Here is a 571,937-nt window from a genome sequence, read left to right on the forward strand (position 1 = left end):
CAGCTCTGACCAGATTGGGCAATTTCCTGCTATTGAAATCTTTTGTTTAGAAACCACAGAGCCAAGGCAAGTGATTTGCCACCCAGTCCACCTTGCCACACAGCTTCTCTGGGAACTGACCATTTGGTTACATCCACAGAGAGAAAAGGACTCTTGTTCTGCACTTCTGGCAAAGCTGGGAAAGGACATTAAGTCCCTTTGCTCTGAATTGTCAGGGTGTAAAAAGGCTGTGAGTCTGAAAAAGTTTAAGCAGGCAAGCCAATAGAGCTTGTGTGTAAGAATGGGGTCAGCTGAACCATACTCACCCAACATACCCTCAGGGTCCTGGTGAAGATGCAAGGACACAACCCTAATTTTCCTTTCCTCTTGGCAAGTTAGAAGGAACTGGAATTTTAAGGTTTGCTCATAAAAGCAAATAAAAGAAAAAAACCAAACAAACACACAAACAAACAAACAAACAAACAAAAAAACCTGCAAGGATTGCACAGAGAATGGTCTGTGTATCCTTCTCTTTCTCACACAGACACAGTAGTCCAATTCCAAGCTGCCTGAGCACAATGCTGTGGCACAATTCAGAAAGAGATTTTTGTGGTTGCTCACATCTTGTTACTCAAAAACCTCTATGGGCAGCAGTTCCAATGCCAGTAAATAAGTGCTTTAAGTCTGGCCTATCACTTTCTCTTGACTCTGAGTTCCTTTACATGTTCTGCTGCAGTGAAAACCAGCAACATTTTTCCATCTCTTGGTTTTAGTTTCGTACCTTTCCCATTTATGAAGCAGCACTCTGGGATTGTACTGGAAAGTCAGACTCTAGATTGCCCACAGGTACCCAACATTAATTAGATTTCTGGGCAAAACTGAGCTATTGTACCTGCTGACAGGAGCACGATGGCAGGGGCAGTGAGCTCTCCCATGAAGTTCTGCTGATTCCTCAGCTCCTGTTGTCTGTCGGGGACACAAAAGGCCTACAGTGTGCTTGACTCAAGGTGTACCCAACAGTTTGTCAAAGACAGCACTGAATGTCTGCCTGAGAACAGAGGGAGATGGGAGTCAGAATCCTGCTAGCTCTGCATTTTCAGCAGCTTCAGACATGCTAGGGGTTCTTCTCATGCCCTCTCAGAGACCCTGAAGACTGAAGCACAAGGGTTTGGTGCCCACCTTATCTACTCTGGCTACTGCTCTTCATGCACCTGTTCAGGTAGATTTTTCGGTGTTGGCCAGTCTTTTTTTAGTGCTTTCTAGATCTAATGAATTTCATATCCTCCATCTCTCCACATCAATTTTAACTTTCCTAGTTACTAAATGCCCTGTGAAATCAGGTGGACATCAAGCTACAGGAGCTTGTAGTCTGCTCTGAGCCACAACTTCCCTGCTTTCCTCATGTTGCTGCTTTTTGCCTAAGATTTGGCACGTTTGAAGATTAGTACTGCAGAAGTAAACTTTCTGATCAGAATACAAGACAGAGCAGCACTTTTTGGTACACTAATTAAAACACCCCACCTCATTATCAGGGCTGGTAAGAACAAGAAGGTGAGTCAGAAGGGCTGATGGAAATGCATGACTGTGCAGTACACCCACAGCCAGGCAGAGCTCTGTAAAGCAGCACAGGAATGGACACAGGACAGACAGGATGCAGGTCACACTGGCATTTCTTCTTGCAGAGAAAACAGCGTAGCCCAGGTCAGCACCTCATTTACTTTCCTTCCTAATGAGGTTCACTTACAATTTTTTTTAATTGTAATACAAGGGAAGTTTTAAAACCTTTGGGCAGATCCTTGGCAGATGACACTGAACAAAAATAATTGTCTGGGTCTTCCTAGGGTGGCAAAAATCTACATCAGCTGCAAAGCCAGGACACAGAAATTTGAGATTTCAGAAGATACTTTCCTGACAAAGGTCTCCTCACCTGCCCCTGTGTGTTTCTGGTCATAACTTCAGCTACTTAGATATTGTCTTAATGTTGAACAAGGGTTGGAAGCTGGAAAGAATGTGGGGACAAAGAATTACTAAAGAGGACTATGCCTGCAGGGCTTTGCAGTGCTCTTGCAAAAAGAGAGGCAGAAATCAAGACTATTCTGTGTGACCTCAGCTGTTACAGTGAGTTCATTCTGCAGAGCTTTCTGTAGAAACTACATGTAGAAAGTTCTGGGAAATCTTTATGAACTGAAGCAGTAAGTTTCGTTGGAAATAAATGATTGTACATTTTCAAGAAAACCTCACTTAAGTTCCTGTATTTAAGAAAAAAAAAATACAATAAAATTAGACAAAGACAACGGGTTGGCACTGAAGAATGACAGTTTATTAAATTTTTCAGCTTAATATTGCACTTCAGTGACCAGAAATGCACAGCCATAAAACACTGACGCCAGCAGGTTCTAACACAGAGCATCTCTCCTCTGGAGATTGGCTGGGAGAGTTTGAGCTGTTCAGGCTAGAAAAAAAGCAGGTCTAGGGAGACCTCACTGCAGCCATATCAGTATTTAAAGGGTTTTTTTTTAATGAGGGACTTTTTACCACAGCAGACAATGATACAACCACAGGGAATGTTTTTTAATTGAAAAGAAGAAATTTAGGTTAGATGTAAGGAAGAAATTCTTTACTCAGAGGCCCTGGCACATGTGGCCCAGAGATGCTGTGGATGCCCCATCCCTGAAGTGTCCAAGGCCAGGCTGGATGGGGCCCTTGGAAAATCAATCAAGTGGGTGGCATCCCTGCCCAAGGAAGGGGGGCTGGAATGAGATGATCTTGGAAGTCCATTGCAACACAAACCATTCTGTGATTCTATGAAGGCAGCAAGGGATCAGATATCTGGTAGCAGGAGAGAGAGGGATTTCTTGTTTGGGGTTTGGTTGGGCTGTCGTTTCTAATTTTTTTCCCCAGGTAAAAATGGAAAAAGAGGTGAAGTGTCAAGGAAAAAGCTTTGTACAGCCCATGCTCTACTTAGCAGAGAATAAAAGACGATTTATTGAAAAATGCCCTGAAAATAAACAATTCTGATAGCATCACAGGTAAGGTAGTTAATGGAAGAATCAAAACATACTGCAGCATGTACTGAACATTTCATTAATCTTGAAATGTGATCAGTGCTTACTAAGTCATAAAGGAGGAACTGCAGCTATTTCCTGGACTAATAATCTGTGCAAAGGCACAGATTCTATGTTTTAAACAGCTGTGAATCTAAAAAGAATTTCAAGTTTAACCAGAGATGTGTTTTTTTCTACAATACAATATGAAAAGGAGGCACTACCTGCTCAAAGTATGTGACAAGCAGGGGGTTATCCCTGCTTACTCTAATATAAGGTTCTCTGATAGCCACTACTGTATTAAAATATCTTTAAACAGTAGGGTTTTACAGAAGATGCTAAAAACAGAACTCATGTCTATCTCAAGCACAGGGCACCCCCCAGAACAGCCCTTATTTATAAGATGGAAGCAGGGCTGCTTCTCCAGAAGCAATCACAAGTATAATCCTCATATGAGAGACAGATCTGTCCACATTGGCTCAAATCCCAGGCAGTTCCAGAGGACTCCTTATAGACTTCCTTTGTATTCAGTTATAAATTCACTTGTAGATTATCCATTCATCTGGTAAGTTCTCAAATGCTTTTGAAAGTCAGACTGTTTAAGTTGCCACAGGCTCCTCAAGTGTTACCTTGGACAATTATCAGTAAGTGATTAACAGAGCTACTTCAGAAAGAACTAGTAAAGACCTAAGATTTCTTTTAATTACTTTATTCCTAGGATGTTTAATTTAGAAATTAACTTTTTCTACCCAATGATAATTCAGCTTAAATAAACATAAGCAACCTTGAAATTTCAGAGAATAGAAGAGCTCTAAAGTACAGGAAAATGTAGGTTTCTCCAACAACCTGCAGGATCTACCTTAACTGTTCAGTTCAGTCTAAGCTGAAGGAGTTAGGCTTCCTCTGTCAAACTGCAGCACAGCTGCACTCCAGTTGTGCTCCTCATCTCTGCTAAGGGAACTCCACTGCATCCTGCAATACAATTTGACTTTGGCTGCCTGTCTTTGTCATCCTTGCACTGACTGCAATATTCCTGGCTTCTGAAATCCAAAAAGCACAGCCAAGCTCTGCAACAGCACAGAAAAACACTCAGTGAAACCTCCAAATTCCTAACACCACTGTGGACTCGCCATTCTTGGAGAAAACCCATAACTTGTTTGGACAGGCCCTGAGCAACCTGTTTGAAGATTGCCCTGTTTAAAGCTTTACTCTTGGATGTCCTGAGGTCTCTTCCAGCCCAGATTTCTCTATGTGTTTAAGGGGCACCAGTTTTAAGCAGCATCAGCTGCCACATAAGTATCAAAACTGTTCTCCTCTTCTTAAACCCACTGGATATAGAACATTCTTTTTCAGTGTCAATATTTGTCTTCAAAATAGTGAGTAGGGATTTTACTGTCATGGGGGATGTTAAAACTTGTTGGCACAGTAACCATCAAGTTAAACACAACAGCTTAGAAAGAAAATCCCTAATATCTAACAGATAAGCAAAAAGCACTTGAAATAAATCCTCAAATAGTATTTAGAGGCTGCAGATCCTCAGTTTCCATGACTCAGCTGTAATTCTGGACTAACAATCTTGTTGTAGTAGAATGAACTAGTTTCTTCTTTCATCTTGCTGCACATTTCATACTTTACACAATGCACTCTAGGAACAGAATGTGTGCTGCTGAACTGCCATATGGTATCCTGGAAACACAAGATATAAACTTGAATAAAGACAAGGCCAAAAGAAAACTGTCAAATTACACTTTATTTGTATTGACAAGAGAGGCAAAAGAAAGACTTTGTGTTCAGAGATACAAATCCATTATTTGCTGACAAAATGCTGATGTACCACATTGGGTATTTCCACTTTCAAGACAATACTGAGGGGGTCTTTACCAAGCAATTCTTTTATCCTTGGATAAGGAAAATGAATGCCAGTGAAAATAGTTTCATATGAAAATTTGTTACCTGCTTGTGGCTCAAATTTTACTGTTAAGTTAATGATTGGCAGCAAATAATTTTACACTTGGCCTCAAAGAAAAACATATGTAAAATTGTAAGATCATTAAATAATAAGCATTAGCAGCATACCCAAAATACTTCTTGTACAAAGAACATTGCACTTGAACATACACAAGCATTTACCCTTATTTACACATTAGAATTTGTATAGAACAGCAAGACTGATATATACAGAAAAATAGTGGAAACCTTAACAGCCCCAGACGACAGAATATCTAGTGTTGACTCCTTAAATTTTCCATACAGTTTCCCAGGATGTCTCATGTGGTTTTTTTTTCACTATATACTATTGCATAAAAATAGACTGTACAAGAAGGTCAGTCCCCAGTTAACACTTCAGGATATTTCTATGTACTATTACACCTTCACTGCAGCAGGGAGCAAAGGAGTCCAGGCCAGCTCCTCATGAAAACAAAGAGAACTTGACAGGTGCTATCTGCTTACTCACTGTGCTTCACCTTGTAACACGCACTGAAATCACTTGGCTGTGCAGTAACTACCCAGTGAGTTCCAAAGGCAATTCCCTACCACACAGGATCTCCCACTGTCTTGCAAGCAATGAAATTAATTTCTCCCGGCTTTCTGCACTTGGGATAAAAATGTACCACTGGATCTCTGTGCTCCTGCTGCCCTCTGGTTTGGAAATTCCTTTGGGAACACTATCAGCTTCTCCAAAGTGATCCAGTGTTAAATTCTGCATCAGGTCCTGATTCTGAACATCATCAAACACAAATGTAAGGGCCTGTGGGTATGTCTGATAGCCCATGAGCACTCTGTCTAAATCCCGGATTCGTCTTCCATCTGCAAGCTGGTACTTGTCTCTCTTTGGTGGCTCCTTAGCAAATTCAGGTAGTGGGTAACTGATATAATCTTCATCAAAGAGGAACAAATCAGAGCTGGTCAATATCAGTGTTTTAGGTTGAAGTGAACTAGTGTTCTGAGCAGATCCTTCAAAGTGATTTACTTGAAATGCCAACACATACAGAAGGATGTTGAGGGATGGAAGATTGGTCAAGCCATCCATCTTCTCTGCCACTAGAAAAGCAAGGTCCCCAATTTCCTCTTCATTTGGATAAATAAATTTTACTCTGCTAGAGTGAATCAGTTCATAATTCTCCATTTTTCCTGCAAGAAACATACATTATTATATCTTTTAGTGCTATACAATACTTTCTAAATATACTAGGATAAACAACAACCCTTGACAGCTGGCTGTAGCTGGAAGAATTTAAGTTTTGTATCTACTGATACATGCTTTTGCTTAGAAACAACATTGGAATAATTTTATTTGGATTGCAGGTCTCTGCTGGAGCCCTTCTTGCATTACCAACACACTTTTCTGCAAATTTCTAACCATGTAAGTCCAGGGTGAAAGCAATAAGCCATCACTAACTTCACTTGTGCAAAACTCTTGCAAATTATTACATATATTTAACAATCCTGCTCATATAAGGCACATCTAAGATAATTAAAGTCAGGGAGTTCAGTTTAAGTATCAAATAGGAAATGACTGCTGCATAAATGTTCCTCTAAAGATTTTTTAATCAGTACAGTTTAGGTGAAGTATGATGCCTAAATAAATCATGACATGTAGAAAAGACCTCTCACCTGTGTTTTTACTCCCAAATTCAGAGTAGAAGTCCTTGTCTACTGGTTCAGGTGAAGGAGTGCGTGCAAGCAGTGACAGGACTGCCATAAGCTGCTGTATGAAGGTGTGAGTGTTGTAACTGTCCCTTGTCAGGCAGGTGACAATGTGATCTGCAGAATGTCCTGAGGAGAGCACAGAACATAATTCACTCACTGTGGCATTACCATTTCTTGAACAACATGCAACTGGCATCAGAAAAGATTTTTTTTAAGGATTATTTCTCCTGAAAATAATGTATCATTACTCAGAAATCTTTCAAATTATTGAAAACAACAACAGAATCCTTACAAATCCCTCAAAAATGCATATTTTCTCTTAATTTAAAATACAATATATACTTATGATTCAAATCTTGCTCTAGGAACTCAAGAAAAAGAAGCAACATAAAACCTCTCTTCCATCTCACTAATAAAGACACAGATCCATCTAAAAAAGATTAGAACAAAATAGAACTGGAAAAGCTCAAAGCACAAGATGTACTCACCAGTAATTCGGAAGTATTGGTCAAACAGGCCAACATTTACTGACTGCAGGTCATTGAGTTTTAGCACAAAGCAGCAAGAGAGGTGGAAAGTACTGTTTTCACAATCTGAGTTTTCTTTGTTCCAAAAATCTGTTAAAGAAGTATACATGATTAAAAGGTAGAAAGAAAAAGAGTGTTCTGTCCATAAGCATAATTTTTATATTACAATCTAACACTTATCTCACACTTGAAGATAGAAATGAAGAAAAAACTGAATACAGTGGCTAAAAATTTCTCAAGCAAAATACAAGCAATTTTTATTAGGAGCATTTTTATAAACACTTGTCACACACCAGATTTAAATCAGCACATGCACTAATAACACACTTTAACTGAACAACCCTCATGAGGTTCATTACCTTTCACTTTCCATTTTCATTATGAGAGGGACTATGAAGTAACAGAGAAAAGCATGGATCCCATGGCAGCTAAAAGGGTCTGAGAAGCAGATATGACTCAAGATCCTGTTTTTTTTAACATAAAAGCCTTATGCAAATACTGACCCCTTCAACTAGGAGCTCTAATTAAAAATATTGACCAAAATTGGTTCTTAGACTGAGGACAAACACAGAGAGAGATTAAACTGGTAACATGATTAAAGGATCCAAGTAACTATTTTACCTGACTGGTGCTCATCTGCATGAATGAAAGAATCATCCAACAGAAAGTAAATGGCTTTTGTTGAGAGAAGCACACAAGCCATCACTTCCACACTGGGAGTCTTGTAAAACAGAACTGAAGACCACATGAGGTGTCTCAGCTCCTCATTTTCCACCTAAGATATAAATTGTATTTCATAAACACATAAACTTTGATATTTCAGACAGTTTCATCCCCTTAGAGGCAACTTTAGTCCCCCAGAGAAACAACTTCAGAATCTTAAGCACCTGAACATGCTCTGGTCAAAGAGAGGTAGTTCACCTCAAAGCTGCTAAATGATGCCACACTGAAAATATCTTGTGTTTATATAAGAAAATTATTTTTGTTATAAGCAAATTACTCCTTGTTTTCTGACCAAAATTAGAAAAAAATACAGAAAAACATCTCATTTATAAGAAAGACTTTTTAGGGCAGACACTGCAGGCAAAACTTTAATCACCAGCTGAGCAGTGGCCTCCCAAACCTCAAGTCTGCTGAGCCTTTAGGTGTTCTGAGGGTTGGAATCAAAGACCCTGGAGAGAGGACAGGAGCACAGCTTGCCACTGCAGCTGCTGCTCCAACTCAGCATCTTCCCAGCTTCTAACTTGATGGGCTTACTGTGAACCTTTCAATGAGTCACCTGCTTTTTTTACCAGCTTCTGCCGATATAAAAAGAGAAGCACAGCTTGTAACTGTGCTTACTTAAAATATTTGGAAGAGAGGTAAGGGAATAAGAAAGATGTATCTATTTCTCAAGTTTTTCAATTGACATTTGTACTCAGATCACAGTGATTTATCACTCAAAAAGCTACATCACAAATTTTGGGTAATATTTTTACTTTTCAATCTGATGTTCCCCAGATACACTTAAATGCTTTTCAGAAATCAGGTTTATCTGTTCATGTTTCTGGAGCACCTGCAGCCATGCACATGGTGCTGCAGTCGTGCACAGTACCACAAAAACAAGTCATAACACTTATTTGTTGATTTAGCTAGGAACCCTCCCCAAATAATTTCATTCCTGTTACTTTATTTCCTTTTCTCACTTTAAAGAAAATAGAGGAAAATTCTTGGAGCAATCACATCTTCAAGACATACACCAGTGTACTCTCCTGTTCAGCACCACAGATCCTGAAGGCAAAATATGCCTTGCAGGATCCCAAGTGCTGTAGCAGGGATCCCAAAATGGAATAACACACAGATTCTTGATCAAAATGCTTTCAGGTTTCCCAGAGCCTAATTCTTGTGGCTAAACTCCATCAGAAAAGTTTTTATAGCTACTGTTTTTATAGCTACCTACTAGAAAGGTACTGTGTACCTTTCTAGTACACAGAAAGGTCACAAAGCATGTTTTTGTACACTTGATATAGACATAATACCTCTGCAATGTTGCTATGGAAAAATTCAACAAGGGCTCTTCCCTTCAGCCCAGCCACATACTGCAGAGACACAGAAACATGAAGGTGAACAGGAATCTGGTTGTCTTCTGTTATCTTCTGCATAAGAAGCTCAGATGGGTATAAGGATGACAATGTCAGATGAGGCTTGCAAAAACTAGAAAAGATCCAGAACACAAATAATCAAAATGTAAAGATCTACACAGCTTTTTCCCTTCAAAAATATTTGTATTTCATTCAAAAATTAAAACCAGGTAACTTCCATTTTTAATAGTTTAAATTATTTATATCTTGACCATAGCTGTCAACCTGCTATGACCTCAGCCTGCAGGCACATGAAATAGGAAGTTTTCTTCCATCAGAAATTACATTTTATGTTGCAGCAACAAAGCAGGAAAAAAAAGGTGGACTGCTAACATCCAGGATAACCACTCACACTTACACCAGACTAGCACAATGCAGAAGTATTTCATCAATGCTACAGTGCAAACCCAAGCACAATGACAGCAGCAAACACACAGGTCAGGCCACATCAAGCACTGTGCTAGAGAGCTTTCACAGGAATCCTCACCTGGCTGCCTGACCGTGTCTGTTTGCCTCCACAGCATGATTTCTTACAGCATCCAATTTGCTTGAAGCTTTGAAAATAATAATAGTCTTAACATCCTGGAGCAGTGTCCTTAGAAGGCTGTAGATTCTTAGAAAGTGGAATTTCTCATGAGGTAGAACAAACACTGCTGTAACAAATCTGTATCCAACAAGCAACTCCAGCACGTGTCCATCCAAAAATGAACCCTTCTGCTGCGTGGCACCGTGAGTGGGATGCAGCACAAGTGATGCCAATGGAATTCTAGTCAGCTTAAATACACTTCCCAGCTCCTCTGTGCCTACCCATTTACCTGGCAGTAAACTGAAATCCACCTTCACTATGTACAAATGCTGGGGTGTTAGAAATATCCAACATGGATGGACCACACAGGAACTCTGGTCAGAAGATTTATATACTGAAGAATAAAGTGCAGAACACAAAACATTCTTTGACCATTCCTTGTTATTGCCAGCTGACTCTGGTTGATGCAAGACTTTCTGCACATTGGTTTTATTCCCATAAACAAGATATGTTGGGAAACAACCTTTTATTTCAACATCTTCGGCTGAAATGCAATTCAATTCCATAAGCTGACAGAGAAATTCTTGGAGATTTGCTTTTCTACAGTACCATGTGGAGCTTGGTAACACTGATGTGTAGTGTTGAGAGCAACACGTTTGTAAACAGGAATAAAAGTCTTGAAGATTTTGGGAGTCTGAAACAATAAACAGGCAGTGGTCACTGTTTTTCAGCTTCAGAGTTAAACAGATTTCTGGCAGGAGAAAGCCAAATTCTATTAGATCAGTGTAGGGAAAACACAGCGTTAATTTCAAGGCAGAAGGGATGTGCTGGCAATTTCCTCTCAGTTCCTGATGAGGAATCTCAAACACAGCTAGCATCTCATCAGTCAAAACCAAACAGGAAGCAAACTGTCTGAGTCCTTTATGAATGTGAATTGAAAAGCTCCAGAGAATTTTGACTATGTCAACACTCTCCACTGCTATGTTGTCAGATGATTGAGCATCCAAAGTAGTGCTGAACTCAAAAGTCTGATCTCCTTCATGAAGTCCCATTTCAAAATATCCATCTGCTTTGTCTGTGGTTGTGGAATTATCCACAGGGCTTCCTTTATTCTCTGGGAGGGAGGGGGCAGATTTCTGCACAGCCTGCACTATCGAGGCAGAAAGGTGCTGGACAAAGTCTTGGTTGGTGGCAGTGTAGGACATACAGTTAAAAGGCAAGATGATGGTGTTACAGGGGTCAGGCACTGCACAGTGTTCTCTCTCCAAACTTCAAAAGAGAGAAGAAGCCACAGTAAGTACAAACTTGAGTTTAAAAACAGTTATGACTACCTACAATTATGGTGCTGTTTCTCAGAACTTTGATATTTGCTCTTGCTAATACAGTTAAATCAGTGTAATTTTGTAGAACATCTTTGTACTGCACAGCCATTGCTTTTAAAGGCTGGGAGTGTATAATGCTATAGAAAGTAAAAATTAAAATGTTTAACTCCTCTTTCCTTTCCCATCACCAGTAAGCACAACCCCACAAGCTAAAGGACTAGACAATACAGCTATTGCTGGCTTTGAAACCACCAGCTGCATTCCAGGGTTCAAAGGTTAAAAACATATTTTTGGTTCAAAAAGCCAGAGGCAGAATACAATGAAAGAGAGTGTTTTGCCTTAAAGGCTGTGTTTAAGAAAACAGTATCCACTATTATTACCCAAAAGCTAACAAGGGTTTAAATGAGAATTTATTTATGTAGCTTACCACACATGATGACCACCACCATACTCTTTGCATGAATCCAATAAAGAAGCAGGTGCCTAAGGAGAAGAAAGTAACATCAGGAAGCTGTAAACTACTTAAGAGCTCAGCACACATGAGAAGCAAAGTTAATGCTGGCTCATGATTTTTAAAGCTGGCCAAGTCCTGCTGCTTTCACAGGGAGCTTAACAGCCATCCTTTGAGGACCCAAAAATACTGTTTGCTTTAGGTTGGGCATTCAATTAAGGCAGAAGAAGAATGAATTCTGCTGCTGACCTGAGAAGAGATCCAACCTGTGACCCAGGCATTTCAGCACTCTACAAGCTTTTACTGAATTAGTGCAACTTGAAGCCAAACACTAAGAGAACCTGACAAAGACCAAGTACACAGGCAGCAAAGGAAGAGACACCAAGTCTTACTGTCTCATTCCCTGAAACCATGCATATGAAGAGTGCTTCCAATACCACAAAAGAAATCACAAACCAGAAGTTATCAGACTGGAGGAGACAGAAGAAGACAAATTAAGGCCATTGCCTATTGACAGGGAGAAGATTCTTCTGCTCTACCAGCAAGAGAATCACCTTTCAAAAACTGATACTGTAATATAAGACACAATTCTTACACTCAGCATTAAATGGCTACTAAATGATGTTTTACTAGTACTGGGTAAACATCTCAAAGCCATAGTGGCAATGCTTCTCTGGTAAACTTGAATTTTGCATTTAATTTGTAAGCTGGACCAAACACCCTTGAATCAAATTTGGGGCTGCCTCCTTTTCCACTAAAATAGCTCTGAGAACAAAAAAAACCCTTGCTATGGATTACTATGATAATCTAAGTTTAATATCAGAGGTAAGTTTGCAAAAGCTTTTGAAAATACTATAATACAAACAGAAGTGTGGCAATTACCTGAATTTTACATCTGGAGTCTGGTATTTCAAAGCATCTCTGGGGAACTGTATGGTCTGTAGGAGTCGAACCACTGGGTTGCAAAAAGCTGCTGGCTAGGACTGTTTCTTCACAAATTATTTCTAGAACAAATATAAACAGCTCTTTAAATCACTGAAGTAAAGCAAAAATAAATGTCTAATAGTATCTGCCAATCAGGTGCAATTAAAACTGTATCAACAAGATCTAATCGTAAATCATTAAAGCTAGAGGATCTTCACGCAATAGCCAGGACAAAAAAGCAAGCAGAATATTAGTTTAATTAAAAAGACTTAGAAGCTCTGATCTCTTAAATGCCTCTTAAGATATTATCTCACCTTATTTGGAACCTTTTTCAAGGGTTCAAAGCTGAATCATCAGTAAAAACTTATCATGAGTGAATACAAGGCAACATTCTCAGGGGTGCCTGACTTTTTGATATTCACAGCATCGAACTGACACAACAGAGCAAATAGATTTTTAGTATTGCCACTGAGCCAGCCAGCTCAAGTATTTAAACATGAAAATAATCAACAAAATTACAGTGTGGACTTGTTTCTGGCTTGAGCATAAAAAACCTGTATGTATCCTTCTGGATTGATGGTAAAGTTCAGCAGATTATACCAAGACATCTCATGGTCAGAGGAAACACAAGAGGTATTTATTACTTGAACAAAATACTGTGTTAGCAAGAAGGAAACTCAAATTGACAGGAAAACCAGAACATGACAGCATTATTTTTGATTTTCTGTTTCCTATATAAATATTTAATCTTTTTCCATAAGCCATTTCCCAGTGACATTAAGTATGAATAATATGTTACGGAAACAGATGGTGTCTAGAAAATGCAGAGAAAACAATTCATAGAAACAGCACATCAGGAAATTAATTCCATTATTCATGACTTAAGGTCTAACAGTGAAACAAATTGCTGAGCAGATTTCCATTTTCTTTAAAAGAGATTTCTCAAAACTGGTATTTTGAAAACAACCCTTCATAGTTAGATATGTAGCAAATAATAAATTTTTATTGCCAAAGTTGAGAAACAACCTGCACAGTCCTTATTTTCCCATTATTTATAAAAGCCTTCCCCAAAATTCTACTGAAGGAATCTTATGGAAAAGGACTACAGGAAATACCACTCTACAGAACTCCCAAATCCTTTAGAAAGATCTATATTTTTTCTTCTCCCAAGATTTGTTTCCTCCCAAACATTTATTATAGTATACAAAATCGATTGAAAAATAATTTAAACAGTCCCAGGGGTTGCTGACATACATTTTTACAGCAAGTCCAATATAAAACTGCAGGTTGTTACATAGTTACAGGACTGAGACAGTTTGTCAAGTGCTTAATATTTTAAAGCCCACATTTACTTGATGTTGGAAAAAATGACATTTTTTTCTGCAGATGAAAAATGATCTAGAAGGGCTACAAAGGCAAAGTACATAAAAAGCAACTGAATCTGTATTAAGGTGTCTGCCCCTTAATCAAATGCTGTCAAAACAGTTTCATTTTTCTAGAGTGAAGTAAGAAACCTCTGCTGATTCTGTAGAAGTCACAGCAATGGACTTTTTCCAAAGATCAAGCTCCTCAGGGGTGCTTCTCTCCCCTATGCACCAATCCAGTGATTAATGGTAAGAGGAAGCTGTGCCACCCCAAGAAATTGAGAAGACAATCCCTGCTCTTTTATATGGGTACAAAGTATTCTCTCACTATGCATATTCTACTGCGCTTTTCAATCAGACAAAAGCCAAAACCAGCAAGTATTTTTATCTCTTTTTCTCAGTCACAAGTGAATACTCACATAAGTCAGTCCTATGGGCTAAAGAGGAAAGTTAAGTCATTTTTCTAAGTTCCTAATGCAGCAGGCACATTCATTTGAAACACAGAGTAAAAAAACTTGAGGTGAGATCAGCAGGTACTACAGAGCACAACAGATGTGCTGAAATCACCAGCTCAGCCAGAACACTAATCCCACAGGTGTCTTTTACTCATCTCCTTTCTCTATCCTCCCCCTGGTGTGACAGAAGTGCAGCTCTTGCAAAAAGCACTAATGGAACATATGCTGCTTGAGCTCACATTTTGCAGACCAAGAATAGGTAATGAAGCAATTTTAGAATATTTCTCTCTATGCCACAGTTTTCCACTAAGGCATGACTCTAAACCTGGAAATCATATCTAGTCCTCTGCAGGATGATGCAGTAAAAAGTCCTGCACCCAAACTCTGACTCCAGGTATTTAACCACTACTGGGAACTACAGGCCAGTTTTGCTGAGTCACATTCCATACAACTTTCACTTTCAAAGCCAATTCTACCATGTCTTGTGCTTCTTTTGAAAGGCCTAAATCCATGCACATAATATTCATGTATATCAATGCAGCTTAGAAAAGCAGAACCAAGAGGCTCAGCCCAGCAGCACGATACATACATGATTACCTTGGCTGGAGCTGACAGGACGAGGCAGAGAGGGAGAGGAAGGACGAACAGTAAGAGAAGAACAGTTTGATTTGGAGCTGGCAGCAGTGAGCCTGGAGTCCTCACTGATCTAATAAAGAAAGTACGCAGCAATTAAAGAAAAAAAACTAAATACACAGGACACATGAGATCCTGAACTAAAGTAAGTCCACACAAGCTTTCTCAATTTTAGTAAAGTGAAAGTTAGTGCCAGCTTTTTTTTTTTTTTTTTTTTTAAGTGGTGGGGGTGGTCACATCCTCTAAGTCTCAATTTTCACACTAGGTGGAATTCCACTAAGAATTATTTTAGAGAAGTCATTCTGACCACTGACTAATCACTGTACTGACAGAATTGCCAGTGTCACAAGTCAAAAGAATGACACCAGGATTTCTACATTGTAGGGACAGAACCTCTTCTGTGCCTACGTTGATTTCCAAACCAAGACTAACCAACTACACAGCACACAGCCAGGTATGAGGGAAGGCAAGGAGAATTCAGATTTCTGATTCTCTCTCACTGCTGAATACCCACAGGAAGAAAGTTTGGGGAAATAATTTCAGTACTCTGCAATGCAAGCAGTAAAATCACAGCTCTGCAATACTTGTAGAAGATAGAAAATATGGCTGTTAAGGCCAACTGTGAATTCACTGTGTACACCATTAAGTCATTTTATCTTTTCCTCCCACTTCCTCTCTCCCAAGCCAGCCCACAAATAGAAGGTCAAATAACTACCAAAAACGCATTGAAAACTAAATAGGTAAAAGAGGCAACATTAAAAGTTCATACCACATTAAAACACAAAGCATAAAAATTTTAATGCTAAGGAAAATTTAGTGTATTCTGTGTAAATTTAACTTGTAGAAGTAATTTTGTAAGCTTTTGTAAGCTGCACATTATACTTCTCTCACAGCACCACACTCACCTTTTTCTCAGAGTTGCTGAGTTTGTATTTCACCTCCTTTGCTTTTTGAATAGCTTTTAGCACTTCTACTGTGTCTAGTTCCTTTTCTGTGGTAACAATGTTATCCAAACAAACCTAAAAAAATAAGTTAAAATATTTAAAGCATTGAAACCTAGGCATTGTCCAATTTTTATTAATGGAATAATCATAAATTACCACAGCTCAATGCAAACCATGTGCATCTTTGTAACCATTATAAAGAAACAATTACCACATTAGACCTTGAGCTAACATCACTTTAATGCAAACTCAGCAACGTTTGGTAAGTTTAACACCATTCCAGCAGAACAGTGTTTCAATATTAACAGTCTGTTACCCAGTGAGGGCAGGGTAAAATCTCATTTACATCCAGGAGCACAGCTGAGAAACATTTGTAAGGTTTCACTCTCTAAACACCTTCTCCAATGCCCAGTAAAAACTCCTCAGGTTTTCAGAGCATTTGCACCACTTCCCTCCCCAGGCAGAACAGAGGGTGAGCAGAGCAGCTCTGGGGCTCACCTCGGAGGCCCTGTCCCCAAACTGAGCGAGGACTTTGGTGCGGTAATCGGGGATGATGCTCAGTGGGTTGCTGGATAACATCACCTTCTCCAAGCATGGCAGGTTGCCGATATTTTTTACTTCATCAATCTGAAAGTATTTGAGAATAAAAGCATGAATGCAGACTGGCAAAGTGAAAATGAGCACACAGGCTGAGCATTTCTTGCATGGATTACATACAACAACCAGGAAAAACCACTACAGCCACTTTTATTTATTTGCATTTCGATCCACTAAAAGAAATGGCTTCTGATCTAACACACATTTTGACACTAACAGTCAACAGTTACCTGTTCTATTTTGTTGTTGCTCAGATCCAAGTTGACTAATGAGTACAGTTTGTTAAGACCACACAGCCTTTCCAGCTGATTTCCTGCTAAATTCAGAGTTTTGATGTTTCCCAGTTTTGTGTGAACACCTTCTAGTGATGTAAGTTTGTTGTAGGATAAGTCCAGGTGAACAAGGTTGTAGAGATGCTACAACAGCACAGAAAATTCAAGTTATACACCAATTAAAACTGAACAAAGCTGCTATCTTAAGACTGGCTCATATTATTGTGCAACAGTGTTTTCATGCTGGACACTACATAGCATGAAAGACATGACCTGAAACTGTTCATTACAAAGGTTAAAGCTTGTAGAAATGGAATTTCCTCCACTGCATTTTTACCAACCCAGGCATACAGCTAGCAGTGAAGGAATTTAGTTAAGAACTAAATGCATGTCAATATTGGCTATGAAATTAAAATATCCAGGAGCAGTTAAGAAATGCATCACTAAAAGAGTACTTGATGTTACAAAGAAGCAGCTATTTGGGCTGAAACTACTCTCCATGAAGATGAGCAACAAAATTCTGAAGCATGAAAATCTGTGTTCTAAGGTCTCAGACAGCTGGGTGAAAAATTCACCTTCAAATGCATCACTTACCTGTAAATTTTCCACCAGAGACACCCCATTGTGACTCAAATCCAGGAACTCAATCTTTGGGATTAATTTCTAGAAGGGAAAAAAAAAATACATGTTTTAAATGCACTTTAGTTTAAGTCGGGCCACACTTCCTTCAGTAACTGCTGACCAGCAAAAGCAATGGGAAGGTGTTATCCAGTGCAGTCCCTCTTCCCAGCTTCTGGCATCAAGAAAGCATTCTGTGTGACTTGGGGCATAAAATAATTGACTCCTGCTCTTAAGAAAACCAGGTTACTCTGAGGGGAACCATTCAGTTTTAATCTTACTGAAGACAATTTCTCCTAGTTTTTCCCCACTAACTATAGATCAAACTCACTAATGCTGCTTTGGTCTTATCAAACAGATAAACCAGAGGTTTTATGCTACACACAAACATCAGTAGTACCAAAACCCAGATTAAATCCTTTACTGATTACACCAGCCAAGAACTATAAGGTCACACAAACTTGTAGAAAATGCATTTTTTCTCAGAAATCCTTTTACTTTTGGAGGTCTCAAACCTTGAACTTGATGCTGAATTCTGACTTCAGTGTTTTGCATCTGCTTTATTTTGGTTGTAATCTCAGAATTGATTTGCATTGACAGGCCAGTTAAGACCTGCACACAGAACTGAAGCATCTTAAATCTACATCACAAAAAACCATGAACAAGATAATTATGCTCCAAGTCTATGATGTCTGGTTGAATAGTTACTACATGTAACTATTTCCTGCTTCACAAGAGTAGCTCAAGTAAAAAGCTATGATCATATTTTACCATGCTCTCATGATTTTCTTAATAGCTAATTTACAAAACAAAATTCGAAAGTACTGACAAAATACTTCAAATTTTGTTTTCATGCTTTTCATATTGTTTTGATGTCAAGAAAGGTGCCAGCAAGTCATACATTTTTAAACATGCAGAAAGCTTCAGTCGTGATAATTACTCAGAAATTGAGCCATGAGGTGTTTCTTCTTTTACAGACAATTTTTAAAATAAATTCTAATTGGCTCCTACAGCCAAGGCAAACAGTAAAAGCCTGTTTCAAAAAGTGAGAATTCATGGAAATCTTCCCTACAGAACACAAAATGACAAAAATATTCTCCTTTAGCAAAGGAAATGAAGATCTTAATAGAACAAATCTCCTAAGCATTAACTTGGGTAGATAACCAACTAAGTGCAACTGAAAGTTCTCCAGAAAAACCAAAGAGCAAATCCAAAATCCTTGCTGTGTATATGTGCTACAGATAAGTCATACTTTTTCCCCACAACTTAAAAATACTTCTTACCACTGAGTCATCAATTTCAGAGATGCTATTGTGACTCATATCCAAAGTTGTTAAAGTTCTCCAGGTTGGAATAATTGCTGTCACTGGACAACTTGAATCCAGTGCATCCTCTGGCTCCCACTGATCAAACTCAGAGGCCTCAGGCACCAGGATTTCCTGTTTAAGAGAAGGACACCAACGTTTGGCTTACATCCTTACATTAGGGAGAGCTAATGGTTTTGGAAACTATGCCAACAATCCCATGTAAGCAAGCATGAAGAGTGTCCCTTTGAAGGGACACATCCAAACACTTCCCTCACTCAAACTTGAGATTCTGTAAGGTTAGAAAACCCTTAGAGTTCCATGGTTTTGAAAACAGAATCTGCAATAGGCAGTACAGAAAACCCCATGGACTCTAAATGGATATTTCCCCATTGTACATGTTGGTTTTGCACATGCTTTGGACACTCACCAGAAGGAGGAACTTGCTCTTACCTTCATTGATGTTGCTGAAAATCGAACACTCAGAGTGGCCAGAGCATGTTTTGAGGAAGTCAGCCCTTTGATAAGCTTTCCCCCACAATGACTGATCTATTAAAAAAAAACCACATTACAAAGTCAGAAATGTTAGGACAGACAAATGAGACACAAAGGAGGTAGCTGAAAGCTTCAACAGCAGATTCTACAGCAACATGCAAAGTAGTTACAACAGCACTTCTTAAAATCTCCTGAGATTTTCAGGTCAGAAACACTGACATTTGGCAAAGCTAAAGCAAGAAATTTGAGACATAACTAGAGAAAAGTGAAATTCAAACATATATTTAAACAAAGCTTCTCCATTGACTTTCCACCTATCCCCATATTCAAGATGAAATTACCCGGGTCATTTAACAGGTCACAGCACTTTTACTGTTACCTAAAAGAGATCTATTTCAAGCTATGACTGTACCTGCAGACACATTCATTTGGGTATCAGATGTCCTTTTTACCATAAGAAAAAAAAATGCTTAGAATGTGAGGACACTAATCTAATGACCTGTAGTCAGCTAATTACACAGACTAAGTTTAAGATTACAAAGTCTCTTTTTCTGTAGCTTAATTTGAAACAACATTACTGAAAATCTGCTACAGCATCTGTCCAGGACCTTCTCTGAGACAGTCGCACACATTGTGCAACCATGAGAGCTGGCACATTTGCTGGTGTACCAGGAAAACCACAATGAATTGACAGAGATTGAAAAATCTTTCATTCTTGAAAAAATTCTTCCCAGGTCACCACTGTTACTTTTTGGACAATGCTTACTTTGGGATGAAAGTGTTCATCTAGCGTCAGTCAATCCAAAACCTTTCATGATCATACCATTTTAAAAGTCTTCAAGATCTAAAATCTTTTTTCCTCACATTCATGCCCACAGAAAAGGGGAAAATTGATACAATTCTGCAATATCCTCTCTGCTGTGTTACACTCTCTCACTCTATTGTATTTTCTTTTCTGTATGAGAATGACAATAAATCACTGACTTCAGAAATACACTTCAGTTCTCAACCAACAACTGTCTCGTATCAATGAGACAATAGCATTCATGTACTGGAAAAAGTACAGCAAAAGTCCACCAAAAGTGCACAGAGTACAGACTGTGTGACTAGTCTCTCTCTCTGAAGTGGTCAAGAAGGTACTTCAAAAAATACTGAAAACTGCTAGAAACCCTGGTATTTATATTGCAAGCAGAGCAGTGAAAAACATCTGCAAATTATCAAGCAAGCAGCACTACACCCAAAAGGGCACTTTCACAAACAAATTTAATGCCAGGGCATTTTCACAAATACTTGATGTATTTTTTTTTCCAAGTAAAAAGCACTTTGTAATAGGGGATCCCACCATAACCACTTGTTAGTTCTTTAAGGCAGTGGAAAGGCACTCAGGTATAGGTTTTGTGTGAAAACTGGAAACTGTTTTTTGGAAACACACACAGTGCAAGGTCTTCTAATTTAAAAGTTGTGTCCTTATTTCTTGTGAAAAATCATTGTTTCACAAATGAAACAGTTCTCCTAAACTCTGCATTCCCCAATTCCAGCAGCAAATCAAAGCAGAGAATCACAATTCTGAGATATAGGAAGCAGGCCTGGCATTTGCAGAGCACCTATGCATTTATGAGCAGTATTTCAGCCCTACCTCTATTTGATGAAGCGATTTGAAAATAGACAGATCAAAAGGCAAGAGATGCTCCTGAATGTTACTGGTTCCAAAAGGTCCCCCTGTTCCAGTGACCTGGCATTTAAGACATTAAAGAAGTGAGTTAGTGCACACAATCCAACTTGTTCCCATTCCAGTCTCACACAGGCAATGGCCCAAGGGCAGTGGCTTGGAAAGGCAGCCAAAGTTCCAAGCAATTCTTCAAATATTAAATGATTCATGACATTTGCAGGTTAACTCTTCAGGAAAACAAATACTAGTTGCTCCAGCTAAGTGCACTGAACTTGAAGTGCCACCTTGTGCTTGCATTCTGTAGCACATGGGGCATGCAAAAAGCAATATCATAAGCAAGGCTGACCAAGCATTCTTAGCTGAAAATCAGAGTTATATTCACTGAAAACAAATTCCTTGAAACCAGTGAACCCTCCAAGTCAGCACTGTCTTTAATTCCACTACAAGGGGTGAAGTTCAAGGCACTGACAAGATGGGCTTGAAGAAAACAAGCATTACACTGATACATCAATAAAAATGCATCTGGTATCCATATGGTCATAGGATTCTGGCCCCAGAGCATGTCAGCAGCATAAAAAGCAGGTGGTTTCATTTATGTTTGCTGTGAATAGAATTTTGAGAGAAAACTCAAAGGGTTTTCTCTGGTTTTATGGATCTTACAAGTTCTGAATGTGCCCACTCAAAAGCATTCAGAAGGGCTAGAAATTCTGCAGATGCCCATTTTGCTAAACAATAAGCTCTTCTCCAGCCAGAAAATCCTCCCTTTGGAGGATTCTATACAGACAGAGGATGACAAAGGCAACTGAGGAGCCCCAGGAACACCAGCACAGCTGTGGTTTTGCTTCCCTGATCCACCATTTGATTTCAGCTTTGAATACACGACACAGTTAAAAGGCAGCTCCTCATGCAATGAAGGGGCTAAAATGAGTTTTTGAGTCATAGCAAGCAGTGTTAAAAATTACTTTAGGGAAAGTCTAATTCATTTATTTGGTAGGAAAAAAAGTCAAATTGTCTCCTGACAAAAACTGTCTGTTCTGAGGCCATTTTACATTTATTCTGAAATAGCATTTTATAGCATTCTGAAATAGCTAAAAATTCAGGGCCATCTATGAAACTGAGGAGCTTTTTAGAGTTTTATTTTTATCTGTCAGATGCAGTCAGACAGTGAGAAAGGGGACAAGATTTATATAGATGCACAAATGCACATGTATTCACATACAGTGGCCTACCCACAGTGCTTGCAAAGAAAGCAAGGTTGCAGAGGTCAATATTTATTTCTTACCCATCCCTACTGGCACCCAGCAAGATTCTGTGGCTGCATCTACACAGAGGGCACTGCTAAAAAAGACCACATCACACAGCAAACACCTTGGCTAGAGGACAGCATGGACTGAAAGTTGGCAGCATAAACACCTATTTAATTGATCTCACCTTTAGATACTTGAGTCTACAAGTGAAATCCAGAATATGCCCTAGGTCTGTTTTGGCATCTCCATTAGCACAGGTAGGTTTGCCCTGCAGCAGCTGCTGGGTGACAGCATACAACTGCAAGGGCCTGATGGTGAACACTTCTCCAGCCATTAAGAGCTGCTCTCCTGAAAAAAAGAGTAGCTTAGGATCAAACACAGTGCTGCAAGGCTTACACAGGACTAAATGGTACATGGGAAATGTAGTGATACATGTTTGTCATTTATACCTAAGATGAAAATTGAGGTAGCAAAATATTTTTTAACACCAAAGTAATTCAGGTATTCAAATGGGCACTCATGATACAGGTCCAAAGTTCCTAATGCAATTAATGGTAAATTTCCCTTGGTCTTAACAAGGCTGGAGTCAAAGTTCCTTTACATAATGTAAGTGCTATGAAACTCTTTCTGATCTAAGTTTATAGCAGTTAGGTTTTTTTCTATTAAGAAAACACAGCACCTGCTTTCTAAAATACAGACCTCAGATCTTTTGCTATGCTGCCTAAATACAGAATTGTAGCAAACGTGGGTTTTTTTGAAAGTATGGGGATTTTCTGCATGCTAGCACCAAAGCAAATACCCAGAACAGAAAATGCCTTATCTAATTATAATTTTACAATCCAATTTAACAGTAGGAACAGCAGGAAGCAGCATATAAAGCCTCTCTGAAGACAACCATTAGCTCGCTGTAGGCTACAGCAGCTGGAACACACACATGGAATTAATATCTTTCTTCCTTTTAGGGACACCAGTTTGACTTCATGGACAAGAAAGCATCAGCTTTTGTGATAAGCAGAGTTCTCAGAAATGCTCTGAGGAGTAAAATTCCCTTCAGCTTCAGTGGGAGCAAGTCCAAGAGTCCAGCTGCACATACATTACTGAAGATTCCACTAATACAGAGCAGTCAGTGACACATCAATTCTTGTATCAGTGAGATACAAGGCACTAGAAAGCCAGCAAACATTTCTTCACAAGCTTCCTTAACATATTCCAAAATTCACTGTATGGACTCTCTGAGGTGGCTTCACCTAAAGGTAACTTTCTGCCAGAAAATCTGGAATGCATTCTGAAACCTGCTTCACCTATCATGCCTACCATGCCTCAGCCAACTGGAATTATAAAGTAGCATCTTGCATGTCCTTCAAAACAAAAATAGCAGGGATTAATCCTTTCACATGCCTCCTGCTGCTAATGGAGCAGCCAGAGCTGTTGTAGTTACAGTAAGAGCATTTAATTTTCATCTGCCAGCCTCAAAAAAGCACACCCTTAAATGAACTGACCAGAAGATCTCCTGTTTCCGGAATTCTGGAAGAATAATATTTAGATATGTGAAGTGATCTCTTGCATTTAATACACAGACTGTCAGGACTCACTGACACAGACCAAGCTTCCTTACAGGAACACTGAGCCACTAAAACACACTGAGACAGAGAGCTTAGCAAAAGCTCCTGATCACCACTGCCACATCCTATCTCTTAAGGACACAGACTAGGAGGCCCTTTGCAAAACATACATTCACCAGTATCTTTTTCCAACAGTATCTTTTTGGCTGCAAGACTGTTGCAGCTCCTCACAAAATGCAGTTTGAATTGAAGTGCAAGCAGCAATGAAAAGACAAAAGGAAAGCAGGGAGAGAAAAAGTATCAGTTGAATATGGAAGACCAGATCTCGCATTGTCTGGAGGTAAAATATGAAAGATATGTGGATGCATGAACAGAGAGGAAAACATTCCTGGATAAAGACTGCAAGCTCCTTACCTTTGTGAAAGAGCTCTTCAGCCAATGCAGCAGTGATCCCATTGATCTCCTGCAAACAACAAACCATTGCAATAAGTGTTATTTGCATACTTATGGTTCCAATTTTTAAATTTGGACCTTTAGTGAAGTATCCTTTTTTTGCTGTGGTAGAGGACTGTTTTGTTATTTTTTTAACTGAAATCAGGGGCAACTGTTTTATAGATTTGTTTGTAACTTGAAAATGCTTCATAAAAATTACTTGACATTGTTTTATCTCATATGATTTTCACTTCCAAGATGAACTAAAATGAACTAAATTTAATTAATCCTATTCTGCACACATTATAAAAGGGCAGCAGCAACTAAAACAAGTTATTACTAGCCATGATTAGCCCAACTTGGAAGACAGTTCTGTTCTGAAGAAAATATTACAAATGTAGTGTTCTTCAAATTTGAGCATTATTCTAATGCCTCAAACACTCAACATTTCCTCAGAATATCAGTACCACAGAGAATGCCTTAGATTAACAGGACTACAGAAAAAAAAAAAGAGAGATATAAAAAGAAAGTAGTCTTCTGGAATTCAACTCTACTATATTTTCTCCAAAGTAATGCAGACCCCTCCTCATCACCCTCTTCCCCCTCCTGCACTCACCCAGGTGCTCAACCTCCATTCCTGGCACTGATGGCTCCAGCATGAAAGGCTGGAAACTCTCAGTGCAGGGATTTGTGCCTTCTGAATCTGCAGGTGCAGAAAGATCAGTACAAGTATTTCCCACCTGGGCACACCTCTCTCCACAAAAAGCAAATGCTCTGTGCAAGTCCAGAAATAGTTCTGAGCACATCCAACAGCTCCCTTTCAAAGGCCCACAAAATGTTTGTAAAACTGTGGGTAAGGGTGAAGCTTCCCCTAGACAAACATCTCATTTTAAGGTAGCTGCAAAGTATAAACAGATATTATGGATCATTGCCACATGAATATTTCATGAGTTTGCTTTGCTGACAAATACCTCATGATTCATAACAAGGGAATACATCCACAGGACATCTGCAGCAGACAGCTCAGTTCATTTGATGAGGCAAGGATTTTAGAACATCACATTCTTAGTGCAACTGAATCCCCATTCACTGAGGAGGAACAAAGTCTCCACGCCATAGTTTTGAGAACAACAAGCTCAAAGCTGTATTCCAAACAAAATTAAACAATTCTGATTCGCGTTTGAATAAGCCAGTTACACTCATCTGGCAAGCACAGACTTAATTGAAAACTCTACTCTGTATCTCTTTTGTCATCTGGGACACAGAGCCAAAATTTTTTTTTCTACATTTATAATTGGAACAAGATTATGACTTAAGACTGTTCAGTGACTAGCAGGCAAAAAAAAGGAACTCTATTCCTCTGTCAGATCTACAAGAGACTTCTGTCTTAGCTGTAACTACTTAAATGCATCAACACCCACAGAAGTCCATTGTTTGCAGGTGTCTCTGAACAGCAGTTTTTGCTGCAAAACCTTCTATATGTAAGTTAGCAAACCCAATCTTCTAAGATGACAAAGACCATGCAACAAAATAAACATCCCCACATCACTGCAGAAATCCTTTTCAATGTCAAAGTAACAATAAAGTTCTACATTGCTGTCACATGCAACTGTTTCTCTTTGCTAGGCTGTATCCAAGAACAACTAAAGGCTTCAAAGTGACTTTAATGTATCAATGGCTGGTATTTCAACTCCATTTAGTTCTATTACCTGGGAAATGAAATTAAACAATCCTTACTGGAAATACTGCAAAAAAGAATAGACAAAAAAATTGCAGCCTTCCTACATAAATTAATGAGGCAATATCAGGGATTATAATGGCTCCAGTATATACATGGGTTGTCTGGTAATGAAGATATTTTAAAAGATCAAAGTTCTAGTGGAAAAGTAATTTTTTCCAGTAGAATTACTGAGGTAAATATTTAGCTTTTCTCCTGAATAATTAACATATTTTTGGTAAATATTTAAAACTATTCTAAAGTTCCAAGCAAAAAAACATTAGCATTTACAACTAAGTCAAATCCCCCTAAAGCAAAGAAATGCAGATTGAGCAACATCTTTGCTCTTAATATCCAAGAGCAGTTTAGAAACAGGGAAGCATTCATATCCAAATACTGCTAGCTCTTTGGAAGAGCAAAAAAAGATTAAAAGTGGGGAAAAAAATAGTCCTGAGAAATAAGGGGAAAGGAAGAACCTCTGCCTGCATAAAAACCATGTGGAAGTACAACACTGAAACTTTAATGAAACAGACGTCATTTACAAGACGGAGCACAGCACAGAAAAATTATGCAATTTGCCTGTGATCACTGGAATTTTGGTCTATTTGAACAGAATTCTCCCTACACTGTCAGACATTTTGAATAAATTTAAAACCTCAAATCCATTTCAGAGGGCTTGATAGTTACAAATCTGAGTTTCTCTCTCAAGTCTGCAAGGCAATAGCAACACCGTGGAATAAACTTTCTATTATTTTCATCTAAGAAACTCTGAAGTCTCACCAGGATAATTATATTCATGTAACATAACTAAACCAGGCTTTCCTTTGTTGCTAAAACTTAATTAACACCTAATGGATCACTTGTGACTAATTTCTGAAGCTTTTCTACGAAACCCTGAAGGGCCTTCTCAAAACAGCCCACCCCAAAGCAGCTACTGCCCCTTCCAGTCAGTTCTCCAGTGCTTCTTCCTTGTGATGAAAGTCCTTCTCCCCCTTATAACATGATGCCATATTGCAAAAAAAGCCTAACTATACACAAGAGATGAACAAATTGCAATCTGAACATGAAATCAAGTAATTGCTTCTTGCTTCAAGTATCCTTACCGTAACATTCTGTCTGCTGGAGCTATTTCTCCAAAGGCCACTCCATCATTGTGCTTCCACAGAGAAGCATCATTTCTCTTCATATGGGCTACTGCAAACTGTTTCAGTGTGAACCACAGCTCCAACCATTAGCCACTAAGTAGGGGGGTGTGGATCCATTATGCAATGTTCATTTGGGAGCCAGCACTTCTGACTTCAGCCTAACCAATTCAGCCTCACATTTATTCACAGCTTCCAACTCTCCTGCCAGCATTTGTGTTTTCTTCTTAGAGTCCCTGCCCACACTACTTCCCAGCACAGTGTCTACTGCAATAAAAAGTGGTGTCAAAAATCTTAAAAATATGCTTTGTTATATTGTGCAAAATGTTGATAAAGAACTATTTCAGCGAACTCATGAAGATTCCACAGAATTCTCTCCAAGTCAGAGAATTAGGGAAAGAGACTCAGGCCTCTATTCAGACACTAAAAACATAACTTACATATAAATGAAAGTGTAGGAAGTGTGACAAAACTTTTGGCGCAGTAACAGGGAACTTGAGCAGCAGAGTTTGCAAGTAGATCTCCAGTTCCTTTTGTCTTTTCTCCACAAGGCTTTTGGAATTTTTTCCAATGATCTTCTTTGGAGGTAACAGATTTTTATCTATTTTCTTCTCTGAAACAAGCTGAAAGACAAAGACCAGAGCTAATACCTGACATGCCATCTGAACTTGTACAAAAGATCCAATGGAACACTTTAAGCGCATGTTGCCTGATTCTGAGAAGATCCAAAAATAAAATTACTTCAGTAAATTTAGCTACTGCCTTCAAAGTATTAGGTATTTTCAGAAAGAACATTTTGTCATGGAATGATCAGAGTGCAATAACAGTGTCTGCTCCAAGAATCACTCTCACTACACCAGGGCAGAATGCAACAAATGTGATAAAACAAAATAACCAGTGCATTTCTGAGAAAGCAGAAAACTCTTGAATAAAGTAGACTTTTCCTCATTTTTGTTTTTTATCAGCATTGCTTGGTAAATATCCCATGCTACTTTAAGGACATTTTTATCATCCACTGTGATGAGACTTTGGTCACCAAATCAGCTGATCATAAACATCCTTCTTAGCAAAAAGTTCAGTGACTCCAGCCTGAACTCTCCTCTCTGACACAGCTTCCACTCAAGGCTGAAGCTGTCCCGGTCAACCTCCCCCAGTTCAAGAGGGGAGTGTAACAGGGGCAAGTAACAATGTTCTCACAAAAAGGACTTAGTCTGCAGTTCAGATGGCATCTGGCAGATATTCTCTCTCTGTATTGAAGAAAGAAATTATGTAAAACAGAACTGCACAGTTTTGTAAGATACCAAGGTCACAGTTTTAACATTCTTACCTTTTCATGCAGGTCATGGAAATCACTGTAACGATGTTTGACTGTCCACTGATGATTGCCAACACTGACCTGAATAATGTACACCTGAAAGGATGAAATTCAAGTAAGGACACTGCAAAACACTTAAGAGAACTGACTGTGAGACCTGCTGATTGATGGAGCACTGTAAGGTGGTATATATTCTGCAAGAATCAGAGCTAAGGAAATGCTAACCCCAGGTCTGAGGGGGCTTTGCTGATGGGGGATGCCTGATCTCACTCATGAGGGTGCTCCACAGCAAGAACAAGCAGATGCCTCAGTGTGAAGCAATGGCTTTAACCCAAAGGTTAATGACCAAGGGCTCTAAGCTACTTCTTTTTCCAAAAGTTTCTGCTAACTGAACTTGGTCCTCATAGCTCCCACAAGCCTGAGACAGCAGCATCCCTTCTTCCATCTACCAAGTTCCACAATGGGCAGAGGAACTTGGCAAGCATCCTCCAGTCACTTCAGTTAAGCAGAAATCTGGAGCTTAACCCTTGAGAAAACAGAACAAAACCTTTGGTTGGGTGGAAGCTATTTTATTCCTTTTGGGGTAAAGCACACAAGACATCTTCCTGAAGAGTTACTGAGCCCAAAGAATCACTACAATTATCTAATGCAACCCAGCATTGCCTAATACAAAAATAAGTATTTTTAGCCATGCATGTACCAAACAGATTTCCATCTAGGTGATTTTCTGGATTGAACAGCACTGGTTTTGCAGGAAACTCAGCCTACATTTAGATATACCAGAAACAAGCCATCCCAAAGACATTTTAAAGGTACAAACTAAAACACAAGCAGAAAACAAACAAGGCTCTGCAAAACCAGTTCCACAGCTACTTGAATACAACAAATTAAATAAACTATATCATCCAGTCCAACTATACTCTTTGGGGAAAACACCAACTTGTAATCAAATCTTGAAAGCATTTAATACAGTAAAGAACTTGCTTACTACCACAGATCACCCAGAGCTGACTCATAGCTGCTATGAGGATGATACACATCTAGTTGCTAAACCCACATGAGAAAACAAAAATCAGAAACAGTTTCAATGTGTTACATAAAGGACCAGTTTTCACTTACTGCAAGTACAGAGCAGCACAATGTCAAACATTAAATAGAATACCACCTGCATTTTAGAAGATGAACTGTAGTTCATGCCAGTTTTATTTTTGTAAGCATCTGACACTGGCTCACTGAACAAACCCCAAGCCCCACAGAGAAGCAAACCAAGATGTCTGACTGGTGCACGTGGTGAGTGACACATCAGTGCTGGGATGAGCTCTGAAAACACAGAATGCCCACACAGAATTATGGACTCAATTAAGGCCTGTGCCTGTTTTCCTGTCATGTTGTGTTGGGAAACAGCAGATCAGGATTAATCACTGTGCTGGTGACAAACCAGAACAGAAATAACACCAGCATTCAAAAGCACCTCATAACCCTGAGGAAAGCAAGGAGAAACTCCAAGAAATGAAACTTAGAAGTAAAGAAGTACTACATTTATAAGCCATAATAAAAATATCACTTCTTTTGAAAAGCTGACTGTGCTAAACTATGGCAGAGCAAGCAGCACATCCAAATGCAATGCACATTGAGTACACAAGGCATGAAACCAAAGATTAGACACTGGAAACTCAGTAACTTCACATGTCCCAACTGACAACTCATCAGGTGAGGAAGCAAACCCCTCCTCCCTGTATAAAACACAGAGTAAATTTGCAATAAGGGTTTAATATCCTTTTGCTGAAATGGCAAGCACTGACCACATCTAGAAACACAGCACTTAGTGAAACGGACAGTTTGGTTGGGAAAGTACCTGTTAAAGTGTTTGCATGCACTGATACAATTCCTTAAGTCTTTAAAAAGCTGTAGCATTTCCCATCGAGAGCAGGCAGTACACATTCACCCCCCAAACATCAGTTTCACATGATGCACCTGATTTCACATCAATCCACAAGCTGCCATTATCTTGAAGAATAAATATATAAATGCAATATGCTGATGTGCATATTAAGACTTGTCTTAATATAGAAATAAATCATTTTAAAGCAAAAAATCCCCTTAGATATTTCACTGCTTTAGGAGCTTCATCACCAACAAATTTTGAGTGCACTAATATGACAAGGCTGACAGCTGAAGTTAAGGTTCTCCAAGGGCTGCCTGTCACACCAAGTGCTAAAGGAATACACAGACAGATGATGACATCCTCACTCTGCACTTTCTTGCAGACATAAATAAATATACCATGTGAAATCCCCACCCATCCTTAGAAGTGCCACAAACTGCACTTCTATTGAGTTAAACATAAAGCCCTTTATGTTCACAGGATTTCCTTCTCCACCTGTCTCTACCAAACCTTTCTGTATAAAAAGTTTTGTCCATCTTTCTATAAATCAGTTCTTTTGGTTACATTCTACTTTGTAAAGTGTTTGACATATTTGCAATGCTATATATATTTTTTGTTTTCTAGCAATCCTCTACAAGTTCTTTGCAGTTAAACATCACCAAACAGTACCTCTTCATCTTCTTAAATACTGAGGGCTGAAAGACCTACTAAACATTTTTAAAGCAGATATTAAATGAACTACAGTGATTCCAGAGTGCTTTTTGTTCACTTCCTATACACAAAAACCTGCCTACCTTGCTTTACATGGAGAACTGGCATTTCTACATTGTGTCTCATCCCACTGCACATGCTTCAGTACTGTAAAAAAACCAAACAACAACCCAACACTTAAATGACAGAGCTCTCCACAGGAAGCCTGGGACACAGGTGTGACTACAGCCAGCAGGTCCCAAATTCCAGAGCAGTGATGCAGCCACATCTCCTCCTCCTGCCTCATCATGCAGTGTTTACACCCTTTCAAGGAAGCAACAGTATTTCCTTAAATATCAAAGTTAGTATTTATGTTAAAAACAGCTGCAAAAACCAGGAAAAGCAGGAAGGCAATGTTAGGCCAAACAAATGCATAGCAGGAAACAAATGAAGCACTGAGGCCTTCTACTTAAAACCAGTCTTCAGTCAGCATCAGCTGGACCAGCAGACCCAGGAGAACCCTGTAGAAATGCTCACACCTTACTAACTCACAGAAAACACACCAACCAGTGCACCATTTTTTCCTGCTGGATTTACCCATACCTTGCCTTTCATGCTATAAGAATCAAGTTTTTGAAAGTACCTTCAGCATTATACAGAACTGTGGGGCTCCCTGATATATTCTACAGGATCTGATTCCACAACTGTCAAACAGATATCATGACAGTCCCCTTCTGCTGAGACTCAGCTCTGAAATACAGAGTGCAACAGGAAGCTCACATGCCACAAGAAAAACAAAGACGTAAATAGGATCACTGCCACCTGACCACATGGTAATGGATGAAGATGCAGGTTGCTACAGCTGTAGTTCCTTTCCTACCTTTACCAAATTTGACTGACTTTTACACCATTTAACAATCTCTGTCCTGGTGCAGGTCTTTGTCATGTCCTTAAAGCACTACTCAACTCATTATGAACACTAAACACATGCTATTTTTTTTTGAAAACTTTTCAGCCTGTGACAAATTTTGTAAAATTTCTGCTTTCATTTAAAGATCTATTCCCATATTTCTAATGGCTTGGACCTGTCTCATAAAAGCTGAGTCCTGCTAACAGCTTCAGGAGGTTTACACACAAACAAGCTTAGTGCCAACTTGCCTTCAAAAATACAGCAAAAGAATCAAAGTAGGACCAAATGCTGGTAAATCCTGTCTTTCATACACTGTATTTTTAAAGCTCCCAAGAAAAATGGCATTAAAGTAGAATGGTAATTCCATAACCACCAAAGAAAGAAATCTGGTCTTGAAAAAATAAACTCCCTTGGGCTTAGCTGCAGCAGCTTAAAATGCTATCCTCAACCATCAGCTGCTGAGATGAACAGCACCTGCAGAGTCACACACCTGAACTCCAGCCCAATGCAGAGCATTAAGGGTGTTACCCAAGGGTGGCCCTAGCACAGCCCTTGTTTGCAGGCTGAACAGCAAAGGAGCTGCTTTCACAACCTGCACCACAACTTCCAGGGGGATAAGGGGGCAGATGACACTGGCATTTTGTCAGCTGAATGCACCTGATATTCTCATTCACTGCTATTGCATAATGCTGATGGAAATTCTCAACAGCAGCACTGCTGAGTCTTGGTTCACAGCTGGCATGGAAGTTTCCAGCCCCCAGCCACAGGTCACACCGTGCCTCTCACCTGACTGAGGGCTGAACCACATCCTAACACACCCCAGCAACACCTCAACTGCAGTGGTCCCAGTTCTGAGAGTACACATCATGCAACTAAGAGAATGAGCTCAGAGTCCTCTCAAAAATTCATTTCAAGCTTGCAGTCAACTCCTTCACCAAATGCTCCACGCATTTTTGCCTGTAAATATGGCAACTCAGCACCTGAAAGTCATTCCCACAATCGTGTTCCAGTAGTCATCACCTGGGAAGGAGTTGGGCTCTTCATGTGCCACACCTGTGTAAAGCTCTGTCCTATTAACAACTCAGACACCACTCTCCTGCTGCTCTGTTTTCCCTAGATACCTTTAAAGAGGCAGGAGCATGAGGTATGACTTGTATCCATCACACAACTTTCCAAATACTGTCTTTCTAAACCATTGCTCCCCTTTCCCTTTTCTTTCCCACAGCAGGAAGCCTGTCATTCGTGAGCATTCTACCGAAAAAAGGTCTTTCAAATCACACTAAAATAAGGCAGGAGGAGAAAACATTTTTTAGTTATATAACTGAAGGGTGGTGTGCTCGAGGCATTTTCTATCTGCAATTATACTGAGGTTTGCTTTAGGGTGAGCTTCTTCCTGAAAAACAGAGCAATTAACTCTTGGTAGAATGCGACCAGATGAAAAACAAGTTATATATCAAAAGCTTCATTCCTTCCCAAAATTAAAACACTGCTAGCAATTTTTTTTTTTGGGTGGGGTAAAAATAAAAGTGTCTATCCCAAATCATCTGACGGCCTGTGGAAATAAGATCAGAGAGGGTTTTTTACGATACTTCCACGCGAAGGAAAGATTTTCTGCTTTGTTTAGTCCAGCTTTGAAAGCTGTGTTTACTCGATAGCGATCCTCCACAAACACACGCACATCCCCAGATATATACGGGCAAGAACACGACACTCGCCCGCGGAGCCGCCGCCTCTCCCAGAGGAGCGCGGCTACGCGGAGCTCGGGGCCGCTTCTCCCGGCGGACCCCGCTCCGGCGCGGCTCCTTTCCCCGCAGCCCCCCGCAAACTTGTGCCAAACGCCTCGCTCAGCCCTCAGCGCGGGCACGGCTCCGGCCGGGCGCAGGTGCGGGAGGGAGGCAGCGCGGCCCCGAGCCCGGCCGGCCCCGCTCCCCGGCACCGCTGCGCCATCCCCGCCGCCCGCCCGTCCCGCCCGGCCTCCCCGCTGCGCACCGTGTACGTCTCCACCAGCTCAGAGCCCAGGACTCGGGCCTCCCGCGGGGGCTCCTCGCCGTCCTCGCCGCCCGCCGCCGCCTCCATGTCGCCGGGAGAAGCGCCGGGGCGCGGCCGCTCAGGCCGTCACGGCTCCGCCGCGGCCACCGCCGCCGCCCGCGCCCGCCGCCCGCCCGGCCCGCACCGCCGCCGCCGCCATCTTGGCTCGACCCCCTCAGGGCGCGGCGCGCTCCGCCCGAGCCCCTTTATGGGCATGGGGGCGGGGCCCGGCGCGAGGGGCGGGGCTTGAGCGAGGAGGGAGGTGCGCGATACAGGGGCGGGGCTTTGAGCAGTTGGGGCGGGGCTATGGTCCGCGGGGGCGGGGTCTAGCCTATCCGGACGCGCATGCGTACTAGCTGTGCCTGGGGGGCGTCGCGCAGAGCGGTGCGATCCAATGGAATAGGATCCAGTCCCATGGAATCCAGTGGAACAGGATCCAGTCCAATGGAATAGGATCCCGTCCAATGGAATCCAATGGAATAGAATCCAGTGCAATGGAATAGGATCCCGTCCAATGGAATCCAATGGAATAGAATCCAGTGCAATGGAATCCAATGGAATAGAATCCAGTGCAATGGAATAGGATCCAGTCCAATGGAATCCAATGGAATAGAATCCAGTGCAATGGAATAGGATCCCGTCCAATGGAATCCAATGGAATAGAATCCAGTGCAATGGAATAGGATCCACTCCAATGGAATCCAATGGAATAGAATCCAGTGCAATGGAATAGGATCCAGTCCAATGGAATCCAATAGAATAGAATCCAGTGCAATGGAATCCAATGGAATAGAATCCAGTGCAATGGAATAGAATCCAGTCCAATGGAATCCAATGGAATAGAATCCAGTGCAATGGAATAGGATCCAGTCCAATGGAATCCAATGGAATAGAATCCAGTGCAATGGAATCCAATGGAATAGAATCCAGTGCAATGGAATAGGATCCAGTCCAATGGAATCCAATGGAACAGAATCCAGTCCAATGGAATAGGATCCAGTCCAATGGAATCCAAAGGCATATAATCCAGTCCAGTCCAACGCAATCCAATGGAATAGAATCCAGTCCAATCGAATCCAGTCCAATCCAGTCCAATGCAATCCAGTGGAAGAGAATCCAATCCAATGCAATCCAATGCCATGCAATGGAATAGATTCCAATCCAATGCAATCCAATGGAATAGAATCTAATCCAAGGGAATCCAGTCCAATCCAATGCAATCCACTGCTGTCCAGTTCAGTACAGTGCAGTGCAATGCAATCCAGCACAATCCAACAAATGGAACCCAGCCCAATCCAGGGGATGCAATCCCTGCAGTGCGGAGCTGCCGAGGGCTGAGCCCCTCCCAGCGCTGTGGCTGTGACACTGTCCCAGCTGCTGGCAGCCCGTGGTGCACATCTGCGGCCACCAAGGGCTGCTGGAGCCTTGGACACTGTCACACCAGGCTGAGGTGCCACCTCAGTGGTTGTGTGCCTGGTGCCACCCCAAAAACAGAGCTGAGCAGCTGGGCTGAGTCACTCAGGAACGAGCCCAGAGTGAACTCGGGGTGTTGTTTGGGGTGATTCACTGACAGCTTGGGCTTTACTGTCACTGTCCCACTGAGCATGGGGAAGTGCTTCAAGCCTGCACACACTAAAGGATCTTGCCAGGAATTTGTAACAGAAGTGGAGAATCTAAACGATGGCAAGCAAACCCTCCTCAGCCTTTTCCCCTGAGCTGAACCTGAGCTGCCCTGAGGGGAAGTCATACCGTGGCAACCTTTCTGACAGGCTCAGTGTACACCCCAGGAACAGAAAATTGCAGGAGAGAGGATATAATGAGTTTCTTTAGGAGTATCTGAGTGTATTAAAATTGAGAGGTTATCTAGAAGGATTATGTTTTGGCAGAGGGATGCATCAAGCATCCATCAAGGCTTTGCAATATACTCTGTGCTACATTACACACAGAAGGATTATGTTTTGGACTGTCAAATCAAGGAGATTTTGTTAAAAAGTACCTTCCAGCAAAATGAAAGCAACATCTGTCTGCCCTTCCTTGTGCTACCTAAGAGAGGAAGCAATTAGCTCAGTGTGGTGTCAGGAATTACAACAGAAGTGCAAATGCCCTGGCTGGATGTGTGGAGCTGCAGGGGCAATGCTGCTGTCTCAGATGCCACCAGGACTGCAGTGGCAGATAAGCAAACACACCTCTGCAAACAGAAATGGGAAAACCCATTTGGGTTTTTTTTTCACTGAAAAATGTTTTTCCTTGGTCAGGATGTAGCCAAAGGGTGATGTGTACAAGGACAAAACACAGAGAGCACGGGCAGCCCAACAGGGATTTTCTGTTGCTGTCCCAGCACCAGGAACTGCACTGAGCTCAGCCTCTTCATGGATAATAAGTGGGTTTGGAGAGCAACTTTAATTAAGCTTCCTCTGAATGTCCCATCTCCTTAATTAAATAAAAATTTGCAGCCCTGGCGTGGCTGTCGGGTTTGATCAGTGCCTGTCTCCTCCTCCTAAAGCAGTTCCTGCCTGCAGGCACAGCTCATGGCTGTGGCTCATGCTGTGACAGCCCTGTCCTGGCTCACAGAGAGGAGCAATGTGCCTGGGGAAGGGGGAAAATGGGGGCTCCTTCAGCTAAAATATTCCAAGTAGGCTTTAGGAAGCAGTAAATTAAAGAATTTTGCTGTTGCTGGGTCAGGCTCTCTCTCAGGGCCAGGTGCCCAAGGAGGGAATGGGAATGCTGGAGCATTTTGCTGCAGTTTGGAGCCATGACACAGCCAAAGGAGCCCTGCAAACATCCCTAATCTCAAATAAAATCGCACCTTAGTTGGGCTTCTGCCTTTCATTTCCTTACATTTGATGTCACAGATGCCTCTGCCAGTTTTGCAGCGGGTTACAGCTGCTTGCAAGTGAGAACCTGAAACGAAGCTTTGGAGGAAAAAAGCTCAGTAAAGCTTCCCAGTTGTCCTGGTGGCTTGGAGGGGCTGAGAAGTGGGCCAGCGTGTCGGGATGCAGCTGGAGCTGCCAGGCTGTGCCTGAGCCGTGCCCAGACTGAAGGCCCTGGTGCTGGCAGCCCTGCCCGGGCTATAGATAGCCACACTCCTCTGTGCCACGGGGCTCGGGGGGAGGCACAGCAAGCAGCAGGAGAGGGTGGCTCTCCCTCAGAACACCCCACGCCTGTGCTGAGCATGGCAGAGGCTCTGGGTTTCCCCACGAGACCCCAATTCCCAGTTCTTTTGTGTCAAACAGCTCGGGAGAGGCAGGGGATGCGGGAAGCTCTGTCTCCAGGCAGCCGGCAGGGAGGCAGGGGTTGGCACAGTGCCACTCGCCTGCGCCTCCTTCCCGGGAGGAACATCACCTCCCTCCTGCTGCCAGATGGGATTTCATCCTCTCCTCTGGGCTCGGCTCTGTTTTGTAAGTCTCTGCCTGCATCAGATGTGCAGCTTTCCCATGCCAGTGCGTGGGGTGGCAGTGGCCCACATCTCCCCTCTCTAGGCACACAGAGACCCCTCCTCCACATCCCAGCCTGAGTTTCACCCCAGCTCCCTCCAGCAGACCTTTTAAAGGCAATGTTGGAGCTGCTCCTCCTGAGCTACACTGACCCTAAATACATCCTGACGCATCCCAGGGCTGTTTTCAGGGTGACTCAGAGCCATCACCTCCCAGGATGAGGGACAGGGCCAGCAGTGATTCCTCAGCCCCTGTCCCAGTGCCTGGTAGTGCCAGAGCTGGCACCTGCCACCCCACTGCCTCTGCAGAGGATCCCAAGGCCAGAGAAGCAGCCAGGGGCTGGGGTTTGCCTCGGGGCAGTACTTCTTTGGGAAGGTCTCTCTGGGGTTGCCCAGGAGGTTTTGGGTGGTGGTTTGGTCTTGGGGAACAGCAGGTCTCCCATCCCAGCCTGTGCCCTCATCTAAGAACAGCCTCCAATGCCCTTTAACAAAAGAACTACTTCCCTCTGCTGCTTTTTCTTATTTTCCTGTGATTAAAGGCAACCAAAATATTAAATACATTCAAATTAGGAAGACTAACTGCTTCAAAAATCAATTCCTTAAATGTAACAATTTTCCTTTTTATTCCATCTGCTACTCCTGTGCTGAGCAGAGGCAGGGCTGGGCTGAAGCCTGGGCAAATCAAGGCCAGCAGATGCCCCAGGACCACAGTTCCTATCAGCCTCTGCAGCGAGTTAATCCTTCAGGACTCAGAACCTGGGAGGATGTGATGTGGGGATGGCTTTGTGCTCACCTGCATCCCCACTTTGTGCTGACACCACCTGGCTCCCTGCTTAATGCTGCTTTGGCTGGGGCATTCCATAGGGACTGCAGGTTTTTCCATGCAGCATGACTCCTCTTTGTAGAAAATATGAAAACGAACAGTTGCATTGATTGCATTTTTAGTTTGGCAAACTAATTTTGACATGAGCCAGCTGGAGGTGAGACTTTGGTGCCCTGTGGTGCCAGAGCCATCTGTAGCCCCTCTGGACACAAGAGGGAGTCCTGAATCATTAAAAAGAGAGGTTTGGCTTCCCTTGCCGTGGAGTGAAACACCTCTCACCGCAGTGACAGAGCTGCTCATCACTTGGAGGCCTTTGGGGTGTTTTGCTCTCCACCGTGGCAGGGCAAACCTGTGGTAAATCCACAGTCAGTCCAGGAGTGTGGATTTTAGCTGTCTGCAGAGGGGACAGCTCAGCTTGCTGGCGGGGTGAGGCGAGTCCTGATTTCCCAGAGGACGGGCAATTACCCCTGGAATCAAACCGAGCTGACACCCCCATTTTGATAGCTGATCCCGGCATTTTGCAGTCCGAGCTGAAAACAGGAGGCTGGGGCAAAGCTCCCCGTGTCTCCACACTTCTCGCCGTGCACCGGGGCCGCACATTCCCCCAGTCTGCCCGGACACGGCATCGGCTCCCCCGAGGGCACCGTGGATCTGGGGACACACAGCAAGGGGACGAGGGGCCCTGACACCCCCTGTTCCCACTGCCCCGCGGGACATTCGCCCCTGGGCAGGGATATTTCGGGACGTGCGCCTTTCCTGCAATACCCAATCCTCTTTGGCACAGCATAACGCAGCTCCCGGGGGGAACACGGCGGAGGTGGCACGGTGGCACGGCTCCAGCCAGGATCAGCAATTTCGGCAGGTCCCGCTGAAAAGCGGCGATCCCACACCAAGTCACGAGGGAAGCTCCAGCTGCCCCGAGCGGGGCCGGGTCTGGGCCGGCCCCGGCCGTGTCCCCGTCCGTCCCAAGGCACGCAGCCGGGCATTCCTGGGGGGCCGGGCCGGCCGGGCTGCCCCAGCCCCTATATGAGCCCTGCCCGCGGGCAGCGCCGGCACAGGCAGCGCACAGCCCGGCCATGGATGACATCTACAAGGCAGCCGTGAGTGTCCCCGGGGCTGGGGATGCGGGGGGCTGGAATGGAGCTAAGGGGTTTTGTTGTAGGCTGCCCAAAGCCGCGATAGCAGCAATGCGGTGGAGGAATGGAAATGAGATGTAATTGTAGGGTGGCAGCTTTTAGTCATCCTCATCCAGGGCACTGACCCTTCCCCCTCGTGGCTCTGGAAGTTTTGCACTCCTTTTACAAGTGTGAAACACTCAACCTGCTATTAAATTATTTACAATGACCCCCTGGTTCCCCACGGTAAAGCAGGGAGATGGCTCCTTGGTGAAGCTATAAATCTCAATAAAACCTGCACGGCATAAGAGATGACTCTTGGTTTTAGTCCAGACAAAGCAGAGGAGGATTTCCTAAAAAATAAACACTATTTGTATGGATTAAACTCACCCTCTTCTTTCTGGTGCTTTACAACTCTGCCATTGCTATGTTCCCCCTGCCCCTTTGCTGAGCATTTTTCATGGGGATTTTAAAAAACCGTTTTTCTCAGTTGTTTCCAAACCTTCTGCTCTGCTGCTCCTGCTCTGTGCTGTGCAGAATCCAGAATGTGAGCTATGCCCTGGGGAACGTGGAGCATCCTTTGGCTATTTTAACTCCCACAGCTGCACACTGCGCTCACTGTGTAAACCCAAACTATTTGGTCTGTAATAAGAACTCTGCATTATTCTGTAACATAGTCAGACAGAGATGTGCTAGCAGAATAAGGATGAAAATAGATTCTGGATTGTGTAGATTGCTATTGCATCCATAACTAGATTTACAGTAAGAGCTTTTTGATGTTTTTCCCCCCTTAAATATACAACTGATCAAGTCTGATTTTAAGCAAGAGCACAAAAAAAGCATCATACCAGTCTTAATATTATGCCAAGGTTTTTAGAGGGAAGGAATATAGTCCTTGGAAAAACAACCTCAATGCTCACACATCCCCTGTCCTTTGGTCAGCCTTGAATCTTGGAAATGGAACCCCTGTGGTGATCCTGATAGTGTGAAAAGGTTCAGGAAAGGCTGAGTCCCCCAGCCAACACCTTCAACATGGAGAAAAATGGAACTTGTAAAATCAAAGGAAATCCAGGCTTTTCTAATTAAGGTTTTTAATTAAATAAGCTCTCTGTGACTCAAGGCACAGGGACCACATGGCCAATAATTAGGTAAATGTAGGGTTTGAGTCCTGGGCATTAACTTCCAATGTCTTTACAGAGGCAAAACAAGTCCAAGCCAGGCACAGCTGAGACAGACAGCTCTTTTGTGGATCTGTTTACCACAATTTAGACTGTAAAGAAAACATTTACCTGTGGAAAAAAAAAATTAAGAACTTCAGTTTCCTCTGTCTGACTTCAAACAGAAGCTGGGATGGAGAGAGGAGCTGATAAAAGCAAAATACAATTTTGCTTTTGGCATTACCACAGCTGCTGCAGTGCTGCGAGCTTAGAGCTTGCCTTCCCACACTGCAGTCAGAAAAACCTGTTCCTGCAATGGTATGGAGGGAAAAGAGGAATAAGGCAGCAAACAGCCCCCATGTCCAGAGAGAACTATGGACAGCTCAAGATAGATTTCTGTGACAAAAATGTCACTCTATAGCAACAATGCATTTAATTTGTACCACATCTATCACTTCAATACTGAAGGAGGCTTCAAAAGTGAATAGTTGTACATTTCCTGCATGCTGATAGCATGTATTAATATTACATTTATGCCAAATCCCCTACGTGCAGCCAGAGAACCCAATGAATTTTCATCTTACCCACTCATGCCTAGATAAGGGTGTGCAAACACAAAGCTATTTTGGGAATATTTTTAGGCTCTGTTAAGCGGTGCCTAGAACAGTGCCAGGGACAAGTGTCCAGATAAAGGGCTGCAAGGATAAATACCAAAGCCTGGGAACAATCGGGGAGCTCATCTTTATCTCCAGCACCTCTCTCACTCAGGCTTATAAATAGCGACTGCAGCCGGGGTGTCCTGTTACAGAGCAGGACTGGCTGTGGCCATCGTCGTGGTGGCTGCTCTTGCTCTGCCCAAAAAATGTCTACAGAGGGCCAGCAGCTGCCTGCCTGCCTGCCTTCAGCAGCACCAGAAACACCGGGCTTGGGTTTCCTCCAGCAGTGGAGAAAAACCCTGCCACCGTCCTTAGAGCTTTCTGCCAAGTCCTCACCTCCTGGAGCAGGGGGGTGGGATAAAAGATCTGCCTGCTCCCACAGGCTCTGTCCTGCTAAGGAAAAGTACTTTCTCTGCTTCTTGATGCAAGCAGGAAGAACCAGATGGCTCTTGCAAAACCACAGCCCTTTGGGGACAAAAGAATCAGCTTTCACTCAAAGACACAACCCTGGTTTGTGGGGTCCTGCCCAAAAAAACCTGGGTGCTGGGGGCCACTTGCATGGGGGTGGCAGCAAGGAGACTTTAGTGGGGTCAGACAGGGCAGGCATGGGGTCCTGCCTGGCTGGATCTAGAGAGGCTGTGGACCAGCACAGGAAGGAAAAGTTCATGTTCTCGTGGATGCTTCCAAAGGGGCAGCTGGACATGGTGGTGAGGGCAGCCAGTTCAGCTAAGCTGTACCTGGAATGAAGCCATAGAGAGAAAGGCACTTAAACAGGTATGGCACAGAGCTGTTGATTCCCCTCGCTCTCCTTATTGATGATCTTCATTAATTCATGCTGTCTTATAAGCTCCCACTGATGGTCTGTGGGGATTGAATTAGGGCAGAGATTGGGAACAGCCTGCCAGCCTATGCCAGCTGATGCCTGTTGGCTCCACAGGCCATTCCTTCAGAGAGATTCCCAAAACAGACTAAAGGGAATAATAGCAGCTCCCTTCAGAGCCAGACACCTTTGTAATAACACTGGCTGAGATGGAAGCAGACCAGTTAAGCTCTGGATAGGGCAGCAGTTTCCTGAATCTAGGCCTGAAAAACAACTACCAGGGATAGTCTTGTGTACCTCTCCCTCCCCAGGGAATCTCAGGCATGTCTCAGCTCTGATCTGGCACTGGCCCACATGAGCAGCCTTCAGCAGGGCAGCCATCCTGCAGGGAAGCCTGCCACAACAAGAAATTATCCCCAAATGGTTGCCAGAGGCATATTCTTTTCCCAGTGGGCTTTGTGGGCTTTTCCCAGTGGGCTTTTCCCTGCTTGTACGAAGGCTATTTCTGCCATGTGTTAGCATCCACTACTCTAGAGAAGTTATGTTTGCTTCAAAGGAGATGTGAATATTTTTTTAAAGGAAGAATCTCTTAGACTACAAAATCTTGCTGTTTAAAAACCCCTCTGGCTGTACATTCCCTGGTCCACCAGGTTGCCTCTTGTGAGGTTTGGTTGACCCTGGCAAAGGCTGTTGAACAAACAACATGTCCTTTTAGCAGTCTGGGATGCTGACAAAATTAAAATGACTTGGCGTCTGTGTTTTCCTTACAGGTTGAGCAGCTGACAGAAGAGCAAAAAAATGGTAGGTGCACCTTCAACCTGACATCACAGCCTGAAGGGGAGCTCCCAGGCAGCAGCCCTGCCTGCCTCAGCAAGATTGCCCTGGAAAATGCTTTGGCCAAGGCAGGGCATGACCCAGGGATTTTCTGTCCCACCAGGCCATGCCTGGGCACTGCTGGGGTGCACAGTCAGGGGAGGCTGTGCCTGGGATGAGCCCCCTGCCTGCAGGCTCCAGCTGCAGGGCAGGACCCCCTCACCTCACCTCCCCTCTCCTCTCCCCTCTCTCTCCAGAGTTCAAGGCTGCCTTTGACATCTTCGTGCTGGGGGCAGAGGATGGCTGCATCAGCACCAAGGAGCTGGGGAAGGTGATGAGGATGCTGGGGCAGAACCCCACCCCCGAGGAGCTGCAGGAGATGATAGATGAGGTGGATGAAGATGGTGAGAAGTTTGGGTTTCTTCTGCTCTCCCAAGCACCATGCCCACATCTGGGGGTGTGGGGGCCATCTGTGCAGTGCTGGGGTAGTCACAGCTGTGGGGTGCAACCTGCTGTGAATTCAAAGGACACTGAACACCCACCAGACCTCAGCATGGTTCCTTTATGGAATTTCCAGATGAAGGGAAACTATAGAAATCTTTATTCCTACAGCTATCAGACTGCTTGTAGTGATTTTGGGGTACTCCCTTTAAAAAAAACAGAATATAGGATGAATGTAGGGACTGCCATTTTAGAAATGCCATTTAGAGGATTTGATCAGGAAAGTCTCTCACTGCTCAAGTGTACACACCCCCACATAACTAACTGTCAATACTGATTAAATCAGTGTGCTGATGATCCCACATAACAAATCCACAGTGGGCATTTGGGCAGAAATACCACACAAAGTAGCTGGAAAATAAACAAGCAGTTAAAAATCAGGCAAAAAAGGAAAGCATCTGAGTAATTGGAAACAACACTGCTATAGTGCAGGTGCAAAACCACACTGCATGAATACCTGCCTTTGGAGCTTTCAATATTAATACCTAAATGAGATGGACAGGTATCTCCACAGCAGGAATTTCCATCCTTTGGTGCTTCCAGAAGGACTTTTGCCAAGGCAAAATGACTGTGAAAGGTAAAAATTCACTTGCAAGGTCAGAAAAGAGCTTCAATCAGTTTTCCCAGCATCCTGAGAGCTGACTCTTGCTGCAGGGCTGCTCTCCTGAGTTTTGGCCCTTGGTTGCTGAAGGGAAGGGTGATCCCTCATTGACATTGCCTGTCCAACCCTGTAGCTCCAGCTGATGGCTCCAGCTGGGCTCCCCTTTCCTGCATTCCTCAAGCCCAGTATGAGAAGAGACTGAGGCATCAGACCTTGTGTATTGTTCCAGTTTGACTTGTAGAGGCACTGTCTGAGGGAAGTCTTGGTTTTTAACTTTAACAATAATGGGTTTAACACCACCACTTAAGGTTTTGGGGTTCTGAATTCATGTGGCTGTGAGGGGAAGCTGGGGGTGGGCTGGTCTGGTGGAGCTGCTCATGGAGAAGCGGAGCTCAGTCAGGGTCCCTGTGCTGGCCAGCTGGCCCCAGAATGTCCATTCTTCCCTCAGGCAGTGGCACTGTGGACTTTGATGAGTTCCTGGTTATGATGGTCCGGTGTATGAAGGATGACAGCAAAGGAAAAACCGAGGAGGAGCTCTCAGACCTCTTCAGGATGTTTGATAAGTAAGAGCCACGAGCACAGCAAGGTGGGGCGGTGGGAGGGGTGCAGCCAGCCCAGCCCCCCTCCCCAGCAGCTCTGCCTGGTCCTGAGCTCTTCTGTCCTGGCACAGAAATGCTGATGGCTACATCGACCTCGAGGAGCTGAAGATCATGCTGCAGGCAACAGGAGAGACCATCACTGAGGATGACATAGAGGAACTGATGAAAGATGGGGATAAAAACAACGATGGCAGGATTGACTATGATGGTAGGACTTCCTTGCCCGTGGTTTGGTCACAAGCCCTTGGTCATGCCCCTGGGCAGCTCCCTTGGTCTTGGCTGAGCTTTCTTGGATGAGCTCATGCAGGCAGTGCTGGGCAGCACATCTGACAGGAGCATGTGTGCACAGGGATGGGGGGTTCTTACTCCTGTGAAATGGGACAAGGACCTGGGGCTGCCTTACCTCTCCCCTTGCTGCACTGAAGCACTGCCATTTTTCACCAGTCCCCTCGTGCCCCCTTAACACCAGCACCATTTCTGAGGGGCTCTGTCTTTGAATGTGGTGCTGACAAAATTATATCCAGGCCATGTGGTGGCAGCTGAGGGTGACGCTGGGCTCCGGTGACATTTCCAGCAGGAGTCACAAGGAGTCCTCGCCACACTCAGAGCAGCAGTAGCCATCCCCCCCTTGGCCTCTCGCACATTGTGGGGGTGGAAAAGGAGACAGGGCTGGGAAAAGCTGCCAAGAGCACACTTGGCAGCTGTGAGGGCACTTCAGTCTCACCTCACACCTCTTGTCTCCAATGTCTTCCCCTTGGCAGAGTTCCTGGAGTTTATGAAGGGGGTTGAATAAATCTGAGGCCAGATGGACAGCTTGAATCTCCTAAACCCTCCAGCTCTGCTTCTCATCTCCTTGACTAAGTCTCCTGGCTACCAGCATGAAGACTGAGTGCTGAGAAGGGTGGCCAGGGGGAAATAAAACCTGTTAATACCCAGTGCCTCAGCTGGTCATTCCTTGGAGCTTCAGTGACAGCTTCACACCCGTTGTGTACTCATGATTAATGAAACCACTGCTGGGGGCTACTTCTGGCAAGGTGACATCACAGCTGGAGCTTCAAGCCTCCAAGAGGTATTCTGCTGCCAGCCCAATGGCAAAGTCCATCCAACAGGGCCATGGGGGCTCAGTGGGGAGCTGCCATGTTCCATCTCCTCACCCCACCATGGTGAGCAGGCTTGGGAGCTGACACTGGTGCCTGCTGGTTTAACTGGAGCATTGGCAGCATTTTAGCAATGAAATATTGAATTAAAACCCCCTTCAGCCATCACTGAAATCCATGTGCCAGGGACAGTCCCTCCCCTCCCTACTCTCACCCTGGCTATCCTGAGGGTACACCCCCTCCTCCTCCTCCCTGCCAGCCTGGTTGGCACCCTGTAATGCCCAAAGAAGACCTCAATTTGCTTTGGAAACATGAATAAAAGCCATTCCTGAGCTGGACTGGATTCTCCTTCCTGTCCCTCTCAGCCTGGTGGGAGGCAGGTGCTGGCCCCTCATAGTCCTCCTGCAACCCTGGGTGGGTTCCTCACTACAAACAAATGAGACACCCAATTTTCCCTGGCAAATCACATCCATTTGGGCCACTGGGAAATGCACCAGCCCACCGTGGGTCTCAGCTCCCAGCACAGGGTGACAGCAGGGCCAAGGAGCCGCGCTGTCCCCAGCGCCGTCTCCTCCGTCCCAAGGAAGCGCAGCATTCCTGTGGCATTAGCAGCTCTCCCTGCACATAGCTGCCTCCTCCCATCGAATGGCAGCCCCAGCACAACTCACACATTGCAGTCGTGTTGCTAAAGTCAATCGTTTACCCAAGCAAAACAAACATTGGCAGGGCAAGCACGGGGCTGAGCTGGTGCAAGCCCCGGCCATGCTGCCCTCAGCCCTGCAGGGCCACGCTGCTGGGCCAGTGTCCCAGCTCTGCAGGTTGTCCTTCTGCCTTTCCTCCACAAAACAGATTATTTTTTCCCCCCACTTCTGTGGAAATAACACCCTAAAGCAGCTGTGACACAACCTCTTTTATAGCAATGATGAAATATTGCAGTTCAAGGAAAGCAGGATGAGAGAGGTGGTTGATAGCTTGCAAGGACATGACTGTGTCTTTCCTCTGGACAAGCAGCACTAAATATTTTGCTCAACCAAGGCTTATAACAACAGAAAAACTAAGAAAATGAACCTGTCAGCTAGAAAACTAGGGTATTTTGGAAACAGCTCTAATGCAAACATCTGTTTGACCCACTCAAAGGGGTCTCCCCAAGGGTTCCAAGCCCCAGATTCAGCAGGACTGCAGGTACACCAGAAGGCAATGGAAATATGGGTCTAAGAACCCTGTGCCAGGAAATGCTCCCAGGTGTTAACAGATTCTGTTTCCAGCTAATCTCTAGCCTACAGATGAAAAAGAAACATTTTCCACCTCTGCAGTGTAGCAGGAGCAGTTGTTTCCCACCTGTGAGGACACAGCATGTCCTCGTGCTTTATCCCAGGCCTGCGAACCTCCAGAGCTGCAAATAGCTGGGGTTCATCCAGGAGCTGAGGTGATGGCAGCTGTCCCCACACCCATGGCCACCCCACACCTGCACTCACAGCACATTAGGCATCACTGACAGCCCCCTTATCCTTATCCTCCTCTGTCTTGGCCAATCCCAGCATCCAAAAAGCACTTCTCCAAGATACTCTCTACTGCTTACTGATAGGCTTTGGCTCCCTGGAGGGTGAACAAGAGAGAAAATAAGGTTAACCCCTTCCCTTCAGTCAGCCTGGTGGCCTGGACTGTGCTGTGACCCAGGGAAAAGGATGGCTGGGAAGAGCCCCCTGGCCCTGTGTCTTGGCTCTTCCCCCTTGGCTCAATGGCACTGGCAGCAGAAAGCCACAGCCTCACCTGCTGCCCACCCTTCTCCAAGAGTAAAGCAGGGAAAGTGGTGGCTGGAGAGAGAAGACAAAGGTCTTGCAGCAGCCAAAACTTGCCACTAGAAAAGCAGATATACTGGGACTATTTAGGCTTTCCCCATCCTTAGAACAAGAGGTTGGGAAGCCAGGAAAGCTGCTGCCAGGCTGCCTGCCTTAACACACTGCCTGTCCTCCCAGACAGACAGCAAATGCTGCAGGGTGAGGAGCTGTGGGTGGATTTCACTGCTGGCTAAAACACAGGAACAACTGCACAAGGAATGTAACACGACATGACAGGCCAGTGAGTGGGTGAGCAGGCTGAAAAAACAGTTCCCCCTGGAGGGGCAGCCTGGCTGAGCCCCCACACAGGGGATGTGCTAACAGTGAATGAAAACCACCCTGAGGAATCCATGGATCTGCACAGCTCCAAATCAGTTTGCAGTTTTTAGTGCACATGTTGTGAACCTCTGGTGTCCATAAGCATTTAAGGAATGTGACACAAGTGCACATTGTCTGGGGAAGAAAACGCAATTAACTTTTTTTTTTTTTATGAGGAAAAAAAGTAATTTACCAGTGTCTAAACCAGTCCCTAGATCTGTGTGCTCTTACCTCTCCAGCAGAGACAGGAGCTGTGCAGGCAGGTGACAGCAGCCCATGCCACCAGACACTGCCACAGCTCTCAGGCCATTTATCTGCTTGCCTTTGCTGCAGATTTAAACTCCTGCCCTGGTTTGCAGCTTTATCAGCACATTTGAGACCTCTCCTCAGCCCTCAATAAAAGTTTGCTGTGTGAACCAAGTGACTGCAGGAATTTCAGATGAAATTTTGTACTCACTGCCCTAATAAAACCTCTGCCTAAATCTGCCAGAAGGGCAGGGGCAGTGTAACGTGAGCTAAGGTACATCAGATAAACACTTCACCAAGCCAAAGCCCCTGTGGTGTACAAACACCTGCAGCAGCCTCGAAACTGGGCAAAGCAGAACTCATGTTCTGTTGCAGCCTCTTTTTGACCACACTATTGAAAGGCAGTAAAGGGGGACACAGCAACACGTGTCCAGCCCTACTTTTTATCATCGCTGTGAACATCCATGTCCCTGTGAACACCTTGGCCACCAGAGCATTTTGCAGGGCTTTGATTCAACCCCCCCACCCTGTTCTGTGCTCTTGGCTTTCAGAGCAATGGCTCACCTTTGCCAAATGAGATGATTTGGTATTTGGTTACACGCCCTTTGCCTTTTTTCTTTTTTAAGTCAAAGCAGAGAAAGGAGCCAAATTGGAACTTGATATTGAGTCCTCTTAATTGCAAAGGGGAGAAATAATCTGCAGCAACTATGACGTACAGCAGCAGCAAGAATGACATGTATAAGCTGATGTACAGCAGTTGTTAAGCACTGAGATGCTTTGGAGCTCATTGTCTTCCTGCAGGATACCAAACATTTCATCATGAGAGTTTTGCAGTTTTGAAATATCAAAGATGAGAGAGCTCTGTGTAACAGGAATAGTTTCAAGTGGGCCACAGCTGCTGGTCCCCCCCTCCTGGGCTCTGTACACGTAATGCCCCCAAAAAGGATCTCCAACCTCACTTCACCAACAGAACTCACATAATTTCACAAGGCCAGAGAAAGAGGATGGAGACCCACACGGAGGCAGAGTCAGCACAAACTCCCCTCCACAGCTTCCCCTTCAGGGCTGGGACAGCTGTACAAAGAGGCAAGCTGTGAACACAGGTGCCACAGGGTTAGCAAATGCTCTAGGTGGTCACTGATGTCACTGCAGGCAGTGCCCTGCAGAACCACCATGTGTGCAGGGAGCACACAACAAACCTGACACCTGTGGAAGCTCACAGAATTCCTGTCTCTTGCTACACAATGATGCCTGGATTAAGGTTACGTTCCTCTGGGCTGCATTTTGTCACGCAGCCGCTATTTTGGTCAGAAAGTCAGCAAGCCCTTATTTGGGAAGCTGTCCCACTGAAGGGCAGCATGAAGGGCAGCGAGATGAAAAGGCTGCTTCTGAAGGCAGGCCTGGGGGAGCTGCCTGCAGCCACAGGAAGCCCAAATCTTGCCCTCTGCTTCTTGTTAACATTCCAACATCCTCTTCTCAGCCTGAGCTTTGCCTCTCTCTTCCCTCAGAATGCATCTTGTGGGTGAGCTACTCTCACAACACAAGCACTGTGGGGAAGACATCAAAGGGTTGAGGCGAAATCTCCCTTCTTACCTTTATCTTATGGAAAAGTTTTAGTGCTAGAGATTTAAAACGCAGAACTTACACTAGGTAGAAAATCTGCAGACACACAGATAAAGGTGTAGACTGACAAACACCAAGTGCTCTGCTCAGAGGTTTTTTCCTTTCACTCCTTTAACACATATCTACACCAGACTGACCACACTGACCCTCCCTGGACCAGCCACTCCCATCCCCATCAATACCAGCAACAACTCCACGCTGTGTGCCTTAATCATCTAGCAAACAGTGATCCTTCCCAATGAACTGTCATGCTGTTGCTTAGTATTAAACCTGGTTTTTACTGATACCTTTGCTGGTGATCCTTTAAGTTCCTCCAACACTTGTTTGTAACAGGCTGACAACACCAACCTCCACAAAAGCCCAGGAGATGCACACAGCAGGAATGAGACAGCTGAGGGCTACACACACCCCTGACTTTACAACCCCCTTGACTTGTGAGTTTCAAATTGGTAAATCTCTTTATATTGCTTGGTTTAGGGGTGGGTGGGTTTTCCTAATCAGTGAAAAACAATTAAAAAGTGGTAACTGGGGAGATGTTTGAATTTAAGCTGGAAAGAGTTCAAAGTAACACAGATAATTTAGGGAATTGGCTAAACTATTCAAAAAACAAACTACATGAATTGGATGTTCCATTAAAATTGTTTTTCATCCCACAAGTGTTTTTCTGCTCTACTGCAGTCAGGTCTGTGCACACGTCCAGCCCTGCTGATTTACCCCACCGGGTGGACAAGCGCCGGAACTGCAGTTCCAGAGCAGGCGGCTGCACTCCAACAGGTGCCTCCCGCCAGGAGGGGACAGCAGGGCCTGAGTCAGCTTTGGGGGGCCCTGGAGAGTGAAGCCTTCTCCTGATGTACAAAACAGGAGCAAAGCCCAGGCTCAGCTCCTCCCCTCATTTTATTCCTCTCATCTCCCCAAGCCAGCATGTTTTATCAGGCAGTACTTTTGTTACTGGAGTGAAATGCACACCCTAAAATCAGTCACTATTAAAAATGTGCATTTTGTACATTCCTAAACCCATTACATATTCCCACGGGTAGCTTCACTAATGCTTCAGTATCTACAGGCATTTCAGGACACAACACACACCAACTCCAGCACCACAGCCAGCACTGCTTCCCCTCCCATTTCCCTGGATTCCCACAGCTGCAGGGAACCACACAGCAAAGCAGCAGACATGTAACAGCCCTTGGAAACACCACCTTGCTGTACCAGCACCAGGAATTATCACTGAAGTCATGGTACCTGAGAAAGGAAATGTCACCCCAGTTTTCAAAAGCACAAGCAGGATCCAGGAGGGAACTGCAAGCCAGTCAGGCTCCCCTGGATCACTACTCACAGGCTTGATGCACAGCTGGCAGCTAAAATACAACTCAAACAAGGCCTCTGGAGGGCCCTCCTCAAATTCAGGAGCTGAAGGCTTTGTTACATACAATTTTATTTTAAAAAAATGCTGTAACACACATGCCAGTAAAAAACTGGGTCCTCTTGTTAAAGCACATCAGTCCTTTTTCTGCTGAGCAGCCTGCTGAGCTGCCTGCTTGGCATTGTTGGCCTGCATCTTCTTCAGCCCCTTCTTGTTGTGTTTCTTTGCAAACCTCATGTTCCTCAGAAACTTGGGATCAACCTATAAAAAGAAAGGAAAAATAAGCCATGTTGCAGAAGAGACATCTATAAAAACATTTGCAGCTCCATATTGTTCCAATTATTCCCAAATGCGGGCTGTGACTAGTTCAGACTTCTTTTCTGATTTTTCAACAAGACTATTTTAGTCATCTGCAACCAGGCTTTAACAGCTGTTTTCCTTAACCACCATAAACAAACAAAAAATCCCAAACTCCAGCAATAAACATAAAGAAATAACAGAATGGGCAAAGCTGCAGGAGAGGCAGGACTGAACCCTGAGCTTTGCAGAAGACAAATTTTTACATCACTTCCAAAAAGCTCTGTAGATTGCGACATCTACAAAGGAAATAAAATCACAACCTTCCCATAACACAAAATTTACTGTTTTTGCTTTCAAGTGTGGAAAAAGATCCTGTTGAACCATTTGGATAATCTCAGAAAAAGCAACATGCTGTCACTTTCACGTGTTTTGCCCAGAAATGCTAATTCCTCTTATTTTTTTTAATTTCCTGTAAGTGAAATTATCTGGATTAGTACAGACAGTAAAACATTACTGAAGGAGAGAGCAGAGGATGAGGAGAGGAGGAGACCCAGCAGGACTCAAAAGGGAAAGGAACCATTTAACTGGCAAGTGTTTGTTTTACTGGAAACAGCACCCAGTGACAGCCACCAGAACAGGACAAGGACAAAACTGGCCACTGACTAAAATGCAGTTTCACAGACATGCAAGGGCAGCTTTCATGTGGGTTAGAAACATCCCAGCATGTCAGGAAAGCAAAAGAACTGAACCCCACAGTGCTCCCGAGCCCCTGCAACACAGGCCTCTGTCTGCAAAAAAAGTGTCAGCCAAAAAGCACAAATTCTGGGTTTTTTTCACAGTTAAGCCTCAGTGGCTCATCAGCCTGGGAATACCAGCAGAAATACTCACCCCTTTGAGAGATTCATATCTATGGGTTTTGGGCTTCTTGATGCCATTTCTGTGCCACTTACGGGCTATGTGGAAAACAAGACAATTACTGAAATTCAGTTTCTGCCATTATTTAGCAGCTGCAGTAGTTTCTTTTTTTTTAAGTGCACCTGACTATCAAAATGATGTGGAACAGACAATCTTCAAACCCTTCCTATCCAAACTAGAGTTCAATTAAAACCACATCTCTGTGCTCATCCCTTCCAACCCAAAGATTTCGGGGAGCTCATTAACTAATGGCACCCTGACAGCAGCAGAGCAAGAGGCCTCACTCACCAATAAATAGAAGGGTCACAGGGCACCTCACTCACTGTGCAGGACCAAGCAGAACCTACTCGTGACCCCTGCTAATCACAGCCCTGGTGACAGACCCCAAACATGAACTATTTCACCACTGTGGCCACCTCTGGATTGCACAGGATCCCAGGGAGGAAGCTTTTCAGGAACACCACAGAATGACAGGATGGTCTGGGCTGGAAATAACTTTAAAGAGCATCCTGTTCCACCCCCTGCCAAGAGCAAGGACATCTCTCACCAGAGCAGGCTGCTCCAAGCCCTGTCCTCGGACACTTCCAGGGATGGAGCAGCCACAGCTTCTCTGGGCAACCTGTGCCATGCTCACAGGGAATCATTTCTTCCTAATATCCAACCTAAGCCTGCTCTGTCAGTGTGAAGCCATTCCCCTGTGTCTGTCACTGCCTGCTCTTGTGAAAGGTGCCTCTGCCTGCTCAGCTGGTGCTGACCACCACGGAACCACTCCAAGACCTTGGAGTCCACCCAGCCAACCGGACCAGGGCACCGAGTGCCACGTTCAGCCCTGCCCTGGACACCTCCGGGTACGGCGACACCACACCTCTTCCGACAGCCCATTCCAGTGTCCAAGCACCCTCCCTGTGAAAAAATTCTTCCTACTGCCCAACCCAAACCTCCCATGGCACAGCTTGGGTCTGCATCCTGTCCTCCCACTGCTGATAAGAGGCTGACCCCCGGTTTTCCAAGGTAAAAGCTCCTATTTTATTACTTATATACTAATTCTGCGTTGAGCCCGAACCAGCCCCGGCTCCCATCCCTCTCCTTCCAACCCGCACTGATCTCCGCCCAGCACCGCCTCATCTCGCCCCAACCCCCGGGCAGGCCGCGCTGCCGTCACCGCAGCCCCGCCGGGATCCCCGCCCCGCTCACACTGGTTGTGCGTGGTGTGGTTCTTGGACTTGGCCATGGTCGCACCTGCGGGAGAAACACACACGGCTCAGCCGGGCCGGCTGCCGAGGGGCGCCGGGCTCCCGCACAGCGCGCCCGGCCCCGAGCCCCGGCCGTGGCCCCGCTCCCCAGCCCGGCCCGGCCCGGCCCCTCCGCCCGGCCCGGCCCGCGGATGGTGCCGGATGGCCGCGGATGGTGCCGGATGGTGCCGGGGCCGCCCTCACCGGAGCCGCGCTCGCCGCCACCGCCGGACCGGAAGAGAAGGAGCACCGCGCGGGCTGCCGGGAATCAGGGCCGGGCCGGAACCCCGTGTCCTGCAGTTCCGCCCGGCAATTTCCCCGTTCCCTTCCCGCGCCGCTGCTCTTTGCCCGCACCGCCCCGGCTCCCGCGGCCGCCATTCCCGCTCCGCTCCATGAGGGACCTGAGGCCGCTCCCGCCGCGGGAAGGCCCGGCCGCGGCGGGACCGCAACACCCGGCGGCGTGGCGGACCCGGTCCCTCAGCGGCGCGGTTCCCCCAGCAACGCGGTCCCCGCACTAAGGCGCCCCCCGCCATGGCCTCCGCGGGCCGGGAGCCGAGGCCGCCCTGGGCCCGCCCTGCCCGATCCCCGCGGAGCCTGAGGCCCCTCGGAGTCCGGGCTCGGTTTGTGTGCGCGTTCACCGCGCTCGGGTGACAGTCACACATGCACAGTGCTCCCCAGGGCGGGTTCACTCAATGGCGTTCCCTTTCTTCGTGTGAAGCAGCAGCGGCCCGAGCAGCTCTGTTCGCTCTCAGACACAAAGCTGTGCCACCTCGGTGACCCCAAACCCCCCATGGCCAGCAAAGACGTGGCACAGTGCAGCTTTGTGCCGCGTTCTGGCCGTGCTGCGAGGTTAAAGTTTCACTCCTGCGGAAGACAAGGACTGAAGTTTGGTGTGCAGGACTGAAATGACGACTGTGATGGGAAATTTCCAATGTAGACATTGCAATGGTTTGCCCAGCGTGGTGGTGGAGCCACCATCCCTGGAGGTGTCCAAGGAAAGAGTCGTGCTCATGGATTGGGGCACAGGAATGAGGGGAACTGAAGGCCAGGCTTGCCCAAGCCCCTGGGGTTGTATCTCTTGGCCAATTGCAGCATTTGTGGCCAAGGCTGCTGTGATTTCACATGGAACCTCTGAAAAATGAGCAGAAAAGGCCCAGGCTCTTGTGTGGTGTGGGAACAGACTGCCACCTTTTGATGGCACTGCCTTTATTTCACAGTGAGAGGCACAAGTGAATTGCTTACAGTAACCCAGACTGGAAAAAATTGCCCAGAGACCAAACACCCCATGGCCAGTGCAGAGAGTGAACTGGACGTTGTTTCAGTGGCTGATTGCTTGCAGAGCAGTTGCTACTCTGCCTCAAGTTCAGAGAGCTATAAACAAGCTCTTCTTATTATAAAAACGGGAAAATAGGTTGTCCTTGGTAGGTGGGTAACACTGATGAGAGTGAAATGAAAGTAGGCAAGAAAAAGAAAGCTAATGCAATTTAATGTCAGTATTTCTCTTATTCTGAGCAAGACCTAAGATGCAAAATGTATTTGGCTTCATTTCCCAGCCCCACCCCCATTCTGGGCAGTTGTTTTGTAAAAATAGATGAAAATAGCAATATTCTTTTGCTGGCATTTTGCAGCTGGAATATGAAGGTCTGCTCAAAATCCTCCTTGATATGCAAACATCTGATTTTTTAAAATAGTTTTTTTTAAAAATTGTTGCTTTTTAAAATTCTTTCCACTGTAGTGAGCTCCAGTCTTAAAATATTTGTACATCACTGTGGCCAGCTAATTGCAGCCAACAGTAGAGAGGAACCTTTCCTGACTTTCCTGATAAGACAGAGAGCCAAGCTCAGTGGAAAACAGAGCTGAATCCCAGAGGTGTGTTTGCTCCATTGCATTTCAAATGGCAGAAAGGCTGCCAGCCCCCTGAGCTTGGCCAATTAGAGCATGAAAACTCTTGATCTTTTTAGCTAATTTCTGAGCCTTCCTCCACAGGAAGAAACAGGAGGGTTTACTTTACGGTTCCATCCACCTTTTCCAAGTTTTTTCAGGGTGTCACTGCAATTGTTGCTGTTGGATCTCCCTGGGAGTCTTTCCCAGCTGCTGCTGGGGCCACTCAGATGAGCAGTCAGACAAGTGAGGATTAGAGAAGCTGTGCTCAATGCCCAGGTGATGAAAGGATCCATAAGCCAAATTAATAAAATAAAACTGTGGAAGAACATTCATGGGGCTGAGTGTAACATATGCAGGGCAGTTTATAAATCACTGCAAACCAAAGCAGAGAACGAGGTGAAAAGGCTGATCCAAGGCAGGACCAGGGCCTGTGTGCTCTGCTGGCTGATCAAGCCCCCTTGAATTTTTCCCGTGCCCTGATGAGCTGCTGTGCCTCTAATTATGGTGTTACTGAGAACCACTGGCCAGTTCAAAACCTTCAGTCATGCTTCTAGTGATTACAGACTTAATTAGTGCACGTTGGCCCAAGTGTCCTCTACTACAGGAGCTGTGCTCATTAAATAGGATGGTAATTACTCCAGCTGCAAAACAATTATGAAAAAATCATAGCATGAAAATCCCACAGTGCCTTTGACAGCTGTATCTTGGTCACTGTCCTGGCATCATGCACGCTCATGCTGTTTGAGCTTTGTCAGGTCTGTCACAGTTTTCATGCTGACACCCATTCCAGCAGCCTCCCCAGCTTGCCTCCTCCCTCCTTGTGAGGTGGCTTTGCCCTGGGGTAAGGAATTGCTGGGGCAATTCAGCAGTGCCAGGGACTGTCCATTGCCCAGCACGGTGCCAGTGCCAGAGCCGAGCCAGGCTGGGTTTTACAGGGCCTTCCACAGAGGCTGGCTCTGGTCATTCCCCAAAACATGGAGAAATTCCCTCCCCATTTCCACAGAAGGAAGACAAGGAAGACAAGGAAAGGCCATGCTCGTGGAGGATGCTGGACACAGTGTGACAGCACAGCTCCCCAGTGAACACAAAACCAGTGGTAAGCACTTTCTGTGTTGATCAGGCTGACTTTTCTTGGCACAGACCCCACAAACTGCTGCCTCGTGGGGAGGTATTGAGCACTGGGGAGAGTGCAGGGATGCTTCTGGCTATCCTGATGGCTCACACGGAGGATTTCCCCCCTGGGCTGCTCCCAGGGCAGCTGGGGCACTTCACCCATCCCCACTGGCTCTGCAGACAGCACCGCAGCGCGGCTGCAGCGTGCAGGGCTGTGCCCTGTCAGTGGGAGCCCCTGTGGGGTACAGCCACCTTCCCTCACCCCAGCAAGCAGAGCCAGCACCGGGCGGTCTGGCAGCTCCCCAAGAGGTGCCGGTGGCTTCGGGGCGATGTCGGGGCTGTTCCCAGCCCGAGAGCAAGCAGGGCTTGGCTGTGCTGCAGCCGAGCGATGCCGGAGGGCAGCGGGGCCACGGCAGGAATGGCCGATACATCCAGGGAAGGCAGGAACAACGGGGCACGGAGGCACTAGAGGGAGCCTGAGCATTACAGATCCCGCTCCGGCTCTGAGGGGCAGAATTAGTCCCGCTCAGGGAGAAGGGGCATCACCAGCGGGTCACAGCAAGTCTCACACTGCAGTTTCCCCCTTGACCTGGCATCCTACCTGGCTGTGCCTTTTTTTCCCTTCTGACAGCTGTTATAATTTCCCTGAGGGCATAAAGAAATGGTTTCATTGATGGAAAGTGCCAGTCTACCAGCAGAGAGACAGCTGGCTCTGAGCATTTGGGATAGGAGGTGAGAAAAATCACTGGCAACTGGTGGCAATTGTCAGATGGGAGGGTTCAGGAGAAAAGGAATTCTTGCAAGGCAATGGAGAGCAGAAGTGCTGATCTACAGCTGCAGATATCCCTGTGGGAGGGGGAGGTGTCACAGCACAGCCTTGCCAAGTGTTCCTGGACTGATGGCAGGGACAAGGGAACAGTAGCTGAGGTTTGTGTCCCCCACTGGTGTATTCCAGTCAGCACCAGTTAGGAGAGCTGAGGCACCAGAAGAGGCTGGACACCTGCATTCTTTTATTTTATTTTTGGATGTGTCTGTTCCCAATACATCTGAAAAGTGAATCTTCTTTTACAATGTTTGCAAGGGGCCAAAATTTGCTTTTTACAGGGTACTCAGGTCCAGCTCAGTAGAAATCAGAGAAGATGAGTGAGCAGAGACCAGAAACAAATCCTCCATCACCCCTGGCTGCTGTTGGAGGCTTTCATTCTCCCCTCAGATCAGCCCAGACCCTCCATACATATTGCACAAGTGTGTTCCTGTAAGCAGCTTCCTAGCATGAGGGCAGGATTTAAAATCAGGCAGTAATACAATACAATACAGCCCTGACCTTTCTCCCAGGACTGCCACCTCCTCCCACTCTCCCTGGAGCTGGCACTACTAACAACTGGTTTCCTCTTGTTATTTTTCCACCTCCACTCCTTCCTCCAGAGGGGAGGCCGTGCTGGTGGCCCACGTACGGTGACTCACAGGCTGGGACCTGCGAGGAGCCAGCTAAGCCCGGCCAAACTTAGAAACATCTCATTTTCCATTGCCTACACCCTGGATGCTGCTTCTGGCTGGGCTCCTCTGGAGACCTTCTCCAGCTACCTGTGGGGTTTGGGAGGACCAGCAGGAGTTGGGCTGAGACGGAGCAGAAAATTTCATCTTGGTCAGTGTTTATCCAGCTTGCTTATAGCTGAAAGCCACGAGAGGTTCTGGCTTTTCATGCTTGGGAAACGTGTAAATAAGGACATATCTACAGGACTGCACAGTCGTTCCAGTTTTCTGGAAGCATTTGAATGATTTGAGGGGAGCTTAGGGGTTTAAAAGCTGATTCTCCATCTGTGTCAATCAGCCTGGTCCATCTGGCTGGATGTCCCCAAACCAAAAGATGACAACTGCAATCACATAACCGAGCCTGGGGCACCTGCAAGGTGGGGAACGATGGCCCGCAGAGGTGGAGGCGCTGCCGCGGCTGGAAGCTGGCAGTGGGAAGCAGCCGGGTGATGACCAGGCTGGCAGCAGCGAGCAGGGACACGCAGCTCCGGGGCAGCTGCAGGGCGGGGAGCGGGACCGGCGGCTCCGAGCGGGGACAGCGCAGGCGGGGAGCAGCCCACGCCTGCTGCCTTAACGGGATTTTCCAGAGCACTTTCTGCCCCAGCAACGGAAAGGGAAGCTCGCCTGCCTCTTCCGAAGGCTGGGGTGAACGTGTGCGGGCGACGTGACACCTGCAGAGCCCGCAGTTGCCCGGCTGTTGGCAGGGAGGGAGCCGCGCACCGAGCAGCTGATCGCTGCGGGGAGGAGGCGCACGGAGGCGGCTGCGAGGAACGGAGAGGGCTGACCTAAATAGATGCTCAGCTAATTTATTCATTTCTCTGCTTTATTATTTAACACAACTTCGAAGCAGCTCAGGACTTCTGGTTCCTCTCGGCTCTGCTGCTGACGTTGGGGATGGGGTTATTTTTTACCTGATTTTGCTGTCTTGCTCAGCACCCCTCTATCCCGGCAGGCAGGCCAGACACACTATGGGAAAGCTCCAAAACAACCACTTTCTAGCCCGGAGCACAGAAAGGACTTATTTTAAGTTATTTTGAGCTTTTGATTCACCTCCTGCTTAAGAAGCTGTTCGAATTTTGGCCTGCCTTATGCATTGCTAATAGGGAGATTTATCCCCAACTTAGCTGGCCGAGGAGGGGATTGGTGGGTTCACACAGCACGAGGCAGCCTTCAGCCTCCACTGACATCTTCCTCCAGGCAGGCTGCCAAAGGCAGCCCCAGGCTCTGCAGCGCAGGGGCTTTCAAGGATAAACCTGGAGCCTGTCTTGCTTCCAGCCAGCCTCCTCTCTCCTCAAATCCTAGCAATCCCCTGAAACACTGTCCAGGAGGAATTTATTGCTAGAAGGACTCGGAGCCCCAGCTGCTGCGAGAGCTGTTCAGGTTGCAGTTCACCCCACGGGCTGCACGTGTCCTCTGCGAGCCCACGTCACGTTTTAGCACTGCTGAGCTTGAGCAGCCACAAGCTGGGGGAAAAAAAATTGATGCCTGTGCAGGTTGTGTGAACCCCTGCAGCTTTTCTGCGCAGGCACGAGGGACACAGGCAGAGCTGCTCCTTATGAAGCTTCCCAGGATTCAAATCACACAGCACCCAACTTGTAGCAAGCAGGGCCCTTTAATTTTTCATTACACTTTGTCACTTGATGTATGAATTTAGGCCAGTGCTGTATACAGTTACCCAGCCCCTCTGTTATGATTTTTAAACTGGATTATTCAGCGACCTGCTTGATTCCTTACAGATTTCTAAGCAGTAAAATGAGCCCTGATGCTGTTTAGCTTGGCAGCAGGGGCATCTCAGCTCACCCGCCTTCACACTGCTGGAGAGTTTGGTGATGTTGCTGGGAGTGGGGTAGTGCAAAATAGCAGAAATGAAGCAGTTAAGGAGGCTGCAAGTTAAAGTCTTCCAAAGCAGCAGGCAGTGAAGGAGAACAGTGGGGCTGGGAAAGTAGGTGCTGCTCCCCTGGTACAGTCAGCTCCTTCTCCTGCCTTCACTGGTCAAACTGGGGCAGTGTGAATCCTGGGCAGGGTCCTGAGCTGGCAACCCACAGGGTGTGCATCCTGGCCTGTGTCAGGCTTTGATCTGAAGGGTTTGGTGGTACTTGTTTTTAACATAAAGTGAGACTTTGGTCTGAGAATGAACGTGGAAAGGACAGAGCCAGACCAAGTGATTTGAAGTTTCTCTTTCCCTCCTATACCCTGGACTGGATTTTGGTGGATGATGCCCCAGATTGCCTACTGAGGGCAGAAGGGCCCTACATCCCACACCTTCTGGGGCCTGGGGTTTCATTCCCTGGCACCTTAATTACACACGGCTGATTAGGATGGAGTTAAGTGTAGCTGAGAGTCATGCTGGGATTTAGGATCCTTCATGGGCACAGCTTCTGCCCTGCAAGAGGAGGGAAAATTCCTTAATGAACCAGAGTGGGCAGCAGGCTGAGGTGAGGTGTGGCTGCCAGCTCACCTTTATCTGCACAGGGAGGATTACTGGGAAGCCATGTTGACAAATGCTGTGGCTAAAAAGGAAAATTAACTTCCTTACAGAGAGGTTTGTTTGTGCAAAGTGGAGAGAGAGTAAAGAAGCTGCCAAAAAAGCTGACATTAAACCGACTGCTTACCTGCAGCTCATCCGATACCATGACTGAAACCTCTCATTTGCAGCAACATAATCCAAGATGTTCTTTCTGCAAAGCAAAAAAAGTAGGTTATTCCTCAAGCAGAGCTGGGGAGGGATAAAGAGACAAGCAGGGCCTGATCCTGCCAGGTTCTGGGTGTTCTGCCCTCTGAGCAGGGTTAAAACCCTGGCTAGCAGCCTGATTTGGGGGTTTTGGAAAGAACTTCCACACAGTCCCTTTCCAAACCTTTAGGGAAAGGCTTGCTGTGCTGCAGAGGCAGGGCTGGAGGCACAGCATGGGGCTCCCAGCCTTGCCTTCGGTTCCTGCCTCTCTAACCCAGGGACCTGGTGGCAAGAGAGACACAAACCAGTAATCCCCAGGACTCTTATAGCACATCTCAAAGTGCTTCGTTGGGAGGGAATTAATGACCCTCCACAAAACTAGGGCTGCCCTTTCCCAGCGCTGCCCACTTTCTTTTGGATGCATTACCTGCTCCAGCCACTGGGTCATCCCACCTTTCCCGGGATGCTGAGATGCTGCACGCGGGCTTTGCTCAGCAGCAGTAAAATTCTCCTCTCTGCAGCACTGAGAGGATCTTGTGCTATTTCTTTTCCTGCCTTTAGATGTGCAGAAATCCACTTGGCTTTATCTGCTGATTGATTTTAGCCGTGGTTCTGTACCAGGATCTTTTGTCCCCATTGGAATCACTAATGCACTAAAGCACCTGTTGGTGTGCTCCCTGCACCTTTTTGGGCCCACTGCAGCCACACTGTGTCTCTTGGAAGGCTGCTTCTCATCCTGGGTGGCAGCAACAGAAGGTTCCACAAACGCTGTCCTTGTATATTAAATACATAAATTACTGAGCTGCCCTTCCACAAAATCCATGCAGAGAAATGACTGACACCATCCTTTTTACATAATTCAAATGAAAACCTAATTGCAGCACGGCTGCAGGGGAAGAGACTGGGACTGGCAAGCAGGTTTGGTGCAGAGTTTCCCGTTCCCACCAAGGAACAGTGAGGTGCAGCCACCACAGGGGCTGTGCCTGGGACACCTGACTGCTTTAAGAGTGCTTATGTCCAACCTGTTCTGGAAATGGTGCTCGGGAGCACTGATTTCAGCTGCTGCCAGCTGCATCCCTATGACAAAATGGGCTTTATTAGGAAAATAATATGGGCTGTGGCAACACTTCCATTAGCCCTGCTGCCATCCTACCCCCTGACAGCTGAGTATCAGAGCAACTGAGCTGTCCACACAGGGGTGATGCACTGGGACACAGGAGAAGGAGAAAGCACAGCCTTCCCCTCTCATATCAGCCTCATGTCACCTGTGTTAGGGATGGCCTGATTTATGATTTGGCTTGCATTACAACACATTTCCTTCCAGAGAAGTTTTACTCAGGCTTTTCAAACACTTCATGAACCCAAATAAATCCTTAAGAAGTCTCTGGCAGGTGGACACCTTCAAATATCCTTGGCACTCAGCAAATCTGATACATCCAGAGGGAATGGGGAGGACAGAGTGCCTGACAAAGACCTGGAGGCAGGTGAACTTCAAGTATTTTTCACTAGAGCTCCAAAACTGTAGTCTCATTGAAGTGTTTTAGGATAAGACATCAAGCCATGCTGACATGTAGTCAGGAAGAGGATGCAGGACAGACCTCAGGAGTCCTTACTCTCTCCAGACAAGTAGAAGATCTCTCTTTTCCCCCCTAGTCTGCGTCATCGTGCTGCCACCCCTTCAATTGCTGCAGCATCCTGAAAAATTAACAGCTAAAGGTTTTTCTTGCCTGCTCTGGCCACCTGAAACAACCTTCTGTTCGGGTGGAAGCACTGAAGTGTTTCTTAAAACAGCTCTTCCTCCTGTCATTAAATATTTAAGAGAGCAGCACCAGGGGAAACCATGAGCTTTTATGGAGGCAGGATGGCACAGTGCTGGGAACCACACAGAGCCCGATTTAAATAGTGATGAGATGGCAGCACAGCTCGGTTTTATCCTCCCGTTGCTCGGGCTCCCCGCAGCATCCCCGGCAGCGCATCCCGTCCCGCAGCACGCGGTGCGTGGGGTGGGCTGGCTGCGAGGGCACCGCGCTCTGCCAGCCCCTTCGGGGTTGCAGATGTGCTGAACGGAATCTGAACGAGCTGGAAACCGAGCGCTCGTCAGGAGCGATGGGGACACTGCGGTGTCCGAGCCCCGGCCGGGTGGGGTGGGAGCGGCCGTGGCTGCAGAGGATCGTCCCAGCCAGGTCCTTTGCCTCCCCACCATCACTTTCCCTGCTCTGCCTTATTTTGGGGGAGTGGGGGGTGGCAGAGGGAGGGTGACTCCGCGCTCTGCAGTTGCTGTAGCAACTGCGGTGTCTCTGGCGGCAGAGCACACGTTTCTTGCAGCCAGCCCGAGTGTGAGCTGCTGAACTGAAAGCAGATTGATTTTTTTTTTCCCCTGCTAGAAAAAAAGCCGCCCTCTGCCCTCCCCACCCCCAGCAGCCAGAAACCAAGAGGCTAAAGACAGCACCTGGGCACCAGCCCAGTGCCGACCCGCAGGGATGCTGCCGCGTCTGGCTGCTCCCGGGAAATCTTCTGCACATGAATCAAAGCCTCAGCACCTTCTTGAAACCCTTCTCTGATCCCCCTCAGCTCCCTGGTAAGGACAAGCTGCCTTTCCCTAATCCAGGCTCCAAGGCAGGGTGGGTTGCTGCAGCCATCCTGGCTCATCCCTGGGGCGACTCAGACCTGAATTCATTTCCACATGAAACAGAGAATCTGCTTTGCTGGGGAGGGACCAGTCCTGATCAAAACATTCTCAGAAGAAGAGGATCAGCATAAGCTTTGCAAAGTTACTTCCCTGGGTCATGATTTTTAAATAGTAGAGCCTTTATCACAGGCTGGATTCATTTGGTGCCCATTTCCCACCACCTGATAAGACTTCACCTCCTAAATCCCGTTACTCCCACATTTCCATCACCTTTGCACATCACAAGCCCTGACCTGCTCTCCCTTCATTTTCTCTCTGAAACCAGAGCAACAGAGTTCCCTGAGCCAGCTCTGAGAACGTGCTGATGCCTCTTCTCTGAGCCTCAGCTCCTTGGCCATTGCACTGGTGTTTGATCCCGAGGCACGTTGCTCTGGTGTCCCACCATTGTGTCAGCACCATCCTGTGGCCACTGCAGGAACCCGTTCAGAGCCCATCAGCCTGGTTTGGGCTCCACTCTGTGTGTGTGCCATCTCTTTTTTCCTTCACCTCTGACTTCATCTTTGTTCCCAATAAAGAATATCTTGCTGGCCAACACATCTACCAGTTCCCATCAGCAGCTGGAGGGACAAAGCAAGCAAAGCTTGGTGCTAAGGGTTCTGTGTTGCTCATCACCCATAGCCCTGCTTGCATCTCCTTGGTTTCATTGCAGAGTTCAGCCCTGGCCTTGCACAGATGCAGAGACCTGCCCTGATATTCCAGAATGCCACGAGCTCTGATCCAGCCTTTTTACCACCTGTCTTTGGGATGGCTGCCAGGGAGGGCAGGAATTGCAAGGAGGGCTGTTCTTCGTGAGAGGGGGAGGAAAAAGGCAGTGAGTTAAGTTTCCCATGCTCAGAGTCCACCCTCTAAGCATTTCCTGGTGGGAACCAAATCTTCCTTCTGGAGGTGATCACGTGCACCACAAGACAAAGATGAGCAATGCTCAGGCAGGGGCTATAGTAATCCAAAATAGGTTTTTTCCACTGAAATCATTACTTAAGGTCCCATTTCTTAGCCAGTGTTTTTGGGGCTGCAGCTGGAGCTTTATGTTTCCTGGGAAGTTTTCTTGAAGAACAGGTTGGCCAGTTAGGGAATGTTTCACTGCTATTTTCAGCCTGGGACATTTTCCTTTTTTTTTTTTTTTCTTCTTTTTTTTTTTCAAAGTACAACAAAAAACCTGTCAACAAGTCACAAAAGAGTGATCTCAGTCTAAAATACGAGCCCTGGCACGGGAGGGCATTTGACTCAGAAGCCACTTCCCATCTTTGGAGACTTGAAGTATGTTCCACTTCGTCATCCTGAAGGTCTTTGGGCACTTATAAAAACAGGGTTTATTTATCCACAGTCAGAACAGCCTATCTATTATCTTGAAGGCTGAATTCAGAAAGTTCCTTCAGAAATTTATTGGTTTCATTCCTACCAGTCTGAACAGAAGTTTTCCACAAAGTCTGTCAAAATACAAATGTCTCAATTCCAATTTCCCTCGGTTTTTAGCAGGACATCGCATTAATTGTGTTAAAAAGCACTTTTATTAGTTACTGAGAAAGCAGGAGTCTGGCAGCTCTTCTTGACCACGAGCTATTCACTTTTGTGAAGTCTCCTTTAACAGTGCTTTGATCCAAAGCAGTGGTTTTCTCCACCAGCAAATTCAGCAGTGCCTGCAGCCAAAGGGACCAGCTCCAGGCAACGATTATTGGCTGCAGGTTTGAAGGGCTCCTACTGCTGCCTGGGCAAAGCCTTTCTGTTCCTCTGGAGGCTTCTCACATCCCCATTGTGAGAGCAAAGTGAGTGGGGGAGGCACATGGTGAGCCCGAGGCCAGGGAGACCCAGGAGCACGGGCAGAAATGCAGAGAGGATGGGCGAGTTTCATCCCCACCTGGGACACTTCTGGGAGGGCTCGGTGAACCATCAGACAGCTCACAGGAGTTTTGCTTTAGTCTGACTGTGCATAAGGCTGCTCCAGCCAAAACAGCCCAGCCTGGTGACAATGTGGCAGCTACTTCACAAGGGAAAGGTGGCAATGAAAAAAAACAGCAATTCCCATTCCTCCAAGGAGCAAGGAAATTTTATTCCCCATCTGATCTCCATGGGGTGCTCTGGGATTGCTCCTGCCATTCTGGAGCTGTGTGAGTGGCCAGAACCCCAAATTTCCCACCTGCTGCCTTGCATCAGCTCTCCTGACTTCCCTGAGCCAGCCCCAGAGCGTGAGGAGTAGGATGGGCACTCAGCACATGAGCCAGCTGCAGGATCCATGCAGTTCCTGGGATATAAGCACCACAGTGAGATACAGCTGGGCCATTAGCATGAAAGGAAAAACTCAGCTCTGCTGCATATTTGCTATTGACTTTCCCATTCTAAACAAGGTGACAGACATTAAGTGCCATCAAATGAGGCTGGGCTTTACCTCGTAGCACTTTTTTGAGCACCTAAAATGCCACTCCAAACTGACTCCCTGCTTACACTTCAGCTCTGAAAATACTTCAAGGAGTTGCAACACACAGACATTCAATCCCCGTGTGGAAGAAGTGGTGATAATTGAGACATTAATGCTGAAAGACTGAGCAGGATTCCCTTGGCTGTCACAGCTTGGCTGCTGGGAGCTTATGAAAAGAAAATAAATAAATTGTGATTTGGTTGAAATAGCCAATGGATTGAAACCTGGAGATTCCTGGAAGAAGCTGTGCTGGAAAGGAGCACGTGTAAAGGGTTGGAGGATCCCTCCCATGGTTGTGTAAATACCTCAGCACTGACATTGCAAGTTGCAAATGTTGTCAGGACTGGCAGAATTGCACCCATCTGACTGCACTAGGACCTCCACAGACACTCTCACACTGTCATCTTCCAGCCAGGCATGTGCAGATGCCCCCTGCAGAAGGATGGCCAGGACAGGCACAGGTGAGAGCCCAAGATCTGTTGGGAGCAGAGAAGTCCCTGCAGAAATACTCAGGTATCTGTGTGGAGGGATCTGTCAGTCAGCAGAAACCCAGAGAGGGGAGATTTCAGACAGGAGGAAAAGCTGTGCCACCCAAAAAGTGCAGCCCAGCTCTTGTCACAACCCTTGTGATCCACCGTTGGTTCAACACAAATACCCAGGGAAAAGAAATGCTCTTAAGTTTGAGGATAGGTATTTGATATACGAATCTTACAGCTCCTGCCCCTGTAGAGCACCTGAAGACATTTTGATCAGAAAATGCCCTCTCAGCCTCCCTTGCTGTCCCAGAGGGTCTGGTGGCCTCTTACCTACAAGAGTGCAAAGGATCCAACTTCAGGAAGGGCCTCCATTCAGCACAGACCTTTAATATTTTCCATTTATTTTAGTTCTCCACCCAAAATTTTAGACCACAGACGTGGCAATTAAGGGCTGAGCAAGGTCACAGCTTCTGCATGGGACATAGCTCCTGCACCAGAGATCATGTACCAGTGCAAACATGTGCTGGAGGGACCTCATTGGCTATAATTTAGCCCAGTTTTTCTTTCAAGCACTGGCCCAATCATGATTTCTAGAGGCCAGAAATCATGGTGCCAGAAAAAATGGTGCAATTCATGGAGTGTCTGATGTTCTGACACGTGCTGGTTTTACACCTGTATGATCCAATGGCCTCTTCAGAACCAGCCCTGACTTCTCCTGGCTCGATGGAGAGGAGAATCTGGCATTTCCATTATTTAGCCCACGGACACAGCCCCATCCTGACAAACAGCCTGTCACATGCCCTTTGCACAGCAGGGGAGGGCCTCAATTACACAGCGGTGGCCACGCACGGGCCACCAGCTCCGCTGTTTACAGGAAGCACCAGCACAGAGCATGGAATTAGAAAGACCACAAGGAAGTGAGGGATTATTTACTGGAGATTAAAGGACATGGAAAAACCACAGGACAAATCAGTGGGGCCTAAGCAATGGTAGCTGCTATTTCAGTCTTCCAGCTGCTGGCGTTCATACTGGTCATTCTGAGATGGGAGAACTGGGGAGGAATTAAGGACAGGAGGCTGCTCTGCTTTTGGACCAGCAAAACACACCAAAGAACAGGCCCCAAATCTGCTGAAGGGATGGGAGAGATTTCTTGTTCTTTCCTCAGCCATTCCTGTGTGTCTTCCTCCTCCTCAGATGTGATTCCTACTGCCCCTCCAGGCCAAACAGCTCTGGCCAGACCTGGCTGTCAGCAAAGCAGCTGGGATGTGCTCATGGGTTAAGCCCAGATGAGTAAAGATAAACTATCTCCTCAAACCTGGAAAGTCCAACTGCCCATGGGTTCATCTGATTTTTGGTGAGATCTGCTTTTCAGCTATGTCTGACCACCAATGTTGCTAATGAGCTCTGACATTTAGACTGTAACTGGACCCACTCCTGTGTCAGTGTGTGCTCACCTCTTCCTGCAGCTGTAGATACCCAGCTGCTGTCCCTGGGGTTCTCCAGGATGGCCACATAGTCAACCACATTTGCCCTGAAAATTCTGCAAGATTTTCCCAATGCTTGGCTGTACTTCCTCAAGCATTGTGCTCCTGGCAGGTAAAGCTGTTTGCAGTGCTGCTGTCCTTGTCCCACAGCCATGCTGGCAATATTGCCATCACCGGTCTCCTGTCACCAGCAGGAAGTTTTGGGATAGCATCCAAACTCGTCCACCAAGCCCCCTCTCAGGGAGTCAGGTGAATCTTTGGCTGCCTGTCTTTCCAAAGACACAGATGTCACTTTACCATCTCCCCCCCAGCTTCCCCTGTACCTCAATGCCACACAACAACAGGCCACCACTGGGTGCCAAGGGACAACATCCTCCATCCATCCCCACACTGATACAGGCTGAGCTTCCACCACCACCAAAGCAGCATCTCCAGCAGCCCTGGGGGCCCCTGTGCTCGGTGTGGGGCAGTGATTCAGCTCTGACTCAGTGGGAAGGTGCCACTACTCGCTGCACTGTCCGTGGTGGAAATCACAGAGCTACAGCAGAGGCAGCAGGGAGGGAGGGAGGGAGGCTCCCCTTGCTGAGGAGGAGCCCACAAAAGGCTCCCACTGACATTTCCCTTTCTCTGCATCCATGTGGCTGAGGGAACACAAATGGCATTGCCCTCATGTTTGACCAGAACAGTGCTTGGCTGCTGGTGCCATGCCACGGACTCCACCTCAAAAGCTAAGAGAAGCTCAGTAGATTTTTCTTACAATAAACAGAGAGAAAGGAAAGCATGAATGAGCTTATTTTACAACCTCAGAGAAATACCCAGCCATTGTTAGCTTGACACAGGCTGCAAAAAGTGATGGCTAAGAAAATAAAACCTTCTTATTTCCTGTATGTGTTGGCTGAAAAATAAAACCCTTCCATGGGCCAGCAGCAGCGCTTCCATCAGCTACGTGGCTGATCCACAGCTCAGTGACTTCCAGAGCAGGACCTGACCTGCTGCACTTAACAAAAGGAAATTGAAGAACTGGGTTTACATAATTCTTGAAGGGTATTGAGGCACATTGTGCACTGGGCCTGCCCTACCCCACACAGGTGCCCTCAGTCCCGATATCCAGTCCTGAGCTTGCAGAAGTTGGAGGGAAGGCAATGCCATTTCTCAGTGAACATTAGCATAGAAACTCTCCAGAATATTTTCTTCTCCCTGTTCTCTGCAAATTGAAAACCTTGCCACAAGGTCAAACAGTGCCCAGTCCCAGGGGAGGCTCAGGCACCTGCAATGAGTTTCTCAGAACCTTTGGACACTGAGGGCGACAACCTCTGCCTCAGAGAGCCAGCACTGCCAATAAATTGGACCAATGGCACTTCCTCCCCTCAGAAATGAGGACTAAGAGCCAGGGCATGCAGAGAAAGTAGCCATGCCACAGATGCTCAATTAATTAACTCAACTAATTTTTAGCAGGGCCTCTTGGGTCATTCATTGTAGCTGTCTGTGCTGGGAGAGCCGGGCGCCGTCTCCTGCTGCAGCCCTGTCTGAAGCAGTAACGTGGCTCTGGGGATGCATTCCTCTCCACTCACCATATAACTTGCTTCTGACACCAATCCACATCATTTTCCCTTATTATTGAAGTGGTAAAATCAACCTCAGCAGCTCAGAGTCTGGGAGTAGGGATTCACAGTTTGGAGTCTGCGGCTATCTTGTGCAGTTCAGTGACATATGAAGGGAAAGAAAAAAAAATCCCATTAATAATTCCAATTCCCTCCTCAATAATTTCACCCAAACAAACTTCCCACCCGAACCAGTACTTTTTAAGACTGGTTTAGAAGGCAGGAAGTGCTAGTAAATACACTCCTTCCCTGTCACAGCTGCAATTCCACTTTCAAACACATCTGACTCCAGAGACTGGCTTGGATTTTTGTGGCTCATATTATTTTTCCTCCTTTATTTAGTGTTCAAAATGGCTGCAAGTAGAATTAAACCATATTCCAGTGATGCTGAGGCATTGCACCCCTCCATCCCTCTGCCCTGTGTTCCAGGGTTCCTGGGAGCAGCAGGGCAGAGGTGGCTGGGAGTGTGCTGGGGATTGTTTCCTGCACATCCTTGTGTGCATGGCTGGATGTGCCAGGTCAGGGAACAAACGGTGACTTTCTTTTGAGGTCTATAAATCAGGGGAGCAGCTCCCTCCCTGGCACCAGCAGAGAGCAGAGCAGGTCCCAGGCAGTGCTCTCAGCTGTGGCTCCAGCCCATGGCCTGCTGGAGAAGCGGTGCCCATGCAGAGGGTTGGATCTCATCCTGTGCAGCCACACACCCGCCCGTGGCTGGGCTGTGCCTTCCCAGCAAAACCACCAGCAGCCTCTTCGGGCATGAATGACCCAACAAATTACAGGGAGGGACAAAAACGGGATTTCACTTTGTGAACGTATTTTTAAATTTTTTTGTTTTCTTGTGGTCCTATGAAATGGCCAAAGTTTTTCAGGTGTGTTCCACAACCCAGCAAGAGCCTCTTGCCGTGCTGGCCCATCCCTCATCAGCCGGCTGCCTGCAGAGGGGGGAGAGGAGAGGGCCTGTGCAGGGGATGCTTCCCGAGCCGGGATTTCATGGATTCCCCTGCCACGGGAGCCTCTTTATGTGGAGGCACAGGCAGGGGACTGGCGTGGTGACAGCAAGTCTGCTCAGTCACAGCTCAGATGGCTTAATGGAAACTGGATCCAACTGGTCCAGCCTTGTGGGTTTTGATTTAAACTGCAGTTATAAGGTGTGATTAGAGGCGGGGGACGCTGTGCCAAGAGCTAAGATGTGAAGCAAAAAACATATATTAAGAAAAAAAAATATATATTAAGAAAAGAAAGTCCTTCATCCTTCCCCTAAACTATATGTTTTTCAATCATTAACCATTTGTCTACCACTGCCAGATACCCAAGGAAATCCTGGGCTGTCTGAGGACACCTTTGGCTCTGCTGCTTAAATCTATAGAGGTCTGTAAGCACTGCAGAGGAATTGACCACTGAAATTCTGACATTGATGGATTTGCTATTAATAATAACCACAGCAGGGACCAGCTGAGTCTCTCTTGCCACTGTGCCTGAGAACCAAGGAAGTCTGTGCCCTCCCTGCATCAGAGACTGGGCTGGAGCAGGGCTGTGTTTGGCTGCTTTCTTTTTGGGTCAGTCCTATACTGTGTAGGAAGGGGCAGTGCTTTTCTGGACAGTCTTTCAACTGTCTGGAAACAGTTAAATCAGATATTTTTTTCCTGTCTCCAACTAATTGCCCAAAACCTCAATAGTTAATTTGGCAACTGGAGACCTCTGTGCATGTTAATACAGTTCAAGCCTTCAGCCCATATGGATAAAATTGTAATTCAATAAAATTGCTGGTTCTTTATCTTCATGTGGCATCCTCACACAGTTAATTTCAAGCTTTCCAGTAAGCTGTAATGTATCTTTTAACCTAAGAGCTCTTTTGCATGACACTGAAATAGGTCCCAGTCTATATACATCTGCTGCCAATACAAATGCATGGTTCAGCAACGGTAAAGAGGATATAAAAGACTCCCACGTTACAAATGTAGGAGGCAGAGGATATTTTAGCATGGCAGTGGTTACACTTTTGGCAGCTCTGCTATAAGAAACTTTGTTTTCAGAGCCTTAAAATATTCCCTGTGCAGTGCAGACTGACATATTTGCTTTCAGCGGAGCTGTCTCAGGGGCCAGGGCTGGTGAAGGAGCTCAAGGATGTGGGGGAATGCAAAGAAGATGGAATTAATATCAACCTATGTTTAAACAGGGTATTTCCTTACAAAATGCAAATATTTACAAATGCCATCAGATCCTGATAGGATTATTTCCATGCATACAGATGGGCACTCAGGAGGTACCTGCAGGCAGTGTGCCCAGCCCTGGGGCTGCTTCAGGAGCTGGGGGCAAGGCAAAGAAGCTGAGTGGGCAGGCCAGGAGCCAAAAATATGAGGGCAAAGAGATGTAAGACAAGAGCCTTATGTAGGAAAAGTCTCTGGAGGCTTCCACTGTCTTCCATCTGCTGGAGATCTCAAGTTCACTGCTGAGATGCCACTGCTGGGTGCAGGTCTGGACCTGAGATGTTACTGCCTCAGAGCAGAGGGAGCCCATCCACAGCTGGCAGGTGGATGTTGGCTTCCACGTGTCTCCCAAGTCATCCTGGAGTCTCATGATCCACTAAAACCCTGTGTTACCTGTGGAGAAAATCAGTCCTGCCTTGTGCACTCCAGTCTTGTGCACTCTGGAATGGTCAGAGCAGCTGTGAAACCTTGATCCAGGCAGTGTTTTGGGAAGAAAAGGGGAACTTGTCTCACATGGCTGGTGGGGAAAGGAGGCAGCAGGACAGCAGCAGAGCCACAGTCCTGCCTGCTCTCTGCCCCCCGTGAGGCAAGGCTGAGCTGTCCTCCAGAACCCCAGATGCTGAGGGCCACACACCATGTCCCTTGGCTCTGGGAACTCAGGGAAATCTCCCAATAAGGGAGAACACCAGGAAGATTGTTCTGAAACTTCAGGATGGATTTCCAGACCCTTAGAGACTACTGAACCAGAGGCAGAGCAGAGGGGCAGGAGGGAGGTGGCTTTCTACTGTGTCCTGACTCCCAAATGACATTTGCCAGGGTCCAACCTGTAATGAAAGGACAGGAATGAAATCTTTGTGTCCTTTCTGATCAGTTTGAACCATCAATTTCTCAGAAGGGATATCTGAGAACTCAGATGGACCAGGATTGAATAGCAAAGCAAGTGTGAAGCCATGCTCTGCTCAAGAAAATACTGGGAAATGAGCAAATGTTGACCTGGCCCAGGGTGTGAGCTGAGCATCAAACCCAAGAGAGCTCTGGTGAGAGGCTCCAGCAGGACTGCTCTGTGTCAGGTGCAGGCCAGACAAGCTTAAAAGTGGAGCAAATAACTGAACAATGTCCTTTTGAAATGTTCTCTGCACACATACAACTCTAAAAATTCAGCCCTGTTTGTTAGAGTTTCTAAGCCAGCAAGAAAAAGCACTTGTTATCATCAAGCCTCCTTAGAAAAGCTCATGCTGCTTGTGCTGAACCTGGATGGGGTCTTGGCACAGAAGATTTGGAGACCATGTGATGGCATTATTGTTTCATGCTAATCTGTCCTCATGGTGTACTATTAAAAACAAATAAAAACCATGGCTTCCTAATCCACAGGTTACTAACTGTGGGAAAAACGCATTTGTCACTGCCTTAGCAAGAGATTAAAAGTGTCACACTTTTGTGTTTATTTATTACAAAGTGAATGTATAAACACATTGTTACTAACCTGAGTATCTGCATTGCAAAACTCATGCAGGACCAAGCCCTCACATCTTCAGCAGAACTCCTGTGCCAAGCCCTGCTGCAGCCGTGGGGGCTGCACAAGGGGTGACCCGACCCCTTTGTGCATGGACAGCTTGGGGGATTTGGCAGTGCCTCACCAATAAATGTTCTTGCCAGTGGCAAGTTTGTTGGGATTCCTAGGAAGTAAAAGAGAAAGAAATAAGTTGTTTTGATAGTATATCAAGTATCAAAGAAATGAAAATAACCAGGTACTTTTGCAACCTGCAGGCTGAGCCCTGTGCCATGAGTCCAGGTGTTCCTGCCTGGGGTGAAACTCCCCCCAGTTCAAAGAGGCAGCACGACAGCACTGGGGCTCTGATCTGCACAGATGCATGAGGCCCAGCACAAGGTCTTGCTTGCAGACTTCAGAGAAACATTTTCATTTCATTTCACCTCTCCAACCAGCCAGGTGAGGCAGTTCCCAAGGGGGATCCTGCCCAGACCAAGGAACGGTTTCCTTCTCCTGTCTTTGCCGTACAGGATGAGGAAATAAATGACCTTGTAGATGAGCAACAAGCTAGACAGTGAGTGTCTTCCACCAGCCTGCAGATCCTCCTGCAGGGACACCCCTGCTCTGCACACCCAGAGCAATGGGGTCCCACACCCTTGGAGGGAGGATGCATTGGCCAACATTTTGTCAACCAGCAAATAAAGGTGAATTAGTCCTAGGAAAAAACCTAACCCAGAGTCTGCTCCACTGAACAAACTTTCCTTTGGATACTGAGAAGATGCCTGGGTTCAGCCTCTGCTGCTCCTTCTGTCCCAGCATACAGTGAGGCACCAGCCACCCACTCCTAATTAACTTGATGGGTAACTCAGCAGCACAAATCACCTCAAGTTACCTTGGCCACAGAACACAGCGGATCCTTCCACAATGAAGCAGCATGGCAGGAATTATCCCAATCCATAATTGCTCTGAGCAGACAATAAACCAGCTTGTGCTGGTGGAAGTAGCCACTCGGAGGTAATAACCCAGTGAGTAACAATAATGGCAGCAGATACTTGATAAAAAGAAGGGAACAAAAGAGAAAGCTTTCTCTATTATACAGAGAGCGGATGTTTTCTGTTTGCTTCCTTCATTTCAGAAATGCACTTGGCTGTTTGGAGAGCACAGCTCACCCGCACTCACAGCAAGAGGGGCTGAGGGAGGAAGGGGTCGTTCTTCACTGCTGAGATCATGAATAGGAAAATTGCTTTTCTTCTCTTAATCTTTCTTGGATTTCTACCCAGCTGGTACCCAGGCATTTTCTTTTCTTTCCTTCAAGAGAAATGTTTGCGTATCAGTGGGGTGAAAAATGCAAGCCTGTTTCTGGTTAAAAAAGGGCATTGAGGTACAGGCGTGCTTGTTCCCCCCATCCACACCATGTGAGTGCTCAAGACTGGGCAACAGGAGGGCTGAGCCATGCTTATCTGAGGAAAATTCCTTAAACCAGGAGCTTGCCTGTGCCTGGTGCATGTGCTTGCTGTTCCTTCTTCTGCTCCTGCACGTGGTTGTGCCCTCTTGTTGCCCAAGCTGCTCCCACTGGGGGTCTGGCTGCTTGCCCTGTATCTGCTGGCCCACAGCTCTGCTGCCCTGGTCTAAGCCCAGAGCTCACACAGGGGCTGTTACCCACCTGCCCCTGACAAATTGGTCTCTGAGAGCCGGACATGGGGCAAAGAAAAAAAGAAGTCACCACAAAGGCAGCAGGAAGGCGGGAGCAGGTGGGCAGTGACTCAGCCCCAGGGATGTTTGTGATTGTGGCTCTGGCCCTGCACCAAGTGCTTGGCACCAGCTCTCCAGTGATGCCCATCCCATGCTGGGCTCCCTCCTGCTTCCCCAGCCGTGCCACCTGCCCCCAGGCCACCCCCTGCCCCAGGAGGGCAGTTGTGGGCACGGGTGTCAGTGCCACAGTGGCTCCTCTGGAGAGGACAGGAGGTGGTGACATGGAAATCACACCAAGATGTGAAAGATGGGACAGCAAAACCCAGGGGGTATTGTGGGGGGTTTAGAGATCCAAGTGCCAGCTGGGCATGACACAGCCCTGCTCCAGCCACCCGAGCTGTGCCTGCAGCATCAGTAAGCTGCAGCCAGCCATCTGCAGCACAGAGCACCAGGGGAAGGCTCTGCAGGCTGCAGGGGCTAAGCACTGCTCATTAAAGTGCCGGGGAAATGTGAATGAAGCAGATGAATGGAAGAAGAAATGAATGAAGGAGGGAAGAGGAAGTGAATGAATATTGCATTGACTTGGTGCCTTTCATCCCAGGGTGGCAGAGCAGTGCAGCACAGCTGATGGGCAGGCGCCGTGTCGGTGCTCCCCAGAGAAACCCCCGGCCAAAACAAATCAGATTATTTCCTGTTGACAGAGCCCTTCAGGGAAAGGCAAACAGGGAGATGTGGCATATGGATTCGTATTACTTGAAGCATGAGGTTTTCCCCAAACAAAATCCCTCCAACTCCCCCTTAATCAATGTGACAGATCATTACTTTTTGAGTTGCTCTCCTTCTTGCTATTCCAGACACTGGGTGATTTCCATGGCAACAGCCATCCCAGCCACCCCAGGCCTTGTCCTAACCTCTGTCATCTGCTGTCGAGTCACACCAGTGCATAACCTGCAGAGAGGAGCAGCAGGGCTATGACGGTGCCTTTTGCACTGGGGGGGTTCAGGACCCCTCTTTCCATCCTCTGCAGCCCTTCCATGTAAGCCCCAGGGAACCTCTTGCAGCCAAGCACCACACCGGGCTTGCAGGCAGCTGTAGCAGAGCATGTGGAAATGAAACAATTATTTTCTGGAGGTTTTATTGCGGTGTTCTAGGACACAATCAGCTGAACCCACTGGAGAATCTGGCTGAAACTGGGATCCAGCATGGTTTGAATGATGGGAAGGAGCTGTAAGATGCTCTTGCTCCCTTAGTAATGCAAAGCAGGGTAGGGACCAAACCTGGGTGCTTTGGGGAGGAAAGAGAACCCAGCTTTACTTCTGGTTTGGTGGAGAAAGGGTGCTCTCTTCTTCTCCACCTTCTGAAGGAAAACCAGTCAGGGATGTGGTCCTGCATCAGCCTGGTGTGACACGAGCAGCACACCCTGCCCAAAGGAGCAGCCAGCCCCACTCCAACGTGGTGCCACTGATCCCCCTCAAGGGCAGTGTGACCCCATTGGCTGCACGGTGTTGTCACCCCCAACATCACCTAGGTGCTCCCTGGGTAGTTCACAGCTGCTCACAGCTGTGACATTCCCAACCTGGCCACCCAGCTGCTTTACAGGTGTTTAGTGGAGTATTTGAGGCCTGATGCGAAGCTCAGGAATAATCTGTGGGCTTTGAGCAGTTTTTGGAGTGGCCCTGAAGAGCACAAAGCCTGCTGTGCTGGGGCTGTGGGTACACACTGCTGTGCTGAACGAGCCAGGGCTGCTCACACAGGAGCTGCCACTGCTGAGGGAGCTGGAGCAGCTCGTTTGGTTTTGCCTCTTTCACTTACCCTGCTACCCCCAGCAAACAGCTTCCCCTCTGAAGGGCCAGGGAGGATTGAGGTGGCTGAGTGCCACTGCAGGGCCTGGGAAGGGGCTGTGGTAGAGCACAGGGACAGTGGGTCCTCACACCTCACCTGAAGCAGCAGATAAAGTGCCTTTGTTCAGTCACATCACCTTTGTGATTCAAGGTTTGCCCCAGCACAGGGGTGTTTTCCTGCCAAAGGTTTGCTGCCCCGCTTCTGCATCAGCCTGCATTTCATATAAGCTCTGTCAAATTTCGTGGTAGCCCTGCAGGGTTATTGCTCTATAACAAACACAACTGCTGCACTAGATCCAGCTCAACACTCAGCTCATCCAAACATTAACCAAGCACCAAATGCAGAGCTGTGGCCTGCTTCTCCCTCTTCCCACAAGCAGTCTGGCCACTGGGCTTGGCAGCTGCAGGACTGACCCAGATGAGAGAATCCATTTGCAGACTGGGCCAGCAGCTTCCTTGAGCAAGGCTGACTGCTCAAAACTCACTGCTGGAGTTTTTACAGTTGCATTCAATCAACCCTTTGTTTGCCTTCCCTTCACAGATGGCCAAAGAGATGTTCTGTCCTGCCACAGCCTGAGCTCAGTTGCTTTACCTGACTGTTAATGGCCTGGGCTCAGAGGTGAAAGGCTCTTGGTTGAATTCTGGACCAGTTCCTTGGCCTTACATGGTGAAGCACCTGGCTGGCTTTGGAACATCCATGTTCACAGCACGGTAATTTCTCCAAGTGATTCAACACAAACTGCTCCATGGAGGATCCCAGCCAGAGCTGGGACAGCTTTGGTGATTGTGGGAATGAGGAGGGACACAGCTTTAGGAAGGGAAGGGAGCACATTTCTGTAATGCCATCACCTACCCTTCAGGAACTGTTCACGCTGATGCAGGGCTTAGCACTGAACCTTAATATATTCAGATATCTTAATAAAAACCAAGGGTCTGAAATACATATCATGGCAAATCCTGGATTAAACAAGCTATCAATATCCTCTTTATAATTAAAATAGAGGAAAGACCTGTAACCCCTCAGCTTTGCAGGGATTATGGTGGTATGGCCCTTACTGGAGCAATGGCTACAAATAACCCAGGCCAGGGGTAGGTTTGCCAGCTCTGCAGAAGGATGGGTGACCCTGGTGCCACTCAGCCGGGAGAGCTTTCCAGAACAGGGCCAGCTGCAGGAAGCCCTGGGTGATGTTCTGGGGCTGCGTGGGCAGGACCAGAGCAGAGCTGCTCCTTTTCAGCTTAACCTCCCAGGAGCACTCAGGCAGAGCCAGCCCAGCCTGTGTGGAGCTGGAGCACTGCTCCCTCCACCCACACAGACACCGTTTGGGAGAGAGGAAGAGGGGAAAAAAATCAGGAGACAAATTGAGAGTTACCTCAGTATTTTCTTTTCCTGCCACCCCCATCACTCCCCTTCAGCCCAATCATTCTGTTCCTCTTCAATCGAGGCCAATTTGCAAGAGGAGCAGCTCCCAGTGCCTGAGTGCAAAAGCCTTTAATTACTGTCATCTGGGAGGCTGTGCCAGGCTCCCCTCCAGGGCCTTTTCATACTTTTTGGAAGACACTGCTCCAGGACTTGACTCCCCCAAGATGCCATTTGTCAGGCTTCATTTAAAAGGAGCACTCCCTGCCTGTTGGGAGGCTGGGGAGACAAATCCTGACAATCCATGTGTGCTGCTGCTGCATGAACATGGCAATCACATCTGGGCAGTGGCTGGTTCTGGCTGCCCCATGGGGCATCAGGCTGGCAGCAGCCCCTGCATGTGGCAGTCACCACATTCAGACCCTGAGAACTGCACTGCTCCATCCCTTTGCTGCTTCTCCTCCTGTTTCTTGTCTGAGGATATAGACAAGGCTGTAAATGGGGTCAGATAGGGACAATGAAAATTTGGGAAGACCTGACAATTGTTAAACGAAGTGACCCCAAAGCATCATCTCCCAGGAGACCCCAAACCTGCATCTCTGGGAGCACACCCCCAACTGGAATGCATGTTCCCTCCTGCACAGCGTGGCTTTTGGTGTCAGCCAGGGCTTTGTGTTTCACTCTGCACAGGGAAACAGGAATGCAGAACCCCCATAAACCAGCCTGGCAGACCCAGCAAGCAGGGAGGGGAACCTCCTTTCCCCTGCCTGCCCCACCAGCTGCAGGCAGGACTCGGGGCTGGATGGCCCTTTGGGGTGACACAGGATGAGTTGCCTTAAACACAAACACAGCCTGAGCTGAGACCTGGGACTCTGCCCACACAGTGACCTTGCAGCTTGGGCCCAGCATACACTGAGATACACAGGAAAGGATGCCAGAAGATTTCCAGATGTCCAGGACCAGCACTCATGGGACATACTCTGTGAATTACACCCACCAGAGCTATCCTTCTAATATTTCGTCTTTGGAGCATCACCTGTGGCAGAGAAAGACTGCAGAGGAGGATTTCTGGAGAGCCTCTGCCAGTGGGTGGCACTGCAAAACCAGCAGTGTGGAAGGAGCAGCAATGCAAGGGACGGGGGTGGAACAGCAGCGCAGACACCGCACTCAGAGCGCTGCACCTCTCCCGTGGATTGGATATGGGGGACACTGCAGCCTGGCTGGTGGGAGCAGGGAAGCTGCTGGGGGGAGAGGAACAGGCACAGGGCAGGCAAGGAGGCATCACCGAGGGGTTCGAGGTGCTGTGGGGTCAGCCCAGCCTGCAGGAATGTGAATCCATCCACGTCCACATGGGCCAGAGCCAACTGATGTCCGTGTGGATAACCTCCTCAAAGGCAGGGGCAGCTCCTCAGCTTCCTCTGCTCTCCTACTGTCATCTTCTGTCTGCAGCTAAAAGTATGTAACAGGTCACTCTAGAATGTAAGGTGTCACCCAAAAATGTAAGGTCTGACCTCTGGGAAGTGGCCAGGCTCCTGTCCCCAGCCTGTACCCCAGTGAAGAACATGGTGTGGTGGGTGTGAGAGCTTTTGGACCTTCTTGCCTGCAGGCACAGGACCCCTGGAAGCACCAGGACCACCAAAGTTGTGCATGACCCAGGGGACTGGGAGCCTGGAGGGAAAGTGTGCTGCATCACCCACATCACCTCCTGGCCAAGGGGGAGCTAAGGATCCAGCTAAGGATCTGGGAGTGCTAAAACAGGCTCTGCACTGGAAACTAGCCTGGTCTGAGGGTCCACATGAAAGATCTAGAGTGCTGCTCCATTTCCAAAGTGGTTGTGCTCTTCACACCCCTCCTGACACAGATCTTACCCCCAATTGCACCTCACCTACACCTGATGTCCCATCTCTGGTGACCAGTTAATTGCCAGTACACCTCCAGTTAGATTTCATATCCAGCTAAAAATGCTCTGACATGTCCAGGGCAGTAAATGCTCTGTTCTTCTTCCTTTCACTAACACACAACAAACAAAGAGGATCTTCTTCCTCTCCCCCGTGATGTCCCAGTGGTAGCTGGGCACCACAGAGCTTTAGAGGAGTGGGCTCATGCAGCCCCAGTCTGACTCCAGGACCATGAGGCCTCATGCTGGGAGTGGGACACCTCTGAGAGGAAGTCAGAAAGATGGGCAGGGAGCCATGACAGAAAACCCTGAGTTGTGCAGAGGGAATCTGGCTCTGAAGGGCTGTGCTGTCTGCCTGGCGGGGGCAGCATCTCTGCTAATGTGTATTTTCTCTGGCAGGAGCAAAGGCTTCATCCAGCAGATTGTGGACTAGCAGGAGACACGAGTGCCTCCTCAGGAGGAGGATGCTGCCATTAGCAGAGTGTTCAAAGCTGTGGCACCAGGGCTTCCTCCAGCCTCTTCCTCCTGCAGGGAACACTCTGCTGAGTGGCATGGCGGGGGTGGCTGCAGAATCCCATCTCCTGCCTGCCCACATCCGTGCTTACAGAGCTGCCTGGGAACAGCCCACTGCAGACTGGGGAAGAGCTTCAATCTGGCCCTTCTGCTGCAAACGGATCTGATTTGCTCCTGGTGCGGAGAGCTCTGTAATTACAGTACATCCCACTTAATCGGGATGTGCTTAATTGGGAAATCCACTTACCGGGATGTCACCTAGGGAACCGATTTAAGCTTGATAACACTTAAGAGCAATGCCTGCTGCTTTATAGGGAAGGTAATTCTCCTACAGGGAGATGCCTTCAGGTGGCTGAATCATACTCCTCCTTCCAGCAGCATCCAATGCTCCTGGCTGCTTGTTCCTGCAACAGATTTCAGCTTTCCCCTTAAGTAGGTTACAGGCAGGAAATACACCAACTGCGACTGCCAGCTCACTGCTGTCCTCTGCTCCAGCTGAACAGGCTGCCACTGCCACGTGGGCCAGCCCTCAGCTGTCCCCCTGCCTGGACCCACATGCCTGGCACACCCGACCCCCTTCCCCCTTTGAAGACAGCTTTCCTTCCCCACATGGAACCATTTTGAAGTTGGTAACATGATTAGGCCTGGCCAAGCTGCTCTTTGCAGCAGAAGAGGGAGCAAGATGACCTGCTCATCATCTGGATCAGGGCAGAGCAAGGCTTTTGGAGACAACCAGCATCCCTATTAACCTCAACACCTGTCCTCCACCCACTGCCCTCCAGCAATCAAACACAGCAAATGTCCTAGTGACAATAAAAAGGGGATCTGGGAGCAGTCCTTAGAGTGAAAGTTGAGTCAAGCACTTGGAAAGGCCAGTTTTCTGTCTGGTTTTCTATGGGATGAGGGTTTATGTGGTCACCCTGTCTGTGCATGCACATGCAGATCATACAGATACCACCAGTAACTGCTAAACCTCTCGATCTATGTAGGCAGAGAGAAGCAGCCTTTCCAAAAATGACAAATTCCCACAGATTTTGTAGTGGCAAGAGCAGAGGAGAGAAAACTCAGGAATATCCAACCTCTCACCATCTCTCAGAGATGGGACAGCACTTTGCAGCCCCAAACCCCCATGAGGCACCTTTCCATGTGAGAGGGATTCCAGCTGCTCCAGGATCATTAGTTCTCCAAATTTTTGGTATCACCTGCCTTGTTTCTGCCCTTTTCATCCACACTACCTTTCCTTTCCCAACTGCACCAAACCACACTGCCCCTCTTCTACAGGTGAGCCCTTGGATGGGGCTGCCTTTGTTACCAAAACATCTGTCCCATGCAGCAACCACTCCACACAACTTCCCAAAAAGCTGTGCTGATCTTTTTGTTCTCACCAGCCAGGAGCAGCTGGGGTGAGTCAAGGCAAACTCTTTGGATGCATAATTATGATTGCCTTTCAGACACTTGAAAATGCAATAGCTTGACATCAAATGAGGGATTTTTATGGCTGCACATGTTTTGTGTTTCTCTGAACAAGCGAACTTCCAGATTAGCTACATTGGCTTTTTAAAGTGCTGTAACATATGCAAAGGCACTTGTAATGTATAGTGATTTCTGTAAAAACGAGAGGTAAGTGCTGAAATGTCTCCTGATTTATCGTTTTGCTCTCGTAACCCATACTGGGAGAAGGGTAAACGCAATCCTCTACTCCCTTTTTGGCTTCTTCCAGCCCAGAGACAGATGGAAGATAAAACACCACGTCCTACAGAACTTGTGCCTTTCAGCCACTCTGGTAATTGGAGAAAAGCCTCTCAGTTCCCCAGTATCACAACAGCACACACAGCAAATGCCTTTCCAAGGTGCAGCACAACGTGAATGGTGAAGCTCCAACATCACAGCAGCAGCTGGCTGGGCACGGTGGGCTGGGCAGCACCTCCCAACAAAGATGCTGGGGGGTCCAAATGAGCAAATCACCCTGATGAACCACATTAGCAGGGTGAGGCCTCTGCTTTCCTGACAGCAGGGTCACCTCCTTGTCTCCTCCTCTTGTTCCTGCCCCTCTTTTCCTTCACACTGCTATAAACCCAGGAGGCTGTGCAATGGGATTGCTCTCCATGTCACTTGCTCATGTTAAATATACATTCTGAGCCATTACCAAGGACCACATCCTTGACACAAATGTCTCAGAGGCTGGGCTTACTTTTTTGCTAAAACTGAGCTGTGCAGAGGCTTGGCAAATGAGAACATCCCAGCAACCAAGACTCCCATTTTCTGAGCTTGGTAGAAGAAATAAAGTACCAGCTCAAGCTCCATTTTAGCTTGAGGAAAACAGCATCTTTTATCAGAGCCAAACAGGTTCTTCCCCTCCCCTGCTGCAGAGCCAAGCTGTCCCCTTGCTGTGCTGGGGCTGCTTCCCCAGTGCCAAGGCAGAGCTGCCACCAGCCAGGGCTCTGTGGCACTGCCATGGCCACTGCTGGCAGTCAGGGATGCAGTCAGAGCCAGCTGACACCAGGGTGAGTGTCCCAGCCCTACCTGGCACAGCTCACTGCAGTCAGGCTCAGACAGAGCCCCTGGAACAGGGATGAGTCCTTGTGAGCTGGAGGTTTTTCAGTGTGTGCCCTTGTGCCAGGCGTGTTCAAACCCATCCTTCCCCACTGAGCAACTGCAGCTCTCTGCTGCCAGCAGGAACATGTAAACCCACCTGGGCTGCCTCTCACGTCCATTTTTACACATAGCAACGGTTGTACAACAATCTGGAGGGTCAGCAGACCTGCAATCTTTAAATTAACCTTGTGCATTTTTATAGAAAAGCAACACTTACCCTTAGCAGAGTTTATGTGACATGGATTCCATGTGTTTGGTTACTGCAAATTAAACACGATTATTTAACAGCTGCCAATAGCACTTTTTGCATCACTGCATCTTTTGCATCACTGCATCTTTTGCATCACTGCATCCTAAAAGCTATTTAGCATGACCATGGTTAAAATGCAGATTATTTTTAAGGTTTTCAGTGCATTTGCTGTCAGATGAGAAGGGAAAAGCCCAGCACTTGCAAGTGTGAGCTGGTGGGATGGGAACCTCCCTGCCACCATCAGAATGGCACCTCAGTTACCTGGCTGTTGTTGTGCCAGTAAGAGAAATATGAAGGGAGGGGAGGAGATGTGGAAAGGAGAGAGTGTCCTCAAATGGAAAAAAAACCACACAGCAAAGACAGGATCGAGTCTCAAATGTTAAAGCATCCTTCACTTGTATTAGCAGCTCCTGCTAAGTGGTCCCTGCTCAGTCCTTGGGGTGCCAGAAACTTTTCCTCCTCTCATTTCTCTTCAGGGCCAGGACACAGCAGAGGTGCTGGATGAGCAGCACCAGCTCTCCAGCTGAAGTCCTGGGACCTGAACATCCACCCTGTTGTTTTTGAAAAGACTGGGGATACAAACCATTGTTTTCCAGCTAATTGCAGAGAGCTGGAAAAGCAAAACACAGCAATATTTGCTAACAGCAAATATTTGGAGACCTCAGTCCAAACTGTATTGATTCACTGAGTGTAAACATGGGCAGAGAGAGAGCTTCAGGCACTTCAGCATCTCATGGCTAATTAAAGCTGGGAGAAATTAGTCTCAGCAAGTTGTGAGCCTTGTACTTCTCTTGTGTGACTAAGTCCCTGTGAGATATCTAATTTACCAGGAGGGGTGGTGAGCTGCCAGCACCATGTTCCTGCAGGCACAGGGGGCTAATTGAAGACAGTTTGATGCTCCAGGGCAATCCTGCTTGCCAGCTTACCTGCACCATCCCAATCCCAATCAGCCTTGTAAACTGCAAGGCAGCTCAGTGGGATTTTTAATTGTGAAGGAGTATTCAAAAAATCCTGACAAAATCCAAGGGCCTGGCCAGAACGACGGGTTCTTGTGGTTTCTGCAGGGCTGTTTTACCAGTGAGGCAAATGGGGTTCTTCTCCTGCAACCCTGCAATGCTGAAACATGCTCCTAACATTCACAGGACCTGGAGGCTCTCAACCTCCTCTGAGTCCTGTCCTTAAGCATGGTGAGAAAGTCATGGCACCATCTTGCTTGGTATTAGTGATGCAAATCAAGATCAATTTTTCCATAAATATCTCTTTACCAAAGATTCTGTCCTTCGTCTCCAGTTCTAGCTGAAGAGAAGGAAATCAGCAACAACTCTACATCTAACAGCAAAAAGACATTTCTCAGAGGGTACAACTGAGTTATAACAGAGCTGGATTTTGGGAACTGCTCTCTCCACCTCAGAGCTCTCCATGGAGAAAGGCGGAGGTACTCAGAGGTCCCAATTTCCATTTCATTTCCCCATTGTTTCCCTGGGCTGCAAATGCTTCTTTCTTTACCTTTCCAGCCCAACCTGACTCACAGGCCAGGCCTATCCAGCTGTCAGCTGGCCCCACTTTGCAGCTATGCCAGTTTTGGCTAATTTGCCCAAGAATCAGTGGGGCACAAGGAGCTCTGCCCTGGGCAAGGGTAAGAAACCAGCCACCCTTGATGGTTTTTGGGGGTCCCCATACACTAGCAAGCCTCCAAAGATCCCCTTCCAAGCAGCTGGGAATCCCCACCTGTCCCTGTTTCCTGGGATAACCTGCCCAGGGGGAGGTGACCTTGCTGGCTGGACTGATGCTGTCACCACTCTATTTTGTGGGCTCGGTGGCTCCCTTTTCCAGCCAGCATTAAAGCCAGCCAGCCACTGACTCCACAGCAGAGGCTCCCAGAGGACAGGCAGGAGGTGTTCATCCGGAGATAGAGATAATTTTTAAAGGGAAATCCTGCTCTCTTCCCAAAATGAGGTAGGTTTTTACCAGCACACTGCCCCAGTCAAACGCACTTGTGGTACCAAATGCATCACTAAAAGAAAAAGACTTTCTCTGTGGAACAGAGCTGTGGTTTTCAAAGCTAACAGGGAGAAAGGGCACTGTAAATACCTGGAGGAAGCGTGGGCACAGCTTATTAATAGACACTTGCTGTGAGACGTTAGGCTGCATGACAAGGCTTTCAGTGTCCTCCTGGTGTCCTCAGATGCCCTGTTCTGCACTGAGCTGGGCTCTGTGAGCATGCAGCACAGCCCTCAGACCTGCTCACTTAGATGGGGCACAAAAGATGGGTTAATGAGGCTCATACCAGAGCTTTCATTGCTTCAGAATTCACCACCTGTGTTCAGCTGCTGGGGAGAGGCTGCTGTCCCCAGCTCCTGTAAAGGATACAGACAGAGAATTTGATGGGCACAGATGAGGGCCTGAGGAAGGCAGGCAAGAATGTCAAGAAGGGTCATTTCCCAAAAACCTGAATTGCAGGGGTTTAACATTTTCTGAACTGACAGAAGGAGCTAATTTTGTTATCTTTACACTGCAGCTCATTCAGTCATTCCCCAAAAGGCTGCACAAAGTATTTGCTCTCTGGTTTCTCTCCTGTGCCTCTGTTGAGACAGCTCCTGAGTTTGATTCTAGTTTTTTAGAATCAAAAGCCACTCCTGATATTTAAGGTATTATGAGCTTGGTTTATGTATTCCTGCTTAGCAAAGCCTTGTCTAACACAGGGTGCCTGTATCCTTTCCCAAGGAAAGCCATAACAGAAAATGAGCAGCCCCTGTGAGTGACAGCACAGTGACCCTGCACTGCCACACTACAGGAATCCTGGCAGGGTCACACAGGTTTTGTTTCTTGTATCCAGACACGGACTCTTCTATCAAGCAGAGCAACAGACAGATGGACTGGTTGTGGAGAGAAGTGGCCATTTGCCTAGAGAGAAAGGGAACACAGCCCTCAAACAGCCCTCCTGCCCCAGATGACACTGGGAGAGCAGGTCCATGGGCAGGTAGGGACAAAACCTTCACACTCCTGGGTTATTTCTGCATTTCTTCTCATAGCCTGTTGATTACTCAGGGCCCAAAGATGCACAGACTCATGTTATTAAATGGCTCTTTCTGTTGGCATTTTTATTTTTAGGCAATATCACTGAAACATTCACCACTGCTGCCTAGAGGTAATGGAAAAAGAGGTGGGCTCCAGATTCTGGGTGATGGGGACCTCGAGGCAGGCAGCCAGGCTGGGCTGGGATGTGGCCTGGTTTACCTGCTCTGTTTACAGTCCATGCCCTGAGCAGGGATGTGACTGAATCATGGCCCTGTCCTCAGCAGCTTCTGGCCATGCCGACCCCTCCCCAAAAGGTGAAAATCATCTGTGGGCTGAAGACAGGCTGGAATCACTGGCAGCCAACTCAAACAGAACTTCACCAAAGAGGCTGCTGAGCACCCAGGGGTGCTGCCCTGAGGGGATATCCATGGACAGCCTCTCCCCTTTGGATCGCTGGGCTGGGGACAGGAGACAATCTGGGTTTCTCCCTCAAGACTGCATTTGTGGCTTCACACTGAATCCCTCCCCTCTTTAGGGCGGGCAGGCTGAAGAGAAGTATATCCTGAGAGAGGGGTTACTCCAAACTGAACAAACACTTTCCAAAATATATTCCTCTGACACTTGCTCAGCAGTGGAGAAGTGCTGGTGGGATGTGAGCTGGATTGTCACCCTTGTCCCTTCCTGTCCTTCCCTGTGTGGGGCTGGGCTGGCTCCCTCACACCCTGACATGCCCTGGTGCTGCTGGAAGCACTGGTGGATGTGTTCCTTGCCTGATTTCAGTGATGGGGCTACAACCACCTGTCCTGGGACAGCCACAGCAGCCACCTGGCAGAAGCCATGCAGGACCTGGCAGTGAATGAGACCCTCCTGAGCAGCAGCACCAGGGGCACAGAGGCTCAGCTAAATGTCTCCCTGCCTTCTGTCTGTCCCATATTGCGAGGAGAACATCGGGATGTCACCCACCGGGTGCTGACTGCAGTGCTGTCACTGCTGGGCTGTGCCCTCACGCTGGGGTCTCCCCTGGGCTGTCTGCCCTGCCCACCACCATCCCTGCAGCCACCGTTCAGGAGGAGCCACCAGGTGGCACATGGCTGGAGAGGGAAAGCATGTCTCTAGGAGAGGATTTTGCATTTGGTAAGCTTAGGCAAGTTTTAAGTAACTCCAGTTTTGTCCTTTGAAGTAATCGGTGGAATATTTCGGAAGTCGCTGTCAGAAAACCGAGCGTGCCACCAAAACACTGCTGTGGGGGGGAAAACCCTAGAAAATGTTAGATCAAAGTGATGATATTCTCTCACTCATTTTCACGTGGGTGGCATCACAAGCCTAGACACCATCACACGCCTGCAGCTGAACACATGCAGGCACACACTAATTGATAACTAATGTGTCCTTTTCCCAGGACTTTGCCAGTATCGAAGCACTCATATCCCTCTGCAAAATGATTTTCCAAAGCACTGGCTCTGGCCTGTGAGGGGCTGCTGGGCAGCCTGTCCCCTGAGCAGAGGGTGCTGCCACAATTGCCCCGTTGTGCCAAGCAGGGAGTGCTGGGTGCAGGGGGAACACTTGACCACACAGACCTGAGCTGTGCTTAACAGAGCTCTTGTAGTGCTCGCCTGCTAAGAGCCTTAACTTCTTACTGCATCTTGCCAGGGTTTAGGCAAAGCAGGGCTCCCAGCAGGGTGCTGGATTGATTTCCTTTCCCATGAAAATAGACTTATGACTTTGTATTTGTTCCTTGTCCCCAAATCCCATTTTTTTCCAGGTAGAGGGGAGAGGAATTTGATGGATTATAATTAAGAAGGTGTTGTTCTGAACAAGGAAGGGGCAGGAAGGTTAATGCAGAATGTGGCTGAATTGCCTGAGGAAGAGATGTTTTAATGGGAAAAGCCTTGTGAGAGGAGAGCTTTAGGGCTCTTCTTCCCTGCATGGCAGGTGGGTATTTACAGGCATGCTCTGGTTGAGTTTATTTTGGCTGTAGATGGACATTGGACTTTCTAGGCACCCCTTTCACTCTGCAGTGACGCTCAGCAGCAGTAACTGTGACAGGAGTGACAGGAGAAGGGGATTTGTACTGCTTGTGTTAGGAAGCCCCATTGCAGGGCCGTCAGAAAGGAGCCCACAGAATTCACATATAAAATAAAATATAAGTAACTGCTAATATGTAATATAACCCTTCCCAGGCCTCCAGCACCATTCACCCCAGAGCACTGTACAAACAGTAATTAAAACTTCCCAGCCCCCAGCTTTGCCAGCGGGGCTGAATTCATTTTCCAGTGTGGGAAAATAAGCCTTTTATGATGAAGGGAGACAACACAATTTTAACAGCAGGAGAGGTTCCTGATGACACACAAGCTGGGGTGTGAGCCTTGGTCCTTGCCTGGCAACAGGAGGCTTTTCAAGGCAAGAACAAGTGGCTGGTCCCTTCATCATGGACATTGTGGATATCTATCACTGCAGTGGGCAGCACAAGAGTACCAGCTCCCTGCACTCAGCCCCAGAGGCTGCAATCCAGCTTGCTTTGCAGAGGTAAAGGCTGAAGGGAAGAGAAGGACACAGGGAATATGGCTGGAGATGCCTGTGACAAGCTCCTTGTCCAGTTACTCCTCCTGGAGCATCAATCTGCCTTATCAAGCACTGTCGGGTTCAGTGTGCCCCCTTCCTGACCACGTGTCTAAATTCCATGAGAAATGTGATACCTGAAACATCCTACAAGAAAGAAAGGAATGCCTGAACATGCAAGAGCTTGGCTGAGTTCAGAGCTTGCACTGCAGTGCAGAAACACTGGCCCTTTGCTTTAACACAGTAACCAGTCCAACATCAAAGAGCCTGTCCCTCTCCTGGCCCCTGCCAGCTCCATGCTCTCCAGAGCCCTTGGAGATAAATCCTGCACTGCTGGGTGTGGACACAGCTCTTGGGTGCAGTATGAGCCCATAGGAGCTACTCAACAAGGTGTGCTGCTTTCAGGGCTCCTGGAGCCCTTGGCCAAGGTTCCCTTCCATGGTTAATGTGCTGTCTCCAGTGCCCACCCAGGCAGTGCCTGCTCCCTTTCCCCTCCATCCCAGCACTGCCTCGCAGGCTGGCCAGCCAAATCCCCCTCTGCTCCTAGCAGCTTTGGAAATCCTGAAGGACCATCTGGGAGGAAAAAGCAATTTTAACTCAGGAAACAGATTATCTCCCTGCTCTGCCAACACTGCCTTCAAATCCCCAAGCCCAGAGGGGCAAACACTGGGCTGTCTGGAAACCACAGGGCATGGTGAGAGGTCCCATGGCAGAGGGGAAGGGCCCAAACAGCCAGAAATTTCAGCCTCCTGTAGTGACAGGCTGTTTCCAGACTCATGCCAGCACCAGCTGTGCCTGTGTCACTGCAGGGAGTGCTGCTGCAGCCTCCTGCAGCTGGAGAAGAGCTTATGGAGTGCTGCACTGAGGGTTATTCAGCTCTTTGTCATGGATTCTCCATACCTGCTGTTATTTCCAGCCCTGAGTCAAGGGAAGGGGAATGGGCTGGCTTGAAGGGTTTGGTGAATCCTGTGTTCTGCAGCTGAGCTCTGCAGAGCTGGGCACTCGCTGTGTTTCTCTCATCATCCCTGCAGGTTGATCCCCGTGGAGAATGGGGTTTGGGCTCGCTGTGTTTCATGTGAAAAAGGGACAGTCTTCTGTAAAGGAAAAAGAGAGGCCTGGAAATCTGCTGCTTTCATTAGGCTTTCCTTGGGGCTAGCTTAGTTCTTGGAAATCAGTGCAACCATGAAAAAAGTAACCTATGAGACTCTGCTCAGAGTGCCTAATTCCTACTAAATAAATAGGAAGAGAAGCAGCAGCACTGCAACAGGGAATGTTCCCTGTGGACAATGTGATTTCAAATTAATTTCTCCATGGAGGGGTTCTCCCACTTGCCCAGCAGGCCAGGAAGGCTCAGAGAGGGGACTGCCCTGCACCAGCTGTGCCACAGTCCCCACTCCATCACCTTTGTAGGACTCAAAATTTCTGCTTTTCTCTCTGAGCCAGAATAATGCCAAGCTACAACTATTGAAATCCTTCAGCCCGTGCTCTTTCTCTATCCCTGTGTGGCCTGAAAGGTGGTTTCTCAGCTCAAGGTGCACCATCAGAGCCATTACTGTGCTCACAGCAAGCCCCACTGCCTGGCACAGATGTGCCTGCACAGCCCCACCACCCCTGCAGCACAGCTGGGGACAAAGCCTGGGCTGAACTGGGGCTGGCAGGGCATGAGGTTTCTGCTTTGATGGCACCCTCTGTTTCTGACCTGGGTAGGCTCTAGTGTTGTAACAAAGCCACAGGTAACCAGGAATGTCATTTCAATAAAGCTGGATTAATCAGAAATGATTTCCCAGATGGCAGCAGCAGATGGAGGAGAGCCCACCCTCACCAAGGGTCACTTCTGCCAGGACAGAAGGTAGCACAGGGCTGAACAAGAGCATTTGTCTGAACTAATGGGCCACAGAGACATTTGAAGGCAAGTTTCCTTTGCAGCAAAAAGGGCAGGTCTCTGCTTTCACTCACCATCCGCCCGTGGCAGCTCTTTCCTCCTCTTGGCACACAGCTCTCATCCCCCAGCTGACATCCCACGGCAGCAAACACTAATCACATCCTCCTCCTAAGAAGAGATAACAGGGAAAGAGGCTTGGCAGGACAAGAGACCTCCCAGCAGCCCCTGCAAAGCCAATCTCGTGGCCTGGGGTCCCCCCAGTGCAAATCCCTGTGGTTCTTGTTTCCTGAGCTGGGACAAAGTGGGCACTGGGGCTTTAGCTGATGTTGGTTAGAAAATAACCGTGAGAAAGGAATAAACCAATTAATTGCTGACCCACAGACAGCCAACACCTCTCCCCCACCTCCCCCTGCACAATAAAACCTGTCTCCTCAGCTCAAGCAGATTTAGGGTTGCTGCAAAGAGCCTAGAGAAGGAAAAAAAATTCTTTCCCACTCCAGCTAATAATATTTCCAGATAATCTGTTTGAGGCAGCACCCTCTGCGAACCAGGAAAGCCTTTAAGAGCCGTTAACACCTTTATTCAGACTTCCTCATCCTCCCCCAGACAAGCTGTGATTAATTATCCAATCCAGCCCGATCCCCCTGGGAAACAGCTCTGGGTCTGGGCGTTCATCCGAGGATTTGCAGGTCCCTCTGTGAGAGCAGCTCCTGCCCTCGCCGCTGGCTCCCCGTAAGCAGGAAGGGGCTGGGGGGAACAAACTGCTTCCAGCCCTGCACTTACATCAGCAAGGGCAGTGGATGAGGGGAGGGCAGCTTAATGCAGGGTCTTGGCAGCTCTCATGGCTTTTTCTTTGGCTGGTGTCCACAGACATCAGCTGCACTGTCTCCGGGGCCACAGCCCCTTTGGTTCCCACCTGGATTTCACTGCCCTCCTTCCACCTTCATGCTCTCTGACTCGCCCTACCTTTGCTACCATTTTCCAGTCCTGCCAAAGGTGTTAGGGATGGAGAAGGCAGGGAGGAAAGGGGAATTACTGCCTCTCAGGTTGCTGTGGGGGTGCTGTGCCCGAGAGGTGCCCCTGTGCAGGCTGTTGCAGACCAATGCAGCTCCTAACACTCAACTTGCACATGCATTGTCCCACCTGTGCTACCCTTATCCACCAAATCCAGGCCCTTTTTGTGTCCCAGGGTAACTCTCCCATGCCTATGGCTGCATACAGCTTCTCCTGGCTGTCCAAAGGGAGGATCAGAGCTGTCCAAGATCATGGTAATGCAAAGCAATCTACTGAACCCAAGAGGGGCACATTCCCCTTGTACCAAATGCCAGTCTCCATCCCCTTGGGATGACACCAAGTCCATGTTTGTCCACCACAGCCCTTAATCCATGGCAGCTCTAGTCCTCAGGCTGTTTAAGGATTAACACATTAATAGCCACCCTGCCCCAATGCCCTCTGCTCTGGCAGGGTGCAGACGTGGCTCCTCTGGGGGTCTGTGGTAGTGTCATGCACATGTTTTATGACTTTCCTCACTGTAGAAAGTCCTTTTAAATCCCCCATTTTCAGGGGAGACACTCCATCACACCCCAAGACCTGCCCACATGCTTGCTGGGAAGCAGTGAGTGAGGGGGCTCTGTGGGTCTGGCATGCCCATGTTGTGCAGCCAATGAAAACCTGTAATTAAAGAGACACAGCAGTCTTCCTTACAGGATCTAAGCTGAAATTCCATGGTTTTGTGACACTTGAAGGAGCTCCTTTCCATTGGACCCTGTCCAAGATCTCACCCCTGTGCACTGCATGTTGTCTGCTGGACTATTTATATGTGCCAGGGGCAGAACCTCAGAAATGTCCTAGTCCACCACCTCAAAGCAGTATCTGCCATCACTGTTTTCTGCCATCCACCTCTAGAAACCTTCAGCCAGGAGATAAAACCAGAAAGCACAGCAGTAGCTCAGGGCTCCCAGATAGTTTTGCAAATGAAAACGATCGTCCTCTCCTTGTTTTCTTCTCCTCATTAACAGAACAATGTGTTTAGGTAATTTTCAAACAAGAGTACTTAAGGTTCAGTGTCTTCTGTGCTCTTTGACAAGGTGCCAAAGAAAGAGTGAGGAGAAAGAGAGAACATTTCTGCCAGATGGGTGCCAGCTCCCCCAGGATGCTTCACAGCCCCAGGTGCTGGTTTGCATCACACCTACACACTGCTTTCTGGGCTGGGCTCGGTTTCAACACTCCCTTTATTTTTAGCCACACTTTCAAGAAATGGGAAAAGAAAAATCTCAGAATCTCTGCAGCTTCCTGAAGCCCTTGAGAAAGAGAGAGCAGAGGAGTGAGCAGGCAGCTGGGAGGGTCATAGTCCTCCTGTGCACTGAAGGCTCCAGACAGCCCAGGAGATGTCCCTGCCTGTCTTCCAGTCCATGTCCAGGAGCAATGGTCATCCATTAGGCTTGGCCAAGAGCTGGAGAAGTGCATTCCAGCATGGAACAAGGCCATGCTCTGGTTCTGCCATGTGAGGGCACAGTTTTACTCCTGTGTGTTACTGCTCCTGCATCCATCCCAATGGCAATGTGTGTCACTGTGACATTTTAAGAAAAATCCCTTCATCCAGGATTCTTCTCCTAGGAAGATGAGAAGCCTCAGAGGAAAAGAAAAACAACATTATCTGATCATTTCTCCCCGTGCTTTGCTGCTTTGGAATGTGGCAGGTGTATCTTTGATTGGTTCTATGTGAATTGTTTTTACTTAATGACCAATCCCAGTCCAGCTGTGTCAAACTCTCTGGTTTGTCACGGGTTTTTATTATTCAGTCCTTTCTTAGCCTTCTGATGTATTCCTTTCTCTATTCTTTTTAGTATGGCTTTAGTATAGCATTCTTTAATATAAAATAATATCATAATATAATAAATCAGCTTTCTAAAAATATAGAGTCAGATTCATCTCTTCCCTTGTCCTGGGACTCTCTCAAACAATACCAACAACAAACGTGTGCTGCAGATCCAGCACTTTGCACATGGGTCTAGCCACACTGGGGACAGGAGATAGGAGTTCAAAACAGGTGCTGCAGGAAGTGGTTGGGGTGATTTGGGAGGTGGCACCTTCCCTCAAAGTTTGCAGCATGACAAAACCGCTCAGCAGGGAGTTCTGGGCTCTGTGCTGCTGCAGGAGTTGCATTTTAATGACATCCCAAGCTCGCCACTTGTGGTCACCCCAGATCCCACTTCTTGCAAGGGTGGAGATGTTAGCTCCAGTGTCCTGGGCAGGCTCCAATCTCCAACAATTCTGCTCTGCTGAGCCAAGAGCTGCAGGAATTTCCACTGGACACACTATTCCTTACTCCATTTTCCTGATGTGACTACTGAGCAGTTTTCCCAGGTGCCAGAAAACTTCATTTACCAAGGCATTTCAAATTCAAATGCTTCCCATTGTCTTGAAAGGGCTTTTCCTTTTTTATCCCATGCTTTCTCTCTAGGATCCACCAACCCCAGGCTGTGCTTCACTTGGCTGGTGTAATTCTCTGCTCAGCTGTTGGCTTTGCTCTCCTCCAACTCACCCTGGGCTGTGAAGGTCATGGACATCCCCAGCTTTGGCTGAGCTGGTGCATCACAGCAGCCTCCATCTGCCCTGCTCTCCATCACCACCCAGGAAGGTATCAACTGCACCTTGGTCCTTGACAGGAGATGCCAGCTGCTCCCAGAAAAGGAATAATCGATTATGAGACTGACATTAACGAAATATGAGATTGTGACTTGGGACAGACTAAAGCCATAGAAAGAATTTTAAATAATTCACCATCCTGAAAGTAAAGCATATTACTGGGAAAGACATTCAGGTCCTTTCTCCCAGTGGCATTAACTTCTATGTAACCAGAGCTGATACCGTGAGATGAGAGCAAAATGAGACTACTGCTGGGTAGGGAAACTTGGCATTTCAAAGCATATTTGAAAATCATGGTTTTCCCCCCACCCCTCCCACCAAAATTATTTACAAACATTAGAATATTCTGTTTTGGTAGTATTGCCTACAAGACAACTAAATCCAAAATAAAATAAAAACACAAAATGCTGAAACAAATTGCAAGTCCCTGAGATGTGTGCTGGCAAAACATTCATCCAAATCACTGCCTTCTGCAAAAATGCTTCTATTTTAGCAAAGCCACAGTTTTCCGGGGGCAGACTGATCCACCAGAGACTTCTGAACCCACAGCAAGTGGCAACGGAGGCTGAAGAGAGACATTGTGTGGGAGGCAACATTTAAAATGTCGCCGTTTTGCTTTTCACTTGAAACCAATCCAAGGGCCGTGGGGAAGAGTTTGAGAGCAGGATTTGTGCTTTGGCTGTCTGGAAAAGTTGCTGCCAGTGCTTGGGCAGAGCGTGGGCTTCCCCAGAAAAGCTCTGCTCATCCACAAACACTCCTGGAAGGGTGAATGTTACCCGGGCAATTATTTTAAATTTATCTCAGCAATTAAATGCAATTGTGCTCACACAGCAGATGTATCTGTGCTGGGTAAGCTCAGCTTAGCTCACGGGGCTGGTGGGAATGTTGTGCTGGTGGCACCCACCTGAGCTGCTGTGCTGCTGGGGGCAGCAGGAAGGGACTGCCACAGACAGGCAAGGGGCATTCCATCATCTTCATAATTCATATTTTCATGACAGACGCAGCTCTTCATAGGGGAAAAGTGTTTCCTTTGGGTTGTGGAAGGAGGGAATGAAGGATGCACAAATGGCAGGGGTTTGGCAGCTCTGACCCTGCACACACACTGTGGGTCAGGCCCAGCCGTGTCTCCTCTGGGATGGAAGAACCTTTCCAGGCTTCTTGGGACACCATGTGGGCTTCTGAGTGCCTACAGACACCTTGCAACAACAGCCCCAAGCACAATTCAGACTCAGTTCCTTTCCTTGATGTTGAAATCGCTGCAGAAATCCCAGTGGGAAATTCCTGAGGCGTGACAACACTCGAGGGACAGCGCTCCCTCCTGCTCCCGCCAGGCCAGGAGCTCCTGCTGCTCCCAGGGATGCTCTAAACAAGGACCTGTGAGAGAAACACCTTCTTGTGGTTTCACCTTAAAAGGTCAGCTCTGTTTCTTGCCATGCAACGTGCTCAGAACCCGGCACAGGTGATTAAAGGTCCGGGAGTTATTAGATCACACGCGGATAATCCTCCCTGTACCTGGCAAGGTGATTCATTATGATTCATAAATTCCTGTGGCGTTATGCTTCCCAAATGGAGCAGCATGCTGAAAACTGCTCCACAGCTAGCAACAGAAAACCACGAGGGGCTGACACAGGCAGCACAGGAGACCCCCCAAGGCTGATGCCCATGTACTCATTAAGGGAGATCCTTAATTTTAAGGACAAAACAGGGTTCCTTGCAGCTTTTCCACCAGGGTGCTGTGAGGTGCATGAGCCACCTGGGAGGTGATGTGGAGGGGTGAGGGGAGGCAGCCTAGAAGGGGGCACATAGGAAGGAAATGTTATTGGCTGGTTGGGAAGGGGGAAAGGACAGAGAGAAGTGAGGTTTGTCTCCTCTATCTCCACAGCAGCTGGCTCTGGGCTAGGGGTGAGTCACAACAGGAGAGTTTGATTAGAGAGAGCTTGATTTGTGAAGTGGATGCAATTAAAACTTTGGATCCTCAGGGTCAGTTTTAGTAGCTTCATTAAACTGAATCAACTCCTGCCTCACTGTGGGCCATGGAGGGGCTGCTTCTGCTCCTGCACTTTCTTTGAACTGCTCTTGCTGAGCTCCTCAGGTCGAGGCAAAATCCAGCGGAGCTGCTGGGGATGAGCAGGAGCAGGGTCTGTCTCCATGAGCATCAAAATGGGAGCACAGAACAGGCCTGAGAAAAGATGAGCTAATCCAGGGATGAAAAATCCTTCAAAGACTATTAAATACAAAGGCAAAAATGATGCCTCAGGAAGATCCTGAGTGGAAACTCATGTGTGGGCAGCATGTATGCAGGAGACCTGAAGGAGTTCCCGTGTCATCTTTTTCCAGAGACATCTGCTCTGGCTACTTTGCAAGAGAAGAAAAGGAGCTGGTTGGACTCTGGGTCTGATTCCAAGAGGTTCTTAGCTGAGATGAGAGGAATAACTGCCTGTGGATGTGGCTGGATCCCTGGAGAGCATTGCAGTCATGCCGTGTGCTCTGATAAGTGAGAACATCAGCTTTGCCCCAGGCAGCAGTTTTGGGTCCTCAGTGGGAAGAACTGGAAGCTCTGGGGTCAGGAGCAGCCACTGCTTCCCAAAGCTCACCTGCCACTGACTCACAGACCTTCAGGCCAGGCCCAGGACTGACCCCAAAAGAGAAGCTGGGGAGGTGGACGCCTCATTCCCACCCACCCTGATGTCATGAAAATTTTTGCTGCTGAGATGTGCTGGTGTCACCAAGTGCACAGGTATAAAACCCCATTAAATATTTCATTCCCATCAATTGCTTGCTCTAAGTGCCTTCTGAGGAATTCATGGGAACGTTTTCTATTTGACACAGAGATACTTTCAATTATGAAAGATGGCTAAAAATAAAAGGAAATTATACTGTTCAGACATCTCTGGAGGTGGAGACAGGAGAGGAAACCATCAAGGAGAGCCAGGAAAGAGATTTTTGTTAGAAGTAGAGAAAGGCTACTTATTTTTACAAACAGAAAATGTCAGGAGGCAGCCTGACTAGAGAATCTGGAATCTGTCACTCACCTTCTCTATTATTAATTTGACCTCAGCTAATTCTCAGCTGTAGACTTTTTTATTTATTTTTTTTTTAATTTTTTTTTTTAAAAATACAGGATCCCAGCCTGTGACACAGACCCTTTCTGGGCTTTCCCTTTAATGTGAGAAGCTTGGACTGATAACCTGGGGCTTCTTGTAGGCTCAGTAAGTCCATGGGATGTTCTGCTGCTGATAAAACATTTACATTTTGTAACAAAAATTACCTGAGAGCAGAGCTTGAATCATCAATCCTTTATGAATCAGCCCTTTGAGATAAGAGATTTATTCCTCTGACACCCGTAACAGGTTGTTTAGCTTTTCCTACACTGCCAGAGGGACATGGCTGAGCTGCAGTCACCATCTCTCTGTACATTTTTAAATTTAAGTTACTAACTGAACAACTATAAAACATACTGAGAACTTCTGGTCTGCTCTGGCATTGAGTAAAATGTGTCTTGCACTCCATACATGTGACCAGGGAAAGGGAGGCAGCTGGAAAATACAACACTGAAGCTGTAGACACTTTGGTGTTTGTTATCTCTTGTTTCTTCTACATAGCAAATCAAAGCCACTAGGAAAAAAAAAATTAAAATTACCACAAAAGGGCACAGTTTTGTTCTGCAGATGGGAGCTGAAAAGTCTCCAGACCTTTCTTTACTCCACAGCACCTGTTTTTAGAGATGCCTTTAGCAAAGCGCTGTGCTCTCATTGATTTGGGCTGTGCTCTCTGAACCACATGCTCTAATTTTAGGTGATCAGGGGTTTAATTACCTACACTCTTCCTTGTATTTTGAGCAGCCATTTTAAGTTAAAAATACCAGGCGTATTCTGTGGCTTAGGAGAGCATTCCTGTGCTATTCCAAATGGAAAATCATCTTCAGTTCAGTGCATTTTCTGCAAAACCACCACTAAAGAGTGAAACAGTCCAGTCAGTCCCTGGTACAACTTATTCTAATGGCAGATGTGTTGAGCCCTGGGAGTTCAAGGTGTTCTTGCACACACTTAGGCCCACAGACCTGGTGTGAAATGTAGATAATCAGTGCTTTATTTCTAAACAGCTGCACTCAAGCATTTTCTAGGTGTAAAAAACTGTTCTCTGTTAGCCAGCAGGATTGACCTGCCTGCTGCCACACTTCAGTGGATCACAGGGGAAGATTGCAGAGTGATTTTGAGGTAGAAATCTTCCCACTGCACACAAACAACTTTCCACCAGGACTCTGCCATGCCCAAGGGGTTTGCTTGTGGGGCTCCCTGTCCTGGTGAGCAGCCCAGGGCAGGACAATTGTCCTGGAGGGGAAGAGATAACAGGAGCCACAATGGAGCTGGTACCAGGGGAGAGGTGTTCTGCTGGAGCTGGTGCAGCTGTGGATAGACTCTGACCTTCAGAGGAGAGGGAAGCACTCAGACCTCCCATGAAGAGATTATTTCCCAGCCCTTTTTCTGGTTTCCCCCTCTCCCCCAAAACGTGCCACTTTTCTGCCAAATCTAAGGGATAACTTTTCAAATGAAAATGCTTCATCCATAGTCACAAAATGACAGGTACAAACTACCAAGTAATCATGGGAAAAACCTCTGCCAGAGGAAGTGACCCAGTGTGGCACACGATCTCTTGGGGAGTTCTGCGCATCCTCCTCCTCTCCTTGCTTTCCCCTCTCTCTTTCCATTAACCTTATTTCCAATGAGACAAGGCAACTGCAACACCACCAAAGGCACTTTTACTCACTCTGCAAAGCCCCATAGCACCTGAAAAGATCAGAGATGTCTCTGGATGCACTTTGGGATGGACAGCATGGTGGAGCAGGCCCCCATCAGGAGTTCTGACAGCGTCAGGACACGCAGGGGAATGGTGCAAAAATCATCTGGGGCAAGCAAATCCTTGGCAGGGTTTGTGCTTGTATGAGCAGGAGAAGTTTTGCTGAACCTGCTGGAGAGGCAGCCCAGTGGTGATGTGGCTCCTGCAGAGCTGTATTTGTACCCTGGGACAGACACAGGAGCTCAAAGATCCACTGAGAACAGGGGCTGGCGCTGACTGGTGAGCAAAGGCTGCAGGTAAAACCTTGGCCTGAGAGGGAAAGAAGCTCTTTGTGTCCTGTCCCCACAGAGCATCCCTTAGGAAAATGCAGCCAGCAAGATGAAATTGCCATTCATGCTTTTTAGAGATGTTCAATGTATTAGGAATTCAATTAAGTAAATGTTCCACTGCAGGAAGCTCAAAAATTAAGATTATCATTATTGTAGAGGAAGGAAACATTTTTAATGCATTAATTTTTTTTAAATGACATCCCTACTGACAATGAACTTTTCCTTGCAGCACCCAGGCCAGTAAAGGAGAGCAGTTTTCTTTAGCAGTGGGGAGCAGCAGCAAGAGGGTTATGAAAAAGGTTTTCTGTGGGATGCAGAACATTGGAGAATGCCAGATTGGATAATGGCCCTGAGCTGCGGTATAGAGGAGATGACTGCAGTGGATCCTTGATTTTACCTCTAACTTTACATCTTTCCACTTCAGGAGCCTGACCTACATGGAGGCAACAGAAGTGGCCACCATTGACTCAAAAAAGGCTGTGAACCCAAAGAAAAAAATGTTTCTGTGAACTTCCCTCATACCCCCAGAGCAGGGATTTACTGCCTACATGTCTTTTTGTGTTACAGTTGCATCGTGCCAATACCCCTGATGCAAGGAACGGGTGGGTGAGTCCCTGCTGCTGCCTTCATACCCAGGAAATAAAGAAACAATTCACTTCAAAGCAAAAGGTGCTCCAAGCACCTCCTCAAAGTAAGTCTGGATGGGGGAGGTGGGTTGGGATTTTTATTTGCAGGACAAGATATCACATGGAAACCCAAGAATAGAATAAGTTGCAGGGGAGGGAGAGGAGGAGGAGGAAATCACTGCTTTTGCATTTCTTGTTCCCTTTCCAAACCTTGTGCATGCCACAGTTTTAATTAATAACACTGTCACCCATTCTAGGGTTCAAACAAAGGAGTATAAGGAGGATGTATTCCAGGCACTCAGGTACCTGGGCAAAACGAAGTGATGGCTTTATATTTCGAGGCCTCATTGTGGGGCTCCAGCTTTTATTCAAATTTGTTCTCTGCCAGGAATTATCTGAACCATTACCTCAGGAGATCACTTTGAAGATGGGCTCAAAAAGTATTTAAAATTTAAAAAAAATCAAATACATTGTTTGAAGGCTAAATAAAATAAACAGCCACACAAACACAGCCACCAGTAATAACATTTCTCTGCAAGGCTCGTTGTCACTCATGTCTCCCAGCTGACACATGCCCCTGTGCAGGCACTGTGCTGTCTCCTGGTGATGGCTGCCTGCTTGGTGCACTCCCCTCTGACTTTGCCTGGGAGAAAGGAGCACCTCAGCCGTGTCCTGCCCTCTCCAGGAGTGGCAGCTCTGCTCAGTCTCTGCCCCATGTGGTTTGGGTTCCCTGCAGAGCACTTTCTCTGTGACACACTTGTGCTGCACGTCTCAACACACTTCCCTCCTCCACCAGGTAAGAACATCCTCCTTTTTACAGGCTGGGAAAGCAGGACTTCCAAAGACCACACAGAAATAAGAGGCAACCTCTGCAGGCCCCACTGACCCCTTTAATTTTTGAACAACTCTTTCCCCTTTAGGTAAGTCAAAGAGTAACTAAAACTATCTGCAAATAACTTCTGTGGAGGTAGGGAGTGCCTCATAGGAGGTTGCTGATGTGACACATCCAGGCTGTCACTGATCATCACTTTCCTGCACAGACAGTTTGATGATACTGCTTTCCTTAATTGCACCAAAAATTTAAGTCAGGAGATCTACAGTGCCATGAAGAATTCACGAGGAAAGGAGACAAAATCCACCCACCTAGGAAGGTTGCTCCAGAGACAGATCCTGCAGTCAGAGCTCACATGGTTGGCAAATGAAATGATGGAGAGAAAAAATTCTCTGAAGCTGCTGTTTCCATTTCTATGGGGTTTTAACAGCAGGAAGTATTTGATAACCCTGCATATCCAGTGGCAGAGGCTGTGGATGCTGTTGATTTCCTTCTGGCTATTCATTGAGTGCCAGCTCAGCCTCCAGAGTACTTGGTGAGGACCCAGCTTGTGATGGGAGGGCCACCCCCAGTCACAGCCCCACCAGCTCCTTCTCCTCCACAGTGTGAAAAATGCATGTGAAAATTGATTTTGTTGACCTCACAAAAAGCAGCTTTTTGAAAGCACTGAAGGAAAGAGGAGATACCACCATAGCCAAAACACCACCAGCAGCAGAGAATGGTGTCTGACCATCAGACTGAGCCTTTCCCCAGACACTCCCAGATGAGCCTGCCTTCCAGCAGGGGAAGGTAAAGGCCTCTCTGCTTCAGCAAATTTGGGACTTTTCCTCAGCATCCAGACAAGACACAAACTCACGTCCCAGTCTCCACAATCTCCTTTCCAGAAGCTGCAGAGAGGCTTGGATGAAGGCATCAGCACAGCTCGTGCTGGGGTGAGCTCCTCGTCCCAGCCCACAGTGTGCTTTTGGAGGGGGCAGTTTAAAGGATCAGAGGGATGAGTCAGGGGAAGGATCTCACGACACACCAGCACATTTGGTGGCTGAGGAGAAACCTGCTGGTGTGGGAGAGCAGGCCAGCCACTGGGAGCTGCTAACAAACAAATCTCCAAATGGATCCAAACATTACAGTGCAGATAACCAGGGTCACAATCCTCCAAAATCAGCGTATAAGGAGGTGCCAAGGACTTCATGGGAAGGGCTTGGAGAAACCCAAGCTAAAAGCCAGAGGCATGGAAAAAAACATGCACCAGAAGAAACCTCCAGGACAGGCACAGATGGGTCCAGGAGGGTCTCTGGCAGCACAGAGCACAGAAAGAGCAGGTAATGAGAGCCCCAGGGGCAGGACATGGCATGTCAGGCTGCCCCAGAGCACTGCAGAGTGGGTCACCAGCATCTCCCTGAGAACAAATGAAATGAGCTTCAAACCAGGCACAGCTGCTGTCCTGGTGGAGCTTAGAAACCCCCTGGGGGCTGTGAGAGCATGAATGCCTCTGAACCAAAACCAGAAAGACCCAGGAAATTGCAAAAGGCAAAGCTTGGCCGAGGGAGCAGAGGGTGCCTGGGAAGGTCTGTTTTGTGAATCACTGTACACTGCTTCAATTGCCTTCCCATCAAAATCACATCCTCACTGCAGTTATGTGGACAAAGCCAGTCCACAAGGACCCAGGATTTAAAATCCTGATGAAAGCCCCCGTTTGCTTCCAAGGAGCAGAGAAACCAGAAAAAGCACAGTGCAGTCAAATGCAAAAGCATTTGCTCTTTCAACACCTACGAGCACATTTTTCTTTTTATGATCCATTTGGAAAACAGTGTCTTCTGCAAAGAACAAAAATAATCCTCCCGTCAGGCACCCCGAGGCATGGCAGTGGTCCCAGAAGCAAATCACCAGCTCCAGATCTGCGTGACGTTGGGGAGCTTAATGAGGGTGGCATGTTCTGCCACGCACAGAACACACCTTGGGAGAGCACGGTGAGGCAACAGCCCTGCTCAGAGCTGGGAGCTGCAGCCCAGCTCAGGCTGATCCCACTCGCTTCAACCCTCACAACACTGCCAGCCCCCCACGCCCACCGTGCTGGGGAGCACTTGAGAAACCCTCCCAAAACACAGCTTTTCCTTTTTTTGGCACTGCCAGATGAGTCTCCAGCACACCCCGGTCCCTGCCTTGAGGCTGTTGTTCTGAGCAGCCTCCAGTATTTCCCCCAGTGCCTGCAAGCTGGTAGAAACTGAGGGTGTATTTTGGGGTGCCCTTGAAGGGTTTCAAAGTCTAGAGATCATGTAAACATGAAATAAGTGTGATTCATTTGGGGTTGGGGGGGCACTGCTGCCAAGGCAGCCAGGCAGAAGCGTGGTTTCTCATATGAATTGGGATCCCATTTACATTAGATTAAAGCAAGAAAAAATTGCCAGCAAAGTGGGATTAAGAATATTTATGGATCCTATTGGCTTGATGTATGTGTCTCCCAAGTGATGGAAACTGAGTACAAAATTGAGAAACTTCAACAATCTGTGGGGGAAAGGAGACAGACAGCAATGACTTTTTAATGCTTTATACATTTTTTTTCCATGAATTTGGTGCTCACAGAGAGCAATTATAATGAAAGGTTTGAAAAAGGAGGTGAATATAGCAATGTTTTGTCTTTCTAGAAAGACCAATCCATCTTAAGATCTCAAAGCACTTTTTAAACTCAAGGAGATCTTAACTACATTAGGGCAAGAGCCACAAGTAAAAATCTGTCAATACCAAACCCTTCACAGATGCAATGACACTGGTGACTTTTACCTGCCCTTCAGGTGCCCTGGACATTGAGAACACTCTGCTTCTCTTCTCAGTGCAAAAACCTCTGTGCACAGAGCTGGAATTTCTAACCCCCAGTGCTGCCCAAGTGGTCTCGAGCAGAGAGCGCACTGTGGCACGGAGCTGTGAGGAGTCAGCACAGAGAAGGATTTGAGCACAAGCTTTAGGGCGTAGGGGGCTAAATTACTTTTACACAAAAAGTCCACAGAAAAAAAATCCAAACCACTAAAGAACAGGTATCTAAAATTACTTGACAGGTGCAGAGGAAATAATAGAGAGAGTCTGAAATGCAAAAGGAAACCTAACAGAAAACTGGACAGGCAGAGATGCAACCTGGGTGTTCTAGATCCAGCTAATTAGCTACTTGATTAATTTGTATTGCTCCCTTTCTTTGAGAGTGGCTTACTGTGGTTTAACACCAGCCGTTTCTTGATCAACTTTAAATAAGTCAAGATGAGCCTGATTTAAAATTTACTGGATGTCTGTACACTATTCTTGTAACCAGTGTAACCTCTCCTCCTTTTCTACTGGTGGAGCTACGTGCGTTGGCAGCCCTGTAAAAACTGAGTTAAGCAGCATGAAGCAGTTTCAAAGGAGACCTGCACACCTTCCTATTTCCAGGAGTGCCCAAAGCTGTATCAGATTTGGCTTTAAAAGCCTCAGTGCTGCTGGTTGGGTTCCTGCATACCAGGGCACATGAGTATTGCTAATTGACTTAGGTAAGCTCCCTCCACAAGCCTCAAAGTGCCCGATGCAATCACACACCCTTTTCATTCACAGCCTGTTTCCCAACGCTTTTGGTTTTCCTCTGTCCTGAAATGGGGTTCCAGGGGCAGGCATTCTCCCATCACACACCCCAGGGATCAGAAGCAGCCACCTTTCCCTGCATTTCTGCAGCTCAGATGTAGCTCCACCACACTCTTGTTCCTCCAGACTTTTATCTCCCTACCATACTCCTCTGTAAGCTAAAGCTGGTTCCCAAGGGACAGGTGACCCTTACAACCCCCAACTATAACATCCTTTTATGCATATTCAGTCCAAACCCACACTTCTAGGCAGGACATCTGCTTTTTCCTGGTTCTGTTTTGTTTTCATGTTGCACAGACAGTTCCTGGGCTGCTCCAGCCTTGGGTACAGTGGCAGCTCTTTGCAAACATCTCAGCAGAAGCAGGGGCTGAAGCTGGAGCTGAATCTGCTTGGCCTGAGAGCAGCTCACAGGAAACAGCAGCCTGCCCTGCAGAGATCATTTCCACCTTTGTTAGCTTTTGGCTCCAGCATCTGTTTTGATAGATGCTGAGGTCTGAAGCTGCCAGTAAGGAAATTGAAAAGGGGAATGGCCATGCTTTAACTCTTGCTTGGCAGCAGCATTAGCCCACGGTGTAGTTTCCATGCTCTGATGTTGATACATTCAACTGAGACAAAAGAAGAAAAAAGGAAGAAAAGAAAACAACAACAACAGCAAAAAAAACCAAAATAACAACAACACCAAACAAACAACCCCCACAAAAAAAACAAACAAACAAAAAACTAGGAACCATTTGCTTAGAGAGAGCCATCACTGAGCCCTGTTCCAGGGCTGATCCATGGACATGGAGGGAGGAGACTCACCAAGGCTGGTTGCTCACCATGCAACTCATATTTTGTGGACTGGGGTAGTCCTGTACCAGCACCCCGTCCCAGGAACCTTGGCTAATGCATAAGTGCTGAATTTTCAGCCTGGAAACCCCTCAGTAAGGACAGCATGAGCTCCTCTTGCTCCTCTGCAACCCCCACCAAAGGAAAACACAGCCCAAAACACCAACAAAGACAGAGCAGGGAGAGAACGGCCACAGACCCACACACTGCACCCCATCAGCTCTGCCAGCCCCCTTCACACCACCCTGGCCCTGCAAAAACACCCTCAGAGCTCTGTGCCCACTGTCAGGAAAAGACACACACCCCCTGAATTCCCTCACATCTGCCAGACAAGCGCAAGGAAGTTCTACAGTCCACAGAACACGATCCTGAGGAACAAAGCTATGACAAGAGGACCCCAAGGGTTAAAGCTGGGCTTTACTCTTCTTCTGGCATTCCATCAAAAAGCATTCCACCCCCAGCATTTCAAATTACTACAGATAAAGCAGCAACAAAGATGCAAAACTGGTTTAGAAAGTACCTGATAATTTCCTTTTAAACTTCCACTTCAGAGAGAAAAAACCTTCTTGCTTTGAAATAAATGGCTCTGGACAGGCAGAGGTGGGGGACATACAATGTGTCCTCATAAATTCATGTTTGAACTGGAAAAAGGAAACAAACTTCTGAGGATTTGCAGCCTCAGTAGCTGGGCATATTCCTCCCTCAAGGATCTTTATCTGCTCCTCCTTCATCACAGCTATATTGCACAAAAAAACTAAAGAGAAAACAAACTTCCTGATTCAGATAATCATACTGGTGGATTGACATAGTTACAATTTATTTTGCTGTAAAATTAATCCAGAAAACACTGAAACAAAGGAATGAAAGCTAGGATCACAAAGTTAAAGAGGAAAACCAGGAAAACATGACTGGTAAGGTACATACAGCAAATTTCATCTAAATTAACTAGAGGTGGACAGCAAAGGTAAATTAGTTACCACACACTAAATTTCTTTGTTGGACGCTTCTTGAGAATTAATTCATGGGCTGGAGGGTTTGATGCACAGGATGGATGTGAGGACTTTCAGCATCAGGACTGAGCCACTGAACTGCCCCTAGCTCCTCTGCAGTCTGTGGGAACTCAGAACCCTTGGTGCTTCAACTGAAAGGTGCCACAATGTAGAGAAAAAGCACAGAAAATGTATAGAAAGCCTCAGAGAGGCTGTTCATCCTTGTACCTCACTGGCTGCTGAGCACAAACACTGAAAAAGAATGGGAAATGATGGCTTGGCAATAACAAAGGCAGGAAACCACCTGTTTAGCATCCAGCCTCTGCCCAAGCTAACATGGATGAGAGAGCTACTGCCTCCTGAAGCAGGTGACCTCACAAAGTTGGCCCTGGCAGAAAAGTTGGGGCAGGGTCCTGACCCCTGTCCCCTGGCCAGCACTTGCTCCACACGTGTGGAGCACAAGGAGGAGCCTCTTGCTGCTTGTGGCCTTTGTGGAGACCCAGCAGTGGGGATGAACACTGGCATGGGGCACTGGAAATGGAAGAACATCCCCCAGGAAATGGAGAAGAGCATCTGTGACCCCCAGGAACCTCTGCATCGCTGTCACCTCCTCAGCATTGCCCCCTGCATCTGCCTCCTAGGCTGCAGCAACACATCCACGAGATGAAATGTTGGCTGAGCCAAGGCTGGTTGCTCCTGGGGTGTCAGAGACCACCAGGGTGTGGGCAAAAAACCTCTTGTGGGCTTTGTAGTGAGCAGAACCCCAGAGAGGAGTTACGTGCTCAAAATAGCTGGTGTCACATCACCTGTCAGCTGGCGTGGGGCACGGCAGCCCCACTCAAATAACAGCAATGAAACAATGCAAACAAGAACAGGGCTTAGTCACTTGTTCGAGTCTCATTCCCTTTTGTTTTTACAGATGTGCAGTTCACGGAAATGAGATGATTAGCTCATCAAAGCATCTGTCATCTGAGAGACAAACCAGCTTTTCACAAATGCATCCAAGTGACAGGACCTGTCGGATACGGGCTGCGGGGAATCTCTCTGAGTCTTATTTTTGGATCTATTATAATCAGCCTTACCAGCTTATTAGTTATCTCCAACACATCAATGGGGAAGGAAAAGATAAATACATAAAAACTTGTCATGGCAATCTGAAAATGGTGGGAGTTTTTTCCCTGAAGGAAAAAAATCCTTGTACTTTTACAGCTCTTTCTTTTAACACAAGCTGTACAGCTTGGCCTTTACTCCTGGAAGATTTAAATGAATTGCCAAATTATTTAAATGGAATAAGTTTTATTTTTATCTTCTTAAAATTGGGACACCTTAAAATGAATGCATCTGGTGGTCACAGGCTTTGCCAATCAAAGCAGAACTACTGGTGTGTTTAACTCTGGACAAGTTGCTTTGCTGCTTTTCCAGATCAGGAGAGAAAGAGTGGTCAGATACTAGCGGGGCTCAGGGGATTTAATTGAACATCAATCTCCCCCTTGGGCTTCCTGTGCCTGATGGCACCTCAGGACATCCCTGCTGTCTGTGCACAACACTTTGTAAGCACAGGGGGGGTTAAATTCACACTGATGATAGGGCTATATTGAATCCTAGAATGGTTTGGGTTGGAAGGGACCTTAAAGATTATCTAGCTCAGCACAGAGACATTTAGTGGCCTTCAGGATGCAGCAATGGAGCACAAAGGGATTTTAATTTTTTTTTTTTTAATTATGAAAGACAAAATTGCTGGGGATAACTCATTAGTTCTTAGACCTTTGCTGTTAATCACACCACACCTACTATGGCAGCAGGGGCAAGCTGTTGGCTTTGCCTCCTGCTTGGCCAGGTGCCACCCAAGCCAGGCTGTGCCATCCCTTGCCCGGTGCCCGCCCGGCGAGGAGCGAGCTCGGAGTCACAGCACAAACACTGCAAGTCTGCACAGCTCCGGGCACAGCCCAAACCTCACGTGGGCTCTGAGGCAGGGAGGAAGAGAGCCCAGCCAAAGAGAGATGTAAGAAGTGGAAACAAACGGAAATGACACAGCCTGGGCATGAAGAGACGTGTACAGTCGGCGTGGGGGGAAAAAATGGGTTATAATGTAAAATGAAGCAGTATCTGTCAGTTCTAACTGCTCCTGACAGCATGACAGCTCCTTGCAAGCACAGAGACACCGTTTGGCCTCAAACAGCCCCAAGCACAAGACAGCGGAGTGGGAGAGGACTGGGAACTTCAAAGGAATAATCCTTAGCCTTGCTGCCTAGCCTGCTAATGACACCACAATATAACATTTTTTGGGAAGTACAGGCTGGCCTTCCCTTCACCCACTACATCATAGGGAACATGGCCACTCCAGAAACTGGAGAAATTGTGGCCATGCCACAGTTCCATTGGCTCATTCTTTGACCAGGTGCAACATTAGCTGCCTCCTGGCAATGGCCATGGCCCTCTAAAATGTCCCTGGTGTGTTCCTTGCCCAGATCCTTGCTTATTGCCACACAGCCAGCCCCTCTGCTCCCCACAGCACAGGCTGGGGCTCAGCACTGCTCTCCCAGCACTGGGCACTAGCTTCTGAAGCAGAGGATACTTGTGTTGGGCACTGCTCATCAGTGTTTAACAAAGCTTCCCAACCTCTGCTTTCTGCACTGTGCGCCTTTCTTCAGTTTTTAGCACTCTTTTGTGTGACAAGGGATGATAGGAAGAGACTTTGGTCCAGGCAGCTGTGTAGCCTGCCAGGCCCAAATGGCTTTCCTCATTCCAGCCCTATTGTCATTCTTTTCTCCTGTTTTCTAGTCACTCTTTTCCCTCCCTAAGTCAGAATGTCCTGTTTGCCCCCAGGCAGATCAGGATCAGCAGTGGGGTGGCAAGGACATGGCCTCCATTGTTTGGTGGCTCTTCCCAGCCCCTGTGCTCCTGGGACCTCCTGAGTCAGGGATTTTCTGTCAGGACCTGCCTGGGGGGTGACTCAGCCCAACCCAGGGGTATAGGGCAGATGTAAGAGCTGTGTGTAACCCTGGCAGGTCCCTCCTGATGCCTTCCCCAGGCAGGATGTGGGGCAGGGCACTGCAGGCAGAGGAGCAATGCTGCATGGTCACTTTGAGTAGAAGAAACCACTTGTTTGGGTCCCCTCATCCTCTTCCAGCCACAGCCAGTGCCAGCCCTGAGCCCAAAGGGACAGCTGAGCCTTCCCTGCAAATTGGAGATGCTTGTGCACAGCAGCACAGCCTGCCCATTCAAAACCAAAGGAAGGAAGAGGAAGATATTCATCAGCTCCTAACCAGCTCAGCCCCACCACAGGCTGAGCTGATTGTAAGAACTGATTACTTGCCTCTTTCCCTTCAAGTCCTGGCTTGGCTGTTCCCTCATGCTTCAACATCTCCTCCCAAGTACATCCTCAGCTTGCTCCAGACAAGATGTCAACAAATGCCATCTCCAGGTGGGGACAATGTCCCGAGTTAACAGCTCAACAGATACACCAGACAGCTGTGGGGGTAAGCAGAGGAAGGAGGAGAGGCCCACAGGTGGGGGTGATGCCCTGAAGATTGTGTACTAATTGCAATAAATTAATTGGCAGTCAGGAAAAATCCCATTTTCCTCTCTTTAAACACCCATAAGTGATACTGGGAGTTACTTATTAAAGTAACTGAGAGGACTGGAAAATCTACAGTGTTCCACAACTTGCTGGACTCCAAGGAGAAGAAAGTCAGTAAGAGACTTTACATTTTCAGCATTTTCTTTGTAATTTTCCTTTTTGTTCTACCATAAAAAAAGAATGGAAATGAGATGGCAATTGTTGAACATCATGATCCTTCTGTAGAAAACACTACACTGGGCCTGCAGTAACACAAATTGGGCCTGCAGTGACACAAACCCCAAGAATCAGATTATATAATTTTTCATAAAGTTGGGAGAGCTGGTCTCCAAGGGCAAATACCAAGTCACTTAGCAGCTCTCCTGCCATAATAGCTTTCAGCTTTCCAATAGAATTTTTCCTGGGTTTCTTCCAAAAACTAATAAGACTAAAGCTTCCTGGAACGAGCTCACTCTGTAGAATTTCCCCCACTCACCACTGGACAGCAGATGTGTGTCTGCAGGGCTGAAAGCAGGGGAGGATTTATTCCTTAGCTTAGGTGGTCTGGCCAGAAGTTCCTCCTGGTGCTGCCCCTCCTGGGCCTGCCTGCAGTTGTTTTTTTCCTCAGGCAGCAGTGGCACCCCCAGCCCTGCCTGACCATCCCAGTGATCATCAGTGCACCCTGGCCACCCCTCCATATCACACAGGTCACAGCCACCCCTCCTTAAGGCTGCAGCAGAAGTGCAGCCAGCGGTGCCAGAGGTAGCAGCTTGGATTCCAGAAATCCTCGGTAAATATGGCACTGCCTGCTGCCAGAGTTGGTGGGATCTGGGCACCTCATTCCCCTAAGTCTGGGCAGGAATTGCAGCCCAGGCACTCCCATCCTAACACAGCCAATCCTGTAGGTAGCTGCTCAACTCATCACTGTGATCTGGGGATTAGAAACCAACCATCCACACACAGCATTTGTGCCTGTTCCCTGGAAGACAAGCAGTACGTCAGGGGGTCAAATCCTAAAAGGAAATGCCTTTAGCTTTTCATGTTTCAGTCTCGGTGGCTGCTCAAAGACTTATTGTATCATTAATATCTGCATGGAGCTTATTCTGAGTGGTTTACTGGAAAATTATGACTTGTCAGCAATTAGCATAAAACGAGTAGGAGCTGAAGGCAGAACAGCCCATTATAAAGGACTTTGTAGACAGAGCTCTGACGCTGGTGCTCAAAAGAATATTTAAAGAGTGATTCCTAAACAGCTACAGGTCAAGTAGATATTTTATATAACAGATGCAGGAAAGTCTGATTTACAATTGGAGTCCAAAGAGTTCCTTGCTTTTGAAAACAGCTTTTCTCCTCATCTTATAATTTCTATTTGGAAAAACAAATCCCCCTGCAATGCACATCTGGCTTTTCATTTGACTTCTCCAGAAGGTTCTAGGGAAAGACCACTGAACACAGCTCAGTGTCTGAATACTTCAGGCCCCTCCTGTGTACCTCCTCCTTTAGAAGCCAACTGAAATAAGAGGGATAATTTTAATTTACGCTTCAGGCGTCTGCATAAGCCTTCAGAAAAGGTGTGAAGGTAAATATAATCCTTCAGTCACATTCTCCCTGCTCTGCTTTGGACAGCTGGTGGTTTTGTTTGTTTGTCACATTGGACAAATCAAGAGAAGATGTCAGCACTCTCTGGCAGCTCCCTTTGGGCCATCAGGTGATTCTCCTCCACGGCTGGCAGCGAGCTGGGATCCCATCCTCTCCCATGGTAGGGCTTTACATGCCCTGTGACCAGGCAAGGAGTGGTTCAGCAGCATGAGAGCTTGCTCTCTTCCATGTGAAAACTCAGGATAATTAATCTTGTTACTGTTATATGGGTAGGGATAAGAAAACAGACACAACAGCCCAGGGACAGCCAAAAGACCACGGGTGTCCTTCACCCCATTTGCCATTGCTGAAATCTACTGGCTAAACCTGCTCCTGTTCCACTTCAAAATCCTGCCAAATCTCCAGTGCCAAGAAATCACTGCCTACTTCTTCTGGGATTATGATGCATTCCTTCCTCAGACTTACAAGCCCATTTCCTTCTCAGTGGCAGAGGATTAAATTTCTTTCAGAATCAGCGGAAACACTCTGTGCTCTTACATATAACGTATTAGTATTAGAGCAAATTCATCTCTGATCTCATTCATCATTTGCTTCAGTCCTCTTGGCAGACAATATACCAGTCTTTTAACTGCACAGGCTTCTTACTGTCTCAGAGAAACAGCTTTGGCATCTGGTTCAGCCACTGAACTCCAGCATGACCTGGGTCCTGGATGGACAACAGCACAGGTCCTGAAAAATGACTCAGCTCCATATGGCTTCCTGTTAGTGACCTTTGTCACAAACCTGAGGCTTCCACACTGAAGGTTCATCTGCACCAACCTGCTTACACCAGGGCTCCACATGCTCTTCTGAATGACTTTCCTTCCCACATTTCTCATTGTCTGTGAAGTGGTGCAGAAGTGGATTAAATAAGCTATCATCTCAGTTAGTGATAATGAGAAAATTGAAACAAGCTGTTCCATAAATGTGATCATTATCTAGTAAATTAAATGAGATATTCAAAGTGTCCACCCAGCAGTGGCCAAGGAACTTCTCTTACTCTGCATTTCTTTTATCTGGGAGAAAGAGGAAATTATCACAACCTCCTGCAAACCAGAGACTTCAATGGACTGCCTGTCATTAAAATCATCTGGCTTTCCACACTTGCTGCACTGGACACTGCACAGTAACGGCTGGCTGCTCAAAGACCAAGACATCCAACTCAGGTTGTTGCTGGTGCCAATGGCCTGTTAACAGGGACCCCATTCCTGGTTTGTTTTTTTTGTCTCCTGGAGAGTGGGGCTGGGGACACCATAGGACACCAGGGTGACATAGACACCTGCTGTCATGCACATACTGCCTAGAAATCCACTGCAGATAGTCTGGGATAACTGCAGGGATAACTGGGGTTTGGGAATCTACTGAAGATGATGGGGAAGAGAAACACAAGAAATTTAAATGGCAAATTAGAAACATTATTTTTTTGACAGGTGGATGGAGGAAAGAAGCATACCAGTGCTTTGTACCTGCTTGTTTACTGGGATGTCACTGAAGATGGTGGGCCGGACACAGGAATCAGCCTATCTACTGCTGTCTGTCTTCTGCCTAAATGCCTGAAAGCCTGAACCTCAGGAAATGCAATTAAAAAAGAAAAAAGTGCAGAAATTGGGACTATGTATTTAATCTCTTGTTTTCCTATGCAAAACCTTGATGAAAAGCAAAATAGTTTCCTTTTTTTCACTCCATTTTGCTCTGTGGCTCTGTTGATCGCATCCATGCCAGGCCAGCCTGCTCTCTCAGCCCTGCTGCAGGCACACCCTGCAGTGAGGTTGCTCAAATGTAAGAGATGTGTGAGGGATCCAGCCCCAGAGTGGAGGAATCACCTCACAACGGGACCCATGAACCACAGAATCATCAAGGTTGGAAAAGACCAACCTTGATGATTCAAGCCCAACCCTTGACCCTCTAAACCAAAGGGCCATCACAAAGGGCCCCGTCTGCTCCTTTTGTGAGCACCTCCAGGGATGGTGACTCCACCAGTGCCATGGGTGGCCTGTTCCAATGATTAACCACCCTTTCAGTGAAAACATTCTATCTGATATCCAACCTGAACCTCCCCTGGCACAACTTGAGGCCACTTTCCCTTGTCTTGTGAATGCACAAGTGTCCAGAGAGCTCGTACCCAGCAGTGCTCTGGCCTGCAATCACTGTCAGGTGCTGCCACTGAGGTGCAGCAGCTCTGGGTATTTTGGAGCTTACACAAGAGCCTCAACAAACCACAAACAAGTGACCAAACCAAAAAATGCAGAGCAGGCCCATGGTGTCCCCAGGAAGTCAGAACTGCCTGCAAGGAAGCAGGTCCTGCTGGAGAAGGTGGTGCTGGGCACTTTCCATGAGAGCACTTTGCTCCAGAAAACCCTCTGCTCTCCCTTTCAGGCAGATTATCCTGGACTTGGAGTAAAGACACAGACAAGGAGTATAATGCTAATCCAGAGTCTGAATCCATCTGAGCCAAAGGAAACCTCTGTGGCAGCATCGGAGAGCAGAAGCTGCAAGCTCCAACTGGCCATGGGAGGGCAAACTGCTCCAAGCATTGCTGCACAGTTAACACCAGCACTGCTAACTTTGCTTGCAGTCAGCCTCCCTTCCTGAAAGGCAATCCGGGCCTGCCTTCCAAGGGGTTTTAATTTAATTGCTTGGAAATTTTGGAAGGGCTCTTATTTCAACCAGACAGAAGCTTTGGAAAAGGCAATGAGCAAAGCAGGACACTTTGGGAATGTCATGCCGCTCCCGGGCCAGCACAGGAATTCCTCTTTTCCCCAATGGCACTAACATTAAGGCAGGCCTTCACATAACCCAGTCAAAGCAGGCTGCTAGGAAACTGCTGGAGACAGTTAAAAATAGGGATTGTGCTGATCCAGTGTTAACTCTTAATGGAGAAGGCAGTGATTCCTCGCTGGGGGCAATCACTGCCACTGCTTTTATTCAGCAGTCTCTCCCCGTGCTGCCTTTGATTGTCCCAGCTCTCTCTTGTATTTTCCTTTATAGGCTGTTTTTCTCCTAACACAGCAGAAATCAACTCAGAAGAGCCGTTTTTGTGGCTGGCCTGTTTTCAGTGCATTTTCTGCCCTGCAGCCCTGATGGCAATAAGCATCAATCAACAAGGAGTGGGTACTGGAGCCCATCACCATGGAGAGGAGCAGGGTGTCAGCACAGGACCTGCAGATCACTCTGCCCAGCAGCATCCTCATGTGCCTGCACACACAACTCCACTCCTTATTTCATAGCCTTTTAGCATGGAAAAGCAACAAGCTGGTGTCCTTGCAAATATCTTTACCTCCTTTTATTTATTGTTGAATTTCAAGATGAAGATCAGTTGAGTTTTGTGTGCATGGGCCAATTCCCAAATGCTTTATTTCCTTTTAGTGCTCTGTATTGCCCACATCCTAGCTGGAAAGTGGTGAGGGTCATTAACATCAAGAAAAGGTAAACTTAAGAGCAGAGTGCCAGATCAGCCAGCAAGCTGCTGGCATCTGCAGGCAGTGCCTCTGGCAAGCACTTCTCATGGCTGCATAGGGCCTAGGATGGAGAAAAGCCTCTCTCTCATCCTCAAAAATGAGGAATATTCCCAATACACATCCATCTGCTAGGGAGGAGGCAGGTCATGATCAATGAACAGTGAAACAGTTGGAGTTTAGTTAAAAAATTAGGAAGGAAGTAGACTTGTATCTACTCTCTCGAACAAGCTGTCACTGTGGCACCTGAAAACCCTTGGAGGAAACAAAGGAACTTGCTGTATTTTTCTGTTCCTTGAAGTATCACAGAGCAACTGATGGGCAAAGCTCATTCAAACATCATTGCTCAAATGGATCAGCGTGGAAATGCAGAGGGTTGAAGGCAAAAGGCACAGATTGGAGCCAGGTTTGGACAAGAAGCTTTCCAAGACCAGAGATAAGCAAAGCCAACCTGTGTCTGCCTGACCTGCTACCTGAACAAAACCTGAGCCACGAAAACTTTGAGAACTGCCAAAATGAGCTCCTTATCTACCACCCCCTTATCTACAACCCACACTGTCCATGCAGTAGGAATGTCCAAACAGTCTGGGCTGCAATTTCTCAGTGACCATGCGGATGTGGAGGTGCAAACCTGGTGCCATTTCTCACAGACCTGGCAGCCTTCCCAGTGTTATAAAGAGTTTTGCTTGAGTAAGCACCCAGGAGGGTCCAGCAAGCTCCAGTAAGCACCACCTCTGCTTGGTGAGTGCAGACCTTGCCAGAGCTGGGAAGAGAGGCACTCTTGCAGAGAGGCAGCCTGGTGAGAAGTGAAACACCCTGGCATTCAGGGCAGGAGGGCCAGGAGAAACCAAGCACCGAGCACAAGGGCAGCTGCCTTGTGCTTGAGCTGCTCAGCTCAAATCCATCCTTAAATCCTGACAGCAAGGAGCTCAGGGCCCTGCTAATCCTGTGCTCTCACATCTGCACAGCTCCATTAGGCAGGAGACAGATGCTGTCTCTGCTGTGTATTCAGTGCTGACACCTCCAAGTGGCTTTTGGTCCTTTTTTGGTCTGCCCAGTGCTTGGCTGTGCCTGAAGCCACCCAGCAGCAGCACTTCTGTTTGGTGGTGGAGCCTTGGAGGCTGCACAAAGCACCATCCCCAGCACAGATATGAGGGAAAGCTTTCTGGGACTGAGCTCCCAGCTTACCCACCAAACCATCAGATCACCACCTGGCTGTGAGCACGGCAGGGCCTGGCCATGGCACACAAGCAGATCTCTGCTGTGCTCTGGTTTCCAGGCCCTGGCACTCAGCTGCTCCCAGAGCTGGGCAGGTGAGTTAGAGCATCATCCTCACAGTGACCAGCACAGGTGGGGCTGGCAGCAGGGCCCAGGGGAGCTGTTCCCCTTCACAAAAAGCTTTGCCACAGCTCCTGCAAGGTGAGGGACCAAGCCAGGCAGGATCTTCCCATTCTACTGCTGCTTGAGCAGGAACAGGAGGTTAGGCTGACAGCACCTGATCCCACACCACAGATAAAGAGAATGCTTCCAGATCATTGCACAAATAATAATAGTATTAACAGAATTACAGGAAATCCTTGCATTTCTAACTCCAATTCCAGGTTGAAAAGCAGTGTTACTAGCAGGCACACATGAGCTCAGCTGCTTTGATTAAAGAGCAACTCTCTAATCTCTGCCTGGACTCTGCCCTGGGTTTTAATGCCTGATTAACTCCCCCCTGCCAGGATTATTTTGCATCTTTGCATATTTTGGAGCTCTTCATTTTAGTTTATTGCTACAGACAAGGAGCTGTTTGAAACAACTTTCATTTGCACTGGCAATATAACTCACTGTGTGTGAGTTTGTGGCTGAGTGGTGGCTGGAGCACAGTTCAAGGGACTTTTAGGGCAATCTGCTTCTTCTCAGGGAGCAAACCCAGGACAGCACATGCTCAGCATGAAGGAGGGTATCACTGTGTGTCTTAGCCCTCTGGGAAACACCACATGTCACTGCCAGAAAATCAGCAAGTTACCACCAGTTTCAGAAGTGGCTGGAAGATTGACTCCCTCTCCTGAGAATATTGAGGCCTTTCATAAAAAAATAATGAAATAGATTTTAGGCTTTTCATTTTCCTGCACAAGTCGAAAGTGCTGCAGAAAACACAAAATTTATCATAGCAATTATTTAGGCATCAAATTTTAAAATCGCTTCTAAGAAAAAAAAAAAAAAAAAATCAAAACTGTCAAGAAAGGGTTTGAGCCAAGAAGGTTTTCTGTGAGGAGTGCCTAATGCTTTAGGTGTCTATTGCTTCCACAGCCTTCTCCAGTTCTCCTGTCTTCTATGTATTGCCAAATACCACCCTTGAGGATGTAATTTGTTGTGCAGCAAAGGCATTTCAACACAGAATATACAGATGGGCAGGGTGGGATGGGGAAGGGGGAAAGAGAGTGGGGTTCAGCCACTGCCTCAAGACCAAAGAAGCAAAAAGAATATTTTCACAACAGTGCCCTTAAAGGAGAAAAAACCTGTCCCTGTTAAATCAGGTAACTGGGTGACACCAGAGTTGATGGAACGTAAAGTCCTGAAGGATAACCATGCTTTGGGGTGGCAGGGTTGAAAACTTCCTGCAACAGCTCAGTGAGTAACAGCACAGTGAAACAAAGAGCATATCAGGTGATTCATGCACAGCTCTGCAGGTGCCCACCACGCTGCAGCCACCAGAAAAGGCTCACTCATGTGTTAAGGCAATTCTGCCCACAGGCTGTCCTAAGCCTTCAGCATTTTTTCCTTCCTTCCTTTGTTTTTCCACGCATCCAATTATTGAGGATGTTCATAGAGAAATAGGATTTCTGATCTCTGGAAGCCCATCTGCTCCCCTGTTTATTTCCTGAAGTTGTCACAGTCATCTCATAATGAATTCCAGTGTCACAACCACACTGAGGGCTCTTCCCATGGGGAACACACAGGAAAATCACCCTGCTGGAGAAAACAGGCCCACAGTACCCAAAGGACCCCAAAGACACAGGAGAGAGCAGAAGGTAGCCCCATGTTTCATGAGGCTCCCACCAATGAAGAAAAATCTGGGAGACATGGTTTGCTACAGCCACACATCCCAGCAGGCTGGAAACCTTGAGAACCTGCTCTGCAGAGTGCTGCTGGGACACTGCATGCCCCCAGTCCACCAGAGCTGCCCTCCCACTGGGTCACTGCTTGGCCCAAGGAGTTGCTCTGGTTTGGTGCTGATGTAACCAGTCCTGACTGGCCAAAGAAGGCCACAGAAACTGGCTGAAGGGATAAATCTGGCCACGGGTTTTCAGAAGCTCAAGACCTTTGAGGTGGCTCTACCCAAGCCCTCCTTTGCTGTGAGAACATCACCACAACTGCCTCCTGCTCCTGAGCAATGAACTGCTGGAACAAAGAGCTACCTCAAATAAAAGGATTAAAACAAACTCCTCTCCCACTCATGACTGGAAGATAAGTCCTTCCTTTTAGGCTTGGTTTTAGTGAGCCTTCCACACTTCTGTGAACTCAGTACAATCTTCTCCAGATGTCTTTCTTCCCATCAGCTCTGGGGCCTGGTTCTGCACCCACGTTCTGCTCCTCTGAGGAGTCTCCAACTGGTTTCTCAGGCAGCTGGGTTCCTTGTCAGGCTGTCCCTGCCTCCCTGCCCCATTAGGCTCAGTGCCCCATGGCCAACTCAGATGTTTGTCCCAAAGAGCAGGCTCAGGAGGGCAGATCTTTCTGCCTTTCAGGGCCAGTCCTAGGGCAGGAGCACATCCCACCAGGACAGAATCCCAGCTGGACACAGAGCAGACTACACACACCATCCAATTGCTGGAAGAGCCAAATTTCCCAGGGGAATTAGCTGTACCACTGGTGCACATGCTGTGTGGGGGGCAGACTCAGAAGAGCAGACAAAGCAATACTGCCCAGGTCTGTGCACAAACCCTCAAATGAGCCAGCCCACATCTGGCTTCCACCCTTTCTGCACTCCCCTTTCCTGCCTGCTGCATGCCTTGAATGTCTGTGCAGATTTTGCAAGGTTACCAGCAAGTAAGACAGGGCTTTGCTCTCAAGCTCAGCACTTGGCTACCCCAGCTCCAGGGAGGAGCAGGGGTTTGTCCTCAGCTCGAGTGGATCTGCCCACTCTGTCCCACCTGCACTTGCAGCAGGAACACCTTTGTGGCAGATGAGCTCTCCCTTTTTGAATGCTCCCAGAGGGACTGTAGCCAGCCCAGGAGCACAGGCAGACTGGAGCATTCAAACACCATGGAAAACACACAGGCTATGCCATCTTGTCCCGAGGATTCACACAGCAGGGATGACATCTCACATTTCAGTTTTGCTTTCCACAAGCATGGTGAATCAATAGGACTTACTGAATTAACCCAGGAAGAGATGCAGTTCAGGTTTCCTTACAGGATGCACGTATTGCTCAACTGAGCTGCCTTTGGAGGGACCCACATGATGGAAGAAGCACAGTAGGCTGTCCTAAGTGTAATTATCTGGGGATAATTTGCTGTCCAAAATACCAGCTGAAGACATGATGCTACACAGGAGAAAGAACATAATCAGGGCTCCTCGTGATCCCAACTGGCAGGATGAGCATGTGCAGCGTGGGAGAGCAAACAGACAGTGGGAGAGCAAAGTGGAGAAAATAAGGCAAATGTATGAGAGGCAGATGAGTATCATCAGTTTAACCAGCAGAACACCATCAGCTCTGATGGGCTTTGGGTCAGTTAAGAGGTGGTAAAACAAAACAACAAATGAGTTTGCTTTCTTTCTTTCTTTGGTCTCTTTCTAGGCAGCATTGGTAAATTCAATTCCAGCTCGTGCTGGAATACACGTGGCTTCCTTTTCATTTGTGACTTTCCTTAGTTCGAGATTATACATCTCATTTCTCCACTTTTCCAGAACAAAGACAGCACTGTTTTGTTACTGTACAGCTACTTAGTCACTGCTGAACCAAGCCAGAAAACCTGGTATGTCAGAAAAAGCATGAATAAAGGATTTGATTAGGGCAAAGGGAAGAGGGAAAGGGGAATGGATATGAGATTTTTCTTGTTGCTGCACTCAGTTATTAGAAGCAGTGGGGACAATGGTCTTGCATTTGAAAAGTTTACAATAAAGCCTTTAATAAACAAATTCTTGGCTGATATACTTTATAGAAATTTAGGGACTTTGGTGGTATGAAGGAGTTTTACACTTGCTAAGCGCAGCTCCTAAGAGGGACTGTTTCCTATTTTCTAATAAAAGACCATTCACAAATCTATAACCATGACAAAAATGGTCCTGTTCAGCTGCTGAGGACTCACTGCCTGTGATTCTCAGCAGGGCTCCGAGGCAGAAAACACAGGATTTTTGGCCTTTTATTCCTACAGGCTGCATCGCTACTCACTTCAAGTAGAGAGCTTTCCAAATAGGAGCTGACCCATTTCTGCCTGTGGCATTGAGGGCACCTCTTCCACTAATCTCGTGTGTCAGCATGGTGCAGTTGGTAATATTTGTCTCTGGGACAGCAGGTTAGGGATTTACTGAGTCCCACACATCATGTCCTTTAATTCAGTGTCAGCCAAGGATAAGCCAAGGACCTAGGGCAAGGCGTGATCCATTACAATTTCATGCTGGGTGGGTGCTGTATTGTTAGAAACACAGCTCCAGCTTCCAGATGAGAAGCCAAGCCTGAACTGCCACCTGGCTGTACGTGCTCCAGGTTTGGGGAGAACAGCATATTCACATTTTCTCCCTTCTGTTGCTCAACACAACCATGTGGCCAAAACTAATGGCGATTTTTAAATTAATGAAATAAATACGTGGCTATAAAATCAGAAACAGCACAGTTGCAAAAGGGAAAACAGACAGAAAGAAATACATTTCCCTCAGTAAAGCTGAGGTTTCCATCACAGGGCCGTGGAGGGCTGGGCAGAGGAGGATGGGCAGTGACATTTCCACTGCAGAGATCGCTCCGCGCTCTGCCCCTGGCGCTGCCTCCCTCCCTGCTCAGGGACACCTCCACCACGGACATCTTTCTGGTTGGCTCCCACTGCAAATGGCAGCGTGGGGACTGACCTTTCATGGGGTGGCAGCTGCTGAGCACACGTGTGGCACTGCCTGTCCCCTCCCTGACACCAGAGCCCAGCACTTGGGCTTTGGGCGATTGCAGCTCTTGGCCGCAGCTTTGGACCTGGACCTCTTCACATCCTGCAGGCTCTGGGTGCAGAAAGGAAAGTGGGAGCAGATCTGCCAACACTCTAAAAAACTCCAGTGCCATTTCTATGCCAGCAACATCCTCCAGCTTCTGTGAAAGTGGTCTGGAAGGGTATCTGGTGTTAATAAACCCACATCTTTTCACAGTAAAACACAGCGAGCCTCTGGGGCTCATGTTAGGACTACAAAGCTTGTTTGTATACTGGAAGGCCACAAAGAATTATCCATCTGACTTCCTGTACATCCCAGCCTATTCATTTTCATGCAGTTGCCCTGTATTAAGCTTAATTACCCCAACATTAAGATTAATGGCTTCTGTTGATTAGCCTATCTCAAAAGGGGGACTATTAGAGTGTTTGAGACAAAGCAGCCTCTGCTGTGGGTGATTTGTCCCCAAGGCTTGCTGTCCCCGTTGCCAAAAACACAAGCCCTGTTGAATTTTCTCTGCTTCTTTTCACCAGCCAGGGATGCACGCCCTGATTTGCCTCCCAAGACTAAGGAGCCCTTCCATACCTGGTGCTTTCTCTCTGTGCAGGTACTTGGGCACAGAAGTCAAATTGCTGCTCACTTGTCTCTGCCTCACTAAACAGGTCTCTCACCCTTGACGTCTCTTTTCTCTAGCTCTTCTCTCTTTTTGTGGCTCTGTGCTGTGCCTCGCCTGTTTTTTCAGACAAGCTGGTGAAAGCCCAGGGCCAGGGCTGCACCTGTGACTCTCTGAACCTTGGGATGCTGCAGCCTTTAGCATCAGCACCAATAGCAGCACGTTTGCCAAATGAATCCACCTCCCACCAAGGTGGGTTAAAATAAAATTGAGGCTGATGAAAAAAAAAAAAAACCAAACCAAAAACCCCAAAAATCAACTGGATTCTCTTTGCTCCTGTTATTCAGGAACTTGGGAAGCCTTTCTATAAAGCAACACAAGCATTTTGCTTTAGCTGCAGCCACTTTGGGCTATTAGCAAGGAAAGATCTTTACACAGTTCAGAAACTGCTTCCAGCATCACTCCTGAACCAGAATCAGTACTTTGCAGCCTAGCAGATAAGTGCAGATGCTAAATTCCTATGGGGTGTTTTGGAAATTATTTCTGAAATTATTTTAATCCACTTACATTTTTCAGTGATCATTAATGGGTACAATTTGGTACAGCTTTTAGTGTGCAGTGAGGCAGCCATGGGATGGACTATGAACAGTCACATTGTCATGCACTCAGCTGCTGCAGTGGAAATGAAATCACTCCCTCCTCTCCTTGCTTCTGGACACAGAAGAAGATCTAAGTCTCCATGGGGCTTTTTTGGCCTTCTGTCCAAAAACAACTAAATCTTCAGTGGGTGAAAAAAGCTTCACCTAGGAGATGTGATCTTCCTCACTAGAGACTGCCAGCACAGACAGTTTGTCCTGGGAGCTATCACAGAGGAGATACCCGAGCACAGGCCAGAGAGGAAAATGCATTTTGAGCCTTGCTTTGTCCCTTCTCTTCCCTGCTGCCTTGTGCCAAGACTAAAAAGTCAGTTTTAGATGGGATGAAGAGGAAAACATCACCAGTGTCTTTTCTCTGCCATAATCCTTCCCTTCCCTTCCCTTCCCTTCCCTTCCCTTCCCTTCCCTTCCCTTCCCTTCCCTTCCCTTCCCTTCCCTTCCCTTCCCTTCCCTTCCCTTCCCTTCCCTTCCCTTCCCTTCCCTTCCCTTCCCTTCCCTTCCCTTCCCTTCCCTTCCCCTGAGCTCACCCTGGTGCCAAGCAGTCACACAGGTCACACTACAGCTGGAGAGATTCCCTACACACCAGATGTGTTTGAACTGAGGATATTTAGGAAATGCAAATGACCATATGAGAACAGACATGCCCCAAAAGTAGCCCTGGGTTTTGGGCATTTGTGTAAGCAGAGATCCTATATGTCTTTCCACTTGTACCAAACCCCCTAATGTTTCTTTGCTCAGATCTCATCCCCTTTCTGTCGTTAATATTCCTGTTCAGCAGGACTTCATGCCCTGAAAGACTCAGACAGACTCAGAAAGACTCAGAAAGACTCAGAAAGACTCTTCTTACTCTAGTTTTCAGCTGCTGCCAGCTACTTCCCTCTTCAGACCAAGATGAGCACCAAGTCAGTCAAGGTCACTGCAACGGCAAAAGAAACACATTTCAACTGGTGAGCTTGCAAACACCTTGAAAGCGTGGAGAAAGTAAGGCAGGGAGTCTTCCTGCAGGCTTTCCTACAGTTGTGGTACTTGAGCCTGCCCAGCAAAGCCTCCTCAAGTTCACTCCAGCCATGAGCTAGTTGGGACCAAGTTTAATACAATCCCTAACAGAAGGACTGTGAAAGCAAACTAGCCTCAAGCCTCAATAAATTCCTTGTTTAACTATTAATTTGTTTAACTCTACCTGAAGGATGAGATTGCCTGCACCAGACAATCTCCTTCCCTTATCACTTAATACTATTGCATTTTAATGTCAAAATAATATGACAGTGGTGCTATGCTCCCTTCAGGACATGGTTCACAGCACATAAACGGGCCAATGCTTGCTGGTGGCTATCACCACCACTCCTCTGGGCTATTTATACCAAAAAGTTGCTGGGAAAAATTTCAACAAGAGGAAGTAGCCTCCCTGATTTTGTTTCTATCCAACCAAAATGGTGCTGTGCATATAAAAATCAGGGAGCAAAAGCAGCATCCCTGGATGTTTTTGCAAGTGCAGACTGCCCAGAGCTGTGGCCCAAAAAGTTCACTGGGGGCAGAGACTGTGATGTGTTTCTTGCTCTCCTGCAATGTCCTGACTCTTTTCCACTCAGTTCGTCAAGAGCATCTGCAAGGCTCCACAAATTAACATTTGTGAAACCTTTTGAGATCTTGAGATAGGAGTGGCTATAAAATCCCCCAGAACTATTGATGTGTTTTATTATTTATTAACTCGGCTGTCGTCCACTTAGTCCAGAGCTCCTGCAGTATTTTGAACAACAAAGAGAACCACCATGCCTGGGCAGGGGCTTGAGTTCTGCAGCAAAGTGAGCCCTGTGGGCTTCAGAAGGCCATTTTCATGGGCAGATTTGAGTGGGACAAAGCCAGCAGGGGAAAGCAAAGCGGAGAGAAAACGCCTCCTGAGATGCCAGCCTCCTGCAGCAATGTGGGGGCTTTTGGAAGTGTCTGGTGGATGAGGCAGGGTGTCACTCAGAGGTGACAGGCTCTGCTCTGTGGCTGTGTCACAGGGTGCAGCCTTCACGCAGCCCCACATCCAGGCTCAGAGCAGCAGGGAGAGGCTTGTCCCAGCTGGGAGAGGTCGGTGGGTCAGGAGGGCAGAGCAGCACCCACGACCCCTCTGGCCACAGGCTGGACCTTCCCCAGCAGGGGAGCCTGCATCCAAGCGGGGCTGCTTTTCTCTGCATTGTGTCTGTAATCGAAGCACAAAAGCCGTTCGTTTAAGTGGGTTTAAATGGTTAAAGGCACTTGTTCCTCTGAAAAGAGAATGAAATTGCTATTGACACCTCTATAAAAGAGAGGCTTTTCAGGCTCACTAGGAAAGCAGCATACGAGGAGTCTTCCTCACTTTGTTGGCTGCAATTAGATCTGCAGCCTCCTCCTTTGCTCTTGTATTAGGAATAGGTACCGGTATCTTCAAAGGATGGGAAACTTAATGGCCTCATTGGCAGTTTGATGAATAATTCATGATTCTGCATTAATCGAGAAGTTAACTAAGGTCTGGAGAGACATAATCTTTAATGCAGAAAAGCATCTTTGGGCAGTCACACTGGGTGCTGGGTGAGGGATACACAGGGTGACCTGCACGTAGAGTTGATCTGCGTGCCTCAGAGAGCACAGATGGACGGGCACTGCAACGCTGCCCTCGCTCAGTGCCATACACTGGGGGGCTTTTCAAATGAAGGTAGAGACCTCCAGGTACATCAGGCTTCCTTCACTCACCCAACTGCAGGCTCAGGACAGGAGCCCGTGTGTGTGTGTGACCCCACCAGGGCACCCCAGCAGGGCTCAGAGCAGTGGCTGGGCTCTGGCTCCACTGCAGGTGGTCACTGAGCAGCACCAGGTTGTCCTTTGGCTCAGAGAAGCTCTGTCCCCTCTTTGGCATGGCCAACAAGGCCATGGTGCCCTACAGGGAGTCACACCAGCTCTGTGCAGTGGCACATGCCATGGGAGGACGGCCACCTCCATCCCTGCTCCATGGTGGGGGTTGGCAGTTTTAGCCAGCACCATGGGTGTTTTGCTGGGTTCCTCTTTAAAAGCAAAGCTGTTCCCTTGCTGGGCTTTCTGCAGTGCCTCCCACAAGAGCCCGTCACTGCTGTGCTGGAATACAAATAAATAATATTGCACATGACTCACTGGTTGTACTTGTGAAACATGAGGAAAGAAGGTAACAGCCAAACCTGTTTAAACACATTGGCCTGAGTGACGTTTTTAAGAAAACAAAGGCAGCGCTGTGCCCATTGGAGCCTCCTCAGAGCAATGCTAAACGTGCCATTGAAAATATCATCTGTTCAGATTCAGTTCAGATTTAATCATCCTCCATTCACCCTTCCCAAAAATAAAATGAAAAAAAAAAAAAAGGAAAAAAGAAATCTTTCTGGCTGAAACATTTGGTTCTTGCTCAAGAATCTGGTCTGAATTTTATAAAGGTTTCCTGGAAGCAGAGATCAAGGGGCTGGTTTGAGGCTCAGAAAAAGCCCTCTGGCAGGATGAAGAAGAGAAAACTGCCAGAGACTGAGACTGATACTTTGTCATTAACTTATTGGGAACACTGCACAGGACTGTTCCTGCTAATTAAAACCAGTGGTGACCAAAGCTCATTTGCAGAGATTGGGTTTGGGCCAAGCGTTTGTGTGTGGATGAGGAAATGAGATCATAAAAGTCACGACTGGGCTCCAAGCTCAGGGTGTGTAATTGCCTCTCACACCTTGCTTCCCAGCCCCTCCAAATACCCCTTTTTCTAATAAAAGTGGTAGTGGAGCTACTCACATCTATTTTGAGCTATTGGACCACAGAAAAGGACCAAGAAAATCCCTGCGCTGGGGCTGTCCCCTGTACGAGTGGATTAAAACTGCTCTGAGGTTGGCTCCCCTCCAGCTGAATGTGGCTTCTCTACTTATGACTTTTACACGCAGGATTTCTCCTCAGGTAAAAATCTGTGCCGCTGTGAGTTTAGCCAGAAGCACAGTGAGATCCATAGGAGCTGCCAGAGCTAGGCTTGGTTCACAGTTCAGAGAAGAGCAGCCCTTCCGTGCTGGGCACGGATCCATGAGGACGGCTGAAATCCTGGTGTGTGACACCCATCTTGGAGATGGGCTCCCCATGACCACCACCAACCCCATGGGTGGACAAGGGGCAGAGGCCCTGATGGTGTTTCCCCCAAAATCTGAACTTGTCACACTCTTTCATCCATGAGGTAGGTAGGGCTGGTGGGCTGATGTGAGCAACGCCGCAGAACTGCTGCCTACTTAAATATATATATACACAGGGGAGGAAAATACGCACTGCCTTCAGCAGATACTGTGATCTAAGTCACAATACACCCACGGGCATGTCCACCTCCGTAAATGTTCCGTCACAAGTGTCCCCTCACAACCACACCACTGGGTTAGAGCAGTAAAATCACGTCGCATCTCTCCTACCCCACAATAAGCAACACATCCACACGCTGAGGCTGCCCCAAAGGCTGAGGTTTCATTACACCAGTGTAGTTTTGCTGGGAAGTTTCTGAGCCATGAGCTAACATGCCACGACTTTTCCTCCAGGAGTAATGCAGGGCCTGTTTGGCACCCGCAGCCAGACCCAAATCTCTGCTGATAAAAGGTGTCCAACAGAAAGAACAGGAATATCAAACCAGCGATTAAGACAACTCATCTCCTCTAATGGCATGTCTTCTCATTTGTTTTCTTCTGAGAGGAGAGAATCAAAGCCTGAATTAACTAATTTCCTCCAGTTGTACACCATCTAATTGTACTGGCTGTGTATCCCCAGCTCACTCCATCCATCTGACAGCCATTACTCCTAATGTGCCTGAAAAGATGGTTTGTACATGGGGAGTCCTGTCTCTTTTCCCAAGGAAACTAGCACTCTTTTGAAAGAACTATTCTTTGCCATTGCAGCCTGATTTCATGGCTCTTTCTCCCAGAAAACACAATGTTAAAGAAAATCAAGCAGCAAATATTGTCTCTGAATACTTGGGATTGCACAAGGTCACATTATTTTCAAAGATCCAGCATGCCCCCAAAATGGCATCAGCAACAAGCATCACACAGCACAGCAGTGGGGAGATGGGGGAAATGAATGAATCCCACTGTGAAAGTGGTGTGTAGAGAAATGGGGCTGAAAATGATGGTGCTGAAATCTCCCACAGTGGGAAAGGATGGGCAAGATTGAAGGGAAGGATGGAAGAGGACAGGCAAAGGTTCCAACATCAACCCACCAAAGAATGTCTCCCGGACCTGCTCTGTCTGAGGTGTCCCACCTTTGGTGTTGGATCTAACTACCCAAAGGAAGAGGGGGAAAGGTGTTCAGGACAGGCACTTCTAGGCTGGCACCTGCCTTGCCCTACTTGCACCAGAGCCAGGGAGCCATCCCTGCTCTTCCCCCTCCAAAACACAGCAATGAAGAGAAAGCACCCATGGCAAGGGACTCTGGGAGACACAATAAGGAAAAAGTGTGAAGGCACAGACAAAACAGTCCTTGTGCTTTATCTCCCAACTTCAGACTGCCCTGCCAGAAGAAACACAGTTATCTCCTCCTCCTCTTCCGCTACCTCTCACAGCTCTTGTGATGCAGGGGAAAAGTCTCCAGCACTTCTGAAGCCCTCAGTGTGAGCACTTCTCCCAAGAAGCCTTGTATAACCTCCTCTGGCTCTCCACATGGCTCTGTCACCATCCTGGGTTCCACACATCCCCTCCATGTGCTCCAGGCTTGCTGCTTTCTAGCCCATGCTTTACTGGTTTATTTTCATCTGCTCACTTCCTGGGCTGACTGGGCAGAGTTTTATTTTGTTGTTGTTCCTGGATCTGATTAAATAGAAGCAAGCCCTCTCCAAGTGTTTCTTGCAAACTCAGACAGGATTGATACTCTCAGACCCCTGGTTCCTGCTAATGAGAAGTGGAAGAAGCAGGAGTGGGCAGTGCTCCTCCAGAGTCACCCTTCTCCCTGTCCAAGGGCTCCCTCCCTGCCTTCATCAGGCACATCACAGAGGTGAGGAAGACTCCTTGCTTAGCACCCAGGGACTCCAGTGTACTCAAGTCTGCAGCTGAAACACATCAGTTTCTTCCATCCTTACGTTAAATGGCTCTCCTCACCTCGTCACAGCCTGAGCTGGAGGAGACCCTTGGGATGAAATGGGGCTGCAGGAAGCACTGCTGCTTTGCAGGGAGGTGTGAAAACTACTCAGCTTCCAGCACCTCTGAAAAGCTGAGAGTGTTTTACAGAGCTTTTGCTTTAACTAGAGATTAGATGGACTTCAGTTGTTTTGCCTGAGTGCCTCGGTGCACCAGTACCTGGGAATGAGCAGTGGCAGGACAATGGGAACAAACCACTTGTATAGATTGTTCCTATGTTTAGTGCCCACAAAGGAGTCAAGAGCACGAAATTCTGCTTCTGCTGACTTGCTAAATAACCACAGGCCATATTGTGAAAGCAGACAGTTTCATGAAATGAAGACAACTTTTCCATGTGTTTTACAGGATGACTGACCCTGAGGGCCTTCAACATCCTCTGTTTCATTTCAGGTACTTCTTCAAATGACTGCTTTTTACTGCCATGGCCACTGTGTGCGTCCTGCCCGGCAGGCACTTCACCAGATGACTGTGGCAGAAAATGAAGTTGTCTGTGGGGAAAGCCCTGGACATCCTTTTGATCACAACATTCAGCAGCTGATGAGGAAAGCCTGTAACTGAAACTCTCAAACAAGCATGGTGGAGCACCTGAGGCTTCCATAAAACCCTGTGCAAGTTTCACTACTTTTTTTTTTTTTAAGATTTGATCTTTCTTAATACTACTCAAAGGCCACTGGCAGGCAGTAGAGGTAGGACAGCCCTGATGACAGAGGATCCCTGACAAGCAGCTGCTCTTTGCAGTGTCCATCCCCTGTGCTAATCTCAGGATACCAGGCACCAGTGTAGATCCAAGCTATGACATCTGAGAGTTCTCCCCACGAACAGTGAGGTGTATAACCCAGATCATTGCAGAGTCAAGCCAAGGCTTAAGAAATTCTCATTACTGCAATTTCCAGTCACATTTTGCCGTGTGACTCATTCAGGGTCACATGGTAAGTACAGGAAAGACCTAAAATAGGTCGAGGTGCCCTGACCCTCAGGGGCAGGTGTGAACTACTCAACCATGTCTGTCAGATTGGGCGAGGAAAGTGCAGAGCTCTGGAATTATGACAAGGTTTCACAACCTTCCATCTCAGAGCTTGGAGAAAGAAAGTGACATTACAAGTGATTTAAAAGAAGAAAAGAAAAGAACCCCTCCCAGCACTAGTGACAAGATTACCTGCTGACAAAAAGAAAGGTACTGAGAAATAGTCTGCACAGGTGGCTCTAAAAATTATGAGGCAGGAAAAGGAAAGAGGAAATGTAATTGAAAGAATAGCCTCTCTCATACTAATGCCTTTCTTGACAATTGAACCAGTGATTTTAAAGATGACTAAAATAATATTTACATTCTTACAAAATCACTGGATTTTTAAGACAACTCTGTTAGGTCATCTCCAGGGAACAGAAGAATGATGGACTAATTAGCTGTGTTTGCCAAAAAAATGCTTTTCTTCTTTTTGTTATTATTTGCTACACATTTCATGCCTGGATTGGGACCTCTCTGTGCGAGATACTGCGCACACGGACCGAGCAACAGCTCTGGCCTCCAGATGTTTTCTCCTGGCGAGTGTTTGCACTGTGGTGGTTCTCTGAGGCCACATCCAAGCACAATAAAATCCCACAGCGAAGGTGAGCTCACCCTCAGCAGCTGCCAGCTCTGCTCTGCTTCAGAGCTCTCTGTTCACTGTGTTACCCAGCAAACACAGGTTGTGCTTTACCCAAAACCCTTTTGCTCAGTTGATTAGAGAAAAAACAGGCCTGACCCAAAACTGCAGATCAGGCCTGGGTTCCAAACTCAGACAGGTCATGCCATTATCCCCTCTTTTCACATATTGGCTGGTTTCCTATTTCTGCTCAGAAATGAAAATTAATACATGAAGGGCAGTTTAGTGGGATGGGGCTTGTGGTGAACACAGGTCTGAACACAGCTGGGGAAAACACATCAGGAACCTAGCGAGGGCCAACCTGCTCACTCCAAACTCCCTGCACCCAGCAGTGTCTATGACCCAAGAAACCAACAATTCTGCCTCAAAACAAGCCCTTGGATGATGTCACTGATTTCACGACCACAGCTGTCTTTATCTCAGCACCAGTTTTCTCCTTTCACCCTTCTGGTTCTGTCCCCCACCCCACCAGGGGGGACCAAGCAAACAGCTTGTGTGGGGCTTGGTTGCTGAGGTTAAACCATGGCAGAAGGGAAAGGGAAAAGTGAGGGAAGCGAGCGAGTGAGGGAAGTGTTGCACCAGGAAAGGACAAATAAAGATCTCCTGTGTGCTAGAGGAGTCTCACAGTTCTCCAGATAAATGGAGGGCGTTCCCATAATTTCCAAGTGATCATTTAACCTTCATCATCAAACCTCATTTCAGGATCAAAACTTCCCAAAGTCAGATGCCTGTAACACTGCAACACTCACCATATGATTTATTCCAGGTAATCTGCCTTTGCAACATGCTATGTGCCTCCTTTGGCACCATGGGAATCCATAAATGACATGGATAAAGGAGCAGTGAGCTTAATGCTTGCTCAAAGACAGCATAGGAGAAATGACCAAGTACAACCTTATTTTTAATACAGCCTGATTTTCAAATCCTCTGGGGAGTTGCTGCCAGATATTTTTTTGGTAGAGAAATATCACTAGCCTGAAGCCAAACATTGATATAAGCCTGTATCTGTGTGGAGAGGTTATAAAGTTAGAGAAATTATTTGGAGGGAGAAAAGAAATGGGTGATTGAGAACAAAGGACTGTGTTCAAAGCACTAATTACAAGTGAACCAATCCTTGCACTAATGCCAGTAGAAAAACTTAAAAGATACAGCATCACTACAGTGCTGGGGTAGCTCCTGTCTCCTCACAGCTTGAGATGATGATTAATAAACATTCAGGTAGTTGTGAAAATGTTTCATAAGACCTCCTTAATTTTGACCAACACTTAATTCTCCAAAGATCTTTCCTAGAAGCCTGTTACTTATTAATTTTTTTTTCTTGGACCTTCAACTCTGAGCTTTAAGGCTTTGATTCATGGAGCAGAAACAACGGCATGTGATCTCATCAGCCACCCACCCTCGCAACTGCAGAGACCAAACCTTTGGTGCAAATCCTCTCAACTGCTGAGAAAATGTTAACCAGGAACACACTTGCAAAAACCAGAACCAGTTTGTGAACAAATGAACATGTCTCACTGTAAGAGCTTTGGGAGGAAAAAAAGAGATCTTATAGCATGGAATAGAAAGCAACCTTTTTTTTTAATGGATCTGAGACCTTTTATGAGGTAAGAGCTGCAACTTATTGGGGTACACCCACTCATAGAAATCAGTGTGGCTGCTTCAAGTTCCATGGATCTAGATGGATTTAGACCAGTTGGACATTGAGCACAGGCATCTTAAATAAATCTTGGTGGACCTCACTATTCCTAAACATGCTGAATTTTACTGATGTTTTTCACAAGGGGAAGAACATTCTAGTGAGTGTTAAACTGAGCTAATGCTCTCACATAACATGTGCACACCAGAGGGTCCACAGAACTATATCATGCACATTTGCTCAGCTGCAATCACTGATAAAGGCAAAATTGGACTCCAAATACAAATGAGAAACTTGAAGTTGAGATGATGAAACATAATCTTAAAGTATGTTACCACCATGAAGGCATAATTTCTTCTCTATCACTAGGTGGATGCACTTTCTGCTGGAAGAGGACAGGATAGGGAGGAGTTGAGTGCCAAGTGCTGATCCAAATACTCGGGATAATAAGGGAGAAAAGTCTAGCCCCTAAACCAGAAAATTCTGAGTTGGATTTTCCTAAAATCTCACGAGAATAAAAATGCTCAGTTTCCAATAGGATGGTCTGGCACTTCTATCTCCAGGTTTTGTTGGCTCCCTTAAAACCCTGGTCTTTATCAGATGGTGCAGTTTTTAACCTTAATCCACAAAGTCTCCCCGAGTCCAGCCACCATCAGGAACGGGTTTGTTCAGGCCAAGAGGAAGGGTCTGTCTCTCATACACATCCCAGACACTTCCCACCTTTCCGCCATCCTCGCCACACTGCAGAAAGCTTTCCCAGGGAATTGTGTGCCCAAGGAAAGGAAAACCCAAGCAAACAAAAGACCCTTTGATCATTTTATTAGGGTACAACCTACAGTACTTCCTTATGCCAAAACTGGGGCAGGAAATACAGACGTGACTTCTGGGAGTCCTCTCCCTTCATTATCACTGGAAAGGACAGGAACTTTGTGTCGTATTTAGCCAGAGATGCACATGGCTTGGGACGCTCTCTTCTGCAAGATGTAAACAAACCGGCAGCCAAGAAGATTCTCTCTCTGGGTTGTTTATATGCTTTTCCTCTGACCTGGTCACTTCTTTCCTGCCCAACTGCTTGCTGTGGGAATGTATTCCCAAGTGCTCATGTCCCAGCCTTTTTACTCTCCTGCCTGAAAAACTGGTTTCTGCTCTGGTGCTGCTGTGAGGGAACACACTGAGGCTGTGCCTCTCCCCAGGCCCTGGTTTGGGCAAACCCCACCAAAGCCACTGGGAGTCAGTTCAGCTGTGGTGAGAGGAAGTCTAAGCCTTTATAGTTTCAGGTTTGGCCTCTAATTGTCTGTGTAGACAGGGACATGGTGCTATGGATAAACATCCTGGGCAATGCAAGGACAGCTCTGGTGACAAACAGAAAGGGGCACTTGTGTCTGTGGTGCCAGACCAAATGCAGTACGGAGAGGGTTTGTGGCTCTGCTGCCCAGGATGCTTCCCCTCCTGCCTATCTTTCTCCCATCCTCTGGACCTTCAGTGCCATGATAAAGAACAGGTCTCCATCGGGGATGTCCCTTTTGCACCTCAAGATCTGAGAAAGGGGAGCCTGTGCTGCAGCCAGCCCTGTCCTCCAACTCCAGCCTGGGCAGCCGTGTGGGCCCTTGCAATTCCAGACCCTGGGTTTCAAATCCCCTAACAGTCAGGCAAGCCAGTACCAAAGGGTTGGAAATGTCCCATTCTGAGAGGCTGTTTGATCCCACCATCGCTGTGATAGAAGGAGAAGGGCCCAACCTCCCCATTGGCCCAGGCTGCCCTGTGGACTCCCTCAAACACACACACAAGGACAAAGCCTATGGACTTCTTTATTTCACAAGTAATTAACTGGGCAGCCTCCCCTGAGCCTCTTCTGTTGCTTCCTGGGCACATCTCTGAAATTAACCTCAGAGCTAATGAAGCCAATTATCAACAGCAGACATGGTCTCCCTCTAATTATTTTCCCTGGAAAGGTCACCCAAAGTGGCACATTGTGAAACCCAGCTAATTGCATTGTCTGCTCACAGCACGGAGCTGGCTCCTGTAGGGCTCGCCGGGCTCGGGGGAGCCTCATGAGCCATGGCCCAACAATTGGAGCCTCCAGCGGGGGAAGGAGGCGGCTGTGAGGGAGGAACCCACTGCCAAGGCCTCCTTGCCACCAACGTTGCTCATGGATCCAGGCCCTGACTGCTGGCTGAGCCTCTTTCTTTCAGATGTGGCCAGCCAGCCCAGCAGTCAAGGCAGATGAGATGAATGTGCCAAGCTATCTGGGTATCAGAAGGAAGTGTCTGGATGCTTCTCTTTGGAAACTGTTTTGTTTTCATTTGTCTTTTTTTTTTTTTAATTATTATTTATTTTCTTCTTTAGAAAAGAAAGGGAGGAAGAATTTTGGTCAGAAAAATCCAAGCCCATGGCCTATCTCTGGGACATGGAGAGGGATGTGGCTAGTAATATCAGCTGTAGAAGAGATCAGTGAGGACGCTGCCCCATTTCTAAATTAACAATGTGGGGGGGAGGAAATCCTGGTATTTTTGAAAATTATCTAGATAAAATATGGTCAGACTGAACCAAAGGAATGGCACAGAGCAGGACAAGAACAGAACATCTTGCGCTATTCTCTGCAGGCAAAACATTTCTGACAGCAAACCAGCAATGTTCCTGAAGAGACCATGAAGCTAGAGATTCTCCACTTTTATACTTGCCTTGCCCTGATTTATCTCTACAACTACCAAAGCTTTCCTGAGAAGCCACCAAGCCTTGCTCTCACCAACCCACAGAACATCTCAGAGGAGGGGAAAGGACACCTTTCCTCATATTTATTTCATATTTTCATACATAAAAGTAGAATGCAATATACTGTGCTCTGTCTTCATCACCTGCATCCAGCAGCAAATACAGCTCCAGTGCAAGACCCCAGTGTGTTTGATCCTATGGATCAGAGCTCACCAGACCCCACCTTTCCCTAGGAGGTTTTAGGAAGAAAGCTAAAATTTTGAAGCACTTCTCAAATCCTGTCTTTGACATTTGGGATTAAAGAGGACAAAGTATTCATGCCTACAAATGGATGCTATTTGGGAATTTGAGTGGGAAGTAACGCTGTGACTGCTTGTTACGTAACCAAGCTGAACCTGGAGGTTTGCTACCCCAATTCCCAAAGTACAGCAGAATCTCTGCTATTTCTGATGGGCTTCCCTGAGCCCGCCAGCACCACCATAATCAGCTTGCTGTGAGGCTCCAGTTTGTTTTCAAACACAAACAAAACTCATTTGGGGAGTCATGCAAGATCCATCCCTCTGGCAGGACAATCCAGGATGGACTATCCAGCTGCTAGCCTGGACCCTGCAGCTCACTTTTATCAGAGGTTGCTTTGGAAAGAGAACATGCTAAATCAAAAGTAGTTAACAAAAGATACGTGATCCATCAAAAGCAAGCTACAGATGCTGCATTTCTGGCATCAGCAGCAACAGGATCCAAGCAGCTGGATGTAAGACCAGCTGTGTGGACTCTTTCCCTCTTCTCCTCCTCTCTCCCCTCCGTGGCTTGGGGCACAGTGTGCCTGTGCCCCAATGTGACACAGCCCTAATCGCATTCACATGTCAGGTCACACCAGGCGGGAGATGATGTGTGTGACCACATTAAAGAGGGGAATTTTTCCCTTTGAGATTTCTTTGTTGACTTTAATAAAGGCTCCCTCTGGGCTTTCATGCTTCAAAGGAAAAGGGGAGAGGGACCATCTTCACACATCCTAATTAACAACGTTTAATAATTGTTCTTGCATGCTGCTTTGGTTCTGCATCTTTGGCACTGCATCTTCCTTTCTCAAAGGAAGGGAGGCATTTCTGAAAGGGCTTAGAGAACATCAGTGTCCTCCAGCCTCAATAAACCTCAGAAAGCCATGGAGTAGACATGAATATGCCACAAGATTTGCTTGTAATTCTGTACAGCATGGCACTGGCAGAGGCACTCATGGGAACATGGAGGACCAGATACATCTTCTGCAGACTTTCTTTCTTAGGTAGGAGGATGAAAATACTTTGATGGCCTTTCCTCTGCCCTGTGAGAGGACAGAGTGGAGCTGCTGCTTTGCCATATCTGTTTAGGAGGTCTAGAAGGGAGCACAAAGTCAGCATGCCAGCAACACATCCCCATCACCTCTGAGGTACCTGGCACTGTAAAAAGTCTCAGCACCTCCCTGAAATCAGATTGTGGATCCCACAGTGAAGTCCAGGAGGGATGAGGGAATACCAGGATCTTTTGGGAAGCCAATAGAAAGTAGGTCAGTTGTACTCTTGATATCTTCAAGTGACACTGAGCTTTCAGTAAGAAACAGAATTTCTCCTAACTGCGTAGCCACTGAAAAAAGAAGTCTCATGTGTATCTGTAAAGAAAGTGAGACTTTCTGGCACTGTAGCCCTGTTTTTGGGGTTCCTGATAAAAACCTGCCATCAGTGCAGCCCTCTTGCACACACCAGCTGCACACCAGAGCTCCTGCCAGCTCACACCACTTCTCACTGCAGGGCAAGATACAGCCTTGGTGCCCTGAGGGAGCACAGCAGTGATTACAGCATCAGCACCTCTGACCCAGACAGCTCTGGAGTCTTGCACCTGAGACAGGCTTCCCCTAAATTACTTATTCAAACTCCAGATAATTCTTAGAACTCTGTTCAGAGAAGGGACTTTTGGAAACCCACCAGAGATTTTTAAAGTTATTTTCCAGACTTTAGGACTCTCCACTTCCTTGCCAGACTATGCTGTTCACATAAGATACAGATCCTCACACCAATTCCTTCTTTCTCACAGCAACACAAAACCTTCATCCTTGTAGCAAGATCCTCTCAAGAGTCTGAATGGTCAGGAACTCTCACATCCATTTTGTGAAAGGGAAAAACCAAGTACATGTGCTTCCCATACCACAGGATTGGGATTACCTGGCCAGTGTGTCACTATGTCTGTAAGTCATGTCCCAATACCTAAACCACAAAGCCATGCCTCTTATGGGGAGCTCCTGGGCTAAATACAGATATCTCACCCCTGACATGCTCAGCTGGAAGATCCAGGGCTTTGTAGTGCATCAAGAGTCACAAGTGGTTTTCCTGCCCTTCCTTGCACTTGAGTAGTTCCCACCACCCTCAGTGGTGGGAAGGTTCCCACCTGGCATTTAATTTAACAAGGCAGCCTGGGTAGGGCTGCTCAGAGCCCATCCTGAGTGGACCTCTCTGAAACCCTGCTATAAGCCCCAAGTTTTTGTCTGCCTGTAAATGCTACAATGAGTATTTGAGCTACAGCCATGAACACAAGAGGTCCCAATACCATTCACAAAATATTTAGGCAGAGGAAGATTTCAGTCCATTTAAATTTTTAAGGGCAGCTTAGGGACTATTTCTGTCTGGCCTATGAAGAAGGGAAATGAGAGAGTCCTCAAGCTGATAATATGAGTAAAAACAGGAGGACTGGCAGGGCTCCAGGCCTGAGGACTGATGGTTTGGGGAAGATACAAAGAACCTGCCAGGAATACACTGGGTTTAGGCTCAGGCCTGTTATGGCCTTGGGTAAACGAATGCTACGTTTGTTAACCAACATGAAACGCAGGAGTCTACAGAAACCACATGTTTTCCATCCATTCCATGTGCTCCATCAGCTTGATGGAGTTAGATGATGCAGACAGACAGTCTGAGATCTGGGTTAAATAAGTTGAACTGCTTTATTTTTCTCTTGGCATTGCAGTGGGCGCAAGAAATTCTCACAGGGTGGAACATCTGGAACACATTATTCACTAAGAGTGAAAGATGCTGTTGTGTTTGTGGAGGAACCAAGCACGCTTCTTGCAAGCATCTGACACAAACCAGAGTGACAATTAACGGCATGGCAGCTTTCTTTAAAGGGTATTAGTTCTGCCTCATGTTAAATAAAACCTTTGTCAGCTTAGCTGACAGTGCAGGTTTCCAAGAAGGCATTTCCCTAGCCCAGGAAGAGACATGAAAGAAGTGGCAGCCTGGCATTTACACAGGCAGCAGGGGGAATTCCTACATACAGTAGCAAGATGGAACTCCTGTCAGATTTAGAGCACAGTAGGAAGCGATGCTATGACTTCTATCGACACATAGATGATATTTTTCACCCAACAGCTTCCTCGTAAAACTAATACAGAAATACAGTGTAAGTCAGCCAGAAATCTGTGGATTTCAGTCAAAATCAGATGAGCCAAAGCAGCAAACAAAAGGATTTTCTATTCTTTAGTGGCTGGTGGCTCAGGCTCTTGCACAGAATGTGGGAGCCTTGGATGGGGTCCCGTCTTTCCTTGAAGGACCTTTAGTTCAGACCTTAGTCCAGCTTTTCAGCTGCTTTTTTCCCTAAGACACCACATCATCCAATAACCAGTGGTCTGTATCCTGTGTGTGAGGTCTTTCTTTCCTGCAAAAACTTCCCAAGGAAAGCTAGGTGAAAATGTGAACACAGAACAGGAGAGATAATCAAGATCCTCCTTCCTTGGAGGACAGATGGCAACAACCTGAGTCAGGAGAGGCTGCACCTCAAGAGGATGGAGGGTGATCCCAGGGAAGCATGAAAAGGATGAGACTGAGGATGTCATCACACACCTGAGCAAGCTGGGTCAATTGGAAGAAGAGAAGAAAGACAGGGCACCTCAACTACAAGGTCAGTGGAAAAAAAGGACTTAGGAAGACAGGGAGAAGATCCTTCTCGTGCTTTTGGCTGATGATTCCAGCATGTCTTCCACTTCCCAGATGAAAATCTGACCAACAACCTTTCTGAACTACAGGTTTTTGTAAAAGCAAATACTACATGTGTACCTCAGGATACACTTGCCACATGATGCCAATGCCAAAACCACTATGTCAGCAATACATTTTAACTCTTCAGGGAACTAACTTTGTTTTCCTTTTCTGAGTATGAGCAATTCAAGTAATTTGCTCTTACCCACTCTTCCAGAAATTAGAAAATAACTTCTAATAAGACCCAGAACAATCTTACGTAAAAATGCCTACTCATTTTACCATGCTAACAGAAGAGCTACTTCACATTCAGACAGAATGAACAAATAAATATGTTTTCAGACCATAATGGCAGAAAAGTGCTTCCACTCTATGTGTACATCAATTATTTCCTTCTATTTAAACCCATGACTAATTACCCTTGGAAGCAAATAGCTAACATCCAGTCGAGTACAGGCATCCCATTTAATTTAATCAAGAACTCATCTAGCTTGAAAATCATGGCAATTATCAATGAAGTGGAGGGTTGTATGGACCTAAGCCCTCTAGCAGAAAGTGCAGTGCATCATAGGAGGCTGACTTCCAGAAAAGATGAAGGGAAATGTCCAGATTATGGACAAAAAATGCACAATTTGTAAGATAACTTCAGAGAGGCACTTGTGATTACTCAGAAAGATGCAGAGATTAGTGTTTTCCCCAGCCTCAAAAGTCCATGGCCCAATTTTCAGTAAAAATTAAAAGTTTGCTGTGAAAATGGGGGTTTTATGGAAACCCTCAGATTTTTCTCCAGAAGGTAAACTAGGTATAAATCTCCAAGCCACCATCATTAAAAATCCTTTGGGATCACTTTTGCCTTGCCTCCCCTCCAGATGTATTCTGAACCAATTCCTCCTGCAGCTCAACACAGACTGGGTCATCACAAGACCTTTAAGCTGACCCTGGAGTTCAAACTGATTTTTTGCACACCCATACACATGAGAAAGGCACATTGAGGAGACCACACACATACACTGTACCAGCTTTCTCAAGGGTTTCTCCCATCTACAACCATTACAGCTGTCACATCACCTCACAACACATCTTTGCCTGCTCTTGAATTCAGCTGACACATTGTGTGTCCAGCAAAGCAGCCAGGGTAATGCTGTGGGCAATATTTTGAGATTTTTTGCCATGGTTTCTAATATGCAAACACAGTTACAGCTTTTGCCTTGTTATCATCACACAGTCTTATTCCAGCTCTGGCCTCCCTCGTTTCACTGGTTAGAAACAGGCTGGCTTTCAGAGAGAGGAGTTTGAGCAAAAGAGAAGGGTCAGACCCACAGCTTCTCCCCATCCAGAGACCAACCACTGAAAAAAATCACAAGATTCATAATCACAGAATCACAGAATGGTTTGAGTTGGAGGGGACCTTCAGGATCATCTTGTTCCAACCTCTGGTACGGGCAGGGAACCTTCCACTAGACCAGGTTTCTGAAAGCTATTCCCCTTGCCCTGTCACTACATGCCCTTGTGAAAAGTCATAATGATGTTCAGAAGGCAGCACTGGGGGTAATTTCTTGGTTTATAACATCCATATGTTAGAAATACACCACATGTGTTTAACAGGAAACACACGGCTAAGGCAAAGATTTCACAGATTCAAAGATATGCGAAAAAGAAGGTCCTTTACCTCATCAAGTCCCTGCAAGAGCTGAAGAGCATTAGTGGTTTCTTCCACTGACATTTTGCATTAGTCCTTTTGGAGGAGGCTCAACGTAATGTGAATTAGATATGTTGCTAAAAAAACCCTCCAAAACCAACAAGAGATGTCCATGGGTGTTTTTAATGCCTCTGCACACCACGCATCTCAACGCAAGGCTTCTGAGACAGAAAAAGACAACATTAAGCAGCATATGTATTACCGTGTTTATATATATACACACATATATATATATATATATACATACATAAAAATATATACTCTCATCTCCAAAGATCAAGTCAGATCACTGGGAGATTCTTATACTTAACAAGAAACTTCACAAAGCCAAAAACCAAGAGGCATTTGATTAAAACAACCAATTAAGGTTTGGCATGGGTACTATGAAAACCTTAGAAGCTGTTGGCTATCAAAACTTTTCTCCTGAAAGAAAAATCTTCATTGCTTGCCAGAGACAGTAGCAGCTCTGCAGGCTCACATGCTGCTCAGCTCAGTGTTTTCTGATCCTTGAGCAGCCACTGGCTAAAACTGGTACAGTATTTCCTTTTGACAGTGTAGCAAATCACGAAGTTCCAGATTCCAAAAAATTCCCATTTCTTAGATAAATATTTCAGTTTACAATCAGAAGTAATTTTTCATAAGTTTACAGAAGTCATGACTCATCCATACTTGAAGAAGAATTGTAGGGTTGCTTTTCTGACCAAATACACCACCAGATTATGTATTGCCCTGTTTAGCAGCTCTTCCTACAAACCACACATGCACAGAGAAAAAGCTTTGATACCTGAATATCTATGAAAAATCCAAGTTTAATCCCAAGTTCAGTGCTGTAACTACAGAGCTGGATCACACCTCAACTTCTAATTTTCAAAGGCCAAAAGTTATTTAGAAGAAGAGCTTCTGCTCTTTATAAATAAAATAACTAAGAGACATGAATTTCTAAAGTTAGGGTTCTGAGCTAGCACTCAAACCCTTACAAAAGTGAGGAATAATTCTAAGATATAAGAAACCTCTGGTCTTCTCAGTAAGATGGAGCATGTTTTCCTTGCCAGTTTGTACATGTTTCAACAGCCTTCTGCCACAGTTTTGCCCTTCTGGAACTTCAGGTTTAAACAAATCCAGGATGCCACAGGGAAAACTAAAGTTGATGTAGAAGCAGCAAAGCCTGTTCATCTCCAAAAATCACTCCTGAGATGGTCTGTGAGCAGATGCAAAGATATCTTTGGAAACACTAAGTAGGGAGGTGAGGATTCAGGAAAATGGCAGAGAAGATGGGTTTATGTTCATTCCTTCATGCACACACATGGGATTCTTCTGAGCAAGTCCTAACCATGCAGACACAGACCTGGGGCAGAAATGGATGCTCCCACTCCCTCCTGGGTTTGCTGGGCAGGACACTGAAGGTGGATCACAGCCCAGCAGAGTAGCTCTCAAAAAAAAAAAAAAAAGGGCAGCTCAGCAGATCATCAGCTCCAACTCTACAGACCCCAAGAAGGCAAGAGTGGATGCCAAAATTCCCCCTGAAGCCACAGCAGCCCCTGGGCTCAGCAGATTTGCTCCCTGGTGTCATTGTGCCCAGCATCCATCTCCATCCCCAAATAGGCAGCAATGCAACCAGGCCAGCTCTGTGGGAAATCCCAGGATATCCAGCACTGCTTGGGAAATTAAAACTCAAAGGAAAGATGAGCTTGAATTTTGTTTTCTGAACAGGTCTTTGAGTTTTTTTGCTGTGCTCTGATCACAGAAGTTCGTTTTTGTCTCATGGCTCGTTTCCCTCCTGCAGACACCAGGAATGCCCCTGGGAGGTTCCAAGGGAGCCAAGGGAAGGCTGCTCTTGCCACAAGCCTGGGCAAACACAGGTGGTGAACAAATGTACAGGCGAGAAAAAAAAAGTACAGAGCAAAGGAGAGACCAAAGGGGAGAGAAGAAAAGGAGCAGGAATCAGCAGCAAGGCAGATTGTGGAGCGGGGGGAAAGCCCAGGGACTGAGGAAGAAAGAAAAGGAGCAAGATAAATACAGGGTTGTGGCAGCTGTGTGATGACAGGCACTGGGATGAGCAGACAGATACAAGACCCAGCAACAGTTGTGAACGAAAAGTTTACAAAGGCTGATTTCTTTCCCGGACTCCCACTTTACAGGACTTGAACTCAGGAAGAGAGAAAACCACAGACTCTGTGTCTGCTCAGCCTGCCCGGGACATCCTTTAAAAACCAGCCAAAACCCAAAAGTGCTGTGATGTGTGACTGGAGGCCATGAGGAGCTCATGCAAGAGACCAAATCTCAGGGGAGCCACCCATTTCCCAGTGGTGGCTGGCTCAGAAAGAAGCTGCCTGGCCTCTGGGATGTTGGCTGTGGGCACTGAAGGGCTCATGCAGAATTAGCCCCTGAACAGGGCATTAAATCCATCAACTGGACAAGCTCTCTTTTATGGCTGGAGACCCAAGTGGCATGAAGTACTTTTTCTCTTCCTCTTCTTCTTTTCTTCACTTTTTTTTTTAAGAAAAAAAAAGAGCCAAAGCACACTCTGCTGTTACATGCAAAAGCCAAGGACATGAGCATTGCCTGAGGATCCAGAAGTGAATTTTAAGCCACTTCACTGCAGCAGATAAACTGATAAGAGTGGCTTACAGCCAGCAGGATTTATACCTGCACAAGCAACACCCAGTGGATTTCCAGTCCATCACCATAATTGCTGCAAGCAGTATATGCCTATTCATAGAAAATAGGGAACACAGACCTGAAATGCTGGATTTGCTTTTCTTCTTCTTCATTAGTGCTTATTTTAACTTTCTCCTGCAAGTAAATGGGCAAGTTCCACTACTGGCAGCTGAAGACACTTTTTATTGTCAAGATGAAAAACTAATGTTCCCTTGCTATAGGCTTTATATTCAAAGCAGAAGGAAGAACATGGCTCAAGACTGCTAATGCAGCTGGCTGCTATTAAAGGAAAAAAAAGTCTTCTCTAAGCTGGCTTTGATGCCAAACAAAAGAAACAGCTAAAGGTTTTCCCCCAAATAAAGTATATCTTCATGAAACAGAGTCCTCAAGGGGAAAATACATAGGTAAAAATCTTGGTGCAGGCAACTTTCTGAGAAAGTGTCTTTAGGTGTTCCTTCAGGATAAACTACAAACCTGTCTCCATGGTGCTGTCCTGGGGGGGGAGCATGGAAGCCATCAAGGTGCAGCTCCCACAGGTGGGGCTCCCTGCCCAAGTTGTGCATCGTGGCACAGAGATGGGAAATGCAAAGCAAACACATTTAGATCATAGAATATCCTGAGCTGGAAAGGACCCACAGGGATCCTTTATTCCAGCTCCTGGCCCAGCACAGGACAAGCCAAGAATCCCATCATGTTCCTGAGAGCATTCTCCAAACATTCCTTGAACTCTGCCAGGCTTGGTGCTGTGGCCATTCTGTGGGGACCCTGTTCCAGTATCCAAACACCCTCCAGGGGAAGAACCTTCTCCTGACATCCAACCTAAACCTCCTCTGACCCAGCTTCAGGCCATTCTCTCAGGTCCTATCAGTGGTCACCAGAGAGTTTGTACCAAGCCTTTCTTTGTGTCCAGGATTGCCTGCATTAAGGGAGGTTGTTGCCTTTCTGCAAAGAGCTCTGCTCCCCCCCTGTGCTACCATGCATCCCCCCTCTCAGCAATAGGGAATACTGACTTCAAAATTGGTTTTCCTGCTCCTAAGCCAGCACACAATATTGTACTTTTACATTTAATGGGTTTAAAACATTCAAGTTCCTTTCTGGTCCCAAATGCATATGCATTTCTTCATGTATTCAAGCCTAAACTAACCCAGCTCCAATTCCTGAAAATATTTAAGGATGCACTTAATTTAAAACATGTGAGCAGTCTGAGTGAGGTCAGTGGGATTATGCTTGAATATAGCTGCTTTCTAACAGACCCCAGCCATGCCTCTCCCTGCTACACCCCAAGATGAGGGCCAGGAAAACTCAGCAACAGCCAATTTTGCCACAGAAGGACTTTGCCCAGTAGGAAAAAAAAAAAAAAAAGTAAACAGGAAATGGAGAAGTGAAGCCATTTGCCTGAACATCAGAAAGCAAGTCACTAATACAGCCAAGCACCAATGATCCAGGGAACAACAGCTCCAGTGTTCACAGGGAAACACACATGGGGCTTTCTCATCACAGCATGCACAAGGGCTTCAACCACAGCGGTGTTTTAACTGCCCATCTTCCCAAAACAGTCTTAAGAGGAATTAAGGCAAGTCAAGCCTGATGAGATTATTGTACCAGTCTCCTCCAAATAAATACAAGCTAAAAATAGCAGCAGAGGACAGATATTGCATCTCACCAAGAGGCAGATAAGCTGCCCTTGCTGTAGGCACACGAAAGCAGGCCAGACAGATGTTTACACTGGGTGATTTAGTGCATCTGAATTTGTCAAGTTGTTTGATAACTTCATACTCAAGAATGTTTCTTTCCTCATTACAGAAACATCCTGGTTTCCAGCAAAAAAGTGCTGCTGGCACCAGAATTCCCCACATGCTGTTTTCTGCACAGCAGAAATCAGAGGAGTTTATCACTCAGAAAGAAAAGCTGTAGATGGGTGGCAATTTTCAGTGAGCTTCTGGTGGGTCTTCCCTTCCCTGCTTGCACCCTTTAAGAGGTGGACAAGCTGGATCCTTTCTTTCCCCAAGTTCCTGGCTGCAAAGCAAACATGCAATGCCAGCCCACTGCTATTCTTCCATAGCTGGTGCTCTGCAGGGAGACGGGATCTGATTTACCCCAGAAGTTCTGCCGCTGTGTTTCAGCTCTACAGGGACACTCCTTAATCTGCACGAGGAATCCAAAGGACCTGACACAATAAGAGAGAAGGAAATCATTGTTTTAAGACACATACTGAAAGATCATTGTGTGGATGTACTTAGCAGATGGGGAATGCAATGGCCAAGTTTAGGGTCCCCTGGGTGCATTTCTCAGAACCAGGCTGTCCCATCCTTTCTCTGGGTAGAGAAACAGGAGGGGGATGATGTGTGAAAGCTTCCTCAACCACATGGAGGAGTGATGGTAGTGATGGTAGCTGGGATCCAGGGCACTGAAGACCCTGTGCCAGGGTCTTTTGGACACCTCACTGTCTCCCAACATCCCCAGGGCCAGTATATCCCCCCTGACACACAGAGGGGAATCAATTGGGGTGCCCAGCCAGCAGAACCCACAGCCAGCTGCAGATATTTGGATTCCCTTTTGAGAGATGCTGCACAGCCAGGACTGGCAGAGAGATTTCGGGTAAGAGCTCCCATTAGTCCCACTGGGAGCTGGAGACCTAAGATTCTGCTGTAGGGAGCTCTGAAAACATCAGCCCACGTTGGTTTCAGGAGCGGGGCTGGGATTCCCTCCTCTTCCCTCTCTCCTTCCCTTCAGCAGCACAATGTCGCCCTTTCTCCGTTTCCGAAAGGGGTCTCGTAGGGCTCTGCATCAGAGATCAGGGGCCGTTTTGAAAGGAGGAACCCGCAGTTTGACCCCTGCTCTATTGAGAGACCTTTTGTGCCTCTGCAAAGCTCTGCGCTCTGCACTGGCCTCGCGGCCAGCGGAGGGAAGCGCTGCAGGAAGCAGGGATTTATTCTGCTGCTGACAATCAGGAGCAGCAGTGTCCTCTGGTGCCTTCATTGTCCAAAGGTGTTTGAGTGTAAAGCTCACACATAATAGCGACTTTCCAGCGATGCTTGTTGAAAAAGCCCTTTGGAGCTTGCCAGCTCTGCCGGGAATGCAAGACCTCAGGTGTCCGGGCTTATCTTCCAACCAAACTCATTTATTTAACAGCCAACTCCGATTACTCCTTGTAGTTAAAAGAAAGCCCCAAAACAAAGGCTCAGCAGCCGTGTGCTCCTCAGCCATTCAGCGCTGCCGGTGCGGGAAGCAGGTGTTCCCAGCTCTGCATTCCCACTCCAGCCTGGAGAGGCTGGAATAAGACACTGCCCTTTGAAATGTCCGCTCAGAAAGAAAGAAAGAGGCAGCACAGCCTCACTCTGCAGGCTGGGAGCAGGCAAAGGGCTCAGCTAATTCATAGCATGAGCTGGCCAAATGCTGCAAAAAGCATTCCCACAGAAAATTCTGCAAATATGGAAATGAATCCAGCTAAGTGGTTTTTACACCTCTTCTTTTTTTCTTTAATGGTATTTTCTAAGTGCTTGGGGAGTGCACATTTTTCACTTCTCCACATACCTCCTTTGCTGATAAACAGGCATTTGCAATGGAAACAGGTTGGATATCAGGAGGAATTTCTTTGTAGAAAGGGTTGTTAGCACTGGAATGAGCTGCCCGGGAGGTGGTGGAGTCACCATCCCTGGAGGTGTTCAAAGTGGCACTCAGTGCCATGGTCTGGTTGAAAAGGTGGCAATTGGTCAAAGGTTGGATTCCATGAATCTCAAAGGTTTTTTCCAACGTCCTTGATTCTGTGATTCTGATTCTATGAAAAAACCATCTCCATCACTATGAAATGACAATCCAAGCATGGCTGGCAGTGCTCTCATCACCCGGCTTTTAACATCTTCATCTGAATTTAGAAAAGCATTCTTCAAAGTGCAAACTTAGTTGGGGTGGGAAGGGTGGAAATCTTGCAAAAGGAAGGTTTAAGTAGGAGCAAAAGATAACCTTTGTCACGTAAGTCACAAACTGCAGCTTGAAATCATCCAACTACAGGTCAGGGTGTCGGTGTCATCTCTCTTTTGTCCTCACAAATAATATTAATTAGTATTTGTTATGCAGAGGTACTAAAAGAAAGGATAATGAGGAGGTGCTTGTGCTGACACAGGTCCAAAGGTTCTGCTTTCCCAGGGCTTTGTGTGCTCTGGGATACTACACCAGGAGGAGCAGGGACAGCTGCTCTGAAATTCTGCTTGAGGATGGAAAAATACCCCAGCCAAGCAGCAAACATGAGAGGGATTTCCTGGACCTTTGTGTTTTTCTTTTTAAAATCTATTCCACCAAAAAATTTGGTGTTTCTTCTCCCTTTTTTCACTGGTCAGCCTAGCAGCAAAAGTGGGGCTACAGCACTGGTCCAACTCAGCTGGTTTCTGTGCTGTAGCCTCCTCCAGGACTTGGACAAAGGCTCCTTGTCCTGCTCTTACTGCACACAGTAAGGCCAGGCAGTGCCCATGTCAGCACTGGATGAGCCCAGCCCCACCACCCAGATCAGAGAACAGCAGCTCAAAATGGCCCAGACAAATCTCAGCATCTCTGGATTTGGCTCTACCTCCAGCTCCCAAGCCTCGCAGTGCACTGGGGCCCTTCTGAAATGCACACTCTCTCCTAACCCAGCTATGCTAAGATAATAGCATCCCCTACACCTCCCTTTTTAATAAAGCTGCCAGATTTGAAGATGCATCACAGTAATTTCTTAAAAGCTACAGGCCATCAGTGCTGCCTAAGTGCTCTTTACTGGGAGTATGGCACTGGGGGACTGCAGAGAACTTGCAAGCTAAAAATATTCCCACCTCATTATATGCTCCAGTGGATTACTCAATAATTACACTTATTAGATCCAAAGGCAATTACCATTTTGCTAATCAGGTGTCCCTTTTGTTAATGCACAAAGTGAGCCATGCCACCATTATTCTTGGTCATGCCTCACGCCTGCAGAAGCAAGACCACTGCACTCAGAGCACCCTGCAAGGAGGGTGCTCATCCCCCAGGCATCACTCCAAACATCTCCTCCTCCTGCAGAGGTAAGGCTTCTGTACCCAAGTCATGGTGAAGCTCAGACAGAACCAACATGACTGTCAGCAGACAGAGGCTCTGCCCAAGCCTTGTGGCTCCAGAGCAGGGACATTTGCCAGAGATTCACTCTGCCTGCACTGAGCACTTCATGCCACGGGTGAGGCCTCCAATGCGACACAGACACAGCAGAGTGGCAGCTCTGTGTGGGTGTGAAACCACTGTCCATGCTGGAGTGAAAAGGAGGCTCTGCTAACCCATGCTCATCACGAGATCCCATTGCAAACACATCACCAAAACCTCTCCAGAAGTGTGAACACCTCCAGGAGCTCCATGCAGCAGCAAGCTGGTGACCTGCAGCTGGATTTAGGCTGTGCATTAGGGTTTCTTTTACAAACACTGGCCAAGCAAAGCCATTCTAACTTCCTATGTGTTTAGCACTGTTGCCATGCCAGAGCTGCCCCAGCAGAACTGGCCAGAGCAGCCCATGCAAGGGAGGAAGCAGCCAGTTTGGGGTCGTGACAACTCCTCTTCCATGAGAGCTGTAGATATTACTCCCAGTGAGTGGCAGCAATGTTTCCAGCTGGCCCAGCCAGATCAGGACCCTTAAGGGGCCTTGGACCACTTCCACCCCCAGGAACACCAGCTCAGAGTTTCAACCACCCTCCAATGCAGAGCCATCAGTTCAGTGCATGCTTTTACTCTACTTGCCTGTCCTCCTGTTGCTATTTCATGGGATGGGTTTCTAAGAGCAGAGAGAGGGAAAAAGCTGCCATGCTGCCAGTAGAAAATATGCAGGAATGAGAGGTCAGCAGTACAGTCCCCTCAAAATCCCAAAGACATGTTAAAGGCCTTATTGTTTTGCATCTGATACTGGGTCCTGCTTTGTCTCTCCTCTCTGCGTTTAAAGCTACACTCACTTTTGGGTTTTTGTCCAAGTCTGACCAGTTACCAAAAGGCATTTTTATTCTCTCCACAGTCATTTCTGGGAAGAGTAATTAATTTATGCTAATTTGGAGAGAAAAGGAATAGCAATGAACTTTTCCAGTCCAGAGATAAATGGTAATATATCAAAATCCTGCTGGTGATAAAAAGATAAGACACATAAGTTATGATCTTTCTACCATAAAGTGCTGCTTATTGAAAGAAGCAAATTATTTTGACTAGTTTCAACCCTTTCAAATAGTCTAATTTAAAACAATAGTCCATTTCATTTTTATCTGAGCTAAAATGCATTAGGCTTGTTCCTCCCAAATCAGGCCATCTTCTGTTCACTGTTAACTGGTGATCCAAAAGCAAGAAATTCCCTTAACCACTCCAGACTGTCTGTGCTAGGTATGGGAAATATTGAAGGACTGGGCTGGACACAGATGAGAAGGAAGGAAAGAAATTCAGTAGCATTTTACTTTCTACTCAGTATTTTACACTCCTGTTTTCCATGTGAGATGCTTTTTGTGTTTTTCTTTCAAAACAAAAATCTGTTTTCAGCAAATGAACCAGAACACATGAAATAGAATACAAAGTTGGTGAAACACAGGTAAAAACCCTAAACATCCAGGGACTCATAATTCTCCCATGCTGAACCTGGATCAGGAGCTGGCTGTAGCCTCACCCTTAGCTCAAAACCACCCTAGCAGATGCTAATTGGATGCTTTTGATAGTGTTGCACTACCAAATTTCAAAGAGGTACAAAGGAAGGACAGGTGCTCAAATACCAAAGCAAAATGACTTTGTGCAGTGGCTGGGTGGATATAAAGAATGGTGGAGAGCATGGTCAGAGCTACAGCTCATTTGCTGCAGGGAGAGCAAGACAAGAAAAGCATTGGGAATAAAAGTATTGCACAGCAGGAAAAACTCAGTTTTACAACCGCCCTACCTGTCCTTCCCTGGTAACACCAAGACATCCACCAGCTACACAAAATCTCACTTTCTGGAGTAAAAGCTGAATTACTGATAGCATGCAGGGAAAGACAGGACAAACTGAAGAGCTACTGAATCAGCTGCACTGGGAAAGGTTGGCTCCCAAAAACATCCCACTCCAGGGATGGAGGAAAGCCCTCATTGATCACCAGGTGCTGATGCCACCTCTGGGGCACTTAGTGCCAATTTGCAGCATTTAAGGATGATTATAGGCTTGAGCCACACAGTTAACTCAATCCATCAGAAAACACATCCCAGACTCAGGCTTCATTTTGCCTAAACCAGGTGCCTTTGGGATTGTAGAGACACACACTTCAGCCCAGAACCTGAAGCTGACAGGCTGTTTACAGAATGAGAAAAGCTCTGAAGAAATTGCTGGCAAATTATCATGAGGAACATTTTTAAGCAACAAGGAAAATTCCCCTCAAGAGGGGAAGATGTGCTGGTGTTTCCTTGGGGATATGGCTTAAACCCCACTGCAGGCTGCATGCAGAGCAAGGGCTCAGGCTTGGAATTTCAAGGCTCCCTTCACACTGTATTATTTGTCAGGAGGGAACAGCTAATAGCCTTTTATCAGTCATTTCTGTGCTCCCTCTCCAAAATCAAATTACTTCATGCGAATGGAAAATTACCTGAGAAATCAGGCAGGTGTTTAAGAAGGGATTGGGACCCTCAGAGGAGGAGTTAGGTGTACAGAGGCAACATCTCCCCAGTGGAAACCCCAGCAAAGCGTAGCCAGGTTGAGATCAGGTTCATAAATGCTCTCTGATGTCTGTGTGATCCTTCTAGACTTGTCAGCCTCAACAGCCCTGGAAGCAGGTCCTCAGGAAATCAGCAGCTTTGCTGTCAGCAGGAATTATTCATCCTTCCCATCCTGAACCTAAAGACCAAGTACAGCTCTTGCTATCCCCTCTCTCAGCTGGGTTTCTTCTGCTTCCCCAGCTACATTTCTATAAGCTTTGGAGATGCTCAACACTTTCTCCAGCTCTTCACCCTGGCAAACACCATGGACATTCCTGAAGACACTCAAAAGCTCAAAGCAATCATCCCACCAAGCAAGTCTGGCTCCTCCAACCAAAACAAAACACCACAAGAAGCCACCTGGGACTGGGCAGCCAACATTGACCCTCTGAGTCAGCTCATCCTCTCTATCTACTTATCACTCAGTTTCTACCAAATTTTAGCAGAGGTTTTTCAAAGTGTCCTGAAGGATCCTAGTGATTGTCAACGTTTTTGTCACCGTTAGTTCACTGCCTGTTCCCACTTCATTTTCCACAGGGTTACAGGATCTGTCACATTTCAGAGCTGTTTGCAAGGGAGGCAAACAGTTTATTTATAATTTATCTTCAGTTATTTCTATTTATTCAAGATATTATATTATTTACTATTATAAATATATTAATACATTAAATCTTTATCAACTTAGGTTTGTTCTGGGGCAAAAGAGGGACAAATCCACAGCTTCAAGATGTCAGACATTTTCCCAGAACCAAAGCAGTGAGACAGCAGCACCACAGGGCTTAGAAAACAGACTCCTAGGGTTTCATGTTCAATCCACCAGACCACAGGGCTTCTGCACACTCTGCTGCTGCTGGTAAAGGACAAGGGAACAGGAATTACTCCCCCAAATGACTCTGAGCTGCTGCAGCCTGGCTCTCTTGGTGAAGGAGCTGCAGAGTCATTTAGGTGAAGGACTCATCAATGATTTAAGGTTTCTTCTGCTGGGGAAAAGGAAAAGCTGCCAAAAAGCAGCAAGTTCTCCGTGTAGGGAGGCAAGTGGCAGGGCCAGCACTCAGATCACCTTGCAGCAGCAGGCAGGTGCCAGGGAGCTCTGATCAGAAGCAGAACACACAATGTGCGTGCTGGCCACAGCTGAGTTTCAGACCCCTGTGAGTGCCAGCCCCAACCTATTCCCTAATGCTTTAAGCTTTATGAGCAAGGAAAGCATCACTGCTGACGGGCACAGGACAGAAGTCCCTGCACCACCACAACAGCCAAATTGCTCAGCTGAAGAACATGCAACACAAATGTTTCTTAATGGTACAACAATGGCAGCAGAGCCCAAGCAGGCACATGTAAGGTTCCCTACAAGGCCAACCAAAGCTTCTGTTTGCTTCTGGGAGCCTTCTGAGGTTTAAAGATCTTAAATAAACAAGGCAGCAATTGAAAGCCTATCACTGGCTTCCCTGGCAGTCGGTCTGCAGGAAGCAGAAGCTTGTAAAGAAGGTACTGAGCTCCAGCTGGCAGACACCAGCCAAACTCCAGAACATTTGTAGAGAAAGTTTAGGGCAACATGGCTGGCCTCTCTGCTTGGGAAAAAAACCAGTAACTTTCCCTTCCTCTTGGATACACCAGCAGTGGGATTTAAGGTCTCCAATCCACTGCCTGAAAATGAATGGTGCTCTCCTGCCCCCAGAGACCCAGGAGCAGCGTGAAGGCAGGATGCCCATGGGGAGGGATATTTATCTGGGTTCCCTTAGGAGTATTGCAGTGGCAGTAATGATGACCCAGCAATTTAAATTAGGACATAGAAAGGCTTTTCTTAGAATAAAAGTTTTTAGAGCATGTAGGACATCCACTGCAAACAGCAAAATTTCTCCACAACCATAAAACCTCACAAAACCCCCAAAACCACAGGCAGGAAATTAAAGAGAATTCAGAGGAAAAACAACACGGAACGATTACATCTCTGTAGGGATTATACTGGGAAAAGCTAAAAAAGAACAAAGACCTTGATCTTTCAAACACAGGCCCTGTGCTCAGCTTTGCCTGCAGGAGCTGCGAAGGCACAGATGGGGCACCAGGGACCACAGCCGACCACGGGAGGGGAGACAACAGGGCCCAGGAGATCCCCTTGATTTCTGGCTTACTCTTTATTAATTCCAAAACTGGAATGGAGTCCAGACTAGCTGAGGCCACATGGCTTATTACACTTGCTTGCATTTTTCCCCCTTAACTTTCTTTTTCTCCACTGCAGCTCTGTAGTACAGTTTTTATTTTAGCTAATGAATCCCTGCCCACACATGCGAGAGACTCCAAAACACCCACAGACCAGAGGCAGGGGAAGGAAATGCCGGAATTGTTTGCTGAAATCTGGCAGAGGCTATTTTTCGCGAGAGGCCAGAGGAACACAGTGTTCTCCAGAGATCCTGAGAAGGGTGAGGTCAGAGACTGGCTTCTGCCACAAGGCCCCAGCATTGGGAGGCTTTTTTGTCTTTTGCAATTACATAATGTCTTTTCCATGCCTTAAGTTGGTTGCTTCCAGATTGCTGGAGAGAGCTCTGAAATGACACGCTCCACAGCTTAAAAAAAAAAAAAAATACCAGAAAACCACACAACACACTTCTGCTCATATAAAACTGCAAAACCTCGTTTCCTGCCACAGTCCCGTATTGTAACAGATGGAGGAAAGGCGGGGGAAAGGGCTTTTTTTTCCTCTTTCATTTTCCATATTATCCATGTGTTGGCAACACACTGCTGTCACAGAGTGGTGGAAAGTTCATTTACGGGAAACCTTCCGAAACTGGAGCAGCTCATAAAACTTTTAATGCAGACCTGGTTAAAAAATAATGACATGAGACCTGAACGTTTTTCAGTGCAGTTGGGGAATGCATTTTTGGTCTATTTCTACACCTTGAGCAAATAATGATATTAAGAACTATTTTAACCATAGAAAGAGAAAAACTCATCTGAAAGGGCAGAATAGGGATGAAGTGAGAGTTCAAGGAGTGAAATTCCTTGGGTCTTGTGATCCAGGCAGGTTGTGAGGCACCTAAACTACACTGCCTAAACCCTTTGCCCACCCTTACCTGTGGGGGAACTTCTTAGCAAGGCCTTTAGCTAACAGTGATCAAAAATAAAGCAGCTACAAGGCAGTGTGGAAGCTTTTGGGAATGAAAACGTCACTTTCTAATTTTTGACTACAGGCAGAAAATGAAGATGGTTTGGATGCTGGGGCAGAACCACAGGCATCCATGGACTGAGGAGCCCTGCACTAAATTGCAAGCTATGCCTCCAGTTGGTCACAGCCTGGGGAAAACCACTCATATCCGGATCCACAAAATTACTTTGGCACCAGAGCACTACTGCTTTGAAGGCTTCAAGCAACTTTTTTACCTCTCAGAAAAATGACTCTGTTCCTTAAATTAAAGTGGTGGCCTCGTTCCACATGAGAGGTGTGAGGACCTGTGGATCTGAAGGGTCAAGAGGAAGCATTTACCCTGGTGGATCAGAGATGTTCTCTTGAACATCTCTGATCCACCAGGGCTTTCCTTTGCCCATCCTATAGCCTTGTCCTGTTTTTTGTCCAGATACCACAGAGAACAGAGTCTGGGGTCAGTAATGAGTGTATTTGCCTAATTTGAATATCTGGATATATGAAGTAACTTGGAGGCTCTTGGACAAAGCCACAGGGGGTTCTGTAACAGCCACAATGTGGGTTACATGCTTCAGCTGCCCTAAATCCATATGCTCCACAATTTGGTTGAATCTCCCAGCTCAACTCCTAAGGTGAGGAACAAAGTCAAAAAACACCCTGGAAGGGGCAGAGGGAAAAAGAATAGGAAAAACCCCAGAGAAAGCTGGTCACAAACAGCCCATTCTGTACTCTGGTGATGGAGCAAAGGCATTTTCTACATAACTTGGCCTGTTGGAAATCTGTACTGGTGTATTCCCACACCACGCACACGAGGGGTCTGTGCGCCGCCGGAGTGCCTGCAATGAATCATTCATTGTCCTTCCTCAGCCTTTCCAGTAGGAAGAAGCTACACATTTGACCTTATAAAAAAGCAGTAATTTTGCCTGGTAAGATGAGGCCAGCAGTAATTCAGGCCCTGCTGGCAGCCCCAAACACACGGGAGGAGATACGGGTTGCTGCTGCCACGCCGCCAAGTGCTGCTTCAGCGTTTCCACATGAAGCCACTATTTTCAAGACTGCTACAAGTGAGCCAAGAAAAGAAACAAAAGGAATCTGCACCCAAAATATCTTTCCTTTAAAAATATATAAATTATCCTGCAGGTTTTCATCTCCAACAGAAAAATTTAGAAGTGGACATTCTTGTTTTACAACATCTTATTTCCCCATGAAGAGGACTGCTGTTCTTGTGGTTTTTAAGGGAAGCTTGCTCACACACTTTCTCAAAAGAAGGAGTCAAACAGGTGATTTTTTTGTAAGAAAATTGCAAGTATGATCAATCCAAAGCTCATGGAGGTCAGTAGGGCCAAATGGGGAAGATTGAATGAAGATGTCTGTCAGGATGTCTTATAACTTGTCTCTTCTAAAATCCTTGCTCCACCAGTCACTGCTGTTGTGTCTATGACTACTTAACAAAAGCAATAATTAGAAATGTTAGGAGGAATTCGTCATCCAGCATAAGTTGATTTTCACTGTCCTCCAGGGGAAGGAGTAAGAAAGATGGGTCAGTGGTTGAGACGACCTGTCTGACACCTCTGCTCCTTCCCAGATATGCTGTGCAGCCCTGAGGACCCTTGGAGGATGTTTTTGGCAAGGTGGCACAGAACCTGGTAACACAGCCAGCTCCTGTGCTCTGTGCACTGGATACTGCCAGAGCTGTGATTGGCCTCATGCTCCTACTGGTGAAATGGGGACAGGATAGGAAAATCTCCCATCCATCACCTGGGAATCCTACACCAGCAGAGGCAATGCAGGTGCATCAGACAGACAAACTGGACAGCACACCAAAAACTTGCCCCCTCTCCAATGATCCTGCGTTGGACCTGAGGCAGGAGGCGGGATGTGCCTGCAGACCTCACCCATCCTTGCTGAAAGCAGCTGGGAATTTCACACTCCAAACCTGAACATCTTGTGTTTCATGTAATCTCATTGAAAATATTTTGATTTATGATCTCAATTACCCGTTAACTGAAATCCCACATCTCAGATATCATGAAATTAAGCAATAATGAATAAGAAGCTGTGTTGTTGAGGCACTTTACAGAGTGATTCATATTAAATAAGAGACTTTGTAGCCAATATAATAGTTTGCCAGATTAACACATACCTCGCTGAATAGTAAATACTTTTATTTTTGGCTGCTTTGGAAACATTGCATTCAGTAATTAGCAAAGAGTAAAACTAATAAAATATATGAAAAAGAGTCAGAAGAAAAACTTTGGGTATAAGTGGAGCTTGTGCCTTATCCAAGCCTGAAGGAGAATTTAAAGATTTAATTACAGCTAATGAGCACATATTTAAAAAGCAAAAGCTGCAAAGCTCTTTTTGCAGCTTAATAATGCATAGAAGGAAACAGTGAAGTGTGATGCTTCCACAGGGGGGCAAAGTGTATTTCTCTGGGCACACATTTAAAACCCAAAGGGAGCTCAGAGTGACCCAAAGGCCAAAGAGGAAAAGCAAATCCTGCCATGAGATAGTCAGTTCTCTTCCAGCTTTTGCACACTAAAATTTCTCCCAAGCTCTTTTGAGAATTACTACATTAGCCAAAGCTTAGGTTAAGCAAAGAACCTGAAAAATTGTCCACCAAGGAGCCATCAGGACCTGCAGAACCATCTCTGCCAATTCTGTTTGCTTATGAAATATTAACATGGTACTGATGACAACTGTTGTCTTTGGCAAACATGGGATACACAAACACACTTCCTTCTGAGGGCGCGTGTGAAGAAACCTTGAGGTCGTGGATAAAGTTGGGAGAGAAAGCACAAGGTGAGGAAACCTCAGGATACCTTGACCTTGAGACACTACTGATGATGGCAGGCAGATCAGATGCCTTCTATGATCACAAACTTTTCACTGTAAATCTGAACCCAACCACTCACGTGCACCTCCCAGGTGGAAAGGAAAACAATCCATAATCAGTATTTGTAAGGTTCCTAGAGGTCCTTGTTAAAAAGGAACACAGACCTGTTAATCTCAAAGTGATCTAAAATTATGCTTTATATACACTACTGGGGGACTAAAATTGGTATGAAATATTTCTGTACAAAGGAGTGAGACACCACAATAACTGAAACATGAATTACTTTCTACAAGGAAACAACCAGATGAGCTATGTTCCTTCCTCTGAGCACTCAAATGTATCTCAGCAAATCTTTAAATGAATTTGTTCTTTGAAATGTTGCTGCCTTGTAAAAGCCTATTTCAAGGAATGCCTTGCAAATAGTGAATTTCAGATAGCTCATGGTCAAATTTAGAAATTTGTTCCATATTGAACAATTTTAAAAGCCCCAATACTGCTCGTGTTCCCTGTTTTGGTGGCTCTGCACTTGCAGCTTGTGAGGCATCGTAGGGAACACAAAACACAGAGCTGATGTTCAGAGAAAATTTGCACACATTTCATTTGCTGTGAGAAAATCATGTAGCAGAAATATTGCTACTGGAATGATCGCAGAAAGATTAAAAAAGCCTACAGAAAAGGTAAAAAAAAATACAAAAACCCCAAGAACCCAATCCAAAAAACATTCAAACAGAACATGCATACAAAAAGCAAAAATAGTCCCAAGCTGGTTTGCCACTTGGTTTCCAGACCCAGTCTACTGAGTGATGGGTGTTGAGTGAACTGAGAAAATTATTACATTTTTGAGGGTTTCACACAGCTTAAAGAATAATTTTCATGACATCAACAAATAGCTTAATTTGGAATCTGAACACATAATTCAACTCACTAGCAAGTCCTTGCTGGGGGAAAAAATATCCTGAAGGGGTGCAGAACTTAAAACCAAACCATTCCCACTCTTAAATATGAACAGTAAAAGTTATTTAAATCTTCTCATTTTACTCAATAAATCCAACCTTTGAGGTACATCATGGATTCCTGTATGCACAGTTGGTCATTGCACATGCCCAGGTGTCCAGTGTATGACTAAAAAGGAGGGAAAAAGATAAAATAATGCTTTAAACTCCATTCATCAAACCAACCATCTAAGGAGCCTGCTTCCCCAGCCACAATATGCTTCAGAATTGCAGATTACAGATTTCCATGGACAGATTCCTGCTGCTGACACAGATACCCACTTCAGCTGTGAGACTTTTGCCCTGCCAGTGGAGCCTACGCCACCGGTTCCCAGGTTGGTGCTGGAGTGCCAGCAGGAGCTCAGAGCAGAAGTTCATCCACCCATCCGTGTGGACACACAGGCACCAGGTGGTCCCTGGCACTGCAGGGAGAAATTCAGCCCCACTCCCAGTTACAATGATGGCCCTGCCACTGTGCCTGGGAAGCTGCACAGCTAAGTCATGCCCCAGCACACCCTGGGGTGGGGGCAGGTTGTTCTTGGCTATATATGGATCCATTGAGTGATTCTTTTGGAAAATCCCATCTCTGTGGAGCCTCAAGAGACACCTCTGGTTATGTGGGAACCCTCAGAGGGTGGAAAACTGCAGCAGTCCCTAGCAATACAATAACCTGTACTGGAGACAGTGATTCAGAGCAGCCAGGATCCCATGCCCAGCTCTTGGGCCACCCAAGAAACTGGAGTCAAGTCAATGCAAAAACCCCAGGTTCACCAAAACCCAAGAGCTTTGCTCAAGAAACTCACAGCTTGAGTTCTCTTAAAATCACAAATGGTGACTGGCTGGATTTTTGTTCACTTGCTTGGTTCTTCTTAGGACAAACATATTTAAAATCAGTTTTCTCTTGCCCACATGCTGCTATTAAGATCTGTGGGCAAAGCCTGGCAATTTATTGGTAGTCTGACACTATTTGCAAAAGCATAATAAAAAAGCCAAAATTCAATTACAAACATAATAAATTGCCTCCCCCAAGGCACCCTGTGCATCCTGCAGCCAGCACAATCCCAGTGGCACTGGCAGTCCCTGGGCAATGCTCTTCAGGCAAACCCAGCAATGGCCCATGTGCACTGGGGGTTCACAGTGGCCATCTACAGAGCACATCTGGCCATCCATGAGCCATCCTCACTGCTGGGATGTTGGCACACCCGGTGCCACCTTTCCCCACAAAGGTCACTGGGACACACTGCATATAGAGCCTCCACATTCTGGCTCAGCAGAGCTGTGTGCTGGAGAATTGGGTGTTTAAATACTGAGCAGCTTAGCAACAAATGCTCAGTACACAGAGCAGGTAAATAATTTAACAACTTCTCTGTGTTTATTAGCCAAATCAAATATTCACAGTGTGAGGTGCTAACAGCAAAAATTGTATTTTTCTGTTTGGGCCAGGTGAGGTTTCCTCTGCTTAGCTGCAGCCTTAACTTTATTTTCTTTACCAATTGTGGAGAAAACAAAAATTATACTGCACAAAACTGGTGCCCAAAATCCATCTGTACCTGAAGGCAGAAGCTATCCAAAGTGAAAAACACACTTTGATTTGCTAATGTTTTCCTGTTTCCCTCTGGTTTTCATTTCAAGTAGGTGTCAGTCTCTGGGAAGCTCAGAAATACTTTCTACCTCTTGGAGCTCAGCTTCTCTCAGTAACACACTGGAACACTTCCTGCTCAGGAGCTTCTTAGGTTGAGCAGGACTTGTCCCTGTCAGTCTGCTGCTCAAGTGTGAGAATAATTATTCCTTTGGCACTTTATGCAGTTCCGTTCTGCTCCTTATAATAACGATTGGAGCTCATTAGTACAAAATATGGTGTCTGAGAACTATTAACACAAACTAAAATATCCATGTAAAACATGGGGAGAGAGAGAGCGCTGGAAATCTGTGTGCAAAGTTCCATTTCCCAAGGTTTCAGTGGGTACTAAAACCACATAGATCTAGAAACTCTGGGACAATCCTTCTGGTTTTGGTGTCCATAGAAGTCCACCCAAGGAATACAAGGGACTCCACCAACCTTTCACTTCCTTGAGAGTGGCAAAGCTGGGCCAGGTCACAAGATAAAATACAGGACCATGCCTCATAACCATAAAATGTTTTCTATCAGCTGCAGAGCATTTTATTCTCTCCATCAACCTATGGAAAGCGCAGCAGGCGGGCTCAACACTCACTCTGCACCACCAAGCCTCCAGTGCATGGTGCAAGGTGCCAGCACAAACCCTGCAGGCTCCTTGGCATGGAGAGCTGCCCCTTCCTTGCTAGGCTGCCCTGCTGCTGCTAATCAGTCACCCAGTAAGGAGGAGAGGAGCTGGCCTACGTGCCTGGAGCCTGGTGCACACGTAATGAGCTCAGCAAGCTCGTGAAGGTTAAACACGAGAGCGGATGTGAACTTTGGACCATCATCAAAGATACACTTGGTGACAGAGGGAATGTTTAGAGAGGAGATAAACAGGACTGTGAGGAAGGTCAGAGAGAGCTGTCCTAAACTGACTGCTCACATAGAGCCCCCACCCGAAGGAGAGGGGCAACACCACAGGGGCTTCAGTGCTGCCCTTCACTGGTTTTGCCACTGGAGCAACACACTCTGTGTTCCAGAGCTGCATTCCCACTGCAGCTACCTCAGAGCAGGCAGCATTTACACTGCAAGATTTGCATGACTGTCATATTCCTGCACATTCTTTACTGCTGCTGAATGCACCTTTCTTTTGTCCCCTTGTAACAGCTTTCCTCTTGCTGCTGGGGCATGTGGTGAGTCTGGTCTCAAATTAACGAGAGCTGAGTGTTGTGCAATGTGACAATTGCTGTTAATGATGAACAAGGGCAAGCCTTGTAGGCAGGGCAACACCCTGGAGAGCTGGTCCATGTTTAGAGGTGCTGGACAAGAGTCAAAATGCCAAAAAATTAGAATGAAAAGATAGGGGTGTGTGCGTGAAATCTGTCCTTTCCTTCTGAGCTCAAATCTATTTCCTTTTTTTTTAAAGTAAAACTAATGAAACAAAATTAACAACAACAACAAAAAAAAAGAGGTTGAACTTAGACAAAAAAAAAGAGAATTAGGAAAATTAGCCCCTTTACTTATCATTGCATTGGAACAAATATTGCCTACACTAAGATACTTGCAGGCACGGTAGTGGGACTGTAGGAGGTTCTTAACTTCCAATCCTCTCTCGCTAGGCACAAACAGGAAAATGGTGTGAGCAACACGTGCTTGAACTCTCCCCAGTAATTCCCGTAATGGGACTCAAACAAAGTAAGGCTGTCCTGAATTGCTGTGGAATAGGAAAGAGGACAAGTGTTTCGATCTGATATATTTCAATGACTTTGCCAGCCTTCCTCTAACAGAGGTCTGGCACAATGTCTTTATCTGCTGCTTTATCTGTCCAGAGGAAAGCGTGCCAGGCCCATTGCTTCCTATGAGGATACATCACCCTGGTTAATCTACAACATCCCTCCGTATGTCTGCACACACAGCGAGGGGTTTACGTGATGCTCTGCGTGTCTTCTCCTCTAACATCAACTCTGGAGGCACCAGCCACACCCTGGAGCGATGCCACCGCCAGGGCTCTGTGAGAAACGGGAGCCTTGGCTTGCGGCAGCTCCCACTTCAGTCACAATCCAAATAGTGGCTAAAATAAACAGGTTATGGCTCCTATTGTCACTGCATCGTCCTGTCCTGACTCAGTTCTCGGCCTGGGAAACTCGCCCTGACTCAGAGGGTTTGCCTGGAGCAAGGGATTTGTGCTAGGAGGAAAGGTTTCACCACCAGCACCACTTGGGGGTATGCAAGAGGGGAAACTCCAAGGAAGGGATGAAAGGATTCTTTTGGTTTGTGTGGGTTTTTGAATGAGCTTGGCACTAGAGGGAAGGTACAAAATCCAGGGACCTTACAGAGAACCAATAAAAGCAGTTACAACAGAGCAAGCTGGCCAGCCTTATCCAGAACTGAAAGGGATCAGTAGGGAAATAATGGCAGCTTGTGTGGTCCTTGGTCTCCTGGTTACCTCTCCTGGGTGAGGATGTGTTGAAAGATGAGAGCCCCCAGCCAGAAAATCCTCTGGCAGCTCCCTGCCTAAGCATACAGAGTTTTATCTTCCTCTCCAGAGGCCCCATTTCAGCTTTGCAGAACAAAATCTGCTCTGGCCTGTTCAGATAAAAGCTCTCCCAGCCAGCTAACCATGCCATCTCCTAAAGCAAGGGCCTTTACTTGCCCTGGAGGAACTGAATGCACAACAGATTTTCCCTTCTGTCCTTATGGATTGAGCCATGCAACCTTGGATTTCCAACACAAGAATTACCTGTAAAATACCATGACATGAAAGCACAGGAAAAAAAGGCTGCCCCCATTTCCCTGCTAGCTCAACTGCCTGGACTGAAAAGCAGATTTCAGCCTGTGCTGGAAAAACAGAGCTCTGATGAGGAAAACCATCCCAAGCAGTGCTTTCAAACCCAAATGCAGGCACTGGGGTATTGATTTCTTATTATTGACTGTTCTTGTTCACTCTGTGAACAGAATTTCCATTGTAGGATGCTTTCCTAAGGCCCAAGGGACTGCTGAGCTGCAGTGCTTGTGTCACTGGCGGCCAGCAGTGAACAGCAACTCACAATTGTGAGTCTCAGAGGGGTTCAGCAGGATTTTAACTGAAGGATGCTACAAGCTCACATCTCAATTACACCAAGTAGAAAAGCAGATCTGAATTTCAACTCTGGTGACACTCTCTGTAGAGATCTTCCTACCTCTGCTCTCTTAAAAGTGCTACAGCTGGCTACCACCCTGACATCCTTTAGCAAAAGGATTTGGAATTGGAGAAAAAATAACTAAAATATTTACCTTTGCAGACCATGGCTGAAGTCTTTTATGGCAGGCAGACCAGCAGTTTTCAGGAGGTGATGTTAGCTATTTTATTTGCAGGGGATTTCACAATGGAGATACAATAATGAATCTGAACCAAAAGGATGCAGAGTCACCATGATGAGCAGAGCAGTTTAACTTTGTCACCTCATACCCTGCTCCATAAGGTATTTCCTTACTTTAGCTGTTTGTCAATCACTTTTTGTCCTTGACTAAATATTCCTGATTAATATTTTCAGCCTTCTGCCATCCTTCTGCCTGTTGAATTCAGGTTTTAAATCCCTTTGTCAGTAAGGGTGGTTTGGAAGCCATCTCTGTTGGCTGAGGAATCTTGTTCACTCACACCAGAAAGTTGTGCAGGAAAATTGCATCCTTGCCCTCAGCTTCCCAAATTCTCTCCTCTCCACTTGGTCTTACAGTTTGGGATCCTGCTCACTGGTGGATCATCAGCAGCTCTCAAGTTATGGAATGGCTGGCTGGCCTTTAGAGCCAAAGGAAAACTGTGGCTTTCCAAGGCTGTGCCTGCATGAGCTGCTGAGTTTTGTACAGTGCAGCTGTTCCACTGTGCAGTTTAGACAAAAAGTTCCCATGAAGCTAAAAAATATGAAAACTTTTTGCTGGGCCACCTACAACAACTTCCGTTGTGTGTCAGTAATGGGAATGGCATCAACACGTTAATCAAACAATCCTGATGAGTTTAATACATGGGTTTAACACTCTGCCTTGCAATTCTTTTATCCCTGTAACTGCTGGATGACCCAGTTATAGGTTGATGATGATGATTTGTTTCACTGCAGTAATTAATTCTGTGAATTTTGAAAGTCTACTGCATTGTTTTTAAGATGATGAAGTGTCCCACTTCTCTACTTGATCCTTTAAATATCAGGCCAGAGAAGTTAAAACCAAACAATGGTATTCCCCTTGGATGTACAGTTGGCACCTTCAGGACATCCCTTTCATAGTGTGGAAAAGGCAGGCTGTCATTTTCAGATCTTAAAAATGCTCAAATGCTCAAATTATCAGTAGAATTGCACCAGGACTGTTCTCTTGAAAAAAAATTTCCTTTTTGCTGTAATACTTTGCTCAAGCCACTCTAAACAGTGCGAAATAAAGATCAAGTACATTTTGAACTGTAATGCTGCCTCAAATTAAAAGTACTCAATGCTTTCTTTTGAAAGACCTGATACAGAGAAGAAAGAAAAAGGGATGACAGGTGAAAGTGACCTTTTCAGGGAGAAGGTGCCGGCAAACCCATCATCCCAGCTCCTGTTACCTGCTGCAGCCTGGACTGATTTCCCCTGGATCAGTGTCAGATGCTGATCTCCTTAATTACAGTGAGGGCTGTTCCCCTCTGTAGCTGCTTTGTCTGATTCTAGCAGGACTAATTATGACAAAATACAGGACTCAGGAGGAACTGGCATTATCCAGAGCCTCAACCTACAGGAGCATGGAATCATAGAATGGTTTGGGTTGGAAGGCACATTAAAAATCATCTTGTTCCAACACCCTGCCTTGGGCAGGGATGCCACCCACCAGACCAGACTGCTCAGGGCCCCGTCCAGCCTGGCCTTGAGCACTTCCAGGGATGGGACATCCACAACCTCTCTGGGTAACAGAAAGGAGAGGTTTTACCTTGAATATTTTCACCTAGGACTGTGAACAAGACCAACTACTTTATTGTCCCAGCCCTGCTTGCTGTTTTACCCAGGAGAGGTGCTTTTGCCTCTTGGAATCTTTACCTTCAACTTTTGTCCGTTCTCCAAATCCACCTCCTTTGCCTGGCTTCACTGCTAGAGACTCTCAGCTCTGCAAAGCCCGATGGATCTCCCATCATGGCAGCAGCACTGCTGAGCTCCAGTCATGGCCATTTCTGAAATGGATGCCACCATAATGTCATTAATCACCACAGTCAAACATGAACAAGCATTTCTGAATTTCTCTGCATCAGTAAATCTTGGTGCCTCCCCCAGGGATGTTCAAACAGACACTGATATGGCACAGAGACCAACTTGAGCATGGGGAATTTTGGTGAAGCAAGGGTAGACCAAAGCTGCAACTGACCTCTTTCTCCTCCTGTCCCACAAGACACAACACAGAAATTGATTCATTCCCTAGGATTTACACTCAGTAGCCTCTTCATTGTAGCATGGTCCTCTATTATGTAGAGATAATGGTGAATGGAGGCGCAGGCAGTGAGCAAACAGCCATTTGGAGATAAGTCAGGCAGCTAAATAGGCCCTTGTGAGGCCAGTGCCACTGAACCCAGCACTCAGATGCCCAATTAGCTCCATCACAGGCCAGGGAGCTGGCCCAGAGCCTGTGAAGGAGGGACACAGATATTTCCATAGTGCACAGAGGCAGCTCTGATCTTCTCAATGCATCTGACACCCTTGTACAGAGCCGTTCAGGCTGACAAAGTGGTGATTTCAGCAGCAACACTAACGACGCTTGATTTACCACTCTCATTTGCAGGCCACGTTTCTACACTGTCAACGCCACTGCTTGAGTTCCTCCCTTCCTGCCATGAGCATCTTTCACTTCCCTCTCCAAGAAGAACACACAGCTTTTCCCCTGTCCTGTCACCCAGCCCTGGGTAACCTCAGCTTTCTACACATCCCCAACCCTTTCCCTGAGCAGGTGGTGGCACATGCCAGGGCTGGTGCAGAGCCACTGCCCTGCTGCCAGGGGAGCTGCTATGGCCACAGAACACCATGCTAACTGATGTTTCTTCCAATGGGTACATGCTGAAAGCAAGGAAGAGAGGAGAAAAGAAGGGACAGAGAGCACAGGAAATACAAGGTACGACCAGCATAGCATTACCTTCAATCTGTTTAGCAACAACCTAAAGTTTTCTGCTGGCCTTAGAAATAACCCCATGGCCAAGGGACACCCGGGTTGGACACAGCAGCAGTGGCAGAGACATGTGCAATGTCTCCATCCTCACCCCAGAATTCCACCCAGCTGTCCAGGGCAGTGATGTCTCCTATCACACAAACAGCCCTTTCCACAGAGAAGTCACAGCTTGATTCATAGGCTTTTGCGAAGGCCGATTCAGCTGGGGCTCATTCATGCCTTTTCTCAGGCACAGGAGCTAACACAGCAGTCCTTCCACAGTCCCATGGCCACAGGGGGCCATGGCTGCTCCTTGGGAGCACAAAACAGAGCCCTGGCTCTGTCCTATGACTTGGGCCCAGCAGGACTGCCCAGGAGAGAGCAGAGACTCGAGTAACCTCATTGAAGCCACCAGGGCCTGGGGAGACTCTCACATGTGGGAGTGGGCACATGCAGGATGTGGCTCCCAGACCCTTCCAGTGGCCCCACAGCAGCACGAAAACCCAAACAACCGTGGACCCTAAACTTGTCACACTGCTCGCTTTTTATCTCCTCTCCTCCTGATGTCAATTCCTGGTGCAATCCCAGAAATAACATGGACAAATTCTTGGCTTGCTATTTTTGGCAGCTCCTCCCACCAAGGAAAGGGGGAAATTACACTGTGGGCTATTCAGGCAAGCTGGCATGCCGGCCACAAACACGCTTTCTAGCCCGTATGGCTCTAATGATAAATCCTGGCCACGCTCAACACTTGGTTTTGGCTTCAGAGCGCGTTTGGAAGGGCCAGCGCTGTGCTAGACAAGCCGCCTACACGTTTAGAAGGTGCTATTTATTTATTAAGTCTATTTAACGAGTAGAAATAGAGCTGTGTGGTGGGCACAGTGACCCAGGGTGACTGGTGTGGGATGAAAGGCTCCTGGCTTCCTGGCATGTCAAACACACCCCGCCTGGCACCACTCCCTGGGCTGCAAAGATAAGTAGCTGGGTGATCACCTTTTAATCTGCACCTAATTAGCAAGAAGCAGATGTCAACCGGCAGCCAGGCCAAAGCAAACGAGGCCATTTACGGACACCAAGGCACAAAGACACCTCCTGTGTGTAACCCAGCATGTCCTGAAGACACGAGGTGGGGAACAACAAGGTGCAGCATTCCAGCAGCCTGCCACAGAAACTGCACGCTGTGTAGGGTACACAACTGCCTTCACACCTGAAAGTGCAGGTTTGTGTTGTGGTAAGTGGTGGATGAAAGAACATTTTGTTACTCTGGGTTTACACGGCATTCACTACGCCATGGCACCGCTTCTAGGAATTCATCTTCAGTGATAACAATAATATCCTTGGATTCTTATTTTTTTTCTCTAAACACAGTGCCCACACACAACTCAAAGCAGTACAAAACTGAGGAACACACCAAACAAGGCTGGTTGAAAGAAAATCAGCAGATTGTTTTTAAATTTACAAATGCTTCAATGGCCAAAAGCCTGAAACCGTCTTGAGTGGAAGAAGATTTTTATGGAAAGTACACAGGATCCTTCATGCTCATGCATAATAGATGGGTTGCACCCAAACAAATCCTGCCAGACCTAAAGATGAAATGTTGAATCATCCCTTTCAGGGCCTTGAACCTACAATTTGGTCCCAGAAGGTCTACCTCTTTTCCAGCTGAAGCTTTGTTTAAACAAAAAGGTAAGTTGCAACCAGGCCCTTTTAGGTTCTACTCTAGTTCTACATTTTTACAAATTCCTGCACTGTTCAGACCTAGGAATTTAATTTGCCTGATCACAAAATTTCAAGCCAGGCATAATATTTGGAACTAGTAACAGGCAAGGATGTCCCTGAAGAGGAAACTGGCCAACTTGTGGCTTTGATTCAGAGCCACATCTCATTGTAGCTGGCATTAGAGCCAGGATTAACTGCTCAGCACCTCAAATCCTTGTGCATGAAAATGAATCCATAATTCTGGATTCACAAGCCCTAAGAGCACTAAAGAATATAATCTGAGAAGCCTGACACTTCCAGAGTCAATCAAACAAGGGACATGCAGGAACATCATATCTGTGAGGTGCTGGGTTCTGCCATAGAGCCAGGTTGTCACCCTGGCCCTGGCATTACAGATTACAGTCAAAACCCCTTCCTGTTACATAAAGAGCAAGCAGATGCTGTATGTCCTGGTCCAAAACTTGCTTCCTTTTCCTGTGTTACAGATGTCATACTTTCATCCACATAGTGAACGATGTGGTGGCTGAAAGACCAACTTTTTGCTGGAGACCAATGAAATCCACAAAAGATGTACACAGTTGGAAACCCAGGTATGTCATTATTCATAAAACAGATGCTGGGGGGCTTCAGAGGACAGGGCAGGAGGGGAGGATAATCTGCAGCAGATGGTAGTGTCTGGCTCATGGGATATTGAAGAGGAAAACTTCACTTTCTGACAAAAATCAAAGTCTAGCTGGATGCTTTGACCAGCAGCCACACCAGGTCACCAAAACCTAAGGCCATGCCATGACTAAAACAAAGACGTGAGAAAAACTGTCCTATGTCTAGACATATTTTAAGAGTAGTCCTCTTGAAACTGATTTAAATTGAGCTTATCAGTCTCTAGACCCAGCCTAAATGACCCCAGTTTTCTCCAGGGGGACAGTCAGTAAATAAACTCCATGGTGTCAGGAAGCAGTGGAAGATTCTGCCAGGCCAGACGGAGTTGTCCAAAAGGCTTCTGACTTGATGATGTTAGCACAAAGAAAGCCCAGATGTTTGTAACTGTTCATGAGCCAGAAACTCAGAGCACAGCCCTCCCAGACAGATCTTCAAACATATAAATGCTCAGCCATCACAGCACTTTTGAAGATGCTGGATCACAACAACTGGCTGGATTGCCAGCAAGTAATTCCCGTCACTTTATAAAGCACATTAGGCTGCCCAAACAGGAGTACTGCTCTGTGCTACAGCAGCTTTAATCCTATTGAATATCACACATGACTTCTCTTAAGACAGGCTGCAAGGACTTCCATTTTCCTCCTCCCCTGCAAATGCCCATAATGTTCTTGAATTTTCTGAGCTGTAACTTTTCACACTGCTTTCTCTGCCAGCGTTGGCTTTCATTATTTCTTTTAAATATAAACTTGGAGCAAAACCTCCTCAGATGTTTCAAGTTACAAATGGGTGGAAAAAATATAATTTTCTACATTAAAAAGAAAGTTTTGTGTGCAATGTGAGGGAGACACACAGGAGGAAAGAAGCAGGGAATAGCTCAAAAATGGCAATACTTTGAAACCTGAAACTTGGCATGGGGACAGTTCCTGACAAAGTGTATGCTCTGCTAAGTTTAGAAAAAGTTGTGGTTGTAAAATAAAGCGATGAGCACTTGAGTACACCCTGGTGCACAGACAGCAGAGGACACTGTTTGGATTTACCCATTAACCCTGAGGACCATTCTTTGCATCACAAGCAGCAATCACAAAAGAAGGATTCTCCAGGTCTAAAACAACATCTCCGAGCTTAAAAAAAATATATAAAAGAAAATAATATAAAATAACATGCCAATGGCCTATCCTTCCATTGCATACTAAAATATTTGAGCAATTTGGAGTGAACTAAACCAGACAGCAAAGCCTTGAATTTGGGCCACTGGGCCATTAATTGATAATTAACAGCTCCTGAACAAAGAAGCTAGTGCCTTTTTCTCTTAAAAGATGAACACTGAATCCAGTCCAGCACTGTGACCCACCATTCCTCCTGCATTAAAATGTTCCCTATTTCACTCAGTCACGAGGGGATGCGAGGGGAGAGACAGAGCCGAGGTGGGCAGAGCACAGAGGGCTGTCTGGGGAGCCCCTCCCATGGCAGGAATAACACCCCCTGCATTAATCCAGGTGTGTGTCACCAGATGTGAGTCCCAGCACACCCAGGAAGGTTAATCCCAGCAGTTAGATCACACACCTTCCCTTGCATCAGGCCAGAGCTGGGGTAATTTCAAGCTTGAGGAACAGGTACTGGGGAGAACCCCTGAGTACAGAATGAGTCATTTGCACTTGGAAATTATCAAAAAGTTCAGGCATCATCCCCAGTGCCTACTGCCCCCCCCCGCATGGGAGAAAAATGGTTCAGCTGCTCAGCCAAGGCCAGGCTGAAGCCAGGCTGGGGGCTGGGAGAGGGTCAGCAATCCTGGAAAGGATGCAGTGACAAGGACAGATGATCCTCCTCTGGCTGGGCAAGGGACGGCGGAAGAAATTTTTAAACTGGAAGAATAATTTGTCACTTTAGGCTGGGACATAGACAATCTGGACAGGTAGGGATATTCCTCTGTACACAGGCACCCACCTGCAATTTGTGGGTGTCTGCACAATACAGCAATGTGCAGATTTATTAATCCAGAGCCAAGAGAGGCTCTGGTGGCAGCAGCCAGCCTGTGCAACAAGAGCAGAGCCTGTCCTCACACACTGATGGTGAAAGCTGTGCTCACACTTGGGACTGACCTTGTGCTCAAACTTGGGACTTGGGACTGCACAGGGGGTGAGCAAGAGGCTCCCAGTTCCTGTGATGTCCAGCAGCTCCCCAGCACATCAGCCTGGTATTTACACAAAATGCTGATTCCCAGCAGTGCTCTTCATTCCCAGATCTCACTGCACTGTCCCAAGGAAAGCAGATAGGAAAAAAAAAAAAAAGTAGGTTTATGCCTGATTTTAGGTAAGATAAAGTTCATAGTAGCTCTGAGGTTCCAGCTGAGTACTGCTCATTTCTACTGGTACCTGTGATCCAGCCTGAAACTGTCCCAAACTGCAGAGGAATCTTGCATGCAAGAACATTCCCATGACAATTAGAATGACAGCAGCCCCATTTCATTTTTATATTCAAAATTTGCACACTGTGGTTGAAAGTTTGGCTGTAGCAGCCCCTCAAAGTGTTCTGACAGCCCCCCTCCAATCTAACATAGGAGACTCCATTGGAGGAGTGAGCCTGTCTGGAAAGAACCCCCCAGCCCCTGCCCTGCTTACTGACATTTCCAACAAAAGGTTCAATTTGTGTGATTTGGGAGAAGAGCTTTTTATTTGCCCACCTTTAAAAGCTGGACTAGAGCAATCAAAGCCGTTTCACTTGGGAAGCTCTGTCTGGACACACAGAGGCAAACAGAGGAGCTGGAGCCCAGCGTGCCCCTGCAAACACCACACTTCCTTCCTCACACACACATGCAAAAAGGTGGGATGGTTTTAAACACCCTCTGTTCAGAGAGACCTTTCATTTTAGCTATCCTGGGTCAAAGCAAACAACATCACATGGTACCTCAAAGTGGTTTCTTTTGGCTTTTTATACTTGGAAAACACTGAGCACATTTTTACTGATCCAAGTATTGTCCAAACAGGCACTGGCATCACTTCATATTAGTTCCATCATCCTCTGTGCTGTAACCATGGAAAATAAAAAACCTCAGGCACTGGGGAATGACCTGAACTTTGATCTGAAGCAAACCTCTGCAGAATGTTGGAAAAAAAAAAATCACATATGCAAACTATTTTAGCATTTGTCATTTTTCAGCATATTTGTCCTCTTCTTTTTTTTTCTGTTCTGAGGAAAGGCAAGAATAGAAAATCAAAAAACCCCAAGAGAATTACTATAAAGTGTTTTGAAGACAGCTTATTTGGAAGGGAAGTCAGGGACAGAACATAAAAGCCTGGTGTAATGAGATTTCCAGTCCAATTTTGCCAAATATAGGACATTTGCATATTGGGAATTTTGCAGGCATCCAAATTGTGGTTAATTGAATACAAAACTTGTGCAATGAAACATGAGATACAACTTGAATAAACTGAGCTTACACAGCATTTGACCAGTGCAAGAAGAGGAGGTTTTGGTGAAAGTTTTGGCACGTCAAAGAAGCAAAATAAAATGGCTTTGCACAGGGTGCATTGTCTAACCACAAAAACAGCTGCAGAAAAACTTCTCTGGCATCAGGATGCTGTCAGGATCAAAGAAAAGGTTTATATATTGGTGTGGATAATGAGGAGACACACTTGGGAACAAATGCCTTCAGAATCCTGGTGCTCCCAGAACCTGGGAGATGCCAGCAGGAGAATGTCTCCTTTGAAGACAGCATGGACAGCACCTCCCAGCCCATGCACTGTAAAGAAAACGGCCCTGTCAGAGGTGGGAGGTGAGAGAGGACAAGAGGAACTTCACTGTGGTGAAGGGAGTTGGAAAACAGAACTATTTTGCTGATAGTTTCAATTCTACATCAACAATTCACTGAGCGTCACTCCCACTCTGAGCTGCCCAGGCAGGACTGGGCCTTATCCTACAAGTGGTGTAGGATTATCTCAGCAGGACCACAAATACATTAAAAGGATACATTTGAAATTAATGTGTACCCAAAACAAGCTTGAGCCCAGGTGCCTTTCCAAGAGGAAACTGTCACTGGGTGATTTTGGAGGTGATTCCTTTGATTCTTCTAAATTCAAGAAAGCCAGGTGGCCACCAGCATGCCTGAAACAGCCAATGCAGCCTTGAAGAAAGGATAAGCAAGGATGAATTTTGGGACTGACCCAGAGAGCTGGGACCACACAATGTCTCTGTTCTCCCAAGGAGGAAAAAATATGCATGGCTGTGCTCCAGCTTTAAGGAGAATCATGTAACTGGGACAATAGCAGAGACAAGAGCAGCCTGGATTCACAGCGTCGCAGCCGATGTGGATTTTTGTCAGAGGACCATCATCTCAAACTCACACCCCATTTGTTAGTCTCTGCTCTCCCACAGGAGCTATTCTGTGGGTGAAGCAGAGGAATTCACAGCAGGTCTCTGGCTCTCTGTTTCCCATCAGCAGAGTCCTTTTAAAGAGAAAAACCAGGCAACAACTGGTGACGTACATGAGAGCATTTCTGCAGGAGAGCTCTGTGAGGCAGGGACGTGGAGAGGTGTGATCCTTCACTGATGGAGTTCTGCTGGAAACAATCCCATGTGTGGCTACAGCCACACCCGTACAATACCACCCCCCTTTCCCTTTTTTTAAACAAAAATGGCTTGTGTTGTGCTTTATGTCTGTGTCTGCACAAAGGTATATTTTTTTCTTTATATTCTGGCAGTACAAAGCACATCTATGTCCAGACGAGGCAGCATTTGGTGGGTGTAGCAGCCTTTGGTGTCCTATTTTGGGCAGGTGTTCATAGTATAGTCAAGACCTCACATTTTCTGGAACAGATGAACACAACTCAGGATTATCCCTTGACACATCTCAAAACAGCTTAGTGGGAAGACATGAGGAAGGGGTGTGAAAACAGTGAAGACTTTCAGAGGTCTGCTCACATGCATGAAATGAAAAGCAACTGCATTTTCAGACCGTGTTAGTCTGAAGAAAAAGCGAGTAATAGGTCTTGGTGGGGGGTTGGTGGATGGATGGAGACAGTGCAGATGAAGAGAGAAATAAACACAGCTGAAATAAATTCTGATTTCTGATCAAGGGAATATATTCATGGAATATGGCATGTGGTATCAGCCCAGCTGAACACACAGCAGCAGCAGGCACTGCGACCCACAACCGCAAAGTGAGCAAAAGCTGTTGGCAGCAGCAGTCCAAGAAAAGGACATAAATAATTAGAGTTCTTCTAAACAAGGTCAGGTTTTTAGCTGCTGTTTCTTTTCCTCTACTGAACAGTCAAGGGAGGTGGCTCAAAATTATTCCGGGTGAGTTTTGTCATGGTGAGTCTCAGAACAAGGTAGAATATTTGAAAAGATTCAGAGCCTACATTGTTGACCACAAACTTTGCTGTTCATTAAATGTGAGCTGTCCATGAACTCTGCAAGTTCTGGAAGATGAGTTTGCTGCATCCTTAAAACAGCTTTCCTACAGGAACTTAGCTCCTGACACCTTGAATTAAGATGCTGCTGCGATTTTCACCTTCTGTCCCACAACAAGACAGTTCCCCTGGACCACTGAACACAGCGTTTCTCTAACTGTGCTGCCCCTTCCAGGGAAAAATATACAGAAATAGCTGCAGATAGGGACTGAAAGGGGCTTTATTTCTTAATCATTCAATGCAAATTAAATATCCCTCCATTTGCTGCTGCTACATGAGTGGTTGATTTGAGGTGTAGAGAGGGGTGGCTGGAGTATAATCATCAGTTCTTCAATACAAGGGACACACTTGGAGATTTGACTCTGCATCATCTCCCTAGCACAGACAGCCTTGCCTTCTACAATTCAACAGAAATACAACACAGCAAAGAAGTCAGAGAATACTATGTAAAGAAAGCAGCCAAGATTATTATAGGATTTCTACTTTGTATTTTAATGCAAAAACCCTGGAAGCATCTGACTGATCATAGACTCTCCCAAGGGAAAATATTCTTGCTCTCATACTTCTGCTTCAGGTACAGAAACATTCAGGAAAAATAAATGCAGTGCTCAGTGGCTGGATCTTCATCATCCACCTTCAAGCCTCCTTGCTCCTCTAGAAGACAGACAGACAGAGTCACTGTTCCTGCTGGTGGCCATTTCATACTGAAACCCCCACAAATTCCCTCCAGCATGAAGACATCCATCAAAAGGAAAGTTTCTTCAGCTCTGACAGGCAGTCACAGGCAGAGGAGGATTGTTACATAAAGCACCAGTGGGAGTAAACAGGAATATTACTTATGGCACAGGAGTGCTTCCATCTCGGGGGACCCTCACTGAACCACACAGGCTCTGGGAATCCTCTGGGTGATTAAATACATAGATCAGCTTTCTGGCAGCTACTCAAGGCTTCATACCACACACCTGCCTTTTCTCCTATGTTTTCTCTTTGTGTGCACTTCTGCTGGTGCTGTCTCCTTCCATGGAATTTGCACTTAGCACGAGGTCTCTTCCATCAGCAGCCAAAGGATGGAGCAGCAGACACACCTTGGCTTCTAAGGAGCCCTTACAATGTCTGGATGAAGATTTCTCCACTTGAGCATGTGGTCCTATTGCATTGTCACACAACTATCACTGCTATGTACTGGTCTGGAAGCACTTTGTACCCATTTGGTATTTTTCTAACAAAACTGTGTAAGGGTAAATGAATCACTATCACCCAATTCTGACAATTTCTGAGATGAGAGAAATCCCCAGCAGTCAACACCAGCTCACACACTGATGGTTGTGGCACAGAATAGACACAGAGGAAACGTTCTGACCTTTGGCCAAATAAATTTTCAAACTTTCTCATCACTCAGAGTATGGCTCTCCTAGCAGCCCCACATGAAGGAGCCCCATCCCCACATTGCCTGGGTGTCCAATGTTCCCACATACTGTGCCCTTGCATCCATCATCCAGACAAACTCAAGCTAGAAAGGGACAGCATGGTCCCAAACATGGTCCCAAACAGCCTCTTGAATTGAATTCCCTCAATCACCCCTCCCAGATGAAAACTGGGCTCCATAGGAAATAACCCACTGGCAGTTTCCTGAACACCACAGGTTACCTTCCCTTACAAAGTGCTGTTCTCTGTCTGGGCACAGGAGCAGTGCAAAGAGAGCTGAATGCTACTGCCGTGGCCCAGACAGACTCCATCTTCTTGAGAAATAGTTTATTCCTTTTCTGTCTCCTGTTTTGTGCTGTGCATTGTGGGTGACTACCACCAAACCAAATCACTGCTGCAACTGCCCAAACTGGCTGTTTTTCCAGGACTGCACCTAATGGTGGCTTCCTACTGCCCTTTTGGGAAGCACTGTGTAGCCTCTTGATTCTTCTCCCAGTTCCTGATGGCAGCAAAAGACACGAGCCTGGCAAAGTCCTCTCCCTTCCAAACCCCAGTGCCCAGGACAGCTGGGATGGAGTTAATTTTCATCCCAGCAGCCCGAATGGTGCTGGGTTTTAGGTCTGTGACTTTATCAGTGTTGATAACACACCAGAGTTCTGGTTCCTGCAGAGCATGAAGACCTTCCCTGCTTCTCACTCCGCCGCCAGGGAGTGGAGGGGAGGTGTGAGGGGATGCAGGTGGGACCAAAGGGAGGGTCAGTCTTTCCAAGGTAGCTGCTGCTCAGAGACTGTCTGGGCATCAACCATGGATGCTGGTGGATGACCATCTCTGCAGCACTTACTCCCCTCCTGCCTTTGTGCTCCTTTAGTTATTAAAGAGTCTTTATCTTCACCCATAAAACTCAGGAGGTTTTATGACTTTCATTCTTCCAAAGCTCCCCCAACTCTCCCTAGGGGAAGGACTGAGCAAGTGGCCAGGTCAGCTGCTGTATGGGGTCAACCCAACACACCCTAAACCCCTCAAAAGTACATTTTCAGGCTAATCTTCACTGGAATTTTTAATTTTTTTTTCCCATTGCAGCCAAAACCATTCTGTATCAATCAAAACCTCCCTTTAGCTGTCTCAAAATGTCCTGCATTCTGACTTTTTTCAGATGTCGCATTCACTCCAGATCTTAGGCTATGTCAATTCAAACAAACACTAATTAAAGCCATGTAGGGGCTTGGCACACACTGTAGGCATCACAATACTTCTCAGAAGCTTTATTGACCTCAACCCTTGAGCTTTAGAAGGTAAACCCATGAATCTGGGGCAATGGCATTTGGGCAGGTTTTAAATTCCCAAATCTTTCCCTTGTAGAAGTCAAGTCTGTCTGGGAGACTGAGGAAGCAGAGAGAGGAGAAAGCAATCTTGGTTTGGCAGTTTTGTGTGCAGCTCTCAGCTGTGCCCGTCTCTGGATTTTGTTCTCAAGTGCTGAAACATTTCAGCCTTCTCAGACAGGGAGAGCTGCCCTTTTGGAGTCTGTCCAAACCATCCATTAGGCTTCTTTAGTGAATAAATTGTTCTGCTTGATTCATGGGCATCGCTCTTGTCTCTGAAGGGAGTTAACCAAATGTAACCGGGACTAGAGCACAGTGCTGCGCAAACAACTGGGACCAATTTGATCAATACTGAAACAAACAGCAAGAATTTTATCCCATCTGACATAGAAGCTAATTGAGTCCTGAAAAGAAGCTTTGTAGAGGCAGGGAGAACATTTCCACGGATATGTGACCATCCCCAAATTCCTTTTTTTCATACACAGTCTTCCCTATCATTCTTTGCACTACTTCTTATCCTAATTATCTCCATCAGCTTGTCAGAGCCACTGGGTGATTGTTGCACACACATGCTTTCCCCACCTTTGTCTGCACTCATCAGGGGCTGGAAAAATCTCAATGCTTGGACCAACTGCAGGAATTTCTGCAGCATCTTTCCATTGCAACTCCACTGCTGCTTTCCTGTGAGCCAGCTCTGGGACAGCAGCACTTCACAGAGCTACAGCCCAGCTCTGTGGCTCCGAGCTAAAAGGTGAAACCCACTTAGGCTCCCCCAGCAGCTGCTGACTGGCCAGCTTGTTGCAAAGAGATCATCACCAACAGCTCCAGTGACTGGAATTTTAACTTTCATAGTCATTCTCCCTCACTGGGGGTACTGAATTGCACCAAGCTCCTGAGCAAGGCACCCATCGGGCTCTCCTGCTTTTTCTCCTCTCTTGGCCTTGCACAAGACTCCTTCCTGACTCATGGAACACCATTCAAGACTGTTGGCACTTCAGCTTGTCTGAAGAGTCCACGATTCAGGATAACAGTGCTCCATTAGCAGTTTTCTCTAAGGTTACAGTGATGGCCAACATGACCACAGCAGCTGCAGAGCAGGCACCAGCTCTGCCTTTGTCTCCCCCCAGGCCCCAACAGCCCCAGGTGCACCCATGAGCCCTCACAGGAGGAGCCATGCATGGAGGTGGAGGAGGAGAGATTTAATCCCAGTACAAGAACCAGCCAGCCTTGCCAAAGTATTTATGAGCAGCTACTGAGCCCTCAAATGGCAGCCTCAAAAGCCAACCTCACTTCACTCAGGCAGAGGCAAATGTTGAAGGATTCTATTAAGGTTATTCAAGGTACAGCCTTTTGCCTCCAGAGTAACCAAATGCATCTCTGGCCTATCATCTGCAGTGCAAACACTGCCCAAACGCTTCCAGTGCTGACAAATATATTCTTCCATCATTGCTCAATTGCTGTTTGCCCAGTTTAGCTCCGTGTATATTATAATAGCATTTAAAGCCAGAGCCAGCCTTCAAAAGTAGATGAATCTGAAATTAACAACAGAGGCATTTTCACTCTGAGGTCTGGATGAGAGCATAAAATAACTGAACTTTGTTCCTGTGGCTTATTACATCATGCAGCCCCTCTTTGACTGAAAATATTTCTATTCCTCATTCCAGCCCATCTGTTCTTCAGAAAACTTCTTCTCTCTATTTACTTGAAAAACAACTAACTGGAGGCAAAGGCGCTCCCCCACCCCCAGAGGAAAGTATGTTTGCAATTAGGCAAAGAGCACTCCATGTTTATTCCTGCTGGTGCATGTGCATGCAGGCACATGTGTGTGTACGTGCCTATTTTTAGCCACACTGTCAAAATCAGCCTAATATTTCACAGCAAAGGAGGTCTTCTTGACCCGAAAAACACATCATTACTTCTAATTAGGAAGAAAAGAAACAGAATTGTCAAAAATATCTCTCAGCAGGGAAGACGTGCTGTGAGATGATGGGACTTTTCCCTGCTGTTGTGTTTTCTTTAGCTTTAATTTGCTTTGGTGTAAAAACTGAGCCCAGTGAAATCCATCAGCCAGCAGGGAAAGGAAGGAGAGTTTAGGACACCTTTCTGTGTGGGTTGAGAAAGACATTTTGTGTCTTCCTTTCAGATGAAAGAGTGCACTTGTCCAATGGAGATCCACCTCATTAGCACAGCCTCCCCTGCCTGTGCTGTTCAGGCTCTCCCTGCTGCTGTACCTCCCCTGCCCTGGAAGGAGGCCAAGCTGAAGTGGTACAAACTGGTGCAACCCACACCATCAGCATAAGAATTATTCCCACTAAGACAGATGAGTACATCTCTAACTAGAGAGGCATTCTCCTCCTTTTGCCATCTATAATGGGAAAATGATACATTCACCTCTGTCCTATTTCTTCTTTATTATAATCACTTCTGGGAAAAACCCACTAATTTACACTTGCTGAGACAGTGCCTGCAATGAGGTGGGTCTCCAGCAAGTTTGTGGCCTCAGGACACAACTTTATCCACAAAACAGCAGGAGCATGGAAAGACATTCATTGCACCATCCCTGGGAACAGCACCTGCATGCCTGCCAGGTCACTGGGACACAAACACTCTGAAGAAATCCTGCACGAGTCAGGGCTGGGCTCCTTTCAAACAGTGACTGCAAAACCACAGAGAAAGGGGTGAAATCCCCTCTAACAACCTTGCCAGTGAATTCTCAGTAATGGCTGGTGAGGGGAAATGCATTTGTGGTGTCTGACAGATGGAAATCCCTCAGACAAGGCAGCAATTCCCTCCCCTGGCAGAGCAGGGAGGCTGAGCAGACGTCCAGGATGTGCCTCCCAACAGGATGCATGGGCTCAGCCTCAGTCATTCCTTAGGGCCTGATTTATTCCTCCAGGACAGAGGAGAGGCTGTATAAATTTGAACAGTGACACTCAGGTTTGTCCATTCAGCCAAGCTAGATACAAAATTCCACCATACAGGACATGAACACACACACACACTGCACAACAGCCCAAACCAGCAGAATTTCTAGGTAGTGTTGGAGAACACAATTCATATTTCATGCTCACTGTGGTCTTGGTATCTCTGTTTAAACCCTTAATTTATACCTAATTTGGTTTCTGATCCACTTAGATCTGACCATAATTTGATGGATTACAAGGAACTCCACTGATGAAAGTTTACTTTGCTGTTCATGGTATATAAAAAATTGTATTTTTCTAGATACAGGGTCTATTCATGTGCTTCTGCATTGTGATTCACAGTTAGTTACTTGAAACAGAGAGGTTTCAGTGCAACTATTAAAAAAATTATGGTATACAAGACCATAAAATATAAAAGCCCAAGCAGCAAACTACTGAAGACAGTTTTCTTTTACCAAAAAAAAAAAAGGAAGAGAAAGAAAAACACCCAAAAACACCACCCACAACCAACCCCACACCAGGCAACCTGCTTTAAGTCTGCACTCCTGTTGAGAACAAAATGGGTTCACCATGTCCTGCTTTATCCACAGGGGTACAGAATGCAAGTGGTTTGCCTTTTCTCTCTTACCTCCTTCGGACATTGTCAGAAGATTCAGTTATGCCTGAGGAGTGCATCAGGCAGACAGAAACACTCAGTCCATTTAGCTCCATAAAGCAAAGCAGCCGTGCTTGCAACAAATTGTATTTCTATACAGAATGGAACAGATATTGCAAAGTATATTATTTCAGAGATCAGAGTTAAAGAAAGTATTTGCCTGCTATCTGTAAGTATCACAGGTACAGAAAACAGCTCTGTTTTTATTTCATGGCCATTTACTAGTCTAAAAGACAGAAGAAACAGATATACCTCCGTATAAATCTTCAGTTTTGAGATTATGAAAATTATTTGCTTATAGAAATTACTGTCCTTTCCTATTGCAGTCCATAGGAATACAACCCTTAACTTTACCACAGGAGCAATGTGGCAGTAAAGGAAGATGTTTTTCTACATATCCAATTTAAACATACACAGTACACTTCTGAGTCCTTATGCTGAAGTCTCTAACCCCTTCCTCACTTGTGGCATTGAGGTACCACAGTGATTTCCCAATTTGCTTTCCCAGCCCACTGCACCCTGCTGGGGACGTCCTGCTTCCCACCACAACCCCTCCATGCTCCTGCACAGCATCTCTGTGGATCAATCACATATCCCACACCAGCGTGGGAGGGGGCATTTTCTTCCTGCTTGTCTGTAGCTTCATCTTTCTACTTGCCTTTGGACAGCATTAGTAAACACTGGCTGCTTTTCCAAGCTTAGCCAGAACGGGTACAACCGATTTCCTGATGTACTGGCACCCATCCAAGACATCCATTAGCCACGAGTTCACAAACTGATACATCTTCCAAACAGCTCATGGGCAATGCTATTGTTTCTAAAAAGAAATTAACTTCAGGTAAATGAAAATAAGATTTACTGCTTGGGGCAGGTTGCATGCAGTAAATAACTCAGGATTTATGAATTGTCATCCATAAGCTCCATTCACTCTCAGCCACAAGGGGCCCTTGCATGGGCACTGCCCATTAAATCTCTGCTATTTGTGTGCATCACTCCAGCAGCTCTGGGTGTGGATCACATCTCCACAGAGTTAAGAACTACCCAGGCACCATGGCAGGCCATCCCAGCCACATTATCCTGGTAGTGCTGGTTGATCCAGCCCTGTGCAGGAGCTCCCACCAGCTCCTCCTCCTCCCTTTGCCCTGCCCTCTGCCACATCAGCAGCATTTGTGAGCTTGGTCTGGGGAAGGGCTGCTGTGACCCCCTTGTCCTTGGCATGCTGGTCACCAAGGGGCACCAAGGCCACCGTGGAGCCTCAGGAATGTTGTGCCAGGCAAGGTTTCCCTGCCACTGCTCCCTCCCATTGGCTGCTCTGGGCTCTTCCAGTCCAGGATTGTTGATAGCCAGTAGAAAACTCAGGTTTAGAAACCTGCTCTTACCTGCTCTGGCCTTGGTCCCAGACCCCACAGTCTTCTCAGCAGCCTCAATCCTGAGCAGGGAAATGTCCCTACCATCAGTACAAATATGGATCTGCAGAGGCTCCTTCCTACCTTTGTTTCCTGTCTTCCCATGATTATTGAATTCCATCCAACCACACAAAGACGTGGAGTAGATTTCTCACCCCTAGACAGCTCGTCAGCCCCTCACAATTAATTCACCAATGTTTCATGTCCCAAACACCCTTCAGCAAGGCTGGTTCAGCACACCTCAGGCTCGATGTCAAACCAGAGCCCGAGGGTTTTGCTGCTTCACATCCCTCAGTTTGTCCAACCTACAATCTTTTAGCAGTTTCACACACCACTTCCAGAAATACATTCTTAATAACACTGTTGCAAAACATCCTCAAGGGACCCGGTGTCACAGGCGACAGAGCCACCGTCACTCCCCAAGTGTGCAGCCCATGGAGATGAGCCATCTGCTTCTCAGCACTCAGAGCAGAGCTGACCCTTCACAAACTCCCCCCTAGGACCTGCTGGTAGCACAGGGTGGAGGGGAAAACTTAACTTTACGCTTGTGGGATTTAACATCACGGTAAAAAAAACCCCAAACCTGAGTCCCCATCTGTTTTTCGGTATAAACATTGATTTTCTGTGGCAAAGGGGGATTTTAATATAGAACAGGGATATCCCTATGAAACAAAAGCTGTTTATGATTATCCAATATTGTGCCATATTAAAGACTGTTACCACCAATAGCACGGATAGATCAGGGTTGGTTGTGGTTGGCTTTGTGTCACTTTTCCCTCCTCTTCCTGGGGGCTTCAAACCCAACTTAAACCTCGGGTGAACAACCACTCAAACAATATGAAAGTCACCACAAGCAAAAGTCCTTTGAGCCAGCAGTGGGGAAAAAAGCTTTTACCAAACTAGCACAAAATGGAGAATGCAGGAGAGAAGCAGTGCCAGGAAGGCTGGCAGCATCCCTGGGAAAATGGTGATCTTGGAGCCACAGGTAGGGTGAAATCTTCCCCTCAGTTACCAAAGCTACAGCACTGGGCACAGCAATGGGGGAACTTCATCAGGGCTCAATTCAGACAATACTAAACCCCATAAAAAATAAAAATAGTGATTTGAATTCACATTCTTTTCCTGAGGTTGAGAAGTTATAACTAACAGGTTGATTCTGTCACCAGCTTTGCACACAGAGCTATGGAAAATGTCAGAATTTCACTCATGCTTCTGGCTGTTATTTACAGTAATAATCTTAATAATCCCTCAGAGCCATCCACTTTCTAATTGTAAAAATAGATTCACAATTAATGTGTAATAGAAAATAGGTGATTTTGAATACGTTTTGAAGCTGAAATTTAATCTCATAGGAAAAAGTGCCCAGAGTTATCCAGAAGGAAAAGCACCTTATTGGGACAGGTTTTCCATGGAATTGCAGCCATGGGAGCACCACTGGACTCAAGGGAAGAGTACTCTTCACAAACCTTGAGGAAAAGGAAGGATGACTGTGAGCAAAGGGTTCATTTCCCTCTAAAATTTTTTATTTTTAGGATTCATTACCATATATTATACATAGCAATATGTGAGGCCATCTCTCCAGGTTAAAGTTTTTTATCCTTTTCTCCTAGGAAACCATTCCTTTTATCAACAGGGCTCAAGGCTATGTCTACATCTGGCAAGAGTTCCCACAGCTTTCAGTGGAGCTACAACAACTGCCAGGAGTAGATCTGCTAAGCCCACCCTAAAACTGCTCTTAACTTCCTTTGCTGCCTCTTACCTGAAGCCCCTTTGGGCTAGAACTTCTCTTCCTTCACAGCGGCTCATCCCTTAAAAGTAGCTCAACTTTTCAGTGTTTCAGCAAGGAAAATATAGCCTCTGTAGCTGCTCTTTCAATCCGCCCCACTCACACACTCAGTCTGGTATGGAGCCTCCTCCTACGCATTTTTGGACACTTCTGTGAAGCAAGCAGAAAGCCCAAGCCTGCTGAGGTGGGAGCAGGTCTGGCACAGGATGTAGTCAAAGAAACCAGAGGATTAACAGCCATTAGGGAGCCTCAGCCAGGTTCAAACATAAAACCCAATACTTCCTGCGTGGCTGAGGAGCACATGCCTGGGGACAGTGGCCCTTTATGTGCTCCAGACACGCTGTGTGTGCCTGGGTCTCCAGAGGCCAATGAGCTTCATTCAGCAGGGGCAAAAAATAGACAAAGATGAAATCAAATATCATGACATTTTCTCAACGTTTCTAGTCAAACAGAAAATTAAACAGGCTCAGTTTTATTGCCAGAATGTTAATTTATGCACGGCTTTGGGGAAAGCAGACTCAGGCACACACAGAAGGTCAGGTTTAATGCTGTTATTAGCTGTCCCTTCCTTCCTCCTAGAAATGCTCACAGTGCTACTTCCCAATCAAAGGGGAATATTTAACATAGGGAAGATGTGGGTGAAGGACTGGAAATTTATACAAAGGAGGAAAGCAAGGGCAGTTCAAGTCACTTGGTGGCAGACAGGCTGGGTGGGCACTATTTACCCCAAAATGATCTCTCCCTCTGCCCATGAGAGACTTGTGCTGTAACAGGGTTGTAGATGCACTGTACTGGGGGAGGTTGGGTTGGTTTGGTTATGATGCAGTGACACTAAAATCTATTATTCTGTGACCATAAAATATGGAGTGGGAGAGTTTACCCTCTTCAAATACCAAAGGCTCAATTAAGAAATAAAAAACTGATACCGAATCAAAGTCCTGATAAAACAAGTGAAAGGAGTAGATCTATTCCTATATCATGGTCATTACAGCACTGTAAGGGAGGGTAGGAAAGGTGGATTAAAAATAACAAAGCATTCCTAAGTACAAGTGTTGTCCCAGGCTTCTCAAAATCAGGATTTGTGCCATGTCTGCACATGGATGTGTACGTGGGTATCCCATACACTCTCTGGGCTGCAGATTGAAGCCCCTGTTTCCAGGCAGTGCAGAGCACAGCTGGCAATGTGGAACCAGCACTGGATGCTCTGGCACAGAAATCATATCCTCATGCACAGAGGAGAGCTGGGCCAGGCGCAGAAAGGAGGGGAATTGGAAAAAGTGCCAAATCATCCATCTCCAGAGGCTCCAAACACCAGCTGCAGCTGTGAAAATGGATCCCCAAACCCACCAGCATCATTAGAGGAAGAAGAAACCTCCTTCCTTGAAATCACACTGCACAGAGCCTGTGACCACAGTGTCACCAGCTCACTGTGGACAGCAGCTGGTGTGCAGGTTTCCACGGAGCTGTGGCATTTCTGAGCTGATTCTGGATCATCTTTCCAAGATCTCTGGCAACTGAAGGAGCTGGATGGGAAAAATGGGCTGACTGCAGATGAAATGTGAACCTCAAGCACTTGCTGGAATGAGCGCTCATTACATTCAAAGGCTCACAAGAGAATTGAATGCTGTTATGATTTTTTACAAGTTTCAGTGAACAGATGCATTGTGAACCCCTCACAAAATCCCTCTTCTGAATTCATATTTACCAGCCCTTGGAAGTGTCTTTTTCTTGGAAGATCAAACACCCTGACTCCTTCCAACTAATTAAATGGATTTCCCTGGGAATAAATTGCAGTTGCCACCTAATCAGATGGTGCATTTTAATATGATGTTGACTTTCTAGTGCTGAAGTATCTGAATTTCACAGTGTTTTGCTTAGACTATATACCCTGCTTACAACTCAAGTCTGGTTTGTTAACAAAGAAGTTAACAGCTCACTGGAAAAAAATTATGCCACCGATTCAAGCCCCCATTTCAGGTTTCTTTGCTTCTTCCTTCATATTTTTACTAGGGTGACACTGTTTTCCTTTTTTTGTTTTGAAAGCACTGAGAACTTAGCACATCACCAACATTCCTTGTGTCTTCTTGGATACTGTTTGTGGTCATGCCAAGAAGCTCAGTGTCCCTCAGCTGTGGCTCAAGCCCTATCCAAAATTAGATGTAAATTCTGGGTAAAAGTTTCATCAACATGCCTAACAACTCATGTCTACAGAGCAGCAGTGCCAGAAAAAAAAAGAAAAAAGTCCAAATTCAGCAAGCAAAGACACAACAATGATTTCTGAAGTCATTCGCTAAGAAGGACTTAAGTTGTCCTGATGTGTCCCAAAGCATCAGCAGTGTAGCCCTTTGTCACTACTGCAGGTGATGGAAAATGCAACTCAGATCAAACCAGGTGGAGAAACGGATGCACTCAGTGAAAGACTGCTCATTTGCTTCTTAAAACCAGGAGTGGGCTGATCCAAAAATTCAGAGTTTTCAATTATTTTAGTAGCAATGGGACCAAGTGCAGAAGATAACTCTGGGAGAGATGAGAGTGTGGACTAACACAACCTGAGCCTTTTGGGATGGTGAGCTTATTGGGAGCAACATTCCATATTCTTCCCTGGTGATATAACTATGAAGAAACTCCATCTGGTAACTCATATCCCTTACACCAGTGAAGTACTTATGGCCCAGTATCCTGTGTGACCAAGCCCTGAGCTGCACCTGATCACATTGCATTTGTTCCCCAGAGAAGCTCAGAGGGATGCAGTTCCTTGCCAGGAGCTTTTCAGGGTACCACAAACCATGTGCCAGCTTCTTACTCATAGTCAGTGTCACAATATGAAAACATTACCAAAGTCTTGTGGTGCAAGCCATTAACACATTGGAGTCACTAAAGGTGACACTTGCACTTCTGCTCTAGGTACCAGCTCTGCAGAGCATTAGTCCCAGGCTAAGCAGGAAAATATTTGAGTAGAAGCCAGGATTTCCTGGGCTCTGGTGGAGAACCCTCCTTGTGCACATAAAAATACAGGCCAGTTATATGAGCTTAGAAGTGAACATTGAGCAAAGGGTTTTGAGGGCACACCAAGGGACAGGAAACCCTACTAGAAGAACTCTGCTGAAGTTGCAAAGGCCATGGAACAGGCCATGAAAGACACTGAAATGTTTGCATGACCAAAAGGTCAATCACACCAAGTATATGCGTTCAGTAAACTTTTTAGAAGTGGATTTTTTGGAAGAGGAAGCAAATTGTCTCTCTCTTCTCCTTAGATGTCTTTTCCTCCAAGCCAATATGAACACACCATGACCAAATTTTCTAGCCCTCTTACAAAGAGTGATGGTGGGTCAGCAGGGACACGAGCAGAGCACTCAAGTCCCTCTGCTACAGAAAATCAGGCTAGTAAATTGCTCTCAAATTGGACAAACTTGGTGTGGTTTGTTTGGGGTTTTTTTAGGTTAAGTGGGGTTAATGTTTGGATGAGAAGCACATTCCAGTGTGATTTCACCACTGAAATTCAGCCATCTCTGGGGTGGAGTCCTGCAGCTGCTGGTGGTACACATGTATTTTGCTCAATACATCCAAAGAACAACTGAGGATACATCACTCTTGGGGTAGGATGCTGACTTCAGCATTCTTGGTCATGCTCTGTGTGCCAAGGAAAGTAAAGGACTTTTGCTTTCCCTGAGAACTGCTGTATTTTTCAGCTGTATTTATTGCAAGGGGGAAAGAGAAGATATCTCATCACAAAGGCAGAAGATGGTGGCACCACAGGGGGACATCTCTCTGCAGTAACAACCTGTCCTCCCACTGCTGGCCTTCACATCTACACCTCTTCCCCAAGGACCACGCAGCACCACCTTGCTGGCTGCCAACCTGAGAGACCCTGAGTGCAGATCAGGGAGCTCTGAGGAACACAAACATGTGCTGGCACTCACCTGGCAGTCAGGAGTGGCACCCATCCCTTCACCTGGCAGTCAGGAGTGGCACCTCATCCCTTCACCTGGCAGTCAGGAGTGGTACCCATCCCTTCACCTGGCAGTCAGGAGTGGCACCCATCCCTTCACCTGGCAGTCAGGAGTGGCACCCATCCCTTCACCTGGCAGTCAGGAGTGGTACCCATCCTTTCACCTGGCAGTCAGGAGTGGCACCTCATCCCTTCACCTGGCAGTCAGGAGTGGCACCTCATCCCTTCACATTCCCAGGCAATGACTGAGCAGCCAGGAGCTGTGCAGGGCTATTGAACACACAGAGCAAGATTCCACCCAATAATTGCTCACACTTTTCCCCCAACCTCCCCTCTCTTCATGCCTTGCCAGCTCGCTTCATCGCTCCTCAGAGCAGGCTGAAGCCACTTCATATCCTGCTGGCTTTATTCCAGCTGCCTTGACACAACACAGTTTCTCCAGTTCCTAATCACACATTTCCTGGCATGATCCCCATTGGAAAACCCAAGTTCTGATAACGTTCGATGACCTTTCCTTTATTATTTCCCACGGCACTTTTTGGTCCCCAATAGGTTCTAAAACTGGGATTTGCCTTCCTGGAAAGCCAGACACTGGGGGGGAATGACTCAAGACCTTGGCATGAGGCTTCAGCAGCCTGGGACACAAAAGCAGTACCTCCCCCCATTACACAGTGGATCCAACAGTAGGAAGTATTATTTTGCAGGGCTGTGCTCTGTGATTTCCTAGAAAAGCAACAAAAATGCCACATGTGTTTGTGTTTCCATGTGAATTCAGCACAAGGAAATCCACACAGGCCACATGTGGTTTAGAAATTGTAGGTGTTGTGAGCCTCATGTCTGCATAATGTCTTGCCCTTGGTATGCAGTAAACATTCCACATCTTTAGGGGAAACTCCCACATAGGCAGGGGAAGGAGGGGCTTTAAAACCCCAGATCCAAACTTCAGCACAAAGGCACGAGCGGACAATAAATTTTCCATCTGCAAAGGAAGCGTCCAATTTCACCCGCTGATTTTGATACGCTGCTTTAACGAGGAGATTGTGCAAGAGCAATCACAGAGGGACCAAAAACCCTGCTTGGCCACATTTAAACTCTGCAGAGAGAAAGATGCCTGAGAGTTAAGGGTCTGCCAACCACCAGGTCACACTGCAGAAGTCGATGGGGCCAGAGTTCTACCCAGCTTTGCAGCTCACAATCAGGGCCTTGTTCAGAAAGAAAAATCAGCTCTTATCTCACTACCAAAAAAGTCAATATAGTAGAGCACTCAGCTTGGAACAGGATTCTGAGCAGTTGCTAAATCATATCCTCCATGTCAGAAGAAACTTGACTCTGGATAAATGCAGAGTACTGACTCTGGGATAAATTTTTGTCTGTCACACGGGACCATAAGTGTGTCCCTCTGACAGCCCCCTCTGACATAAGGGTGCGTGTCCCAACATTGTTTTATATTTTCCCATTTTATATTTTAAGAAAATATATTATAAAAAATAATAGCAATGAAATCTGGTTCTAAATGTAGAACAATTCAATCTGAAAGACAAAGAACATGAAAATTATTTGAACTGAAGCAAGAATGTGCCTACTGAATCAAGCCAAATGTTCCCTTAGATTTTCAGCTGAAGAAAAACCACAGATTTTGATTCAAATATGAATTGAGTTTGCAAATCTAACATTCATAGAATCATGAAGGTTGGAAAAGACCCCCAAGATCATTCAGTCACACCTATGAAGGAGAATTTTCATGGGGAAAAATTGTTTGAGGAATGATTAAAAAAAAAAAAGGCAATGAGGTCATTTTTATTGATTCCAGGTTGAACTTTGTAGATTAATTATGGAGGAAAAAATAGGTACTGACAGCTCAATGTTGACTTTTAAGCTGGTTATTAGAACAAAGCAGGCCGAGCGTGATCTTTAGAGGAAATAGCTTCTGATAGGGTGCTGGTGCATGTTTCTTAGGTAACTGGACTCTGGCCAAACCATCTGGCTCTTCTGCATTTCATTCTAACAAAGAGGGCTTCACAAAGCCTGGAAGAAAATCCTGTGCACAAGAAATGTAAGAAACGTGCTCAGAAATGTGACATTCAAGGAGATATTTGATATATTTCAGAAGGATTTAGAGGAAAGAAGGTACCAAAATTAAAAACAAAACCTGAAAAAAGAGCTTGTACCTGAGGAAAAAAAAGCAGTACAGTACGTGCATTGTGGGATTTTGTATTAGTTGAGGCTCTGTAGGAAACAAATATCTTACTATTGAAAGAGAAAGCCTTTCTCCTGGGGCAGAAGAGAGCAGCAATCTCAGGGTCACAGTTCCCTACAGAGACCTTGGATCAGGAAGCCCCAGAATGTAGTTTGTCTGCCTTCTCTCCACCAAAACTCAGGGAGAGCCACCTAAACCTGAACAAAAAGATGGTTTTCTCTGATGTAGGCAACCAAGGAAAACAGCCCCAAACCAAATCACAGCCTGCTCATCTCCAGCCTGTTCAGCATCAGGGAGAAACACAGGTTCTCCCCAAAGTCCCCTGAACCCACTGCCTTTCATCTTGGTAGCTAAAGCCGATTTGGATTCACAGCTTGTCCATTGTGGAGAACAAGAATAGAACTGTGTCCTCATCTCTCAGAGCAGCATCAGCACATACAGAATCCAAATCTTACATGACAAACCTGTGTTGAGCTGACAACCACAGAAAGTTTGGCAGGGAAAGGGGGATAATTAGGACTCTCAGCAGATGCTCCTAATCTGCTCTCCAAGCCAGATGGGGGCTTTATTGACAAATTCCTTGGGTTCATTTGGGTGTCAGAGGAGTTTCTCCCAATTTCAGGCCAGCCAAGAGCTCTGTCATATCCTGCACAGCGAACTTATGCTGTGTCCCCCCTCTTCATCACAGGATCAAACAACAACAGGACACAGCAGAGACAGACTGACCTTTGCCAGCTCTAGGACATCCTGTGACGTCTCATTTCTCTGTCAAGGCTCATCTGTTTTCATTCAGGTTCCCACCTGCACTGCATTTGTGGCAGATGTCCCCATGCAGACAGCAACCTGGCTCCTTGAAGTGACCTGTGACAGTCCTTGTGCAAGGTGAGAGGGTCTGCTCCACACAGGACAGCAACAGCCAGCAGGACAAAGTCCTGCAGGTGAAGGACTAGAGCCTCTCTGGCAGTCCAGGAGGGTTAGAGATCTCCCAGCTGTGAGCTGTGTATATGTGTATGAAAATGCAAATAATTATAACAATTTAAACAATTGTTAACTATGAAATAGCACCTTTGGTGCCTGATAGTTATTCTTGGAGCTTTTGGTTTTCATTGTCCTGGAAATCTTTTATTGACCTGTGGACTTGGAGTGTTAAGCCTATGGTTCAAGTTAAGTAAACAGCTCTGACCCCAGTATCAAGCTTCCCTTTGTCTTTTCTGCTCCTCCAGGCTCCCAGCAACACCAGGTTTTACCCTCTGCTCCAGCTCCTCAGGCAGTTTGACAGATGGCCCTGCCAGCATCCAGCACCTTCTGCATGAGCAGGGATGGCAAACTGCTGAAACCAAAGGACTGTGAGATTGACAGAGCTCATCACCAGAGTTAGAGCAAGGAGCCCTGATCCACAGGGCTGTGCTCCTCCAGAGCCTCAGGCAGCTCCTACCAGCACTGCCCAGGCAGGGCCACACTGACACACCCACCTCTCCCCTTTCCCACATCCCAGCTCCTCACTTGGTTGAGTTCAATCTCAGCAAAACCAATCCTTTGCTGCTCACTTTCATCATTGACTCTGCAAGGATCTGCAAGGAACTGAATTTCTTCCACCTCACCTGGAGTGAGGGTCAAAATCCAAAGGCAAAACTTTTTGCCTTATCCAGAAGCTTTCTCTCTGCATGAGTGGTCTCAAAGGTGCTGGCAGTAAATGCATCCACTTTTCATTTTGCACTTTTTCAGTTTTCACTGCCCTAAAACGACTTTTTCCCTCAAGTGAAAAGGTGCACAAACATCAAAAATCTTTGGTCTTGGTATAAATGACAGATGTAGAGTGAACCATTCTAAAGGGTGCCAAAAGGGGCTGGTCCCCTCTCTCATGTTCCCTCCATTTATCCTCTTTGCCTCAGCTGTGGTGCCCAGCAGAGCCTGCACTGAAGCATCTCCCCACACACAGCAAACCTGCTTCTGGCAGCTTATCAAGGTGCACCTTCCCAGCACAAAGTCTGCCAAGCACAGACCTGTGCCAGGGAGGAGATGGAGACACAGCTGGGAGCAGGGAGAGGATGTAACAGTTCACTGCTGCCAGGAGGAAGAAATCTGCTGCAGCACCTAAAATTCACCCTCCTGGCTCTGGCTACCAAGGTGTGACTGAAAGAGAGAAGACAGTGAGCAGAGCTGGAACCTGTGCACCTCCTGACTGCAGCAATTCCACTCCCCCTTGATGCCTCACTTTGCTGTTCACCAGATTTTTTCTGAGAAACAGGGTGAGAAACTCCATTTCATGTTTTCCATCCTATCTCCCCTCCTGATTTGATTGCAGAAATTTCAAAAGCATCAAAGAAATGAATTTTTCTGATTTCTAATGGGAAAAAAGTATCAAAAACTCCTTTGGCTGCATCACCATAACAGCCCATATATGCAGCCTGCCATAAAGAAATAACAGCTATTTATTGAGTGATATAAAGATTAGTTTAATGCTATAAATACTTCCAAGCATTGTTGAAACATTAACTAATCCACCCTCACAGCAGCTCGTTGTAGCAAATAAAGACCATTCTTTCTGTGTGGAAGGGGGTTTAGAGCAGATTTCTCTATATGTGCACAGCATCTCGTGGAATTGGCTCTGAAACTGTCAGTGCTATCAGGGACCCTTCAGGGATGGAGCAGGTTCTGCTGTGAGGGCTGACAGAAACACAAACCTCAGCTGGAGGCTCTTTAAGGGGAGGATGGGGACCTTCTCACACAGATGTAGATTGTTACCTTCCACTGAGAGGCAACATCTACTTAATCACAGTCAATTATTCTGAAATAAGCAAAATGTTGTACTTCTTCACTGGATGGCTCTGATTAAAAGATGAGAGGGACCAACAACAGAAAACAGGCTTCTGACCTCAGCCAAAATATAGTATACAGTAGTTGATAGCAAAAAATTTCTTTCCACAGACATTTCAGACCCGCGCAATTATTTTGGTCTTTGATGGTTAAACCACCCTGAAACCACTGTGGTGAAAGGGGTAGGTATAAATACCAGTGTAATGCATCTTCATTAATGTACCCTTAGATTTCAGAAAACACATGCCACCCCTCTAATATTTCTCATTTTAGACACAAACATACTTGGGTGTCTCCTAAGGTGGCACTACCTCAATTTCCTTGTGGAAATGACAGACTGGAGGTACAACCAACACAGAGCTGAGCTTGTACTGAATGTTGCTCCCACACAGGGTAGAGGGGATTCCCACTGCTGGGAACATCTGTGATTTTGGAGCAGCTACAGGAATGTCTCTAATCCTTTCTGCACTGGTCCCATCAGAAGGCAAAGGCAGGGGTTATGCAGAGAGCAAGGCTGGACCTTGCCAGTCCAGCTGGGAGGACACTGCTGCTTTTTGCTCTTCTCCTCTGAGATGGGAATTTGGTGCTAATCCCAGCTGAGTGGCAGCTAAATCCTGGGGAGAGCCATCTGCCACCCTCCAGCAGGAGCGAGTGACATCCCCGGGATGGGCTCAGCTGCACAGGACACAGACAGGAGGAGGCAGCTCTGGATCCTCCCAGTTGTTCCAGGGAGTTTGGAGCAGTGGAGAGACAACTCTGAGTGGACACAGGACCCTGGCCTGCCTTTGTCCAGGTCAGGGGTCACACTGGGAGCCCCGACACTGAACTGTCCCCACAACCTGCTGGGGACATGCCAGCAAGAACAGAGATGCAAAGAAATCTCCTATTTTGAACAAACCCATAATTCAACAAACACACTGGAATATTTTTGTTAAACACAGAACAGTGGAGAAGAAAAAGCTTTGAAATTCCTATTTTGACATTTTTAAAGTAACAAGTCACAAGGAATACACTGGGGTATTTATAAGAATCTTTGTTTAAATACAGGTTATAAAGAGAGTTAAGGTTTTTATTTGAAGTGAGATGGGGGGTGGGATCTGCTAGTTCTTGTTTTGCTACGTGAGGTTTTGAGATGGGAACTTTTGAGTTTGTATCCAAGTTCAGGAAAAAGAAAGAGAGGGGAAAAAAGACACTAACTTAACTTTTTTCCACAGACCAAAGCCTCTATCCCTGAGCATCTCTACTCACCACCTCCCTTGCTTACATTTCCCCATCAAAACCATCATGTATCAAGCAAGGTTACATCCACAGCCAGCTAATTAAGCTTACAGAGGCCCGGGCTTAAGGAGAGAAAGAAAATAACCACAGCAAAGGTTGCAAGCAATTAAACCCCAGCGGGAACAGAGTCTGGAAAATTCAACCTGGCCCTGGCCAAGAGCTTTCCCCCTGTGAAATGTTTCTGGAGCAGCCCAGGCAGTAAACAGCACATGGAGCTGATGTGCTCCATATGACAGAAACCTGAGGAGAAAACCCTCCCAGCCCCTGCAGGGACACAGGAGCTGGGGAGAGGGGCAGGTTTTGGTCCTGCTGTAGTCAGGCCAGGTCCTGGTCCTGTCATTGCCCACTCTGCTGAGAGGTGTTGGCTTACTGCATCACACAGGGCTAGGAGAGCCAGGCTCAGCTCCATGGCACCTCATGGGGACAGTGGCCACGGGCCACCAGGGATCACAGGGTCACCACAGCACACCCAGGGAGACTCACCAACCTTCTGCCTGCCATCAGCTTTGTTTGCATGCAAAATACCCTCCCCACAGAGCCCACCACAGCTTGCCTGGTGGATTTTGGATCTTGTTGATTTAAAAAGAACATTGTAATGAAAAAAGGGGCAAGAAATCAGGTGTCTGTTTGGGGGATGGGGTAACAGGTAACACAGCACTCCAGGCAGGTACATCTGCTCCAAACACAACCAGAACCACCAGTCTCACACCAGGGTGTTCTGAAATCAAAGCCCATCTGTCTGCAGAAGGTCCGGTGGTATCTGTGAGGAGCTGAACTCCAGAGCTCAGTGATGATCCTGGGGGACAGCTGAGGGATGCAGCTTTGGCACTTATCTTGTCACTTCCACGTGGCAATTATAAATCCAGTTGGTTGGATTTACATATGCCAGCTGGCTCTCTGGGGGTCAAGGGGTGGGATCTTGTCAGGATTATCAGCTGGGAGCCTGGATTTGTGTCCAGAGGAGCAAGTGAGCATTGAGCTGTGCTGCCTCCAGCCATGGAGCAGTTTCAGCCAGGCCCCCAAAAGCAGTAGGAAGTGTCAAAGTCCAGCCCAGTGGAGAACACAAACATTTGAGTAAAGCAATCCCAGGAATTGAGGCAATAGGCTGGTATTAGAGCAGGGCAGGAAACAATGTTATCATCTAAGGAGAATGTGGTATTTTGCAATGTTTTCTTGTCCAAGATCAGTGCAAAAAGTCTTAGTAAGAGTTTTTGGCAAACCAAGTTTAAAAAAAATAAAACCCCTCAAGATATTATTTTAAGCATTCAATCTGTAAAGGCCTCGCTCCCTAGTTTGCTCTTAAAGGACAGAGGAGCCATTTTAACCCATAATTTACCAGGTTTCTCAGTGTTAAACAATACAAACCAAAAAGACAAACCAGTCCTGACTCCCACAAGCATCTCCCTGCCCAGTGTACCATCTGCATCCTTTAGTATCTGTCCCTTCCTGGCCATGGACACACTCCTGCATCCACCTAGGGGCAGAGTCCCTCCTTCCCTGCACCCTGCTCAGCCAAGGGAACAACCAATTAGAAAACAAGCAGGAACCATGGGCTTTCTGCTAAAACTAAGCCAAGCAAGCAAGATCTGTAGCACAGCTGGAAATTAGTGCATGGTTGTACATCTGCAGATTTACTGTTGCACCCTAATCCAGAGGCCCCCAGCTATTGTGATTTAAGTGCCGGGGGGACCAGCCAAGGAATGTAATAAATGCACGGACAAAAAAAGCAAAATACAGTATCTGGAACAGAAAAGCCTCATAATGAAAGCTGAAACAAGGGTGTCGAGTTTTTCCCTGTACATACAGGAGAGCCCTCACCTTCCCACCTCTGTTCCAGGAACTGAAACACGGCGCTATGCCAACACCTTCTCACACAAGGGGCAATGATGCCCTCAACACCAATTCAAACTTTTCTCAGGAGTAAACTCCAGGGTCTGATGATGCAAGACCCTCACAGTGTTGTTAATTCCATCATTTCAGGAACAGAGCACCCATTTCTATAGGCTGGAACAGGCACAACAACGAGGAGTGAACACTGGGGAAGTCATGGTTTCACCTGGAGGGGGTTTGTACCCTGGCTGGCAGGAGGGGCCAAGGAGGGGGGCACACTCCTACAGGGACAGTGCTGCCAAGCTTGGGAGACCCATCAGGGCCAAGGTGTGGACTGATCCCTGTGCAGCATGGAGTGATGACTGTGACAGGACCAAGGCAGGGCTCAGGAAAGAAGCAATTCTGAGCAGTCAGACCAGATAACTCAAAGAAAATATTTTCAAGAGAGTCACACACAAACACCCTTTTTAAGGAGAGAGACAAAAATGATCCCAGTTTAATCCTGTGCAGGAATAAAGCCTCAGTGACTTGCTAAGCCATTTGTGCAGACAGCCAGACTGACACAACAGCAGGGACTGCCTGGAATCAAGGAGGGGTCTCTGTCCAGGGAACACACTCTGCACACAGCCAGTACTCGTGCTCTCCATTCAAGCCCCAGGGCTTGGGCTCTTACCACAGTGACTTCTCCAGAAAGAAAACAAATTTCTCTGCTTCACAGCCACAGAGACAAAACTCAAACCTATTCACCCTAAAGATTAGTCACAGTGAGAAAATTAGATTAAAAGCTGTTGGCTGCTGAGGGCCCCAGCTCAGGGCTGCTGGGTCTCTGTGAGCTGTAGCAGTTGGAACAGAAACAGGAAAGCACATTGACCCCAAAAACGCATTTACTCTTTCTTGCACATGGACCTGAACCTGCAAAATGAGCACAAAGCTGCAAAATGGCTGTTCTTATCCCACTCCTGCTCCAGCAGACCTGCAAGCAGGCGGAAAGATGCCCTGAGAACAGAATGGGAAGGGGTACAGGTGCTTCAAAAGCGATGAAAACCTGCTGCAGCAAAAATCCAGCCCACACCAAAGCATGGTGCTGGAGCAGGCTGCTGACATTCCCTCCACAAGCCATGCTGTCAGGGTAGCCTTTTCCAAATGAGATTTCCACCCTATTCATTTAGATAACACAGCCTGTACCCTTGGGAAGAAGGGGGAAAATGAAAAAACGCAGGAAGATCAAAGCTCTGCAAGTCCATACTATTTTATTAGTTCCTTCCATCTGTCACGCACCAATGACTCCTGGGGAAATAAGCCCCCTCTTGAGAACTGCTACCTTTTCCTTGCCGGCTCCGGCTCGGGAGCAGCCGCTATTGTGCTCCTTTATTGGTATTTGTTCCGTCTGAACGAGCTGCGGCTCCTCATTCACAAACCAGCCTGTGCTCCTTGAATCGCAGGGCGAGGGAGGGGGAGCGCTGGAGGAGGATCGCGCTGTCTCTCATCCCTTTCACGTTCCGCCCGGTGCCTTCTGCATCAATGGAGACCTCGGGAATCCTCGGGCTTTGTTCTCTCCTGCACGCCGGGGCTCTTCCTGCTGAAATAGCAGGTAGCAGCAATAACCCTGAGCACACACAATCGTACCAATCCATCTGCCGGGGCGAGGGAAAGATGCGACATGCTGCTTTTGGAGAAAGAAAAGCTCTTTGGGGGAGCAGGGAAGAGGAGGGGAAAGAGCCAGATTTCCTGAACACCTCTGAATAAGGCGGAGCAGAGGGAGAGTTTTATAATGGAGAAATCCGCCTTGGTCTGCTATTATCAGGATGCAAATGGAGGAATTTGAAAAGCTGATTGCAGTGAATAAAGTCTATGAGATGCTGCGCTATGGAAATGGAAAGGCTCCCACCCATCCATGGCCCTTCCCACTCCAAAGGCACTGCAAGCAAGAATTGTTCTGCTTCCTCCAGAGCTGTGAGGCTCTTTCACAAATGTATGATGGGGACAGACTTCAGCAGCCCCGACTTTCACCATCAATTAATGATGCCTTAAGTGGAAGCATCTTAAAATGTTCAAGCTCCCAGATCCCACTCAATGGAATCAACTCAAGCATTTAAAATCGCCCTCAACTCCTGGTTTTAGGAGGGTTTGACCTTGTTTCACTGAAATCAAGCTCCTTGACTGAACACAGGCTCAAGCAAATCGAGAAGCTTTAGTATGGAAGCCCTCAGGACAGCAGCCCCAAGCAGGGCAGCGTGCCCTGGGCACACATCCCGCTCTTACACGGGCGGGTGGGTGCAGACACGTGCTCCCATCTGTGTTCTTCATCCGTGGCTCTTTTGGCAGAGCTGCAGCTCCTGGGTGAGTGATAACCCCGCTCTGTTCTTCATTAGGGCTTTTGCTGATGCACTGCTGGCGAGTTCATGCGGACGGTGCTCCCTGTGCTCGGCACCACGCTGGGAAACGGCTGCTCCGAGAAGGAAACTGCTCCTGCTCCTTGGCCCTGGAGAGAGCTGCCTGCACGCCTCAGCTGCTGCTTTCCCCTGACCCATGCCTCCCTCTTACTCTGCTCCATCTGTCTCTGCAATTCAGGGCTTGCACTTCATGCAGCCTGGCCCTGCCTTTGCCAGCCACTGCAGATGTTCAGATGGGGATATTTGGCTGGTGTGAGTTTCTGGATGGCAGGGCAGGTGGAGTAGCTGCCCCTGCCATTCCCAGACCTCTTCTCTAGGGCCCCAGAAGTATCTTCTCCTGGTTCCATGGTGAGCCAAGAGCACATGGAGCTTGCAAAAGACCTTAAGGTCATATCACATGCTTTAGAAAGTCTTATCACAGTGCCCTAAGCCCAGGTTGCACATGGCAGAGCAGAGCCCCTTTTTGTTCAAGGGCTATGAGCATAGCCAGAGTAGCTGGGTAACCTCTTTGTTCTGCCTGAGAGACACAATGTGAGATACAACATGCTGGAATTACTGCACACAATCTCCACCTCCAAAACAAAAGGGAAGACCTAGTAATGGACTATGGGAAAGACAAATATTTTCTTTTTTGATCCCAAGGGTATGTTTCCCCTTATTTATTAGAGCACTAAACCCAAAGAATATCCCTGGATGTGTTTTGTTTCTTGGGGATATTTCACTCAGACTAGTACCACCTGGGCATTCCTAAAGGGATATGGTTAGGATTAGGGCCCCTGCCACTCTTCTCTTCTGACACCTTAACATTTGCATAGAAAAAAGCCATTCCACTTTCTCATGCCAAAGACCACAGAAGCCTAGGATTTTTAAAAAAAGGAGGATTTTGAAACCAGCACTTCACTGAAGTCTCTCTTCCCTAAAGCTTTGCCACTCTCACTCAGTGGTCTCAGGAATCAGCATATCTGGATTTTGAGGCACATCCCTTCCTTCAGCAGAAAACAAGCAGGCAAACTCCAGCGAGCATTCTGCGTGTCCTGCAGATCTCAGAGCAACACTTTGAGCCATAAAGCTATTCATAAAAAGACTTTTAAGCCTTCTCTGGCCTACAGTGCCCCAACCACAGTCTGGTCTGGGAAGAATAGCTGGCTGGCCTGAACATCAGAGTGGGTTATTGTCCTGAGGGGCGAAGTCGGAGATGAGGCTGCTGCGCGTCATTAAACAAACAGATGGAGAGACAGCCCCAGAGGCTCCCACTGAGCCTGATGCTTTCTGGCTCTGAGTGCACTTGTTCCAGGGGCAGGAGTGGATCCAGAGCACTCTGTGAAAGGAAGAGATACGGCCATGGGCAGCAGCCTCAGACACTTGAGCTCCCTGATGATGGAAAGCAGAGGCAAGGAGGAGACAGAGGCTTTTCCTTCCTGAGAAGCAAGCAGGTCACAGGGCTCTGCTGGGAGCTTGGAGGGAGTCCAAACTGCCCAGAATGTGCTCACAGGTGCTCTGCTGAAAGGACCACAAGGGACACCCTGAGGTACTCAGACTCAGCCACCATTTCTGGTACTGGGAGCTGCAGCTCTCAGGGGATGCATTTCTTAGCATTTTGCTTTGTAGGTCTCTAACACTTTAAAGACAGAGTTTTAGAAGATAAAAATGTAAACTACAGATGTAGTTGTAGGCATGTCCTCATTCCTCATTAGAGTTCACCTCTATTTTCATAAATATACAAGCAAATAGTGCAGTTCTTCCCAAACAGGGTACTGCTTTCACTTGGCACAAACCTGCTGCAGCTCCATCACCACCAGGACATGGAATGACTTGGTACAGCATGGCTGGAGATCCAGGCCCTTCCCAAGCCAGCAGAGTCCTGAGCTGCCACAACACTGCTCTGCCTCCTGCCCCTTATCCCCATCCCTCCTCCCCCCACACACTTGCAGGGCAGCAGGGGCTCAGTCACAGCACAGTTTCCAGTTAGCAGCAGCTCTCCAGCACAGGCAGCAAGACAAAGCAGCTCTGCCTCCTCTGCATCAGGGCCTCCCCTTTCCTGAGGGAAGTGGAGGAAGGAAGATGCCAGAAAGCAACCATTTTTCTTCCATCCTGAAAAGAGCAATCATTAGAGCAGCCCTTCTCAGGAGGATGAAGTGTATTCCTTCCAAACATTTTCCTGCAGCTGCCTTGTAGTTTCTATGCTTTTATGCTACCCAAAGGTACAAATCAAACAAGAATGAGGCAGCTTCCTCTGAACACTCACATTTATAATTACTACCAACCAGGCAGTTGGCCCTGCTGTGACTAGAGGATTGGACTAAAAGGCCTCCAGAAGTCACTTCCCACCTCAGTAATTTTCTATTTCTATGGCATTCTAGAACTAAAGCCAACACAAAAATATAAAATCAGTCCCCACATAGTTCTTGTTTCACTTCTGACTACAATCACTAGCTAGGACCCTTCTATGAGTTCTCCTGGACTTCCTGTTTTGACCTTCAGTGTTCAATCCCAAAGGATTCAAAGGAAGTCTGGCATGGTCTTCCAGCCAAACCAGACTCCTGGAAGAAGATTACTAACTTGATTTCCCAAACAAATCCTGTTCCATCTGCAAAGAAGTGGAAGCCACCATCCTCTACTGAAGCATCTCACAGCCAGACCTTGTTTCTGATATACCTGGGAGCCTGTTGAGGTTAGGACTTTGGGAGGATCCTGCAGGTATAAAAGCAGCCACCTGACAGTCCAGTGAAATGGAACTGAGCAAAGATTTCTTCTAATCTTTTATTCAGCCTGAGTAAGTGCATGACCTCCAGCCCCAGAGAAATCTCATGACTGCACTCTGAAAAAGTCCTGCTTCAATAGATGCTGCAATTTTAGAAACAGAGGAACAGTACAGTGCTCTGGAGGTCTCCAGATGGGCATGATGCTGCCCATAACCTGCCAGAGAGATGTTTTTAAATGGATGCATCCTGTTTACCTGGGAGAGAATTATTTCATCCATCTACCCACTTCTTAGCAGCTTTTGTCATGGTTAAAAACCAAGAGGTATCTCTGGGATGGCAGGAAGTTCCCACAGAGTTGTTCTGGCTGAATTTGTGCTAAGCTGGTATTAATATCAGTTCCTTTATCTCCATTTCTGAAAAAGGCTCCAAGCATTAACAGCTTCAGTAATGATTCATGGGTTTAAATTCCTAAACCTTTTGAGAACAGGAAATTAAAGCCAAGATGAACAATACACACAGATTAAATATATTTAGCTGTTGTGTTTCTTGTTGAGAAACTCAGAGAACTGTTTAGTGGTGCTTTTCATGTGGCTGCTCCATGTGGAAATGATGGCAGCTTGCATCTGAAGTCAAAATGGCAAACTGAAGGGGGGCTGCAGGAAGATATTGTTTTCCTTGTGCTTTCTGCTCTCCAGCAGAGCTCCTCTGGGCAGGGGCTTTCCTCCAGGCTCCTCAGCATCAGATAAAAACAACTCAAGGAATGGCCCAGATTACATGGTAGGGCACAAGGCATGAGGGAGGGAATCCACCCTTCTGCAGGCAAGTCCTTCCAGAAGGAAGACTCTGGGAATGTTTGCAGAAGGGGTCGCCTTCTTTCCAGGTGGGCAGTGGCAGACAAAAGCAGCAGGTCCTGCCTGGGAGAACCAGCAAAAGCACAGTTCCCAGCATCTCCCTCCTCTTTTTGGGCTGAGGCATCCTTTTTTGCATTTCATCCATGACTGTGTCGAGTCAGGAATCAAAACCATCCCTCAGAGCCTCAGTTCAGTGCCCTGGCTGCTCAGTCCCTGCCCATCCACTCTCTCGGGGCTGCTTGTTGACAGCTGTTTCATAGAGCCAAGGATCATAGAGCCTTTGTTTTTCCCTACCTCATTAGCTAAACAAACAATGACACCATATAAAATACCACCCAGCTCGGCTGTCTGGGAGATGCAAATCCAGGGAAAACTATCTTGGAGACAATTTTAGAAACAGGCTGTGCCTCTGCCAAGCACTTGGATCAGCGTGGCAGTGGAGAGCTCTGCTCCAGCTCTTGGAGATGCAGGAGCACACTGAGCTGAGCTGAGCCCACTGTGGGGCCACAGAGCATGGGCAGAGAGATACCAGGGAGCTGAGCTACCACACTGCTAAAGCTTTCAATTAAAAAGGTTGTTGATGACCAAAATATCAGCACCAAGTAATTCTTTGGGAATAAATTTGGGTTACAGATTCTACCTCAGGCTGAAGCCTTAATGGAAGATGTTATGAGGACATTTAAACACCATAAAGCTGACTGACTGGATAGGAAACTCATTTCCATGTGACTTTCAGCACCAGGTGTTTAAACCCAAGCTGCTACAGAAGACGAAGGCTGCACAAAAACACAAGAAGAAGGAGCTGATGGTGCTAAGGCAGCCCTCAGTGTCCTCACACACAAAGCAGAAGGACATGTCTGACATGAGCTGGAGCAGCATGTTCAACTCATTCAGCTCAGCACTTGTCTCAGACAGCAAGCTCAAATCCTTCCAAGAACAGTCACGCAGGAGCACAAAGCTCAAGAGAAGGTGAGGTGACCCCACGGGCAGGCATGGCCTTGGTGAGCAATGAAGTGGTTTCAAGTGAGGCCAGTCTAGCAGCACCCATCCTGCTGTAGAGGAGGAGGAGGAGTGTTCTTCAAACCCTTGAGTGGGAGACATGAGGGTCGCAGGGAACAAGGGCCCTTCTCAGTGAATTTCAGGAGAAATAAGAGGTGAACTGCAGACAGGTGAGGACAGTGAGGCTGAGCTTCACCCTGCAGCTGCATTGTCCCTGCTCCCCAGCCCACCCAGCCCCACAGTCATGCTGTTCCCCTCCCCAAAACAAGGGAGCAAAGTGCTTTTGTGGAGAAATCTATTCTCTTTTTTCCCTCTTAAGTGCTTTTTCTTTCAGCTTTGGCTCTGCTGCCAAGAAGCAGCACCCACACTGACCACAGCTTGGCTCTGGGGCAGCTCTGTGGGACCAAGGAGAGGACACCTCTGTGGCAAGAGTCTGATGGTACCTGGGAGCAGCTGGACCTCCCACACTGGTAGGTGGATGGAATGGCTGTATCTTCCATCCTAGACTGAAGAGGCATCAGGTCCTATGAACTTAGTCAATAAAATCCAAACATGCTCAATTTTCAAATATTTTTGAAATGTGTTCTGATAACCTCTCCTCCTCAATAAGTCTTTACTTGCACAGTGTGACATTCAACAGTCTTAAAATAACAAACAAACAAACAAAACAACTCAGCTTAAGCCACTCCAGATCTGACTTCCTTCCATCCCTACAGAGCATCCCAGGAATTGATCCTTCCTGTGCTGTGAGCAATGGGCAGACAAACAGGATTCCTCTGCAGTCAGGATAGCAACACCCAGCCTCACCATTCTAACAAGCTCCTGCTAGCCCCAGGGATGTCACCCTGCATTCCTGGCAGTGCTGATGACCCTGCTGAGCAGATCCCAGCTGGATCCATGCACACGAGCATTTCCCACTGCCCTCCACTTACCAGAGGTTTGTGCCACAAACCCCTCAGCAGAGATAAGGAAATGCAGTGAAACCCAGCCACAGAGAACACCACAGAGAGAGCACTCTCTGCTCTTGCTGGCTTGCTGTAGGAATGGGGGGTGTAATTGGAGGGCTGGAAAGGTCTAAACAATTAAACCTATGGATGCAGGAGGCTGCATTCCTCTCTAAAGCTTCCAGCCCCTTCTACAACCCAGTGACGTTGGCTTCTTCTGCATTCAGCTATCCAAGGCACCTTCTGCTGTCCAAAAGGCAAAGTTGGTGCCATAAAGCCACAAATTTAAGAAAACCAATGGCAGAATTAAAACAATCACTCTGAAAACAAGAACCAAGAAACCAGTTTCTTCTGGCTGATAATTCCACCAACCACCAATACCACTTCTTGACTAAACCTGTTCCCAAATTTGGATTTGAGCACTTTGGTCCTTAAAAACAAACAAAATACCCCAAAAAACTAAAATCAAACCCCACAAAACTATTTACAGCACTAGGAAAAGAACACTACAGGACAGAAATATGTCCCATTTATCACTTAGCTCTGGATTCTTGGCCAGCCATGGAGACTGACCTTTCAAAGTTTAGAAAAAATTCCTTCGCTCTCCATGAGAAACCAGCACAAAGTGGATCAACCCACTAAAAAGCTGTAGTATTTTCCTTCCAGTGACATGCAAGGCCAACTGTGAGGGATGAATATTTACAGCTATAAAGGTCTTCGGTGTTTCAGAAGGATTCACTTGGGAGAAGACAGGAGTGTCCAAGTCATCTGGCTCTTCAGCTGGCAACTCAATGCTTTGTCACTGTCTCAGAAATTCCAAGTTCGTCCATACACCTAAGAGTTTCAACCTTTAAGTGTGTTTATTTAGTTTGGCTAGGGTTTTTTGTTTGGTTTTGTTGTTAGTTTTGGGTCTGGGGTGGGGGGTTTGCACTGGAGGAACTGCATTGTGTTCTCTATTCTTCCAAAGGATAGAGAGTACAAATACAGCACTAGAGACACTAAAGACAACTTAATATGCCACATTTTTTTTTTCAGATCAGCCATATGGGATTCTCTTGTGTTCACACTGGAGTTCTTTTCCTCACGCCAAATATAGAAATATCTACTTTTGTGCAGAAATATAAATTACACAATGAATTCTCAGATTCAGGTCCCGTAGCCACTTACACAGGGGTTGACTGCATGTGTGTACAGGAGGCCTCCAATTCAGCTCACCTGCACACTTCTTCATGTTTTTTGAAGTTTCAACATCCCTTTGACCTCACATGGGCAGGAAATCCAAGGACACTTTGGTAAAAATTTAATGTTTGCTCCCATCAAATACTCGACCATTCCCCCTGCCCCTTTTTCTGGGCCTCCAGAAGGTGGCCACAGGAAGCTGGTTACTGGTGGCCACTCCTGCCAGCACACAGCTCCCTGCCCTGCTCTGCAGCAGCTCCCAGCCCCAGGCAAGCTCTGCTGCTGGGGGATGCCCAGCCTGGCTAAGGTCCTTCAGGGACTCAGAGTAATGCATTAGAACAAAACACCCCAGCAGCCTTCTGCTCTACTGAGCAGCCACAGGCCACTAAAGCAATAAAACATGTCACACCGAGACACTGCTCGAGCCAAAATGCACGTCAGGGAGTTAAGGGCTTGTTCCTCACACTCAGTATCATCCCCTATCATCCCCTGCAGCTCCTGAGCTCTCCTAAGAGGAGAGTCAGTTCCAGTGCAGGGCAGCTGCACTGAAGAGCTCTCATTAGCACAGTGCTGCTCCCTCTCTCTGGGGTGCTAAGGGCCACCTTGTGCCTTCAGTGCCAAAGCTGAGACAGAGCTTCTGAAACACCCAAAGAAACAAAAACCCACTCAGGGCCGGATCCTGTGCTCTCGCCCTGAGCATGAGGTAGGAGAAACCAGGGAATCTCAGGGAGTTCTGACAGATCAAAGTGACCTGTACACCATTTTCAGTAGCTGAGTATAGTCAAGGAAGCAGCTCTGCTCCAGCCACAGCTCTGTGCCCATAGCCAAAGTTACAGCAAGGGCATCATTCCCCTGGCTGATGGACAATTTGGCCCCATGCAGTTCTGCATGTTTCCTTATGAGCCCACGAACTCGTAGGGATGAGCACAGAGCAATTCCATTGACTCCCACCTCCCCCTTCATCCCCTTCTAGAACACTGATGCCATGAGCTAATCATACACAGGTTCCACCTCCTGTCCCCAGACCACAGCAAGGACTCTGCGCACACCCATTTCCACCCAGGACAGACTCAGCCAGTATTTCCCTCTGCCAGGGGGGCCTTGGCTGTTCCCAGTCTCCCTGAAGGAACCTTGCTAAATTTCCCCTGGCCTTGCTGATTACTCAGCCTCCTGTCTCTCTCAGAGCTGACTCAAACCACACATCCCTGCCCCCCTTGGCCTTAAAAAGCAACACCCAACACCAGCCCCCCTGCCCAGGAGCAGGCTGTGGAATGAGCCCAGGGAGCTGAAGTTAGAGCAAGGCTTTCCAAGGAAAAGGTGATGGCCCAAGTGGAGCTGAGACACAGACTGCCTTTGGCAAGGTTGATTTTATCAAAGCCTTACCAAAGCCAGCAGGACAAGATCAACCACCAGAATCTCAGGTAAAGATGCTTTTTACCTTTTCAGTTGGAAAACTGGAAACCAGTTGAGTACCCTTGTACAAAATCTGCATTTTTGTACTTTAAAGGTACATTTAAATTGTTGACTTTTGACCATTTTCTAGGAAAAAGAGGCAATTGAAATGAGGGCTCTGTTTTGATGGCCTCTATTATTTTTGCAATGCTCTTCACCTGAAATTCAGCACTGGGGGTTTGTTTTGTTTTTAAAAAAATCAAAAACGCGAGCAACCAAAAACCCAGAACCCTCCAAATTCTTCAGAAAAGAGAAAATGCAGCTTTTAACCCTCTTTTAAGACATACTTTTTGGAAGGGGTTGAAATCTAGGCTAGGACTGGGCCCTTATGTGATCCCTCCTGTCCATGGGGAGGAGGGATCACAGCAGCCACCAGGAGATTCTGGGGAGACCCTGGCTGCCTCAGGACAGGATGATCCTGGCAGGGGAAGCTTCGCAGGTTGTGGCTGCAGACACTTACAGTGACCTTTGACTGCTGATGTAACATGACCCTGATGGAAAATCAAGGGTCACTCTGGCTAAAATAATGGGGGGAAAACCCCAACATTTTGTTTCTGACGGGGCAGTTGAGGGAGAGGTTTGACAGCTGCTAATCTTAAATCAAACACTTCAGTTGGTGGGGCCAGCCCTGATTTCCATTCCACTTTTAACCCCTGCAAACACTTCATAGTCTCCTCCTCCAGTAACAACTCACTCCTTGAGCGAGGACAAGGGCTCTTCTCATGGCCTGTGGTTACTCTGGGAGGAGCCTGGCATTCCCTGAGGCCCTCTGCATCCACCCCATGGATATGCTGTGTGTGCTGGACACACCTCTGCAGTACTGCCTCTTCTTGAGCAATGTTAAAGTACTTGGACTCACGTGCAGGTTTATCAGAGGGCAGACTAAGGAAGCCATGAGGTGATGCAGGAAAGAGCTGGACTCAACCCTCAAACTTCACTCTGACCCCAAATCTTGGCACCACTCCACATTTCCCTTCATGTCCTCAGAGGATTAACTCAATGCAAGGCTGATGAAATAATTGGGCCAAGTTTCCCCTGGTCCATTGTCTTCTACAGCCTGGCATCAGCCCCTGCAGAAGTAGGAAACACTCTGAGGGAAGAGATAGTTGGTGCAATTCTACCTTTTGCAAATATTATTCAGGGACTATACATAAAACACTGAAGCCAACAGAAGCATAAAAGCATGGCACACGGTGTCAGCTGGAAGGGAGGGATTTTTGTGCACTGATTTACTCCTGCCCAAGGGAACAGCCTTTTCTGGAATCAGTGCTGCCCTAAGCAGACATTTCAAAGCACAAGACAGAGCAGAGAGAGCTTTCCCCAGCCATGCTTGGTGGCAGAAGAGGTTGTCTCTCTTGCCACCAGCTCTCTGCCAGGCAGGGATGGTGTGACCTTCAAGGCCATTCAGCACTGGGAAGCAGAGCCTGGGCACACTGCAGAGGATCTCCAACACCCTCATGTGTAAGATGGGACCCCAGCACACAAAAGGATCAACCAGAGACAAACAGTGCTTAGAGAGAAAAAAAGTCTAAATTCTGCCCAAATTTAGGAACTTCAGATGTGTCCTTGGCTTTGAAGAGTGATGATAATCCAGCAGGATTTGCGTAGAGCCACCATGAGAGGTGAGAACAGGTTCTAAATACAATCCTACATGACTGAATTTTAAGCACTCCAGTTGGATCTTTTTGGCATTACAGTGACAATCTTGGCATCATCACTCCCACACTTGTCTGCAATTAGCAGTTGCCACATTCAAGCCTCCTTTTGTTCACTAATGCCCAGGTCCTGCCTGACACCCCACCAAGGTGGCAAAAAAGGCAGTAGAGCAGGCTGGGAGGTGTTCTGCTGGAGGATCCTCAGTCACTCCTGTCCCATCATCTCTGGCCATCACAATTTTCTCTCTAGACTGAATAATGCCTTTTCCCCTTGCTCTGGTTTTCTGTGGCAGCACAGTCAGTGCCATCAGAAATAACAGCAGTAGGTCAGATAGCAAAGTCATTCTGGTACCTTTTTACACCCTGATCAACACGGCGTGAGGGTAGCAGCGTTTCCCCATTCTGCAGTCAAAATATTTAGCACCTTCAGATGGAAATTAAAAGTTTAAATCTACAAAAGGAACCCAAACAGGGTGAGAGGTTGCTATTCTGATTCACTGTGTACATCAATAAAGAGCAGAACCTCATCCAATATCACATGCAACATACAGGAGTACCTTCAATGACATGAGAACAGTCCAGGGAAATTTGTGCAGAAGTGCATTCCAGACACAAGGCATTTCAAAGGTGGTTTCCATTATTGTGCATTACCTATTCCTGGTCTGCATCAGGAATAGTGTGGGCAGCAGGAGCAGAGAGGTTATTGTCCCCCTGTACCTGGCATTGGTGGGGTCACACCTCGAGTGCTGTGCCCAGCTCTGGCCCCTCAGTTTGGGAAAGATGTTGGGACACTCAAGCACATCCAGAGCAGGCAGCGAGGCTGGAGAGGGGCTGGGAACACAAACCCTGTGAGGAACCACTGAGGGAGCTGGGGGTGCTCAGCCTGGAGAAAAAGAGACTCAGGGGTGACCTTATCACTCTCTACAGCTCCCTGAAAGGTGGTTGCAGTCAGGTTTGGGTTGGTCTCTTTCTCCAGGCAGCACTGACAGAACCAGAGGACACAGTCTTAAGCTGCACCAAGGGAAATATTAGGATATCCAACCAAGGTTGGATATTAGGAACAAAATTTTTATGGAAAGAGTAATAAAGTACTGGAATTGTCTGCCTGAGGAGGTGGTGGAGTCACCATCCCTGGATATGTTTAAAAAAAGACTGGATGTGGCACTCGGTGTCATGGTTTAGTTGAGGTGTTAGGGCTGGGTTGGACTCTGCGGTCTTGAAGGTCTCTTCCAGCCCAGTGATTCTGTGGCTCTAAGGTACCACTTTATTCCCAACCAGCACAGAGGCCTTGGCAGAAATGGAAGAGGGACTGTCCAGGCTGGCAGTCTGACTCTGCTCATCTCCCCCAGCCCAGTGGAAGTTTCATGTTAAACACAGAACCACTTCAGTTCTTCACTAGATCATCTTAACTCATTGACAGCTGAATAATTCATTTGGTGGTAACAGCTAGGAACAAAATCCCAGAATGGCTGAAGTCAGAAGGGTGCTTTGTAGATCATCCAGCACAAACATCCTGCTCAGAGCAGGGTCACACAGGGCAGGTGGCTCAGGATCATGTCCCATCAGGTTGTATCTCCAAGGGTAGAAACACTACTACTGCTCTGGACAGCCTGTTCCCATGTCTGACCATCCTCTCAGTGAGTTTTTTCTTATATTTAAATACAAATTCTTGCATTTCAGTTTGTGTCTTTTGACAAAGGATCTGCCCCTGAGCCTTCCCAGGCCAAACAACCCCAGCCCTCTCAGCCTCTCCTCACACACTAAACACTCCAACCCCTTAATCTTGACCCTGCCTTGAACTCCTTCCTCTTTATCTACATCTCTTGTACACTGGGAGACCAGTGCTGGACACAGCACCTCACATTTGTCCCACCAGTGCTGAGTGGAGGGGAAGGATCACCTCCTCCCCTGCTGGCACTGCTCTGCTTAAAGCAGCCCAGGGTGTCAGGTGCCTTCTTTGCCATGAGGGCACATGGCTGGTTCGTGGGCAGCCTGGTGTCCCTCAGGGCCCCCAGGTCCCCCCTGTGCACAGCTGCTGCAGCTGGGAAGTACCCAGACATTACCAAGCCTGGGCTTGTTCCTCCTCCAGGACGGGACTTTGCCATTCCCCTTGTTGAACAGCATCAGGTTCCTGTTGTCTCATTTCTCCAGCCTGTCCAGGTCCCTCTGTTTGACATCACAACCCTCTAATGTATCAGCCACTCCTCCCTGCTCTGTATATTGCCTTCAGCAGAAGGATACTGACTAATGTTAAAGTACTTGAGAGAGAATATTAATTATTTTTTTCACAGTTTTCACCAAATATATGATCTTATACGATCCCACAAAGCTGTACCTGAAGCCTGCAGATATGCTTGAACAAACTTCACATGTGCATGACCAGCATATAGCTTAAAGATCTCAGATCCAACAGCCAATCTCCTGCATCCATGCTGGGAAAGGGAGAGGGCTATAGAGAGATAATGATACACATCCTCTCCCATCATTCCTTCCTTCTTTTATTTTATTGGTAATTTTAAATTATGTAATTAAAAACTAGCAGCTGCATCTCAGAGAGGCCAATATTGTCTATGGATGACTCACCCTCTTGTGGGGTTTTTTTGGGATGTGTTTCTGGGGTGGTGTCTTTCCCTCTGCTTCCTTACAGAACACACTCCTTGTTCTCCTGCTTGGATGCTGGTGTGTATCTCTGTGGATCCTCTCTCTGTCAGGCCACAGAGGCTGCCTGGTTTTTGGGGTCATGTGCCTATTGAGTCCAAAGGAAGGAAAGGGGAATCATATCACCCCTGCCTCTGTCACTGGTGAGGGAGAAATGAGAAGGATGAAAATATTCCTGAGACTGAAATGAGTGAGGCAGAGAAATGCAGGAAAGCACTGCCCTGGACAAGAAGAGGCCACTTGGTGCTATGGCCAAGGGATGACAGCCAAGTGACAGCTGAGTTTTGCTGGAGAACCACGGGGCACACACAACACTGTAGTAGATGGACCAAGAGAAACTGAAATAAGGAAGCCAATTATTTCCCTTCTTTCTACAGGATGCTGGGATTTCAGAGCTTTTCCCTGCTGGGAGGAGCTGTCTGCCCTGGAGGTTCTCCTGCACTCTAGCACAGCTTTCGATGTGCATCAGGCTGAGTCCTGGTGTCTCAGAGCTGACTCAGGCTTGGCCCACTGTGCTTTGGTACCTGCCACAAAAGGAGCTGATCCCCCACTGCTGGCAGATGCTGAGCTTTTCTAATGTTCCATATTTTTAAGTGCTTTTGGGACTTCTGCTCTAAAATGCTTCCCTTTAATTTCCATTTAATTTCCTTTAAATTGTCACTAGAGTTGTTGATATCTCTGACGTGTGTCAAATGCATCCTTTTCTCTGCTGTCTCCTTCTCCCTCACTATGCGGTACATATAAAGATTTAAAAAAAGATTTTCAGCTCAGCACTTTGCTACCTCCTCCACACTTTCTTGAGCATTCAGCCTCTTTTTTTTTTTTAATTTAAAAACCCTAACATAGTGCACCCAATTGAACACATAATTGTTTCAAGTAGAGTTTCCCTGGAGAATTATATAATCTAAACCTGTCTCCTTTAGGCAACGTATAATCATGCAATCTACTGGCTCTTTGTTTCTCTTCTTTCTTCTTCCTTTTTTTTTTTTTTTTTTAACCTCCCCAATACTTGTAATAAGCTTTCCACCTTGTCTAGACATTTCTGACATACGCTGCATTTACCTCATCTTCAGCTGCTGCAGCCAGGAGATGCAGCAGTTCTCCTCCTTCCAAAACTACATCCAGGATCTCAACACCCCCCACCTGAAAAGTCCTTATTTTAGCTGCTCCTCTGCCAGTGCTATTTCTACCCCTTATAGAAAGCTGTGTACTTCCAGCTGAGTATTTCATCTTGTGGAGGAATTTTTTTTAATGTTGCAACTGTTATCCGATCAGGGTGAAGGTTCCCTTTTAACAGAAAAACATTTGAAATTGTCCATGTTTGATGAAGAATACTCTTACTCTGAAATACTGCTGCAGCTGTCAGTGGGAGTTCTGGGGGAACCTCTGGTCAGCTGCAGCTCCTGTGGTGCTGCATTGCTTCACACCTTCAAACTACCATCACGAGTCCTGGGCAGCATGCTAGCACTGGAAAAGCTCCATTTTCCATAGGCAAAAGGCCCTGTCTTCCCAGCCCAGTTTGAATAAGTCCAGACCTTCAGTTCATACTAAGACAGAAATTAAGTTTTCTTTGAGTTTGGCAGGAAAATCCTTTCCAGTGCACTGCTTCCAAGGGGGCACAGAGAAAAGAGAGCAAAATTATTTGCAATTGTGTATTTGAAATGTGTAAATAAAATTACCTCAGAGTGAGTTCACATCCCTTCAGATCTTGCTTTTACCAACAATCTAGCAAATATGTTCCCTGGCAGGAATGTTTGCTGAGACAATGGATCACATGTTTCAGCCCTTTGTTCAAGGTAACATTGAAATATGTAGAGGTGAGTATTTACCTCTCCGACCTGATCATCAGAACTACCCTCATGCACTTGGAGATTAGGAACATACCACATACCTGATGTGTCCAAACATCGAAACTCTGAATCCAAGCAACAGGTCTGAAGATGGTGTTTGCACACCCTGAAAAGTCCCAAGTGCCTGCACCAGCAACCCCCTTACAGAGCAACTGCAGAGCCCTGGGGCACTCCAGGGCAGTGAAGAAAGGAGGAAACAGCTTGAAACTGATAGGGTTCCATCCAGGTTCCCTGACAGGCAACATGTCCCATGTTTACACAGGCACTGGTCATATTTTTGAACTTCCTCAGGCCAGCTGATCTAAGAGTTCCAACATTTCCCTCACAACCTGCTTCTTCCTGGCTTTCCAGGCTCTTGTTCCACCAGAAGCAAATTATTGCCTGTGACACTGAGACACATTTAAAGCATCACATCCAGATCCTTTCCAAGTTTCTCACGTTACCCCAGTCTGACTGGTGTTGGTGTTGCACTCCTCAAGCATCTCTTTACTGAGAGGGTAGTCAAACACTGAAACAGGATTCCCAGTGGACAATTAATTCCCCAAGGCTCAGTGTTTAAGAGGCATTTGGACAAAGCATGTAACAACACACTTTAACTTTTGGTCAGCCCTGAGTCAGTCAGGCTGTTGGAATGACACAGTCATTGTAGGTCCCTTCCAAATGAAATAGTATATTCTACTCTACCATGTGTTTCCTAATTTAGTCAGCTACTGACACTTGCAACCCATTCCCAAATTTGCATGGCAGCCTTTGCAATACTAGTAACAATCCCGAATATTCCAAATGCACGTGCAAAGAAATCTAAAAAGCAATGGTTAGATTATTTTTCAAACATACGTTTTTGTTTCTCTATTTTCCTTTGAATTTCAGAACCTTCAAGCACTGCATTTACCAGGACGTTTCAGGAACTGCCATGTGCTGTTAAAAGAGATATTTCCTTGATCCAGGACCTTGGTTTTCAATGAAACTCAGTGTAATGTGGCAACAGACTGCTGTAACCCTGATACATATCTCATTTGCAGCACTTGTACAGAAATGAATCATTCCTAGATAATGATTTGTGGGATTCTGAAGTAGCTGTGAGAGAACAGCAGGCTGCACTTCCATGTCTGCCACGCCACTTCCAGGTGAGACAGCAATGTGCTGTGCTCCCCAAAGTGCAGGGCTGAGTACACCAGACAGCCCCAGGAGTCAGGAGAGCTGCCCTCTTGACTTGCCCATTGATTCATTCACCAGTTCCCAGGAAATAACTGGAAATTATTCATTGTATCCCTCACAGTGAGGGTTGCTCCTTGACAGGAACAGCAGCTCTCCATGACCTGTGGCTGGGACTCATAACAAACACCATCCCATAATTCCCTGTTAGCTGTGCTGTTCTCATAGCAGGACCACAACACTGACAACAGCCAAGCAAACTTCTGTAATTCCATACATGTGTGGTAAAGGGAAACCAACCAAAGCCCTTCTCCCCTTTTAGATGGATAGGGAGGGCACAGAGCAGCAAAACAACATGAACTCTTGGTGCTGGTCCTTCTTTTGGTGACCATCAGCTGGAATTATGTTTAAGGCTGGAGGGTCTTCACTTGCTCCTTACTTTGGTGAAATATCTATGAGGGAGCTTTTACTGCATTCTTCCCCTCTCATCCCAAGTGGAAAGCCACAGGGTTGTATCCTGGTTAATAGGAAAGATGGGCTTGTACCTCAGTATTCCTCTGTTACAGGTGCAAACTTCTGTGGAGCTAAGCAGGGGCTGTTCCCTGGCCACCATTTGCTGCTATGGCCAGGGCCTGGCCACGATGTCTGGCAGCAGTGCCCTGGGCCACTACTGTGCCCTAGAAAATGGTTTCATCTCCTAACATTGCTGTGTGTGAATGTTCCTTCCCCCTGGCAGCACCAACCCATCAGAACGTTAATGAGAAACTAAAGAAGAGAGCCAGGCTAATGAGAACAGTAATGAAGATTAATCTCTCCCCAGAGCAGAGGCTGACAGAGACCTAGTGCACCACAACGGCATTCAGAGGGTCAAAAGTGGGTCAATGAAAGCTAATTAATAGCAATTCTCTCTCTTATTCTTAATTATAGAGTGGTGTGTAGGGATTTCAGATAAGCTGCTTGTTCCATTCTGGACACTGAATTCCCAAACTGGGAGCCACAGGCCATGCAGGAATTTGATGGCAGACCTGGGCATAGATCTCTCAGCTGGGAAACAAGCAGAACCAGCAGACTGGGCTTCATCCCCTGACAGCAACCAGAACTTTTTGTTTTGGAAGATGCATTGGGCGACTTCGTGTAACACAGCACAGGACCTCAGTAGGATCCTGCCTACTTACTAGGGCAGCAATTGATGCCTGAGCAGGAATTTCAGGTCAGGCTGTGGTTTCTCTTCATCAATAAGCTCCTGGTACCCTCCAGCATCCTTTGGAACCAGTAATCCTTCAGAACAATTCCCTGATGCACAGCCTATCACCAAGGAGGGTTAGTGGCTTCCAGGCATGGCTTTAACAAGTATGTCAGAGGGTCTCATCAAAGCCTGTCACCTACAGACACATTATTATTGGACTGAAACACAGAAGCAGTACAGGAAGACCCTGCAACTCTAGGGAGCCTTGCCATTTGAGAATTTGACTGAGTGCCCAAGCCTAATTCTCACTTCTTCTGCGACCTTACCTCATTCAACCCCCTCACCTTGACTCCTGGCCCACCAGAACTGTATGAAGACCCTTTGGTGGCAGACAGTGTAGCATTCCAGGTAATGCTGCTGCCTCTGGTTCTTGTGTGCCTGTGCTGCCTCGTGCAACAGCCTCTGCCAGGCCTTCAAAACACAACCATAACACCCATGTGAGCAAGATGCTTCCATTTCTCCTTTGCCTGTCCCAGGTAAACCCACACAAGAGCAGAAAAGAGCCAACAATTCCCCAGGGCCACCCTGTGCTGAGAGGCTGAACTGGAGAAGAAAGCACCAAGGTTGGCTGCTCTGGATGAGCCATAAAGCAGCACTTAGGATTCCTGTCTTGCCTGGCTGGAGCCCAAGTGGAAGCAAATCCTCTGCAGGCAGGGCTGTCCTGCCAGCTCCACGGTCTCACAGAGGGAAAACACGCTGGGGCTAAAGAAAAATCAATGACTTTGCACATGTCTTTGCAAGGCTGCATTCACAGAGGTGACTGGCACTGAAATTGCCCTACTTACCACAAAAAGCAGTGACAGTGCCACCACCACAGCAGGGGACACACAGAGCCCAGGCCCTGTTTCAGCCCTTGAGTTGTAATTGGAGCAGGCTGTGCTGCCAGCAACAGGATCCTTTACAAGATCAGAGCTGCATCTCCCACAATGCTTTCAAAGGTAAGACAACTGCATTTAACTCTTGTCTTGCTGACATCCACAGCACCAGACCATGCACACTTGCCCAAGGCAGCACAGAAGTGAAGAAGGGAAGAAATCAATAGACTGCAAAGATTCCCAGTGGTTCTGCAGTCAGGGACACTGCAGCACCTCTGCTGGAACATCAGTGTCTGGGTGAACATTTCACCTTTCAGGGACACACAGCTTTACTGCTGGATAAACAACAGTCACTTCTCAAATCAGCACAGCAAACAAAATTCATCCTGAGCCTGTCTGACCTCTCACATGGGGAGCATCTCATGTCCTTCTGCTCCAGCATGAGCAGAGACTGAAGTGGGCATAATCGGGGCTAGTTCAGGCTGTAGGTTTGTTCTAGAGGCAATCTGTGCTTCTTGCTAGGAATGTGCTGGCACTCAGGGGAAATGCTGCTCTCATTTAAATATTTAATTAAAGTTACTTAGGTATTCTGCTGAGTATTTAGAGGAAGCATGTACCCACCTCCCACTGACAGCAGAAGGACTTGGACACCTAATTCTGATGGGCTCCTTTGAAAACTCTGGTTTTCAATGCTCAAAGGTCTGCTCTGAATAGCCAGATCATTGCCCATATCATGTGTGTGCTCTTAAATGATTGGCAGTGGAGCTACCTTACACTGATTCACCTTCTTCTGACTCACAGTAATTTATTTGCACTATTTCCAGCACCAGGAATTGAAACAATGATACATGTTTTCCATACCTTCACAAGAGAATTCATAAACACCACAAATGCACAGCTTCGTGTCCAGCCATGCCAGGCTCCCCTAACTTCTCAGCCAAATGAAACCAACTGCATCTGTTCTGAGCTGCAGGCATGCTGAACCAAGTCTAAGGAAATATTATTCCAGAGAAAACCTTTCCCCCCATTTTAAGGCAAACCCCAGCAGTGTGAAGGCTGCCAGGCTCAAAGACACAGCATTTCCTCTTTACTATGAGCTAGTCCCTCCTGGCTGGTCTTGGCTTGTGCCTCCACACAGTGAAGGAGGGAATGCTGAGAGGGCTGAGAAAGCCCTCCTGGTTCCATGGTGCTTTTCTCATTTTGGGGTTACAACTGCCCAGCAGCTGGTGCCAGCTGTGACACAGCTGTGCCCCAGCACAGAACCAAACAGCTCCCAGCAAGGTCCACACGAGCCACCTCCAGCTGCCACACGAGGCTCTGAGTCCTTCCAGTGCTGCCCAAACTCCAGCCTGGTGACCAAACCCCAGAGCCCAGGAGGGGCCACGTTCCTCTAGCACTTGGGTGCTTCTGCAGGGATGTCTGGCCAAATAAAAACCAGCAGAGGATTGGTTTCACCTTCTTAATCTGTCAACTTAGGTGTGTTTCTAGACTTGTGTAAGGCAGTGGAGGGACCCCAAAGCCACTGAAATTGCAGGATAGTGTCATATAGCAGCCAAGGTAGTGGGACAGTAGAAAATTTGGCTACATTTGAGCTTAACCAGTTATCTCAGGATACATCACACCATGCCTGACCACTTCCTGAGATGAACCAATGGAGATAAAACTGCTAATTTGAGTCTCAAGCCAGGGCAATGCCCTTGGATTAGCTGAATGTAGAGTTAGGGAAACTTCTCCCAGAGCCTGACTCTGATTCACTCTTCAAACTCTGAATCACTTGGTTTTAGCTCAGCCACCAACTCCAGCTAAGAGCAAAATGACCATGTGTAGTTCCCCCAGGGAAATACTCACCAGCTGCCTTCCCACAAGAGAGGAACTGAGATTGCTCCAGCTGTGCTGGCTCTGTGGGAAGCAGTGGGTGGCAGGGGCAAAGAACAGCTAGCCCCAGGACAGGATGGCTTTTTGAGATTTAATTTGGTTTTTCACAGGCTGAAGGGAGACGCTCAGAGCCAGTGAAATTCAAGGGGATGTGAGCTCTGCACTGGGGCTCTGGGGCATGGCAGCCCTTACAGCTGCCAGGTGAACTGGGAAGGGAAGGAGGGGCTGGTGCTAAGCAGATCACTATTCCTTGAGCAATGGCAGTGGAAAGCTGGGCAGGGACAGGTCCCATAAGAGTCCAGTCCAGGATCAGACCAGGACCATAAAGGGGTTCAGCTCAAGACAAGCTCTGTCAAAGCTGTTACACAACTACTCTGTCTCCAGCTCCCAGTGTCTGGCATTTTCTGCAGTCCTTACAAGCAATTGGATGGTCACAGCTGGGAGCTGAAGAGAAGCTGCTTAAATTCTCCAAGCCCCAGCTTTGGGGGCACTGAAAACAAGCCATGCCTGGGTGGAATGATTCACTTAAGCCTTAAATGTCTTTTCAGCAGCACATGCAGGCAGTGCGGTCTGCTTTTTGTTGTCATGTTGTAGGAGTATGGGAGCATCTTACAGCCTCCTGGCTGGCTCCCAGCTAGGGCTCTATAATCTGTTCTAACATCACAGAATCACTTTGGAGATTTTCACTAGCTGAGCTTTGCTAGAGGAATGCTATGTGGCCACCAACCTGACATGAAGACCAGGTCAACCCTGTTTATTGAGGGTTTGTCTGGACCACCCTCATTAGAGATCTCATGGATCTCACCTATGGAGCTGAAGCAAATCTGCTTTGTCTTTTAAAAATGGACAGGGCTAGACAAACTACTTTTGTGATGTACTTGCATGCCAGAGACTCAGCTCCCCTAAAAATTAGGAGCATTAGAAAAGACTCTGTGAACAGCCTTTGCCACATTAAAAACTGATCACTAAGCCAGGCTCAGAGAACACAAGGCAAAATCGTGCTGTGCCTGTCCCAGCTCTGCACTCAGGTAACCAGGGAGACTGCACTGCTGAGCAGGCACGGTGATGGTGTGGCTGGGATGGAAAACAGTGCTTTAGGCAGCTCTCAGCAATGTGGTCAGCACTGCAGCTCCTTGGAGAGGCTCAGCAGAGAGATCAAGGCTTGAAGCTCTGTGGCAGAAATGGTGCTGAACTCTCCATGGACCCCTCTCAGGTGCCAGGCCCTGATCAAAACAAGGAAGGGAGGACAGAGATAGGTCCATGGTTTGTGACCAAGCTCTGACTTTATTGCCAGGACCTAAAAACCACCTGGTTGTGCTCACAGGACTGCATCATCCCTGTGCTGGGGCTGAACCCCAGCTCTGTGCTTGGCTCAGTGCTGAGTTCATCACTCTCCAGCCACCAACCCTCAGTGCTCTTCCACCAAAAAAAAAAAAAAAAAAAAAAAAAAAAAAAAAAAAAAAAAAAAATCAGTGACTGTGTGTGGGGGTGCCCTTGAGTCCCTACAGATCTCCACTTGGTGCTGCAATTACAAACACACCCCAGCCCATTGCTGACTACTCTGGTGGGTGCATAAATCAGTTCTGAGCTATGGCTCAGGCTAAGGTGAGGCATAGCTCACAGGAAGCTGTTCTCAAGGCGGTTTGAAGCTCTCTGCCTTCATTTCCTCAGCCTTCTAGGGGTCATTACAGAGGATTTGTGAGGGGCAACAAATGCTTGTAAGACACATAATTGAATGGAATAAATAACTAGCGAAATGTGAGGATAAGTATTCAAACTGACTGAAAGCTATCCAAGCTAAAGAGAATTAAAAATACATGAAACCCAGCTACAAACCTAATGATGATTTGCTTCACAACTGCTCCTAAATCATCTTTAAAATACATTTTTTAAAATGGCACTTTTAAAAATACAGATCTTTTAAAAAAATGTTAAGAAAAAGGAAATCAAATAGGGCCTTGTAAGGATTCATTTAAACTATACATGGAAAATAACTCTGGACTCCTCCTTCCCTCCAGTATGGATTGTAAGAAATCCCCAATCACTTTTTTGCCCATTTAAGCAGGTTCTCTCTCCCTGTGCCTCCTGGACACCGTGTGCTCTTCCAGCACTAAGGACAGCCAAATGCAATTTAGCCAAATTCACACCTTTCACTCCATAATCTGCAATCCCTGCGTCAGCCTTCTGTGTGGGGATGGAGGGCCACAAAAGGTCAAATACACCATTTGGTAACACACTCTCCCTTTTCTGGGCTTCCTTCAGCCTTTTGTTCTCCTCTCAGTGGCAGCTCCCAGCCCTGAGACCCTATTTACACGGCGAGCGCACGGCACCTCTTGGTCAGGACATGGCTGCAGCTCCTTATAGGCACAAAAAGCCTCCATTTAGCACAAATCCAATTTTAAATGCAAAAGCAGGTTCTTAAAAACAAAAACAACAAAAGAAAAAGAAGCAGGCCATCAAGGTAGCAGACTGTGATGGATATTAGCCATGCACTTAAGTGTCCTGCTGAATCAGGGCCATGGCCTATCGATTACGACGCTACATTAATGACGTAATTTTCTCAGAAATGATGGTGGAGTCTGGATCTTGGCCAAGGTTATCCAACGTGTGCAGCAACAACAGTCTCAACAACAGCCTGTGGATCTGCCCCCACAGCCCTGGCCTCACGGCACACCCTGTGGGTCCAGCACAGTGGGTCCCTAGGGTTGGCAGCACCTTGTCATGCCAGGGCAGATCTGAGCAGGGGAAATTTGTGCTGACTGCAGGTGGACTGTGCAGAGGGTTATAGCTGGGCCTGTGGTGGTTTAACCCAGCAGGCAGCCAAGCATCACACAGCTCACTCAGTCCCCCCACAGTGGGATGAGGGAGAGAATTAGGGAAAAAAGCCATTCTCCCTTGTTCTGTCACTACATGCTCTTGTAAAAATTGCCTCTCCATCTTTCTTATTATCAACATTATTCTCCTCCTAATTCCAAACCACAACACTGTACAAGCTACTAGGAAGAAAATGAGCTCTACCCCAGCTGAAACCTAGACACAAGACATTAAAAGTGACCTAATTAATAAAAATTAATTAGCTAGCATTAATCAAATAAAATCCATTAGCAATCACTCTAAGAGCTGTACAGAAAGGTTGCAAAGGAAAGCCTATTCAAGATTCAAACCACAGCTCCAGCACCATCCCCACTGTCTATATTTAGTACCACCAGTGCCTTAACATTCCAGGCCAGTTCCCCACATGGAGTGCATCTCCAGACTGTAGTTTGCTGCCTGCCAAGCACCAGGCATGGCTGTGCCCTCTCTGCTCCAGGCAGAGCTGTGCACAGGGGGAGCAGCCATCACGCAGAAGATACTGATTTTTACTGCAGTTCTCAACTGCAAAGGGCCCATCCAAACTATAGGCACTGCCAGCTTGCTGTGTGATCCCTATCCTTGCATCCCCTTGGTCAACACCAGGGACATGCAAATCTCATCTCCTCCATCCTGAGCACCATCACACACTGCTGCCAGGCTTTGTGGCCTCTTCAGGCTCCTGCAGCAGTGCTGTGAGGGGCGAGCCTGCAGTTACAGCCCCTCATCCTGAGCCAGTCCAGGGATGCTGCCCTCTGTGTGTTGGTGCACCTGCCCTGAAGCGCCTGGGCATACACTGCTGCATCTCCTCCACACACAGATTTCCCCTCTCCTCCTCTTGCATCTTTTAAAGCCGCACAGCTTTCTGTCTCTCCAGCCCATGGCCAGGGTGGGGTTTCATTTCCAGCACGTCAGGACAGCCACCTTGCCCACTTTCCCCAGGAGCAGCGCGGATTCCGGCAGGAATGCAGGGGATGCAGGCCCAGGGCAGCCAGAGCAGGGTGCCAGCTGTGCCCTTTTCAGCAGGGCAGCTCCCGAGTTAATGGTGCGGGAGAGCAGCCGGGCGTGACTCCGAAGGAAGGGGAGAATGTGCTTCCAGCTTTTCCATAACAGTTAATCATTAACACCTTTCACGGTCGCAGAAGGTGCTGGCCTCCTTACAGCTCCCCTTATCAGCCGTAATTATTTCCTGATCTGCTCTCGCCTGACTACCTGGCAGACTTATGCACAACACCCCTGAATCACCTGACTGCATTTATTGCCCTCTATCCCGAGCCAAATGGGTCTCTGCTGTGTCAGCTGCAATATTTACAGCATTACAGTTGTTTCTCCCTGCCCATGCCCAAACAAAAGTTGTTCTGCCCCCCACCTCTCCCTTTACACCATCCCTCTTTCTGTGACAAAGCAAAACAGAGCAGTCATCTAAATACCTCAGCACTCCTTTCTCCTCATCCTCCCCAAAGGCAACAGCTCCTCTTGCAAACAGCCCAGGGGGTACTGCTGCTATATCCCTAAGTCCACTTTAAGTTTCCAACCATTTTAATTCTATGGATATTGACTCAATATCTAACTTAATTAATACATTTCTATTTTTTTTTCCTGACAAAATAGCTGATGTCCACAGAGGAGAGAGATGTAAATCCAAGGGATAGATGTACATGTGTCACCCACATGATGTGTTATCTGCCTCAGGAGAAGAGCTTAGAGTCACCAGCTTAACTCTCTTATTGAATAAAAATGGATAGAGTACCCTGACCATCAAGGCTGGTCTGAACAAATGCAGCCCTATATGAGTGAAATAGTGGAAATCGCCAAGAGTGGGAGGATGGCTTGTATTTAGGTAAATAAAAGAAATAAAAGCAAAAATTGGAAATGCAGCTCTGATGAACAAACCTATTCTGTGAAGAAGCTGCTGTGTAGTCTGTAGGTAGCATATGTCCATGTAACACACATGCTGTCCAAGAGTCTTATATCAAAACACTTACAAAAGGGAACAGAGGTATCCAGGCACAAAGGGGAAGTGTGGAGCAATAGGAACATGATAATTCATTATTAAATTCATTTTTCAGTGAAACAATAGCATCTATAAAAAGGAATAAAAAGGCAATGAAGGGGGATTTCATCTTCATCACCAAAGTTTGGGAAAAAAACTTTTGTAGGGAAATTCAAAACCACAAAAGGAGCTGGGGATGTACACAGAACAATCCCAGCACCAGTGCCTGACACAGGGGTGACTCAACATCCAGGAGGCTACAAGGCCACTCTGAAACACTTGCAATCTACAACTCAAACCAATGCTTCCTCTTTCTTCATAGCACAGCATTCACACAACCCAGCCAGGAACTCAGGGAAGTCTCAAACATGACCAAGAATTTGGAAATGCTTTGGTCTGCTTCTCTTGATTGCTGGAGCCAGGTCACTTTCAAGGCTGACCAAGCAGATGTGCCTCATGCTCCAAGAGCATAAATAACACACTGGCAAAGTATAAAGTCAGAAATTGTTCAGAGCTTACCTGCACGAGCAGTTCTCCACTCTGTGAGCACACGGTGCTTCCTTCTGCTCTCAGTCATCCATTATTTTGCTTGAGGTTGCTGCTTGTATTGCTTTAAAAATTCCAGCTTGGGGCTCAGAAATGGTCACAAACACACGTGGGATCTCAAAAGATCACTGAAAGGCTGAAGCAAAGGCAGGTAAAGTCTTCCTTTTTAAAAGCCACCATGAGAAGATGATCCTGTGGTTCACCTAAGTCGTGACTTATGGGGGGGAATGTCTCACACCCTCTCTTAGCAAGGATTGACAAGGCATGAAGAACAGATTGACAGGTGATTTTTGCAGCTCCTTTGTCCATGTGGGAGGATGCCTCAGCTCAGACAAGAGGTGGCATAGGAAGGAGACCAAGGTCTGTGGAGATAAAAGTGCAGAAAGGTGATTAAAGCAAAAGTGTTTGGTATCTCTCAAACACCTCTCCCTACCCCCTCCCCCAGAAAAAAATCCCAAAACCACCAGACCAAACACCAAATCTAAAGCCACTGCAATCACAGGATGCACCAAAAAACATCAGGATGCCGATGCCAACAGATGTGACCACGGGCCTGAGGTTTTGCCAGAGGATGGATCATACTAAAAACAGTTTCTCTCTTACACTCCTCCTACACACGTTACTGGTTCCAGCCAGGGAGAAGATAAGAGTTAAGGTGAGCCTCTGGCCAGAGCCAGTACAGATGTTCCAGTGATTATGGCCTCACAACTGGGTCACAAGCTGAGAACTGATCTTGGGAAACAAGCTATGTTTCATCCTAAGAAACACTCAGACATGCATCTCCTGGAAGATGCTCATTTGATTTCTTGCAACCTTTTATTTCAGGCCTTCTTCCTGTTGCTTCCTTTTGGCTTACTCTGTTTCAGCATTAAAAATACACCCGATTTTAACTTACTGTGAAACACACTGCAATAAGCAAGTTGATGCCAGCTGTCTGTCCACAAATAATCCCAAAGTCCCCCTTTACTGCTGCCTGTCCATGTGCCCTGACCCATAACTAAAGAGGTCTCTTCTAGAGCGAGCCCAGAGCTCGTTCCCCACAGTGCATTCTCAGCCTCTCTGCCAAGACAGCCAACACCAGTAGCTATTATGGAAGTCACTCACTGTGACATGATGTCCCATCCATGGGGCACACAAGTCAAACCACTCCAGCAAGACCCACTGGAGCGAGGGAGTCACCAGGGAGCAGCACAGGGCTCGCTGTTCCCTGCAGAGCACATCTGGCTCTCTCATATGTGGACACCACAGCTTGACCTGAGCACTGAACTACCTAATGCAACAAGCCCTCTGTAATCAACAGCCGTGGAAATTAATAGCACCATTCTTTCCATTTTCAATTCAGTTTGAGAGACTTTAATCAAATCTGATGAGGGACAATGTAGCCAGCGATGAATTTATGCATGAAGCACATTACCTGCACTGCAGTCATGTCTTGTGCCAATGCTCCTACAAGTCTGCTACCAGAGAAGCTTAAACAACTTCTAAGGGTATCTGGGCACTACCAGACCATGCAGGGCAACTTATGGCTGTGTATTCTGAGTTGCTGTGTTCTTTTACTATAGTTCACTTCCCTGCTTAATTGGAATATATGGTGTTGGTCCTTCTCTGTAAAATGCCTAAAAAGGATGCTACTTCCTTGATTTTTAGTGGATTTCTGTGCAAAGTTCCACCTCAAGACAGAGTTAGGACCTGGACCTTTAGCAAATAATTGTATCTCCTTGTTGATGGCTTACTGAGTTGTTTGGGACACTTTCCCATGCTGCAGTTCCTGGTTCACTGCAGGCGTAGGTGGGAGTTTGCTGGCTTTTCCCAGCCTGGAGCCTGTGCCCGCCAGCCCCAGGGCATGCAGGGCCCTTCACCCCCATCAATCTTCATCTTGCCCATCCACTGCTCAGCCTTGTTTAACCACAGTGAGGGAGGCAGGGAGTTGTTTCCTGCCTTCTGAGAAACATGTCATGGAACTGGAAAAGTTTTATCACTCTATTTTTCTGAAGGAGGTTTTGGTGCTTAGGTAAGTTTTCTTTCCTAAAATCTAAGTCACATATACATCCCCCACAAGAAATCCCGCAGTAGGAATGTAGGAAAAGTTGGATTTTGGTTACCAAAACCTGTTCTCACACACAGTCCTACCACCAAAAGTCCTGAAAAGTTTTGATGGAAATAGCTGGGTTTGGAGCATATGTGCCCATCAGAAAGCCCCAGCTTCCAATGAGCACAAAACCCCCAAAAAACCAATAACAATAATAATAAAAAACCAACAAAAACAAACAAACAAGGGCTTCTGAGTTGCTTTATGTTCTGAACCAAGCCAAGAGACAGGGCTGGTGACTGAATCACAGCAGAGTGCAGCTCACAGACACTGCCCCAAAGACGCTTCCAGGCGCTCCCTCCTCCCTCCTGCCGGAGCTGCAGCTCCCGAGCTGTGCCCTGTGCTGAGCTGCCAGGGCCACTCCGTCCCCGGAGGGGATCCCCAGCACCGGCACGGACAGATGCCACCAGTCACATCCATTCCCCGTGGCACAGGCAGGCTGTCAGCCCCAGTGACAGCTCCGCCGTGACGGCTCTCGCAGCCAGTGCCCAGAGCACAGCCAGCACTGCTGAGTGTGGACAGAGGGCTGGGCCTGCCTCTGCACCTCTACACTCACAGCAGCAACTTTCTTATGGTTAAAAAGCTTTCACTCCATCTTCCTGGCCTGTTTTTGCCATTTTCCCCATGTTTGTTTTTTGATTTTCACATAAAAACGAACCCATCTTTACTGCTCACTATTCATGCAAAGCCCTGGGACTGGACTATGGTTCCCAGAGGAGAGCACTGGAAGGCAAAAACAGGGAAACAAACTGTATTAATATGGTTTCTGTTTTGCACAGGGGCTCCACCCTCTCTTTCAAGACCATGCATTCAGTTAATGAGAAACAGGGTATTCCCACCCCTTGTGCACAATCCCCTTTTTATTTCATACACAGCAAGGAATTAAGACATGAGACTTTCTCAACCACTTCCCACAAGAGCTGTCTCTGGCTTTGACTTTGATAATCCAGCTTGACTGATCTTTCCCTGGCAGTGGCACTGGCGTCAGTAGCCAAAGTGATGGATGGGCTTTACAGCTCAAACAGCCTTTGGGATAGCTGGTTGAAGAGAAGTGCCTAAAACCAGCAATTTATGCTTTCTCATGTTCCTAAGCCACAGGATGTTTATGGAGATCTTTTTTCTTTAGTGGTGGCTTTGAAACAGGAGCAAAATAAAAATGGTGAGACTCTCAAGTAGCTGTGCTGCACCCATTGCCAGAGGAGAGTGAATTATATGACTGGGAAGCAGCAGCAGCTGCCCAAAATTTGCATCATCCCAAATTCCTGATGACATTGCTTCCTAGTTTCCCTCCTTTATCTGAATTTTAACTGCAGTCTCCTGGGCCAGGTGTGACAGGAGTGAAATCTGTTTTCTGCAGGAAGAAAATGAAGGTAGGAGACAGGAGAAGACAAATAGCTCAGCTGCCACAAAAGACAGGGAGGCATCCGTGCAGTCTGTGTGCATCCTGGAAAGATGAACACGAGTAATTTTAGGCAGTTAAAGACATCACAGTTGTCAGGTCACAGTCTCAGATAAACTCATATTCTGCTCAATCTTTTCCAAGTTATCCCTGCCATCAGAGGATCTGTGATCACTTGGGTAATGTAACAATGGCTGAAACTTTAAATGCAGTCAGATTGATAGGCTCCATTAAGATGCTCATCACAAGCTACTAAAAACCCACTGATTTATGGCTAGCAGCAGGAAAGTTTCCTCACAGGCAGTTATATTTTTCTTCTTCAGCTTTCAGAGCTGCTTTTGTAGAGGTTTCACTGTTTAAGCACTTAGAGCTTAATGAATACTCAGACAATTGTCTGATGTTAAGCTCCCTGGATGCCAGCAGTGACTGAGGTTGAAGATAACTTAGAAAAGAGCCCAATAGCAAACAGTGAGCACCAAGGCTCCTACTGATAAACACAATTGCTCTGTGCCCTTCAGAGCTTAAATTCGTGACCAAGTTACCACAAAATGAATGCAAATGCACTTCAGATGACCTCAGCAACTTGCTGTGCATACACTCATAACCCTTAGCAAAGACAGAGGGATCCAAGTGACAGGGACATGCATGGACATAGCAGCAAATGTAGGGCAGAGCCAAGCTGAACACAGGCCCAAACACCCTTCCAAGTCAGAAATAAAAAAAAAATTGTTCATGTGCTTCTTCCACACTGACACCAGGGTGACCAGGGCAGGAACTGAGAGGGTAGCCCAAGATGTTTCTGTCTGACATAAACTTAACATTTAACATCTTGGAGGTGTAAACCTGTGTTGGCTCTCCCGGAGGTTAACAACCAGAAGATTCTGAGCACAAGCAGACAGCAAAACTGAGCTGTCTCAACACCTGAGAAATATTGGGACTGATACACAGCTGTGTTTCATCAAGGAATGTGACATCCAACCTACTTTCTCATTATAAAAGCAGCAGGACTACGTTTTTAGGAAGATGACAGTTTCAACATTCTTTGTACTTGAGGACTTTCCCAACTATCACACTACCATAGAGTAAACAGATGTACCAGGGTGAATTCAGGTAAAGAGTGACTCAGGATTTCTGAGGCATCCTCAAGTGCAAACAAGACCTTTGAGATCAATTACTGGCTGCTTAAAGTAAAACAGAACTGACAGATGCACTCAGTGTCACAGGGCAGTCACCCTTTTTCTCTTTAGAGGAGAGTTTTCCTGAAGATCAGACCTATGAAAATGGCATCTTCACTTATCTGCAGCCATTTCCTCGCAATACATAAGGAAGAAAACTGCTCTACGTGGTCACTCCATGTGCCCCTTTACCTCTGGGAATTGTCCTGTTTCCATTAGGAGAAAAGCCACCAACAAACTGAGTTCCTATGAATTTTGAGAAAGCTGGGAGGCAAACAGAGCAAGAAGTCTCTGCTGGTGCCCTGCTAAGGGAAGAACTGATAAACTGAGCTTTCCTTTGATCCCAAAGAACACCCAGAAGGACGTGTTAAAAAGCAGATCTGATGCTGCTTGTGACACTGCTGGCTTCTCTCTTCTTTTGTGATGTTCTTCAAGCAGCTGAGATCCTGTCTTGTGGGACACTCCCTGCTCCTGACCACTTGTGCCAGCCTTGTTTGGCTTGGCCTTTACAGATACTCTGCCTTTACCCAGAGCTTGGGGGCAGCTCTGGATTCATAGTTCAGAGTCTGTGGTTTTCTTCTCAGAAGAAGCAGCACTTCTGAAAACCTCTACTGGCTTTCAAAGGAGACTTTTCCTCTTCATTGCTTGCAGCACCTGAAACCCTCTCAAGTCAATTTGTTCCTGTAAATGTTTAGGGACTCCTCCAGCTTCCTAGAGTGTCCTGGGCTCTCATCTGCAGGATCCTTTTGGAGGATACCCAGCTACCAGTCACTTCCCTGTCACACTGGGGGGTTTGAGTCAAAGCCTGACTGGGCAGGAAGCCGAGTCCTGGTTTCTGCAGGCCTGCAGAACAGCTCATCTCTACACTATGTGTGAGAGAAATTCTTAAACCTTTGTTCACAGTGAGTGGCAGCTGACACTCCTCATATCACAAAGAAAGGAGGGGATGGAAAAATGTTTGCCTCCCAGCTCTTACTGAGGCTTTAGAATGAGAACTTTCCTCGGGGGCTGGTTCTCCAACTTTCCACATTGCTCCTTTGAAGCATCCTGCCCTTGGATCCCTTTGAAAACAAGGTACAGGTAGTTTTTGTGGGTAAGTTGTAGTCTTCCCCAGGCAACTAAGATAACTGCAGACAATCCAAGTGAGAATCCTTCCCATATCTTTTATGAAATGACCCTGAGAGGCTGGAAACACTGAACCAGCCTAACAGTAGGATAGTGTACCAGCACAGTATCAAAGCCTCTCAAACAGAAGTTCCCCAGATTTTCCAGTATTCCCTTGTTGTTCAAAGACTCCTACTCCATCAAAGCTCAAACTGTTGCAGGACCAACAGATCACGTGAGAGGCATCAGAGGATTATTAATTTGAAATAAATGAGTGGAAAGTGTGTCGAGCACGCCCAATCTTTGAACTGGGTACTTTAGAAGATCATTGCAAAATAAAACACAACTGCACATTCATTTCTCTTTAGGAAGAACATATTGCACAAAGCCACAAAAGCTACATGACCTTCATGTGAAGGAGAACAGAAAGACCAATCTTCACTCATTGCAAATTGACTTGGAAAGGCAACAAAGCAATGCCAGTTTCCACCAGCTGATGATACGACCAAATGTCTGCAGTGCTCAGAAGATGAAACTGTAAGGCCTATTCATTGCAAACCCTTCTGGGCATATGGTAATCAGGGAGAAATTTCTTTCCAGAGATCATTATGGTACAAACAGAAGTCCATGATTTTGGCCCGTTATGAAGGTTGTGCCTTCCTCTGAGGCATGCAGTGGAGGGTGGCATCTATTAACGGCATCTGGCTGCAGAAAACCCTACAGTCTGTGCTTCTGTCTGGTAGCTTCTGTTTATCTGCAGCATCACCTTTACTGTGTTGTCTCCAAATCCCTGTGCAGAAGACAGGCCAAGAGCAGAACAAATACTTTTTCCATTGGCACGGTCTGGCCCAGCAGCACTGACAAGAGGGATCCACGCCTTGTGCCCATTCTGGCACCTCCTGGGAGAAATACAACTCAGTGCCTCTGACCTGGAGGTTGCTGCTAATGCACCCTTAAAGGATAATGGCACTGGCCATCTGCCTGGAGCCCACAGCACAGGCAGGGCTCTGTTTAGGATCATTTCCTTCCAAAAGTGAAAGAGGATGCTCTGTGTTTTCTACAGTGACACAGAGACCTGAAAGGGGAACTTTATCTTTGTAGAAAAGCCCCACTGCTCCTGTTTGTAGCAGATGCCAAAGGAACAAATGGTGAGCATCCCTACCATCCCAGGCTGTACCTCTAAAACACCCCAAATCTTGGTGGCATCACCATTGGAGTCTTATCCAGCATTTTCTACTCTAAGACACTTGCAGGACTTTATATTGTAATGCTGGTCGAACATTCATGAACAGAGAAATGGAAATATCAAAAAAACCATATATATGACTGATATTCAACTACCCATCAGCCAACAAACACCAAAAACCAAACAAAAGAACCACTTCCAAAAAAACTCCAAACCACAAAACCACACCCCCCCCAAAAAAAAAACCCCAAACACGAAAAAACATCCAAAACCCCCCAAACAAAACAAAACAACAACCAAAAAAAAACCAAAAAAAACAAAAAAACCAAACAAACAAAAAAAACACCCAAAAAACCAAACAAACAAAAAAAAAACAAACAAAAAAATCCATCTAATTGAATGCCTCCTAGATCTCTTATCTGCACTGGAAAAACTCTTGGCAAGAAAATAGCACTGGCCTGATCCCATAAAATTGCACATGAGAGAATTCTGATAGCCTCCAGTTTGGATAAGGAAATCACAAGCAAAGAGATATTTTGTAACCAGAATTCCCCCGCACACAAACATTCAGCCTGGGATAGTCATAACAGCAGAAGGAAACAGATTTGTAAAGGTTTTTTTTTTCTATTAATAAAAGTAGCCAGTACATTTCCTCACACAGCAGCACTGGTCCCAGTGGTACAGAGACCCTCCTGTGCCCAGTTTTCAGGTGAGCTGAATGCTGGCTGAGGCAGGATAGTCCAATATTGGACTGAAAAGTCAACTTTGTTGTTTGTAGCTTTGAGTCTGTCCATGTCCATCAGCTCCATAAGAGTCATTCCCAATTTAGTCCTTTTTCTTCAGAGTACAAGTTAATTAGCAGCAGACTGAAAGAACAAAGGGCCGTTACTTGTGGATACAGAGGTGCCAAACTTCCTAAACTCCAGGGGAGAGAGGACAGCAAATTTGTGGTTAACCTTGACTCCAACACCTGCACAAGAGCACTGGGTATAGAACAACATTGGCACAACCTGCGCTGCCCAAGGGATCCAACAGCCACGTCCCAGCTGCTGTGCACACTCCTCAGGGGTCAGAACACCCCAGGGAGGCTCTTTTGGTGTTTCCACAGCAGGAACAGCAGGGAAGCAGACATTAACCCCCCCAGCTGCACCTCCAGAGGTACAAGCTGTAGCACACAGAGCACCCATGGTCTAGAAGGCTGTTGTGAGGCAGAAACAGTAAATTACAACTGGCAGGGTAGGAAAGGTCTGAAGCTGGGAAAGCACTGCCAAACACACTGGTGGAGGACAGGCCCCTGAAGAGCTTGTGAAGTGCAGATTTGGCTACAAGCAACAGTAGCTAGCACATACCTAGATTACACATCAAAAACCCTCATACACTCAAGGAGGAATGTCAAAACCAGGCACAGAGTTCATAGCAGCTGAACCCTTCCACCTCTGAGTCCATGGGCTCTTCCCTGGGGGGCTGAACTCAAATACCTCTGAGGTGGAAGACAGAAGAAGGCTTGGCTGGGTGGATACTCATGGACAGCCTAACCCCTGGGCAGGGGACAGCCAGAGCTGCAGCCAGCAGCACTCTACAAAAGAAGCCTTTGACAGTGACCTCCCAGCTTCCAAGGCTGTGAGCCCAGGAAACACCAGCCTGAGTCACACTCACATCTGGCCTCTCTGCTCACCAGGACTGACCTTGGGTTTTAAATCATCACACCTTGACAGTAACCTCTGCACCAAGGCCACACATCTGACTTGCAAAAGATGACACAAAAAGAAGAGGGATCAGAAAAAGGTGGCAGGCATGAAAGAAAGGGAAAAAATATGAACAAAGAGACGAAAGGGAAATATGTAACAGAGCAATCTTCTACTCTTCATTCATGTCATGTTCTGGCACACTTCATAGCTTTCCTCTGTGCAGCCCCCACATCGATGCAGACAGCACAGAAATCAGGCACTGGGCACAAGCACTGGAGTGGAGTCTGACACTGAGTGCCCTGCAGCCACCCCCCTCCTCTTCTGCACAGCCTGACCAGGGGGAAGGGGCTCTGGTGCCCACTGTAATTAAGCCCTGCTCATATTTTCTCCTTAGGAACTGTCATAATTAAGTCAATGAATTATGGATGTGTTACTTAACTGAGACTATGAACCAGCTTGTAAAGAATTCACTGGAAGTCTCGGTCTTGCATTACAAAAAGGAATGTGACATTCAAGAGCAGTATCATTAGCAGCATGGCAGGGTCATGCCTGCACTCCTGAGTGCTCCAAGCCTACACATTTCTTTGAGCATCAGAAGAAATGACAGGATCAGATCTAGGGTGTCTTCCTTCCTCGTTAGGTCATTGGAAACTCTCTGTGCTCCCAAAAGTCTCACTATTTACAACATTGCTCCAAGCAAATGCTTGGGATGGGTGGGAGCTCCACACACATGTTAAAAAACAAGGGCCTTCATGCCTGTGGGGAGGTTCCTCTGAAGGCCATGCCCAGTGCTAGGACAGCAGTGACTGGCACAGAGACAGGCCATGTCCCAGGCTGTATTTTCTCAGAGCATCTGCACAGAAGGATGATACAGTGAGGCAACATCACATCTGCCAGGTAATACTTAAAAAATGCTATTTCCCATACAGTCATTGCTGTAAAGTGCCAGGGAAATGGGGTCTTCAAATGAAACAGTTCCCAGACAGAATCTGTCCAAGGCAGTACAACACATTTACTTTTAGATTTTTTTTTTTCAAATTAATAACACTCAGTAACCAAATAGAGTCAGAGATTAATCATCACACAGATCCTGTTAAGATAAGATGATTATTAAAGGATAAAGCACAAAGCTACTTTCATTTGAACATGGCTCTTCTTCCCATCTACTTTCAGATTAATACTGAGCCACAACTTTTTTCATATCAGAGAGCACTGTATCCTTCTCTCTCTCTAAATATCACTGATCTATCTAGAATAGAGAATAGAGCACAACTGATTTTTGTGTTTGAAGCTCTAGGTTACATACTCAGTTCCTTCCCTGTTTCTGAAATCAGCTCTGCCAGTAAAACTCCTGTTGGGTTAGACTGTGTCCTCTGGAGCCCCAGAGCAGGACAACAGTCTCTCCAGGGTGAGCAAAGGTGGAGTGTTGTATCCCATACTGTTCCTCCCATTTTTTCCCCAAAATCTCCAGAAGGCATTCTGTTGCTAACAAACAGATTGTGACTCACTGAGACATTCAAAATTACATTCCTGTAATTTCTATATTTACTTCACTCATTCAAATCCAGCCTGTTGTGGCTTGCCCATCTTCTGTTTGGCAAATCCTCCCTTGCTGTCCTCATATGGCAGTAGACTATGTTTGAACATCAGCTTGAAATAAGTTCTAGCCAGGACAGAGTTACACCAGTTTCTTTAGGTGGTGAAAAGAAAAATGAAGCAAGAACATGGAATATCAGGATCTTCTCAGTATCAGTAACACAGTCTCAAAGAAATGAAAAGCAAGAGCTCAAACCTTTTCCTCAAGGAAAGTGAGGACAAAGAAGAGCCCCAAGCCACCACAACATCAGTGCATTATCAAAAGCACCCTACAGAGATGCTGTAAAGTCCCCAAAGTGTGGGATGCAGTCCCTGCTCCGCCCAGCTGGGAATGAGAAGGACCCACCTAAAAGGCTGCCAGAGCTGGGCAGTGGCTCTGGGACCAAATGTGCTACAAGTGAAACTTAACATCCCAGTTTTTATTCCACGTATTGTGATATTTAAGCTCCAAGAACACCAGCAGATCAATCAGGAGGATGCCACAGGGCCTGGGTCATCTTTTCTAAAAGGCAAACAGCCAACAGAAGGGGATGACAGGCTTTGCTATGGGTGGTTGGGAGCTCAGACATTGCTAAGATATAGCAACACTTCAGTGTCTACTCTGCTATTCATACAGTTATTGATCACAGCATTTGAATATGGGGCTTTTTAAGAAGACACCTGTTTGGTTTTAAGGACCACAGAATTCATGGAACATATTTAAGCTGCTTTACTATTTTTTTTTCCTCCCAGCTGATTACAGGGCTCTGCCCAGAGCTCTGCTCACCCTTGAGTACCATGCCTGACAAGGAAGCTTTCCCAGCTTCACACAGTTGCTTTCACTGGACAGTGCAGTCAGAGAAAAACAAGTTATTTCACTTTCCTTGTAATAACACCAATCCTTATTAGGATTTTAGAGCTGATAGGTGACTTGGGCCAGGCAGCCACTGCTGATTCTTGGCTCTGGCTCCAAGCAGTCCTGCAGAACCTCATTACCTCACTACCCAGCTTTGCTCTCTACATCAATTGCCCCAGGAGAGCCTTGCTCAGAGGATCACAGTCCTGAAACTCCTTACAGATGCTCCTCTCAATTAACCTGCTCTGGAGGATTGCTGAGTCTACAGGCAGAAGTGAGAGCAAAAACCAAAATGATGCAAAAATACCTGATCTCAAAGAAATAAGTACCCCAGAAGTTATTTGGGGAACAAAGATTTCTGTTCATGCTGAAAGTACCAAATAAACTATTTTAACCAAATAACTGCATTTTAAAGGAGTCTTTGTGAAACTGAAAAAGCCCAGATAACATGCTCAGCTTGATTTGATTTTCCTGAGACTCTGATAAGTTATATTCTTAGGTAAAGGCAGGCTGTGGATCTGCTCGGTTTTCTTTGTCCTGTAGGTTCTCAGAAGAACATTGCCTTAAATGTCTGAGGGTCTTGGCGTTTAGAATTGTAGAATCATAGATCATTCTGTGTTGTAAGGATCATTGAGTCCAACTCCTGGTCCTGCACAGGACACTCCAACAATCCCACCCTGTGCCTGAGAGCATTGTCCAAACATTCCTTGAGCTCTGACAGGCTTGGTGCTGTGACCACTGCCCCGGGGAGCCTGTTCCAGTGCCCAACCAGCCTCTGGGGGAAGAACATTTTTCCTAATATCCAACTTAAACCTCCCCTGACACAGCTTCATACCATTCCCTTGGGCAATTTCAGCATTTTCAACAGCATTGCTTATCTGCCTGGTTTCCTAATCTAAATGGCATTCATGAAGCAGGTTCTCTGACATCCGTTTGCAATTTCTCGAGAGTAAACACACCAGAAGCTGCTAAATGTTCCCTCTCTCCCCATCACACACTCTCAGCTATACTCCACATTACAGAAAATGCTATGTTTACATAACATATACTTCGGGTTACAGATTGCATTACTGTGCTCCTGGTACAGCCTGCCCAGGACCTTTCAGCATCCAGCTCTGTTCTCTTTTGCACATAACTTGGCTAAGTTTTAGCTCCGTGTGTTGCAATTTTCCGTAACAGGCAGCTACCTCAAGCTGGATTTTTAAGCTATTTCTAATCTTACATCCAAGAAAATAGATATTTTTTTTACAGCCTAAACCCCTCTCCTGTGCCTAAACCATACAACCAGTTCAGTGAGAAAGACTCCCGTCCATATGTTTGAGTTTGGGAACAAGATTTGTGATTTGGGAGCGCTCCCCGAGGCACACAGCTCTAATAGGTTGCCATTTTCCGTGCTTTCCTTATTCCTCTTGTTGCATATTTTAAGTTTTTGATTCCCTACATGAGATAGAAGAGAGGAAATATAATCCATTCCAATGATTACTGGTCAAAGTTTGGGAATTTTGCAAAGGACTGAATCAGTTCTGAAGAACCCTAAAATGCTCCATATATTGGCATGACCTCCTTCTCATGGAGCTGTACCTCTAATGGAGAGGAATCATGGAATGGTTTGGGGTGGAAGGGACCTTTACAAATCATCCCCTCCAACCTTCTGCCATAGCCAGGGTTATCTCTCAGTAGATGAGGTTGCTCCACACCTCAGATGAGCAAATAAATCTAATCAATCAATTTATAAACTGCACTTTTTATATATAGTTATACACTGCTCTGCAGATACACCTCAGGTCTGCATCCTGTTTTTTCAAGAGTGCCAATTCTGCATTGCCTTACTCAGTGGAATTTTATTAAAAAGAATAAAAGAAAGACACCCTCCTGTACACTCTAGGAGTTGGTAATACTCATTTTAAGCTGTGACCTGAAATCTGAACTTCGATATCCAGAGGATATTCACCTTTTAAGCTACAGTTTCTAGTTCCCTGCTTACAACTCATTCTTTAATGCAAATACAATTTGACGGTATCTGGTGCATAAATCAATGATGTGGCTAAAGTCTCAGTCAACTCTGCTCAGAATAAATGTTGCCATTTAAAATGTGGCAATCAAGCTTGTAAAGGGAAGGAAAGAAATGTCACTTGCAACCCAAGTGGTTCTGTTAACAAGCTGGGTTCCTGCTTCAGGTTTTTGTCTGATAAAGCCACTTATCTGATGCTATGAAAGGTCATAAGTAGCTGTTGGAACAGTGGAAAGTCCACAGAAGGTATTTTTGCCATTCTGCAACTTTTGTTTAAAGTTTTAGTTGAATCATTATTTCAGTTCCTGGAGCTGAGTAATCTCATCTGCCTGGCACAGGAACACACACAGAGCAGCTCTGCACTGTGGAGCAGGCACAGGGCGAGCAAACCACCTCCATCCTCCCGAATTTCCCTGAGTGTGGAAATACAATGAGCCTCTCCACTCATCCCAAGATGTTTTTGTGAGGACGCAGAGTTCTTTGGTGGGAGAATTACATTCCTCATCAAAGCTCACCCAGCAGATCCCAGGGCAAAACCTCAAGCCTTCTCCTCGGTCCCACTGCACAGATGGAGCCTCACAGAGGGACCTTGCACATTTTTAATGTGTTACTACAAGGAGAAGGGTTTAGATATGACCAACAACTGTCAGAGGTATGGAGACTCATAACCAGCCTTCTGTACTAAAATCATCTCCTCTGGCACATCTGTGAACATCCTTTTATGGAGGCCAAGTAATAAATTCATTAAAAGACATATCTGAATTTGTTTCTACAACTGTCTCAGTATGGCATGCACATGCCACTTGTTGAAATATCATAAGACCTTGTAAACCACAAGCATTACTAAAATATTTTTTCCCACTCCCTCCCCCTTTTTTATATCAAGTCTATGTAAAACCTTTTACTAAAGATCCAGATTCTCCCACTGAAACCAAGTGCTACTTGTCTGGAAATAGACCTTCTCTGTGCCTCAAAAAGCACCTGGAGCTCATGGCCAGAGCCAAGACACTCCAGGATCACAATCTCACACTGTCTCTCCCCTTGCACATCAGAGGAATGGTCAGAGGAAAACGTTAACTATTACAGTCTTCTTCACTGAAGAGACCAGCATCTGGCTGCAGTGGAGAACAGAACCATTCATGTCAGTATTGGGGATGTCAAATGTGATCTGAGTTCACATTCCTAAATGCTCAGCTTCAGTGCCCAGCCAGGGCAAAAGAGTGATGGCAGAAAACACTGTTCAGGAGAGCTGCCCAGAAACAGGGATCCACACTAACAGGAAAATTTGCACGTCTTCTCTAAAGAACAGGGGGGAGGAAAGTCCTTTCTAAAGTCTAGGGCTGCAGCCCTCATTTCAGTGGATACAAGACTGCTTGCATCAAGCTTTATTTTTACAGAGCGTGAATCATTTCTCACTCAGTGAGAATCACTGGGATCATTCTGCTGTCGGTATCTCTGACACCAGCAGTGCTAAAAATACAAAAACTCCAAAGTCAACCATGTGCTGTCAGTTCTGAACCTGATTGCTGCATTGCTTGCATCTATTGAAAAAGAGCAGGAGCAGGTGCTGACACCTTTCAGATCAGGCTGTTTGAGAGCGCAGGACTGGGCCCACTCTCAGAAAACCTGCCTCCTTCTTTATTTATCCCCAACAGTAAATATTTGACTTCTCCTCCTGGTCTGCTGAACAATGGCAGCCTATAATTATAGCTAATACCAGACAGGCTGCTGTGCTGCCACTCACTTCTGCTCTCAGCCATGCTTGAGAGCTGAAGGACCGTACAGGTCCCTGCATGGCACTAAGCTACCTGCACAGCTCACACCCAGCTCAAAAAGTCACACTGTCATGACTCCTTTCCCTCTGAAAAGGGTGACGTGAATCAGAGAGCAGCAGAAGAACCTTTTCTAAAACCCCTTTGCCAGTTTATAATTTAAACTACAATGATGGCTCAAAGAGGTACTTTATCCAATTTATCTACCATACCACAGCTAGAGAGCAAGCCAGTAGTGAGTCCTTCATCCTAACTGATTATTTACATAATCTTTAACATCCACCCCCTTTGGAAGAGACATTATCTTGCAATGTATGAAGATAGCTGTGCTAATTATGATTTCAGTTGCCATGAAACAGTCTGCAAATGGTCCCTCCCGTTGTGTTATAAACAAGGTCTTGGGGTGTGGCTTGCTTAACAAGGAGCAATATCTGCAGCTTAACTAACTGTACACTTTCATGTATGGTGGGATTGGGCAACCACATGCCAATAGGTCTTATAAAGGCCAGAACTGGATTTTGCACCAATTTAGACAAATTCACAGAGAAAAATCCATAGGACATAGCCTCTGGTTATTAAAATCATTAAATGGCTGTCTGATGGAAAAAGTGTGTTCAGGGTAGAATTGCTCTGAACCAGCCTCTTCCTGGATCAGATTGCACAGCTGAAATTTGGGAGGTAGGCTCTGGTCTCACCTCCTCTGGCCACTGTAACACGCCAGCTGGAAGTTGGGTTTCCTACCAAGTTTGATCTAGCAGCAGCCCATGGGATGGCCTGTTCTTTCTCATTCTCATGTCCATGATAAGTGCTTTGTTTAGGGGAAATGGAAAAAAAGGAAAAGCTCTTTGTAGTATTGGATCTGCTCTGAAATCACTGTAGTTGGGCTGAACATGGAGGTTCTGAGCCCTCATTTTGTCTGGTTGACACAAGATATTATTTCATTCAGTGCCACTGCAATCTCATTTCCCCTGGCAGAGTTGCTCTTTTGTATCTTATCACTAACTAGGTGATAAGTTGATATCACAGAATCAAAACATAGCTTGAGTTGGAAGCAACCTTGTAAAGGTCATCTGGTCCAACCCCCCTGCCGTGGGCAGGACACCTTTCACTAGACCAGGTAGTGTCCAACCTGGCCTTGGACACTCCCATGGATGGGGCAGCCACAGCTTCTTTGGGCACCCTGTGCCAGTGCCTCACCACCCTCACTGTAAAAACCTCTTGAAATACATTCTTCAAATATTTGAATATATAGGGGCATATCATCAGGAGTTTTGACACCCAGTGAATTTCACAGCTTGGTGTCATCTATTACAAGAATTTGTTTGGCATCAAGAAATGAAGGCAGAGCAAAACCTGTGTCCCTCAGAAGACAAAGTACATGACCATGACAGTATTTTCACTTGCCCAATAAAGAGAAAGGAAAGAACGGAAAGAAAGAAACAGCCTCAAATCCATTATTGCTATATCACATTTCTTCCACATGGAAAAGGGGGCTTCTCTTCACTGTGCACCAAGCCTAACTTCCAGAAAGGAATGGAACAAGGAGTTGCTGGCCCAGTAATAGCTGCTTAATTAAACTGCTTTGTTCAACTCCAATCTACACAAATTTTTTTTTCATTATTTTCACAGAACAGATTTGGGGATTTAACACTCAGGCTGACCCAAAACAGTGCCATGGTTCATTAGCAAATTAGAGTTTTAAACCCAACAATTCCTACAGCAGTAACAGCAGGGCAGGATATGTTCCTATCAGAAGTTTAAAAGAAAATACTGCCTAGACTACTGAGATTGCTGGCCAGAGCCAGAGGGCTCTTGTACCCCTGTTGTCATTTGTGCTGATGCACACAGGTTTTGTGGCAGAACTTTGTTCAGTGGAGATAAACCAGGTGTTCTTTATGCCCAGCATTCAGGCTCCTGAGTGCATTGCCCTTCTTTTTGTCCCTTGTCTTTGTAAAGATTTATATAATAAGTTTGGTTGGATGGTTTCCACACTTCAATAATTGTGAAATCCCTGTGTGGTTGGCAAGACAAAACAGAGAGACCACTGCAAAGGGCTTGCCATATATTTTGCCCAATGCCCCATATACCACAAACAGAGTTTATTCCAGGATAACCCTGCCAAGCCCAAGGGAGTTCCATTTTGGAGGAACTTTTCCAATAAGTCTCAGCTCAGTGAAGAAAAAAAGGAAAAAAAAATTATCCTTCCTTGACACCTAGAGGAAAAACAAACCAAAACATGTGGCTTAAGGCCAATACAGGGCTCTCCCAACCTTCAAGCCAAAGACTAAAATACTTCTAAAACAAACAACAATTTGGTTTCTGTATTTCTCCATCATCTTTCAGACAGATAATAAAGCAATAAAATGGAAGGACTGCAGATACAAAGGCTTCTCCTTACATCCATCCTTCACAGCTACTTGCTTCCTCCTCCCCACAGACCCTTTGAAAGATAAAACCCTACTGCCAAAGCTACCTCCTTAAACCATTACCAACAGCCTTATTGATTTTGTTTTTTTCTAGACAAATCCTCAGGTTTCAATGCACTGAGGTCTCTGATCCAAGCTGATTCTTTGCCCTTGTCCTTAAAGGACAGAAGTGCACTTGGGGTTTCCTTGAGGCTGACACTGGAAGGTGTGTAACAAAACAGATTTACATTATGTTCCTTCTTATGGAATCCCCCAGCCCTTTACAAACTGCACAAGCCTAACAAAACAAGACAATAAAGTATGCTAATTGGAATATTTACCATTAACATTTCAGTGCCTACGTACTTCCCACTAATAGTCTGCAGTATAAACCAGTGAAATCAGGCCAGTGCTACAGAAGCAAACACTACTTTTAACCTTGCAGTCAAATGAGGAGGAAATGGGAGGGGAGTGAGCCAAGCCTCCCCTGGTGTAATCAGGTGCAAAGCCATTCAGGCAGTGGCTTTACACCTGTTTACAAAGTCCAGCTCTGACCCAGCTCCTCAGCGTACATCAAATCAGCTTCAGTTTGTGGAAAACTGGAGCAATGGTCCAGTCCCTGAGGCTGTCACAGCACATCACATTTGAGACAGCCACAATATGCAGAGTATATCACACAATTTCAGAAAACTTCAACTCGCAGAGTAACACCACACCAGTTCAGAAGGCTTCAGGTATCTTCTTGTTCTTCAGCCCAGCCTTTCATACCCCTCATGCTCATGCATTGCCCCTGTGTGCCCTCTGCTCCCTTTGGAGGTTGCTCAGTGCCCCTGGGCACTCCATGGCTCATTGCTGTCAGTGCTGCTCACAGCTGTGCCCACTGGGGATGAGGCTGGGCAGCCCCATTCCAATTACCTCAAACTGTGTGCCTAACATGAGGTTTGGCAAATTTTCACCCTCCCCAGTTCTGTGGGAAACAGCCTCCCAGTCGGGACCACCAGCTCCCAGCTTCCTACACAGTCCTGGGCACTGTCAGCTGCTGCAGTGCCTTAGCTAAGGTGGATGGAGAGGGCTCAAAGATATTGCATATCACATGAATACACCAAATCTAGTTCTCTATTAAGGAATCATTTGCTCTAATGCAAACAGGTCCTTGCTCCCAACAGGGAGCAGTTACAGGGCAGTCCTTCACCCAAGCAGGAACAACAAAAGACAGAGATAATCATTATAGAAAATGCATAATCCAAAAAGTACTGGCTGCTGGAGCATGAGGCCACTGATCCCACTGGCACTCTCCTGGGCACCTTGATGAATCCTCTCTCTTGCTCAGGCAGAAAAAGCTGCGCTGAAAATAACATTCTAGAACATAGTAGATCAGTTGGCACTGAAAAATGTTTGTATTCAATTGTTCTTCAGTTCTGTTAGCCCTTTGGCCATGTTCCTAAATCTGACAGCAGCGTCAGTCATGTAAAATCAATTCTGGATTTTTTTTTTTAATGTCTTTATATGAGTATTTTGCCTTTTAAAAGGTAGAAGGCTGATGAGAGCAGGGAAACAAGGGACTAATGGGTCCCAGTGGAGTTACAGAGAAAGATGTTAGCAAATGCTTCTGCTGCTGTTGTTACAGCAGTGTTGTTGTAGCCACAGTGGCCCAAGAATAGTTAACCATTTAACACCTTCCTAAACTTCATCATCTTCTATTTCAGAGCTGAAGGAGATCTCCAGGGCCACTTCTTGTCAGATTTATCCCCAGATGTAGCAGCTGATTTATTCTCAGATATTCTTCCCAGAAACCTTGTCTTGCTGGCACTATTAGAGACAGGTCTCTGTTTCCCACTTCTCAACATCTTGCATTTTATGGAAGTGTTTTACCAGACATAAACCCCTGGACACCCCATCAGAAACAGTTACACAACTGGAACAGCAGACAGTGAGGGCAAGGAACTTCCAACTGGAGTGTACCTGCACAGGTCCCACATTTGAGCCCCCCTCCACCAGGGCAAGGACAGCACCTTCAACAGGAACAAGGTGTTTGCCAGTGCTGGCTCCTCTGCTCCTACATCCAAACATCTGAAACTTCACTACAAGATCTGGGAATGGGGATCACTTCTCTAAGTGAGGATCTCAGTTTCCATTCATGTGGCTAGAAAGGAAAAGGGAAAAAACCCTTACAACCAGGTTTCTGACTGCCAGAGGCTTTCAGTTCTGCAGATCTCAATTAACAGCTGTCCAGCAGAGACACCAGTTTGCTCTGGTCTCTGAATGAGCTGTGCATTCAAAGCTGTCAAAGCTCTGCCTCAAAGCTGATCGTGGGGAAGGGGAGGGCAGGCACAGCCAGTGGGACACATGTAAATGCCTGCCCTGTCTAGCCCAGCTCAGAAGCCATTCAGAAGGACTTTAGGAGATTAGTCCTTTAGGCAGGGGTGAATTTTAGATATCATTCTTTGCTACCACAGAGACATACACCACCATTTTCTGTCACTGTCAGTAGAAGGTAATGTCAGGCCTCTGCAGGCAGCCCTGTGACCTTCTCTTTAAAGATTTGTCAGCTTTGCACCATAACACTGATAGCAGCCAGCTTTTAAAAACAGCCTCCAAGTGCACAGGCGTGAGCCTGCTCACAGTTACCCCGATTAAGCCAAGAAGAGAATTCACTCCTTATTACTAATAGGGGAAACAGAACCAAAATGAAGCTGCCATAAACAAACCAAAGTAAAGGCCACCTTCTGCCCTCAGCTGTAGGCAAGCTGGAAGGGGTCATTCAGGGAGGACAAGTGAGTCTGGGGAACATTGCCAGGATGGGGATGCATACCTGCCTCTGCCTCCCCAGAACCACCAGCAAGGCAAATTCTTACATTTCTTATGTAAGCAGATGGACTCTGGACTAGACTGCAGTCAAACAGGGACAGCTCAGCCAGTCTAGACACATCTGTGCCAGTGGCACAGGAGCTTGGCTGGATATCTATAAGCAGGGTGGCTGCAGTGGCTCAGGACAGTAATTTTGGATGAAGTTTGGGAAAAGTAATTTTGGATGAGTTTTTCAACAAGGGGGTATGATCTGTGCCAGATGCTCTGCTGACATAGGTAGGCAGAGCTCCCCAGAGGTCAGTGGCTGTGATAATCAGTGACTGGCAGATAATGGTTTGGATCTGAATGGCTTTAACCACATCAACATGTGCTGCATTTCAGGTTGGGGCAAGACGGCTTGAGGTTCCCAAATGCACCTTTCAGACATGGTGAAGGGAAGCCAGAAGGCAAAGCCTGATGCAATTGCCTGAAGCAATTAATCAATTTACTGAAAAAGCCCCCCTTGTGACATTATTTTTCTCTTCTTAAGGTTTCAGTTCATAACTCTGCTCCTTTTTGGTTTGTCAGCTTTTTATTCCCCCCTGTATTAAAATTGAAATGTTCAAAGCCTGCATTTGATTCAGATGGGAGGACTATAAACACTGGATACACATGCTGCACCAAAACAGGTACAGCCTAGCAACATTTTCTTTCAGGAAACAACATTGCCAAAACACAGCAGTAGAAGGATTAATTTAGGCCATGTTGGGATAACCCATTCTTCCTTTTGCTCCTCCAGGCATGGGTGTATATCCCTGCCCTTCCCTCTTTGATGATTTACATCTCACACAAACCTGGCCTGGCTCTTAGGGACTCCAAAACCTGAGCCAAGACAGGAGTGGGGTTGGCTTTAATCCACCTTGGTGCCATCACTAGTCCAGAATCGTGACAGGCTGTACCTGCACAACTGAGACTGTGCTACGTTTGTCACAACCCTGGCAACAGAAAACAAAGTGAATTATACCAGCAGCAACAAAGGATTAGGAGCAAAATCTCGGCTTCCAAGGAGAGCCCCAAGGAGTTTGATCAGTGGGGATTCTGTCCTCTCTCACCATCTATCTATTCAGGCAGGATTTATTGTAAGGGAGAGTCAGCCCTTACGTCTCACTCATTTTCATAGGAGTTCAAGTTCACTGCAGCTGAAGGGAGTTGTGCAAAAGGATCCTGTTAAACTGTAACCAGCGGTCGGATGTGCCAGTTAATCATCTACTTTGAAACTTGTCCCTTTTGATAATAATTTTCCATGGCTGCAGAATTAAAGCTTAACTGGTCATTGGCTTTGAAAATGACCTTGTCTGACAGGGAATGTGGAAGAGGAAACAACAGTAACATGACCTTCTTGTGTAAATTCTAGATGTGGACAGAGGGGAGAAAAATACTGCTGGCAGTTTCCACTTGACTCAGTGATTTATCTCAACCAGACTGCAACGACCCCCCGGTCATCTCCAGGCATGAAAGGAACACCAACTCCTGCCTCCAGGGGCTGCAGGGCAGTGTCAGAGAGAGCCCTGCCAGCCGGGCTTATCACACAGGAGAGATGTCCTTGGGAAGCACAGGAACATCACAACCTGTGCGCCTGATGGTGAGCTGGGTGCTTCCTTCCTTCCTGCATACTGACCTGCCGTGAGGAAACCTGACAGAAACATTTAAGTATTTAAAATTCAGCCTACAGACAGGAGAGCTTCTGAGCAGACACCAAGTGTCACACCGGGTCCTCACCACATCCATGGTCAGTAGGCACAAGCAAAGTGTTAAAACCAGCCCAGTTCCACTGGACTCACAACTTAGAGCAGTAAAATTGTATTAAACTCTAGTCATGTCTAGAACTATTTCAGCCCTTTAAGTCCATGATAAGATGGAAATGAATCCTAAATTTTCCTAGGCAGACAACCAACACTAAAAAGCAAAGGGCAAGGACAAGACAAACACCACCAGATGTGATGATATGTTACAAAACCCATGCCAGACTTCTCTCAGCAGCCAGCGCTCACTCAGACAAGATGCTGGGGAGTCAGGGCTGGTCACACACATGGTTACTACAACAATTTTTGGTATGGAGCAAGAGGGAACATAATTCATTAGCAGATTCAAGGAAACTTAGTCACACAGTAATGAGGGTAAGAGACCAGACAGATTGTCAAAGCAGAAAAAGTTCTTAGCATGAGTCCTCTCTTCAAAATCACCTTGCTTAAGATTGACAAACCCACATTGCTGACTGGGAGTGAAATTTAAGCTTAAAATCCTTGAAAACATTACTCATTCAAATGAGATGATAAATCAATGAGGTGAAGAAATATTAATTCATTTATGTAATCACTTATTTACCCAAGATAAAATGGAATTTATGTTGTTCTAAAGCACTGGGAAAGTTAAATGTCTAAGGGAATTCTTCAGTAATAATAATTTATTTTTAAAAGGTTTTGGATCAAATAATACCGGAATCAGAAATTTCCAGAACACCTCACAAATCAAGACCTCCCTAGCCAAAAGGCCCCTTCTTTCCCTGCCTGTGCCCACCGGTGGTCATGGTTTCACTGGACAGCTGCAATGTGCAGGCCTGGAAGAAACTCCCTGACAGGGCTGCTGAACTGAAGTCTCCAAGCTTCCTTGGTGCTCTTCTCCAAGCCAGCTTTCCTGGCTAAATTGCCCAAGAACTGGAAACCTGGTCTCTGCAGATCCACTCAGCTATTTTGCCCATACAAATAAGATCCCAGGCCACCCACTCAGTAAGATCTTGATGTTTTGGAGATTGCCTAACTTGGAGCTGCAATTTGGATACTGCACATGTTCAGGGCCTGAAACACCTTCCTTTCAGAGGCCTCAGATTGATGGGAAATGCACCACCCAACTCCAATGACTTGCAGATGCAGGTTGAGATGACAAAAGGAGAAAACTCCCAGCAAAAAGGAAGATGGGAGTCTTAGAAGGGTCCTGCAGCTGTGAGGCACCAAGTGCTCATTGTTGTATTAAGGGAAAATTCTGCAGTGCCACGAAGAGCACAAAGACGCTGTTTATACCCACTGCCTGGTTTCAGCAAGCTACTTTATACTAAATTTCCCTGCTGATCCAGCTGCATTGTGCTAGCAGGTGTCTCCTAACATCTATCACATGTTATTGCGTTTTTCCCTTCCACATTCAGGTGTAAAGGACACAATGCATCACTGCACAACAGGAGAGGAAGAAGACGCTGCCTAATTTCCCATAGGATGCAATATTTATCCTGTAAGTGCAGATTAACTGAATAACTTGCTAGATTTGTGTCAAGGCTTGTAAGGAGTGGTGACTAATCCTAGCTAGTGGGGATTAACAATGTTTGCTGTGGGAAATGTGCCAGACTTTTCAATTATATCATGTCTTACAAATAGACTGCGATGGTTCTGCATGAATACAACTGTGTTCTTGCCACAGCACAGTGATAACAGGGTATGTCCTTTCTAGTTGTTTAATGCCACAGACTAGAGCAAGCCTCAGCAAGAACATCGCTGAGATGGACAGCAGTACAAGAGCCTGCTCTTCTCTTAAAGTAGGCCAAAATGAGCAGGAGGATCAGGAGTGTAGTTAGAAAGCCCTAAAGTTACATATTAAGAAGCTACAGGTGAGAGTGCACCAGCTGTGTTACCCTGTGTAACACACACACACACACATTTCCCAGATGGAGGGAGCCAGCCCTGGAAGGCCACTCTCACAGTGGTGGAAAAATCACATGACTAGAGCCCTCATCATCAGCAAGGGAAAAAGCAGAAAGAAAACCAAAATATCCACGAGCATCCTACTGTGTTCTTACCCAGAAACACCTCCCAGTACAACTGTGTTGTGAAAGGTGAAGCTCATTCAGTTTTTCCTTTTGCTGCCTCAGCATACTGGGGAGACACGAGGCTCCTCACAGTACAGGAAAAAGGTCTGAGGTGTGGCACTCAAAGCTGGTTGAAGTGATCCAGCCCATCCTGACCACTCCAGCTCATTTCCATGTGCCCATAGCCAGACCAAGGGCTTGACTCAATGGCAGTCTGCATCTTCTATTTGGTTAAAAAAAATTCTGGATATTACAGAATCAATCAAGTTGGGAAAGGCCTCTGAGATCATTGTGTTCAACCTATGACCAAACTCCCTGATGCGAGCCAGACCATGGCACTGAGTGCCACAGCCAGCCATTCCCTAAACACCCCCAGGAACAGCAACTCCACATCTCCCTGAGCAGCCTGTTCCAATGCCTGAACACCTTTGCCACGAAGAAATTCTTCCTGATGTCCAGCACAGTGCTTTTTAAGACCCCATCACGAGTTCCCAGGAAGGGGAGGCCAATTCCCACCTGGCTACAGCTTTCTGTCAGGAGCTGTGCAGAGTGGCAAAGCCATCCCTGAGCCTCCTTTTCTGCAGCCTAGACACCCCAGCTGCTCCTCACAGGGCCTGTGCTCCAGACCCCGCACCAGCTTCACTGCCCTTCTCTGGACCCACCCCAGCCCCTCAAGGTCCTTCTGAACTGAGGGCCCAGAACAAGACACAGGACTCAAGGTGTGGCCTCACCAGTGCTGAGTACAGAGGAAGAATCACTTCCCTAGTTCTTCTGGGCACATTGATACAGATATCAAGCAAACCACAATAAACACAAAAATAAAACAAACTGCAGAGGTTCAGCTTGTCAGTCTTCCTCTCCCATTCTCTGCCCTGACAGAGCTCAATTCCCAGAACCAAGCTGCTCGTCTTCTGAGTGTGTCTTCTGAGTGTAACCCTCCTGCCAGTGAGCCTTCATTCAGACTCAGCCATGGGAGTTTATGCTTTGCACAAGACAAACCCCCCTTTCTGTGCTCCTCCTGGAGCTCTCCTAAGGAGCTACGTATTAACACTTATTTCTCCCACAGGTATCAGTAGTTATTACTACTTAATAGTGTTCCAGCCTGCTTGGGAGTAACAATAGCACCTGGGTAATTAGAGGAAAAGGAACATCTTATGAGTAAGGCATGCACAGCTGAACAGAGTGTTTTGCAATGGCATGACTGCCCAGTGACAGCTGTTCCAGCACACCTGAGATGGCCTAGTCATTTTTCAGATTGGTGACAGATTGTCCCTGCTGACTGCACCCACCTCCACAGAGACTTGGCTAGAAAGGCAGAGAAACCCATCATGACACAGCCCACAGTCACCTGGCAAGGCCCTTCTGTGTCATCAGACACATTTAAATCCAGATTCAGAAGGCATTTGAAACTGGGTCTTGAGCCTCACCTAGTAATGCTTTCACCAGATAACTACAGGGAAAAGCACCACCACACGCTCATTTTTAAAATATTTCCATATGAAATATTTAATTTCTTGTTTATTAGTTTAGCTATTGTTATCTGTGAAACAAACAAAACTGCAAGGAAAGATGAGCTTAGGCCTCACACAGGTTTTTTCTGGCAACTGTACATCAATGGTGCAATGTGGACAGACATCATCACCCCATTTAGAAGTCAAGAGAGCAGAGGGGAAGGGGGTCTCACAGGCATAGCTGCTGCTCTCTCAAGCACACTCAGCCAAAAAACTGGCACAGTGAGGCTCTCCTTGCTCATCTATGGACATCTCACTATCAGCAGAGACACGTTTCTGCTCTTTGTAAGCAGTTATTTAAGCAACAAAGTTAAACATCTCCATTCCTTTCTTGTTCCCACATCCTTACAATCTTACTAGTCCTCCTTGTGATTTTTCAGCTAGCTCTGAAATTTGCTGGGAGCTACAGGAAGCCTCTTTTCAGTTGTCAGGTCCCCAGGGTCACCTAAGCCAAAACCAAAACCGAAGCATGATGTGGAGCAGGGCTTAAGCTGCTGCATTCCCCAGGCCTGCCAGCTTGGGGTCTCCATTTGCCTGATGGCACCTGGCAGCAGGGCTGGGCTAGAAAGCTCAAACCCGAGGTGGAAATAAGTCAGGAGCAGTTGTAGGGATGTGGATAGGAAGGGCAAGGAGACCAGAGGTGGGTAAGGCTTGGGGTAGGGGGGAAGGAGATGGCAGTGAGACCCTATTTCAAAAATATTGGTCTTTGCTGCTCCAGATCCTTCAGTAAAACCTACTGTCAGCCTCAAAGAAAGCTTTGGTCATCTCCAAGCTGTTTTAAACAGCTGCTCCCACAGCATTTGGATGTCCTGTCTCCACCTGCCCATTCCTGCCTTCCCTGTGCCGAGCATTTTGTAAACGAATCATGCACCAACCTCCTTCCTTGATTTATTTGCCAAAAAATATTTGTGTGGGGTGGCACACAATGCGAGGTAGAATGAAGTATTCATCAGCTTGTGTGCCTCTGAACCTGACCACATCCTGGAGCAGCAACTCCTCACAGGTGTTCAGATACTGTGGTAATAGGAGTTTGGACAAAAAATACACTACCAGAAACAAGAGTTTGGAGAAAAAAAAGAGGAGACTCCTCAGAGAAAAGGAAAGAAAGTTTAGGAGCTGAGGAGTTCCATTTCCCACTGTTTTTTGATCAACCTTCAGAGATTTCAGTCAAATGCAAGACTGTAATGAAAATGTTAGAGAAGATCATATTTTACAGATATAAATTGTATGCATCATGTACTCAGTATGCATACTACACAAAAATATTTCTAATCCTTTTCTACTAAACCCCACACTCTCCTGGAAGCAACAACAGACAAAAAAGTGCTCATATTCTTCGTTTAACTCACTTCCTTATGTAAGGTTCATGTGTTTTTCTAACACAGTGGTAGGAGAGTTGTGAAATACAAATAGCTTCTCATTTTACTCTTCATCATTATGTACAATATTGACTGCTCCCACTCACTCAGATTAGCTATATTTTGTAAACAGCAAACACACTTTAAAAGTGCAGATTTTTTCCAAGGCTTTCTCAATTCTGCTGACGTAAAGCTTTGTATTGATCTATTAAAATTGCTTTTATATCCAAGTATCTTCTAACAGGCTGTGCCTCTTTCCATGGTCTCTAACCTGTACTTTCCACCACTGTTACAAAACCCAGACCTACTACACCACATTTCTGATCAAGATTTGTTTGACTGACTGTGGTCACAATATCTGACTTGTGGTGACCCAAACACTGTAGAAAACATTCCCTAAACCTCCGCTCTTTCTTCATTTTCCCTGCCTGATGCTCTAACCATGCTGGCACTTCTTGGCCAGAAAGATGAGAGCTGTAAAATTGGTGAACATTCCTAAGGGGTTGGTTGCACACTTATCTTTCTAGTATTTAGATAAATATTTCAGCAGTATCAGATGTTGTTCAGAACTCTGGTTCTGTACACTGCAAACATTATCTAACAGCATTTTTGTAAAAACTCAACGTGAAACTTTTGTGCCTTTCAGGTCCTCCTTAAACACCAAATTTCCCAAAGTATTGATTTTGAGTATGTCTTAGTACAAGGACCTCTTTGCTACTTCTACTCAGTCACAATCATCATCATCATTAGTGGAGTGTTCAGCTTCTCAGGCAAGAATTGATTGCTTTTTTTGGCACTAGAAGGGTTAACAACTGACAGGATATTTTTAAGTCAGCTATGTCAATTATTCTGTCAATATTTCAACTTTTCCACTGTCTTGGGAGTTCAGTGCTGCTCTTGTTGCTTTTCCACTCTAATGTTCCAAACTCTCTTGAGCAACATCCCTCCCTCCCCCAGCCTCCCATTTGTTCAGCTTTTTAAGAAACCCTTTCCACTCGTATTGTGAGTGCAATCTATGCCAGAAAACTGTAGGTTTTATAGCTATATAAAATCTGGTATAAATATCACAATTCATTCTTAACTACCAAAATTTTGCAACATACCTTTAGTGTCAATGATTACACTATTTAAAATATGAACAGGCTGGTGGTGGTACAACATTTTCTCATTTGAAGAGAAATTTAATATAGTTCCTTGGACTACAGATGCTTTGGAGAAATTAGTATTTGAAACTTGGACTGTCCAACTGGACTGTTTCTTAATTACACCTAAGAACAGGCAGTTTCTGTCAGCTGAGACTAACAGGAACAGAGTTGCTCCCTTCATCATTGCTTTGATAAGCAGATGGCCTCGGTCACTTCTTCATTGTAGAGCTGGAAATTGAGCTGGTTCAATGCAAGAAATGGCAGAAAGGAGTTACAACAACAGGCTGGCCCTTGTCCTGTGCTAGGAAGTGGCACCTCCAGAGCAAGATAGGTCAGGAAAAGGATTCTTTGTTTTGGAGCTGATGCTTCTTCACTGCATTACACGGTATAAAGGTGTAAGATGATGCTGACCCTGTCACATCTTTGCCTAACAAGATTCCTTCCTTCTTTCATTCTGATTTAGTATTGGGCCCCTCACTACAAGAAAGACATTGTGCCCAGAGAAGAGCAACAAAGCTGGTGAAGGATCTAAAGAAAAAGACCTTCAATGAGTGGCTGAGGGAGTTCACAGAGAGGCTTGGCCTGGAGAAAACAAGATTGGGGGGATCTTATCACCCTCTACAACTCCCTGACCCTCTGCTCCAGGTAACAAGAAACAGGACAAGAGGAAATGGCATTACATACTACATAATTGCAGCTGTTCTCTAACAGCTAACCAACACTGTTCAGATTAAGTACCCAAAACATCTTGGACGATGTTTCCTTACGGGCACTCTCTGAGTGAAAAGATGGCAAAGAGTACAAAGAGTAAAAGGACATTTCTTCAGGTATCAGAAGCACCCAGCTGAAAAAAAAATCACTGGATTTTTTCACTGGGGCACTGGAATAATGGATAATGTTTACATGATCGATCTACTAAGGATGTTCTTCCTAAAGGCAACTTTCAAGAAAAAGTATGCCATCAAAAATGTTGAAGACTTTAGCTCTAAGGAATAAGATTTCAACACCTGCCCTGGTTATTTCAGGATATATTTTCTTAGTTTGTATCAAACCATGTGTCACTGTTCTTTTTAAGATGACACCCTCTAGAGAAGGCAAGTGGATTACTCAGAGGCAGGTCCTGACCAGTACTGCTGTGTACAGGCAGGCAAAGGGGATGGAGGGAAAGTCATCTGGCTGCTTTGTGGATGGGAGAGCATCATCCTGGTAGCCATAGAAACAAAGGCCATAAGCACAGCTTGCAACCACCTGGCCCCAGGCTATGCCTTGCCCTTCTTGGAGCACAGCAGGACTGGGTGTGGGCAGTGCTGAGATCCTGCAGGAGAACATGAGCTCCTCAGGAGGTGGTGTCTGACTCAACAAGGCAGAATGCAGACAGCACTGGGGCACCATTTTAGGGACTAAAACTTGAAAATAATTTAACACACTAAGCCCAAATCAGGGCCATCATCAAAGACTTTGTGTCTGCTCTTGGAAACAGGGCTATTAATAACAAATAGCTGCTGTTTGTGCTTCCAGATCTTGGTCACTTTGGAAATTTAAGCAAGTAGTAAGCATTTTCACTTCCTGTCCTCATAAACCATTCAAAACAACATCATCTGGTTTATCAGCACTGCCCCAGAGAACACCATTCCAATAGAGAGATAAAGCTTGTGTGCATATCATTTCTTCAGTGACCCCTTTGAATCTGAAGTGCTATTGAAGTGCAAGATCTTATCTGTGCATGGTCACAAACATATTGGCTTTGTGGCAGGCTTTGCCCAGCATCATGCCAACTCTCCCAGCCTCTGTCCCAGAGGGACAGAGCAGATCCTACTTTGCTGATCATCTATAAGCCATGCAAATAACAGAGAGCTTCACTTGTAATTTGTGTGAACATATATATATGATAACAGCATGTAAAGCAAGCTAAAAAAAGAAAAATTTTTACCTCATTAGGTGGGACTGAGTCTCCACAAAGTGGTTGTGGGATAGAAAAGGGTATCTCTTGCACACAAACTCATTTGTTCCTACTCTGACCTGAGTCCCCACTGGAACCAAGTACCCTGATGCCTCCAAACCCAAGGTAGTTTCAGGGTTGTATTGACCAGCTTCTCTTACTGAAATATTCAAACAGGCCCATAACTCCCAGTCTCAGTAGCCTGGGGATAAATCTGTATCTGATTTTAAAAGAACCACCTCCAAGCTGGGCAGAAAAGTTGCTGCTCTCTTTCACGGTTGCGGGGGCAAGGGAGGAAGGGAGAAATCCTTGAAGTCTTCTTGTAAGTGTAACCTCAACCTTTAAAAAATCCTCTTCAAGGCAGAAATACTACAGCCAGTGTGTCCAAAGAACTTTGCTTCTATAATGATCAGTCAAGTCCAACCAAAATATCTTTCCACTTCAGGCTGGATTGGGCCCTTCAACTGAGCAGATCAAGGCAATGGGAACCAACAGAGCAAACTAATGACTAAGTTGTCATTATTGTTGCTGAGTTGTAAGCACATGTCATGATTTGGAAGAGCACTACTATTAACAGCTTAGTTATGCTATAAAAAACACCAAAAAACCATTTACTTAAACTTCCTGCACACAGATAATGATCAGAACAGCCTTTAGATCATGGCCCTATTTCCTGCAAGCATGTATAAATTTATATAGAAGACCCCTGCCATGATTCACTGAGTGTTTATATCAAAGTGATTAGGTAAGTACTGACTTTTCAGAAGAATCCAATGAAAAACAAGGCCAAATGCCAAATATTTAGGAAATAAGGGTATTTAGAAATGAGATTACAACATCAATGTCAGAAATATCTAGAGTTGGAAAAGAATCAGGTAAATTGCAACATCAACTCTATCAAGTAACCCTTCCTCTCCAAGCTCACTTTGATGTTCTAGTCAAATATTTCAGACTGCAGAGCAAACCCAGGTCTGGTTTTGGTGGAAGTGTTTTTACAATGAATTTCAGGAGTCAAGGACTTGGGGTTTTGCGTCTGTAGGCCAGTAATCAGGCTGTCCAAAGAATAAGCATCACTGCGATAGAGCAGGGGACCTCTTTCCTAACAGTGCCAGAAAGACTGAATGAGCTCTTAAACTACACGTGTAAACATTCCCTAAATGCAGATTCCTGGTGCCTGTGTGTGCTTTCATGCACCCACATCAGCCAGCATAGCAAGTTCCTACACCTATGGCTCAGAAAAAATTGATTTGCACTAGAAAGAAAGTTAGACTGCGTCAGCTTTACAGCTTCTTCCAGATGGAAAAGGATTTGCTTTGCCAGGACAGTTTTTCTGCAAGTAGAGCTTTCTTCATTGGTTACTACAAAACTAAAAGTACTAAAAATGTAGAACTTGGACACAAACCTTCAAAGGATAACACTGTCTTACAGGGCAGTCACTAGCCCAAAACCCACACACAGCCAGGAACATTGTGTAGCTTTACCCTGATCTCCTCAAGGTGCACAGCTCAGGAGATGGCCTTGATTCAGCAGGAGGGTCTGGCTGTCTGAGCCTTGCTGCTTGCAAATGTTGCAGGGCATTGGAGAGCAAAACTTGCACCAATTTTGCCATTAAATGGCAATACCCCATAACTGGATAACTTAAGGGCTGAGGGGACATCAAGGAACTAGAACTTTACTTCTGTGAGGGCTGGAAATCCACCAGGAAGGTTTCATTTCCATGAGGTTTCTGTCACAGCAGAAGAGCCTAAACTGAACAAAAATTAATAAATAGATTATTCAAGGTACAGGGATGGAATGGTAGAAATGGAGCCTGGAAAAAGCAGATTTGGACTTCTTGAAAGACAGAATATGGCCTTGGGGGTTACCACAATGCACTCAGGCCTAGTATTCCCAGAGGATATCAGCACTATCCTGCAGGGATTTCCTCATCTTGAGATCCTACACTGCAGCGTGTGACAGCCCACTCATGGGCTCTCTGCAGCACATCCCAGGCTCTGGTCTGGAAAACCAAGGACTTACACAGGAGAAGAGAAATAATGACACTTTTTCAGTGCTCCTACACTGTTGCAGACAGACCATTTAGCAGAGCTTCTCTCAGTGGAGTTAACTCCCTCATGCAGCACATCTCCTGTCACTCATCCTGAAAAACAGGCAGCAGAAAGAGAAGATAATGACTGTGTGAAAGGGTACACAACACCAGGGTCAAGAAGGGGAGTGGGAGGGCTGAGGAACAAGGATCCATAGTCAAGGGCTCTGATCATGCCATGGATTCACCCTGGGGCCTTGAACTTGGCTCCTGTCCCTGGCCAAGGTCAGGTAGAACCCTTCATATAACCTGTGCTAGAATCAAAACACTTAAAGGAAAGTAAGAGATGGGTGCTTTAACACAAGCCAATACCATTTCCAAGCTACAGAGAACCTCAAATGAATGGGATTCTATCTCTGCGTACTCTTGATTATCTCAGTTGGTCCTAAGATAAACAGCATGAAGAATAAATAACTTTGTGGTAACTGATCAAACAGGACAAGACAGTCAAACTGCTTCCCTCTCCAATTCTGATAATTCTGTTCCAGGCTGCCTCTAACCACCAGTCCTTTCTTCTGAAGGGGATTTTGGGGGAGTGAAAGAATGTAGGTAGAACAGGAGTTCTGAGAGAAGTCAAGAATCACAAACCTCATGGGATGTTTCTTGGAGATGGTTCATTAGTCATGGACCACTTTTAATTCTTTATGTCTCCCAACACCTTTTTTTGGGTAAAATACATTGATGGAACAAACTGCAGATGCTGCAAACCACTTATGTCACAATAATCCACTGGAAGCAAGGCAGAAGGAAAGCTGGCCTAGCCCAAGCCAGGTGAGACTGGAGGAGGTCACACCCTGGCTGTGGAATGGGAAAGCAGACAAGGAATTCATGCAGGCCAGGACTGAGTAGGGAGATCAGTCAGAGGTCAGGAAAAGCTTCATCCATGAGCAGGGTGAGGATGATGTTCCCAAGACAGCCTCTTTTACAGTTTCCAGGCATGGATCCAGTGCAGCTCTGCACAACATAACCTCACCTCCATTTCAGACTCTTCCTGTCTCCCTCTCTGCCCCCAGCACAAGGGGCAGCACTGTGAACTGCCTGTGAACAGCAAGAGAAATAATCCAAGCATCCAAGCATCTCCCCAGGCCGCTTGGTCTGAGCAAGGAACAGTCTTCATTCAGGACCAAACAGGAGCTCCAGCTTTCCCCCAAGAATTAGGGGTCAAGTTCTGGCCATGGCAGTTTGTCAATGGCCTCACCTTTCTCCTCATGCAGGACCTCTCACTTCCTGTGCTCTCTCTAGTCAGTAGTGAGGCAGAATTGAGGAGGGGGATTCAGCCCCCAAAAGCCAAAGCTGAGGGCCAGCACAGTGGGCAAGGGGAGGACTGTGGGTCCCCAGCACAGTCACATGCTGAAGACCAGGAAACCTGCCAGGAAGAGGCTTCTGCTCCTTTCCCCCTCAGAGTGAAATTGGGCAGAGCAGTGATAGCCTGATTTGACTGCAGGAAGCTCCTGCTTAAAATAGCTGTTCTACAGCTGCCACAAAGCATTTTCTTTATGAAATATCGGGTAGATTGTAGCAAAATTTAGGGGAGAAAGAAGAAATCTCACAAAACACTTTAAGGCTCTGATAAGTCTCCAGTAAGAAGGAACACTCTATCTTACTAAATCAAGTTCAATCTGCCAAAATTTTTGGTGTTCTGGTTCTTTAAATGGATAAATTGTGAAAATGTGTAATCATAGAGCAGTGATTTAGGAGATGGAGTTACAGAGACTTTCCTGATCCAGTCAGGCATCCGTGTGGTCTAGAGCAGAGAACTTTCCTGGGAAAAGGCAGAGGTTTCTGGCCAGGCTGTGGGGCTCAGCAACACCCTCCCCAAGCTGAGGGGAGCACAGCACAGCTGTGGCTGTCAGGATGGCTTTGTTTCCTATCCATGCTCAGAACATGCCTTGAGATGTTTATTAATATCATCACATGAAACAAATTGTATGAACTTATTAAGACAAACTGGAGTCTACTCCTGACATGGTCTTTAATTCTGAAACCAATATTTATCTCTCTGTGACAGAAAATAAAAGATTGGTGGACTGCAATAAAAGGGAAATGAAGGTTCAGGACAAATTCCATTTCCCTGCTGCAGACCAGTTACAGCCAAGATACCAAGAGCTTGGCAAGTATGCAAGGAAAAGTGGAGGAAAGTGACAGACATAACACAGGAAGTTCAGAGCATCCCATCCTGTTCTTAGCTACTCCAAAGGAGATGAAACAAAGTGTTTTCCACATCCTGCTGTGTTAGGCTGTTGATAGAGCCCCTCTTATTTGCTTTAACAACAAGGCACAGCATCACCAGTCCCCCCTAATCTGTCCACGCCCTCTCTCAGGATGGGCCACCTGGGAAGATTATCAGAAGTAAAAGCAGAAATGGACAAGATACATCTGCAACCCTTTCACTTGTGAGCCCTGGTGCCTCAGGGAACAGCAAGAGCTTTGCCTTTTGGCTTCAGAAGCATGTGGGTTAATACAGGTAGCAGCTAAGCACAAGCAGCAATACATTCCCAAATTATTGAATTTTTTTTTTTCAGTTTTTTGCAATGAGCTCCAGGAGAGCTCCTGCACAGTGGCAGCAGCAGTTCTGGCAGTGGCAATGCCACTAAGCTCTGCATTATTGCAGGCTGACAGTGAGAGAGCAGTGCCAGTGGGAAGTCAGGCTGGACAGATGAGGAGCCTTTAGACTTGTGGCAGTCTCAGGCCAGGAACATCATCTCTGCCAGGATGCACCTGAAACCATTGAGTCCAGGGGTGAAGGAAGCAGACAAGGGACACAAGCAAGAGCAAGGTGAGAGTCTACTCACCCTCTGCCATAAGTCCCCAAATGTCAGTATTTTTGGCCTGTCAGTGTGTCTGCAATCAGGACACAAGCAAGGAGAAGTCCTCTCCCATTCTTTAAGTTCATCTGTCCACTAAGACTGGGTCCCAGGCCAGATCTGCCCAGGTTTGCAGACCCCACATGAATGGGACAGTCACCATGGAGCACAGGGAGGCTCGTGTCTACAAGTGACACCCATAGCCCATAACCACCTGACTCATCTTCTCCTGCTCCATCACACAACATGTCTGCTCCAAAGCATGTGGAAAATCTGGGAGAAGGCTTCACACACTGAGTGACTCACACACACATCCCCTGTGCTACTCTGAATTTTCTCAAGCCCTCATATCCAGGGAAACTGGTGAAAAGGCTTGTTCTGAACGTTAAAGAGACAAGGTTGAAACATGCTAGTGCAATCTGGCCTACACAATGGATCCACTACATCCAACAGGAGCCTTTTCTCTGGCTTCAGCAGGCTGATTACCAGGCCAAAGTTCAGGAAAAGGGAGAGAAGATCACCAGCTTCTTGAATTCATAGAGTTTAGAGCTGCTTTGCTTTAGCCATGCTCCCTGATGCTGAAGAGGGCAGGACAGCAGCCATAAACCACATTTATGTTTTCAGGAAAGCACAGCATGTCACAGAATGACAGCTGTCAGGTGCTAGAAAGGTGTGTGGTAAGTTTAAGCAGTGTGTTAAGCGTTAACTTAAGCAGTGTGGTAGGGGGTTAAGTCATGCAGCAAAACAAACCCCTCCTGGAGTTTCCTCAGCACAGTCTTGGAAGTTACCTCCAGCACCTGAGACAGGTGGGAAAGCACATCCAGGTAACCCAGCTGTTCACAGGACTCATCCCAAGGGCTGTGTGTCCTTCCAGCTCCTGCTTGGCCCCTACATGACTTCAGGCAGCCACAGACTCTTAACCTCCCCAAGGGCACAGGGACTGCAGTCACAGGGCCCTGCCTGCCCTCCCCTCCCTGCCCTGGCCAACATGCCACCAGTGGCATGGGACAGACCTCAGTGACAGCTCAGTGCCCTGCAATGCAGCACCAGAAGGGAGCTGGAAGTAGCCAGACACACAAAGGCTTGGCCTTTTCCTCTTATATGATTGACATTTTTTCCAGGAACTTGTTAAAATTTCAAATAAAAGTTTCATTCAAATGGATTTTTGTGCCAAAATGGGAGATGAGGGGGGAAAAATATAAAGCCCCTCATCATAAAAAAAAAAGAAACATATGTCCAAGACTTTAAACTTGCTTTCACAACCACTTACAGAACAGGAAATTCATTAAATCTGATCCTTTCTCACAAAGGTCTCAATTTCAACAAAATTTTCTAATGAAAATACTTTCATGGAAACATTTGTGGCCAACTTGCATTTTATTCTATTCCTTGGATATGCACCTTACAGGTCTGGAAACAATATGGTAATTGTAGAGGGAACAGGCAAATTTTTCACTTTAGTGAGCCATAGTTTTGCTTAAGGACCTTTCACCCAACAACTGGAAATGCTCTCATTTGATTTCTGCTGGCAAAGATATCCAAAACTTCATAGGGAACAAAAGCTTCACAATACCTCTGCCTCCCCAGCTTTGGAACAGAGTTCAGGCATGATTTCACCATTTCACCACTCAAGCAAACCCCAGTCCTGCCAGCATCCAGTCTCTGGAGTTATTAACAGTTCCCTGTTGCTATGGGCCTTCTTTGCAAGTGAGACTGGTTAACCAACAGCTGCAGGTCTCTGTCATCATTCTCTTCCTCTTCAACACCCTCCCAACATCTTTGTCCTCACCAGCATCTAAAGGAGGCAGCACAGAAACAGACATCATGATCAAATTCATGTCAGGCAAGAAGGACAAAGTCACAGATATGAGAAGATGGGATTATCTGCTTGGCTGCTGCTTGCTCTGTAGAAGTTGCAAAGTTCAGGACAGTAAAATTTCCACTGAACTTGCATTTTCTGTGACGTAACTCTCTTAAATGATTTAGGGAGAAAAAATTCCAAAACTGCAGACCTGCTGCTGAGAAAATGCCATGTAAACTGTGCTACTTGTGACTAGGCCTGTCACAGCCCACTAACACACAGACTGGAGGCTTTTGTTCAACAAATAGCTTAAGGAAGTGCCTGTTCCAACAGGGGCAACACCCCTTGGGGAAGTTCTGGGACCCAGCTCCTCCTTTGCATGCTCACCTGCCCAGGAACTTCACCTTCTCTGTATTCCAGGTGTCTCAGAAACAGAGCAAAGCAAATGCTTCTCTCTCAAGAGGCACCAGCAATAAATGGGGCAGGGCAAGCACGCAGCTAAGGAGCCAAGATGCATCCCAAGAGGCTCAGGGGAAACACAGGCTCTGCTGCTCCACCTCTTCCCTCCTGGCTGCATCTGCACACCTGGCACAGGGCTGTGTCCAAGCAGGAGCTGTAGACAAGGCACACTCCTGCTGTTAACAGCTCAGTAGGATGGAAAGAGTTCAAAATAATCAGTCTGGACTCAAGTGCAAGTTATTCTTGGGTAGCAGATCCCCATTGCTTCAATTCTCCATCTCCAAACTGCACCCCAGGCTCACAACTTGGTGAAGCTCAGCTCCACTCAGGATGCACAGCCTGGGTGCAGGGAATCTGGTCATTGCTGAGTTTTCCACATCAGGGATGGAGAATGAGCTTTCTGACCCACCTCTCACTGGAAATATGGCACCCCCAGGATTCCTTTTGGTATTTCCTCCCTTTGCTCTCTGCTTCAGGACAGCAGGACCCTGAAACCTTGCCCTAAAGACAAGCTTTGTGCCATCCTTGTTCTTCCTTTCTTTGTGCCTTGTTAGATGTAACTGGAAAAAAGGGGTTTGGGACCTCCTTTTCTAAGGATGAGGCAAAGCACTCAACTGAAATGGCAAGGTTTAGCTTAACAGGCTTCTTGAGGAGATCAAAGGGACAAGTACACCCATTCAGCTAAGCTGGAGTGACAACCAAGGGGAGCCCCAGTTTCCCTTTAATGGGACACAGCCTTGTGAACTCAGTGATGGTACAATAGAGCTCACAACAGCTTGTTCAAATACTGCTAAGATTGTTCTTGACTTCACTGAACGTTCCAGAAGTCCAAAAATTCTGATATAAAATAAAAATTAAAATATGGTGAAAAAACACATCCATATTCTTCCCCTTCAGTTATTTTTCTGAATATTAGAGAGGATAAAACACTAGGGAAACAATTGAAATGTATCCACACAGCTACTAGTCCATGGATTTGTCAGCTGCTCAGTCTACATCTTGCACAGCCACACTTTCTAGGAAACACATCTGAACTTGAAGCAAGATCTTAACACAAACCAAAGCACAAACTGCATGCAAGATCCATTCGTACAACTGATCTATCCTAGAATTTTTTGCCAGGGCTGTAATTATTATGAAGTTGTGTAGACACGTTTGTTCTAAATGCATCAGCAGGAAAAAGGTATAGGAACACATTCTGCAGTGAGGAAGGAATGGGATAATTTGCAGTACTTGTTTTGTTTTGTTCACTGATAAATATTCTTAAGGCAGTTTTTTTTCCTGCTGGAAAGGTAGAAGAAGCTGCTCAATTATAGTGTAACTGAATTGATCAAGAAACCAGATCTGCTCCAAGTGAGCCCAACAGAGCAGGCTCTCAGAAAAACAGGAAGCTCCCACATTTGAACTTTTGGAAACCCTGCTGTCTTTAGCAGTAGGGATACACCAGCAAACACACAGGCCATGATGTCACTGCTCAAGAGCTGGTCCCCTGGGTCCCTGCAGTATTCATCCCAACAGACAGCCCCCATCCCTGACACCTGAAGTCCTTCCATAGCTCACAAAACAGAGATCCCTCCAAGCACCTTGGTCCTGCCCAAGGTGTGGGCTGAGCGTGGCAGGGTGGTGACTGTGCCTTGGGTGTGCTTTGGGAAGAGCGTGGTAACATCAGGCTGGCACTGACCCAGCTGCCAAGTCACCAGGACAGCTCCCTGCCTGTGCCAGCCCTGAGGACTCATTTCCCCACCAACTATTTCTGCAATGCTTGGGCTCCTCATGGTTTACCTTCATCCCCAGCCATTTCTGTTAATTCAGAGAAGGCGTGGAAGACTCCTTCAAATATCTTGTTCATCAGCACTGACTTGGCAACAGCTTCTCTTCAACTCCCTGCCTGGCACAAGCCTCCTCTTATCTGTGCTGCTCTGGCAAACAGGGCACTGCTGGCTCTTCCAGGCTGGCCTTTGCCTCTACCACCTACCTCTGTTTATGTTACTTTCCCAACACACTTGCAAATATGATAAAGGTTAATCTGGTACAAAAGGTAAATAGGGTTACACAAAGCTGGATTTAGCAATTTAGTTTTATTGGCCACTAAGGCAGGCAATTCTTCGATGCAGGTAATGAGGAGATAGTCCAGCCAGATAAAGGATCTGTGCAATATAAACATCCTCCCAAAAGCCTGCTCCCCGCTTGCATAAGCACTGTAATCATGAAAGCAGTTCTTAATGGAGCCACTTGGCAGAGGCCCTGGCACAGCAAGCTGTGAGCCTCTCCCCAGCTCATGGCCCAGCTCCAGGAGCCTGTTACTACAGCCTGCAGCGGGCAGGAGGAGGGGCAGCACAGGGGGAGGCAAAGCTGGCTCCAGTCTGCAACCAGTGGCACTGGGGCAGGGCCAGGTCTCCTCTAACTTGTCACCTGTGTGGTTTGGAGCAGGCCAGTTATCCCCCTGTGCTCTGCATCTGCAAATGGAAATGGATGATTTCCCCTTTGTGCCCCATCTTTCATAGGTAAAACTTTTACAATGAAGGCTGTTCCTTACATACAGATAAGGGCTTCTGGCTGGAGCTCTTGCTGTCACTCAGAAACCTGCAGTATTATTTCTGCAAATGGGTGACTAATTTTTCCTGACCTTTCGATATCTGTCCCTTACCTTAGAGAAGGAAAACCAAAACAAACCAAGATCCATGTTTCCTGGCATCTTGCCCTCTTTCACCTCTCTGTACCAAAACCTAGGACAACCCACCAAGCTGAACAGGAAACCTTTTGCACCTCACAGCTTGTGCTTTTTGGCTTTGTTTTCTCCTTGGCTATCATATTTAGGATGACTCCCAAGGAGCACAGAAGTGCCAGACCTGCTTTTTCTCTCAGCAGAGATCACAAGTGTCTCACATTTTGCTCCTGCATGAGAGGTGATGGCTTGGGCACTGCTTGGTGGGACACCACCCTTGGCAGGCTCAGCCTGCTGCTCAGCTCTGCCTTCCTGGCAGTGCCACAGCAAACACACTCCAGGCAGGGGGAAGATGCAGGAGTCTCTCTCCCTGCATTTTCCATGGAAAGTAAAAAAGAAAGTGAAGCTTACTTCACCCCAAAAGTCCCTAACTGCAGGACAGGTCTAACAGTCACTTGCTCCCCATGATGTGGTGTTCTTACCCAGGCAAAAGGGGCCTCACTCCCACAACAAACAGGGCACATTTCCCAGCTGCAGGACTGAATCAGAGCCCAGGCATCCACTCAGATATCCATTATGCTCATTTCCAGTGCCATACATTAATAATTTCTCCTTGCCTGAACTCATTTAGCTTTTAGCACAGATCCTCATCAGATTGACATGGGAATTTTCCCTATCCTACACACTCTCAAGAATAGTTGTCCAGTTACCATATTAGGAGTAACTATTGGAAAGTATTAGTCTAGAACCAGCAATTTTTAGTCTAACAGACTAGATAGGCTCAAAGGTTTAGCCTAATAGAGTAGAGCTCATTTTCTAGTCTACAGCTTGCCACTGGCACACTTCAGCTGAGTAACTGCCCTTTGTATGCCTTTTCTGCCCTCTGTGAAACACAGATGTACCTCTGCAAAGTGCTCCAGGACCCACAAATAGAAAGTGCTGCATAACAATTTGGGGTTATTAGGCAGAGCAGGACCCACAGTGGTCTACATAACTGACCATTCACCAGCTGTATCAGAGAGGCCAGGAGTGATATATTGGCCAACTAGGAATTATCTCCAGCTGGCAGGCAGAATACATTTCTGTATACTGTATTCTGCACACTGCCTGTGCTTCTGGACTGAGAGGGTTTTTTCAATAGTCAGGTTAGCACGGACCTTTTGCAGAAGTATAAAACATATCTGTAAGGATTATGGGCCTTTCTCAAGCCTTCTGAAGGCAATACACCTGTTTGCATCAACATTAATAAACTATCCAGCAAGAACAGCTGAATCCAGCGGCCTCACTGGCAAAACAAAGACAACTGTCTGCCAATATAGGACTGGGACTATAGGAAGGCTGCAATTTTATTTTCCATTTCTGCTAGAAAACCTTGCTATCTCCATTAGCATCCACATCCAAGCTAGGACACCAGGAAGGCAGTTGTTTCAATTTACATTCTAGAAGGATTTATTAGATAAGGTGATCACACAGGTTTCCTCATGGCACAAAAGCTACTCAAATGTCCTTGTTTTTATCATTCTCTGTTTTGCAACCCACCTTCAAATGACCCCATGTCACAGGTTGGGAACAAGCAGTTCTTTCTTCACTGAAGATAAGAGAAAGGCTGCCAGGCTGCCAGCACCTTGGGCATTGGTTTGGGTCGTGTTTGCTTTTTTATTTTGGAACCACCCATTTGGCTTCAGTATCTTGATACACACTAAAGAGGCGTTACTAAAGACGGCAATTTGGGATTCAGATTTTGAGACAAATCTGTGATTCTTCTGTACTTAATCAGCATCTTAAAATATAGCTAACCTGCTTTCTCTCCTATTCCTTATACCTGGAAATTCTCTGACAAGCTATGAGCTTCCCTTACCCAACCTTCAAGTCTTATTACTCACCATCTTTGACTACAGAAAACATAACCCTGTCTGAAGTTCACTCATTTTATAACTTCAGGACTAAGTTTAAACTGACTAATCTTCACTGGCATTTAGAAAGCAGTGCTAAATTTTGGGTTTGATTTTTCTTTAAATAAAATTATCTTTTTCTCTAGGTGGTATAAAATGATATATGATATTAGAAAAACCTTATCATGTGTTACTTAACTGAGTGAGCAAAGGAGAAGCCCAGGAATTCTTCCGAGAGATCAAATAACAAGTGTTCTTCTGGTGATAATAAAGGCTAACTTAAGCCACCACAACTAATTCAGAGTGCAGGCTTGACACTTGTTTATCTGGGCAAACAATTATGAAATGTTCTTTTGTCCCTGTGAGTACTGCGTAGGCAAGTGTCATGACTTTCTGGGTTACTTTAAAGGGCCACTGCTTAGGTGCTTATTCACTGCTCAGGAAACAAGAGATGTCTTGGGCAGACTGACCAAGCTCAAGGACCACTATTTCCTCCTGGCTCCCTTCACAGGACCAGCTCCAATCCGACCCAATTGGAGGTTTGGGGTGTGATTTCCCAGAAGTGGGAGGGTGTAGCAAGTAAATAATGTTTTCCCAAGGCATTTAGATCCCTAATGGCAAATTGTGATCAGGCACACAGAAACCCTGAGCAGATTTTAAAACCTAACTTGGGAGTATAAACAATTTAAACACTTCAGTAATTTTTATGTGTATTTCTGAACTGGGACTTTACAACAATCTGTCGATTTTGCCACTTAGAAATTATTGGCAACAGGCCACCATGTTACACTCTAGACCAGCTGCAGACAGATGCAATGGTCCCCTCAGCATCTTGCTTGGCACAGATGATTGCATCCCCTTCTCTTGGAAAGGGAAACAACCTGCTTGCAGAACCCCCATCCCAGGCATCAAACTGACCTGCAGTCATGGAGGGAGGGCAAAGGCTCCCAGGCAGCAAAACCCCAACACTTTTCCCTGCTGTGTGAGGCTGAACGTGCCCTATTGCCTGACTGCATGGCCCAGGGTGGCTCAGCTCTGGTCACCATCTTTGCTGAGCTTCTCAGAAGGAGCAAGTTCCTAGGGTAATGCCTTAAGAGGGACAAGGAAAGAAAAATCCAAAGGCAGCACAAATCAGTTTTTCTGGGAAGCAAGAGCAGAGAAGCCATGGTGCTACATCCTTCATGATGTGGTTGTGGGAATGCCATTACTTACAGCCCACATCTCCTTCAGTGCCCTCCCATAGAGATCTCTCAGTCACTGATGAGATAAGGAGGCATTTGGAATTTATTTTGTAAATGAGAAATTGTATATTTAAGTCAGCAGAGCTGGTCAAATACATTGGTGACTTACAAACCCCCTGCAGTGCCTGTGCATGGAAAACCCTTATCTGACTGTTCTTGTGCTGCTAACTCATACCCTTGCTCCCAAACAAAACACTCCTGGCTGACACGGTGCACTTCACCTTTTCTAACACAAAAGGAGAAGAGAGACCTGCTAATGAGGAGATTCAAGAGCACAGGTTTTGCTAGAAAACAAGGCTGATTAAAGCTCTCAGAGTAGGACCCAGCACCAGGACAACAAACCTCTAAACTGCTAATTGCCAGCAGATGACAAGGATATCAAGGGCTTACCAAGGATTCCAAAAACAATTTGACAAATTCACAGGAAAGCCTATTGGAAGCTATTAAGCACAGGACACATCTCCACTGCAGAGCACATCCCAGAAGGAAGTATCACCAATACTCTTGGTTTATGCCCTTGGCCACTGTCAAAAGACAGTACCCAACCAATGTACCTGTGCCAGGTTAGTATGCCCACAAATAAATTTCTTGCTACTATCAACCAGGCATTAAATGCATTTTTAAGGTTTATGCCAGTTCATATCAACTGAGAAATCACCTTTATACCTTCTTACCCTTTTATTTTGTGTGTGTGTGTGTGTCTGTTTTTCATGGTGGGAAAAATTAACCATGCAAGGTCATGTTAAGCCAAGTTTAAGGGCACCTTCCATATCAAACCAAAAAATCTATGGAGATACTTCTCTCAAGGCAGGCAATTTATTGTAGCTGTGCTTATCATTAGCAATGTGGAAGGTGATGAAGAAATGCCCTTCACTTTAGATACACATCTCACCATAAATAGACTGCCTAATTAAACCACTTGTTTTTAAAGAGAAACTAGAGAGATTCAGATTGTTCATAACAGCAAACCAGCCACAATTAAAGTTCTGAGACTCAGTACTCTCAGGACAACCTGCCAGCTTTTCCCACCAAGCTCAGCCCCTTGTACAGCAGGTGGCCACAGCAGTGGCTGCTTTAGCACTGCTGGTGGTTGCAGCCACCACTGAGACCTCACCCAGGGCCAGTGGACTTAGCCAGGCAACCTCCCTCTCTTTATTGCTGAAGAGTGCAGCTGCATAATCATGGTGATCCATTAAAATAATAAACTCCACATAATAAAAATGTTAAGCACTCACTATAAGCTGGTGGAAGTACAATAGCTTCTCTCCCTGTTAAATGACATCCTGATAAAGATTTATGTCACGTACAACATTTTCAGGAGCACAACACTATTCAAGGTGACTGTCCTGCAGGTTTTTGATCACCATAATCTTATTTTTGAGCAGGCAGTGCTGGTACAGATTGAGAAATGAGCAATAAGGCCTTATCACATAAATTAGCTCTCTTCAAGGCAGCAGTGCTGTTGATAAGATGTCTCATGATAGCGTGTCATGCAGAGGGACAAGAAAAGCAAGTGACTACGTGGAGCCCTGAGTGTAAGGAGGAGCAGGGCCCAGCTCCAAGAGCTGCCCTGGACCAGTGAACTGCTGGAAAAGGCTCTACCTGAGGGAACCAGATAACTAACACGAGCCACTGGGACATAAAAACACCATCCAGCAATTTCATGTTTTCAGGTGAGGACATCTCCCAGCAGGGAGATGAAGTAGGCACCATAAGGAAGAACAGCTGACAAAAACCAACACAATTGGAGATAAAGCTTCTAATCACAACAGGAACACCCACACAACAACCCAAAATTGTACAGCTGTACTGCTCTACCAAGCTTGTTGTGCTTTCTTTTACATCTGCAGCTCAGTCCAGTTCTGCTGAGTTCTTGAAGTCAAAGCTCAGCTCCACATTTCCAGTCCCTGGCTGCTTTCTGATGGCTGAGGCTCATTAGGCAAATGAGCATGTGGCAGCTGCACTGCTGCTGCACAGCTAGCTGAGCCCCAAAATTGCAAGGTAGAGGCACTGAGAAACCAACAGGACCTCACAGGCTATTAACCAAAATTTCTTGTACTTGAGTGCACTGATGTCTTCTCTTGTAAGAGAGAGAGGAAGATTCACAGAACTTTGCTGAGGGTGCACAGAAACAGCCTTGTCATCACACCCACCCTTGTGAATCTCCTTTCATACCAAGGAGTCAGAGACCATGTTGTGGGGTTTTTTGGTAGCCCAGGCCATGATGGGCACCCACACTCAGCCCCACTGCCCACATGGCTGGTGGTCTGTGGAACAGAGGCAGGGAGGGTGCTTGTGCTTCACTCTCCCTTCTCTCCTCCTTGTAAGCTTTATCTCATCTCTCTCTGCCCCAGGTTCCTGGCAGTGCCATGCTATGAGCAGGATGAGCCATATCTTTTGCAACAGGACTGGCTCACCCTCCTCTCAGGGTCATTGGTCCCTTCACTCATCATATTATCAACATGACACACATTTTTTTCCCCCCTTCCTCCTGTTTATTGCTGGGAATTTGTTTGATCAGAACCAGTGAATCATGAACCCAACAATAAAAAAACAAGTCACAAAGCCAAGAGGCTCAAATCTCATGGCACCCGTAGCTTTCCTGTGTGAAGGGAGATGTGAATTTTAACCTTCCCTTGAAACAAAATTGCTGCTAGCAGCCCATGCTGTAGGGCAGTGGGATCAGCAAAATACACCTGGAAGTCCAAGGTACAGAGGTCTACAGCACTGCAACCTGTCCTAGCTAACAGTGTTGTAAGCAAGCTGTTAGAGGTGGAAACGAGAGGAATGGCCATTTTTTACCTACATTTCAAAACTGAATCAATATTTGATCCTTCACCTCTGTTCAAAAGACTAAGGGCAATATGCAGAAAGGATACACTCTTCACAACACCTTTGGAGGGGAAAGAAACCAAACCACAAAATAAAAAACAAGCAAGACCACCAAGAAAAGCAGCAGTAAATCTGGTAACAAACCCACCTCCCTCCTGCACCCCAGCCCAATAAAATATTTTGATGTGACATCCCCCCCATATTCTTTATAATTTCTGACTGTTTTTACAGTTTCTGTTTACCTAGGACCACACCTGGCTGCTGTACCACACTGAAAGTCATCCTTGCAAGAAGCTTTGCCTTCAGCATGATATAGCTGACATTAGATTTACTGCAGCAGCACTGAGTATAAATCTGCTTCTTGGTGGCTGCAGACTCTGCCCAGATCCCTCCGACAGCAGGAAGTCTTACACTGGCCTGACAGTTCATTTCAGCAACCATTCCTCCAGGGCATGGTATTAATATATCTTTATTGCTAGCCAAACACCACACAGGCCAGGAATGAGCCTCTCCCAAAAAATCACAAGCCCAAGTCAAAGACCAAAAAGGGTTTTGTGCCCAGAGAAACTGCACTTTTGGGATGTCTAACCCACCCAAAAGACTTTCAACACATCAAAAGCCTAAGAGCAGAAAGCTCAAAAGAAGAGATTGTGTTCTGCAACCTATGTTCTTGGTCACCTCCAAGCACAATGCTTTTAAGAAAAGCAAACAGCAGAGCAATGGATTTCATTACTGTTATTAACACTGAATGGAACTTTGCTTCCCTAATAGTTTGACAGGAAATCAATGGCAAAGTTTGGCCACTGGCCAGCCCCAGTGGGGAGCAGTGGGGAGGACTGGGAAGCAGAGCTTTCCCAAGCCCTGCTGATATCATCTCACTGCCTGAGGCATCCAATTTAATTACCCTTATCTGAACCTGCATGCTATTTGTATCCAGAAATGCTTGGATGCAGAAAACACCTTCATGACTTCCCATAATGCTGGCTTCCACTAAGCTTGAGGCTCTGAAAAGGCATTTCAGATACTTGCTCTGCCTAAACCTCAACACGTTGACTTGACACTATCCCTTTCCTGTGCAAACTTTTTTTGAATGAGATAATTTCTGATTCTCAGTCTTCCACCAGGACTATTAACTTTTTCTTGGAGCTGCAGCTAATGGAGCCATGTTGTTGTGGAAAAGTAACAGCTATCACTGCTGCACAGAGGGTCACTTAACAAACGGACTCTGAAGTCTCAAACACTGGAATGGAAATGAAAATTTCTATTCATTTATTTAAGCTATTGTTTTCACGAAGGATGCTCTCAGGGTAGAAAAGTGCTGACCTATGATTTGCCATACTCCTGAATCAGGCAACATGTGAAAAATCTGGAGAACAGGGTAAAAACTAAATTCTAGTGCTCCAGTAGACTGGATGGCTACTGGATGAGGTGTGACATCACAAAGATGACCAGAAAGCTGACCTCAAGTCCAAATTCAAATGGAAATTACTAGGAAATCAGGTTTCCTTAATGCAGGGGTAGACACCTAAGAAAAGGTACAGCAGTTAACATCTTAACTAACACAGCAAATGAGTTATCTACATCTCATAATATAGAGAAAAACATCTGAAAAGCAAGAGATAGAGGTTAACAAGAGTAGAGTCAGATTTCTCAGGCATCGCTTTTACCAGACAACCACTGCACAAAACACAGATTGGTAATCCATTTCCTGTGGGTTGTCTCAGGTTAGACAGCACACCAGCATGGCTGTGGATTAAAACAAAAACAATGCCCCTAAGTCTATCCATATCACCTCCCACATTTCTCCATTTCCGGGACTCTTACAGACTAGAGAGCAGAAAACTTTTGCTAGACCCACCACTTTTAGCACAGTGTTTTTGTAACCCTCTTCTTGAAAACAGTTGATTAAATATTGCTGTCATAAATTCAGCCTAGTAACAGCTGGGACAGATTTACAGGGGATGTGTTTTTTTTATGACTATCTATTATTCATGGTGTGTTAGCCCTTACAATGTGTTTAGCCAAGGAAAAAAAAAGATAAGATATCCTCTGGTTGATTATTGACAGGTTCTTGGCAGCTTGTGTCCCTGGGACTGCCTGGTCACAAATAAAATGAATCCAGCCTCTAAAAGCACTGATTTGATAACTTGGCTATGTCAGATTGGAAAATGAGATGGACTGAAGAGGACAGGGGCAATCACTTGTAACAGACACTGCGGTTTTGTCTCTTAAATCTCAGGCACAAGTTTGTCAGAGGAGCTAAGCTGTCAGCCCCAGGAGTGTGCAGTAAATGCTGCCCCAGAAACAGCCTGACCCAATTCCTTCCTTCTCAGAAAGCAGGGTCTGCTCTGAAGGTACCAGTGGCATGTGCAGGAGGATTTCAGGTGACAAGTGGGTATCCCAGGAGCTGTGTCAGGTGTCAGACAGTCACAAATGTCCTTGCAGGACATGGACAAGGCACCAATCTCCCCTCAGCCTGGAGAGCACCATTGTTAGCACATGCTGCTCTGACTGCCCTGTCAGCTACAAGGGCATATTCCCCTGAGCCACAGACAGTAGAGATCAGTGCCTGGCTGGGGTGATTTATGCCATGCCAGACTTCAGGAGACATGGATATCAACTGCAAAGCCACTAGAGAGAACAAAAGTCAACATTTAGCCCCAGGCTGTTCAATATTTTGGTGTCCCCAGAAACATCAGAAGATCCCAAGACATGACGCTGAATTGTGGTTTTGTTCAGCAGCTTAAACCTGATTTCTCCCCAAGTTTTGTCTTGTGAACTTCCCCAGTTTTGAACTGGAACAGCTTCCAAGGAACAAGGGAAACTGCCAGTAGCATTCCTGACACCAGCTTATCTGGCCAGTACCATCCCATAAAAAGAGGTGATGGGGACGAGTTACATCCCCCTCTTCATTCACATACACACTCAGTTGCCATTAAAGCACCATCCATAGGTTTTTACCTTGCCTCTATCCTACAGAGTTCAGATGTTGCTCAGGAATGACACTCCTGCTTCACTTTAAGAATTTACAGAGCCTGATACTAAAACCACTGTATGCAGAGACTGTAACTTTCAGAGGCTGAATTTTCCAAAAGAGGAAAACTTGGGGATAGACCTTCAGAAATGTAGCTTGTTGAGTAGAGGCACCAACAAGCACAGAAGACTGCCCTCAACCCCCTTGAATGTGCTGTGAATTCTCTTCCAGGACAGGTTCACCCCCACCCTACAAGGAACAAAACCACTGCTGAGGACATCCCAGTTCTCCGCTCACTGGAATTTTGCTGACCAGGTTCTTTGCACACCTGCATCTCGCCATAGCTTGCTTTGCTGCAGTCCTCTCCAAGCCATCACTGATCATGTGGACGTATAAGCACCAGGACAAGCTTTACAGAAGTAATTTCTTTCATTTGTATTCTGCTCTGAGCTGAGGATCTTTGTCAGCAACACAAGCAAGAGATTTTTTTTCGGTCAGCTGGGCAGGCTCCTTCTGCTGGGAATTACCAGAGCTGATTTCAAGCTGGGTTTATTTCAATCTTGGTCAAGTCACTTCAACCCTCCAGAGCTTTTCTTTTCAGACTCACTTGTCTGATGTTGACTATTAGATAAAGATGAACCTAGGCCAATTAAATAGCAGCTCTTTTAATTAGCTTTTTCCTCTCGGCAATTATGGGAAATACTGTTTGCTTGCACAGCAGATATAACAAGATCCAAGGTGAATGTATTTTATTATTGATCTTCCACAGTTCACTGTGCTCACAATTCCCTCGCTTATAAATGGCAAGACAAACAGAGACTGGAGACAACTTCTCAGCAGAGCCTCCCTTCTGGTTATAACCTGAAGTGTTGTTTTAACTCATTCATCATTTGTTTGCTTTGCCTCTTGGCTAAGTACCTCACCCCACCCCTCCGCATGACTTCTTCCTTGGTTGACTCCATGCATGACTTGACTTCTAAACTGCAAGAGGTCACCTGACACACAGGTCAGTCAAACATTAACTCTGCAAGCACCCTGGTGTCACCAGGACACCAGCTGCTCACACATCCTGCTCCACAGTCACCAAGGTAGGTCATCCCACCCAGCACATTCAGGTACTGCCCTGCTGCCTGCTCTCACTGCTCCATCAGCAGGAGCCATGTGCCTTTGGGAGAAGAAAAAAGAACTATCAGCTACCTGCTCGTCACTCCAGTGAACATCTTCTAAGCAACCTCCTGCCACTGGAAGGGAAACCAGGAATCCCCCTCCCTAAACAATTAATAAGGACCCTGAGAGCCCAGACTGATTTCTGTTTGTGTGTCTTTACCAGGCATTAGTGACCAAAGCCTGAACTTAAACAAGAAATGCTTTACTACAGTCAGCACTATTGTCATCGTGGGGGCTGTGTGGCCTCCAGAGATGCCCTGGCCTCTGAGCACTGCTCGGGCTCAGAGGGCAGGGCTCGTACCTGCCTGGACAGCCAAACACATGGGCAAAAAGCTGAGCCAGGACAGCCCCAGAAAGCACAGCTCACACCCAGATCTGGAGAGAAGAGCTGAGACCATCAACGAGCTGGTTACATGAAATGAAGCCCAGATTGTGCATGGGAGGGAGAGACTCATCCCCACTCCTGCTAAGACCTTCCGAAGGTGCTAATTGCTCTCTCTAGGAAAGCACGTTCCCCGAACTCCAGCTATTTCAAGACACGTGAGGCTCGGCTCTGTTTTATCTCTGGTTGTGATACCAGGTGGGTGAAACTGCAGCAGCGAAAGGAGAAAACCAGAGAAGGTCTTGTGCTGTGTGACGGAGGCAGTGACGCATATCAAACAGAAAACTTCAAAAGCCCTTATCCAGCTCAGAGCTGGGTGATGATGTGTCTCCTCAGAGAAAGCAGATAGCCTTGAGAGACAAAGGGCCCCCTGAGAGCCAGGAACTGCGGCCTGCCTTCATTAAAGCTTTGGGCCAGTTCCCAAAGAACCCTTCCCAAAGAGCCCGCCTCGCTGAGGCTGCTGCCAGAGGGGTAGATAAGAGCACAGAAAAGCTGCATCTGCAAACCCCTTCCTGCCACCCTCCTCCCGGGCCTGCCTGTTGCACCAGCCCATTAACCTTTTGTGCTTCTCACCCTTGGTTTTTCCTTCCCATTTCTGCTTTCCACCATCACCACAACCCCCAGATACAGAGGCTGCACCAAAGCACAGCAGCTTCATTTGAGGCCTTGGACACCATTCCAAAGCAGCACTGTGTCAGTCTCAGCCCTGGTTTCATCCAGGACGCACAAACCCAATGAGCACAGCTTGGAGAGAAGGAGCAGGTAGTCCAAGGGTAGGGCCAGCTTCAGGCAGAGACCTGTGAAATAATCACCCAAGAGTCATGCTGCAAATTCAGACAGGAAGGGAGATGTATCAGATCCCACCAGAGCCCTAGGGAGGACTTGGACAGGCAGGCTGCTCTTACTCATCCAGTAATTCATCTGGGAGAGAGCTTCTTTTGCTTCCCATTGCACAATCATCACTGCCACATCTTCAAGTATCTTAACCTGTGTCTGGAAAAACCTTTCCTTTTATAATTACCAGGATTCAAATATAATTTATTCATCTGTCTTTATCAATATCATGACCAAAGGGTTTTTGAAACTGTGATTCAGCCTGGAATGGGGACAGGATAGCAAAGAGTCGATGCAGTAAGAGATGAGAAAATATACAACCACCTGTATCCTGCACAGTTTTTCCATGGGAAACCCACCACTTTGTCTTGATGGATCTTTTGCAGCCCAGGGTAGAAAGGACACACACCAACAAAATCCTGGGTGACAAGCTTTAACCTTAAACTTGCATCAGCGCAGGCAGATTACAAAGGAGGGAGCTGTGACTCTCTGGAGGTCACCCTTCCTAATCACCCTCCCACCAGAGAGCACTTCTGTCTCAAGCACACACAGAGGTGTCACATAAGAGCCAGCACTGCTGGCAGACAACAGAGGCACAACTTTTGGGCTCTGGCACAGCCTCCTGCAGATGTGGTGCATTCCCAACCCAGCCCACAACCCTGACACCCTATGGCATCACACTTCAGCAGCTTCAGGCTCTGTTCTCATCTGTGTCTGGAAACTTTCCTTCCTTTGGAGGCAGCAGCTTGGTGAAAACTTGAGTGGCTTAACTAAATCTTGTGACAGAGACTGACAATGTTCTGATGCCTCATGGGACCATGTTGCTTGTGAGCTCTGCTTTCCTACCTGAGCCACAGCTGCCAACAGACTCGCTATTCCCCATTCAGAGGGTTTTAATGGAAAAAGGGCAGGGTCAGATATTAGGAAGAAATTTTGGGTGGTGAGGCCCTGGCACAGGGTGCCCAGAGAAGCTGTGTGTGCCTCATCTCTGGGAGTGCTCAAAGCCAGGTTGGATGGGGTTCTGAGCAACCTGGGCTAGTGGAAGGTGTCCCTGCTCATGGCAGGGGGCTGGAACAAGATAGTCTTTAAGGTCCCTTTCAACCCAAACCATTCTATGATTGTGTGATCTCCATGCACAGCTACAGGAGGTGGCTTTCTCCTCTTCCTGCATTTTGGAGACAATATTTCAAAGAAAGCTGCTTAGAGCAGCCAAACCAGCAAGCTCCTCTTGTTAAAAGGAGCTCTACCAGATACAGCTGCCATACTCCTGGCAAGCACTGCCTGCAGCAGTGCCAGGTCTGATCTTATGGTAATTAATATTTTAGAGAGGTCACACTTCTAATGCAATTTACAACAAGCAGGGAAGGATAACTGCCCAAAGTCCAGGTGCTTCGGGACTTATAAGGAGTCATCCTAGAAAGCCAACTGCATCAGGTTACTCTGAATGCTGAGTTTTACATGAAAAGGAGACTAACTATTCTCTAAGGGGTTATCTACAAGCCCTTTCCATTAATTGCTTCGTTAGTGTCTTGCAGAGAGAGTTCTGGACACAAGGGCAGTAAAACCTAAGAAATGCACCCTGCTGGCAGGTGGAATTGCTGGCTAGAATCTGCTCACTTTGCATTTGCTTCCAAACTTGAAGCTGTGCCCTGAAGAAACCACAAAGCAATCATTCTTCAAAGAGAACCTCAACAGGGGACAGGATTGGTTTGGCTTTCCTTGTTGCTTTCCAAAATCCCAGAAAAGAGAGGATATTATTTGTCTATGGAAATCTCATATGCAGAGTTACATCTGCAGAAAATAATAAAGAGAGCATTGATGATAGAAAATCCAAGAAATAGCTCCAAGAGCCATGTGTTCATGGAAAAACTACTATTTTTCTTGACTGTAAACACATTTAAGGAACATAAAAATGCAATAAATCAGGTTACATTACAGATCTGTGATTGCCCAGCTTATTTTACACACATGCAACCCTCAGCCTTTCAACCTAAGCTCAAATTCTGCAGTGATCTCCAAAAAATTGAGAAACTTCCAAGTCTGAAAAAACTCTGGCTTTTGCTCGTGTAACCAGTTGAGACCTTCACAAGATTTTTCTGACCAGTTAATACAGCAGCTTAAAACTAATATGGAAACAAGTGAGCATTTTGAATGGAACCTGACAAGCTGGTACAAGAATAGATTGGCGAGTGGGTTTTTCAACTTTAAGTCTGAGGATTTCTTTGAATTCGAAATGAAAGCAAAACATGCCGTGGTTGTAAAATCCCATAAGATGTTGTGAAATTATTTGAAGGGCTCCTTGTAAGCCAAAGACTTTGAGTTTCTCAGAATCTGAGTTTCTAGCCCTTTCTCATGATAACACTCAGGTTTTGAGCATGATAGTGGAGAAAAAAGTGGATTCCAGCTCTTAAAGGTAATACCCACAGCAGAAAAAGATGGTGTAACCCATGTGTCCAGGTTTTTTAAAATAATCGGGCTAATTTTTCTTTTTTAAAATATGTAGGGCCTAGACACAAAGCTTGAGAGGGAAAACAGCACAGTGAACAAAAAGGGTATTCCATCTTTCTGTTCAGACGCAGCCCAGCCTCAAGTTTTTGTGGTAAGTGCTCACTACACTAATTTTTAAAAATCCATTTACGTATTTTGGAGAAAAAGCAGAAATGAAAGCAATGTGAACTATCAGGGAAAACCAGCAGGGAGGGGAAAGGGTTATAAATTCTTAGTACAAGCCTTACATCCTATTCAGCAAGGGAACTGCCCAAAGGAACACAAGCTACTTGTATGAGAGATAGTTTCACCCACTCAGCTCAAGGTGATTTTGAAGCACAAAAAATGCACAAGTGGAACACAGCATTGCCTATACTCTGCTCAAAGGAGCAAATGTTCAGCCAGAGGAGCATTCAAACAGAGTGAATGACTGCCAAGGCACAAGTTCCATGGATACTCAAAATAAAAATACCTGCAAGGTGCATTTTTGAAAGCAGATCTCTTTCTGAGAGAAACATTAAGTGTGCAAGAAGTACTTTGACAATAACAGTTTACCAGGAAAATCTGTAAGAAGCATTAGGCAAGTTAAAAGAAGTGACTTCAGAATAATTGCACTGAATATAGTCAGTACACATAGTACAGAGAATTCAGCTCTGCACCTCTCCTAGAAGTTATGTTTTTTGATTTTTCCATGCCAGGTCCACTTTACTTGTATCCACTCATTCTCTCAGCATAATGGCATCCATCTGAATAAGGAAAAACATCTTATAAATCCTTCAGATTTTCCTGGGGGTGGTGTTGTTGTTGTTTGCCATTACTTTGTTCTTAAATACTCTCCTAAAAATTGTTTGCTTACATTGCAACCTCTTCATATTGGGCATTTCTGCCAACACCAACAGGGAAAAGAGGAAGAAAGGGCTTGGCTCTTAGAGAAGAGGGATTCAGATCCAGTTACTGGCTACCCTAGAAGAGCCCTTTTTGAGGCAAATCAACTTAACAAGGATTTTCAGGATACCCCATGTTTCAGAAATAGATCAATGACCACTATAAAACCAATGTTGTCGGGAAGTTGAAACCAGTATTTGTTATTTATTTGTTATTTATTTACACCTCACCACCTATCATCCCCTAAACTGCTTGCAGACTTCATCTTACCCACCCTGCCTTCTGGGAGGGCTTTAGGAGCACCCTTGGTATCAAGGGGATCATTTTACCATTACTACACATTAATTTTTAGCAATTTCCTGAAGCCTATGGCTTTGCACTTCACAAGCATCCCTCAAAGGCAAAACTGAACTCAGTCATCTTTGTGCAAGGCCAAAATCCAAACTGGCACCCACGCGTTATGAAGATGGCTGAAATGCAAACTCTTGTTCCTACTGAGGCACTCCAAGAGATGCAATAAAACTGCCAGACATCCCTTCAAAAGGAGAAACAAAGCTCTCCAAACACAGAGGCAGTACAGCACCTTATGGAAGTCAGAAATCAGCACTCACCACGATGCTGTGACTCATCACCTGATGGACAAGGCACAGACAGCAGAGCTAAAAGAGGAGCAATAAATGATCTTCACATCAGCCAGAGACATGGCAACAGGCTTGGGGTGCTGGGGGAGACAGCACAGCCTGTTTGCCATCACACCCCATATGACAGATCATATATTAATCCTTTCAATTTAGGAAAGGAGGTAGAAAGGTGCACTTTCACTCCAGCTGGACAGGAGGAAGCTCACAGCCCCTCCTGCTCTCTCCACCTGGTCCTAAGATGTGTAAATGTCACAGTGCACAGGCTTTTGCTCCAGCCACTTCAGCCAGATGCCATTCCTGTTCTCTGTGGCTCTGGACCTGTGAGCCGCATTTTCTTGGTGAGGCTTTTAAGGCATCTCCTGCTGCACAGTCCTATTTACTTTCTATTCCTATGTTGTGACGTGAGCCCCACTTGTGCACACAACTGGCTCCTTCCAGCCATGATGCATTTAGAGTGACCATTCCATGCTCTCCCAGGGTGTTAGTTGAGCAAACACAGTGTGCTTGTCACTCAGCCACAGCACAAATCACAGCACACTGCTCACACTCTTTCCTTTCAGATGGGCACATGCAAGACTTGCCAGGAGGCCAAGAGAGGGTGCTGGGCAGATGAGGGCTGCAGGGACAGGCTGCACCCCGGTCCCTTTGCAGATCTGGAGACTCTCCCTTTGGAATGTCTGAAAAATGCTTGCAACTCCATCACAAAATAACACAAAAATCACTTCAAAACCAGCAACTGCATTGGAGCAGGTGGATAGTGAGCCGGATGGGATGCCCTCCCACAACAATTTGTGAGGTTTTATATATCTCCGCTCAGAGGAACTAAAAAGTCAAAAAAATCTCACAATTTCTCCAGAAATAAGAATGCTGGGGGAGGAAAGAGGAAGAGAACATTTTGTTTCTATTCATTTTCAGGAATTCCATTTCAGTTCCAACATTTTTTTTAACCTTCAATTAATGCTAGCTATCAAAATGAAGCAGCATTTGGACCTAAAAACATTGAAACTTTGCCATTTAGAAAAGGTCAAACAGTTTTCAAAACATTTTCATCTAATATTTTTCAGCAACTGAAATTCATCAAAACCAACATTTTCCCACAAAATTGTTCTGTCTCAGACAATTGGCATTTTCTGAGGCACGATGCTCCTTGGGGGATCTCCTTGCCAGCCCAAGGGGTTGTTCCTTGCCTTTTGCCACCAGCTGCCCCCTTCAGCAGGCTGCCCCTGCTGTCCTGTCAGACCTTGGCAACACACCTGGCCCCAGCTCAGGAGACCAAGTAAATCCAAGTCTGACACCAGGCCTGGATATGCACATCCACAGGGGTCATTACAGACCTCCCTGCCTCAATGTTTTATCTGCATTTGGTATCTCTGTTTCATCACCCAAAATGCAGTCACCAGACAGAGGAATAGGGAGAGGTCTCTCCCACAAACCTGCAAATCCCAAACACCTGCTTACACTTGGATGGCATTTACTGACAAATGACTGTATAACAGGAAAGCTGCACAGCAAGGACTTCACTGCAGCTCCAGAAGGCGCTTCCATGGGCTCTGAGCAGAGTTACACAGAGCCTGGCATGCAGTTGCTTCTCCTCTGACTCCATGCTAAGAGGTGTCTGGCCCACAGTCAGCTCCATCTTTGCATAGGCAGACAAGCTCAGGTTTGTCTGTGCTCATCTGTGTAGACATGAGTAACATGCTGGGCCAAAGGCATAGTCTGGTCCATAAACAATCTCCATCAGAGCACAGCAAACCACATCAATTAAAAGAGAAGAGACTGAAGCCTTCACCAGGAACTTACTGGGGGCTGAGTCAACAGGAGTGCAGACATACACCTGTGCTGCCAGTGTTGGCTGGCATGGGAAGCAGGAATAGCACCAAACAACAGCCTCAGACTTCCTCCAAATTATACAGTACTATTAAATCAAAAGGCAGAAATGCCATATTCTCTCCTCTACATACACTGTCTCACCCCAGCCCAAGCCATTTAGAAAACAGTACTAGAAAAGAGCAGTACTGAAGGAGCACCTTCACATTTCAATAGAAACTAAACAACATTCCCTTCCAGAAACTACCAGGATCTGGGGCTGCAAATTCAGCTCTCTACACCTGTCACTCTGTAATACAAACTGCTTCCAAAAACCCTGTTACAAACACAGCCCTGAGAGCTATTATGAGTGAACAGGGCTGGGAACTCTCAAGGTCATCACCTACTCATTGATACACAAACCCACAGCAGTGTCTCCAGTTAAAGCAGCTCCAAGTTAAGCCTTGTTTTCCAGATCTGGAGCCTCCTTGCCAGACATCTACAGAAGAACTGGCTGTCAAAGGCTTTTGGACTGTGTCAGTCACCACTGCCTGTAGGTGGGAAAAGTGTTGAGCAAGGAAGGTTTTCACCAATGACTTGTTTCCAGCTCTAACACAGAATGCCAGAGGGATTGCTCTCACACACAGAACACTGGACTCCTCACAGCACTCCAGCCAGAGAGCTGAAAAGGGCCATGGCACACAGCCTTCCCTTACAGTACCACCATGATGGCCTCAGCTCCAAGGGGTTACAAGCACACAGTTTTCTTCCAACCAGGAAGGAGAACAGAAGCACTGCAGGAACTCAGAGTGATGGGAGCCAGGGCAGCAGATGGGAGTGGAGAATACAGACAACACCAAAGTCACTTCTGCTTCCTTCAGCAAAATCCTAAATACATGGCTTGAGCCCCCCAAAAACCAGGTGCAGAACTGAATGCACAGGTTATATCATGACCACTCTGTGCTTCGGGGGGTGGTTCATACTACTGAGAAAACAACCACTGCATCTGGTACAGGATGGGTATGCTATGCTCTTGAAGAATAACCACAATTCTTATATCACTCAAAAAATTAATCTTAGGGCTTTTACAAGTTTCCAGGTCCTCCTTCAAGAGAGGTCCAATTCTCAAATCTATGTCCAAGCTGTGAAAGGACCCAAAAAGGACATCAATCCTTCATCCCACTTTAGAGACTTGGTTTTCTTCTGCTCACATAGTCCCCATAGAAATAAAATTGCCCATGTTCCTACACACGTCCTCAGGAAGCTCCAGAGCAATCCAGGGGGAAAGAATCAAAGCCTTCTTGTAATAGCTATACAGTAGAAACTATCAAACAGCTTTGTGGGTTTTCCACTGAAGCAAGAGCTGCTTAAACAATTTCCTACTAAAAAAAAAATGTGGCAAACATTTACCTACAGCCTTAGTTTCAGTTTCTTGAGTACTTCTAACAGTGTAAGTTTTTAAGCAGCACAGAACAATGCCCTAAATTTAGACTGCAGGTTGGATTTGGAGGGAAAAAAAAAAGGCACTAAGTTTTCTAAGACAAAGGATGGCCAGAACTCAATTTCCAAAACCTGTGTTTCTACCAGCAGTTGCTGACTCTCTTGTACACCTTATCTGTCACATGCTGGTGTTCTTCTACCACCCCTGAGCCTTTAGTAGCCACCTTAAAGAAAGGCACAAGAGTTATTCAGTCCCAGCTCACAGTACAATAAATGTACTTTTATTTCCCAAATCTACAGATTACCACTATGAGCAAGAGCTGGCTACTTCACATCCCTCTTCCCCTACAACCCAACGAGCTGGTTTGGATCATGTTTCTGCCTCAGCAAAGGTAACAGCAATCCTTTTCCCAATTCCAGCAAGTCCACGAAGAGGCAGAGCTGGGTGCAGGGCCACAGCACAAGGATACTGGAAGCAGAGCAGGCAGTACTGGGCCAGTCTGATCCTGCCTGGCCCTGGCCAAAGCTGTTGGCCTTGGTTTGCTTGCACACTGGTAAAAAGAGAGGCAGCAAGAGGGGAAAGAATTAATTTGGAAGAGCTCTTGGCTCCTACATCTGCACCTTATGCTTGACAGGATGGGGCTGGACAGAGAGAATGCCTGTTAATTCAGCATGTTTACACAGAGACTCTCTTTCCGGGAAACACTCAATCTGTGATGCCACCCAAAAGTACCTGGCACCTGGAGAAACCCCGGGCTGGGCTGACACTCAGCTGCTCCTGCACTGGATGGACACCAGTGTTTGTGGAGGTGGTACTGGCCAGCTGCCCGGCACAGGGCAGCTGAAGAGAGGATTTGTTTCTCCTCAGTCTTAGCCCCTTTTATAACTGCTGGGCCATGTTTTCCTCCCACCTGCTCAGGTAAGGAAGGTAAAAAGAAACTATTTTTGACAAAAGGAATGTTTATGAATTCTAAAAAAGAATAACCCAACCATCCCCTCTCTTCCTGGTCAAACTCTGTCACACCACATGCCACAGTCCAGATGGCCACAACACACAGAGTAGCCCCATACAATTTCAGAAAGCTTCAACCCATACAGTAACACCATACCTCTTCAGAAGGCTTTGGGCATCTGCCCATACAGAGTAACATCAGAGCACTTCAGGAGGCTGCAGGGGTCTGCCTGTTATCAGCCAACCTTTTATCCCCTCACGTTGATGCACTGCACCTGTGAGCCCTCTGCTCCCTTTGGAGGTTGCTCAGTGCCCCTGGGCACTCCATGGCTCATTGCTGTCAGTGCTGCTCACCTGCTGCTCACAGCTGTGCCCACTGGGGATGAGGCTGGGCCAGCCCCACTCCAATCACCACAAACTGTGCACCTACAAATCTCTCCTTCCTGGGAGGAATTTTGGGCAAGTCATAGAGTTGGTTGGGCTTTTTTAAGCAAATTTACCCCTGAAACATCCTGCAGGAAAAGGTAATTTCAGTTCTGTGATGCAAAATGTCATTTAACTGCTTTGCTTCAACCCTCATACACACAAGGGATGCCAGAATACTGCAGAATCAACATCCAAACACTTTTGTAGGAACAACAGAGCCTCAGAAGGGGCAGGGATTTTGTGACACTGACAGCATTTTACTCAAGCCTGCTTTACCTATGGGACCTCTGTCAAATCTCATTCCTTGCAAACAGCAGGGTATGCCAGTGTAAACTGTTTGCTGAGGGGTAAGAGTCTCCATTCAAGGAGCTGTAACTGCTGGGAAGCTGAAAAAAATTATTTCTGTTGGAGTCCTGTTTCTCCTCCAGCACTTGTTCCATGCAGATAGTTTAGCTCTGCTGCACTAAAAAGACACCCAAAAATCAGGGTGAGGAGTGCCCAGGCTGACGAGCAAAGTCAGCTTTGGGGGAAGGCAGCTGTGAGCTCATTAGATGAACAATTAAGAACAGGTTCATCATCTTGGATGCTCCTTGTCAAGCATTGCCCAACCAAGCACAACTGGCCTTGGAAACCAGGAGGTGAAAGGATAAAGGCCATGGCACAGGGCCAGCTGCAGCCTCTGGACATGGGAAAGTGACCTGAGCCATACACACCAAAGTTGTATCAACTGGTTGGTGAGTAATGGACCCTGTACCACCAGAGCAGCACTGGACCAAAGCATACTGGTGATTTCTTGGACCATGGACCAAACAAGGGACACACCCACTCAGCTGCACTTTTTTGCCAGGTACATCTCAGAAATTGTCACAAATTTACACCTATTTCATCAAAGCCCCTGAAAATTCCAAACTTCTGCAATTTTTGGAAGTTCATTTCATTAAAAAAACTTCATGTATACTTTACAGGGCATAAGTAAGAATGCTCTTTCCCATATGGCAGGAGGGGGTTTTCCAATGCACAAACTATTCCTAGGAAGTTATAAAGCCAAATACAGATTTCCTGGAAGAAAATGTACAGCTCAAAATTAGTATGTGCAGAACAGCCCCCATTTAAACACACATTATTGAGCACTGCAGGCAGCAAATTCTCCTGGCTGGGCAGGGAGCTGGAGCCCTGATGGCCAAAACAGTCGTCCATCTCTGCTCCTTTCAACCAGAGCAACTTTGACAAGCATTTGTCTCCTTTTCTTCATCAGTTAAAAGCTGTTTGGGACTGGGTTGAATCAGAGGGATTGGGAGTGAAATTGCCACATCTGGTCTTGGAGGCAGCCAAGCCAGAAGTCAAAGGCTTCTGGCCCCATGGCTGGGTTTTATTAAAGCACTAAAAAGGTTCAAACAGGACAAGATAACTCCAAATAGAGAAAAGGCAGGCATGTCATATGAGGCAAATCAAGTTAAAAGCTCAAAAGTAAAATCTCTCTGCCTGTGTCTAATGCCTCCTGGGATGAATTCTGCCTTCCAGTTTATTCCAACAAATTTTGGTGAGCTCCTAAGCAACACAAATCCTTTTTATCTTTCCTTTGCAGCATCATGGCAAATCTACACCCCTGAGCCAAGAGGCTTTCCAGTGTCTGGGAGGCTGCAGGTACATGTTTTGGCTCCCACACTCCTGCCTGGTGCCCCAGTCTCTCAGGTAGCCCAGCATTCCCTGACATTCCTGGGAGAGCAGCAGCCTGGGGCTCAGTGCAGCCAGGAGCTCAGATGAGTGTGCTATCATCCCAGATCCAGCACCTACAGTGAAGGGCTCAGCTCCCTCCCATTCTGGGGAATTTTGAGGACAAAAGGGAGGTAGGATGGGGCAGGGCTTTTCCCCATCCTCAGTGATCCACAACTGGGCTCCAGGATTGCAGCACCAAGGCTTTGATCCACCATCCTACACAGCAGCTCTACTTGAGGAAGCCCCCAACTTAGTCAGCAAGGGATGCTGGGGTACAGCCTGCCAGGAATTCCCCAAGGAGATTTCTCAGAGGGCTGATTCACTGAGGTCTAATCCAGCTATGGGAACAGAACAGCTTCAGCAATCTCCCAGTTTAACATTTTGGGAGGGGGAGGCATCTTGGAACAGGCCAGAACTGTTCTTGTTTTAGAAGGTTTGGGTACCTTATGTGCCTTTTCTGCTGCTGCCAACCAGTTTGGATTTTTATTTTTTTTTGTCAATTACCAGGAAACACAAAATTACAATAAAACTCACTGCAGTTTGGGAGGAAAATACTGAAAATCAAAATCTTGAAACAATCTTACATCACGAGAAAACTTCCTCTTCACTCCAAGTCCATCCCTCTGATCCAAAAATGGGGATGAGACTGCATGAACATTTGTAACTCCCAGAGAGACTGACTCTTTCCAGCAAAGTCTATAGTCATGGGCTGAAACATGTAATGACAGAAGACAGGACAGAGGATATGAAAGAAAGGAAACAAGGCTCTGGATTTTCTAAGCAGTTGTTTATGTTGGTAAAGTCCAAATCCAACTGGACTGCTCACAGACCAACGTTTTGAGACACTGGGTCAGAGTCTAGTCAAAGATTTTATCTTTTTGAGCAGTTTGCTGGTGGCACGTGTTAGAACAAGGGAGCAGCCTCAGGGCTACTGTAACGTCATGTGGTCACTGTGGTCTGGAGTGAGGGATTAGGACAACACAAAGCCAGGCTTCACCCCAATGGAGGCAGCGTTCAAGGAGAAGCAATTCCAGTCTGCGTCATCAGCAGGAGGAACAATGGCGCAACAGCCTCTCCCCACACTCCTCTCTGCAGGGCAGATAAAGCCAGCCTTAAAAATTCCCACAGGAGGTTTAATGGCCTGATTACACTGGAAAGTCTGGCTTTTGTGGCTACAGTTTCCAAACAGGTCCGGCCTTCACCAGCAGCAGCTGATTTCCTAAGGAGTTCAGTGCCCTGCATAGCAAAAAATAACAATGAGGCAGCTGTGGGAAGAGAAGGAAAGTGGAAGGGGTGAGACCACTGAAGCAGCTCAACCTTTCTCAAGTTATAATGGGGATAAAACTCAGAAAGAGAGCACAAAGCAATCTGAAAATCAACACAGATGGAAAAAAGGATGTTTCTGCCATTATGATCTCTGGCAGAATCCTGTTTCTCTGCCACAGATTTCTTGTATGCTCCGGGCAAGCAGTTATTATTATTTTGCCTCTGTGCAGTCTCAGCCCAGCGAGACAGAAGCATAACTACATTATTTGTGGAGGAGACAGTCTCCATCCCAGTGCAAATCAGACAGGCTGTGGCATTGCAAGGGAGCAGGTACCACGACACCCCTCACATCCAGTGTCATCCTGCAGAAACCATCCAACTGTGATTTCTGGCCCACTGCACATTTTTCCCATCCAGCAAAACTGTTGATTAGGGAAGTAAATGTGGATAGCCTGGGTGGATGGTAACTTCACACCAGGCTGTTGTAAAGACACAGGAAAATAAATGCATCAACAGAAGGTACAACTGGAAGGTGATACTTCAGTTTGATGGTTATCTAGAGCTACCTGCACTAGGTAGGTCTTTCCAGGGACATCGTGCCCTTTCTGGCCCACAGCTGTCACACACTGGTTCTCCTTCACGCTGCAGCACAGGCATTTCAGAGACCCACAGCCTTGCTGTGGATTTGTGCCTGCCCACAAGAGGCAACTCTGTCTACTGCTGTGAATAGTTTAAACTCTCAAGGAAGCAGAGGAATAACAACTCTTGTCCCTTTATCAGAACTGGGACACATCCAAGTATGCCAGCTAAGGAATAACCCCAAAAGATTTCTGTGAGACTCAAAGGAAATGTGTACTAGAGACTTGCTTGTAAGAAGAAAATACACATGGAAAATTCTGTGCTCAGAGCAATGAGGTTGGTTGAGTCCTGCCAATCCCATAAAACTCTGCTTACTTCTACCATGTTTGCTCACTTTTCATGGAACAAAAAAAAGAAAAGGGGGTTAGCAAGCTATGGAAAAGTCCCTAGATGATGAGGGTCAAGGGGAGGTATTTGTCAGCAGGGACACTAAAACAACTTAAGTTTGTATTTGTTTGCTTGTTTTAAACAGATCAGTTCTGCATAAGATCAGTAAATAAAAAACCTACATCCACCACCCCATAAATTGCAATAAGCTAATTAAGTCATAATATTTGTGATTCAGTATACACCATGCAAAGGGAAACATTAATGAATTTTGCATAACAAGCAAGCAAAGAACATTACTTGTCAGATAGCCTCAGAAATTCATTAAACAGTCCTTTAAGAGAAGTGGCTCAAGTGCAGAGCTCTAAAATGATAACAAAACCTATTAAGGAGCCTGTTTAATTAAGCACATACTTGCTGGCACATCTGACACATATACAAGGTGTTTGTGCTAAGACAAATAAAGTCTTTCTTTTGCTGTACAGCCAAGGAGATGGTAGACAAGTCTATTCTTAAAACACAAAGATATCTCTGTGACTAAGCAGCCAAATACCACACTGTGGAAAAATCTATACAGGCACTAAGGGAATTGTGGATCTTTTCTGTAAAGGCCTATATGAGCTTTGTGTGTGCTCTGGAATGGCTGAGTGACACAGTTTGACTCAGAGTCATGCCACAGATATCTGTGACATCCCAGGGGAGGATGGAAACAACTCATGCTGAGCTGCTCAGGTTTAAGAGGCTGCTCTTGAGGAACACATAAATCACCAGCAAACCCCAAGGGGTGGAGTGGGCTAAGGAGGGAGCTCCCTGCACCCATGCAGAAGGGACTGAGAAGCAGGGAGACCTTGTGCCTCCCTGGGGCATATTGTAGCCCTGCTCTGCATCTTCATTTTCTCTCCTGCTTCTGTTGCATGAACTGCAATACTGTGCAATACACAGGATTTATCATTTTAACTGACACGCTAAGGGTGGCTCTTACACAGTGATGCCTGTGAGGAACAAACTGCCTGGCAGCACAGAACACCCATCGCTCACTCCCTCAGAGCCATGACAGGGACAGAACTCTAAATACTTTCCAGTCAAACCACCCACGTGCTCCACATGCTCTGCAAAAAAAAAAAAAAAAAAAAATTTCCATTTTATACTCTTCATCAGAAACATTTCTCCTCCTTTCCTGTCCTTCTCCTGCTGCTTCTCTTTGCTGTTGATCATTACGCACAGTACACACATCTTCGTTTATTACAAGCCATTGCTTAGTCATCATCTCACCAGTGTTTTGGGGAAGTTTTATTGCAAATGACCCAATAACACTCAAGTCTATACAATTTTCTCAGAATACACTGTAATTTATTCTTGAAACAAGGCAGTTGAGCCAGCAGACCCAGGAACTTCAATTAAAATCAGTCCGATCACACCTCCTGCCCATGGGCACAACGAGTCATCATCTGTCAGCTAAATCAACTTGTGTTGGAGACAGTCCTCTTCTTTGCTTGTTTGGAAGCAATAAACTTGGTTTAATCCCTGTACATTCACTTAAGATTTGGACATGATGATCCTTGTCCCTTCTATCTCAGAACATTCTGTGAATTTTCTGAACTTCCCTCATGCTGCTGAGCTTCCTGGCCAACACCTTTGGCTGTGGGGTTTCCACACAGGTCTAACAGATCTCAGTGCCATAGCAGATTCCAGTAACAGTCTGTGCTTCTCTCCTGCTTGGCCTTGTTCTAGTTCTTCAGGATTTTAGTACATGAGTCTGGGACTCCTGAATATGCAATTCCCCTGCTGACTTGGGCAGCATCCTCCACCCTCCCAGTTTCTTTGAAGGCAGCATTTTACTGGGAGAGGACCAGAAACTACCTGCAAAAATAATTCATTTTCCTTCCTCAAAACCTTCTGACAGGACAGGTTTTCCCAGCTCTCAATTCCTGCATTTTGAATACTCCAGCTCCCTTACAGTTTACCCAGATGACACCTGTGCCTCCAGTTTCTCCCAATCCTTACAGACCTGTGCATCCTGCAAGCAAACAGCTCCAGCCACTAGTGCTGTGTTTGGGCAGGAGCTTGCAGAGCATTCCCTGCTGCCGTGTGGTCTGTCTGTCTCTCCAGCATCCAACACTGCTCTCTTCAAGTCTACCTACATGATCTACAGTGTAGAGTTTCCTGAAGCACTTCAAACAAGAGCATGGTCAGAGAAACTCTGACTTCCCATTAACCTGGGAAAGTGCTCAGGAACAAAACGCCCGGAACAGACCTATTACTTGATCAACTTGGGCAAGAAGTCAAAAGACAAGCACCAAAGAAGTGGAATTGCACTTGAGGGAGGGCTGAGAACTGGAGGGGATGGTAGAGCTCTTTCCCCATATCTCTTTCACTCTCAACCTCCTTTAACTCAGGAGCTCTCAGGGTTTTGTTGCTCCCAAACAGCACCCAGCATAACACCAGGTGCCCTGTGGCACATCTCAACACATTACAAAGTTCTCAGTACACATAACAAAGTTCTCAGTAAAAATACTCAAGAGGTACCTTCACAGCTTGGCCACAGCCTTTAAGGCACACACAGGCCCACAGATTCAAACTGTTTAATGTTTATCAGTCTGAGACTTTAAAAAATAAATAGTAGAAACCTATCACACACATGAGAAGTGAGGCATGTTCTCCCTTTTCCCCTCTCTCATGCTTGCTAGGTGACTGAGCTCCCCTAAGCAAATCTCTCCCAGCAGGACAGCTCTAACTTAACTCCAGAGCGCTTCCTCCCCTGCTGCCCAAGCCCCCATCAGATGTACGGATCCCCAGGGCAATCAGAGGATCCCTTCCTGGCACAGAGCAGTCAACCCACGGCGTTCCTTCCTTGCACCAGGTGGCCAAGGCCACAAAATCATCTGCCCATTTGCCAGGCTTTATTTCAAGCACAGCTTTATCACCAATTTTGTGTTTTTCTGCAACGGAGCAACACAAGCAACAAAGAGGAGGGTGGAAAGTCTGAATAGAGCAGTGCTGACAGAATCACTGCATTTCAAAGGCCTTTACAAATGGTTATTTACAACCCTAAGGGCTCCAAGTACCCTATTTGTAAGCATTTCAGACAACTCTATTTAGATGTACCTGGGTCTAGGGTCACCACGAAGGACAGCAGGGGAAACCTGATCCTCCCTATAATTCCTGAAAGTATGCATGGCATGCTTTTTTCTCCTGGCATTTACAGCCAAGAGAGAGATGCTGGTAGGCAATCCCTGGCAATGAAAGGTGTCTGCCCAGGAATTTACAAAGCATCCATGGCTTCTCCCCTTCTTCCTGGCTGCTGGGCTGGCAAAGCCAGGTATAGCCATTGCTGGGACTCACACCTTCTAAACGATCTGCTGTCACTGCCGCTCCCTGGTCTCTGTTCTGAAAGGAAGGCACATTTCTGTGCAGTGGTTTTTAAAACTACAGAGCAGGTGCAGCCTGAAAGCTACCACAGGCTGACCCCGCTCAACGGAGGGGTAACATTTTTACAATAGTAACAGCTGGCAAGAAGAAAATCCAGATGAGCTTAGGGAAACCTATTTTCCAGGCATTAGTTGCCATCTTCCTTGAATACAATACCTGAAGGGCTCCTCCAGGGATTATGGTCTTCATCTCAGTAGTCTTCTTATCAGGCAAGTCATCAAAAAGTCCTGAAAGTCCAGAGGATTCCGGAGTAATAGTTCACTGCATTATCAGAACTCTCCATCTCTGCATCACATACTGATGCAAAGTTAATTGAATGATGAATGCAATTCAAATTGCCCACAGCTGGTTCCTATCTCTGCTTTCAATTTCCTCCCAATTGAGGCTGATTGAGGAAGGTCTCACCTGTCTCCTGGTGCCAAACTTTAGGCCAAGAAGAAATTTTCCCTGGAAGACATTGTACAGGAGAGCTGCATTTCTCTCTTCCCTCTCCAGTGTTCAAGTGCTGAGCTTTCCAGGACAGTGGGATGGATTTTTCCTGCAGCACTCCCAACCATGAGTGCTCTGCATTTCTCTTGCTTTCCTTTGTGTTGCAGAATTGCCCTTTCAGACTTTTTTGATCTAAAGTTTTTAAGGTAACTGAAGTGCTTTGTGAAAGAGGCAGCTCAAAATGAAGAATTTTTCTCCCCTTTCCACCATTTCCACCAGTTTCACTGAGAAAACAAGTCCATCAAAGTGACTTTAGTGTGTAAGCGCCTGCTCAGCAGAGCTGGCAAAACACATTTTGGAAACCAAAATTCACAAGTTCTGTGCTTTAAACCACTTGAATCACACGGGAAGAAAAAAAAAATCACCTACTAATGATCCAGGGACAGAAAAGCAGCTCTGCATGGACGATGTTTTCCAGAGCCAATGTCCCAAGGTCACAGAAGTTGTAATAACCTATGTTTTCCCTGAAACTCTCTTAACATAATTCAATAGTACAATTATCTCCAAGTATCATGAGTAATGCACTCAGTGATGCTTTTTGGTAATTTGAGGTATATTTATAAATTCTGAGCTCTTGTACCGTTTTAGGGCTAGACAGTCTTCATATGACAAAGAAAAATCTAGCAGTTAGCTTCTCTGGTTTTGGAGCTAGAGGTAGTGTGACATGCCATACTGAAACACCTTATGCAGTTAACACCTCCTGTCATCTAGAAGCCCAGTTCTGGCAAAAATGCAATTGTCATTTTCAATTTAACAGTCAGTGTCACAATAAAAATTACTTCCTAGCACATTCATTGAGTAAGAAACAACAAAATGTCTCTCCAGAACTTGTGCACTTGTGTGTTTCTAATTAATTCTGATAGTGCTGGTTGGGTTCAAAGATGTAAATCTGGTTCTCAGAGCAAGGAACTCTGGCGTAGATACTACAGCTGAGGCCAGGATCAGGTACTGGTAATTCCACTGGGCACATAGACCTAGGCTGGTTTATCCGGGTCTAGGCAGAGAAACAGGGGCCTCAGGTGCTTTTGAGCAGATGGCAATGGAACAGAGGGAGAAGTAGAGATAAAAGGTGACATACAGAAGCAAAATCATTCTGATAAAAGCTACAGGGGAAAAAAAAAAACCCTGACCTGAACAATTTGCATTCCAAACAGTACAGCTTTAAGAGATGAAAACCACATCTCACTTCCCAAAACTCTTGATGAAAAGTAAACAAACGCAGTGAAAAAAATGCAGGGGGAATTTTGACACGGCATTATTCTTATCAAAGCCTGGTACATAGATAAGACTGCTTTGGTCTTTCACAATAACCAAACTACAATCTTTCCCCATAAACCCTCAGAAACATGGTTTCTTGCCAGTGATAAGTCCCATCCTTATTTGTACCTTTTTGACCCTGTTTTCCATGTCCCCACAATGGTGTTTCACTGGGAAAATATACCATAGACTGCTAAAGAACAGTCTCTCCCAAAGCACCAACCATAATACTCAAGATATTTTTCCCATTTTCTCCACACCAAAACTCCAGTCCATTTATCTCTTCTTGTTTCACAAAACACAGTCAATCAAAGCTCCCTCTCTTCCTCCTGTGGGTGATGGTTTAGGAGTCTGATTTCCATTTCAATATTTCCCCTGAACTTACACAGTCCCATCTACTCATACATCACAGAGTACATCATCTACTCAGCCCTTCAACAAGTACAAATTTCTTGAGGGACAGAGGGAAATGAAGGATTAAAAGGTCTATTAGCACATCTTGTTCAGCATCACAAGATGTGGTGGGTAGTTCTTCCTCACCTGGGAGGGACTAGCAAAATCAATTACCATGAAACAGTTTGTATTTTATAAGCTTTCTCTAGTGATGACACAATGCACAGTCCAGTCTGTAGGAACAAGTCTTTACAGAGGAGTTCTGCAGTGCCTGAAGAGCTGGAAATACTTTCTCAACACCAGGATAACCCCAATGCCTTCCCTGCATTAGAAATCCAGCCTTAGGTAAACTAGGAACAATTTTAGGATCTTATTTATAATCAGGGCAGGGATATGTTACCTTAAATTTGACTTAGGCAGAATAATGATAGTAATAACACAAACAATATTTAAGGTCTCTGAAGGAAGAAATTGCTAGACAAAGTGAAAGAAAAAAGCAAACTAAGAGCAGGAACATATTCTGGTTTTACAATAATTAAGTCACACAACACCCATTATCTGGGTCAATTCACAAGGGATCATAAGAACATTTTCTTCAGCTTTGATTCCAATTGTTCACATCTCCCCAGTTTCAGATGCCCAGTTTAATCCAGCCCTGAATTTCAAGTAGCACAACAGCACTCTTCTGTTACTGTGTGGAAAAAAAGTTTTTTTCTGTAACAATAAGATTCTTCAGCCCTGATTTGTCTCCAGAATAGCTGGAAAAACTTCAAAGGAACCCTGTTTGAATTATTACTTTGACAAGGACCTAGTTGTAGGCTCTATGTGTAGAATAGTTGCAGGACCCGTGTAGCTCCTCTGGGCTACAGTTGGGCTGCTGGGTCACCAAATCCCTTCGTTTGAGAAGAAATGAGAGCAGGGGCTTCCAGGGACAACAGTTGTCCCACTTTACCCTTCAGTGACAAATGGGGATCTCCAAAACATCAGAGACATCTCTCAGCCATCCCCAGAGCACCCCTTATACTCCACCCTCTGAAGTACATAGCATGTGTGGGAGGATTTTGCTATAAACCTCTGAAGGTTGTCAAGAGCTTGCAACATTCAATATCTGCAATCATAGGTGAATTTAGGAGCCTATCAGAAAAGAGGGGGAAAAGGTTTTATGTGCCATCAGCTTGAGACAAGCTCAGCAAGGAAAAAGAGGGGAGCAGGAGGATCAGCACAACCTAGTGCTGAATTACACGTACACACCATAGGTGAGGCTTCTTGCACTGCAAGCCCCATGCAGAGCCCTCTGGGAGGGCCAGTCCCCTCTCTGCAGCTCTCTCCATCCCCCTGAGCTGCCACACTCAGCTAAATGCCTCCACACTTCCCAGCCCATTGGGAGGAGACCCAGGGCTGTGTCTGAACACCAGTGAGGGGGCCAATGTGGCAGTGCCTCTCCAAGGAAACCTCTGCTCCCTGCCTTGAGACCTGCCCTAGGGCAGGAGGTATCCCCTGCATGGCTGGGCCTGGCCTCCCATGGGACAAGGCTGCAGCAATTCTGTTTACACATTTTAAAGCCTTATCAGTCAGGAGGCTTCACTTTCACAGGTGGCTTCTTGCCATGGCACATCCCCTCCTCAGGGGTTGCTCCCCACCCTGTCCCTCCTTTACCACCCCTCCTTTCTCAGCATTTTCTCCCCTCCCTTCTCACAAAACTTAGTTATCTAACCTGAGCATTTTTCTTCCCTTAGTCTGCTTCTTAATCTCAGAGGAGCCATTTCCCTCTGTCTGTTGATGATTGTTATTATTTCTGCTCTGTAAATGCATCTATCATGATCTTTTCTTGCAAGGCGTGAGCAGTCACAAGTTCCTCATATTTTTCAGGGAACCTGTTTAGCAAGGATTCTGCAAAAGAAAGGTTTCTCTTCTTGTCCTCGAAGGCTGCAAGCATTACAGTGTGGGGCACCTTGCTAATTGCAGCAGAAAGCACTAGAACTGTTAGCAGCCTAAAAAGCAAAGAAGAAATAAACCCCAAAATCCCCAAACATCCTTTCCTGAGGCTGGACAGAACCTCCTGCTTGGCCAGCCTGCTGAGTTGAGAAACACATCACATCCCATGGCTGGAATGCTAATTAATTTTGCAACTAATGAGCTGGTGATAACAAATTTACCGCACTGGAGATGTGAAGGAAGGCACAGCTTTGATACACAGTGTCACCTTCCCCAGTGGGCAGACAGGATATCCCCAAGACAGGATATCCCCAAGGCTCTTGTGCTGTGCTGGTAGTTGAGGAAGTGTTTCACACCAAGATGAGTCTTTCCAAAGAATCAGCTCTCCATAGAGACCTCGCAGGGGTCAAGGATCAGGAAGGGCTGGCAGTTCCCTACAGGATGAGGACTCGAGGATAACTCAGTCTGCAGGGCAGGGCTGCCCCATCCCACAGGACATAAGTGAGACCAGCAGCCAAGTCTGAGGATGGCAGCCAGGGCCAACCCAGAGCCCAGACCATTTGTGGTGATAGGGCAGATCAAGGCAGGAACTCAAAGTGCAGGTCAATCAGCTCCAGTGACAGTAACCACGGTCAGACACAGTCTAGTGGTCACCAGGCAGGTCTGATGCCAAAATGGGAGGTCAGTCCATGGACCAGGGTCCCAGTGTGAGGCCCTGTGTGGAGTGGTACATCTACACCACTGCTCAGCGAGCAATGGAAAGTCATGGACTGAGTTGAAATGGAGCTCCTGAACTCATGGGCAGGGCAGTGGCTGGAGGCCCATGAGAGGCTGATCAGGCTAATTACACTCAGGGCCCTGACACTTCATCTCCACAGCCCTGGCCAGTATCACGGCCAGACACTAAGAGAGATGCCCACACATCCCATGACATCTCAGCACCTGTGTTCATACCAGGTAGCCCAGAGCTTACAGATGAATTTTTTCACTGTCCCCTCTAAGTGCAACCTCCACAGCCTTCACAATAGCCATAAATGCCCCATGACCTCCTCCCTCAGAAGTAAGAGGGATGATATTCCATATTACAGAGCAGTCTGTGTCTGAGGCATCTCAAGAAGGTGAAGCAATAACCAGGAACTGCTTTTCCTCCCCACATGCTGATGTGCCTTGGGGCAAGGAAAAGCAGCTGCAGGAGCAGCAGGGCACCTCCCAGCCCATCAGTACAGCAGCACGGAGGCAAAGACAAACAAAGATGCAGGAAGTGATTATGCCTTCCGACAACAGAGCTGCGAAGCTGAGTAAGCAATTGGTGATTTGAGCTGGTGCTAAGCTTGGGGTTTTCATTACAGACAAACAACCTAAACCCAAACAACACAACAGTGGCAGTTGTTGGTATCAGTGAGGAAAGTTAAATAACCTCCCCCAGTGGATACTGCAAAAGTGGAACATGTGGGATAAGAGCGACAGTAGCATTAGAGGCTGGAAATTGGCCAAGACACAACTGGAGCACACACGCAGACACCCGCATCATCCAAGAGGAGAAGTTCAGTGTTCCAGGAGCATCATGGAATGCTCTCTTCCGGGTGACATTTAACTCTGTCTTCAGACACCAGACAAGAACACACTCTGCAATAACTGGAGATGTCCAATAATCCAAACCAGAAAAAGCTTTCCATTCTGCTGCTGAGCTGTATCCTTGCCATGGTACTCTCTGACCCTGGGTCAGAACATACAAGCTTACAATCAGAAAGATTTAATGAAAAGCATGCAACAGCCAGAGATTCTGCTGCCAGGGGAGGAGGGGAAGAGAGAGCAACAGAGGAAAAACACATCAAATGGCTTATAAAGAAAGAAGCATGTGCACTTCCCAGCAGCGGATGCAGTCTTTTAAGCCATCCCGCTTGGGGGAGCTTCCCCTAACTCTGAGACTTTCTTGAAGGCAAAAGATAAACACATCATGGGGCCAATATTAGGGCTGTGCAGCTGCACAAGTCTCTTAGAAGGTCCCTTTTGTATTGTCTTGGCTTGTTCTTCAAGCTCAGAGGGAAGGTTAAGTTGAAGTCACCTGCTCTCTGATTCCCTGTGTACGCACTTGAGCCGTCGCAAAGGGAGAGGCAGGTTCTGCCAGGGACAAGAATTATGCACTTAGTCCTTTTGAAGTGAAAAATAAAGGAAAAAGTCCTGCTTTCAGAAAAGCAGCTCTGGGAATATGCATTTCCCCAACACAAGCTCCATGTAGACATGACATTTAACAGTCCTCAAAAATCCCTCTGAGGGGTTGTCAGACTTGCTCATAGCAATATGTGGGAAGTAGAGAGTCTGGCTTCTCATTCTGAGGAAACCAACCGCCAGCACTGCTCCTTTGGGTTGGTTGTGCTGAAGAGGCACTGGGGCAGAGATGTTCCCACACCTTCTAACAGAGAGCTTCTTTTTCATCATTAGCTCCTACCCCATCCCACAGCTCTTACCCAACTCTCTCAATCCACCTATCCACTTACAGGCAGCTGAAATTTTCCAAGTAGATACAGCTTGCCAAAGATTACACTTCCAAAGTCCCACTGTAGTGCCTTCCCCTAGACCTCCCCTTTGCCCTTTGCCTTCTGGCCCCTCTTGTGCCTTACTCTTCCCCAGAAATCCCCATTCCTCAGAGAATACTTCTCTGAGCAAGCAGAGACCTTCCCAATTACTGCTTATGTGGTCAGGGAGGGCATTAAGAAAATAACCACTGAGACAGCAGTGGTTTATTTAGGAATAGCCTGGAAACAATTTCTAAGGAGATCAGTCATCCTTAGGGTGTTCTAGGAAGCTCTAGTTGTGCTGATGCTTCTTTTGCAGGACTAAAAACATTAACAATATTTTCTCCAGGCTTAAATGTCTCAGAACTCCTACAGCAGCCATATGAGTCCACAGCAAGGATCCACCTACCACTACAATATAAACTATGGATTGACACCTAGGAAAGAGGAAGAATAGGTCAAAAAAACATGGTACTTCCCTTCTCAAACACAAATTATTTACTTAACCTTCAACCATTTTCAGCTGAAGAGATTTTTTTCAGCCTTAGAGCTTTGGTCTGTTCTGTGATTCCTAACAATCTTGGTTTCAAACACTATTGTCTTCCTTTGAACAGAAGAATACAGCTTGCACCCACAACACCCTCTGATGTGAAGTTCTCTGCCTGGTGAAGTGTCTGCTACCTAGTACATGCAGAACCTGCTCCCACCATTTGTTTGAAATCTGCCCGCATTTGTTGGCCTCAAATTCTTGCATGAGAAAAGGTAGGAATAGGCAGTCCCTACCCATTTGCTTCATGCACTTCCAGATTTTGTTGGTCTCTGTTACATTCCCCCTCAAATCATCCCTTTTCCAGGCTGAAGTATTCCAGAGAGCTTTATTGCTTCTTTTATGGGAGTTTCCATGTCTGGTCTCAGAAGGTCACCCACAGCAGATGGGACAGGGTATGGTGCTTTCCCACTTTTGGAGTACCCTGTTCTTCAGAAATGAATTTGACTTGTGCTTTCACAAGGCTTTTACAGAAAAGAAAGAAAACATGGCACGTGTTCCTTTTCTATACTCACTTTTCCTTCATTTGAAATCAAAGGCAATACTTTAAAAAGCAGAACAATTTCTCTTCTAAAAGCACAAAAATCCCCTTCTCAGAAGAGCCAAACAAAAGATCATGACTCAGACATGGAGCTTTAACTTCCTCATCCTGTGATCCAAACTTTTGACATCCAACATTCTCTGCTTCTCTGAGGGCATCATAGGTCTGCCTGATCTCCAGTTGTTGGATTGATCTTGGAGATCCACGGCACTTCTCAAATATGTTTTGGTCAACTCAGCACTCAGAAGCAGCACCTTGGAATTGGAAAGTTTGACCTCACAATTGTGGCATTCTTTTACACATAAGATATTTGGGAGGGCATGGTAATGACTGGTGGAGAAGGTGCTGTGTTTACAGAATACAGCCATCAAAACTGCTCTGGCTGTCCACGGACTTCAGGGACCACTCCCCTCCAGGGCAGGCCAGAGGGATTTCCTGGCTAATATCAGGTAAGGAAAGATTTCTGTTGAATAGCTGCATGTTAAGATGTATTTTATAACCCCCTGGTTAGCCCAGAGGAATTCACTGGCTGTCAGAGGATCAACACGTCCACAGTGCTGGGATGCCTTGGTATTAAGTTACAGCTTTGGCATCGCCCTTAAGTTCAGCAAGTCAAAGGAAATAGTTGCAGATTGTTTTATTTACTGAGCACCAAACAGGTAATAGGATTACAGACACGTAAAATCAAATTTTTAAAAACTACAAAAGAAGGTGTCTCACATTTTTTAAGGATTCAGCAAACAAAATCTTGATTAGTTTAGTACAGTCCTTCACAGTAAGGTTGTTTTTGTGGCACAGGGTGTTTCAAGAGGTCCAGCCTTCCTTTCACAGCCCATGGGCATTCCAGAATCACAAGGAATAAAAACCACTAATTTCCCAAATCTCAGGTCAAATCAAGAAAGAGCTTTGGACCTTCCAGTCACTAAATCAGTCTGTTCTACATCCTTCAGAAACATTCATGCCCCTTGCAGTTCTCCCAGGCCCAGACTGTGAATGCAGCAAGGTTCCTACTGCCCTGGGCCTCAGCTGAGCTCAGGGTTAATCTGACCATGACCATTCCCACCTGGTAGAACAGCTCCCAGTGGGTGCTCTCGCTTCCAGCAAGAGCCAGATGATTCCCCCGCTCTTACATTTCCAGACTGGTCTGGAGAAAAATTCACACAACCAGGGCTGAAAATCAGTGATGAAGCTCTCCAGATGAAAGCCTGTGCATCCAGAAGGAAATCACATTATGCTTTATGATGGCATTGGGTACTTTATTAAAAACAACATAAGCAAACAAAAGGAGCAGCAGTGGAAGGAGAAGTTTCTGGCCATATTGCCACCAGAAGAAATGCTCAGCAAGCCTTCACCTTAGCATGAAGCCTTTTCAAAGACCAATCCCTGCTTCGCATTGGGCATGAACCACCATTCCAAGTTATACAGAGGTATTAAGGCATTTAACCTGTTGTAATCTTGATTGCAGTCCACCAGCTCAGAGCAATGTGTTAGGAAAGCAGCATCAAGGAGAAGGAAAGAGGGATTGCTGCAGAATAGCAATATTTACACTAAAGAATATTGAGCACCCTTAAAATTACAATTTTTTACACTTTTAGATATAAAGAAGGCAGCAGGAATAAACATATTGGTCTCCTGCATAAAAATGTTCTTATGTCCCAGATTTCTTCTGGCTGAGATAACAAGACATGGATTCTTCAGAAGCTTCAAGAGACAGAACCACCACTGTATCCCTTGGTAATTGGTGCCAATAATTATTTAATTGTTGCTATTTAGTCACTGTTAAAACCACATACCTTCTTTTTCTAGCTCATATTATCTAAGTTGAATTTCTAGCTGCTGGATCACATTATGCTTTCATCTGTTTTTCATCCACACACAGGCATTGCTTTACCCAATGAAATTCACCCCTGCATTTTAAGCTGACACAGCAAATGACATTCAACAGTTTTGGTCAGGAAGGAAAGGATCCTGAACCGTGCTGCATGTGAAAGGCTGCCACTGAATTCAGACAACCAAGTTGAAAGGTGACATCTGCTCTGTAGTTAAGGCTTGCTTAGAGCAATAAGGACAAGCATCATCCCCCCAGATGTTTCTGGAGCTTTCTGAAGGGGTGGCCTGAAGCAGCAAGGCTGGCAGCAGTTGAATACTTTTAGTATTGCTGTTGAATTACTGCCATCATCAACTAAAGTTATGAGTATATGGGATAAATAAAAGCCAGCAAGTGCCATCAAAGTTGCAGAGAAAGTTTTGTAACCACTCCCCAAGGGAAGACACGTGGGCAGGGGTGAGGACATGAACCCCTCAGCAGCTCTGCAGGATGTGGTTGTGCTGCCATCCACGACTCTGACCCTGCTGCTGGTACTGCTGTGCTTGAGAAACAATGGCAGATTTACCCCTTACCTCAGAATCTGGGTCAAGCTTGAACAGTGGCTGACTTCTCCAGCTGAAAGGTCTCCTGCCCTGTGATACAGGCTCTCTGGAGGCTGATGCAGGGCACAGCACAGCCAGCTGCAACCAAACTGTAAATGGAGAATTCTGAGAATGTAAGTTAGAGTTCCATGGGTCTGGCAAGGGCCTAGAGAGGAAGAAAAGGAGACCTCAGCTCTCTCTGTGAGCTGTGGTACAACCATCCATCTCCAGGACAGTGATGCTGTTCACAATCACAGTGGGAAAACATATCTGTAACAGCAATGCTCAGAACAGTCTGTCCCCCCCGCCCAGGAATGACACAATGGAGGAAGCAGCTGGTGCAGCCAAGCAGCACCAACTGGCATTATCGTAACACTCTGGGCTGTAAATTGTGTCAGAGCTGTTTTCTGTGCTGTTCAGTCATTCCCTTCATGAGGGCATGAGCCCCTGGGGCAGGGGAGCACAGATAACCCTGGCCAGGACTGCCCAGAAGGCCCCTGCAGCTCCATACCAGACCCCTGAAGCAGCAGCTCTGTAGCAGATCCTTGGACACCAGCAATGGATTGCTACAGTCTTAGAAAAACAGCTGCCAGACTTTGCTCTCCCAGTCACAGCCCTGACACAAGCCATGTGGGCAAGATGAGTCTTGGCAAAGAGGGCAAGTCTGAGTGCTGAGATTAGGAATTTCCCCACTTGGGGCCAGTGGAGAAACAAAGAGTAAAGGGGAACCAGCCTGCTACATTTAACAGTGTGGTTAGACCAAACAAATCTATTTTCCTTATGTCTGCTGTCAAGATGTGGAGGATTTTTTCTGTAAAATAAATGACAGTGAGATATGCATGTGAGATATAGGGAGCAGGTCACTCTTCTTCACTGTGCCAATTAGTCTCTCCCAAATGACACTTTTTATTTTTAATTCCAGGTACTTCTTAGTGCAAGAGAGGTTCCAGACAGGACTGATGCTTGGACAGCTGGGACTCTCCCCCACAGCCCAGAGCCAGTACAAAGCTAGTCTCCCAGGTAAACTGCTCGTCACAGCCTAGGAAAATTTCTGCTTTCTCTTGTGCCTGATGCATGTGCACACACACAGATCCAGCTGCAAAGCAAACCTGCTCTAGTTTGGAGTTAGCAGACACAGGAAAAAGGCTGCAACCTGACTCCAAACCTCCAGTATTGACTGGGCCCAAGTGTTCCTCTTTCCATGTCTTGGGACTTTCTCTCCACCCTCTCCCACATGCACCCCTTCAGTCACTGGATCACCAAGCTGAATTCACCAACTAAGCACCCCGTGTTTCCCAGCCTAGCAGGATGGAAAACCTGTCTGACAGCTGAAGTTCCTGAAAGAAGCATGATGAGGTGCTAAGAAAATAACTGTACTTACAAATTCTTTGGGCTGAAACAGCTGCTTTTGTAGCTGGATGGGATTTTGGCTGGCAGTCAGCTCTCCCTAGAAGGCATCTCCACAAGACACTCCATTTACTTCCTGTTCCCTAGCAAGTCCCTGCAGGAAAGCAAAGAAACTGGGATTAAACATATATGACAGAGCCCAGCCAAGACACACAATCTGAATTCCCAGACAAAGTGCAAGATAAATATAAGCATCACAGAGGAACAAACGTAATATGGGCTTAAGTCTTGCATGAGCCCTCTGTAAATGTGATCTAACAGCAGGCTGCACCTTCCAGCCTGGCAGATTCCATAAATGCAAGGACTCACAAAGAGAGACACAAGGAATCAAGGATTTAGAAAGAGACTTTAGGGATTCACCACAAACTTGAAGGACATAGAACCCCTACACTCAAATGACATAAAATGAATGGGTTCTCTGAGTCTCAACCCAGTTCTGCACAACTGCATGGCTCCAGGTTTTTGATTGGGAAGGGAAGAAAATAGAAACAAAAAACTTGCCTGAACTCTCCTCTCCCTGTCTGTCTGGGACAGGCACCCAGTGGCCTCTAACACCATAAGAGCACCTGATGTCTGAGTGACATTATCAGTGTACCTCCAGCTGTACTATAGATATGTCAACAGCAGGTTAAAGAAGGAATAAAGGAGTGAAGCCACACTGCCCAGCTACAACCAATCTTATATTCTTAGTTTTCCCAAAATAGTTCTCTGGGGTCCCAGCACAACACTCCAAAAACTAAATTTCCTTTATAAGATTAACAAATCCAAGGGCTGCCTGCTACCCATGAAGGATTTAACATCATACGTACTAGCAAAACTCTCAAGTGTGAGAACCTTGAGTATTTAAGTTCAATGTGGTTTTCACGGGTTTCTCCTCTGCTCAGGAGGAGCCTGAGACTTGAGGTACCAAGCAGACACTCCATGTCCTGCTCCCCCCAGGGGAAATCCCACTGAATCTGGTGGCATTGTCAGCCCAGCAGGAAGCATAAATCTCACAGGAAAGGCTATTCTAGTCATGCTTCCAGGAAGGTTTTCCAGATCAGAGACATGCTGGGATCAATGCCAAGGCAGAGCTGGCCAGCACCTCCAAGATGGTGGCTAAGTGGAAAACCTCCACAGTGGTAGAAAGAATAAAGGGTAGACACTTTTTATGAAGTTTCAGTTACTCATGAAAGCAATGGGAAGTTTTTCTCTCTCCCTAAAATGTTACATTTGTTTTGGCAGTGGGGAAAAAGAATCCTCTCCCCATTATAGAGCCATATTTCTGTACTCCTGAAGTGAAAGAGTTTACAAAAATTGAAAAAGGAAAAAAAAATTCTGCCACCAGAGTAATGATTTTTAGTAAGTAATTTTAGTATTCACCCTGAATAGGGAATATCAAAGCAACCAGATCCACTTGATACTGTTGTCACTTTTCAGGAAGCAACCATCGGTGCCACATGGACATTTTCTGTCATGCTGGCAGGGGGACAGTGAGCTGCAGACAGCAGCTCAACAGACTCCACTCAAGGGCTTTGTTGAGCTGGGGTCTAAGCGAGGAAATGCTGAGGGAAGCCTGGAGCCAGAGCACTTCCCATGAGACAGTGAATCAAGACCTTCCCCCTCCTGTGAGTCAGTGTCACAGGAGGCAAATTGCAGAGGCTTCTGGCTGGCTGGAGCTGCAGCCATGGCCCTGCAGCAGACTGGCCCCTCCAGACACACGGAGACAGGACAGAAGCAGGACAGGAGACATGCTGGGGAGGGCCATGTTGCAGCTGCTCCTGTTCCAAAGCCTGGCTAGCATCAGACACGCTGAGAAGATATCAAAGGGGTAGCAGGCACCTCTGCTTCATGCACAAAAGTGGAAGAGAATATGAAAGAACAGCTCAGGAAACTCAGAGGAAAGTACAAGGGATGAGAAACGCACGGGTCACAAAGGACACGTGCAAAGTGCACAAAAACCATGCAATTACCTGCTGCAGAAATGACAGCAGGATCGCCTCATTTCACAGATCCCTTGAGAAAAAGCAGCCTTTCTGTCACTCCATCCTGCTTCAGAGGCTTTCTCTCATGCCTCTCCTTAGCCTCCTGACTGATCCTCTCCACCCAGCTCTCCTGTCTATGAGCAGAGAAGGGACACTACTGAAGAGCAAAACAGCTCATGTGCTTCTGTGAAGCCTACACTCCTTTCTAGTCATCAAAACAGCCCAAAACCAACAAGAAATGGTAACTTCATGAGAGAGAGCAAGAGCAGGGAGAAAGGAAGATGGTTTACAAAGCCAGCCAAATATTAGAAAGTAAAGTCATTGCATTCACATATAACACAAAGCCTCCAGTTCAGTGTGACCACATCAGAGCCTGTGAGGATTACTAACAGGCTCTGCATGGGTTTGCTGCCCACACCCATTCAGCAAAGGGTACCCACAGCTAAGAGAACACGTGTCTTCCTCTTGCTTACTTATTTGGAGCTCTTGTTTGGAAACTCAGACTCAGAAAACTAAGAGCAGCAATTTCCAAATACTTCTTAGGTGGTTATTCACACACTTGCAATATTCCATAAGCATTCGTCATTGCTGATTATCTTAACAAGCACTGTTTGCAAAGCAGAGGTGAAGAAATGGTGCAGGAACAAGCAGTTCACATCCCATCTTAAAGCAGGCCCCACTTTTGTGTAGCGTGGCTGAAGCATATGGACAACCTCTTCCTAAAAAGTTCCAAGGACAGACACCACAAGCTCTCCTCTGATTGACAATATACCTCTTGCTTTGTAACCCTCAACTACTTAACAAAGCCTTCCCTCTCCAAAGTTTCATGTTGTATCAGATATAACAGCCTGCCTAAAAGAGGGAGATGTGATGAAACATCAGAAAGATAAAAAACACAAGTGCAAGGAAACGCTGCAATTTCAATCCACCTCATGCAGTCAGCCTGAAGAACAAGAGGTGAAAACCCAGCTCTGGCAAGAACCACAGGAGTCTGGCAAACAATTTAAAGGCTGCTCAAGGTACTGTGCTGAGGATGTGCTGCAATCCACCCCAGGATGGAGAGAGCACAAACTGAATTTAAAAAGCCATGGAAAGTGAAATGGTGGAGGGCTGTAAATTTTCATCAATTCCCACTGCAGGATTAGCTTCTGTGAGTAGCCTTCCAATATAGGAGACACTCCTTGTTTTCCTCTTTCACTCCAGAAGTTTCTCTCTAGCTGTGAGCTACTCACTGCTCATGTGCTTTCTCCTGAGCATCCCATCAGCAGCAAACAGCTGGTGGATGGATTGTGGTGGAAAGCGTGGTCTCCACTTCTTGTGTCACCAGGGAGAGTCCCATAAGTTGCAGAAATTCAAGGATACCAGGGTCCCACCAGCAATGGGAAGAAGGGGCACCAGGACTGAGTAAACCAGAGTGACTGGCTTAATGTAACAGCTGCCCAAAGGGTCAGTCTCAATTCCACTGTTAATCTGTCCCCTGCTGATGTTTCCAGCACTGGAGATGCCTACATGAGCCAAATTCAGTTCACTGAACTGACCAAAAATTAACACTACAAAAAAGACACTGCAGTATTGATGGGCTCAGTCACCTGGCCTGGCTGCATCCACCCAGTGCATGTGAGACTATTGCAGTGAGTGTCCAAAACAGGTATTTTGAGCTGAAGGAGCACTGGACACTTACTCTCTTGAGAAACTCATTTTGTGAATGCTGAACAGACTTTGTGTGGGCTGGGCTTACGTGTCACTAGTCAACTAAAAAGCCATGGGACAGTTAATAATTCTGTGCAGCTCTTCCCAACTTTCCACTTATGTACTTTAACTTTTTGTGTGTGTGTGTGTGTGTGTGATTTAGAACAATCTCTTCCTACCTGTGCACAAGAAGATCCCATCTCTGATGGGAGGGCTTTGTACATCATGGCAAACAGCAGCAAAGCCCTGCCCTCCACTGCAAAGTCCATCTCTACATACGAGTGGTCACTCTGGCCTCACTGCTGGGTGAAGATGTTTTCTTCCTCCCACAAGAGATAAGCTACAGGACCTGTACAAGTCACACTCCCTGCAAGGCAAAGCAGCAGCAGGTAAGGCCACTGGACACTCCTTACAAGGAAGTGGAACGTTCCCTCACTTATGCAGGAGAACAACCATAGTCACCCTAAAGGGTGGGGGGACAAATAGGACTGTGAGGCAGCACAAGGAGATTACACAGAAAACCAAGCAATGTGTGGATTCATTGTATTTCTCAGGCTTCAGTTCCTAGAAAAGATTTCTTTCTCCGATCTTCAGCAGCATGAAACATCCTTCAGATGACAGCAGCACTTCCAAAACTCTACAGCTCTTGGGGAGAGCTGGCAGAGCAAGTCCTGGCCACTTCCAACCAGGCACCTCTGGCTTCTCAGCTGCCACATTGCCTGTCCCATCTGACCACAAGAGAGCTGGGTAATTCATTTAGTTTTACAGAAAACTGTAAATTCACAGGGAAACATATGAAACTCTGCAAATTCCCAAATAATTCTGGCAATAAAAAGTCTGAGGGTTGGAAACCCTCAACTATTTTGAAGCAGCCACACTTGATGATTTCAGCTGACAAGATTACTTGGAGATGATACACTGCCACTTGAACAAAGGCAAAATTTGAGGTGAAACCACTCAAAAGGACTCAAAAGGACAGTGGGGAGGTGTTTCTACTGGCGTACCTGCAAAGGCAACTGAAAGAAGTGACAGAAAGCCTCAGCAAACATCAGTCCCTGCTCCCACCAGTCCTTCCAAAAACTCCCACTGAGAAATAGAAGTCACACCTCCTGGCTCTACTGTCCCTGGCCTCTGGATGAAAAGCATTTCTGGGTAAAAATAAAGATACTGCTAGGTCTTCCTTACATTTCCAAGTCAGAATGAGGGAGGCAGGCCAAGGGCCTGTCACAGCTAGCAGTCACCACAGTATTACATCAGCCACAATGCCACAATTCCAAAGAGAGGCAAACATGAAGGTTAAAAAAGGAGGCTGAATCAAACCTGTGATACTCCTAAAAGATATCCTGAAGCTTAATTATTTTTAATCTGGGGTGGATTGTGTCGTCCTGGAACTGAGTCAAATGAAAAGCAGACTTTCAAAGCACTTTACTCTCACCCTGCTGCCCCTCTGCTCTGTGTCAGTCATCACTTCTGGGTTTGTAAAAGCTTAGTGGGATTTGCACAGGGCCAGGCAAATCAGGCTTCTCCATTTACTGCTATACAAAAAATGTATTCCGGTAACAGGCTGTTCTCCTGCCAATGCCTTCTGTTTTCCAACTCATTTCATTTTCTTTAGTGACTTTATTTCAGACAAGTGGATAACCAGAGCCTTGGGTTGTCTCCATATGTGGATTCTGTCTCTCAGCAGTGCCAGTTAATTCTTTGCAGAAATCCTGCTCATGTAGGACACAGGTACAAAATCTGTCCTCCCCATGCCAGACCCAGTTTATTTGCTCCTATTTCAGCTCCCTTTTCACCATCAGTCACCCACAAAGCACTGACTGCTTCTCTGCCTGAGGCTTTCCCCAGCTGCCTCCCTGCCTTTCCTGCCAGGCTCTTGCCAAGGAAACCTGTCCACACCTATGCAGGCTGGGGCAGTGCCTTTGTTTTGGGCAGTGACGTGTGCTTGGGGTGGAGGTCACCATTGTTTCAGCTCCCTGATTCCACAAAGGAGTGTTAATAATTTCTCACAACTGCAGTAAATGAAGAGTGGCAGCTACACCCAGTCTATAACTTCAGACATCATTGCTTTTCCTCTTACCTGCCAAAAAAGGGGCTCTTTCTTTTGCCATGGGAAGGTGCCTGAGGCTGCAATGCCATCTAGACAGAAGCAACTAACTTTAATGCACTTTCTCTCAAATATGTCAACCATACTGATGGATAAGATGGGCTCACCCTGCCCTAAGCCAGGCCTCAGAACTCCTGGGACTGATCAGAAATCAGAGCTGGGGTCCCTCCCTCACATACCATCATGTTTCCCCTCACAAGGAAGGGATGCAGTGGATAATGCAGCTGCCATCTGTGGTGCTCAAACAAAGCAGTTACAGTGCTAACACAAAAATACAACTGTGCTGTGAGAGGCAGATGCATGATCACAAGAATTAAGTACCTTTCATTGAGCCCATAAAAAGCATTTCTTGCAGAGAAATTGTACAAGAGTCAGTCAGAAGAGCTCTAATTTGTCTCAAGAGGTACCCAACTTTTAAGGTGCTCTCTGACTTGAAGAGTGCAATTATACACCAACCTTTGGCTTCTTTGAGCATCATAGAAAAAAAAGAAAACAATAGGAAGCATCTCCCATGCCCCTTCCCTGCCTTGTGTAGCATGAAGGTTATGTACAAGAACTAAAGCACCAGAGCCAGAAGCCCTAATTTGCAGAAAATAATCTCATTTTTCATATTCAGTGCAACATTAAAACCATCCTCCCAAAACTCAGCTGTGCCAAGGCTTGTGAGCTTAGAGTGAAATTATCCCTCAAACAGAAAAGTTTCACTGCTCCAGTAAAAAATGAGGAGCAGTGGAAAACAAACAAAATTACGCAAGTGGTGAAAAGTAAAAGGAGGTGGTTTAGACACATCCCATCTTGATATGCAATGTTTCAGTAACCAGGGTGAGGAAATGGGTTTTCCTTTTAAGCAAGGGTGGGCCAGATCCTTGGCTGGAATAAATCAGTGCTGCCCTGCTGAAATCAATGGATTGTTGCTCATTCACAGCAGCTCAGGGTCTGGCACATGGTTTTCTCCTGACAGTATCACAGTAATGTAATTCTAAATTAAAATCATGTGGAGATGTTGTTTTGATAAAATGTTGTTAAATGCTAAATATACCAAATATGAACCGAACTAAAATGAACCCAATATGAGAAAGAGCAAAGGGAATGCCTCTCTCTTGTAATATGGACTCAGAGGGTAGAAAGAATTGCAGGACAATTTGGTGAAATCCCTTGAAACATTCTCACTGACTAATTAGTCTCTGTATTCTGGAAGGCTTCGGGGTTTAACACATTTCCCCACCTCACTAAAAGCTCACTGCAATTCCTGCAGCCAAAAGCACCAAGGATGCAAAGCAAAGGGGGACCAGCTGGCAGGGAGGTGACTGTAATGGTGATCCCCTCACTAGCCCCCAACAGCCCAGAGGGGCCTGCTGGGCCTGCAGCTGGTGAGTCCTGCACAGCATCCCACTGCCGACTGAACTGCTGCAAGCAGCTGAGAGAAACTAAAGGATATTCTTCAGCTGCAGACATGGAAGTAGCACCCTGGGAACCCAGTGAGCATCACAGCAACCAGACAGGGGAGACATTGCAGTCACTTGTGCAACTCTGTCTCGTTTAGTCACAAAGTGGATGTGAGCAGGACTATTGCAACCACACCAAGCAGGGAGTGAGGGATTTCTCACAGAGCACCCTGGGCACTCTCCTCCCAGCTGGTGCTCTCCCTCCTAGATCCATCCTTGTGGCCATGGCAATGACATGACAGAGACCCACCTTGCCCTGTCTAGCCAAACCCAGTTCCTCCTGGCTCCAAGCAACCAGGTTTCTCAGCCTCTTTCAGGATCTGTCGGGAAGATGCTAATTCCCTGCTGAAGTGGGTGGCAGTCTTTATGTTTCAGGCCTGAGAAATCTCACCAGTGCACGGAGAACCACAGGCCTCCTTCCTAATTACACAGCAGAGCACCACATGATTCATGTCAGCAGCTCCCCAGTCCCCTCAGCTCCATCCTGGCTGGTGTGACACAACAAACCCAGTGGAAGTGATTAGCAGGTTGCAAGCAGGGCCGCCCGCCCGGCAGCACCATTGCCAAACACGGCGCCCCAAGGAGCCCTGTTGAATCACTGCTCCCCTGCATTGCAACATCGGAAGTTGCACTTTAAAACCAATCGCCTGGGCTGCTCTCCCATTTCCCAGTGAAGCTGGAGGAAGGTGGAGAGCTCAGGCTGAGTACATTATTAGACGCATTTTTAAATTCCCAGGGGAGGTTCAAAAATTAGAACTAGCTCTAGGGCCCCTTTTGTTTTTGTTTTTCCCTTCCCTCCCCTCTTTCCTTTTGGTCTGATTAACTTTGGTGACTGGCTTGCACAATTTTATCAGGTTGGGCCTGATGAATCATTCATCTCTAGCAAGCAACAGTGAGAGATTGCAGGCCAGGCAGGGTCTGTGTTGCAGTAACCAAAAACAGCAAAAAAGCCACCCCCACCAAGATACAGGGAATGGGGGCAGGGAAAAATGAGACAGTGGGCCAACAGCACTCATGGACAGCTTTCCAATGTCTGGTCTCAGACAACTAGCAGCACATTCATTTGTAAGCCTGCCAGACCTCCTAGGAAACCTAAAAGGCTGCTGTTATTTATAAAGCTAGATGTAGTTATTCTGCCTGTGTGCAAGACTAGCTCATTGTATTTATAGGTACCTGTCCCATTCACCTACTTCTGGGCCCTCATTCCCATAAATCCATGAGGCTGGCAGGATCTGCCTTCAAACACTGAGATACCTCTCCTTTCCAGACAGGGCCATTTGGAAGTGTCTGTCACCACTGCAGGGCTCAGCAGCATGTACATGTAAATATATACCTGAAAGCCCCACATTTCTGTCAACATACAGGAAGACAGATTCAAGAATTTGTCTTCCACGTGGAGAGCACCAGATTTTACATTTCATTTGTAAAAAGCTCCCAGTAAATCTTAACGACAAAAGTTTGATTTAATGATGGTTTAAAACTGTCAGCTGGCTACAGCAGAAAAGATATACAGGCCAGTCCCATCAATTCTGGCAGCCTGGAAACCCAGTCCCCCTTAAATAAAATCAGCCATCCTAGATTTTATGCCTGAACCTCAGACAATCTTCCCATAAATCCATCTTGGAGTTCATCTGGTCAGGCATGAAGAGCTTTGCAAACAGTGAAGCTGGAGCTGTGGGCAAGCAAAGGCAGCTCCCTACAAGTTGCACCGGGGACAGGAAAACCAAGAGATTTGGCCTTTCTAGTTTGTGGATGTTCACACACAAACACAGGAGAACTTTTCTATTTTGAAGGTTAAAGACTTGTATGTCAACCAAAAAAAAAAAAAAAAAAAAAAAGAAAAAAAGGTAAAAGTGGCAAAGACAGCTGTATGTCACATCTCACTGTTAAGACCAGCTGGGCTCACTCCTGCCAACCAGAAGCCTTGCCCAAATGTAGATACAGAAACTGAGGCAGTGCTACTTCCAGCTGCCCGTACATTCAGAAACTTTCAAGAACCATGTTCTACCAGTTCCAATCCCAGATTACTTAAGTGCTTCAATTTGTGCCATTTTGGGCTAGCAGTTGCTAAATCACGTCTAAACCCTCGTGCAGTTGTCCAGGCCTGGCTCCCTCAAGCAGGCACACAATCATAGCAAGAAGCATTTTGGCTCTCTGCAAGCCTCAACAGCAGGCAGGTCTTGAGAGGGATCTCAAAGAGGCCCCTCAGAGGAAGAAACACAATCCAAAGGCAGATACCATTTTCCCTGTTTAATCTCTTGGAATAATTCCCTCTCTCTCAGACATGAATTAAAAGTCATCCAGAGAAAAATATCTGCCCTTGTGTACTTAATTTCAGGGACTGATTATATAACATTTGATGTGGGATAAATTCAAACCTTTAAAAAACCCTTAATAGACAACAACCAAAGAAAAATAAGAGTATTCCCTCAGCTTAGAGCATACCCATGGTCCACATATCTATCCAAGAGAGCCAACAGTCCAAAGCTGAGAGGGAAAGAGGTTGAGATCTGTGGGGCTGGATTGGGAAGTAGGAATTTTCACACTTAGTTCCAGTGTCTGACTCACTGCTGGAGTGAGCAGGTGTCTCTCTGCAAGAGGGAGCCACAAACACTTTAACCCAAATTTATATTTCTCTATTAAATTCATTATCTACATAATGTAGCATTTACTAATAATCATCTCAAAAGATTCCCAACCAATTCACCTAGGAACCTAAACAATACAGCTTTGGGTTAAGGGTGTGAGAGAGACAAAGCAAAGCTGACTCAGGCTGCTTCCAGGGGCTAAGCTGAGTGAAATACAATAAATACAATCAAACCTGATTTTCCCCTTGCTGCTGCACACAATATTTGCAAGCAATTACACTGGCTGCAGCAGTTTAACACACAGGAGAATATAGAGATATTTTGTGCCTTATTTACACATCTAGTTATGAAATTCAGGTCATAAACTGAAAAGAAAACTAGATTTTTAAAACAATTTTGTGCTTTAAGATGCTCATTTCAGGACAAATGGAAACAAATAAATACATTGGGGTTCTTTTCTCTGTGAACTTCCATCTCAGATGATCATTTGTACCTCTCTAGGGTTAACAGCAGCTCACAGTTCCCTCCTCTATGATCATCATAGATTTTACTTCATCACTTCTACCTTATAATCCATAACCACAGATGATTTATAGCATGTTCTTTAAAAACCCTCCAGTCCCACTGTAAGGCAGTGAGGAATCCATGCTCTGCTAGGTTAAGGCCACAATCAGTCGACCTCAGAGGAGTGAAATGCCACCAAGTGTCCTGGGAGAAGGGAAAGAAAACAGCACCTCTGGGAAAGGGTGAAGAAAAAAAAATTCATGCAGAGTTTATTTTATTAACAAAACCTGACCATATCCCACCTTAGAGAATACCTGAGGACTTCTGTAGCAAAAGACATGTGGGACTCAGGGACTGCTAACTATGGGGTACTGTGCACTCACAGCCCAGAGCTCAGATTTCATTGAGGTAAATTAAATAGTGACCTACAGCCACCACTACCTGAAAGCTGACCAGTGACCATGGTTCAGCTCCTAGAAAACAGCCATACCTGCCCCAGCTCAGCAGCAAATCAAGCCTGGAAGCTAAGCAGCCCCTCAATTGGAACAGACACAACCTGCTATGACATGTGGAAGCTTCCCTGGGTCTGTATTTGGGGGATACAGGACACTTTGGACCTCTAGCCTGCCCTGGCCTTCTGCTGCCATGCTTTTAGGGAGCTGGAGACTGGGCTACAGCAAACACCAGATGTGGAGTGCCTCTGCAGGTCACCACCCCATCTCCAGATCTTCTCTGGTGTGGCAAATGCCAGCTCCCTGTTTGCAAAGCAAGCACAGATTTTAGGAGAATCTTCTTTCAGGGGGAAAGCACCTTCTCTCTCCACTACCCCCATCCTTGAAGCAGCACTAAACAGCCTCTGGAGTCTGCTAATGTTGGTGTAGCTGGGTTGGCTCTGCAGGAGGACTTTTAATATCATCACCAGGGCATCTTATTTTTCAGTTCTGAAGTGTTACAAGAACAGATACCTCAAAAAAAAAATAGAAAAAAGAAAAAGAAAAGAAAAGAACATTTACTGCCAAAGTAAAACTAAAACAGGAGAAACAAACACTTTCATTTCTGGAGTCTGGGGAAGAGACAAAAGAGTTTCTCTCTCAGGGTCTCAGCTACAGAGCTGAGCAATGGATGACAGAGTAGCTCTCCAAGCCATTTGAGGAACATCCCACAGAGTCTGAAAGCAGCATTTACAATGGTGTTTTGCAATTGGGAGAAGAATCACAGTATGATCCAGTAATCAAGGAAAGGAGTCAGATTCATAGAATATTTTTTTTAACCCATAATAAATTATAGTTTCCTAAACTTTATTGCGGTCACAAAGTCAGGACAAAATTTGATAAAAAATATACAATTATTGTGCACAGAAAATCTTGAAAAATGTCACTAAATACTCAGGGGAAAAGCAGCGAGTGCTTTTTTAATGAAAACCAAGCCTGTGGATTGCTGCCTTCTGAAAGCAGTTTGGTAAATGGTTTTGTTTTCCAATAAGCAAAACAAATACTGGAATGGGCCCATAGTCCTTTCTCTTCTCTTGCTCCAAACCTCCCCATTTTTCAAAGTGGAATAAAGGATGTCTCTCCTCCAATTTTAAAACCAGTAAATTGTTTCCAAATGTACTGTGAGCCAGAAGAGAGATAGGACAGTAAAGGAAGATTAGGAGGCCCTGATGTATCCTGGGGATTGCAATGAATGGACAAGAAAAAGCAAAAGCAAAACCTGCTCCTGACAAACTAGATTGGGAAAGTGCCTGGAGATGGGGCTTATCATGCCCCAACTTGAAACTCCCCAAGCAAGGCACACACCCATGTCTCTACATGAAAGCAATGAGATGGGAAGGAAGCACAGTTAGGGTTTGGTGCTGCTCAAACCCCATGCAATTACAGGCAAGAGTAAACACCTTATTCAAGGATGAGCAATCATCCCTCAAGGGAAAACCCTGGAGCTTCCAGCCCTCCCAGGAAGGTCACAAATGAGTACAGGAAACAAGCGGAGACTTGCACAAAGGGAATGAGCTAAACCTCACTGCCTGTGAGTGAGGACCTGAGCAGACAGGTCCATGTGCTGCAGCACTGGGCACAGATTTCAGAACAAACACGTGGGAAGCTGTGGCGTCACTGAACTTTATTTCTGAAGCTCCAAGATTATTATTTAATCCTTCTTCCTAATACAGCAACTGCCATAAAAACTCCAGTTTGGCAAGAGCACCTAATTTAATGCTCCTGGCAAGGAGTCTTTCCTCCATGGCAGAATAGTTGGCAGCATGAAGCTGTGAGCAGATCTGTTCCTTATAAAGGCAGTGGATCCTCAAATTGTACCCAGCTCTCGTCAGCCCTCCCTTAACACGTCCACATGCCCATTACACAGGCTTCAACATCTCCCAAACAACTCATGGCTTGAACAGTCTTTAAATCCATTTCTCACTTTCAGGGACATCCACTTAGTACAGCCAAGTTTACAGCCTTGCAGATGCTATTTCCCATTCATAAGGGCCCAACAAGGCATGAGCTGTACAGTGTCTGATCCAGGAAATTCATTCTCTGAAGACTTACTCACTGCTAGCGATTGAGAACACTTCTGCAGAGCTGTGGGGGCTCCCAGGAGATGAGCACAGGGGCTCCTCTGTAGTCACATCCCTGCCACCATCCCACACAACAAGGCAACTCTCAGCAGGCTCAGAAGTCCTTCCTCTGTGGAGGTATGAAATTGGCAGCAGAACTGTTCCTCACAGATGTAGGGGACCGTGAAAATACACCCAAACTGTGGTCAATCCTCCCTTAAAACACCTACATGCCCTCACACAAACTTCAACAGACACCTTAAGAACCAAGACAGGTAACATATGTCAGCACAAAACATCTAGGTACCAAATGCCTGAGGAAAACTCTATTGAACTCCTTCAGCGGGCTCAGGAGGGGACAAGTGACAGCTCATTTGTTGCCATAAGTACTTGTTCCTCAGATGCCAGGGCCAGTCAATGTGAGCTAATTAATCTCCCTGAAAAAAAATGAAACCATCTGGCTGCACAGCAACTACTCTTCCTGCCTGGGCTCCAAAGCCCACATGGCAGATCACAGAGGGACCACATCAAACAAGGAAGCACAGCAATGACACACTATTTGCTACTGTCACTCAGCCCAAGTAGCCACCAGAGAAGGCCAGGTAGCCACCCAGCCTGCAGACATATCCCTCCCTCTGCCCACTGTCCTGCGGCATGGGAAGAGCCTCCCTTGCCCAGACACAGAGCTGGCAGCCGGGTGCCTTTGTGCCACGGTGGTCTGTGCCAGGAGGCCACAGCAGGCCCTTTCCAGCACAGCAAGAGGAGCTGCTGCCTGAGGGTCAGCAAGATTATGCAGCTCTGATCACAAAGAGCAGGGCTGACAGTGCCAAGGTGAACAGGGGCAGCCCATCTGCCTCCAGCCCACCTACTCCTATTGATCCTTGTCTGTGAGCAGACTTCTATTCATCTGCTGGTTTCCTGGCTGCTTGGGGAGAAGGAGTTTCCTGCTCTGCAGAGCCACAGCTTGGCAGAAGTACCTGCAGCCTTCACAGCCCTGGTCATCAGGAGTCCTTGGCTTTGCCCCTCTATGGCCAAAGTCATATCCAATCCCCAAGGCAAGGTGCCAGGATCAGGCTCACAATGATGATGAATAATTACCAATAATCACTTGAGCTGCTCCCCACCTCTCACCACTGCTATGAGCAGGAAAACCACTGGAGGAAACAAGTCTTTGCTGGCAATAGCCCAGCTAAATTGAACCAGCAACACTTTTTCAAGGATGTTCAGACTGGTGGCCACTAAGAGACCTCCAGAAATGCTACTGCTTCCCTTACATTGCTATGTATATACACTACCCAAATTTTTCACATATTGGTCACATCAACAACATTCAGGGCAGCAATGAGACAATCAAACCCATGGTTCACTACTAGCATGGCTCTTGGTGAAGGATTTTCTCTCACTAACCAAAGCAGGAGCAGTTTTTCTTTATCAATTTTTTCATTAAAAATGATGGCAAAACCAAAGTGAGGGTACTAAGATACCAAGACATGTAAACTACAAAAATTCTCTGAAGGAACCACAAAATCACAGTCCATGAGAATCTAGTAGGAAAACTAGAGCTGCACCATACTTCTCCCATGCCAGCTGCCTGGAGAGCCTCATGTGTGTGGTTTGCAAAAGTCTTCCCTCAAAACATGAGGTTTCAGTTTTTAACAAAGAATTAATCTCAGTTCAAGTAGGTAGAAACAGGCAGAGTTTTATTTCAAGCATGTCCCAGTTGCTCAGTGCAGTACAACCAGAACTAGGAAGAGGGAGGGGGGAGGAAAAGGCTTTGTGGTTAATTATGAGTGTGCTAACATGGTGAGAAATAAGGCAGTGAGGATGGCAGAGATAATTACTCTATGAGCTGCATTTCCCTTTTGGACAGGAGATAATGAGACATCCTTTTCTATGCAGAGGAGTCTCCTAGCAGAGGAAACCAAAGGGCAAGCAAGGTGCTGCTGCAACAACCCACTGTCTCCTCACCAGTGCTGGCAAACAGGGCCAAGCATTCCTAGCAAAGGGGCAACAGTAAAAAATTAACCAACTCTGGGCAACCAAAGGAGTTTTCCCTTCTCCTTGGGCACGCTTCATGATCACCAAGTGCAACTGCCCCAGGTTCCCACAGATGCCATAGATGCATCCTGCTTGGCAGGGACCTTGGCTCAGGGAGAGGTACAGAAGGGACAGGTGCACTCTACTCACTTCTTGAAGCCTCGGCAGGCAGAAATGAGCTACTTGGGCTGGGAAGCCCCAGAAGATTCCAGGGAAATGCGTGGAATATCACAAAGCTGTTTGAAAATAGCCACAGCACAGCAGCCTGCAGCCAGGCACAGATTATCCTAAATCCCTTGGTCTCAGTGAGCCAGGGACCACTCCAACCTGCCCCCTCCAAGAGAAGACTGATTTTCAGTACTCAAGCCCCCAGGAGCACTTCCAAGTGCTGCAGCCTTGTAAGGTCTCCAAAGCATTCAGCTGCCCAGGGAAAAGGGCCATTGTGAGAACATTAAAACAAACCTCTAAATCTATGTGAGCAAAATCATCATCAGGTACTCCAGGCAGTGGGGGTGGAGAAACTTCTTTTTGCTCAGAGATGGAGACAGAAAGCTTTGCTGGTGTGTTACCTTGCAAGTCCAAGTTAGTCCTGGAGCTGACAGGGCAGTGGGATGGAGTTTCCTCTTGTTTATTTACATCTTGGTCCACCTCAGCACCTCCTCCCCAGGAGCTCATTTGCTGTTCACGAAAAGTCTCAGTTAATGATGTTATTTTTAGCACCCACAGCTGGGAGAAGCTAAACCTTTTAACAAAGCCTCCTCAACACTGTAACGAGCACATTATTGCTGAGGGGGAGGAAAGAAAAAAACTTGCTCAAGCTGGGGGTTAGCCTGTATCTAGGTCAGCATCAATCTCTCTCTGTCACCTATAGTCTTGTTTTATGGGAAGCATGTGGGTAATAAATGGTGATTACGGAAAGTGAAGGGGAAGAGGCAATCCCGAGAAATTTATAGATAGGAGAGAATTCACATTAATAGCAGATAATACAGAGCTGCAAAACTGTTATAAAAAAAGCATTAGAAAAAGCTCTATAATTGGGGTTATTAGACACAACTACACCAGGGTGGGATTTTTTTTCCATTCTGGGTACATGTCACAGTGATGTATGTCACTTTTGATCGTGATAATAACAGTAAAATATCCGTGTTAAAGCCAAGTACATTAACTTCTATATTGGTGTAATTTACTGCGTTATGAGTTCCCATCATTCAGGAGCCAGACAAAATGCTCTCCTTATGATGTCGATAACAGTGCACACATTTTACAGGAAGAAGTGTTTCTTTAAATATCTATCATATGTTAACGAATTCTTTTAACTTTCCATTACTCTTGTCAGAAAAGACAGAGAGCAAGAGAAAGGGGTAAGTTATTCATACTGCTAACATACATCATGGGCTGGATTTGCCATTGCCCTGTGTCTGTCTCATGCACAGCTGCTTTTTCAGCCAAACATATGAGAAATTAGTTTGCTATATGGGAAGGGGCAGAATGGACTGGACAGTAGCCATGGTTTTTTCAAAAATACATATGCATCAATATGATATTGAAGGAAACATTAGGCATTACTCATTTCCCAACAAAAATAGTAAAGAAAAATAATTCTTCTGATTTACAAGTGTGGTTCAATAACAGGAAGGTGGAGAACCTCTCTCTCAAAATTGAAGGGATGCTGTACCTGGGTAGGTGCTTAGAGTTATAAATAGAACAAGCCAAACCTCAATCCTTTTCTGTCTGTTCTCCATTGCACGAGCCAAATGACCGCTAAAGGACCCACAAACCTGGTCATTTGCAGGCTGCAACTAGAAACTGCAGAGGCATCAGCAACACAAGTGCTAGGTGAGGCTCGGGCTCCCGAGGAAGCAGGGAGGAGGCTGCTGATGGCTGAGCCTTTGGCTCCAGTCACTGCAGAGCTGCAGTCTACTCTGAGGCTGCCTCCTCAGGCACCTCTGCACCCTGGGGCAAGTCACTCATTTGACTACTCTTCCCAAAAAGTGAATGCCTCCAGCTAAATGCTGTGATTGTACAAGGACAAGCACAAGGAAGTCTCAAGGGACTGCAGCAAGAATCCTTCCTGCTTCAAGGTAAACTCATTCTGTGACAGTGTGGAGCTGTAAAGCAAACCAAACTACCCATACCTAGGACAAAAGCATCCTTCAAGAATCTACTTCAAAACTGCATGCAAGAGGACTTGATGCCAGTGTGATATCAAAAATGGGGTGGACATTCAGAGGTAGAGCTAGAGCAAGTTTTAATGGTTTAAAAAAAATCACATAAGAAAATGTTCCTTCTTCCTGCAGTACAGACCATACAATACAAAGCAATCACTCCCAGTTACTCTCAGCCAAGAAGCCCTGTCCATAACAGCAGGAAGACCTCTCAGCTGCCTCCAGCTGCTCTCTTCCTGAGGGCCAAGGGGTCTGTAGGGCTCTGAATGTGAAGGTAGTTCTGTTCACACTCAGTTTGGCTCATGAAATCAATCAATTCACTTTCAGGATCAGGCACTGAGAAATGCAATCAGCTCCCCCAAGCTGCACTTTCAAATTGCAAATTACAGAATAGCTTCAATGTTAAGAAATAATTAAATTACTCCAGCTTTTTTCCAAAACAAAAACCATCCCACCCAAATGGAATTCAATACTTCATTCAAGCCCAAACATTTTGCTTCCACATGTGCAGTTTAATTGCATGTGCAGATTAATTGAGGATTCAACTGTTTATGCCCTACTCTCTGCTGGTCTGGGGTTTTAGGGGTTTTAACTCTTAACAGTAACTGCATTTGACCAACAGAACTCTTACCTACACACATACAAAAGGCTTTAGCTGGTGCCTTGGAAGTGAGACAAGGCAACCTGGAGAATTCTCTCCCTCCTTCACCTCTGAGCTCCATGACCTCACACCTACTGAAGACTCTGCCTTTCTTTCATTGTTCCTCACTGTGTGAGCCACTCTGCTCTTCCCACTCTGTCAAGCCTGGACAGTTCCCTCTCTAAGTGGTCGGGAGGTCTCTCTGCTGGCTCTCCTGGGGTCATCCACGCTGGCACCCAACCTATCCACAGATAACCTGCCACCTCCCAGCCCTCTACTGTTGCTTTCACAATGGCTTGTCTGCTGAGAAAATATTTGCTTTGCATTTGAGAAAAGGTCATTGACTGGTGGTTTAAACCACTCTCCCCTGGGACAACAGGAATGGGAGTCAGACTCTAAAAGAGAAAATCAGCCTGGAGCCTTTTTCCTCCTCCCTTGCTTCCTCCCACATCCCATTCAGATGGTATGAAAAGGCTGTCAGTGGCTCCAAGCTCAAAGAAAGAGGACATATTTCATGTCCCTCATGAAATCCACCTCCACTGGTCCCTTGTTCAGCAGGAAGCCAGGCTTGCCCTAATTAAAACCAAGGTGGGTAACAAAACAGAAACATTAATTTCCTGTACCACCAGTAGGCTGGCAGGAGCAGTTCCCTGTCCTCAGCATTCTTCCTGAGGACAGTCCTCCAAATAAACACATCAACTGGAGCAGGAACCAGTTCCATTTGGCTCTCTTTGCCTTTGAAACACATTTTGTCAGGTGTGCTCTTTATCCCCAGCTGCAGAAGCAGAGACACAAGAGCACATCAGCTGCAGCACAGCAGGGCACGTGGGACATGAAACAAATTTGCCACACAACACCTGGTCAAAGGAAGCAATGCACTTTCCTGTGCACAACACAGTGGTTTGTATCAATAGCAAGTTCACTTTTTACCAGGAACTTGGAGGTTCCTATGTGGTTTATGTACACAAAGAACAGAAGGGCATAAACACTCTATAATTTCAATGAAAAAAAACTCCCACTCAAATGAAAGGAACAATAAAGTTAACAAACTATATAGTTACAATCCCAGAGTACACATCCCTCTGTTCAAAATACCCCAGTACAGTGACCAGCCACACAGAAAACCTGCGTCCTGCAAATTAAACCACCTGAGTAACACCAAGCCTAATTCAAAGGCCATTAATCAGAATATGAACCTGGATGTTGTTTCAGTAGCTTTGGACCACTCCAGCTCATGAAAAGTTTTACTTTTTTTACATTCTTTTCCTTGCATCTGTCCATTCAGAGCAGCAACAGCTGTTTAACATGGGCAGTGAATGGAAAGAGCAAACATATCAGGGAGGAAGGTGACTGTAAGAATATATGCTTGGGGAAAGGATTAGGAGCAGAGAAGTGGAATTTTAACAAGGATGAAGATTGCTGGTATATAGATCCCTCCTGGTTTTAAATAACTTAGCTCCCATGCTGTAACAGCACAGATTCAGCCTGTGCAGCTCTTCCTGCCTCAGATCCAAAAGACGAGGTTTCTCAAGATGGTTGGTTCAAATGAAGACCTCATTTCACTTCACTCTGTATCCTGTCCCCTGCTTCCCAAAGCAGAGCCTCCCTCTTCCCCTGGGCCAATTGCAACATTGGTGTAATCCTCTGGGGACCTGCTCCATCTCAAAGAGACAGCAGCAAACAGGCTGTCAGGGAAAGAAGTTGCAGCTTTTAACTGCGTGAGCAAATAAAATTTCACAGACAGGTAGGTGAGTAAACACATTGTTTGCTCTTTGCAAGGTAAATCAGAGTTCTGCAGAAAGTACCAAACTTCTTTCATTCACCTCTGGAATCATCCTGCCTGCCTGCTGCTCACAAAGGTTTTGCATGGGCATGCACTTAAGGAAGGGATACTATAGATAACAATCTGCACTTCAAATACAAACAGAAAGAAATTGTAACTGTCTTAGGGCTTCCAATCACTTTGACACCTTCATGATTACTCAACATATTTCAGGCAGATCATATTCTCTGCACAGTGCTCACCAGTTTCTCTCTCCTTCCAAGAGGCTCCCAGTCACCAATTCCTTTCTGTAGAGCACTTACCAGCACCTCAGGGGAACCACACCATTGCCTGGCAAGGCTCCCACTATGTTTTGTTTGCAGCCAGCTCAGTAGTACAGGAGAAGGATGAAAAGGTGGGGTCACTTTATACCTCAGCCTGCAAAACAAAACGGTCAGGAAGTGCAGAGAAAGGGCAGACAAGGAAGGTACCATAATTAAAATTCCGAGAAAACAGAGTAGCCACTACAATAATTTATTGCAAGGTAGAGCCCCCTTAGACAGTTTTCTCTGGGCAATAAGAGCACATGGATACAGGAAGGGAAGTACTTGGCTCTTGCTTTGCTTCAGTTCCCTAATCCAGCACAAATGCATTTGGGGATTTATGGGTTTTTGGAAGCTTCCAGCAAAGCTCAGGGCCCGTTCCTTGGGTTATTGTTTTCCCATCTGCTTCTCTTCATTTTATTCCATCACAGAGGCCCCATCGTGGGACACAAGAATGTGACCGGAACAATAGGCAGAGCTTGCAGCCTCCAGGACTGCAGGGAGGGCAGAGCCGCCATGGCAGGACGGGAGCCAGCAGCTTCTATATTTAGCCCTTGCTTGCTCATTCCAGATCACATTCTAACCACGGACTCAAGAAGTCAGGAGGCTTTCACCAGACCACTGTCCCCGAGCACTGCACATCCAGCAGGGCCCCCTGAACATAAACCATTCATTTCCCTTCTAATAAATGCCAACAGGAAGACTTCCTGCTCCCCCCATCTTTTCCAGCTCCCTAGTTTGACAGAATTATTTTCTTCATATAAGCAAGCTAAACAAAACCATCTTCTCCTCTGCAAGGCTGGCGGCCTTGGAGCAGCCCCAGGACTCCAGACCTTGGACAGCACAGCACTGCCTGTCAGAGCAGGGCCCTGGGAAGAGGCAGAAATGGGTGAGCTCTTTTTCCCCATGTCTGAGCCTGTGTTAAACTCACCAATCCACAGAGACTCGCTCAAGCCAACACCCCAACACCTGATGGCAGGGCAGGTGGGGGACAACCAGGTCTGAGCACCCAGCTGGCCTCAATCACCCCCACAGCACCTGCATACACCTTCCAGATTCAGATGAGAGGGGCCTGCTGAGCAAAAGCTCAGGTGTTATTGCAAAGTCAGACCTTTCATGTCCAAAGGCACCTCTCTATCCCTTTGAAGGCCCTGCAGGGAGCCCAGCTGACTGTGACACTGACCACAATGCCACTTAACAGGTACCTGAATTATATCATCAAGTAGGGTATCCCACAGAGCAAGAGGAAAACCTGTCGTGTTTCCAGAAACACTCACCTAAAAGCTGTGTAACTTGAAAACAGCTTGGCTATAGACAAGTTCTCTTTCTGCCACTTTCACAAGGGTTGTAGGTTAGGACAACTCTACGCTTTGTTTCTCCAGTCCTACAAAACTTCTCTCAAAGACTGCTGGTGCCTCAGTGAGAGGCTTGAGCACACCGGTGGCCTCCTGGGAACCGTGTTGCCATCCATATTATTCCTGTTTACCACTGTGTTTTCACACCCTGCCTTTTCTCCTGTTGGCATTCCTACCACTACCAGTTCCCCATTCCTTCTAAAGCACTGGAAGAGGTTGTATGAAGAGAAGGCTGAAGCTGGATGGGATGCAAGAACAGAGTTGGTTTTCACTTTAATGTCTGTCCCTGGAAAATTAGTGGTACCTAGCAGTGCCCAAGCACAAATGGAGAAATTACATCTTCTGGTCATATCTCAAATCACACCACTAATTTACTTTGTGGCCTCACACTCATGGGAGGTTAAATTTCCCTCCCTGAAGTATTTGTTTCTGAGGACTGCTCTGAAGTAGGGTGCCCAATGAGTGTTTGGAGAGGCCTGGACAAAACCAGCATAGTTAGGAGGCTGAGCAGTCTGTCTTTCTGCAGCTTAGGATCCACTGAACACCTTTGCACTGCCAGCACTGGCAGGTCAGCTGCCTTCATCTGCCACACAAATCCCTTCTCCTTTCCTTCTTTTGTGTTCTGGAGCCTGGCTTCCCTCTGCTCATGCGAGGAGGCAGTGCCCAGTAAGCCCTCTGAACAACTACCACACGCCAGCAAGCTGTAAATGAGCCCTGTGTGCCCAGCCAGTCTGAAAAGAAAGAACACTTTCCATCTGGCATTCCTGCAGGTTATTTGTCCAAGGTAGACAAGAGAAAAGAACTGGAGTTTCCAGTGGAAGAAGCTGACAAAGAGAAGCACTAGCAGCACTTGAGGCTTTGCTTGGCCCACAAAAGCCCTGAATAAAAACCCCCATGCTACTCCATTTTACAGCCAAAACTTTCCCTAACATCTTCCCCTTCCCTCCCAGATTTGCCTCCCTGGAACACATGAAATGGAGCTCAGACCCTTTGGAAGCTTTGGCTTTTAACCACAAATGCTGTGAGTTTTTACCACCTCAAAACCAGAGCTGTGCTCAGGCAGAAAGCCTTAAGAGCAAGAGAGGCTGCCATGGAGAGAACAGATCCAGCTGAGGAGACAAGGAGAGACCTGAGGCACACACAGGTAACAGAGGGTTTCCAGCAGGTCACACAGCAGTTCAGGGTAGGACTGGACAATGACCTGAAACTTTGATAAATGCTACACCACAAAGATGCTTTTCCAGAATATCAAACATTGAACTTACACCACCTTTCTCAGAGCAGGGGCCATGCACAACCCATCAAGTGGACCCAGACCATTTTTACATGCTCCCTTCCCTTTGTGACTGAAACACCCTGAAGTGTTGCCCTGCATTTATAACAGGCCTTTACCAGTCTCATAGCAACTTTTAATGCTCAGAGTTCTTCCTCTCTCCTCATTCTGTCTTCCTCCCATCCATTTAGAAGAAATAGGAATAACAAAATTGTTCTCCTGGAAGTCAGTGGTTAGTGGTATCTCCCTGCAGACACAAGCATACGCCTCCTTTCAGGGAGCCACAGAACAATCGTGATCCTTTCTGGATGCCAAGGAGAGAGTCTGGGTCCTTAGCCCTGCTGCTCCACCAGCCTCAGACACCCCAAGGAAATCATTTCTTTCCCAAAAGCACAGCTGGGTAGCAAGGCCCAGTGACACAGCTACTTTACAGCTAGGTGGGAGGCACAAGAGAATAAAGACAAGCATGCAGCAGGGCAGGAGGTGGCTTAGCAGAGCATCACAGAGCACAGAGAATAACAAGCAGATGTATAATTTCAGAAGCTTTAACCAAGTAAAGATTATAACTTTACAGATAAGTGTCATCAATGCATATGCACAAAGATTTGTGGTCAACAGTGCAATTCCATCCCCAGCTGAATGATCCACTGGGTACACATGTTCAAACGTGCACAACACTCACTGCTCAAATAAAACTCCGTTCCCATAAAGCCACACAGACTCCCTTGGGCAGAGGCCAAGCAGTTAAATAAAAAAGTCTATCCAGAGTGAGAACTCTTCGGAGACATTCCAGCATCTGGAAAGAGGAGGGGGTCTTACTCTGAGAACTCTTGGAGAGCCCGACCTTCTGTGATTAAGTACGTGCTTCATCCAGTGTTAATTCCTGGGGAACAGCCTCACATCATTCCCACCGCCCTGTGCAGCAGGACCTGCAGTGAGCAGATGGGCCTGATTCTGCTCCTCTCTCCAGACAAGACAGTACAGCCAGAGCCCAAGATGGGATGGCAGCTGGCCATTCAGTATTTGCTTTTTAGTGAGGCCAGACTCACAGCATTGCTGGTGACAAACAAAAGCCATTGCTCTTAGTGTGGGCTTCTTCATTTCCTTTTATTATATCCCCACCCATGGCATGTAAATAAAGCTGCAGTCAACTTCCTCCAAACACTGGGGTGCTGAAGATGTACAGAGCATCAGGAGGGAGCACAGCCACAGGCAAGGCTGACGGCACTACCTCCGTCCACCATTCCCTGAAGACACCAGGCACTCCCACCAGCAGAAAAATACACTTAGAGCAAAAAACAATCACGGGATCCTGCTCTCAACAGGCCTTTGGTATGTGAACTGGTCTAGGACAGCAGTGGTCAGAAGAAATTAAGCTGGATGTAGGACTTTGTTCCCTTCAGAGACCTGCCCCAGGAGACTGTGTTCTGGTAAAGCATAACATTGGAGATGGCTGTATAAAGGCTCTGTATTTCATAGTCATATGAGGTCTTTCTCCTGGTGGGCTTCCAAGAGCTCAGCTAGGTAGAGGGACCACCCATATACATGCAATTGCAAGAGAGTGACCGTGGAGAGATACAGCCCGGAGAAATTAACACATTCACTGGGAGCTCTCATCCCATTCCCTTCTTGCCGAGGGACACTGGCAATACAGAGGAGTACCCAACCAACATCAGAGCTGTGAGCCCTATTGTTTCACTAAAGGCTGGCCTGAGCAAATTTTGATACCCTCATCCCTCCTTGCCATGGCAAACCAGAAAGAAAACTACCTTTCTATAGGTGAGAGAAGAGGCTAAACCCCACAGCTTTAAAGCTCAGTGCATGTCATCAGTCAGTAACCCTCGAGAGGGACCCCAGAGGCAGCTCAGCCTAAGGAGGCATCATCCCAGTAGAAAGTTCCAGGGAAACAGGATGAGAAAAGACAACAGGGCACAGCTCTCATCCCTGTAGGACAGCATACAGCTAGACACAGGCAGCCAATGCACCAAGTGTTATTCAGCACGAACAAAAAAAGCTCTTTCCAGCCTCTGCCTCACAGCTGCTCATCTGTATTCCAACCCTTGGACCCTGACAACCCTTCTGGCTGAAAGAAATGGAGGACATAATTTCATCTGCTCCCTCCTATCACTCTCCTGCTCCAACATCATTAGCCCACCCATGCCCGCTCACTAGAAAGCTGTTTGTCTCCTTCACAGGGTCACCCCCCTGCACAAGATGAACATCTCATCTGGACAGCAAGTTTCCTGGATGTTATCTGACCAGGATAGGGAAGGAGGAAAGAAAGGTCTTCCTCCAGAACACAGAGATGGAATTGGTTGAAACAGCTCCAATCAATTGGGCTGCAGTATCTGAGATGGTATTTTGATTCCAGCCCTAGAGCAAGAGACAGCACAAGGCCAGGCGAGGGCAGATTACATGATCCCTCAAAGCCGCCTTTCAGTGCAGCACAACATGTCCTTGTGCTGTTAGAGGGCTTTTTTGGACCGAATGAAATAACACTCCACGGCTCTTGATTCCTACCTCAGGGCAGCAACAGCATCTCTCCTGCCCATCTTTCTCCAGGGAGGAGATTAAATAGCAGAGATGAATCAAAATGCAGTCAATCAGGCCAGGCAATCTGCCAAAGCAGGAAAAAGGAAGGGAGGGAGCAGAAAAGGTACCTCCATAGTGAAGTGACCTGTTTTAATGCTGCTGCTGAACACCAAACTGCTGGATGTCTCCAAGGCTCCAAGAGACAGGAAGAGAACACAGAAGTGGGAACTTTTCTCCTACCTTGGAGGATGGGGACGAGCACACAACACTTCTCAAGCATCAGCTACAATGGAGGAGATGGGCATACTCAGCTGGAGGAGCTGAAGACAGTGCAAGGCTAGTCCAGCCTGAGTCTGGCAACTCAGACTGGCAATGAACTACAGGGGAGAATGAGGTTCAAATGTGCACTACTTCAGGAACTAAGGAAAATGCACCCCTCAGCTCAAGGAAATGCACAGCTCTAAGGCCATCCAGTAAGTCCCAGCCCACAAGACCCTCTCTGAGTAGAGGTACAAAGGTCAGGCCTCCAGACCTTCCTGGACCTAGATGGGTGTCTGCACACAGGGCATTTCCACTTTCCAGCAGCAGTGACATAGCTGGAGCCAGCTCCTTTGGCCACAAAAGCACAAGCTGCTGGGATTGGAAGCAAGGGAAATTGCTTCAGTGGCTCTCTGTATTTTAGCCACATTAGGCCAAAGACAGCTGAATCTGGGAACAATTCACATTGTGCTACCACGTCAGAGTCCTGCTCTGAACCAGAGCTCTGCTGTGCCACAGTGCTTTGCACAGACACACAGAGAAGGCTTTCCTCCTCCAACAGCATCTGCCTGCACTGGCCATCTGGATAACCTGCAAGCCACAGCAACCACTTGGCAGGAGGACACTGCCAGCACTGCACGAGCAGGCTGAGTTCAGAAAACCCTGCAAAGTCTTGTCAAGAGGGCCTGAAACCCTGACCACCACCTCAGAAACCCTGTGCCATTAGGGTGTAAGGCCAGGGAGCACAAGTCGGAGTTCTCAGAAACAGATTGTTCTCATATCACCCACATCTTCATGTCAGGCAGCAGCAGGTAAACCACAGCAGGAGGGGAGATGGGAAAGCAAAGCACAGAAGCACCAGAAACTCTGACGGAAGGATAGAAAAACCACACCAAGAATGGAGAAACAAGCTGTGGTCTCTGAAAGACGTACTTGCACTCACACACAGGCACAGTTTCTTGGACTGTTTATCAAGTTCAGGAAGGAAGAGGGATCAGTCTGCCAGAAAGATCAGAGATGCTGGGGCTGTCATATGATGCTCCCTCTAAGAAACAAAACCCACAGAGTGTGCATACACAGACAGAGAGGAAGCTACAAGGAAAGCCTTGAAAACAGCAGAGGAAACCCTAACCCCGCCCCAGAAGTCCTACCTTTAACTAACCCCCCTCCCAAAAGCTAAAGAAAAGCACAGCCAAACCTGCATTATTTTTTGTACTCCCCTGTCCCCTCCTGCCCTTTTAGCACAGCAATTGGACAAATAATTTCTTAGCCTGGCTATGTCAAGGACAGGAGGCTCTGCCCAGTCCCAAGTCTCTGCTAAGGGTGCTCAGCTGCATTTGGAAGAAACACTTGCTATGCAAGAGCACAGACATGCCAAATAATCCTTTTTTGTTCTCAGGAGCTTTTAGTCCAGCTTGCATAAAAATCAGTAGAGTCAATAAAGCTACTGGCTGTGGATGCAGCTAGAAATGAAAGATTTGGCCAGCAAAATGATTGTAGCCTGGCTGAGGCAAGAAAATTTCCCTCCTAACCTGTCAGTTTAGTCCTGTGCAAACTCCTCATACAACCATACTCCATTCACAACCACTGCAGAGCACAGGAAGAAAACCCTCAGTGGGTGAGGAGGACATTGGGCCATGGCTGAGATTCCCATGCTTGCAAATGCAAGGACACCGAGGCAGGGGGGCCAGAGTGGGAAACACATCACAGGAGTCACACAGCTTCAGATGCTCTCCTGCTCTGGTTTTCAACCACTCACACATGAAGCCCAGATGGTTTCCAGAGTGAGGGAGAAGGGTGTGCTGCTTACACAAGCAATGCCATATTTCAGTAAATATCATATGCCATCCAGACATTCTGGACTGGATCCAATTTCCGTTAGGCTTTGCTCAACTGGGGACCTGGCTCCTCCAGCAGACAGCAAACTCCATTCGTGCTAGTGCATGTCTAAGGCAGATCTGTCTCAGGCAGACACACATTTTTACCAGATGATCCTTGTTACACCTGGCATGAAGAGAGGATTTCCAATGTTCAGTCAATCAACCTCTGCTTCCAGCCTCAGCTCAGACAAAAGTGAGTTAACTCTTCCTCACCAGCTCAGTGTAGGAATGTGCAGGCTTCAGCAACCTGCAGCTCCCACTTGCCTCTGTCGATCCTGAGTCTTCTCAGGTTCCTTTGGGTTCTTCACCTCAATGTCTGGTGGGTACCTGCAGTGCTAGGAAACACCTACTCTATTTGTTTGATAACTATCACAAAAGACACAACACAGTTGGCAGTGCCTGGAGATAAGGTGTGAAAGTCTCTTTGTAATGTCAGACAGAAAAGAATACCTTAAGTTTTTTTCCTTAGGTGCTTTTCAAATGATAATTATTAAACTTGTCTTTAAACTACTGAGGAAGAGCAGAAGTAGGAAGTATTTCAGCAACTCCCTATTTAACATGTTAAGTTTAAGGAAATGAGGACGTTTTCCAGTGTGTGCATAGTCCCAGGCAAAGACTTTTCCTTGACACAAAACTCCAAACACAATTTTAAAAGGTAGTGTCCCTAGTCCTGATTACTGCTTTGCTGCACTAGGATGATGCAGATCTCTGGATAAACTCTAGCAGCCTATCTGGCTTCAGGATCCTCAACTAGCCAAGGGAATGAGGTCTTATCCAAGGCATTCTTGCAAGCACTCACCTTTTCAGGGCACAGTACTCCAAAGACATGCATCTCTCAACCTGCCAATGAGCAAATGTGACCATGAAAGAACGGCAACAGTGAGAATCAACACAAGGCAGGAATCATTCCCCAAAACAACCAACATATATTTTCTCTGACCATAACTTCATTGCCTCTTTCAGAAAGCATAGCACATACTCCAGGCAGCTTTAAAAATCAACTTCCCTTTGAAAATCAAGCGGAATTCTTGAACAGCAGAACAAGCTTGGCAGGGGGACTGTAGATGTCTGGCTCACTGGCAATGATGACAAAAGCAGGGCTCTCCTCCTACAGCCCATATGCACGAGACACACTGGAGTGGACAACACCTTTGTAGAAGCCAAACCAGAGACCCAACAGCTTTTTTTGGCATTTCTTTTGGACAGTGAAGCCAAAAAATGCACATACTCGTAAGCCAGGATGGCATGGATTTAATGGGAAAAACAGTAAGCAAGTTTTGTTCCACTCAAGCTCTGAGTTCAGTTGGGGTTTGCCAGCTTTAACACACTGGTCACCCCACTTGAGCTGCAGAGGCTGCACAGCCACGTCCTCTCTGCACACCCAGGGCCAAAGCACGAGGTGAGCACTGATAAAGCCACAGTAAATGGCTCTGCTGAAGCTGTTCTTGCCGTCTTTAGGGGCAAGAGCTACTCTAGCTCATTTCTTTGCTCTTCTGTGGTTTCCTAGTCTATGGCTGAGAGCCTTTCCTCTCCCCAGACCCTATGTACTGGATAAGCTCTGCCTTCTCCCTGGTGTTGCATCCAAGCTCCCAAACAAAAGGAGATGTGTCACTCAAATAAACTTTTCTCTCTCGGAGCAAAGGATTTTATTTAAAATACCCTAACCAGATATCTAGCATATAAAGCTAGATATCAAAGATCAGAGTTCCAGGCACATTAGTTCAGCCCAGGAGCAAGGCCTCTGTGAACCCTGGTTTCAGCTGTTACACTGCTGATAATACAAGACCATCCTTACAACAAAGAGGAACGAACCAAAAACAACCTTTTAAATCAGCCCAGCTGGTGACATATTCCTCAAAAACTCTGACAAGTTGTAACTGTTTTAAAGCACATGCCCAGCATGGTGCAGGGCATCTCTCCAGTTATTTCTATGGCTTCCTCAGCACTCTGGAAGAGGGTGCTGGCCGTGTTCAGACACTTTGCTACATCCTTTTGCAAGCTCTGAGTGTGTGTGTCTCTCATGACTACTCCTTCTGTAGGACTCATGCTGTAAATCTTGGTATTGCTACAGCAATTTCCCAGTCTAATCACATGCCTTGTTGCATTACCACAGCAGTGATAGCTGGTTGAACCACACACCACATCCTTGCAATTGTTTCTATTACTCACAATTGACTTATTTATTAAATTTCAGCTTGCCCAGCCTTGCCAGGAGATGAGCAAGAACCCTGTCACCCCTCCTTGCTGTTGATCAGAGTGGCAGAAGGCAGGTGAGTAGGCTGCGAGCCTGAGCTGTGAAACAGTCCCAGCAATTTTGCAAGTTCATGCTTTCTCCAGCAGTCAAGCTCCCTTGTATCTCCACACCGGGGCTTGAGTCCTGGGAAGCAAAACCTTGAGTTGCAACAGAAATCAGAAGGGAAAGTAGATGCAAACGAACACAGAATTCATTTGGGATATTAGAGTAGGCAAGTATTTCCACAGACTTGCTTGTGGCATGGCACCAGGTGCAGTGCACACACCAACCCTTACTTGCAGATGTAGCAAAGAGCCATCCGTAACAGCAAAGTGAAGTGCCTCTGCATGCAAGGAACTCCTGTTGTGGGGGATTTCCTAGGCTTGGAACAAACAGCCTGATAGCTCCTGGCTGCTTCAGAGGCCCAACCCACCATCTTGTGCCTCACAAACACTCCTCTGACAAAAGACTTTGACTCCTTGCTTTCAAAGGGGAGCAAACAGAAGGCAAGTTCAGACAAGGCTCATGGCTGCTTGCCCAGCCAGGCCTCAGCTAGTCCTTCATAGTAAATATTTGTTCTTAATTACTCTGTCGTTTGCCCCGGGAGCTTGCCTGCAATCTGTAGGAGGGAGGGGGATTATGTTGTTGATAGGTAAATAACAGCTCTTTCATCCAGAGAACCCAGTGCATTTTCCAGAGATGAAAGCCTCCTGAATGTTTCCCCATAGGTTAGGGTAAGGATTTTAAATCTTTGTCCCACTCAAGGACATGCCAAAAACTCCCACATTCAGTTCAGAGAGAGCGAGCTTGGAGCTCCACTGTGACAGCTCCCTCTCCAGATTTGCTGTGAGCTGGAGTCAAGTGGGAGAGGCTCAGCTCTGGCAGCGTGGGTTAGGCAGGGTCTGGTCAGCCATTGGAATGTGACAGGAGGACAGAGTTTGCTGCTGAGCAGCAACACCCAGCACATGCTGCTCTCCTTGTTCTGTCATGTCTGCTCATCACCCTGAAGCCAGGAGTGAACTCCATCCCTCCTGTCCCCAGATCCTGCTTCTGCCCAGCACACAGCCATGCTGCTTCCTGCCCAGTTCCGTCTGGAGAGCTCCCAAGGAAGGGCGAGGCACTGTCCAAGCACAGAGCAGCCATGTGAAGCAATCCCACAGACAACATGTGGGAAGCAGCCAGTTCTCACTCTCCACAAAAGCCAGCAAGTGTGAGTTTTGATCTTCCGGCACTCAGCTTCCAAAACATCAAAATTACAAATATTTGTCAGCAGGACTAAGGGAAATGTAAGCGAGACAGCAGACTCTGCTCTGTCTGAGGAGGAAGTGAGAAGTGACTTCCTCCCACCCACCATGAGAAAACCTCTCTGACCTCTGGGAGGCAAGGAGTGGAGCATTCCCCCTCTCCCCAAGCTAATGTCCCTGCCAAAGCATCCAGCAGCTCAGAGTCAAGCTAACTTCAACCGCACATTATCCATTACTTCCATAAAGAGGGAAACCAAACAAAAACAGCAACAAGAAAACCACCACAGGCAATCAAAACTGGTATCTAACCATGCTACAGCTCCTGCATTCCTAATCCCATCCCAGTTACTGAGCCGAGCACAGAGGATAAATGGTTGTGAATACCAGAAATGAAAGGAGCCTTCAAAGGCTCTGAACTTTTAGGGGAGAGCCCAACACACATAAGTCTGACACTATAATATTTAAAAATCTAAGATAAACTGCACTCCTTTCCTCCCACATTCAGCCCATCATTCACAACAGATTTTTTGCAAGTCCCAGCCAGGCAGGAGCAGTTACAGGGCTGATATTGCACTTCTCATGCTCAGGAAAGCAACACAAACCCTTCAGCACCACCTCTGCTCTCTTGCCTTCCTTGTCTTATCATGTACAAGCAGATTTGCCAGGCTCAGATTTGTTCCTCCTTCTAAACATCATCCAGGCCTTTTATTTATCTTTGCTCTAAACTCTGCTTAAAAGAAAAATATATTGTCATTCTCTACTTCCAGCTGTAAAGGGCTGACCTGAAATCTGTTGCCAGCATGCAATAAATATTTGCACAGTTCCATTGTAACTTCATTCATCTATCTCTACTGCAAAACTTGAATCATTTAGCAGTTTCCCCCTCTTACCCAAGGGCTTCAAGTTCCTAGACAGAAATTTAATGAAGCCTCTGAAAATCCCCAGTCCAATATCTTCTGTTAACACCCCCGTATTGAGCTGGAGTTTTTCAGCTTGACCCATGTATGAAATCATCTGTGATGAGAGCAGCAGAAAAGAGAAAGATTTGCTCCATGCATCCTCCCCTCTACAGGAATACCCCCATAGCTGGGGGACAGCCAGTCCCAGGCCTCACACCTGGACTTTTACAGAAGCCCCAGCACCATGAGAGTTCAGACAAATGGTTCATTGGATTATGCCCAGTAAAGGACAGCACTGGAGCTATGGGACCAGAAATGTAACTGGTGTCAAGTCTTTCCTCTGGTATGTTGCTGTGTCCTACCCACCTGAATCTCTTTATTACATCCTTTAGATGTTGACTTTGCTTCCTGCCACTAAATTCGTCAGACAGGCTTCCTTGCTATTATGGTAGTTACAAGGTACATGGTTAGAGGCACATTTTATAGTGTGCCTAAACAAGGACTTAAACCTATAAATCTATGTAAGAAGCACATTACATTTAGGACAAGAAGTGAGCAAGGAGGGAAGTCTTGAAAGGCCACTTTCAAACAGCCCTTGTTTATCCCTGACTGAGGCCAAACCTTTAACACAAGTCTGCCAACAAGCCCTAAATCACCTGCAAAAGCAAAAGGCACCTTAAAACCAAAAGCACTGGTAGGTCTGGGTTTCTTGCCAAGAGTCCCACTCCAAAGCTTTCCAAAATTTAATCACCAGTTACAACCTTGTAAAAGAGGAAAAAATCTTGGATTTGGGGTTAATATGTAATGCTCCTTTTGAAAGGGGAGTGGAGGCAGCCAGGGAGTATAAATGTGTGTACGTACAAAGGTTTGAATCCTAAAGAAAAAATTGTAACAAAACAAATTGCTTTCAGTTTAATGTTTTGAGTTTTTTCCTTTTCTGATGCAGGACAAACCAATTTTAAATGCTAACAACAAGGAGGAAGAGTTTCTAATTCCTTCTAACTCTGCTCTTTAACATAGATGCAGAGCACTGCTGGGGAAGCAGAGAACAGGGATGAACAGATTTCTCATCAAAACCTGTAAGCCTGAAAAGAACTATCAGGCAAGGGCAGCTACTGGTGACTTCTGGAGTGAACTCACCTTGAGACCAAAGCAAAAAGCCCAGGTTCTTCATCTTTACAAGTCCCTTGAAATAATAAGAGGAAGGATGCACATATATTTAAGTTAATTCATTCAGTGTCTAGGTGCACACCCCCTTACCTTCAGCCATACAGAGCATAAATATTCACCAGGAAATGGAACAGGGCAGGGGAGACCAGAAAAAACACTGCACATCTTGTGAGTCACAGCAAGCCATAACAGAGGATTCATTAACTGGATTCAGGTGATCCTATTAACTTTGCAATTGCTGCACATCAGGCTGCAGAGTAATTAGGGCTGCAATTCAGAAAGATTTACCAGAACATTTTTTATTAAAACACAGTGGTTGTTAATCAGCCTGACTAAAGCCTTCAGAGCTATTAGCCTGCTGCACAGAAGTTGTAATTACTTCATCCACTGGGGAAGAAGGCATCAAAGAAATTGCCTGGGATCCTCTGCAGGTTTAGAGGACCAAAGGAAGACTGAGGAATTTAATGGGACATCTCCCTCTGGCACCACCACAGGTTTTTGATCAAGTTTCCAAGTGGAGCATTTGAGAGGCCATCAGACAATGTCAGAACATCAAGCCTACACAGGAAGGATTTGCCATCGGAAGTATGCCAAGGCAACACCCAGACGTATTAGCTGACTCACAGTTACTGTATAAGTCCTAATTGCTGCCTAAAAGTTTAGTGGTCCACCTGAATTACATGATCTCTATCTGCTGAGGATGTTTGGCCATCCTGCAGCATCTCAGAGAAGCAGGGCCCACATTTCCTCTTCCGGAGGCAGAGCATGTTTCAGTGCAGACAGACTCAACTGCTCCAGAGAGGAGTAAAGGGCATCTCCTGCCAGCAGCATCAGCTCCTGGGCTTTCCAGTGCATAGCTAGCTATAGAATACCAGGATACATTCCAGCTCCAGTCCCTCACCTCACTTCCACCAGGTTAAGGCAGGTTTGACTCAGGTGACAGACAGCTGGCTTCAACTCTGGCCACAGGACTGAGAAAGAGCAAAGCATTTGGGCACCTGCTGCCTTGCCCTGCTCTGCTTCCCAGACACTACACACACAGCCCTGCATGAGGGCAGGGGGGCAGAGGCACCAACACAGGCCAGAGAAGAAATTATTTCCCTCTCCACTCTTTCAGACCAGACTTGGTGAGTGTAGCACAGGGGCTCTGTGAGTCAGGCTGACCCTCCTCTGCCACCAGCACTGCCTATCCCCTTTCCTAGCTCATTTTGCTCAGAGATTTACTACCAGCGCACTGAACATCCTTTCCCAGTTTCACTCCCAGCCCAGCATCTGGCAGGCACACTCCTGCTGGGAGGGACCCAGCAAACTCCACTGGCCAGCTGATAGACTATGAGACCACACTGTGATAGCTCCTCTGCAGGGAACCCTGCCAGACCCTCCAAAACCAACACCCTCGCCCGTATTAAGCAATACAGTTTATCAACAGTCAAAAGGGAAGCTCAGAAAGGAGAACATGATAAAAAAGCAAGTGGAAACACGTGTGCACACACAAGCTGTGAGGACATGGAAATGACATTGGGACAGTAACAAGTAGCCAGCCCTGACCACAGGCTCTGGGAGGGGGGAGATCTTGTTAACCAGGCACCTTCAGAAGAGATACTTTGACTTATATGCTCTGCAGAGTCAAGACTTTGATGGATTCTGCTTTGCCAAGGTTTCTTAACAAATGCCCCAGTGCCCAGCCTGGGCTTGTGCCAGTGGGAATAGCCCAGTGGACCTCTGACAGGGTCTCCTGCAAAAATGTCCTGCTCAGACACAAAGCACAGAAAGCATAGAGGAGTTTCTAACCTGTGCAGGCTTTACTTCTGCAGATGACTATTCCATTTTAATAAGTAAGCTAAATTAACATGTTAAATATCTTACTATTCTAAGGGGAGAAGGTAGAGGAGGCTTTGCCAGCTTCCCCTCCTTGAGCACTTCGAACACTTTTGCACATCCGCCCTACAGGGAAGCCTGTACAGTGTCCAAACCTGGGCTAGGCTTTGCATCATTAGCCATGTACAACACCTAGCACAGGAGTAATGATGTAATGCAAATAATTAAACATAAAATCATGGTTGGCAGTTGATAGAAGAAGGGAGTTGGTTGGAACAGCTCATAGTGACAGTTTGTTCTTCCTTTGCCCTAATTAAAGTCGCAGAGAGGAAAAGCGCTGTCCTGCCTGGCTGAGTCCCAGTGCAGCAGAGACAAGGACCCCTTCCAGACCAAAGAAATTCCTTGATCACTGTCTGACCAACTGCTGGGGATAATTGCCTGCCTCTGATCTGCTGACACCTTGCTGGAAGGGGTTAAAAATAAAAATAAAAACAAGGAGTTCTCAAGTCTTTTCCCAGTAAAGCAATAAAAATAGATATGATCTTCATAAACCATCAAATACTGAGCTTAACTGAATATTTTGCCTTTGCAGTTGGACACTAGAGCTAGGTGTACAACTTGGAGCCAAATGCTCAACAAATGATTGAGCTCCTTTGTCAGTTAACAAAGGAACCATGAACACACTTCAGTTTTGATGATTCTACTCATTGTGTTCAATTACTAAGTTCAAATATATTTCAGCTAATGGATAAGTCACCAATTTTTGGTTGCCCAAATCACATGGTGACTTCCCAACATGAGATCACATATTAAATTTGGACTCCAAGAGGAGACAGCCTAAAGGGACTTGCTTTTCTAGACACGGTTTTTGGGCTACCTAACTACTGGTTTGAGGAACCCTTCCATGGTCACTTTTTAAAATCTAGGCCAGAATTCTCTTTTAAAATTGAAAGTTGTGCAAGGGTTTCCAAATTACAGACTCATTCCAATGACACTGCTGAGAATAAACTATCAACATTCCCATGAAGCTCTTAAATTTAAAGTGGTGCATACACAGCCGGAAGCCCTTCGAGCTGTTTTCCTTTGAATCCTCCTGAGTTGTTTTTTTCCCTGAAGGCTTCATTGAGATTTACTGGACATAAATAAAAAAGTTAAACATTTCCTTTTCCAGTACATCACATCAATTGATACTTGACTTACAGGCCTTCCAGGCTGAGAAGGTTTTGCATTCTTAAGGGACTGTGTCTACAAAATAAAGCTTTTTTTGGTATGTTTTCCTGTTTATGCTTACATTGTGTGGCAGTCGTAGTTTGCCTTTTTTGTTTCCATGCACAGCAAGAAGCAATTTCAATTAACATATAACAGATTCCTGTAAATTTTCTCTACTTGGAGAAGGTAAACAAGAAGTTTATGGGGCAGAGGAAGAATAAAAAAAAAAAACAGAGTAAAAGTCATAAAGATGAAAAGTAAACAGGCTAAGCAGCTTCTTAAAAATCCTTTGCATAGAAGACACCTGTCTTCCAGCAGGCACAGGAGAAGCAGCAGCATTAAAAAGCAGAAGAGGATATACTGAGACCCAACAGCAACTCAAGAGTGTGTGAAAAGCAATTGGCTTTATCTGAAAGGCACGCCAACAGCAGAACCACCCGTTCCTCTCCATCCGTGTCTGCAGGAAACATGATAAAAACCTTCACCAAAATATAAATAAGGAGTCAGGACTTGCCAGCTTGTTATTTTTTCTGACAGCTGTGCCACAGGGGCACTGCCCGGGCTCATGTCCCTGCTGACTGGGGCACTAGAGATAGTGGAGGGCAGAGATGGTGCCCACCCTAAACTGGCTCTCACTGCTTATTCTGGAGCTATGTACCTGAAGTCTTGTTTAGGGCCAGGAAGGAGGAAGACAGATTGGAGGCGGGCTGTGCTCTCCATTCAAAGCTTTGCTCTGCTCGCCAGGAGCATCTGAATGCAGGCAACTGAAAGTGGTTCTCTGACTTTTGGTATTGTTTGTTGATCTGTACTCTTGTCCGCAGTCTCTGGTAATGGAGCACACAGCAAAACTTCCCACTTTTCCCACTCTGCTCTTCCAAACAGCAGTTCATTCAAACCCCAACTCTGGGTGCTCAGCCAGGAAAGGCCTCCACTTTCAGGAAACTGATTACTTCCACCAAAGCTGCCTTAGTAGCAAGTTTAGTGAATGAAGAATGCCCTAAGGAGAAAGGAGACAAGTGAGAGTTTGGCACAAAACATCCACCACGCCCTGCTCACTGAACACCTGTCCCTCCCAGTGCACTGAAAAACATTCACCAGGGCTGCCCCAGAGCTGGACCTAGAAGTCAGCCTGTCCTCAAACCCCATCCCAAGATCCTTCTGTGTGCTCCCCACCTCCCCCTGGCCAAGTCTTCTCTTCCCTAGGGCTTCCTACAGTGCAGGATGCTGCTGTCTGTATTATTCCAGGGAACACCTTCCCAGGTGAGGATCAGGATTCCAGCAGTTTGGTACTCTGGTCTGACACCTTACTTCTATGCTCAGAGGAGGACTTGGAGAAGAAGGCTGAACCATGAGGTCATGGTTTGTTAAAAGGTCTGAGTTCAATCTTTCTGCTGGTGGCTTGGTCTGCCTGTTCACTGGCAGTGCAGGACATCCCTTTCCATCTGTCCCCTGCCTGGCTGAGCACCTTGTAGCTGGTATGCTCCTTCCACAGCCAGCAGCACAGGGACCCCTCTTCCTGCATCCTACCAGATCCCAACAGCACACACAAAACAAGAATTCTTGAATCTTCTTCCTCCAGCAAGCCTCAGCTTTCACTCCAGTTCCTCCACTTACTGAAATCCAGTGCTATGCCAGGTGACTCAGGGCTCTGCAGAAATGTTGATCCCTTCAGCCTCACAGCTCTTCACTGCAGGCTGCCACCTGTAAGGGGAGAAATACCACACAGCAGCACCTGCTCAGCAAAGCATCAACAATCCAACAACCACGCTGCAGAAGGACTGAGGGAGAAAACCAATGACAAGGACAGGTTTTGAGCTGTGAGAAGGAGTGGGGCACCTGGCAAGGACTGACAGTAAGACACAGTGGACTCAGTGACCAGGCTCAGCATTTCAGCAGTGACCATGGAGAGCCTCAGTTGATGTTTCCAGACTTGACTGGCAACCAGGCACTATTAAAGCACCACTTATATAATTAGAAGGTTAATAGATGTTACAAGCATGTTACCAGGTGTCGTGACTTGCTGGAAGCACATCCCAGAAGATAGCAGGAGCAATTATACTCTGCTCACTCTTCAGCTGTATCAACCACCTGTAGGCACTACTTACTTTCCTTTATGAAAGGGAACAGTGCAAAGATGATTTGCTGTGTCCACATCACTGTGTATGTCCTCTGAGCCTGCCCTGCTCCCTCACAGAGTTTATCTTAAACATAGCCCAAAAAAGAAAACCAAACCAGCCATCAGAGTCAAACTGTGCAGTGTCTTTAATGAAGTAGAACCCTTGGATGGCATAACCTGCCATGGTGGAGAGAAAACAACAGAGCCAGCCACCTGAGGAGCAACTGGGAGTTCACATGGCAGAACATGCTTGTTCTACTGACTTTCAGGCAAAAATCAATTCTCCTGGGAGGACCAGAAACAGTAGGAAGTGGGAAATTAAGATTCAGGTGGCATATAAATAGCTAAAAAAGCCTTGTCCTTACTGATAGAGGAAGCATGGGACAGGGAACTACTGTATCACTTGTCTTAGGCTAAGATTTGCAAGATCTTCTGTACAAGCTGGACTACCCAAAAGGAACTGGAGGTTTCTAGGGAGCTTCACAAACCTGGTCCAAGGCAAGGCCTATAAAGCTTCTGAGGGAAGAAGCCATGATCAGCCCAGAGCTGGGCAACAAATGAAACACCATCACCACACGCCCTGTGAGCAGGACACAGAGAGTGAAAAGCCAAGCAAGTCCAAACCCGCAAGGGCATGACGGCATTTTTCAGGAACTTGCAACACCACCTTCAGGGTGGGGATGAGCAACCGGTGTCCACACCTTGTTGCACTGTAGTCATTCACATGGGATCATGCTGGAACACCTGCTGCACATGAATGTGCATTTAGGGACCCTGACACCCCCCACAAAGGCAATTCACTTCTCACAAACAGGCACCAGCTCCCACCCTGCTTGCCAACAAAACACACAGAGGTGTCACACGCTCTGTGCATGGTGCTGGCATGTGGACAGGACAGGCAGGAGGCAGCTCTTCAGTTTAACAGGCTGTCTAAAAAGGTTCATAAAAGCAACTGTTTGTAGAGAACACCCCAACACAAAGCTTCAGCACACTCCACCCAGCCCACATGAAAGGTGAGCACGAGGGACAGGCCAAGCCTCTGACTGGTCCAGGCTCCAGCTATGGGTCTAGGTAGAGGAAAGAAACACCCCACCCCAATAACCCACTTACACTAGAAGAAAAGAAGGTCTGTGGGCTTCTGCATTTTCAGCAATGCCATGCAACTTTAAATACTCAATGGGTATGCTGTCTGCTTAGGGAAGAAAATCACACAGCCCTTTTCTTCTCCTTATTTAGTGTCTTATTCAAATAAAATCTGTGAAATTAAACACTCCATCCATGCACTGCAGCTTGAATCAGTATACAAATGACAAAAAATTACTTTTAAAAACACCTTTCCTGGTTTGTTTTTTTTTTTTTTTTTCCTCAGACTACTCCTCCTCTGGTAACACAAATCAGAATCTGTCTCTTCCCCTCCGCTGAAGCTGACATCAAACAGCAGCTTCACCACATCATAAGTTACAATTCAGGCTACTCCTGGAAAAAGATGCTCCTTTCCTAACTAAATGCTGAAGCTCTCCTGGCATTTCTCTTCCTATTGTCTGTATCCAACCCTGTATTTATAAGATTAACCTCAAATTAGGACAGTTTCCTCATTCTTTCTTCACTCTTACTCCAGCCTGGCTCCTGGGAATCTGATCCTATCTTCCACAGAGGTTCCTCCCTGTTGATAGGAAATATCTAGTGTATGTGGGCAGGAAGCGCCAACAGGGGATAATGAGGATTAAGAGAGAGTCCTTGTTAGGACTTATCATCGCAGCAGATCAGGAGACTCAGTGGGCCATTTGATCAACAGGAACATTAGGAGCTGTCTCACACTCCCACACAGTGTCTCGCCCCACTGTGGTGTGTGTTAAAGCAGCACACGAGGGCTTTGAGGGCAGGATGAGTCGGCCTGACCCATCCAGCTGCTTCCACATCATCCAGTTCTCCTTTACCAGAAGCGCAGTACTTCAGGAGTGATGGGAGAGGATGGGTTTAACAAAGCAAATCCTTTTGGAGCTGGTTTTCTGCCCAAATGTTTCTCAGAGGATACAAGAGGCAGGTCTGTTGACCCAGGCAATGGTTTTCCATCACCTAATGATTCTGTCCATTTCAGAGTGACTGGTGCTGGTGAAGAACAAGGCTGGTACAAGGAACTTCTCATTGCTTGGGCTGTCTGTCTGCAATGTCCATTTGATATCAGATGTACAACAGCCTCAGGAGTCTTCTCCTCCAGCAGCTCTCTTTACTGAGCAAGCACAGTATCTGCACGTTCCAAAAAAGCCCTTCACACACACACAATCACAGAGTGCCACACAGCTTATTCTAGGACAGCATTTTTTTGAAAAGCAGAAAAATCACAGCCACTAACTATTATTGGATCAATCTTCATCCTACCCTGTTGTCCTGTTTTCTATGGTACTTCACAGCAGAACCAAGAGTAAGAACAGGCCATGGAGCTGTGTGTAGCATGTAGCTATGTTACATTACTAATGCTTGCCCAGGCCCCAGCTCTTTGCAGATGTGGGTACACCATGATTGATATTTAAAGATACTGCGTTGTATTGTAAATATCAATACACAATATTGAAGATACTGTGTATTGATATTTAAAAGCATCCAATGGATTTCCCTTACATTAGTTATTCTAATGCCCTCCAAACCCCCAAACGCTTTTGTTCACCACATATTCATACAATGCATTTATTCAGTTTGTTCTTAGCTCTTTTTCAAGACAGTTTGGGGTTTTTTGACCATAGTCAGAATCAAGCTTTCTCCCACAGCACGGTTCATTGGACTTCTGAGATCTCCTCCCTTGTGACATTATCCCCTTCTGAGATGGATTGCTTTGCTCTCATTTTTCTCAGCATCATATGCTACAACCCCACTACTCCATATTGCAAAGGCTTCCTACAGCTATGCAGTGCAGCTTTTGGATTTTGCTACGCTGAATAGTCAACAGAAAACTTCATCTGATACTTATTCTTCTTTTTCATTAGCAGACACATTCAACAGTTTTGGCTCTTCACAGGCCTTTGTTGTACTTGTTGTATCTGACTGATGCCAATCCTCTGCTGGGAAAGTTGGTCCCTCACCTCTCTACCCTTCTTTCTCATATTTTGGCTTATTTTTTACAGAATAGGGACCCCCTGATGAGATGTCCCAAAACCCTGAGAGCACAACAGGACCTCTGGTCATGGTCCAGCCATCCATGGAGTCTTGAAAAAAACCCATTTTCTCAGCTGGTCTTTCAGCCCAACTCCTCATCTTCCAGGCTGCAATAATGTTCTCCAGGAAGGCTCCCAGTTGTGTCAGGGAGGAAAGGAGAAGGGCTGCAGCCCAGGCACAGCACAGTCCTTAACACTGGAGCCACACAAGGCAATGGAGCAGCCAGGTAAGGAGGCTGAGCTTCTCTGGCTGGGCATCCTCGCCTCTGCTGAGTTCAGCTTAAGCCAGACCACTGCAAGAAATCTCTGGAGTTCAATTTCTTTTTCCTGGGGGGAGCTTGAACTGGTGCCCACAGAAACTCTACCAGGACTTCCTCCTGCAATGCCCAGGGGCAGCCACAAAGAGAAGGGCCATTAGTCAGCAACCCAATTTGTTCCCAAAGCCTGGAAAACAACTAGAGAGAGGAAAAAATGTGGTTCTTCCTATTACCCCCTCACTGGATATTATTCCATAACCCATGGAGATGAACAAAGTGTTTCCTGCCGGTAACAATCTCCCATCCCGCTACCCGTCCCCAGCTCCTCCCCACATTGTCCCTGTGGATTTCAGTCTTCAATTCCCAGCCACACCATGCTTTGGCAAAGGGCACCTTCATCCTCCTCCACCCCAGAGCTCTCTGTGTTCCAGCATCCAGAGAACAAGCCTCAGGAAAAGCACCTTCCTCTTCTTTCACAGGGAGAGGCTGATTGCTTCAGATAATGGCATCAAGTGAACACGTCGGACACTGAGCAGCACGATTAGTTCCCACAAAGACTGGGCAGTAATGAGAGTGGTTAAAGACAGGTAATGAGTGGGTGGCACCTGTCAGCTTCATAATGCAGATTATAATTTGTTTATTACTCTTGCTGCTGCTTTCACTGCTGTTGGAATGCAATTAATTAATAGCACTGATGAGCCCTGCTCAGTATCTGTCATCCCTGACCTACAAACATCCCAGGGCTGCCAAGCACAAGCAGTAGCACTGGACATGTGGTGGCACCACATGGACAGCAGGAAGGATCCCACAGGTCAAGGAGAAAAGTTAAGCATTTGATAAACAAACCCAAATGCTTCCCCACAAGGAACAGGCTTACAGAAATTCTGGAGATTCAAGAACCATCATCCAGAGTTTTGTTGACCGGAAACTGAAAGCATTGGTTCTGTGTCAGGAGTGCACACTGGCAAACTGCAGGTTCAAACATGACTGACTTTGTTTTATTAAAAGTATCAATATTTTTAAGTCTTGCTTCATGCACACACTCGTCATGCACCTCTGTCCACTTTCACCAGATTTAAACTAGACTGGATATTTCTCTAAGTTGCCTGAGCAGCTGGCAACACAGGAAAGTAACAAGCTGGCTGCTGTGGGCTTTTTCAGATACAGGGGTTCTGCAGATCCCCCTTATTTGAACCCCCAACAGCATGGCACCACTGCCTTCAGCATGTCCTGCTGCAGCACTCGCAGGATGGAGGCAACCAGGGTGAGCTGAGAGCCTCAGCCTCACTGACTTTCAATAACAGCTCCCCTCCCCAAACCACTTAAATCCTTCCCCTTGCAAAGAAAAACACACCACAGGGACATAAATAAAAACCAGCGGTGAACTTCAGCACTGAACTGCACTATCAGTGCATGTTTGGGCACAAGCTCATGCCCACTGAAGTCAGCAGAAGTTTGGAAAGACAAAACACCTCCCACACAAAGGAGAGACAGAGGAAGCAGTCAGAGCTGCCAGGCAGATAAACTGCCTGTCAGAACAGGCTTGGACTGTCCTAGCAGGAAGATGTCCAATGAGAGGGAAAGCTATTTGGGGAATGAATGAATAGTGAAGCTTCTTGTTACAAAAAAAAAAAAAAAAAAATCCACAAGACTTTCCCAAACATTTCTTGCTCTCAGCTTTCTGCCAAGAGGATGCAAGGCCAAGACATGCAGGAGCCTGCCTGAACCTCCAGCAGAGGATCACTCAAAGACAACAGCTGGAATGGGGACAGAGGGAAGGTGAGGAATGAAAGAGGACACAGAGATGAAGCTGACAGCAGAGCTGATCTTTGTTCTGTCAGAGGACAGGGCAGCTTTCTGCAGGCTCAGCACCCTGAATCCCATCAAACTCTCCTCCAGCACCTCGCATTGCAGAGCTCTGAGAGGATCCTGCCTGGACCATTGCCTGCTCCAAGCAGCAAGGAATCAGCCACCCAGGGAGAGGAAATGGCAAATTTAGAGTAAGACCCAAACAAATTGCATCACTGGAGCAGGGCTGTAAATCTTTCACCAGGTACTGAGCACTTCAGTGCCAGGATAAATGCATGGGGAAATGATGGGCTCAATTCAGAGCCACATTGGTAAAAGGAAGAGGAGTGCTAATCCCTCTAACTGCACCCCCTCATACATAATGCAATTCAAAATTTCCCATACAGAAAAATGCTGTGCTTTTAGGATGCAATCAAATCTCAAAGCTCAGTTTCCCCTGGCACAGTGCTTCCACTAATGCCAGATCAGTGACCAGGGTCTCGCCAACGCACCAGTCTGCTCCCTCCCATTTTTTGCAGGGCTTATCACAACAATTCACCTCCTGGAAGAAAGCAAGGCAAAACCACAAGTCAAACTGAAGCAGTTCTTTACAAGAAAATGAAAGAAAATAGAAGAAAAAGACAACACAGACCAGAAACAAAGAGTAAATCTCATGAAAGCCAAACCCCAAATCATGAAGAATCTCCCCCTGAGGCAGTGATGGGAGATGAGAAGAGCAGAATGCCCGATTGCAGAGACTTTCAAAATAAAGCAGTGAAAAACCCAGCAAATGGCTTTACATAAGCCAGATGTTTCTCTAGGGAAAGAAAGTAGGAACATAAATCTGTCTGGATTCCCCTTTTCCCCCAGACTTGGGTCCCTCATCAGATATTTCTTAGAACCCTACATGCTCTTGGATCCCTTGTACCACTGAGCAGCACAGAAGTGGCACACATATCCCCTCCAAACCTCCCCTTAGCACAGCAGGTCTCCATTTCCAACACATCCCACTGTCTCTGAGAGGAATCCAACGTCCCTTCTCCTACAGAAGGACCACAGCTTTGCAGGAGCCACTGCCACGTGAGATCACCTCAACTCCCAATCATTTGAAGAAACAGAAGGCAGTGTAGAAACCAGGGAAAGGAAATAAGGATAATGCAGAACAAGACCAATGTCAGCGATGAGCACAATTAGTGGGGGAGAAAGAAAGGCCAGCAAAGCACTGGTGGTCTCGCCTTGCAGCAGGCAGACGCGGGGGATCTGCACTGCCCCAGCACCGAGGGGTCCACACAGTCCATGGAGGCCAGGTCCCAGCAGTCCAGGGCCAGCCAGCCAGCTCGGGCAGCTGCTCCTGCTGCAGGAGTCATTCCCAACCCATAATTAAACCCCAACCCTTGACAGAGCCACCAAAGCTGAACCACAGCTTCCGCCCTGACCCAGCTCCCTCCCCAAACCCAGGATGGTGGCACAGCAGAGCAGGGCACCAGGGAGGAGCCCAGAGACTCCAGAAACTTGCAGTTCCTTCATGAGCAGCTCCCAGTCTCTCACAGTGGTGTCACCTCCATTGCAGGCTGAAGGATTTGGTTGGTTTAGAGCCTTCCTCCTTGAGCTCCTCATCCTCTACAGGACCCAGGCACTGTGATGGCCACGAGCCTTTCAGGCCTCCCCAGGCCACCGGTCAGGGCCCCCTCAGGTGGCACCTGACATGTCACAGCAGCCGGTGGGGAGGCACAGCCCCAAGTGTCTGTCACTGCCCACGCTGGGGACAGCTGTCCTGAGGCTGGACACCGATCACTGCTTGCCTCATGGTTTCCCCCTCATGGCTCCCCCTCACAGTTTCCCACCTCACGCTTTCCTGCCTCACGGTTCCCCCCTCATGGTTTCCCGCCTCATGATTTCCCTCCGCATGGTTCCCCTCATGGTTTCCCACCTCACAGTTTCCCCCCTCATGATTTTCCCCCTCATGATGTTCCCCCTCATGATTTCCCCCCTCATGGTTTCCCACCTCACAGTTTCCCCTGTCCTGGTTTCCCACCTCATGGTTTTCCGCCTCATGGTTTCCTGCCTCACAGTTTTCCCCCTCACGGTTTCCCCCCCTCACAGTTTTCCCCCTCATGGTTCCCCCCCTCATGGTTTCCCGCCAGTTTGTGGCAGTTCCCCCGCAGAGGCCACAGAAGCGGCTGCTGGGCCTGGAGCATGGCCCCCAGAGAGCAGCCACGTTTGGTGCTGACGCACCTGGCAGGTGCGGCAGCCTGGAGCCCGGGCCTGTTGGTGATACAGCAAGAGGCCAGAGGACAGCGCCATTGGAGAGGGGAACTGTGCAGTTGGAATAAAGGGACTCGCAGGAACAGGACGTGGAGGCTGGATGGGACTCCCAGGAGTTGCTGTTCCTGGTGAACAACCCCTTGCGCACCCTCTCACCACATTTAGCCAGCCCAGCACTCCACAATGAACAGACAGATTTGAGGAAGCACGGGAGCAAATGGCAGAAAATCCAGAAGTGAGCCCATTTTCACACACATTCCAAGCAGCCCAGAGCACAACTATCACAGCCTGTGCCAGTAAATACAGGGATGTGTTTATCAGCTGAACTATTTGTGTGCCTTTACAACACTGCAAATAGCCTGATTTCCTCCCATAAAGGATAAAACAAGAATGTAACAGCCCACAAATAACCTGGTTACCTTGGAAATGTGAGCACCCAAACTCAGATGGCAGCAGGAAGCGTCTGCTTTTCCACGTGTGTCTCTGGGTGTCGCAAGAGCAGGCAAGTGCAGAGCTGCAAAGGTTGACTTGCATCACGCTCAGGATGTGTTTGATGCCACACCAAGGGAAGGGCAGACACAAGCAAGAGGAAAAAAGCTACAAGTAAGCACAAAGACCCTTCCCTGAGCTTGTGTCCTGCTCACAGGGCTCCTGATGTTGGGCTTCCAGCGGGGAATTGCAGAAGCTTAGCTTTGTGCTTTTGCCATGACTTGAAATGGAGAGAGAAACTTTTTGAAAGCACCTGGGACCTGTGGACCCTTAACTGTTCAAATGAGTTAAGATAAAGTCATACATGGGGGAAAAAAACCCCAAAAGATAAATTCCCACTCATATCACCTGAGGGCTTGTGACATCACATGTGAAAACCCAGGGACCGATCTCTCTGCCCAGGCAAATTATTGGGTTTTGGAGAGTAGAACACCACAGAGCATCTTACAAACATCTCATCTGGAATCAATGGGTTAACCGAGGAGCTTCTCCCTGCTGCGTGTGGGAAGCTCTATCTCCTTGCCAAATTCCACTGCTCTGAACATAACCAGCTTTCTCACTCAGCCTGTGCTCCTACGCTCAGCTAGTGCTCGTGCCTGCCTCTGCAAGGGAGTGTAGACAGACCCCACGCTCTCTTTTTCCTCTGTAACTATTTCTCCAGCACTGCTCCTTGCCTGATGTCAGTTCTCTTCTCCTCACTGAATTTCAGGACATCAGGTCTCCAAGGAAACCCTTCCAAGATTTGTAAAACACTGATGGGCTGAAGACCAGCCAGGCTGGCTGCTCCTTGCTGCTGAGGCCAGGCAGCTTGGAAAAAGCTCCTGTGCGTCCTGTTTGCAAGTGGCAGGGTGATTTTCAGACGAGTAATCTCCTTTGTTTGGCAACAGGGCTTTTGAGTGCCACAGTGCCAGGACACTCACAGCATGACCCAGAATCAGGGATCAGGTCCCCAGGAGCTGCCTGGTGGCTCCCTGCACACCAGCTCTTCCTCCAAGGCCACAGCACACAGCAGCTGTGCTGCTGCAGACAGCCACAACTCAGCTACCACACAAATGTGCTTACAATGCTAAGTCTGAATATCCTGCTGCACACCTTAGCAGAAAACCCTGAGAGGAAATTAGATGGAAGCAAATACAGCCACACACCTGACAAGCTGTTCTGCACTCCTTCAGTGCACAGCCAGCCTCCAGCAGTTTCCCATCTTCCTCAAGAGCTACTCTACCATGTAATTACAGGGGAAAACCTAAAGGTCTTCTTTCCCCTGCAAACCAGGTAGATTTTTGTTTGTTTAGCCACAAACAGCCCTCCAAATCAATACATAGATTCCCATCATGGAGTCCAGGAGTAAACAAACTCATGCACACACTTGCTTGGCTCTTGCTTCAAACTCTACCCCCCACCTCTGCACCCACTAGCCTGAGCTGCTTCTGGAATAAAACTACCTGTCTTTTGTGCCCAGACCCTGGGATTAGAACAAGATGACATGTACACTTACTGAGGGACTGCACAATTGAATAGTCATTTAATTTCTTGCCATTCAGGTTAAAACAAGGAATGCAGGGGGAACCCCACTCCTGTCCAGCTACAGACAGAGCCACAGGGAGCCACAGCTCCCTTACATAGGCTGCACTCAGATGTTTAGAGCCACATTTCACCCTAAAGCACCCTCATCAGCCCCTCCAGATTCCCCACAAAGCAAGCAGGGAGCACAGGGAGACACAGCACAGCCCAAGTGTAACACACACAGCACCCCCTTCCCCAGGGATGCAGGAGAGGGCTCCAGCTCTTCCAGAGCCCCAGGATAACCCATCAGGTGGTTGCCCACAAGCCCCTGACTTCTTGCTTTCCTACCAAAGTAAAGTCTGCTAACACAACAGTTGTGGGCAAGGCCTTGCAATGCCTTTGTAGGCCAGGCTTAAACAGCGAACAAAAGTGTCTTTAGTTTATCTATTTATTTTTGGCACTGAGGAATGGCTGGGGTCAAAGCCAGTCCCATTCTCAAGCTGTTCTTTGTTCTCCAGTTTATCCAATACCCCCTATCCCTCTCCTCGCCCGCCCACCTCCCCCTCTCCATTTTACCACAGGTCTTAAAAATTAAGCTGTGCATGAAACCAAACACCACACTTGAACACAGCCCAGCAAATGCTCTCCATGGTCACAGAAGGATCCTAATCGACCATAAAAAATGGATAAGAGCAGCATGCCCTTATATGGGCAGAGGCTAGACAAGGATCTGACACAAACATCATTTTTAAAGAAAAAATAATATTTATTTGCAATATAAACAAAGTCCCAATATTGGATCAGTATATATAGGGTCACTAATTTTCCTTCATAACTCAGAAAGCAGAACCATTCCTCACTAACAAGCTCTCATTTGTACTAATCAGAAGATGCATCTTATTTTTTTCCTTTAAAGAATAAAGATCACTAACAGCACAGGAAGCCTTTACAAACCAGCTTAGCTGTAATGCAATAGAGATGCACTGTCAAAAAATCCCTGAAAAAATAAATTCCTCCATGAGGTAAGATGCAATTAGGATATTCTCAATTTTCTCACTCACAACCGTACGCCCATTCTCCCTTCCAATGACCCACAATCCCAACATTGTGGCAAACAAAGCCCAACAAACAAACAAAAAACAACCAGAAAACAAGAAACAGGAGCTCATTCCAACATTCTGATAACATCTTTAACAAAAAGAACAGTTTCAGGATGTGACAGCATCAAACATTCCTCCAGATGGAGATTTTTTTTTATGATTATTTTTTATTTTTCTTGAAAAAAGTACAAAAAACTGGATATTTAGAAAAAAATCCGTGGCTTTTTTTTTTTTTTTTTCACTTACATGAGAGTTAAAGTGGACAGGGAGGGGGGAGAAAGGAGGGACTACATTGCAGCCAATAAAGAAATCTCTAAATCCGTTCTGCCCTCCTCCCAGAAATTATTACCACTTCCTCCCCTCCCAGCTTGGTAAAAGGAGTTTGCCAAACACTAGCCAGAAATACATACAAGTCTTCTCAGAATAGAAGGCACGGCATAAAGTTATTCGAAAGAGGAAGAAAAAAAATCAGAACCTCTGTTGAAAGCTCCAATCATCTCAGAATTTGCCAGTTAATATATATATTCATATATATATATATATATAAAAATTCTCTGTTACAATGCTCTCCTCATCATTTCCACACCTCTTCACTCCCCTCACGCGCTCCGTGCGTGGCGGTTGAGTCCTGTCCCGCCACACAATCCTCGCTCTGCTCCAGGCGCTCGCTGCGTTCCCCCTCCACCCCGCACACGTGGGAAAGAATCCAGTGTGCACAAGAAACGCCAGCACTGCAACTACCTTCTGGACTCGGGAAGCTGGAATGGTTTCGGGCCAGCTGGATGACGTTAAATCAGTCAACAGGCAGCAGAGAATGAAGCCGGGCTCAGACATGCTTCTACCAACTCTGGAGGCTACGAGAGTTTTACCTCTGGCAATAGCAAACAGTGTTTTTGGCAGGGGTGGCATTAAAAAAAAAGCTTGCGGCTTAGTCACCTTGGCTGAATCAGTGCAGAGTTTGTGATTGTGAGTGCAGGAGTGGTGAAGGGGTTGCGTTTAAGCCCAACTGGCCTTCACACATAACAAAGCTTCCTACCAGATGCTAACAACAACAGCAGCAGCATGTATCTCTCTCTGGAGTACCCAGTAATATGCCAGGACATACCAAGGCTTCACAAAGTGTGCAAAATGCATTTGGTCAATATAAACATTTGATTAAAAAAAATAATAAATGATCAAACAAGAAACAGAATAAAATACTGGTTTTGCAACCTGGTCTGTACAAACAGTCAAGAACTTACATATCTAAAAAGAGTTTGAACCCAAAGCTCGAGTAAGATCTACCTTTCTTATTTTTCTTTTTAAATCAAAAAAGTAAACTTGGGTTTTAAAACAGTCTTGGCCCAACACCTTTTGTTCAAGGTTTCCAAGTGCATAAATCTCCTCATTTTCCACAGCAAGCTAACCCCTGGTAGCTCTTCACACGTGTGCGTGTTCTGACAGTCTCAATGGACCCAGGAAAGCGGTTATTGCCGGTGACAGCTGCGTCCGAAACGCTGTAACATCGCCCGTGTTAAATAACCCCCTGTAAAAACACTACCTCTTCAAACCACTTGGATCAGGATACTTAGTGAGCGGCATTAGCCTTCCTAAAGCAGCGACCAGGCACCTCTGCCCAGAGAAGCTACTCATCTCAGAGCTGCCTGGCTAGACAGATATTTTCCTAAGAGTTGAAATACTCAAGAGAAGCGATTCGATGCTCGAGTTCCCGACCAGGCAGCGTCCTCTTCATGTGGACTCCAGAGTGTTCAGCTGGAACAGGTTGTGGTTGGTGGGGGTGGTGAAGTAGAGCTGTTCACTGGGCGAGCGGTTGTCACAGGGGCTGTTGAGTCCCAGAGTCCTCTCAAAGTCCAGGAGTTGGCCCATGAAGTTAAAGTTTGGGGAAATGTTGGATTTTTTCCTTTTCACAAAGTCATAGGCATCGTTCAGGGACAAGTTGAGTTTTTGCATCAAGTAGGCGACAGTGACTGTTACAGACCGGCTGATGCCAGCGAGGCAGTGAACAAGGATCCCACACTTCTTGGAACGGGCCTCATCTGAAACAAGACAAGGGGAAGGGGGAGTCTATTATTCTGCACCAAAACCACATTGCTTTGGAGCAGGGCCAGGTGGCAGCTGCAAGCTCCCAGCACCACGACAACTGCCAGAACTGGATCCCCTGCCCCTAGTGACACCATCCCACATCCCTTGGACACCCACATCTCTCCCCACAGGGCTCCTGCGATATCCCTGCTGCATGGCAAAAGTGCACATCCCCAGCAAGGCCAAGCATCTCATGTGCTTGAGAAGTATCAATCAAGTCTAGCAACACATCTCTTGCCTAGGGAACACCAGTACCCTCTACTCAAGAGAGATGGACTAACCCACAGGAGGCAGCTGAAGCTGGAAACAACAGCTCCACGGAGATGCTGGTGGCTGGGCACAGCACACCCACCCCAACTCCAATTAAACCAGGGAAGGCTGTGCACTCAGGGCAAGGCTGCAGCCCAGCACCACATGAGCTATTCTCTTCTGCTGTTCCTGTCCTCCTACCACTAGAAAGTTACATGAATGCAGCCAATGCCAATTTAAGTGGAGTCTGAAGTGCAGGAACTTCCCTTATTGTGAAATTGTTCTTTAGGATCGACAGAAATGCACTTCACCACAAACAAACGCTTGTGTTGGAGGAGGCTCTCAGGATGAATGGTAGCGGGAAGCAGGAATGCAGGCTGGACCAAAAAATGGCGAGAGAACAGCAGCGAAATTTCCCCTCCCTTGCCACCAACTGCAAAGCACACACACACTCATTGTCTCTCGCACAGCCGGAACAGCGTGATCCCTTTATGAATTGACATCTCAGTGCTGAAAGAGGGACACGCCACTGAGAGCACTGAATGCACGCAAGTACCCAGCACTGCTTCTACTTCTGGGCAGCCCTATTTGAAGTCAGTCATTTGACTGAGAGCTTGGCGGGGAGCGAAAAAGTGGCAGGAGAAAGAGGATCCTCGGGCAAAGCCGGAGGTAAGAGACACTCTGGCACCCTAAGTGCAGGGAAGGGCAAAGAAGAAGCACGCAAAACAAAAATCCAGACCCAAGCCACAACAGGTTTTCTGCCCAGCCTCCAAAACCAGGCAAGAATTTCCAGAAGGGTGGGCAATCACCGCCCAGTGTACCCAGCCCTCCCCCCAGGCTCTCCCGTTCAACATTTTTCCAGACATTTTTGCCTTTCATCTGACCTGCACAGCATTTCTTGGTGTTTGGTTTTAGAGTGAGGTAATCCTCCATTTCCTGTCATTAACTGGAAAGCACAAGCTCGGTGTTCACAGAGACATGGGCTGACTGCAGCAGACAGATCCCAAATGCCACATGTCAGCAGGGACAGTGTACCTCACCCCTGACGTTTAACACCCTGCTCATGCAGGAAGTGCAGATGGGACATCAGACAAGTCCCTGTTGCCACACTGAAGCAGCAGCTTCTGACCACAGTCATGTTACTGGAGGGCAGAAGCTGGGGGCACAGGAGAGCATGTGGGAATCAGGGTTTCTGTCAGCTGAAGAGCAGCCAAGGATCCACCACTGCTCTGCCCCATTTCAGGCCTGACAGCATAGCAAGCACAAACTATGGGGTCTGAAATGGGCTGCACAGGCTTCAGTCTGCAGGCAAAGGTCCCCCTCTCCTTTACCCATATAAGTGTTTGTAATCAGACATGAAGCCACGGGGCTTTTAATAGTTAACGGTGATATTACTGCCTGTGCCATTCACCCCCATAAAACAGAGCTGATTAGGCTAATGACTATTGTGAGCAAACAGCACAGGTCAGCCTGGGAGTGTACAGCCCTGTTCAACCCAACATACACTTCCCATAGAATAAGAAGCAATTCTCAAAGTCAAGGCTGGCCTGAAAGAAGAGATCTTCCTTCCTGAACCCCACCACCACCAGCCAAAACTGTGGCAGGGGCAGCCTACAGAGCAGTTTTTCCATCCAAACTCTGCAGTAGAATTATAATCACTAACTCATTGTGTTGACACTTACCTTAGGAGAAGTATCCATACAAGGAGTTAGTTATGCTAGGGTGACTTACAGCAGGATCCCAACTAGACTAGCAAATCCCCTCAGGAAAACACACACACACACACACACACTCCCTGATTTTAACCACATTTGGGGCTAAGGAACTGCTGGCACCAGTCACACTAAAGCAGCTCCCACTCCCAAGCAGAGCAGGCAGAGGAGCTCCCCACTGCCTGGGTTCAGCCATTCCACAGCAGCGCAAATCCCCACAAAAAGGGCAAGAGGCAGCAGGGCCAGGCCAACCACTTGCAGGTAGCTCGGCTGAGGTGCTGCAAAAGGGCTGAATTTTGGAAGGGGAGGCTTCCCTGAACACAGCCAGGGTGAGATGCACCAGATGTGCCACCTCACAGCGTGACACTCGGCTGCTGAGCAGATGCTGTGCCCCAGAGAGGTGAGGCTGCAGACAGCAGCAGCCCTGGGAAGCGGCACACCACATTCCCAAGCGGTGAGTATGAAAAGAGATGTTCTGCCAACTACCTACCAATGAAAGCAATGGCCTCGGGAAAGAACTGCGAGAGGTTCTGGCTCCAGTGATCTGAGATGGGGATCTGCTTGTACTTGAACTCTCCGTCGTGCTCAAACATGTTTGGCAGGTTAGGAGTCACATTCAGGATGTATTTAATGCCGTATTTGCCCAGGACGTCCAAGTTGGTGGAATCTTTGGCACAGCCCAGGTACAGGTAGGGTAGGATCTGGACTGGAAAGGCAGGCTGATTGTTCGGGATGGGGCTCCCGTCCGACTCCGTGGCACTGCTGGGCTCCCTGTCGGATTCGCCATCCGAGCAGTCGGAACTTATCCGCAGCCCTCCCAGGCCAAGGACTGATGCTGGGGGAGAGTTGCTGGGTGAGGAGCTGTCAAGGTTCGTCTCGCAGTGCTCGGAATATTCAGTCTGAAACTTGTTAAAGCCACCTGGGAAGGGGGAAAGGAGAGAGGGAAGGGGATAGGCAGAGAGAAAAAAAAAAAGATGCTTTAATCTTCAGAATGGGAAATCCTTCTACCTGTGAACATATGTTGCTCAGAAAGTCTTTACCAGAAAGAAGCTGGTATCCCTTCAACTTCACAGCAAGAAAAGCATGCCCCTGCTCCCTTATCTTCCCTGGGCAAACTGATACTGAGCAAATGGGTCCCAGGAGAGCAAGGAGTGGTTCTTACAAAGTTCAATATTGCTTGTGAAAAATAGAGCCAAATCTCAATCACAAAAGAAAGAAACATCTATAAGTACAATCAATGCCAAGACACAATCTCACCTTGCTAGCCTCTCAAAAATAAGGGTCTGAGGCAGTTTAGGCAAAAGCTATTATGCCACTTAGAGAGAAAAGTATCCATGTCTGAAAAGACAGGTCAGGGACATCCACCACATACCCACCCCAGGCACTAAAACCCAACGAAATTATTCACCTCCAAGCAGGAAAAAAAAGACCCTAAGTTTTGTCACAGAGTGATCCTCACAATTATTTTATCTCTGCAAAATAGGTTTTGCAACAGAGCAATGTCACAGGTTTGTTCTTCACCCAAACCACAGCAGGAGCAGAGGAATGGGACCCTTCATGTCTGCCCCAAAGACTTTTTCTCCGGCTCTTCAGCTCGGGAAGGAAGGCAGAGGCAGGGAAGCAAAAACCCCACCGATCTACCTCCTTTCCAGGCGGTATTAAAGCGGAGCTCAGCCATCGCGATCTGACACTGACAAATGGTTTAATTAGAAAGGGCTCCTGGAAACTTCGTTAGTGGGTTCGGCGGTTGTGGCGGGGTCACTGAGCAGGACAGACAGCTCCTGCCACATCCATTCATGAAAAAGGCCCGTCCTCGCCCTCCTCCTCCCCCCGCGCCGCCAGACAGCGCCGAGGAGCCATTTTGGAATTTTAATTAGAAACATTTCCCACCGAGGCTCCCGGAAAAAGGCAGAGAAAGGGGCTCAGCTCCTCCCCTGCCCATCGGGGAGAGCTTAGGAGTAACTTTAAACCCGCTCCTTCCTGCTGGGGATGAGGCCGACGGGGAGAGAAGCGGGAACGCAAAGCGAGGGAGCAGCGGAGCCCATGGGGAAACCCCAAACCGGGATGGGATGATGGGATGGGAGATCCCACGGACAGGGATGGGAGGCTCGAGGGGGGAATGGGATCAACCCCCGAGCTGGCCCCTCACCACGCTTTGGAAGGAGGCGAGTGCGGGCTGCGCAGCCCCGAGGGCTGGTCCCCAAATACCTGCCTGTCCCCCTGCCGCCCCACTCCGCCACCAGGGGCTTCCCCGGCTCCCCAAAAAAGAGTCTATCAAGGAACAGCCGTGTTTTTTAAAGAGCCGCAAGTGGTAACTTTCTTGACCACTCTCCCCCACACACGCTCCCCCGCTCTCCTGTTATTCCTGCCTCAAAGCCGCCACCCAGCGACCGGACTGGGAGCGCTGGGAGGATGGGAAGGGTCCCAGCAGCCCAGCTGCGGGCTCTGCTCAGCCCGCTGCGATCTTTCAAAATGGCCAAAAAAACCCCAAAACCCCAAAGCACCCCCAGCCCTGGCGGAGGGGCGTGTGGGGGTTCGGCTCCCCTGCAGCGCAGCTCCCCGCTCCCCATCGCCCTGTCCCGGGGGAGCAGCCGGGCTGCCCTCTCCCAGACCGGCGGCACTGCCTGGCAAAGGGGGAGGAAAACCCAAGCGAGGGCTTTTTGGTTACGTTGGGAGATAAAATAAAAACAGAGAAGGACTCTCCTGCCCCGCAAAATCCGGCCATTCCTCCCGGAGGGCTGGAGAGGAGCCTGGTGCCGGCGCGGGTCAGCCCCGAAAGGCTCCCCCGGGGAGCGGGGCAGCGCAGCCGGGATCGGCCTGGGACGGGGCAGCGCCGGAGGGGCCGCTGGGGGCTCCTCCCGCCGCCACCGGGGAGCCGACGCAGGAAGAAGCGGGGCGCTCCCGGCCGCTTCCAGCCTGCGACCATTTTGTGCGGGGGATTAAAGCGGGATGCAGAGGAGGGAGGAAAAAAAAAAAAAAAAAAAAAAAAACAGAGAAAAATAAAAATAAATCAGGCAGAACGGATGAGGGAATGAAGCAAAACGAGTCAGCCACCTCCGTGCGAGCAGGGGATGGGCACCCTAGGGATGCAGCGGCCGGCCAGGGGCTGCGCAGCGGGACACGGACGAGGGCTGCGGGAGCGGGACGAGGCTGGAACAGAGTGAGGGGCACCTCACCTTTCAGGTAATAGGCTTTGCAGCCGTCATCGCGCAGCTTCTGGAGCAGGAGCCCCAGCACGGAGGTGGCGGCACCGCTGTCCTGCCAGTCGGCGGTGGCCTCGTCGTAGAGCAGCACCGTGTCGGCCTTGCAGCGCTTCACGAAGCGCTCCTTATCCTCGTGGTTGGGGATGATGGAGCGGATGGGCAGGTTGCCCTTCTTGAGGCGGCGCAGCATGAGCCCGGGGATGGCCAGGTTGATGGCCGTCTCGATGTGCGAGCTCTCGAAGAGCTCGTGGGGGCGGCAGTCGAGCAGCAGCAGCGAGCGGCCGCCGCCCGACTCCAGCTCCTCCTGCAGCCACTCCGCGCTCTTGCACGGCATCGCCGCAGCCATGGGCGCCCGCGGGGAGCTCCCCCAGACCTGCGTTTTCATGGGGCTCGGCAGCGGCGGCCGCCAGCGCCCGGCCCGCCGGCCACCCACGCGGCGTCCGGACGCGGCCCCGCTCCGCTGGGTCGGTCTTGCGCTGCGCCGGACGCGGCTCCGCTCAGCACGGCCGTGGGTGCGCGGTATCTGCGGCCCGGAGCGCGGCGGCCCCCGCTCTGCCCTACGCGCTGCGCCCCATGCCGGCGGCCTCAATTAAAGCGGCGCTCGGCCGGCGGCTCGGCGAGTCATGCCTCGGGAGGCGGGGCGGCGGCGGGACCGGCGGCTCGGCCCCGCCCCGCGCCGGCCGCGCACACGCCGGCCCCGCCCCCCACGCGGGCCCGCCCACCGCTCCACCGCGGCCAATGAGGCGCGGCGAGGGGAGCGGGACAGCCCAAATATGGGCAGGGGCGGGGTCGTGGCGGGGGCAGAGCGCGGGAAGGGCCGCGGGGCACCGGGCACCGGGTACCGGGTACCTGCACCGGGCACTGGATACCGGGCACCGGGCACCGGGTACCGGGCACTGGGTACCTGCAACGGGCACCGAGCACGGCACCGGGCACTGGGTGCCGGGTACGGGGCACCGAGCACGGCACCAGACACCGGGCACGGCACTGGGCACTGGGTACCGGGCACCGGGCACTGGGTACCGGGCACCGGCACCAGGCACCTGCACCTGCACCAGGCACGGCACCGGGCACCGGGTACCTGCAACGGGCACCGGGCACTGGGTGCCGGGCACCGGGTACCGGGCACCGAGCACGGCACCAGACACCGGGCACGGCACAGGGCACTGGGTACCGGGCACCGAGCACGGCACCTGCCACCGGGCACCGGGCACGGGGCACAGCACCGGGCACGGGGCACAGCACCGGGCACGGCACCCGGCACGGCACGGCCCGCCGGGGCTGACCCTGGGCGCTCCGGGGTCGGGCAGTGAAGTGACCCAGCCCGCGTGGGTTCTGAGTGGGTCGTGCCCAGCCCTGTTTGGTCTTTGACAGGAACTCGCAGTTCCAAAATAAAATCGACCGAGACTCATTAAGCCTCCGCATTGCCTTTCGTTCTCAGAGTGAGCTACAACATAGATGTTTTTATCCGTGCATCCTTGTTTATTTTTAGAGTATCTTCCCTGATGGTATCCACTACTATAAATACAAACCTTTTGTGCTGCAACACTAGCATTTCAAGACAGGAATGTAACTGGAGGCACCCTTTGCTTTCCTTCCATCTTTTACATTCCTTCTCATGTGAATCAGTCCTCTGGTACCAGAAGTTTTCCGTGCCTCACACAAACTGTTCCTGTTACAAAATAGATTTGATCTTTCTCTTTTTAATGAGCAGGATGACATTAAAAATGTGGTTCTGTATGAGCCACTTCTACTGCAGTCTATTTTCACCATGCAAGCAGTCAAACACTGGTGGACTGCTCAGAGAGGTTGTGCAATCTCCATCCTCGACTGATTTCAAGATCCAGCTCAAGGCATCCCCAGGTACGCTGGCCTGCCCCCAGGGCTGACCCAGCTTTCGGCCAGAGGTTTGACTGGACCTCTGCTGTGGTCTCCTCTCACCTGGGTTATCCTACAAGCCCTTGCTCTCCAAATTCTTGTAAGCATGAGGGGGAACCATTCCTTCTCCCCAGTCTGGGACAGATAAGCCATTCCCAATTTTTTCCTCCCTAACTTTTCATCTCTTTAGCCTCTTAATATAAACTTTGTCAGCACACACTGTTTGAAGTGAAGAGGCAGGTCTGTTTCACCAGAAGATTCCCAGGCTAAGCATCCTGACTAGGTCTCCTCAAGATTTTTTCCCAGCTGGCTGAATTTCAGCCAGAACTGGGCTGTACCTTGTGTAACAGGAAAAATATTGCTCTTAAAACACTCCCCCACACGCAAACAAACACGTGCACACACAGAGTCTTAGTTGTAATGTTGTTTAGAACTGTGCTGTTCAAATGGCATTGTCTCTAGGCAGAACTTCAAATTGATTTGTATTTGAAGACACTTTTCTTCTGGACAAAATCTGCTTTTCTCAATGCTGAGATCTACTACTGAAACCATTTCAGAGCCACTGTCTCCTCAGTGGTCTTTTATAGACCTTAACACATGAAATATACCAAGAGGGCTGGATTCCTGTGCCTTTAGCACAAAAACAGCTCTTGGATGTGCAGGGGTCCCTGCCTCCTTTTAGTCTAATTCCTAAGGCTGGATCCTAATGAAAATACCAATTTAAGACAGCATTTGAGCACATGCTTAACTTTGAGTACAGCGGGTGTCTCATTGCAAAACGCTCTGTGATTTCAGCGGGACCGTGCTCTGAACCATTCATGGATTTCATTGGCATCAGCAAAATAAATGTCTTGTTCTACATCGCTTTTTTGTGACTCAAGTGTGCCCAAGAAAGCGGAACAGCAGAAGCTGTCCACTTCCCCTTGCCCAGTTTATTTTTACCACTGGTTGCTGTGGGAAGCTATTGTGATTCAGTGTGGCAGTAGGAAGTTCCTAACACTGCTCTTTGCAGCAGAGGATGTTGAGGTTCTTATGCAAGCCACAGGCACAGTGAAAATAGCTGACCTTTCAGAATGTTTATCGAGGCACCTTCAGTTCACAAGGGGAACAGCAGCGGCTTGTGCAAAGGACTGAAATCTGGGTCTAAAGTCCCTGTTGTGCTGAAAACAACCCAGAAATCTTACAGGGATCCTTTTTGGTGCTGCGAGGGAGGCAGGTGTAGCAGCCAGCATGTGGTCCTGTGAAACCAGCAGAGAAACGTTTCACCTCCATTCTGCGGTCCCATCAGCGACCACATAAGTTTCGGGACAGGCTCCAGACGCGTCACCTGCGGAGACAAGCGCACATTTCACCCTGAGAAGGGCCAAAGCAAAATAATGTCACTTAACAGAGGGATGACACCCTCTACCTGCCCATCCAGGACTTGAGGGACACTGGAAGAGCTTCTCCTCGCTTCTGGCTGCTGCGGGGTGCGGGTGCCGTGCCGGCAGCGGCGGTGCCGGGGCCAGCCCGGGGCCGTGCTGCCCTCTGGAGTCAGCGCTCCGGAGCGCGCCCGCCACCGGCACCGAGCCGGGCTCCGGGCACCGACACCCGCGGGGGCTTCTCCCGGCACACAGCAATCCCCGCTCGGCAGGCAGCTGCGGCCGTTCCCCGAAATCCCCTCCCGCGGAGGAGGCATCTCGACCCCGCAAGGTTTCCTGAGACGCGGCTTGCAGGCTGGGGCAGGACGCGGGGTGCCAGCACCTCCTGCAGCCCAGCGCGGCTGGCAGGGGCTCAGGGGGCTGGTGGGGGTTGTCTCCCCATGTACGAGGTTTGCTGACAGGTGGAAGAACAACACATGTCCAGAAATGGGCAGCTTCCAGCTCAGGTCCCAAAAGCCCCAAGTGCTTGTGACAAAGGATGCACAAAGTAATAACCACTCTACATGTGGATTCATGAAATTGTAGAATATCCTGAGTCGGAAGGGACCCACAAGGATCAGTGAGCCCAGCTTCTAGTTGTGCACAGGACCATCCCAAGAGTGCCACCACGTGCCTGAGAGCATTGTCCAAACCCTTCTTGAGCTCCAGCAGGTTTGGGGCCGTGACTGCTGCCCTGGGGATTGCCATCATCCCCATACCATAATGCCAGACCTGACCCAGGTTTCTAATACAGGCTGTGTGCATCTTTCTGGCTGTTTTTGTGCTGTGGAAAGGCTCTCTCCTCCAACAGTCCTTCTGCTTGATGCCCAGTGCAGTGACCAGGCAACCCCCCCTTGCCCACAGCCCCATCTTGCTGGCTTGAATTCAGAGTGCTTTTGTCTTCATCTGTCCCCATCTCCCATGATGCTGGTGCAGACACCAGCTCAGGTTCCTCATTTCCATCACCACCACCTTTCTTTTCCCAGATTCTCTGACTGCAGAGCCCACAGGTTGTTTTGATGTTTTAGAAACAAAGACCATGAGTCATGGCAGAGCACAAGGTAAGTGCATCATTAGCAGATGTCTGCCCAAAACCCACTCCAGGCCTGGCAGCCCTTGCAGAGCCATCGCTCCCAAGGATGTGACAGACCCCACTTTGAGCCAAGGGGGAAGGCAAGATGTGAGTAAAGGGCAGAAGGTGTCACACCCCAAGGGGACGCATGGTACTACCTACAGCTTAGGTGAGGCAGAGGCTCCTAAGGATTTACAGAGTAAAGTAAATTAGAAGCTGGTCAGAAGTTAATATATATTTTCTTCTTTAAAATGAACCTCTGAAAACCTTCTTTTTTTTTTTTTGTAACATGCACTTTCTCCACAACACTTCACCCCCAAAGGATTTTCCTTCCAGCCTCTCCCCCAACAAACCTGGGCTGTAGCAGCCAAACCTTCATAGGGCTTACCTTCTCACTGCTCATCAGCTGTTTGCTACATCTAGTAAGAGGTATTAGGTATGATTGGTGGCCCAGATACCACACCATAAAGCTATTGAACTCCTTCTAGAAGGAGTCTTCACCTGGCTCAGGTGCCTGTGATCAAATATCCAGCAGTACCAAGACAGGAAGCACCTTCCTGGCAGCTTAATGCTGGACTGGCAGCTCAAAGCTGTGTTTTGTGAGCAAGATTTCAGCTGGGAATTTGCTCAGGTAACCTGGGCCCCCAGGCCAGCTTCTGGTTTGCTCTGTGACACAGATTTGTGTACTTCCCATCTGTGGAATGGGGCTGATACCTCCCATCACCTTTGCAAGCGTTTGGGTGCTAAGGAACCAGGCAGGTGGGCTGGTGTGATGTTAACATCCTCTTGCAGGGCTGAATTCCTAGGACTGAATCATTTTTTTCTATCTTTAAAAATAAATTTTTAAAAAAGACTTTTTATTTAACTTCAGCTTCCCTTCCTAATTATTTAATGTAGTAGGAGTTATTTTGTCAGGAGAGGGCACTTGTTGATGGTTTACCCCATGTTTCATTAATGCATGGAAGAGGTTAACTCCTGGTAGTTATGGTAGCAGATGCATGGTTTTAACAGGGGAAAAAAAAAATCCCCAATTTTACTTTCTACTCTTGCACTAATTTGTGACTATTTTTATCTATGTTAGCACTGAGCCAGGGTAAAAATACTCCCTAGAAAGTTTAGAATTTACATTTGTCTTCATATATATTCAGCAGAAATCCAGCTCCCCAGCCTCCGCACTGCCTAATCTGGACTCATTAACTTCACCCGCCCCCGAGAAAATTGTCAGATGACTTTGGCCTGGCGAAGCCTTTCACCCACAAACACTCAGCAGGAGGGTCCAAGTCTCCTGTCTGCAGCAAACAATCCCCGTGGAGCATCAGCTCTGGCACTGCAGGCATCCAGCTCAGCCAGGGGAACAGATTCACCCTTGCTAACCCAGCCCTGCCTCGGGGCAAAGTCTCCGATGCTGGGCTCCATCCCGCTGGGATGCTGAGCCCTGGAAGCATCTTCCAGGCAAGGCAGAGGGATGGAGGCTGGGGAAGAAGCACCACAAGGAGAAACCTTTGTGGAGCATCTCGTGAAACGCAAGGCAGCCACAAGCACGTGGAACTGGCATGCCAGGTCCTGGGATAATGCCATTTTTCTTCTATTAAATGGACATAACATTTGACTCTCTGAGATGCCCTTTTGCTGCACAGCTGGAGACTTTCTTGTCAATGTGTCAATGAACTCTGCTGCAAAGACAAAATTTTTCTCTGGCAGGTTCCTGCAGAAGAAGCAAACCATCCCCTCCTGTGCAGTGTCTGGGCAGCCTGGGGCTGTTGCCATCTCACAGGGGGCACAGCAGCCCAGAGGGGCTGAGGCTGGAGGTCACTCTGAGGAGTGTCCAGTCCAGCTCCTGTCCAGCAGCACCCTTAGGGCAAGCATTGCACCTGTTGTGTATCCCGGTATCTGCCAGGATGGAGGCTCCACACCTTTGCAAGGCAAGCTGGTGCAGTATTTCACCATCCTCACAGAGAAAAAGTGAACTGACACGTCCTGTGCTTCAATTTGTTCCAGTTGCCCTCACTGGCCACCCAGGAAAAGTCTGGTTCCATGTTCAGGGTTTGAGGAAACCCCAGGATTTCTATGGAACTGGGTGTGTTTTCTATGAAACCCAGGAGAGAAAGGGGGCTCATGTTTAAGCAGGAGCATAGAGCCCAGAGGCTCCACCAGCAAGGGAGGGCAGCTCCAATCTAATTAAACTGAGAAAACATCCTTAAGCAACTATTTCCCATCTACCCTGCCTAACTTCCTGGGCTCCAGGCTCCTTGCAGGGGAAGAACTGGAGAATATTTAAGATTATTTATCCTTTTAGCGAGTTTAAAATGAGGAGGTCTGGAAGCTGCGTGACACCATCCTTAGAAAATCATCCCCTGCAGAGGACCAGAGGAGAGGAAATCTCCAATGGTCCCTTTGGCATGAGATCCTCCAGAGTATGTCAGTGCAATGATGGAGTAGGACAGGATATTTATGGGACTTAAGAATCCAATAACATCTACTCTCAAGCCGGGCTCAGGCATGTGTTGGACACAGCCTGCACAGCCTGGAGTTGAATACAGAGCTCCATATCCCATTTATTCCCCCTTTTGTAAGCCTGAAAAACCCTTCCTCTTTAGAAAAGAGCGAAGCAAGAGGGAAATGGCCCAAGACATGGAGTGCAGGACCTGTGGGTGCTGTGTGAGCCCTGGCCCTCGGCTGTGCTGGGCTCCATCCCCTCCCTGGCTCTGCAGATCCAGCACCCGCCCGCCCCGCACACGTCAGTTCCTCAGCAGCTTCTCCACACGGCCGGGCTGTTTTCAAGAAGCAATTTCCTGCAGAGGAAGATTTTTTTCTCCAAGGAGCCTAAGTGGGGAACTTCCTGGTGCAGGCTTTTCATGGGAAACCATTGTGAGAGCAGCTTCACCACCCACCAGGAAGGGCTGTCACTGAGCAGGCTGCACTCTGCTCTGTGTCCCCAGCCCAGCTTCCCAGGACATGCCCAGGGGGTGAGTTTTGTGACCCTCACTCATCTCCCCAGGCTGCTGCTGGGATGCTGACTTGTGGCAGGGAAGTGGACAGATGGTGAAGATCTGCACTGGGTGCAGGCAGTGCCTCCCAGGGAAGGTTCTGCATGGCCTGTCCCACTGGTGGGAGAAGCTGAGAGGAGACATAAAGACTTCACCATACTTTGACTCCCCAGCCTCTGCATTTTCCCTCTTCACTGTGGGTGATTCCCTCTTCACTGCTGGGTCTGATTTCAAGCAGGGCCACCAGCTACCAGGACAGGCTTCTCCCCACACAGAGCTGGGTGTCACTGCTCCTCAGCCTGGTTCTGGGAGGCCCCTGGGTTTCTGGGTGCTCCTCTGAAATGCAAACCCTGCCAGGGCTTCCCCCACTGCTGCAAGAGCAGGGCAGCCCAGCTCAGCTCAGCTGTGGTGGAGCCAGGGCAGTCCCAGTGGCTTTGGCAGCGCTGCCTGGGATTTACACCTGAGCACAGAGGCAGCCTCAGCACCACAGCAGTGCCCCACAGCCCTGGTTACCAGTGAAACCCCAAAATGCACCAGTTAAACCCTCAGCAACACAGACACTGGGGCACCAAGTTGCACTGCGCTGCTGCTCCTCACCATGGGTGGTGTTAAAGTTAATTATTGTTCACATCCTTTTATTCCAATGAGCTGTGCAGGTCTTCCAGCTGGTTCATATTCCCTACAATGCTGCTTTTCATTCATGCAGTTGTTCTGGTTTGAGGGTATTTTGTGGCTGTGGATGCACAGGCAGCCCAGGCTCGTGCCCTGCTTTGAGCTCTCACCACCTGTGCTGTGGCAGCACTGCTCTCCCAGGGAGAAGTTCATCTGTGAAGATGCTCTAGTTCCAGAGGTTTTTTCCTTGTGTCAAATTCTCTGGTTTTGCAATCCCTCACTGCAGTTAAAATAAAACTAAACAACACCCAAGAATCCATTTCCGTGAGCATTTCAGGAGCAAAGGGCTGGTTCCTCTTTCAGAGCATCAAAAAACAACTTCTATTTTTCTCACAGTGCTAGCAATGTTCAGCTGAGCCCTGCTCTTTTTTCCCCCCAAAAAAATTTGTTTCCAGGAAACAGGACTTTATTTTGAACACAAAGCATCTCTTCGACCAGCCTGACACTGTTGGGTACAGTCACAACTTTTGAATACACATATATGACCTACAAGAACAAGACCCAGCATTGAGGGAACTGAACCAGGTCTCAGGGAAGAGCCCAGTCACTTCCCAACCCACCACTGGTTTAACTGTATGATGCTGGGCAGGTCCCTTCCCCCGTCTGTGTCCTGCTTTCCAAGCCTTGAACTGAGGTTTGAGTTCCTTCATGCAGCACTCTGCTGGACCTCAGTAATCAAGAAGTATCTGAAACACTCACAAGGTGCCAATCCAGTTTCTGGCACAGTGCTTGATCAAAAAGGACGAATCAAAACCTCCTTCCTCCTTCTCCCTTGGCCTGCTGGCAATGCTTTTCTTAATCCAGCTCATGATGTTGCTGATTGTGAGAAGGCACCACTGCCCCATGGTCAGCTTGTTATCCACCAGGACCTCCCAGGTTTTTACTTGCAAAGCTGTTTTCCAGCCAGCTGGTCCCCAGTTTGTACTGGTGAGTGGGGTCATTCCTCCTTGGGGGCAAGAGTTCCTGTTCCCTTTGCTGGACTTCACAAAGCTCCTCTTTGCACGTTGAGGTCTTTGTGAATGGCACCCTGGAACACGCAAAGCCAGGGGAGCAGGGAGAGCTCACAGCATTTCATAGCTCAGTGGTGGATCTTGGAGAAAAGGATGGAGACACACATCGCTTCCCTTCTGACCCACCACAGAGGGGGGCACCCAGGACACCCAGGGCGTGAGGAAAGGGGGATCCTGCCACAGCTGGTGCCATCCCAGCACACGCTGTGCCTGTGCTCCTTCACTCACCGTGTGGCAAGGAGGAAGCAGCACTCAGGGAAAGAGGTGACCAGGCAAATTCAAGCAAAGACATCCCAGGGAATGAGTCACTGGCTCTGCGTAAGCAGCCAGACTCCGCTCTGGAGGGAGAAGGGCAGCAGGAAAGCTGAACACTCCCAGGAGAGAGCTGCAGGATGATTTAAAGGCTTTTACTTGGACCTTGCATTGGAGACCCCCGTGCTGTGGCAGCAGAGGGTGAGCAGAGCTCTGGGTGTGCCCACAGAGCAGCTGCTGCCCACGGGGACACAGCAGTGGGAGCTCAGCTCCTCAGGGAGGCTGCTCCCAGAGCAGGAGAAATCACCCACCTAACCCAGGCTTTTCTCAGCAAAGGCTTGGCTCTGGTGGTGACATTTCTCATGGGAAATGCTATTTCCTTGAAAACCTCAGGTATTCAGGTCAGCTAAAAGCTTTTAGCACAGTGGCACCAGACACACTGAGCTGGTTGAGTCAGAAGGTAATTTCCAACACATGTAAAGCAACTTCCGAGGACCAGAGTGCTTCATCACCATGTTTTCCTGGTGACATCTTCAGTTGTTTCTCTTCTAAGAATCAGTCTTTTGTTTACTGTTTTAACTTATTTCCTCGTGGAAAGCCTTTCATTTACTCCCCAGCATTACCTGTAGCTTTTAATCCCAGCAGGTGAAGGAGGTGGAAGAGGAACAGCTCTTCAGCAGCAGGGCCAGTGTGGCAGAAATGGTACTTTTTTTTTAAGTTGTTCATAAAGATAACAAGAGATGAAAAGGTTGTGTCGGGAGGGAGATCTTCTCTAGTTGGAAAGCACAAAATACAAGAGCACTTGCTGTCTCTTCTGCTGGGGCCCTGGCATTTCTGATCTTACTGCTCTGAGGGTTTGCCCTATGGAGCAGATGGCCACAAAGCATCCTTGGGCAGCCACGGTGGACGGGTGGATGGGAGAGAAGCTGCCAAGGGACTCACACCCATCCTAGAGGGGCTGCAATGCCTCAAAGAGAGAAAAAAAATCTGGCTGGAAAAAAAAATCTCAGAGCCCAGACTTGCTGGGTGAAAGGTGTTGGAAATGCAAATCATTAATTTAAAGAACTGGGCCAGGAACCAGGGGTGCCAGGCTGAGCTGTTATCTGCTGCATCAGCTGCGAGCCTGGCTCGGGATTTCAAAATAAAATTAGACTTGCAGTATATGTCTTTAAATATTTAAATTACTTTCAGTAATTCATATGGTGACATTTAAACAAAGTACACCAAGCAAACGGCTCCCAGTGCTAAAAGGAAATGTTTGCAGGTAATAATATTTAATTTAAAAGGGAACAGCTGATATCAAGGCAGAATCTTAATGCTGAATTCAACCTACATTTCTCTCTCAACCAAGCAGGGAAGAATAAAGACCCAGACCAGCAAATGGTTAAAGATGTAGAGTGGTGTGATTGAAGTGCTGGTCCCAGACACCCCGAAGAGCTGTGAAATACGTGGGTGCCCAAATATTTTCAGGATAGGGGCTGCTGTAGTTTTGTGGGCTCCCAGAGGTGGGGACAGGCAGTTTCACACTGGGAAGTGAGGACCACGGGGGCTTGGTGATGCCAGCCCCTCCTGCCACACTCACCTGCCCTCCCACAGCCTTCCTGGGCCCTTTGCTGTGAGTCTGTTCCAGAAACTAAAGGGAAAATCCATCCTGGGTGCAAACAAGCAAAACTCAATGAAGTCAGCTCACACACAGGCAGCTTCGCCCGGTGCTGCCGGCCAATTTGGAGAGCTTAGCTGGGTCTGTTACATCAGTCACACTGGATTTCATAACATCAGACATTTCAATGAGGGTGACTCATTCTCTCTTGAAGGGTATTGTATGTATGAGCAAAGATGATTAACTTTTGCTGAATGGTATGATTTCTGGGATGGGAACTGCTATTAATTAGGAGCGGATCTCAGATGTTCACAAACCCTGTTTTCATGGCCTACTTTGTATATTTTTCTCCATTCTACTTGTTTTTTTAGCTCAGGATAAATATTAAAGTGCTCTTCCCTGCTATCTGGCACTAAAGCAGCCAGATGTCCAGCAAAGGCATCTGACTTTCATAGCCAGGCACAGCCCAGGGCTCACTTCCTGTGGCCAAGCTTCAGCTACTTGCCCTAAAAAGCTCAGTTTTCACATTAAAAGCAAACAAAACAAAATAAAAGGGAGCTTCCAGCCTGCACAAGTGCAGCAGATAAAGTACCAAGGGAGGTAAAATAAGCACAAGTGGCGGAGAATGCAAAATCCAAAGAATTATCCTTTCTCACCCTCCCCCCAGATTTTCTTTATCGAAGGAAAGTTGGGGGCTTATGCTAATCTCGTGCTTCTGGCTGTTGAGGGTTGAGGTTTGGGGGTTAACACCACCAAGGATCCTTGGGATAAAGAGTTTGCCAGATTCAGGGAGAAAAATACCCTTCCAGCTGCCCTGGCTGGACAATTTACCAGGACAAGGGTCAGGGTGTTCAGCATCTTCAAGCACATCTGCAGCACCCAGCACTGCGGTCCTGCAGGAAGTGCCTGGAGAAATTAAGACCAGCCAGCCTGGAAAAGCCAAAGCAGGCAGGCGTGGGATGGGATGGAGCTGTCCTTCCCCACCCCAGGCAGTGCTGGGGCATGCCAGGGAGCAGCCAGGCTGAAGCTGGGGACCTGACAGGTCAGTGTTTAACAGCCAGGCTGTTCAGTGGCATCTTGCCACCACCTCATGGTTCCCAGCATCTCCCCTGGGATGACAATCTCCTCCCAGATCCAGCCCATCAGCTCCCTCTTGCCTATCCCATGGCACTGGCAGCGAGCAACACAACATCCCACAGAGCCAGACATGCCACCCTGCTCCAGCCTCACTGCTGTGGGCAGTAAAACAGTCCTGGAACAGACAAACTGTGCTCAGTCCCTCTGCCTGGCCAGCAGGGACTGGAGGAAGTGTCCTGTTCTTGTTTCCTGGTGAGACACCACTGTGAAAGCCAACTGTGCCTTCCAGAGAGGGAAAGGAAGGGAGACAGCTCGGCCTGGTATTCTACCAGCAGGGATGAGGCTCACGTGCTTTGCCCAATTCCCCATCCCCATGCCCCCTCCAGCACCCACAGCACTCCTCAAATGTCAGGCAGGGACTGTGGGCAGCAGTGAGGCAAACAAAGGTCACTGGATCTGTGCTTTTCCCCTCCCATCAGCTGAGGCTGCTCAGAGCTCCTGGGCACAGGCTGGAGAGCTGGTCCTGCTCCACAGCAGGCAGTGAGGAGGAGCATCAGCAAATCAAGAGAAGCAATTGTTTGTAGTTAATCAAGACAAGAGGAGATTATATTTTTTTAAATTGAAACTCAGGGCTGGGCATTTGAGCAGAAATGGGGGGTGAGCAGTGAAACTGCCCTGTGGGTGGGCAGCCCTAACCTGTGGGGGTTTGGAAGCTTTTGGGCAGTGACTTGCTCTCCTCTACCCCTCCTGCTTGTCACCAGGGTGGCCTGCCCTGGCTCAGCACTGCAGCCAGGCTGGTGGCAGCACACCTTGGGCAGCACACCTGCCCAAGGCTCCCTGTTACCAGCAGGTTCCCAGGCTTGCTCTGGAGGAGCTGGGAGCTGTGGGAGCATTAGAAGGCTTCTCCTTCCAGACTCAACGGTGAGGAATGTGCACTCGAAACAGAGATAGGGCTGGTTTCACTTGTGCTGCACACCAAAGCCAACCATGAGGCTCTCTGAGATAAAGTGGCATGTAGGGGTAGGAAAACCCCACAATTTGCCTAAAATTTGCACCCATAAAACGCCACGGGCGGATCAAAGTGTGGATGTGTGATTCAGGCACACGGCTGGGATGTGTGAGCCACTGCCCAGGCGTGCAAGGAAGGCTGAGCCACCAGCACCCAGGGTTTCCTTGGAGACTGACGCAGCAGGGGCTTCTCCTCCAGAAGCACTTGCTCCCTGCCTTACTTCAAAGGAACACCCTGAACCCCATCCCCACCCTGAATCCCGTCCCCACCCTGAATCCCGTCCCCAGCAGGGCTCCACAGCACCGCTGGAGGAAGGGGCAGTGCTGACAGCCTGGAGGGGGCTTCCCTCACCTCCGAGCACTTTTCCTGTTGCGCAACTCACCCGTGCTTCTAAAAATGTTTGCTGGAGCAACAGTCTCTAAGGCCATTTCCATAACAATGGGTGCAGATCCACGCTGCTGGAGTGATTTGCTCGCTCACACTCTCGCTGAGGACCGGGCACACGGCAATTCCAGCGTGAGCTGCTGGTGTGAATGAGAGAAGCAGAGTGTTTGACTGAATTGCTCTCAGCAGCTGCTGGAAGGCTCCCCAGAGGCCCTGCTGTCCACTGCCCGGCCAGGGGACACGGGCAGGGCTCTCTGTCCTGCCCCAGGGCATTGCCAGAGCCTGCAGGCACAAAACCACCCACAGCAAAGGCACAAAACCGCAGAAAATGCTTCCACACCTTTGTCAGCAGTGCCAGCAAACACACACCAGCACAGGCACCTGCAGAGGGGCAGCAGCCAGCAGCTGCACTCCGACCAAAACTCAGCCAAAACTCCTGCTTCACCCGAGGCCTCAGTCCTTACAAGGCCCCCACATGTTTCTCTTTTATCTCACAATTCTGGGTGCTCAGCCCCAGCCAAAACCAACCAGGTTTGCTCCTTCTCCACATCTTTTCCAGCTGACCCATTAAAATCGACACTCAGCCACTGCCTCCAGTTTGAATCGCTCACATCCTGCCATTACAGCTTTGTTTAAACCCGTGCAGAGCTCAACCTGTTGTCAGACAGACACTAATTGGTGTGTTTCTAATTATTTGTTTCCATCTTAAAACCTGTTTTTCAGCAGATTGCAGCTTTATTTTAATACATGCTTGGCTAGAGCTTGATATACTGGTTGCCAGTAACCTAGACACAAATGGGATTGCATTGCACAGGGGGAGAAAAGAGACTGAGTTAAACTGAATTAAGAGCCTGTTCATAAAAATGAATTAAGCAAAACTGTGAAACAAGCAGCAGTGTTGCATTGCAGAAGATTTCTGTATTCCTGTTTCTACCTCTTCAAATGAGATTAACCTCTGCATCCACAACAGAGCATTTGAAACAGCTCCTTACACAAACACTTTGACCATGGTTTTTTACGTGATCAAAGCTCTAAAACTTTGGGTTAATCCTTTTTATACTCACATGGTTGGTGACAAAAACCAGCTCATCAGAGGGTAACCAAACCAGGATCAATGTCCAGCTGCTTTCCCAGGATGTGAATGCAGACACTCAGGCACTGTCCTCAGTCTCTTCATTCAAGCAACACCAGCAGGCTTTTCCTCTTCCAGGAGCAGCCCAGGCCCTTGGTATCTTGGTCATTTTCACACAAGTCTTCAGAGGGCAGGAGAAGTAGCTGAGGTGCTGCTCTGAGGCAGCTGACACTGATGGGACACACCAGGCAGCACAGCCAGTGCTCTGGGCCCTGCCTTGCTCCATTCTCTCTCTGTAGCTCTTTCTCCAAGATTTGAGGGTCTTGGATCTAAAGTGCAGTTAAGGAAACGGAGGCAATTCAAAATAAAAACATATGTAATTTGCTTCCAAATAACTTTTTAGTGCAGGTCATGTTCTGCACAGCCCTGACTGAAGCTGCTTGCAACAGTCAGCTTTGGCTTCTCCTTTCCAGCTCCCTGCCTTTCCCTGGCTGTGGGAAAATGCAGCAAGAGCATCCCACAGACAAGCAAGCCTCAGTCCCCCAGCCCAGGGGCTGTGAGGACCCCCATCCACCAGGCAGGCAGGAGCCACGTGAGGAGTGTGCATCCAGCAGCACATTGTGTCCCTGGCACAACCTGACCTCTGCTTGTCTCCACAGCCAGCCACAGAAGGAGACTGAAATCCTTGTGCAGCTCTTCCCAGCAGTGAACACGCTCTAAGGACATTGATTTCTCTGCAGGCTTTTTGTCAACAGACAAAGGGGCTCAAAAGCTGATGCAGCCAGTGGGGTGTGAAGATGTACTTCCCAGGAGGAGCTAACAGCTAGAGGGATCTGGGTTTTCTGTTGCCAACAGAACTGGGTCTTTGGTGGTCTGGGACTTTGTAGGAGACACCCAGGTTGAGGGCACAGCCCAGAGCAGCTGGTCCATCCTTCCCCTGGTGGGCAGAGGCCCAGCTGAGAGTGGGCAGCACCTCCAGATGAGCACCAGTGACCTCCTCCCTCCTGCAGGTCTTGGGTTCTGTGGGACACACGGCCCAAAGCAGGCATTCCATCAATGCCAAGCAGTATGGAGGTCACCTGGGAGAAGGCCTTTGCCAGGCCAGATTTTGGGGGTGGCCTCCTGGTTTGGTCCTTGCAGAGGAGCCTCTCATGCAGACACATCTGCCTGCACCTGCAAACCGAGCCGCTGGGGATGGACAGGGTCCACCACCTCCTCTTAGCCCTTCCCTATTTCCACACAAAGACATTTTTGGTGAGCTTCTACTCCTTTTTTTTAAACTAAAAAGGAAAGAAAAGAGGAAGATACGCACTTGATGATAAGGAAATCTAACAGAGCGTGCAGCAATCCAACTGCTCAGACACATATGCCTCCTTCCTTCTGCTCCGTACCAGCGAGGCTGTGCCATATTTAGATCTGGCTCCATCTCTCACAAACTTGACCAACTGTTCCTCCACAGTGTCATCTCTGCTTGTTTACCCCCAAACTGTTTGCTGAAATCTTCAATTTGGTGAGGGGAAAATAATAATAATAATATTAATTTGGAAAAAAGGTTTTATTTTTAATGACAGAAAAAGCACTGAATGCCCAGAAAGGAAGATCGTAACAGTGGTGGGTAAAGAGGTCAAAAGATCCCTTGGTGAGTCATCATCTCCATCAGGGACCTCCAGTGTGAGGAGACAGGTGTGTTTCCTAGAAATTGCTGTGCTGTGCTGGGGCCAGCCCCGCGCCCGGCCGGCCAAGTCATCAGCCCTGGGGAGATCCCACAAGTGTGTGCTCCCCCAGGAGTGGCCCTGGGGAGATCCCACAAGTGTGTGCTCCCCCAGGAGTGGCCCTGGGGAGATCCCACAAGTGTGTGCTCCCACAGGAGTGGCCCTGGGGAGATCCCACAAGTGTGTGCTCCCCCAGGAGTGGCCCTGGGATGCTCCCACAGGAGTGGCAGGTTCAGTGACCACACTTGAGGGCAGGCACAGAGCTGTGGCCACACTGGGGTTACCCAGGTGTGACTCCCCCAAGGAGCTGCCCCATGCAGAGCACTGGGCAACTGCAAAGAAAAGGGGGAGCAGCCTCCCTGAGGGAAAGGCTGAAAGTACAGCTTTGTTACAACTAGGACACATGAGAAAGAGCAGAGAGCATTTGCTGACCTTCCTCCTTGTGCCAAACCATGGCAAGTTCACCCCAGTGTCTGGGCCCTAGCACAGGGACAGGAGTCAGGCAGAGGGGGTCTTGCCCCACGCTGTGTCACACATGAGGCAGAGGTGAGCCCCTGTCCTCCCACACACAGTGAGGAGCCTTGGAGACTTCTCTCTGAACATCCACACCTCTGTCTGGCTCGCCTTTGATGTCAAGACTCTGCTGTCTGCTGGAGGGCTGGTGACAGCCTGTCCTGCAGCCTCGCAGGATGTGCAGCACAGCACCCCCACACCAGCCATGGGCCTTGTGTACAAAGCTTGCTCACACTCAAGGCAGATCTTAGGGAGTTAAGAGCATTTTCTTGGCTTGCTGTGCTGGTGGAAGAGCGACTTACAGCACAGCAGATGGATAAAATTCTAATTTGGGTTTCACATGATTTATATAAATAGGCTTAGACGAGGTTGCGCAGAGATGGCACAGTCATCTGCCAGCCTTGCTCTGTTTACCTCGAGACCCTCTCCTCCCCCTGTCAATGAGCACCCCAGCAGTGTCTTGTGTGCTGGCAGTAACGAGTCACCTCAGCTGTGTCACCTCCTGCCAACACCAGGCTCTGGGCTGTGCTCCCAGCGGGGCAAAGCAGCCTCCTGCCACCCCACCTGGCTGGGCACAGCTTTTATGCTCATCCCTCAAACCCAGAGACAAATTTTCGAGGAGCAGAATCACAGCTCCCATGGCTGGCTCAGGAGGTGGGGCAGGGAATGGACCACGCTGCTTCCTACCCAGGTGAGTAAAAACAAGAGCAGGGCTCTCCCAGCCCCCATTCACTCACAGGACACCAAGATCTGGTGGGGCCTCTCCCCAAGGGTGGGTGGCTCAGAGTCAAGGGACACCAGTGGCCCCACTGCCACCCTCATGGAAATGACACAGTAACTCCCCCTCCTCCCCAGTAATGTGTCACCAAGGAGCCTTCACCACATCCTGACAAAAATCATCAAGCACGTCTTTGTTGGGTTTACTTAGAAACCTCTTCCTCATCTTCACTGCCCCTCTGTCCCTCAAAGGGTGACATGAGCTGGTGCTGCTCCAAGAAGGGGCTTGTGACAAACAGATGAAGGTCTGGCTCCAGTGAGGCTCCAGCGTGCATCTGCTGAACATCTCCATCACACGTGCATTATCTCCTAGAAATCAAATGTGATGTGATCCCAGAAGGAAAAGAGTAGAAAACTGAGCTGCTGGTTTCTTTAAGTGGTCATCAGAAGCTGGATATGCGACAGCTGCATCTTCTCAGTGTCAGACACAGCTCAGGGGTCATCAGGCCTGTGCAGAGGGCAGGGGCAGGGCTCTGCTTTTAGCACACATTGACCACCAGATATCCCAAGGTCTGAGATGCAGGGGCAACCAAAGCAAAAATGCCAGGTCTGGGCTGAAACAGGCAGTGGGACACAAGTGTCTCCAGTCTGAAGGCCAAAAGCCAGACTGCCAAACAGAATGACACTTCTCCCTGTGGGCCCAAAATGCCCCATGTCACACCATGTCACATGGCCATGTAAAACCTCTGCCTTTGAGTGTCTTTGGCCCTGGAAAAAAGGATCACCATCACAAAGCAGATGTTTGAGGCAGAAAATGATGGAAACATCATTAAACTAGCCCAGAGATTGTGTGCCTGCATCCTCATTTTTACAACCTGATTTTCTACAGAAACAAGGTTCTCACAGCCACACCACCCCTGCACCCCTCCTCTCCATTCTCCTGCTTTTTGGACACTTTCAGCCACACGGGACTCCCAGTTATTATGACAATGTAACTTTTGTGAAGTTTGGTGGCTGATGAGAAGGTGATGGTGTGGGTTTGGCTTTTCCTGGCCAGTGAAAGCTCCTGCACGTCCTTTACTCCACACACAATCCCATCGGAAACCAGGCTTTGCCGGCTTCCGCCACTCGTGGAACAAGTTCTGTTATTTGTATAATTGTATCCTAGGAGCCCTAGTTTCTGTCCTGCATAGTCCCTGGCATGAGCAGTATTTTCCACGGTCAGCCTGGAAGGAGGGAGCAGACTTTAACCCCTCAGTGCAAAGAGCAGATTCCCACATCAGGTTATTTCCATGCAACCCTCCCCATGAGAAAAAAAGCCCTCCTAGGACCAAGGCACTGTGCAGAGAAATCTCAATGCCAGCAAGGGGTTGCCTCTAGGAGAGGTGCAGGTGGCTTGGGAACATCTGGGGACCCTCCTGGGGGGCTGCTTGAGCCTTCACAGCTTCTGCAGCCAGTACCATCCTCAAACCCCACCTTCAGCCTGGTGCTGCCAAAACTCTCTGATTCAGCCTCTCTTTCCAGCCATGAATCACAAGCCAGCTCTTCACCAGCTGGGATAAGGCTCAGGTCACCAAAAAAAGGAAGAAAAAGAGATTTCTCAAGGGCCAAAGCAGATAAGCCCCTATGATTTGACAGACCTTCCCTGCTTGTGCATCTGTGCTGGAGGAGAAAAGTGAAGTTATGCTGGCAGTTGGAAATACCTCTGCCCAAGGAGATGCAAGCAGAGCAAGCCCCTGCTCTGGGCCATGGTGGAAGGTACCTCCAGCTTGAGATGAGCAGGCCAAGCCACACATGGCTTGGAGCTTCTGGAATCTGAGCCTGGAACATGCTGAAGAACCCCAGGTCCAGAAGGGGAAGTCTTCAGGGAGATCACAGCCACCCCAAAGCACAACCACCCTGGTCCTTGTAGTCCGGGTTCATCACTGAGCTCCTCCTTAGCCAGCCTGAGCCACATCAACATTCCCACCCCTACTTGTGCCTGTTGTCCCAGATCTGCCCCTAATTATGGGCAGCAGAGAGAAGGGAAGCACAGAAGGGCTAGAGATTCAGGTCAAAAAGTAGTGGGCGGCTGGGACTCGCAATTCCTAAGAGAGCTGCACATGTCCTGTGGATGAGGGCTGGGAAAGATGCAAGGTGCAGGACCATGGACCCCCCATCAGCACCTCCAAGGGCTCAGAGCCAAGCTGGGCTCTTTGCAGTGAGGGCCTAAAAAGCTGGACCATGAAACTTCTGTTGAGCTTGGAGTTTGTGCTGCCCTGGGAAAGAAGAGCAAGTGGCAGGTTCAGGGCACTGCCAGCAGCTGGGCAGAGTGTTCCTGCATTTCCCAGTGCCCACAACAGGGGCAGATGAGAAACACGTCAGGCAGAAAATATTTGGGGTTTTCTTCTAATTGTTGCTGCCTCTGTGCTGAGGACATGCAAAAAAAAAAAAAAGGGCTGGATCTTCTGTTAAAACCATTTCCCACTACTGCAATGTTTTTAAGCAAAAGCTAAAGCATTCCAGAAGAGAATGGGGAAGACACCCATAAACCAGAGAAAAGAACTTATTGTTAAGAAGGTTTCAGAACTGGATGATTTAATTGTTTCTGGATTTGATTTCAGTGTTCATTTTTCTGAAGTTTCTAAAAAGCACCTACTTAGTAGTAATGACAAAGATATTTTCTTGGAGAAGTGTGAGTAGCTTGTAGAGGCAATGTTTGAAAAATAATAAAAAAATAATAAAACTTTGCTAACTCCCCAGAACACAAAAATCACATTTGTCTAAGAATATACTTACAACAGCAGGATTTCACCAGCATGTGAACCAGCAGTTGGTATGGACTCAATCTCTGAGGCTTTCCCAGTGCCTTAGCAATTAACTGACATTATTTCAGTCCCAAGCAGTAGAATTTCTTACATCTTCCAACAAATACCCCGTCATCAAGCTGGAAGCTTTGACAAACAAGACAGCTGATTCCTGCCACAGATCACAAACCTCTGCCTCCCCCTGTGAGTCAACGCTCAGCACAGATTTCAGTGTGAACAATGAAATCACAAATCCAGCCTCCATCCATGCCAGCAGAAAAGTTTGGATGAAGCATCTGCTGAAGCCTCTTCCTTGAGCGAGGGACTTTCCTGAGCTGGGGGCTCAGGGTCACTGCCTGTCCCTTGGGACACAGGGGCATCGAAGCCTGGGTTATTTTGGTCTCATGTGGGGTGAAACCACCACCACTTCAGTGCCACTGGTCCCCATTCACAACTCCATTCACTCCAGAGCATTCCCATGGCCAGATGTTTATCACTCTTGTGTCACCCTCCAACTATTTTGCAGGGGTGGTAGGAGTGGCTTTTGGAAGACATTTGAGTACACACACAAATACAGGCTTGGGCTGCTGTGTGTTTGGACAAATAAATAAGTGCAACTAATCAGTAGAAATGTTTTTATGTTAGCTGTGACCGGGAAGAGAGGATCCCAGCTCTGCCAGATAAAAATCCCCGTGGGGATTTCTAAGTGCACCCAAAACCAGCTGGACTAAGACCTTGCTTGTTCACCTCAGGGACTTGTGTGGGTGAGGAATTTAAAAAATATAGGAAGCTTTTAAAAAATAAAACTAAGTAAACAAAATAACCTCTCTGCCTCTTACCTTCACACAGCCTGAACTGCTGGAAGAACAACAGGGTTCTGTGTGCTGGGCAGCACAGCCCTGAGCCAGGTCTCTCCAGCCCTCAGCTAGAGATGCAGCACTCATGGAGGTGGCTGCTCCTGCAGCTCCCAGCATCCAGAACCAGCAGTTTCTGCCCAAAAAAACCACTTATATACATGTATTAAAAAATACCTGGGTTTTCTCTCCATTTATGACATACCTTGGAAGGTCAGCCTGTCTGGGAGTGCTTTTCCTGGCCTCACACACAGCAGCAGCAGGCAAGCAGCAGTTCTAGTACAACACCAGTACTAATGCTCTACCCCAGATAAAGCTGTCCCAGGCCCACTTGCCTTGATGTCCAAAACAGATGCTGGCAGGATCTGGTGTTCCTGCTGGTTGTAGACAGGCAGTGATGAACTGTTTCCATATCAGGAGATGGTTTTGAGAATGCAAGTGACAAATCAGCAGCTGGTGCCTGGTGATGGCTCAAATGGAGCAAGGCTGTCAGGACCTTGTCAACCTGTCAAGGTGGTTTTGGTGTCAGGACCTGTACAGGGGAGACAAAGCACAGCTTGAGCATTCACTGCCACCCTAAGTACTCTGGGATCATTGCAGCACCCAGAAAGCCAGAACCCACCCCTGGGCAGGGCAGCCCATCCTGCTGAGGTCAGGAGGGCAGATGTGCTCAACACCTGGCAGCAGGTCCTAGCCCTGATCCCTCTGAAACCAGCAGCTAAAGCTCCCATTTAGCTTCAATGGAAACAGGATTTGGCCTGGATCTCAACTAAACCCATGACCATCAGTGGCTTTGCTTGGGGTTTAATTCCCTGGATTAAAGGGAATTTGCCCTGCAGTCACTCAGGGAGTCCCGGCCCCCTGGGCAGAGCTCAGCACCCACATCCCACCACTGCCCTGCTGCAGCCAGCGAGAGCAAACCGACCCAAGGGCCCTGGGTTTAAACAAACAAACAGCAAAAAGAGAAAGAAAAAGGAAAAAAAGAAGAGCATTTATTTCCCCTGCAGCTGTGCTCTCCCGGACAGAGGATTTCTGTGGCAGGACAATGATGCTTTATGCAGCGAGGTTAAGTTTCAGTTACTTGAAACTATCAGCTCTTGTGTTCAAATCAGCTTATTACCTCCACAATCAAACAAGGCTTCCCCATGGGCAAGGATTCGGTCATGCTGTTCAACTGGACACAAAGGTCAAGCAGGGCTGGCTTTAAAGGGATCCAGTGGGAGCTGCCCAAGGCTGCCTTGGGAAGGGGGATACAGCAGGTGTGTTATTCATCCTGTTGGGAGAGGCAGGTCCCATGTGCCAGAAAGAGGAACCCAAAATCAAGCTCTAGAGTTGGGTTTTTGGTTCCCAAGTGTCCCCTCTGATAGCAATTTACTACCATCTAGCATCAGTCTTGGTCCTCTCCAAAATACTTAAGGTATCTTCAGACCCAGTGTGACATCTCCAGTAGAATTTCACTATATCTTTCTCCAAGCAAACCTCCAACCCTGTTCTCTCCTGGCAGTTGCCTCTCCCACCAGCTGTTTGGGGAGGGCAGCACCTCTTCTAATTACCTATCCAAATTCTTTTCATGACCCAAATGGAAAGAAACAGCCCTAGATCCCATTGGTTGCAGTTAGGCTCAGCTTGGGAAGTTACTCAATATTTGGGCACATCCCACAGTCAGCAGCACATAACATGTGATGAAGGCAGTGTGCATTTCAGGGCTGCAAAGCTAAAGAGAGCAGATGCTAAAGCCTGAGTGGTGCTTCTGAGCTGAGGCTGCAGGGAGGCAGTCAGAGCACAGGGAATCACGTGCTGAATGTCACCTGGGGAGGCCATGGTTGATGGAGCATTTGCATTTGTCCCCATGCAGAGGACTTACAGGGATTTACAGACCAGCCTGGTGCCATGCAAAGGGAGGGGAAAACACCCCTCACACTGCACAGGTGTGGAAGGCAACGTGCAGTGGAACAGCAGGAAAACAACCTGCCTGCATCGTCTTTGCCCGTACCTGAACTGCTGCTCCTCCAGCCCAAACCTGGATCCCGTCAGCCCCTGTACCACTGCAGCTTGGCATGGAGCAAGCAGCAAGCCTGGGAGCTGTGCCTGGAGCTGCTCCAGCTCTGCACAAGTCTCCAAGGGAAAAATGTGCCTTCCATGCTCTGATCCACCCCCTTGCCCAGAGGTGAGATGCATCACTGAGCTGTAGGATGAAGATGTGGTGTGGGATCAGCTTGCTACCCTGCAGTCTTGACTAGCAAAGGAAAAGATGGTGCATTACTGACTCCAGAGCACAGCCCCAGCTCCCAGGAATTAATGCCCTGGGAAAGGAAGGTGGGGGAGGAAGACAGAATTCCTCAGGGATGCACAAAAGCAGGGAGCTGCTTGGAGCTCTCTTCTGGGCTGCGTGCAGCAAAGCACTAGGGAAGCTCCCAAACACACAAGGCCTTTCAAACCAAAAGCCTTTTTCTTCCTCCCAGCTTCCTTCCCAGTTCCTTGGGATCCCAGTCCAGGGGAAGGAGGAAGCACAAATGCAGAGGAGTTAAGCAGAACCTTTCTGAAAGTGGCAGGAACCATGCCCCAAAGAAAGCAGGGCCAGCTCTGCTCCCAGATCCACACACCCCTTCCTCCATCTCCCTTTGGTCCTGTCCTCACAGGCACCACCTCAGCTGGCTTCTCATGCCAGGGGCATCCTGGCCTTGCCAGGCAAGCCCCAAACACTCTGAAACATGGAGCAGAAGCCCAGCTGGGCTTTCTGCACCAGACAGCTCCGGGGCACGGGCCAAGAGCCAGAGCCACTGGTCAGGAGCTCAGGGGATGGCCTAGACATGACCACCATTTCATGTGAGGATTTCATACCTTGCATCTTCAAGTAGCTCCTAAGTAGCTTGATTGAAATATCCCACAGATTTCCACCCAAGCCCCGGGCTATGGGGAAATTTGCACAGGTGTGGCAGTGTCTCATTACACAGCAAGAAGGAACAGCTCCTGGCCCTGTGCACCGCAGCTTCCCAGAGCTTCCAGAGTGCTCTGGAGGCTCCCTCTGCATCACCCCCTGCTCCAGAGGCTCCACATGAGCCACCGTGAGCCTGGGCACCTCTGAACTCACCAGCACTGGGAGAGGGGCTGGCACAGAGTGCTGAGGCTGGGCATGGACTCCACCTCCCCTCACTGCTCTGGCTGGTTCTTGCCATCACACAGTCACCCAGGGTGTGAAAAGGCACAGGGTAAGTGAGCTGAATACCATAATTATTTAATATAATTAACCACAAGACTGAAATGGGCCCATTACCAAGGAGATAGGCTGTTAGAAATCTTCCCTCTTCTTTTTTGAGCACCAACCCAAACAGAGGAAAGGCTTTGTCATATCGTCCCAGTGGGGGAGTGGAGAGGAGTAGGTCCTGCTTTTTGTTTTGCCTTTGTTTAATTAATATTATTTTCAGAGATTGTTGTTCCTAACTTCAAAGAGAAGCCATGTCTCATCTCAGGCTCTGGCACTGCAAGATACCAGCATGACCCCACATTTCTGGACAGGTGCTCACACTGGTTTGGATCAAAGCAAGGGAGGCAGCTGCCTTCCACATCCCCATCAACTGCTTCCCAGGGCTGTGGCCATCACCTTTCCAATGGGGACAGTGAAATTCATTCATTCATTACTTCCATCCTTTGGTGTTTCAGGTGGGGCATCCATTCTGCATTTCTATACCTTCTCAATGCAAACCAGACCATTTTAAAGCATTTTTGGTACTCTAGTGGAGATCTTTGCAATGAACCTGCTTCTCACTCTTACCAAAGCAAAAAGAGTCCTTCTTGGACAATACACAGTGGTTGGGCTCTGGCCACATGCAGCCCTTGAACTGGGACTGGAGTGTTTCTGCAATGCTCTTCTGAGCTGATGGTGGGATGCAGGGGTATCTCACAGCATACTGAGGCTTGAGTTTTTCACCAGCAATCAATTCAGCCCATAAAAGTTGTGCTGCATTAGGAGATCCCCCCTTGTGGTTCAGCTGCATCTGGAGAATGTTGGGTTCAGTAACAGCCATCCTGGGTTCACAGCCAAATGGCCAATGCCCTCCTGTCACCCTCTCCAGGGCCATCCAAACCCCCACTGTGCCCCACAAGCCAAAACACACCTTGAGGCTCTTGGGCCTTGGAGCAGAGCCACCAAAAGCTACATTATCATCCCTGGCTGGTCCCTGGCCCCCCAGCATCACCTCAGCACTTGCAAACAGTGCCTGCATTGGGGTATGAGGATGAAGACATCCTTGGCAGGGCTTCCCCTGGGCTCCCTTCCAGCAGCCCTCGCTGTGGGGAGGGGTGACCAATTCCCAGAGAGGCTCTGTGAAGTCATTCTCTCCCAAGAGCCTTCTCCTCCCTGACATCACCAGCAGGGCACAGCAGGCACAACAGCAGTGCCCTGCAGCGGGGTTTGTGTCCAGAGGCACCAGAAAGGGAGCCTGGCTGCTCACAGAGTGCACCCAAACGAGGGCACTGCCATGGAGCAGCAGCCCCCCAGGACTGGGTGACACTGCTGGGAAAAGGCTCAGGGAAAGCAGGAAGGAAACAACTCACCCAGCTCAGTCTGTCTTGAACCTGGCTTGGAAGCACCCTCATGCTGTGGATAAACCACGAGTCCATGGGCTCAGCAAAGCCTCTGCCTACCCTGAGGACAAGAGACTCATGTGGTCCAGAGCAGGAATGCATGTGGATGCAGAAACCTTCATTTAAATGAGAGAAACAAGGCATTAGTGATGATCATCACTAGGAAAGGAGGCACTCACCCCTCACTGCAGCGAGGGCTTCTCCTCCACTCTCTTCAGTGCTCAGCACAACACCCAGCCAGAGAGGGCAAGGAGCTGTGCTGGGGGGTGCTGGGTGCCCAGGCTGCTGACCCTGGGAGCAGGGCATCCCTCAGAGCCAGAGAGAGCAGCTGGGAGTAGCTCCCAAATTAACAGGAGTGGGGGCTGAGCTCCTCTGTTGAAGTATTTAAAGATTTTCTGGGCTGGCGTCTTCACCTCCTCGTCCACCCCAGCAGCACCCGCCATGGTTTACCCAAAGACAGTCCCAGTATAGCTCACCCTGCAGTGCTGGGGCTGCATCCTGCCCTTCCAAAAGCTTTTCTCTGCTCAGAATGCCCCTGCCAACACACCCACAAACACTCACCTTCTGCCCCAGTTTCCAAATCAAATGTTTTAATTTAGGGCTGGATGAATTATTTCAAGTGGAGGGAAAAAATGACAGGCAGAAACTGGAATTTCTCTGCCTTTTTCCAAAAACTAGCATGAGCCATTTCTTTAAAGTTCTGAAGAGATTGACCAGAAAATTAAAAACATTTGGTCTTTTCATGACTTCTTCAATTTTTTCCTCTCATTTTTTTGCTATGACAGTAAGCAAAAGAGAATATTGAAACCACTGAAAATCATTTACAAAAGGGAAGAAAATCTCATTTCTCAATTACAACACAAGCAAGATTTTTAGTCTTTTTTAGCATCTTCACTTTCTACCTTCTTACTCCTAGAATTCAGCAGAACAGGGAGATATCTTAAAAAGATGCAGGGGGAAAAAAGCTCGATTCCACAGATTCTGGCTTCTCATGCCCAAGAGACGTTGCCAAAACTTACTGATACTTGAAGACAATATACCAGCACTGGAACAGTGATGGTGGTGGCAATAGCCAGGAATTTATTTGAAATTAATTGGGTTTGATGGTGTTTCTACCATTTTGTGTTCCCTTTCATGCCATTGAAGTTCAATAAGAGGCTGCAACACAACCTCTTTGGGGCTCAAAACTGTCAAGCAGAGACAGTAACATTTCTCCAGGCTGGGGACAGCTGCTGTGAAGCTGCATAGCTGGGGTTTGCTCATTTGACTTCCAAACACAGTGCAATTTAGAATCAGCTTCCTCTGAGCAACTTCCATGACCAAGTCTGAGATAATCACAGATCTCTTGACCTGCTGGCTGCTGTGCCAGTAAGAGAGGATGCCCTCAGGAACGACTGGATCTGTCCTGAATGCTGGCAGTCAGCTGCCCACAGTTTGTTCAGATGGCCAGGGGACACCAGCTTGGGAATGAGGTGTCCTTGCATGTCCCAGAGTGACAGAAAGAAAACATATCACATGAACGTTGTGTGCAGCTCAACGTGCTTTAGAGGTGCTCTTTAAGGGGCCTACAAGCTCTTGCAAATCAAATGCACCTAAATACCAAACGGATTTCAACCTAATTCCAGAGGTAACACCACCTACTCACATGCCAAAGCAGGGAGCAGACAGCTTGCTAATTAACGTGTCTCCTTCATGAATATTGCACTTCCCCAGGAGGAATTTGGTGCTCAAGCAAAAGGCTGCTGAAAGCGAGCCAAGCTGGGCTGAGCAGCGAGGATGCTTTGAAACTGCTGAGATCCCTCTGGCAGGGCTGGTGCCAAAGCCAGCCCCTGGCTTTCACACCCACTGGTGAGTCAGTGGGTGCCACCCGGGTGCCACCTCCAGAACACACAGTCAGCTCACAGCCACATCTTGGGGGCCACAGCAGAGGCCGTGGCAGGGATGGGAAAGGGAAACACAAAACCACAGGATGTTTGTGGTACTGAACCTCTGTGACATTTGACTGTACCTGGGGCCTGACCTTTTTTAACCCACAACCAAACCCCTCCCTAGAACCTTCTGGGAGCTTGCTGGGGCTGCAATACCTGCCCCAGTACTGCCCTATTTTCTGTTGTAAGCAGCCACCAGGGCAGTGTCCAAGAGTCCCATCCATGCACAGTTGTCACACAGCCCAGGGAAGGGCCAGCACAGCCCCACACACTGTGCTGGGAAGAGCCAGCTTTGCTGGCCCCACTGGAGCCAATCAGGCAGGCTTCCCTTGGCCAGGGATGTCAAGGTTCTCCCATGATGAGGTATTACCTTGTCTCTGTTTCCCCTGGAAGCCTCCTTTGATGTTACCCCATGAGACTGAGTGAGGAGCCACCACAGAAACCTCACCAAGATAAATCTGGCACTCTCAGAATGCAGCAAGGTTCCTTGGTGTCCTTGCCCCACCAGCATCCCTGCTCCCACTTCAGCACAGCTCAGATGCCTGGTCCTCCAAAACCCATGTGCTGCCTAAATCCTGTTGGTCCTGTGTATAGTTCAACACTGAAGTACAAATTACGCTCCTAAGCCCACCCAGGAATCTCACTTTACTAGTTGTAGTTGAACTGGACAAGGAAAGCCAGGTTTGACCACATTAAAAGAGTTCCTGCTTTTTTAACCAAAGTGCTGGAACTGCTGGGGTCAAAGGACTCATCATTTCAGACCCATGCAAACTCACCCCATGGTGCTGACAGTGCTGGAGAGCAGCCAACCCACAGCCCCAACAACATCAACCAACACCAGCGAGCTACCAACACTTCTGCCATGGCCTCATGTGGAAGAGACTTCCAGAGGTACCAAAGAGACCCCTTTGGGCTGCACCTCATCTCCAGAGGTGCAGATCACTGCACCTCATCTCCAGATCACTGGCCAAGCAGAGGGTCCTGCCCAGCTCCCGCTCTTCAGAGATTAAATTCAAGGGCTGGGTGTGAGCTCTCCCCACAGCCTGGCTGCTGGCATTCAGCCCATGACAAACAGCCATCCCAGCAGCAGGCTCCAAGCTGAGACTGAATCCCACAGCATTAAAGCCACTTCTGAGAAAATACACAGCCCATGTTATTACCCTGTGGGACAAGCAGGCTTCAGAGACCTGTTCTGTAGCCCTTTCTGGACAATCACCCCTTAAATGTAGCTCCTGCTCCACGTGTGCATGAAATCTGCTTGGCAGAGCAAAAAAAAAGAAAAAAATCCCAGAAAATGCACTCAATCTTCATTAGCGTTTCCAGCATTGCACAAACAGCCTCCCTAGCCACTGGAAAGTCTGCCTTTACCCAGCCAAAACGCTCCTTTGCAAGTCATTTGAGCTCTTACCTCAGAAAACTCCTTTCCTGCCCACACACACAGGGAAGGAGCTGTAATCTGACTTTATTATGGTCATGCACGTGCTGTTGCCATGGAAATGGACACGATGCTACTGGATCTGACTGCAGCACGGCCAGCACAGGCAGGGACCACAGCCAGGATCCTCGAGGCAGTGCTGCTGGAGAATCCCCCTTGGCCAATTTGCTAAAGAATCCCCCAACCAACAGCAAAACCCCCTCAGACCAGGAAACTCAGGGGTAGCACCAATGGCAAGTGCACCAGAGACCACTGCAGACCACTTGACACTTATGGTGGTAGCAATGCAGCTCTTGCTTTGTCATCAACTCCACTGGAAAGTTATGAAGTCAAGGGAAAAACATCTCCAAATGTTTCTTGTTCTTCAGGTAACTGTGCTCAAGGACTTGGTCTCTTCAATCACTTGGCCAGTCAAGTCAGCCCTGTGCAGGTGTGGCATGGGCCACCACAAGAAGACAAAGTCCTTGCAGTGAAAAGCAGGATGTACCCCAGCCTGATGCACCTTCCTCAGACCTGAACCTGCAAGTGCAGCCCCTCAGGACAGGAACAGCAGCCTGGGTCATGGGGATATTTCCACAGAGCCTGGAGGACAAGCTTAAATTGTGATAATATATAAATTCCTGCAGAAGCCATCCTCTCTTAAGCATGATGGAAACCATCTTTGCCAGGGGAAGCAGAGTTTAAACCATGGCTTGCTAAGGGCTGCCTGCCAGGGAAGGATGGGTCTACACATGCCCCTGATTCTTCTTCTAAGCTCCTGGCATCCCTCATGATTGCTGCTGGAAACAGGAGATGCTTCCAGTGGGACACACAGAGGCTGTACTTATCTCCTCCTTCAGATCTGTGCTCAAGCCCTGTGCTGGGCAGGGCTGGGGACAAGTCCACATCCAAGGCTCAGGCTGTACCAAGAAGGATCACACTCAATCCTGCAGCAACCTGCCCCAGGGGGCAGGACAGAGGACAGCTGTCCTGGAGCTAAACAACAGCAAGGGCTTTGTAAGCATGGAAAAGTGAGAGGCCAACAAGTCCTGTGAGTTTAGGAGTTACCAGCATGTCAAGCAGAAAGAGCTCCACATTGAAGGCCAGATTGCACAGGGGCTTTGAACAAGCTCATCTAGTGAAAAGTGTCATCTAGAAAAGCTCATCTCCAAGGCATGGAGGTGGAACTCAATGATCTTTAAGGCCCATTCCAACCCAAACCATTTGATGGCCCTGTGATAGCACAGACTGCGAAGAAAAGCAGAATAAAACTTGATTCACTGAAGACACAGAGAGGGGACAAAGCTCCAGCTGTCACAAGTGGGTGTTGAAGAAGGAAAAATGCTCTTCTAAAGCCCTAGGAAGGAAGGAAGGACATCAAGCTGCTCACTGATGTCCAACTGCTCCATCACTCCAGGCTGTGTGGGGAGTGTCAGCGCTCCAAACCCCTCAGCCTCAAGCAGCATGGAGATGTCAGGGTGCACTCAGTGCCTGTCATGGAGGTTCAGCTCCTCGTGTGGACAGGAAGGCTTCCAGCATCCTGCCACCCTGGAGCCAGCATCCTGCCACGCTGGAACCAGTGCAATTTCTGGCCCAGGCTGGTGCTGAGCCTGGCAAAGGGAGATCCCACATCAAGCACAGGGCTCTGTGCTGCACCCTGAGCTGCCAGCCCACACTGGGGCTGGGCTCCCCCCTCACACATCTGCCCCTTCCTCTGGCCCTTCCATCATCCCAGATATGCAGCACCAACCAAACCTGGCAATGGCCTCTCACCAAGGGTTGAAAGAACCTGGCCAATATTTATAGCAGCAAATCAAGCCAGTAGTGCACTGGATGCTTTGAGAAAAAATAGCTGAGGCTTTTCTGCGTCCAGGATTGATTATTGTTCATCAAATTGGATTCCAGCTTCCCCCTTCAATTTTATGTGTTGTTTTTCCTAAAATACAGGCTTTAGTTTATGATGAGATATTACTTTAGGATTAAGAAGGAGGACACATAAAGGCAAAACAGGAGAAAGAAAAACAAGATGATAAAAAAAGGCATTCTACAAAAACAACAAAAATTTCAGTGAACAAAATTTACCCTCACAGAAACCAGCAAAGGCAGGACATCAACAAAAGTGACCGTTCACATTTTTTATGAGTTACTTCATATGAATTACTCAATGGATCAAGAACCCAATTTACACCCACACCTCTACCAGAGCCAAAGTGTCACAGCTGACAGAAAGGGTCCCAAAGTGGCTGTGGGACCAGGTACCCTGCCAGCCAGGAGGATCCCTCTGGGAGGGCTGGAGCAGGCAGGAGAGGCAGGAAAAGACACTTGGCTGATGCAAGGCTCCTGCTCAGAGCACCTTGCTCTCCTGTCAGCCACCTGGAGCACATCTGACAAAGCCAGCTGACCACAGGGCCGTGAGAAAAGGATGGGATCTGCAACTGAATTACCACATCTATTTTCTCCAGGGATTGCCCAGGAGTGAGTCACGCCAAGAGGAGGCTTTGAGCAGGGTCTGGGCCTGGGCAGATAAAAGCAGAGTTATTTGTGTGTGTTTGCTTGAATCAGCCAGAGAGAAAAGTGCACAACGCATCAATCCTGCAAAATAAATATGGCAACATCGAGGTTTACCCAGGAGAGATGTCCTGGGAAATGCTCTCCTTCATTCATCATGTGCCCAGGGAGGAAAAACCACAATGCAAGGAGAAACCACATGGCCAGAGAAGAGATGCCAAGGCACAGGACACCCTGTGCCCACCAAAAAGCTGTGGTGGTGGATGGGGCAGACGTGCCCAGCACTACACAGGGCTGGGAGGGAAACGACAGGATCAGATCTTACTGGCATTGTTCCTCCTGGGTCTTCCCCTTTTCCCTTAGAGAAAGGCACCCACACAGCAGAACAAAACTCCTGCCTCAGAGGTGAGAGAAAAAGGGATGATCCCTTCCCTGACCCAAAAACAAGGCAGAACTGACTACAGTCACACCCACTTGACACGAGGCTGCAGTGGGCACATGGCCCCTTCCCCCTGCACCAGGGACCCAGTGCTGTGGGGTCAGGGCAAGAATTATCCACAGATGCACAAGCACACTCTCCTACAGTGCTGCCAAGCCCTGAATAGGGAGGGGAAACCACCAGGGGAGCTTCTTCCCTGAGCAGTCTTTTGGGAGAGCCACCATAAGAGCTCTAAGGCAGTCAGGCAGGCATTTCCCATTTCCCTGGTTACTCCAGCAATGAATCTCTCTCCCTTGTGTTACAGGTATGCTCCACTGCTGCAGGATCACGTCAGGACAAGCTCTGCAGTCCCCAGGGCTTGAGCAAGTGCAAGTCAGACAGGCAGAGCCTGAGTGTGTCTCTTCCACGCCAAGAGAGGAGAGACAGAAAGAACCACTTAAATGAGGAAAAACAAGTTCACAAAAGGGGTGCTGCTTCATGGAATCAAATCCACCACAAAAATCAAACCCAAAGCCAGTACCATGTTGGTGGGAAGAAGGCTACAGGGCAGGCTTAGGATGGAAGACCAGGAAGAGGGAGAGAGCAGCACATTCAGTAAGGGACCATGACTGGAAAGAGAAGAACCAGGCTGAGGAAGACACCAGGAAAGGCAAGAGACACCTCCACAGCAAAAAACAGATGGTCCAAAATGACAGGCAGGTCCTTGCACGTCACGCCAGGCACCCTGGGTAAACATTCACTGCTGACATTTCACACCTACACAGGGCTGCATCATCACATCTCAACACCCAGAAGGGGAGACAACATCCTTGCTGCACTTGTCCCCAGTGCCAGGTCCTCCAGCCCAGATCTCTGGAGTCTCCAGGTCTATTCCCTGGAGAGTCTAAGTGGAAGTTCTGTGTGTAGGAAAGGGAGTCCAGTTCAGTTGTTTTGTTGCTCTGAAGAGCTGCTCTGCCTGAGACATTTTTGGTCTGGAGGTCTTCAACTTATTTGGTCACTTTTCCCTTCCTGCTCAGTCCTGGGCAAATATTTGCAAGGACTTTCCAGGGGCACAAAAGTCCCTGAATTCTCCTTGATTTCCTCTTGAACCCAAGGGTCACAGCAGCCCTCCAAGGCTTGTGGTGAAGGGCCACATCACCTGGAAGGGGACACCATAATCATCAACAAGTCATTTTGTCATCCAAGGCCAGAGGGGAAGCATGCAGGTGGCACTAGCCAAGCAGGTAACATCAGGGTGCCAGGGTGTGTGATTTAGAGAGCCTTTTCCTTCCTGACACCTTAGAAATTAGCTTTGATGTCCTCATGCCTCAATCATTCAAGAGTTTATCTTCCCCCATCTTCATGAGCTTCAACACAGGACAAACTGAGCAGCTTCTTACTTAACTGAAAAAATGCTGAATAAAACTAAATGATAGGATTTAGGAACTGGGCAAAATGGATTCAGATCTTTCCAGAAGCAAGAGGAAGTTGCACCTGGATGGAATTCCAAAGGAGTGCTTTGAGCACAGGGGAGCAGCAAAAATCCCAGCACTGCCCTGACCAAGTCAGGCTAAATCTGTGATTTAGGGGTAAAGGAAGTGACTTTTTTTGCAAATTGCTGTTCACCAGAATCTTTCACTCCACTCACAGCAAGTCAGTAGATGCTGGCTGGCAGCAAAATCCATTTGCTGATGTTGCAGAATGACTCCTGCTAAGTCCTAAATTGACTCCCAAAATTTCCACCTTTGGTAAAGAAAATTTTCCCCAATGCTACCCAGTGAGAAGTCTATCATATTTCAACAACAGCAGGGAAATCATAATCATTTGTCCTTTGGAAGACCAAGAACAACTAAGCAATAAGAAACAAGCAATTTCAAACAGGACAATAAATTTTCTCTTTGTCATAAAAGAAAATTGTCATTTTTTTCCCTCAAAGACCCCAGAGGTCTCTAAGTATGAATGAAAACCAAAAAATTGCTGCTTGATTCCTCCTCCACAACACGACTGAGTATATGGAAACATCTATGGGATCAATGTAACAGGAAAAAAATCAGAATTACCTCTAAGAGAGCAATGAGGCTCCAAGTTCCTGATAATGGATGTGTCATTACACCTTACACCTGCATTGCAAAATGAGTTTGTGCTAAGGGCAATTAATACCTCCCACCCCAAAACATTTCTATCAGATCTGGAGTCTGCTGGAAAACAAAGGCACTTTTTATGGGAAAAGATTCACAGTTGTTTTTCTGTCCACACATGTCAAAATTGGAGTGGGAAATTAGGAAAGACAACTCATCAGAGAATACAATAGTGTCACTATTTCCACCAAGGTACTTGTCCATCCTTGCCCAGAGACTGTGTACCCTGGCACGGCTCACAACCCACCTGGGTCCTGGGCAGAGGGACAGTTTTGTGTGCAGCATATAGTTCAAACACTTCCTTAACACCTGCAACAGGTATGACACATTTCCAAGAGCTGTCAGCTCTACCTCAGCTCCCAAGCACCTCAAGAAAGGCAGTCAGCATTTCTTTTCTAGACCCACCTAGGTTCCTGATGGAAGGTACATAACCATGGCACTGCTTCCAGTGACATCAGCTCCTTCAGCCTGGGAGCCAAGAAGGAGTTATTGACCTGGGCTGTAGGATTTAATAACTGTCAGACCTCTGAAACAGCCCACAAAAAATGAGCTTGTGCAGAAACACTGGATGGGCTTTGAGAAGAGCAGGCATCTGCCCTGGACTGAGGACATTCTTGCTGCAGGAAAACCCAGCTCCTTCAACCAGAGCTTACACCAGTTAAGTGTTTCCTAACAGTGCAGATGCTCTGTTCCAGAAAACTGGGGTAAAGCTGGAGGGCCACACTCCCTAGCCTTCACTCACCATATCCTGAGTGCCATTTTCAGCTCCACAACATGAAACCTCACTCTCCAGAGCAGTACAGAGGCTCCAAGTCAGCCAGCCCAGAGGCTTTCCACAAGCATCATGCACCAAAGATGAGATACTCCAAGCTTCCCTTCACAGCCAGGCATCTGCTGCTCACACCCAGCCACACCACAGCAACCACCTGGCAAACTCATTTCTACTCAAACCTCTAAGCTTTTGTTGCAGAAGGCACAACTGAGGGCATTTAGATAAGAGATGGCATTTAAGATAAGAGAAGGTATGATAATCTCCTGATTATGCCTCCCATGCAGCCTAATCTGTCCCCACAATCTGCACAGAGACCACCAAAGCACTGCTCCCACACCGCTGGGTGACCCACGGACCCCCAGGCAGGATCCAAGGAGCACTGGGTGATGAAGGGCAGATGAAGTGCACACAGCCTGGCCAACCCCATCTGCCTTTGATCTGCAGCTTATTGTCTCGGCTTGGTTGAGGGAGCTAATCCTCCCCCGCGGCTGGGGGAGGACAGGACCTCCCCAGCTTCCTTCAGCTGCACACCCCACACAGCACGGGGTGGGGGAGCTGAGCTGCCTCGGGGCAGGTCAAGCTCACAAGCTCAGGGGAAGTGTTGGGCACGTCCAAATTGTGTGGATTTTTTCTGTAATCCTTCTACTCCACAGCAGCCAGCTTAAGCAGCAGGAGCCTCATCTCCTGGCTCCTTCCCCTCCAGCCTCTCCTGGTGCCCTGAGCCACCGTGGGCAATGGTGAAAGTGCAGGTATCACCCCAAACACATTAGAGAAAGATGTAACACTGCCTGAGCAACCCACTTTGTGCAATGCAGGTGTAACACAACCAACCAGGGCAGATCCCATCCAGCACAGCCTTATCTCATCAGCACAAGCTCCGTGAGTTGGGTTAGAGGGGTGAGCTCACACTGCACATTATCAGGAACACACCAGGCATGGCACTTGCTGGACAACAGGAGATGCTTTCTCTTGCACTGCACAAGCCAAGCCACACAGCACTGATGGCAGAGGACCCTGCTGCCTGCCCCCATCCCAGCATCCTGCTTGAGAGTGGCAGATTCCCACCAGCCTTGGCTGATCAGAGCAATGGGAGAGCACTGAGAGGCTAGGAAGGAAAACTTAAATTTGGGATTTGCACCTGAAGCCCACTGCCAGGGAAACCAGTCTCAAAGTGGTGGTGACAGTCTGTTCCACATCTGATGCTTGAGGAAAGATATGGTTCTCAGGATTGCAAATCCTATTAGCAAATTCTGAGCATATTCAGGGTGAGCCAAAAAAATGGACTTGAAGCAGGGACACAATCCTGGTGACTGAGCACAACACAATAGGGAGAAAGATCTTGTATCAAGAGATGTAGTCTGCAGGGAAGAAAAAGGAGAGACATATCCCTCCCTTCTCAGAGATCTCCAGTGTACCTAACAGGCACAAAACCCTCAGGAGACAAAGAGGAAGAAGTAAGACACAAAATCCAAGTGTAGAAACCATCCTGTGAAGAGTCAGCAAGGGAGGAGGTTTGGTGTGGAAGACAAGAAAGCCTCTTGAGAAAGCACTCGAGAGATGAGCTGTAAGATGCACAGGAAATGAAACAGCACCCAGAGCTGTGCACCTGGGCTGTCACCCAACCAAACACATTTCAACACAGCCACAAGCTATTTCCTCAGCCAAGCACAGACGCTGGTGAGGGATGCAGGCAACTGTGAGGACATGTCTTTAGGATGCTGTTCATCTCCAAAGAGACTGGTTCACCCTCAGCAGCTTCTGTTTTGACTGACATTTCCATCTCCTGGACTGTAACAACAGAGGGGAGAACATCACCACAGTGGGTTTTCTTGTAGCTTTCCACCCAGCAGGTCTTTCATCAGTAACTCTGGTACCACTTAGCTCTGACTTCCACACCACCCCTGTCATAGCAGTACTATCCTTGTCTGTGGAGAATATTCTGCAGGCTCCACACCTGAGGTCCCAGTTGTGGGTTTTGCAAAACCCTTTTCTAAAGGATTTCAGGGTCAGTCCTGTGAGACAACACAGGGCTGGAGGGAAAAACATGTACCACTTGTGTACAAAGCTGTGTACGGGCCTAGGTCTCCAGGGTCAAGTCACCAGCTCAGCTCAGGACAGGGTGTTCAGAGCCAAACCAAACTTTCTCTGCAATACCACATCCCTACCCAGCACCCAAACTCTGGGGTGCCTTCCAGTAGGCAAAGCCACAAGTGTCCCACAGGACAGCCAAAAGAAACAGAAACACAGGTGCTGATCTTGGCTCAGCCACTGCAGCTGCAAAGCTGAGCTCCACACAGGCTGCAAAAGCCAGCTGAGGCTGTGGCACAACAGCTGGATGCTCCAGCCACACCACATTCCCACTGCCAGCAGCTCCCAGCCAGCTTCAACCAAACCTGCCTCGCCATGGCCCAGCTGGAGGCCACAGCACAACCACCTGCAGGCAAGTGCCATGGTCTGAAACAAGTCACTCCACCTTCCAGTGAGTCAGGATCCCTGTCCATGAAGAGTGGCTGGAGTATGACCTCTCCTAGCTCACAGGTCTCCAGCAAAGATCCCAAGGATGCCTGTGCAATTACAACACATCCCACCCGTGTGACAGCTTCCACCAGTTCAGAGAGTAGAGAAACCTCCCAGCAGGGATGTGGTGGGGCTCCAGGAAGGATTGTCACCTGGAGAAAAGGACTGTTTCCAGCACTGTCCAGGACTCTTGGATGAGGTTTGACTCACACACATACCAGCACACACAAGTGGTACATGTTTTTCCCTCCAGCCCTGTGTTGTCTCACAGGACTGGCCCTGAGATCCTTTAGAAAGGGGTTTTGCAAAACCCACAGCTGGGACCTCAGGAGTGGGGTCTGCAAAAACCCATGACTGTCAGGGTGGGATGAGAAACACTGTGCACGCAGTTCAGTCAGGCCAGGCTTCTTGAGAGGCTACAGGAAAGTAGGGACAAACAAAAATCAAAAACCAGAAATACCTGGGGAGGAGGTGGAGCCAGATCCAGCATCTCCCTGGTGGGCAGGAAAGTCTCACCAGTCTGGGCAGGCCAGAAGGGTTTCAGGAGGATGGAGGCAGGTTACAGGTAGCCACAGGAGAGGCAAGTATGCCACACATCAGGAATAAAGCTGGTTCACTGCCAAATTCTGCACTCTGGCTGCAGAGGCTGGGGGAAGACACTGGCAGTGAGCAGTGTTTGGTGCAGGGTGGTGGGAAGCTGATGAAGGGTAAGAAGAGGTCCCTGGACATTAAATAAATGCTGGGATAAGAATTACAGGCATGCTTTCAAAGAGGTTTCTGCCAAGGCCAGAGCATGCACTTGCCCCAGGCTTGGTGGCTGCACTGCCTTGCCACTCACTGCAGACAGACAGACAGACACATTGGCTCCAACCACGGGAGTCAAAGTCTCTTTGTCACTCACTCAGTCTTGAGCTCTCTGAACACCTGAGATACCACAGCGTCCATTTCATGCCAGTCTCAAAGACAGGGAAAACCTTTCCAGTGTCTCCTGCAGATTTATCATTTGGCATTTCAGCACCTCTCCACCTCCAGCAGCTCCTCCCAAAGCCTGGGCTCCCAGGACAGGGCCAGAGCAGCTTGTTGCAAGATGAGTGGCAGCTGATCCCACAGCTCTTTGATCCAGACTGTGAACTGCTGGGGTGGATTAAGGAAAGAGGACTTCAGCTGACTTTCATTAGCTTTCTGCTGCTCCTTTCCCAACTTGTAAATTAGCAAGTATTTGCATCCAAAAGGCAGGTGAGCCAACCTGCTGGGGCTAGGGCAGAGGCACTTTGCAGAAGGGGCAAAGGGGCTTTTTATTTAAGTGAGGGGAGGAAAAGACTTTCCTGTCTACCTGGGCCAGGCTGGAAAATCCAGACAACACAGATGCAACCTGGCTTTCCCCTCCCCTCTGGTGCCACAGTGGAGCCTGGCACAGGGCTGGCCAAATGACCACGTGAGATTTCAAAGCTGCCTCCCAACTTCAATAGGTGGGAGAGCAGGAAGGAAAACAGCCCCTCAATCACCACACCGATTTTCATTGCTATTAAATATAATCATCTCTGCTCTCTTTCATCTTCACTTCTCCTGTGAGAGCTGGCAATGAAGGCAGCACACACTGAGGAGAGGCAGAGTGGGAGAATTGCAACAAAGAACATAACCTCCAAAATGCACTGCCAACCCACGGGGAGGGAGCACAGGAGACAGGGAAAACAACAGGCCCACTGCTATCAAAGGGAGGGAAAAGGGACCAGACACAGAAACTTGCTCAGCTTTGTTTCTTTCCCTCACCACAACTGCGACGTCTCCAGAGCACTCTGAGCCTGCTCAACACCACCAACAGCTCCTCTCAAAGGTATCCCAAGAATTTTCAGCATCCTCTGCAGCACAGAGCATGGACCATACCTCCCATTTGGTCCCCCAAATTTAAAACACCAATCTCATGGCCCACTCTTATTTCTGGTCCTGCTTCACTGTGTGATCTGCAGGTCCTCAGGCAAGAATTTCTGCTTCTGCCCCCATCACCTGGGCTGCTGTCAAGGCATTTTCATGGACAATCCACCCCTTTGTGCTCAGGTGAGCTCCTCTTCTCTCCAGCAAAGGCTGATGGGAAAGGCTGGCAGGTTTTCACTTTCTCCTCAGCACACCTTGCTCCAGACACTTTGTGGTAAGAGTTCCTTTTTAAGACCTATTGATTTCATAAATAATAGAGTAAAAGAAAGAAACACATCACACAAATACACAGGTCAGATAATCTCTCCCTTAAGAAACAAACAGGAGCTACGAAGAAAAAATAGCCCAGCAGGCAAGCATTGATCTTTAAGCAGGAGATCAAGTGGCATTAGAGTAATTTGTTAATTAACTTAACAGCCCATAGATAGGGCCAGAGTCAAACAGGTCACCTTGGGCATCTTGCTTCACAAATAAGAGTCTTGAAGCCTCCTTTCTCACTCCAGGAGCACTCAGCAGTTTCTGCAACACCACAGGCAACTCTGTCTTGGTTCTACTGACTGATGTCCACATGGAACAAGTGCCAAAAGCCAAAATCCTTATCCCTAACTCCTCTAAAAAGCTCCTGGGAAACCCAACATACAATGAGAAACTTTCCCAGTCACAGGCCTGCATCAGAAGACTGACACAGAAATCAACACCTACTGCTCCCAGGATGAAAAGAACAGTGTCTTCTGAAGTAACCACAGCCTAGAAGAACAAAAGGAAAAGGATATTCCTAGGCTTTCACAGGATGAAAACCATCTCAGTTAACCCTGGTCAGCACAAGGAGCCTGTTTCACCACATGGACCAGGTGTAACAGGAGACAGGCAGAGCCTTTGTGGCTGTTACAGCACCTACATGTGGCAGAGTGGATTCACACAAGGGGAACAGCAATGCCCCCTTGTCCCCTGCCCACACCATGCTGCCAGGAGGATCTCGTGCTGCCTAGCACACTCCAAGGTGCTCATTTCAGCTCAAACAGGCAGAAGTCCTCCCTGCAGTTGGAAGATGTGCACACCAAAGCTCAGCTCTGGCTGTGAAAATGTGAGGAGGGAATCACTGACAGGAGCAGCCACCCCAGGGGGAAGCGAGGCCATGCAGGAGCTCCATCCAGGCAGCTGCTGAGCTTAACCCTTTCAGCCACCAGCTGCAAGAACAGCTACCAGCAGTGGCACATGCTCCACACAGCCACAAGCTCTTGCAGTAAGCAGGATCAGCTGCATTCAGTAGCATTCCCCACTGCAAATTTGCAGAAAAATCCTTGTGCCACGCAGAGCACCACTGTATCCTCAGCTTGCCTGGTCTCTGGAAGGCAGCAGTGAGTTATTAGCTGCATGGAAGGTGCCTGCAGGGAGCAGAAACAGCAAGGGAGAACAGGGGTGACAGCTTTTTGGCACTGGGTCACGGCACTGATTCAAGCCTAGCATTTTTGTGACAACAGAATGGTGTGTTTCCAGCTGTATTGCATTACCAGGGAGGAAGGGCTGGAGTGAGTAAAAAGAAATCTAAAGGTGGTCACTGGGGAAAGACTTCCTTGCAGATGGCAAATTCCTGGCCTTGAGCAGTGGTCACCTGGCCTGTCTCAGCTGCAGCTAAGCAGAAAATGACCTCTGCCAGAATTCATCCAGGTGTTCAGGATGCTCATCCCCCACCAGAAACCACCCCACAGCACTCTCTCCTAACTTGCTGGTTTAACCATGTACCCTCACCTTTGCCCAGATTTGATAACAGATAACTTTAAACTCCACCTGAGGCAACAGCCACCACTTCTGCAGTGCAACACAAAGGCTCTCAGCACACTCTACCAGCAGCACTGGCTGCTGTGCTACAAGGAGACAGGGAGAAAGGAAGGAATGCCAGAGACCTGTGCCCTGAAAACCCGTCACTCTTTTCACTGACACCCCACATTCAAATCTCTGACAAGCTCTTCTTTCATGGAACCTGTACCCCAGCAGAGGAAGTAATTTACAGATATCTGCCCTGACAAGGAGACAAGGAGAACAGAGGGAATGAAGAGTGATGTCTGCCTGCAGTGACAGCTCTGTTGCAGAGCTACAAATCCCAGCTTTCCCTGAGACAAACGTAAAACTTCCTCCAGCACACTAAATCCAGGTCAAATACATAGAGGAGTATCAATAAGAGAATCTTCTTTCCCAGCTTATTTCCTTTCCAAAACTACAGATGATCAGGTCCAGCCACTTGAGAAGCACTTGCAAACCAACCATTTCTAGAAGCAAGAGAAGAAACACAGCCCTGCTCTCACGTCAGAGTGACAAACCTTTGTAAAACGATTCGCTTCCCTTCCCTCCTACTCACTCGTGTTTCAAAAAACATTTCGTTCAAAAGCAGCTCTTTAAAGAGGTTATATAATAAGTGATTTGTACCACAAGGCTGGCTAGTTTTAGCCCAGCTACTTAGATCATAGCTGGATTTTATTTCCTGGTTAGCTGGCGGGACTCATGTCCAGTGACGAGCCTGTGGGCAGAGGATGCTCCTGGCCACTGCACTTCCAGCCAGGAGAGCCAGCACCACAGTGCTCTGCTGTTTCTGCCTATTCAGTAATGAGCTCTGCTGTTGTATCTGTCCAACTCCAGCTCCCAGACAGGAAGGAAAGTGGGCAGTGCTTGAAGATTCTTACTTTTTCACAGATCACGGTTATGTTTAATATGCTCCATAGTCACAGCAGCCAAAAAGCCATTTGCAGCAGCACCGGGCTCCCCAGGGGCCAATCTCAGCACAAAGAACCCTTGCTGAAAGTTTAGTGAGGTCATATGTCTGGCAAATGTAATGGCAACAAATTAAACTACTTTTTTAAGAACTTGGCTTCCACCGTGCCTTGGAGATCCAAAACAAAATCCTTAACTCTTCATAGCCTCCTCCTGCACAGAGCTCACCACGTCAGGTTTTCAAGGCAGGATTTGTCCCCGAGCAGTGCAGAGGCCATGTCAGCCCAAGGACAAGCCACAGGCTGCTCCTCACTTGGCTGCTCCCCGAGTTAACAGCTTCACAAATGGGACACTGCAGATATGCCCAAGTAAAAAAAAAAAAGATCAGGAGTGTAAAAGTAAAAGTGGGTTTAACTCACTCCAGAAGCCACTCTCTCCTCAGCACTCAAAATCTGTGGTGCTTAGTGGATAAAGTATGGAGCCTCAGGACAAGACAGGCAACAGGATTTGGGCTCCTCAAGATTTTTTTTTTTAAGTTGTTGTTCAATCTTTAAGCACAAGGATCTAAATGTCAGTCTTGTAGTTTCCAAGCCTTGCCTGTCTCTCAAGCAATAGCCAGCCTTCAGAAGTGCTGGTACATTTTAAGTCTTGTTCCAGGTAAAAGGGTTGTAAAGGGGAAAATGAAGTTGCTGAGATTTAGGACGAAGAAGGTAAATAATACTGTCAGAATCTTTTCAGATTACCTTTCTTGCCTCCTAAATCATAGAGAGGTTGTAAGATTCCCTCTCCTTCTGACTCCCCACTCCCACCCTCCGGGGTTACTGATACAACAACACAGAACAAGAAGGTAAGAAAAGCAATTTTCCCAATCTGCTGCTTTTGATTGGGATAGTAATTTTTTGACTCAGTAGCTCCTATACAGTAGCTCCTGTTCCAGATTTCTGCTGGTAACAGAGTTGAAAATTCAGGGATGCTTTTGTTGCTGCTGAGCAGTGCTTACACAGAGCCAAGGCCTTTTCTGCTTCTCACCCCACCCCAAGAGAGGAGGCTGAGGGACAAAGAGTTGGGAGGGGACAACCAGGACAGCTGAGCCCAACTGACCCAAGGGATATTCCAACCATGTGGCATCATGCTCAGCATGTAAAGCTGGAGGAACAGAGAGAAAAGGAGGGCATTCACAGTGCTGGCATTTGTCCTCCCAAGTCACCATTACATGTGATGGAGCCCTGCTGTCCTGGGGATGGCTGAAAACCTGCCTGCCCATGGCAAGTGGTGAATGAATTCCACATTTTGCTTTACCTGATCAACTGTCTTCATTTCAACCCACAAGTTTTCTCACTTTTAGTCTTCTGATTCTCTTCCCCATCTCGGGGTGAGTGAGGGATTAGCTGCCAACTGGGGTTTAAACACAACACCCTACAACCCACTTGTCCTCAGCACTTGAGCATTTAACCTGTTTTAGAAGTACAATTATGTCTTTCAAATGGATTCACTCAGAACATCTGAAAAGGAAAAGCATCTGTATCCAAAGTGCCCAAATGTGGACACCTCTGGACACACATGAAATGTGTCAATTGTACTGCCATCCTCTCTAAAATACTATATACAGTTGCTTCTGTGTCACTAAGACATTAGAAACTACACATTATAAGGATGCAAAGGCTATTTTTAAAGCACATCACAGAATATTCTGGAGGAATATTCTGAGTTGGAGGAATCCTCAAGGATTATGGAATCCAGCTCTAAGTGAATGGCCCATGCAGGGATCAAATCCACAACTCTGGCATTATTAGCACCACGCTCTGAGCTTAAAAACTTGTGCAGGAATGTTACAATTTTCCCCTCCACACCTCAATCCCAAAGGCCAGTCCCACAACACTGAGGATCAAGTTGAAAGTTTAGGCTCTTGCAAGTGATTTTTGTCATTGTTTCAGTGGCAGCAGATCAGGGCAGGAACAGCTATTTTTCTAGCAGCAAATTGGCCACAGCATCTTTGAGTCCCCTCCTCCCCACCCATCTGCATCACCACACAAGCTCATTTCAATGAATATGATGTCAGTCTCCCAGCAAAAAGCCACTGAAAGCTTAGAGCAAGAGCACAGAATATCACCAGTGAATTGATTCCATTAAGGGAAAGTAATGATTTATCAGACTCAGAGCCTGGAAACAGAAAACAAAGTCTGTGGCAGAGCAGAGAGAAACTCATCATCAACCAAGCATGGAAATGAGAAATCTCTCAGCCTCCCACAAATGAAGGAGCGAAATATTGTGATCATGCCAGCAAGGGGCTCTTAGAGATGTACAAGGGACCAGGAGGGAAGGAGACCAGAAGCTTCCTCATGGCTGGCAGGAAAACACAACCAGCTCCCCCGATGTGGGATGAGCAGCATTAACACCCCCAAGGTAGTGTCCCTGCAACACAGCCTGCAACAAAACAGGTGCAACACCAGAAACCATCCCAAAGCCAAAACCACACGGCCTGGCCTTAAAACCAGCCAAACCCCATGGGAAGTAAGGATGCCAGCCTGTCCTCAGGCAAGCATCCAGAGTGCCACAACACATGTGGAGATGGAGGCCCTGGAAGCTGTGCTAGGCTGGCAGGTGCTGGTGGCACAAGGTACCACCAGAGCAGGACTGAGGCAGCCTGCCTGTCTGCAGAGGTCAGACAGCCCTCAGTGAGGATGGTAACCCTGGGGTGCTCAAGCTTCTCCAGGAATGTGGGTCAGAGTTTATTGCAAGAAAGGAGACCACCAGTATGTGTTAGCAGAAGAGGTGTTGCAGACAGGATCTCCCAGAAGTCCAAATTCTTGTGCAGCTACATACTGAACACCTGCCCAAGCCCCAGAACAGTCAGGAGGAGCAACAAGGGGAGGAAGGTGCCAGTGATGAGCTACTCAATTGTGAAAACATCTGCAAAATGACCACAAATTAAACGCAGTCCAGTATGAGAGGAGGGGAGTTCCATGATGGAGAAAACATTCCACTGTTTAGTTCTCTTCCTGTCCCTTTGCCCTGTCTTTAATTTAAGAAGCAAAGATGAAGCAAAATCTCCCTGGAAATCACCCTGCATCTGACACGCTGGGGCCTCTGTTCCAGCCTCAATCATTTTTCCTATAGTGCACATGGGAGCAGGTTGAATGTATCAGATTTAATCACCTCTGCACAAACACCATCCAGGGTCTCAGCTGCTGTGTCAGATTTGCTGTGTGAGACTTGGCTGAGACAAACCCTTCCAGGTGCCAGCGGCACGGGACCTCACCTGCTCCATATGGTCCTAGACCAGAGGTGAAATACCACTGCCCCAAATATCCTGAGAGCACTTTGCTTCTCACCTTCAGGCAGCACACGCCTCAGCAACAAGCCCACTACAGCCTGGCATCTGGCAACTCCAAATTGCTTACACACTTTAACTTAGTAGGACCAGAGACAGGAGAGATGTGACCTTCCTGGTTAGTATTCAGTCCACATGCTGGCTGCTGTACTTCTGGAAAGCACAAGAGTTCACAATTGTTACCCACACTTACGAATAAAATATTGCTTTTATTTTAGTGAAGTTACAAAGCTATTTACAGATACAGTAACTATACATTCCAATTGAAAAATAGATTGTGCTCAAAATTGTTAAAGCAAGTCACACACAGTCTGTTAGGAACACAAACAACCTCAAACCTCCCAATTCCTTCAGCTCCTGTCTGATCTCAGGAAATCAGTTTGTTTTGTTCTGAATGATTTTCTGCTGAGTCTCAAGACATTCCTTCAGCTTGTCTTCAGTGAGTGTCAGCCTCTGCTCCAGGATGGAAACTGTCTGCAAAACAAAGTGAAAGCTGCTGTTGAGCTACTGACAAAGACACACTGCACACTGTACTCTCAATAAAATGTGCCCAATAAAATGCTAAATTCACAGGAATATTTCGAGGCATTTCTAGGCTGGAACTCCAGTGTCAGCATTCCAGCAGGCCAGAGCCCCACATGACTTCAGAGAGGAGCAATAGCAGACAGTGGGTACAAAGCCCTCCTGCAGACAACACCAAGCACCCATTTCAGCACTGCTGCTTTCAGACTGGGCTCTGCACTTCCTTTCCTGGACAGGTTCATGAGGCACCAGACACTTCTGCTAACAAGACACACTGATTTTAAACAAATTTGCCCAGTTATGGCTGTGATTTTATCTCTTTGCTTCCAACCATTTCCTCCCTTCCCTGAACACCACGGGTCTGCTGTAATTAAAACACTCAAAACTTGCTGGACAAGCACCATGACAGGCAAGAAAACCTACCCAGCCCAAGACAATGCAGCAGGAGATGGAGGGGAAAAATTCCAAGAGGCAATATCTACCTCAACATAATGCCTACATTTCTTTGTCTAATCCAGTTACCCTGCAAAGGATTGCTCTCTTTCTCCTCGAGCTGAAGTCATCACGTACAGGATGCACAGGAAGAACATTTTAACCACGTGGCAATAAAAGCTTCTGCTGAAAACCTTTTATTGATCACTCCAAGATAATCAAGGGCCCCAGCTATGCACAACCACTTTCAGCTTCCAGAGACACCAGAATGGCTGATAATGGGTGGTGATGATTTAATGCTTTAATATCCATAAACTTATCAGCAACGATCGATAGCTTCACATTTTGGGCATTTTTACTGCATAAATAACATCCTCTGCTAAAAACAAAGGATGCTCAGAACCTTGGACTTTAATAAAGTAATTCAAATAAACTTGGACAACCGCTGTTTGTATAGCAGTTATACATAGAAAGCCTTTTAATAGCACATTTCGTAAGCACAGCTCTAAGTGCCTGACAAAAGCAAGCAGGTCTCATTATCCCCATTTTACAGCTGGGGAAACGAAAGCACAAAGAGAGGAAATAGCTTGGCTAAGGCCACTTGAGACTAAGAAAAGTCTGCTGTAAAATGATTTGGGGAATGAGATAAGTCGTGGGGGAGAAGAGAAAACAGACATAGTAAAAACAACAGAAGGCATAAGGCAAAGCCATCTTGCAAGACTGTATCAAGGAAGTCAGGAAGGGCTTGAGGTTGTCCAGTGCATGATACTGCACCTTTTTCTCCTCCCTAAACACAGTTCAAAGCTTACTTCTAATATATTTCTTATTTCTGAGCTGTGACAAGGCAGAAGAGCTCTGCTACAGCTGTAGAAAGCTTCACCTGAAAGAATAAACCCTGCATTGCCCAAATATTCCATGGGCTACAGCACCAGCTGCATTTAAGTTTTTTCCTCTTCTATTTCCATCCCTTAGAGGCACAGAAACTGAAGTACACAGAGAACCAGAAGAAACACTGTGGAGCCAGCAGGTAACATCCCAGGTGCCCCAGAGCCAGCAGGAGCCCTTCCATCTATTCAAAGGAGAGAGGACTTAATCTTTTCCACATCCAGCCATGCCATTGCCTAGTGACTGTCTTGGAGACCAGGACAAAGCTACCAAGGGCAGAACACAGCAGGCCAAATGTCTACCAAGGCTTTACAGCAAAGATCTTATCCTTTAAACAACCAGACAGAGAATGAAAACCAGTAGGGATCCTGGCTTTTCCATCTAAAAAAATGAACTAGTAACTCAACACTCCAATGAAGAGAGAGAGAATGAAACATTGCATCAAATTTCCTTTAGAACGATAATCAGCTGAATTAAAGGCTCAGCAACAGTGCCCTGCCAGAAGCAATGCCCAGATCACTCGTGGTTCCTCTGTTCCATGATTTACTGCCACCATGATCCTGTCAATAGGAGTTAAGAGCTGTTACACACGGCACCATGAGACACAAGTAAAGCAGATTTCACAAAGTGTTGAATTCGTGAGAAAGCTGTAAGGAAAATGTTTATTGGAATGGAAACTGCATGTAAGTATAAGCAGAAACTTGCAGAAAGTATTTTTTGGAAACTAAAAGTGGAAAAGTAGCAGTCAGAAATGAAATTCAGGAAGACCAAAGTAGGAATCAATGACTATAGTCCATTTAGACTTGAATGTATGATGAATATAAATAGACAGGGCATCTGATATCCTAGGAAGGTAAGGGAAAGCACAAATACTGCCCAGCTGCTCTAAGTGCTATATTGCAACTTGCACAGAAAAGCCCCTTTATTAGCAGCTGAAAGTTTTACAATATTTCCATGCTGCTATTTATAAAGCAAATCATTCTCAGGAGGCAAAAGAAACTGCACCCATTCAACTCCTGCATGCTTTGCTATGGCTTCTCAAAGATAACAAACCAGCAGTTAAGCCAAGGAGGAGAACACTGTTAGCCAGATCCAGTGAGGATTCACCAGAGCCCAGTTTGCACCCTGTGGCAGGGTCTGGGCTTCCTGGTCTGTCAGGAATACAGTACATGTCTCCATTACGCACCAGAGAGTAAATGCTGGATAATTTATTAAAGTCCTGGCTCAAATTGGCAAAAGGATAACAGCTTAGGCTTAAACAAGAAAAAAAGGCCAAGCTATTTATTTTGTAAGGAGTATTTCTGGCATTACTGTAATATAGTGAGCATTACTATGGGCACCAGAAAAGAATACAGGAATTTTTCACAGAAAACTTAAATCACGTCTACCAACACTTCTGGCAACATTTGTCTTCATTTATCTTCACAGACTCAACATTGAAAAAAAAATTCTTCTCTTTGGAAACATTAATGAGAAATTATGGAGAAATAAAAAGTTACCTCCAATTGACTTAAAAATTCTGGGGAATATTCACTTCCATCCTCCCCCAGGACACCTGAACTGAGGCACCCAGTAGTCATGCTTGCTTACCTGATGGCAAGCCCCTTATGCCATTATTTTCACCACCCAAATAACAGTGATTTGGGATGCTGTTCCAAGATGCTCTCATCAGTATCTTTTCCTGAGCGCCTCTTAAACATGTTTGATTAAGCAGCAGAGACAGTTCAAAAGCCACTGGCCTTAGGGTAGAAGCTTCTGCAGCAGCCCTGGAGGGGCTTTTGAGGAGGACAGATAAGGGGAACCAGCTGCTAATTGAATGCCAAAAGAAACCAGTTCCACCAGCACTGAAGGAAATCTGAACAAAAGTCCAGAGCCGGGGAGCAGAGGTCACCAGCAAGGCTCTGGAGCAGCAGTGGAGTCCCTGGCAGGAGAGATCCAGCCAGGCAGGTGGCTGCTGTGGGCTGAAGCAGGACTGAGCCTGGAGCTGGGGACAAGGTGGGCAGGGGCACAGAAGGGAGGAATAACCAATGCTCAGCTCACCCTGCTCAGGGACACTCTCTGCAAGGCCAAAAGTGCAGCACAGGGCCTTTCCAGTATGCAGTCACAGTGGCTCTGAGTTAGCCATGGAGTAGCACAGGGGACAGAACTGCCTGACTGATCACCAGAAATCAGGGAACCCACCCCAAAAAGTATGGCCACAGCAGTTCCTCAGATAAATATCAACAGCTCGGCTGAACTTACAAGGGATATGATCCTGCACAGTGCCTGCACCACAGATGTGTTCTTGGCTCTGTACAGGAAAAATAGGACACTTGCACTTCTATTCCTGTTTCTTCATAGCAGAAAATCCCTCTCTCCACTGATCTCAAAGGAAGCAGAAGTAGTTTTCTAGCTTTACTTAAAAAGATCCTCAAAAGTTTGTTCCACTGTTTTTTCTAAGCATATGCTAAAACCTTTTGCAGAGCACTAACATATCAAACAGCTCAAAGAAAAAACATTACTTCTGCCTCTTCACATTTTTCTTCCCTATCTGACATGTTAATTTATGAAGACAGCATTTTCTTTTCAATTTATAGAAAAAAAAATCACCCACAATAAGCACACAACAAATGCAGAAGTTTGTAAGTTTCTGCACCCACACTTTCTCCACTCCACTGTGTAGGTAAAAGGAAGAACTTAGGGATTGATGGTTTCTAAAAGGGCCATTGAAGACAATATTGTCCATAGATTTACAGAATAGGACTATCACATTTGACCTGGAGTTGCAGGTTAGAGAGCTCTGCCCTCTGTAACAAGCATGGCCAGTGCAGGTGTGTTTTCAAAGATGCCCTGCTGCAACTTCAGGTGATTTTCCCTAAAATTAGCAATTTCAGAGCCCACTTTACTCCCAAACATGGCCAAGAAGTACATGTGAACTGCATCATAAAAATGCTGCCTTAGCATCCAAGGGCAGCCAGGTAAATCAAGCTTGGGAGCCCTTTCTCTAAGCTAATGCAATGAGTGAAACAAACTACTACAGGAAGGGTTTGCACTGGGGTAACCCTACCTACCTTTTCCAGGAGGAAAAAAACCTGAACTCCCACCACTAATCACAGTTTACAACTCCAAACTGCAGCTGCAAGATTGAAAGGCTCATGGGAGAACTCAGACAGCGAGAGCTCAAGCACGAACCTGTCTGGCAAGAAGAGCTTCTCCTCCTCCCATACCAGGCTGGGTTTTGCCCCAACATGCAGCCAGTGCCCCTCCAGCTCAGCAGCTGCACTTGGACCCCCAGAGCAGATCCCTGCTCTTACCAAGCACACTTGAAGAGAGCTGGGCTGCTCTCCTCACGTGCAGATCATAATTTAACAGCTTTGAGGTGGCCCCCAAGCCAGCTACACCTTTTGCACCTCTGAAGAAATCTCAGCAGAGCTGGCAGTTCAGACTGAGTGAGAAGTCTCATCTCACAGCAGAACAAGGCATGAAGCTTTCACAGAATTAACACTTTATGTGGCAAACAAATGACTGCAAGGACCAGCCTTACTCCAGTGGTCAAAGCCTTAACTTCAGAGTGGCTTTTGGTTTCAAATAAAATGTGGGGTGATTTCTAACAGAAACAATAGCTCCTCATGGGCTCAGACTAAAACAAGATGTGCTACCCCAAACATTTAAAATCAGGTCTGTAGCTCTTCACCATCTCCATGGCTTTGAAGACAAACTCTAACATGAATTCTCACAAAGCCTATTTGCATAGAATATTTCACACCAGGCTGAGTTAGTGAGTGAAGACTCAGCACTGTCCCATTATCTAATTCAACACCATGAATATTCCTGGATTTACTTTGTAACTTGCTTCAAATTCTACAAACTTTTATTAATGCTCCTACAACACACTTAGCTTCAGTGTGGCTGGACAGGATCATCTTGGTCAGTGCTGCTGTGCAGCTCTGAGTCAGGAAGTCCCACAGAGCCCTCAACCCAACTTTTGCTCACCCATCCAAGGTTCACTGTGGGGTCACATGGATCAGGAACACATGACAATGCCTGCAGAAGGACAAAGCCAGCACTAGCCTGGCCTCATCAGGATCTGCTCAAGTTGTGCTGCTAAACAACCTCCTTGTCTGTTCTCCAGTGCAGGGTATGAGAGTTCATAGTCCCACCAGCTCTCTTCACACACCATTCAGACATCTGCTACTGAGGACACTTGAAAAGTAAAGAATTTTTTCTGTTTAGCAGCCTGAAGCACTACAAGAAGGAAATGGTTACTGAGAAAACTCAAAGCCAGTACTCTGCTACTCTCCCCTTACTATTAAAATGTGGGTGGTGAGGCCCTGGCCCAGGTTGTCCTGAGGAGCTGTGGCTGTCCCATCCCTGCCAGTGGTCAAGGCCAGGCTGGATGGGGCTGGGAGCAACCTGACCTGGCAGCAGGGCTGGAACTGGATGAAGTTTAAGGTATCTTCCAAACAAACCTTTCTATCACTCCCAGCTGCCATCTCTCCTTCCATCTCCCAGCACACCTCACTTTCTGCAGAATTACCTGAATTACAGTTTACCAACCCTTTCATTAATTATAGGAGCAACTTTGGTGTAATGCACAAATCTCCTCCTGTGGTACTCAGCACAGCAACAAGTGATCACTTGCAGGGCTCACCATGCTTTTTACAGTAGGAAAACCACACAAGCATACACAAAAATTCCAGTACCATCCAGTCTTTGCCAGAGCAAGCAGCATGATTAGTACCAGTACCACTAGTGACCAAAGAGACCCTGGGGTACAGAAAAGGTTGTCCTTTTTATTAAATCATCCCTAACTACAAAAACGAGCCACAGGCTCTGCCAGTTTCATCCACACAGGGTGGAGACACAAGGCACACAAGCCCCTTGCAACTGAGTCTTTCCATTTACAGCCCTCTGACTACAAATGTTTCATCACACGTTGCTGTTGCTTTACTCTTGACAGCTGATAAGCCACAGCTAAACTGATGGCACTTACATCAGATCCTGCACGCTTCTAGAAGGGAATGGCTGATGGCTTCAGTGCAGCTTCCTTGGTGCAGAGCTCCCAGACCTCTGGGCTGGGCCAGCACAGCAAAAGGAGCCAGGAGACTCCCAGATTCACACAAAATACACAGGCAGTCAGGATGAGCTACACAAAATGTCCAGACATGCACCATGACAGCAACTGCACAGCAGCGAGGTCAGAGCCCAGAATGACCAGAGGTCTTCCCCAACCACAAAGACTTCAAAGCCTTCCCATATCCATCCCCTGCCTCTGAGAGGATGCAAATCACTCACCTAAATAAACTCAGCTGCTGGTATCCAATAGCTGAATAATAACTTACATTAATCTTCAAAATCTGCTTGTGAATACAAATTGTGGGAGGTGTTTAATATTCCTTCCCATTGAAGGAAAATGGAAGGTGAAGGTCCTGTGAACAACCAGGGAGAGGATCAGCACTTCTGAAGAGCCAGCCTTCAGAGGGTGTCCTGCTAACACAGCAATATCCCTCAGAGTGCATTTAATTTAAGCCATCTTAGAAAGGAGAAAAATGTATTTGCATCAAGATTTTATAACAAGCATATTTTGGAAGTAAATTTCAGAGGGAAAAAAAAAAGTTGCTCTGCTCAATGACACAGAGGACTGGCAATAACCAGGGTACTTAATTTGTTTGGAGTGAGAGATCAAAGCAACTGAATTGCTAAGAGATGGGTCTGATTCACAAGAAATAGCCTCTATGTCTTTTAAATTCAGATTTAAAAATCAAGCTCATCTGACACTCCACAGATTTTCAGATGAGAACTTTTCTATTAATGTTTCAGATTTCAAACTATTTCTCTTGGAATAAAAATTACTTGCAGTTTTTTCCTGTATATTGGGTCCATCGGTGTTCAGGTCTTGAGAGCAACACAGAAACCAAGATATTTGTGCACAGCAAAGGTAGAAGCACTTGGGACATGATCCCCACACCACTGCCAAATATTTCTTCTTGACTTGAAACTACTTGAAGTCATAAAGTATATATTATACTAAACCAGTTTCTTAATTTGCATTCAGTGCCTCTCAAAAGAGAGACCACATTCATCCCTCATCAACACAGGCTTGAAACTGCATCTCAAAAAAGGAGTAAAAATTTCATCTTATTCACTTTCATTACTAAGCACTGGACACACACACATTTTCAGCTTTAACTAAAAAGCAATTTACTTGTGTCCAAGTCTTTTTTTACGCTAAAAAAAAAAAATTTAGAAAAATTCTTTCTCCGCCTGCAATCTTCTGGAGTGAAATAATCCTTTAATCTCACATGAGCTAGATTGTCCTTCAATTCAGGCTCTGGATTATTTTACAGATTTATCAAGTCTTCTCCATTTCACTGTGTTGTTTTCTCCCAGCTTCAATGCAAGATTAGTTTGGGGAAGCATATAAAGCCATTTCCTGTGGGTGGATTATCGCAGCTATTTATGAATTTTTATGCTAACCTGGTTCTGAACTCTTCATTTAGAGAAGACATCTTCCTTCCCACATAAAACCAGCAGCTTTTGCCTCAGTGCCTGCTGCCCACAGATGAACAGAGTGAACACAGCAGCTGGAGGTGTTTGGAGTGAGGACAAGAGAACATTAAACTGTTTGAAGATGATGACTGCAAATGCAGCCAAGACAGTTACTCACAGGTGATCTTCTCAGAAGGGCAGCTCAGCTGTAAATGCAGGAAATGCACCTGAACTAAGCAAATCCTTCATATCTGCTACATTTTTGTTTCATCCAAAATACACCTTTCTGTGTCAGATTATCCAAGAGAGAAAATCACCTTGTTTTCCCCTTAAACTTAAATATTCACCCCTACTCTTCATATAGGCACTGGGATACTGAGATCCAGTCTTCAATAGAAACGAATAAATTGATAAACAGTTTCCATTTTCATCCTTTCCACATCTCTGAAATGCCAGTAGAGGATTTTTAAACACTGAGACACTGACAAGAGAATAAGCTGCAGGAAAGGGAGGAGCAAAGCATCAGTATCATACATTCATTACTCTCATCTTCCTCATTCCTTTGCCAGATGTGAATTGCCTGCTTTCCTACAGAGGGGAACCAGGGCATCTAAGTAATCCAAAACTACTGGGGGCAACTGGCTTATGTCCAGGTCTCAACTTCACTCTTCAAGGCAGCAGAATTATTAAGCATATGCTACTCTTCTGAAAAAGAGCCATGTAAGGCCAAACACAAACTGCTTTTGGGAAAAAATATGAAGACCCTGTCAGGTCACATTAGCCCAGTTTCTTAAAAGTAAAATGAAAGATATCCTGACAGAGCTTTGGGGAGGAGGAAAAAAAGGTTTCATTGAATCAAAGACCAGTTGAAAGAAAGTTGCATTTAAAGAACTGAATCATATCAGCAACATAAGAAGGAAGCTTAGCAAATCTTCTATTCACTGTCATGGTTACTGCTGGTTGTGCTACACAACAGCCACTGGGTTCTTTTGATCCATCTCTCTCTGATAAGAACTGAAGTGGCCAGCTGAAGGAGCAAGTCTGCTTCAGTGTATCCTCCTGTGCAGGGCACAACACCTCGACAGCCTCAGTGATTGGTGACTGGCTGGAAGAGACCTCTGAATTGAACAAAAACAATCTCACTCAATCAAAGCACATGACACCTCATTTCATCTGGAAATCTACTGCCAGCAGAGGGAAGGTACTAATAACTGGGGATGCAGCTTCAAGTGTGCAGCTCAGAACAAAGCTGTGTGCTGGCAAGAGATGACAGCCCACAGCTGATGTCTTACTATCACCTCTTTCAGCAGAAATTGGAAGTATTTTCTCTCCTTCCCACTTCTACATGATACCAGGTTTAAACCTTAAAATGACAGCTAGAGAAAAAAATATTTGGAAAATAAATTTGGCTTAGATCTGCATAATTTCCCAAAGAAATTTATCACAACTTTAACATTCCCCCACCGGTACTTTACATGACAGCAACACAGCCTTGCATCTACAACAAGAACAATGAACACAGGAACTCAGGATACCACATCAGAAATTAATCCAAGCTCCCATGGAGCTAACAGATTAAATTCCTGAGAAGCCCATGGATGGCTATATCAACAGAGGATTTCTGGAAATGTCACATGCTCTTTCCCTTCAAGCAGATGGCCCTGCTACGCCCTTAGAGTTCCCTTGAAACACACAATACTCAGGAATTATGACTTTAGCAGAGCACTAGGAGCATCTTCAGCCCTTCTCCAAGAAGAGAAAACAATGACACCTGTTAAGTGCTGTTCATGAAAGCCTTCTGTTGTTTTGAAGAAGCAGTGGTGTTCTCCTTTCACAAAGAAGTCAGCAGGCCCAAAGCTGACACACAGACATTGGTTTGAATCTGCTGCCTGCAGGGAGCAGCACCCATTTGTCCTTTGGCAGAAATGCCTTGGAAAGACAACCAACACCAGCAGGCACTGCTTCCAGTTCCTGGATCCCTGCCCACCACAGCTCCTACCAGAGCACACCCAGTGCATGAAGGAGGGGTAACAGTGGCTCTGCTGGAGCTGCATTCCCTGCTCCTACCAGCCCAAGCTGGAAAAGCCAAAGTTCAGACATGCAAGTCAATGCCCTCCACAGTTCCTTTGCTACTGCCCACATCCCTCCTCACTGAGGTGCCTTCTGCCTTAGTCCAGGAATGAGGAATTCCTCCAGGCTTTTTTGCTGAGGGTTTTGTTTGCTGTCAGTTTGTGTCGCTGCTACATATCAAAACCTTGGCACGAAAGCAGCACGTCAGGAACACCTACCTGTACAAATGCATTAAAATGGTGTTAATACAACATACACAGAGCAGAACCAATGGGAAATTAAGTACTTCAAAGATGGTAAAAATGCTACAAAAAAGGTAAAAGGTTGAAAAACACAGTTACTCAAGGCAGCTTTTTGGTTTTTTACTATTTCAGGGCTATTTCCAATTTTATCCTATAACTTACTAATTTATTCCTCCCCCACTGATCTCAATTTCTCTTTCTGCTAGGTTTAAAACAACATTTAGAATTTTCTACAGTTACACAATATCTTCGACAGAGATATTTGCATTGCTTATATTTAGGTTAAATCCCACACACACTGTTTACTGCAATATTTGCCTCCTCTAAACACCTATGAAGTTGAAAAGGAGCCATTACACATCCATCATCAGAAATGTGGATGTGATTAATGTAATGAAAGATAACAATCACATTCCAAGCTTACTAGGGAGATGTAAAAACAGTATTAAAATATTTTGTGTATACACTGGGTTGCTTTTTACTCAGAAGTATAAGGGCCCAGTGTCACACAAGATTTCCCTCCCCTCCTCCAATGTTCAGTGTTTTAAAGATCACAGCAAAAGTGCTCTTTTGCATTTCTGCCAAGTGAACTTAAATACCTTTTGGGTTTCATCCTACACTATTTTAGACTGCTTGTAGTTGTGGCATGTTTTTTAATCCCTAAAACAGCCTTCAATCCCCTGATGGGCCCTCCAACCCATCATCTTACACTCTTTGACAAGTACTTTGACAAGTTAACTCTATCAAGAGCAGAGAGCTAACTCAGACTACTAATCAGTATGTTCAACACCAAGAGTTTAAGACCTACTTGTTCTTCCTTAGAAACAGTATTTAAACTCACAGAAAAACTCTCCCAACAGATTTTTCCATCCTACCACCATAGTCTCAGCTACAGGAGACCTCCAATGTTTGCCATTCTGTACTTTCTCCCTGCTTCTCACATACCTCAAAAAAAACACAATGAAATTCAGGTCCAGCCCACCAGAAACAGTATGTCTCCACAATGAGCAATTTAGTTAATCAAAAAACATTTCTATCCCCAAATTCTTATTAAGTAAACACATTCTGTGATGATCACCATTCATGGCTGGCTCTGTTCAAACACTGCTTATTGACTCCAAGAAAGAACTGTTTGTTAATGTTTTAGCAAGGGATTAGTTGTTTGTAGCTGTGGGTGAAAAACATGTTCCAGCAATGAGGCACAGAAGGGCCCAGACTTGTTGATGGGAGGAGGATTCTGCAGAGATTGGACTGTGTAGGTGAAAGCTGGGTGGGGGAAAGGAGCAGGATCTGAACAGGGTTCACCTATAGGCTGTGGTATAACGGAGGAGGGAAGAGAGACAGAAATTATTCACCAAAACAGAGTTGTTCTGCCAACCAATCCTTTAGGCATCACCTTAGATAAACCCTGGCTAACAGCACAGTCTATCAGAGCTGGCTCCAGCAGCATTTACCATGCTGCAGCACAAAGAAACTGGGGAAGAGCAGGGCCTAAGGTGGAAGTCAGTGTGAGGGAACTGATAGAGAGAAGCTGAGAAGCAGATGATAAAAGACTTAATAAAATACTACTAAAAAGCAGAGGGTTTGAACTAGCCATGTTATTATTCTATAAAACTACTGCAAAACATTCCCAATTCTTCCAGTCACAGGTGCCTTTGTCAATAACAAATTAAAAAGCAAACCATACCTGAGTCAGAACATCCAGCTGTCCCATAATATGCTCCAGGGTATTTGCAATACTGGTCTCCTCCTCTTGCTGCTCATGGGTCCTAACAGAATCCTGAGTTTTTGTTTTCTTATGATGAATGCCACCATCCATTTCTGACTGCTGAAAAAATAAACAGACATAATCTGCTATTGCAATGCAAATAACTGCACAGGGATTTCTGCTCCATGGAGGGTAAACGGCAAAGGACAGTTTATGCTGGGACAGTCTATGCTATTAAAAACAGGCAAAGGAGGAAAGGAATTGTTCTTGCCACAGCTGGAAAAGGAAAACTTCTGCTGACTTGTCTGCCTGCTCCAGGTGGAGGGTGGTTTTGTTGTTTTCTGGGGGTTTTTGTGTGTGCTTTTGCTTGTTTTTAAACTACCACCAGGAAAGGCAAGCCTTAGATAAAAATCTTGAAGCAATCCTGCAAGGTTCAAGTTTTCTATGTGCAAAGAACTTTGGTGTGCTCTTGTGGCACACAGGCACAGACTACAGGTAAGTGAAGACTTACTGGAGCTGCTTAGGGAAGCACTACATCCCAGTGACAGGAATCAAGTAAGCTACACCAGAGGAGTCTGATTATTTCACTCCAACAGTGAAGTTAAAGCCTCTCTCCATGTTTGGTAGCTTAAAGAAGGCAAAGACATTGTACCATAGTTAAGTTCAGCAGAAGCAAGATGTCCCAGTATGCATTGGGACTGTTTTGATTAAGTAATTTTCATTTTGTTTGTATTTTGAACTGGTTTTCCTCCTCAACGAGATTAAGAACAAGTTTACTTTGAAGTTTCAACTGTTTTAGTTATGCAAGCTTGAATATTTCATTCAGAATAAATTAAGTTTGAAAAACACAAATAGATCTCTAGTAAAGAACCTATTCTTCTTTCCTTTTCTTTCAGAATGGTATCTTTCTTGTAGAACAAACACTATTTGCATTGTTTATCTGCAATATTGCCAGTAGAAGCAGTACAAAGAAGTTTAACTAAAGGACTGGTTAAGCAACTGCAGACTTCAGTTTCTCAATTTACATGAATGGACAAAATTTGAATTGAAAGCCAACATCACAGCTCTCAAAACACTTCTCCATAGCCCAATGCCTGTGCAGCTCTATCCCATGCACTTATTACTCACACAAAGTTTGAGTCATCAACAAAAGTTGATTACTTTGTTGATTTTGAGTTACAAATCAACAAAGCAAGGAATTCTGACAGATTGAAAAACAAACTCCAAAAGTTCTTCCACATGTACTTTTTCTAAGTAGAAACAAAGATTTGCCTCTGTCTCTTCTCTCCTATGCAAGAGCATGAATGCATTTCTCACCAGCACAGTACTGATTTACCTGCTCCTTTCTGTATTTGATACCAGTTGTGTGCAGATGTGCAAATAAACTGCAACAAGACCAGCTCACATAACTTCAACCACCAAACTGTTCAGTACATCATGAAGATATATACATGCATACAAAAAAATTTCATATATTTAAAAAATATATATAAAAACCCTTGTGCTGCTGGGAGCCACTGATTGAGGCCACGTGAAGGCAAAATATGCAATAAGCAGTATAAGAAGCAGAAACATGAGCACCTAGGGAAGGTGGAGACTGGAGGGGTGAGCAAAAGAAGAATAAATAAGAGGCTGCAGCAGTAGCAGCTTTGACAGCAGAATGCCTTGCTGCTGGCCACCATCTGCTAGGAGGAGCTGACCATTCTTCCAGACCCTGCCCACCAAACCATCCTCCTACTGCTAAGCCTCACATGGCCAGTTTTGCATAAGGAGCAGGCAAGAAGGGGAAGGTTTAGTGCCAGCTGCTCCACTGGGATCACTGTGCTGCAGCACAGGCTGGGGTGCAGCTGGGTATCAGGTGGTACCAGCCACACCGGCTTCTGCTCATTTCCTTCCTCCCACCTGCTTGAATAATTTGGATTGTCTACAGGCCCCTGGCCAACACAGCATGGGAGCCACACTCCAGCTACTCCTGTGCTGCAGGAAGCCAAAGAGCTACAGGTTGCTCACCGATGCATTGATTTCATCAACTAAAATATGTTCTTGCAGAGATGAGATCAATCCAGTCTAAAAAAATCTACTATTTGCTGTTTAAATTTAAAAGTGAAAACAAACAAAAACCACAAACCACTGCTTTTCAATAGGTACTAGCATAAAATAAACATTTTCTTTCTATTTTAAGGCTGACTAGCTTATGCTGATGATGTAACTTCAGGCCAGTCAATCATGGCACAGCAGAAATTTTAGTGAGCTAACGCTGCATACAACCTGCACTTAAAAACCCCAAATGATGATGAGCTATCCTCTTCAAAACCCATTAGAACAAGCTGACTCACAGAGCAGAAAAATGACTGTACCAACAGATTTTCTCCATCTATCTTTACAGCATATGTCAGACAGCTTTTCATAAAAAGCTTCAGGGTTGAACTCTGAGTCTATATTCTCTTTGTTACAGTTCACAAAGTGTAAGAGTCTGGCAAAGGCAACTGCAGAGATGTTCCCACACTGCTTTAGGGGTCAGGTGGTCCCTCATCACGTCAAGTTGAAGCCAGAGCTGTCAGATGCCATATTCTGCTGCTCACCTCACAAGCTATGTACCACTCCCACGAAACGCCACCTCCAGAAAGGCCATGGGGGCTCCTGAAGGCAACAGCCCCAAGAACAGAACTAGATCTGCATTTAAAACCAGAAACATGACAACATGGCATACTGTCCCATTTCAAACACCACAGCTGCTTGAAAGGCTCCTTACTGCCCACCATCAAGATCCCACAGCTGCAGCCTTCAGCAGTGAGGCTCTGAGTTAGTGCCTGTGTCTAAACCAGGGACACAGCCAGCAAATAACCACTGGGTCACAGCAGTGACTTCCAAAAAGGAGACTTCCAGCTGACCAAGGTCTTTGACCACTCGGTTCTAGGAAGTGTGTATCTAGCTGAGGAAGAACCAAATTGCCTCCACACTGAAACATTTTCAAGTTTTGTAAAAGCAGACTAAATCAGCTGCTGTTCCCAAGAATGGTAAGAAAACCCTTAGAAACATACAGCCATACTCCAGGAGCCCTTCTAATGACAATTTATATAATCTGAGCCAGCCATCAGAAATTTAAACTCTAACAGGTGTAGAAAAAAATTGCAAAAATACAAAATTGTGTCAGCCCCAGCACCAATGACCATCATGATTACAGCAGAGACACCTGTGCTCTCATCTGACTCACCTGTGGGTAAAGTGCCAGCTGAATCCTGGGGACAGGCACCAGAAACAACAGCACTGCTGCAGAGGTTTAATTCATTTCAGTCAGAGTTCAAGTGTACAATTTATTTGGCACAACCAAACAAACGTCTCTGCCATTAAATATCTTATTACAACATCTGTGTATTACACCCTGGGAGCAGAGCAAGGAGCAGCTGAACATTAAAGGAAGAAGAGATGAGCAGTTTCAGAATACAATACAGATCTCAGTGACAAAGGGAAAACAGAAGTGATTTATTTATAGCAACCACTTAAAGACAGCACAAGGCAACTACTTGGGGGAAGGGGAAAATTAATCAGCCTTCATTCCAGAGGTCTCTTACTGAGCCTCTTATGAAAATTGTTCTGGCTAAACAGCATCCTGGCCAGCAATTACAGTGCTGATCATGGGGTGGGGGGCAGGTATGAACTAAAAAACACGTGTGCAACTGTAGGAAACTGCATGAGACAACTAAAAATGCCATTTTGCTTCTTAAATGGTGATCCTCAGAAGACATATTGATACAATAAGCACCCACCTCATTTTTACACCTACTAATAATTATAATTCTTATAATTCAGTCCAGAGGAAATATTTCTTCTCCCTTTTCCTCCCCTCTCTCGAGTGGATGGGAAGAATTGAGTGGTGTGAAGGGAATAGGTTCAGGTCTACCTTTAAGTCCCTTTCAATTAAATAACACAGTGTATTTACTCTTTTGAGGGTTTTGTGTTTTGGTGGGGTTTTTTTAAGACAGTATGATGTTGCCAAGAATTAATTTTCAAGTATCTAGAAAGACAGCACACCCCTTAAACAACACATATATCAAATGTGTTCAATTCAACACAGACCTTCAATGTATTAAAATTCCCTAGTGCAAACAAATTCATTATCTTAGCTGAAAAAATTCACCTAAAAACAGATCAGCAGAAAACCCTCAAAGGTGGTGGTGTGCAGTTAATCTGAACCCCAATTCTACTAATCCAAAGAAAAGAGAAATACCTTTAAAAGTCTATTTTGAGGAGTCATTTTCACTACAGGTAAAATACTTTACATGTGTTCCCAAAGAGCAACAGTGACATCCAGTGGAAGCACACCAGCTCCAAGGTGAGCTCCACAGGAAGGTCAGATGGAGCACACCGTGCTAGATAGAAGGGCTCATGAAAAGCTGAGCAGTAACCTCAGTCCTCCCTGCTGCACACAAAGTACCACTGACTGAGCACAGGCACATTTCTCTGGTCTGGAAAGCATCCCCTCTTCAAGGCAGCACTGAAATTTCTGGAGCAATCACATTCTTCAAGATTTGCATTACTCCCCATCTACTGTCCAGACCAGCACAGGGAACAACTCAATTTAGGACATGAGTTAAATTAGCTTCGTGAAACTTATTTATATGAGCATTCATCTATGCCCAAATCTTGCAATAATGCAGGGAATTTGGGAGGGAGAGAGAAGAAAGAGAAGGCAGGTGAAAAGAACATTACCTACTTTTATTTTTGCTTCAGACAAACGGTACGTTGGGTTTGATGCAATTATTTACGCAGAACCCTCCTCCCTACTGGTGTTACTAAAAAACCACTCAAATTTGGCACCTCTACTGTAACAGCCATATTTCAGCATAGGCCAATAAATATTAAGCTCCTGATAAACTCAGGAAGAAATAAGTTAATAGGGACATCTCAAAGCCATTTAAGTCCCAAGGCACTCTTGTGCCAAAGCCTAAGTGAAGCACTGGCAGGAGGAGGCGGATGAAGCAGATTCCTGTATTTTAAGTGAAACAGCATCAGAGCATCCAGCTCTGCTGTCCAAAATGCCCAGAAGGACAGAACCAGGGGAAGAGCTAGTGGCCAGCTAAGGGACTCAAAAATGTACAAAACAACCTGTCCATACAGAGAAGGCTGCTTGGACTGAAAATTTGGATTTGCTTGCAGAAATACCAGCATCCTATTTCTGCAAGTGACCCTGTCTGGCCATCTCCAGCCAAGAGCAGGTCCTCACCAGAAGGGAAAAGCTGTTCCTACATTTCAGTGACCTTGCTCTGTGCTTCAGTGTCTACTGGTCTAGTTTACTTACCCCTAGAGTCTCTAAGTGTCACTTTTAAATCAGGACTGACAGTAGTACCATCAGCTTCAAGGTAACACTGAAGACAAATTGGAGCTTGACACATAGTGCATTTCCAAAAGCACAAACAGTATTCATGTGAAAAGTGAAAGAGAAATAGTAATGCCAGACACTGAAAGCCCAGCAACAGATAAAACTTAATGACTACCAACTGTTAAAAAAATAAAGCAAGTCTGTGTTTCTTGAGAAGGAAAAGCTAAGGGTGGACTTCAACATTTTAGATTTATGTTTCCTGCATTTTATTTCCCTTAACCAATTTTCCCCTCCCATCAATCCTAGAGTTTCTTTAGGAAATAGGAAGAGATCTTCCGGAATTCAGCATGGAATAATTCAGCTTTGTTGCATAGGTGATGCTCAACTGTCCAACACTGCTCCTGGAGAATAACAACAACAAAAATTTCAACGGAACAGTTTTGTGTGGAAACAAGCCATGACAGGAACAAAAACATAACAGTGAAAACCACTTGTGAGAAATGTCACCAAGATTTGAACTGCAGCTTCCTGGTCCTGATTTTTGGAGAAAAACTCCCAAGAAAAGGCAGCCAAACATTGAAAAAAGTGTTTATTCTCAGCCTTGGGATGTCCAGCTACAGGTTCTTTTACACCAAAAGCACCAGCCTCCAAGGCAAGACACACAGTGATCTCCTGAAGCGGCAACAACAGCTTCCAGCTCATTCCCTTCATCAGAAAAATTTTTCTTTTCCACTGAATTAGGTATATACACACTGTGTAACATACAAATCATCTGCATACCTATTTTTTTGCTTATATACATGAATAAAAATGCATGCTCTGTATATGTAAATAAAGACACAGACACACAACACATGCATTTATTCTTACTTCTTCTTGAAGTTTAAATTTTAGCAGAAAAGTTCAAGATCTTAGAAACTTTTAAACCTTAAGCTAACTTCATCCATCTCCCAGCTGGCACAGAACTGCAGCTTGAAAAAAAACTTTAAAATCTTGCCTCCATCCCATTTCTTTGAATTATGACTCAAGCATTAAAACAAACCACATACAGCAGCAACCTAAGTGGGAGAATTTACATTAATTAGCCTGAGATGCTGAACTTAAAAGGCAATTTTTATTCTGACCAATAATGACTTGTCAGGACTTGCCTTATTGTTCCAGATCTAAGAACAAATCTATTCCCTGTAAGATGACAAAAATTAAAAGCTGATCCTCTTATTTCTGGAGGAAATCTTGTCAAACCAGAGCACAAGGGAAAACAGTTGTAGCAGCACAGCTGCTCCATCCACTACCAGGCAAAGCTGTTGCAGGTTGCTGCAGTGGTTCAGGCCCCTTGGAAAGCCAAGCTCAGGGTGCTGCCTTTTCCTCTCTCCCACATTCCTCACCAAGGCATTCCTCCTGTCACTGCGTGCCCTTGTCCAAAGACTCTCTCCAGCTCTTCTTGTAGTCCCCCCTGAGGTACCAGAAGGGGCTCTAAGGTCTCCCTGGAGTCTTCTCCAGGCTAACCAATCCCAACTGTCTCAGCCTGTCTGCACAGCAGAGGTACTCCAGCCCTCTGACCATCCTCATGGCCTCCTCTGGGCCCATCCCAACACATTTGTCTCACGTTGGGGCCCCAGAGCTGAAGGCAGCACTGCAGGTGGGGTCTCACCTGAGCACAGCAGAGGGGCAGGATTAGCTCCCCACAGGGCTTTGGATGCAGCTCAAGACACATTTGGCTTTCTGGGCTGCAGGTGCACACTGCTGGGTCAAGTCATGCTTATTGTCAAACAACATCCACAAGTATTTCTCTTCAGGGCTGCACTCAATCTCTTTTTCTCTGTTCCTGTTTAACATCTCTTCCCTAACAAACCAATTACAAGGTCACATCTCCAAACAGGCTTAGATAAGTGGGTTTCCTTGAACAAAAGGAGAGGCAGCTATGGGTAACCATATGCAAGCACCCTGCTTGAGAAGGATGTAGGGAAGAGCTCCTGTGATCAGTCATAGCAAGGCTCCTGTTCACCCCTGCAAAGCTCCTGCTTGGACAGCCAAGTAGGATAGAGGACAGTGGAAACACCCGGAGTACTCATCACACTGTTGTTCTTTCAAGTAAACCACCTACCTACCTATTCCAGGAGGAAGGCAATTGTGCACAAGACTAAAGCTTCCTGGAGAAGGAATCCTCAGAAAAGTAAGGTGATAGCAGATGGGGAAAAATCATCATTTTGCAGACCACATCTTCACCATAGACTGAAGATTGGATCCCTACTCTTGAACACAGGATCCCTCCCTTATAATGCTTAAAATTACATAAACAGAAGGGGGTGTAGAAGGTGCAAACAAAAACCCACGTTCACATCCCATTGCAAAGAGCTGCAGCTCTATGCAATGAAACTGATTCCCAGGAAGGAATTTCACAGGAAGTAAAAAAAAAAAAGGTAAAACAGGATTTATAAGTATTAACAAATGCCAAAATTAGATACAGCTACCAAATTGAAAGCCAAAAGGTCAAAAAAAGAGGCACATCTGGCCTATGAGTAATTCAGAAGGAATTTGTTTACACAAGGACAAGCTGACAGGATGAACTGCTGCAGTCAGCACGAGACCATGGGCTGAGCACTGGAGGCACCCGAGGTCACCAGACACACCCAACCAGCAAAGGAGAGAGGTGGAGTCAGCTCTGGACATTCACTTATGGACTTCAGACAACTTTATGATCAAATCACATTTTCTGGAATTTGCCTCCAATCCTATCCAACAGGACCATTTTGGATAATTTACCTTTGAAGAAATAAGCACGGTCCAAGGCCTGGAGAAAGCTCTAAAGCCAGCAGCATCAAAAGAGCCTAAATGTCTGTCTTAGCTGAAAGACACATTTGAAGAGTCACAGGCTGCTTGTTTCTAAGTCCTTTCTGCTGAAATGCTGCTCTTATACCAAGCATTGGTGAAGGTCAGCTATGCCTAGAAATTTGGTACCTTCACAAATGAATGCCATTTAACTCTGTAAGTGCTAAGAATATTTAAGACATTTGTGTTCCTGAATTTCAGAAGAGCAGAAAGGCTTTTTGGCAAAAGAATGTCAGAGGACAGTTCCCACTTCTGGCCATGTCTCCCAAATTGCCCTCTTTCTGAGTCTGTCTGAGGCATCTCAGCATGAGCAAGTTTTAAAGGTATTCTTCATTAGAAAGTTATATATGGATGCTGGGGCTAAAATCTCCTCATAAGCCTCCTCCTTTGCAAAGTAACATTTTGCACAGAGTTACAACATGCCTCCAGAAGGTTTATGTTTAAATCTGAGCAAAAAATCTATATATCAATACATATTTCCTATTTTCCATAATATTTCACAAAAAAAACCTGTCTACCTACTTAGCTTATACAACAATGCTTTTATTCACCATTTTCAATGTTTAGATAAGCAAGATTAGATAAACACCCAAGCACTTTCTAACTGTCCACGTGACATCAATCATTCAGCATTTGCAGTGACACTTGACTATACACAGCCTGCCTGGAATTAGTAACAACAGCAGCAAATCTGTCCCATGATGAAACAAGTGTTCTTGCACGCTCATGTCAGCTGCAAACACACATGCAAATCTTTCCTTGTACCTGTAAAAAAACCAAAAATTCCCCCACCAAACCCCCAAAATAAAACACATTATCTGCCCTCTTTGGCAAAAAAACAAATCACATGTTGAATGTTTTCATAATTTATCAGAACAGTGAACACATTTCTGATCTGATCCTACACAACTCTTTACCCAGACAGACCTAAATGCAGTTACTGACCCCAGACAAGTATAAAAGCTTATATTTTAGAAATCATTTCTCTTATTCTGACTTTCCTTTAGGTCCTCACCACTCAATACTGTAGCATACAGCATGAATTTACCCTTTAGAGTCTAGATCCAAGCAAGCACATTCACAGGATCAAGGCACTGGACTGCAAGACTTCCTTTCTTCCCATCAGCTTCCCACTGCACACACCAGGAGTGCTTGCCCTGAACTTTGGGTTTCAAGGTGATTATGCAACCCTTTAAAGCAACAATTGTGAGCCTATAATTTAAGAGCAAGCATTTATTGCAGAGCTACTAGTTCTGATCTAACATTCACAGTCTCACATCTATGCTAACATACTCAGAATTCACTCCTGACAGCTTCAGCTGTTTATCACGCTTTCACATCTCTGCTTTCACACCAGCCATGACTGCAATTCTGCCCATGGTGTCCTTCTCTTTCATTTGCATCAGTCCTTGCACAGATCAGTTCCACTTTCAAAGCAAGCTCCCAAGCCTCTATATTTACAGAAAACACAATCAGGTGGGCAGAGCAACTTTGAGGTTTCTGCCCATTGTTACAAACATGTCCAATACCCTGATTCATACAGAACTTAAACCAACTGCCTGAGAAACCAGAAACATCTAAAGGCTCCAGTCTCCCTCTGCCTAGGGAAGTGAAAATTGGTTTGGAGCAAGTTTTTTTTCAAGCTCACCAACCTTGACAATATTTCATGACTCTTATCCCACAGCTTATTTAGGATTGTTTTTCCTTCCTCTTCAACTTGATGACAAACTAGTTTTTATGTCTGTATTCAGTTATTCTTTCTTGGATGTTAGTCAGCCTCTCTCCATGAGAAACCAGATACTGCACTGAGTGGTTTTACACAGCCACCATTTTCATTAATATCTGTGCCTTCACAATGCTTAAAAAAAAATATACAGCTACACAGCAGTAAAAGCTCTCCTTGGAAAATGATTCTCATGGACTTAAGGGTAAAAACAGATTCAAGATGTGTCAAGAATAGTGTTCATGTATTTTAGGGGTACCAAGACTAAATAATAACCCAAATGCCTATTTTAAATGTAATTACATCCTGAAATGTCTGCAAAACCTCAGGATTATTCAATAGGCAGAATCCTGGCACACTAGCACAGCAGTAGAGAAAGAAGGAGTAGGTTCACTTTTCATTGAAGGAAAAGGTGACCTTGGCATGAAATCAAGATCTGCAGGTGGCAGCTTCAAGTCTGAATTTGACAGAAAATAACAATCTCACCTACCCAAAACCCATCAAAATAAGCAATTCACTATTAAAAAAGCAAGCATTTGGCTCATTGCAAGAAAGAAATTAAAATACGGTGAAATTTAAGTCTTGCAGTGAGTTGTAGGAATGGTGGTACTCTTAAAGAGCCCAGCACAATCTATTTCTGAAAGATCTAAGACATTCACTTAAAAGAGGAGACTGACATGAGTGTGTAAGTTACTATGGAGCCAAGATCTTCATGCTCAGGTTATACTTAAAATAGAGAATGAAGCCATTTTCAGATATCAGATTCTTTTTAACAGCAAAGAACATTTCAGGTAATTCTAAATTTAATCTCAAACTTTAATGTCTCAGAGGACATTATTTATTCTTCCCCTCCCAACTTTAGCAATTTTAACTGCCTCAATCCAAGGATATAGTACTAGCTGTATTTTGCACCTCCCATGCTACATGCCCAAGCCAAAGCTTGCATTTGGATGGCAGTTTAAGAAAACTCCTTTGAAGTAATTTAGGACCCAAAATCAAAGTATCTTTCTGCTGCATGATTGAATATGGATTCAGTTCTCCCTCTGCAAATAGACAGCACCTGGGCCAAACCAACACATGACACCTCAGAACACAGAGTGCCTTGTTTGCTACAGGCTCAGAGCATCACTAAGCAAAGCCTGTCAGCCACCAGCACGTGACACAGATCTGCTGCCAGTGGCACACAAACAGCTGGAGCCAGCAGCATCTGCTGGATGTTTGGCCAGGTAAGGCCTCTTCCACAGGGGAACACTTGTCTTGGAGGGACAGGTGTTCAAGGTGGTTAGGCATTGTTCAAGGGATTTGTTCAGCAGCTCATTTCAATGGACATCTAAAGAGGTTTTATAATGAAAAACTAAGCTTTAGAAGAGCTCAGGCATTTTCTTCCTTTCTTTAAAAGACTACTGCATAAGATGCTCTGGCAATAACAGCAGCACAGGAGAGGGTAAATTTACCATCATTTCCCGTTAGTTGGTACCTTGTCTACATTTTTTAAGCCATTAAGCATGCTACAAACCAAAAGTGTTATTTTTCTCCCAGAAAGGATGTAGCTATGCTGTATTTCAGCCCAGTATTACACTATGCTATATTTTAAATTAAAGCAGATAGAGTTCAAAGCCAGACCAGTTCAATAGGCCAATAAACAAAGAGGTCATTGGACTGATAGTTTCATAGCCTGCATAACTTTAGAGTTAGAACAGGAGGGGAGGAAAAGGAAGAAGTCAGATTTAGCCAAAACAAGCCAAGGATCAAGAAACACTTTCACCTTCTTCCTTATGTGACTGCTTCCTCCCATGCTCTCCCACTAACCTACATTAACCAACCTCAGGTTTTCTTTGCTTTCTTTACACAGCACTCCACATAGCAGGGCATCAGGCTTAGACTGCAAACTCAAATCTTGTTCATCCCAAAATACTGTGGCTATTCCAGTATCTCCAGCAATGGACTGAAGCCATATTAAATAAAAACACCATTGTGCTCGAGAGGTAACTTTAGTATCCCAGTAAAGATCTAAACTGATATTGTCAAAGACACTGCCACAGAGCAACAGACATTGCCTAAAGTCTGTCCTTCAGCAAGGACTTATGCACAGACCCCTGGCTCACAGAAAGCCTTTCAGCTTACAGCTCATGCTGAACAAGATTAACCAAAAACCAGCCATGGTAATAACAAACAGCAGAATCCTACAAGTATACTCGAATGTATCAAAAATATCCAGAGACTGACAAGGCAAAATAAAGACCTGTAAATGAATCACCACTGTGTGCAAAAATTACAGCTTTTCCAGGCAGCAGCTTTCAAGGGTCACTTTTGTATCAGCATCTGATGCACTGATCTAAGTTCCACTCAGATCAGTGCATCACTGAATTGCTCAGCTGCTGCATTTATCCTCAGGTACAGTCAGAACTCAGAGGTCTCAACACATGATTCAGGGAACAGATATGAACTAATGTCTCCAGGTATTCAGGAAAGAAGCTCCAGTACAATATGTCACCTATTTGTCATGTGTGACACCTACACAAGGCAATTTTTTTTGTCTTTGCTGACTGTCAGTGAAAAGATATCGTGAATTCTATTTTCAGGACTGACACCAGCCTGAAGGATTCATGTCAGCTAGCAAAGCCAACTTCAGTTGTTGCTTACATCTGCTTTTTTGGTGAACTATCATTCATGTCATTATGAACCACACATTCCTAAACAGTGGCTGTTACTAAAAAACACATCTATACATGCACAAGTTTATCTTCCTTTTAAGATCATTATATATAATTGCCCTATGAAGTAAGTACAGTTAAACAAAAACAAACAATACAAGGTTACTTAAAAAACAGGTGTCTTGCAGCTCAAATGAACAGCTCAGAAAGATGATTCTACAGCTCAGCCACCTGAGTCACACACTCCAAGGCTGCACCAAGTGCACTGGAAAGGAACTCTCCACAATGACTGGTTGCTGACCTACCCCAGTGCCATGGGTCCCTTCCACACTGCTGCTGTATTTCTGTGGTTTCACTGCATCACCATAATCAGCATCAAAGTTAGTCTTCCACACCATCACCTGCAGAAGAAAGTTAACTCCATTAAAATTTTCTACCTAAGTTTGTTTATAGGTCATTTTTTTCAACCCTTCAGAGAAGAATCAGCAAATCCACAAGAAGTTTCCCTAGAAGAGCTTTGCCATTGATTAAATTAAGGATGTTGTTTGTAAATATGCTACTAAATACAGAGAGTTTAACTGAGTTCTCAATGGATAATGACCTCTTTCAACATTCTTTGGGTCAAGAACATCATTAAACTAGAATGACCAAGAGAACTTCAAAGCAACATGAAGAATACACCATTAAAACCACAAATATTTTAAAATACCCTGCTCAGCATTTTAACATTTATCAGCCACACCCCAAGTCAGTCATTTATCATGAGACTCAGAGGAAAAGGAGAGTTAGTACTAAGACCAGCATTAGAGATCTTAAGCTAGTTTGTCAGCTGGACACCAAATTTAAATCTCACTTATAGGCCTCTGCTTTCCATGACAGTACTGATTTCAGAAAAGAGGTCTCTGACACAGAAATCACTTCAACATATCAAGAGGAAATCCATGGAGTGAACCCCTCAGCAGAGACTTTGCAAGTCTAAAAAAGTTAAAGAGCAATCAATCAACAATTTCAGAGGTCTGAAAGACACCCAAGAATCCACACAGCTCATTTGGTTATTAGAAGGAGCATTTATTCTTCATTTACAAATTTGCATCACTTCTTTGCATAAAATAAAAGCATTTTCTTTCACTGTTGCATGGTTAACCAACAAGGCCATTCCACTGTGCAACAGGGAAAAAAAAATGATATTGTTAGTGAATAGACAAATCTGTCTCTTCACAAAGGTGTTGTGCAAGATGGGCATTGCCACCTGGTCCAACCTGGTGATAAGGAGCAATGCAACACAGCTCTTTGAAGACTGATGATCCTTACTCAGACCACTACTGTGGGTTGAAGTCTGTCTGTGTCTTCAGCAGGGCAGCTCTCTGTGCTAAAACCAGGATATATTTGCAGCACAGGCTCATAAATGGGCCTGTTTGCAGTTTGGAAATTGAATATGGGTTTCTTGGGCTACATGTCATACATTACCACCAAAAAAATTGGGTTTGACCTCCAGATTTTTGTTAATAAAACAGCAAGTTGCTTCAGCATGGTCCAGGCATACTGAACAAAGGGTACACTTTTGCTTTACTCATTGTTCAACAGAGAACAAAAAGCAGCAGCTTTTAAGAAAATGTGAATCTGGATTATAACTCAGAAATTCATCAGGTACCTGTTCATCAGAACCTCCAGAGGCAAAGAAGTCTCCATCTCTTGAAAATGCTACACAGGTAGCTGGTCCCTGCAAACACATTTAAAAGACAAGTTTAAAAAAAAGATAAAAGAAAATGAATTGTTACAATGTTCCATTCATTACAGCTTTACAAGGTATTTAGCATTTGACATCAGCAATCTAAAGGCAAAATTTAAAAAGCTCTTACCTGTCAAGTAAATGGGCCATAATTAAGATGCTAAGCTTGCTGGCACTTACCATTTCCCACACTTCTGACCCCAGTTTAAGACACCCACTTTTCAATATCCATGGCAGAGACAGGAATAAACCTATTTTTACAGCACCAGGCTTTTTCTTGCTCCCCCCAAACATTCCCTCTTCACTTTAGAATTAGCAATTTCTAAAACTCCTGTTCATTTATTAAAAGTGTTGAAACTATGAGGTTTTTGTATAGTAGGCTGGCTTAAACTGCTTTTCTCTTAGTAGTGTGATAGGAGAGATGGCAGAGTTAATGTATCCAGGATCACCTCTGCACAGCACTTGCATTTTGAAGAAGCCTCATGCTTAAAACACTCAGTTCTGAGAGACTTTAAATGCTTCTGAGTGCACATCTTTCACACCACACACCTCGTTCAATGTTTTCCACCTTCCAGCAAGCACACAGCAGGATGCACATGGCAGGCTGAGACAGGAGATGCAGCTAAACAGAACTGAGGAACTGCTACGTGTGTTCAAGCCAAGGCACAACAGACAAACTGTTCTGCTCAGAGTAAACAGCTGAGAACCCAGAGCGTGGAGTTTTATGTCAGCTGCTGAACACATTCCTCTGCAGACTGTTCAGCAGCATGGGCAGAGGTCAGAATGAGAACTTCCAGAGGCTGCCTATGGAGCTCACAGGCTGGGGAGGGCTGGAGGAAACACCAAAAACAAACACCAAAAATAACCAGAAAAGCCACAACAACCACCAGAAACCTCCACCACATGATCATCCACCTCCTGACAGAAGCAGTTACCCCCTTTCAAGTAAGATCATGTATCTCAGAAGGCAATTAAGAAGCTTCTCTCTACCCTGTTGGAAGGAGACACAATTGTGAGTCCACACTTTCTTTCCAATGGACATTGCATGAAAACCTCACACCCTTTCTTTGCCTTCTTTGTAACAGTGGACTCAACACAGTAAATCCTGAAGATAGACAAATACCCAAAGACTGCATGTGAGATAAGTACCCAGCTCTCACTGCAACCTGTGCCCCAGTCCTGTGGGCTTCCAAACATGCTGGCACAAGGTTATGGCAGCAAAACCTTGCTGTGCTCAATCCCAGTGTGAACAGTTTTAGCTTCCTTAAAACACAAAGGTGTTTCCATATTTCATCATTTAACACACAGTGATTTCAAACTGTTTTAAGGCCTCCCCTAGCAACACCTCACTAGAGAGGGCTCGCCAGGAATGATCCAGCAGCAGCAACTGCAAAGCGCACGCGCAGCCACTGGTGTGACTAAGCTCACTCACCTGACACAGCAAGAACTAGGGGAGATATTTCAGACCAAAGACACTGCCATCAATCAGCTGAGACAAACTGTGCCTCTGCCTTTATTCCCACCCACCCACCCCAGTGTTCAGCTCTCTAATCACATGTCAGGAATGGAGGCTCTAAAAAAATGCAAAAGCAAAAGACAAGCATAAAGAAAGCACAGAAACAGCCCCACAGCCAGAAAACTGCAGTGGTGAATATTGCTCCAAGATAACAGAAGTTGAGCATACAGAAGCTGCTCCTGGACTATAATAAACCAGTCAGAGTTAGAAGGGCAGAAAAAAATTTAAGACTAAGTGTTCAGGAACAAGCACAAGCAAGGAGCAGTGTTTCCTAAAAATATTTTTATCAGTCTAAATATTTCAGTGTATTTAGACAAAATCTAGTACAACACAAATCACATCAAAACAGGCAATGAACTGACTCCAAAGTCATGGCATTCTGAAGGGAAAAAAAGTTCAAGAGAACATATTCTTCCCAAAATAGAAAATTATATCAAAGACTGAATGTGCCTTTATAAATTGAAAGAAAGGGAACAAACAAGTCCACAGACGCAACATCCTCTACAGATTTGTTGACATAAGTTAAGTGAAAAAGTATTCCTGCTACATACACTCCCAGAACTCTTCCAAGATACAACAGGTTTGCTATAGCGACAGTTTGCCAAATGCCCTTGCAATTTAATATTGACACACCAAACAAAAATAAAAAGCTACACTTGCCAGTTATTGGACACAGCCTAACTTCCATTTGTCCCAGGAAAGCATAACAGAAATCCAACCGATTTCTGATGAAGACCTGGGTAACAGACATGAGACTGGAGAATGAAACTTCAAACGTTCCTTCTTCCCCTCTTTTAACTTACTGCTTCCATTAAAAGTATCAAAAAGTAGCAGTTGCATATTCTTCTACAGAAGTTGTGGAGAGAATTTTAAGCTTATTTCCCACATAACTAGAACTTGTGGGATGCAGCAGCCTTCTTCTACTGGATCTGTAGAAGGATCTTATTTTCTGTAGCAGGATCAAATGGCCCTCTATTAGTATTTCATGGAGGTTCAGAATTTCCAGTCTGAACCCCCATGGCCCAAGGTGATCCACACAAGCTGCTAGCACCAATCTCCAAAGTCCAGCAGCTTCTTGCCTCAGCCTAGACAGCAAGCTGCAGGAAGGAAGGGGTTGGGCAATGACATACACCAAGTCAGTGGTAAGGGACATTTCTGTTTAATCCTCAGCAGGTCAACGGCAGGACTGTCCAGCTTTTTTGCATATCCAGTAGAGTTTGAAATTATAACAGCAGCTTTAGCAATACTGGAAGAGCTGCAGGGATTTTGAAGAAAATACAGAAGAAAGCAACAAGTCATCTACTGCAATTGTTGAGTGAGAAGAACATGGCCACTAATTGACATTCAACTCATCCCTTCTAGTGAAAGAGTACCAGGCAAGGTAGAGACAAGTACCAGAGGGGCTTGAAAAGGACAAAAAGCTCAAACACTGGATGGAGCAAAGCAACCATAAAGCAAAAGGAACCACAGAGAAGGAATGATAACAGCATCAAGCCTCATTGTTTGCCACAGCATTCCCAGTGACCACCACTCAGGCAAGGTCAGATATGCATGGCATGGCAGCTGAAACACCAGGTGACAGCACATTTCTAGCTGCTTTCAGAGGTGAGAAAGGTGAGGCCCAGCAAGTTACATAATTTATGTGCAGAGATAGAGATTACACCTTCTGCCTATTTTCCCACTTCCTACAAAGGAGGTTAGTGACTGCAAGGCTTTTATTGCCCTAGCATTTCACAGGATGATCAGCTTACATAAAACATTACGTTTGGCCTTCAAAATAGATGGTCAGACTATTCTGAATGACTTGAATGCATTAATCACCAAGAGAGACGGGATCTGAAGCCAGGACACAGATTACACCACCAAGTGACTGGCAGGATGCTAATAGCATCAGTAACAACTGACACAGGGGTGACATAAGACAACAGGAATAGCATCCCTGAACACAAAGCTTTCAAGGGTAGAGCCAAAAATAGATGTCTCTGAAAGAAATTCTTAAGAGAAAGGCTGAGAGTTTAGTCTGGAGCCCAGAGTCACACCTCACACAGGCAGCAGATGAATGTGTACCATCCATAAATAATGAGTTGACAATCACAGAGAAATCTCTCTTGAACACCCTTTTCTTCTCCCAGAGCTGCGGGGCACAGAAGGCACAACACTTCAACAACAACAGGGCCAACACCAACAGGGAAGTCAAGAGAGGCCAGACTTTCAGGCTTCAGCTAGGAACAGAGGTAACATTTCAGCTTCAGCATAACAGAAGAAACAAGAGCCAGGTTGGAGAGGGTCCAGGAATAAACCAGAGAAGAGCAGTTTAATGATGCACTGTCTGCACTATGAAAGGAGAGGCAGTGTGGAAGGAAGCTGGAGAGACAAGTGGGGTCAAGGATGCTAGTAGATTTTTACTTTTTTTGTTTCAGTCCTGGAAGAAACCAACACATAGTAGAGAAAAGCCAGGTAAGAAAGCAAGGAAAATGCTATGAGTTGGAATAAGGCATATCTAGAGAATGCAAATAGTTGAATTAAAGGAGAGCTTCCTCTTCCACTGCCACAAAAGGAGATGTAAAAGTGGGAGCCAGTATATTCAGCCAAACTCTCCAGGAACAGACTAACTAGTGCAAAGAGAAACAGGAGACATGAGAGGAGACAAGACGACAAGACCTGAGAAGCAAATCCAGCAGCAACCAGCACACTGGGATCCCAGCCCTGGCATCATCAGTTCTAGGCATAAAAGAACTAAGAACAAACAGAGCAGTCATTGCCACTGTTGACAGTGCCTTCAGCTGCTTCATGCATGGGAGGAGAGTGCAAGCCACATGGGAAAGGAAGAAGGGAAGGGAAGCAAGGAGAAAAGCACAGGCAACAGAGGTGGCCTTGACAAAAAGGATGTTTTCAGGTGGAACACCTCTGACAAGAAGCCCCAAGGATTCTCAGTACACTGGGCTTTGAAAAACTCCTGAGCAAGACTGACATGTTTGCATCCTCCTTCACCAGGGAGTAAGAGCTACAACTAACATAGGGAAAATTTATAGTAGCATCTTACAGCTGAATCTTCAGCAGCTTTAACTCCTGAAAGTTTCAGTCTATAAAAACACAAGGCAAGGACAGAGAACTCGTATTTCCTTTTGAGACTCAGAAATTCTAGCCTAAAGTCAATTGCTTGTTGTTTGCAACACACATTTCTTTCTTTTTTGTTTGACTTCTGTGTAGCCTGGAGATGTCCTCATACTCTTCAAGGAGGACAGGCCTGCACAGATGTTTAATGCCACCTAGGCAGAGCTGGCAGCTGACAGTAAAGGAGCACAGTTCTCTCATGGGCACCTGCTCAGGAGACCTCACTCATTAGTCAGTGAGCAAAGCAGGGAGCACTGATGTTGCCCAGGTAGGTAAAATGTAGCTACTTCATAATTCAAGTCAAGGTTGCTTGAAGAATTGTAACTTTGCATTTTCTCTTTTCCTATTTATGAACGTAACCATGAGATGTTTTCTAAATATTTACTGAGAACTTCCATTCCACTGAGGAAGTCAGTCTGGAAATGCTCTAATTAAACCACTCCAAAGGGCAGACAAGTACCATGTACATACCTGCTCTCCTCCAGCAACTCTCTGGGGTGGCTTAGAGGCCTCAAAACATTCTGTTCTTCAACAATGATTCAGTACTAGAGGTGGATTTACATACCAAGCCAGTGTCTCATCTGTATGGAATTAGATAAGAGCACTTCACAGCTTGAAGCCCTCCAGAACCAAAATATGCAGCACAATACAGAATGATACTTTGCAGCTGCAAGATGTCAGCTCCAAGCTGCAAACTTCTGCCTCTAATGATCCTTCTGCTACAAGGGGCCAGCTACATTTCAGTTAAAGACAGCAATGTAAACTTGGCCAACCTCCCCATGTAAACTACAGCTAATCAGCTGCTAACAAATTTCTGGCACTCCAGCAGTTGCGTCAAAGTATGTCTAAAGGACCGCAGGGTTTTTTTCCTTTAAGTGTCCACTTGCATGCAGCCTTCCCAGAACAATGTAACAGCAGGCAGCTGTAAAAGTAGGAACAAAGTGTCAACCAGAACGTTCAACCTCAAAAAGTCACAACTCCAGAACATCTTCAGAACAAATTGTCCATCTGGTGACTAACCTGCAGCACTCACTTAAAAAGGCAAATTAATTTAATGACCAAAAAGTCCACACTACTTTGTTTTGAGCCTCTTGGGGATACTGGCACAAGTCACAGTAATAACAGAGGGGACAAAAAAGTCCTTCATTATTAACTAATGTGGATTTATCTATGAGCAGAACTAGCTGGAGAAGCAGCCATTGCAGGAATCCACCCCTGGTGACAGCACAGCCTGTAGCCACTGGCAGTGGCTGACTGGGGACAGAGCACAAGCAAGGTACCTGTTCAACCAGGCAGTAAAAAACCAACTTGCAACAATACAGCACATGCCCGACAGGGAATGCCAGGCAGGACTGTGCCAGGACTGGTTCCACAGAAATCTCAGTGCAATATCCTTAGAGGCAACCAGAAAACTCCACCAGCCCCTTCAATACTTGCACTTGTTTCCAAACTGAAGGAGCTGGAATGCCACAACAGCAGCTACTCTTCAGCTGTGCTAAAGAGAAAGCTTTTCCAATGGCAGCTATATGCCCAGGAGAAAAAGGCAGACACTGTTTTACTGATCTGAAGCAGCAGGGAGGAAGAACAGGGAGCTTTAATTCTACTTTTGAATAGATGATCCACACTGTTCTTTTAAAGCCTCGAGTAAAGTACAACATTAGCCTAAAGGGACTTTCTATTGCTCGTTGTGAAGACTTCCATCACCATAATCAGTTTTGGACTCTCATTCAATGCTAAACTCCTTTTTTTTTTTTTTGTGTGCTACTGCAGTCAGTGAGGCACAGCTAGCAGCTCAAATGGGAGGAAAATGGAAAGCAGGTTCAGCCTCCTGCTGAACCATAACCAGGCACATCCCTTCCTGAGGGAAGGGGGGAAGTGTAAAGATTTCCCATTCTTCCAACACTTAGCCTTTTCCAGGAAGCTTCTTCCCAAGAACTCACTTGGCAGATTAACACAACAAACCAATATGAAAACAAGATTGAGGCAACAGAAGCTTTGCAGCCCCCACCTGATAGGAGTATCCACTTAGTCCAGTGCTCTAAGAACAGTTTTATACAGCCAAGGCTCATATATCAGGATAACCAGCATTTATTATCTCCTCCCCATTCTTTTAACAGTTGAATCCTTTGGTCAATTTCAATCAAAGCTCTACTTCGTTAAAGATTTAAGCATAAGGTTTTCCTATTTTTTTCCATTAATATTACAAAAAAAAAAAAAAGAAAATTTTATTAATATATAGCAAAAGCCAAGTTACAGAAGAAACTTGATCTTTTTAGACATCAAACAAAGCAGTCACTAAACAAAGCCACAAGAAGAACAGAATTATCAGATTTACAGCCTACATAGATACCATTATTGCCCACAACAATCCCCATCATCTCCAAAAAGCTTCAGGCTGTGATTTTTCCCTGACAGTTTTTATGCTTTAAAACTCAGCCCCCACTTTAAAAGAGACAAGTGGGTTAAGAATTTCTGTTCTCTTTGTCCCTTTGGAAAGGGATCCCTTAAGGCAGTCCTGCTTTTTCACACTCCACTCTGCATGGACAATGAAATTAGTCTATTTATTTTCATTTAAGATTTAGAAAGAGAGCTCCAAGCATTCATAAAATTAACCTTACAAGCAACACATCCAGCAGCATAATACTAATAGGCCAATCAGTTAAACTTAACCAACCAGCACCATTTATCACCTTCAATTGTATGATTCAGTCCATTAGCACAATGTTCCCAAATCAAATCCCTAAATAGATATCCTCTATGTTATTGCTCCAGTTCCTGAGTCTCCTGCCAGGTGAACAGCATTTATCTTCAGAACACCTGTGTCAGGGGGCCAAGTGTTACTTGCAGCTCTCTAGAGAGGGAGGGAGACAGAACTGCACTAGAGAGTGGCTGACAGGGTCAGTCAGTCAAGGGTGCTGCTCTGAGTTCCTTCTGCCTTAGACTTGAATCCTCAGTATTGGAGATCACTTTTAGTCTTGCTTTTTCATTCTCTCCATTCCTGCCTTACCTCCTTCCCTTCAAAACACTGATGATCTCAAAGATGATTAGCATTATAATCATGATTTTACACAAGGAAGCTTTCAAACAATTTCTGGTCATGAAGGATGAAAGTCTCAAGCCTGCATTTGCTCAGTTTATTATGAGTCTGTGTATTACTGCAAAAAAGGCTTTGCCTCACCTGGTGACCATGCAGAGTATAGAGAAGTCTTCCTTCCAACAAGTCCAGAATCTTAAGAGTTGAATCACTGGAAGCAGTAATCAGATAGTTTCCAGAGGGATGAAAGGAAAGACTGTTGACCACAGAGCTGTGCACTGAGGATGGGGAAAAAAAAGTATCATAGTCACAAAGACCAGTTTACATAAGCCCAAGGCAAAAGAATAAAATAAAGCACAAGCACATTGCAATTTTCTGTTATAAAATTTAACAGGAAAATTATCATGGGGGAAACATTCCACAAAAGCTCTTCAAAGCACTGGAGAACAATAACAGTAACTCAGTTCTTGTAAAAATAGGCTCTACTTTACTGAAAGGAAAAAGGAAGTTTTGCCAATTATTCTGGGAGATTTAATGCTACAAAAGCTTCCAGTATAACACCAAAATATACTGTATGGGCAAGTGAACTACAGGATTCTGTGAGAGTGCTGGGCACAGATGTACTTTACTACTGTGGAGCTGCTGGCCTCACTCTCAAGTCATTCTAGATTAAAATCTGCATCTTAGGACACTGAGAAGACTGAAATTACAAAGGAAGACACTCAGAGTTGACACTGCACAACTTCTTTTGGTTTACTATCTGACTCTAGCCAAGACTGGGGTTAAGAGAAACTAGGAAATAAAAGCAACTTGAAAATGGTCCAGTATAAGCATTTTTTCCTCAGACATACTATTTGCCTCACCAAAAAATTTAAAACAAATACAAATAGACAAACTACCAAGAGTGTGAACTTGCAATAAAGCCATTTTCCCTGCATAAAGATGAAGCCCAAGATTTATTCTGAAAAAAGCTAAAGAAAATGTTCTAGGAAAAAAGTCAAACTTCACTGAAGTTCAGTGTAACATTAAACATTTAATATATGACTTTTTTCCCTCCCCAAACTTTTACAGAACAGGCTATTGAACATATTTATTTATGAGAACACGCAGTACTTCACATATGCCCAGCTTCCTGAGTGTATGTGACATTACAGAATATTAATATGCCTGAGGAGGGATTTAACCATCCAATTTTTCTTAATTATACTATATGCCCTCCAAATGTTCTGGTATCTCAAATCTACTACTTCTGATACATCACACCCAACTAAATTTATGTTCTGTTGAGAGTCTACTGTGCATTTTGAATCCACTCTGCATGTTAAGAAACCCCTTAAAATATCATTTAAAGAACATTAGAAGCAAATATTATTTTTTGCATATGTGGATTTGAAGCAGCTGAAATAACCTTGCTTAACTGTAAAACAGAATCCCTCTACTTCTGAAATTCTCAGGAACACTAAATACCTCAGCTAAGTTCTGAAAATAACTCCTCTTGACCCGGACTGTTACAGAACAGAGGAAAACCTTAACACAGGTAACTTCTAGACTGTTGTTCTTGTTGCTGAATATTGTCTCTGATACACAGCTAGATCCTCCTCTATCCCCAAACCTGTATCATGCTGTATTAAAGGAGAAAAAGGTCTGTGTGGAGTTTTTTCTTATGAAAGAGTGATAAATATATTTGTGCCTTGAAAAATCTTATTCTGAGCAATTTGTAGTATTCTTCACCCCCTTAGTGTCTATATTCAGATAAATGTAAATGTATCTGTCAACTAAGGAAAGTCCTGAAAGAAATCACATCAGAAATAGACAAGGTTAGTAATGTATCACATCTACCAAGTTCCACAAGGTAAATAAAGCATTTCCAGCTTCACAAAAAGTCCTTTCCATAATGGAAAAAATACAGACTGTGGCTACATAAGCAGTCACAGCTTCTGTGCCCAAGGAGTTACTGGCTCTTGTAAACTCAGAGAAAAGTTCATCTCTACTGTCAAAGCAGCTCATACCTCCCACAAGACCATTCATAACACCTCTCCAAAAAATGTGCCAGCACATCCTGCCACCTCACTTGATTTCCTGCTGTGAACAAGAACAAGGTGGCATCTCCCAGTGACTCATTGCTACAAGTCCACCCTTCTGCCAGCCAAGCCCTAGCAAAGTAAGAGCCTCTTAGGGGACTTATACTGGGGGTTAACATCTAAAATTGAGTCCTCACAGCCTGCACAAAACTGTCCCAAGTCCCACAACACTTCTTTTACGTAATGCAACCCTTAATATCACCAGGGAGAAGATAAATTAAGATGAATTTGAAACAGCCACAGTCTCTACTGAACAGATAACCACCATCAGCCCCATCCAAACTGGATAGAAGTACCAATTTCTCTTTTTAAACAGGAATAAAAAACAGGTTAGAGCTGTTTCCATAGACCTGCTACAGAGGCATCCCACACACAGCTTTGGACAGGGAAAAAAATGTCAGGCAATAAACACTGGCCATTTTTGTAGGGGCTGTACAAAATCTGCTGTACAAAAGAGTCCATGCCAGGCAGAGAACCAAATAAAGCATCTGTGTGTTCTCCTGTACAGCAAACGTGACCAGAGCATACTTTGCTTGGCTCAAAGGAAAACACACCATACAAAAGGTTTTGCAGCTTGCTCTCCACTTCCAACTTTCATTTACAAATGTCACAGTTGGAACAAGTGCTGGCAACAAGAGCAACACTGCTAAAAGACTAATCAGTGCTGGAAACCAGCCCAACCTTAAGACGCAAGAGCCCGAGGCAGGGCTACTCATCTATTAACTCCTCCATGCAACTCCATGTTTAAAATGGATTCCCTGGAAATCAGGCAGCATCAGCACATTCTGAAGGCACAGATGCCATCTAGTGGGACAGGACTGGCAGCCTCACAGGGGAGACACAAAACTAAATCAGATTTAGCCAACAGGAGGTATGTATAAACCCTCAGAAGGACAGGACTTATAAACATCTCCAGAACATGTTACAAACACATCAGTTTGTGGCCACAGGTGTGTGAAGTGACTGCAAAAAACCACCATTGCAATTTAAGGTTTCTTCAGCTCTTATTACTATTTTTAGTTAAAGGTTTAATAGACAGTTAGGATTTACACAGTAGCTGTTAAAAATAACACTCACCCCAGGACAATGATCACTTCAATACAAGGGTGTCACACTAAAATGTCATTCAGTAAGGGTGGGATACCAGGGAAATATGTCATTCCAAGACAAAAAATAAACCTGGCAGCCAAGCTGAAACCACATTAGATTTGGACAATTTAACAGCAGTAAGTAGAAAGCAGGAAAGACAACTTTTGAGCCAAGTTATACTGTGGCTGGAATCATGCACTGCAGATCTTGCCCCCATTGAAAAGCTGATAAAGCAGGTTAAAGGACAACCTGACACTGCCCAAGTATTTAAAAACACTACTGATTTTAGCAACAAGACTTCAGGAAGGCATTTCCAAGTTTTGATATGGGCCACAAGTTAACAATACTTATTACACAAATGGCACACTCAATACTGACGAACTGGAACAAGTCACCAAAAAGTTGATTTCTATTAGATTTTGTTAACTATCAAAGAGCTGGGAGTGACTGTGATCCAGAAGAATGACTGAAGCTGGGAGGATGTCACAGCAGGAATGCACAAAAGCTTATGTTGAGGGCAGAAAGAACACACCAAGCTCCAGCCTCATGTCTCTGATCTGCTTTATGAGCATGCCAGAAGCAGTTCCTCAGGGAAAGTTCACAAAATTAAGTTTAATAAGCCATCAACACTGGAAAAGTGCTTGAGAATGTATTCATTTTAAAATATCACAGTAGCCTTAAAAACTGTTATTAGCAAAGAAAAGCCACACTTTGGCTGAAACTAATGCACAGAATAGGTCAATCAATCTCACAGAAGCTGGCAGGGATGGGAAAGCACCCTTTTCCTTTCCAGATCTACCAAACAGCAGCACTAATCAGTGGGACAAGAAAATGTAATGGGAAGAGATGCCATTTGGCATCATCAAAACTATTATGGAAGCTGGAAAACAGAGTCTGGAAAAGGAAACATAAACACAATCATAGTATAGAATTGCAATTGATTGAGTTTGATTCTCTTTTTTTGTTAACTTTTCCTAATTTTCTCATGAAAGAGCCTAACATTTTGAATTGCTGGAATACAGTTCTGACTCCTCCTATAGGCTTATTCAGAGGCAAAGGCTATGTGTTTTTTGTTGCACCACCTTCTCAGTAAGAGTGAATATGAGCCAAATGGCACCACAGGTAAGACCCATGCCCACCTGCAATGTGGGACAGCTTCAGGATTAGCTCTGGAGCTAAACACAAAGCAAAGCATGATGTCTGGTGAAGAAAGGCTCCCGCTGGCAGACCCAACCCAGTGCTTTTGGAAAAGCAGCAGCTGACGGAGAAACAATCCTTGGACTTCAGAGCAATTGGCATCAATACATGGAAAGGTTCAACTTTTGTAAGCTCTTGCCTTGCCTTGGTAATGTTGAAGCAGCCTGTTCATCCTGACATCCCAGAGCTTCACCGTGCTGTCCGTACCGCCCGCGGCGATGCAGTTACCGCTGGGATGGAAATCCACGTGGTTCACAAACCTGCCAACAGCAACCAGACCCAGCTGTGACCTGCAGCTCCTGCTGCAGATCAGAACAGCCTCTTCAGCAAGGGAGCTACACCATCACTGAATGTTAAGGAAAGGAGGAGATAACCTGGAAATTTATTTTGCTGAATTTCTCTTAAGACCCTGCTTCTAACCCCAGCCAGACTGCAGGCTCCTACCTAAGCATATCTTCACATTACAGGTGTAGGAGCTGCAGACACAAACCTCCTGAAATCTGATGGATGCAACTGTCACAACAACATTTTCAAGTATTCATTTAATATTTGCATAATATATGTCTTCTATTAACATTATTTCCAAAGTGATGTGTACAAGACTGAACAGAGACTTTTCTTCTGTTAATTAAATTTAAGATGGAACTTATTGAATTTGTGCCTGAAATTGTATGTTGCCACTTGGAAAGTAGCAAGGCTGAAGCCGTATTTCTTTCTGGACCTGAATCCAATCAATTTTTACTTTGAATACATAAGTACAATAAAAGCTTCATACCCTTCAGGGAAAGGTACCTTGTAACTCCTCATGAAACAAACTGGATAAAATTAATTATCTTTTGAGTATTCTTGTAGCAAGTACTGAAAAAGTTGAGATATTTAAATAGGTTGTTTGGACAAGACCCATACTTCAGAGCACTGAAAAAAATAATAATGTTTGAATTTGTCTTATTATCATTGTATATTACCTAGAAATAACAAAATATTGCACTAGAAATTCAGTGCAGCAATGAATTAGGGAGATTCCAGTCTCAGTTCTCTGAGGACTTGTTTTATGTCTCTGGGTAAATTATCTTTTGCTACATTCCAAATTTTACAGCTATTTTTCTGAATGCAAAGTGGGGGTTTTGAATAACCTCGTTATTTAAAAACTTGAAGATTAATCAAAGCATCCAAGTGCCATTCTGTCAGCAGACTTTTGCACCTTTAATTTACATCAGCTCAGAGCAAAATAAAAGAAGAAATAAGGAATTTAAGCATCAACAAAAATAAATAAGAACAAAGAAACTGAAGCTTGATGTGCTGGACAGTTACTGAAATATAACCCTCACAGTTCTAACCTTGAGCAGTCAAAGGGGCCAGGGCAATTCCGCACTGGGCCCTCACACTGGCTACTTTTGTAAGAGGAGCTAATGGTTTTTCAAGTGGTTTTAAAATTGCCAGGACAGGGACCTCTGAACCTCACAAACCAGGTGTAAATTCCCCAGGTAACCCCACTTCAGACATCACCACCAGGTACTCACCCTCCATGCTCACAGAAGGAGTGGATGCATTCTCTGCTGGTTTTGTCCCACAGCTTGACAGTTTTATCATCGCTGGATGACACTATCAATCGTCCATCAGGAGAGAATCTAAGGCAAGAGTTACAGCAATTAACAAAAGCCCTCAAATGACAGGAGTATGGGGTCGACTGATCTTGGCCAGGTGTCAAAGCATATTGGCAAATACACCCAGCTTTTCAAGAAGTCACAGAGGCATCAGTGAGACTGAAAATCCAATCACTAAGTTGAGGAAAAAGAAAGCAAGCCCTAAGTACTCAAACTATCCCTAACTCCATGAGCACATAAAATAACTCTCAGGAAAGTCTTGAGTCTGACTTGAGATCTTGTGTCTTACTTGTTTTAATTTAAGTGTACCTCAAGTTGCTTCTCTGCTCTGATTCAAAACAATTCCTGCCTTTGCCACAAGAGTTCAGAGCAATACAGCCATTTGCAAGAAAACAACTGCAGCAGAGCCTGCACCATTCCTGTGCTTTAGGAGAACATATTAAGTTCCCATCTCAAAATATCATATACATGACAGATCCAGATCTTTCTTCACAGGAATACACATTACAGAATCAGGACTTGAGTCCCTAACTACAGATCATCAGACATACTGGAAAAACATCCTTTCTGCTCTTCTGTGGACATCTATAGTGCTACTAGCCACTGCCACCATCACGTTCTAGAACTGTAATGAACTTTTCACCTACAGAGGAACCATGGCTTTAGCCTAGATACATGTATACATAAATAACTCTTTGAAACCAAATCTGAAACAGTTATCAGGAAATAAGGTTCTCGTCAGGGCAGCACTTAAAACATTTTAGAGGTAGCACTGGTGATCATTTTAACAAAGGACATGACAAGTCTAAAGAAACTAAGCTGAAATAACAGCAGAAACCTCTCACTTTTTTCTATTAGCAACTTCAAGACACAGAATTCTCCTTACCAGGTAAAAACAAAACACAGAACAAATTGCAAAGCAGGAAAGCCTCTGCTTGACAGAGATTACTGGAGAAACACAAAGTGGGTGCAGACTATTACTCAAGGTCAGCAATATATTTCAGTCACTAGACACACCTGAATCACCCTGAACACAAATGTGTTGCACCAGACCATGACACTGAGCCCCTGCTCTGAGGGATAAATCTCCATCTCTGCTTGTCAGAGGCCGTACTCACCTGGCACAGCGAACCCAGTTGATGTGCTGACTCAGAGAGAACAGAAACTTCTGCCTGTGAACCGTCCACACTTTGATTGTTTTGTCATCAGAAGCTGTGACTAAGGACTGGCCATCGCTGGAGAAATGAACACTTCTCACGGTTCCTGTGTGAGCCTTGAACACAGTCGATTCTCCCTTGCTACACAAAAGGGAAGAGCTCCTTAAAACTGCACCAAGGGCAGGAAAGGCATTCTGTACACTGCTGTATGCTGAGCAGCACTAGTAACCACCACTTCTATGGGAACTGCATGCGACCACATTAGGATAAAAACGCTGATCAACCCCAAATTTGCTCATGCTTCACGACCAGTACAGAATACACAGCTAAAACCAGTTGTTCCAGTTCCATACTGGAGGCCAATCCAACAGGAAACAACCCATAAGGGTTTCCTATAAAGGGGAAAAAATGCTACAGCTAATTTGTGCAACCATTTAAACACTTAGAAAAAGATCAATGTAAAAGAAGCCACTTTGGTTCTGTACTCTTGCCAGGTCCTTTGCTACAAGGCAGGCAAGGAGAGAGGTGTTTTCACAGCTCATTGAAACCAGAGCCAAGCAGCCAACGACCTCACAGCTGCTCCTGCAATAGCCCATGCTCCAGCAGGCCATTCCAGTGCCACATCACACGAGAATTCAGCACACCTGATGCTGTACAGCTGTGAGCAAACTGCCCTTAACTCAGCCAGGCAAGACAATTCAAATGTGTTCACTTTTCTTTACACATCATTTCCAAATAAACGCAACATGTATTTTTCTGGCAAATAAACACAAAGCATTAGAGATCCAAAGCAGAGCGTATTTGGAGATCCAACAGGTTCACGGAACTCTCGGTCCAAAATCTGTCTCCAGCAGGTACTGTACCACCAGGAGCTCCACATTCACAGACTGAAGAGAAGACACAGTAGTTCTTCTTTCCCTGTCCCACAGCCAGAGAAGTGCCACAAAGCAGTAAGGAGGAATTCCAAGCCACAGCTGAACACAAAGAGAGGCAGAAGGGAGCAGGTACTCACGCACTAGGGATCCACAAACGGACTGTTTTGTCCCTGGAGCCTGAAGCCACAAGGTGGCCAGAAGGTGAGAACTGGACACACAGAACTGCATCTTTGTGGCCCAAGAAGCGATAGGCTCTCATCTGAGGCTTCATACTCCAGATCATCAGGCACGAATCCATTGAGCCACTTACTGAAATAGAAAAGGAAAAACAAAACCACACCAAACCAAACCTGCATTAGCCCTCCTCCAATTACACTAAAACTACATTTCACACTCAGCTCCTCATCATAGCTTCCAGCAGTCTCAAAACATTGCCCTTGAAGCTTCACCAGTCTATTGCAAGCTGTGTATTTCGTTATTGTCATGCACAACATTTCATCAGTAATTCAAACAAAACAAGGTCAGCCACGCATTACTTTGGACAATTTAATTCCAAGAGTCCAGCCATAGGGTGCAAGTCTTCCACACACTCAGGAAATGAAGGTTATCTCTTCACTTTCTTATTTGGCAGAGGCAGGTATCAGCTGCAGCAGGTTAAATGTCACTTCAGATTAAGCAGAGAAGACCCGTGAGTTGGTGACTTTAAAGCACCCTGGCTACAGCTCCCTCCAACACCTCTCCCTTGTGGCAAAACATTGACCAAAGTCAGCCCAGCAGTTCTTCACAACACAAGCCTGCAATGTGAGTGGAGCAGTGCTCAACCTGCTGTTAGCAGGAAGCAACAGCAGGACCTTTTGCTGTTGCAAAGCTGTTACCTCCACTGCTCCTCCCACCTAACTAAAGCAGAACAGCTCTTGCTTTATCCTCTGGCCATCAAAACACAGACAATTTACCCAATTGTTTCTTAGCACGACTGAAGTCCACACTAGTGACAGCATCTCTGTGGCCTTTGAAGTGCCTCTCCAGGGCTGGATCTTCCTAGAAGACAAGAATGTTCAGACACTACAGATTTAAGAACAATCTTTGTACAATAAAATCATTTTATTTCTACAAGAAGTGAACCAAGCCACATATTCACCCCACAAAAAACAGGTAAAGGCAAGAACTGTTGTGCAGGCAAAGGCACAACACAAAACATAAATTTCACATATACCATAAATTTTAAAAGAAGCAAATTATCCAAGCTGTTATTAGCTTGGATCTTGAGTGGCTGCAAATCCCTCCTGCATTTTTACAACATGCTGCTGGCACAGAGACTCTAAAGCTGACTGTAGAACAGATAAGCCATGTCCATGATCACCTGAGCAGGCAGCCAAACCCAGCTTTGCTCTGACAGCTGCTCATCTCAGCTCAGGTGTAGCCAATAGGCAACTATTTGCACAGAAGAGGCAAACTCACAAGATTTAACACACTTGTTGAAACAGACAGGAGGAATGAGAACAGCAAAACAGACTGACACATAACCCTTCCCACAGCACCTTGCTGCAAATGCCAGCAAAAGCCGGAGGTCAGGCAAAAACACAAAGACCCGAAAGAACTATTACAAGAGGTTTTAACACTTGAAAATTGCCCAGAGTTCAGGACAGGCTGATCAGCCTTCAATGCTCTCACACACACTGCACTGCCTCCCTGGCAATCCCCACCACAGCCTTTCCCACTCAGCACTTGAGCAGAGCCCCCGGAGCAGGGCAGCGCTGCCCCTCAGCACCGGCCCCCCGGAGACCCAGAACGCCTGCACGGGCCTGGAGCCGCCGCTCCGCACAAACACAGACCAAGCCCGGCTGCACCAACACCCAGGGCCACCCCAGCCCCTGGAGCCCCTCCGTGCCCAGCCCCACCGGCATGATGCCACCCCACAGCAGCACTGAGCCCCCTGAGCCCAGCACCGCCACCCCGGCCTCAGGGCTGCCCTCAGCACCAGAACCGCCGGGCCGCCACCGGCCCTGCCTTCCCCTTTCACTCTTCCCGGCAGTCACAACGGCCCAAGCGCTGCAGCCGCCGCCCTCCCGCTCGGCGGCAGTCCCGCAGCACGCCGGGGTGCCCGGCCCCGCCGCAGCGGCCCCACACGGGCTGTTTTGTTTTGTTTTGTTTGGTTTTCTGTTCTGTTCCGGCCCGGCCCGGCGCCGCTCACCTCGCACACGGCGGCCATGACGCCCCGCGGCCGCCGTTCGGTTCCCGCGCCGCGCGCGCTCCGTAGCAACGGCCCCGCCCGGCCAGGGGCGGGCTCCCCTGAGGGCGGGCTCCCCTGAGGGCGGGCGGCGGGCGCGGGGCGGGAGCCCCGGTCCCCTCAGGGCTGCGGGGTCCGTGCGTGGGAGCGGGCTGCTCTGGGCACGGCCGGCCCGTCAGCGGGCTCGGGACGCTGGGAAAGCCCCGTCTTACAGCAGTTATCCGGGCAGGCTTGGTGCCGCTCCCTCATCACCCCGCTCCTTTGTCTCACTGCTGCTCTGGCTCCAGAGCCTGCTGAGGCGGTCCCGGATCGCAGCCGGGAGAGCACCACAGAGCCGTGTTCTCTAGGGCTAAGAAGCCGGGCTTCCAAGAAGTGGAACCACTTCCAAGAAGTGGAACCACTTCCAAGAAGTGGCTCACTGCTGGGAGAGCGGTTGCTTCTGCTTGGTCTGTGAGTGTGCAAATAGGAGCTCACCCCGGTGTTGTGCAGAGCGCACAGGACGACCGAGAAAGGTTTATTCTTCCAGTGGTTTAATACCAACTCAAATCTATTTATTCCAACGCAATTCTTCCCTATCCAGGAACAGCACTATTAATGCTATGGACTGGACAGTGACTGCTCTCTCCCAGGCGCCTGTGTGGAGCCCAGCTCTGCCTCTCCGTGAAGCTTGGGGTGACCATCTGAGCTTCTAAAGGGGCCTTTCCTCCACCTCTTCTGCATATGGATCCCTTCCTTTCAGGACACCTCTCCTCTTGCACGTTTCTGACAGCCAGGGATGTGCTCTGTTGAAGCTGGGGTTATAGTAGTAGAGGATCTAAAACAGGCAAAGGAGAAGAGTTAGTTGCCACCATCTCCCCAGTTACTCCAAATTGCAGCAGAGGATCACGTACCCTGAGGGCCGTGTAGAACCTAAAGCTCAGGCTAAAGCTTGTGATGGTTGTGTTCAGGCATCACCACCCCTGGGGTTTTGCCTCCCGAGAGCAGAGCAGTGTAGGATTTTCAAAAGCAGAACAACTGTTTTTTAAAACACCACTATTTCTCAGCAGCTTCAGTGCACATGTGAGCAGGCAGGTAATCTTGTTGGTCCTTTGATCCATCTGCCTGGCATTGGGCAAGTGCCACAGGAAGGTTTCAGATTTAGTACATCAAGACACGGAGCAAAGACATTCGGAGAAATCAGGTTATGCTGAACATGTCTGTGCCTTAAATGGGTTCAAACTCAGTAGATCTCACCAAAATGTATCTTATCCACATTTCTACTAGTCAGAAAGAGTCACTCAAACACGCCTGAGAAGGAAATGAAAACCAGCCCATTTGCTCCCATCCCCATCCCCTCCACCACAGAATCACACACTGTCTTGGATTGGAAGGGATCTTAAAAACCATCAGGTCCCAACCTCACTCCTTTGGCAGGGATGCCACTCACTATCCCAGGCTGCTCAGAGCCCCATCCAGCCTGGCCTTGAATACTTCAAGGGATGGGGCATCCACAAGCTCTCTGGGCAGCCCGTGCCAGGGCCTCTCCACACTCACAGGGAAGGATTTCTTCCTAACAGCTCATCTGAACCTGGCCTCTTTCACTATACAACCACCATTCCTTGTCCTGTCACTCTCTGCCTGCACTAAAAGTCACTCTCCCTCATTTTTATAAGCCCCCTTATAAAAAGTGGCTTCTTTTCAACCTGCAAATGACCCTCTGTGAGGAGGCCTTATTTGCTGTGAAGGTCCCTCTTCCCCCCAGATCATCACAAGCATTAGTAGCTGTGCAGAGCAGCTGCTGTACCTGGCTGTGAGCAGAAGCTGCTGCTTCCTCTGCCAGGAATTCGGGCAGGGAGGCAGATCTTTGGAAATTCCACTGCATTTTGGTGAATCCATATGCATTCAGCTGCCGCATGAAACTTCTAATTTTCTGTGTGTGGAAGACCTGCTGTCCTTCCCTGCCCAGCACCTCCACTTCAAAGAGATCTTTGTTGATGGCCACGCATTTTCCACCCTCAGTCCACCAAATGGACTGAAACTTGCCACTTTCCAGCATTTTCCAAAGCTTCTGTGGAAAGCGCAGGGACGAGAACTCTCGCTCCGTGGCCATCGCCCTGGCCTGGCTGTGTCCCACCAGCTGGCAGGCAAAGACCAACTGGCACCAACAGACAGCAGGTTCCAATGGAATGTTCTGGCATACCACTGTGGTGCCTGTGCTGTGGGGACATTGCAGGTGACATCTCAGTGATGGCTGGCAGTGCTGCCCTGGCAGGGGGAGCAGCCCGAGCAGAAACTGCTGAAGGGAACTTGGTGCTTCTCTGTCCCAGAGCCAGCAGCCGTGGCAGTCCAGAGCCCAGCAGTGTGCACAGAGCTGTCCTGAGGGGCTGTGGGCCGTGTCTGGCTGTGCCAGAGTGGATCCTCAGGGAGAACTGGGATGGCTGCAGCCTTGGGCATGCCAGGGCCCTCTTTGGGGAGCTTTCTGGCTGGGCCCCTCTGACACCTGCAGAAATGTGACTCCCTGGATCCCTGCAATGCAGAAATAGCAGTGATAGCATGGAGAATAATTTTCTTGCCATTTCCTACCTCAAAGCATCAGGGATTCATTGATGTCAACCCATTGTCTGTGCAATAGGATTGCACTTTTTTATCTAGTGGGTTTAAAACTATCTGGGAGAGATGGACCAGGGGACACGCTTGTTTCATTCCTGGCATGAGACCCAAAAGCAGTAGTTTCCATTCCATCCATGAACGACCCACAATCGGGCTGGGGGAGCAATGCCCAAGCCCTCACTCAGGCCATCTGGACAAGAGATGTTCTGGTCTACTTTATCTGCATCACTCCTGCTTTGTTCATAAATTCAGAACCATGAACACAATTCCATGAATTGGAGGGAAGCCATCCCTCCTTCTCCCTGGTGCACTGCCTTCCTGCAGCAGATGTGCTGGCTCAGGGGTGTTTGTGTGCCTGAAAAGCTCTGCATTCCTGCCTGCCCTTTGGGGTTCTGCATTTGAAGAGATACATTCCTCTCTCAGACATGGCCCTTCTGCCCACATAGCTATGGATTTTGGATCTGGAAGTCTGAAGTGGTTTCTATCGTGGCCTGACCTGTTCCTCATTAAATTCTTTGGCATTTGAGTATTAGCTTTTCTTTCTCTGTACTGAAATAGAAAGATATACATGATGCTAAATATGCCTGAGGTCTGAAAGAATCCATTTGAGAGAAATAAAAAACCGGAAACATGTTGTGCTTGCACACCCACTTATAAAAGCAGGAGATGGGAGCAGTTGCTTCAATTGAAGGATTCCACCACCCAAAAAACCACCCCAGGCTGCCTTCTAGATAATACACAAGCAGCACCTATGGTGGGCATGGATGGTTACTTTGCTTACCTCAGCCCTGGGGTGTCACTGTGTAATACCAACAGCCAGAGGTGACAGCAGATTGGCACAACATTCTCACTTGTGGGACAGCAAATGTCAAAAGAGGAAGAATTTAAGAAAATTCATGTCAAGAGGGAAAATGTGCCCTTGGGAGCAACAAGCGCACATCGGGTCCAGCGGTGGAGCTGATAGTCTTGAACAGCCCAGTTCAGCCATTCCGACCTGCCTGTGGCATTACCTGCCCCGGGTTTGGGCAGGACGGGGTGTTTCCAGTCCCTCTCGACGCTGTCCCTCCTGGGCCAGCCGGGGAGGGAGCGCTCAGGCCACGCGCTGTCACCCGCTGTCCCCTAGGGACTCCTGCCGTCCTTGGGTGGCCACCGGGGGGCAGGCGGGGCCGCCGCAGCTTCCCTGGGACCGAGAGGGAAAAGCCAGCGGGAAAACGGGATGAGAAGCACGCGGCTGCGTTAGAGGTGAATCAGGCCCAGCTAGGCAGCTTCTTTGGGGAGAACACCCTAACTCTGGGTGATAAAAGTTCTGAGCGTGCCTCTTTCAAATGCCACTTCCCAGCTTGCCACCTTTAGGCATTATCTAGGAATTCTCAGCAAGTCCTGCCCTGGGCTTATCTCTGTCACAGTGAATCAGAAAGAGACCAGAAGCCCCAGGATGTGCCCCCTCTGTCACATCGACAGAGCCTTGCACTGGCAGCCCTGCAAAGCTGTGATTTCTGCATGCTGCAAAAGCTATTGCAGAGCATCAGACACACCCAGAATTCAGGTGAGTTGTTCTTGCATGAAATTACAGTTAACCTTTGACTTCAAGCCCAATTCATAAAACGCTGAATTTCTCTCTAGAGTGCGTGGGTCTAAGTTTAGCAACCAACCTTAATGTTTACCAATTCTATATGGCAAACCCCAGTTCTCACGTGTCCTGTTAATACTTAAACTGCTGAGCATACCAGTCTCTACTTGTACCTTTGCAGTTCCAAGAATATTCCAAAGGACAGCATGCAAAGCTTCAGAAAGCCACCATGAGACTTTTTCTGAAAAAGCTGAGGCTCTCAACGAGACCAGTGATGGGGAGAAGTACTTTGCCATCGACAAAGGAAGCTCCAAGAGACACGGAGTTGGTGAATGCAATGTGCACACACCAAATGGAAGCAGCACCCACACCCAGGTCTCCCAGTTGCTAGCAGCACTCTCACAACAAGGTCATCCTGTCCCCATGATCCCCACGATGCCAGCATGGCTCCTTCACTGCTGTTTTGTGTCCCATCCCAACACATCCTGGAGATGGAGGCAGTGGCATTGGGTAACCAACTCTACAATGCTGTGGCATAGGTCAAAATGACCATCTGGGGTGTGACAGCCACCTTGGCATTGGCACTTTGCATCCAGAGAGCACAGCAGGGACTCAGGCAGCCCAAGCACACAGCTACAAGGAGCCAAAGAATGTAGATGAAGATTCATAGCACAGAGAGTTGTGGTCCAACCTCCTTTACTGCTGCTGTGGAAGGGGGCAGCTACAGACAGGTTAGACACTGCAGAAGGGAGCAGACCCATCAAGCAGCTCAGCTGATGACAGTGACATGTCCCATTGCTTCCATGGGGAGAGGCTGCTTTACATCAGCTGGAGATGTAGATTGCTGCCACATCAGTTGTTTTTTCTCTTACTTTGTCCTCCCCTGTGTGCCAAACCTGTTTATTTATAGCCCACATTTCTTTTTCCCACCTGTCTTTATGTTTATTAGCCTTCCTTACAGAATTAAGAGAAAGACAGAAGGAAAAAAAACAACTTTTACTCAAGTAATTCCTGACCTAAATGCAAATCTGTTCAAGGAAATTCAGAGAGCTTTGATGCTGCATGAGAAGAGAAAGGGAAGAGGAGCAGCCTCTGCTTCTATCAGAACAGATCTTTACTGCTGTGTAACAACCAGGCAATGAAGCAAAAGCCAAGGGAGTTTAAAGAGGAAGCTCAGACAAAGGTCACCTGGCTGCCCCAGGTGCTTGTTATCAGCACCTTGAAAAGAGGGAGGAAAGTGACAGGAGCTGACTACAGCAACAGCAGGAAACAGCTGACAGGGCTGGGGGAGCCCTCCCGTCAGCACTCGGCATCCAGACGGTCTTTGCTGTTGTAAACCAGAGGGGCTGCAAAGCCTGGACTCTGCACTTGCTCAGGACACTAAGAGAAAATATTTCTGCTTCACATTTGAAGTGTCTGCTAGGCAGAGAGTCAGAAAGCACCCTGTTAATTGCAATGCCCTGTTTTGTTTGCTGCCTAGTCTTTGCAGTGGATTTGTACTACTCACTGCTCATCCGTATGGCTGAGGGGAAGGGTGACAAGGGGTGCATGCAGAAGCACCAGAGGAATACGCTGCTACTCCCTCTGTGGAGCTACACAGCTCTTAGCCATCCGAGAGAGAGCAAGGAAAGGGAGCTCATACATGCCTGCAGTTTCCAGAACCAGCCGAAAGGAGGAGAAGGATTCAGGAGTGAGAAAACCTCAAGCTGGATCCAGCCAGAATACCATCAGCAACTTCTTGGCATCTACAAGATTGTCTCTGACCACTTACATCGGTTCTAGTGTCTTAAACTACTAAAAGGTCTTAAAATCTGTTACAGGAATGTAGATAGAACCTGGCTTTAAAATGTCTCCAGCACAGGTGGCTCAGCTGTGCTGGTGTTGCTGACCAAGGGCAGGTGGCTGCTTTCAGTCCCTGAACTTTCTCTGCTGGTGTCTCTAGGGGTGAGTAGAGTTCAGGCTTTGCTGAACTCGCAATTGCATCAACCCACAGCCCAAAGTGCACAAAAACTGGTGCTAGGAAAATGCTAGCTGAGTTCACAGGAGTGAAGCTGAAACCTTTGGGACATGGAATTCCTCACTCACGGGGCACACACCCAGCACCCACACCCAGCAGGGTTCATTGGCACAGAGACCCTGGTGCTGGGGCTGGCCTGGCCAGGGCAGGTAACACTGCATGGTCCAGCACCACCCACCTACAAAGCAGGTTGTTATTACCAGGGCCATGGAAGCATGTTCCAGAATTCACCTCTCCCCATGGGGCTGCTTTCCAAACAACATTGATCACTGGGCTGAATCACATTTGGCCTTGACTTTTAAGCCTCTAATCTTATTGAACAGTTCTTTGTCCCAGAATTTCACAAATCCAGATCCCCACTCTCTAGATTAGAGGAGGGTATCAGTCAGACCCTGCTGAAGAGTATCAAGTGTCTGTGGAAAGTGTCACATGGGAAAAACTGAAAGGATGGAGACTCAGCCATGCTGAGAGCAGAGTAGGCAGGGTGACATCAACCTTCCTAGAGAAACTCCTACTGACAGGAGAGTTTGGTCAGCACAGGCAAGCACAGAACTGCCCAGTCCTTCTTCTAAAGCTCTGCACTCTCAGGAGCCTTGTATCTCCTGAAGACCAAGAGCTGGCTTCTCTCCTCCCCGCACACCATTCCTGCATGTTGCAGAGGGGAACGGCAGGTAAGTGTGGCCAGAGCACACCACAGAACAGCCCCAAATATCTGTTACATGTGCTTGCCTTGAAGGGAATGATGCAGCTGTTTGCAACATGTCAGAGCAACCCTTGTTCCAATGAGCATAAACTCTATGGCACCCACCTGAGCATCTCCCCTGCAGCACTTTCCCCTCTGAACAGACTAGAATTACTAAAGCTAGACATTCCTGCTGTCAACTGAGCTGTCTGAGGGGTAGTGGCTCTTTGTATTTCTAAGCCAGTTGAAGCAGGCAGAACTAGATAGTGGTGGGCTCACTGCCCACCACCCAAACCAATTTCTTCCTTGCACAGACCATTTGCCCTTCCAATATCTTCTCCTCAGAGAGAGAAAGAAGATCCTGGCTTCCTTTCTGCCCAGTGCCAACAGGAGCTCAGCCTTTGCTGCACCTCTTTGTGCTAGCAGGATATGGCCACATTTGTGCTGGGACATCTGTCTTGCTGAGGCCAGTAAAGGACAAGTGGGACATTAAAGACACAGAACTATACAGGAGACTTTTCCACTGGTCAAATAGGACAGGACAACCAGAAAAGTTTATTGTTCAAACAGTTTATTATCAATTCTATTAGGTTGTGGCTATCAGACTTTCTATCCATACAGTGCTCCAGGAGGCTCTAGAAGGATGGGAGCAGCTGCCAGTGGAGATGGATGGGCTTCAGCTGACACCTGCACGTCCCTCCACACTGACCATCTGCACTTCTGGAGGGGCCTTTCATCCAACCCTGCTGCACACAGGGCTCTCTGTTTGAGAGCAGCTCTCCTTTTGCACGTTCCCAGCAGCCAGGGATGTGCTCTGTTGAATCTGGGGTTATAGTAGTAGAGGATCTAAAACAAGGAGAAGAGTTACTTGCTACTATTCCAAGACTGGAAAAACCCAAGCTACAAGAACTAGCTGAATGGCAAAAGGGGAGCATGGTTAAGGAAAAGGACTTTGAACTTAAACATGGAACTTAAAGCTCAGGCTAAAGCATTATGTGGGTTGTGTTCAGCCATCACAACTGAGGTTTTACCCTCCTGGGGGCTAATGAAGAACAACTGTTTTCAAAAGCTAAACCTCACTATTTCTCTGCAAGTTCAGAGCAGATAGGAGCAGGCAGGTAATCCCATGATCCTTGGATGCATCTGCTTGGCGTTGGGCAGGGAGCCACAGGGAGGCTCCAGATTTGGTCCAGCAAGACACAGAGCAAAAACATTCAGAGAAATCAGATTACACTGAGTCTGTCTGTCCCTTAAACAGGTTTAAACTCAGTAGCTCTCACTGAAATATATCTCATCTACATTTCTACTAGTCAGAAAGACTCACTCAAATCTGCTTGAACACAGGCTGAGAAAGGAATGAAAACCAGACCACTCACTCCCATCCCCACCTCCTCTATGGCAAGGCCTTATTTGCTGTGAAGGTCCCTCTTCCCCCCAGATTATCACAAGCATTAGTAGCTGTGCAGAGCAGCTGCTGTACCTGGCTGTGAGCAGAAGTTGCTGCTTCCTCTGATAGGAACTCAGGCAGAGAGGCAGATCTTTGGAAATCCCGCTGCACTTTGGTGAATCCATAGAGGTTCAGCTGGCGAATAACACTCCTGATGTGCTGCGTGTTAAAAACCCGCTGACAAACTCCCCTGCCCAGCACCTCCACTTCAAAGAGATCTTTGTTGATGGCCACACATTTTCCACCCTCACTCCACCAAATGGACTGAAACTGGTCACTTTCCAGCATTTTCCAAAGCTTCTGTGGAAAGCAGAGGGGCAAAAATCGCTTGTCTTTGCCTGTGCTCTCACTGGAAACAGCAGGAGCTCCTTTGGTCCAGTGTCTGTCACTGCCAGACCAGATGTCCTGCTCATCCTCCATGGCTTGCATGGCAGTGTCACAGGGTACAATTCCCTCCCGTGCTGGAAGGCCAGGAGTAGCCATGTCAGCCCACTGCCCCAGTGCACCTGGAGCAGAAAGGGGTGGTGTTTCTGGGGGAATCAGCTTGCTTTTCTATTCCCACAGGTGGACTGAGCCTTCCCTCATTGGCCATCACCCTGCACAGCCATACCTCGTTCTCCCAGTCAGTGGGCAAAAGTCAACTGACCATGGCTAGCTGTGGGTTCCAATGGAATGTTCTGGCATACCACTGTGGTGCCTGTGCTGTGGGGACATTGCAGGTGACATCTCAGTGATGGTTGGCACTGATCTCACCACTGATCTTAGTGCTGCCCTGGCAGGGGGAGCAGCCCGAGCAGAAACTGCTGAAGGGAAGGAACTTGGTGCTTCTCTGTCCCAGAGCCAGCGGTGGTGGCAGTCCAGAGCCCAGCAGTGTGCACAGAGCTGTCCTGAGGGGCTGTGGGCCGTGTCTGGCTGCGCCAGAGTGGATCCTCAGGGAGAGCTGGCATGGCTGCAGCCTTGGGCATCCCCCAGGGCCCTGTGTGGGGAGCTTTCTGGCTGGGCTGACACCTCTGACACCTGCAGAAATGTCCTTGTGGATCTCAGGGAGAGAGATCAGCCCAGGGGACCAGCCCAAGGGACTGCACTAGAAAAAGTGGGAAAGCCCAGCCCTGATGCCAAAGGTGGAGGCCAGCCAGGGCCTGGCTGCTGGGTAGTGGTGACAGAGATGAGGCATTCCAGACATTCTCCAGCACAGCTGGGAAGTGGGGGAGCAGCTGCTTGTCCAGGTGTACAGGGTCTGCATATGCAGGGACATGTGTTAGGGATTGGCTCTGTTACTTGGCAAGCACAGGCTTTCTGTGAGCAGACACCTGTGTGTCCTGTGCAGGAGCTGCTGTGAACACCTCCTCTCCGTGCCAGCAGCAGTTCCCTGGACAGCCCACAGATCTTGGCAGCTTCCTGAGGGGCAGCTTTCCTCCAGCTCCTCATCCAGGCACAGTGCAGCTGGGCTTCTTTTTTTGTGGCTCACTCTTGGCTTGTAGCCTTCCAGCACCTTGGGATGGTCCATCTTAAAGCTAGACTATAACAGAATCATAGAAGCTAGAAAGTGCAGAGGAGGAGAGTTAGTTGAAAGCAGTTCAAGCCTGAAAAACAAAAATACATAAGAACTAAGACTTTAGTCTTGGCCAAAATCCAAACCTGGGTATTGAAGAAGGGGAGTTTGAAACCTCAAGCTTGGGCTGGCCCAGATGTTACAATATGGTTCTACTAAGTGATAAGCAGCCCTGGGTTTTTACCTGAGCAAGTCCACAGAGCTGTGCTGAAGGGCTGTGGGCAAGGAGAGGCCTGGGCCACGTTCAGCTGCACCCAGGAGTGGTTCCCCAAAGAGCAGCAGGGACAGCTGCAGCCTGGGACATCCCAGTGTCCCGTTGGGAAACCTTTCCAGCTGCACCTTCTGACACCTGCAGAGACACCCTGACACTCTGCACCTTTTGAGATTCACTGGAGAAACACCTTACAAAGCTCCTTGGTAACAAACCAGCCTTTCAATTGGCTATGGAAAGTTCTGCCAAGCAAGGGGAAAGGGTTTTCCTTGTGGAAACACATTGCAGCAAGCCTTTGTGTGGAGTAAACAGTCTTCATGCCAGCAGGATCAATACTAACAACCTGTCTTGGTACCCAGTTCTGAGCTGCTGCTTGTCTCTCTCTTGCAGCCCAGTGTGAGGCAGTTTGGCTGCACCATTCTGTGCTCTCTGTGAGAGGGGAGGCTATTTCTGAAGTGACAGAGACCCAGCAGACGGCTGAGAGCCCAGAACAACCCCTGAGCTCACCTTGTTAGCACTGCCAGGTTGCTGCTCTCTGACAATCTGTTCTAAACACTGGCTAAGTTTGGAAACAGTGCTAAAAGCAGGCTTGTCATGGTCGTGCCAATGAATGAAGAGCTTGTCAACAGAGGGAGAGTCACCAGCAGCACAAGGGAGAAGTATAAACATGACTATATTTCCTCTACAGAATGGTTTATATCTAGCTGTGAATCTTTCAAGCTGCTGCAACAGAGCTTGAATATTGTATTAAGGGCTGGAAAATTGGAGGGTCAGAGGATATTTCACTGTCTAGCTCCAGTCTTGCAAATGGATGTGAATCCTCCATTCAAAACAGATTCAACAAGCCAGTTCCTAACAGGTTCTGACCCTTATAAAGTGTCCATATTCAGCTTTTGACTTCATTTATCTCCAGAAAATCCTCAGCAATTTAGGCTTACTCCAATGGCCAAGCTCACCACACATTCACAGAAGACAAGGAACAGCAACATGCAGTTTCTGGCAGCAGGGCAAACCCTCTGGGGTAAAGAGCCAGCATCCAGTGATCACAGCACCACCTCTCCCAACTCAGCCTTAAGGAAGTAAGTTGTTGTGTTTTTTCCTGTGAAAGCAGAAAGGTGAAGAAAGATGCTGGTTCTCACAGGAAGATGGATAAGGCAAAAAAAAAGGGAGGTGCTACAGCTGCAGTGAGTTTGGGGTGTGCTGCTTTGAGTTATCCTGAGGTATAGGAAAAGCCTGTAGGTGTAGGAGTCTCCTGCAACACCTCAGGCCTTCTCAGAAGAATTTATTTCCTACTGCAAGTCACCCAGAAATGCATTTCTTGGTCTGACTTACTCCTTCTTGGACACCAGGCACATTCCTCTGCCCCTGCCTTTCAGCTCAATGCCAGGCCTGCAGTGTGTCTGATAGATAAACCAACCTGGCAAAACCAAGCACATTCTTGTCTAGCACCATACCTTGACCCACTGATGAGTTCTTTTTTCATCATTTCCTGGAGATGTGGGAAACAGCTGGAGCCAGAATTCATGAGAGGAAGCAATAGAATTTCAGGCATTTCAAAAATAGAAAGATCAGAAAGGTTAGGCTTGAACCAAGTGAGGCAGACAAAGCCTATAACCCCTGCCAGGAGGATGAGCAATGCAAACAGTGGATGCCTGTATCTGGAGGAGAGATTCTCCCCAGTTACAGCAGAGGAATATGTTTTAAGTAGCTGGCTTTTGGTCTCTGTTTTGTTTACTCTTCCAAAGACAAAACCAAAAGTGACGCCATACTCTACTTTATTAAGTGCAGAAGGAAGCATCTGGGAAGGGCAGCAAAACATTACAAAGTCCAGACCAGCCTAAACAGAGACACCCACAAACCCTCCTGAGTCTGCTGAGTATGTAGATATTTATCAAGTACAGCCTGCTACACAGCTGAACAGAAAACACCTGCTGGGCTTCAGGATGCTCCAAGCAGCCAGGAGGAGAGCAGGGGGAATATCACACTCAGCTGCTCCCCAGGGGTTGCTTGGTCCCTTGAATAACCACCACTGCACAGAAGGACCAGAGCTCAGCTGCTGGGAGCAGACCCCACAGCCATAGCTGTGCTCATGCTGGCTCCAGTTCAAGGGCTGTATGGCCACTGCCCACTTGTCAAGCTCCTGGCAACTTCCAGCCTGTGCCAAGTAGAAGCTGAGGAGCAGAATGAGGAAGTGATCCACTGAAACTTGTTCTGTGTGAGGGACTTCCCCAGAGCACAGCACGAGAAAGGCATTGCCTGCCCAGGAAAGTGCCACACTAAAGCTGGAGAATGGCCAAGCTCTTGTTCAAGCTGGCTGATTTGATCACAGAAGCCAATACCTCTGCCAAATGCAGGCACTGGCTGAATACTGTTATAATTAGAGGTGAAGTGCTAGACCTGTTGTTTCTAATTCCTGTTATTTTTATTATTTTCAGTAATTTGTGTTAACCTGAAGTATTTTCAGTATTTTGTGTTAACTGAAGAGACATGGTGTCTATTTTCAGGGGGTAGGAGAACTTCATGCTAAGAACATCCAGTTTTCTTTTCCTACTTAAGCAGAGTGGTCCAAACCTAGTGGTGCAAGCCTAGGTGCACCAAAAAGGTCCTAAGGCAAAGGGGAAGTACTTCACTTGCCAAATCAACTTATTGAACAATTAGTTTTAGCAGTATTTAGTTCTGTCAAATTACCCCAAAGGTAATTATTCTAATCAGCAAATATTTATTAGAAATTGCAGAGGTACAGTAAAGGACAGCAGAGAAAGGAATCAGCTATTTCATCTGCAGCTGTCCTGACCTTCAGGGAAAAATCTCTCTAGCACAACATGGTTGCCATAAATACTTCCACCATGACAAAAGATGTCAGAAATGCAGGCTGTTGACATTACAGGATACTCAGCCAAAGCAAAACCGTATGGCTTTCAAACTGAGAGTTTAAAGACCAGCAAGTTTCATGACAGTGTGATATGCTATCCTAGAGTTCAGAGGGCAGGAAAGTGCAGCTGATATTGAACACAAATATACTATTTTCTTTTACAGAAGTTCGTTTCCAAAGGACACAGAACTGTTTAACTCATTGCCAAGTTTCAGCTCAAAACTAAGCATGTTTGTCTTGAAGGTCTCTTCCAACCTAGTGATTCTGTGAAGTTCATAAAAGTTCATCAAGGCAGAGTTCACCAGAAGTTTTATTCTTTTAATGATTAACAATTTTTTTTTTAAATCCTGGTTCATATCCTCTGGCTCAGGGTATTGCCAGGAGCACAGTGCACACCAGCATCTTCATTTTGAGTCAGCAGCTAGCTGGATGGACATTTGCTCTGACTCACTGGACTCATACAGACAGCCAAGACTGAAGTATTCAAGTCTCAGTGTTGTTTGTGCAAAACAAAGCCTCATTTGGCAGTGTGGGATGTCACAGGCTCATTTCTCAGTGTCTTCTCAGAGTGTTCAGTTCCTCCTTCTGTCTCTTGTGAGCCTGAAAAGACAGACCACCATCCCCAAGGAGGGCAGACACAGGGTTGCTCTGCTTCTTGTTTGTAAAGTATTACAACACTGTGCAAGCAAATGGTCTAACCTCACATGAAAAGACATCTTAGATAAATCCTTTGCATGGAATTAATCACACTGGTGTTGCAATCATGGGTGTCATGGATAAAAATGACCCAAAGAAGAGGAGGATGACAATTTTCCATCAGCGCTTATTTACTCTAATTATAAACAGAGATTCCCAGCTCTCTTAAGCTAGGCCAAACAACTAGCACCTACCTGTGGCCTGTTATCTTAGCTGAGGACTATGCTAGAGCAGATTTCCTGCCACATATCTGGAGAGGGCTGCCTTGATCTTACAAGGTCAACAGCAGAAGCATCATTTTATTGTTACTGCTCAATATACATTTCTTGCAGTTACAGAAACATTTCCTTGCTACTATAAAGAGGTGCCCTCATATCACATCCAGATGTCATAATTATAAGGTAAATGTTCCTGGTGCCAACCCCACTATAAGCTCTTATACCTTGTTCAGTGTGGTACAAAACTCTGCCCCTGAGCTGAGCTGTGGTCTCTGCTGTGCTGGTGAAGCCAGCATTCACAATGGGGTTCTGGGCTTAGATTGTGGAGAGGAAGCTTTAACACCAAAAAATAAAATGAGTAACTACATTAAATTAAGTTGAGCATATCTTTTATACAACCCCTGTCCTTCCCAAGTGAAATGCACCTGTATGGATGTGGTGCTCTTACAGCTTTTGACCTAATGCTTTTATGCAGTAGGGAAGGTGGAAAGACGACACAAAGTCCAAACACAGTAAAACACCTTTGCAGCAGGAAAATCAAACCCTCTACATCGTAAAAGCAAGCAGAGAGTCTGGTCATTGGGCTCAAGCAATTATCAGGTAGAAAACCTGAGATATCTGAGTGGTTTTCTTAGGAATGGTTGACGACTTACACAGATTGTGCAACTGCTCTGCCTCTGCTCTGCAAACACAGCCTGATGTCCAAACAGCAGTGTCTGTAACAGCCTGCCTCTGTATTGATATCATTTGTGTGCACTTTGTAAATAAACAAATAGTGACTCATGAGTGACAGGCTTGGAGAAAGCCAGGGCAGGGGTTACAGCACAGGCTAAGTCCTCACCTTCTCATCTGCCCAGGCACACAGCACAGAACGGGCCTGGCTGCAGCAGGGCAGCTCCACAGCACAGCAACCCTGGCTGCCAAGTCCAAACCCTCGCCCCAACAGCTCAGTGACATTTGGCCTAACTGGCAACAGCAGCCCTGGCCTGGCAGGATATCCCCCAAAGGTGAACATTCCCACCATATCCTCACCCAAAAGCACCTCTTTCCCAGCAATGCATGTGCCATCCACCCTCCAGATTGCTACACTGAATTAACACTGGGTAAGTGAAAAAAAGTACAGCAGAGATAAATAGAAATTAATGTTTAACCTTCTCCTGCCTTACACTACTGGCAAATAGCTGCAAGCAGTCCAGAAATTATTTCCACTCATTCAGTTTCTACTTGGTGAGAGATTTTGTTTCCTCTGCCAGGCAAAAAGCTCCATCAGCAGTGGACCTAAGGAAAATGGATTTAGTATTTGGATATTGGTTTCTGGTTTGGTTTTTTTCCTTGTGGCTGCCACAGTTCAAGTCTGCTACAGCTTGTTTCTTGGTCAGTGGATGGCAAGTTCTCTGTCAACTGGCTTTGTGGTTTCCGAGATCTCTTAGGAAGGTTTAAAAGCTTCACTGTTCTTTGAGTTTCTCACTGAACTGAAGCACAGCCACCACGTTCAAAGGCACTGGCAGGCAGTCAGCACAACCACAGTACAACACTGTGCCCTCACAGAGTTCAGCTTGAAACAAATGGAAAAGGAAGCCAAGAGCAAATCATATCCTAGACTAGCAAAAATCCTTTAAAACACAAGAGAATTGCAAAACAAAATCTGAAAAGGCACAGAATCAGAAGATTCTTGTTTGTAAGCTCATCTCCTCAGTTCTTTGAGATGTAGCCTGAACCTCCCAACCAAAGCACTTGGACAGTCATGATCCAGAGACTGGATCTTCAGCCCTGAACACCAGAGCATAGGGAAGCTCTTCAGTCCAAGTCTCCTTCTCCTATCACCAAGAGTAGCCAGCCACAACTGCCTGGCATCAACCCTCCTGTCACAAGAGGAGAGTCTGTCCTTTATCCTTGCACCCATCTCCGTGCAGGACTGCCTGGTACTGCTGGAGAAGCTGGGTATGAATGGATGGCTCATTCATGCTGGGACACTGGGCTGTTCTCTTGTCCCCCACAGCACGATCTCACCCAGCACAAGAGAGCTGTGAACCCAGTTCCCTGCACGGTGCCAATCCACTGGGCTGAGCAACCAGAGATGTCAGAGGCTTACCTGGAGGCTGTGATCCTTGAGGCTTTGTCTGGTTGTAATTAAATCACCTCCTAGGGAGGATGTCCTGCCTGCTTTACCCAGCAGTGTCTGGGCAAGGCTGTGCAGGGACAGAGACAGAGGCTGCAAGGGCCTACTTTGCAGGCTGCAGAAAGGGCAGAGGCATGCTGAGACCATTGCATTGAGGTTCCAGCAGCCTCATCTTGCCTCCTTACCTCCCTCAACCTGCATCCAGAGGGGCACAGTCATCCCCAAGTCCTCCCTCTGTTGCCCAGCAGGGCCCAGCTGTGCTCCTCACTCATTCCTGCCCTGGGCAGGCCAGGTCTGTGCTGGGGCCACTGCACCAGCCCAGAGGTGGAATCCAAGATCTGAGCATTGGCAAGTTGGGGGTGTGCAAGAAAGAACAACCCCAGGTTGGAGAGAGCTCACTGCCACACAGACAGCCAAGGTGGTTATTTCTTCTTATTATTACTTTGACATTAATTGAAATTAGTAGTTGTTTCATCCACAGGACAACTGAAGCTTCCAAGACAAGTAACTGGTGGGAAAACCACTTGTTAGCAGCCCAGGTAATCATCCAATACTCTGGCTGGTGTTTGCTTCAAAGACCCTCTATGTTCCAGTACAGCTCACCCACTGCCCACAAGTTTTACAACATCTGAGGCTGCAGTAACTGTTAAACTGCTGTTCATGGTTTGGGCAAAACCCTACATTGAACAATACCCAGACTTATCTTGATATTAGCAAAGCAAAGTTGAGCAAATGGGAGATGTGCTCTCGCAACAGAAAGTTATGCAGAGCCCCAGGCCAGGCAGAGTGCTCTCAAGGCCTCCATGTCAAGCCCAAGGGCCACCTCACCTCATCTCTTATCCAGACCAACACCAGACACTTCCCAAAGAGGTGCAAGAACCACAGACAGCCTGTATACCTGGCCTCCAGCACCTCAGGACTGGTTTATGTCTGGACAGTAACACCCAAGTTTCCCTCACAAAAGCATCACGGTTTATTCCAACACCAGGTTGCCTTGTTTTCCATTTAAGAACCTGAGCTGGACACTCCATCTTGCTACATTTATAGTCTCACCAACTCCTGAAGACAATGAGACACACAAGTAAGCTCAGCTAACCAGTGGCTAAAAGGATTTTCTCACAGCCCAATCATCCTTTAGTTAAGCTCCACAATTTCATGGCAACAAGCCCCAGATAGGCTGGAGATGTTGGGAACAGGAGGTTCTTCCCAGTTACCACACAATACATATTTTTCCTGGGTGGCTATTTGTTGCTACCAATCGTGCTGAGAACAGCACTGTTCCCTGTGGCACAGTGAATTCAATTTATAATAAAACCAAAAAGAGAAAAAATAGGGCAGCTTTGACAAGATTTGCTTGACTCACCCCTGCTGCTGTGTTTAATATTGTTATAGAAATTGCTCCATGCAGGGAGCAATTTAGAAAAAGCTTGATGAGAAAAGGCTTGTGATGAGGAAAGCTCATCTGCTTTCCTTTAGAGCAGCTGCCTGCCCAGGACAGATGCACTTGTCACGTATGTGGAGATGGCTCATGCATACTAAAGGAGCAACTCATTCAATAACCACACATTTATGAGACAGTTTCTAATCAAATCCTTCCTCCAAGCACAGATAACAAGCCATCCTCAACACTCTCACCACAAGTACACGACAGCTCCAGCCCTCTGCTGTCGCCAGCACACAGCAGCCTCATTGTGCAAGGACCCACCAAGCCTGTGTGACAATCCCAGCCTCAGGGCACCCATCCCCTGCTAACTTAGAAAATCTTGTGCTGGGAATGTACCCTAATGCTACATCTTCACTGACACTTCCAAGCTGTGTGCAGTGCACGGGCAGTGCCTCCAGCTAAGACACATGCCTGCTGCCTTAATGCTCTGCTCCATGTGAGTGCACAAAGCATGGGAGATGTCCTGTTACTGCAGGGGAAAAAACATCATTCTGTTCAAAATGTCATTGCTGTGTTGCTTCCTGCATGGACTTCTCCAGACTACCATGGTGTGATGGGGCAAGGACTGCCTGTCCTTGGATGAGACAGTGGGAGAGCTGGGATCTGCAGAGAGCTCTCCAAATAATAAACAGAAACTTCCAAGATCAAGCACTGAAGAGGAAGGACAGTCCAGTCACAGACAGATATGCTTTATCAAACCAGCACAGCAGATGCTGGTATAAAGTAAGGAGCAAAGGCTGCAGGAGGCTGTATCTGAAACAGAGTGGGCAGCTCTGCAAGAACCTGTGATCTGGGAAAATGTCAGTGCACCTTCAAGCACAAGAGGTGGTGCCAGGAGCCTCCTGCAGCTGGAGAGGCCCCAAACACTCAGCTTTAGGCTGGGTGAATGGGCAGGGGACCCAGCAAACAGCAAGGCAGATGCAGGGAGAGCCCTCTGCTCACTGCACAACCCACCTACCCACACACCTTTTCATCACCAAAAATGCAGCATACTGAAATCTCACTGTATAATTATGAGACTGTGCTGCCTCACCTTGATTATGAGTGAAGCCTTTGAGTGATTTTAGCTTCTCCTGTCAAATCCAGCTATCTCAAAAACATGGTGTTTCTACATGTTTGAAGGGAAAGAGAAATTCCATAGTGAGCAGGGAGAAAGGGGAGCTACATTCCTGCTCCTGCCAAGAAAAAGCTGCAGCTCTCACCTGCCTGCTGGCTGGCCAGCAGAACACACACACTTTCCCAAGTGAGAATTAGCCAGGGCACAGGGTGTCTTCCACCAAGCTGATATTCAGTAGGTGATTTGGGAGAGAAGCATAGTGAGGGATATTAAGATTTACTGCATCAGTAGCAAGTACAAGTGGAGTTGGACTTCCCCAAACCTCCTGTGCATAGAGTAACTTTTCCCTTGCTTAGGTTACAGTCAGGAGTTTATGCTAAGGACTTTCTCTTTCCTCAGTGGGTATCACAAGGTGTCAGCTCTGCTACAAGCATAGTGGAGCAGCTCCAGGGTAATGGCACCAGCACAACACTGAGATGAATTTTGGTTGAGGACCCAGTTTTACTTTTGGCATCCAAAGACATTTGCTTGTGTCCCCTTTTCACCCTGGCAGGACAGCTGTGTCCCAGCAGGGACGAGTCCTCCAGCAACACGGCACCAGTCTGTGCTGTGCAGACACATGACCAAGCAGACCAGCAGAAACTGCCTCCTCTTTACCAAAACCAAGCCCAAGGAAGTCAATAAAGGACAAACAACCCCCAAGCACTCAAGTCAAGTTCCTGTTGCCTAACTTAATGCACTGTTCCCCCATCACATGGCACGCTGTGCTTGCTTTCAGGGTATCACACATCCCTACAGCCTCAGAGCTTTCCCTCTCCAACTGCTCTGCCCTGGGTGGGTGGAAGAACAGGCCATGCTGCCTGCCACCTCCCCCAGGAAAACCTTCCTTGCTTTTCTGGAAAGAACTGCTGTGTGGAGGATTCATGCTGGATTTCTCCTACTTTTGAGATTGTTTATCTTTTCCGGTTGATGCTGACCTACATAATAAGCAGGTCACTGGAACATGAGAGATGTTTTTTGAGGCAGAGGAGAAAAGCCAGGCAGCCCCCCCCCTCCAGACAGGCTTCTGAGGACAAAGTGCTGCTTCCCTGGGGTCCCACTCCACAGCCTCCTTCATGCTCCTCTGCCCAAAACCAGCAGGAGCTGCTGGGATCTCACTGGGCTATGGACAGACCCTGAGCAGAGCACCAGGCTGGTTAAAGCTCCATGGGGGACTGAGGGGAGCTTCAGGAACACAAACCTCCCTCACGTGAGCAGTGCAGAGGCCACGTGCAGTCCCTGTGCACGAGGCTGGGAGCTCATGCAGTGGCCTGGCTGTGTGGGACTCAGTCCCGTGGGCAAGGCAAGCTCCCACCAAACCAGCAGCAGCAGGAGGGAGAGAACAAGAAGATCCCTGTGGTGCAAACCCCTCCCCAGCAGAAGGAGGGTCTGGCTTGTAGCAGGTCTGCAGAGCACAGGAACACAGGGCTGAGACACTACCAGCTGTTACAGTGCTCTATCTGAAAATCTGGCAGGTGAAAAGCAGGGTTAGAAGAGATGAACTCAGTATACTTCTCAAGCTTTAGTCATCATTTCTGCTTCTTCATAAGGGGAACATCCCTAAGGGCTTGCCACAATAAAGCACAAGCTAGAAATGAGAAAGATTTGAGCCAAGAGAAGAGAGGCCCTGAAATAACCTTTCAGTATCCATGGTTTAAGGTAAGGCAGCATGGAACTGGACTGTCTCAGGATGTTGTGTCCAGCACCATCCTCCCTCATCTTGCAGCCAATGCCTCCCCTGCTCCCAAACAGGAGACAGCCCTGTGAAAGGTCTGTCAGCAAATCCAATCCCCACACTGAGGCACTGCAAGCAGGAAGCAGAGAGTTAACTACCCACGGGTAAAGCAGGGATCTATTAGAGAAATTAATGTGATGTGATCCTGCCTGGGGCTCAGAGTCAGTCCCAGAAGATACACAGAGCAAGTAACCAGAGAAGGCAAGGGTAAGAAGCTCTCTCAAACAGCCTGATGGCTCAGAGAGCTCCAGTGACAATAGTGCAAGTCTGGTAACTAGGTCACAGTTATGATCCTTAATTAATCCTGAAGATTCCCCATCTGCCAGGAGGAACATGACAGATAAGGTGGCTCATTAAGCAAAAAAGCAGGCCAGGGGTTATGCCAGACCCAAGCCAAGCAGCAACTGCTTTGCCCAGCCTTCTCCCTGCCAAGCTTTTAGCCAGCAGACACACCAGGCTCCCCCCATCTCCCCTGAGGAAGTGACAGCAACCCAGAGCCTGTTCACAAGCCCCTGCCCAAACCACACTGACATAATCCATGACACAGGAGAGTGATGAGATTGAAAACAGACCAGGGCAGGCAGACATGAGGCTCCAGCAGAGGAGCTGTACCAAATCCTGATGGACAGCTGACCCCTGGATCCCTGGGCTGTGCTTCACCTGCAGCCCTGCTCTTCTCCTCTGCATGTCCCTGTGCTGGGTGGGGTGTGCTATCCCAAGCCACTTCTTCCCACAGCTCCTCTGGGAGAAGCTAAGAGATAGCAGCTGCTCTGCTTGGGCTGCCTCAACTTGCACAGAGGCAGTCACAGCCCTGGGTGCTGCAAAGGGCCACCAAGGCCAGAGGAGAAAGGGGCCTGACACTGCAGCTGACACTAGGAGAGGTCACATGCTGGCAAAGCCAGGCTGTTCTCTTGGCAGAGAGAGCTGGTCCTGCCCATGACACTGGAGAGCACATCTGCCAACAGGGAGCAGAGACTGACTGAGGGCAAGGCCATGGATGGCTGGCACTGGGGAGAGCAGTCTAGGTAAATGTCATCTGCCCTGGCCTCTACAGCTGGCTGTGTTTTGCCTCTACACATGATCCATATGAGTATCTTGATCTGCTTAAATCCACTGCTGACAGGGAGATGAGACAAGATAATCTTGATTGAGTTTTCAAGCCCTGCTTCTGCTACCTGAGCAATTAAAAAGCAGCCACTGTCAGCAAAAACAGCAACACCTAACAGAGCTTCTGAGGACTCAGCCCAGAGCAGAAGCATTAAAAATAGTGTTTCAGAGGAGAGATGGATGACTAATAAGCCCTGCACTGACAACTGTTGGGAGAGGGGGGCAGCTTAGTACTAAAGCCATGTCTCTGGGGCCCCTTATTAAGGTGTCACTTGTGCTCACCACCACCCCCAAAGGCATTGTATTCCCCAACGTGAACAAGTGACAGCACATCAGGGAACAGACACAATTAAACCAGGACAAGTAGAAAGGAGAAAAGCTGCCAAGTAAACATAAAACAGTATTTTCACCCAAGGAAACTTTGAAAAGCAGAGCAATCAAATTCACAGTATATGCACCATCACTGTAGACATGCACTGTTCTCCCTCATCCAAGTGCAGCTGGGTGAGGGACTGCACTACAGTGAGATCATCCCATGAAAACTGGGTCACTGGCTAGCAAACCCAAGAGACAGTGCCAGGACTTTGGGAAGGATGCACTGAAATCACTTCTTCTAATTGAAATATGAGCTTAGGAAGCATCTCTAGTTTATTTGCTCTTGTAATTAGAGCTTTAGATTTCAATTACTTGCTCAAAATCTGAGTGTTCTTCATGGTAAATAATCCTGACAGAGTTTTTACTGTGGAGGAGGCAGGCAGTTTTGGGAACGAAGCTGAAATAAACACAGGAAACATTAGCACCTTTCCAAGACAGAAGTACAGAGAGCACAGGTCTCACAGAGCAATCCACGGCCTCAAAGGCTCCCAAGTGAACTCACAGCTTGCCCCCATAACACCCTCCAAAGAACAGCAGAGCTGTTTGCTGTGCTAAGCACCAGCCTCCTCTCTACCTCTTCCACCCAAAGTGCAAAGCCAGGTGCTACACAAGCCCTGAAGATCCTTCTGGATTTCAGCACTAGAGAGCACAAAGATCCAGAGGGTTTGCACATCTTCACTCGTTAGGACTGCTGGCTCCTGCTTTAGGGTTGAAATGGTGGCTGCCCCCTTCTCAGGCACCCCACCCTCCACTACAGCTCATTCTTGCTGCAGGTTGGAGAGGATGAACATTTGCTCCACATCAGAGCCTGGCCAATAAGTGTGCATGGCCCAGCATGGCATCTCTCCCCAAAATTACTTCTTGCAAGATATTGTTGCCTCGCAAAATTCAGCTTGAGAAAAAAACCCAACCTGACACCCACCTAGACACAGAGATTGCTCAGCACACTCCATCAGAGGCAGAAGAACTAACCTTAAAGTAGTGAAAGGGCTGGGGACAAACACTGCAAAGCAACCCAACCACCCCTCTACTTGTTAAACACTGCAATAATACATCACTATGTGCTGTATTTGCAGACTCTGAAGTGTCAAAGAACTACAAGGGAATATAAAACTGCCATCAGGGCTTTTGGGGAAACAGTTCAGCCAGTGCCAGCAAGAGCCTTGTGCAGTGGAGCTAATTTGAGTTTTCTGCTGCTACTGATGGCTGGAGAACCACCAGTTATCCTTTGCCCCGAGTCCCCTCTCCACACAGAGCCACCACACCTCACTCACAGGCTCAGTACTTCCTCCCTGTGAGATCAATCATCCTTACCAGTCCCTAGAGAGGGTGTGTCACAACAGGTCACCTGGAGTAACACAATTTTTTTTTATTTTGTATTAATTAATGCATTATTAAATTTCACAGTGAAAACACAATACATCTTTTTGAGAACATGAATTCTGAATTCCCTTTTCAAGTTAAACTTTGAAGCAGAGACTTTTCAAGACTAGAGGTCTTTTAAAAAAAAGACAATGAGTACAAAACTAATCATCAGAAGTACACCTTAGTTTTCCTAAAAGCTTGTGGGATGTCTGCAGGAATTTCTGGGTTGCAAGTCTGAAAAGACTAGGTTATCTAATGTATATAAAAGCTCCATAAGATTATCAGAGCTCGCTATAAAACCACAGCACACAGGTCAGTCACTTGATCCATCACTAGTGCTAAGCCAGCAATAATCCTGCACTCTCCCTTGGTTTGCTCTTACAGTCAGTGTGACATGAGAAAGGCACAGAAGTAAAGAGAATGACTTAACCTCAGGTTTGTATTTTTGCCATTTCAATCTTTATGTCTCAGCTGATCCCTCTCAACCTTTTTGTTATGTCATGTTTGCACTTCCATCTCTTTCTAGGACATTCTCTAGAATCAGTTTTCATCTTTGCCCAGGGCTGGGACAAGATGCATTTCCAAGGGAGAGCACATGCCAAACCCCCAATTAAGCAGTGAGATTCCTGAAAAGAAGACCTTAAAAGCTCTGAGTTCTTTACCACATCTCCTGGAAGCCCAAGAGCAACACATTTTCCCACCACCCCAAGCCAACACAACACAACTAGGTTTGCTCAGCACACCAAGCCAGAGACAGCTCACTCCTTTGAGTCCTCTAGTCCAATAGAGCTCAGCTGGAATGATGTTCAAAGCAGCTGCAGAACCATCAGGTCGAATAAACCAAAGCAGACAAGGCTGCCAGCAGGGTCACAGTACCCCAGGAAACCTCCCAGTCCAGCTGTCCTGGCATCCTCACTGCTCCTGGTACCGCCTGTGCTGCTTGGCAGACAGAGCGGCCTGGCAGCCTTGGAAGTGGAGTCCAGAGCTTGGCATGACTGAGGCTGTTTGTAAGACAGGCACACAGAGCACTTGGCAGCTTTTGGGAGAGGTCAATACAAAAGCAAACAAGGAATGGAAGCCTTGCATACCCCAGTAATCTCAATACGTCACAGAGTTTCTCTCAGCTGCAGCTGTCAAGTTCAGATTTGGAGATACAATGTGCTAATTTCCTCCCTTAATATTTCAGCACAAGGCCCCCTCTTCCCTGTAGCTGACACTCTTCTCATTTTAATACCTTATCACCACCCTCTATCTGTAATCTTCAGTACATAAGGAGGAATAGCATGTCTTGCATCTCACAGGTTAAGCAACAAGAGCTATTGCAAAACAGCACAGCAAACGCCATGGGCAGAATGCACACTGGCAGGTGGAAGCATTTGGAGCTGGACCCTAAGAAGGCTGCAAGCTCATTCTTCCACCTTGCTGGTGTATACACAGGCTGTGGTGTTCCACTCACAGGAGAACTTGGCTCTGTGAGGTTTTATACCCCCTGTTGCCACACACTTTCATGCTATTTTCATGTCTGGAAAACCTCTACTTAAATGTGAGGCATCCTTCTGCTCTACTACTTGGCCTCTTCACCTCAATCCTTTGGATTATGTCTTGCAAGGAGCTGATTCTGACTGTACAACTATAGCATACAATATTAACTGTGACAACTAATTCTAAAACTATAACATTTCCCTGGCAATTGATGGAAACAATGAAAGATCAAAACTGCTTTATGCTTTACTCTGTTACTGCTTGCTTTCTCCAAGGCACTTGCTAAAATTGTCTCACAACCAGCAATATGTAATGCTATGAAATGACTGGATAAGGAGAAAAGCCACCCAGCTAACAGAGTTCTGTTGCCTCACTGAGTACTCATTCATGGGATAACACCTACACAGAGACACTCAGCTTGGCTCTAGACAGGAGCAGGATTTTCCCCCACCTTCTCACGTCATCAGCAGGTATTTCATTCTGAAATGCTTCTCCTTACTTCACTGCATTTCACTGACCTTTGCAGAAGAAATTATATTACCAGATGTGTAAAAGAATAACAAGCCTTTGCTGAGACAAACCACAAGCATGAGCATTACTAGTAGGTGTACTGTGACTGTAAGGACTTCACTGGATGCCTTTATCCCCATTCCCAGGCTGAAAAGGCAATCTTACTTGTATTGCTACACCTGGGAACAGAAAGGCAGCATGTAGAGGCTGCAAGAAATAGCACTGATTAAAAACTGTCCAGTCAGGGAATCTTCACTTTGATAAGAAAAAGGACATCAATTTATACAAAGGATTTCACTTCCTGTATCAGTCTGAGTCTGTGGTGACTGGAAAGAAGTGAGGGCAGTTTAATTATGCTACTGCTTTCTCAGGTGTCCATGGCAGGCCCATGGGACAGGTAGACAAGTCAGAGAGATGATTTTTGGTTATGATTTAATACCAGTAGGCACCATATCCCCACACAGCCCATTCTTAGTCCCCCCTTTCTCTCAGATGGGGGAGATAATCAGAAGGGTGAAAGAGTAAAAACTTGTGGGTTGAGACAAAGTCAGTTTAATAACTAAAAAAGAGGACAAAAGTAACAGAGAAAAAAAAAGTGATGCAAAAGAAAACAATTGCTTACCACCAACTGACTGATGTCCTGCTAGTCCCTGAGCTATGACAGCCCCAGCCAACCCCTACCCTCCCAGTTTAACTGCTGATTTTGATGTCATATGGTGTGGAATATCACTCTGCTCAGTTGGGGTCGTCCCCTCTCAACTTCTTGTGTGTCCCCAGCCTATTTGCTGGCAGGGCAGTGTGAGAAACAGAAAGCCCTTGACACTGCACAAGCACTGCTCAGCAATGACTGAAATGTCCCTCTGTTATCACCCCTGTTTTCATCAGAAATCCAGAGCACAGATTATACAAGCTGCTATGAAGTACACTAACTCTATCCCAGCCAACAGCAGCATATTTTTAGAGGGCAAGAGGGAGAGAACAAGGGCTGCGCCTTGTTTTCTAGCAATCCTCTTGACAGAAAACTCCCAATTTTGACACTGCTTTAAGGGAGAGTCCACAGGCTCCAGCACAGTATTTTACTCTGCTATGGCTTGATTTCTTGTTTTCAAGGACTTGGACAACCCCTCCTCTGCTTTCACTTCCACCTTCCTACCAAAGCCCACAGTAGCACAGGTATGAGCAACACTAGGGGCTCTCACTAGAGACACCTGGTATAGCAAAGATGCTTTGCTACATAAGCATGATTTGAGTGTCCTTCTGGGCCTAAAGCATTTAAATTCAAAGAGAATTCAAACATTTCTCTCCTCTGACAGCTGTCCTTCCTGTATAGAGAGGAACAGACTATCTATTTAAATACTTTCTGGAAAACCCCAGTTCCAGATTTCTATAGAGAGCTCTGACTAAAGATCCAAGTCCTTTCCCCACCTTCTCACATCTTCAATATAGGAAGCACTTGAATTAATATTTTCTAAGGTATTTCTGCTTTCTGTTGAGGAGACTTCAAGCTCCTAAACTGGATGTAGAAGGTTCTCCCTCTGACTGAATACCTAATGAGAAGTGAGGGCTGAGATATGCAAGAAAAATTACTTCAATAACCATAACTAAAAGTATACTGATTGGGGTCTACTGGTTCCTTCTAAGAGAAGGAGGAAAACTGCCTGAAAGAGGAGGAAATGAGGGTGTGGAGGCAAGTCATGGCAAGTGCAGCAAAGCACAAAGGGATTAGTGTATCATTTCCTGCTATGTGCTGCACAAAGCAAGACAAACTCAACAATGACAGATGATAAAAAAAAATTATGTGATTTTCCACATCTGAAGCAACTGGAGAGATGTCAGGGAGATATTCTGGACTTAGGATAAGCCACGGCTGGATGTGTTAATCAGCTGGGCTGGGGACTGCAGCAGCAGTGTGGGGTGGTGCCTTCAGTGGGACAGCAAAGTACCTTGTGTGAGGGTGGCAACAGCTTCCACTGCCAGGACTGAGCCTGACTCACACCCCTGTGATGGGACTTGGCCAGGAAACCAAACTCCTCTGCAGCAGTGGGCAGCTCCTGGGGCCTGGCAGACAGGAAAAGTGTCCTGACCCAAAAGCCTTGTGAGGGCCACCAGCAGTGTATGAATTTTAGGAGATCCACTGCAGTAGGGAACAAAACAACTCACATTTGTATGAGATGGGTACAGATCTTGCCTGGCCCGTGTTGGTGATTCAGGGATGCTGCTCAGCCACTCCACAACACGAGCCTCAGCATCCAGCAGTCCTCCAGCTTGCTCAAAGTCTCTGCTGCTTAGAGGGTCCTAGAAAGAAATGAGATTTCCTGTTCTGTCACGTAAAGAAGACACTGGCTCCAAATCAGGAAACGTGTTAAAGAAATTCACCATCGGAAGAACTGTCACTATGCAGCTGCTAGAACAAGTCTCTAATTTTGCCTTAAAAGGTAAATAAACTAAATCTTCTCTAAGAACTGCTGGTCTCAGGACCGGAGGTGGAAGTTCTCAGATGAAGCCTGGAATCTGAGTCTGGATTATATCCAGATGTCAGGATCACACCCACTCCCTCGGAAAATTCAGATCTCAATATAGACAAGGGTTTGTGCATGGGGAGGGGGAATTGTTTTTCTGGCTTGCCCTCTCTGACACTGACAGGATGGGAAAAAATTAGGAATATGCACAGTCCTGACTTCAGAAGTGGGCAAAAGGGATTAGATGTTGCTAATTATGGTGCAGTTACAGCCTTTCATTTGAACAGGCTGAATGCAGAAGGGCTCTGACCTTTGCTTTCCTGCTAAGTATCTAAATGCTCTCTTCAAAGCATAAATTTCATGAAAATTCTATGAAAGGAGCTACCTGCAGACAAATGCAAGGGCAGATGAATGCTACAGAAATGTTCTGTTTCCAGGAGTACTGGGGAAAACATGCTTGAGAGAAGAGGGTGGGAGGGAAGTATTCAAGGGAACTTACTACATGATAAACCAGCAACATGGAAAGAGACCATCTTCAGCAGCAACTCTTCAGAGACATCTGCAGACATTAACTTGGTCTTGTGGCAGGGGATTTTCCCCCGTTTCAATTTCACTGTGGGAAGCATTTTCTGTGGCTTCTCACCCTCCACTAGAACTGCTGGAATTTAACCTTGTTTTGCCTTAACTTTTATTTAGCTAAAAAATTGATAAATCATCAGAACAGAATGGACTTTAGGAAACTAAAATCAGCAGAGGCTCTCAGGATAGCTGAATCTTCCCTTCTCTTCCTCTGCCACTGCAACACACGGCCCTTTCAGGCAGGCTGAGCTTTCTCTGCTCAATCCATCTGGTCTCAGGGACCAGCTTTAAAGGCTGCTGCAAAACATAGGTTCAGTAAGGAAATACCTTCTGAGCTACATTTTGTCAGGGCCAGCTGAATAAATTTGTTCTCACACCAGTGCTACCCCCTCTGCTTAAACCCTTTTCCTTTATTATGTTACCCTGCCCTTTCTGTAGTGCCAAGCAGCCATTCCTGCTCCCCTGCCTGCTGTCCCTGCTGCCTCTCTCCGGTCTGAGCCTGATTTTTCTCTCTCAGGATGGGCCCCTCTTCCCTCCTGGGCTGCCACTGTGCTTCTCCTGCAGTGTGGCAAACAGCATTTGTTTCTCCTGAGCCCTGTAGGATGGCAGTAATACACTGCCACAATTAACATCCTTAAACACCGTTTAATTAATCCACTGAAGCCCTAAGAAATTTTAATTAACGGCAGCTTTATTAGTATTTACTTCACCTTCAACACGTAAGCTCAGCAGTATTTCCAAAGGGAGGAAGGACACGGGCAGAGCAGTTGACAAGACACCCTTTTCCTGACTTTTCCCTGCTCTGTTGCTCCCAGAGCTCCATCCAGCTCTGACAAGGACAGCTCCTTCAGCACCCTCCAAGATGAGGGTCAAGTTAACGTCGTTCCACCGCTCTGCGCAACTCCTGTCATGTACAAGGTTAAATAAATCCACCAAAATCAAGCTTCAAAAGAAGTGTTGTTGCAGTGTTTGATGAACAGCACAGACTGGAGGGGGGTGTGACAGGAAAGCTGAGAGTTCTGCAGCATTTGGAGATCTCCATATCGTAGCCAAGGTCGCTGGCTCTCAGCTGCCAGCCTTGAATGGTGTTTGTGTAAAAAGCAGATGCTCTTCAGGCTTCACGTGCACTGCTGACCACGAACCCACCAGCCTGAATTCCAACAACCAAGCAGACTCAGGCACTTCATCCCCCAGCCCTACACCACGGCAAGGTGCTGCTGTTCAGATTAGCAGGATAAAGGAGGATTATCAGATTTCTGAGGGAGCTAACCTGCTGTGGCAGGTGTCCAGGCAGACAAGCTCTGCAGCCTCTTGCAGCAGATTTGTGCTCATTTGCACAACACCTTTCTCTGGTGCCTCTTACAACAAAACACATGTTCCCTCTGAGCTAAGTATCATGGACAATTGGTAAGGGAAAAATAGGAGGAGAAAGAAAAATGCTTTCAACATACAATAAATCAAGCTTATGGGACTTGATTTCTGTTCCTAAAACTGCAATTAACCCCAGGAGTGACCCCTGAGGCCCAGACACATGAACTGTGCTCTAAGGACACCTGTCAGGTTAGAATGCTGTGATGTTCCCTCCATCTTCAGAATAACTGGTGTGAGACAAAACTTCAGGGTAGAGAGTCAAATGTTCACATTCCAGGGAACAGGGACAGCAGTAATTTGAAACACAAATCAGGTGTTTTTACACTTATTATTTTGCTAAATACTTCAGGTATGTAACACTAGCCAAAACACAGTTGTGGGGGGTGGGGGAAAAAACAAAAATAAATTCTTAATGAGCAACTGAACTAATAATTCAAAAAACTATCCTGGTACTACCAAATGATCAGGACTCCTGCTATTATAACTGAGAGGCTGAGGTCAAATACCACTGCCCTACTTTAATAATTTATCCACTGAACAAATTAAAACTAGCACATATCTGGTTCAATGACACCAATTGTGCATTACTCTGACAAATACTGAGTTAAGATCTGAGCATTGAGACTTCTTATATAACACTGTCTTAAATTTCTAAAAAGCAAGAAGAGAACTGTGCTTAAAACACATCTACTAAAACCCAAATCCCACACCCCACCTTGTCAAACCCCAGCTAACTTTTCCAGGGCTTTGTAAGCAGTACGTGAGGGCAGAACTCTGTCCCATTTCCTGCCTCAGAGCTTAGTGACACACTGGAGCTGACATCAAATCTGACATTTGACTATGAGGTTTTCCTCCTGACCAACTTACTCAGATCCCAAAGTTTACAAACTCCATGCAACATCCTCACAGCAAGTCAGTGGTGAATAAAAGAGGGTCAGGCAAATACCTCGCTGGTTATCCCCCAGATTAAAAGATTAATCTGCAATATCTAAATGCTAACCAACACTTTTAGAAGTATTTTTTATAGCCAAATTTGTGTTCAGCAGCCACAGTCCTACACAGGCTTTGTATTTCTCTAGTCATGCTGTGTGAACACCTTCTAGTAACGACACAACGTGACTTCATGCAAGGCAAGAGCCAAGAGTGACCTTTAAGAAAGCTCTCCTCCAAACTCCACACCTGTTACAAAACCCACTCCTGCCCCAAAGCGCCCAAGACAGCTCTTGGCTCTCTACCCAAATCCTGTCTTCCGTGAAATTGTTTCACAAGATGAGGGGGAAAAAAATGCGTTGTCGTTCTTCCTTCTCCATTCTTTCCACACTTGAGCAGCCAGCACTTACAGGAAGTAGCACTGCTGTGGTTTGAATGGCCACACGCATAAGGAGAACTCCTTTTACCATGACCCTCCCCACCAAATACTCTCGTAAGCGAACGAGCTTTAATGTCCATTGCAAACCAGAGAATGAAAGGTTCTATTTCACTTGTTGCTGTTGTTCTTCCCTTCAAAACCCGGCAAAAACGCAATGGTGAAACTCTGAGCATCACCTACAGAGGAGCTGTTAGACTGATACCAGCTGTAGGAAAAGTGAGAGTCAGGATCCCACCACCACCACCCGAGCCCCGGGCACGGCTCTGCAGGGAGTCACAGGGGCGTTCAGGAACAGGACACCGAGACGCGGCCGGGCAGCGCTGGATTCCCCAGCGCAGCTGACCCAGAGCTCGCCTTTTCCCAGGAACGGGCAATGGGGTGACGCCAGTCTCCTGTCCTGGGGACGAGGGAGCCCAAACCTCCTGGGGAACAAGCACTGCACAGCCTGGGGCTCAGGGAATCCCAGAGCAGCGCTCCCACAGTACCCAAGCCCCGTCCGTACTCTGACAGCGCTGCGGGAGCGGCTCAGCCTCCCGCACACGCTCACAGCGATCCCATTCCCCCATGGCGCACACACCCGCTCCAGCCCCTCACGACCCCCGGGGATCGGGACGGCTCCAGCCCCTCACAACCCCCGGGGATCGGGACGGCTCCAGCCCCTCACGACCCCCGGGGATCGGGACGGCTCCAGCCCCTCACGACCCCCGGGGATCGGGACGGCTCCAGCCCCTCACAACCCCCTGCGCCTCTCCCCGTGCTCGGGGCGCCGCCAGTCCCTCACAACCCCCGGGAGTCTCTCCCTGTCCTCGGGACGCTCCCGCTATCTCACGACTGTCCCAAGTCCCTCACAATTCCCCAGAGCGGCCGGGAGCCGCCCCCGGTCCCTCCCCGCGCCTGCGCGGCACCACCGCGCCTGCGCCGCGCCCCCGGGACTATAAAGGCGGCAGTGCCGGAGCGCAGCGCTGTGTCGCCTCCCTGTCGCCGGTGTCGCTTTGCCGTCACCTCCGGTGTCCCGTCCGATAGCGAGGATGGAGGCGGTGGTGCGGCGCTGCCCGTTCCTGGCCCGTGTGTCCCAGGCGTTCCTGCAGAAGGCCGGGCCGTCGCTGCTGCTGTACGCCCAGCACTGCCCGCGCATGATGGAGGCGGCCCCGCCGGCCGCCCGCGCCCTCGCCACGTCCGCCGCCCGCGGGCAGCAGGCGGAGGAGGAGACCCCCGCGGGCCGCCGCGGTGAGTACGGCCGGGGAGCGGGCCGAGGGTCCCCGAGGGGGAAATGTGACACAGACACTGCGTGTCACGGGGGGAAACTTCTGGAATAGGCAGCCCCGAGGCAGGGGTTGCTCAATCCTTGAAATGTCCGCGGTACGGAAATTTGTGGCCGCGGTGTGAATCAGGGGCCGGCCTGCGGCGAGCCCCGGGTGCGGATCCGCGATCCTGCGTCTCGGGGTTTCTCACGGTACGGTGGCCCTTCACGCCGCCCTTGGGGAATATTCCTTAGGGAATTCTGTCCCGGGAGCTCAGGGCAAGGAGCTGAGGCTGGCAGCAGAGGAAGCTGCATGGCTGAAAAATCTCTGAAGTCCTCGAAAGAAGGTCACAGAGAATCACAAGTTAGAAAAGACGTCCGAGGTCGAGTCCAGCCTCTGGCTGAACACTGCCGTGTCAGCTAAACCATGGCACTTAATGCCATATCCAGTCTTTCCTTAAATATTCCCATTGGGAGGGAAAGAGAGGTATTTTTGCCCCTCAAAGGGTACAGTGCTAGATCTAGCATCTTAAATCAGATGTCCCTTGGGTGTTACTGGGATTTTGCGCTTGTATAAATAAAATGTGACTGCTCATTTAAATAGTTCTGAATGGGTCCTGCCAAATTAATTGCAAAAGTAGTGGATCAAAAAACAGAAGTCAGTGTATTAAAATGATGAAGCTGACGTGTTTTCCCTTCTCTGTCCCCATCTCAGAGGCCAAGAATGTCAAAGTGGCCCAGCAGAATGCAGATGGAACCCAGCTTCCTGCTGGCCACCCACCTGCCAGTGCTAGCCAGAGTACAGCTAGCAAATGCCCATTCCTGGCAGCTCAGATGAGCCACAAGAAGAGCAATGTTTTCTGCAAAGCCAGCCTGGAACTGCAGGAGGATGTGCAGGAAGTGCAGGCTGACAGGAAAGGTACGTTCTCTGTGCACTGAAGCAGGGATTCCTCCCGAGAGCTTCTGGTGCCTGCCTTGCATCTGGAGCGTGCCAGGTCTGACAGGCACCTCTGAAGTGATGCAGCTGGGACTATGGGAGACTGCAGGGAAAAGCTGCTGGAGAATGTAGGTGTTAATGACACACCTGTGACGTTGTGCAGGGCTTCCCTGGGTGATTCGGATGTGGAAATGCCGTGAGCTGTATTTTGATGTGCTGGTTGGCTCTAGATGTGTGAGTCAAGCTGTTACACTTTCACCCAAGCAGATGCTTAGATCTCAAGAGAGCTTTGCCAGGGTGCTGCTTTAGACAAAAGTTTTATATCCAAAATGCAGCTAAGTGTCAAGACGCCAGGCAAGTACCACCACAAATCCAAGCTTGAAAGCAGGCAGATGGTTTTGGGGTGGTTTTTTGGTGTTTGTGGAATTAAAGGATGTTGGCTGGCTTGCAGTGGTGGTGTGGAAGGGCTGTCCTTCAAAGGAAGGAACTTTTCAGCAGTGTCAGTAAAGCCTTGCTGCCTGTCTCACAAGGCTTATTTTACTTTCCTGCTTGCTTTCTGTGGCATAGTTGTTTTTTTTTTTTAAATCTGTGCTAACAGAACAAAAAGGAAGCAGCTGACTAGAACTGTGCCTTCAGTTAGGTGTGTACCAGTTCTTTCAGATGAGTGCTGTAGCTGCATAGTGTGATTCTCTGAGTCATGATGAACCAAATACATTACAAGGAAATTGCCTGTTGTACTGTGATTGATTAGCAAGGCTAATCCTTCTGTCTTGTCAAAGGCAAATTTGTAAGCAAATAGAATAGTTCATCCTAGCAGGATCAACATGAGGTTTTGGGCATGTCCTTCTCAAAGATTGAAATGTTGGCTTTACTTAAAATGTTTGCTTTGCTGAATTCAACTTACTTCACTCTGTTTCAAACCAAACAAACTCACTGGAATTTATTACGATATCTGTAGGTACAGAATTTGCCAAAATACCAAGTACTTCCACAGTGAGAAAGATTGAGACTGAGGGAGCAGAGCAGAGTGGCTTGCTGGAGAAGTTTAAGGACATTATGCTGAAGCAAAAACCGGAAAGCGTCTCTCATCTGCTTCAGGACAACTTGCCAAAATGTAAGAATGTCTGGCAAAACCCCCAGAGGCCCGGTCTGTTGTGATTATTTCCTGCATGCTGAAGTCTCTTGTCTCCTTTCAGCTGTGTCCACCTTCCAGTATGATCAGTTCTTTGAGAAGAAGATCGATGAGAAGAAGAAGGATCACACCTACCGAGTGTTCAAGACCGTGAACCGGAAGGCGCAGATCTTCCCCATGGCAGACGACTACAGCGACTCCCTCATCACCAAGAAGGAGGTGTCTGTCTGGTGCAGCAATGACTACCTGGGCATGAGCCGCCACCCTCGTGTCTGTGGGGCTGTCATGTGAGTGGTGCTGTGTTCTTCAGAGGTGTTTTCAGGCTGTGTTTTGTGGGAGGGCTTCTGAAAAACTGATTTCTGTACTGTGGGACATAAGCTGCTTCCGATGTGATTCTTGGTGTGCATTAAGATTACACTCATTTCTTAAGCGGTCACTTGGTGTTCAGATCCAGGGATGCACTGTGTGTATTGGTCACTGGTTGTGCTCCTTGGATGTTCCTTAAAAGCCCCAAAGGTTACCAGATAAACTGGATGGTATATTGCAGCTGTGCTTGGTCACTGATACCTGACCTTACAGGACTCCCAAGTGTGCAGGTTGCTCAAAGACCCAACACCTGCTTTTTGCTGCCAGTTCTTTTTTAAAACAGTCCTGATTATGTACAGGAATGTTTTCAGCAATGATCCTTTACTTTCTGTGTGTCCCACAGCAAAGCTAATGCCTCTCTTGGGCCTTCTTTAGGGAAACACTGAAACAACATGGTGCTGGAGCAGGAGGCACCAGAAACATATCAGGAACAAGTAAATTTCATGTCGACTTGGAAAAAGAGCTAGCTGATCTTCATGGAAAAGATGCAGCACTGTTGTTCTCATCTTGCTTTGTAGCCAATGACTCCACTCTCTTCACTCTGGCTAAAATGCTGCCAGGTAAGATCTCCAGCTGCACCTCTGTTGCTACAAAAACACAGCCTTGCCCCAAGCTGTTTGGAGTATGTTTTGCAAACGACTGTCCAAAGTGAGAATTTGCCCTAATCCATGGGCCAGAGTATGGTTTGCTGGTTTTAATACCATATTCAAGTTATGTTCAGTGCAAATGACAATATCAACCTGCTGAGATTGAGATCTATGAGCTGGGAACTGCTGGAGGAATTAGGCAAGCTGAGTCTTCTATTCCTGTGTTTAAACTCTACCTGAAAATGAGACAGCGGGAATTTAGCATCCTCCTACTGGAAGGGATGAACTTCTCTCTCACTTCAGAAGTTAGGAGAGTTAGATAACTATTTTCTGAAGCTCTCATTTGTGTTAGTGTGAACACCTAAAATAAACCTCAGATATTGCTTAATGATCTCTAACTTTTTTGATCAAGAGCATTACTTTCAAGAACAAGCTACCCTTGTTTCCTGAACTCTTCCCATACATAATGCAATGCTAGGAATCAGTTAATGCTTTCTATACTTAAAATGTAACTGGGCTGTAACCTGTTTCCTCAGGTTGTGAGATCTACTCTGATTCTGGAAACCATGCCTCCATGATCCAGGGGATCTGTAACAGCAGGGTGCCAAAACATATATTTCGCCATAATGATGTCAACCATCTTAGAGAGCTGTTGCAAAAGTCTGATCCATCCACCCCTAAGATTGTTGCATTTGAAACTGTTCACTCAATGGATGGTAAGATGACATCAAAGCCTCCTCTCTGCTTCTGGGGCAATTATTCCTCAAATCATCTGTGTTTTAGGTCTCAAAGTGTTCAGTGCTATAGGGGTTGTGTAGGGGTACTTCTGGGGTTTATCCAGTTGAACAGACAATCCTAAACTGCCAGTCACTGCTTTGGTTCCTAGGTGCTGTTTGTCCTCTGGAAGAGCTGTGTGATGTGGCCCACGAGCACGGGGCCATCACCTTTGTGGATGAAGTGCACGCTGTGGGGCTGTATGGAGCCCGAGGAGGTGGGATAGGAGACCGGGATGGCGTCATGCACAAAATGGACATCATCTCTGGAACGCTCGGTACGCACTGCCCGGCACTCCTGCAGGAGCTGAGGCACCAAAGCTGCTGAGCAGCCAAATTAAGTGGGTTAGCTCAAAATCAGCCCAGTCAAATGAACTTGTTAAGGGCTGCTGGGGCCTAGGATTTTTCAGAAAGTCCAAGGGATTTAAGTGTGCCCCACAGTTTGAAAAGCTTCTGTTAAGCTACTTACGCTGCCTTAGAAATAGTTATGGTAGCTTTGTATGGGGTTTTCTTTTAAGCAAGCTAGCAAAAAGTCCTCCAAGTGGCATGTTATACAATTCAAGAAGAAATTCAGGTGAGCATGCTAGTAGAGCAATTCTCTATATTTAGTAGTACTTGGTTCCTTTATGTGAAATGGAGTGCTCCTAATCTAGAAACCTGAGATGGGGAGTTATGTAAAGAGATTTGGCAAGTACTGAAGCAACTGCTATTATCTGAGTAGAATGCAGGCTCAGGAGTAAGTTTACTGCTGTAATTTGGAAGGTTGTTTAAACACCTTTCAAAACATAAATAAAATTTACTAGCCAAGTTTTTGCCCTTTGGAACTTAAAAGTCCTGGTTTACAGCCTAATAGGAACAGAAGTGTTCACCAGACACCCTAGTTCTGTCTGTGCTGTGTTCTGCACTCCAAACATTTGGAAAGGAGGGCTGGTATGAACTGCACAATCACAGTAACAGCCTTCTGTGCTCCTTAGGATCACAGGCTATTTCTAGCATCTCTGAAACAGATTATTTTAAATCTGCTGAGAGACTTAGTGTTGATCGCTTGGGGTCACTGTTCAAGTCCTTGCTTGGAAGGTCTTCCCCAAAATCAAAACTTGTGTATTTGATAGAGTCATGAACTGTCCTTGCTGTGCAGCAGCTAGATCCACGTTACCAAGATTGGCTTAAAAACAAAGCTGTACCATGTGCTGAGTAAATACAAGATTACTGAGGGGGGGCTGGAATATGCCATTGTGTGTGGTCAGAATAACCCATTCCTCCGAGCGAAAAGCTCCAATCCTTCACATCATTCCAATAGGTAGAAAAAATAAGTCCAGTCAGTTACCTTTTTATTTTCTTTCCTTCAGGCAAAGCATTTGGCTGCGTGGGAGGCTACATCTCCAGCACCAGCTCTCTGGTGGACACGGTGCGCTCGTACGCGGCCGGGTTCATCTTCACCACGTCGCTGCCGCCCATGCTGCTGGCCGGGGCCCTGGAGTCCGTGCGGACGCTCAAGAGCGCCGAGGGGCAGGCGCTGCGCCGCCAGCACCAGCGCAACGTCCAGCTCATGAGGCAGATGCTGATGGACGCGGGGCTGCCCGTGGTGCACTGCCCCAGCCACATCATTCCCATCAGGGTGAGCACCCGGGGTACTGTTGGCTGTGGTGCCTGTCTGACTGCCCGTGAGCACGCTGTACCATCAGGTGTTAGTTACTGCCTTCACAAAGTTCAAACTCACCCTGTTGCTCAGTGGTGATGTGCCAGGAGTGTGGCTTAAGTCTGGTGTAAATATAAAATAGGGGGAGAAAGACTGGGTTTCATACACTAACAGTATACAGAAAACTGCTAACAAGCTAAAAGATGTGGGTTGTAAACAGCTACCTGCCCAGGCTGCAGTGGTGCTCTTATGCCCAAACTTAGTCTTTTTCTGGCCTACCAGCCCTATTGGATTCTTATGGCTTGCTAAGTTGGGCTGACGTTTTACCAGCTCTCATTCTTTTGGTTGCTCTTGTAACGTAAAATTTTGAACTTCAGGTTGCAGATGCTGCTAAAAACACAGAGATCTGTGACAAGCTGATGAGCCAGCACAGCATCTATGTCCAAGCCATCAACTACCCAACAGTTCCCCGTGGAGAGGAGCTGCTCCGAATTGCCCCCACGCCTCACCACACCCCCCAGATGATGAGTTATTTTATCGGTGAGTGGACTCCTGCAGCAGTGCACTGCAGATCTTGCCTGTCTGTGCAGTCTTTGTACTAAAGATGAGACTGGGAAGTACTTAAGTTTTAGATGTCATGAGCTGGACAGTGTCTTTCCACTCTGCAGCACATGCTGCACATTTCCCTGCTTGGAGTGTGAGATGTGAAGGCCAGTGCACGGTGACAGAAGGTGCAAGGCCAGTGCAGACCTGTACCCAGCCAGGGCTCTGCTCATGCATTGTCCAAACCAATCTTCACATGTTACATGGATTCCAAACTCAGCTGTCCTCAGCTGAGCTGTTAACTTGTCTTAAATGTGGATCTGTTCAGAGAAAGTAGATCCTTCTTGATCCTGTCAGGAGAGTGATAGGAGGATAGCTGAGGCTTAGTTGCAGCCCAGTTGTTTCAAGAGGTAGATTGAGCAGGGATAATAGGATTTCACTCTGACACACTTGTTAGGAGAATAAATTTGCTGACATTTCTGCTGCTTCTCTAAAGCTTTGATCTTAATAAACTTTTCTTAACAGAAAAACTGCTGGCTACGTGGAAGGATGTTGGTCTGGAGCTGAAACCACACTCCTCAGCTGAATGCAACTTCTGTAGACGACCCCTGCATTTTGAAGTGATGAGTGAACGAGAACGAGCCTACTTCAGTGGCATGAGCAAACTAGTATCTGTCAGTGCATGAGAGTAACAGTGTTAGTTGTTGTCCAGCTCTAGCATTGAGTCAGTAGCATTTTTTAATTGCTCAAGTATTTTAATTGTAGCTGAAGCACTGCGCTCTGAAAATAAATTTCAAGAGCCATGATGGCCCTGTTGTGTTTGTGTGCTTGTCTGTGTCCCTTCCATAAGGGGAACTGATGTGTTGGGGGGATGGCATTTGATGGAATAAAACAGTGCCCCTCAGCTGAACTGCTGCCTGTCCAATGACTGTGCCCACAGAACTTCAGTAGTGCTTCCTGCACAGGGTTTACTTATTATGAAAAGAGAAAAGAGCTTCTCTGGGCCATCTTCCTGCAAGCCTTTGAAAGCATGCAGATATAGTTCTACATGCCCACGAATACTTCAGCACCTTGAGAAGTGCTGTATACAAGAAGCACCTCCCATGTTTTGAGAGGCAGGCATTTGGAATGGGTTGTGCTAGATGCTGTCTCCCTCTGCCACCCTCTTCTTCCTTTATAGTTTGTGCACAAGCATTCACTACACTGAGGGGAAAGGTGCTAATGGCATCAATTAAGTGGTATTTTCTGACTACCTGGCAGAAACCCAAGGTGGTGGTGTGGCAGGGGCTGGAGAAGGAAGGTGTGTTCACCATTGTACGTGGGCTCTGGCTGCCTCTTTCTGCAGGTCTCCATGGACTTGCTGTAAAAACTGGCAGCAAGCAATATAAGTCATTATGGGAGAGCATCAGTACTGCCTTTGCACCCCCTCTGAAACCTTAGCAGTTGGGTGTAACAGGCCTATCTTATTTAATGCTTTGGTAAATAGCAAAGGCCTGCTTTGACAGGGAGAAGTAAATTCTCTGGGTGAGCGCATGTACTCAGAGGTCAGTATTGGCATGAAGTCAGGCAGAGCACTGAACTGCTCCTTGTGGGTGCAGGCACAGCCAGAGACTGCTGCAGAGGTTTTCACTGGCTCTGAACAGCTACTCTCCCCCAGGGACCCTTTTTTTTTGGGTATAAGGAGCCAACCTGGCACACTCATGTGTGCCGTGAGGCTGCCTCCCACTAGGGATCTGTTATAGTATCACAAATACACACGTGTGGGGTGGAGATAGAGTCCCAAATTAAAGCAAAATCATCAGCTCCATCAGCTGGAAGTCACCAGTTGTTTAAGCATGTCCTGAAGCACCCTGCCTTTCTCAGAAGAGTTTTCATAAGATATTTTTATAAAACATTTCCAAGCAGTTAAGCTACTTTGAAAAAGCCCCCTGCCAGCCAGCCAAGGGGCTGCTGCTGCCTCTGCCACGTGCAGGTGTGCTGTAGGAGGGAGGATGTGATCCCCTGGCCTTGCCATGGACCATTTGTGGCCCAAGACTCAATGCATATGCATCTGTTATAGAGCTCTTCCCATCATCTTTTAGGTTATATTACTGCATTAACTGGACACATGAAATAACAAGGCACAGCTCCTCCATCAGCCTCTCCCAAGGACTTTGTCCCCAGCACCATGACATGCCAACAATGTCATTGCAAACTCTGGCCACAATCAGGGAACAGCTGAGTGTGTGTGGGAGATAACACGTTGACTCACACATGGCCATGTTCTGAAAGACCCAGGTCACTTGCATTTTCTAGTATTTTTTCTCTGAAAGCTTTCAGAATTGGCCCAATCCATTTTACAAACCAGCTTATAAGCCCAGTTTTTCTTCTTAGTTTTTATAATGGCAACTCAACACTTTGTTCTCCCAAAGAGAAGAAAAGAGAAGACATAGAAAGGCACCAGCTATCAGAAATCTCCAAAGTTCCTCCAAATTAATCACAGGAGAGAACCAAACCCCAGGATTCAAAGCTGGCAACCTTTGAAATGACAGGAACACGAATAACCTCAGCACGTGGCAGCCAGTACCTCCACACCTTTAACATCAGCTGTGACAAATTACCTTTAGCACTGCTGTTGGCAAGCAAGAGTGTAAAAGCAGAACCAGGGCACAGCAAGAGGCCAGCAGATGTCCATCACTTAACTGCAAAAGAAAGACAAATCCAATGGCACATTGAAAAGATAAATTCTCCCCAATGGAAAGGACAAAGAAAGAAAAAATAAACACATATTGTTTCCCAGCTAATAAAAATTGAATGGGGAGTTGTATAAGTAGGGATAAGTTATGCAAACTTTAGTTTGGTTCCCGGAAAAAATAATAGAGGAAGTAATCAGTAAAATATGTTTAAGGTCAGACAATGGCAGTGGCAGAGTGAGGAAGCAGGAATGCAGCCATAAAGCCATGGCTAACATTTGTCTGGGCCAAAATAATTCATCTAGTTAAATGTTGCATAGCCCTAAACTCACAACCCCCCCTCCATTTCCCAACCTATTTACACAAAGGAGAAACCCCAGGTGCCGCAGGAGCAGCAAAACCATTCCAAGTGCAAGCAGGAGCACGTGTTCCCCACTGCTGGGAGAGGCTGCAGGGGCTTCTGCTCCTGCCATGGTCTGGGGCATTACTGACAGCACCAAATCCACAGCTCTGGCATCTCTGATGCTCTGCACCCATTTATTTTGGGGCACATCCCTTGCACTGCACCCTGGCCTGCTGCCAGCAGCTGGGATGGGGGATGTGAGTGTGGACTCACCACAAGCCCCTGTTGCTGGGGCACACACTGGCACAAGGCACCAAAAGGCTAATGCAAGGTAGCCCCTGGCCCAGAGCTGCCAGCCCACCTCAGCATGGCTGGACTCCTGGTCATTTAGGACATTCTGTGCCCCAGCCCTCCTCCAGCCTGATCCCAAGCCCTCATCAGGGTTAGGTGAGGGTTAGGGTTAGGTTAGGCACCTCCTCCCCAACCCTGCACAGTCCCAGGAGGGAATATCAGGGAATATCCCAGATATTCTTACCCCACAGCTGAATAGCCTTTGATTCCCTGCTGCTCCTACCTGCCTGCTGCCATTCCCCAAGGATTGCAGGGAGGGCACGGAGCTCTTGAGAGGGCAAGGGCTCCTCTCCCTTTCCCACAGGCACCTGAGGTTTCACAGCCCAGGTGCCAACTGACTCTTAATTCACACATTCAGCTCACAACCAGGTGTAACTCTTTTGCAGCCCCTCTGGGGAGTGGAAGCCAAAGGAGTTAGCTCCTCTGAGATTTTGCCCTTTCCCACGTGGGAATCCCATAAAGAAAAGCATCATAGTCCTATCATTTACTCTGCAGCTCGTTTGCTGTGGAGTCCATGAACCTTTGTGTGTGAGTCTTAAAAGCCCTGAGCACTCAGGCTGCTGTGTGGGTGTTCAGCCACAGCCCCCTTCTATTTGAAACAGGCTGTGCCCTGTTTTCCCCTGCCCAGCCAGGAAAATGCCACACGCCCTGAGGTGGCACAAGTCACTGCTGACCAAATGTGGGATTCCCAAGCATTGCCTCAATCCCCAGGTCTTTTGCAGGGCAGCAGCAGAGACTTTTATCTCAAACCTTAAAGAGAAGCTGGGAAAGGAAAGGAAGGCACGAGATGGGAAGAGATGGGGACATGAGACAGGATGTGAGGGGACAGATGCTAACAGAATGGGCTGGAGGGACATGGAATGGGATGGGAAGGGTGCCCAGCCTTTGGGCTGCTCCTGGCCATCTCTCCCATGACCATGGGCCTTTGGCACGGGGGGACTGTCACCTGGAATGGCTGCACTGGCAGGGGGTGGGGGCAGTGAGTGGGACAGGTGGGAAAAGGGACAGAGCCCTCACTCCCCCTCAATATTTGGGCAAGTTAAAATTACCAGCACAGAAGGGGAGTAAGATCTGAAGGAGAAGGGTGACTCAGCTTGTCAAATGACTCTGGTGGCATCAGCTAGGCTTATTAGCATTTATATACAGAGGGAGCTTTCCTGCACTGAGGCTGCTTCCTGCACAGCAGCATCTTCCCTCCTTCTCCTCCATGTCAAAAAGAAATTGATTCAGGCTTGGACTTTTTTTTCTGCATTAAACATTTTAAAAAAATATTTTACAGCTGGCTTTGCAAATCTTCCATCTCATCCTGGGCATGGAGGGTAAAGCCAAGACATGGCAATGCCCTGACCTGGTGAGGAGTGGGAGGATTTGGAGACCAGGATGCAGGCAGACTCCACTGCATTCCCAATTCTTCTCTTGCTCTGCATCCTCCTGTTTTCCCTCCTCATGGCCACACAGGAATTCACTCCAGGCAAGAGAACATCTTCACAACCTTGCAAAATCACCAGCCATTAAAATGAGCAAAGCTGGGCTGAGCAGGGATGCTGCCTCCTGCAGCCAGCTCAAGCTCTGGGCATTGCTGGAGTGGCTCAGTGTAAAAATCTCTGCCAGGCACTGTGCCAGATCCCTGGATTGTGGATGTCCTTCACGGCAGTGAGGGCTGCACTCAGCCAGGGCAGGCAGGTTGTGATTGTTGCTGGCTCCCAGCTCACGATGTCCAAGCAATTTGTTTCGCAGCTCCAGAGCTCACAGCTGCTAAATGCCCAAACATGGGGAACCCAGGGGATCTCCAAAGAGCATCAGACTGTTTTAAAAATACTTTATTCTTTAGAAAATACAGCGTTCAGTACAGTGTGCTCTGCTCCTCCCAGCTCCAACCCCCTGACTCCGCCGAGGCCGAGGCAACATCTGGATGTTCACCGCCACAGCTGGAAAGCAGAGGGCAGGTTTCACTGACCCCTCTCCATCCTCTCAGGGAGGCAGGTGGCTCTCGAGCCCTCGCTGGCACCCAGCAGCAAGGTGCTCTCCCCCCTAGCCCCAGTGCAGCCCAAATCACAGTGCCAAGCTGGGACCGTGGAGCTGATGGTGGCCCTTGGTGGCTGGGGACATCCCCAGGGGCACACAGGGGCTGCCATGCTCCCCCACACAAGGATTTGGAGTAGCCCATGTGATTATTGAGACATGGGGCTGCCCCAGCCCAGAGACCCAGCTGAGAACTGGGGATAAGGTAATGGTGGGGGCTGGGGAATGGAGATGGGGACCAGGGCTCAGGAACCCCTCAGCTCCCATCCTGAACAGGGATAGGGCTGAGTCAGGGCTGTAACAGCTCCTTCTGAGGGGGAAAACCTTACTGAGGCAGTTCAAAAAGGAGATGCAAACATCACCCAAAGGCAGAGACACCTTTCTCCAGGTCCAGGCTGAGCTCAGGACTCAGTGGGGAACTTCCACCTCCCGCTGCCTGGCTCTCTGCACGGAGAAGCTCCCATCCCACAGGAAGCAAAGCCCACCCCACAGGGGGTCCTGCCCACACCCTGAGGGTGCGGGATCGCTCCAGCCTGGGGCAGAGGGGCCGTGCACACCAAGAGTGGGACAGGGGAACAAGGTCTGGAGGCTGGGCGGGCAGGGACAGAAGCATTTTCTCTTTTCAAACAGGAATCCCCAACACTACCCCCTTCCCTTTGCATAGAGCAGCTTTCAGGTGAGTGTGTCCTTCAGTCACCCAGGGACACCGAGAGCAGTGGTTGTGACCCTGAGGGGGACAGGAGCAAGGCTGGGGGGACAGGAGCAAGGCTGGGGACATGGCTCTGCTGCTCCCATCCTCCCCTGCAGCCCCGGGGCTCGCCCAAGGACACGAGCAAAAGAACCAGCGACAACCCTGAACCCTCCCCATCGCTCTGCCCCCAGGTGCAACAAGCCATCCAGATGTTTAAAAAAGGAATGAAACAGGAAAAAAAAAAAAAGGTAAAAAAACCCAAAAAACGGCTGAGATGGAGGGAAAGATCCCCAGGTCAGCGGAGAGGAAGGCGGGAGCGCCGCAGGGATGGTGTCCGATGGCCGCCGGCCCCGCGGGATCTAACTGTCCTCGCCGTTCTCGCCCGGCCCCTTGATCAGCCGCTTCTGTCCCCGCTTGCCCACGGGCCCCTTGGGCTTGGCGAAGGCCTGCTTGAAGGCGTGCTGCTTGGGGTGCACCTCCTCGTACAGGAACTCCGCCGTCAGCTCCGCGCCGTCGTCGATCTCGATCTGCGCGGAAGCGGGAAATGGATCTGACACCGGGACAGCCGCCTCTGGGGCACCCAGCTCCCCCAGGCCCATCAGAGGGGCTGCAGCACGGCCCCGAGGCAGGGTCCAGCTCCATCACCTCGCTCTCACCTTCTTGGCTATCTCCAAGCAGAACTCCTGCTCCACAGTGTCCAGCAACCGGCTCTTGCAGCTGGAGTAGAGCATGCGCTCCTTGATGCTGCACTTGTACCCGGGCATGGAGTAGATAAAGACTGCAAAAACACAGCAGGGCTTGTGGCACTGCCCGGGCCCATGGCCAGGGAGCACCGGCTGCATCCCACTCTGCTCACAGCTCTTCCAGCCCAGAGTGCCAGACAACATCCAGCAGCAGAGGTGAGCCACCCCCTCCATCACCCCTCCCAAATCTCCCCTGGTGCTCCTGCAACACTGGAGGAAAGCAAACCACCACCACTGAATGCTCTGGGGCAGCAGCCAGAGACCTGCCCTGCATCAAAGGGTTTGCCAGCACCTATCACAGGAGGGAACTGACTTGAGGCTCCCTGATGCACCATCCCTATCCCTATCCCCATCCCTGCTTGCTCCCCACGCATCTAGTGGTCCAGGGAAAACAGGGATTGGCACAGGCTCAAACTGGTCCTTCCCCATGCTGAGGCTCTCACCAACAGACTCCAGGTAATCTCCCTCGTGTGAGTGCTTGTACAGGAAGAAATGGTAGCGAGCAGAGTCCTGGGGGATCCTCTTGGGCAGGTCAGAGATCTCCGTGGGGCTCGTGTGCACCAGGTCGATGGTCTCCCGCTCCAGATCCAGCTTCTGATGGACAGAGGGGATAGGAGCAGATGGGAGTGAGAGACAGCAGCAGGATGCGGGGAGTGGGGCACAGAGAAGCCATGAGAGGGACCTACCAGCTGGATGTAGTTGATTTTCTTCTGCTTGAGAGCCTGGATGGCTTGCTGGGCATCCAGCTGCAGGGGGAAGGCCAGGCCCTGCAGCGTCTGGTGCTTGCTCTCCACGCTGATCTCCGTCTTCACCTGGGGATGGAGACCACCTCGAGCGTCAGGGCACGGTGGCAAAGGGGGGAAGGGAGGAACAGGAAAACCAGCTGCTTCTGCAGCTAAAGGCTTCTCATCCAAGGAGGTGTCTGACACCTGTCCCACAGGGATCATGGCATTAAACCACCGAGAGTCAGCCAGGCTCAGGATGGTGGCTTGTCACCATGTCACCTTCTCCAGGACACCACCCGGCCCCAGCCATGCACCCCACACCTCCTGCTTCACTCTCAGCAAACACCAGCTCAAAAGCAATGTTTCCCAGTGAATCCCTGGCAGGAATGCTGTGACCAGCACTGGCACACGTCCTCTCCAACCACCTCCAACTGCAACCTGTGGGTGACAGGGAAGCCCTGGAAGGGAAGCCCTCAGCTGGGCACCCCACCCTCCTCAGTGGGTTTAACTACAGCAGACACACACTCCCTCCAGTGCCAGAGCTGGGGATTGGAGATCCACAGCTCACAAAGATCCCGGCCGCTGTGCTCCCCACAACCCCTACAAGGCAGAGGCTGCCAGCCATATCCCCAGCAAACCCCCTTGTCCAGGAGACCAAACCCCGCTTCAAAGAGGGGAGAGAAGGAGACTGCAGAGACATCGAATGGCTGCAGGTGCCTCCACGCAGGCCCAGCAGGGTCCCTGTGGGGCTGGGAGACGGGGACGCGGCGGGCACACCATACCTCCTCGGGGTCAGGGTACTCTACCAGCGATGGGCAGCAGCAACAGCCCCCCACCATCTGCCACAGAATACAGGGAGAGGGGTCACCCCCACGGCAGAGGAGCCCCTCCCACCTCAAGACCCCCTCCCAGGGAAACACTCCAGCAACACTGTCCCAGCTACTCTGCAGTGAACCAATCCCTTTCCTTTGGGATTGGTTTTGGGGATTTTGGATAGAGTCCAACCTCTATGGGTTTTTTTTTTCTTTCTTCATTTCCCTCCCCCTGATAGAGAAAAGGAAGAGACAAGTCAAGGCATGCCAAGAAAAACACAAGAGCTTGAGCTGAGATCTCAAAACCACCGGGCAGCACCACGGTGGGTCTCGTTACAGGCTGCCCTTTGTTACAGCCCCCACACCCTGGGGAGACGATGGAGCCGGATGCCCGGAGCAGAGCATGCAGGAAAACACTGCCAGGAGAAGGAGAAACCGGGCATCAAGCAGCAGAGCAGCCTACCATCTCAGTGCCCGAGTCTTGGGAGCAGGAGTCCTGCCAGCGTGGGGAGAGGAGACACACTGTCAGTGGCACCCACTGCAGGGAGGGGACATGTGTGACAGCACCAGGGGAGGGACACACGCGTGTGCCAGGGGCAGGCAGCTGCACCAGCCCTGCTGGAGCACAGGGAAGGCTGATCCCAGCGATGTGGGCAGGGAGAGCAGCAAAAAACGACACAGGAGATGCCTGTGCAGCCCCGAGCCTGGGCATGCAGGGTCTCCAGCAACATCCCTGTGCAGAGCCCGGCCCTGCCCCACCTCCTCCTGGCTCCCCAGGCAGGGTGGCCCCAGTCCAGGGCTGGAGGAGTTCCTGCACTTGCAGCAATAGCTTGTGGGCTATCCTCCACTAAGGAGCATATGTGGAAGGTTTGTGAGGAAAAAACTGCCCAGGCCTCTATCCATGCCAAGCAGCCTGGAGGATGAGCAGGGTGTTGATGTGCAGCTCTCGGGAAAGGGAAATAATTGCTCAGGTCCAAGGGCACCAAGTCCAGCTGACCTCCAGCTCTGCCATCCCCCAGGGTGCCCTGGCACCAGCAAGAGCTGAGGGCAAGCTCCCAGGGATTCAGGACACACACAAGTTCACAGGGTTCCACCCTGAGGAGAGGTGCAGCACAAGGACATTACCACTGCCAGCTCCTCCAGAACCCCAGCCTTCTCTCCCATAAATGCAAGAAGACCAGGAGAATTACAGTGGGATCACAGAGACCTCAGCTCTGACACAAAGCACACTGAAGTCCAAAAACACCAGGAGATGCAAATTTGTCCCAGCAACATCAACTCCCCCATATACCTCTGCATTTCGTACTCCTTCCCTTTTCAGAAACATTAAAAACTGGCTGCCTGAGCACTCCCCAGGGCACAGCCTGGGAGCAGTGCACGGGACACCTGAGCATGTGCCCCATCCCAGCCTCCCAACCTTGCCAGCAGCAGGCTTGCCTGGGAGGTAATTTTACCTCCTTTTCTTTAGGTTAGATTTTCTGCTCCTCTTCCCTCCCTCCTGGCACGGTGCTGACCCTGCCTGAGGAGCATTTCTGTGTTTTAGGGCAAAGTCCTCACGGGAGGGTTCTGGTGAGGCACCACCAGCACTGCAGGGCAGCTGTGAAGGACACCCCCTTACACACTGCAGTGGCACCCCACCTTTGCTTCTTCTCAATTCTCCTACCTCCTCCCCCAGCCCCAAGGCTGCCTTCCTCTGCCCCAGGGGCCTGCCAATAGGATATGCCCAGCTCCCCCTGCACCCATGTTCCTGAACCTGCAACACTTCTACAAAGACTCCCCAGCCGTGGGTGTTGAGCTCAAAGCCAAATTCAAAGCTGTTTCTTAGCCCACGGTCTGCTGACAGCTAGCAGCTCAGTAAAGCTGGCATTTTCCAGCTCTTAAAAATACATACATATATATAGCAGGTGGCAAGTTTCCATGAGCTCCCACCCAGCTGTCAAAAAGGGGGTTAACTCACAACATCACCTCTGCCCATCCAATGCTCAAACCCCAGCCTAAACCCTGCTTTGCCAAAGGCTGGGCAGCTCCCTGGGGGATGTGCAAAGCTGAGTCCTTCCTTGCTCAGTGCCAAAGGCTGCTCTGCTGGCCCTGCACCCCTCACCTGTCCCTTTAGCTATCCTGCCCTGCCCTTCCCACCCCCTCTCCACACTCAGCTGCTGGCCCTCACCACTGGCTCCCCTGCACTGGATCTGCTCCTCCACACTCAACAGTCACATGCAAGCATCCCCCAGAGCCTGTGCACAGGGGACCCTGCAAGCTGCAGGCACTGAACAAGGCTGGAAGCATCACTGTGCCAGGCTGTGGCACCAACACAGAGACCCCTCAGCATACCCAGCACTTGGCTGCTTGCCACCTTCAAATCCACAGGCAAAAATACATCCATTTTCATCTCTTTAATGTCAGTGACTCCTCCCTGTGGCCCAGGCTGACACAGGGGACCCTGTACCCTTAAAACAACCCCAACAAACCAGACAGCAGCAGCACCTCCATCCAGAGCTGCATCTCCCAAAGGCAAGGGTGGGAGGGAAGGAGAATGAGGCAGATCAATGAGCATCACAAGCACCACTTACCTGGGCCATACAGCCCTGTAAGACACACCCAGCAGCCCCCAAAACTACTTAATCCTGCAGCACAGGCCAGACAAGGTGATGGAGATCACAGAATCAGCTGAGTCAAAAGGGACCCTCAAGGATCATCAAGTCCAGATGTCCCAAGGTGCCAAACAAAGCCCACAGTCACCATCAGCACCTCTCTCTTCTCCAAACATGAGCATCTCCTTGGATCCCCCAGAACAAATTCTGCCCAGGCCCTCCAGGCTGGGAGCTGGGATAATTCCCCTAAGTCCCACCTGCTGGAGAACCCCCCTTGGTGGCATCTGCCAAATGTCCCTCAGCTTTGCCACCTGCAGAGCTGCTTTGGCAGTGGAAATCATCCCCTGACCTGCTTTGACAGGCAGAAACCTCCTGCCTCATCTGTGCTATCAATTAATGCCACGAGGCTGATTGGCTTCACAGCTCACACTCCTGTCCTGATCCACCCATGAGAGCCACAGCCCCAGCACAGGCAGAGGAGAGGGATGCTCCTCCAGAGAGGAAGCTTTCTAAGGGAATTCCCCCACCCCAAAACAAAATGCTGCTTCCAAGTGGTCTCCCCACACAGTGAGCACAACCCCTTTTCTGCCCCAGTGTGTCACAGCACCACAGAGGCTGTGAAAGGCCAGCAGGGAACAATGGTGACACAGCCCTGTGTGCCCCCAGCCCTACCCTGTGCCACTTCCATCCTTTCCAGCACAAAAGCCCCCAAATACAGGCTAAGATCTGTATTTCTTGGGACAGCATCCCTCATATTTATAGAGATAAAGGAAGTGTATGGGAGAGGATGCTGCTGCAGGCCAAAGATAAGCCTGAATTCTTCCTGCCTTCCTTATCCTCAAACTCAGCTCTGCTTTTGCTCCAATACCCACAGGTTAGAGACCTGCTTTCAGCCCCAGACCATTTCTGACTGTCAGCAAAACACAGTCCTAGTGTAAATTCCTCTTTGTGCTACCAATTTGACTGTGAGGGTGCTCCTCCACCTCGAGAAGGGCAGGAATGGTTTAAACAGCAGAGAGTGGAGTAAAAATGAGCCATCCCTTTTAGATGAATGCTCACTCCCTGCATCCTCCAGCCCTTTGTGCTCAGAGGGCTCAGGCTCCTCTCGCAGGGCTGTCGGACACCCAGGCCTGCTGGACACACACCTCTGCTGGACACATGGACACACAGCCCTGCTGGACACACACCTCTGCTGGACACATGGACACACAGCCCTGCTGGACACACACCTCTGCTGGACACATGGACACACAGCCCTGCTGGACACACACCTCTGCTGGACACATGGACACACAGCCCTGCTGGACACATGGACACACAGCCCTGCTGGACACCCTCCCTGTTTCACATCATCCCTGCTGCACACCAGCCCTGCTGCACACCAGCCCTGCTGCACACCAATCCTGCTGCACACCCTGTTTCACACCCTCCCTGCTGCTCACCCTCCCTGTTTCACACCCTCCCTGCTGCTCACCCACCTCGTTGATGCGGATCTGCTGCAGCTCCTGCTCGGCTGCGGTCAGCGGGGCAGGGGCAGAGCAGGAGGACACGTGCTTCTGGTAACCACTCAGGGACACGTCCTCCTGCAGACAGAGCACAGCACAGGGCAGTGTCACACAGAGCACAGGCAGTGTCACGGGGGTCACTGCTGCAGGGCAGGGTGTGCCCCCAGCCCTGAGCTGAGTCTGAGCAACCCAGAGAGTCTCGGGCTCCCTCCTGACCAGGAGGACCAACCTGAAGGCTCTCGGATTCCTCCATGCAAATCCCACACTCAATTTGTCTGTTCTGACCCCCTGCCCCTCCCCAGTCACCCATGGCTGTGGCAGTGGGCTCCTCTGGCTGTTTCATGAAGCTCATGAGCATGGAAGTGAGAGGGAAAGGCAGAGCCCATAGCCCAGGAGCAGCAGAGGGACCTGGGAGAAGAGCAGGAATGCTCCCAGAGGCCCCAGCAGGAGTGATGTCCCTGGCTGTGCAGCTGCCTCTGCCCATGGAAGAGGAGGGAACCCTCCATGCAAGGCAGAGGCTAACCCCGGTGTGGAGGCAGCTCTGGCTGCTGGAGTGACACTGCCACCACCTGGCACTTCTGCCATTCAGCGTGAACCTCATCCTGCAGCCTCCCTCCCACCTCTCCCAGCTCTCCCACACAGACCCCAGCCATGCAGGCAGGAGAAAGCAGCACTGGCCACGCAGGCAGCAGAGTGCAGGACCAACACCCTGCCGCTCCCTCACCGAACAGCAGCACCCCACACCGAGCTCTGGGCAGGCTCTGAAGCTCAGGCTCAGCCCCCAGGGCTGCCCAGGACCCACCACGGTACCTTCACTGTGCCAAACATCTCGTCCTTGATGTGCCCCCCGCCAAACTCCTTCTTCACGGTGGCCCTGGTGGCAGCGTACAGCATCTTCAGCCGGACCTGCGGGACAGGGGCAGTGCTGTCACACGGGGCACGGGGAGCCAGGGCTCACAGCCACCACCCCCACGGGCTCCACACACCTCAGCCTCCCCTGGCAGCACCCATCGAGTTTCTGGCTCGGTCTGATTTTTAATGGCAGCATCCCGAGGTAGGGATCAGCTGGGAAAACCCACCAGCACTATTTCTGGGGCTGCAGCCTTGCCAAGAGCTGCCCACAATCCAACAGTTTATTCCATGCTTTGCTTTCCAGTCCCTGAGCTCCAGAGCACCATTTACCACCAGCACTTGGGTTAGAGGAGGCACAAATACCACAGACCCACTTAAAAGTGACTTTTGCCTTTGGCACTTCTATTGCATCATTCTGCAAAACGCAGGGAAGAGCTTTGGCAAGTGCTCCTGGGCATATTGTGCTTCTGCAGTCAGAGCCTCTGTGGTTTGTTAAAAGATATACATATTTAAAAAATATATTATTATATATACACGTGTATATGTGCATGTACACATGCACAAATATGCACATGCATATGAAATTACATATATATCACTTGTATACATATTTCTATATATGTGACCAGTGCATGTATTAATGTGGCAGTAAATCTATCTAGTTTATAGATTACAATAAATATATAACAAATAAATACATAGGAATATATATATACACACATATACATATATGCACACACACAAACATGTATCTAGAAGACAAGCACATGTTAACACATCAGTAAATTTCAGCTGATGTGCTCAACAGGATGGCATTTTCCAAGCTGCACCACTGACATCCTCTAAACCTGCTTCCCATCCAACCAGCCCTTTTGTGTCACTCTCCACCAGCTGATTTTGGAGCAAGGCCTGGAGAAGGGCTGGCAGCCACTCTGCATCAGCCTCAAGCAGAGCAGGGCCAGGCTGGAGGCAAATCAGTGTCAGTGCCAGCTCTTCCCAGCAACGGCCAGAGCCGTGGTGGGATGTCTCCATCCATGGTGGGGTGTCTCCATCCATGGTGGGGTGTCTCCATCCATGGTGGGGTGTCTCCATCCTGGCCTCATGGTCCACACCACTCCCCCCTCTACATCCCAGCCCCTCCACCTCCTCACTGGCACTGAAACAGGACAGAGACACCGTCCCAGTGCATCTCCCTGCGTCTCAAAAACCTCCCCATCCCCACGGCAGTCTCCATTCCTCAACCCCCGAGGGTGTGAACGCTCCTCCTCAGCCCCAGGGCAGAGCCCCCTTGGCCAGTACCCCCTCCCTGGCACGTCCCTGTGCCCAGGCTGGGTGCCAGGGCCTGGGGCTCACCGGGGAGCTGTCAGGGGACCAGGAGATGAAGAGCCACTCGTAGCCCTGGGCGTTCTGGCTGTCCAGGCGGTACAGGAGGTAGCAGGGCTGCTGCTCGTCCAGCAAGGGCAGCACCAGGCTGTCGTAGTCGGCGTCCCAGCGCCGGGACAGCTCCTTGTGGGCTCCCAGCACGAGCTGCTCTGCAAGGACAGGACAGGAAAGGTGCTGTCAGACCAAAGCAAGGCTCGTCTCGCAGGACCGGGGGGCGGCTCACTCAGGGTTCATGGCAGCTCCACCACCAACAGTGATGCTGTGCTGCAGAGGAACAAGCTGTGACCTCAAGTGACGTGCAGGAGGGTACATTCCCACCAGGAGAGACCACAGGGCTGTGGCTGCTGTGGAGGGCTGGTTTGCTGCCAGCCTCCTCTCAACCATCTCTTCCCCTCCTGTGTTTCCCACCAGCAGAGTCTCCTCTCTGGGGACCACCTGTGGCTTCCTTCCATTCTGCTCCCTCCAGCTCTGCAGTCACACCCACCCCTCCTTGCTCACAGGGGAACACAGGACCTCCCCCATCCCACCTGGACAAGCCTAGGGTCACTAGGGCACCTCAGCAGGGACACAGAGAGCACCAGCATTTTGGGTGCTGAGAAGAGTAATGGTCTCAGCAAAATCCAGGGTGATGAGCCAAAGCTGCTCTCATTGGAGTCCCTGCAACCTCACAGGGGTCAAAATCAGAGCTGATAGCCAAAGCCCATGTCTGTGGGCAGCAGGGGTGTCCCAGAGCCCCCAGCCTGGAGGGGGACCATGCTGCCAGGAGAGCCCCAGCCTCTGGAAGCAACCTGTGCACTTCACACACACCTCAAGGCATTATTTCCAGCTGCTACACAAGTGGCAGTGGGACTGGGAGCCCTGTGAGATGGGCACTGCTCAGCTGGGATTCAAACACTGCTGCAGGCATCCTGCAGACATGAATCCACACCCTGGCAAGGGTCAAGGCAAGCTTTGGGATGGCTGGGTGGAAAAGTGGGGGGTGCTGAGGATATCAGCATAAATTGCTGGAAAACAGCCTGTATTTTTACTCAATTTGTAGATGCAGAAAGGTCTGGGGGGAGATTACAGGACTCAGAACAAGATGTAGGAAATTCCGGAGGTGCCAAAGCAAAATGTTTTGGGGCTTTGGGCAATTAGCCCTTGAGGGCATGCTTGGCCAGGCACATGCCCTGCCAGGACCTCTGCCCACAGCCCTGCTGCCCACTGGCAGCCAGGGAGCTCCTTGGCTGGGGCACAACCCTCTCCTCCCAACACGTTCACCCCAGCAGCTCACGGCAGGAAAGCTTTTAAGGAAAATTGCTGAGGAATGAAAAGTTTGGGAGGAATTACTCAGCCCTTCTTCCCACCAGGCAGGACATCCCCCATGACAGCAGGGCAGCCCTCCCCTGCCCAGCACTGCCCTGGCATCTGCCACCACTCTCAGTCCAGTTACTCTGGGTGGCACAAGCTGCTGGCTCAGTAACAAGGACAGCAGAGAACAACGTGCTTGAAATACTTTACCTTTTCCAAAACTACCTGTTTGGAGGAAAGGGAAGCATAAAAACCTCAGTGTACTCCTAAAATAAACACAAAACTCTGCGAATGGATTTGTGCATCACAAAGAAGAAACTGCAGGGATTTCGCAGGGCCAAACCCACTGGCAGCTCGAGGGTATCTCTGTGAGTAAAACAAACCAACACCTCAATTGCACAAAGCAATCAGAGCTGAGTCACCCCGGGCTATTCCCGGGCTGTGACTCAGCCAGACCCCAGCCTGCTGCTGCGAGCTGGCAGCCTTCAACTCTCCCCCCAGCTCCTGCAGTTCTGCTCAATCCATTCAGGGACAAATCTTCTTCCCTGGGAAGTGTCAGAAAGGGGAAACTCAGAGCAGATGCCCTTCAGCAGAGTTATACAGCACTGGCTGTGCCAGGCTCTGTCTGTCCCAGGAGCTGCTGCTGGAGAAGCAGAGCTGGGAGTGTTTCTGGCCCCCGAGGTGCCCCCAGCACCCCCCTTCCACTGCTCTGAAATGCCTCTGCAAGGCAGCCCAGCCTGCAGCTCTGCTGGGTGCCAATCTGCAAAACTCAGTGCACCTGGGAGTAAAGAAATGCATCCAACACAAAGTCCACAAAGCCAATCTTGTCCCAAATCCTGCTGGCAGTGAGGAGCAGAGCATCATCTAAAACCACACTGGAGCACATCTAAAACCACACTGCTCTCAGGCCAGGAAACTGCTGCTGAGTCTTGGTGCACATCCTGCTCCCCTACTCCCTCCTCCATCCAATCTCAGCCCTTCCAGTAGCATTCCTAATGAAAAATGACCTCTCAAATTGCTCCCAAAGGGTCACTCAGCCACAATAGTGGTCTTGGAGCTGCCTGGACACACAGCACCTGCCATAAGACTCCTTGCACCATCTTCCTCTCCTTCTATTCACTGTTGCCTCCTCCAAAATGCCCCAAGACAAATTCTCCACAGGGCAAAAGGTGCTGCAAGCCATCCAGCAGAGAGGGAGGCTCCTTCTCCACATCCCCTGTGCAGGCAGGGCAGCTGGCATGTCCTCCCCAGGCAGCTCTGTACACCTCCCCTGCAGGGTGAGCATCTCTCTGTCTGGCTGTGACATCTGCCCTGCCACTCTCAGTGCCCAAGGGTCCCTCTGTGCTGGGTACCAGCAGGCTGATGTCCCCTGTGTGACTGCAGAGTGGTGGCCCTGGGGCTGACAATAAAAAAATCCCTTTCAGCCACAGCAGAGATGGTGGGAAATGTTTTCCATTGGTGATAAAAAGTCTCCCTTGCTGGCATCAGCAGCCACAACCCCAAACCAGTAGAACAAGCCCTAAGCATCCCAAGTCCAGGCTTAGGGACAGGCATGACTTATCCTGACACAAAAGTGGGAGTCAGTCCCACTTTTGAGAAGAAAAAGAAGCTGAGAGCACAAAACTGTTGTCAGAGACACTCCAAAGAAACAATGTGGATGTTTCATGCCCCAGCAATGGGGACCTTGCCAAGGACAAAGCCAGCACTGCTGAGCCCTGCTGCAGCTCCACGGATGTGTCCCATGCATTCCCAGTCACGCTGCCCTCCTGAACAGGACGTTGTGGCCTCTCCAAAGGTCAGGTGGGCTCCTCATGACCACAGGCTCCTTACAACCACATCCACCTCGGTGCTTGCACTGGTGGCCCACCCAGGGAGGTGGTGACAGCAGCTTGGCAGGGCAGTGAAGTCCCTGCTGCTGCCGTGAGAAACAAGTCATTCATATGCAATTGTACCAGGCTGAGGTGATGGAAAGCCTACACCAGGGCAGCTCCCCGCCCCTGGGACATGCAATCAGTGCTCAGCTCTGCTCACTCCTCCACAGATGCAGAGGCCACCCAAAGGACCCATTCCATGGGACAAACACGGGCAAGGCTGGTGCCAGCCTGTATCCCGGGCTGGGGGCAGCCCATGGGATGGGATGGGATAATGGGATGGGTCTCAGAGTGTGGCATTCCTCACAGGATGCCACTGAGGGCCCATGCTGAGCCTTGGGCCACACAGCACCCCCTGCCCCGAGCATCTCCCTGCCAGCTGGGGGTGACACGTCCCAGAAGAAGATGCCCCTGCATCACCCCCAACAAAGGTCCCGGGGTCCCTGCAGCAGCCTGCCACAGGGATCCCATAATAAAATATGACACAGCAGCAGCAAAAGCCCCCACAGAGCACCGATCCCAGGCTGGAATTGCTCTGCTGGCAAAGTCACTGCTCCCCACTGGAGCTGGCCTGGGGCTCCAAGAGCTGCTCACCAGCACAGCCAAAGTTTGGGCTTGTGTTTCAGGTCTGGGTTGCCACGTGCCCAGAAGCCCCAGCAACATTTTCCTTGAGGTTTCCAAAAACACAAGCTGGTACCGCAGTGGTGAAGAAGAAAGGAGGAGAGGAAAGAGAGAACAGACAGAGTGTAAATCAAAGCACTTCAAAATGGGACTTACCGTCCTCAATGATGACCTTGATGAGCCGAACTGAACCATTCCGGGCTTTGGCAAAAAAGTCCCTTAATTCTGTGGTGGCTGAAAGAACCAAAAACATGGTGATCAGATTTAGCAATCAAAGCAGGTGCTGGGCTGCTCAGTGACTGACCAGAATGGGACCAAGCTGGCAGGATAGAAATGTAAAACTTTAAAAAAAAATTAATTAAACCTCTGGTGCCAAAAAAACTATAATAAAAAATAACAATAACACAAAACCGAAAAAGCTGGGAGAGAAGTGCCGTGTCTCCCTGAGGCGTCAGAGTTAAATAGCAGCTGGGAGCACATGTGATCCAGAGAACCTGATACTTGGCCTGGGTGAACATAATCACCCAAATTTAGACGATGGCTTGGCCAGTGCAGGCAGGGAGAGCTCAAGTGACAAGCTGATTCTCTTTACAGAGCGGCAGGGCTGGCAGAGTCGGGGTGGCTGGAGGATGTGCTGCAGGCTGGGGTGCCCTGGCCTTGTGACACACGGCAGGATGCTGCTCCCGAGCGGCTGGAACCAGCACAGCTCCAGCTGGAGGTGCTGGTGTGGAGCTGAGCCCCTGCGGAAGGGAAAGGCAACAGCCCCAGGGTTTTGCTCTGAAGATGGCAGGGCTTGGATTGCAGAAGGCTTTTGGGAAGTGTTTTGGGGTGGGATTCCTCCTCACCTTGAGCACCAGGCAATGGCAACCAATCCTCAGCACCCTACCAGGAGGCAGCTGGAGGCACTGGATAGTGAAGGAGCAGCCCAAAGCCAGCACTGGAGGCTTCATCTGCCCTCCCTGGGAGCATCACTGGCACAGAGCTCCCCGTGCCACCCAGGACACGCTCCGAGTGAAGGCAAAGCCCAGGAGATGTGGCTCCCAGGGGCAAACCCCCCAACAAGGATCATCTCCCCCTAAAGCCACCCAAGCCTTTGGACATCATGCAGCAAAGAGGGCTCTGTGACTCCAAAAGCTGCTGTGCTTGTTAGAAATACTCCAGAAACACCAATACTGGTGTTGCAAAGATCAGAGACCTGGGCAGATGCCCCTTAGCCCACACCAGGACCTGGGCTTGGAATGCCCACCAGCAGCCCCTCCATTGCCAGTGCTTTGCTGTGCCAGCAGCAGGGAGGAACCTGGAGCCCCAGAGCACCCACAGCTGAGGCACGTGGCAGAGGAAGCCATCCCCCCAAGGGCCATATCCATGCCCTGCAGTCCCTCCAGCCCTGGGTACCACCCCTGGCACAGCCCTGAGGAGCCTCGATGTCACCAGCACTGCACAAGGGGCCCGAGCAGCCACCACCTGCCACCGAGGGTGCCCCAGTGCCTGGAGGCACACCCTGGGCTGGGGCACTGCCTGCGCAGGAGGAATCCCTGGGGAGCTCCCAGGAAACTGCAGCCTGTCCCCACAAGTGCCAGCTGTGCCCCGCAGCTCGCAGCCTGCCCTGACTGAGCGCTGCTGGCTTCTCCTCCCAGGAACAGCAGAGGCACACACCAGGAACAGCTCCCAGGCTGGCTCCCTGCAGGCAGCAGCTCCCACACAGAGCCAGAGATGCCATTCAGACCCCCCAGCAAAGGCATGTCACTCCTTTATGGCACTTCAGGGGACAAGCAGAAGGGTTGCTGGTGTAATGCCACCACAGGCACGCTCCCTCCTAAGCATCAGGGATGCAGCTCTCCCAGTTCCCAGAGCAGACCTTCACCCTCTCCCAGTGCCAGCTGGGAGCTCAGCCCACTCCTGCTGTGCCCAACCAAGGATATTCTGGTATTTTTAGCCCCTTTCCCTGCTGAGAGGGGCTGTTTCCTTCTGGCAGCATTTGTGGTTATTGCACACACACGAGGCGGAAGAGGAAGAGAAAAAGACATTTATACACCCAGGAAACAACAGGCAGGAGAAAAAACTCTTCATAAGCATCAAGTTTCACCAACTCCTATTACACTGCAAAACTATGAGAGAATAGCATTGCTCTTGGATGTTCCTACAGCATCAACTTCAGGGAAGAAATAGGAAAGCTCTGCAGCACTAACCAGCTTGCAAATCCCTCCAGTGTGACCCCATCCTTCCCAGAACCCAAAGGCAGGTGGGAGGTCTGGAAAATCAGGGCAAATGCAACCCTCTAGCCCACTTGAAAGTGCTTGGAAATGCCCTGAAGATGACAGCCAGGATGACTGGCAGCTGAGTGGCTGACAAGTGACAGCCAAGCACTGGGGTCTGTGTAGGTACTGAGGGGTTGAAGAAAAGCCTGGATGCTGCCAGAGAAGCTGAGAGCACCACAGGAAATACCACAAGGTCTTCCAGGGAGGGAGACTATTTCCAGAGGGGACAGCAGCAAAGCTTTCAAAAAAACTTCAGAGGGGGCTTGCAAGATTTCATTCTGCTGATTTTTTTAAAAGCAATTTTCATTTACATAAAAAACACCAGAGTGTCTCCAACGTCCCCTTCTGCCAAGAGCCAGTGAGGAGGGAGAGGAATAAAGCAGGGAAGGTTTGAGCACGAGCTCAGCACTGCTTCATTACAGCATGATTACGACTTAATTGGCACAGCAGACTTGACGAGATGGCTTGCGTGCCTGAAATATTAATAGAGGAGTCCACAGTTGGCTCTGCAGGAAGAGCTGGAGGAGACCTCACCCTGGAGATGGTGCCTCATGGCATCCCCTGCCAGGAAGCCTCCAGGATACAACTCAAGAGCTGAAAAACCCATCTGTGAGGGAACCATAAAAACCAAGGGAGAGGGAGGAGCAGCAGGGCACAGGACTGAAAGGGACCCACAGATCCAACTCACCCTCTGGACATGGGTTCCTGGAAAATCCTGGAACAAATAATCCAGAAACAAATCCTAACTGGGCTACAGCCAGTGGATCTGCTGGGGCCAAGAGCATGAGATCCCCCATGCTTCCTCCAGCAGAGCCAGAGAGCTGTGGGCTTCAGGGGTCTCAGCCCAGCTTCTAAGGGTCTCCAAGTGTCAGATGCCAGCTTGGGAACACGGGGGTGGTGACCCTCCATGGCCCAGACCAAAACTGCATGGGTGACTCACTCAGGGAGGTATCAGAGGTGGGATGGAGCCAGGTGTCCTGGGCACCTGTGCTGGGTGCAGCTTTATCCACAGTTCCAAGATTACTTCTGGCAGCTGCAATAGTGCTTCCTGCAGCTGTCAGGTGGGAAGCTAGAGGAGATGCAAGTCTGCACTGGAGAAAAATTCAGCGTTCTCTCAGGAGACTGGAGAAATGGGCTGGGAAAAAAAGAAATAGGATGAAACTCAATAGGAAGCAAAATACCATAACTGGAGGGAGGACCAGACAGGGCAGGGTCCAGCAGCTCCAGAGGAGAGAGGTGGGTCACAAGCCACGTCCAGGTTAGTCACTTCACACTGCTGCAGGCACAGTCACTGGTGAAGGCACGAACAGAGCATGACCACGTTATCTGGTGCTGACAAGGCTGCAGGCTCAGCACCAGCAGCACACCCAGCCTCGTGCAAGGAGCAAGGCACAGCACAGACAGCACCTGGGCCACAGGGCACAGCGTGCAGGAGCTGCAGCTGGTCAGCCCAGGGAAGAGAAGAAAAATTATGAACAGCTTGTACTGGTTTTCCAGCCAGGAACATCAAGACCCACCGTGGTGTTTGGGAAAACTCATGATGAGGGTGTCCAAACCCTGGGAAGGACACCATGACTCTATCCCTGCCCTGAAAAATGGATGTTGCTGCTCGGGATGTTGATGCTTTGAGGCAGCATGAGCTCAGTGGCATCTGAGGAACATTCTGGCCTTCCTACAAGGCAGCCCTGGTGGGCACACACAGCCCAGATCAAAATGGCCTTCAGCCCCTGAGTCCTGCAGCACCTCCCTCTCCCACCTGTTTGCAGGCTGCAGATGAGCTGTCCCCTGCTCACGAACAGCCTGCATTTAGAGCCTGACAACAGCACGTCCCAGGTCCCCTTGTGCCACACAGCCTGGCAGCCCAGTGGCACCTGCCACCCATTTGGGATGAGGTGCTGAGCAGAGCCAGCTGATGACACCGGGACAGCCAGGCTGGGTAGGGAGGTGATGGTTGGCCAGGCAGCTCACAGGGTGGCAGGGAGGTGATGGCTGGCCAGCAGTGGCCCTCAGGTGGCCCTGACTCTGCAGGCAAACTGCCAGGGGAGAACTGGAGCTGGTGGGAGGAGGGCAGCACTGACCGAAAGGTGCAGAGCAAAGCCTGACTTCCCCCAGGCCAGGCAGCAGCAGGGCAGCCAGACCCTTCACCTCCTGACAGACGCTGCTGGCAGCAGAGGACTGCCCTGTGCTGGGATGTGCCCGTTTGGGTCAGTCCCAGGAGATTTCAGAGCCAGTTGAGGCATTGCTCTGGTTTGAACTGCTGAACGATGGTGCTGGTGGGCACCACCCTGCCAAACCCTGTCCCCAGAGCGAGCCTTTTCTGCTGTCACAGCCCCAGCGAGCTCCTGTGAGCACAGCTGGGCTGCAGGGAGCCCGGGGGCACAGAGGCAGTGATGACAGCCACAGCAATGGCCACCCTGGGATGCCAGCACAATCCCTGAGGAAGCACCGCGGGACGGGGATGGAGGGACAGCCACAGCGTCCCCTCCTCCAGCCTGCTGCCCACTTGTTGGGGTAGCCACAGGTTTTTGTTGTTTGACCCTTCCCCGTGGCCCCACGCAGCTCCCAGCCCCCAGATCAATAATACATGCTCCTGAAACAGATGCCTCTCCCAGCACATCAAGTCACCTTGCCCTCCCGACGAAACCCGAGCCTCGGGCCATCAATCTTTCATTCCCTGGACATCATCTTCAACTCGATGAGACTGCAAGCAGCTGCTTCCCTTTCACTGTCCGGGGCACAGCGTGCCTGGGATGCAACAGGGAAACTCAGCCAAAAATCCAGCCACAAACCCAGGCAAAACGCGTCCAAGTTCCAGGGATGCCTGGCCAGACAGAAGTCAAGATGGTGATGAATAATACATGGTTATACCTGCATTACCCACACTTTCCCTGCCCAGACAGCCCTGCCCAGCTCCTGGTCTAGACATTTAGGCTAGGATACAACTGCAACAGGCACAAAATAGCTTTTGCTGCTGCTAAAATTCCTTCTTTTCAGTCTATCCCAGTGTAACTCCTTCACGCAGTGCCTGCTCAACTCGCAGCTGCAGAGAGCTTTTCTGCCAGTGGTCACGGTTGGCCAGTTTAAGAAGTAAGAGGATTTTATTTCTCACCATGGAAAAAATAAATATGTCCTTGCAGGGAATCTCTTCTGAGGAAAAAAGCTACAGATGTCAGAAGAAAATAGAAAGAAGGGAGTGAGGCAAGGGGGAAAGGGAGCAAGAGAGGAGACAAGCAAAGCTTTTCTCCCAGTTTTCTGTGGGGCTAGACTGTATTCCTGCAGGATTTCACACAGACAGCTCCTGGTCCTTAGTGCAAATCCTGCCCAGAGACCTGCAGCCACCTGCCTGACACCAGACATTTGCTTCTCAACACCTGATTTTCCACGTGTGCCCAGGACCTGTCTCGTCTGCACTTTACCACCTTGGACTGGAGTTACTTGTCCCTTCCCTTGCTCCAGGGCAGGCAGCACTCACCCTGCAGCAGCATCAGCTGGATGCTGGGGCAGAGTGGTGGAGCAGCACACATGGCCCTTCCTTGCCTGCAGAAGCTGCTGGCTGCTGCTCCTTCTCTCTGCCCAGTAAAGCCACCAGAGGAGCACTGGATGGTGCATTGGAGGGGCAGGCACCCAGGGACAGACCCTGGCCACGATCTCACTGCATTTAGTCTCTCACTGCACGCTTTCCAAAGGATTTCCTCTATTTTCCAAGGATATATTTCCAAAGGATTTCCTCTATCCCACCACTGCTTCACTTCAAGGGCTTTGACATCTCATTTATCTGGTCTTGCACTGGCGCTGCCGCTCTGGCCACCCCGATGTGCCCTCCACTTGGACATGGGCCATACCCCCAGTGCACCCACCTTGGCATCAACCCCCAAGGTGGCCCCAGAAAAGAGACTGGGTCTGGCTCCTCAAAAACATCCTTGCAGCATCCCAGTGCCCTCTGTTCCCCACGGATAAAAGGGGCCATGGACAGCCATCCCTTCTCCTCCTCCTTCGCTGATGGCACCTTGTGACATGTCCCTGCTTAGGGGGTGCCTCCAGCATTCCAAAGCTGCCCCCAAATTTGTGCACCCAGGTGCCCCAGGAGCCAGTGCTGCCTCCTAGCACAGCCAGAGGAGAGGGCTAAGATGTGCTGGATGGGCAGAGAAGGCCCTTCTTTCATCCCACTAGAGACAGGAAGCTGCCTGCTTTCCACAAAGACTTTTGCAGAGCCAGCAGCTCCTGGGTCCCACCTTATGCTCTTTTTTTACCCATCTGACAACATTCCTGCCCATGTGCACAATGGTTATGCTTCTCCTGAAGCAAACATCCACTCCTAGCAGATGCATTCCCAAAGCAACGTCCTGGGGCAAAGTGGCAGCTCAGCTGTGGATGGGAGCAAAGGTCCTCCCCTATCCCCAGATCTTACCACCTCCCCCAGAAAGAGCAGGTACCAAACTCTATTTTTGGGTTGAAGAAACAAAATGCATTTGATTTCTCTACTTTCTATATGAAAAAAATACCCTCTAAGAGACTTTTTTTCTCTACTCAGTGGTCTTGAAAGAGATCCCAGAAGCAACTGAAAGCAGTTGACCTCCCACCAGCATCAAAGCCCCGGTTCAGCATTGCATTCCCAAGGTTCTAAGCAAAGGCAGCAAATGCTGTTCCAATCTAATGCCACTCAGAGCAAAATAGGGACTGCAAAAACGCTCAATGAACCCTCCCAGCTGTAGCTAAAAAGCAGGTTTCCAGCCCCAGGAAGCCCACAGCACCCTTTGAGAGCTTCCACCCGCCTCCCCAGCCTGGCAGTCTCCATGGCAGCCTGGTTTTCTTGCCAGCACCTTCAAGAGAGCTGCCTGAGATACCTAAAAAAAATAATAATTAGCCTCTTGCCCCTTCATGGAAGGCTCAGGCCTGATTGCACTCCCTGACCCCCAGCTCTCAGCGCCAGAGCTTCCCCTCCACCTGTTTGTCCCCAAAATCTGGGATGGCGTGGGGGTGTCTCCCATGGGGCTGCTCCAGGGGTTCCCCACCACCACGTCACCCTGCCTCGCACAGATCCAGCACCGTGTCAAGCAAAATCCCCTGCCAGCTTGTCTGCAACCTCCCTTCAGCCAGCTGTGGAATCTGATCATAATTCCCCTGGGAGCAGATGTCTTCCTGAAAATACAGGAGAAATGGAATGAAGAAACTGAAAACGTTGGGTGCACACAAAGATAACAAGGCCCCAGGAACCAGGAAGAAGTGAATAATTCCTCCTCCTAGCAAACAAGAGACCTCAGTGGCTCAGCAGAGGGGATGAAAGTAGCAGTGGGATTGCTGTTCCTCATTCGATATGGAATCTGCTCTTTGCTGAGCAAACAGAATGATTCAATGACTGTGACGGGGTGGGGCAGACTGAAACATCCCAAACCCACCTCGGGGGGGTTTCCCTTAAAGCCTGGGGGGCCCCAGTTGTGCATCACAGGTGTTGGAGGGGCAGATTTGCGTTCAGAGAGGAAACAGCAGCTTCCCGGAAGAGAGACAGCGCAACAGGGCACGGAGAGGGAACCCAGAGGTGCCAAAGATGCTGCGACAGAGACACCACCCAACACAAGCTGTTTTCCATAACCACAGGGAGGATTTTACACCACCCCCAGCCCGGGAATCTGCTGCCAGAGCAGCCACAGGTCCACCAGGTCCCTGCACTGCTGCAGCTCCTTGGGGAAGTGGAGTCCCTTCCCCTTTCCACTGACCTCCTACGGCACCGGTGCCCCAGGGTGACTCCAGCACTGGGCACAGCTTGCCAAGCAGTGGGCAGCCAAGGTCAGAGAAGGTCAGGGCTCTCAGAGAGAGCCAAGCTGGCACATCTCCCTCCCTGGCAGCTGCAGGGTGCCAGGAAGGACAGCACCAGCAGCACAGGAGCAGCCGGGCATGGCCAGAGAGCAACAGGCAGCAGCCTCTGGGGGCACACAGTGCAACGGGCCCTGCTGCCCAAAGCCCCTGGACAGCTCTGCAGAGCACACCCAGAGCCCAGGTGGGTGCAGGGCTCCATCCTGCTCATTTTTAACTTTGTAAATTATTGTTACATCTTTACAAAACAAGGAAGATTTAATTAGAGCATGTACGAGCTTAAGTCAGAAGCAATGAACCTGAACCCAAACAACATCAACAACCACCAGCTCTCCTGAGCACAAGCAGGAGAAACATCTAAGCATCATCTCTGGCCACTTCTCAGCTACAGCCCCTCCAGAAGCGACTGGAGGGGAAGGATTATTCTCGACCATGCTGAAGGAACAAGGATGCTCTTGCCATGAAGGACCAGCAGACAGAAATTCCCACCCTGGCACAAAGGTGGAGGCCAGAGGGAGTGCGAGGCCCATGCCCCAGCTCCCTCCCGGGACACGCTGCGGGCTGCATCCACACCCGAGCGCACAGAGCAGGGCTCCAGGGGCAGCTGCTCTCACATCCCTGCTCGCATATTGATTCCCTTACATAAATTATGCAGCACCTCTACTCCTGATTAATATTGCTAATTGAGCTGGCAAGGCGAGGGGCAGGAGGGAAACACCGTGAGGACAGAGTCAGTCATGCACCAAGCACACTCAGAAATGCAGAAGCCGTCGTGTCGGGGTGCTGGCTGCGCCCTGTGGGGAGCGGGCGAGAAGCCGGGAAGCAGGAATCCCCTCGGGCTCCCGGCAGCTCCGCTGGGCTGGGCAGCAGCCGGGGCCGAGCATCCCCGCAGGCAAGGGAGCGGTGGCCGGGGCTGCGGCCAGGCACACGAGCGCGACACATCTGTCCCAGCGCGGGCGGGCGCTGAGCATCAGCCCAGACAAAGGATGCGGGAGAGCCCCGCACCGGCGGCGCCCCGGGGCCGAACCCCCTCCCGCAGCTTCTCCCGGCACCTCCGAGCCTGACTCAGTGTCCCCCTCCCCCGCTAATCACAGGAAACCCGCCGGCTCTTTCGGGAAGCTTCATGCTATCGCCCCCATCGCTGTCGCGACACCGCCCGCAGTCCGCCGCGGCGGGGCCGGGGATGCGCGGGGCGCGGCCCCGGGGTGCCGATGGCGGGGCCGAGCAGCGGGGCAGCCCGGCCGGGGCGGGGGCCGAGCAGCGGGGCAGCCCGGCCGGGGCGGGGGCCGAGCAGCGGGGCAGCCCCGCCATGGGGCGGGGGGACGCGAGCGCTCGGCGGGCGCCGCTCACCGTGGATGCCGGTCTGGTGAGTCATGGCTCCGCTGGGCTCTGCTCGGCTCCGCTCCGCTCCGCCGCGTCCCGGGCAGGAAACGGCTGGGCAGGCAGCACCGCCCGTTCCGGAGCGCGGGGCCGCTCCGCTCCGCGCCGCCCCGGGGCGGGACCGCGGCCGGGCCGGGAGGAGCCGCACCTGCCCCGCCATGTCGGGCGAGTGGCTGCGGCGCTGGCGGCGGGGTGGCCCCGCTGAGCGCCCCGGCGGAGCCCCGGCAGCGGGGCCGGGCCCGCCGCCCCCGGCCCTGCCCTACCGCCGGCCCAAGTTCGTGCCCGGCGGCGGCGAGGAGGCCCCGCGGGGCGGGCGGGCCGTGAGGGGCGCCGCGCCCGAGCGGCCGCTGCCCTGGGGCGCGGGATACGCCGAGTGAGTGAGCCGGAGCGGGAGGGCTCCGGGCGGGGCGAGGGGCGCTGCCGGTGCTGATAGCGGGGAATCGGGCAGGTTCAGGGTGCGGGGGAGGCTCGGGGGACTCCTGGCGCGGTGCCCGGGCACAGCTCGCCCGCCTGCACCATCTGCGGGCGGGGAGAGAGCGGCTTTCTGCCCCAGAGGAGGTTCGGCGTGGCCGTGAATCCTCCAGCCCCTCTCCGTCCCTGCTGGGGCCGGCGGGGACACCCCCGGCCACCCCCTGCCAGCCGCAGTGACAAGCGGCCGGGGCAGCCCCCAGAGCAGCACCGCCCTTGGCAAAGTGTCTTTAAAACAAGGGAAGGGGATGACCGCGATTTCAGGAATCTCTTGGTTTGCTGCTTTAAATGGCAGAGGGGATGGATCAGAACTGCAGGCAGGAGCTGTCCCCACGTCCTGGCCAGACCGGCATGACCCCACGGTGTTGGGATGGCACAGCGTGAAATGCAAGGAGGGCCCACTCCCATCCTGGGACAAACATTACCAAGGCTGGAAGGAAAAGCAAGGGTGGTGGTTCTGCAATGCACTGTGTCAACAAGGAAATGGCACCGTGTGGGCTGCTGACGAGGGCTGCCTGAGGCCAGGGTGCAGGTCCCTGTGTCCTCAGCTGGGCTTTTCCCTGCTGCGCATAAATGACTTACTATTGCAGTCATCAGCAAAGAGATCCTTGAGTTTGGAAAGGGAGCAGGGAGCATGGGGCTGGAAAGGAGGGGCAAGGTGCTGCTGTTTGCAGGGGCTGCAGAGCACAGCGGGCTGGGAGCAGGAGAGGTGCAGTGTGTCCCCACGCCTTACTGGAGTGTTTGCAGGGTTATCAATGCCGACAAGTCGGAGTTCAATGAGGACCAGGCAGCCTGCTGTCAGATCTCTGTCCGGAGGAGAGAGCCAGGCCTGGAGGAGGATGAGGAATGGCTGATCCTGTGCTCCACACAGGTATTGCCCCCAGGCAGGCTGTGCTCACCCTGCTGCCAGCCTTTTGCTGCCACCCAAGGGCACAGGTTCAGGAAACATGGGATTGCTCCATCAGTCCTACATGCCCACATGCTGAAACCCTTTCTTGGATGTATTTAGGGGGCTCATGTACCCTGTGGTCAGCAAATACATAGCTCTGTCCGTAAATGCCATTTCTACTTCCATGACCCATGACTTGGCGGCATCCAAGCCCTTGGTGCCCTCACCTTTCCTGTCCTCCCTGTGCTTTCAAGGGCCAGTGTGTCTTGCTGTCACTTGGGCAGCAGCCTGAGCTGGGCACAGAGGATGCTGTCACCAGGCTCTGCTGCACTTCTGAAATGGCCCCATCTCCCCTCATACAGCACACGAGGGGGTGTGGTGCAAATCCAGATGCTCAGAGCTCAGATTATGGGTTGGGCAGAGCAGCACCTGGGTTTGATATTTACCAGGGGCAGGGAAGGGAAGCTGGGGTGGGGAAGTCAGGCAAAACAGATACAGTGGCATCTTGGCTCTGAGCCTGCCATCTGTACAACCTCTTCAGCCCTGTCCTGTCCCTCTTCCTCACGGCAGTTTCTGACTGGTCACTACTGGGCACTGTTTGATGGCCACGGGGGCCCGGATGCTGCCATCATTGCCTCCAACTATCTGCACTACTGCATCAAGCAGAAGCTGGAGGAGATTGTGGGAGGCATCACCGAGGCCCAGCCCCCCCTGCACCTCAGCGGACGCTGTGTTTGTGACAGTGACCCCCAGTTCGTGGAGGAGAAGCACATCCACGCAGCAGACTTGGTGGTGGGAGCCCTGGAGAATGCCTTCCAGGAATGTGTGAGTACCCCGTGCAGGGCACCAGTCCTGCTGGCCCAGGCAGCCAGCGTGTCCCTCCTGAGCCCTGGAAGTGTCTGCAATTCTGCTGCTCACTGACTAGGCTGGGACATTGGGCCAAACCTTTAAACGTGCTGAGATCAGGCTGGGTCAGACCCCAAGGCCTGTGTCAGATTGTTTGTTGGCAGTGCTGACCCAGAGCAAAGCTGCAGTAGCTCTGAACAATTCTGTAGGGCAGGCAGGGGGCTGTTGTCACACTCACACAGCACGTACAAGTCTGAGCTCTCCCCATCACCCTCCAAAAGCATCCAGGAGCAGCAGCTGTGTAGGCTGTACAGAAACAACTTTGCCTGTTACTCTGCTGGTTTCCTGTGGCCCATCCACAGTCAGTTTTGGTTCTGGATTTCTGCTGGGAGGGATGAGACAGTGTGTAGAAAGCAGCAGCCCAGATCACGCCAGTCTCCAAACTTGTTGAAACCAACAGGATGAAGTCATTGGCCAGGAGATGGAAGCTACGAACCAGACAGGAGGTTGCACTGCTCTGGCTGCCCTTTATTTCCAGGGAAAGCTCTATGTGGCCAATGCTGGGGACAGCAGGTGAGTCATAACAAAAGGGGGAAGTTGCTGGGGATGAGAGCTGGGAGTTAAGCAAGGTTTCCAGCATCTCACTGTCCTGGTTTCAGCTGGGACAGAGTTCTAGAGAACACTGCTGAAAACCACTGAAGTCTGAGTTGTGCAAGCACTGATCAGCAGCTGCTCAGAGTCAGGGACTTTTCAGCTTCTCACCCACCAGCAAGGAGGTTTGGGGACACAAGAGGCTGGGAGGGGACACAGCTAGCACAGCTGACCCTAAGTGACCCAAGGGATGTTCCAGACCACATGGCACCATGCTCGGTGTGTGAACTGAGGGGAAAGGTGGCCTGGGGCCACTGCTGGGGGAGGGGCTTGGCATCAGTCAGCAGGTGGTGAGCAACTGTGCATCAGTTGTTTGCTATATTCTAATTCTTTTTCTCATTATGACTTTCCCTCTGTTCCTGTCCTAATAAACTTCCTTTCTCTCAACTGACAGATTTTACTTTCCTTTTTCCGTTATCTGCCCCATCCCACTGGGTGTGGGGGAGTGAGTGAGTGGCTGTGTGGTGTTTAGCTGCCAGGTTAAACCACAGCTCTGATTTAATCCTACAGACAGTAAATGTGCAGCCCAGCCATATCCCTCCTGCTTGGCATGAGACCTGTTAGAAGAAAGGTGCTCTCATGCCTTCTGGAACAGTTTGGGGATTTCAAGGGACTAAAGCTGCCCAGACACAGCCTTGGGGTGGTAAAGCAGCAGCACACTCAGCCTGGCAGGTGTTTCAGAGTGAAAGGTGATTTCCCTCACTGGGCTGTGGCCCCCCTGTTCCTCTAACAGTGAGCTCGACCACTGTCAAACCAGGCAAGCACAGTTCTCTGCTGCAACAGTGCAATTACAATGGAGTTATTTGAAATACAGTGGCATTTTTAACAGTTTTGGGTGCACAGCTATTCTGTGGCACAGCTGAGCTTTGCCTCTTCCCCCTTGTAGGGCAATTCTTGTCCTGAAGGACAGCATTGTGCCCATGAGCAGTGAGTTCACCCCCGAGTCAGAGAGGCAGCGAATCCAGCACTTGGTGAGTGACTCCTTCCACACATCAGACAATCCAGCTGCAAGCATCCCACTGGGCCAGAGAGGGCCTGTGGCAAGAGGACCTCCAGCATTCCTTGGAGGTCACTATGTGGCCATAATGTCAACTGGAACTAGCCAGGGAGGGCTGGGGTAGAAATTCAGCCAACAGTCTTTAGTATGGGAGATGTTCATGTCCTCGTTGGAACGTGCTTTCCCAGTTCTGGTCTCCATTCTGCTGCTGGGAGTGCCAGTCCTGAGGCAGAAGCAGAACCTATCCACGCTCACCCTCCATTCCCTCCTCCAGGCTTTCCTTTTCCCCAAGCTCCTGGATGGTGAATTCACCCGCTTTGAGTTTCCACGGAGGCTGAAGGGAGATGATGTGGGCCACAAAGTCCTGTACCGGGATTACTTCATGGAGGGCTGGTGAGTCCCTTCTGCCCGAGGGCAAGGCTGCAGCACAGGGCAGCTTTTCCTGCTCACACCCATGGGGAAGTGAAGGGAGAGGGTGCACATCCTGCTGGTGAGAGCAGCAGCATGATGGTAGGGAAGGATGCTGTGAGCAGCTCCCTCCAAAGGACCATGGCCCTGGCAGGGTGGTTGGAAAACAGGATGGTCCTTCTGGCACCCATGGGCATGGGGCTGCTGCAAGCAGTGCCAAGCTGGTGCAGGTACAAGCTGGGGAGGAAGGGGAGAGTGAGGATGACCTTGCCCCATCCTCAGTGAGCTGCCTGTGCATGGGGACACCACAAGGGTCAGTCAGAGTCAAAATGCTCTGGCTGGGTTGTACTATCAAGTCAGACAAATCCCAAATCAACAGTGAATTCTCTGTTCCAGGGGGTACAAGACGGTGGAGAAAGCTGACCTCAAGTATCCTCTTGTCCATGGTCACGGGAAGCAGGTAGCTTAAAGCTTTACACATTGGGAAGGCACAGGCAAATCTTCTGGGGGTCCTCAGTGTCCCTGTCACTCATGTCACACTGTGGGGCACTAGAGCAGACCTGGAGCTCTGGTGTTCTCCAGCACAGCACAGTCCCACAGCCTGGATACAGCAGCTTCCTTTGCTGCCTGGCTGTGTAACCCAGAGCCCTCTGGAGCTCCCTCCTCCAGAGTACAGCAGAGCAGACAGCAGCCCTGAGGGCTTGCACACAAAAACTCAGTTCAGATGAGAACTTGACCAGCTCCCACTTGGGACTGTCTCCTTTAGCTCTAGTGCCTTTCCCACAAACTGTCCCCCTCGAGGAAAGGCTGAGAATGAGCTTGGAGAGGGAAGGGGGAGGTAGGGAGAAGCAATGATTGCACCCATGCAGCATCTGCCTGCTGGGGATGAGCAGAAAGTCCCATCACTTCTCCAGCACTACAACCCATGTGCCACCCCCTTTACTGAGTCAGTGCAGAACCTCCTTTTCCAGGACAAACAGACACTCCCAAACCAACCCAACTGTCTTTCTTGCCACCTCAAACCAAGAACAGATGCCACCATGGGCCTCCTGAGATCTGCAGCATTACCCAGAACACATGTACTGACTCCAGAGCACATCATGGGCCACATGGAGCCATTCCACAGTCAGGCTGCTTCCACACTCCCATCAGGCTTCTGATCATTCCTCCATCTCCAAAGTCTCCAGAGGCTGTTCTGGGTGATGCTTGGAGAAAGGTCCTAGAACAACACATAGATCAGTCAGGACAAGCTACACATCAGCCCTGAAAGGCCCCACACCCCAATGTTTCAATCCTGTTTTGTTTTGTTTGGGGCCAGGCTCGCCTGCTGGGCACTCTGGCTGTCTCTCGAGGCCTGGGGGATCATCAGCTCAAGGTCATTGACACCAACATTGAAGTCAAACCTTTCCTCTCCTGCATTCCTAAGGTCAGTCACAGCACATGGGAATTGTAGAGTGGAATTAAACAAGCTGCTCCTCTGAAGGATGCACCTTTTAAAGACTTGGCAGATCTTAGTATTTCTCCAAGCACCCTGGTCCCAGTGTGTCATTTCTCAGGGGAAGTCTCATCTCCCTGACCCCTCTGTTACATTGCAGGAATTGTCACAGATTTACTCCTCTGCCTTCCAGGTGAATGTATTTGACTTTGCTCTTCATGACATTAAGGAAGATGATGTCCTCATCATGGCAACTGATGGCCTTTGGGATGTTCTGTGCAATGAGGAGGTGGCCCATGTGGTCAGGAGCTTCCTTGCCGAAAACAGGACAGATCCTCAAAGGTAATCCCAGGCTTTGTCTTTGTTTTCCCTTCCAAAGAACCTGGTCAGACCTAAAGCAGGCTGAGATCCCACTGCTTCCAGCTCAGCTCTGGCATGACCACTCTTTTCTGTGGCTTTGGAAACTGCCTACTAATCTGTTCCCATCCTAAAGTAACAATTACAAAACTGATGTCTTAAAAAACCTTGTTATTTTGACAACATAAAGCCACATCTTAACATTGTATGTTAGTTGCTATATTAGCCCTTGCATTTTTCTACCCACAGGTTTTCAGAACTGGCCAAGTGCTTGGTATGCAGGGCAAGGGGAAAGAAGAGAGGCCACCAGTGGATGCTGGATGACAGCCACGAGGCATCCTACGATGACATCTCTGTATTTGTCATCCCACTACACAACAGGGAGGAGGACTGACTGTCAGGATGACACACAGCATCTGTGCTCCCTTACTGTGATGCCATTCAGCATCAGCCTGACACTGAGGGACTTCTGCTGCACACGGTGTACGCTCTCTTCCAGCAAAACCATTTGCAGTGGAACCTGAATTGCACAGCCAGCACTTGGCACAGGATGAACAAGATTAGCTCCTTAACAACATGCAAGAGAAGCACAGTGGGCAACAAATCACTCCCCTTTCTCATTGCTGGACCAAGGAGAACCTGCAAAGGGGGCCATGTGAACCAAAGGGCACTTTTCCTAAGATCTTTGTGGTACAGTGACACTCAAATCCAGATTTCTACTGATCCCTCTCCCTTTTTAATATTGAACAATAAGGATCAACTGAGATCCAGCCAGTCTGAAGAGCTGGCTTTTAATCAGACTGGAACTAAGCTGAACTGGATGCATAAGCTAAAGCATGTCTCGTATTCATTTGCTGTAAGGTGAGATGTGCTGAAAACCTGGGAGCTGCTGCCAGGACAGCACTGGGCACAGCCGTGCCTGGGCCATGGGAATGCTGGAGCAGTAGCCCAGAGCTCTTGAGACAGCTGCCATTTGTAGGCAGCACCTCAGACCCAGAGGATGTAGCCAGGTGAAGCTTCACCCTGGAGTACAGAAGCCTCCTGTGCAAAGATATGTGCCTTACTCTTATTTAAGAACACTGACGTGTGTTAGTCACACAGTGTACAGATTTCTAACAAATCTTAATCCATACTTGCTGACACTTTCTCTATTCAGGTAATTTCTGGTAGCAAAGCAGGTTTTGTAGCAGCAGCACTGAGAACCAAGGTGTTCAGTGCATCAGCTGATTCAGTAGAAGAGCTCCAAGTAAAATAAAACCGGTTTGTTGCAATTTGTCTGCAGTGCTGAATTTCAAGCACTTATTCCAGCAGAAACACAGTGCAGCAGACACGCCAGAGTTGCCTTAAACTCTGAGGATCTGCTTCCCAACCTGTTTATTAGCCAGGCAAATTCAGGTCTGGACAAGCTTCCCATCTCCCAAAGTCCCCACTTTGGTTTTCATTATTACACAGGTTCCAGGATTCCCCAGAGAAGCAGCCAAACCCCAGTGCGCATTTAAATTCCACAAGGATTAAAGTCCAAATAAAAGTACTTTTTTTTTTTTTCCCCATGCATCTTACTGTGGTGTTATTCCTGTTGGGGTTTTACATAGATCTGGGCTGGAGGAAAACAGCCTCAGAAAACCACTGGGGAATTCTTGCTTTTAATTTGTCTTTGCTTGTCACCAGAAGCATCCCCTTACCAGAGCTGCTGCCAAGGACTTCATGTTGAAAGATTATTTCCAGCAGTGGGAGGAAATTTCCCCAGGAATGGGGCAGCCTTCTCAGCTATCTGCTCATGGTTTAATCAAGGGGTAGAATACAAACCATTTCTCTCCAGCTTCACTTTCCCTCCATCCTCATAAGTTTGACCTGAAAACAATGCACATGAGGATTAACCCATGTAATGATCCTGGCTGCTGTCCTCCCTTCAGCAGCTGTTAGACATTTATATGCACTCACTGTAATGACCCAAGATTCCTGTTACTCAAATTCAGGAAGTTATTTTCTCACCTTGCTAAGAGCTCAGCTTTTCCATCCAGACCACAGGCTGCTGTGAATACCTCTTTACCTAGGGCACCACAGCTCCATAAGTACCTGTCACAAGACTTCCCTATCCTGATACATTCATAGGCCAAAAAACCCTCTTAAAATGGGCAATTTATGGAGGGGTAACTTCAAAGAACCACAATTTCCACTACAGAATTTCTGACTCTCCAAAACAAAGGGAGATTTTTAAAAATGGATGAGTTTAACATTCCCCCTCTAAGAAACCAGCAAGTTGTATCACACTGGACAAACGCAGAATTTACAGCACTCAAGTGGTCTCTCTACAAAATATTTATTGGTCACAGCCACAACATTGAATTCTCCACATAGGTAGTATTTTGTGACAAAGCATAATTTGACTTTACGTATTTACACTCACTGGCAGATACCACCGAGGAGTCCAACTCCCTACAGCAGCTCACGACCACAGAGACCAGTTTCTGAAAGGCTCACCAGGTTCCTGCCCCTGACCCAAAACCAAGGTGAAGTCTCTTAAAGTGCTAAAATAGCCAAGAGGCATTGGAAAAAGATACCCTGCTGTTCCAAATTTGTCACTCAACCGCTCCTGCACCCTCCAAAGCACAAAGGGACTGGGGCACAAATCCAGGACCTGGGAGCTTCAATAAAGTAATAAAAATCGAAATTTCAAGACTGACTTGGAGAATTGCACCTGGAATCTCCTACAGCCCAGGCAGATGTGCTCAGCCACCACACTGCTTACTTAGAGGTGGGCTCTTGAGTCTCATCTCCCCCTTGTTCTGAAGAAAGGTCTTGTCTTCATCCCAAAGAACATGGGGATGATTTACATGTCAGATTTGGAGGGGGAATGCAGTTTGCTGCTTGGCCCCTCTGTCAGACCTGGGAAGGCTGTTTTTCATCAGATGTTTCTCATTAGCTGGCAGCCCTAAAGAACACAGGAACTGCAGCCCTGGCACTCCTAGAGAAGCACGTAGAAGCTGAAAGCTAAAAGCTTTATTCACCCTTCCTGTCCAACTATCTGAAACACATAATCCTCATGTTCCCTGACAACACTTGGCACATTCCCCTCTTTTAAAGCCAGATGGAAAGCACTCCAGGCTACATCAACAGAGATGTCCCTGCCTCTGTGGGTGGCAGTGGGCCCTGGGAAGGCACCCTGAACGGAGAACTAGTGCATGAGCCTGAACATCCCTCTTCACTTGAGAAAACCACTGATGTGCTTGTGTGTGTGTCCTCCTAAACCACTCCTCTGGTTCCCTTTTCCTTCAACATTCCATGCCACAACACACCATGTTTTACAACACTGCAAGCAGAAGAGAGCTGAACAACAACCTCTAGACAAGCACTCAAAACCACATTAACAGAGAGCTTTTATAGAATAAAAGACTTCCAAATGTTTCCCTGTCAAGTAACAAGGAATATGGCCGGAGGCTTTCTGTTCACTTCCTCAGGCTAAAGACTCCAAAAACCTCAAAGATAATTTACAACTGGACGCTGAAGTTTGACTGTTAAAACACACTACAAACCCCAAATATCTGTATTTTACAAAGCACTGCAAATACCAACAAAGGTAAAATAGCACCAAACAGCCTGAAATGCAACACTGCTGAGTTAAAGTGACCGAGGCCCGAGAAAACCCCCTCCCTTTGCACAGGGCAGTTTTATTTATAGGCAATGGTGGGACAGCACAGAAGAGGGGGGGCATGAACCTCTCATCTGCATCTCCAGCAGCACGCCTGTGTGGCAGAGGGAAAGCATCCATCACCCTGCTGGAGGGTGGCAAACTCACACTGCAGACCTGTGGTTAGAAATGCCCCGTGTGGCAGCAGCAGCAGAGCCACAACCACAGCACAGATGGAGCACCACGGTGTGAGCCTGCCCCGTGTGGGCAGTGCTCCTGCACTGCCACAGGAGTGCTGCAACCTGAACGGAACCAGCAGTGCAGAAATGCTCAGTGCTGCAACCTGACCAGAACCAGCAGTGCTGAAATGCTCAGTGCCCGTCCCCAGCTCTTAGCACAGCACCTTTCCATGGACAAGGACTGGGAGGGGACCAAAAAAAGGCAAGAAAAAGCAAAACAGAAACAGCTGTTGTACAAGGCATTTACTTTTCCAGGGATCATAATGTGAACTGTATACAGCTGAGATGAACTTTGCTGTAAGGGGAACATCAGGAAACTGACCTAAGGAAAACGCTCCAGTGTGGTTTGCCAGCTTGGAGTGGCCCTGGAGAGCAGAGAGAACATGCCTGTTACTGTCCTGTCACCTTGCCAGCTTTTCGTATTTATGAGCAGGGAAGCACATTTGTCTGGGCAAGGGAAAAGAACAGACTTCCCAAGCACAACCCCAAGTGTGTTTGGAAAGGCAAGAATACAGTGAACACTACATTTTTGCCAGGCCTGTCCCAGCTTGCTGGTGAATGCATTCCATTGAAGCAGCATTTCAGGAAAAAAACCCTGAAACTGGGATTGAAAACCAACCAGCTTTTCAGTGCTACAAGCCCCTGAGGCAGGAGAGCATGTCCCTCCCCATCTCTTTGCAGGGGCATTCCTTGGAGCAGGGCCACAGCAAAGCAGAGTCAGCAGTCATGCATAAGATTTTTAAAATTCATTTCTGAAGACACCATCTGACAAAGCTTCAAAAGAGCAATGCATCCTATCACCAAAAACCTGCAGACCAGTGCCAAACTGTATGATGGACTATACATGTCAGTTTTACCAACAAAGTGATACCAGTCTATGCCTGCTGTGGGATGAATTTCATGGAGCTTATTTACAGATCAGGGGGTGGAAAACTGCATCGGTGCAAGTAAACAGCCTAGACACCTCACATTACTGGCCCACGTCATATTCTTTTATATCTAAAAGTAAAAAAATATGGCCCATTCCCACTGCCCACCCACCCCATGATATTTACAAGTAAGATCAGCCAAGATGGTACATAGGGAAGATACACAGGCAGACTGTGCTTTCAGTCTCAGTGTGGTTTCTCCATCTTCTGCTGACAGACTCCTTTATTGCTCAGGACACTGGCTGGACCTCAGCAGTGCTGTCTGCACCTCCAGGATGTTGACAGCAACAGCAGGGCAATCTCTGACAGTGGATGAAACCTGTGCAGTTGCACACTAGATTGCCAAAAAAAGGGATGACAAGATGTATGAGGTACATTCACAGCTAGCCACACTTCTGGTGCATGTTCCACTGCAAGAGAATCCAGCATCTGCCGTTGAAAACTGTCAGTGTTCACATTTGGCACAGAAGTATTTGCATCTGTGGACTGCAGTGAAACCAGAGATCCCAGACGTTAAAAACATGCACTTATGGAAAGCAACTGCACGCTCCACATTGGAACATCAACAGCCTTGTGCATTTACAGCAGGAAAACACATAATTACAGCTTTAAAAAATGCCACAAACATTTTGTAGATAAAACAGACTTCACGGCTCTAAGAAATAACACTGTGTCAGTTCCATCTTAGGCTAAAGCCTGCTGGGCATGGACTGGCAGGTAAGAGCTTGTAGCATACTGCTTCTTGAGCGTGCCAGGAGGCCAAGAGGAGCAGTCCTCACAACGGAATGCTGTAGATAAAGGTAAGACATGGAAAATACGCAGGAACAGGAACACAGTCTAGGAGATGTAGGCAATTCCAAAACTATGCTTGCAAACTTGCTTGTGCTGCTGTTAGCAGGATGGGGCCATCCAACAGCAGCTGCAGTGTAGGAATTAGTCGTCGATAGTTGGCAACCAGAAGGCCTGGAGAGGAAAGAAAACATCTTTTCATAGCAGAACACAAATCCCTCCTACAGCACCCTGCAGGAGCTGCCACCTCCTGCACGCACACATGAGAAGCACTGAGACTTGTCAGATTAATCTCTGGAAGGGTCAGCACCTCATGGAGCTCAGAGGAACTTAAAGCCCATTTCCTTACCATATTGGAACATGCACTAGCGAAAGTCATGAATTTTGGATTGAACTGCAGACAGGTTATAGGACCTGTGTGTTTTCCATCTAGGACAGCCACCTTCATCCCACTTTCTCCATTCCAAACATGGATCTTCCCATCCTCTGAACCTGAAGGTAGGAGTGGAAAACAAGATATGGAAGATGCACTGGAGATGTCAGCAGAAGAAAGGAAGAACATCTTTTTTTGGTCAGAGCTTTATGAACAGGCAGGTCTCAACTTCATAACACAACCTTTAGTATTCTCCAAGTGTCCCAAGGGCATGTACAAAACATCACAGAGTTGAAACACCTATATCCAAACAGCAGGTTTGTATCTTTGCACTGCAGAGACTCAACTACACAACAGGGCAACACTATTGAGGCACAGATGTTAACTACTGTCACCCAGTAAGAAAGGAGATCTGATACCTCCAGCTGTGGAGGAGAGACCCTGGCCAACCTGCACCAATGTGCAGAGGCCAAGTGCTGGGGAAAGAGTCATTTTTCACACAAGTTCTCAGTTCAGACACAGGTAAATGCCTCACTCAGTGGGCACAGAATCAAACCAAAGCCTTTACCACAGAAGGGAATCAGATTTCAATGCACTAAGCCAAATATCAAAAGGTCCCCTGGAAATATGGACTTGCCATATTACTATAATGGAACAAGTTTTTCACTTTAAAATTACATTTTTCAAACTCTGAGGCTGAGAAGTTTATATTTTTATAATTCAGTTCTGCTTTAGACTAATTTTAAATAGGACTCCTAATAAAAACACAAAGCATTTTCTTCTGCTTCTGTATTTATGTCTGTAGCCTTTCAGGAAAAAGAATTAATAAGCACAGGATGCAACTTAACCATATGCAAAAGCTGAACAGGAATAAGTAGTTTGGAACTTCCACTACTGTTTTAATTTGGAAGAGCACAACAGGAAGGTAAATATGTGCAATAAAGTGCTCTCCAGGGACAAACTAAACAAAAACCCCACCCCTCTTCTCTGCAATCAGGAAGTTCTCAGCCAGAACAAAAGAAAATAAGTTTTGCCAAGACCATCACTCATACAAGAAAAATGAGGATCTGGATACCAAATTACCACAAGGTTAAACATATTTGATGTATCAGCCACGGAAATATAAACAAGAAAATATAAAGTTCCAGGAAGGGGCAGCACTACACAGACTCATCTGACTTGTGTCCAAAGCTCCTGTTGGGCAGCAGGTGACTGAAGTGCTCGTTGTGGGGTGCCCAAGGTGCAGCACCAGGCTGTACAGGAGTTTCAGGCTGATTTTCTCCACCTGCTTCCCTGAGGAGTCCATCTTGCAGAGGGCCAGGGGAACCATACACTGGGAACCACCACACTAATGCCTACAGCTTCTATCAAGGGCTAAGAGCTTGCTCCACAGACATGGGGAATTACAAGAGCCACGTGAACAAACTGCAGCTGCCCCAGAACATCACCAGTGAGAACAGCCCTGGGGGTGTACAAATGCACCAAGCTGCAAGAGCAGTCACCCAAGCACAAACATGTGCTTTGGTCATCAGGAAACAGGGGATGGCCACAACACAGCCACAAAATGCTGTGAGGCAGCACATGAGAGGACCACTAACAAACTGTGTGACCAGTTTTCCCACACTACAGCATTTCCTGCTTTCTTAGCTGTTTTGAAACAGCATTTATATATAGGGAAAGAAGAAAATACTTCTTGCAGGCTTTTTTATGTTTCAGTCTAGAGAACACTGAGCAATCTAACAAAACAGAACACTGCCAGTGCAAAAAAAGCTTACAGCTGCATTGTATTATTTAAATACATTCTGTTTCCCAACAGACACAGCTTTAGCCCTACATAACACGGCTAATTTCAGAGCACTGAAATTCTTGCCAAGAATTATCTTACCTATCATGATGAACTGAGAGTCTGGTGTGAATGATGCCTCCAGCGTGACAGCCTTACTATTGTTATAACCCTATGGCACAAAACAGGAGAATATGTAGTAGAGAGTGTGTCCACAGCAATCTCACAACCAAAGGGCACCTGCTCCCCAAACTAACACCAGGTTTTCCAGCAAGTAGCAGAGGCAGCAGGCTCACCCCAAAGGTGTGCAGGACAGCTCCTTTGAAGGCGTCGATGAGCCGAATGAAGCCGCCGTTGGTGGAGATGAGGATGAGTTTCCCATCGTTGCTGAACTTCAGGCCTGTCCACTCACACGTTCGGTCATACTGCATCTTGAACGTAGCAAATGGCCCCTGCAGACAGAAAATGGGGAACATGAGCAAGACTGTTTGTTCATATTGCTGTTAACAATAATCTGCTTTTAACCTTGGCGCAGGGAAACAGCTTAGATTTTTTAAAAGAAAATCCTTAGCCCTAAGATACCAAAATACAGAGTCAAGGCAAACATGTCTCTGCATGTGTAAGTTTCAATATATGAATCTGGTTTCCAAAACAAAAGAAGAGTGCAATAGGCTGTCTCAATCCAACAGTTTCATACTCTACCACAATCAACAGCACAAATTAAATTAAGGTAGGAACAGGTTTTTGAACAAAGCTGCTAAATGAAGTTAGAGAAAGAATTTGAGCCAGTGCAATCATCATGTGAGTTTTGAGAACCATGGACCTAACTATGCTCAGTGCTTATTCAGTTCAGCTGACCAAACCAGCACAGTTTCCTTTGAAATTTCCATCCTTTCTGACAGTCCTGGCTCCATCTTTGCCAGTGTTCTTCCAGAATAAGCAGCAAGGAAAGAAAGGCCAAAGCCACAAAACAAAGAGCCCGAACTCTAGTTTGGAGCAGGTTCAAGAGTTAGCACTTGAACATGGGTTAAGAGTGTACCTCAGGATTTGTACCTCTGTCCATGAGATCTCTGTTTACTGAGCACTCTCTGCATGCCAAGGAGGCACCTGGACAGTAAGCTCGAGTACAAAAATCCAGCCCCTGAGCACTGAGTTTAGTTACTTCTTGCAAGATAAAAGCTGGGAAGATAAAAAGGGAAGTCAGGGTACCTCACCTTGTCAAAAGAACGGAGATCATAAAGCTTCACCATTTCAGAATTGACTCCAGCAGCAAAAATCAACCCTTCTGGGTCAAAAGAACACACTGGCTTCCCTTGGAGATGCATTAAACCCTAGAAATAGAAATAGCCAGAATTATTTTGCAAGACTGATGCTCACATTTCTACCACCTCTCATTGAGTGGGCAGGACAGCACACTAGGGGTGGAACAAATTAATTTCAATTGTAAATACTGAGGTTTTAGAAAGGTTCAGAACTCGGCTTTCTCAACTTTAGGTCATCATATAATTTGCTTCAGTGACGAAGTTTACACCAAAACAAATCAAAAACTCATTTGAGGTGTCATGCACTTCAAAAGTCCCCAGAGAAGGGAGGCTCATGTGGCTGTGTTAATAACCATACCAGGCAGCACCACAAAACACTGCTGCTGGGATCAACAGCAATGCTCCACCACTTATGGCTACAAAAGAGGGGAAACAAAAGTACTTTGAAAGCAAGGGAGTATCACTGCTGAGCTTTACATGCCTGTTTAACAAAACTTCATACCTGCTGGAAGCCAAGAGACCTTACATATGTTATAGATATGTATTATAATATTGCTCTTTGCAAATATTAAAATGAATACTATATGTATTATGATGGAAAGTTATGCTGTATTAAGTAGTGCTAAATTATTGTGTGTTAAGTTATGCTCTTTTAAGTAGTGCTGTAATAATCTCTTTTAAGTAGTGTGGTAAATATAGCTATGGCATAATATTAAAATAGAAACTATGTGATGTAAGATACTTTTTGTAACTAGCTCAAGGAATGGAGAAGATAATCAAGAAATTATTCACATTATCCTATCTGGACAGAGATAACAGCAACAGACACCAGGATCCCAAGAGAAGAATTATTGCCTCCTTATCGAGAAAGCTCAGACTTTGAGGAACCAAGAAGACTGATTTACAAGATGAGGGCAGGGGGGAGGAAAGCCAAAATTAAGCAGAAACACCCTAGTTTGAAAGGAATGTATGAATCATGTATGAGATCTATGAATATGCAATAGGCTATTGCTTCTAAGGGGTAATCCTTTGTTAGCAAGGTGTGCTTTGAGGCAGAGTGCCAGGCACCCCAGACTTCAGTAATTCTCTGCTTTTTATTGTTTCCTATTGTCCTAATTTTTATTACTATTTTCATTACTATTACACTTCTAAAATTTTAACAAAAGTGAATGGCATTTTTCACACACATTAAAATTGACAGGTTACTACCAGTGCTTATTTTTAATGTTACCTCTTCCTTAAGTCACATAGTAAAAAACACTTGAGAAAGTTTGTTAAAAGCCAACAAAATATGTAATCTTCTGTGTGCTGACTACCAGTCTGTGCATGTTGGTCAAACATTTTTATGGACTGCATGCACACAAACAAGAACACATCTTTGATTAAATCCGTAACACATTTAACAAGTTTCTGCATTTTTATTTCTTTCTGCATTCCTCTTTAGGTAAATCTAGAGATTGCACTACTTCTTTTCTTTCCCTTGTAAGTCAGTTTTCCCTGTGGTCTCTGAAGGTGAGGCACAGAGCTCAGCCAATGCTCAGGGCCCTGGTGAGTGGGCCAGCTCTGGTTTCCCAGGAATATTCCCAGGCACTATGGCTGCCATCTCACGGACCAACTGAAAACTACAAGTAACACTTCTTCAACCTGTTTCCCAAACTTGGCTGGATGCAGCTTCCAGTTACACATCCCAGTTTTACCATTCTTACAAGTTCAGGTATTAACTTGAGTCACAGAATTGCTACTGGACTTACAACCCTGTCTCATCTGCAGTAACTTGGAGATGGAGATTCATCCCAAGGGAAACCTTGATGCTGGAGTTAAAGGCATACTCCCAAAAAAAAAAAACCAGAATTAAGAAAAAATTAAGAAAAGGCTTGGTTTGAAGAACAATAAAAACATTTTATAAGGAATGTTAACTTTTTTCTTTCTCTTTCATTTACAGTTCCATCATCTGGAACAAGCAAGAAGCCCTCTCTCATAAGCAAAACAGTGCCAGAGAGATGGGGAAATATGAGAGCACAACACTGTGTACCCAGATACCAGGACAAAACAACTCAGCACCACTAAAGGTAGAGATTCTACTTCCAGTCTTTCATTCCTGCCACTGGTGTCAGTTCTTGTGTTCTTCTCAGCTCTTACAAGCATGCTTCCACTAAGAAGAGTAAAGTATTCCAGAAAAACATGTAAACAAAAACAGTTTTGCTGTCTTGCTATGGAGTCAAACCTGCTCACAAACAGTTCTGATCAACAACAGAGGTGATGCAAGGAGGTGGCAGACCATATGGCTGCTGTGTTACTTCAGATCACAAGTTTCTTCATCAAATTTAATTGCATCAAGGCACCAATTTTAGACACACACTCAAACAGTCAGATAACATGAGTTCTCAACACAGGAGGGATGCCAGCTCTGAGAGAACATCCTCTGCATAAGGTAGCAGCCTGATGAACAAGCTGATGACACCCAGCCCTTCTCTTGTTTCATCAGCTGTGGGTGTTATTCTTGCCCTCCCCAGTGCCTCTCCAGCAGAGACACAGGTGAGAGCAAGTGCTGTTACACAATGTGAAGCACACACACACACTCTGCACAGAGATGCCTGACCCAGGCTCCTTCAGGAACGTGTCAACACTAAATCAGCAGCACACACTTCTGGCAGTATTTTTAGTTTGTTACAAACACACATCCATTTTTTATTCTTCCAACTGAAAATTCAACACACAGTCCATATGAATTTTATAACCTACCTGGCAATTTGGAGAGCGGAGATCCCAAAGACGAATAGTTTTATCCAGAGATCCAGAAATAAAGGTATCATCCACTGGAGACATTGAAAGAGCAACAACTCTGCAATACAGAAACCCACATGCATCAGAGACAAACCAAAGAAGTGACTGCAGCAACACCCACCCCAACAGTTGTGTAAAACCCCATAACTGAACTAAGCAAAAAGCAGCATGAACCAAGTACAATGGAACTCAAGCCCATTACATTCTTATTTTAATTTGTCTTGCTCTGTCCCCAAGCCACAGCTCACCTTTTTGTGTGCCCTGGGAAATAGCGAATGTATTTGTTGTCATGCAGGGAGAGGTATCGGATTGTGTCTGAAACACAAACAAACCATAAGCTTTATTGTACCACCAGCCCAAGGTTATCTGAAAGAGATCACAGAGTAACTTGCTCCCAAGAGCAACAGTAATCTCACCACAGTGCTTAAGTCTGGTAATTTAATTTCAAGTAAGCCTATGAAAGAGAATCAAGTTAGAAACAAACATAAACTAACTCAGTTCTTAAGCAGAACTGAAAATTAGGCAACAGGAAAAGACACTTCCCACAGTCTGAAGTCATGCTACATTTTAAAAACAACTGTCATGTGATTTATGCAAGGTAATTTCAAAGGTGCTAAAATTTAAGTAGTTGCAGGTTTTATTCCATTGCTCTCACAAAATGGAGAGTATTAGATGTACAGAGTTGATGCTACCACTTTGTATTGCTTTGCAGCATGAATATTGCTCTCTTTCCTACATACACATTCAGCAAACAAATCTCCAACTAAGCAGTACACAAACAAAATGTACAAATTCTGGCACTCAGCTAAAGATAAAACCGTAACTTCGAAGCCAGGACAAGATCACTAAAAAATAGCAAATCTCTCTTCTTTTTGTTTAATCTGACAGTCAACAGCTTCACACTTTCCCTGCACTAAGCTCCAAGAAGAGGAGCGAGTAATCTAAAGCTTAGTGCACTTCAGGCAACCTTAAAGATAAATTGAGTAGATAAGAGCACAACATTTCTCAAGTGTCAATTTTATCCTGAGTATAGGTGAACATACCAAGAGTAGCCCACAAGTCTGGAAGATGCTGTTGAGACTTCCTCCCCAAAATTAAAAAAAATCCTTCTAAGAGGAAACAATTATTAAAAGACAGAAGCCACTTTTTAATCTTTATGTGCAGACTCCGTACTGCTGGAACAACCAGTCCTGCTGAGGGTCAAGGACATTTTTACTTTTGACTCAGAAGAACATGTGCCAAGAGGATGCAACATGAACTGGGCATTTTGACAGTCAGAGGGGCTACTGTGTTCAGAATGTTTTGAAAGGCTCATTCAGCAAAAGTTTCTATCTGTGAAAAAATTATCAAGTTCTCACTTTTGCCTGAGGTTGCTCACCAAGCTGAAATCAGAGGTCTAAACCACCCTCCAGTAGCTGACTGAACGAGCTGGAAATGTGGTACAGGTGACAGTTCTGAAAAGCTCTAACTGCCCTGAGGTGATTATCCAAAATATAAATCCCTAACACCAGTGTCACATCCCACATTGGATAGAACCAACATGCTTCAAACTTGCTATTAGGGCTCATCTCTAGTTTCCTGCAAGAAGTGTCATTACCTGCTCTCTGAAGTATCCATGCAGAATTCCCTCCTCCTTTGCCAAAGAGGAAGGCCTGGGCAGTTGTGCTCCTCTGTGCTCCTCCTGCTGGCAGTGCTCTGTCCCAGGCAAGGCAGTGGCCTGTACAGTTATCTCCTGTACCGGGTGGTATCATAGACCCTCAAACTGTACAAACTACTACCTCAGCCTGGAATCAGGCAACAGGAATTAAGTCCAGAGGTCTTGAGGAAATCTTCACAAGTAGATTGGTAGCAACAAAGCATTCAACAGAAAAAAGCTTGCAAACAAGCACCAGCATTCCTACAGAATGTTCCTGAGGTAATTTTCCCTCCCAATACCTGCAGAACAGGTTAATACAATGCACCTTGCCCATGACCACATGCATTAGGGACTACAGAGTACCAGGACTCCTACAGAACACACTGTTGGTTTTGCTAAGGTTACAATTTGTAACAGCAACAAACATTCTCACATTGTCTCTTTTTTTTCTTCTAATTAAGTGTTCACCATAATGCTACCCTGCAGCAGGAAGATTTAAGTCTTAAGGCTTACCAGTGCTTATATGCAAAAACTCAGTATTCAAAATGGCATTAAAATGCTTCATTAGATTGCTAATTATTACTTATTGTAAATTAAATAACAGCCAAATAAAAAATGTATAATTATATAGTAATAATATAATTTAAAAAATAAGTAGGTTCTGAAACAGACTAAAAAGGCATGTGCTTCTTGTGACACTTAAACCTTTCACACCATGAAATCCAATTCTGGTGGAGACTTCCTTGTTCCTCTAGTTTCAGGCCCAGCTTGCTCTACTTTAACCCAGCTTCCTAACTCTTAACTTCCATCTTCTCCAAATTCACAGCTTTTGCAATTCCTTTAGTAGCCCAGCACACATCACAAAGCACCAGCATCTCTACTGCTAAGTTTCATCTGTGCAAAGGAAAAACCAAACCAAAACCTCTGCTACAGAAATGATGAGTCTACAAGTCCAATGTTAAAAGCCATTTGTTAAGTGCTACACTAAGAGGCGTGGTCATTGCAAAATTCTCAGACATTGACTGGAACAAACAAAACCAAACTGAGCTCGGTGAACTCCTTCAGGCTTGGCTGGAGCTGAGCTGAGCTGCCAGAAGCTGCTGCCCTCCCCTCCCCTGCAGCTGAGCTGTGTGCACCACGCAGAGCTGTGGCACTCGGCCTGGCTGCTCCTTCCACCTCGCTCACACAAGAAATGAAGGTGAGAGGCCCATGACAGCACTGACACCAACACCAACTGAAGAGCACAATGAGGAACCCCAGTTCTATCTCCCCAACAATGTTTAACCCCTCAGTTGCTGCAGCAGCAAACAAACATGTAAGGAAGCTCAATGGATCAAGCTTTTTTTTAGCATCAAGCTGTGCATGAGTGTTGGACATTAATTCCTTCCTCTGCCTCCAACAGAGTTCTCATCACTGAAGAGCTGTTATAACTTTTCCCCAAATCTTCAGTTCTAATTATCCAGACATGCAGTGTAAGGAGATTAATATGCTCCACTCCAGTGGATCACTTACCATCTATTTTGTTGGAGCTGTACACAACAGTATTGGCAGCATGTGTGTATCTGATGAGGTCCACTCCATACTTCTTACTGTACAGGGTCCTCTTTGGTCTGTCAGGAAGAAAGCAGAAATAATTGCACTCTCTGCAACAAAAAAATCTCAAAACAAAACTCACATCAACAAGGCCTGTTCCCACTGAGGCATTACACAATTGTTTCAAGAAGTCAGATGTCTTTATACAAAGAAAGAAGAGCTTTCGTATTTTATCTTCAAACAAGGATCTTGTTGTTTCTCCAGAACTATCCCTAGGCTTGAGGAGGTAACACCTGCTAAATGCATGTGTCTCCTCCAAAAATTCCCTTTCCTATGACGTCTACTGCAAAAAGAAAAGGAGAAGCTTCCATAATGAGCACAGCAAGCATCACTGCTTTACTGTGCCCTTGCCCATTCAAATCTCCCCATTCATCTGCTGCTTATTTTAGATTGACTATAATTTGTCTTTGTTCTCTGTTACTTCAAAACCTAGAACAGGGTGTCTCGTTCACGGGGTATTAACCCAAACACCCAGTCATCTATAACAGACATGGTAACATAGGGACTTTTCCAAACTACTGCAGAATTGTACTTATATCCAATCTTAGGGAAACAAACTTAAATTTAACATTTTGCAACAGAATGAAAAGTACTAGTGTGAGCAAACACAACCAACAGAACTGGATTTCTTGGGGTCTGGTAATCAGGTGATGCACTGCAGTACTAGAAATTCAAACTGCAGAGTAAGCATGGAAGCAGCTGGCTAATAAATAAGGGTATCTCACAGCAGTGGTGCCTGTTTGAGCAGTGCAAGGTCTCCACCAGCCTCCTTCCCCTTTCATCTCCAACTGAGGGAGCACGAAAGGTTCAGAGCTGGGCAGTGGAGCAGCGAGGGTACTGATCAACACCAGAAATCTCCCATCTCTTCCGGGAGTTATTTTTATTCCAGACACTCATAACTCTGGTTATTACACAGGCCCACAAAATATTTTATCCACACAACCAAAAGCAAACAGCATGGGAACGGAAACAAACAGCAGGAGCACTCGAAACCAATACTGCTGCCAAGACAAAAGTCTGTCAGGCTACACCTCAGTCAAGGTACTCCTATCACACTGGACTTTTTCCTTTCTTCATTAGCCTCAACCTGACACACCCCAACAAGAGCACAAGCTGGAGACTTTTCACATCAGAACAAAACCAGGCATTCATTCTTGAATACCAATTCTCAAACAGCAGAAGCCATAGGCTTTGACTTCAAACAAACTTGCTCGGGACAAGTTCCCATGAAGTGAAAGCCAACACAGCAAGTGCAGTGAAAGCCACACACCACCTGTACCACAGACTAAATCTCAACTGATTCTTCCCCAGTAAATCCAGCAGTGTTTTAAATTGTTCTTCAGATCCAAACATGCCACACATGGAAAAAACACACCAAATTCAAATTTTGACACACTCTAACATTATGCATTATATACTTCCCCACACTGCTTTCTGAAGTTACCTCATCCATGCTGTTGACCAATCTGGTGGGAATAAAACCCAACAACAAATCAAGGAAAAAAAACCCAATCTCAAAATATATTATAGATATTAGATTCTCCCATGCCTAGTTTGGCTTTTCCTTTTCTATTACAAGTTTAAATCTCAGAAGATCTATTTAGAATAAATTAACATAGAGAGAGACAATAAAGATCAACACACTGACAAAAGCACATTTACTAAAAAGAAGAAAAAAGAATTCTGTGTTCTAGAAAAGGTGAAGTTTTCATGTAAACTGATACAAACAGAAGTGTGTCACTGCACACAAGACCTGTTGCCAGTCAACTACTTTAAACACAAACAAGAAAACTAAGTACTTTTAAACAACAAATCACAATCAATAAAACAATTCCAAGGTCAAGGTCAATCTGTGAAGCCCACCTACAAAAAAATCAATACTGACAAAGAAAAATACAAGATCTCAGGCAAATCTGCTACATAGATGAAACAAAACACAGGCAAGGGTTGTAATATCATTCATGCCTTGGTTTGAATCACTGCTGCTGTGGTAAAACATCACCACAACCAGGAAGGTGGGTGTGCCCAGCAAACACCAGTCAAGCAGCAGCCCAGATCTGTCACTTTATTTGTTTCAATAACTCACAATTTATATAGATTAAACACAAGCTAAACCTTTACTGGAGCACCATTCTATCGTAGCAGGGTCTCCAGTGTGCAGCCAGGCTGTCCCCAGCCCCAGGGATTGCTGTAATCCTCAGGCCCACACAGACTCCAGGGAGCCTCTCAGCCGTGCTTCTGAGGCAGCCCACTGGGCAGGGATTTGTGAGGCAGGATGGGTTAAAAATTTAGTAACAATTTAGCTTTTTGCACACTTTGAAATAGAAATGGAATCTCAGGAGCAACATTACTGGATGCCCATGTCAGTTGCCCAAGCCCAGAACAATACATGATAAGGAGATAATCTTGTCCTGTCAGCCCTGGGCTACACAGCCCTGTTTCAACTGTCCTGACACTGCCAGAGGCTGAAGTTCACCACGATGGGGCTGGGCACACTCTCACAGAGCTGAACAACTCATCTCAGAGTGGCAAAACAAAGCAAACTAGGTGAGGATACTCCTAAAGTACAACCAAACAGCTGCACTTCAATTCTACCAGCAGAACTGCACATTAACAGAGGACACACACCAGATTTTCCCACTTTTACACAGGGAAAGGCATTAATTTTCAGGCCATTTGATGAAGTAGGATATCCTACACTGAACCCCAGTAAGCAGGACATTTCATTTCCTCCTGGCCATTATACCCATGCAGATGAGAGTTCCAGGCTCTTGAAATTGTGATTCATAAGGAAAAATAAACCAATTACAAGCATGAAACTCCCATAAGAATGATCACTCAGGGATCTGAAATATCATCTTCACATGAATTTCAAGTGACAAAGTAATTCAAAATAAAACTTTCCAGGTTAGAGAACAAGTGTGTCCTGCATCCTTAGCTACCCTTAATAATGATAGCTACACTTAAGCCAGTTGATAGTGCATGAGAAGCTTTCAAATAATTTTAAAATTTGATCAGCACCAGAGAACTGCATCCTGACACAGAAGTTACCCTGGAACTACTCTCACTGCCATGCAGCACTGCAGCAGAGGACCACTGATCTACATTTAACTTAATTAAAGCAAACCCTCTGACTATAAAGCACGTCAGGATTAGATGGAGACAGGAATGGAAGGGCCAAATGCCTCCCAACCCATCAAACTATTCCTTACAAGTTGGAAAGGGGAAAGGCAATCAATACCATGTGCATTAACATCACTCAGCCCTGCTACTACTGTATATAATTAACATCTGGGATACGATCCATGGCACAATCCATAGGTATAGAGTTACCTGCTCTTACATAAATCAGAATGAAATATTTTCATGTCAGAGTTCATTCTAGCAGATGGGGAACACCAACAGCTTTAATGTGTAAAGCAATCAAACTACACAGAAGTCTAAAATAACACAGCATAGGTGTGCCACCAAATAAAGAGAACATGTAGGAGGCAATCTTTCCTCCCAGCAAATATGATGTCTTGGCCTGCTTGGAAAAGCAGGAGGGTTAGGAATACCTAGTTTATTAGAAAATATACACAACACTGACATATCTCTGTCTTGACACTCCCAAGCCATTTCTTTTTCATTCCCACATTACCCTGACCTTTCTATGCCCTGTCCTGTAAAACACACACTTGTTTTCCTTTCACCTTCTGTGTGGATGTGATGCTTCCCAGTCCTGACTTTACAAAAAACCCAACAACCTCAGAACTACATCTCTACACCAGTAAGCACATGTGAAACTTAAAACCTGAAGGAATTTAAAGCAGACAAATGCACACTTGTACAGAGTGTGAGAAAGTACAGAGAAAGATTTTAATGACATAATGACACCATTTGGCTCAAATTGTTCCAGCTCTCACAGACTACAAACGCCCTTGGTGTAGGTTTCCATCTTCTGAACAGGAGCACCAGATCTCAAGTGCTCTGCAAATTTCTGAGAGTTTATCCAAAAATCAAGATGAGCACCATATGATCAATGGCAGAAGAAAGATAAAACTGGACAGTTAAATGAGAAACAGAAACACACCCTCAACTCATTACCCGTAGGTATCAGAAATCAATCAATACCCTGATCGATTACATCTATACAGACAGGGTTTGAAGACACAGGTAAATCACACTGTGCTTTACAGAGACACAAATAGAGAAAATTATTCAAAACACAGAGGACCACGTTTGCCTGCAGCGATCCAGGACACCCCTTAGGAACGGGGTTTTATGGAAAACACCATCAGGTTATTGGGTTGTAGTGACACACGCCACAGCATCTGCACCTTTTGGCTTAAAGCATTTGGCAAAGAGACTCAAATGAGGCACTAGAAGGACACAGGTACACATTGATCGCAACAACCGCTTCTCAACTGATTAGCGAGACTTGCGCCCGGAGAAGCCGAGGAGTCAGCTCCACACCTGCAGCAATCCCGAGACCTGGAAATGCGGCCAGACTGAACCCTCCGGGCTCAGCAACTGTTTGGCTCTCACAGAAGGGAACTTTCGCTTACACTTAGGAAATTATCACCCCTGTCTCCAGCCCACCAAGATAACAGAGCAGGCAAACCCACGCTGCTGCCAGCCCTGCCGCTGGGATTCCACTCAGAAACCTACGCTGAGAAACAGCTGGAGAGAAGCTCAAGCTGAAGATCTGCGGGCACAGCGTGTCCCCGCAGGCCAGCGCGGGCAGTCGCCCCTCAGGGCCCCTCGCAGCCCCGTGCCCCAGACCCCGAAGGCCGCAGCCCCAGCGCCGCCACTCACTTGCCCTCCTGGCAGTCGTAGAGAACGATGGAGTCATCGTCGCTGCTGGAAATGACGGTCTCGCCGTTGGGGCTGAAGTCGAAGCAGTTGATCTTGTCCGAGTTCTCGCGGAAGACCTTAGCCACGCGGAAGCTCCGCAGCACGTTGTCCGTCAGCTTCATCCCGCCCGCCGGGCCGCACCGAGCGCGGGCGGCGGCGCTGAGGGCAGGCGGGCGGGGCTGCGGGCGGCGGCGGGCGCGGCGGGGCCGGGCGCTGCGGGGCGCTGCGGGGCGGCGCGGGGCGGTGCGGGGCCGCGGCGGGCGGCGGGCGCGGCGGGCCGGGCGCGCTCAGGCCGCGGAGAGGCGGCTCCCCCTCATTGTGTCCGCCATCTTGCGGCTCCGGCGGCGCCGCGCGGGCCACCCTGGGAACGGGGGCTGGCAATGGGGCGTGCGCGGGGGCTGCTGGGACGGGGGAGGGCGGGCTCCCCGGCGGCCATGTTGAGTGTGGCAGGGAGGGCGGAAAGGCCCGCGCGCTCCCGGCCCGCCGTGATTGTCAGCGTTGTCACCGTCCCCGCCGCTCCCGGGACCCGAGGTGGGAAAGGGCTGCGCAGGGCAGGGCTCGGAGGTCGTGGCGGGGCCGGGGTTCATTATCAGTTCCTTTCGCCCGTCCGTGCCTATGGAGGCACAGAGGGCCGGGTTGAGGGCATGACGTCATGCCGTAGGCCGGGCGATGGCTTCGCGCCGGCGGGAGCGCGTCAGTTCCGGTGCGGGCAGCGCGGGCCGGGCGGGTGCGGGTCGTGAGGGGCCGCGGGGCAGCCTCGCCCTCTGCGGGGTGGTCCCCGCGCTGTGCCGATTGAAGGCGTTTCTCGGAGTTTCCAGTGGAAACTAGAGAGAAGTGCGCTGTTTGGCAGCTGGCTAACAGGAGCCCGGGTGGCCTGGAGGGCCAGCGGCACCCGGCCTGTATCAGCAGCGGTGGCCAGCGGTCACTGACTGTCTCTGTCCTGGCACTGACTGTCTCTGTCCTGGCACTGACTGTCTCTGTCCTGGCACTGAGGGCACACCTTGAGTGCTGCGTCCAGGCCTGGCCGCTCAGTTCAGGAAGGATATTGAAGTGTTGGAGCAGGCCCAAAGAAGGGCGGCAGAGCTGGGAAGGGTGTGGAGCACCAGGCCTGTGAGGAGCGGCTGTGGGTGTTTACAGGCTCAGGGCTGAGCGGGCCGCTCTCCGTTGGCCAGCCAACCACTGCCACAGCCTCAGTCTGTGCCAGGGGAGGTTTGGGTTGGACATCAGGGAGAATTTCTTCATAGGAAGCGTGCTTAGACCTTGGAACGGGCTGCTCAGGGAGATGTGGGGTCAGTGTCCTGGAGGTGTTGAAGGAAAGGCTGGCTCAGTGCCATGGTCTGAGTGACATGGTGGTGTCGGGTCACGGATTGGACTTGTTATATTTGCCCAATTATCCAACCAAAAAAAAACCCCCAAACAAAATTAAATGTAACAGGAATTTTAATGAAGTAACTTAATATATGTAAAATAGAATGCACTCGAAATATTGACAATATAATTTGGTTAAAATGAGGGATAATTTGGTTCTGATACCACGTGGGGTACGGAGTGCAGGGCTTGACCCCTGTCACCTCATGTGCCAGCTTGCCAAGCCAAAATTCCCCTTTTATGCTGTGTGTCATCACCATCTCTTCCCATTTTCGATTTGTCACACTTGTATCACTGCCCTCATCATCCCCTTTACCACACATGCTCCACCATTCTTTCAGGGGGTTGTACCACTCTTTGGGGGTCTTCTCTGAGAAGGCCTCTCCTCTTCCTCAGTGTCCTGCAGTTCACCTTTTGGATTACACATGTGCACCAAGCTGGTACAGTATAAGCCAACATTGTGTTCTAACATTAAAGCAATAAATCTCATATAATTAACATTTTCCTGGTGTCCAACCAAATTCTCCTCTCTCCCAACTAAATTTAGTAATAGTTATCTCTTGCTTCTTCCTGTTCTGAACATCTGCAGGAGAAGGGGGGGAGCCCCTCCTCTCCCTTTGTTTCTTGGCATTACACCTTTAGCTGTTTTATGATTTCCAAACATTAATTACTGTATCGATATTGATGACTGTTTCAATTCTGCCAGCACAAATCACACCTATTTACCACAGCCTCGATGCCTCAGGGTTCATTTCCAGCACAGATTTTGTGCTGTGCAGGCAGAGCCCGGCAGGAGCAGCCTCAGGGAGCTTCAGTCAGCTCCCCCTCCTTTCAAATGCACTGTGATCACTCCCTCACCCTTCCCCTCCTACTCTCAGTCCATCCCCTGCACATTTTTATTTCCCAGTAATCTCTATTCCTCTAAAGTCTTGTTGGCAGTGCCGCAGCAGCACCACAGCTGTAGCACCATGCTCCTACCCCACGCAGGCTCCCAGGTGAGGGTGGGCAGCACACACCTGAACCTCTGACAAACACAGCGTGGCTTTTGAGGATGCTGCTGCAGTGCACACGCCTTGGAACTGCTTTTGTCTGTCACAAATCCTGATGACAGTGTGCCTGTTTTTGTGTATTTCTTACCTTAAAAAGCTGGAGTATAAGAGTAGCTGTGAAAATCTCACCTCACAAAGTTTTCTGCTATTTTAAATTTAGAAACCAGGAGATCTTGTCACTTCAATCCCCCAGAAACACAATCAAAAGAAAAAATTAAACTGTAGATGCCTTCCTGAACATTAATTGCATTTCCTTTCGAGGTGTCCAGAATAGTTTGATTTTGCTTTTGGATCCTGTTGCCCTCCTGTGGTCAAACCTCAGCAAGTCCAAGGACTGTTAAAGCTCTGCAGGTCCTTCAAACGGGCTGGATTATTTTGTGTGCATTTATTTTTGTCTGATCTAGTTAATTATTTCTTTTCTCAGAGCCCTTGCCCTCGCTGTTTGCTTGCTGGAGCTCCCTGTTAACTTTTGGTGATCTCATCCTTTCACAGTGCCGTGGGTTTGGCTCCTCACAATGATTTACCTTTATTACTTCGAAACAAAGTAAGACTTTCACATGGGAATCCAGGGATACCAAAACACACCCTCATTCCTCCCGAGGGTCTCGGGGTCAGCTGCCCCTTTGCTAGGCCAGTTCAAAACCCACAACTGATTTATTTTTGTGTGATAAGAGGTTTTGGAAAAGCTGGGAATGTCGTGCCTCCTGCACACTCTAAATTGCAGGATCAGAGCCTGGATTATCTCCTGCGGGCCCGGAGGTGACTCACCAATAACATCATAAGACAATTTACTTCAAAACACCTACAATACTTAGCTAAGTTTTAGAGTTGTATAACACCGTGGGTTGTTGATTTGATATTTTGTCACTTCCTTTTTATTCTTCTGCCTTTCTTCCTAATCGTTGGAACTTAGTTTGTCAGTTTATACCAAGCTGGAATTTAGCTGGCAGGATAATTGGATCTCCCAGAAAAATGTCATATTAAGTAGGAATTATGGATAATGCCCCTGCAAAATTAGTTAATGGAAAAAACGTTTAATTGCTGCTTGAGTAATATCGATCAAATGCAGTTATTCTACCTATGCATTTCTGTGTTAGATACCACTGGAACCTGCACAATACAGGGACTTGTGCTTGCTCAGCAGCAGAAATTCACACTTCTCCCTGCTCATGTCCTGAGGTTTCTGTGGGCCTTGAGTTCATCACGGTTCCTCTGGAAGGTGCCTCCATCAGCAGTTCCCCCAAACTGAGCACTCTGTGCTGCTCTCGGGTCACTGATGAAGCCGTGGGGCAGCACGAACACCAGCAGAGTCCCTGTGGATTTCCAGATGTCAGCTGGACCCCGAGCCACTGCTTTCTGCCCTCTGAGCCATGCTCAGGCTGCTGTCCAGAGGGGCTGGCTGTGACTGCCCACCCGCCCTCCAGCGTGCTCACAGGAATGATGTCAAACACCTCAGCAGAGTCCAGGCAGCTCACATCTGCTGCTTTCCACGTTCCTCACTGCCTCTTGTCTCAGCCCAGAGGGCAGCTGTAATTGTCATCCTGTGACTGATTAAGATTCCTGGCTCTTTCTCCTCTTATGTTATTTCCAGCTGAGGAGCTCATAATTTTCTGCTATTAATCCCAAAGACCATGACCTTGTATTTCGCAGCACTGAATTTCAACCCCTTTCTACTATTCCAGTCCTCAAGGCTCGCAGCTTTTCATCTTCTCTAGAATGCTGTGATCCTTCCCTGGATTTTAAATGACTCTCATCTTTGATGGCAAGTTGACTCAGAATAGGGAGCTTGAGAAATTACAGCATGAAAGGAAGTAGACTTGGCATGGGCTTGGCTTCAGGGTAGTAGTGTTCTGTGTTGAGCTACAGAAGAATTTTTAGTGAAAATTTTTTCTTCCTTGCAATCCCCAGAGCATGGGAAAATCATTTCCAAAAGGTATATAGGGAGTGAAGGGAGTGTGACCTAGAAAAACTAGTAAGATGCATATGTCAAATCCAGTTAATTTTTTTTTGCTAATGATACTGATCTATATATATAAAATGCTGAATAGAACACTTATCTTCCCTGTGTTTGGCCTTAAGCCACATTCCCCATCAAAGGCAAAGAGACCCTGTTGACACTTTCCTGGTGAGTAAATCAGTCACGAGAGCAACATATTTCTTTTCCAAGCAACATATAGAAAGCCATGTACTGGAAACTAGGACTCCTGGGTTTCCCAGAGCTCAGCATATTCTTAAAACAAAGGTATCCAGGCTCCATCCTACTTTCTCCCTTGCCTGCCTGGCAAACCCTCTGGTCTCATCATACTGCTGCTGACCACCCTCCCACTTTTTCCCACTTTTGGATGCAGGAGCACTGCAGTGAGGGGGGCAAAGGGCCCCTCACCCTGTCCCTGCACACCCACTCGTGCACTGGACCCTTCACAGCTGCCCATCCTTGCTGCAGACATTTTCTCTTTTGCTAAATGTGAATGAGGCAGTGCAGTAATTTTATGCAAATCCATGTGCAGATTAAAAAATTAATCAAATTCTGAAATTTTCATTTAAAGAGATTAGTCTTGAAAAATCCCCCATCTAATCCTCCCAGAATAGTCACTTGGAACAAGCCTTCAGTGCGTTGTTTCCCTCCTGGGTTTAGTGCATCTCCTGGAAAATTTTCTTGTAATGCTTTTGGGACCATGTGGAGCAGCAAGCTTGGGTTTGAGCAGGGCTCACCAGGCAAATTAAAGCTGATATATCAAATGATAGAGGAGATGTGTCAGTAAGTGGGAACGGGGGAGTTTAAGGCAGTAAAATCTCCACTTTGTTGTACTTCATAGGTAAATTCCCCTGGTGATGCAGGAGAAATGGAAGCAGGGAGCCTTGGTGAGTCTGTCAGTAATTTACATGCTGAGAGGCCAGAAAAAAGTCACGCAGCAAGAAAAACGAGGAGCAAGAGACACTGCTAAAACTTGCTATGTCTGGGAGTTTACTACTGTAATCTGTCTCTTAGAGCTTGAGCTCAAAATTATCCTCCAACAACTGGGGTTTGATCCAGTGCTATATCAAATATTTTCCTAGCCCCTCGTGGATTTTGAAGTTGACCCTGTACAAGGTGGGCCAGCCACCAGTCCTGGAGGAAATCCAGAGGCATCCTGACAGCATTGAGGCTAAAGTAACTTAGGTCCCTGAAGTTCTCAGTTAAATCATGCATTCTGGCACAGCATCCTCTGATCTCACAGCACCTGAAATGCTCAGGATGTGTGTGTGGTTGAGTTGGCCTGCAATAAGCTCAACTGCCCCAACTTCAAAAAAACCACAAGCCCAAGATGCAAATCCTTGAACAAACCTCCAACCGCAGCACCTGGAACAGCTCAGCTCTGCCCAGTGATGGCAGACTGGCCCCTGGAAAGGAGGATTTTTCTAGCTTTCAAGTGCCTGCCATGAAGTGAGGTGCTGGCTCATTTTTCTCACTGCATGGGCATGGCCAGCTCATTTGCTCACTGTTTTCTTCCCCAGTGTGCCTCCAAGTTTATGGCTCAGACTCTGCCCCGCTATGTCCATGCTTTTGGTCTCTTGCCACTGTCCAATTTACTTGGCAGCTTTACCACATTTCTGCCCCTACTACTGGATTCTTTCTGTCTCACTCTGACTTTGGCTCCGTGCCTGCAGAATTGCTTTAATTAAAAAGTTAATGAAAGGTAATGCAAACGAGCATTTTGCCTGTATTTTATCACAGTCCAGCTCCTTCCCCTCCCTCTTTCCCAGAGAAGGTGAAAATGAGAAGTTGGGGCTTTGCTGCATTTTGGTGTGAGAGCTAACAGTGGAAATTTCTACAGGCTTAGGAGGAGCCCTCTGAAGAAAGGGCTTATAATGGTGTGTGTAGATTATTATAAGTGTGTAGATTATTCATGAATGAAAGCTGAGGAAGTTTTCATTTAAAGGGGATTAATCTAAACCCCTTACAATCCTCCAGCTCTCTTTGGAACAGGCAATTCTTAGCATCATTTTCATCCTAAGCTTAATATGAACTTACAGGAAACTTTTCAAAAGACTGTCTATATCCCAACTCCAAATCATCCCAGGCAGGGACAAAGGGAAGGTGTGAAACCTGAACCTCACTTGTGCCTATAGCTTGTCACCTTATATCCATATAGAAGAGGGCTCATTCATCCTTCAGTGATTTTCCTGAGAAACTAAGATTAGTGCATGAAGTAATGTGAGTCACATCATCAGCCCCTTCTCCCAGCCCAGATTCCTCACAGCCAGCAGTGGGAAGAGGAAAACGCAGGGATGTGAGGGTGTAATTTCCCCTTGTGCAATATGTAGCAGTTAACAGGCAATTACACCACTTCTAAACCCACCATCTGGGGAGGGAGCCTGAGAGCTGCCATTTGGGTTATTTTTCTTTCCACACTGCCTGTGTTTTGGGGTGATATTCAGTTCTCTTGATCTTGTTTTTAAAGCCTTAGTAAAATGAGTAGGAGTTTTATTTTTTGTTAATATCTACAGTGGATTTCATAGCACTGATTTATAGCTGTTCCCTGATGACATTTGGTACCCAGTGCCTGAGACTGTATAAATAAATTACATAAAAAGGGATTTGTGGTATCATTAGCAGCACCCCCATTCCAAGGGGAGTCTCCAGTGATCCTGTGTGTCTAATCAGAGCTGACAAGGAGCAGAGTCACACACTGAGACATCCAAAGCAGATGGATCTGTGCCAAATTCAGCTCTCTGTTGCACTGGTATAAGGTTGGATAACCTCTGACTGCAAGGGGGTTTTACACTGTGTTTACTCTGCCTTTACACCTGTGCTCTGAGATCAGTGCCAGGCAGTGAACCCCAAAATCCTGAGATGCAATAGAAGGACGCTTGCTGACTTCCACAGACTCTGGATCAGGCCTTCATGGTTAAAATATAATCTGAGTTCAGAGTGCAGAAAACAGATTACATGCCTGCTATTGTACTGAAATGCTTTCCAGAGTAAGCATTAGCAGTATGTACACAAGTGCCAGATGAATTAAGCTGGCATTTAGTTTTTCCACCTCCAGTAGGAGAGGATTGCCTTTGAAGAACTGAGGCCTGCTGTGCCGTGTCTGGAGCTGGAGCTGGAGCTGTCGGGGCTGCCAGGAGGGCACGTGTGACAGGAGCCACGGTTGCAGGTCTGCTTGTGCTCCATCTCCCCAGGCTTCAGGGTCAGCGGCGCACAGAAACATCAAGGCAGAGACAAAGCCTGTTCAAAACTTTGGGGCTTTATTTTCTTAAACTCCCCTGGCTCCCTTTAAGCTTTTCTTCTCCAGCCATTCCTGCAAACCCTGTATTGCAGCTCAGACGAGGTGACCTGGGGTGTGATGCACCTCTGCTTTGTAGCACCTTCCTCTGATTGCTCTGTGCCCAGGGCCAGGTGAGTCAGAGACCTGCTGGGAGCAGAGATGCTTATCTCAGTTCCTGAGAGGTGCAGGGCTGACTCCACCGCGGTCAGCACAGTTACTCTGGCCCTCACTGAAGTGGGGTCAGTGGTTTCAACTGCTGGCAGCATCAGCTGCCATGAAGTTTAAGAGTCTAGTAACAAAATGGTCGGGGCACCCTGTCTTTTGTTCTCCTGTCTCCTCGTGGTTGGAAAGCCAGTGCTTCTGACCAGCACCTAAAGGGAGTGCACACAGGTAGTTAATCTGCTTTGGCTTTTGGCTTTAAAATCTGTTCTTCTAAGCAATGAATCGTTTACTGCTAGCCTTGTTCTTAAGGGTCTTTTCCCACTTCGTTGATTCTTGGGGTTTTCTCTGACAAACTTTTAATTCTCTGTACAGCCTTACCTTCAAGTCCCTTGTCCTGAGATTTCAGAGTGTGCTCAAGTTTCAATGCCTGAGAAGGTGTGTAGAGGATTTTTGTGTAGATCTTTTGCATCCCTGCAGCAAAATAAGGCAGATTTAGACCCAGAGAAGCTGTTGAAAAGCTTGTCCAGCTTAATGATTAACACCTTGCAATGCTAGGGAGTGTCAGGACAAAGAGAGACCTCTGGACTCCTGAGCTCTCCTAAAAAAGCCCTTGCACAAAACACATCCACTTACTTGAGAGAGGATTAATTCTCAGGGAATTTCAATGGCTCTGTGATCAAGTGTGTTGCCCTGGCTGCTTCAGCCTCCTGGCACCCTGCCTTAAATGCCATGAGCAGGAGAGATGCAGATCACAAGGATCTTTGATCCTCAGAAACCAGCAGTGAACTTGCTGCCAGTTAACAGAAGGAAGGAGAAATGCTGGGAGGGAATAGATGTGTGTGTGCTGGCAGGGGCCACCTTTCCTCTGTCAAGACAAGTATCTGCCCTTGAGCAGCTGAGATCTTTCGGTCCATGCACAGATCTGTTGCAGATAATGCTAATGCTCAGTGGAGAGCAGCTCAAATGGGCTTTCACAGACACAGCTTTCACAGACATTTTGCCTGGATATGAACTCTTATTTGGGCTCTAAATGTGATTTTCATGGATAATGAGGAGTAAAACAGAAAGGTAAATTAAGCCTTGTGTTAATTTGCTGTTTGGTGAGGAAACCTCATTACTGGTCTCTCTGTGGCCACCAGCAGCAAGGGATGAGGCAGCCAGCAAGGCTGTTGTTTCTCCTCTGTGTCTGATGCTGCAGGGACACATGGGGCAATGCACAGCCAGAGAATGAGATCAGCATTTGGCTAGCATGGGGAAGGGAGTTAATGTAGTGAAAAGCTGTTCCACCCAGATGCCCTGCTCTCTCCAGGACAGAAAGCAGCTTCCACAGTTTGGAAAGGTGACAAACACTAAGCAAATAGAAATGATGGCTTGCCAGTGGCAAATCTACAGTGATGGAGAAGCTGGCTGGCAGAGCTCACCTTCCCTGCAGGAGGTGATGAGATTGCAGGGGAATCACAAGCTGACAGTTTGAATGTGACACTGTCCTTCCCTTCCTCCTGCCTGGGGAAAAGTTAGAAAATGCTGCTTGTGTAGCACCTTAATCTAGGGGAAACAGTTCCACGGTTCATGTTTTGACCTCTCTGTTCTTTCTGTGACAGCCCTGTCTCTTCTACTAGCAAAAATGTTCCCTTTCCCTTGCAGGTTGGAGGCTGCTGGCTGTTTCAGCCCTTGAGGCACTGCAGGGAGTGCAGAAGCCCACCCCACCAGGCAGAGTGGCTCGGCCCTGGCAGCCTGTGCACCATGTCCCTCCGCGAGCACGCACTGTCCCTGTTCCGTGGCGCTCTGGGCACCGTGCGCCCCGCTCCCATGCTGAGGAGGGCTCTGAAGCTCCAGGGAGATGGGTGCCCTCAGCTGCTGGTGAAGGGCCAGGCCTTTCCACTGAAGAGGGACCTGTACCTGGTGGGTTTTGGAAAAGCTGTGCTGGGGATGGCTGCAGCAGCAGAAGAGATCCTGGGAGACCACCTCACTCGGGGGATTATCAATGTGCCGCTGGGGATCCAGGAGAGCCTGCAGCGAGCAGGAATGCAGTAAGGACTGTTTCTGGACAATTTTGGGGAGCAGGAAGGAGGGGTGTAGGCTGCCAGATTTTCCCTCTGTTGGATGTTGCTATGAACACCCTAAGTCCTTTTGAGCTGCCCTTGCTCTGATGCCCACCCCATCCACCCCACCGCTCTCATCTTCAACCACCATCACATCCCAGTGACACCAGTGATGCAGCCCCGCTCTTGTGCTGTGTGTGCTGCCTCTCTGGCTGTGGGGAAGAGGCACTCAGCAAAGGCCATCTGCCTGTCCTGGTCACTCACTGTATGCCACTGGTACACCAGGCACCTGCAGGTAACAGCCTGCTGCCTGTGTGGGTGCACAGATCCATGGTGGAATTGCCTCTCTTACCTCACCAGGGAGATGCTGCTGAAGCCACACAGCAGAATCCAGGTCATCGAAGGTGCCAAGAACAACCTCCCAGATGCAGAGGCTCTGAAGGGAGCAGTTGCTATCCAGGAGCTGGCTGAGGGTCTGACTGCAGATGACCTGCTCCTTGTGCTCATCTCAGGTAGTGTGGGAATCCCAGGGAATGCTGCCTGCCCACCCCTGACCCTGCAGCAAGGGAGTGCTGTGCTGTGCCAGCCCCTTCAGCAAGGACACTTGCACCTCTGATTTTTCCTCTCCCTTCTGCCATCCTTTCTCCAGGCATGCAGCAAGAGAGAGCACAGTGCAGTGGACACACTGCCTCCCAGCACTGGAAAGAGGCTGAGCTGCACAGGCTGGGTCCTGCAGTTGTGCCACCACAGTGAAGTGGCACCTCTGGGCACAGCCTGGCAGCTGTTCTCACCTCTTAGCAAGGAGACACTTTCTTCCTGCCCCCTCCTTACATTTGGGGACACAGACTTGTGGAAGCAAGCACTTGGTAGATTTGCATGCTCTGCATTTGTGCAGGAGCGTGAGTCTGCAAGCTGAGATCTGGGACTGACCTTTCCCAGGGCTTGGCTCCTTCCCAGCTAGTGGAAATGAGGCCTCCAGGTACCACAGAGTAAGCTGCATGCCTTGAGGGGCAGTCCTGCACACCCCCAGGGCCTGGCTGGTGGCCCCCAGGCTGTCCCCAGCTCCAGGGCTGTGTAAGATGATGCATCAGAGGGATGCAGTGACATCACCTCATCCTGAGCTCCGTGGCTGTCACAGGGCAAAAGCATGCAGGGGCTTGGAGCAGCTCTGCAGAAAGGCTTGTGCTCCTCTGCTCAGTGTTTATTCCTCTGAGATGCTGAAGCCTGATCCAGTACAGAGAGAGCAGTGCCATTAGGCAAACACCCAAGTGCCTGGAAGCTAGCTGTGCTTTCTGGGGATTCCCCTGGGCTTCCTCCTGTCTTTTGGCTACAGGGATCTCCAAGAGACTCCTCAGCCTTTCAGGGAGCCTGTACAGGATCTCCCCGTGGCTGTGACTACCTATGCATGTGCCCTCCCACACAGCAGCCGGTCCCCAACTGCTCCTGCCTCTCAGCTAGATCCCTGGCTATTGACTGAAACACAGGCATTTGCATTTGTTTTTCTTGCTCATCATGTTTTATTGATGCTGATTTGTCTCAAACCTCTGAGCAGGCTTTGCATTTTGACAGTAGTATTCAGCTGTACTTCTGTGCACGTTCACTCTGTGCACAGACCTTGCTCTTTTCTCCTCTGTATTTTCCATCCATTCCAGTTTTCCATTAGGACCTTGCCTTCTTTTCCACATTTCCAATGCCTGCTTGTATCAGACAGAATTCCCACCAGTGAAGCTATCACCCTGGACTCAGCGTGTGCTTTGTCCTTTGCATTACTGTCCCCCTTTTTCTTTCCTCCCAGACCTAGACGAGTGCAGTTCAGCAGCTTCCAATCTTGCTGCATCCCTAGCCAGTGTTTTTACACTCTGTCCTGAATAAATGGAGCCACCAAAGCAGGCAGTGTCCCCATGAGCACAGCACTGGCTGCTGTGTGAGCTGTGGAGGCCATCTCCCTGCTCCCCCACCCAGGTAACCCCTGAATATCAGTGTGAGGACCCAGCTGCAGCCCAGTGCAGAGGTGAGGGCAGCTGCTGCCCCTCTTCTGTCATGCCCACCACACTGCAGGCTGGTTCTTCCCATCCAGCCAGGCTCACACTGCCTGGTGAAGTGTAGCTGACTGCAGAGAGAGCAGGACAGCAGTGATTAAAACCCATTGTTGAAGATGACTGAATTCTCCAGAGATGTTAGCTTAGGTCCCCAGTGAGCTCTGCCTTCCCTCCAGACGCTGATGAGGGAAGAGAAAAGGCTAAAGCCCTGCTCTCCTTTGTCCTCCTTCTCCTGATGTCCTTGCCATCTCTTCTGCATCCTAGGGGGTGGATCAGCCCTACTGCCTGCTCCCATCCCTCCCATCCTCCTCGAGGAGAAGGAGAAACTCACAAAGATGCTGGCTTCCCGAGGAGCTGCCATACAGGAGCTGAACATTGTCCGGAAGACTCTGTCCGTGCTGAAGGGTGGAGGGCTGGCCCAGCTGGCACATCCTGCACGGGTAACCAAGGGAAAGCCCCCGTTTGCCCAGAGATCACCCATCTACCCTCAAAATAGAGGCTTAAACAACTTGCAGGGGTTTTGTCCATACTGAGTGAACAACTTTGCACACTGTTTTAGGGCTCTCTGGCTGAGATTTCGCTTTGTAACGAAACTTTCAGGGAGACAGAGCTGGGAGAGTGGGAATTCAGACTTGGGAAACATCAGCCATCCCATCATGCCACTCTGCAGATCCCAGCCTACACCCAGCAGGCACTTCCAAGTGTTGGTGCTTCAGCACAGTGCTTTCAAGGCTGGCTCTGACCTTTGGCTCCCCTGGGGGCTGTTCTCAGTGTGTCCCATTGCTGAGCCCACACTAGGCTGGGCCTGACAAGTGCAGTGTCACAGGTTACATCTTCCAACGTGATAGTCCAGCTTCAAAGGGGACTGTAAAGCTGTGGGTTTGAGAAGGGCAAGGTGACACTCACTGGGCCATAAAATAAAAATGGGTGAAGACCTACCCTGTTTCCACCCGCTTTGGTGTGGGGATGGCACTCAGAGCAGTGCTTATGCCAGGGTTCTTTTGTGGTCACCTGCAATAATCTGTGGGCATTTTTTTCCATAGGTGGTGAGTCTCATCCTGTCTGACGTGATAGGTGACCCCCTGGACATCATAGCGAGTGGCCCCACTGCTGCCAGCTCCCACAGTGTCCAAGACTGCCTTCAGATACTCACCAAATACAACCTGCTGCACGACCTGCCCAAGTCAGTGGAAATGGTCCTCTCCAGCTCTCCCACCAAGCCCACTGCTCCAGAAAACTACTCCCACGTTTCCAACATCATCCTTGGGTCCAACACGGTGGCTCTGGAAGAGGCCAGACGCCAGGCTGAGGGGCTGGGCTATGCAGCTCTGCTCCTGAGTGCAGCAGTCCGTGGGGAGGTGGGCCGTGTTGCCACGCTGTACTGCCAGCTGATCCAGCTGGTCTGCCTGGCCTTCGCCAGCCTCGGAGAAGGGCCCCTGGGGGACCAGCTGAGGGGCAATGTCCTGCAGCTGGCAGCAGAGCTGCAGATCCCAGGTTTGGACCTGAAGGAGTTCCTGCAGGCCCTGCGAGGGTTAGGGCCTGACAGACCAGTCTGCATCCTGGCTGGAGGAGAAACCACGGTCCAGCTCCAGGGAACCGGCAAGGGAGGCAGAAACCAGGAGCTGGCCCTGCGTGTGGGGCTGGGGCTGCACCAGGCTCAGGCCACAGGAGCCAGCAGCCCCCAGGGGAGCTGTGAGATCCTCTTCCTCAGTGGGGGGACAGACGGACAGGATGGGCCAACGGAGGCAGCAGGAGCCTTCTGCAGCCCAGGGCTGGTGGCTGAGGCGCTCCAGGAGGGCCTGGATGTGGAGGCCTTCCTCAGGAACAATGACTCCTACACGTTCTTCAGCCAGTTCCAAGGTGGGCATCACCTCCTGGTGACAGGCTTGACAGGCACCAACGTCATGGACATCCAGGCCATTTTAATTAGAGCCATGGAGAGATCATGAGAGCTCCCTCTGCAGACACCCAGATGCACTTAATTAGGAGCAGGAGTAAATTAAAGCACCAATGCTGCAGACAAATGCAAACTACTTAAATTAGGGCTCACTGTTGAGGCTGCTAGTGTCTTTGACAAAAAGAATCCACTAATTAGACACATGAGTGGACGTCCACAGCAAAAAAAAAACAAGCACTTGTAATTGGTGGGATCAGAGGAAGGTAAAAGGTCACATTACAAACAAGGAGACTGGATTTAAGGCTTGCTTCAGATATAGTTAATTTAAGAGACGTGGGGAAGCTGAGGCCATGTCAGGGCTACCACAGAGAGCCCTTGCTGCACTGTTGCACCTCCAGTGCCCCTAGCACAAGAGCAGCTCAGCAGTGGGGTTTTAGGGGTCCACTGCAGCAAATTGCAGTGACTGAAGGATATAAAAGCAGTAAGAGCAAGGCCTGCTCACCTGAAGCATGGAGCTGCTGGGGGGATGTGGTGGGAAGGGGACACCCAGCACCTGCTCCACAGGCCAGCACAGTGCCCTACAGCTCTTCCCACACCAGGGTACTGAGATGACAGAGACCAGGCCCAGCAGGATGCACACCCAGGAGTGTGGCTAGGAAGCACGTTGGCAGAGAGAAGTTCATGATACTGGCTGGGTGACACAAGCAGTGCATAGTGACAAAGAGGATGACATACCTTCACTGCACAGTGTAAGGATGGGGATGAATGAAGTGCAGTGGCAAGCCAGCTGTGTGGAGTCCTCCTCCAGCCTCCTTCCTCCACAGTAACATCTTCCCTGCTGGTGCCTGTTGGGAGAGCCTGTGTGCCAGCAGCATGCATGCTATGAGCTTTCATGGTGCTGTTTTCCAGCTGCCTAGAAAACTGTCGTGCATCCAGCCTGAGCCACTGACCTTTCCTCTGCACTGAGGCAGAAGTCGCTGTCATTCTGATTAACTCTGCTAATTCCACAGAACAAAAGACAAGGAAACCTTCATGCTCAGCTCTCCTGACCCATGCTGCTGAGCTGATCAAAGGGCATATCTGCCCGAGCTGTGCTCTGACAGGGAGCTGCTCCCCCACATGCACGAGGACACAGTGGTTATCACGTTTTTGTCACCTACTGCAGTGTGGTATGTGGGAGAGCAGAGATGAGCTTGGTTTCCCAGGACATGGAGCTCACAGTGGGGCTGGATTTCAGGAGGGCTTTGCCTGCAGCAACAGGCACACTGACGGTTTGGCTGGGTATTCAAAGGGCTTTAGCTCAGCAGCCAGTATGACCCAGCACGTCCAACTCCTTTTGAATATCCGTCTGTTTGTTACAGAGCCTAAGTGGGAGCTGAGCTCCTTTGAAAAACCAGCTCTAATGTAATAGGACACGCTTGACTCAGACTCTTTCCAGACAGACCGACCTACTCCGTGTGGCTGATCTCATCTCGTGACATAAATACACCGTTGTGCCAACACCCTGTGGTGTCTCACTGAACAGTCACTTGTTCTGCACCCCGCTTCAAGGTGGATCACAGGGTGGGGTTCTGAGGAGGATGCAAAACCTCCTATTTTGGTTTTGAAGCCAGTATCTAACAAGTAGGGATATCAGCAGGACCATCATGGGGCCTGGTGTCGATGCCAGGCTGGCAGCTGGACTGTCTGGGCTACAGCCCAGGCTCAGAATAAGGCACAACCCTGGGAATTTCAAAACCCCAGTCTTGCCTGGTGGTTTAAACTCATCCACGCATCTCATTTGTCCTCAGAGTCTGAAGGTCTTTTGTAACATGCCTGAACTTGCTCACAGTGGCAAACAGCTCTGAGATCTGCTGGGGAAAATCTGCCAAGCGTTACAGAGCTCGCTGTGCCCCCGTAATGTCAGGGGGTGGTTGTGCAGGAGAAGCTGCTTTGTGCCGGGTGTTTTTCTCCAGAGGTCGCTGGCAGGTCGCCTGCTCCGTGCCCAGCAGGGCAGCTCCATGGGCACTAACATGGGCAGTGATACAGCCACAAGTATGGGCTGCAGCCAGGACAACTGGGTAAAGCTGGCTCCACAACGTTCTGAGCCCTCCCTGGGCCATGCTGCTGCCTCCACAACGTGCTGAGCCCTCCCTGGGCCGTGCTGCTGCTCCACAACGTGCTGAGCACTCCCTGGCCCATCCTGCTGGCTCCACAACGTTCTGAGCACTCCCTGGCCCATCCTGCTGGCTCCACAACCTGCTGAGCTCTCCCTGGCCATCCTGCTGCTCCACAACGTGCTGAGCCCTCCCTGGGCCGTGCTGCTGATCCACAACATGCTGAGCACTCCCTGGCCCATCCTGCTGGCTCCACAACGTTCTGAGCACTCCCTGGCCCATCCTGCTGGCTCCACAACGTGCTGAGCTCTCCCTGGCCATCCTGCTGCTCCACAACGTTCTGAGCACTCCCTGGCCATCCTGCTGGCTCCACAACGTTCTGAGCACTCCCTGGCCCATCCTGCTGGCTCCACAATGTGCTGAGCTCTCCCTGGCCATCCTGCTGCTCCGCAACGTTCTGAGCACTCCCTGGGCCATCCTGCTGGCTCCACAACGTTCTGTACCCTCCCTGGGCCATCCTGCTGGCTCCACAATGTTCTGAGCCCTCCCTGGGCCATCCTGCTGGCTCCACAACGTTCTGAGCCCTCCCTGGGCCATGCTGCTGGCTCCACAACGTTCTGAGCACTCCCTGGGCCATGCTGCTGGCTCCACAGCATGCTGAGCACTCCCTGGGCCATGCTGCTGGCTCCACAACGTTCTGAGCCCTCCCTGGGCCATCCTGCTGGCTCCACAACGTTCTGAGCACTCCCTGGGCCATCCTGCTCCAGTGGAATGCAGAGTGACTCTGCTTTCAGGCTGGGGTGCCTGGCAGAAGGGTCACTCCAGCAGGAGTTCAGTGTGCCAGCCTGGGCACACTGCCACAGGGCCACCATAAACCCCTGCCCACAGCTCTGCCACACTGCTGAGCACCACCCTGGACTTGGAGCTGCTGCTTGTGCTGCCTCCCAGTCAGTTCCAGAGGATCTTGGGCTAGTGCTGGCTGGCTTCTCCTGGGAAATGCCTACTCCAGGTAGCCCAAGCAGTGTCCTTGCTTCCTGAATGGTGGCTTTTCATAACAAATAAAGAGTGTGTGTTGGGGAGGAGAGAAGTCTAATAAAAGGTTTCTTGAAAGGATGGAGCTGTTTGAAGTGCATTTCCCATCTACCTTTGCTTGGCTGTCATATATGGATTTTTGTTCTTGTCCTTTCTTTCCTAATGAGGAGATAACAGGCCAGGGGGAGGTTCAGCAAGAGCACCCAGGCCACAGAAATACTTCTCTGATGCTTCTACCTGGATAACTCAAAGCTCCATTTCCAAGGGGTTGCTTTGGTGGACCTTGTGCAACTTCTACCTAGGGACAAGAGGAGCATTGGAGTGTGCTCAGCCCTCACAGACAAAGCAGCATCTTATTCCTCTGGACAGTGCTCAGCAGGGAATTGTCTGCTATGGCTCCAGCCCAAGGCCAGCTCCCTCTGACCTGCAGTCCCTTCACAAAAGGTCAAAAGGCCCCATGCATGAGCCAACATGGGGCCACACTGGCCAGGTTTAGCAGGATTTGTGAGATAACACAAATCTCAAGACGTGAGAACATCACTTACCTGCCTGGTAATGATTTGCCTCCGGGCTGGCAGGAGCAATGACTTTCCCATTGGGAACTCAAGTGAGTCACCACAGCTGAGCAGGGCTTTGCAGCTTGTCCGTGCTGTCCTGGATGGGATATTGGCCTCATGGGAGTAGAGCTGTGCAAATGAAGACACCAGAGTGTGGCTGCAGTCACACAGAGCAACCCCAGTGTGTGGGCTGTGCTGGGACCAGCTCCACGCCACCCTGGCTCTGGGGGCTCGTGCCTAAGGAGAAGAGTCACAGAGAGAGCGAGGACAGTAAGAGACACCGGGGCTTGATGGTCACAGTCCCTTCCCTTTTTAATCAGAAAAGCAAAACTTTCTACACCAGCCAGCCTTCAGGAAGGAGTCAGCTGGGTGAAGGTGGCCAGCAGCTCCCTGGCCATATCCCTACACATGGGCAGGGGACACTGGGCGGCAAAAACATGCTCAGATGCCGTGTGGGGAGCAGGTGAACAAAGTCTGGGTATGCTCAGGGTTGATTTGCTCTCCTAAGCTGGCAGCTCTCAGCCAAACAGTGCTAACGGCCGGGAGAAGTAACAGCGTTATTAACAGCACGAGCTTCTGGCAGTAAATTAAAAATCTTGGCTGCCGCCCTTGGCTCTGCTCTTGCCTCTTAGAAGACATTAATATCACAGCTCCCCAGCATTCCCATTATCACTTCATTAAGGATCCAATAATGATAAATGTGGATGGTTTTATTTTGCACAGAGCCTGATTAATGGCCAATAATTCACTAGGTGTTAATGGGGCCCTTCCTTTATGGAGGCATTGGAAGGGGCTGCCTTTCATCTCCTCCACAAGCCACAATTTTCACCATTTTCGCTAATGTGACAGATATAACACAAACCTTGAAAGAGTGGCTGAGGCCTCTTGAGAAACCTTGAAGAGCATCGTGCCTGGGGCAGCCCTTGCTGTCGTGGCCATTCCTCAGCATCTTTTTCCTCTTCTTCCTCCCCTGTGCTGCTGGCAGTGCCTGCACACAGATGCTGCATATCCCAGGATAGTCCCAAAGCAGCAGATTCCCCAGGGATGAGCCCACCAGGGAGTCACTGGGGCTCTCACAGCAGACGTGGTGCAGAACCAGGCCCACCCTTGCAACGGGGTGCAATGCAAGGCGTGGGCTTGTGCTGGCCTCACCCCAAAGCAGCTTGGCACCCCTCACCTGCATCCCAAGAGGGCTGGGGAGCCTGGGATGCAGGACGGAGTCCCAGCAGTCCCTGCAGCACCCTGGGGACAGCTCTGGTGGCTCCTCCTGGGCCGGCTCCCGTGGCACAGGGGCTGCTCTCTGCCGCAGGAGCCCGGCGTACTGCACGGCTTCAATCCCTATATGAAGTGGGATGTATAATCACATAGGAATAAAAAGCCATACAAGACGGCAGGCTGGGAGATGCTCCGTGCTGGAGGATGACGGGACAGTCCGTCTGCCTGGGCTGCCACGGCCCCGCTGGGATGGAGCCGGACCCCAGGGAGCCCCAGGATTCCCCCCAGCCCCTGTGTGGGGTCTGTGGGGAGACACAGGAGCCCTGCATCAAACAGGGAAGAGAGGCGATGTGTCAGCCAGGAGAAAGCTTGGGAGGCCCCCGAGCTGCTGCAGAGGAAGCCCCAGGAGGTGTCAGCACTTGCTCCCAGCACTCCCAGCTAACAAGGGCCTCCCATCCCAACTCCCTGCTAGGAGCTGTGACAAGACTTGCTCTGTGCAGCACCCACACCTCCTCCCCTCACAGTGCCCATCGGGGAGCATCACCCTGCAGGAGCTCCTCCAGCCTGGGATCCCTCTGCTTGTACCACCACTGTCCCCAAGGCTTTACCAGCCCCACCAGGGCAGTGGGTACCACAACCCTCCAACACCATCACCAACACCTGGTGAAGGGAGAAAAGGGAGCCAGCCCCCTCCCTGTGGTGGTCAGAGCATCCTTCTCCACCTGACCAGGGAGAGGAGGGCCCCGCAGCTGCAGGCAGCAGTTGCAGGGAGCTGTCAGCACCCAGCTGTCAGACCCCAAATCCCCTGGCAGCCCACTAGGAGCAGCTCCTGGCTGCCTGCAGGAGCTCTTGACAGGGGGCCAGGCACTAAGGTGAACAAGCGTGGATCCTCCTGTAAGGGGGTGGATGTGGGTGGAGGGAAAGCAGGGAGTTGTTCCTCCTGTGAACGCTCACAGAGCAGCGGTGGCACAACACCATGCTCAGGGGTGGGGGACAGCCAGGGCAGGCTCCCCTGGGAGCCCACCCAGGCAGTGCTGGGGAGGAAGCCAAGTGGTGGCCAGCAGAAAGGGCTGTTTGTGCCACCTCCTCTCACAGCCTGGCAGTGATTCTGGCATCCACGGGATGGGAGAGCTGGAGCAGTGCCTGGGGCAGGCGAGAATGGGTGGTGGGTGTAGGCTCATGCAGTCCAGACTGAGAAGGAAAGGGTCTTCTAGCTAAAAAAAAAAATAAAAAAAAAAAACAAGCAAAAAAAACCCACCAAAAACAAAAACAAAACCAAACTAAGCAAATAAAAACTTCACACCGACCCCCCCACAAAAAAACCCAAACAACAAACCCCCCCCAGCAAAGTACCAATACACTCTCTGGTTGCCACACAGCACCAAAAAACTCTTTTTGCTGGCCCAAGACAGCACAGCCGACCAGCAGCCTCCAGCTGAGCACTACAGTGTTGTCTTAAGCAGCTCCAGAGGAGCTGAGCCACCCCAGAGCCATCACCCTGGGCTCCCCTTAGGGCAGCAGGAGGAATTTCAATCCTCAGGCTGCCTTTCCATGCCACAGGGTAGCACTGGGAACATCCCCACTCTACAAAACACTCCCAGAAGCAGCACTCCCACTCTGCCTTCTCCACCCGCAGTGCCCAGGTTTCTGCAGGGGCTGGAGCTGTGCAGAAGGGGGGACTCTGCACATCGTCCCTCGTGGGATGTCCCTGCCCACGCTGAATGGTGCATGGCAGGAGTCCCGAGGCAAGGCCTCCCCTCCCGGGCAGTGCAGGCAGAGGGCTGCCAGACCCCAGGAAAGGGGGAATCCACCCACACAGAAACTCCTTTCAGTGCAAAACCTGGTGGGTTTGGGTTTCCTCATCAGGGTTTCCAAGGCTCTCATCCATCTGCTCCAAGAGCTGTGAAGAGATGAGAGTCAAACCACACCTCTGCCACTTTTTGGGAGGATGGAGAGGTCATTGCCACTGAGGAGAGGAACAGCCCTAGCTTTCCCTCGGCCAGGCTGTGCCATGGAATTTGCCACATTACGCACCGTGACTGTTTAAAAAGCACAGATCCCACAGTTTGAGGGGCTTGGCCCAACCAAAATCCCCAGGAAAACCCAGACAGGAAATGAGTGGTGCCAGGCATTCGGGTGGCAGGGAGGAGGCACTCCCAGGGGCTGCACCAGCGAGGGAACCCAACACCAGGAGGGCAGCGCCGGGTCCACGATCGCGCCTTAACCGCGCCAAACCAAGCCAGCAATTACGGGATCATCAGCTGATGAATTGTAGCAAAAGATGTGTTTGTGAATCACTGCACCCCGGCTGGGTAAGAACACTGCCAGCGCTGTATTTGGGAGCAATTACTCTCCCCGAGCATGTGAATCATTAGGTATAATTACCCTAATAAATAAAAGGAAGATAACTCCAGTCTCCAGCCTAATCTAGAACAAGCAATTTTCGAGGAGAGCTGTATGAAATAAAAGCAGGAGCACAAGGCAGAGGGAAAGCAGGAAGAGGAGAGCTTCAAAACCTGGATGTGCTGTTAATCCTTCCCACAGCAACCAAGGCCAGCCAGCAGCAGTGGAGTCTCTCCCACAGGTCCTCACTGGAGTTTGGTGGCAGAGAATTTGCCATAGAGGGCTCAGGTTTGGATGCAGCAGGGTTGTCCTTTCCCAAGGCAGCATCCCACTGGAGCACAACTTCTCTTGGCAAAAGTTTCCCTGCTACAAAAATGCAAACAGGTTAAAAAAAAAAAAAAAAAAAAAAAAAAAAGCAAACATTTATTTTGGAGATGATGGGGGGGCAACAGTTAGTCTAATGAAACCATTTTGCTTTTCCCCTGGGAAACACTGGAATGAAAAAAAAAACCAACCAACAAAACTCTAAGCCCACCCCACTCAAAGTTGACATTTTGAAACGAAGCAGCAATTTTCTTCTCCACTTAAAATGTCATCACAGACTTTGGCTGTAAAAAAAAGCAGCTTTCCCTGAGTGACATTTTGAGGGGAAATGTTGACTTAAAACCAGAAGGAAACCCCCAGTCCATGCAATGAAATGTTTCGAGCTGAAGCGAGACTCCTTGCAGGGAAATTGATATTTTTTGCAGGAAAAAACAAAAAAACCCACCCATAGCTACACATATTTAGTGGTTTGAATTTCCCACGGGAAAAACCCATTCTCAAGGAGACAAGACTTTGGGAAAGGATGGAACAACACCACTACCTTATTCTGGAAGGAACAGCAAACAGCATCCCTAATTCTGGGCAAGTTTCCTCAAAAGCTTTGCAAAGCAAAGCAAAAAACCAGCAGCAGAGTCTGTGTTTGTCCTAGCAGGTGCCAGGCAGGTGGTGCTGGCTCTGTCCTGTCCCTGCAAGATGCCAGGGCAGGAGCTGCTCCTGCCCAGCCGTGGGGAAGGTGCCAAGGCCAGGGGAGGCTGGCACGGACTGGGGAGCCCTGGTGAGCAATAGCAGGGCTTATCCCACAGCCTTTCAGGGGAGAAATTGGATTTAGTCTGTGACTCATGGGAACCCTGCTTGTTCCCTCGGGAGAATGAGGATTGTGGCTCACTCCTGTGCCTGCAAGAGGGGCTGGGCTCTGCCTAGAGATGCTCCAGGAGATGGGGCTGGGCCTGGGCTCTCCTCTCAGGTGGGGTTTGACCAGGAACAATCTGTGCCTGGGCTCTCCCTGGGGCCACAGTTATTGCTGCCTGGGTTTTGTTTTTTTTAATAAACCTGTAATATGAGAAGCCTGCCCAGGAGAGCAGAGGGATTATTGGCAAATATCACTTCCCATTTGCCAGGCTTCGAGGGGCTTTAGGCACATGGATTAGCCAGGAACAGAGAGAGGGACACAAACCACCGGGATGGGACAGAGCAGAAGTGACTCCTTTGAACACAGGGCTGCAGCAAAATCCTGCAGACAAGTATCCTCCAGCCTCCAAAGGAGAGGGCTGGGTGGGAAGGGCTGTGGAATCCTAATTAGCTTTTTGATATTAATGAATTGGCACTGAAGCAAACAAGGCAGTAACAGTGCCTGGCACAGCTCCTGCTGCCACATCCCAGTCCCAGCACTGGGCAGCCTGCACGAGGGGGCTTGGTGGCACAGTCAGGGACGTGGGGACCCAAAGAAACAGTGACAGAGGGGGGACATGCCACTGTGGGGCAGGAACTGCTATGGGATGATGGCACAGAGGGGATGAAAAGCATGCAGGATGTGAGGGTACACAGCAGGACATGCCATGGTTTCAGCCTCCATCACCACAGGTGACACCAGGACATGCCACCACTTGCACAGGGTCACCTCCCCTGGCAGGGGCTTTCTGCAAGCCCAAGGCTGAGTCACTTCATCCCCAGCAGCCCAAGGACAGGGCACCCCATCACCAGCTGTGCCAACAGGTGCCTGCTGGCTTGGAAACACAAGGCATGCAAATAAGACTTTATGCTGGACATCTGTGTCTAAGCCCCTTTTTAGGGGCTCCAAAAGCTTTTGGGGCACCCAGCAAGGAAGGCAAGAGGAGCCATGGGGTGCAGGCCAAGGGCCCAAGGGGACATTCTGTTATATTAATGAGAACTATTAATTTTAAATGCTGCTGGGCAGGGAGGGGAAGGAGCCTCCCTCTTGCTCAGGAACAGTCAGTGACCAACAGCTTCTCGTGTCCAAGGCTGAGAGCTGCTCCAGGAGGCAAAGGGGCTCCCCACACATCACCTCCAGCACTCTGGGTGCAAAGCTAAGAGCCACCCACCAGCAGCTGCTGAATGCACAACCCAGTCACACTCCCACCACAAGCCACCCATGCCAAAACAAGCAACACAAACACTTGTGTGAAGCATCACTTCAGACACAGCTTTTGAGCCCAGCTCACCTCTCCCCTGCCTTTACCAGAATTTCCAGCAACAAGCCCAGCCTGGGAGGACACAAGGTCTACCCCAACACCTGACTAACTTTACTTATCAGCACAGCCCCACAAAACCCACAAACAACACCACACCCTCCCCTCCACTGCTTTAACCTCTTATAAACCCTCCTGGAAAGGCAGGAATCACTGTGTGCTGTGCTGAGCCACCAGAAGTTGATTAAGCCCTAATTAATTGCATTAAGGTCAGCCAATGTACTCTGTTGAGGAAGAAAGGCAATAATTAAACTCCACGTGTGCTGTGCTGCTGCCATGGGCTCGGCGGGGTCACAGCCAGCGCCGCTCGCCAGCACATGGCCCTGGCCACCGGGGCCATAATTAAGTGCTGGGCATAAAACCATCAGCACTTCAGCGGCCGGGTGACACAGCCCACCCATCACCCCGCCAGCGGGGCTGCTCGGGAGGGGACAGCAGGGGGACAGCCCTGCAGGACAGCCAGAGGAGGAGGTGCGGTGTCCGGCCGGCGGAGCAGTGCTGGGGCTGGCCAGGGAAGGGAAGGGAATGCCACAATGGGGTTTTGTGTAGTCCCGACGAGAGCACCTGCCCCGTGCTGGGAGCCGGCCAGGGGCACCATATGGAGGGGACCTGGCGGGGCCGTCTCGGCACGGGGCCAGGCTGGGTGGGAGGCAGCCCCTGAGCCGTGCGGGATGAGCCCATCGCCGCTCCGGCCTGGAAATGGAGCAGCAGGCACAGGGATGTGGGTACGAGGTGTGTGTGAGCGCCGGTTCGTTCCTGGCCACGCCAGCCCCAGGTGCTGCATGGCCCGAGACACTGCAGGGGAGCCCTGGGGCTCTGCAGCAGCGCAGGGAGCGAGCGGACAGCAGGAGGGATGAGAAGGGGGGTCCCGGCATCTGGGGAGAGGAAGGAGTGCAGGGCACTGGGGGCTCTGCCCCGTCAATCCCTCCCTGGCAGCAAGCTCATTTAAGGCTTTTCTTTGCTCCCAGCTGAAAAAATAAAGGCCAAGGTAATCTGCCTGCCTGTCCCTCTTTGTCTCGGGGATAATAGCAGCCAGCGCAGTGTGGAGCCCCCCAGGGCTTTGCAGATTAGAGCTTTCAGAGATGTCTACAGTGAGTGCCTGGACAAAAACGAGAGGTGGTGGAGCAGAGCAGGACGAAGAGGACCTCACAAGGTCACCCAGCCCCTGCCTGCCTAACTCCCCTCTCCGTCCCCTGCCACTGGCCAGCAGGTGATGGGATGATAACAGGAGATGGGCCAGGGGCAGGGTGCTCCTCTGGGCCTCCCAGCTCCAAAGGCTGACCTCACCGAGGGCAGAGTTATGGCCATGTCACAGCAGCTTTTTGTTTTATAATTTACACTTTGATGATTCTGATAGTTACACATCTGAATTGGGGAAGGGAGGAAATAGAGACAAAACCATGTAACCTGCCACAGAAACCACAACAGTGTGAGCTGCTGCTCCTGTACTCACAATGACTTCTCTGCAAGCCACCTACAGAGCCAAAATGACTGGCTGGAGACATGGGAATCGCTGTGCAGGGCTGAGCTGCAGCTGGCTTTTCAATAACTCAAAGGGTCAAGACACTGGAGAAAAAAAAATCCCAAACCAGTTCCCCTATTTCTCATGAGTTTTGTCTGGCAGGAGGCGTCCCAGCCCCGGCAACGAATATCCACTCAGGAATGTCTCATGTGTAAAAACACACAAAAAAAAAGAAAAAAAAAGGGGGGGAGGTGGGAGGAAACCCTACGCCCGGCCTTCTCTCCCTGTGGCCGAGTTCAAACGGCTTCCAGAGGGCAGGCAGGGGCTCGCCGCAGCTGGGCTGGGCTCAGCAGCGCGGAGGGCCGAGCACAGGGAGACGCCATCCCTTGTTCATCCCCCTCCCCACTCTCTGTTCGTGCTGTGGATGTCCACGCGGGCCCCAGGATGCGGCCAGACTGCTGCTCGTGCCCTGCCCTCCCTCCCTCCCGTCACGGCACACGTCATTCCTGCAAGCACAGCCCGTGGAGCTGGCCGTGCCCGCTCCGGGGAGCCGCGGGGCCCGGCGCGCTCCCCACGGGGCTCGGTGCCCTCGCATTCCGCTCCCGCTCCGCCCGGCTTCGTGTGGCTGGTCAAAACCATCGGCTGCCCAAAGCCGCAGGAGAATCCCGGGAAAACAACTTCCCGGGGACAGGGAAGGGGGTGTTTTGTGTGCGTGCCCCCGAAACACCCCGCATGCCCTCCGTGTACTGCCCAGCCAGCATCACCTCTCCCCTGCCTTTCAGAGCCCGCCTAGAGATGAGGAAGGAGCCAGACAGAGCAGAGGGGAGACAGAGACACCAGACAATAAATCCATGGCTAAACCCGTGGTCCTCAAGAGCCCACCCGTGGCTGCTGTGTCCCCTCGGGGTGCCCACACCTTCCCCTGGGCGCAGCACCCACGCCGGCTGCCGCCCGGGGTGATCCACGGCATCCCACTGAAATTTTAGCTCCGGCCTCCGTAGCAGATGGAGATAAGGACAAAACTACTCCCTCGCTTATAAACAAGGGGCCAGATTCTGCCGCCAGCATCCGGCAGGCGACACCCGAGCCGGCGAGGCCAGAGGCAGCCACAAAGCGGCTCCGTGCGGGGATCGCAGCCGGGATCCGGCCGCCTGCCCGCGCTGCGGGAGCGGGAAGCGCAGAGCAGCCCGGGCTTCTCCGCTTACCTGGGGCTGCTGTGAATCCCAGCAGAGCAGGAGGAGCCACGCAGAGCAAAGGCGGCTCGGGGAAATGGGATCCCCGCCTGGGGACGGTATCAAAGACACATGCAAAAGGGAAAATAAAAGACCAACCCCCCCCCCTCCCCTCCTCTCCCGGTTCCTTATCCCCGTCCCTGCTCCAAACAAAGGCAAACCTGGGCATAGCAGCACACACCTGAAACACAAGCCCCTGAGACCCCAAGCCCCCTGAGACCCCAGGCCGGCTGAAGGGCCCCCAGCCCCACGGGACCGCCGGGGACCAGCAGCACACACAGACCTGAGCGACAGAGATGCCCAAACCGAGACACGGGGCCCGTGATCAAAATCATGCCGGGAGATAAACCCACCCTGGGGAAAGCAGCTCCGTGGAGGTACCTGTGTCAGGCCGCCAGTGCCCCCCAGCCTGGGCCATCCCAGCACCGCCCTGCCCGGGAGGTGGCAGGTATTTATTGGGGCCGGCGGCTGTCCCCCCGCGCTGGGGACCGCGGCTCTGGGGCGCCAGGGGCTGCCATTGGCTCCCGCGCCACCCGGGCAGCATCGCTCTCCAGGGGCTCGCTCTGCCAGGGCCAACTTTACAAGGGAAGCAAATTTTTTTTTTTCTCCCCATGCTGAAACAAAGACGAGGGCTCGAGCGAGCGAGAGCACGGATGAGAAAACAGGAGAGGGGGGAGGAGAGTGGGCTGGAAAAAAAAGTCCACACAAACCCACGGATCTTGAAACAAGAGGGAAGGATAAAAAAGAAACCAGAGGCTGCAGAGGTAGACGTGGAGATGGGAGGATGAAAAATTGCAGAGGGAAGAGGCGGCAGCCGGGAAAGGAGCAGGGAGCTCAGCCGTGTCACACGTATCACATCCCCGGAGAGCCACCGGCCACCCCGACAGCCCACCGAGGCCACCCGGGACGATGCAGTGAACCTACAGGGAGTCGGTCTCTCGCGGGCCGGGGCTCTGCGGGGAGAGGAGACAAGGGCTCGGCCCCTCCGGACACGACTCCTGCCTCCCAGGGTGCTCCCCGCTCGAGTGGGCTCTGCCCCAGGCGCCCCCGGCCCCACCAAGGCGGCCAGAGCAGCGAGCGCTGGGGAAATGGGGGCCACAGCGAGCGGCCGAGGGGTGCCCCCGAGGTGTCCCTCCCCGGATCCACCTGCCGCCGGGCAGCCGGCGCCCGCCCCACGCCCACGCCAGCCCCTGGCATCCCCCGGCCTCGCTCCCCCGGCGCACCGAGAAGCCCCCTCACCCCGAGCGGTCCCCAGGACCACCGATCCTCCATCCCGGCGCCTTCCCGCCCCGGCCGGCCAGGCAGCCGCCTCCCCCTCGGCAGGATCCAACCCCGGCTCCGGCCCAGCGCCCCCGGCCAGCGGCAGCGGCGGGAGCACCCCCGCGCCGGGCTCCGCCGCTCCCATCCCCGGCCCGGTACCGGCCGGGCAGCCCCGGCGCCGCTCCCCGCCGCTCCAGCCGAGCCCAGGCTGGCGCACCTGCCCCGCCGCCCGCTCCCGCCCCGCGCCGAGCTCCCCCTGCACCGGCCGCGCTGCCGGTGCCGCCGCCGGTGTCGGTCCTACCTGCGCGGCGCCGCCGTCCCCGTCTGCAGCCGCCGCCGACTCGCGCTGCCGCGGGGGCGGGCAGCGGGAGGGGGGGCGAGCGCCCCCTCCCCGCCCCCGGCCCTGCCCGGCACCGGCCCCCAGTCCGGCCGGGGCTCCCCGCCCCCTCCGCAGCCTGCCCTGCCCGGCAGCCCCTCGGGACCCCCACGGCCGAGGCCGCTCCGAGCCCGGGAGGAGCCAGCCCGGGATGGGGACACGGCCCGCGATGGAGGTCACGGCCCAGGCGAGGGCAGAGGGAGCCTGGGACAGGGGTGCCCACCCTGGCGGGCAGACCAGAACGTCTCAGGCAGGATGGAGCGCCGTCACCGTCCTCGTTCCCGTTCGCCTCGCCCTGAGTGGTGGCAGGAGCAGGCAGGGGCTGTGGCTGTCCCCACACCCAGGGCAGCGGGGCGCTGCAGGTGCTGCTGCGCTGGTGATGCAGCGCTGGGCCCCGAGGTGCACTCAGGTCCCACAATCACATATGAACACCCCTCTGTGTCCTCCAGCTGGCTACTGCCAACTCTGCCAAATGCTCCCGGGCAAGGCGGCTGTCAGCCACCATCCTGGGTGACACCAACTCCAAGGGGACTTCGGGGTCGGTGGTGCACCCCATCCACATACACACATCCCCCTTTGATACCTTGCAGCTGATTTGGCTCCCTCTTCATCTCTGAGGGCTGGCACCGAGGTGGCAGAACAATCCAAGGGGAAAGTGTGGATGGCACCCAGGCTTGGTCCCGTTCATCCCCTGCTCACTCCCAGCCCCACAGTGCTGCCGGCTGGAGCGTGGCACTGATGCCAGGCTCTGAACCATGGTGGCAGAGGTCTGGAAAAGGGGACGGGAGTGTGTGGGAGCTGTGTCCCACCAGTACCAACTCCCTGGTACAGCTTCACCAAGCTCCCCTACCCCTCATGCCCCCTGTCCCAACCCATGCCATTCCTCTAGCTTTAATAAAGCCATTAATTAGTAGATTGGAGATCTCTGAAATGCCACTTTGGAGCAAGCTGGGAGTGCTACAATTGGGATCACAGCGATAAGCAGGTTCAAGGAGGCAGAAGATCATTTAACACCAGGGACAGTGTTTAACACAGGCAATTCCTCCCCAGGCCGTGCTGGAGCCCCGAGCACACCGAGCACGGGCCCGCAAAGAGCAGCAGTGCGAGAGGGGAGCTGGGTCCCTCGGGGGAGAGGAGCTGGGTCTGTCGGGGGAGAGGGGAGCTGGGTCCCTCGGGGGAGAGGAGCTGGGTCTCTGGGGAGAGGGGAGCTGGGTCTCTCTGGGGTGAGGGGAGCTGGGTCTCTGGGGGAGAGGAGCTGGGTCTGTCGGGGGAGAGGGGAGCTGGGTCTCTCGGGGTGAGGAGCTGGGTCTCTCGGGTTGAGGGGAGCTGGGTCTCTCGGGGGTGAGGGGAGCTGGGTCTCTCGGGGGAGAGGGGAGCTGGGTCTCTCAGGGGAGAGGAGCTGGGTCTCTCGGGTTGAGGGGAGCTGGGTCTCTCGGGGGAGAGGGGAGCTGGGTCTCTCGGGTTGAGGGGAGCTGGGTCTCTCGGGTTGAGGGGAGCCGGGTCCCTCGGGGGAGCAGCCGGAGCGGGGAGAGCGGAGCCGCCGCTGCCGCACAGAGCCGCCTTTCATTACAAAGGGCCGGGAAGCGGCTCGGAGCTGCCAGCAGCACTGACACCATGCAAGAGGGGATTTTTCAGGCTGATGCAGCAACAAAGGCAGTTAAATCTGGCCAGGTAAGAGGCTTTCGAGGTTAGCTGGCTGTTCCCACAGCACAGGCTTTCTTTTCTTTTCTTTTTATTTTTTTTTTTTTTTTCTTCTCCCCCCACTCTCTTTCCTCCCTCCTTTTCTAGGGGGAATTATTTTTGGTAATCCATGTGTTGCTGCTCGTTGGGCGCTGGAGCAGAAGTAAGCAGGTAAGCGGCACTTTTATCCCCAGCCCAGCTTCCCAGCACAGCCAGGACTCCAGTGAGGGGCTCTGAGCCTCAAAGAAAAGCAGCAAGGCTGGGCCAAGGCAGCTGGAGCGGCACTAAGCTCACAGCAGCTGGGAATTCCTTCTCTTTTTTTGATTGAAATGATGGCAGGGGGAAGCTACCTGGAGAGGGGCAGCTTCCACTACAAGCACCTGCTGCACTGCTGGGGCTGTGTGTGCTGAGGTGTCACTGTGTGCTTTGGGGTGCTGGCACCCACCTGGAGTCCCTCGCTGCCTGGCCCTCCTGGCAGGGCACAGGGATGCTGGGTGTGAAAAGCCACCCATGGCACCCACAGCCATCACCCTGCAAGGAGCCCAGCACCCTTGTGTGGGGAGAGGGGGTGTTGTGGTCCTAGGGCAGGAGGATGCTCCCATCACTGGCTCTGCAGGAGTCCAGGAGGTTCAGGCACCTCAGTGGGACATTGTGGAGATAGATCAGGATGGAGCCCAGACCCTGGAGCCTGTTGAAGGCCAGGAGGGTGTTTCTGAAGGGGTTTGTGTTTCTGGAGACCTGCATGCCATCCCCAGTGTCCTTAGGGAAACACCCTGGGCTGCCCCAGCAGCCGCCTTCCCACCAGTCCTGCCAGGTGGAGGATGCTCCAGTGGCCCGTGACCCATCACCTCCTCCCAGTGCTTCACAGCAGCAGGAGGGGTGTGGCACGACCCCCGAGGCTGCACTGAGCCGTGCCAGCAAAGGCAGGGCTGGCTCAGAGAGCTGTGCTGCCAGGCAGGGACCCACGGCCCCTGCCATCCCAGGCTCACAGCCACGGCAGCATGGCCACAGCTCACCCCCCTGATGGAGCTCGTTCTCTCATCCTTCTCCTGCTGGCAGCTCCTCAGCCTGCTGAGCCCAAAGGCCCTGTGTTGGTCCAGCTGGGGCCATGGTGCTGCTCCATTCCCTCGTGATGCCTTTGCATGCCCTGGGCCATGTGCCACGGTGGTGCCACGCGGTGCTGGCTGCTTCCTGGCGCTTGTGCCCACACTGTGCTCTGGTTAGTGGCGCAGCCACCACCACCGAGGTGCCCAGCACCCTGCCCAGACACCTGAACCCTGCCTCGGTGTGGGGTGAAGGCAGTTGAAAATCCCTCTTCCTCCCCATCATCCTCCTCTCCTCCCTGCCCAGCCAGCGTCCACCGCTGCAACAAGATTAAACCAATTGCACCATTATTTGTTCCATATTTAATAAGGGTTTGAGGAGCAGATCTCCCAGCAAGCCCCTGCTATCAATCAAACCTGCACAGAGTCCCCCTTCGCGCCTGCCTTTCCAAGAAGAAAGAAAACAAAATTGGTCTAATTTATTATTCATTTGTTCATTAAGTCTGTATTAACCAGATATATTATAAAGGAAAACAGGATTGCGCCTTTTGATCAGCAAACCCTCTGCTCATGAATATCCATGAGGCTCCCCCCTACCCCAGCACCTCTCCTGTGTGTGGAGCAAGCCCGTGGAGGGGGCAGTGGTGGGTGCTGGCCCCGGGCTGGCTCTGGCACTGCCCAGGGCTGGGAAGCTGCTCTCAGCTCTCTCCTTGCAGAGCCCTGGGGATCAGCTGTGCCATCCCGTGGCACTCCAGAGCTCGGGCCACCCACAGGTGCCCACAGCTGGGAGGGAGAGGCCAAGCCCTGCTGGGTGCAGGAGGCTGTGGGGACACGCAGGGGGGCACTGGGGTGCCGGGCTCCCCTCCCTGCCTGCCTGGGGCTGAGCAGGAAGCCGAGCAGGTGGTGTTTCCGCGGCGTGAAAAAGCAGCATATGTCCCTGGATCCCTGGCGCGTGGCGGCGCCGCCGATGCCCGCCACTCCCCTGATGCTGTGGGGAGGCACACAGGCACCCCGAGGTGCCACTGGTGCCCGGCAGGACCAGCACAGCACTGCAGCAGCACATATCCCTGCTCCCGGGGCACCCTCCATCAACCTCTTGGTCCATCCTAGGGAGGATGGGCCAGGGCAGGATTGGAACCCCAGGATGTGTTGCAGGGACTGGCTGGCACCAGGTCATAAGCTCATGGTGACGTTCACCCAGAGCCAGCAGCACCTCAGGCAGCAGCAGAGTGTGGAGAGCCATGTCCCAGCCCAGCAGGATGGTGGATCCCAGCCCTGCCCGGGAGCTGTGGCACCCTGCAGCAGCAGTGGGTGTACACAGAGAAATGCCACATCAACATGGATGTCCATGCACCCATGCAGTCCAGCCAGACCTGAAAATAGGTTGGTTTAAAAAATGCATCACTTTGAAGTTATGTAAATGAAAGGCAGCGGCAAACAGAGCATGCTGGCAAAAGGGTTTCCAATTTTTTTTTTTTTCCTCCTCGCCAGCTTCCTCCAGTTAAAATTGGGTTGCAATTCATTAATAAAGGAACAGTTGTACTGAATAAGCTCCCGTGCTTAAATCAGGACAGAGAAGCGTAATTAACCCAGCTCCAGTCTGATGTGATGGAAGAGGAAAATGCTCTTCTGTTTTGGTCCCTTCCCTTAAAAGCCCGCTGCGTTCTCCCGGCCTCTTGGGAACGGAGCTGAGCTTCTTATTTAAAAATGAAGCTCGCAGCCTGACAGAGAGGGTTCATGTATATATATATAAAAGCTGTCATGATGATATTTTATTCATACCCCTCTTCCCCTTCCCTTTGCTTGGAAAATCCAGGAGCAGCCAGCAGGCAGTGTGGAGAGAGAGAAAGCAAGAATCCCCTTTTAAAAGTAAATTACAGATGCAAGTCACATTAGTTGCAGCCCCACGAGGCGGCAGATTCCTGAGTACCGGGCTGGCCCCGGCGGCTCGGCCAGCCCAGAGCTGGCACAGCGGCTTCCCATCGTGAGAGAGCGGGGACAGGCGGGGGTGGCACCGCCTGTACCACGCTGGTGTCCACAACAAGCCCAAGATTTGTCCTCGCCCCTCTAAACTGAGCGACCACCTAAATTACAGCCTAATTAAGGGCCACAAAGGGCTCCCGCTGGCAGGCCCTATAGAGGGACTCAGCCCCTTGTCCCGGGCTCAAGGTGAGAGGGTTCCTTCCCCACCGTGATTTCTGGGGCTGGATTTCCACCTTTCCCACAGCAGCCTGTCTGGAGGAGCCAGACGCGGCCCGGCCACCGTGGAACCGGCACGTGGCTCTGCATGCTGATGGAGCATCCCTGCGGCTCGGCTCTGCCCGGCCCGCTCCCCCTTCCTCACCTGCCGGCAGAACAGCTGGCTGCTTGCACGGGAAAGGAAACTGCATTTTGGGTGGTCTTTGCGTGGGGAAGGGCTGCCCACAACAAGGGTGCTGGATTTGTTGTGCAGGGCAGGGAGTCTGGTGAGGCAGAGCAGGGCAGAGCGGTCTGTCGAAACTGGGAGTGCTGCAGGACTGGCTGGATGTGAGGGGCAAATGCTGAATTCCACACGGGACCAGCCACGGACCCATCAACACCTCCTCTGCCCCTGCTGAAGCTACCCTGTGTCACCTGTCGCTGTCCCTGTGCCACCTGGGGTGAGCTGAATGCCCCGAGGGACACCAGCGCTGTGGGAGCACCCCAGGAGGAACAGCCTGAGATGGGGACAGGCAGAAGGAGCTCTGCAATGGGCAGCTGCAGCAGCACCCTGTGCCACAGGGCTGCCCAGTTACCCCTGGGCATGGAGCTGGAGTGGCATTGCTCCATGGCACCACTCCCCCATCCAACAGGGGACCGTCTCCATACTCCTGCTTCACTCCCAATGCCTGCCCTTGTCCACACCTTGTAGCTCTACCCCAGGGGATTTTGAGGCTTTAGAAGTGCTATTAAAACTAACAGGTTGGTTGCCAGAGCACAGGGATGCTGCACCCTGCCATGAGCCCACCATACACCCCCATGAGTGCCTGGGTGCTGTGTGGAGGGAACAGGGGCATTGCCAGGGCTCATCCTGCCCTGGCACACACCAGCATGCCTGGAAGTCCTCGGTGGGGCAAACTGAATCCCTGGGGATGAAGGAGATGTGGGTGATGCCAGCCAGCCCTTTTGTAGCAGAGATGTTTCTGGTGAGGAGAAAAAAAAAAAAAAAGAAAGAAAAATCAGTGTTTGTTTCTTTCTGAGAAGATTGCTCTCTGCGCGCTCCTTGTATTTAGTTATTATTAAAGGGTTGTTTTGCTGTCAGTGAAAGCCTGCAATTACGGGCTCTCTCTTCTTTTCCTGGCTGTCACTATTCCCCATGAAAGCATTGCCCACAATTTTAGCATGTCTGCATTTCAATGTAAAGAAAAAGAAATTGGGATTTGGGCTGACACTTTCCCTGTGCACATGGCTGGTTTCAAACTCCTCTGGTTGTCCCCCCACCAAAAACCATCATTTTGGGGGGCTCAGACCAGAGCAGAGTGTAGCTGTGCACTAGCAGAGGGTCTTTGGTCTTTACCCCCGTGCTTGTCCAACCCATATCCAGGAAAAAGCTCACAGGAATCCTAGCAATGCCAATGCTGTGGCCAGGAAGCCAACACCACCTCACATCCTTCTCCCATAAGTGTGCTGTGCAGAAAAAAATATTCTATTTTCACTGAAGATCCTGACAAATTTCCCTTGGTGACATAATTCATGGCTGATGGCTGGAAGCACACTTGGTGCCCTGTATCTGTCCGTGCCAGCTCCACATTGTGCCTGCCACACCATCAATCCCTTCCCTGACCCCATGAAACATGGGATATCCCCAGGCAGAACCAGCATCCGTGTGGAGCCAGCGATGCAGCAGATGGGGCAGACTTGGCTCTGCCCGACCCCAAATCCCCAACATTCCTAGAGGAATCCCCCCAAAGTTCACGGGGACGCTTCTCCTCTCTCTGAACCCTCCTCCCCGGCTGTATCACCACTAATCTAATGTGGCTAATTTTAAACGAAGCTGCCCTCCCTTGACATGCATCTCCCCGTGGCATTGAAATTAAATGTAGGCTGTAATTTGGCATTTGAGAAGCGAAAGGGATGGTGGCCCTAAGGGAAAAGATAAC

General features: G+C 47.6%; 10 protein-coding genes and 11 long non-coding RNA genes across 37 annotated transcripts; 8 read left to right on the forward strand and 13 right to left on the reverse strand.

The window, feature by feature from the left end:
• Positions 1-5,012: 5,012 nt before the first annotated feature.
• NISCH (nischarin) lies at positions 5,013-33,992 on the reverse strand. Of its 3 annotated transcripts, XM_064432452.1 has the most exons (21): positions 33,785-33,991; positions 28,323-28,406; positions 27,436-27,618; positions 24,119-24,167; positions 22,327-22,490; positions 20,863-20,958; positions 19,185-19,280; positions 18,711-18,866; positions 17,404-17,472; positions 16,768-16,953; positions 16,439-16,567; positions 15,902-16,015; positions 14,961-15,069; positions 12,503-12,624; positions 11,597-11,652; positions 9,809-11,116; positions 9,220-9,394; positions 7,823-7,976; positions 7,163-7,291; positions 6,639-6,800; positions 5,013-6,155 (listed from the first exon to the last, which is right to left on the reverse strand). In XM_064432452.1, exons 1-21 carry the CDS (start codon positions 33,869-33,871, stop codon positions 5,527-5,529), a joined length of 4,257 nt encoding a protein of 1,418 aa, XP_064288522.1. In that variant the 5' UTR covers positions 33,872-33,991; the 3' UTR covers positions 5,013-5,526. The 3 variants fall into 3 exon arrangements, 2 of the variants coding, with proteins under 2 accessions (XP_064288522.1, XP_064288523.1); XR_010368477.1 differs by lacking the exons at positions 5,013-6,155; positions 6,639-6,800; positions 7,163-7,291; positions 7,823-7,976; positions 9,220-9,394 and having other exon boundaries at positions 10,359-11,116; positions 14,953-15,069; positions 33,785-33,992; XM_064432453.1 differs by lacking the exons at positions 5,013-6,155; positions 6,639-6,800; positions 7,163-7,291; ... (3 more) ...; positions 11,597-11,652; positions 14,961-15,069 and having other exon boundaries at positions 33,785-33,992.
• Positions 33,993-38,693: 4,701 nt separating this feature from the next.
• TNNC1 (troponin C1, slow skeletal and cardiac type) lies at positions 38,694-45,279 on the forward strand. Its single transcript, XM_064432454.1, has 6 exons — positions 38,694-39,179; positions 42,598-42,628; positions 42,898-43,044; positions 44,191-44,305; positions 44,413-44,549; positions 45,103-45,279. Exons 1-6 carry the CDS (start codon positions 39,156-39,158, stop codon positions 45,132-45,134), a joined length of 486 nt encoding a protein of 161 aa, XP_064288524.1. The 5' UTR covers positions 38,694-39,155; the 3' UTR covers positions 45,135-45,279.
• Positions 45,280-50,881: 5,602 nt separating this feature from the next.
• Positions 50,882-53,589, reverse strand: RPL29 (ribosomal protein L29). Its single transcript, XM_064432455.1, has 4 exons — positions 53,478-53,589; positions 53,236-53,280; positions 52,015-52,079; positions 50,882-51,087 (listed from the first exon to the last, which is right to left on the reverse strand). Exons 2-4 carry the CDS (start codon positions 53,270-53,272, stop codon positions 50,962-50,964), a joined length of 228 nt encoding a protein of 75 aa, XP_064288525.1. The 5' UTR covers positions 53,273-53,280; positions 53,478-53,589; the 3' UTR covers positions 50,882-50,961.
• LOC135307881 (uncharacterized) lies at positions 52,913-58,933 on the forward strand. 2 transcript variants are annotated; one of them, XR_010368479.1, is made up of 4 exons: positions 52,913-53,052; positions 56,161-56,253; positions 56,902-57,002; positions 58,102-58,933. It is a non-coding gene; the product is annotated as an uncharacterized LOC135307881 (long non-coding RNA). The 2 variants fall into 2 exon arrangements; XR_010368480.1 differs by lacking the exon at positions 58,102-58,933 and adding an exon at positions 57,375-57,563.
• A 13,907-nt stretch (positions 58,934-72,840) lies between these two features.
• On the reverse strand, positions 72,841-341,077 carry LOC135307882 (uncharacterized). Of its 2 annotated transcripts, XR_010368481.1 has the most exons (14): positions 337,482-341,076; positions 337,260-337,346; positions 332,709-336,642; positions 319,775-319,889; positions 315,454-315,562; positions 299,974-300,093; positions 298,584-298,702; positions 297,247-297,388; positions 221,475-221,863; positions 144,689-144,759; positions 122,969-123,037; positions 90,512-90,605; positions 89,456-89,649; positions 72,841-73,020 (listed from the first exon to the last, which is right to left on the reverse strand). It is a non-coding gene; the product is annotated as an uncharacterized LOC135307882 (long non-coding RNA). The 2 variants fall into 2 exon arrangements; XR_010368482.1 differs by lacking the exons at positions 72,841-73,020; positions 89,456-89,649; positions 90,512-90,605; ... (2 more) ...; positions 221,475-221,863; positions 297,247-297,388 and adding an exon at positions 297,573-297,708 and having other exon boundaries at positions 337,482-341,077.
• Positions 157,280-163,473, reverse strand: LOC135307887 (uncharacterized). The gene is made up of 3 exons (XR_010368486.1): positions 163,407-163,473; positions 162,113-162,224; positions 157,280-157,372 (listed from the first exon to the last, which is right to left on the reverse strand). It is a non-coding gene; the product is annotated as an uncharacterized LOC135307887 (long non-coding RNA).
• On the forward strand, positions 164,608-170,757 carry LOC135307886 (uncharacterized). The gene is made up of 5 exons (XR_010368485.1): positions 164,608-164,726; positions 164,885-164,932; positions 166,581-166,651; positions 167,170-167,274; positions 170,705-170,757. It is a non-coding gene; the product is annotated as an uncharacterized LOC135307886 (long non-coding RNA).
• LOC135307884 (uncharacterized) lies at positions 282,007-289,077 on the reverse strand. The gene is made up of 2 exons (XR_010368483.1): positions 288,662-289,077; positions 282,007-284,080 (listed from the first exon to the last, which is right to left on the reverse strand). It is a non-coding gene; the product is annotated as an uncharacterized LOC135307884 (long non-coding RNA).
• On the forward strand, positions 296,492-299,612 carry LOC135307885 (uncharacterized). Its single transcript, XR_010368484.1, has 3 exons — positions 296,492-296,632; positions 298,063-298,207; positions 299,515-299,612. It is a non-coding gene; the product is annotated as an uncharacterized LOC135307885 (long non-coding RNA).
• A 6,880-nt stretch (positions 341,078-347,957) lies between the features above and the next one.
• DUSP7 (dual specificity phosphatase 7) lies at positions 347,958-356,216 on the reverse strand. The gene is made up of 3 exons (XM_064432463.1): positions 355,532-356,216; positions 352,846-353,274; positions 347,958-350,348 (listed from the first exon to the last, which is right to left on the reverse strand). The coding sequence occupies exons 1-3, from the start codon at positions 355,941-355,943 to the stop codon at positions 350,041-350,043; spliced, it is 1,149 nt and encodes a 382-aa protein (XP_064288533.1). The 5' UTR covers positions 355,944-356,216; the 3' UTR covers positions 347,958-350,040.
• Positions 356,217-400,990: 44,774 nt separating this feature from the next.
• Positions 400,991-454,186, reverse strand: POC1A (POC1 centriolar protein A). 6 transcript variants are annotated; one of them, XM_064432462.1, is made up of 11 exons: positions 453,616-454,186; positions 444,004-444,088; positions 443,188-443,359; positions 442,137-442,316; positions 440,935-441,042; positions 439,559-439,674; positions 435,192-435,325; positions 427,306-427,374; positions 425,960-426,055; positions 413,108-413,245; positions 400,991-401,275 (listed from the first exon to the last, which is right to left on the reverse strand). In XM_064432462.1, the coding sequence occupies exons 1-11, from the start codon at positions 454,063-454,065 to the stop codon at positions 401,177-401,179; spliced, it is 1,647 nt and encodes a 548-aa protein (XP_064288532.1). In that variant the 5' UTR covers positions 454,066-454,186; the 3' UTR covers positions 400,991-401,176. The 6 variants fall into 6 exon arrangements, with proteins under 6 accessions (XP_064288532.1, XP_064288528.1, XP_064288527.1 ...); XM_064432458.1 differs by lacking the exon at positions 453,616-454,186 and adding an exon at positions 445,242-445,343; XM_064432457.1 differs by lacking the exon at positions 453,616-454,186 and adding an exon at positions 445,242-445,343 and having other exon boundaries at positions 413,108-413,248.
• On the reverse strand, positions 445,807-447,434 carry LOC135307891 (uncharacterized). Its single transcript, XR_010368487.1, has 2 exons — positions 447,061-447,434; positions 445,807-446,091 (listed from the first exon to the last, which is right to left on the reverse strand). It is a non-coding gene; the product is annotated as an uncharacterized LOC135307891 (long non-coding RNA).
• Positions 449,089-459,503, forward strand: LOC135307893 (uncharacterized). The gene is made up of 2 exons (XR_010368489.1): positions 449,089-449,412; positions 449,618-459,503. It is a non-coding gene; the product is annotated as an uncharacterized LOC135307893 (long non-coding RNA).
• Positions 459,504-472,236: 12,733 nt separating this feature from the next.
• Positions 472,237-476,720, reverse strand: LOC135307892 (uncharacterized). The gene is made up of 3 exons (XR_010368488.1): positions 473,323-476,720; positions 472,525-472,659; positions 472,237-472,422 (listed from the first exon to the last, which is right to left on the reverse strand). It is a non-coding gene; the product is annotated as an uncharacterized LOC135307892 (long non-coding RNA).
• Positions 476,721-477,062: 342 nt separating this feature from the next.
• On the forward strand, positions 477,063-484,167 carry ALAS1 (5'-aminolevulinate synthase 1). Its single transcript, XM_064432465.1, has 10 exons — positions 477,063-477,369; positions 478,098-478,301; positions 479,278-479,433; positions 479,516-479,738; positions 480,193-480,377; positions 480,941-481,120; positions 481,291-481,455; positions 482,527-482,795; positions 483,194-483,356; positions 483,885-484,167. The coding sequence occupies exons 1-10, from the start codon at positions 477,171-477,173 to the stop codon at positions 484,043-484,045; spliced, it is 1,905 nt and encodes a 634-aa protein (XP_064288535.1). The 5' UTR covers positions 477,063-477,170; the 3' UTR covers positions 484,046-484,167.
• Positions 483,932-487,594, reverse strand: LOC135307900 (uncharacterized). 2 transcript variants are annotated; one of them, XR_010368495.1, is made up of 2 exons: positions 486,949-487,594; positions 483,932-486,040 (listed from the first exon to the last, which is right to left on the reverse strand). It is a non-coding gene; the product is annotated as an uncharacterized LOC135307900 (long non-coding RNA). The 2 variants fall into 2 exon arrangements; XR_010368496.1 differs by having other exon boundaries at positions 486,910-487,594.
• Positions 487,595-488,529: 935 nt separating this feature from the next.
• TWF2 (twinfilin actin binding protein 2) lies at positions 488,530-511,593 on the reverse strand. 2 transcript variants are annotated; one of them, XM_064432468.1, is made up of 9 exons: positions 511,251-511,406; positions 501,988-502,065; positions 498,020-498,198; positions 496,625-496,720; positions 495,788-495,892; positions 490,868-490,993; positions 490,625-490,775; positions 490,095-490,216; positions 488,530-489,965 (listed from the first exon to the last, which is right to left on the reverse strand). In XM_064432468.1, exons 1-9 carry the CDS (start codon positions 511,273-511,275, stop codon positions 489,798-489,800), a joined length of 1,050 nt encoding a protein of 349 aa, XP_064288538.1. In that variant the 5' UTR covers positions 511,276-511,406; the 3' UTR covers positions 488,530-489,797. The 2 variants fall into 2 exon arrangements, with proteins under 2 accessions (XP_064288538.1, XP_064288539.1); XM_064432469.1 differs by lacking the exons at positions 488,530-489,965; positions 490,095-490,216; positions 490,625-490,775; positions 490,868-490,993 and adding an exon at positions 491,000-495,644 and having other exon boundaries at positions 495,736-495,892; positions 511,251-511,593.
• Positions 511,439-518,602, forward strand: PPM1M (protein phosphatase, Mg2+/Mn2+ dependent 1M). Its single transcript, XM_064432467.1, has 10 exons — positions 511,439-511,653; positions 512,496-512,619; positions 513,208-513,462; positions 513,944-514,056; positions 515,021-515,105; positions 515,406-515,524; positions 515,936-515,999; positions 516,858-516,965; positions 517,168-517,316; positions 517,581-518,602. The coding sequence occupies exons 1-10, from the start codon at positions 511,439-511,441 to the stop codon at positions 517,723-517,725; spliced, it is 1,377 nt and encodes a 458-aa protein (XP_064288537.1). The 3' UTR covers positions 517,726-518,602.
• A 1,033-nt stretch (positions 518,603-519,635) lies between these two features.
• Positions 519,636-537,397, reverse strand: WDR82 (WD repeat domain 82). Of its 2 annotated transcripts, none has more exons than XM_064432470.1 (9): positions 537,145-537,397; positions 532,267-532,364; positions 529,367-529,433; positions 529,077-529,176; positions 526,287-526,403; positions 525,369-525,524; positions 525,175-525,244; positions 523,266-523,408; positions 519,636-523,090 (listed from the first exon to the last, which is right to left on the reverse strand). In XM_064432470.1, exons 1-9 carry the CDS (start codon positions 537,303-537,305, stop codon positions 523,061-523,063), a joined length of 942 nt encoding a protein of 313 aa, XP_064288540.1. In that variant the 5' UTR covers positions 537,306-537,397; the 3' UTR covers positions 519,636-523,060. The 2 variants fall into 2 exon arrangements, with proteins under 2 accessions (XP_064288540.1, XP_064288541.1); XM_064432471.1 differs by lacking the exon at positions 537,145-537,397 and adding an exon at positions 530,716-530,902.
• A 146-nt stretch (positions 537,398-537,543) lies between these two features.
• Positions 537,544-554,201, forward strand: GLYCTK (glycerate kinase). Its single transcript, XM_064432466.1, has 5 exons — positions 537,544-537,714; positions 546,659-547,044; positions 547,417-547,568; positions 549,360-549,535; positions 550,139-554,201. Exons 2-5 carry the CDS (start codon positions 546,758-546,760, stop codon positions 551,042-551,044), a joined length of 1,521 nt encoding a protein of 506 aa, XP_064288536.1. The 5' UTR covers positions 537,544-537,714; positions 546,659-546,757; the 3' UTR covers positions 551,045-554,201.
• LOC135307899 (uncharacterized) lies at positions 549,389-556,203 on the reverse strand. Of its 5 annotated transcripts, none has more exons than XR_010368492.1 (4): positions 555,540-556,203; positions 554,666-554,914; positions 550,249-551,850; positions 549,389-549,527 (listed from the first exon to the last, which is right to left on the reverse strand). It is a non-coding gene; the product is annotated as an uncharacterized LOC135307899 (long non-coding RNA). The 5 variants fall into 5 exon arrangements; XR_010368493.1 differs by having other exon boundaries at positions 550,249-551,053; positions 551,728-551,850; positions 554,666-556,203; XR_010368494.1 differs by having other exon boundaries at positions 550,249-551,053; positions 551,495-551,850; positions 554,666-556,203.
• Between the last annotated feature and the right edge of the window lie 15,734 nt (positions 556,204-571,937).

The sequence above is a fragment of the Passer domesticus genome, chromosome 9, assembly GCF_036417665.1.
Source record: "Passer domesticus isolate bPasDom1 chromosome 9, bPasDom1.hap1, whole genome shotgun sequence".
NCBI lineage: Eukaryota > Metazoa > Chordata > Aves > Passeriformes > Passeridae > Passer > Passer domesticus.

What these genes read in the sequence shown, in the direction of transcription:
- NISCH (XM_064432452.1), bottom strand. Translation starts at nt 33,871, where the DNA reads ATGGAGGCGGCGGCGGGCGGCGAGGACGGCGAGGAGCCCCCGCGGGAG. An exon ending in ACTCCAGATGTAAAATTCAG is followed by an intron (nt 11,653 to 12,502) that starts GTAATTGCCACA and finishes TCTTCTCCTTAG; the next exon opens with GCACCTGCTTCTTTATTGGA. An exon ending in TCCATAGCAACATTGCAGAG is followed by an intron (nt 7,977 to 9,219) that starts GTATTATGTCTA and finishes TTTATATCTTAG; the next exon opens with GTGGAAAATGAGGAGCTGAG.
- TNNC1 (XM_064432454.1), top strand. Translation starts at nt 39,156, where the DNA reads ATGGATGACATCTACAAGGCAGCC. An exon ending in ATGACATCTACAAGGCAGCC is followed by an intron (nt 39,180 to 42,597) that starts GTGAGTGTCCCC and finishes TTTTCCTTACAG; the next exon opens with GTTGAGCAGCTGACAGAAGA. An exon ending in GACAGAAGAGCAAAAAAATG is followed by an intron (nt 42,629 to 42,897) that starts GTAGGTGCACCT and finishes CTCTCTCTCCAG; the next exon opens with AGTTCAAGGCTGCCTTTGAC.
- RPL29 (XM_064432455.1), bottom strand. Translation starts at nt 53,272, where the DNA reads ATGGCCAAGTCCAAGAACCACACCACGCACAACCAGT. An exon ending in CCACACCACGCACAACCAGT is followed by an intron (nt 52,080 to 53,235) that starts GTGAGCGGGGCG and finishes TTTTCCACATAG; the next exon opens with CCCGTAAGTGGCACAGAAAT. An exon ending in GATATGAATCTCTCAAAGGG is followed by an intron (nt 51,088 to 52,014) that starts GTGAGTATTTCT and finishes TTCTTTTTATAG; the next exon opens with GTTGATCCCAAGTTTCTGAG.
- DUSP7 (XM_064432463.1), bottom strand. Translation starts at nt 355,943, where the DNA reads ATGAAAACGCAGGTCTGGGGGAGCTCCCCGCGGGCGCCCATGGCTGCG. An exon ending in CAAAGCCTATTACCTGAAAG is followed by an intron (nt 353,275 to 355,531) that starts GTGAGGTGCCCC and finishes CCCCCTTCCCAG; the next exon opens with GTGGCTTTAACAAGTTTCAG. An exon ending in CGAGGCCATTGCTTTCATTG is followed by an intron (nt 350,349 to 352,845) that starts GTAGGTAGTTGG and finishes GTCTTGTTTCAG; the next exon opens with ATGAGGCCCGTTCCAAGAAG.
- POC1A (XM_064432462.1), bottom strand. Translation starts at nt 454,065, where the DNA reads ATGGCTACTCCTGGCCTTCCAGCACGGGAGGGAATTGTACCCTGTGAC. An exon ending in CGTTTGTGGATCCCTAGTGC is followed by an intron (nt 442,317 to 443,187) that starts GTGAGTACCTGC and finishes CCTTTTGTGTAG; the next exon opens with CAAGGGAGAATCGACTGTGT. An exon ending in AACTGGGTTCGCTGTGCCAG is followed by an intron (nt 441,043 to 442,136) that starts GTGAGTACGGCC and finishes CTCTTGCCTTAG; the next exon opens with ATTCTCTCCTGATGGACGAT.
- ALAS1 (XM_064432465.1), top strand. Translation starts at nt 477,171, where the DNA reads ATGGAGGCGGTGGTGCGGCGCTGCCCGTTCCTGGCCCGTGTGTCCCAG. An exon ending in GACCCCCGCGGGCCGCCGCG is followed by an intron (nt 477,370 to 478,097) that starts GTGAGTACGGCC and finishes TCCCCATCTCAG; the next exon opens with AGGCCAAGAATGTCAAAGTG. An exon ending in TCTGGCTAAAATGCTGCCAG is followed by an intron (nt 480,378 to 480,940) that starts GTAAGATCTCCA and finishes CTGTTTCCTCAG; the next exon opens with GTTGTGAGATCTACTCTGAT.
- PPM1M (XM_064432467.1), top strand. Translation starts at nt 511,439, where the DNA reads ATGTCGGGCGAGTGGCTGCGGCGCTGGCGGCGGGGTGGCCCCGCTGAG. An exon ending in TCCTCTCCTGCATTCCTAAG is followed by an intron (nt 516,966 to 517,167) that starts GTCAGTCACAGC and finishes TCTGCCTTCCAG; the next exon opens with GTGAATGTATTTGACTTTGC. An exon ending in AACAGGACAGATCCTCAAAG is followed by an intron (nt 517,317 to 517,580) that starts GTAATCCCAGGC and finishes TTCTACCCACAG; the next exon opens with GTTTTCAGAACTGGCCAAGT.
- TWF2 (XM_064432469.1), bottom strand. Translation starts at nt 511,440, where the DNA reads ATGGCGGGGCAGGTGCGGCTCCTCCCGGCCCGGCCGCGGTCCCGCCCC. An exon ending in CAAGGTCATCATTGAGGACG is followed by an intron (nt 498,199 to 501,987) that starts GTAAGTCCCATT and finishes CTGTCCTTGCAG; the next exon opens with AGCAGCTCGTGCTGGGAGCC. An exon ending in GAGGGTGAGCAGCAGGGAGG is followed by an intron (nt 495,645 to 495,735) that starts GTGTGAAACAGG and finishes TGAAACAGGGAG; the next exon opens with GGTGTCCAGCAGGGCTGTGT.
- WDR82 (XM_064432470.1), bottom strand. Translation starts at nt 537,305, where the DNA reads ATGAAGCTGACGGACAACGTGCTGCGGAGCTTCCGCGTGGCTAAGGTC. An exon ending in TCCGCTCTCCAAATTGCCAG is followed by an intron (nt 526,404 to 529,076) that starts GTAGGTTATAAA and finishes TTCTATTTCTAG; the next exon opens with GGTTTAATGCATCTCCAAGG. An exon ending in CTAGTGCATGTTCCAATATG is followed by an intron (nt 523,091 to 523,265) that starts GTAAGGAAATGG and finishes TTTCCTCTCCAG; the next exon opens with GCCTTCTGGTTGCCAACTAT.
- GLYCTK (XM_064432466.1), top strand. Translation starts at nt 546,758, where the DNA reads ATGTCCCTCCGCGAGCACGCACTGTCCCTGTTCCGTGGCGCTCTGGGC. An exon ending in GCTCCTTGTGCTCATCTCAG is followed by an intron (nt 547,569 to 549,359) that starts GTAGTGTGGGAA and finishes TCTGCATCCTAG; the next exon opens with GGGGTGGATCAGCCCTACTG. An exon ending in AGCTGGCACATCCTGCACGG is followed by an intron (nt 549,536 to 550,138) that starts GTAACCAAGGGA and finishes TTTTTTCCATAG; the next exon opens with GTGGTGAGTCTCATCCTGTC.